This window comes from Lissotriton helveticus, chromosome 8 (assembly GCF_964261635.1).
Source record: "Lissotriton helveticus chromosome 8, aLisHel1.1, whole genome shotgun sequence".
Lineage (NCBI taxonomy): Eukaryota > Metazoa > Chordata > Amphibia > Caudata > Salamandridae > Lissotriton > Lissotriton helveticus.
In genome coordinates, this window is record NC_136069.1 from 280475601 (window position 1) to 281031897 (window position 556297).

The 556297-nt window shown below is 46.8% G+C and overlaps 2 protein-coding genes and 1 pseudogene across 4 annotated transcripts; 2 read left to right on the forward strand and 1 right to left on the reverse strand.

Moving 5' to 3' along the window:
• The first annotated feature begins 93415 nt into the window (after positions 1 to 93415).
• Positions 93416 to 122649, forward strand: LOC144772605 (sarcolipin-like). The gene is made up of 2 exons (XM_078657040.1): positions 93416 to 93568; positions 121965 to 122649. The coding sequence occupies exon 2, from the start codon at positions 122049 to 122051 to the stop codon at positions 122142 to 122144; it is 96 nt and encodes a 31-aa protein (XP_078513166.1). The 5' UTR covers positions 93416 to 93568; positions 121965 to 122048; the 3' UTR covers positions 122145 to 122649.
• Positions 122650 to 174884: 52235 nt separating this feature from the next.
• Positions 174885 to 480577, reverse strand: SLC35F2 (solute carrier family 35 member F2). Of its 3 annotated transcripts, none has more exons than XM_078657041.1 (8): positions 480344 to 480577; positions 282565 to 282740; positions 265464 to 265591; positions 241186 to 241345; positions 233433 to 233589; positions 220280 to 220332; positions 210504 to 210658; positions 174885 to 177984 (listed from the first exon to the last, which is right to left on the reverse strand). In XM_078657041.1, the coding sequence occupies exons 1-8, from the start codon at positions 480442 to 480444 to the stop codon at positions 177775 to 177777; spliced, it is 1140 nt and encodes a 379-aa protein (XP_078513167.1). In that variant the 5' UTR covers positions 480445 to 480577; the 3' UTR covers positions 174885 to 177774. The 3 variants fall into 3 exon arrangements, with proteins under 3 accessions (XP_078513167.1, XP_078513168.1, XP_078513169.1); XM_078657042.1 differs by lacking the exon at positions 480344 to 480577 and adding an exon at positions 398611 to 399032; XM_078657043.1 differs by lacking the exon at positions 480344 to 480577 and adding an exon at positions 318448 to 318621.
• LOC144771602 (SWI/SNF-related matrix-associated actin-dependent regulator of chromatin subfamily E member 1 pseudogene) lies at positions 253103 to 254511 on the forward strand (annotated as a pseudogene).
• Positions 480578 to 556297: the final 75720 nt, after the last annotated feature.

Genomic DNA, 556297 nt, shown 5'->3' on the forward strand with positions numbered 1-556297 from the left:
GCATAACCCGAGGGACAGCGACCAACTACCGGTCCGCTGACCGCAACCTGCGGTGCCGAGCACCATAAACCACTGGTTCAAATGAGGCACTGGTTATGGGGAGTAGTATTCTCATAGGAAGGACTTTCCCTTTCATGTTCACCAAACTTGGAAAGCCACACGGGAGATTCATTACAATTTCTAAATATTTAAATAGCCACATACTGATGTGCTTTACTGCCTCCCCTTTATATCTTCAGCTAATGAGATCTGGTCTGCTTCACTCCACACCTGGGATGCTCATAGGAGGGGATTTAAAGACAGTAATTGATTGGACCCAAGATGGGAAAGCCATTGCACACATCACACTCGCCTGACCTTCCTACATGATTTTGTGGCTTCATGTGGTGTATGCACTCTCCCACTCAAGGGGAATTCAGCTTCAAAACTGCTGAGAGATGAGCCAAGAATTGGTGGGAACGGACACTTCTATGAGTAGGTCATAGATACAGATGTAACCCGCTACACAAAAGATATTGTTATCTTGCAAAGACCTGGGTCTGATCTCAGTCAGGCTTGAGTCCTAGCGAATTCACTCAGCCTTTTATGCTTTTGAGGTCAATAAATGAGTATCACTGAGTTAGGTACAAAAATATACAAGTGTTGCACTGACTTGGAATTTGTTTTCACATAGCTATTTTCACATATGGATATGTCAAGGCTTCTTCAGGCTTTCTGAGCCTGTTTAGTCTGGAGCCCATGTATAGACGTGAATCAGCCTAAATCTATCTTAAATTATTTAAAGGGGTGGAGGGGATTTTTTGCATCATGTCATAGGAGATATGTAAAAACGTGTATGTTCTTTGAATTGTGTGTCACAAGAACTTTTGCACATAGGCGCTTGAAGTTGAGGTGCAGGGGGTGCTGCAGCACTCCCTAAATAACCATCCTGGAGTTCAGAGGATGAAAGAGCAATAAAAAGGCCTTAATTTTTTATCTTGTCACATTTGCTGTATTTTCCCAGGCCGAGGTCAAATGTCAACTTCTGACCAATTGCTGCTTATTCTTTTAACATAGGGTTTGGTGTTTACTTTTCTTTCTGACTGCAACCGTAAAGGATTTTGTAATGTCAACTATTTGACTTTATTTCATGAAAACAAGGAGTGTGAAAGTAAAAGATGATGGTTGTCAGTTTTTTTAACACACAACATTTAAATACCAGTAAAATAACTGTACAAATATTTCAAAATATATCAACGGTAATAAAAGCACAAATGAAGCGCATTTTTTTTAAAAATTCTGAAGTGTGATGGACACACAGATTTTAACAGGGTCAAAACAAAACAAGACACTTTACTTAGTAATGTAGAAATTGTGAATATTTACTGAAAACCGATTTCCATTCACAATTGTTTGCACGCTGTGTAGTTTTATCAGTAAAACAGAATGTGAGAATTTGTGTCTATTTCAATAGAAAATGTGCTGACTGTAACTGACAGTGCTCTACTACACCATTCTTTAGTAACATGTTTGTGTCAGTGTGCTCACAAATTCACCACCGGTTTCATACCTCTCCCGTACCATTCTCCTGCTGATTGGCCATGGCTCATTTGCTATATTTTAATATTTCTGCTTACAAAAAAGTTTTAACTCTCCCTCGGCAGGCCAGGAGAGCAAGAGTGAGGTTGGAGCTGGGACTCGCCCATCCAGACATTATATGTTCTGGGGACATAATAAAATAATATATCAGCACTTTGCATGCCTCAGCACCCTCACTGAAAGCACAAATCAAAACTATCTTTGAAGAAGCAGGCTCGCCATGGCAGGCACAGTGGCAGCGGCCACAGGCCGACTTGAAATAGAAGTTTGAAATCTGTATAACCAGGACATCCTGGTCAGAGCCTGGAAAAAGACAGTGAATGCACAGGTTAAGAACCTATCATTTGAAAGGGACCTGGAAAGTCTACACCACCAATCCAGTCGTTCTGCACTGGATGCCTCCACATCTTGGGCAAACCCTACTTTGAGCAAGCACTGACTCGGAAAAGTATCACCTACATGCGACTGCTCGCATTGCCTCTCATGGAGTCAATCCAGCCTGGGCCCGGCGGGACAACTCAACCGCTTGTCGTCTTTGCAGCTACAAATGCAAATCCTGGCTTCATCTGCTCGGCTGCTCTGCTGCTGTATAAAGACGGCAAGTGAGCGACATCGCCTGATAATTCCAATTTGTAGGTCTTATGGGCTTAGACACTACAGAGAAGTCTCAGATCCGTGTTTCTCGCCAACACAACACAAACCGCGGCCAGACTAGGGAAATTTATAGACGTAATTCGGGCCCCACTGGCACAAACCACTAAAGCTACTAGCAGCAACTAGCTGGCCACAAAGCCCGAACGACAACGATCAAATGATCTGCATAGCAAAATAAATGTCTGCATCAGCAACAAAACTAGAGTCTTGCTTTGGATCTCACGCAACACAAATCCCAGGCATATAAGGAAATCAATGCGTTCAAGATCAGAAGATTAAATAAGCACGTCAGACAAGTCAACGCATGAACCCCGCACCGAAATGAAGGAAATATCCGGTAACCAGCCGCGGGCCGTGGAGGGAGTTACGGTGGGGCAGGGAGGCGGGAAGGGGGAGGGGCAGGGTGGAGGGACCTAAAAACCGGCATATGGATAATTGCAGGTAAGTACACAATTTAATTATTAAAACGAATTAAAACGAATTTCGTAGCGCGCACTGCATCGCGCACTACATATATAAATAACACAGGCTAAAATGTGAATACTCATCTGATGCTTCTAAATAGTTCTACCCCAGTGTACCGAACATAAGTGTAGTACGAGGTAAGAAGTAGGTGATATTTTGTATAGTATAGTTTAGGTATAGTTTGTATTTGCCAGAAGTCCCTCTAGGTTCTAGTCTGCTCCATACCTTAGAATGAGACAGGTTTTTCAGGTCTCAATCCCTAACACTCCGCAAAGGGAGTCAGAAACACTGAAAGCTGGATTCTCTGCAAGCATTATGACAGCGTATGGTCAGTGCGTCAGGCGGGGACTCGAATTCCTTCCGAACTTGCTGTGGCAAGCCGTATTGAGCTGAGTAGCCGAGCCATGCCGTTGTTTGCCAGGGTAAGTGAAGGTATATTTATACCTGGAAGGTGAATGAACCCCTAAGAAATAGTTGTTCATGTCAAGTTACATAAATCAATTGGTTGTTGACAAGGTAATAAATTGTCTCTGGAAGAGTTCAAAGAGTTCTGTTCTCTACGAATAGTCCTACTGTAAGCAAATTACTTTGCCAAAAAAGAAAAATTCAAATTTGGAAAAAAAATGTATCATAGGAAAAAGTTCCAAGTTTTTAGTCTTTGTTTTGAAAAATTAAGGCCAAATTCAGAGTCTTCCTGGGACACTGTGTGCTGAATCAAAAGTCAGTGTCTAGCATTGTAGGTGAAAGTTGGATTACCTCGTTTAGAAGATTAACCGCACATAGATGCGAAGCATCGCCTTCAGCATTGGAAGCATCAGCAATGTCCGCTGTCCGATGCAGCGTAGATACCGGCATATATGAAACGTTTTTGACGTGGTTTTCTTGGACTAGCAAGAAATCCCTAAGGTCTGCGCCTTCTTTAAGTAAAGATAAGTGTTGTTTCACATCCTCTAGTGTAGATTTCTGGAGCCAATCAAGGCACAATTTTCCTACACTGTATGTTGTTACTACCCCTGGATGCGGTCTTTGAACATAATGTGGGTCTGGCCTATTGAAAGTAAAACCCTGTATTTTGTTCAGGAAACGTTCTTGACAGATGTTTGTGTCTGTGGGCCAGAGCAACCATTTTGCCCATTCAGGAACTGATCTGTTGTGATGCAAAATAGTATGTAGTCGACCTCCCCCTGTGTAGTGCTATTACTTGCAGGTACAGATATGGATGGAGTGTTCATGTCTTTGATCTTGGCTAACCCAAGGCAAGACGTTTGTTGGACAGTGTCATTCAAAAACATTATTTTCTGCGGGATGATATAGGCTCTACACAAAAGCTTCTATCCCCTGCACTTGCTAATCTTTTGTACCCCAGACAGATTTTGTGCATATTGTGTCTTTCCAAAAGTCAAAACCCTGTCTAGACATTTGAGCAATAAAGGCTGCATAATAAATCTGTTTTGTATTGGTTAACATACTTTTCATTTCTGTTTTGTTCACATTTTTTAAGTATTCTGGATTGGATATGTTGAACCCTGAAAAATATTGAAACTTCAGTGCAAACATTTTTGAGCTGCCCTTTGGTGGTGTAGGACAATGTTCCCATTGGTTATACATAAAAACATTTCTAGGTGATGCAGTTTTATGCAAGAAATGATGACCATAGTGGTAGTAACAATAAAGCTGTTCATAGTCTGATGAACCCTATAAATAATCATGATAAGAGAATGCAGCTGATCTTTCTAGATCAGACATAATGTTATTAACAGTCTTGAAGTCCCAATCATCAGAAAAGGTACTAGAGGTAGTAAAGTCACTTAAAGAGATTTTAAATAAGTGTGGAATCTTCAAAACTTCCAATGGGCCGAATATGTTGTATTCAGTTTTGTCCCAAACTGTACCATCTTGTATAGGAACGGCTGTGATGTTCACTGATGACAAGTCTCTTGCTTCACGATGGGATGATTTGTGTGTTTTCAGAAGTAAGTTCACTATTTTACTTGCTGTGTCCATTTGAATATATCTTCCATTTATCAGCATACTCATAGTCATTACTAAAGCTAGTCAAAGCAGAAAGAAAAATATTCCAGAAACAATCCATAGTTCAATCCATGGTGAAACCAGATACGTCTTTTTCAGGAGATGAAAAAAGTCTGTTGCTTGTTCTTTGAAAGTTTTTTTTTTTAAGTTTCAAAAACCTTTATTGAGGTAGAAAAAAAAGAAAAAATTTAACAAACAAATGACACAGGCCTGTGTCTACATCCGTCGAACGGCCGGCAACTTATATAGCAGTAAATAAAGCAGAGTCATCTTAAGCGGTAGTAGAAATACACAGCAAGTCGCCTACAACGACTTTGGGCCGGCCGCGTCAAGCAATTAATATGACAATGGAGATACGGGCAGTGACACAAAAAAACAAAAGTAAAAAGATTTAGACAGGGATACTACGTTTGCAGTGCAGCCACATTTCAACTTTATATATCAGCATGTGGCAAGTCGTGCTGTGTGTACTACCCTTCCGAGTCATCCAAAGAAAACACACATGTGAAAGCTATGGGAGCAGCCAATAGCACATACAAATGCCGCAAGCTTCGTCCACCTCAGCAATCACGCCTATTAGCAGTCAGCCAGATCTGTCCATCACTCGCGCCCACGCATGCGTGCGTTCGAGCGGTCAACCTTCAGCATGTACCTCCAGGTCTTCAGGAGCCTCCATCTTCCTCAGGTCCATCCGCCAAGTAGGACAGCAGCGGCGCCCAGATATCTCTGGGTCCGGACGCCACAGACAGCAACTCTGCATAAACAGCAGCCTGTTCCTGGCAATAGACCATGTCCTTCAGCCAATCCTTGAACTTGGGTGCTCTTCCCCTGCCCCAACGACAAGCTAGGCGTCTCTTGGCCATCAAAAGCGCTAATGCTATGTATTTACGATGGAGTAGGGTAAATTTTTAACATAGCTCAAGATCGCAATCAATGGTGTGGCCTGTAGTTGCACACCGGTCATCTGGCCCAGAGCCTCAAATACATGTTCCCAATATCTCTGTACCTCGGGACAATTCCAGGCCAGGTGCAGAAAATCTGCCTGGGGCGCCTTACATCTGTCACACCTGTCTGAGTCCCGCAGTCGGAGTCTGTGTAGTCTGGCCGGTGTATGATATAGTCTATGCAAGTACTTGTAATGGATAATTTGCAATCTACTGCTAGCTGAGATCCATTCAGTCTGTGAGCAACAATACTCCCACTGCTCGTCCGTGATGTCCGAACCCAGATCCTCCCCCCAGTGCAGGCGGGAAGCCAGGCTATCAACCTCACGGTGCGTCTGGACTACACGGTATATCAGGGACACTAACCGTTTCGGCGCTGTCTGCTGGAGGAGCGATTGTAATGGCGCAAGTGACGGGGGTTCGCGCGGGAAGTCAGGGTGTAAAGTTCTACGCCCTTGCTTAAGCCTAATATATAGAAACGCATCTAAGGGAGTGCGTTGAGCGTCTGCAAAAACAGTGTCTGACTCTCGGAACTGGCCCTCCGCATATAGGTCCCCACAGGTGTGGATCGACCTGCGGTCCCGTAGTCTATGAAAGAGAGTCTCCTGCAAAAGAGACATTTTGGGATGATATGTGATAGGCAGCAGCGGGGAGTAGATCATGGGGGCCCCTAGGAGCCGCGCTATATTAGTCCACGCTGAGATAGTGGCCTGTACAGTAGTGTGTGTGCGTTCCCGAGCAGGCACCTCCATATATACAGCCCCATCGATCGGTATCGGGTGAACAAGCCAATGCTCTGCTGCCAGCTGTGGCATGTATCGGTGTTGTCGGACCCAAAAATATAGATAATGGGCCTGCGCGCTCACATAGTAGAGTTCAAAGTCTGGGATCCCAAAACCCCCCCGAGGAGTAGGGCCTAGTCAGAACTGTCCACTTCAATCTGGCCTGCTTACCTCACCATACCAGTGTAATCATTTCCGTTTTGAGCATTTAAAAAAAATGCTGACCAGGGTGGTATGGGATATTCAAAAAAAGGTAGAGCAGCTGTGGTAGAATCACCATTTTAATCAACGAGGCCCTGCCTGCCATAGAGAGTGGAAGCTTTATCCATTTCTCCACTTTCTCCGTTATGCGGGCTGACGCCACTCCATAATTGAGTCGCATTAGCTCATCCTTCTGTCTTGTAATCCCTATACCCAGGTATCGTACCTCGTCTGCACACCATTCTAGGGGGTAATCCAAGGGAAAGCGCGGAACTGAGTCAGTCAGCGGGAAGAGACATGATTTCCCCCAGTTGATTTGGACTCCAGAGAGGCGACCAAAGACAATAAACTCGCGTAGGATAACATTTAAGTTAGTCTGAGGGTCTCTCACATAAAGAGTGATGTCATCCGCGTACATCGATACCAATATTTGTCTCAAGTTGCATCGCAAGGCCATGTCATTATGCCGTTGTCGTAAGCGCGCCGCCAACGGTTCCTTCGCCAGCGCAAACAGCAGTGGCGACAGCGAGCAACCCTGACGAGTGCCCCTAGTAATCATAAAGCTTTGCGACATGTGTCCATTGATCAGTACCTTGGCCCCTGGTTTACAATACAGTAGTCGGATCCACAGGTTATGGGAAGTGGCCCTGCCCGGAACGAATCCAGACTGATCCGGGAGGATCAAATGTTCTAAGAGCAGGCTCAGTCGGTTAGCAATCAGTTTGGCCAAAATCTTGGCATCACAATTCAATAGTGAAAGAGGTCGATATGACCCACACAGGTGAGCAGGTTTATCAGGCTTCAACAGTGAAATGATAAGAGCCTCCCTCATGGAGGGGGGTGGGAGCCAACCTCTAACGATTCTTCATGTACTTCTCTCAGTATGGGGGCCATCAAATCTATATATGTCTTGTAGAATTCTACTGGAATGCCGTCCAGGCCAGTGGCCCTTCCAGACTGCATGCCCATAATCGCTTCCCGAAATTCGTCCAACTCAAACGGTGCATTGAGAAACGTTCGATGTACGTCACTCAACCAACCTAGCGTAATATCACCAAGGTAATCCTCTAGGCCTGAGTCTCGCTCCCCAGAAGTGGTATACAGGGTGGTGTAATGCTCGGTAAAGGTCTCAAGGATATTGGCATTGTCCCAGCAGCGCGTACCGTCAGCCCTCTCTAATTCTATCACATAGTTATTGTAGCGTGGCATCCTGATCACATCTGCCAACATTTTACCTGGACGCTCTCCTTCTCCAAACCTGCGAGCCCTCCAGTGTTTGCCCCGGAATCTTGCCTCCCTATCTGCCTCTTCAGTGTATTCAGTGAGCTTGGTTCTAAACTCACGTTGTGTGTCCTGGTCCTGGTTGGTCGTTAGTCTAGCCTCCAGAGTCTGAAGCTCGCGCCCCAATCTATTGAGCGTAGTAACAATATCCCTGAGTACTCCCATGCCCTTAGAGATGCAAAAACCCCACAGTGTAACTTTAAATGCTTCCCATATGGTTTCTACACTTTGCACAGAGCACTTATTCCGTAAGAAGAAGTCATGGACTTCCTCGCGTAATTCCTCTTGAAAAAACGCATCCAGAAGCATGCGCAGGTTGAGGCGCCAAGTGCTGCGGGGGGGGCGGGGGTTAAAGTCTGCCGAAGAGAGTGTGAGCTTGACCGGAGCATGGTCTGAGTACGTCCTCGCTAATTGGTGCACATCACTGATCGCCAGTGCCAGTCTTCGGGAGAGCAGCCACAAATTTAAGCGGGCCCAGGACGCGGCATGCGCTGTGAAATGTGTCCCTTCGCGTGCGTGAGGATGTGTGTGTCTCCATGCGTCTAATAACTGGTTGTCATGTAGGATGCCATTTAGTGCGCTGCTGGTTCTGCTGTGGTGATGCGGAGTAGGATGGGGCCTATCCAGTTGCGGGCCATAGGTAAAGTTGACATCTCCGTCCCACATGATGTGATCAGAGTCAATATCCCTTATCGCCTGCCATAGGGAGACAAAATACTCCGGGTCATCTACATTTGGTCCATAACAACATACTAGTGTGATTGTTTGCCTACCGAGGTGTCCCCATGCTAAGCAATACCTCCCGTGTTCATCAGTCGATGTACCTGCTAAGTGAAAGGGTACCCGCTTTATAGCTGTGCCCCTAGCATAGCTAGAATAGAACGAAAAGATTCTATGCATAGCCCATCTGGATGCGAAGGTGGCTGCCCTCAGGGGCGTGAAGTGTGTTTCCTGCAGCATCTCTATGTGAACATTGTGCCTATCAAGGTACGCCAGTATATTTCTCCTCTTCCTCAGGTCTCCTAGTCCCCTGACATTCCACGTAACAATGTTCAAACATGTCTCTGCCTCTTTAGTCATATGTAGACAGCATAAAACAACCAATTGAAGAGCTGCTGCACGGTCCAAGGGGCCTGCATGCAATAACCATGTCGCAGTGTAGGAGTCTCTGTCACTTTCGTGCCCAGCTTATACATCATGTCTACCGTAATCTCCAAGTGTCGCATCTGAAAAACCCACAAAACAATCCCATCCCCTCGACCCCCCCACCTCCCCCACCCACTGAAGCACCCCAATCATGCCAGTATCTTGCTCCCACCCACCCTCCCCAACAATCCCTCAACAAAATCAAAAGGAACACTTCCCCAATAAACCAGCGATGCCGTAGCACCATAGGGGAATTCCCTGTAGGGGTCATCCATAGGTGGTTACACAATGCCCCCCCGCCACCAGGCCAGAACCCAGCAAGCGCCAGTGCCCTGACAGGAAGCTAGGGGTGCCTGGTGAGCTAATCTCGGAGCCCCTCGTGTCCTGACAATCGGTCAACATAGTCAATCCTTAATTTAACAGTCACCCCTCAATGCAATACGTAGTCCAATGAATCCACGCCATTACCAGTGTTCATGTGTGGCAGGGCGTTGTGTGGGTTTCACTCGCCTTCATCTCTGTCAGGGGATTCCCGTTGATCTTCAGCAGTCCCAGCAGCCCTATTTGTCCATTCTTGAGGACAATCTGTCCACTTTGTCCACTATGGTGGCGAAGCCTTGACGGACCTCGCGAAGGATATCTTGTATTTCACTGGATTGGCCCGCAGCGCCGTCTTGGGACCCACTATTCGTGGCCGGTTCCTGTGTTCCTTGTCCTGCCCGAGGGGGCTTTTTGGTGGCAGCAAACGAGAGCTTTGGTTGTCGGGTTTCAATTTTACCCATGGCCACCCCACTATCCAAGGTTGCGCACGATCAAAGACGCTCCAGTCAATTCTCGGTCTCTGGGGAAAAAGGAGACGCCTTAGCTGGGCAAACGCCAAGGCATGCACCTATGCTCCTTGCTGTGCGTCTGACAGTGTGCAACACCCTGTTATCTCCACCGGAGGGTCTTGTTCGTTAATGCTTTGCGGCTGGGGGGGAGGTGTCCGGTGGGGTCTCCCTTCGTATTGACGCGGTGTTGTGCATGTTGCAGCTGTCAACCGGCCACGGGCCCCTCTCTCACCAGGTGCGCAGCCTCACCCCCCTCTCAGGACGTCCAGCCTCTGTTAACGTGTCTGATGCAGTGATATCAGACTACCGCGGCCTGTGTGCGCAGGGTCTTGCCTGCCCGAGCAGACCGCGCGCACCAATGGTGGTGCTACACAACGCATGCACTGCCAGTCTAATGCCAGTCCGCCTCCGGTGCGTGTACATACAGCCAGAAGGTAAGAGGTGGGGGTCAATGTATATTCCTCCTCCCACCTCGGGTGCCAGTGCCGCAGCACTGTCTCTGTCTCTCAGTAAGGTGGCCGAGTAGCTTACTCACAGGGTCTCCTGCAGCAAAGAGGCAACAAGTCGTCCCCTGATTACGTTCTGCCCAAGAGTCTCAGAAATATGCAAGCTTGAACGTGCAGTCACTGTGGCGGGGGGAGGGGGCAGAGGGAAAGCAACGGAAGCGAGCCAGTTCTCAGCGACCCTGCCTTATGTCACCAAGTTCAGTCGCCAACAATAGGAGGCCTGCAAATGGTTTATCAGCTGCGTGCCCCCTCGCCTCTCTCTCACCTCTCCACTGCCACCGGCGGGGGCTGTGTCTCGGTTCTCCACCTCCGAAAGTGCAGTCAGTGTCACAGTCTCCTTCCCAAGTCGGAGCGCTGTAGGCGGCAGCCGCACGCCCAGGGACAGGTCCCAGCGCGGCCTGTGAGTCACGCAGGCAGCCGCGGTCTCTCGCAGTCCGGCGGTTCAGGCAGTAGAGCTCCACGGACCCAGTCGGCAAATCTTTGCGCGCTGTTTCCGGGCAGGGACTGCAGCCAATTCGCTCGAAATTCCCCCCCAACACGTTGGGGATGCTGCACTAGCAAACGATCGCCATAGCACCTCCGAGGGACACCTTTAAGTAGGATAAATGTAATATATTGGTCATCGGGCGGCTGGAGCCTCACTCACGAGCGGCCATCAGCTAGTGCGCCACCTAGCGCCCCCTTGTTCTTTGAAAAGTTATTTGTGCTGGCGTCGTTTCAGGTTCACTGGGATCCTCGGAAAACGTATCAAAGTTCATGAAATAGCCATAGGTAGTTCTGTCAATGGTTGGAATTGCATCAGGATTCGTTGAAATCGCTGGAACCGGTTGATCACTTGTTACTTCATTGTAGACAGGTGTATCAGGACAAACAGTTATTTGGGTTTCAAGAGGAATACGTTCCATAGCATTGTTGCTTAGTCCTTCATTTCTCACTTCTGACTCCTCAAAGGTGATGAATCTCTCAGTTTGAACCTCTTGTATAGTAGCTAGAGGAGTGCGTCTGCTATTTGGTCGGAGTCCACATGGCCTTCTGCTTAGTATCTGCCACATAGTGTGGTTTGATGAGGTAGATGGACACAAATCTTTTCTCCTTTTTTCCAGCAAGGGGCGGCAAAAATACTGTTCTTGATCCGTGGATTGCTAGGACAGGTACTGGTTGTTTGTAAGAAGGCCCAAATTCCTTGTTGTCCGCGATCTTCTCTCTGCCTAGATCCCCAAGCTTTGGGATCCAGACAGGCCTTGCTGGGACGGCCGGATTTTTCCCAGTGGTGGTTGGCTTCAGGAACACATTGCTTTGTCTCATTCTTAGTTCATTTAGTCCTGTAAAACAGCCAAACAATCTTTGATATCAAAATGGTTTCTTTTCCACCACTGTGTCATGACAATCAAGATCTGGAACCAACATTCTTGTACCAAATAGGATCTCATATGGAGTGACACCCCCTAGAGAACTTCTTGGCAAATTGTTTAATGAGCGTTGGACACCATAAAGATGTTTGACCCACCCATCACCCGAACCTAATACTCTAGATGTTATAGACCGCTTTATGTCCTGTTTTTTTCTTTCCACAACAGAATTTCCTCAGGATGGAATGGAGAAGAGTACTTCAATGCTACGCCCAAACTGGCCATGGCTTCTTTGTAAGCCCGAGAGCTAAACGCAGGGCCCTGATCAGAGTGTAGTGTGTCTATTGCGTATGTGCCGATAAAGACTTGCAAATCTTTTATAACAGTTTCGAGTGTCAGCCGAGCGCTGAGGCCACATCCATAGGGACCTTGACTTAGAGTTTGTGGGACTGCATTCGTCCAAAAAGGACGCCTGCACTTACATAGTCTAATGATGTCTAACAATGGTGTCTGTACTGGGCTGGCTACATCGTAGCCAGGTGTCTGATTGCGTCTGTACTGCGATCTCTATTGCAGTCTATGCATTTATTGATGAATATGTGAATCAGTGTATTCATCCCTGGCCACCAGTACATCTCTTTTAATGGCAATATTGTTTTAGAGATCCCCTGATGTGTCAGACCCTCTCCCAGATGTGCTTCATAAATCAAAGCTGCTCTACATTCCATGTTTGGAATTACCCTAGCCCCCACTCAGATATTCGAGCAAACGGAACGTTGTTGGCATCAATTATATACGAGTATTTGAGTGGAAACTTTTTAGGTAACGCTGCACCGCTGCCTTTGCTGAAAGCATTGGCAGCCAGTAATATTTCACTGTCTATTCTTGTTTTTAAACGAGTGATCGCAGCTACGGAAGCCGTTGCACAGCCCTCTTTCCTGCAATGTGAACACCATCGCGTTGATGACTCAGCGTGTGTATCACAAGAGTGTTTTGTAGTCCATCTCACAACTGAACTACTTGTTCCCAAAGCATTTTATGCTTGATTGTGCCACCTTTTGAATCTTTGAAACAATTTTGAAGCAAATTCTGTAAATATTTATTATATGATTGAACACAGTAAAAAGAATCGCACACTATGAGTGTGGGGAATTCGCGATCCGTATTTTCAAGTGCCAATTTAAATGCTTGTAGTTCAGCTCGCTAAGCTGTACAATCACCTAGAGATTGTGTTTTTGTGACCATCGGTCGGAATTTACCATCGCGCCTACGACCTTCAACGATCGCGCATGCTGCACTAAAGCTTGCTTACTAATCGTAGCGGGTTGTGCTGATCCGTCAATATAAATTACACGGACGATTTAAAGAAAAGATGGTATGATCGAAGGATCATCACTAAAAAAAAATTGGCTTTACAAAGAAAAGAGGTCAATGCTACTGGTGGTGGAAAGAACAGGGCACCTGCTCTTACGGATCTGGAACAGCTTGTGGAGTCCACCCTGGAGCCAGAGAGCATAGTTGGGATTGGTGATGCTGACAGCTCAGCCCGAGCTGCATCAAAGAAAGGTAAGGGACATGTCCATGATTCTTCCCCCCTTGCCAGTCTCCCTCCCCCAATGTGGCTGTGTGTTTCAAAACTCCAGTACAGGCTTCAGTATCCACCAGCAATGCATTATGGGAGTGGTAGTCATTGCAACTTACATCAGTGTAGTCATCATGAAAGTATGTCAGGCATGCCACACACTACAATTAGAGACAGTTGAGGACCATGAAATAGTGTGACTTTATTGTGATTTAATATAGAAATACACGGTGAAAGCACCACTAAGCCACTGTCCATATCTGTCCACAGGCGAGACTTCACGCAAGACTATGCATGAGAGGGAGAAGAGGGCACCCCAAAGGGAGAGGAGTGATGAAGGATCCAGGAATGCAGGGCCCAGCACCGCAAGACCTCCAGCACCCAGTACACAATCAGCTGCCACACCAGAGGCAGGCACCATGCAACAGCCATCATCGCCTCTGCACCATGACTCTCCACAACAGGACCCACAAACACATTCCCCATCAGCAGCCTCAGAGGTGTCTGAAATCTTCAGGCCCAGGAGGCATGATGTTCCCCCGCTACAAATATTTGAAACATCCTCTGATGAGGAAAGGGAGGATGAGATGCAAAATGAGCCAGTGGAGGCAAACACAGCTGGCCCTCCGTCCACTCCTGATACTGTGCACAGAGCCATAAGACTCCGTAGGGTCCGTGAGGGAAGCAGAAGTGGCCATGGTGGCGGTGTCTTCTGTGACCTGGAAACCACGATGGTGAAGGTGCAGCGCCTGCAGGCAAAAGCAATTACTGCAGTTCAAAGACAAATGCGCCACCTGAATAGCAACATGGAGAACATGAACAGGGGGATAACCTCAATGGCGGATAGCATGAGGGGCATGGCAGATGTGGTGAGGGACATATCTCAGTGGGTGATGTCACTTTGTGACGAACTGCATGAAGACCGCACACAGAGGCGCAGGGAGAGGCAGTGCATGCAACAGCAGACAAAGGCCATGAACTGTCTAGCAACAGCAACTTCACTGTTATGTGGCCGTTCTGTTGCAATGCAGGAGGGGCTGGTGCACTGCTGCACAGATCTTACCAGGGGGATGGGGAGAGTAACAACAGCGATGGAAGTGTTCCACTTTCCCCATCACATTTTCTAACTTACTATCTGCACCACCTCAGATATCTTCTTATCCCTGACAAACAACTTGACATCATTTTTAGGTCTCGCCCTGCATAGGAAAAGACCTTTAGCCATCGAGTCGGTTTTTGTCCTAAAAATGTGCACGCGTTCCATTGCCTTCAACGGCAACGCATGCACGGTTGGCGATTCCCTTGCGGGAGCGAGCTTGACACCATATGTTTGTAATTAAATTACAAACACATGGTGCCCGTGGCATGCTCCCGCAAGGGAAACAGGCGCCAGCCCCCTCCTCTCGCCTCTCCCCCTGCTGCCAGCGCGAGGCGCACGCTTTTGTTCAAAGTGTAAGGAGCGCATTGCAGCATTTCTGTTGGGTGAGCTGTTTTATCCCGGTTCGTTTTCAACATCTGTTTCATGGATTTAATTTTTTTTATTGTTGCTGGTTCAATGTAATCCACTTGCGCCAATGACGGGAAGATATCTATGACGCGGATAATTTACTCGTTACAATACGTTTACTAAAAACAGGCAAGATCCAGGTCGAGTTACGCATCTCGGAATAAGCTCGTCATTAATTATGAGGAAAAACCACTCCAGTCATGGCTAGCGAAACCTGTAGTGGTCTTCTCTGACTAGACTGCAGATTAATGGGTCCTGTGCAATTAAAGGTATCTGTGTCACAGAAACCTAGCCAGAAAGCAATGAACCACTCACCGTTCTGGGACATAGAAAACTAACAAGGATGTCATGCCCCACAACATCCTTTCCCGTGATTTATGAATTTGCTTTCTTTCCCAGAGAGCAGCGAAGCAGCAGGTGATTTACTGCAGGCAAAGAACTGCATTCTGTCTTGTGGGTTTTCAGTGGGGTTCTCTTATGATTGCCTTTCCAACATGTGTTTGGTATACACGGGTTTGCCAGCTTCAAACTTCGGTTTAAAGTCAAACAGTTCTTCAATGCAGCCCTTAATACAAGGGCCTCTACATTAAACTACCTTTTCAAACTGCATTTTCGCTCACACACAGGGAAAGCAAACAAAAAGTTTAATGCAGCTCTTAATACAAGGACCTCTACATTAAACTACCTTTTCAAACTGCATTTTCGCTCACACACAGGGAAGGCAAACAAAAAGGTAATTGAAAAGAAGTTATATCGTTACGAAATTCGATTTACTGGGCACAAGGTAGGTGACTCTTTTGGAAATCGGGAATATTAAAGCGAGCAAAAGCCGAAAAATCAAAGACAAAAACTGTATTAAATTGTATCGTACATACGGGCCGTTTTTGAAGGAGAATGAGCCTTGTTTTTTTCCAGCTGAGATTTTTAATGTTCCATTCTATCTGAAAATGCATTTTGGGACCTGGATGAGGACCTTTCAGATTGAGGATTGGGCCTGGTCTTTGTGTGCTGATGGTTGTGTCACCTAGTGTGCTGCTTTCTGTCCTTTGATGGACGGATAATGAGATGTGGGGATGGGTTGGTGGCCACACGGCTGGTTAACAATATACTGCAATGTGTGACTGTCTGTTCTCTCATCTTCAAAGGATTGATTGTGCTGCGCGTGCCTTTACGTTTCACGGAAAAGTTTTGTTATTTGGTTATTGTAAACTCATAGACCTAAGCCATATCGTATGCCTGACAATACTCGATACATGATACACCTAGTTTCTATTCGCCGCCGGACCCCTGGGTTGTCGGCCATGCGGCTGTGTTATCCTATTGACAATGCCTGACCTCTATTTCTGCTGCGGCGGCCCGAACGGGTTGGAGGCCTTACGCCGTGTCATGCTGGAAGTGTACAATAAAGGCCTTTAAAAAAAAAAAAAATGCATTTTGGTTAATTTGCCAATGTATTAGGGGGGCCAGGCATCCCGGTATTAACGGGACAGTCCCCGGGTTTACCAGTTGTCCTGGCATTTGGCTCATGTCCCAGTTTTTTATTTAGAGAGGATTGGCTGATAACAGTGGGAGTCGCGTTTTTATGTTTTAGGTGGGCTTCATAGCAGCTGTTACAAGAATGCAATTTAATTAACAGGTATAACACTGAGTTCAAAAATGTAATTTTGTTTATTTTATATATGCCCTGTGTTTCTGTGTAGATGAACGCTGCTATTATGTGACGCTCGGTTGATATAAAATGGTAACCCTTCTATTTTTGCGAAGTGTCCCGGTTTTCAGATTTCACAATATAGTCACCCTACAACGTCATATCTCAACACTTGAAGGGGGGACCAAGGAGCTATAAAGGTCCAGTGTCCATGCTCCTTATGCCCACATTTAAACCAAAAAAGGACACTGTTCCTATGGCAGGGTGCAAAATGCCCCCGTATGCCTAAAGAAGAAGAAGCATCGGCATGCCTTTGGGACCTTATAAGTGCTTAGCCATGCAACAGTTGATGTTGTTGCACCAAGGATATTGTGCTGCATAACTAAATACTTATAAGGTCCCAAAAGCTAGACCTATTGGATATGCCAATGCTTGTTTTCATTTGTGTCTTCTACAAATAGCACCAAAGCTCTAAATTCCTCTGTTTTGATGGTATGTACTTGTCACCAGTAGGACACTTTACTGATGAGCCACCATCCAGAGTGTGAGAGCTGGGGGTTCTGGAATGTGGAGTGTGGTGGAGAATCCGGAGTAACATACTAGTACATGTGTGTGAAGCATCTTTTCAGAATTGGCGACGACTTGTATGTATGTATGTAACTGAGCTTATAAAGGGCATGGTTACACTGACCAGTGTGTCCCAGCGCCATAGTATCAGCCTACCGCAGCCTCCCTTGCCATCATATATCCCAGTCCCCAGAGCAAAACCTCTCCAGCCTACTCCTAGGGAATAAGTGGGTTTTCAGCTCTTTACAAAAAACCAGCTCTGAGGTTTCCAACCAGAGCGTTAGGGGTAATCTATTCCATAATTGTGCTGCCAGAAAGCAAAACGAAAGCCCTCCCATTCTCGCTCTTCTGATCTTAGGGACTTTCACCTGGCCCGCCCCGCTGGATCTCAATTGCCGGGTCGGATTGTATGGAGTTAGCAGGACTTCTGACACACATGAACCCATCCAGAAACCTCTTTATCGCTGACTCTGATGTTTCACCATGACATACTACATTGTAGGCATTTACAAAGTGTGCTGGCAAGTGACTGTTTATCAATTCATCTTTTCACCTTGTGTGAATTTTAAGAAACTGGGCCAACAGTGTCTTGCTTGTAAGGGGGTGCAAGTCTCTAAATCACTTCTCAACAGATGTAGTGTGTTGAAGTCACTGTAATGCAACACGAGGTGCGGCACATCAGTTCAGTGCATCATAATGCAGGGCATGCATTTGCCGCATCACTGTGATGCACTGCTAATTCAGACATCTAACACGCATGAGGCTGTATGTTAGGACGTAAAGGGCCGCCATCTTAGATTTCCGCAGAAACTGCTGCCATAAACTGCACCTCGCTGTGTTGGGACTCGCACAAAGCAGAAACAAAACCTGTACCACGGGTGCACTTCCGTATTGAGAAAGTGCATCAGAATATAGAAGAACACTGATATTCCTGGAAGTGCATCGGACACTAAACATATCAACCGTGAATTGCCAGCTTCGAGTATGCATTGAAGGAACTTTTCGGTGTGTTACTTATATGCTCAGTACTTCTGTGACACCAGTATATTTAAACATCAATTGGTGATTATCATTGTTATACAATACTTTTGTCAACCCAGTATATTTGAACATCATTGGTGATTATCATTGTTATTCCAGGAATAGACAATTGATCCACCAAGCACTCAAATAATCAAATAAAGTCCACAATTGTATTTTCCTTTTCTTCAAGTTTTCTTTTCTTTAATCTTTAACTTTTCTTCATCCAACGTAATTTTTCAAAACAGCCAACACGTGTTTCGTCTTAGCCAGTCTATGACATACGGACTTCTTCAGGGCTGTAAATAATTGTAATAATCATAATTGTAACCTAAGTCTGAAATAATATTATGTTCAACAGTTTTTTACCTTTAAGAAAACCACCGAATTTCTGTGGGTTGTAGTAAAGACATCACATATAGACCCTAAGCCAAGCATGAAACTAAAGTCACCATAGTGAAATAAAAATAGAGTTGCCAAGTAGGCAAGACCCAATTGTAGATTCCAAAGTTAGGGTAATAACCAATATATCTTAGCTAATTAGACCTACCCTTATGCGGTTCAATTGAATTCTAAGTTCCAATTCAGCGTTTAGCTATAATCAACAAACAACATGGCCCCATTCATAAGCTATAACTTTTTTATCCAGTTAATCTCATATCTTATACATATTGCAAGGTTTCTCACTTAGCTCAGCTTGTACTCAGTAAAGTGTGATCTTGTAGCACGCTCTCATTCTGTAGCCGTAATAGTTAAGTATCCGTTCCCTTGATTCGTTATTCTAAAATAACGAAATACAATAAATATACTAATATTGACATCCTATATCCTACTAATCTTGTTATAACTGTTAATCACATTAGTTACCCGTATTTAGTTCATATCGTAAACTCTGCTGTAAATATCAATCTTGGTCCGTGATTCTGTAAATCAAATGTTACCACACTGAGGGGCTCATTAGGATGGCGGACGGAAGAGCCACCGCGGCCCTGGAGTAGGCGGAAAAACCCTTTTCCGTGTCCGCCTGCCGCGGATACTCCGTCCGCCATATCAGGATAGGAAAACGTGTCTAATTTCCGTCCGCGACGGAAAAGCACGTACCGCCGTCGAACTACACACGACCACGCGGCGGACGGAACACATCCGGAGGCTCCACCGTACGTACTGACGTCTAAGACCGTCCCCCAAATCAAGATGGCGGAAAATACACATAAAACCGCAGCGGAAATACAACCTGTCTGAACACGGCGGATTCCCCACAGCGAAGAAAAGAGACATAGCAGAGAGACCCACCACAAGCTGCTCGCCACCATGGACCCAGCGCTACACGCTTTCCCGATGCTCTTCGCGATCCACCACGTCCTAGTCATGGCCCACCATCGACGCCGACGCAGGTAAGGCACAAACCATTGGCTGCATGGAGGGGAATAGCAGCAAGGGTCGTGACGTAGGGAGGGGGAGTGTCATGTTACCGAAACCACTGATGAGAAGCAAATAGAAATACACATTTGTAGTACGCAAGCATTAATGACAACGACAAACCACGACACATGATTGACTACCTTTATTGCACATAATAGGGGTATAAATACAGTGTATGCGTGAGCATGGGCAAAGTGGGCACCAGAGCATGAACATCAGAGGCAGCATGTGAGAGGGCAGAATGCAGTATCATAACAGCAACAGGGCATTTTGCCCAACAGAGCAGGTACATCATTGGCAGTAAACGAGAGGGCAGGATGCAGTATCAGAACAGCAACAGGGCATTGTGGAGTACAGAGCAGGTACATCATTAGCAGTAAACGAGAGGGCAGAATGCAGTATCAGAACAGCAACAGGGCATTGTGCCCAACAGAGCAGGTACATCATTGGCAGTAAACGAGAGGGCAGGATGCAGTATCAGAACAGCAACAGGGCATTGTGGAGTACAGAGCAGGTACATCAGAGGCAGCATGTGAGAGGGCAGAATGCAGTATCAGAACAGCAACAGGGCATTGTGGAGTACAGAGCAGGTACATCAGAGGCAGCATGTGAGAGGGCAGAATGCAGTATCAGAACAGCAACAGGGCATTGTGGAGTACAGAGCAGGTACATCATTAGCAGTAAACGAGAGGGCAGAATGCAGTATCAGAACAGCAACAGTGCATTGTGCCCAACAGAGCAGGTACATCATTGGCAGTAAACGAGAGGGCAGGATGCAGTATCAGAACAGCAACAGGGCATTGTGGAGTACAGAGCAGGTACATCAGAGGCAGCATGTGAGAGGGCAGAATGCAGTATCAGAACAGCAACAGGGCATTGTGGAGTACAGAGCAGGTACATCATTAGCAGTAAACGAGAGGGCAGAATGCAGTATCAGAACAGCAACAGGGCATTGTGCCCATCAGAGCAGGTACATCATTGGCAGTAAACGAGAGGGCAGGATGCAGTATCAGAACAGCAACAGGGCATTGTGGAGTACAGAGCAGGTACATCAGAGGCAGCATGTGAGAGGGCAGAATGCAGTATCAGAACAGCAACAGGGCATTGTGGAGTACAGAGCAGGTACATCAGAGGCAGCACGTGAGAGGGCAGGATGCAGTATCAGAACAGCAACAGGGCATTGTGGAGTACAGAGCAGGTACATCACAGGCAGCATGTGAGAGGGCAGAAAGCAGCATCAGAACAGCAACAGGGCATTGTGGAGTACAGAGCAGGTCCATCAGAGGCAGCATGTGAGAGGGCAGAATGCAGTATCAGAACAGCAACAGGGCATTGTGCCCAACAGAGCAGGTACATCATTGGCAGTAAACGAGAGGGTAGGATGCAGTATCAGAACAGCAACAGGGCATTGTGGAGTACAGAGCAGGTACATCAGAGGCAGCATGTGAGAGGGCAGAATGCAGTATCAGAACAGCAACAGGGCATAGTGGAGTACAGAGCAGGTACATCAGAGGCAGCACGTGAGAGGGCAGGATGCAGTATCAGAACAGCAACAGGGCATTGTGGAGTACAGAGCAGGTACATCATTAGCAGTAAACGAGAGGGCAGAATGCAGTATCAGAACAGCAACAGGGCATTGTGGAGTACAGAGGAGGTACATCATTAGCAGTAAACGAGAGGGCAGAATGCAGTATCAGAACAGCAACAGGGCATTGTGGAGTACAGAGCAGGTACATCATTAGCAGTAAACGAGAGGGCAGAATGCAGTATCAGAACAGCAACAGGGCATTGTGGAGTACAGAGGAGGTACATCATTAGCAGTAAACGAGAGGGCAGAATGCAGTATCAGAACAGCAACAGGGCATTGTGCCCAACAGAGCAGGTACATCATTGGCAGTAAACGAGAGGGCAGGATGCAGTATCAGAACAGCAACAGGGCATTGTGGAGTACAGAGCAGGTACATCAGAGGCAGCATGTGAGAGGGCAGAATGCAGTATCAGAACAGCAACAGGGCATTGTGGAGTACAGAGCAGGTACATCAGAGGCAGCATGTGAGAGGGCAGAATGCAGTATCAGAACAGCAACAGGGCATTGTGGAGTACAGAGCAGGTACATCAGAGGCAGCACGTGAGAGGGCAGAATGCAGTATCAGAACAGCAACAGGGCATTGTGGAGTACAGAGCAGGTCCATCAGAGGCAGCATGTGAGAGGGCAGAATGCAGTATCAGAACATCAACAGGGCATTGTGCCCAACAGAGCAGGTACATCATTGGCAGTAAAAGAGAGGGCAGAATGCAGTATCAGAACAGCAACAGGGCATTGTGGACAACAGAGCAGGTCCATCAGAGGCAGCACGTGAGAGGGGCCAAGTGCATTAACAGTCCATAGCACTCAACAGGTCCATCAGAGGCAGCACGTGAGAGGGGCCACGTGCATCAACAGTCCATAGCACTCAACAGGTCCATCAGAGGCAGCACGTGAGAGGGGCCAAGTGCATCAACAGTCCATAGCACTCAACAGGTCCATCAGAGGCAGCACGTGAGAGGGGCCAAGTGCATCAACAGTCCATAGCACTCAACAGGTCCATCAGAGGCAGCACGTGAGAGGGGCCAAGTGCATCAACAGTCCATAGCACTCAACAGGTCCATCAGAGGCAGCATGTGAGAGGGCAGAATGCAGTATCAGAACAGCAACAGGGCATTGTGGAGTACAGAGCAGGTACATCATTGGCAGTAAACGAGAGGGCAGGATGCAGTATCAGAACAGCAACAGGGCATTGTGGAGTACAGAGCAGCTACATCAGAGGCAGCACAAGTACGTGTCCCAACCAACCCGTCCCAGGGACCACAAGAGTGCAACGCAGTTCTCAATGGACACACCATGTGAAATTACATTTGAGTGAAGTGATCAGCACCTCACATCACAGAATCAGGGGGACTGCGTGAACTACCTGCCTCGGACACACTGCCAGCACCAGCAACAGGAGTGTGAGACACAGCCACAGCCCGAGTGACACACACATGGGCCACGGACCCAGACACACTGCCAGCACCAGCAACAGGAGTGTGAGGCACAGCCACAGCCCGAGTGACACACACATGGGCCACGGACCCAGACACACTGCCAGCACCAGCAACAGGAGTGTTAGACACAGCCACAGCCCGAGTGACACACACATGGGCCACACACCCAGACACACTGGCAGCACCAGCAACAGGAGTGTGAGACACAGCCACAGCCCGAGTGACAGACACATGGGCCACACACCCAGACACACTGCCAGCACCAGCAACAGGAATGTGAGACACAGCCACAGATGTAGTCACTGACACGTGACCCACTGACCCAGACAGACTGCCAGCACCAGAAACAGGAGTGTGCAACACAGCCACAGATCTTCTCACTGACACGTGAGCCATAGACCCAGATACACTGCCAGGACCTGCAACAGGAGAGGGCACAACAGAGACTGTGCCACTACATGATGCATGACAGCCAACAACAGACACAGTGCCACTATCTGATACATGAGAGTCAACTGCACCTGCGCCACTGGGACCACTGAAATGATGAGCCCCAGGGCTGTATGGGCCAGGAGGCAGGGTGGGCCTGGGAGCTGGGGATAGCTGACCTTGAGCCACATCGGGGTGGGCAGGTGTCAATGGTGTGTGTCTGCGTTTCTTAGGGATGTGTGAGTGCACCCTGGACAGGACAGGACTGCCAAGTGGTGGGGACTCTAAAGAATCATCACCCACCATAGGTGGATCATCTGCAGCCGGGGATCGGGTTTCTGGGGACGTGCTGGAGCCTGCTTGTCGTTTGCTGTGTGCCTGCCGCCTGGACTCAGATTCATGTGTAATGGGGGATGCAACAACAGGGGACTCCCTCCTCTGCTTCTGACTGTGCTGGATGGGAGTGGAGGTATGGGGGGACTCCGCCGCGGAGACATCTGTTTGGCGTTCAGTTGAAAACATCAGCCTCAGTGCAGCCAGGGGTGACGTATGCCTGTCCTTGATAGCGCCATTGTCCATGCTAGAAGCCTTGTCCGTAGGATGTGCCTTATCCTTAGGTGGAGGGTTGTCTCTGGATTTTGCCTGTGCCCTGGTCGCCGCCCTGTTCCTGCCAGCAGACTTGTCGTCTGTGGTGTACCTGTCTCCAGTAGACACCTGCTCTCTGTGTGTGTCCCTGCCCTTGGGAGATGGACCTTGCTCTGTTGTGTGCCTGTCCTTGGGAGTCTCCCTGCTCTTAGGAGGTGCCTTTGTCTTTTGAGTGTCCTTGTCCTTGGGAGGGTCCCTTTCCTCTGTTGTGGGCCTGCCCTTGGGAGTCTCCCTGCTCTTAGGAGGTGCCTTTGTCTTTTGAGTGTCCTTGTCCTTGGGAGGGTCCCTTTCCTCTGTTGTGGGCCTGCCCTTGGGAGTCTCCCTGCTCTTAGGAGGTGCCTTTGTCTTTTGAGTGTCCTTGTCCTTGGGAGGGTCCCTTTCCTCTGTTGTGGGCCTGCCCTTGGGAGTCTCCCTGCTCTTAGGAGGTGCCTTTGTCTTTTGAGTGTCCTTGTCCTTGGGAGGGTCCCTTTCCTCTGTTGTGAGCCTGCCCTTGGGAGTCTCCCTGCTCTTAGGAGGTGCCTTTGTCTTTTGAGTGTCCTTGTCCTTGGGAGGGTCCCTTTCCTCTGTTGTGGGCCTGCCCTTGGGAGTCTCCCTGCTCTTAGGAGGTGCCTTTGTCTTTTGAGTGTCCTTGTCCTTGGGAGGGTCCCTTTCCTCTGTTGTGGGCCTGCCCTTGGGAGTCTCCCTGCTCTTAGGAGGTGCCTTTGTCTTTTGAGTGTCCTTGTCCTTGGGAGGGTCCCTTTCCTCTGTTGTGGGCCTGCCCTTGGGAGTCTCCCTGCTCTTAGGAGGTGCCTTTGTGTTTTGATTGTCCTTGTCCTTGGGAGGGTCCCTTTCCTCTGTTGTGGGCCTGCCCTTGGGAGTCTCCCTGCTCTTAGGAGGGTCCTTTGTCTTCTGAGTGGCCTTGTCCAAGGGACAGTCCATGGACTTGTGAGTATCCCTTGCCTTGGGAGTACCTTTTGTGTTGAATGCCTGTGTAGCTCCTGAAGGCATGTCCCCCAACAACACTTGTGGATCGTGTGTGTGCACTCCAGTGTATCTGACGTTGTCTTCGTGAACAGATTTAGCTGATCTAGGGGATGGGGTCTGTGCCCTGCATGCCCTGACGTGCTGTCTGACGCTGCTTCTAGTGCAATAACCTGTATTTGAGTCCTGCTCAGAATACTCACTACCCCCTGAGACATCCAGTGGTGTAGATGGGGAAACAGAAGTAGCACCCTGTCCATGCGACTGTACTATTGCAGACGACACACTGCTTGCCAATGACTGCACTGTCCTGTGTAGACCTGCAAGATCGCCATGCATCCCTTCCATGAATGCCACCACCTGCCCCAACTTCCTATCATGGTCCTGGAAAGCATTTGTCATATTGGTCTGCCCCACACACAGCTGTCGAAGCAGATCAACGGCCTCAGCACACAGTGCATTTTGGCTCACCGTGGCAGGGGCAGCGGTGCCTGCACCGAACGCCACTCTGCTCCCCCTACTCCTGCGGCCACGAACAGTACATGGTGCAGTTGGCGGAAGTGTGGGCCCTGTGTGCTGTCTTCCGACAGAAGGTGATGATTGCCCACTTCCAGTCTGTGACAACAGTGCAGGCTCACCAAGAGTTTCCGAAGATGAGGACGATGGTGTCTCCACATGTGAGTCCTCAGGGACGGTCCTGTCCCCCTCTCCGGCGCTGCCCTCCTCTGTGTCAGTCTGCGTGTGTGCGAAGTCTGACCCGGACTCATTTCCTCGACTAATCTCCTCCGTCTGTGGCTGAGTGTCCTCTGTCATATCTGAAATGCACATAAAAGAGGTGTAAGTCATGGGCACACTCACGTACAGAAGGACCAGGATTGCCAAATTCCATAGCTGACACAGTTATTGTAGCCCCCATCCTGCACACGGCCCACCTCTACCAGTCATCCTCACATTACATGAGCGTTGGTGGCCGTGACACATGTACAGCATGCGGACAGGGCAGGAGCACGTACATCTGCACACATTTCCTGCCATGGGGCCATGGGCCACTAGGGGATGTGCTTCAACACTCAACTACTACGCAAGTGGCGTGTCAACATGGCGGACCTGTATGTCAAATGACACCCACCCAATGGGACCAACATGGCATCACAGAGATACATACGCAACACGGAACTCAATACTGTGTCTGTGCACCAATACATGCATTGCACTCACAAGTTTCCTACACAGACAGTATGCTCACCGCTAGTTTGCTGTTGATCGACACTCAGACGTTCGGCCAGTTCAGGATGCGTCACTGCAATGATACGGTGCATGAGAGGGGTCATGGAGCGTCGGGCCAGACGGGGCGTCCTTGGAATCATCCCCAGTGTCACTTCCACTACATTCTTGCTCAGCCTGGAAATGTCGTCCCAGCGTTTGTGGCAGTGTGTATGTCGTCTGTTGCACACCCCCAATGCCCGTACTTCCCGTGCAATGCTCCTCCACAGGTCCTTGCGAAGGTGCAGCTTGACCTACCATGATGGAAGACAAAAGGGTGTAAGTCAGTGGACAGTTGGCCTGTCACACACATAGGGGCAACACGTATCTGTCAGCAGCCATGCACAATCAGGAACATATGTCGAGGCCACACTACACAGCTAAGATTGCAGTAGGCATGATTATTTGGCCCCCTCATGCACACCAACATGTCCCACACTGCACTTACCACCCGTCCGGGTGCGCCGTAGAGGCGTCCATAGTTGCGGAGCACACCGTCCACGAGGACATCAAGCTCCGCGGCGGTGAAGGGACGAGACCGGATCTCTTTGCCTCTCTACATGGCAAGATCACGGAGTATGGCACTAGAGCAGCAGTCGGTGGTCAGCTCAGCAGCAGCAGCAGGTCGAGGTGATGGTCACAGGCAGCAGTCGGTGGTCAGCTCAGCAGCAGCAGCAGGTCAAGGTGATGGTCACAGGCAGCAGTCGGTGGTCAGCTCAGCAGCAGCAGCAGGTCGAGGTGATGGTCACAGGCAGCAGTCGGTGGTCAGCTCAGCAGCAGCAGCAGGTCGAGGTGATGGTCACAGGCAGCAGTCGGTGGTCAGCTCAGCAGCAGCAGCAGGTCGAGGCGATGGTCACAGGCAGCAGTCGGTGGTCAGCTCAGCAGCAGCAGCAGGTCGAGGTGATGGTAACAGGCAGCAGTCGGTGGTCAGCTCAGCAGCAGCAGCAGGTCGAGGTGAACAGGCAGCACTGGTCCCCAGGGTAGGAAGTGTCATTTTGGCCAACACACATATATAGGGCCCTCAGCACGTGTCAGTGGCATACGTCGCCAGCAATTGGTCAGCCCTGGAAGCGTGTTCGTGAAATGGGCCAATGACTGGCCCTGTTGTTGCGGTGCACTGCTTCCGCTACTTGCGATTGGCCATATGCGGCCAGCGTCCCTCTTCCCATTGGCTGCATGTGCACGGACCGTCACAGGCACACATCGGCAACCACACGTGCAAGCTTCAGGCACGGATGCTTCAGTTGCAACAATGTTCTATCACTGGCGCCACCATGGCGGTGCACGTACTCAGCGGGGGAGGTGCAGGCCTATACACCTTTTAGATGTACTCAATGGACATGCCAGTTCATGTCCCCTCTTACAGTCACATTGCATCATCCACCGTACACCGGCCGGAGCGGCCGGGCCAAGGACGGCCGTGGCGGCCATGTCCACAACCGCCGTGCCCGGCCATGTCCACAACCGCCGTGCCCGGCCATGTACACAACCGCCGTGCCCGGCCATGTACACAACCGCCGTCCTAGGCCCGGCCGGGCACGGCGGTTGTGTTCATGGCCGGGCACGGCGGTTGTGTTCATGGCCGGGCACGGCGGTTGTGTACATGGCCGGGCACGGCGGTTGTGTACATGGCCGGGCACGGCGGTTGTGTACATGGCCTGGCACGGCGGTTGTGTACATGGCCGGGCACGGCGGTTGTGTACATGGCCGGGCACGGCGGTTGTGTACATGGCCGGGCACGGCGGTTGTGTACATGGCCGGGCACGGTGGTTGTGTACATGGCCGGGCACGGCGGTTGTGTACATGGCCTGGCATGGCGGTTGTGGACATGGCCGCCACGGCCGTCCTTGGCCCGGCCGCTCCGGCCGGTGTACGGTGGATGATGCAATGTGACTGTAAGAGGGGACATGAACTGGCATGTCCATTGAGTACATCTAAAGGGTGTATAGGCCTGCACCTCCCCCGCTGAGTACGTGCACCGCCATGGTGGCGCCAGTGATAGAACATTGTTGCAACTGAAGCATCCGTGCCTGAAGTTTGCACGTGTGGTTGCCGATGTGTGCCCGTGACGGTCCGTGCGCATGCAGCCAATGGGAAGAGGGACGCTGGCCGCGTATGGCATTTGGGAGGTAGCGGAAGTTGTGCACCGCCATGGCGGCGCCAATTATGTTATCTTGTCAGACGCTGCACCGTGATGTGTTGTGGGCAGTTGCGTCATGAGGGTTGTGAGCGTGATAGGGAAAGGTCATATGTCATACACTATTGCATGTGTGTCCATACTATGCCCATCTGTGGGCACACAATGGGCAACAGATGTGCATTTGGACGTGTTGACGTCGGGTGTGACCCTACAGACGTTATTACATCTTCACAACTACACAGTACATCACGGCTGTATGGCCAAATTATGCATCTGTTGTCAGTGTGTGGTTCTGGCGAGGTGACTACAGTGGTGGTGGTACACATGCATTCAGTGTATGTGTTTTGGACGTTGTGTCACCATGCATGTAATTACCGTATGCACAATATTATTGGTGTTGGCATTGGTGCATGATGACATGGTGTGTGTGTATCATTATCGTTTGTGTGCATGCACTTGCATGTGTGTCTGTGATGTGGCTACTAAACATTAGGGTGAAGACACACGTATTGTCAGTAAGGTTCACATGTGACTACGTTGCGTTGACACACTTCCTGTTGCAAGTGGCTGCACTTTGTTAAAGGGGCACTCCGTATTGTATTGACTATCAGAGATGTCACACATATAACCATTCTCCCTAGAAATTTGTTGTTACTAATGTTGGCTCACATGTGATGGAGTTGTACACGTATGCGTTGTTTGTAAGTTGACCCAAGTTACATCTCTCTCCCACACAGGAGGGCTCCAAATGTGCATCGACCATACACTGTGCTGGAGGATATGGTTGACGAGGAGGTGATTAGGAAATTCCGGCTGGATCGACGTCGGTTGCTGGAGCTTGTTGCACAATTGTCTCCTCATCTGCAGCCACGTAGGACGTATCCTGGTTCGATTACACCCACTGCAAAGGTTATGGCGGTACTACATTTCTTTGCTACTGGCACCTTTCAGTACACAGTTGGACATGCCGGGGGGATGTCACAGTCCATGTTCAGCACGGTACTTCGGGATGTTTTAACAGCTATGATGCTGTACAAGAATGACTACATACATTTCCCACGGCCGGAAGAGTTGGCAGCAGTCAAAGCTGACTTCTATGCACTGGGCCACATACCACACGTTGTGGGTTCAATTGATGGCACACATATCGCTATCATTCCACCACGGGCACGTGAGCAGGTTTTTAGGAATCGCAAACACTTCCATTCGCTGAACGTGCAGGTGGTGTGCCTTGCAAACAACATCATCTCCCATGTGTGTGCAAGATTTCCTGGCTCCGCACATGACGCCCACATCATGCGGAGCAGCATTGTCCCCCAACTAATGGCAAATCTGCGACCCGGTCAAGCGTGGCTTGTTGGTGAGTGTGCAGTGGGGACTCTTGTGATCTCTGTGTGGCATGGGGTACCCACCATATCTTGTTGTGATGTTTGTGTCTGTCATCCCCCTACATAGGCGACTCGGCGTACCCAAACCGGCCCTGGCTCCTCCGTCCCCTACGTAATCCTACTACAGCGGGTGAAATGCGCTACAATGATGCACATGGAAGGACATGGAGAGTGATCGAACGTACCTTTGGACTGCTAAAGTCTAGGTTTCGGTGCCTCGATAAGACCGGAGGGGCCCTGCCTTACTCACCAGGAAAAGTATGCAGGATCGTGATTGCCTGCTGCATGCTCCACAACCTGGCAGTACGCAATGACATTGAACTGCTCTTGGACCCTGAAGACGAAGAAGTTCCTCGGCCTCCCATCCCACCCATGTCGACTGATGAGGATCGTGGTGAGGAGGAAGGTGTGGGCCAGAGGCGCCAGCTCATTGATCGCTACTTCCCTTGAATGCGAGTAACTACCTCTAGTGCCGGTTGACAATGCCTCATGTATGTTTGCTGGTGTTGTGTGGATGTGGGGTGCATCAGCTGTGTGTTCTTGTTTGTGATGGTTGCATATGTGTGTCTTCATTTCTTTGGACATACAAGTCTCCATGATGTGTGTGCTCTCATCCCATGCTTTAGTGATGAGTGTAGTTTGTGTAATGTTGCTGTGCAGTGTGTTGTGATGTGTGTGAATCTGTTTCCTGACGTGTGTTTGCTGTCTCTGATTTTCCCTAGGTCACTCCCGCAGCGCAATGATCATGTACGACTAGGATCCCTGAACCTGTTTACGTCTGTTTCTGAAGGCAATCATGTGAATAAACATGGAGGCAAAACATCATTGAGTGTGTAAGTGAAATTTATTTACAGGTTGTGCTTTTGTGCTGGTGAATATTTACAAGTAAGTGGGGGGGAAGGAGTTGGAGTTGAAGGTAATGGCAGATGAAATGTCCGTGCTGACACCACATTGGGGGGTGTCAGGCTAGTCCAGCAGACCAGTGGCAATGATTGTCTATGTGGGACAGGATACTTTGCAGGGTGAATGTCTGGCACAGGCAGTGACAAAGTCATTGGCGGCCCCTCTTGGAGCGTGTGGATGGCGCTCCAACACTGCTCTCACCCACTTCCAGCCTCGGGCGGCCCCTTCGTCTCTGAGGTGGAACAGAGTCAGCTGGGGGTGCAGGTTGTTCATGGGCCACATCCGTCGCCAGGGGCACAGGTGGTGGTGGCGGCGATGGAGGCGGAGGTGACGGTGGCGGTGGAGGTGGAGGTGACGGTGGCGGTGGCGCTATGACAATTGGTGGAGGGGGGGTGGGTTGTTCCGGGCAATCCATTCCCTCCACATTGTTGTCTGCTGGCCCATGATGTGCACTATCTGGCCAAGGTACCCCGAGATTTTGCGCAACATGTTGGTGTTGTCCACTGAGTCCTGGTGCGCACGATCTGCATGTTCCTGGGACCGGTCGTATGACGCCTGGCACCTGGCAAGGGCTTGTAGGGACTCTGCCACAGGATGGGGTAGCTGTCCTTCCTCTGTACGGCGGTGTGTGGGTCGCCTGATTGCCTGATGTCCCGTTGCCTCTCTCCTTTGTGGCCCACTCACCCTGCTTCGGTGTGAGGCCGATGGACCTGCGTCGTGCGCTGGGTTAGGCTGGGTGGCACAGGCAGGAGTCGTGGTACTGGTGGTACTGGTGGTACTGGTGGTGGTGGTGGTGGTGGTGGTGGTGGGGACTCTGCAGATCACAGAGGCAGGCGTCGCTGGAGTCACACATGCGACGGTCGTCGGGCCCGGGAGTCCCTATGAGCCAGATGGCCCTGGCTGTGTACTTGGTCCCGCTCCATCCTCCGCACCGGAGCTGCCTGTGTCATCGTCACCAGAGAGTCCGGTATGTGTGGGAGGCGAGGCTTGCGGCCGGGTACTGGTTTCCCCAGTCAGTTCATGATCACCTGAGGGACAAGATAGAGCTGGTCAGTAATGTGGACATTACATGTTCATATAGATTTGTAGACATTTCTGTTTCCTGTCGCACACACCCCACACACCCGACCCTCCACCACCACCACCCTCCCCGTGAACATGGGGGCCTGTTGGGAGTTGTAGTTTGGACCTCTCACACACCCCACCCTCCACCACCACCACCCTCCCCCTGAACATGGGGGCCTGTTGGGAGTTGTAGTTTGGACCTCTCACACACCCGACCCTCCACCACCACCACCCTCCCCGTGAACATGGGGGCCTGTTGGGAGTTGTAGTTTGGACCTCTCACACACCCCACCCTCCACCACCACCACCCTCCCCGTGAACATGGGGGCCTGTTGGGAGTTGTAGTTTGGACCTCTCACACACCCCACCCTCCACCACCACCACCCTCCCCGTGAACATGGGGGCCTGTTGGGAGTTGTAGTTTGGACCTCTCACACACCCCACCCTCCACCACCACCACCCTCCCCGTGAACATGGGGGCCTGTTGGGAGTTGTAGTTTGGACCTCTCACACACCCCACCCTCCACCACCACCACCCTCCCCGTGAACATGGGGGCCTGTTGGTAGCCATGTACATGTTTGTGAGTAGGTGTTGGACGTGCATGGGTTGGGGCCTAGGAGATGTGTCTTCTCAGTTGTGTGCGCCTGACCATGTCGTGCTGATCGTGGTGCTTGGTGTGTACTTACCAGCCTCTTCTCCTTCGTCAAGTCCGTCTAGGCTCTCTGGGTGTAGTATCACCAGCACCTTCTCCTCCCAATCGGTGTAGGGTATGGGCTCCGGGGGTGTTCCACCGCCAGTATGATTGGCTCTTGCATAGTTTTTAGCTTGGATGCCCTTCACCCTGGTCTTCAGGTCATGCCACCGCCTCTGAATTTCATGCTTCGTCCTCGGCACGGTCCCCGACGCATTCAACCGAGTGACGATCCTGTCCCACATGTGGTTCTTTTGCGCCACGGACGTCTGCTGGACTTGGGCCCCGAAGATGTGGGGCTCAACACGGATGATTTCATCTACCATCACCTTCAACTCGGTCTCCGTGAATTTAGTTTTTTTTTTGGGTGCCCTGGTGTGTGGTGCTCAGTGTGTGGGTTGAGTGAGTTGGGGGGTGCAGGTGTGTGGTGTGTGATGTGTAGGAATTGTGTGGTGGGTGTTTGTGTGGTGGGTGTGGTAGGGTGGTGGTTGTGTGCCTTCTATGTGAGTTAGCTGTATCTCGATTAGGGCCTCTTGCTAGCAGCAAGGCTGTGATGCAAAGGATTGTGGTAGTGTGTGGGTGTCATTTTATAGTCGTGTCTCAATGGTTGTTGGCAGTCAGGTGGTAGGTGGGCGTGTTGACTAGTGTGCATTATTGGGTACTTGGGACGTGTCATGGTGGCTTGTGCTTGGTGTTGGTGTATCGGGGGGGGGGCGTTGTCAATGTCCGTATGTTTGCTTTGGACTTGCGGTACACTTTCTAACATTTGTTTGACGTTAGGGATGTTGTGCGTGTTGGCCTTCCGCAGTGCTGCAGTGTTTATCGTTGCATTCTTTCCGCCGCGGACGTGGATGGCTGTGCGTTCCGTGGTACAGGCGGATTTATCCTAATTGCGGACACGGAGTATTCACAGGTATGGCGGTACATGTGTTTTTTTCCGCGGTCATTTCCGTCCGCTGCGGTGGTTGTTCATTGGGCTCCGTCCGCCGCGGACGGAGTTAGATGTGTTCCGTCCACCGCGGACGGTGTTTGTTATGATCCGTCCGCCGCGGTCGGAGTTTCGTGACATGATTATCCTAATCCCAACCGCGGAATCTCCGCGGCGCTGCCGGGAGTTAAATTTCCCCAACCATGGCGGACAGTACCCATTTCCGTCCGCCATCCTAATCGACCCCTTAGTGTTTCGTAAACATATCAGTCTTAATTCTGTTATATTTGGTTTAAGGTTATGCCCATCTCGAGTCTCACTCACCGCGTATCTTGAATCCACCTCGATAGTTATCTGGCGTGCTACATCGGCGCCATCTTGTAGTGGCTTTTTATAGTCTTAATTTCTAGGTGCCATCTTTGCCTAGTGTTTCAATAGTTGGGTTACTATCGATTATTGTTGCAAGTCCTTGTTTGCATATTACCTCTTCATAAGTTATTAATTACTAAGTACATTAATAGAAACGGTTCCATAGTAGGCAAGATCTATATATCGTTCGGCGGACTATAGTTCTGCCATTTTGAATTGGGCTAGAGTCCCCAATGATTTAGTCTATTACCTTAATACTTACGATCGTTATATATTATTTAATTTTATCTCGATTTCCATGCCCTCGTTCATCGTGCAATTTTAATAGTCAGACGCGCTGTTTTTATAGCATTAGATCACATTTTCAATTCAAAATATTTGAATTACGCGTTTCCTAATATTACATTTATGTTTATTCTATTACTTTATAGACGGACAATCTTTAGTCACTTTGTGCTTAATAGTTATAACTGCTTACGGATACTAAGTATAAAGCCTACTACTTTCTTATTACCAACTATCGTTATCATTAGTACCTTATGGGTTCAGATAACATAAAGTATAGCTGATGTTTGGGGGTGTTGATTAGTATATTTACCTTGGCCCTCACATGCTTTTTGGTGGCCTGCACCACAAACTTATCAGGAACCAAATTGTGATGCATGCAGCAAATCTGAGCATTCTAGATAACTTGTGGGCAAAAGGCAAATTGTCGCTTCACAACGTTATTGACATTGTCAAGAGAGCGGGACTGACAGGAAGATGTGCAAAGGCTGTGCTATCTGAGGGAGAAAACAAAAATGATGATTCTATGGTTGCCAGAATGAGCAACTTCAAAGCAACATTGTGTGCGTCCTTTGGAAAGAGAAATTCAGATAAGGTGGACTGTGAGAGGAACACTAAGCAAACCCTTTTGGTGTGGGAGGAGCAAGCATCTCGCAAATGATAGGGGAGTATTGCAGAACTGTAGGGCACTTTCACAAGGTATGCCAGAAAAAGTAGAAAGCGTGATGAAGGTGGTTGAGATGGATAATGAATGTTTGTCAAGTTCCTCAGAAGATACAGAGTTAAATATGTGTCTGCTGAATATTGATGTGGATATGAATGGTAAGAAGAAACCAGTATGTGAATTGTTAATCGGTGGGGTAGACATTTCAATTGTGACAGATTCAGGTTTGCCATACACAATTGTGAATAAGGATGTTTGGGGTGAAACATTTGTACCTGAACTTGGGGGAGATTTGGAGCAACCAGACATCTCCTGCAAGACAATCACAGGAGAACCTATTGACATGGTAAGGTACAGGAAATGAATATTTAAATTCAAGGACAGAGAAACTTTAGGCAAATTGCGCATTTCTTTAACAGGACCATCAGTATTGGTTTGGATAGACTAGGGCAACTTTTATAACTTTAAGGTGTAAAAGTTCTGAACCGGTTTTGCTAACCCAGCCAGAGGAGGAATTTGGTCAGTACATTTAAAAAAAATTCCTAAAGTCTTCTCAGGGGCATAGGAAAATTCAAGGGGTTTCAGCATAAAATACAATTGAAACAAGGTGCAGAGCCCTGCATACATAAAGTCAGGAACATCCCTTTTTTCTTGAAGGATAACATGGGTAACGAACTTGAGAAACTGTAATGTGCAGGGATTATAGAGCAGGATGAGTCATCGGAGTGGGTATCACCCTTGGTGGTAGCTAAAAAAAGGTAATCATAAGTTGAGATTGTGCATAGATCTCCGAGATATAGCAAAAACTTCTTAGTTGACCAATTCCCCCTGACAAAAATTAACCAAATGTTGGCCCTTACCAAAGGTCTAAAATGGTTCACCATAATCAATTTAATAGCTGCTTACCACCAGGTTCGTTATACCCTGATAGCAGGAGCCTAACGACTTTTGTGACCCCATTTGACTGTTAGATATTTAAAAGAGTACCTTTTAGGTTTAGAGTGGCTTCTGTGACAGCCAGCTTCCAAAGGCTTATGCATGTGTTATTTAAGGATGTGAGTAATTTGGTGTTTTTTCAAGAATACATACTAGTAATGGGAAGAACTAGGGAGAAGCTTGACCAGAAACTAGTGAAAGCATTAAGAATTTTAGAACAAAAAAGGATTCCGGGGGTTGTATTGTAATTGTGGATTTACAAAAAGAGAGGTCACACATTTGGGTCGTTAGGTCTCTGGGGATGGCATCAAACCTAAAAAAGAATTGCTGGAGTCAATTAGAGAGGCATCTACACCTAAGAACAAGGAGGATGTGCTTGCATTTTTGGGTATAGTTACATTTTATTCCAAATTTGTTAAAGATTTCTCTCTAAAACGTATGAAATTAGGCAATAACTTAAATTAAAGAACGTATTCAAATCCAGTCCAAGTGCAGTCTATGCCAAAATACCGTTCTCTCGTTAAAAGCTGATATTTGCAATGCTCCTCCACCACAGAGTTTTGAACCTGCTTTGCCTTGTGTAATTACTACAGATGTTGGTGGAAGGGGAATTGGGGCAATTTTCTCACAAAATAATATTTAGGGAAAGGAAGATACCATTGCATTTGCTTCTCATTCTTTAACTCTGGCAGAGGAGAAATATTCTGTTATCAAACAGGAGGCCTGCGTGTGGGAGTTCGAACACTTCTGGCAGTACATTTGGGGAAAGAAAGTCACCCTACGCAGAGACCACAAACCTCTCACGAAAGTTTTGACTACCAAATTTCTATACAATGCCTGACTGCAACTAGCTTGCATGTCTGTTCTACTGCTTGATTTTAACTATGAAGTACAGTTTGTCTCACATGTGATAAATGTAGTTGTGGATTTTTTGAGTCACATGCTGTTACCAGTGAAATACAAGAGTGGGGATGCATTAGAGGAGTTTTATATTGCGAATATTACTGGAGGAATGGGTGAGTGCACAGGGACAAGACAGAGTTCTTGTGGAAGTAAGCAAAATGATTATGGAGGGTTGCCAGATAAGAAACTAGTAGTGAAAGAAGAACTGCTGACTTACTGGGAGTTGAGGCAAACGCAATCCTTTGAATGGATTTGGTCTTGAGTAATGGTAAGATTTTCCTCCTGTAATACTGAGAACGAACGTTCTAGAGATTTGCCATGAAGGGCATGTAGGCACTGGAAAAACTAAGAGCAGAGTGACATACTGATATTAGTGGCCAGAGTAGGATATGAAAATTTGGAGGAGGGTAAAAAATTGTGTAGAATGCCCATCACTCCTCCCCCTACTCTGAGAGCACAGCAGATCTGCCCCGCCACAGCAGGAAAAATAAAAGGAGAATAACATAGAGTTATTATCATTTTATTTTTTATTTTTTTCCACTGCAAAAAGTGGTGAAGCGATGCTCCTCCGCCTTAGCGGAGGAGCCGCCACCGAACACAGGACATTACTGTTCTTTACCCAGTTACAAAATTATTGAACCCTGCCCCCTGCGTTTTATGTTATTTGGCAGCAATAGTGGTACAGGAAGTGAGTTATAATGCTATAGCGGTTCCTAGCAGCATCAGTGCATCACTACTAAAGTTTTATTGTCTAGCTTGATAGCACAGCTGTTGCCAGACAATTATGTGAACATCACTAGAGAGGAGTTTTGGTTCAGCATAGATGCTGGGAGCCAGGAGTACATAGTTCTTTTTCAAAAACATTGTATTGGGCTTTTGCCAACAAAAGGACCAAAATGGGCCATATACATACACATGACACAATAGGATGAGACCCCACAAACATGTAAAACACAAACACATGCACAGTGTACCCCTAGGCACCCCCCAACACAAATCATTGTGAGAAATCCTAAACAATTGCAGCCCCAGACCCAGTCGCAGTCCCCTGTATATCATGGTCATATTGCATGATCTCAGCATCCAGACGAAACTCGGTAGTGCAAATAAGCTCCAGTGACAAGACTCTATAATCTGCCCATCGCTGAATAATTCTCTGATGTTTCTGGGGGCAACCCCCTAGACTGGAATACTGCTATTTCCAGCCCCATACAGAAGTCAATCCCTCTGTTCCATGCCCTTATGGATGGAGGTACATTTGCTTTCCAATGTAGTGCAATATCTCAAGATCAAAACCACTTTATTTCGATTAATAAAAATCATAAAAGTATACTATACAACATCTTTATCACATAATGCATAGCATATCATTAAAAAACATTTAAAACAAGCTAAAAAATCTTGTAAGCAATTTCATCAGTCTGTTAAAAATTACATCAAATGATAGAAAGATTCCTGCAGGAAGTCAGTCTAGCTTTCCTTTGTCGAAAGGCAGCGACAAAATAATTTGCCACGCTAAACATAATGAGTGGAGAACCCATTAACTGTAGGAACAAAAGTGTTGGTTTAGCCTACAGGAACCCTTTTCCCTTTAACAAAGGTACAATATACTTTTTCCTACTTTCTTTATAAAAAACACAAAAGAAGGTCAAATGCATTGTATCCTGGATAGAGAATCCATCGCATTTACAGGGAGGCGCAGCCTCTGGTCTACACCACCCAGCAGTTTCACTCAGGATAAAGTGCATCTGATTAAATCGAAATTTAGATAATAACCATCGATGGAATGGTTTGGTCACTGTACAAAGGTATGGTTGAATTGATAAACATGAGATTAACAGGTAGTGAGCCCTTACCATTGGTTTCCTCAGCTGTTCAGCTTCCCGCTCCTGCTCTCTAAACCTGAGGAAGTTGGACTTTACCCAATTTAGGTCAGCCCTCCTAAGACCCTCTGGGTTAGAAAATATCTCTGGGCGCCCCAGCTTATCAGCGGTTACTCTTATGTAAGTTAGCCACTTTATTTCTTTTACTTTCTCAAGTGACATACAGTCCTTCAGTATTTTATGATTGAGGGTAAGCTCAGGATTCAACCATGTTTTGATCCACAATACAATAGGGACCATGCTTGTTATGTCAGACACATAGCCCATACCTAATTCAAGGTGAACAGCATAGGTAGGTGTCGACTGAGGGAGGGCAAGGACGGCACAAAGGAATTTGTTTTCTTCTGTCTAGATGCGGTCAGTTTGTTTGTAACCCCAGATTCCTGCCCCATACCTTACCGTAGATATAGATTTCCCTTTATATATTGCTAAAATTGCTGCGCTCGGTTTCCCACCTAGACGTTTTGCAAAACCAAGTGTCGCAGCAGAAGATCTTTTAATAGCATTGACTCCCACGTGCCTTTGTCGTCGAAGACGACCCCCAGATAGGTGAAAACGTTTACACTGGTTATCACTGTCCCATTACAGTAAAAAGCTCTAGTTTTGCTTTTCTTCTGTCCTAGGGACATAACGTGTGATTTATTGTTATTCACCACAAGATCCAAAGATTTCATATAATCCCCGAAGGAATTAAGTAGTCTCTGGAGCCCTAAAGGTTTTCGAGCCACTAGCACGGAATCATCCGCGTATAGGAGTACTGGGATATTTGTATCTCCTACACGCAGGATATCCAGTGAAGCCTTTTCCAAGGTTTTGTCCAATGAGTTTATATATAGGGTGAACAACATAGGGGCCAATATGCACCCTTGGCGCACCCCTCTACCTGATTTGAACCCTTTTGTGCAATTGCCCTCCTGTGTCATCCTAATTGCGGCGTGCAGGTCCCGGTGCAGATCAGCCAGGAAGTACACCAGGGCTGGGTCCACCCCAAGGTCCAGGAGGACCGTCCACAGCCTCGATCTATTAACTAGATCAAAGGCTGTAGACAGATCCATAAAACCCAGGTATAGTGAGCCCTTAGTTACAGTGGTATACTTATTTATTAATAGGTAGAGGTTAAGACATTGGTCCTCCGTACCTCGGCCAGTCCTGAACCCATACTGTGCATTTGACAGTATTTCTTTCTGAGATACCCAATCCGAAATTCGTGCTAATATGGCCTTTCCTTGAATTTTAACCGAGGAGTCCAACAGCGATATGGGCCTATAGCACCTTGGATCCCCTTTTTGGCCCTTTTTAAACACTGGGATAATAATTGAGTATTTCCATGACTTCGGGAATCCAGTAACAACAGTCGAATTAAATACATTGGTGAGTATTTTGGCCCAATATTTTGGCATGGCCTTATATAAATCTGATGGGACTCCATCCGAGCACGGAGCCTTCTGGCCAGCTGTGCCCAGTATTGCCTTCTCCACCTCTTGCTCAGAGAAAGTGAGTTTAGATGGTGAGTAATCAGTGGCCTGGATCGTGCAATATCTCTTTTCACTAGTGTGAGCCCAAGAAATATTAAGTGAAGCTTATAGCGGTTCCCACCTATTCCCTTGGTGCCGTGAAGAAGGTGTAGTTTCGGGACAAAAGGAACGTCCAATGCAAGAACCTCACCCAGACAAGACACTACCCCGCACCAAATCATGTCATTGCAGTACAGCTCCACACGGTATGTATGAACGTGCCTTCCTGAGCCTCGCAACAAAGATACGTGGAAGATCCTATGGGACCCATGCACCACAAGCGACTTCTCGTATACTACGCCCTATGCTAATATTTTATTTGGATCAATCGGAGGCGAGAAGACATTTCCACTCCACAGGGGCCTCAAGGGTTTCAATCCAATCGTCTTCCTCCTCCCCTATGTTTCCTATATCGGCTTGCCCAGCCGCCAGAGGGGCGGGCAGCATAGTAGAGCTGTTAGTGACCAGGGATTGATAGATTTTGGAGATTTCTATGAATATCTAAACCACCCATTAATAACTCGAATTCTGGAAGATCCGGGCGGTCGCGCAGATATGGGTAGATAGCCTGGCGCAACTACAGATATTTATAAAACTGGCTATGATACATCTGATATTCAATTTGAAGCTCCTGAATTGGTTTAATTATGATGCCATGCATAACGTCACCCAGTGTAGAGATGCCAATATGATCCCGCCCTTGAAAACCCTTCAGCTGGGCTACCTGTCGGAGGAGGGTACCCTGCCCCAGCGCCATCTCCCGAGTCAGTCTTCTCCACCAACCCATCCAACAAAGAGATTGTCTCCACATGTGTACCACTACTCTAATTGCTGGAAAGAGGGAACACATATCTTTCTTACTATGAAGCAGGTCGAGCACAGAGGAGTTACCCATCGCCCACTTCTCTGTTGCGTAAGCCGGGTCATTCTGCGGGCCATACAACCAGTCATTGATGATCAGCAGGTGGTAATCAGCATAGGATGACTGAATACATGCAGCGGCAATGGCACAGCAGAAGGTCGACTGGAAACAGTTTTGAAGGGCTATGTGGGAGGCACCTCCACCCCACAAGAATTAACCCAGGAGCGCATTAATCTGTCTTAACCATAGGAGAGGGACGGGAAAGGGAGTAATTTTTCAATTGGTATTTTTGACGGTGTAGTGAGACCATCTTAAAAGTAGCCGATCTACCAAGTAGAGATGAAGACAGCGGGGACCAGGACTTTGCCTCCTCCTTAACACAGTGGGGCCATATTGTGGGTCTGAGAAATGGTGGGAACGTGAGACATTTAAACTCACCAACCCCCAGTGTCAGTCTCGACACCTACGTTGAATAGCACGATGACCTACCCAGTGGGAACAGCAAGGACATGCCAGTGTTCATAGAAAACCCAGAGGTCTTGCCAAAGACCCACATGATTTGTTAAAATACTAGGCCCTGAGGTACAGCCTCATAGTCGAAAAACCAGCAGCATCAGTCCAAATATTTTGAGGTGACTATACAAAAAGAGGCAATTCCTTACAAGCATGTTTGAAGTTCATGTGGTTTCTGAAATATATCGCAATCCCAGCACTTTATTCAACTTCTGAAGTGCATACCGGCAGGGTGCAGTGTGCCCAAGTTAATTTGCAGTTGGTCTGGTAGAACCCCCATGACATGTCCCTCAAGCCAAAGAAGTGGACATATGTAGCTCAAAGTGAGCATGAAACTTATATTACAAAATTAAATATGTGCCTATTACTGCCTTGCCCTCCCCTAAACTGTTACATCTTGCTGAGTGACCCCCAAGCCTTTTGCTAATTTCACAAAAATGCTATTTTTATGTTCTTAGCAGTTGGGCCACTGATCATTTTACTATTTACTGTAAAACTGGTGGTTTTCTGTGTTTTGTCCGAGGATGCTCTGCAAACGCAGCCTTCAAACCAGGGGGCAGACCTTCTGCCCCCTGGTTTGATGATTCTCTGAAAACTCTCAAAGCTGCCTGTAAAAAGGCCGAGAGGAAATGGAGGCAAGGCTATACCGATATAGACAAATCCCTTTGGAAAACGAAACTTCAGGAATATAAATCTCAAATTGCTAAAAGTAAATCTATTTACTTCTGCTCTACCATAACTAATGCTGCTAATAGCTCCAAGAGCATCTTTCAGATTCTCAATAACCTCATTCACCCTGACTGCGCAAAAAAAACAACCTTCCCGACACAAGCACTCTGTAATAATCTCGCACAGTTTTTTCATGATAAAATTGAGACCATTATCCATAGCCTCAACACCTCCCCCTCACTGGACAGCCCCTATGCCCCTGGGACTCTCCTCCCTAACTCTGAGTCTACAAACCTTGAGAACTTGGTACATCTGAGGGTTTTTCCCCCTATCCCAGAAATGGACTTTGTGAGACTGACACAGGGGATCACATCGGGCTCCCCTCTCGATCCTCTGCCTCCAAAAATATGGAAATTGTTTGGACCAGTACTCTTTGATACCCTTCGGAAGATCTGTAATCAATCCTTGCATTGCGGATTCGTTCCGACGCTCTGGAAACAGGCTCTCATTACCCCGCTGCTGAAGAAACCCCCCTGAACCCCGAATGCTTATCAAATTACCGGCCTATCTCCCTTTTGCCATTCCCGGCAAAGATTGCCGAACGCTGGGTGAGCTCCTGTCTCTCCACACATCTGGAGCAGAATCACATGCTAGACGACATTCAATTTGGTTTTCGCCCACAGCACGGGACTGAAGCGGCTGTCCTAACGGCCATGGAAGATCTTCGTATGCGTGCAGACAGGGGCCAAGCAGTAGCTCTGATCTTGCTGGACCTGTCTGCCGCATTCGACACGGTCAACCACGTGATTCTGATGAAAAGACTAAGGGAGTCTGGGGTTGATGGTACTGCCCTGCTTTGGTTTCAGTCTTATCTTAGAGATAGGAAGCAGGCTGTGTCCCTTCCCCCTTTCCAATCTGCCTTCTCCTCTGTGCTCCATGGGGTGCCCCAGGGCTCGTCCATCAGCCCCATTCTTTTTAATGTTTACCTAAAACCTCTGGTCACATTAATAAAATCCCATGGGCTAAAAACAATAAATTACGCAGACGATACACAGCTCATTTTCTCCTGGGATGGGGCAGAATCGATTCCTCTAGCATCATTTCATGACTGCCTGAGAGACACTGCTAGATGGCTGCATAACAACTCCCTACAGTTTAATTCCGCCAAAACTGAGGTGTTGTTTTGAGCAGGAAGTAAGATTCCCCGCCCGCTCCCAATTGATTTCTGGCCCCCAGAGGCTCCAGAAAAACCACAGCCGGTGACCACTGTCCGCAACCTGGGAGTTATGATAAACAACAAACTCAGCATGGAGACACAGGTTGCGAGAACAGTGTCTACTTGCTCGGGCCTACTTCGCTCACTTCGCAAGATTATGCCACTCCTTCCGGTTCAAGCTCGAGCGTTGGTAGTCAGGTGTACTATTCTTAGTCGCCTTGACTACTGTAACGCTCTGCTACTTGAGTCCCCAGCTGTTCTGTTAGACCGACTCCAAAGGGTCCAGACGGCCGCCGCCAAACTAGCTCTTGGCTGGACAAGGTGATCCTCGGCCACTGCAGCCTTAGCTGAACTGCACTGGCTCCCTCTGAAGCAACGAGTGGCGTTCAAAGCACTCTGTCTTGTGTTCAAAGCTTTACACGGATCCGGACCCAGACCCTTGCAAGCAATGTTCACTTGGTACACTCCTACTAGAGCCCTCCGTTCAGCCTCAGCCTACCTTGTCTCAGTCCCAAGATTCAACAAGGTCAGGACTGGGGGAAGATCCTTTGGAGTTGCAGCGGCAAAACTATGGAATAGTATGCCCCTAGATATCCGTCAAATACCGCTACTCCTTCCATTCAGAAAACGCATTAAGACTTGGCTCTTCCCCTAAACCTTATCTTACTGCTATTGTACTTTATCCCCTCTCCTCAAATTTTTGTTTATACCATCTTTTTCTGTCCACTCTTTCTCATCTCCCTACCTTTCCCCCTCTATGGAGTTACTCTTTGTTTAGCGCCAGGATGCCTGCAAGGCGACAGCCGCGCTCTATAAATGTTTTAAATAAAATAAAATAAAATGTAGAGTGATGTTTCTCAGACTAGGGTAGCCTCTGGCTGAAGCACCGGAAATGGAGGTATCTGCACTGCCGTGTCATCAGCCCAACTAAAAATTTTATCATTGAATCCAAGGATTCAGTCTCACCCTAAGGGATCCCTCACCTTAAACAATAGAGACTAGAGCCTCACACTTGAACCCCACCACATAACAAACGGCAGTGCTTCGGGAAGGCTAAACAGCAACCCCTTCCTAATAAAGTCTTCATTTAATTTCTCAAGGGATCTGTCACCATCCACATATTGCTACCACCTCGCCAGAGGAAAGCCAGCAAAACACTTCTACTGTCTGGGAAGCTGTCCTTACCCCCCATTTTGTGCCAAGTCAAAATAGAGGCATCCATATAGATCCCACTATGTTTTTGTAATTAATACTGTGAGTCAGACCTTACGGGTGAACATCATAGAAATCCGTCCCAACATTTGCACTTTCCCCTTTCAATGTTTGATTTATTTACCCACGTAATTTCTAACATTTCTCACATTCCCACAATTTCCCAATTTCTTGAGGTTACTTACTGCTTACTTACAAAGCATACCAAAGCTCTTGATATTTCCCCACATATGTGCCCAGCAAATACTTAATGCTTCCAACCCCTGAGCTGATCAAATAACATTGATTAGGTTAGTAGTAGACTAGCAGTGGAGAGACTGTTCCCCTGGTTCTAGTGCATCACAAGTGTTTAATATAGCACTATCTCACATGCAAATATTGTAGCTTCTTTCTACAGTATTGCACTCTTAAATTGCATGCAAACTCAAAAACATTCCTGTATATTTCCAAAATCCTGCATGAAAACCAACCCTTTCTTAATTCCGATTGTCCCCTCTCATTTTTCTTTTGAATGGCCCTCCCCTGCTCTTCCATCTTCTGTTCGCCTTCTCTTGTAGTGTAGTTCCTATTATCCCAATAGGCTCTGCGCATTGGAATAATACCTTCAATAGTATAGGCCTAGACCAGACGTTAACTAGGTCTACTACTGTCGATATTAGACTTAAAGTTTTGGGTTTGCCAGCTAGCTCAGAGTTCACTAGAAACTTTCTCGAATAGGCAAGGAGGAGTTGAACCTCCCTGGATAGACAAGAAGGGATTTAGCTTCTGACAACCATAGAACATGACAACTTTGCTCTCCCCTAATCAAGAGTGTATCTCTAGAGTCGTGTGAAAACAAAAGACGACTTATTTTACTCAGTCAGTACGTGCATTCTTAGTCTCACCAGATTGTAGAGAAAAGGAAGAGACGGGCGTGTTCAATAAAAGATGTTATTTATTGATCAGTCTCTTTTCTCATACAAGAGAAATGGATCGATATTATTGCAATACTTATGGTTAAGTAAAGTGCATACATTAAAAGCAGAAGTATAAAATAATACTGTAAAAACATGTATATGGTTTCTAAGCCATATGATGGTTTAAAATGGATAAAATATATACATACACATATACATTTGACTAATCGTACTCAACTGGTGTTTCTAACTACGCCTACCCCGGTGTACCTGAAAAAAACAACTGGGAGGTTTTTTAGGTATTCCAGAATTTCTAGGCGCACAGCCAGAGTACCCGTAAGGTAAAGGTGAGAAGATTGAATAGTCAGTATAGGCAATAGGGCGAACGGTAAATCCTCACAACCGCTCAGGGATGGACCAAGATTGATCCATACGAAACACAAGAAAACAACAATGCCCCTGCGCTATATGATATTGACAATTGATTGTTTAGTGTAAAGAATGTCAATTCAATAAGTGGAAAACACAATAGAACAACACCCCATTCTGTTGGACACTTGAAACATGGGCGAACAGTCTTTGACAAAATAAAGTTGTAGAAAAATCCGTTGTTGGTGTGATAGTTCTGTTTATTGTTCCTATATGTAGGCCAACACGTGTTTCATCGCAGGGAAACAGACTGCGAATCTTCAGGGCCTAATGGGTGAGGGACATAACCACCTCGGTCTGACGCGTGATAAGGAATCCTGTGTTTGGAGTTTCAAAATATACGTGACATCAAACTCCAAGAGACCTGATGAGTCTCAATGGTTTCACAAAATTGTGTTAACCGGGAGGAGACGATCTATAGGTTACTTCCAATTAATGACGTTGTTTTAACGAAAACAAGGCGGGTACACCTCTTCGTTAGTATTCTCCCTCTTGAATTTCCCAGCGCCATTTTCCTAGGACGGTGTACCTGACCTAAGCCTAATACGTGGGCGGGAATAGAAAGTAGCAGTTTAAGTTAAGTTTGTTTTGCCAAGTGACTGACTAAAGAATTCTCTGCAAGGGGTTATTCAGTTCTGTACCTGGAATCTAGGATGAATGAGGGATGGTATCTCTCGTCTCTGGTCTCGATATTCCAGGCTGCCTGCGAGGGCTACCTGGAAGCGCCGGAGCTGGATTTCTCGGCAGGAGAAAGCAGCGTCTCGTTCTCAGCGCGTCAGGAAGGCGGGGCTGCGCCAGCGGGGTCTGCTCTGCTCTGGGCTTCGGCAAGTCTGGCTGCTCCGATCTCGTCACCACCGCGTGTGTTTGCATAGGGCAATATCGGTAATATTTATACCTTTAAGGTGCCGAGATTGACGTAAGGATGGACATAGATACGTCAATAAGGATGTCATACGACCTGGTCGTTAGCACATTCTTTTGCTGAAGTTCTCGGTGAAATCAAAACAATGGCCGCAGGGTTTTTCCCAGGTTGTCATAGGTTTGATTTGTTTTGAGAACTCCGTATGCCTTATCAGGGGCTGGAGGAATATCGCTTGTCTAATTAGATGGCAAGCGTTATGACCTAATCAGATAACACGTTCCTGTGCCGTAGTGTGGCTTAATCAGATAACGGTTCCTGCATCATGGGGGTTTTCTGCATCACGGGATGGCTGCTAGTTAACTTGTTAACCAGAATAGGGTCAGGAATAGGGGGATCGATACAGAACCTATAGGAATACATCACACCCACTCCACGCTAACTATGGACATATTTACGAATCTATGCATAGTAAAACATACTGTAGAGTATCGTGTATACCTTACCACCCCAAAATACATAAATGCATTTTGAAATTATCAAATATACGGAAAAAACAGTCACATGTAATATATGCACTCAAGCTGTAGAATAATGCTAAAGTAATCACGCATATCTATACATTATCACTAATTTGTATATGAGAATTTACACATGAAATGGCTCTTAATACAGAAAAAAGGTTCGAGACCATTCCATCACAGAATAAAATAATTATGAACATACCAGCGGGCAGCTAATGTCTATAAAGTATCTAAAAATAGAAATTTTAGTTCTCTAAGAATAGTTCTTACTTTAAGCAGAAGATAAGTGTCCCGAAAAACGTAAAAATATTTTGGGCTGCTGAAAAAATTGCTGTCCGTGAACTGGAGGGAAAATTTCTCATGGTATTTTGCTATTCTAGTTGAAGGCCAAATTCAGGGAACGCCGTGTACGAGCTTGCTCAAAAGTCTCTATTTCTGTTCTGGTGAGAACATCATATCATTTAGACTGTCGAAAAAGCTGTCAACAGCTTCCTGGGAGAGTTCCACTAACTCGGAAAAAGGTGTAACCATGCATTCGTGCGCATGATTGTCTCCATTGACGTTTCGATTAGTATTGCTGACAGAAGGTCGTACCTGATCAATGCTGCTTTCATCTTGAACTTCACTACCCCTTAATCGTAGTGGTGAAGCTTCCACGAATGCCGTCATGAGGATTGGTAGCCGTTGAGGGCAGCACAAAGCATGAGCCTTTATTGGACTCAACAATGTTTCTGCATCCATTGGCGCATCCGATTGTAGCGTCAGACAGGTGTCTAACACGCATTCTTCTCCGCATCGCAAGCACCTTAATACAGGTAAAACACATCGTTGCCACATTAGTCGAAATGAAAGAAACCAAGTCATGTTCAGGTCTCTAAGCCGGGATAGTCCCAGGATTTTTGATATCCGGTCCCGGTATCCAATGGCTAGGATTGTTTCTTCCCTTGTCGCAGGTGTTTTGTCTGTGACATGGTTTGCCATAACGAAATATAAGGACTAAGAATAGGATTCCTGCAATTAGTCCCAAAATGAGGGGAAGTCCGCCAAAAATCGAATGGACGAAATCTGGAAAAATACCCAGTATGGCTTTGAATGGTGTTAATGCCATCGAAAATACTGTCTTAAATACTTTTGAGACTCCACTGGTATCAGAAATATTTAAGATTTCATTCAGGATTTCTGCGAAATGTATGGGGGAATTAGTTGATAACAATGAGTGAATCTCTGCAGTCGTCCTTGCGACTAGGAGATCATACGTTTCTTTTGATGACGTGAGCCTTGTCGGCGTCTGAAGAAGCACTGTTTTCATTCTGCTTAAAGTATCTACTCGAATAGAAGTAATTTTCAAGTTGGGCCATGCCCTTGCCTCCCTGTCTGGAAAGGAGCTGGGGAACAATGAGTGTCCACAGCACATGACCTTCGCAGTCGTAGTTATGAGATAAGGAGTCCCGGGCATAAGACTACAACATCTGCGATCTACAATTAGAATGTAACTCCCATTATAGAGTCTTTGAAAGAAAGGTTCTATCTCTGTTGCAGGTGCGCCTAGCTGGTGACATGAAAGGTTATATGAATTCCCTTCACAGGCTCCATGCAAACTAATTCCGTTACACAGAAGTGTACCGCTCAGTGACATTGCACAATTATTGCCACTAAGAAACACTTTCTGTCCTTTATTACTGACACATGCATGTGAATAGGGCAAGTTCCATGTTGTTTTAATGTACCCTTTTCCCAATTTTTCGTACATGCCAGCCTGTATATATTTTTGGCAGTATTGAAACCTGAAGGTTGATATTGGAATATTAATTATCCCATGTATTATCCATTCACTGACAGGTCGTTCTGACATTGTCACTGGTAATCTCTCGAGTTTCTCAATGCTCAGGATTGTATAATCAGCACCCTTTTGTGCCATACTGATTTGTTTATCAGTGAGGTTAAAGATATTGAATAGTGACGTTGTGTTGATTAAACGCCAAGGCACATAGCCTGAACGCAGATTTTGTAACGTCCAGCCAAGCTGTACAATAGAACGCAATTGGGACTGACCGTGTTGTAACAACAGTAAGTCTTGCGATAATATGTCGATTGCTGAAGACACAATGCTGTCCAGAGAAAAAATTCTGGAGGACAGAGTCATTAACCCATTGTCCACTACAGAAAGTGATTTTTCCAAATTAATACGGTCAATTTCCCGTATACTTTCTGCTGTCTCAATTTGAGTCACCTTCCAGGCCTCGTTATATGCTGCATATACAGAGGCTGCTATGAAACGTTTCTGACGCTGTTTGCGCGGTCCCATAATGAAATCACGCAAGTCAGCACCATCAGTAAGTAAAGTTAGGTGTTGCTTAATTTCTGCCAGTGTGGAAGTTTGTAGCCACTGAAGGCATAATTTGCCCACACTGTAGGTGGTTATTATCCCTGGGTGTTGTCTTTGGGAATATCTAGGGTCTGGCCTGGTCATTTTGAACCCCTGTGTTTTGTTCAGGAATCTGTCTTGACAGTTATTAGTATCTGTGGGCCAGATCAACCACTTTTTCCAATCAGGATGTGTTCTGTTTTGGTTTAATACATAATTTACGTCTATCACTTCATCTGTAGAGCTATTGCTGTTCATTGTTGGTTTTGGAATAGACGGTTTATTTAAGTCTTTGATTTTGGCTAAGCCAAGACAGGTAGTTTGTTGAACAGTGTCATTTAAAAATATAATTTGTTCTGGGATCATGCAGGCTCTAAACAAAGATTCTATACCCTGTACTTGCCATTCTTTTGTACCCCAAACACTCTTTACTTCAACATTTTTGTCCCAATAATCAAAACCAAAAGTATTCATTTGTTCAAAGAATGAGTCTGAATATATCAATTTCGTGTTTGTTATCATGGTCTTTGTCCCTGTCTTATTTGACAATTTGAAATAAAATGTTTCAGCATTACTTGTGTTAAAACCTGAGAAGTATGAATATTTGTCATAAAAGGTTCTTGAGCTTTCTTTTGGAGGGGTTGCACAATGTTCCCATTGATTATAATTTAAAACATGTCTAGGTTGTGCAGATCTATGTAGAAAATGGTTACCATAGTGGTTATAACAGTACATACTTTCATATTTTTGTTGAACCCTGCAAATAATCATGTTTGGTACATTTAGCAGACATCACTAAGTCAGACATCATGTTATTAATACTTTCAAAGTCCCAATCATCAGCAAATGAGCTTGGTTTTACAAAGTCACTCAACGAGATCTTAATTTGGTGTGGATATTTCAGGATTTCAACCGGACCATAGATTTCGTAATCAGTGTTGTCCCATGCTACCCCACCCGGTATAGGATTGGCTGTGAAGTTGACTGAAGAAAGTTCTCTTTTCTCGACGTGTGAAGATGTGTGTGGTTTGAGGATCAAGTTCATTTTCTGACTTGCTGTGTCCATTTTTGCATATTTTCCCTCAATGAAGCGTCCCAAAGTTAGTACCATGATGAGCCAAAGTATGAGGATAAATGCACCAAAACCCACCCAAAATTCAATCCATGGAGAAATCAGATATGTTTCTTTCAGTTGTTTCAAAAGTACTTTAACTTTATCTTTAAAGGTTTTTGTTGATGGCTGTGTTTTTGATTCAGTGAAGCCTTCAGAGGAATCATCGAAGTTTATCAAGTAGCCGGATGCAGTTCTGTCAATTGTTCCAATTGCTTCAGGATTACTGTTTCTTGCATAGTCGTTTGTTACTTCATTATAGATTGGTGTGTCTCTGCTAAATGTTTTTATTTGGGTTTTCAGAGGTCTAAGTTCTATTGCATTGTTGCATAGTCCTTGTTGTAGTTCTGTAGGCGTTTCGAATGTGATTAGCCTCTTAGATTGAACCTCTGTGTTTGTAGCAAATCTTGGTGTTCTACTACTTATCGGGAGTCCACTTGGCCTACTATTTGTTATCGGCCACATGATTGTGGTTTTACCAGGTCGATGGATACAACTCGGTTCTCCTTTTTACCAGCAAGCGGCGGTAGTACAACTGATCTTGTCCCGTTGACAGACAAGACAGGAACTGCTTTTCTGTAAGAAGGCCCAAATTCCTTCTTTACCGCGATCTTTTCTCTGACTAGATCCCCGACTTTTGGAATCCAGACAGGTCTTGCTGGGACAGGTGGTGGTTCTTCAGTGGTTGTTGGCTGCTGTTTCAACTTTATGTTGCTCAGGTCTTTTCTTGTTTCGTTTAAGTCCTGCAAAATAGCCAAACGATCTTTGATATCAAAGCTTTTTTCCTTCACCACTGAAGTCTGACTGTCGAGGTCTAAGACTAACATCCTAGTTCCAAATAATAATTCGTACGGACTGAATCCCTTCAGAGAATTTCTTGGCAGGTTATTTAGACTACGTTGGACACTTATTAGATGTTTGACCCACCCAGCTCCCGAACCTAATATCCTTTCCGTTATAGATTACTTTCTGCCTTGGTTTTTTCTTTACACCATCCCGTATCCCTCAGGAAGGAAGTGAGAAGAATCCCGCTATGCTATGCTCATTTGGCCATGTTTCCCCTCAGGCCTATGGCTAAAGTGAAAACAATGTTCAAACGTAGCATGCTCCTAGCGTATATGCCATTTAGACTAGCAAATCTTTGTATAACAGTCCAGACGTCAGCCGAGTGCTGAGGATCTACATTATAAGCGGGAACTAGCCTGTATATGTTAATCGGACGCTTTGCTTTTTACTGTTGATTCTTTCTGGAGTGAAACGCCACGGTATTACACCGTTTCTCTCACCACTGCGATTTCTGTTACAGTTTGGGCAGTTCTTTACAAACATGGTATGATGCAGGCTCATGCCTGGCCACCAGTACCTTGATTGTAATTCTTCCAGAGAATCTTTTAGTTTGAGGTGTCTGAGACCCTCGCCCATATGTGCGTCTGCTATTAACAAGGTTCTCCTGTCCATGTTTGGAATCACTCTATCCCCCACTCCAGGGATTCGAGCAAAAGGGACGGAGTTTGCATCGATTATGTATCTATAATTGAGTGGATAGTTGATCGGTAGCGCTGAGCAGTCGCCTTTTGATGACGTTTTCACCGCCAGCACTGTTTCACCGTCAATATACTTCACTGTACGCTTTTTTCGAGCTACGGAAGCCGATTTAGTTGCTACCGCTGTGGCTGTCTCAGCCAATGAATTCCCTGCAACGTGAACGCCATCACGCTGATGACTCAGTGTATGTATCACGTGAGTCTTTGGTAGTTCTTTTTGTAACAGAACTATTTGTTCCCAAAGCAGTTTTTGCTTTATTGTTGCACCTGTGTCATCTTTGTAACCGTTTTGAATCCATGTCTGCAAATCGTTGTTATATGATTTGACGCAGTAATATGAATCGGACACTATAAGTGTCGGGAATTCGCGATCCGCATTATCTAGCGCCATTTTCAATGCTATTATTTCAGTCTGTTGTTCTGAATTAGTTTCTACTGAGTGTGTTTTTGTTAATAGAGGTCTTAGATTACCTCCGCGCCACACTTCTTTTGTAATCTTACATGTGGGGTTGTATGCTTGTTCTCCCCAAACGGAGGGTTGAGCATGTCCGTCTGTATAGATTACACAAGCGTATTGTCGTAAGGGCAGAATGTCGATTGGCAGAGGGAATGTTCTTTTATATTCTAGATTTTTCAGTTCCTCTAGTTCTGGATCAAAGTAGTATACTTTGTCCGTTGTAATTGAATTCACCCATTGTATCCATTCCGGATTCAATGTTGTTGTTGGTAAATTACACGGTCTTGTTAATGCCTCAAAGGCTGATTCTGCTGTTCTGACTGTGATATGTCTACCGTCAGCTTCATCTTTTTCTCTAGCTATTGCGGTTTGAACTGCATGAACAATGTTTTCTTTAATGCTGAATTTCTTTTCAGCTTCTGTGTACAAGTGTGATTTGAATGCAATTGGTACCTTTTCTCCCTCATTAGAGGTCAGGTATGTGAATCCGCATCTTCCTGGGATGACTCGAATCACAAGATTGCGTGTGTTATCACGTGTTTCTAATTTTGTTTTAATTAACATGTCTGTTTGTAAGGATCTCAAAATTTCTGTGTGTATTTGAGTCCAATTGGTTCTTTTAAAATCTGGTTTTATTAGATCATAAAGGGGTTTGACCCTTTCTGCGTAATTTGCAATGTATGTTCTTCCGAAATTTAGGAAGCCTAGAATTGACTGTAGGTTTTTTAGTGTTCTAGGTGCTTGGAGTACGGCACATTTCTCTAGGAAATTGTCAGCCAGGCTTTTGCCTTCACTTGATAATTCAAATCCTCAGAACAGGACTGTTAGATGGGCAATTCTGGATTTTTTAAAGTTGAATTTGTAACCCTCTGCTGCGAACCCAAGTATTATGGTGTTCACTCTCTTCAAGTGAGTATCCAAGTCACCATCTGTTAAGTATATGTCGTCGACATACGATAATGCTTCGTCATCATATGTTTGTAGTAATTCTGTTACTCTCGCTGAGAATACCCCTGGGCTATTCTTGTACCCCTGGGCTAACCGACAGAATTGTTTTTGAGTGCCATTTATTGAGAACGCAGACAAATATCTGCTCTCTGGTGCTATGTTTTGACAAAAGAATCCATTAGAGATGTCTAATGTTGTTTTGTATTTTTTGCGCACTATGTTATTCATTAGTGCAGCACTATGCGAGTTTTGCACTGCAAAAGTTTTGCAACATGAGTTAAGGTGTCGGTAATCCAAAACTAGACGATATGAATTGTCTGGTTTGGAGACCGGAAACAAAGGGTTGTTCATTTGTGAGGTGCAAGTTTCAATCACCCCCTGGTATTCTAGTTGATCTAGGATTTCTTTTACCTGTTTTGTAGCTTCTTGCTTAATTGGGTACTGTCTTTGTGCAGTAGGTTGTGATTTTAACTGGATTTTGTGAGGAGGAGAGTCCTCATCCCATCCTACATGATTTTTATATAAAGCAGGAGCTAGAGCTACTGCCCACTTTCTGGCAAGTGTATATTTTTTATGAATTAGGATATGATTTGAGAAGGCAGGCATAATTATTTCTTTTTTTAGATGAGCAGATTCCTTGTCTTTGGACTTGGCGTGCTCTTCTCTTTGTTCTGATCGTCCTCTTCTTTCCGATTTCTGCGAGGAAGTCTGAAAAGATTGAGAGGGACTTGTATCAATGTCTTGATATCTATCAGGCTTCTTTATATTATCCCGATTTCTAAGGTTATATCTTTTCCCAGAGGGGTCACTTTGGGGAGACCTGTGTTTTTGGTTCGGAGATTTTTCTCTCCGCCGAGGAGACCTTCCTCTAGACTGGAATTTCTTTTCTTTAGGATTGGATTGTTTGTTTCCATCCCAGCTCTTTTTTTGTGATGTTGAATTATTATTAAAAAATATTTTTTCAGGACTTTCAATCAATTGAGGTTTTACTGGTATTCCACCTAAACTATCTCTACCTAGTTCCTCATAGGATTTTTCTATGATTCTGGCAATTTCAGCCGGTTGGTCTGCTATATCTGTTTCTTTTAACCTCTGGTGGATCGCCACGTTTGCTGCTTCTCCCTTTATGTTGGCTAATAATATAGCCGAGACCTGCTTGAAGTCTTTCAGTAATTTCATACCAAGAGTTAAAGCGGGTTCTGGACCGTATTCGTCTTGAATTTGTTTTAGCACATCTGGTATTACCGAAATGGATGGAACACCGTGCGTTTTTGTGTAGATGGAAGCAAAGACTGTACCCCAAGTGTCACAGTCCTCCACGTGTGGTGCGATTCCCATTGGGAGACAGATAGTCAGAATCCTGTGTTTTTCTAACGGGGTGGTGTCTGGAAACACCGCCTCTATTTGGGTGATTTTTTGTGCTAACCAGAATGGTATTTGTTCCCGTTTAGCTAGTACTTTACCCAGGCAGGATTGTATGTTCTGTGGTGTAATTTTATTTGTGTTCCCCTGATGAGGGGTCAGCTGTGGAATTTTAATTGCTGGTTGGATTGTTGAAGTCCACATTACATATTGGACTAATTGTCTATGTAGTTTTATTAATTGTTTTAGTTGTATTAAAAGGTTTGCTGCAGACATCCCATCGATGTCTGGATGTGGTGTGTATCCGGCTAGAACCGGCCACGTTGCTCCTGGTCTACCTAATGGACCGAGCCTGGTGATGTGATTATTATGTTTTAGGGCGCCATTAAATAAGAGCAGATGCTCTTGAAATTTAAGTGGTACTTCCACCTCCTCGAAAGGAGTGTACTCATTAGGAGGTTCCTCTGTTTTGTAATAGTGGAAGACCTTTGTTACAGCATTTGCTGCTGGAAAGTGTATCCATGAATAGAATACCTCTGTCTGCCGATATTCGTGTGCCTCAATTACGAATATGACTGTGCCACCTCTAGGTGTCAGTCCATTTTCTATAAGTTTTAAAGTTATAGATTTTCTTATGTTGACCGCGATGAGTATTATATCCGGGTCAGCGTCTTGCAGTGCATTATCAGCTGCTGCGAGTTCAGTTACTATTCTAACTGCCTCTCTTTCTCCTTCAGTGTCTGACATTGTACTGTCCAGAAGGTTATTTAGTTTGTTTGCAGATCAGGTTCTTATGGAAACAAAGATTAGATGCACAATATTTTGGAACAGTGTATCCTTTAACGTTGACTAAACCAAGAACCATACATAGGAGTTTCCTCCTGCGAGGTCTGGTGGATATTACCTTACACCCACTCCAGACGTCTTTGGAGTATTATGGGAAAAAAGGGGTCTGAGTGAAAAAGCACGACTGAGTTACTCTAAATGTCTTACGTTAGTTTTATCGCCTATCCAAACGCGTTGGGCGCCATGTAGTGTAGTTCCTATTATCCCAATAGGCTCTGCGCATTGGAATAATACCTTCAATAGTATAGGCCTAGACCAGACGTTAACTAGGTCTACTACTGTCGATATTAGACTTAAAGTTTTGGGTTTGCCAGCTAGCTCAGAGTTCACTAGAAACTTTCTCGAATAGGCAAGGAGGAGTTGAACCTCCCTGGATAGACAAGAAGGGATTTAGTTTCTGACAACCATAGAACATGACAACTTTGCTCTCCCCTAATCAAGAGTGTATCTCTAGAGTCGTGTGAAAACAAAAGACGACTTATTTTACTCAGTCAGTACGTGCATTCTTAGTCTCACCAGATTGTAGAGAAAAGGAAGAGACGGGCGTGTTCAATAAAAGATGTTATTTATTGATCAGTCTCTTTTCTCATACAAGAGAAATGGATCGATATTATTGCAATACTTATGGTTAAGTAAAGTGCATACATTAAAAGCAGAAGTATAAAATAATACTGTAAAAACATGTATATGGTTTCTAAGCCATATGATGGTTTAAAATGGATAAAATATATACATACACATATACATTTGAATAATCGTACTCAACTGGTGTTTCTAACTACGCCTACCCCGGTGTACCTGACCTAAGCCTAATACGTGGGCGGGAATAGAAAGTAGCAGTTTAAGTTAAGTTTGTTTTGCCAAGTGACTGACTAAAGAATTCTCTGCAAGGGGTTATTAATTTCTGTACCTGGAATCTAGGATGAATGAGGGATGGTATCTCTCGTCTCTGGTCTCGATATTCCAGGCTGCCTGCGAGGGCTACCCGGAAGCGCCGGAGCTGGATTTCTCGGCAGGAGAAAGCAGCGTCTCGTTCTCAGCGCGTCAGGAAGGCGGGGCTGCGCCAGCGGGGTCTCCTCTGCTCTGGGCTTCGGCAAGTCTGGCTGCTCCGATCTCGTCACCACCGCGTGTGTTTGCATAGGGCAATATCGGTAATATTTATACCTTTAAGGTGCGAGATTGACGTAAGGATGGACATAGATACGTCAATAAGGATGTCATACGACCTGGTCGTTAGCACATTCTTTTGCTGAAGTTCTCGGTGAAATCAAAACAATGGCCGCAGGGTTTTTCCCAGGTTGTCATAGGTTTGATTTGTTTTGAGAACTCCGTATGCCTTATCAGGGGCTGGAGGAATATCGCTTGTCTAATTAGATGGCAAGCGTTATGACCTAATCAGATAATTGTAATTGTAATTGTAAGATAGTTTTTATAGAGCGCATACTATCGCTCCAAGGAGCATGTGCCGTAGTGTGGCTTAATCAGATAACGGTTCCTGCATCATGGGGGTTTTCTGCATCACGGGATGGCTGCTAGTTAACTTGTTAACCAGAATAGGGTCAGGAATAGGGGGATCGATACAGAACCTATAGGAATACATCACACTCTGTCTGAGCAGAACCTGGTCTATGTCACATACATGTTTGCCTAAAGCTCTATTAGCTCTATTTGTATTAGGACGCCAGATAGCAGAGCGGCTAGCGCTTCTCTTAGCACTGAGTTAAACCTCCTGTTGCCTGCTTGAATTATACATTTTAATTTGTGATTACAACGTTTTAATTTGCACTGCTTGTTACTATTGAGCACAATTGTTTGTCATTGCAACCAGAGTATCCTGCATATATTAATTGCCTTCTCTGCACAAATTGAATGAAAATTGTATTGCTCACCTGACACCCCATTCCCTTTCCACCGCGGGAAGTCCCGTTAGTAGCGGAGGGAATACAGGGCTGCTTTCAACATCATTTGGGCCACAAGCCGCCATCTTAGGTGTGGTGGTCGGGGGCGAACGCGCTCTAGTTACCTTGACTTCCGTGACACGAGCCTATTTAGACAGGACTCGGACGGATGCTCGGCATTAGGACGCAAGATAGCAGAGCGGCTAGCGCTTCTCTTAGCACTGAGTTAAACCTCCTGTTGCCTGCTTGAATTGTACGTTTTAATTCGTGATTACGACGTTTTAATTTGCACCGCTTGTTACTATTGAGCACAATTGTTTGTCATTGCAACCAGAGTAGCCTGCATATATAAATTGCCTTCTCTGCACAAATTGAATGAAAATTGTATTGCTCACCTGACACCCCATTCCCTTTCTGCCGCGGGAAGTCCCGTTAGTAGCGGAGGGAATACAGGGTTGCTTTCAACATCATTTGGGCCACAAGCCGCCATCTTAGGTGTGGTGGTTGGGGGCGAATGCGCTCTAGTTGCCTTGACTTCCGTGACACAAGCCTATTTAGACAGGACTCGGACGGATGCTCGGCATTAGGACGCAAGATAGCAGAGCGGCTAGCGCTTCTCTTAGCACTGAGTTAAACCTCCTGTTGCCTGCTTGAATTGTACATTTTAATTCGTGATTACGACGTTTTAATTTGCACCGCTTGTTACTATTGAGCACAATTGTTTGTCATTGCAACCAGAGTAGCCTGCATATATAAATTGCCTTCTCTGCACAAATTGAATGAAAATTGTATTGCTCACCTGACACCCCATTCCCTACCGCCGCGGGAAGTCCCGTTAGTAGCGGAGGGAATGCAGGGCTGCTTTCAACATCATTTGGGCCACAAGCCGCCATCTTAGGTGTGGTGGTCGGGGGCAAACGCGCTCTAGTTGCCTTGACTTCTATGACACGAGCCTATTTAGCCCTATGCCTTTAAGGACGCGCAGCGGGCGAGCCGGCGGCGTGCCAAAGGCGAGCCCGTCTGTGCCCGTCGGCGCCGGACCCGCGCCCAGTGCCCCAACCCCTGCCCCTTACACCAACTACACTAACTCCAGAAATAGCCTAATGAACCTAAGGCATAGCGCCTGTCCACTTACCTCACAGGTCGGTGACATGAATGTATTGATAACCTGTAATTGTCTTGACTGTGGTGTTATGCGAAATGGTAGTCCTTCTGGGGGTCCACCCAGTAACCGGAGTCTGAGGATAGAGGCCAGTCGGCCCTATACCCACGGCTCGGATGCGAACAAGATACGCAAACAAAATGTCCTGACTTTGAAACACATCCTTATAAATGTAAGGTCGATGCCAAAACATAAACACGAAATAGAAGCACTAATTTCAGATAATGATATAGATCTAGCTTTCCTAACAGAGACATGGGCTACAGACTCATCTGGGCCAGATTGGAACACTGCAGTTCCCACAAACTACTCCATAGTTCATATTGATAGACAGGGATCAATGGGTGGAGGAATTGCTATTATCTATCGCTCTCTTTTCAAAATAACTGTTCTTCCACAATTAGGGCTGGAAGCTGAATCTATGTCCTTCACGGTCAAACATAGTAACCAAATAATATTTACTGGTCTTCTGCTTTACAGACCCCCGGGGCCAAGAGGCCCGTTCATTAAGGCTTTTCAGACCTTCTTGGAATCCACGACAGACCAAATAACATTCACGGCTCTAGGAGATTTTAATTTCCACTTAGAAGAAAATAACTCCATAGAATCCACCACTCTCATAGAAAATTGCTGTAGTTATGGGCTGCACCAACTGGTGTCCGGACCCACTCATTCAGCAGGACATACCCTGGATGCTATTTTCACTAACAATAACCATCTAAAAATCACGTCAATTGTCCAAGTTCCCTGGTCTGACCATGCGGTCATTAAGTTCAGTCTCAGACTAATACTGAGCAATACTAGGCGAAAAGATTTTGTAGTACCAACACAAAAAACTCGCCCATGGAAGTACCTCGAAGCCACTATACTCTCAAATACACTTACAAGAGACTCTCCGTCCTTCACGAACTGTGATAGTAATAGTGGAGCCCTCAAATATAACATGTGGCTCTCCTCCGTAATGGAGGAGCTAGCACCAGTAGAAACTAAAAAGCCGCGGGTACGCTTATCCACCGCACAATGGTATACCTCGGAGGTCAAGGTGGTTAAACAAAAATGCCGGTGCTATGAAAGACTATGGCGGGCTGACTATGATCCCCAGACCAGAAAGGAATACACAGCAGTCCTTCAAGAATACAAGCTTAAGATTGAACAAGCTAAGGCGACCTTCTATTCTAAGAAAATTCTTGAATCTTCTAACTCTCCAAAAGAACTGTTCAAGACGGTCAAGTATTTAGCTAAGAGCCCTAGGGATGTAACTTTCACTCCGGATCAGGACTTTGTGGAGAAATTAGCCCAATTGTTCCAACATAAGGTTCAGGCAGTTTATAATGATCTCCGCTTGGCATCTGGTGGCGAAGTAACCTGCCATAAAACTGACCGGCCATATGTTACTTCTGAACTCTCCCAATTCTCACCGTTAAATAATACTCAGGTTATCACCCTTCTCTTACAGACCAAATCTGGATCTCCAATCAATCCCTGTCCTCCCTATGTACTACATACAGTCCCGGAACCAATCAGCTCGGCTCTTAACCCGCTTCTTAACATTATTCTAAGTTCCGGACTTTTTCCCAGTAGCTGGAGGAAAGCTTGCATCAGACCTATTCTTAAAAAGGAGTCATTGGACCCGACTGAAACCAAACATTACCGCCCAATCTCCTGCCTGCCCCTTCCAGCTAAAATGCTTGAGAATGCTATGAATCAGGAGCTCACAAAACATCTAGAGATCAACCATCTACTGGACCCTACACAACATGGCTTTAGAGCCAATCACTCCACCAAATCTGCCCTGATTATAGCTACCGAAAACATCCGTAGGACCATGGATGATGGGGGAAGAGCCGCGTTGATCCTATTGGATCTAACGGCGGCGTTTGACACCGTTAACCATAAGGTCCTTGTGAACAGACTGCGGACGCTGGGAATTACGAATACTGCCCTAGCCATTCTCGAGTCCTTCTTAAACGCCCGCACCCACCATATCCACTGGGGGGGGCCTTCAATCAGATGAGTTCCGTCTCCCATGTGGGGTCGCTCAAGGTTCTGCCCTGTCACCTACGCTTTTCAATCTTTATGTGCCCACCCTTGAGGTTTTGGTTAAATCTCATGGCCTGCATCTGGTTTCATACGCCGAGGATACACAAGTGGCTGTATCCCTTGCTCAGTCGGTGGAAACCACGGCAGCCAGTTTCAGGAACTGTCTGTCCGATGTAATGAATTGGATGAATTTACACTTTTTAAAGCTCAACCGGTGATTGAGTTCGGTCAAAAACCTTCGATTTGGAGCTCCCTATGGTGGCCCCCAGAGGCTGGCACCTGCCCGGCGCCGGCTACCAAAGTTAGAAACCTGGGCTTCATAATGGACAAAGATCTCTCCTGCATAGCCCAAATCAGTCAGGTCACCGCGGCTTGTTTTTTCACTTTGAAAATTCTTAGGAAAATTCTGCCCTATCTGCCTCTTTCCCTTAGGAAAACTGTGGTGGGGGCATTGGTAATGTCCAGGGTGGACTATTGTAACGCCCTGTACATAGGAGCAGGTGAAACACAACTTGCAAGGCTCCAATCAATCCAGAACACTGCGGCTACAGTCCTGCTTGACCTTCCAAAAAGACATCCCACCTCAAAAGCTATTCGAGAACTACATTGGCTCCCCATCAGGCGTAGAATTCAATTTAAGGCCATGTGCCTGGTTCACAAATCTCTTTATGGCAACTCTTCTAAGCAGCTTTCCGGTCTAATTCCCCGCTACATGCCGGTACGTACTTTGAGATCTGGTTCCCTTGACTTAATTCAAACTCCTAGAATAAAAAGAGCCCGTTGGGGCGGTAGATCCTTTTCCTACCATGCCCCCAAGCAATGGAACAGTCTGCCTACCACACTGCGCGCAGAAAAGAACCTAGCCAGGTTCAGAAGGGCCTTGAAGACCTGGCTCTTCAGTTACCGTAATTTCTCTCTGTCTTACCTTGTGTCTTATAGCGCCAAGACGCCTCGGCATAAGAGCGCTCTACAAATGGTTCAGTCAGTCAGTCAGTCTGCAAATTGCCCACAACTCATTTCAAAGATCATAACCTCTCCTTCTTTGAAAACATTACCTCTGCAACCTAACAATACATAATCTCCACTATCGCAACTACGAATCCGACCTGGCATCTGCATGAACTCACATACCCCTGCTCATTATCAAACTAACGTCTATTAATATAATCTGCCACAAAGAAACTGTAGTAATTACATGGAATGATTTGTTTTAGCACCCAAGACTAAACCAAAGAACCAACAATAACCAATAACACTGGACTAAACACTAGCCTTCTGATATCGGAGCAGCGTACTGCCCAACACAAAGCACATCTGCTTTGTCAGTGGTAGGTAGTTCTATATAAAGACAATTACAATACAATGAAATAAAGACAGCAAGGTTCACGCGGACAGGAAGAACCCCATATTGCTCCTGCTGATCAAAAAGCCCTTAGCCAACACTGTGATTCTCTCTAATGTTTGCCCCATCTATCCTCTGCTTTCCTCTCAAAAGTCACTCCAAGCGCAGATAATAATCAACACTCACTTTTTTGGAACAGGACCAACTTCCTTCAAGCACTAGGTGCAGTCGGTTTCTGGTTGATGCTTTATATAAACACCCAGAGAGACAGGTGAGCTGCTCACAGACATGGAAGCCAGCCATGCTAATTATTATTTCAAAAACCTATCCAAGGGTGACTAGTAGAAGTCTACTTGTATGCTCAGGAGAAACACCGCCAAGGTAGGCGCTCTTTAGTTCCATATCCAGTTCAGCGAACATATTTAGCCCACAAATAGGACAAAGCTAAGAGGTTACGACAGAACCACAACAGTGGCAATGACCTGCCCATAACAAACTTTACAAACCTTTAGTGGGAAACATTAGCAGATTACACAATAGATAAACCACATCAAGCACGAACGATGGCTGGTGCCTTGCAGTCTGTGAGCCGAAGGCTTGAGAAATAGTGGTATAAAGCATTCTATTATATTCTCACAGGGTCAGACTGGCACAGAAAATAGGCCCAGGCACCCAAACAAAATGGGCCCCGTTAGTAAACAAGGTAGCTTAAAAAAAAAGTGCCGATATTTATGAGTCAGGACTGCTTTGAGCTTCTAAAGATATGCTGTGTGGGCATTTTGTACGGTATGGGAGATTGCATACATTTTTGTTTTCTGAAGACCATAGTTGTGGTAGTATCAAGGAAATCAATAGTGAAAACTGGCCCACCTTGCCATAAAACAGGCCCACAAACTACTAAAAATGGGACAAACACTGATCGGTCAGACCAGCCCATTGGGCACTGTCTGGTTGCCCTATAGTTGTTATCAGTCAGTCAGTCAAATCCACTTTATTCGGTTAATAAAAACCACTAAAGGACACAACATACAACAGTTATCACAACACTTTAAAAAAATGTAAGATAAAATTCATCAATAATCATTGGGCGGGATAGAACATTTCAGCAACAAGATAGTTAATCTAACAGATAAAACAGATTACCAATAATTCCTATATAGCAGCAGTCAAACTGGAATACGTCACATTTCATATTCAGCAGCATTTTCTCTTATGAAAAAATATACTTAGAAGCAAGGTCATGTGGTCATATGTGAGCAGCCGGTGTCAATGCCATTTCTTCCTAAGCCTCACAGCCGCACTAGAAAACTTGCAATATAAAAAGTCTCACAAGGGTACATCAGCATCTGTAAATATAGTAAAGCAGGTCTAACCTGCATAAAAGACCTGATCTAATATAGGACAATCCCTACACATATCTAACAAGGATGTATCTTTCCTCAATGTAGCCAGTTGGTCAGCTCAATTAATTGCAACTGGCATGAAAGCCCGAGCGGTGTCGTAGGTTGTGCCACGTCCACCCCAGCTCTGAAGTATGCGGATGACCATGCCACACACGGAACTCTCTCACTCATGTCTTTATTATTCAGCATGCAACCATTAACTCAACGCACTACGTCATAAACGTTATTGACCACACCCAAATACCTCTCAACCAATTGCTTAATTTTGTAAGGAGTCCGCCGAGGGCCACAAGGTTTCTACTGCACATGATCACACTACACTACATCTCCCCTTTTGTTAAATAGAAAGTACAGACAACATATATACATTAGAGTTTTGCAATGAGTTGTCGAGGTGCTCACGCCAATCTTCCAGATCAAGTCGTACGTGGTGAAGGAGTGGCACTGTCATTGTGCATCGTAGATGTAGACTTAGATGCTTGACTTGGGCACTCAGGTGGACTTGTCATCCTCGGAAGGTCTGGATCCGACATGCATCGATGCAGATGCTTCAAATGTGGCGAATCTCTCATAATGGACTTTCCGGGAAGTTGAGCGGACACCATATGTCCTTTAATTATCACAACTCTTAATGGTTCAGCATCAAATGGAGCGTCAGTCTTGCGTTTCCCTTTTTGTGTGACTAGGACCCAGTCTCCTTTGGAAACCATGTCCCGAGCGTAACTGCACTTATCTGCATAGGCCTTCATCTTGCTTTTGCAAGAAGGGGTAGTGACACAAATCTCATCAGTGTCCATTACTCTGCTTGTGGTCCATTGTGGTAGCTTTGTCCCAATGGCTCTCCCAAACAGCAAAGTGGCAGGGCTTTCACCTGTTGTAGAATGGGGAGTTGACCGATAGGCATTAAGGGCTGGACATAAAGCTGACTTGAGATTGATTCCTTTGGGCGCAGTCCGCTGAACCACTTTCTTCAGGGTGCCAATAAACAATTCAACAACGCCTCTTTCCTCTGACCAGAGAGGTGTGTGCTTTTTGATGCTTGACATTTCAGCGACTAAGAAAGTCCTTAAACTCTCTGCTATTGAAGGGCAGACCGTTGTCAAATTTGAGGAAGGAGGGAACACCCCCCACTGCGAAAATATCACCCAGACTCTCAATGACTTTGTCATGGGTGGTTGATAATAAATCTTCCACTAAAGGAAAATGAGAGTACTCATCTATAGCTACCATGAGATGATGGCCATTGTGTCAGGATACAAAGAAACCAACAGCAATTTTCTCCCACGCTTGTTTATGAAGGTCAGACATATTTAGGGGATGTTGTGTTGTCTTGGGGGATAAGCAGTTACACATGTGAAATGCTTTCAGTTCCTTCTTGACTTATTCAACAAGGCGAGGAAACCACACTCAGTCTCTGTGGGCTCTCTTGGTGACTACAATGCCATGATAACGTTTGCATGCCAGTTTAATGACTTGTTGCCTCAAGCGCTCAGGTATGACAATTCTCAAAGCTCTTAGTAAAATACCTTCTTGAGTGACAGAAAGTTCTTCCTGCACGATTTCATTTTTTATATTTTTTTATACGTCATCTATGAGAGGTTGAGTATGCTTTCTCCAGGACTGCAATGATATCCTTGAGTGTGATCAGGGGCTGTGTTAGTAGCAACAATTATCTACTCCATGGACAGAGCTGCAGGAGTGCTAGACTTTACTTTTAAGTTCATATATGCCTCAGCTGCTTTAAACTTTCCACTGTGATGCTGTAATGGCACTCGTGAGAAGTAATCTGCAGGGTTTTGACCATTTCCCAGCTCTGCACAATAGTGTAATCATACTCTTGCAATCTCAACCATCACCTCTCGATGTGAGGGGGCATCTTGGCTTTTGGATTTCTAAAAATGGTGAACAACACCTGGTGGTCAGTGATAAGGGTGAAATTCTTTCCGTACAAAAGCATATGAAAATCCACACTCCAGCTTTTTCTGACTGAGAAAAGGCATGTTCAGTTTGAGATAGACTTCAGCTACCATAGCCCTCAATGTGTCGCCGAGCACTTGGCCATTGTGTTGACCAAGGATCACGCCCAACCCCACCGGGCTTGCATCTACTATGATCTTAGTATGTAACTTTGGATCAAAATAAGCCATTTCAGATGCATTTTCAATCGCATGTTTGGTTATCTTGAAACTTCTGTCACATTCAGAGGATTAGTGGAAGGGAATGTTCTTCTTTCTTAATTCTCTTAATGGGGAACTCACACTGGCAAAGTCGCAAATGTATCTCGAGCAATAGCTGGCCATGCCTAAGGACGATCCCAGCACAGTTACATCTCGTGGGGGACAAGTGGCTGACAATGCTTGTACTTTTTCAGGCAGGAGTCATTCCCTCTTGAGAGAAAATATGCCCAATGTATCAGAGTTTGGTTTTGTGAAATTCACACTTTTGTGCATTTGAAGTTAAGACCTGAATCAGCGAACAGACGGCATACTTCTGCAAGAGCTTTACTATAGTTAAATGTATGTGGGACAGGTTGAATTACATAGCAAATGACATCCTGAAAGATTTATGTAGCTGACAACACACCAAAGCTGAGTCTTTTTTATCTGAACAATCCTACATGAGTTGAAAAAGTAGTAATGTACCTACAGTTCTCTTTTAGCTGAAGTTAATGGTATCCTTTGTTCAAATCAACAAGGGAGAAGACTTTGGCACCATACAGCTGTGTAATCATGTTTGCTGTGTGTGGACCTAGATGTCTTACTCTCGCTTTGATGGCCTGGCACATATCACCACAAATGCGTACTGCACCTCCACTGACATTTTTTGGCACTTCCACTAAGGGTAAAACCCATGCCATCAGACCAGTAGGGCCCAAGGATCCGCAGAACCACCACCGGAGGAAGATCGTTCTCCTACCTGGCTGCCAAGACATGGAACTCCCTCCCCGCCCACCTACGTCTGACCCAAGACCACATCACCTTCAGAAGACACCTCAAGACCTGGCTGTTCGAGCAGTAGCAGCACTGCCCCCCCATCCCCAAAGGGTGAGTAGCGCGCTCTATAAATTTCTTGACTGACTGTCATGCTTTAATAATGTTTCTAGTTCTTTTTCAATAGCCTCTTGTAAATGAAAAGTAATCTGATGTTGTCACTGAACAAAAGGACCAATGTCCTCATCAATATGATATTGCATCTTCATTGTCTTACGTTTCCATAGTCCTTGAAACAACACTGGGAATTGATTTACTATTTCAGAATGTACACTGAGGTTGTAGTTAATGGATATCAGCCCCATGTCAGCAGCATTGCTGAAACTGAGTAGACATGCACTCAACGACATACCTTAGAGGACATGATTTGGTGCTTGTAATGGCATTTTCTTATGCCTTAAGGTCGCTACGAATTACACTCGACTTTGCAATGGCGTAGAAACAGCCCATGTGTACACCTTTGTTTTCCATGGCATTAGACATGATATCAGAGACAGTTCGTTATATTTTTCTGTTGTCGTGATATTGATCGATGCACCACTGTCTATAATAAAAGTTATAGGGCAGCCATTTCTCTTTAGTGTGATCTTGGAGTACTGGCAAAATTTGTTTTGTTGCTTCACATGGCGATCTCTCTTTGGCTTGTATTCTTCTTTGCAAGCAGCCAATCCTACATATGCACATTGTTCTGCGGTCGACATGACCATTGCACATCCATCTCCATCACTGTCGCTCGATGGTGATGTTGAAGAGCATTTGGAAGATAAATTTGATGGCAATCAACTTTGTTTTGTTTAGTCTCCGCTTGACTCAATTGATGTTCCCGTTTGGTCTCATGGGTATAGTTAGAATGCTTCTGCAACTTTCTGGCGCCCGTTTTCTCTTCTTGTCGTGACGCACTTAGTTTCTCTTTCGCTTTGCAGACCGCTATGAAACGTTTTTCTTTCCCACAGCCTTTGCGTACAGAAACACAATTTTGTTTTCTGGGCCTCCACTTTATGTTTCTGCTTACTTTTCTTGATCAATGCTAAGTCATTCTTGACTTTTCCAGCTTCCCAATTAGCAGCCTGTCGATCTGTATGTTCCTCAGCTCTTGCAGCCATGAGTAACTTTTCTAGGCTGAGTGCCTCGCTCAACATGCATCGTCTGCATGATTGGGAAAGGCAACCATTAATGACTCTGAGACGAATAGCTTCTTCATCATTGAATTCACTGAACTTGCAGTGCTTGACGAACATATCACGTTTTTCAACAGACTCATCTATCATTTCACCAGCTTGCTGTCTGGCCTGGTTGGAAATGTACCTTTCATAGTCGACATTCAGCATTGGATTGAACTTAGCTTCCAATGTTTCTTTGCTTTGATGGTGTGATACTTTATCAGCTGTGGTATTTTCGTTATCACTTCTTTCACACCCTCACCTGCAAGGTTCTTTAAGTATTTGGTGATCATTTTACATCTACTTCTTCTAGAGCATCTATGAAGTCATCGATCCAAGCATTCTATCTGGTGCCAGTATTAATCTTTTTGGCGGTATCAAATGGAAGTGGTAGTTTCAGACACACAGCAGCATCATAACTTGTGTTGGCACTCCCTGACGTTGAAAATATATTGCTGTCCCGACGACAGTCGCTGCTCACTTGGACCTGCACCTTCAGTAATCAGCTGTTTGCTTAAATCTGGATTGTTGCACCCAGGCTGAAGTTGTATGGAGTCATCTTCTTAACAGGAAATTACGAGTTTGTCTCTTGCACATGGTCATCACCACTCTCAAGTTTGTGCATTGCACCTAGTTGTCATTGCCTTTAGCATTTCTGCGTTGTATTGATGATGACTTTGTGTTATGTTGTGGCACAGTATCTCTTCTTTCGGACTCACCAGCAGACGTCTGGACAGCTTTCTGGCTGTGCTCATCTGTACAGCCTTTCCCTTCTTTGAGGGCCTTGTAAAACCTAGAACGGCACTTTGACTTCACTTACATCAACCAAAGCCTGCTTCTTGGGGCACACGTGGCACACACAAACAGCATGCTGGACCTTGGCAAGCTCTCAGGGAGAGCAGTCTAGTTTCTTCAGGGCATGTATCCCCTACTCGTCGCCAGTTGTTGCATCCACCCCAGCTTTGGAGTGTGCACATGACCACGCCACACATGGAGCTCTGTAGCACACATCGTTATTCTTGTGCATGCAACCATTAACGGAACAGACTGCATCATAAACCTTATTAACCACACCCAAATAACTCCCAACTGATTATGTAACTTTGTAAGGAGTCCGCCGAGGACCACAAAGGTCCTACTGCATAAGATCACATGACACTCCGGATCAACCGCTCAAAAAACGTCCCAAGGATCAGCAACAAAGCTCATCAGACAGCAGCCACCGGGGTAAACTTAAAAGAGCAGTTTACAATAATCAGCCGCTCTCAGTGGATTTGACAAGGGAAGAAAAGTGGGAGAATATCTTCCCACTCAGCTTACTGGAGTGCCGGCTGAGTCCAATGGGTAAATTCAATGAGGCCCAAGAGCTTACTAGGTTGCCATAGGCATTTATGGGAGTGTATGACGGCGGTAAGCAGGTGTACTGAATGAGTTCAGAGACTAGACCGCATCCCTGTAAGCGCCATTAAGGGCGCATATAGGTTTGAGACATACAAGAATTAAACCCAAAGAGACCTGCAATAATGAGGTGAAATATTTTACAAAAAGAGCACAGATTAATTGGAAGTCAAGTGAATGTATCAAATCATCTAGGATCTCATAAGGGGAGAACGGGAGGGTCAAAAGGAGTAAAGGAGAAAAGGGAAGGGAGAGAGGAAAACGGTTATAACTTTTGACAAGAGATTATGAATCACATTCTAACTTACTCAACATTGCTCCTTTATCTAACTGATCGGTATAGACAGATTTACAAATGGATTGCAACAACTATCCTGTAAAGGGTCTGCTGTCTATGAAAGCATACATTTGTACTATGGAGGGGAATATTCAAATGAAAACCATGCTATTCCACTCATCCATTGAAATAAGATCATTGTTTACAGAGTTGCAGCTATAGATCCAGTGACATTCATTTTTTTGTGAGATGTGGAAACATATTACCTCCCCTAACAGGTAATTATATCTGGTCTTTAACTTGCAATACTAGTTAACTCCTGCTGTGGTGATGTGAAAAAAGTGGGACACCAATGGGGCAATTTCAGATTTACATCTGATTCTCCTCTTAAATTGGATAATCTGCATTTCAACTTTTTGCATTGCTTGTCCAATATATGCAAGCCCACACGCAAACCTAATTGCATAAATAACATTGGATGAATTACAATTGGTGAACTGTTCTACAGTGTGTGTAATTTACTTGTGTCTAAATACCTTTGTTTTTGTGGGATTTCTACAAAGAGAACCGATTTGGTATTTGAAGAGACAAACCACAAGAGGTAGACCCAGAGAGGTGGTAATAGTTAGGTCAGATATATTTTCCCTGTGGTCCCAGGTTACTGCGTGAACCCGATGGTTTTTCAGATTTTGACGTCTTTTGTTTGAAAATATGGGTGGTTTGTTGAGCAAATCATTAAATATTAATATTTTCCAGTCATGCTTTATGATTTGACTCAGTCAGTCAGTCAGTCAGTAATCTTTATTCGGCATTTGAATAACACCATAAAAGTACAGCTTTTAAAATATACAAACATTTCTTTAAAACCCAACACCCTTAGTCCATCAATTCATAGAAATGGAGGGAATTAACCACATGAATGCTTATGGTATTCCCCTCCTGTGCTGAGAATTGTATATTCCCTTTATTCATGACGAGCTGGGCTCGTCATGAGCGTGCGAGGAGGCTACCTCATGACGAGCCCAGCTCGTCATGAGCGTCGAAGGGGTTAAAAAGACTGTTTTCTCACTTCTCGATACAATAACAATTATCATGTTCCCATACTGGACCTTAGACTAACTGAGGTTCTTAAAAAATTTGTTACACTGTTAGACGGACCGGGAGGGTCGGCCGAGGATACGGGGAGAGGTCTCCGGGGAGAGCCGTCTCCAGCGAATCGTACAGACAAGTAACTTCCCCCCCCCACAGACGGACACCACACAAGGATAAAGTTCAACGATACTTTATAGGGAATTCTTCAAGTACGGTAGAATGGTACAAGGAGGTCTGGACTCAGGGGTCCCCTCTATTCTGGTCTCTGTTTGGGAAGAGGGTAGCGGGACAGTCTTGTTACCAAAAAGATGGCAATAGCTCTCAATCCTCGAGCTCGGGGGTGTAGATGAACGGGCCGCGGCGGAGCCAGCAGGTCCCGAGATGGATGAAGGAAGACGACGGTCCGCGGCAGAGCCAGCAGGTCCCGATGAAGGTGGTGGTTACAACGGTCCGCGGCCACACCAGCAGGTCCCGACGACGATGAAGGATAGGGTAGTTCCAAAAGCCGCGGCAGCGCCAGCAGGCAAGACGAAGGTGCACAAGACAGAGCTACGGCAGCGCCAGTAGTCCGTCAAGGATGAGTTCTTCTTTGCGTCTCTCGACTCCAAGATACAACTCCCGTCCTGCTCTGGAGCTGCCCCAGTTATAGGGCTGGTGTGCTTTGATGTCCGGACCCTCGCACTTGGAGGTCGGGAGGTCCGGGATGAGGGGGTTCAGACACCCAGCAGGGGGGTGGAGCCAGCGCCCGGGGAGGCGATGGGCGAGCGGTACTTGGCGGGGGAGAGCCATCGACACCTCTTGCTCCCATTGACTGACCAAGTAGCCCGCTCACCTCCTGGGTGGATGTTGGTGCCGGAATGTCTGAGGCCTGGCCAGGCCCAGGGTTGAGGTCGATCGGGGGCCAGGCGGCCTCGTGGTGGAGTGTCCAAGATGGCGCCCAGGATGGGCGCGCAGGCCGGTAGTGGGTCGGCCTACGCGGTCAACAGGTTCGAGTGTAGGGGTCCCTGCGGGGACGGTGGACGTGCAATGGTGGTGTGTGGTACTTGCGTGGCTGGTTCGGGCCTGGTTGGGCCGGGGGAGAGCGGCCCTTCATGTGGCCTGTCCAACATGCGTCCCCCCCAGCTGAAGGCGGGGAGAGTTACCCATTCTCTTGGGGACTCTTCTCGTCGAGGCGGAAGAACCGGGACAGGCCATCTGCGTTGGCGTGATCTGGCCCAGGCCGATGTTCAACTGTGAAGTCCATCCCTTGTAGGGAGATGGACCAGCGTAGTAACTTCGGGTTTTCCCCCCGCATCTGCATCAGCCACTGCAGGGGTCGGTGGTCGGTCTGTACCCGAAAGGGTGTGCCAAAAAGGTAGGGCCGGAGCTTCTTGAGGGCCCATACCACCGCGAAGGCCTCCCTCTCTATGGTGCTCCAGCGTTGTTCCCGTGGTAGGAGTCGCCGGCTGATGAAGGCCACCGGCTGATCACGGCCTTCGGTGTTCACTTGAGACAGGACTGCCCCAATGCCATGGTCGGAGGCATCCGTCTGGACGATGAACTCCCGGCTGTAGTCGGGGGCCTGGAGCACAGGGGCGGAGCACATGGCGGCTTTCAATTGTTCAAATGCAGCTTGACACTCTGGGGTCCAGTTGACTTTCTGGGGCTGATTTTTTGCCGGGTCTGGTTGCGGAGTGTTAGGAGGTAGCGGAAAACATCTGGTGGGTTCTTTAGAGGGGGCATCTCCCAGCCTTCCTTAACTAGGCTGAGCGGCCCGCGCACGGGGTGTCCATATAGCAGTTCAAATGGGCTGAAGCCCAGGGACTTCTGGGGAACCTCTCGATATGCGAAGAGGAGGCACGGCAGCAGCACATCCCACTGGCGACGGAGGGGCTCTTCCAACCCCCCGATCATCCCTTTGAGCGTGCGGTTGAACCGCTCAACGAGGCCGTTTCCTTGAGGGTGATAGGGGGTCGTGAACCGGTAGGTAACCCCGCACTGTTGCCAGAGAGATTTCATATATTTCGAAATAAAGTTCGTGCCTCTGTCACTGACGACCTCCCGGGGGAAGCCCACCCGGGAGAAGATCCCCATCAGAGCCCGGCCGACTACCGGGGCTGTCACAGTCCGCAGGGGAACAGCCTCCGGGTAGCGGGTGGCGTGGTCCACTAGCACCAGGATGAATCGATGGCCTTGTTTTGTGCGCGGGTCCAGGGGCCCTACGATATCGATTCCGACCCTCTCGAACGGGGTGGTGACCACGGGAAAAGGTTGCAGGGGGGCTTTCAGTTTGCGGCCGCTCTTCCCACTGGCTTGGCACGTGGGGCAAGATCGGCAATGCTGGTGTACATTGTCCCTCATTTTGGGCCAGAAGAAGTGGGTCACCAGGCGGCTATAGGTTTTGTCTTGACCCAAGGGTCCTGCCAGGGGGACATCGTGGGCCAGGTTTAGCAGAAAGTCTCTAAAACGGAGGGGTACCACTAGGACTCGGCTGGCCCCCAGCTCCGCGATTCTTTGCTCACTGTACAGCAGATCATTGTCCCAGTAGACCCAGTGAGTTCCGGAGGTATCCCCTGCGCTTTGGGCTAGCGCTTGCTGGCGGAGTCCCTCGAGGGAGGGACAGGTCTTTTGTTCCTGGCGAAATTGTTCTTGCGTGGGCCCCCCCTCTTGAGGCCACTGGTCGAGGTTAGCGAGGTCTGGAGGTTGAGCTGGTTCGGGGGGGACGTCACGGTCGGTGGTTTCGGCGGGGGCGACCGGAGGCGGTGGCGCCGGCCATTCGAGTTCCTCTGGGCGGGTGTTGGCACGGGCGGTCATGGACCGGGTGGTGACGCACGCCCAGTCCGGGACGCCCAGCATCCCCAGGTGCTCTTTTCGTTCGACTGCTGCCCATGGAGAGCTTTCCAGGTCATTACCCAGGAGGCAGTCTACGGGGGCATCATCTCGGACCGTCACCTTCAACATGCCGGAGACCCCTCCCCATTCGAAGGGGACGCAGGCCATCCGACACAGACTTTCTGAGTTATCGGCTGAACGTACAGGGCAGAGAATGTTTGGTAAGTATTGTTCGGGGGTCACCAGGTGACAGCGGACGGCTGTTACACTGGCCCCAGTGTCACGAAGGGCTTCAGCCCGGCGTCCATTGATGCCCACCCATTGGCTGTACTTCTGGGTATTAGCGGGTAGGGGGACCCGCGGGACCATGTCTCTCCCCCCTAGGCAGGCGAGAGCCATGGCGGCTGGCTCCCATTCTTGGTGTTCCTGTTCATATTCTTCTTGTTCCTCTGAGATCTGTTCCTCCCCCAGAGCAGCAGCGGCTACTTGGCGGGGTCTTGGGCTCTGGTACTGGGGGCAGTTGGGGTCGTTTGCATAGTGTCCGACTCGTTGGCATCGATGGCAGGTAACATTGGCTCGATGTCCCGGTCGCGCTGGGGTGCTGCCCCGGTTGGCCGGGGGGGTGGGGCTGGTAGTGGGGGTGACCGGAGCGTTGCTTCTTCCGCGTCCTTGGCCTCCACCTCCTCGGGGACGGTGCTGACCATTGTTGTTCCGGTTCTGTTCGGAGGACCCATTTCGACTCACTCTGGTGATCTCCCACCGGTCTGCTTCGGCTGCGAGCTGCCGGGGATCCGTTAACTTGCTGTCGAGGAGGTGCTGGCGAAGTTCAATGAAGCAATTGTTCGACAGATGCTCCCATACCATAAGATTGAACAGTTGTTCGTAGGTTGTGACCTTGCTTCCTTTGATCCAGCCCTCGAAGGCTCGGCTAAAGTAATTGACATAGTCCACCCAAGTTGTACCTGGGATGCGGGTGCAGTCTCGGAACCTCTGACGGTACATCTCGGGTGTGAGGCCATAGCGGGTGAGGAGTGCAGCTTTCATATGGTCATAGGAGGTCATCTGGTGGTCCGGGAGTTGCAGCAGGGCGTCGCGGCCCTCATTGAGGAATCTCCCCCACAGACCGGCCCCCCAATCGCTTCTATCGATCCGGTGTGCAGTCATAGCGATTTCATAGGCCTTAAACCATTGCTGGATGTCGTCCTCTCGGAAGTATTCTCGAACGACATCCTTGGGGATGTGTACCTTCTTCTCTGTTGCCCCTGGAGTGTGGGGTTGCTCGGGCACCCCTGCTTCTTTATTCTGTTTGCGTAGGTCGATTTCAGCTAATTTCCGCTCATGTTCATATGCCAGTTTCTTTTCCTCGAGCTCCCTTTGTCTCTGTTTCTCCTCTCTTTCTTCTCGGAGACGCAGGTGCTCTAAGTTGATTTTCTGTTCGGCCAACTTTAGTTCAACGTCCATTTTGAGCCGGGCCATTTCCAGCTCGTGTAGTCGGGTTCTTTCTCGTTCCTGGATCTCGTCTGGCGAGAGACCCGTTCTTCGTTCTTCAGGGGCCATGGGGGTTTGTGCTGCGATGTCTTGATCGGGGGTTCCGGCAGCCCCGGTTTCTGCCCAAGATTCCAGGGCCTGCTTAAAGTCATCTTTGGTATTTAGTCCGGTGGTAGCGATACCTAATTCGATACAGAACTGTTTAAGTTCACGATGGCTGTACTCGTCCAATTTCTCCATCTGGAATTTCTCCGTTGATCCGCTGTCTTTAGTTGACATCGTGATTCGCCGTGGGGTGAGCTACTCTCTGTACGGTTTATGCGGTGATTCGGATCCCGTCGCTGGCCACCAATGTTAGACGGACCGGGAGGGTCGGCCGAGGATACGGGGAGAGGTCTCCGGGGAGAGCCGTCTCCAGCGAATCGTACAGACAAGTAACTTCCCCCCCCCACAGACGGACACCACACAAGGATAAAGTTCAACGATACTTTATAGGGAATTCTTCAAGTACGGTAGAATGGTACAAGGAGGTCTGGACTCAGGGGTCCCCTCTATTCTGGTCTCTGTTTGGGAAGAGGGTAGCGGGACAGTCTTGTTACCAAAAAGATGGCAATAGCTCTCAATCCTCGAGCTCGGGGGTGTAGATGAACGGGCCGCGGCGGAGCCAGCAGGTCCCGAGATGGATGAAGGAAGACGACGGTCCGCGGCAGAGCCAGCAGGTCCCGATGAAGGTGGTGGTTACAACAGTCCGCGGCCACACCAGCAGGTCCCGACGACGATGAAGGATAGGGTAGTTCCAAAAGCCGCGGCAGCGCCAGCAGGCAAGACGAAGGTGCACAAGACAGAGCTACGGCAGCGCCAGTAGTCCGTCAAGGATGAGTTCTTCTTTGCGTCTCTCGACTCCAAGATACAACTCCCGTCCTGCTCTGGAGCTGCCCCAGTTATAGGGCTGGTGTGCTTTGATGTCCGGACCCTCGCACTTGGAGGTCGGGAGGTCCGGGATGAGGGGGTTCAGACACCCAGCAGGGGGGTGGAGCCAGCGCCCGGGGAGGCGATGGGCGAGCGGTACTTGGCGGGGGAGAGCCATCGACACCTCTTGCTCCCATTGACTGACCAAGTAGCCCGCTCACCTCCTGGGTGGATGTTGGTGCCGGAATGTCTGAGGCCTGGCCAGGCCCAGGGTTGAGGTCGATCGGGGGCCAGGCGGCCTCGTGGTGGAGTGTCCAAGATGGCGCCCAGGATGGGCGCGCAGGCCGGTAGTGGGTCGGCCTACGCGGTCAACAGGTTCGAGTGTAGGGGTCCCTGCGGGGACGGTGGACGTGCAATGGTGGTGTGTGGTACTTGCGTGGCTGGTTCGGGCCTGGTTGGGCCGGGGGAGAGCGGCCCTTCATGTGGCCTGTCCAACATACACAAAATAAGGTAAGGGGATCTCTAGACATTTTTTAAAAAACTAGGGCATCCTTTGCTGAATTAAAATTAGCTTTTTTTAAAAGATCAATAAAAAAACCGCGCCTGGGCATTAAATAAAATGGGCATAGTAATGCAAAGTGAAGGGTATCCTGCGGAGATCGACGATCGCAGCCGCAGGGACCCTTTGACTCAACTAAGTCAGTAAAGCCCACAGGGTCAGCTAATAGATGGTGAAATAAGTTGAGTCTAAAACGCGTTACTAAAAACCTGTTATGTGGATTATATACAAGGGCAAGATAGGGCTCAAGCCCACTACAGGATTTTACTCTTGCATACGTCTGAATGGTCTGCATGTTATTTACGTGAGCTTCCCGTATAATAGCTTTGTGTTTGACAAGTTTCTCATTCAATCTTGCTTGATCCAATTTGATGATACTTTGGGGGTTTGAAAACAGCTGTCCACAACCGATACCCTCAAGGCCCCCTTTCACGTATTTCAACCAGGGGATGGACAAACCTTTCTCCCTGCCCATGCAATCTAGAATTATTTGCTGGTTAAGTTAGCTTCCTGGTTAACCCATAATTTTAACCAGGCCACCAATGGCCTATTTCTTACTCTATCTCCCAGATACTTACAGCCTAGTTCCTCATGTACTATTTGGGATGATACACCTTGAGGAACTTTTAAAAGCCTCCTCAGGTGTTTATTTTCCTGTATTTGCAATTTGTCAACATTCACCATCCCCCACAGTTCAGCCCCATATACAGCTTTAGCAACAGAGAGCGAGTTGTACATAGTCATCATTTGGTCGGGTGACCAACGGCCCAATCGACGACCAAAATTCATGATCGCGCCAGAACTAGCTGCTAGCTTATTTCTATGCCCCTCAATCAAAGGTTTAAAAGTCAGATTCCTGTCAAATAAAATGCCCAAATATAAGAAAGTCTGGACTTTTGCCAGACTTGTAGAACCTATTCTGTAGTTAAAATCTTTCTCATTATGTTTTGGGCCCACCTCCATGACATATGATTTCGTCATGTTTGCGGATAGATCTAAACTACTCATGAACTCAACAAACCCATCAATCAGATGCTGCAGACCCAGTGGCGTGCGCGCCAACAGGACCGCATTGTCTGCGTAAAGCAGAACAGGCACTGGTCTGTTTCCTATTCTGGGGGAGTCCACTTTTAAATTAATTAAAAAACGTTCAAGCCCGTTAATATAAATAGAAAAAAGAAAGGGTGCTAATATACATCCTTGCCTAACCCCACTTGTACATTTGAAAGGCTCGGTCAGACCTCCCTCCAGGTTGTACCTCACTTTTGCAGTGGTGTTCTGGTGGAGGACTCTCAGGATGTGAATGAGACTGGCATCAGCACCAAGACCCGACAGTATAGCCCACAGCTTCGATCGGTTTACAAAATCGAATGCCGCAGCCAGATCCATAAAGGCTAAATATATTTTCTCATTACTGGCCACTGTATACTTTGTGACCAATAAATATAGATTCAAGCACTGATCCGTCGTGGATCTGCCGACCCGAAAACCGTACTGTACTTCAGTTAAAATACAGTTTTCTTCTTCCCAACTCATGAGACGGTTCAGGATAGCCCTACCCATTACCTTGGCTGTTCGTATATCAAGGAAATGGGCCTATAACATTGAGGGTTATCCCTACAACCTTTCTTAAAAATTGGGACTATTATAGCAGTCGACCATGAGCGGGGTAGGCCTGAGGCTATAGCAGCGTTAATTACTCTTGTCAATACCGGGCCCCATAACTCTGTCTTGCTTAAAAAGAGTTCCAGCGGGATCCCATCTGGGCCAGGAGCTTTGATACGGGTAAGGCCCTTAATACCCCCCTCAATCTCATTTAGGGTAAAAGTGATCGTCTCTGCGCTCATCCCCCTATGGGCATCCTGCTCTCCTTCCATCAGGGTGCCTCTATTGTATAGGCTACAAAAATGCTCAACCCATTGCTCGGGCAATACAGTTGACGCTATACTGGGGCTATTCCCTTCTCGGAAGCAGGGTCTATTAATTATTGACCAAAACCCAGAAAGATCCTTTTTTTCCGCTGCCTCGCGTAGATCTTCCCACGTCTTGATTTGGAGGGCTTTTTTTCGACGCCTGACTTCTTGTTTATATTGTAATCTGCAGCGGATTATCTTTAAGCCATCTCTAGGTTTTTGTTTTAGTACAGTTCTAAGCTTACTCTGGGATAAAGGGCATCCTTTATCAAACCTTTTAGGCTTGGTTGATGCCTTCCCATTCCCCTTCACATGCAATAGGCTATCTACTAATCGTCCAATACCCTCAAAAGCCTCCCTCTATTGTGTGGTCGAAATGGGCACCCACCTCCAAGTTACAGGAAGACCAGTTATCTGTGAAGGGTATCAAATGTGGACATAGATGGCAGTTAAAATCCCCTGCAATTAGAATTTGTGGGGCTAGGACATCTTTCATCTTCTCTATCTGTGTGCCTAGCCGATCTTCCAACTCTTCCAGTCTGCACCCCCCTGCATTATAAACATTTACAATAATTAAATTGAGATCCCTAGTTTTCAGCTGTACTGCCAACATACAGTCTGACTTCCAGTTGAGATCCTTCCACGTTCCTTCTACCGTCAGTCAGACCCACAGGAGAAGACCACCTCTCGCTCTCCCTGCTCTGGATCTGGCTGCTGGGATACCGAACAGTTTATAGCCCTCCAGATTAAAGTTAGTTGGATTCACTTCCAAAGTCTCTTGGGCACAAATTACATTGTATCTGTTTACATATTCCAACCATTCATTATTTTCAAATTTGGCTGACGGTCCCGCCACATTCCAGGACAGTAGTTCGAGGGTATTCCACTCACTTAGCTTCACTAATCCTTTGACTGGATAAAAACTTCTGGCTGTTTCCACTATGGGTATTGATTCTGATAAGACAATACCTACCCCGTTGCCGCCTTTCTGGGTTTGCAGTCAATCACAGTCCGACAGACCGGACAGGGCATCGAACCTATTTTGTAGCCTTATATTACGTGGGGTGTAATGATTCAGTACCTCATTTCCTGTTGCATTTCCCCAATGTGAGGTCTACTCTGGTGCATAGCAGTACATAAGAGGGAGGGCTTGGATTCGGGACCTAAGATCTTTTTGTGCCCAGTTACAGATATATTCAACACATCTTGTGTCCCTAAAATTAATGATAATACAATCCCCCCCTACCGACTTTGCCTGCCTGCCCGCCCAATTAACTCTTTTGACCATCAGTATCTCTGCACATATATGGACTGGTAAAGGCCGGTTTGCGTTAAGCCAGTAGGTACATTTGTTTTTTAACTCCATATATGTTTCCCTCTTTCCCTGTTCTAACGGTGGCTCCCCAGCTAATATAACCACATAGGGGGCTGAGGCAGGAGGGAGGTCTATTGTTTGGGAGTTGGGTGTAGTGCGGATTATTGGTGGTTTTGGCACAGGTTGAGGTTGTGCTACAAAGTTACTCACCCCCCCGTTGCTTCCCTGCCTATTTGTTTAGGTTGAGGAGCCCCTGCTGGGTTAGACCTCGGGCCCGTAACACTGGCTGTCGAGAGATTATTTACTGCAGAGATATGATTGTCAATTGAGGGAACAACAAGGTTTAATGGGACATTAGAATTAGTGTTAGTGCGCTCAATACTTTGCCCTGCCCCTTTTGACTCTGTACAGTGTGAGTCACCGGCCTGCTTTTCCCTTGTTTGTGCTGATGCAAGCAAAAGTTCCATGCACACCAGTCTCGATTCAATCTGGTCCAGTCTATCATGTATCGGGTGAATTGTCCTTTTAACAATACTCTCCAGTCTTTTCCAGAAAGAAGAGTCTGGCTCACCCGCTGCTTCTCCCACTTTGTTTGGGAAATAATTTGCTCCTTCATTTGCTGGTTCCAATTTATGCGGGCATGATGAGGAGCTAGATATCAAATTCTCTTTGGGCTCCGCATCCTTAGCTTTTTTTGCCTTTCTTCCTATTTCTTGCATTCGCACCTCTGTGCGTTTCCTTTTTAATCATGATAGGCTCTGCAATATCTGTGCCGCCCCTGTTTTGGCACTTCTGCCTGATCTGGTCTTTACATTAGGTGATGGGTGCCTCTTGGGATGATTGTTCCTAGCTGGCTCGGTTATTACAGCATTTACAGCTGTGTCCGAGGGTACAAAGCACTCCGTTAGCTGTAAAATGCAGCTTCCATCACCTCCTTCACTAGAAATCAGTGTATCCTGGAGGTCAGACATTTGGGCGGCCGGAGATCTTGCCCGAGCCAGACTTCCCATTGATGATCGCTTGTCTAGTAGATTGTCAAGAGATAGTCTCTTTTCCGTCAGCTCAATATCTTTAGCCAAAGCACTTGACACTCAGAAAATTGTCTAGAGTGCCCATTAGAGTCCCCCCAGTACTTCTTCTGCTATTTCCTCCTACGGGTGGTGATATAGCCATGATGTTATAACTTTCAACTGTTCTACGGCGATATATGTCCCACACAAATCAGGCAGACAAGCTGAGGGGATACAGGATTTCACTGACCTTTTCGTTGATTTTGTAGGTGTTAGTGGGCGGGGAGGCAGCGCGATTTAAAGCGCCTCCGGGCGCGGGAAATGGCGTGGGACTCACTCAGTTACTTGCAGGGCAGAATGTAGATACAAAAGGGATGCATTTGTTTACCCTCATCTCTTTTGGTGTCAGTTATGTATCACAGGGGCAATACCATGCTCTTTTGAGTGAGCAGGAAACCATACGTTTCGGGTATCCTCCATCAATTTTTTGGGGAGAATGGACGCTTCTTTAAGATAGTCATTGCGCGATACATAATTTCTGCATAGGCGTAGAAATTGCCCGTATGATAGTCCATCTTGGAGGCCTCTAGGATGATTATTAATTTAAAGCGAAAGAGTCTTTATTTCCATAGGTTTACGGTACAATGAGGTCCCTAATATACCACCCACAGTTTGAATTGTCAGTTCCAAGAAAGGTAGATTGTTTTTGTTAGATCTGGGGGTCTCTAGTTGGCAGAGGTAGGTACCACTGTCCAAATAGGGACCCTTGCTTCTAGTCAGGGCAAGGAGATAACCCTCTGTGATAACCTCCGCTCACCCTCTAGGTAGCTTGGCGCGATCAGTCTAGGCTAACCAGAGGCAATGCGTAAAGTATTTGTACCAACACTCACAGTAACACAGTGAAAACACCACAAACTGACTCCACAACAGTTTAGAAAAATAAAGGTATTTTTAATCTAAACTACACAAGACCAAAACGACAAAAATCCAACATACACAGTTCAAGAATATGGTTTCAAAAGAGTTCTTAAGGTTGCGTTAAAATTCTTCAAGTTGCGGCAAAAATAACCACAGTTGCGTGAAAAGTTCACAGTTGCGTCATGTTTACTCACAGTACCTTTAGTTGCAACAAAGTTCCAAAAGCAGAAGCTGGTGCGGTGGAAAACAAGCGAAGCGTTGCTCCTGAGACCCTGGGGAGGCGTTTGCGACAGCCCCGCTGCAGCAGCGGGCGTGTTGCGACGAATCCGGTCTGTATGGGGAGGAAGGCCACTTGTATGGATTCCGGTGCGTAGGTTCCGTAGGAAGTCTGTTCTCGCAAAGGCACGATGCGACGATCTCGTAGGTGCTGCGACGATCTCCAGGGCGATGATGCGCGGTCCAGCGGCGATCCTTTCTCTCGCAGCTCCTCGATGCGATGATTCTGCGACGACACTCGCAGCGACATGATGCGGTCCGCAAGCAAGCGGTGCGGCGTTCTCACCCAGCGACGACAGGCTCTGCGACGATACTCGCAGCGATGTTCGATTCTCCCGCACCGGTCTGGTGCGTCCCGCAAACGAAGGATGCGACGTCTCTGGCAGTGGCGTCAGGCGCTGCGACGATCTCGACCTCCGTAGCGGCGGGAAACTTTTCGCACTGTCTGGGATGCGCTCCGCAAGCGAGCGATGCAACACTTTTCAGTTTCAAAAGTCACTCAAGCTTAGTTTCAAGCTTCCCAGCACAGGTCCAACCTCCAGAAGCCCCACAACTGGATCAAGCACTCTAGGAGGGACAGAACTCTCTCAGCAGAGTTCAGGGAAGCTGGGGGTGAAGCCCTTTTGTTCCTGGGACTTCAAAACAGGGAGCCAGCTCTTCTCAGGCCCTTGGAGATTCCTTCAAGACAGGGGACACAGCACACAGCAAAGTCCTTCCCCTCTCCTTGGCAGCAAAGCAACAGCAGGTCAGTCCAGCAGAGCAACAGCAGGACAATCTTCCTTCTTCAGAGTCAGCTTTCTCCTTGGCAGAGGTTCCTTCTTGATTTCCAGGATGATCTAATTTTCTGTTGTCAGGGGTCCTGTACTTATACCCCTAAAGTCTTTGTTCTCTTGGTGCATGTGGGCCCTGAGCCCGGTCTGAACCAGTTCTGGGTGGATCCTGAGCACTTTGTTTTGCTGGCTGCATCTTTCCTTTCAGAGTGAGGGGCAGGGTCCTCAGCCGCCCAGCAGGGGGGGGAGCCAGCATTGTGGAAGGCAGGCACAGCCCTATTCAGCCCAGGTGCTAACTCCTCCCACCACTCCAGTTGCAATTGCAGTCATTCAGCCTAGTGCTGACTCATCCATCCTGCTGGGGAATTCCCCAGCCCCTGTCACTCACAAACCAGACAGTCAATACACAAACAGGCCCAGGCACACAGAAGGGTCAGACAAGAGAACAGCAACTTTCTAAAAGTGCTGTTCTCAAACACAGGATTTAAAAACAACCTTTCCTAAAAGATGTGTTATTAAATTCTGAGTTCAGGGATACTAGATACTTATGTCCTATCTTGCTCCTATGGGAAGAAATGCTGTTAACCACTGTAGCCAGCATCCCCCATGTTAATCTATGGAGCAAGATAGCCTTACAATAGTGAAAAACGAAAATGGCTGTAATTCACTACCAGAACATGTTACCTGCACCAGTACATGCTCTACCTTTCACATACACTGCACCCTGCCCAGGGGGGTACCTTGGGCCTTCCATAGGGGTGGCTGATGTGCACGAAAAGGGAAGGGTTAGGCCTGGTCAGTGTGGACACTGGCCAGGAGGACATAGCAGTTCTAAACTGCCCATAGGCACTGCAGTGGCAGGCCTGAGACACCATTTTAGGGCTACTCCTGTGGGTGGCACAATCAGTGCTGCAGGCCCACTAGTAGCATTTGTCATCACCAGCCCTGGCACACCCAGTGCACTTTACTAGGGACTTCATGGTGATACAAATATGCCAAACATGTATATTCAATCAGAATAACAATTTACACAGAGAGCATATGCACTTTAGCACTGATCAGCAGTGGTAAAGTGCGCAGAGTCCTATTGCCAACAGCCACGGGTCAGGAAAAATAAGGGAGGAAGAAGCAAAAAGTTTGAGGATGACCCTGCAAAAAGGGCCAGTTCCAACACAACACCCTTTCAGCCTAAAGCCAGGGTAGACCAAACGATACCTCGATGGGATTCCCTGCTTGAGGCGATAGAACATGGAAACTGGCCCACACAGCAGGGCAGTCCTGTTCTACGCCATCCTAAACCCAGTTCAATCACTCTATCTATACTCTCAGGGTCCACCATGCCCATCCATGTGGAACCCTTCTCCTCACCTGTGGACACCACCTGTGCAGCACCTAACCTTAATTTACTCACAGGTGTGTCCCAACAGACCGACAGCAAGCCACAGTGACCACAAACAGTGATCAGGGATGAGACCCAGGCCTCATGCCTCTCAGGGCGCTCAAACCTCTGTGGCGCCAGAGGGTGGGGGCAGTAGCCCCAGGTGCTTGGCACCATTTGTCCACTCCCTCTCTCGTCATGTCAGGTCTAACATCCTGGCACTGACCTACCAGTCCCGGTATTCCAGGTCAGGGGGAATACCCCGGGCCTGGCCCTCAAACCTAGGCTCCAAAGCCTCCAGGTCAGACAACACCTGAACCTGGTATCCCCACCCAGGGACCAAAACCTGCAGTTGTGCATTTGCCTGGCACGCCAGGACTTCTGGGGACTCACATAGTACCCCCTTGAGGGTGACACACAACTCATGTGTCCTGTGACAGTCTGCCTGGCACAGATCTCCCGACCCCTGTCCACCTGACAGCGCGGGAAGATCCCCCAGGACAGAAGTGAGGTCACCATGGTCACTCACTGGGGACTCAGCCCTTCCGACTGGTCCCTGACCCACTGGTTCTCCCACTGGGGACTCCTTCCCCCTCTCACCCCTCAGTCTGGACTTCGGTACCCTCCCAAATGGAGCGGCACTGCCAGACACCAGAACTGATGGAGGCCTGGTTACAGGCACTCCCCGTTCCCCAGACACTAGGAGATCCTCCTCAAAAGGCCTACAAGTACAGTCTAGGTCCCCAACCTGGTGTTCCCTTAAGGAACCCTCCAGGCCCTGAGACTGGGTTTCGGGCACCGTGAGACACACCGTCCCACACTCACTCCCTCTCCACTGAGACTGGACATGAGCCCCTACACCTCTCCCACTACACTGGGACCTAACTGGGCTACACTGAACCTCCTCCACCTCACAGGTCTGGAAGATATCTAAGCCACTTCTTTTGGGATCACTCCCCAATGCCTCCTCAGACTCTCTGGAATCCACCAGGAGGTCTGCCTCCAACGCAAGCTCTCTGGGATCAGAGAACTCACACTTCACCGGGTGTTGGCATAGCTCTGGAAAACAGGGACTTAAAATATGCTCTCCAACAAATGAATCACACAGCCCCCCACAGGTGTTAACCAAGCTACCCTTTGCCTCACCCTCCAGTGCCTCACACAAGTACCCCACACCACTCTCCTGAGACTGGCAAGACAGTATCTGACTGTCTCTGTCACACAACCCACACTCTTCTGGCTGGTCCTCACACACACACACCAAGGTTTCTACCATGGGGGAACTCCTCTCCCTGTACCTCTCATCTAGAGTCAGTAGAGTGTCCCTCCCACCACTAGGAATATGGTCCCCTGTGCCAGTCCCCCAATCTACTTCAGGGACACTGCACTCCACTGGAACTACATCATAAACCTGAACCCCCTGGTGTATGTCGACCCCCTCCCTCAAGTCAGGCGCCACATCTCTGGGTGTTTGTACCTTTCTCTCAGCACTAGGTGCCCGATGTAGGTAAAATAGATTTACCGATTTTTAATTACCGAATCATACCGATTTGGTAGTTAAAAATCGGTAAATCTAAGGGGTTGAGATGTAGGAACATCCTGATGTTCCTTCTACCGAATCGGTAAATATCTGTATTTACCGATTCGGTAAATACCGACCGGTAATGGCCCATTCATTCCTATGGGCTTTGAAGCCCATAGGAATGAATGGGGCATTACCGGTCGGTATTTACCGAATCGGTAAATACAGATTTTGACAAGGGTGCAGGGGGTGTCACTTTGACACCCTCTAGCACCCCAAAAAAGATTCGGGGGCCATGTGGCAGGCATACCTGCCCTAAGGGCAGGTCTGCCTGTCATATGGCACAGGTGTGCATGCACACATGTGCATGCACACCTGAATCGGTATTTTACCATCAAATATATTTGATGGTAAAATACAGAATCGGTAAGGGTTGTGGGACTCAGAAGAGTCCCACGTACATATCAAAAATACCGAATAGGTATAAATACCGATTCGGTATTTTACAGATTCGGTAAATTTACCGATCGGTAAATTTACCGAATCTGTAAAATTCTGGGCCCTACATACCAATTCTGATTTTCCGGTCGGTAACGGCCGAAAATACCGATTTTCGGCCGTTACCGACCGTCCTACATCTGGCCCTAGATATCATAAATATGCTGCCACCATCTGAGCTGGACTCCACCTCCAACTCAGCAAAGCTCACCTCTTGAGCTACCCATGTTTCTTCTTCAGCTGAGACCCTCATGGCCTCACGCCTCTTGAGCTCCATCTCAAGTTTCCTCATTCTTAATTCATGGACCAAGGTCAATTTCAATTCTTCCAGGGCACGGGCATTTTTGCTCTCCTCCGCCGCCCTTTCTCTCTCTTTATCCATTTCAAATTGCTTCAGCTCCATTTCAAGCCTCAACATTTCTAACTTATGATCTCTAGCCCTTTGGTTTTCCTCCAACTCCTCTGGGGAAAAACCTTCAGCCGAATGGTTGCTGCCAGCCCTTGAGGCTGCTCTGGACACAGGCAGATCCTGTGGCCTGAAACCATTCCTTTGTGCATCCTCATCCACTTCAGCATCATCTGTCTCCCCAGCCTCTTTGGTCTCCCACCAGGCCCTTAAGGCCTCCTGCAGCTCCTCCTTCTTGGTGCGGCGCTTCATGGGGCATCCAAAGTTCCTGCAGAACTGCCTGAGTTGGCCTACTTTGTAATCACTTAACATTTCAATATCAAACTCCAGTTCTGCAACATCACTTGCTGGTTTACCATTCAGAGACATGATGCTTGGATTCCTTCAGGGTTATGACCAAAAATAGAACCAAAAATAAAAAACGTAACCGTGGTATGCGGTGGCGTAGTGGTCTGCACTCACTAGTGATGTACACCAATTACTGTGGTTCAAATCCCACCGCCTGACCACCAATGTTAGATCTGGGGGTCTCTAGTTGGCAGAGGTAGGTACCACTGTCCAAATAGGGACCCTTGCTTCTAGTCAGGGCAAGGAGATAACCCTCTGAGATAACCTCCGCTCACCCTCTAGGTAGCTTGGCGCGAGCCGTCTAGGCTAACCAGAGGCAATGCGTAAAGTATTTGTACCAACACTCACAGTAACACAGTGAAAACACCACAAACTGACTCCACAACAGTTTAGAAAAATAAAGGTATTTTTAATCTAAACTACACAAGACCAAAACGACAAAAATCCAACATACACAGTTCAAGAATATGGTTTCAAAAGAGTTCTTAAGGTTGCGTTAAAATTCTTCAAGTTGCGGCAAAAATAACCACAGTTGCGTGAAAAGTTCACAGTTGCGTCATGTTTACTCACAGTACCTTTAGTTGCAACAAAGTTCCAAAAGCAGAAGCTGGTGCGGTGGAAAACAAGCGAAGCGTTGCTCCTGAGACCCTGGGGAGGCGTTTGCGACAGCCCCGCTGCAGCAGCGGGCGTGTTGCGACGAATCCGGTCTGTATGGGGAGGAAGGCCACTTGTATGGATTCCGGTGCGTAGGTTCCGTAGGAAGTCTGTTCTCGCAAAGGCACGATGCGACGATCTCGTAGGTGCTGCGACGATCTCCGGGGCGACGATGCGCGGTCCAGCTGCGATCCTTTCTCTCGCAGCTCCTCGATGCAATGATTCTGCAACGACACTCGCAGCGACGTGATGCGGTCCGCAAGCAAGCGGTGCGGCGTTCTCACCCAGCGACGACAGGCTCTGCGACGATACTCGCAGCGATGTTCGATTCTCCCGCACCGGTCTGGTGCGTCCCGCAAACGAAGGATGCGACGTCTCTGGCAGCGGCGTCAGGCGCTGCGACGATCTCGACCTCCGTAGCGGCGGGAAACTTCTCGCACTGTCTGGGATGCGCTCCGCAAGCGAGCGATGCGACACTTTTCAGTTTCAAAAGTCACTCAAGCTTCCCAGCACAGGTCCAACCTCCAGAGGCCCCACAACTGGATCAAGCACTCTAGGAGGGACAGAACTCTCTCAGCAGAGTTCAGGGAAGCTGGGGGTGAAGCCCTTTTGTTCCTGGGACTTCAAAACAGGGAGCCAGCTCTTCTCAGGCCCTTGGAGATTCCTTCAAGACAGAGGACACAGCACACAGCAAAGTCCTTCCCCTCTCCTTGGCAGCAAAGCAACAGCAGGTCAGTCCAGCAGAGCAACAGCAGGACAATCTTCCTTCTTCAGAGTCAGCTTTCTCCTTGGCAGAGGTTCCTTCTTGATTTCCAGGATGATCTAATTTTCTGTTGTCAGGGGTCCTGTACTTATACCCCTAAAGTCTTTGTTCTCTTGGTGCATGTGGGCCCTGAGCCCGGTCTGAACCAGTTCTGGGTGGATCCTGAGCACTTTGTTTTGCTGGCTGCATCTTTCCTTTCAGAGTGAGGGGCAGGGTCCTCAGCCGCCCAGCAGGGGGGTGGAGCCAGCATTGTGGAAGGCAGGCACAGCCCTATTCAGCCCAGGTGCTAACTCCTCCCACCACTCCAGTTGCAATTGCAGTCATTCAGCCTAGTGCTGACTCATCCATCCTGCTGGGGAATTCCCCAGCCCCTGTCACTCACAAACCAGACAGTCAATACACAAACAGGCCCAGGCACACAGAAGGGTCAGACAAGAGAACAGCAACTTTCTAAAAGTGCTGTTCTCAAACACAGGATTTAAAAACAACCTTTCCTAAAAGATGTGTTATTAAATTCTGAGTTCAGGGATACTAGATACTTATGTCCTATCTTGCTCCTATGGGAAGAAATGCTGTTAACCACTGTAGCCAGCATCCCCCATGTTAATCTATGGAGCAAGATAGCCTTACAATAGTGAAAAACGAAAATGGCTGTAATTCACTACCAGAACATGTTACCTGCACCAGTACATGCTCTACCTTTCACATACACTGCACCCTGCCCAGGGGGGTACCTTGGGCCTTCCATAGGGGTGGCTGATGTGCACGAAAAGGGAAGGGTTAGGCCTGGTCAGTGTGGACACTGGCCAGGAGGACATGGCAGTTCTAAACTGCCCATAGGCACTGCAGTGGCAGGCCTGAGACACCATTTTAGGGCTACTCTTGTGGGTGGCACAATCAGTGCTGCAGGCCCACTAGTAGCATTTGTCATCACCAGCCCTGGCACACCCAGTGCACTTTACTAGGGACTTCATGGTGATACAAATATGCCAAACATGTATATTCAATCAGAATAACAATTTACACAGAGAGCATATGCACTTTAGCACTGATCAGCAGTGGTAAAGTGCGCAGAGTCCTATTGCCAACAGCCACGGGTCAGGAAAAATAAGGGAGGAAGAAGCAAAAAGTTTGAGGATGACCCTGCAAAAAGGGCCAGTTCCAACAGTTTTTATTTGGTCACAAATGTGAATGTCAAATGTTGGTGACTATTATTCAACCACATCAAAAGGCCCTTTAGCCAACACTGTGATTGTTTCTGACGTTTGTCCCATCTCACTCTCTGCTTTCACTCAAAAGTCACTCTGAGCGCAGTCAACGATAAACTCACACTTTTTTGGTAGCGGACCAACTTCTATCAAGCCCTGGGTACGATCAGTTCATGATCGGGGCTTGATATAATCTCCTAAATACAGGGGAGCTGCTCACAGACATGGAAGCCAGCCACGCAAATCATTTGAGGAATCCATATCAGGGTGACTAGTAGTGGCCCACTTGTAGGCATGTACGGGAGAAACACAGCCATGGCAGGTGCTCCTTGGTTCCAAACCCAGCTCAGCCAACATATTTGAGTCACAAATAGGGCAAAGCTAAGATAAGAATAGATAAGTTAGCACCGCAACAATGGCAACCACCTGCCCATAACAAACCTTGCAAACCTTTAGTAGGAAACATTGGTAGCTTAGACAATAGATAAACCACATCAGGCGGAAGGATGGCTGGCGCCTTGCAGTCTGAGAGTAGGTGCTTGAGAAATAGTGTTAGAAAGCGGTGTATTATATGCTGCGCTGCAAGGACCTGGTCCACATTTATTGTCCCGTGGCCGCCAAACCATGTACATTAACATAGCCCCGTGTGGATTCCAGGCTGTCCCGTGAGCACGAAGGACTACGGGACCCCACGCACGCTACAGCACAGAGCTGCAGAGGTGAATGAAAATGGCGGCAAATATCAGACGGCACGGCAGCACGTTAGAGACTACGAAAACAGGTCCAGGTGACAATTACTTTTAAAACAAGATGGATGCAGACTGACACATGTGCCCATTGAAAACAAGGAAACAGTTTTTTTAAGCTACAGTGATAGGTGGGTTAATGGAAGAAAGAGCTGGCGAGACCCGTTTTGCATTCGAGGGTGTAAAAGCCCCCCGTCGCTGTTTGCTATCGCAGAGGCCGCCGCACCCTCCCGCAGGGGGGGGGGGGGCTTAGAGGCCGGCGCCATAAACCACGCAGTGCCCAGCTGTGGGGAAACTGGTTTTGGGCGCCTTAAAGCGCCCAGAAAACCAGCGGAAGTGGAGGGCGCCCCAGCCCGCTCCGGCCGGAAGTGACCCTTGACCTGGGCACCCCTATGGGGCGGCCAATGGTCACTCCGGCCTCTTTCGAACCCCCCAATCAGTGGGGGTCACCAGGGTCCCCGATGGAGGGGTCTAGGAGATTTAAGGCGCCGCCTCTCCCAGCAAGGACACAACTTCGGCGAGGAGCTGGGAGAGCGGCGCTTTGGCGCTTTCCGCATCAGCGAGATAGTGGCGCCCAACAAGACGGACCCGGCGCAGCAATGCCTGCAGGCTACGGGAATAAAAATATAGGAAAGGGCAGTAGAGATCACATTGAGGAAGTCCAAGACGGATAGGGCTCGAAAAGGGGTTTCGATACGACTCATTGTATTCCAGAAGCTGGGCTCTGTGCGGTGTGCTGGCTATTCAGGTACATGGTGGCCCGCCCGGCGGGCGAGGGCCCCCTCTTCAAGCTTCAGGATGGCAGGAACCTTAGTAGGTTTCAATTCACGGCTGTGATGCGCCAGGGCCTCCGGAAGGCCGGTTTTCACCCGGCGTCTTTTGCCCCACACTCTTTCAGGATCGGTGCGGCATCCACGGCATCGCAGCATGGCATGCCGGAGGACAGGATCCAGGCCGTGGGCAGATGGCGATCCAGGGCCTACAAGTCATATGTACGCCCACATCTAATATAAAAAAGGGGGGGGGGGACAGTCACTTTGGGATGCTGCACAGCAGGGTGCTGAGGGGCCAGCCCCCCCTCTCCCTCCTACACGTCCTCACACTATAGACAAAAAACCTGATGCGCAGCAAGCCACCGTAACTGAATTCTTTCTCTCACCAGGGGGACGCCCGCGGCTGGTTTGGGTGGTGGGACATTCATTCGTGTCCAGAATGGAGTCTTGGTGGCGGCAGTCGGGGCACAAAGCAGTGAACAGACCCAAAGCGACATACATCCGTTGGATAGGGCGACCAGGAATGAGATGGGAGCAGCTCCTGCCAACTCTCGACAGCCTCCTGGCAGACTCGGCGTGGCATCCGGACGTCCTGATCATCCACCTCGGCGGCAGAGACCTAACGCGGCACAGCGCAAGGCGGTGGGGCGGGCCATCCAAAGGGATCTCATCAAGGCGACGACATGGCTGGGCCCCACGACAGTGGTCTGGTCGGAAATGGTCAGCAGGAAGCACTGGAAAGGCGCTGACTCCGACAAAGCGGTAGATAATGCAAGGAGAAAATTGAACATCGCGATGCACAAGTTTTGCTCCACCAATGGCCTGGAATCGATCAGGCACGGCCTCATTCACCCGGGACGCCCGGAACTTTATGGGCAGGATGGGGTCCACCTCTCTTACAGAGGGATGAAAGTATTCTGGGACAACCTGTGGGGAGCAATGGCGATGTCAGGTTGTAGATAAAAAAAAAAAAGTGAAGGGAAGCCACGAACCTGGGGGCTGGGGGGGAGCCGCAGAAAGACGTGAGCCTCCCTGCGGCGTGGCTGAAATCCTACAATGGTTGGCTAAGGAAAAACACCGGCGGGCGGTGTGTAGGAGGAGGGCCACTCACTTTTGGATGCCGCACGGCAGGGTGACGTGGCCGCACCAAGGAGGGGAGTAGCAGGAGGAGACGGCACTTGCGGCCCAGACCCGGCCGGACGGCAGGGCGCAAATGGTAGCGAGCTGGGGACCTAACTCCAGAGAGAAAAGCTCCCCTCCACGACACGCAGAAGGCGTGCACGACCAACCATGGGAACACCAAGGACTGACAAGGAACTGGTTTTGTACAGTGCCATTTACGAACTGAGGAATACACAAAAGACCCTGACACCTGTGCTCACAAGAGGGTGTCATGAGTTATATATGACATGTATGATTTATGGGTACAGTTTGCAAATGAGAAGTTGCATAACCAGTATGTGTTCCTTGTTAATATGTGTTTTAATATTAATAAAACTGCGGCCAACAACGACCACCACGAATAACTGGTACTGTTGGCTGACTTTATTGGTAAGAGGGGTAACGGGCATCCAGGGGATGAGGGGCCGGGGAGGTGCTGTTGGGTACCCATGGAATAGGCACGTGCGGGGGTTGTCGCAGAGGCCGTCGCACCCTCCCGCAGGGGGGGGGAGGCTTAGAGGCCGGCGCCATAACCCACGCGGTGCCCAGCTGTGGGGAAACTGGTTTTGGGCGCCTTAAAGCGCCCAGAAAACCAGCGGAAGTGGAGGGCGCCCCAGCCCGCTCCGGCCGGAAGTGACCCTTGACCTGGGCACCCCTATGGGGCGGCCAATGGTCACTCCGGCCTCTTTCGAACCCCCCAATCAGTGGGGGTCACCAGGGTCCCCGATGGAGGGGTCTAGGAGATTTAAGGCGCCGCCTCTCCCAGCAAGGACACAACTTCGGCGAGGAGCTGGGAGAGCGGCGCGACAACGCATCAACTGCAGACCCACCCACCCACACCTAAGGAGCAGCGAAGTCGCAGGGCTGGAGGATGGCAGGGGCGTTTGCGGAAATCCTACAATGGTTGGCTAAGGAAACACACCGGCGGGCGGTGTGTAGGAGGAGGGCCACTCACTTTTGGATGCCGCACGGCAGGGTGACGTGGCCGCACCAAGGAGGGGAGTAGCAGGAGGAGACGGCACTCGCGGCCCAGACCCGGCCGGACGGCAGGGCGCAAATGGTAGCGAGCTGGGGACCTAACTCCAGAGAGAAAAGCTCCCCTCCACGACACGCAGAAGGTGTGCGCGACCAACCACGGGAACACCAAGGACTGACAAGGAACTGGTTTTGTACAGTGCCATTTACGCACTGAGGAATACACAAAAGACCCTGACACCTGTGCTCACAAGAGGGTGTCATGAGTTATATAAAACATGTATGATTTATGGGTACAGTTCGCAAATGAGAAGTTGCATAACCAGTATGTGTTCCTTGTTAATATGTGTTTTAATATTAATAAAACTGCGGCCAACAACGACCACCACGAATAACTGGTACTGTTGGCTGACTTTATTGGTAAGAGGGGTAACGGGCATCCAGGGGATGAGGGGCCGGGGAGGTGCTGTTTGGTACCCACGGAATAGGCACGTGCGGGGGTTATCAAGCAGGGCTTGGACAGCCCAACGGTACACGTATCTACCCAAAGAATGCACTGCCACTTACGTATTCCCGACTTAACTTTACACGAATGAATGATCTATTGAGACATTCCTGAGCTACAACAACCAAAAAGTTCCATAAATATGGTGGATGCTAAATAATATACAAACGAGTACACAATAAAACCGACACCGATGCTGAACACAAATGCGCACACACAGATAAAGTTGCACACAAATACAAACACAGATGTAAACACCCCGCGCGGGGACACGCACATTTGCGCACACAGACAGATGCTGGCAAACTCCCACTCTGAGGCGCGCGCGTGCACAGATTTGAAACCTTGCTGTGGTTTATTGGAGCCTTTCAAAAGGCCCATCTGTGACCTCATCATTTTCATTGCCAGTTCACTTGTGTCTCCTCCCTCTGCCTCATTTAATGCCAGCCCAGGAGGGCAGGAATTCACAGTGTGCTTTGGAAGTCCGACAGAGCAGAGGCTGCAGCGAGGCACGCGTCGTGGCTTAACGTCCACCGCCCCCAGGAAGCCGCACGCGCCACAGAGGACTGCGCATTATTTGCAGGTAGCGCGTGGCTCTTGTTTCTTTTGATGCTCAGAGTCATAAAGTGTTCTAGATGGCCAGAATTTAGCAGAATATTGGAAAACGCAGACTTCATGTCAGATACTTATACTGAGATGAACCGACGTTTCCCCGTAGAATGACCATTTTCTTTATTTTATGGCAGCTTTTGGCACATTTTAGCTTCCTCTTAGCGTTTTTCTTATACCCTGTGATGGCATTCTTCTCTAAATAAAATCACAAAGGAAATTTGAAGTGGGGTAGGGAGTTTGATACTTACCACAACTTCTCAAAATCTCCTCGACGCATTAAAGAAAGCTCATCTAAGCAGCACTGATTTCTTTTCAGCAGTAAACGACGGGGCAGCCCACCGTGACTGGAACCGAGGGATTTTACTGGGCGTGCTTCAGGGCTTATGAAGTAAAGGAGAACCAAAGGCAGGCTGGAGAGGTTATGAAGTAAAGGAGAACCAAAGGCAGGCTGGAGAGGATGCTATCGGCACTGGCCGGTGAACAGCTCACGCGCGCGGTTCTCTGCGCAGGAACAAGGAGCGCGCGCGCACCAGGGCGCGTGGGAATGTGTTCAATCCACAAAGCGACTAGAGGAGCGTACCAAATACGCATACCTGTAGTGGGAGGTGCGCACCTGCATGACGCAAGGCGACGGGGAGCCAGTTCTTTGAAATATTCCAAACTGCCTGTCACACGTAGAAAAACTTCAATGAAGGGTAAAAGACCTGAACATGCAATGGCTTTAGGAACCTCATTTTACGAAAGTGCGTTACACGCCCTGGAAAGCAGGGTTGTAGATTCCAAACAGCGAGTAGCTTTAATCAGACAATGCTTAATTCCTGATTTATCTATCCACATATCTGCCTATCCATTTATCTATCCATCTATCTATCTATCTATCTATCTATCTATCTATCTATCTATCTATCTATCTATCTATCTATCTATCTATCTATCTATCTACCTATCTATCTATCTATTAATCTGCCCATTAATGTACTCACCCTTCTCCATCCATTTTTTAAATTGATCAATTAAGCCACCCAATCAATCTATTCGCTCACTCTATCTCTCTCGGTCTGTTCATATGTTCATATTTTTTTTTTCTCTCTCTCACTCTCTCTCTCTCTCTCTCGCTCTCGCTCTCGCTCTCGCTCTCTCTCTCTCTCTCTCTCTCTCTCTCTCTCTTATATATATATATATATATATATATATATATATATATATATATATATATATATATATATATATATATATTCTTTGACCTTCCCTGGCAAAACTCTACCCTCTGACTTACCCGACTGAGGGGGTTAACACTGGAGGTAGTCGAGGGAAAGCCGGATGCAGAACAACATGGAGATTTGATCTCGGTGCTCTATGAACACTTGACGCTGAGACACCCACCAAATATAGTGGGCGAAGAGGTGTACACTGGCAAGGAATAAGAACTATGTGTGGTCAATGGGTCTTGAGTGCGTGAACCAAGAGCAAGAAGCCACCTTCTGTTGGTGAGAGCAGAGGCACAGAGTACTTTATTCCATAAAACTAGCAAATCAGCATTCAACCTAGGAGTCACTTAGATCCAGAAAATACTTTTCAGAGCTATGAAGTTGTGATGATAAAGACAAACGACAACGAGCGCCTGTGGCATAGCCTCCAATGGAAGTACGGTCACTTCTAGACTCTTGAAAAAACTATCTTTGTGGGTGGTCTGGGGGGGGGGGGTAGGGACTGGAAGATGCGTGGTTTGTTATGTATGTATGCACATACTGGCCATTTGTATGGTGCGAACCTGGCCAAAAGCAGAGTATCACCGTACAGGGTCAACAGCAAGGGAGCTGTTAGTGAATACTTGAGTTCTGGGAGCTGTAGTGTACAGTTACTTCATCACCAATGATGTCTCTAAACAGTTAATGCTTCAATTCCCTGATCCTTCGGTATCAATAATTGAACTCACTGTCAATTACTAAAACAAATAGATGACTAGAATGAAAGGAGAGAATATAAGAGCAGTGATTATTTACTTGATTTTGATCTGAAAGCTAAACCAACCTACCGTCCGCAAAAAGACAAAACATCACTTAGGGATTAAAATTTCCCTCCTGCCTCTGCCATGCTTGATCGGATTCTCCGAACAATAACCACAATATCAAAAAATGTGAGCCACAGGTGAGCTAACTGGACTGATGTAGCAGACAATTTCTGTAACTAGGAGGTCAGGGCCACCAGATGATGCTGGGGATGTGACCACCAGCTAAAAGAGGCTGGAAGCAAAAAGTTGGAGTTCCTCAGTAGCACTTTACGTACCCCTGTCCCACTTTTGTGGGCTTAGATCTGCAGCTGTTCTGATGAGTGATTACAATGTTATCGTTAGCACTCTGTAGACTTAGGTCCTCATTTATGGGGATTTGCCTCAGGGTAACAAGTCACCTTGCTGCGCTGCCCCACGCTAAAGTGAAAGGGCCGAAATGTACCGTATTTATGCAATACAGGGGATTCCTAGACTTCCAGCGCTGAACCCATTTCAGCCTACTGCCAATGCAGGCACCCTTGCACCATGGTGCCCGAGTGCCTGTGTTGATTGTAGGATTGTTTTTGTGCAAAAAGGGGCACCTTCCAGCACAAAACATTCAAAGGAGGCGTTTTCTTCTTTCTATGCTTGCTGCAGAGGAAAAAAACAAGGAGAAATAAAGTTATTTCTCCTTTTTGCACCTCCCCTGGGGAGGGGTAAGGTTTTGGAGCATCCCCAGGTTTACGTGGTTTTATAAAGTTGGGGAGGCGTCAACATCCCTGGGTGTTGCATAGGAACAACCACCGCAAAGCCCATGAAATTCCTACTGAGCACAGAGTAAGGCAACGCAGCAATTTACACTGCTATCTATGCTATATCTATGAGGTCATTCAAAGCCACGCAAAGGGGCATCACGTGGCCTCACAGATATGATTTCAAGGTTTGCGCTGCTGGAGCGTCACAAAAAGTGATACTCCGGTGGCACAAGGGGCTCATAAATATGCCCCTTAGTTATTGAAAGGCCCTTTCAATACAGGGACTGTGCTAGTGACTACATTCTCAGAAGTAAGGTGAGTTAGGCCACATGGTGAGAATTTGGAAATTCCCTCAGTGAAAATAGATATGTGGTCTTAGTCGAGTAAAGTAAAATAATGTGGACCCAAAATAAAAGATGTTGAATGCCCCTGAAATTCCCATAGACTATTGAGTAAATGCTTATCCAGAGGCCAACCACTACCCAAAAGACCCTCAATTACATTGAAGTGCTTCAATAATCTTGGTAGCCCTCCTGTGTGTTCATTGTACTATTAAAAAAAAGTGATCTACACCCGCGCACCATCAATGATGGTTAGGTCAATACAAGGCATCACAACCCATGACTCATGCTGCCTAATCTTCTTCCCGGGCTTACCAACTAGTTTGTATCACTGCTTGGTTCCCGGCGGTCATCCAGTATGGCCAACCAGGTATCTCTCTACTGAGTGGTGATTGTCAGGCTCTATTCTCTTGTTTTTTATTTCTCCTCTGGCTTTTCATCACCAGAGTTGTTGCCCTCTCCTTGCATTGAATCCAACTGGAATCCAGGCTGTCCCACCACAGCCTGCTCTTTAGACCTTCTGAACTCCTTCTGATATTACACCTGTTCCGGTGGCATAGGAATGCCGCAGAGCTTACTGTGGTGTGGTATGGAATCCCTCTTAAATCTCTGGGAGAAGGCACTGACAGGCGTGGAATACCATTGGATTATCCCAGAATTAGGTCTGACAGAGATCTCATTCCTGACACTATCAACGCAGCTGCTAAACAACTCAGTACGCACACTGTGTATCTCAACATTCGTGTCAAGATTTATACCATAGGAATATTTAGCAAACATGGGATCAAATATTTTGTTTCCCAACTAAGACAGCTATACACAAGCTTGAGATGAGACCACCTGATCTAAACCAATTTCCAAATTGCTTCAGAGACTCCTAAGGAATATAAACAGCACAGAACCAACAAAATACATTAGTTAGACATTACAACACCAACACACACAGAACTCAGCACCGAAATATATAGTAGACAAAGAATGACTCTCCAAAACATGGTCAACCAAGCAAGCACCCTCATGGACCAAAATAAATGGCAATGACCCGCGACAAACACAAAGTATGCTACAATGATCTCTTGAAGATCATATTCCAACACTACATCCAACAGAGCGATCTTAACTAACACAATGACACGAAACCACTGTGACATCAATGAATGAGAAATTCCATAATCCTGCAAAATGGGAGTGGTCTTCAAAAGGTATAGTAGGCAGTATATATTTTAGGAAGGGCTGATTTAAATTATGGTTACATGAGATATGACATAACATACAATAAACCTGGAAACTACTTCTGGTGGGGGGGTGCATTGGAGTTTTAGGTGTCGTGTAGGCCTGGTAGTCATACCTGGACCTACTGTGTTTTGAATAGAGTTATAATTCCTATTGTCTTTTGGGGTGATGTGCCTCCATCGAGTGGAGGCTACCTGAGGCGTCTCATCCGCATCATGTTTTGGCAATCTGTTTTTGTATCCTTTTTCACTGCTATGTGTATTGGCGTTTTTGTGTATTTCTATGGAAAATGCTAATAAAGACAAGTAAAAAAAGAACATGGAAACTGCTAAGAAGAAATGTTCATTCATATCTCCCTATGTGCCAACTAGCTGGCATGTACCACTACCCAGAGACGGGTCGCTGAAGGGTGCGTGTCCAGCATGAAGGTTGTTTCAGGGCTGGAATCACTCCAGATCCAGCAACAGCTGTTCTCTTGCTACTGTAATAGGCGACGAGTGAAAAGTAGAGCAGATGTAGAAGGCACTTTAATGCATGCCTGTATTTGCGTATCACGGGTGGGTGGTTGTCACTCATCAGAGGTTTCCAGCTCCTGGAGGCTGAGATACGGTTTGCTGGTTGTGCTGCCAACTTTAGGAACCAGGACACTTAGTCATTTTCCCAGCTTCCACACTGCCCAAAATCTGTGATTCTGGGCATTTCTTGGTACCACTGCCCCCTAGTTCTCACGTCAATGCCAAACTTTTAGCTACAGATTGAACAGCAACATTAAAATGTAGCAGTATAAAATAAAAATCCAAGAGAACACCTGGACAATTTTAAATTCAGTGTGAACGCAGCTAGAGATGATCGAGTTTGGGGATATTTTGCCAAAAGCATTCCCTGCGAGTGCTCTCAACACAACACAATCCCAACAGAGCAGACACAGCAACACCGGCAACAGGAGCTGGTGTGAGATGTGGGATAACCACAAAGCTGTTGGACGGACCCACCGAGGAGGCCTGGGAGGTCTTTGGATGACATGGAGTTACAGATGTACAGAGATCCCTAGATGTCCCAACCTGGCCGTGGACAGAGGGAGGTGGGAATTCCTGAGAGGTCCCAACCTGGCTGAGGACAGAAGGTGGTTGGAATTTCTGAGAGGTCCCAACCTGGCTGTGGACAGAGAGTGGTGGGGATTGTCATGCCATAGTTTTGTCTTGTGATCCTAGCCTCTGTAGAAACATCTGTGTGACTTGTAGTGGGGCGGTGTCAAAGGCCTACGTAGGCTGCAAGGCTGGGAGCACTGTGGCATTTAAAGGCACTAAAAGTGTAAACTACACCGAGAGAGAGTCCAGATTAAAGGAGAGGAGCATTAGTCAAATCTGTAAATCAGAAGAATTCAAATAAGATGGATGATAACAAAAATATTATTAAAAGGACAGATCTTAAGAAGGCTCAAAAGTTGAGAGCGACAGAAAAGACGCTAATGTGGTTTAAGAGGACGAGGTAGACAGAGGAAGAAGATGGGAAAGAAGAGTTGGAAATGATGATAGGAGAGGATCAGATGCAGAACAAAAATCAAGTGCCTGTGAATATCTCTTATTGATGTGGCTCTATGACTGAAGGTGTGCATTTTCTGAAGACTCTAAATGTATTACAATGGTGAGGTGTCCGGTGGTAGCCAGGGGTGGCATCTGTGGTTCATACGTTCACATATCACTACCGTCCCTGAACCCAAGGCACTCTTGAACCCCAGTACGACTGTCTGAGTATTCCTTTGGTACTCCTGACTCTTCAACTGTGTCTTGGCTAACCATTTAATACTTCATCAGGAGGTGGTTGTAGGGAATAGTAGTAGCACTCAGAGACAGTATGATATGAATACAGAATAAAATCAATGTCCAAGCAGAGCTGTTTATAACGCAATAGGTCTATTTTTATAATAGGCAAAAGTATGGCATTTGTAATAAGACAACCCAAAGAAAACCAAAACATCTGAGGAGTGACCCTAGACATTATTATTGAGCTTACGCTGCCAGGTGCAAGACTAGGGCATTAAAGTTCATGGGCACAGTTATTCTTTTAGGAGGGATCAGGGAGACTCTGGCAGACTTTGAATGTCCTTCGGCAGTGGCATAGCTAGGGAGGGGTGGGGGGTGGTCCGTCTCGGGCGTCACTCTTTTTTGGGGCAGTGGAGGTGAGCAAGATGTGTCTGTCGACTACCACCACCCCCCCCAGAACAAGTCGTCCATCAGACGTCACCCTTCATCTCCTACCCCTGCCCAGAACAAGACCTCCATCGGCCGCCACCCCCTGCTCTTACGTACACCGGGCGGCAAACTTAGTGGCAGTAGTTCTAGCTATGCCACTGTCCTTAGGTCTCCATTTTTATTTACCGTAGGTGTCAATTTCTTATGGGGTAGGTAGTGAAGTATGGGAGTCATCCAGGTTGAAACAAGGTAGTTGACATGTTATCATAAATCGGCCTTTTGTCCAAGTTTGTCACGGCCTATCCTTTTGAGGACAGTTACTCAATCTCCCTCAGACCAATAACGTGGGAGCCATGTGCAAACCCAACTACCCTCCACGAAAGGGCCCCAGAATCTAAATAATCACTCAATGGAGGTTGGTGGTTTACAAGATGAAACTGGACAAAATTGGAAGTCAGTGCTCTGTATACAATGGCTTCTGGAATCCACTGTTAATAAACAGGAATGCTGTACATGGTTGAAGGAAATTAAATGAGTAGTAAATTCTGCAGGTCCCATCCAAAGCTGAGGGTACCGGAAAACAGTTCTGCAACAACGGTTGGTACCCAAGGGTGTTCTCAAACTTTTCTGGTCTGTATCTCGGAAATAATGAACCAGTTTTGAGCTTTTTGTGTACTCATGTGAACAGGGACAACCCTCTAGATAGGGCTGCACCCACTGAGAGATGGATTACTCCGAGTTGAAACAGTTAAACAACAAAATTGGAACTATGGAACCCCGGGAACCATAGGATGTTGTAAGATGGTTGCAATGGTTCTGGGTTCAGCACAACCAGGGTCACACAAGAAACACCTCAGAGGGTTGTATTTATATGGTGCAGTTCTAATCTTTTGAGCAAGTTCAAAGTGCTTTATATAAAGGAGAGAGAAGTTCAGAAGTAGAGATCGTGCAAAATAATTGTAACAAGAGACAATATACAAGCAGAAAGGACTTAGCAGAAGTTAAAAAGCCTGCAGTAAAACAGTCGTCTTACAGCAAGTGTTACACAAGTAGGTTCAAATGGAGCTTTCATTTAACAGGTAGTCAGCTTGTGACTCTTGGAGGCGGATATCTTAGTTGCAGTAGAGTTTCAAATTGTTTGTTCATTGTTGGAGAGAAGGCACGTTTCCCCATTGATTTTTTCTTCTACTTGGGAAGGTCGCAACAGAAAGAGAATATACCCCATTGGTCTTTCCTTCCTTCCGAAAGGGTAAGTTTATTCGCTGAGTATTTCGTGGTATCCATGTGTAGGTGCAGGCGATGAAGGAGGTCTTGCATGAGTTTCGTGCCTGAAGGGGCACAACGTTTAGCGATTTTAGGATTGGGATGATACGGCAGAATGTCTCTGTATTGGAATTGAGAAATGCAACAGAAGGCAGTACTGCACATATAGGATCAAGTCGGATCTGGGAAGGCCTGTGTATGATGTCTTTTAGTATTTGAGTCTGCATATGGCTCAGCCTAATATCCTCAAGTCTGATGTGGAAAGGACGCGTCTGATATAATTCTGAGGTTGTAATTTGTGCTTCTTGCTACTGCCTTTAGATGAATGCTGAGGTCTAGTTTTGGTCAAATTCACTGATCAAAACGCTCCAGGTTGACTGCAAATTCAATTGGATCTCTGCTTCCTTCCAAACACTGTGCTTTAGCCAGGAAGTTTCAGTCCGCCTGATTGGTGGTTCATTTGTATTTAAACCCGCCTCTCATTGGCATGGCATTTTCTCAATGCCCTTCGAAGAGGTAAAATCGCTAAATGCAACACAATACCTTGTGTGTAAATAGTGGACTTCGAGCCACATGTAAGAACGCATTTGCCCATTGACACAGAATGGGTAAAAACCCTTTCATCCATATGGCCCTTTGTGACCTCTTGGACTGTATTTTTCCTAATTTTTTAGCACCTTTGAAACTCTTCCTGGGCATCAATGGTGCGTTTAAGCCAGTATTGTTTGGTCATTGTATTACTTTAGAGTAGTTAACCATATTAAAGTAAACTTACTGAACTTCTTAAATCGAATGATATTTCAAGCAACGTTATGGCTTTTCGTCATAAATTCTATCCCTCCTGAAGTGAACACTCTTTTCCAGCCTCTAATAACATCAGACTAAAGACCTTATTGTGAGTTTGGCAGTCCATAAGACCGCTGAACCCGCAGTGGCGGTCCAACCAGCGCTACACTGCTGGCCCGCACGCAGTTTAACCCCTTGGGCGAGGCCGCGATTCTGCGCCTGTGCGGCACATTCCAATCGCGGGTGCGGTCATGACGGCCGGGAGCCATCATCAGCACATGAGCACTGTGTGCCATGCAGCATGGAAGGGGTTAATGAGTATGGTGATCAGACCCCACTAATATGCTGACGGTGCCTCTGCTGCACCGCCAACAGCCGTGTCCGGTAGTGGGAGTACCGGCCGGGCGGTGACGTGGGGAGGGGCAGGGTGTGGGGTAGTAATGTATGGATTACGGACCTTAACAGATAAGTAAACATATAAATAAATAAAACGAATTTTGTACGTGCACTGCATCGAATTTGGTGATGCAGTGCGCGCAACGAAATTCATTTTATTTATTTATATGTTTACTTACCGGTTAAGGTCCGTAATCCATACATTACTTCCCCCCACCCTGCCCCTCCCCCTCCCCACGTCACCGCCCGGCCGGTACTCCCACTACCGGCCGCGGCTGACCGCCAAGCATATTAGAAGTTGCCTGTCCACCTACCTTTTCATGGCGTAGAGCCCTTCATGAAAAGGGTGGCAGAGAGGGAACAAAGAGGGGCCCTAGCAGGGCCCCCTGCCACCCCTGGGCCTCTGGGAGCATGTGGGGGAAGGGTAAATGCAGTGCCCCCCTCGTTTTGCATCCCCAGTTCCTGCACCGTGTGACATGTATGCAAAAGACATGCAGACTCATGGTCAGTGGTCTTGCAATGGGTCTACCATTAGAGAAAACCTACTGTGAATGTGTAGCGACCGTGCAAATAATGAAGCATGTGCATGCATGCATCATACAAATAACAAATAGTTAGTGGAGGGCCTGAGGGATATTTATAGACCTGCCTAGGTAGTACCCCTCTACAGAGTTAAATGAACAACAAGAAAACCTAGGGGTCTCTACAGGAAAGTATCATGGAAATTCCTATTTACTTAACCCGACGTCCGGCATAGTATGTCTGGTTAGAGTCAAGACTAAATAGTTCTGACAGGACACGAAAAACCTAAAGCAGGGGGCCACCAGTGACTGTAGATCAAGAAAACCTTTTGTATAGAATGACACTCACATTTGTTTTTTGACATTTTTGCTTTGGCACATTATTTGCACTATATGCAGTAGCATTATTTATGATAACAGAGGCCCTGAAGAAAGCCTGGGTCCCTTTTTCCCATTAGGCGGAAACATGTTGGCCCCCTTGCAGATATTTGGTTAAACTGCTATGATATTGCGCTGTTCTTGTTTTTAACAGGGAGAGACCTTCCTTATTAAAATTTTCCTCTCTTGGTTCTCTATCCTATTTTATCTCACCACTCTTTATTTTTTGCACTGCACCGGATTCCATCAGATCAATACCACATGGTCCAACAGTGATTGCGGGTCGGAACCCTTATCCACCACAGGGTACGATCTTTGTCTCAATGATCTAGAGACACACGACCCTAAGGACGACCAAATGATAACATTGATCATCACAAGTCTTTGATGGGAATCCTACAAAAGGTTTTCTTGATCTACAGTCACTGGTGGCCCCCTGCTTTAGGTTTTTCGTGTCCTGTCAGAACTATTTAGTCTTGACTCTAACCAGACGTACTATGCCAGACATCGGGTTAAGTAAATAGGAATTTCCATACTTTCCGGTAGAGACCCCTAGGTTTTCTTGTTGTTCATGCATGCATCATGGCATAAAGGAGCCATGTTAGAATGATAAATTAAAGTGTTAAAATGGGCTTAAAGAATGCACAAAAAACAAAAAACAGAAACCTAGGTCAGACAGCAGTTTGCCCATTCTTGACCCTTGTTACAAAAAAACCACAAGGGACAGAAAGGGTAGCGAGATGAGGAGCAGGCAAAGCAACATCAGGTTGCAGGCAGGAGTAAATAGAGAGTTCACAGGAGAAAGAAGGGAAACTCTCATGGAAAAAAAAATGAATACACAGGGAGCAGGATTTGGAGCAGGATGGGTACATCGGGGAGCAGGGCGGAATAGTAAAATAGAGCACAGAGGGGAAAAAAGAGGAGCACTCATAAAAAAAGTAAATAAATAAACCATGGGGAGTGAGTGGAATGGGAAGCAGAACGCTGGGCTGTGCAGTGAGCCAGTGGCGTAGCAAGGTCAGGTGGTACCCAGAGTGGAACATTTCTTGTCACCCCTCCCCCCCCCCATATTGAAATTATTAAAGAAAGTAGGAAAAATACGATACTTAAAGTTGAAAGTGTATTTTTTTTATTTTAAAAACACATATTTTGCCATTTTGTTCCCCCCATCCCCCTCCCTCAGTGATGACACCCGGGATGGCCCGCACCTACAGCACCCCCCTTCCTACGCCGCTGAGAGCATTTGGTGGGGAAATGAAGAGAGAGTGTGCTGGTGGAAATACGAGGAAAAATGAGAAAAGCAAGGAAACATACAAGGAAAAAAAGTCCACTTATTTATGCAATGAAAGCGCACAATTCATACAAACAGAACACCGTGAGACCGAAAAGGTTTTGGGTGGGAGAAACACAAGAATAAACAGGAACACTGTCAAATTAAGTGCAGGTAACTGAGATAGACAACAAAAACATCCAATCACGAAACAGGGGATGACCCAAAGTCCACACTAAGTACAGGCTATATATTTGAACCAATATATTTACATATAGATAACTAAAAAAGTTCTGTAGCCGAGACCTGGAGAGGCAGGATGGCACAGCTTCCCCCACAATAAGACTTTCCTCCCTAAATCTACTGCAATAGTGATGCTAAGCAATGATTTTCTACAATGCAAGGGAAGAAGCTAAAACAAACTGGTGAAAAGTAAAACATGTTGAGGAGTCTAAATCTGTACATCGAGCAGAGAAGAAGGGAGTTGCAGCTGTTTTATGGACTTTTCAATCACCTTCAAAACACGACCTATTAATACACATGACACCTGATAAGTGTGGCTGTTGATCGTTGTTCATGGAAGAATGGGCCTTGAAATCAAACCCGAGCACCAATATTAATTTCAAAGGGATAACAATGCCTGGAGGGCCTGCAGCGCCCAGAGGGCTGCCAGAAATAGCTCGAAATGTACTACATGAGACACAAACTATAGAGGCACTTGATACATAAAGCTGTCAGGTCACAGGTGGCTATTTACGTCTGATACATGTGCTATCAGGAGGAAAATGAAAGATCATATGCATGCACTCAAAGGAACACGACAACATCAGTAAACTGTTAGCTAAGATTATCATTAGGCTGCTAAACTCTTTTCAGGTACAAACGCCCGTTTGCACCTAAAACAGAGGTCAAAATTGGGAGTAAACGCCACCTTACATAAGACATTCCTTGTCTTCAATGTGCGACAGGTAATATTTACTGCAAATCACAGGAACAAACTGCATGCGATTACAGTTTGCGGACTCCCTTAAATCAAGCACACATTGTGCAAACCCCCTCCAGCCATCCAGGTCAGTGCAACTTTTCGGGTACAAACCGTGCACCCATTAATTACATCACCCACAAGTAGCAGTAATTAGTGAGTGTGCAATTGCACTCCCATTTTACAGTTTTACACAGGCCATATCAACACAGTTAACATTAATCGCTGAGTTTGTCTCTGGTGTCACCAACTCACTCGTCTTACTGTTTTGCAAATGTCGGATCATAAAGGTATGTTTATAGTAAGAACAGATATATGTGAACATTACCACGTTTATGTACAGCTGCTTACTTAGATGTGCAGCAACATTATTGATTTGAAGTAACACACTGTTTATATACTGATTGAAGGGCGTGTATGGTAGCACAATAGAGTGGGCTAAAAAGTGTAGGGTGTGACACAAACTGGTGTTTAGTATCTTCTTAGTTTTGTTTGTTCAGTAATACCTGGTGCCAGACTGACTCCTCTTCTGGGTTACAGCGCTTAATTTGTAGGAGGCCACTGAAGCTGTACCACACATTGCCCCTGCTATGCTGTCAATAATAGTAACAACACAACTACCAACCATCACACTCGTACAAGTGTGATGATTCGATCTATTTCATGCCCCCAAAGCTGTAAAAATGGCTTGGGCGGCAGGTAATAGTCACTTTTAATGTATATTGAATTAATAACTAGCTGTTGTTGTGGTCATCTGTAAATTAGCTAGGCAGCGCCACCTTGTGGCAGATTGTCATAAGGGCCGGTGTTAACAATTAATGGCCGGTGCTGAGCACCGGACACCACGGGCTCAAATTAAGCACTGACGTTGTACCCGGTTGAGGCACTTCCGTATTACAAAAAAGGCAACAGCCGCTTCTTCAGCCCTTTCTGTAATACTCCTTGTGCTGTGCACGTTGTGCGCCTGCATGTAGCTAAGGGGATATTTGTTAATTTACTTGTGGGTCTGACCCATGCAAATTAGAAATGTATTTGCACGCTATAATACCCATTGAGGGATATGGGCAAATAGGCTTCTGGAGATAGTGCTAATAGTGCACCACCTAGGAAGATGTACACAGTTAAGAGACCTCTGAAATTAGTAACTTCAGCGGAGGTGCCGCCATGAGTGTGGTCCCTCCCACTACGACTGTGGGGCCTCCGCCACAAGTGCAGAGGCCCTTTGTGAATCAGCCTCAGTGTTTGTTTTCAAATTGGAAACATGGTCGGGGTGCTGGCCAGGTAGCAACTTAAACTAAGTGATACCAACAAGTTCCAGGTTCTCTTTATCACTTCTTAGCCTTGATCAAATACATATTTAAGTCTCATTTTATAGCCTTTCAAATTTCACTTCTCTACATTGGTGATCGTTGTACGGACAGCATTAGCCCCAGACCTCCACAGTCTACTTTAGAGCATCAGCTGAAGCTCCATGACGGGTACTTTCCTAGGATGAGATGAGGTAGCAGCCTATGGGTGCATCCACTGGTGGTGACAAATGGAAACCCAAGGTCTGAAAACAATGTTTCAATGTGTGTGGAGCACCACAACAGCTGAAATTCTAATTTGCCTGACAGGCCTTGCACCATTTCTGCTCCAGGTCGCTCCCTAATTCATATTTCCTCCACCCCTTGTTTCCAAATCTCTATATGCAAGAGCAAGTTACCTATCAGGCACTGCCAGCCTTATCGATCCTGGCCTGCTGTAAAATCTCCTGATCATTCAATACGTTGCTCACTCACTTCACCTGGCCCGGATCCAGGATTCTGGAACTGGGAGTGCCATGTAAGATCATGGGCGGACCAAGATGTTAAATGTGGTGGGGGTAGAAATTAAGAAAGGATTTTGGAAGAATTTGGTCCTCAGTGAAGCATAATTGTAGTCGCTGTAGCTGATGAAGGGAACAGTGAAATATTTTCCATATTTTATGGTGAGCGGGTGCCTATTTCCTCAAAGCTGAGAAAGAGTTTATGCTCTGTCCCCCAGCGGAAACTTTTGTTACTTCTGGCACCAAAACCTGCCGCCACCAATGCTGCAGGGCTTATTCACAAAGGTAAATGCAGTGGTAAACATAAGTTTATGATCAAATGATTGTTTTGACTTCTGCCAGGATTTCACAAAGGTATTCCTCACAGGCGAATATGCATATATCAATACAGATTTCCCCACCAAGACTGTGGTAAAATCCACAATAGTAACTCACACTCAAGTTGTGAGATGTGGGAGTTCAAAGGCATGATATACCTCAAAAGTTTTTAACCCCTTCGCTGCTTCTGACGGCCAACGGCCGTCGTGCGCACTACCTCCGTAGTGCTGCGCACGTCCATTGGCAGTCACGGCCCCGCCCACTGTGCTAAACCGCTGCACTGCAGCGGAATTGCCACCGCGGTTAAGCATTTAATAACACCCAAAATCCTATATATTTATGGGCATTTCCAAATTTCTCTTCGTCACCTTGCCACCCTTGAAATCGCTGAAGATTTATGTCCGCTGAAGGCGGGAGTAACTCCGCTTCCAGGAAGAGATGGTGAACCTATCACCCTCAGATTCACTGTTGATGTAAAGGAATAACTTTATTGATGGAGAAAATGTTTATCCCGCAGAGAATATAAAATGTAAAATGTGTATTTGCACAGGAGTTTCTATTCCTCTGTGTGGAGTCATCCACTATGGAGATCTTGAATTAAGTGGAATAGGAGCCTCCTAACAAAGTGTATAATGTCACTCCCTCCGACCGTAAACATATCCTATTTGAATGCCTCTCTACATATCAATTTTGGTTGAGAAGTCTGGAAACAGATAAATGCTATTTTTCACACACAAGTACCTTTTACCTTCACAAATATATTTCTTGGCAGTATCTCAGAGGATTGGTCTTCTCATTCAGATAAACTCCATATACTGGATTTACTTTGACATTACAGGATCAAGAGGAGATGGAGATAGAATTTATTCTATGTAAAGTTGCTAGGGTAATCAAGAGTCCATTGAAAATAAAAAATAACGTTTGGATAGCATTAGCTGCTCTAGAGGAGTTTCGTAATTTAAGCCAATTCTTGTTCCATAAATAAATTGAAAAAGAGGTGTCTAAGTCACATTCCCATTGCAATTCCACATTTGTTTTTTGTCGATTTTCTAGATGAGCGGATATTTTATGATAAATTTGGGATGCTGAGCCAAAGGTTATCAAGGATGTAGCCCGTTGAGGGGTAGGGGTAATATAGGTGATATTATGTAAAAGATGTTCATAGGCTGAATGAACCACAGATATTAATGACATATATTTAGTGCAATACAAGATAGGAAAGGAGAAACATTGCTGAGCTTGTGTAAAGGGAAGGTAAAAATCATTATCAAATAGTTTTATTGTTTATTGTAACATATTTCTTACGCCAAATTGATCAATAGAGAAATAGTTTTTTGACATTTTGATAGGAGATAAAAATAGGATGGAGAAGCTTACATGCATTTTTTTAGAATAGGGAGGGACATAGATAGAGGTTTCTTAGTTGAAAAGAAGAAGGGTGAAGCAAAAGGATTTCAACAACAACCCGGGGGGGGGGTGTAATAGAATTGCCCCCGTTTAGAGAAAAAGAGGCTTGTTTGAGAAAAAATGCTGCATGGTGCATGGTAAGGGGGATAATCAGGAACATTTGCACTTGCATTATGTTGAGACATTTACATTTTTGAAGAGGCATGCATGGTTTTTTATTACTCCACAAAAAGTTAGACAGACTAGAGTAATTTAAAAACAAATAAAGACAAGGGATATTTACAGGAATATTAGAAAAAGAAAAAAGTATTAGAGCAACTAGCATCGTCTTTAGCATATCTAAGCATCCCCAACAAGATAAGAACAGAGGATTAAATCTAGATGTATGAGAAGTTAGGGTTGTGAGGACCCATTTCATATTGATAGATACTGTCTCTTTTATAGAAGCACTGAACCAAAGACCAAGTTATTTGATTTTATCTTAATTCCAATGGAAATGAGAAAAAATTAAATCAGCATGAAAACATAATTTAATTTTAAGGGAATATTACACATTTATCTTCATTTAATTAATATCCTGAAAGAGAAGCAACATTTTTAACTTCCATTAAGAATGCTGGTAAAGAGATTTGTGGGTGTGAGATGAAAGGAAGAATATTATCTGCATATACCAAACATTGTAACTGTTTGTCTCCATATTGGAAACCATAAATGTCTGAATTCATACACATTTGTTTACAGAAAGCGCTCTAGGGCAAGAACAAATAATAGAGAGAGGGCAACCTCGCTGAACACCTCGATGAAGTGAAAATTATGAGGAAATAAAACCTTGGACAATGATGGATGCCTTGAGAGAAGAATATAGTAGAGCAACTAAATTAATACATTTAGGAGAAAGAAAGAGTGGGGGGAAAAAGGCCAACTAACACAGTCAAATGCCTTTTCAGCATCTAAAAAAATAGCTGCTAAAAAGTGTCTATGCGATATGGGCTTATAAAAACTATTTTAAAAAATCTAGTGTTCCCTTCCTATTAACTTAGGCAGTAAAGGGTCTAGACGAAGGGCAAAGATTTTAGCAAAGATTTTATAATCCAGATTAACGAGGGAAATAGGTTGTAATCTTTAAAGAGCTTTGGATCTTTGTTTTCTTTGGAGATAAGACATATTAAAGGATATTAAAAGGCATCCCCAGCAGAATTAGAGGATATAAAGTGAGTAAAAATATGATATAATTTAGGAGTGAAAAGTTTGGAGAAATGCAGATAAAATTCTATAATGAAACGATTAGGTCATGAAGCCTTTTCTTTTTTTTGATGAAATCTATTGAGGTAAAATCTATATCAGGATTGTGAGATGGTTTGATAGAAGATACATATCGAAGAATATCTTCTTGACTAAAATGGAATTCAGGAGTGTAAAGATGCTGGAAAAAAATAGTAAATTCAAACAATATGTCTTCATTTTTATGAACAGTGCGGTTAGTCGCAGACAAGATAGATTCAGCTTTATTTTGACCTCCGTAGTACTTGGCGCTGGAGTAAAGGAGCTTTGAAGTAGCATTTTCTGTTGAAATCTCATTAAAGGCAAATGTGGTTTGAATCAACTTATTCAGACATGCTTTAGATTTAGAAGTGTAATATGTGTGTTCTCATTGTTTAATAAGGGTCATGGTTTGAAGCAACTTCTTAGAGGAAGACTTCTTCTTGTGTGTTACAAAAGAAATAATGAACTCTCTAGAGGCAGCTTTGAATGCATCCCAGATAGTCTGAGGGGAAATATCCAGTGTGTCATTAACAATGACATTGATTTTTACAAAACTCTTAAAGTGTTGCATAAAATTAGGATACAGGTGAAGAGAATTACGACATCTTCATTGCTTATTGCTGGGAGTATCTAGGATGAGATCTATGTAACAGGGGCATGATAAGAAATTAATATGGAACCAAATTCTCACTGTATAATATGTTGTGCAAGAGGTTTTGAAACAAACAGTCAATTCTAGATTGAGAAAAATGGGCAGGTGAGAAGAAAGTGTATACTTGTAGTGAAGAATTACAAAGTCTCCAAGCATCGATTAGAGATCTTTGTTTTATAGTAGAGGTAAATTGTGAATGCATAGGTGATGGGCTAAACTTGGAATTGAAGTGGAGATCAATAAAGGGGTCGGTATACATGTTACAGTCACCACCAAATATTAAATATTTGTCATTTAAAGACATTAATTTAGATAAAATATGAGGCCAGGAAAATCAAAATTGTAAAAGGGATTCTATTGATAGTTATGGTTGTAGTAGCCCATTTACCCATGGAGTCTGAGTCTTGGGAAATAATTTGGCTATCTAAGGATTTATTGCAGAGTATGGCCACACTATTATGGTTTCCTGTACCCGGAGAGGAAAAAAAGATTTCCAACCCATTGTTTTTTAAGTTTAATAATTCCTTTCTCGGATATATGAGTTTCTTGCAACAAGACAATGTCACCTTTTAGTTTAGAGATGTGCGGTAATACCCTTTGACATTTTATAGGAGAACTCAAACCTTTAATATTCCATGAAACAATTCTTAAAGCCATTTAAGGTGTGTAGGAATTCTATAACATTTTGCATATAAAGATAACAGTCAAAAATCAAGAACAATGTATATATGATTAAATATTTGAAAAAGAAAGCAATGAGGCAATAGTATAAAAGGATAATATAAGATCTGTTGTCTGCAGTCATAAGAAAAGAGAGAATGAAGGTTAGACATAAAAAGGAGAATTGGGAATATATAAAAATACAAATAGTTGAGGATGGTGGAGCCACATAAGGAGGATGACACAACCGAACACTGAAACAGCCGACAAAGGAGGGGATACCAGACCACACAAAACCTTGTATTATTGAAAGCACATGGAACATGCCTAAAAGGGGGAATCTAAGCGTATTAGCAACAAATTAGAGCACATACAATGTGAAAACATTGAGCATATTATATAACTTGCAGTTAAATGGATGATGACAAGGAAGGTTTCAGAAAGATTTAATAAAAAAATATTTGAACTCATTAAAATCATGTAACATTAGATTTGAAAGTGTCCATCGCCTCTCCTCTGCAGCTAGTAATGACTTTTTGCAGAAGGGAAGGATCTTCATTAGAGGTAGCTTTGTTATTGTAGGATACTTTGAATAAATAAGGGTCGAAATTATCAAGACATTTCTTACATCTGTCCTCTATAGATTTGGCAAAATCTTGCACAAAGAACAAGATTGGGTTTGGACCATGAGATACAACCTTTGTCCTTTGCTGCTTTGATAACTTTGAGTAGATCGAAGCATTCTAAAAAAATAAATGATTATTCCTGTAGGTTTCTGCGTAGATGATGCAGAGTGAGAAGAATGTCCAAGTCTTTATGCCTTTTGTATATTCAAAGGAGGGGAGGTAGGTAGATTTAAGACTTTGGAAAGAAATGATTGGAAGAAGATGTGGGATCTGAGTTCTCCACTCCATCAAACAGACCATAGATGTGCAGGTTATTTCTTCTGTTGCGATTCTCTATGTCTTCAGCATGCTTTTTTAAAGACGATACTTCAAATTTAAATAAAATTAAAGTCTGGGCAGTATCTTCAAGCACCTCACCCCTCAGTTCCATCCGATTAACTCTATCCTATATGCCAATTTATCATCCAGAATTTGAAGTTGTTTATTAGCTTCCTCCATGTAAGGCTTGAGTGCCCACTTTTTTTTTCTCAATGAGGAGCTCAATTGAATTTGCAGTAGTACATTTTATGGGCAAGGAAGGATTATTTTTATTCTTTTATTAGTTGATATATTAGAGGTTGCAAGAAGTTTAGAGGATATTTTGGTACTAGAGGAGGATGGAGAACCAACCAAACTAGAGGAAGATGTTGAAGAATTCTGACAAGCATCCCCAATATCCTCCATATCTTCCAGAACAGAGAAGAAATTACAGGTAGTAGCTCTGATAATGTTCTTGGTGATGGGTGGTTTAATGGTGGTAAGTTGAAGGTTTCTGGTCCTACCCATATGGGATTCGTAGAATCAATTAACCAAAGGGACACAATAGTAATTCAAAAGTGACAGGCAGATATAGTCAAACAAACAGCTTGCTGAAAAAAGCCAGAGTCTCTCCCAAGACGTAAACAAAAATGAACAATATTATTAAGAAGATAGTAGAGGCGATAAATACATTTTTAGATGTTGTGGTATTATGAGGCAGCAGAAATCAAGCTTAACACATTGAAAAATAGAAACAAAATGAGGTCCCGACAAACCCTGATTGTGAGGTGATCGCTTTTAAAATCGCTATTCATCATGCCTCCTCTTTTAATGGACTCCTCATCTATCGACAGCCGGGCTTTAGAGTCAACTTTATACATACTCTTGGGCTGCTACTTGAGTACCACATCAATTCCCAGGACTACACCATTCTAGGTGATTTTAATTTTCACCTAGAGATTCTACATGACAAAGACTCCGACGTCCTTAATGATTAGATGACCAGTGCAGCTCTAGAACAGATCACGGGAGGCTCCACTCATAGAGCAGGTAACCTGCTGGATGCAGTCTTTACAGATTGCCCTTTTCTGGAATTCAAAAGAATACTTCAACTACACTGGTCAGATCATTCAGCAGTTTTGTTGATTTTATCGGTATCTACCACCATTGGCAACAGGACCTTTCCAGCCAGAAGGCACAAACGGTACCAATGGCACAGTTTAGACACAGTTGAATTTAGCACCCTACTGGATAAAAGTAGACCTTCCATATCCTGTGATCCAGAGATGGCATCAATTGAATATCATTCCTGGATTGCTTCGACAGTCCATACTAACGCCCCTGAAAGCAGGGAAAACATGCAGAGCCTCCCCTACCAAGCCCTGGTTTTCAGAGGACGGTGGAGAGAGTCCTATGACACCACTGAGAAAGAAACCTACAGGAAGGTAATTGCACAGTACAAAGATTTGAGCCACAAAACAAAAACAAACTGTTTTTCAGAGACAAGTAAACCTGCTAATAACAATACCAAGGAACTTTTCGCTATGGTTCTGAAACTTAGCCGTATCCAGGAGACTAGAAATACCATAGTGGATCAAACCTTTTGCAATACCCTTTCTTCTTTTTTCTACAAAAAGGTATGCAGTATTTATGATACATTCACCCTGCGACCCTCAAAGTATATGAGTAGTTCTACTGTCCAAAGTAATGGAGCTCTGGTCAGTTCAATAGTTTCTAATGGTCCTTCAACTACTGACCCGGCCCGATTTTTTAAATTCCCGCCTATCTCTCACGACCAGGTTGGCAGTGTCCTTTGTTCCACTAAAACATGGTCCCCGATGGATCCCTGACCCCCAAATAGCTCATGCAGCTGTGGATCTTATTGCACATCAATCAACCTTATTCTCAAAACCAGAATATTCCCAAAAAATGGGAAAAAAACTTCCATTTTGCCTTTGTTAAAAAAATTAAAAAACCTAGACGGATCGAAACCTAGTAACTATTGCCTGATCTCCCGGTTGCCCTTGCCAGTGAAAATTCTTGAAAAGGTAATGAATCAAGAACTGACAATTATTATTAATACCAACCACATCCTTGACCCCAAGCAGTACGGATTCAGGAGTGAGCACAGCACTGAGCTTGCCTTGATCGCCACAACAAAAGAAATCAGACGCTCGGTCGACAATGGAGAAATACCGCCTTGATCCTACTAGATCATTCTGCAGCTTTCGATATGGTAGACCATGGCTTTTTGGTAAGCCATCTCCAAGAAATCGGCATAGGTGGCGCAGCCATCTCTCTTGTTAAATCTTTTCTGAAGATCGCAAGCAAATCGTGGAACTGGACAGTTATGCATCACATACTTTTAAACTCCCTTGTGGGGTCCCACAGGGCTTGTCTCTGAGCCCACCCTATTCAATCTATACGTCACTCCGTTGACCAGGCTTATCAAATCATTTGGCCTCGCAATGGTATCATATGCAGATGATAGGCAGATTATAGTTTCCTTTACTAATAATATTCAGGAGACTGCTCACAATTTCCAAATCTGCATGCAACAGGTAAGTAAGTGGATGTCGGAGAACTGCCTCAAATTAAACTCAAATAAAACCGAAGTTCGGCTCTTTGGCAGTAACCCTTCCCTCTGGTCTCTTATCTGGTGTCCTCAGGAACTTGGCCCGCTCCCAACTCTGTTCATAAAGTCAAAAAATGTTAGAGTTATTTTCAATACAGCTCTGTCTTTTACACACCAGGTAAAAGCTATCAAGTCATCTATGTTTCTCACATTGAAAATTTTGAGTAAACTTTTCACTTTATACCGCTCAACCAGCAAAAGACAGTCGTTTCTGCACTCATTTTATCTAGGCTACTATTATAATGCCCTCTTCGTGGGTATTCAGAAGAGTCTTCTTAACAAACTACATACTGCTCTCTGTATTGCCTTTAAAGCCCTTCATAATCACGACCAGACTACTTACAAAATCAGTTTCGCTGGTATGTACCTCTAGAAACCTTCGATCCTTATCTCATAAGCTTGTAGAGGTTCCCAGATTCTGACTCTCAAACTTTGGAGGCAAAAGCTTTGTTAATGCCACTGACAGATTATGGAATTGACTTCCAACTAACCTAAATAATTCTCCTGATCTTCTGTCTTTAAGGAAAGGCCTTAAGACCTGGTTAATCACCCATTAGATCTTCTGTCACATTGCAAGCTCTGAGCATAACTTTGAGTCACCTTAGGTTCCTTTGCTGCTAAACGCCTATACGCCCTTGGGTATTAGTTGCGCTTTATAAATAAATAAATGAAAGCCAGCTGTGACTCATTCCATCACAAACTCCGCTATTGCCCCACCTGTAAATGGGTGGGGGGAGTTTAATTGATTGACAGCCCCCATAACTTCTAAGTATACTTCAATCTTTGTCTACGTTTTTATGGTTTCTAAGTAATCCTTTATTATTTGCTTCATACTCTCCATTATTTATATCTTAACCATGTTATTACCGAAGTATTACACACATTCTAGAGGGCCTCTAAGGAGTAGTCTTTATGCTTAGCTACGCACCAAAGGATAGACTTTGAGATAAGACTCAAGTTAGCCCAGTGATGTCCCTGGCCCAGTTGTTTGGTAACTCATTCACAACACCAACGAAGACTGTGACCTCCTTCTCCCCCTCAGCATACCAGACAGATTTCTTTCAGTGGTAGCATCAATGAAATTATAATTTGTATGAAATTTACACTTTCCAGACAACTTCGAAAATAAAAATATAGGGTTCTTGTCAAGAATAATCCCAGAAAGCTTGCTGAGAAAGGACTGTTCTGTCAGTTCCCTGGTGAAGATGAAACAACTAGTCTAACGACGAATCTGTTAATGAAAAGAAGCAGACTATTTGAATGAAAATAGAGATTGATTTGACTTTTTTTAATCTGGATTTAATGTTCCTGATCTTACCTGCAAATACATTTCCAGCTGTTAGAGCTCTGTACAGAGAGGGGATCGTCCTCATGGCCCCAAGGTCAAAAGGCAGGAACTTTGGTAAAATGATAGAGCATAGGAAAAGGTGAGAGGGGTCAAAGGGGTAAGGGTGCTATCACCAGTGGGAAACCCGAGCTGAGAATGGACATCTGGATAAGACCTAGAACTTTTCTTACTCTCCCCTTCCGAAATCAGCAGTCTTGCCTCTCCTAGGTAACTCATTCATGAGTGACGAAAGCCAAAGACACTGCTGCATGATGTAGCCATTGAGGAACAACAAGAGGCAGACCATTAGATCCTCGGCCTAATTTACAAGTGAATGATGATTGGACATCTACCACAAAACAGCGTATGTTCAATCAGACCACATTCTCTTCCACACCTTATATAGAATAATGGGGAAGGCTGCGTTCCTGAATGCAGATGTGCCGCCTGTTTTGGTTCTGGAGACAGCATCTATGCAGCCATTGCACCAATGGAGATGGCATTAGATTAGAAGTTTAGCCTCCCAAACATCAGTCCTGCTGCCTGCCAATAAAACGATGGCAGTTCCTGCCAAACAAAATATTTCAAAGTCTCCAACAAGCTGAGAGATAATAGCTTGTGACAGAGTTATAGTATTCCTGGAAGAGGCCCCCCAGTGGGGAGACCTAGCTTCAGGAATCACACACATCTGGGCCTAGCTTCAGGAATCACACACATCTGGGCCTAGCTTCCAGAATCATACACATCTTGGCCTAGCTTCAGGAATAACACACATTTACCATGCTGGCATGGCATGGCAAACCTACCACCACAAAATGACACCCGTCATGTGTGCAGGAGTAATTTTTTGGGGGAAAATGTCTGCAGTAGCCCTAGACATCCATAGATTTTGCAACCTGAGCCTCCACAATTCATAAAGGCCACAGGCAACTTGGCATTAAAGTCCTGACTGTCAGCTCCCACATCGCCCCAGACAACATATAAGGTGAAAATGGAGTGAAAGCAAATCCAAATTCCTCAAATCTGTCACTCATGTGGTTAAGGAAGTGGTGGGAAGGGATATAATTGTATGCCTAGGGACTTACAACTTAGTAATACAAAGCAGCAGGAGCACACAGAGCATTAGGACATGGGTCTCATGAGAAAAGTTCACAAAGGACCAATGCTATTTTTACACAAGCGCTTCAACTTCACCAACAAAGGGCATTCAGATGGGGAAAACCTGATCTGCCCCCAAACACTTCCTATAGAACTTTGGCCGCAATACCCCAATATCACACCAGCCTTGTGAAGAGTGCTCTGCACTGAGTGGATCAACATCAGAAAGAAAGCTGCTACATATTAAGTGTTGTATAATCTGCTTGCAACAGAGCATATCCTGAATACCTGTTCTGTAGAGGTACAATAATACTAGCTATCAAAATGGCTTTTCCCAGAGAGCTTGCAAAGAAAAGGAACAGTTCAGTCAGTTCCCTATTAAAGATAAAACACCACATGCGTGGCCAACGGGAAGGTGCCAGGGCCGCCCTCTCTGATCTAACTAATGTGGGTGTTAATGGAAGGAAGCACCTTCTGAGTGGATTACAAATTGCTGGTTAGGTAGTGGCAGCTTTTGGAAGAAGAAGGGGGCATCACTGGGATGTAAGTACTTTTTCGCGAATCGAAAAGATTGGACTGGCATGTAATGGGCCAATTCACTGGAGAGACGATAAGGTAGTCTAAGGGGTGGTGAACCGTCACGCTTTTACATGGTTTTAGGTTGCTATCTGGCAACAGGAGATCACACACCTGGGAGAGGATGAGGAATTAAGGCCAGAACTGCCGACTTCGGAACTGGAGAACCAGGTTTGAATCTCGGCATCGGCTCAACATTCTGTGATTCTGGGCAAATCACTTTATCTCCTCGTGCTTAAAATACAAACAAGCATTGGCATAGCCAATAGGTCTCGCTTTTGGAACCCTATACGTTTTTAGTTATGCAGCACAATATCCTTGGTGCAACAACATTAACTGTTGCATGGCTAAACAGTTATAAGGTCCCAAAGGCGAGACCTATTGGCTATGCCAATGCTCGAATACTGCGGGATTTGAAAATGCAATCCAGTTCATGTAACCCCTATTAAAGGCAGGGCAACCGTAACTAGTACAATTTTGGGACTATTGCAGCGAAGACATTGAGACGAGAAGCCGTACCTTTGCCAGAGAAAAAGAGAGTGCTCTTGGGGCATCGGGCTTGAGCACACGGTTGAGCAGGAGGTCATCGTGGAAAGAGAGGCAGCAGATTGAAAACACCAATGCGGGCCCCGAACACTGACCAGAGGTGAAAGGCGGGCAAGTGTTACCCCAGGGCTCGACCACAGAGAATGAAGACCAGCATCACTGTTACAGCCCGGGACCTTCGTGAAACAGTGAGTGGCACCCGCCTGCGAATAAAGACTGGCATTATCGCTGCAACCAGGGCACTCATGCGGAGGAGGAAGTCCACACCTAATAGGGGTCCGCATGCAATTAAGACTGGCATCATTGCTGCAGCCCGGGTCCTCCATCGGAGGCAGGAGAGAATGAGCGCCACCCGAGACCCGCCTACAAGTCCAAAAGGAAGTGGCAATTTAAAGTTACAGGCAGCATGGGAGACAAGTGCTGTGCAAGTACGTCAGGCAGAGTGCGAGGAGCGGGTTAAGAAGTCCAGAGGAGCTCCTCTCGCTGCCAGAAGCCAAAACCAGGGCAATGTGTGAAGGCTAAAGGAGGCTCAGACAAAGAGATGAGGCTATGACGGCAAAGGCCAATTGGACAGAGGGTGACGCTGTGGGCAAGGCTGGGAAGCAGAAGCAGGGGACTTCTGGGCGGGCTTGAGGTTTGAAGAAGGAAACAAGTGGTAGGGGTTGGGAGAGTGTGCGCAAGGCTTGAAGAAGGAAACAAGTGGGAGGGGTGGGGGGAGTGCGCGCGAGGCCTGAAGAAGGAAACAAGTGGGAGGGGTGGGGGGAGTGCATGTGAGGCTTGAAGAAGGAGGAGAGCAGACTGCCAGCAGATACACTAGTACGGAGTACATGGCGACTGTGCACGTGCCCGGGCGCCTAACCGCAAGCTTTAGGCCACAAGCAAAAGCTTGTGGTCGGATTTCTAAAGCCCACTCACTAAATGACTCGCCAAACAAACGCATGCGCTGGCTTAGGCAAGACCTAAAAATGAATGTGTCCTTGTGTAATGTAACCGGTGTTCATGAAAATAGCTCTGATATCTTAGCGCCTAGTTCGCACTATAATAAAAGTGTAAAAACCAAAAAAAAACTGAGACAATCCAGAAAGTTCACCTAAAAGGCTTTGTTCATGATGAAATGCGTCTTGAAGGTAATGTGGGTCGTTAGGCGAGCAAATGCAGATTGCTTAGCATATATGAGATCATACACTGACATATCAAGGCAGCTCTATGCTTAATGAAAGTGTGATAAGATATATTATACTTATATTTTTGATCTTGCCTTTTAAGAATATAGGTTTTTGCATAGGAGTTTCTGTGTACTCTGGTGATGCTCCTTGTAATGATGTCATGAAATTTAAGGCCACGAGATGTTGAGTTCTAGTTTCTTCATTGGAGGGAGTGTCTAATGGTCATGTGATGTCCTTTCCTGTGGGGTCATCTACAATTCAAGGAGGCATGATATCACTTCCGCTATCCCTGTCATTTTGAGCAACTGAAATCTTTGCAGTGTATTCTGCCTCAATGGTGCTCATCAAGTGTTGGCTCCTCCCACTAATCACTGCATACTCGGTGGGCCAGTTTAGTGCCCGAGAATATAAGAGTGTAGGCCATTGAGTAATTCTATGTATTACTCATACATGTGTCTAGAGCTACTTTTCTTTTTCCAGTTGTACTGAACAGGAGTGGTTCGAGAGAACTTAATTATGTACTTGTTAAAGTCCTTTAATGCCTTTTTTTGCTGTTTTGCTTCCCGGCGATCACTGATTCTGTTGACAGCCTAAATGAAGTAAAGGTATTACAACCATTAACCTGCTTTCAACATGACATTATCTGTGCATTACCAGTACTTACCTATAAGTCCAATGTAGACGTTGTAAATTATTTGTTCCATGTTTTGGCTTTTATATTGACTTTCATACTCACTTGACTACTCCACTGTAAAAGGTACATTGATATGTAAAACATGCAAGTCATAAAGAAACATTGAAACACCCCCCTCGTATTTGTCCGACGTTTAAATTGTTGTAAAAGCATACATTGTCCAGTTACCTGCATCCACCACACTAGACACTCCTCCTACCTTTATCGACACCTTTCAAAGCCCCTCCCACCCATATTGACATTCTAACTCATCAGGTTCAACCAGACTGATTGATCTGTACCACAGATACTGCAACAAGGTTTCAGGTATAAATCATACGTAAAATTTCCCCTACCACATGAGCACAGGCTTAATCAACATCCTAGACATGAGCAACACATTCTGTAACAAGAGTTCCCCTGGTTTGTCTACCCCAATCTATTTTGACAAAGAAGCAATGTACATACACTATTCAAACTCCTCCACCTCTCCAGCAAAGTTTACCCCCACAGTGACATCAGACTGTCAACCTTTGTCACTGACACTATGATAAAAACTACTCCAATGCACCTCACACAAATCCTTATCCGATACATCCCTAGCCACAATGTCTACTTTACCAATCCACACTACCCCAACCTACCATGCATAATGTTTATGTACAATTTCTTCAAAATATTAAGGTTACCTCCACTGGATGTCAGTCCTCTTTTATCATTGATCCTGAACTCCTTTCTCTTATTCAAGATTTTTAAAAAGTCACCTGGTGCAGTTTGAGTATCCACCACTTGATGACCTCCGCCTCTCACATATAGCTACTTCAGTCTGTAAATCAAATCACATCCCGAGCAATTGACCTCACCTTAATGCAGCATTATTGAATGCATCATATACTAAATGAGCCTACTGCCATTTTCTATGCCTAACTAACCATGCATCATTGTCTCGCCCATTTCTCTGAATCTAGACACATAAACTGATACCTGTTAGAAATTACTTTTTGGTTACACGATGACAATTAGACAGACAGGCACATGCAGAAAGATCTAACAGGCAGGCAGGCAGACTGTTGAGGACAAAACGTGATACATTTTGTTATTCTATCTTATGTTTTGTCTTTTATTTTACAACTCAGTGCAAAAATAAACATTAAGCCATAATACTGATTGTGGAATAAATGGTAATTAACATGCACTTGTACATTTTAGGATCAGCTGAATTGTTCCAGGACTTTGAAACATCCCTTGAGGATTTCCTTCTCTTGCATAGCGCCCTCACAATCACCTGTGAGCATGGAGCGATCTACCCGGGAGCTGTTCCTAAACTTCTTTGTGGTGCTGATCACTGTACTCCTCATGTGGATCCTTGTAAAGTCCTACCAGCAATAATGGACTCGGCAATGCTCGTGGGAGTATCCACCAGGGGCCTCAGCCGTCCACTAGTTCACTTCCTACAGGATGAGTAGATTTCTAAAGGTTTCTCATTGTGTTCTGCCACGACCAGCACTGCTTACAGCAACATCAAGATCTTGAAGCCGTGAGTTGAATGGATCCCAAGTAGAAGCCATTGGCCACCCGTATCTGAACTCAAGTCAAAGAGTTTGATCTGTATTCACCATTGTGAAGTCAAATGTGGGCAGGGAGCGACATTATCAAACCATCGTCCAGTGCAATTGTGACTTTGTCGTATAGTTGTAGCCACTACTATCCACAGCTCTTGGGTGTGACAGAAATTAGTACAATGGCTTCCTTATGCAATGTTTTCTGATGAAACAAAAGGATTTCATGTTAATCTCAACCTCATGTCAGCATCATGATTATCTACTGTTACTGAAGAAAAGTATATTACTCCTCCATTGCTCTTCCAACCTGAATAAAACCAAAGTTTACTTCATTTTTAGGCTTGTTTTGGTGTTCTTCTCAATGATGAGGTGATCATGGATAAATGGGTAGCCATACATGTTTTAATATCGGAAGTTCTTAACAATGAATCCTCATGTTCTTTGCCATTAATCTGCAATTTACCTTAGAGCTCTCTGCTATAAGAACACGAGGTTTGGGATTGCAGTCAAACAAATATGGACTTTATATAATTAGGGGAAAGATGCTTTAGTATTAGCCCAATCTTTTCAAGGACATTAGGGTTGATCAATACAAGTTCAATTATTTACCTACATAAACCAACCAACATATCAAATGAAGATATAATTTACATATCTTCTATTGCAATAAGGAGTCCTGCAATTAATAACATATTTGTATGACCACAATCACCCAAGAAGGCAATCATTGCAATGGAAAGCAAGCATTAGAAATGCAATAGGTCTCGCATTTTTTTGAGTTAGAGCTATTGGCATAGCTCAAAAGCTACGGGACAAAAATTGGCACTTCACAGGTGCTGAACACAGCATTGCTCCGTGAAACGGCCTGAAAGCCTAAAACAATGTTGTTAGCCTACAAAATAAAAAGGCAGATCAGGATGACCAGGAGGAACCACAGACATATTTGGATGGCCAAAGCAAGCAAACAATGAGTGAAATCGTCTGATCGTGACCCAAGCACAATGGTAATTCTTGGGCATGCGAAAAAGCAGATAGAGGAGATAACATAAGGTCTTGCAGACAGCGCATGCGCACCGCCTAGGCTCAACCTAAAAATAAATGGCCTCAAATGAACGAACAGACCTAGACTATTACTACACATTGATACAAAAAACTGTAAAATCTTCCTTAGACGTCTAGCATGTTAAACACACACATACACAATAAATCACACACAATATGAATCACTACAAATGACACAAAAAAGTAGACTTTATTTAAAGTACATCAAATACAGCACGCAGATTCATAGGAGAAACACATGTTGCAAGCACTTAAAAGTAAATCGATGTCTACAGGCCTAAAAAATGGAGACACCTAATAGGTCACTGCTTGGCAAACACCACAGACACGGCTATCAACCCTATCCAACTGTCCTGTCAATGCACAGATAAAAATGCATGGCATGTATATTCATCTTACACAACATAGCTTATCCATTATAATCATGCCTCACATCATGACCCCAGAGATAAAGTTAATATGTGCTATGCTAATGAGATCTTACGGATAGTCATTGTATACAAAATTAGCATCTCACAAGCAACCAAACCAGTTTCAAGACTGAATGGCACATCACTGAGGCATTCAAAACACAGGACACACACGCCTATCACCTTCCCACCACAACCAGCGAAGAGAAAACACTCAAATATGGAGTTTCAGGAGATCAGTGGCATCCCCCTTCTGAAAGGCAAGTTCGAGTGCACATACATTGCCAGTAAAAAGCACCCACACACATGCCCCTTCATCGCCGAGGAGGTGTGTTGCATGAGGTTCAAAAGTATGAATGGTTCTAGTTGCTGGTGAATCTAGTGGACGGAGACTTCTTATTCCTGGAGGAGCTTTGGGAAAAATACTTGTCCGGAATGCAGTTGAGAGATATATGGCAAGTATCTATGAACCTTTTACACAGCACTGTCAAGCCTGCTTGCTTAAGTAGAAACCATCTCTTTTCCCGCCACAGAGTGTATTGGACTCCCCAAGAGAATATGGAGGATAGGAAGAGGGTGTTGTGTAAAGTACCAAGTGTGGGCTTGAGAAAGCAAATTATATCTACATGTTTGTGGAATGTCTGGGGATCCATAGCTTTTGGGAAGATGTATGCAATGCTCTGGGTGATATTTTTACCATAAAAATTCAGGTAAGCATTCCCCTTGTTATATTTGGGACCATGATGGGCCTGGTTGTGTTGAATAAAGACAGAATGAATATGCATTTTTATGCGCATTGACTGGCTGAGGTCGATCACCTACACTTTAAAAATGGGCGCAATAGATTTAGAGGGTAGAAGATATAAGTTTTGGTTGCCGCTGGTGAAGAGACTGGAGTAAAAGAGTAGCGGAAGTTAGAGCATATCCTTACATCCATTTTATGCTCTGGCACTTCGATATCAGGCTGATTAGCCACCATGCACCCAAGAATCGGCAATATATCCCTCCTCGGTGGAGTTTTCCCTCTGAGACAAGATCGAAAACAGGAAAAGATCTTAGAGGAGTGAATGAGGGGAAAAAAAAACGTATGAATGTGATAGTTCTCAAATTCGTGGCCTAAAAGATCGAGAAGTATATTACTATCCGCAATTTAAGGATAACATATGAAAATTGCTTTATAGTCCCAAATTTCAGAAAATGCAGATCAGGTGGTCGGAGTTTTTCAGTAGTGGCCCCCGTTACTTGGACCTAACTGTTGGATAAGATTCATGACGGAACTGGTTTTAGGCTATTTTGTAAATTTCTAAAGACATGACTTTTTTACTCAATCTTACGGAAGCAACTCCAGACCTATTTCTCTCCCAAGAAACCGTAGGTGAACCTGCGCCTTATAAGTAGTACTAAGATATTATAACATCTACTTTAATCGCAAAGGATACACCATAGCGCGTGATATTCAAAATATTTCCTACGTTGATGCAGCCATAGACACTTGTCAGATCCCTGCAAGACTGCAATGACATAGAAACCAGAACTGTGTCAGGTAAAGTGAGTAACTACATCAGCAACATGACACAGAGACCCCACACAATACTTTAACTACTCATGACAACCCTCTAGGCCCCTAGATAGGTGATAGTACCATAGCACAACTTGGCAACCCTGGAACAGAGGAGTTACAAAATGGCACGTCTCAAGTTACAATGTACCACTGACAAGGACGTCATTTAGGGGTCATCAGGGGTCACTGCAGCAGCCCCTGGCATGTCTTATGACACCTGGCACTGCCTTTGCGACCCATAGCGCCAGCAGTAGAAAAATCAGTGCCAGGAACAGAAGCAGCTTGTCCTTATGGACGTTGGTGGGGGCTTCACTCTCCTTATTTTCTGTGAATTTTTTATTACACTAATAGTGACTAATATTAAATTATTTGCTATTAATTTAATAAGAAAATTGAGTTGAAATAACTGGAATATGACTTACCCTGGCAGCCGAGGTAGCTAAAAAAAATGCTTTTAGATGTATATATGCTGTGTGCTCGCTTGCTGTTTTGAGTGTGTTAATGTAAGAGAGAGAATGTGTATGTGTGAACATGACTGTATGTGTAGGCAGTGTGTGTGTATGTGTGTGTGTATATGTGAATACTTGTGTATGTGTAAGCATGTGTATGTGTGAGTCAAAGTGAAGGTCAAAGGGCATGTGAAGTCACTTCTCCCACCGCTGGCATTTTGGTAAATTGACATCCATGACCACTTAGTGGCAGTAGCGTTGCTGGGGGGGTTGGGGAGGGGGGTGGTGGAGGTGAGCAAGTCATCTGTCCACGACAATCTTCCCGAGAACAAGTCGACAGATGGCTTGTTCCTGGTGGCGGGGAGGCTGGCGGTGACAACAACCGCCACCCTCCCCAGGAACAAGACGTCTGTCGACCGTCAAACCCCTGAAACACCCCAACCAGGGGCGTAACACAGGCCCTTGCAGCCGCCGCGGTGGGGGGGGGCCCTCACCCTCCAGGGGGCCCCGTCAGCACCGCACTTCTGCTGGGGAGCTCTAGATTGAGTCCAGAGGGGGCCCCTTCATGTACCCTGCAGGGGGGCCCCTCAAGGTTCGTTACACCACTGACCCCAACCCGCTCTTACCAGCAATAGGTTTCACCATGCCACTGCTGAATGGTCATTGAGAGCTCAAACAAAAACGTATGTGCCTACCTCGGGGCAGAAGTGGGAGCCAAAGTAGAACCAAAGAAGGGAGGGCACATGCTGGAGGACATGTCATGCTCCACAACACGGATGCCAAAAGACCACGACCAATCGTGAACAACCAGAAACAACTGCTGCGTGAGCCGAAGTCACAACTGCTGATGCAAGGTGCAAGGGGAAGTCAGGCAACCACTGAAGCTTATGAATCTTTGAATGCCTCTTGGTTACTGGACCAAACAGGCACCTGTACCTGCACGTCCAACCACAGATGCTGGGCAACAAAGCTATTTCATTAGGTATAGCCATGGACATTGCAAACCACTGGGAGGGAGGTAAGGGTAGGTGCAGTGGTCAAATGGCTGCTCTGAATAATCGGAACCAGATGATGGCTGGAAGGGTACTTGTAGTTATATGACATGCACACACAAAGCTGAAGCATCCCCACCTGCCTGTACAGTAGATTCAAGAACACAACAGAGCTAGTCGTTAGTATATGTGCAGAGAGAGACAGGGTATTTTCACAGACAGCATCCCTAGGATTTGTGCCCTATTTGGTGATAGAGGAGTAGTAAAAAAAAAAGATTATATGTCTACTTTAAACCACATTCAAATGGAACCGAGCAAGTGATGATCGAAGCCAAAGTTCCTGAGAAAAGTTTGAAAAATATAAGGCCACGTTTTAAATTCCATAGCACAATCTAAAAAGAATTTGGACAAAGTCTAAACTATTTTCAGGAGTTTCTCGAGTGACATAGATGAAAACGTTTTTTAAAATGAAGGACTCCCTACTGAGGCTGACCTTCCCATGGGTACTCTAGGACTCCTCAGTCGTAAGAACATTAAACAGTATTTCCAACTTGCATTTTGCAGAAACTTTTTGTAGTAAATTGGCAAGCATTTCCATGGGTTTCGTACAGATTAAATATTCCACTTTTTTCAGGGTGTGTCAGACAAATCTGATCTTGTGTAGGGGCTATCACCGAGTAAGCTTCAAGGTGGCTTGTTAAAATAAACTGCAAAATGAAGTAGTTTTAAGTTCAATTTCCGCAACAACTAGTTAAAATGCTAATTTTACAGGTGATGGAAATAATCTGGGTATGAAATTTAACATGTCATCTTACCATCTTTTAAGAGTTATATTACATTTTGCCTGCCACCTCCTATTTTATTCTGATCATGCCCTTTCCAAGTAGACTATTATTAATATACTGTGAAACATAATCTATTTGGACTGGGCAGGGCAGGAAAATGAAACAAATTCACAGATCTCATACTTTTGGTCAGTAGAACGAAGAGCGATCATGTGTGTTAGACAGGCTCATGTAGCTGAGATATCTGTAATGAGGCAGCAATTTTACAAGCTTTGGCCACAGACGGCAGTACTAACTTTACCAATATAGATAATGCCTCCATATGAATATCAAAATAATAGTCACAGCAGTAAGTGTCTTCTAGCAATAGGAAAATAGTATCAGCAATATGTGTCCTCCATCTCAGCATTAAGTAACGCTTAAGTATTTCATGTAAAAGTGCTTCTTTCTTACGTTTCACCTTCCTATTTCTTTCTTTTATTCAGTCTTCATTTAATTGGCAACTTTCATTTTCCACTTTTCCTATAATTCTCTGCTTTATTTCGTCTTTCTTTCCCCCTCACTTTGCTTCTCCCTTAATTTAATTTTGTTTGCGTCCTTTTCATCCCATTTCCTTTTCACTTTAATTATATTTAGCTCTTTCTTTTGTTTGTAGAAATCTTATCCTGCATCTCTTATATTTTTATTTCTTTCTCTAACCCTTTTTTTAGGTCTCGATTGAGACAGCGGATGCGCTGTCTCTTCGAGACATTTAGTAAGTGGCTTTTAAAAGTGCCACCAGACACTTTTGCTGGTCTACAGCTTGCGTTCACGAGCTAGTGCACCTGCACAGCTGCCATCTGTGTTTAGGTCGCGCCTGAGAAGTCTCTTGAGACATTTAGTAAGTGGCTTTTAAAAGTGCCACCAGAGGCTTTTGCTGGCCTCCAGCTTACGTTCACATGCACAGCTGCCATCTCTGTTTTTATTGCTGTAATCAGGCTCCTCTGCATGTACTGCCCACCTCTCTTTTCCCCTCCCTCCTGGTCAGCTTCATTTGTGTCTTCTAGCTGTGAATTACGCTCCTCTGCTCGCACTCTCCCTCCCTTCCCTCCCTTGTCTCCCTCTTCTTCGTCAGTGTCATTTGTGTCTTCTATTACTGTGAATGCTCCTGCTTCCACCAGGCACATACACTATCAGTCGTCAGTGCACGCTTTCACCAGGCACACACACCACCAGCCGTCAGTGCATGCTTCCACCAGGCACACACACCACCAGCCGTCAGTGCACGCTTTCACCAGGCACACACAACACCTGCCATCAATGCACGCTTTCACCAACCACACACACCACCAGCCATCAGTGCACGCTTCCACCAGGCACACACACCACCAGCCATCAGTGCACGCTTCCACCAGGCACACACACCACCAGCCATCAGTGCACTCTTCCACCAGGCACACACACCACCAGCCGTCAGTGCACACTTCCACCGGGCACACACACCACCAACCGTCAGTGCACGCTTTCACTGGGCACACACACCACCAGCCATCAGGGCACGCTTTCACCAGGCACACACACCACCAGTCGTCAGTGCACGCTTTCACCAGGCACACACACCACCAGCCGTCAGTGCAGCAGGCAGGCTTTTCTCAGAGTTTTTTGGTAAATATGTGTTCGATGCCTGGGAGGGAGTGGGTCGAGTTTCCTTAAACCATGCTGAGTATGCAGGTGCAGTGCATGAACTCCTGTGTGAGTGAGTTATGCTGCCTGGGGCTCACTCACTCCACACTTGTAAATTGCGCCTGCACAAGGCTTTTTCTCATTTGCAAAGTTCGGAGCATGCGCACAGCTAGGCAGCCCCCACACCCTCGGGAATGACTGCTTCCTACAACCAGAATGGAAACAACATTCAGAGCAATGAAAACAAGTTCATTTGATGCAAAGAACTGTTAACATAAACCATTTCCAGCTATTGTAGATCTGGCAACTTAAACAAAACAGCAACAAAAAAAAACAAGCATTGGCACAGCCACTAGGTCTTGCTTTTTGGACCCTATAAGTATTTAGTTATGCAGCAGAATATCCTTGGTGCAACAACACCAACTGTTGCATGGATTAACACTTATAAGGTCCCAAATGCGAGACCTATTGGCTATGCCAATGCTTGTTCTATTCAGTATTCATGTCATGCCCCCATTTAGTTGTCCTTTATTATTTTATTTTATTTTATTGCCTTTCTCTCTTCTTTTTTCTTTCTTATTTTCATGATTTGCTTTTCTGTCCTGTGTTTACACCCTTGGGCAGATGTCAGAGTCCTTGGTTTCTCACCAGTGGCAGTTGGGGAAGATATCATCAGTTTGCTGCACACGTTTTCTGGATATCCTGTCACCACCAAATTACACTGTCCTGCAGTGATTAAAAGTGATATTATTTACCTTCCAAAGTGCCTTGTCCATCTACTTCTCAGGATGGTGGAAATGAAATGGAGACACTTACCGACCCAGTCAGGAGAATCCCACAAGTGAGAAAATCTTCTGGCATGCAGATCTTCTAAACTACAGACTGGAGACTCAAAACAGGAGGAAGCGCCTGTTGCAGACAGGAAAGAAATTAGTGACTATGGAAGTCTATTTTTCACTGTGGAGCCAAGCTAAGCTAAAAGTTGTTAATAACAATAAGCCTCATCAGGTTGAATTGTACCGAAGATGCCCCTCAATGTGGCATTTCATGGTAGGCGCTTGGGCACCTAGCTTGCCACTTGCCAGTGACCTCAAGTTCCTGCTTGTTCCAGCCTGATCGAGTTGCCACCTTTTGACCAAGTGACACCTCCCTTGCCTGTGTTTTCACACCCAGATTTTTCACACTCACCGCTCTTTCCGCTAACAGAAGCCCTGCCCACCCCAGTACCTACTTAATGCAGGCCACAGCGCGACTGCACTAGTAGATACCTGGGAATCTAGCTTGCCACTTGCAAGTGGCCTCCAGCTCCGGCTTGTTCCAGTCTGATCCATTTGCCGCCTTTTGACCAAGTGGCACCCTCACTTCCCAGGTTTTCCTGCATGGGTTTTTCCCACTATTCGTTCTTCCCACCAACAGAAGGCCCACCCACCCCTAGACCTAATTAATGTAGGCCGCAGAGCGACTGGGCTGCATCTGCCCGTCTAAGCCCATCTGTGCCTGCACCGCGCCCAGTGCCGGGAACCCTGGCCTCACAAAAATCCAATGAAACACCACAGCCACCACCAGAGCCAACGAATGCCATAACTATTACACCGCCATTCTCTACAACCTCAACAACACACACCATCAAACACGCTGCTGCACATCCCCCAGCACCACGGTAGGACCTTTCTCCAGTACCCATTCCAATTTCACCTGCGACACTTCAGATGCCGACACCACCACCTCCAAACAACATACGCACACCACCACCACCAGCCCACACCAACTATCTGCCATGCTACTCAACCTCTGATCCCCCTGGAAATGCTCCCCCTAATCCTGGAACCTACTCAACATCAACATACTCAACCTTCTCTTGCTGACAGAAACATGGCTCAACACAGCCTCCAACCCAGGCATCACCAAGCCCTCCCACTGCCTACAAAATCATACACCGGGACCGCTCGAAGTCGTTTGTAAAGGAATCTTCACCAAACCCTTTACCAGGCGCTTTAAAGGATTTTCATTTCGTCTTTTGGGACTGCTGCTCCTGTTTTGGAAGTCCGACCCTGCACTGCCCTTGTCATCTGCTTCTGGACACGGAGGAGCGGGACTGCGAGGCCCAGGCTTCCTTGCGCTTCTGACATCGCGCGCACCTGGTGCCTCTTCCCGCCCCTCCTCCTCTCCTCCCCTATTTTAGGAACGCCCTTAATGCTACCACGGGACGCGCGCGGGACGGAGCACGGGACGAAGCCCGGACAAAGGGCGGACAGTCTGTGACAGTCCGGGACTGATCGGGGCTGAGCTGGGCACATGATCTCTGTCCGTTGCTGCTGTGAGACACTTGTGTTTTTTTTCCAGTGAGCCTTAATTCCTTTTACAAATATTGTGGATAACCTGTGCTTTCGTCTTACCTGAAACCGCTATTTACTGTTTTGTACAGGGTTACTGAGTGCCAGTGCAACATTAGCTAACTGTGCGCAGCATGTCAAAGCAAAAGACTCCCTCAGTATCTAACACTATGGATAATTACCTAGTGCATGTTGTGAGTCAAATTAACAGCAAAAGAAGGATGTCACTGGGTTTGAGTTCTTCCCCCACCACTACGCAGAGTTCTCTGCCCGAATACTCCCAAGTAGAACTTCCGGTACAGGTTAATAGTAGCGATGCTCTAGATATTGATTATCCTACAAATGATACCTCGGAACAAAGTATACCTCCCATTGTTGACCTAGAAAATGATTCTGAAGATCAGCCAAACATGATAGAAGAAAATTCCCCGCCCTGTGCCTGTAACCAGAGCAGTTAGAGCGTGTAGAAAAGGCCAGAATAAACGTGGTGGGTCACGCTCGGGTAGAAAAAGGATAGCCTCTCCACCCAAAAATATGGTTACAAATGAAGTAAATGGGGTGGAGGATGGGAAGGTGTTCATGGAAGATGAGCAGATGAAGAAATTAGTGAACATGTTCGAATCAAAAATTAAGTGTATCATTAAACCATTGGTAGCTAAAATTGACCAGCTAACAGTAGAGGTAAACAGATTAGGAGGACTTCTAAACAAGACAGTGGAAGAGGTGGGTAATATATCAAACCTAGTTTCAAGTAGAGCTGAAACAAATAAGGAGCACTCTGGGAGTGTGGAGGGGGTGGGGAGAAAGTGGTATCGAATCCTCCCCCCATTCAGTCCTCAGTAGGTAAAGGTGCCAAGGTAATGACAAAAGAAGACCCCCCCCCCATTAAGACCTACTGCATTGTGTCCAGAGAAAGGCTCTGTCCAACTTATTGTAGAAGCTTCTCCCCTTGTCCTGGTCAACGTACTCCCCTTGAAGTCTGGCCAGTTGGAATCTACATCTTCTCTGATCAGTAAAGCGGTGCATTGCTTATCGAATAATATGTTGATATCTCCATGGGGTAAACAGCAGCTAGCTGGGGAAATCAATATGGCAAGAAGGGTAGACTGGATAGGGAATAGCCCGAAAAAATTTGGAGGAGATTGCGTAGTTTTGAATTTTTCAGGTCCAGATGTACTTCCTAATGTCCTGATAAATATATTCCCCCCACAACGTAGGAGCACTGATATAATTCCGCTAACACTTGATTTTTTTATTGTAGAGGCAGCACAGCGAATCCTAGTATACTAAGGACAAAGTGGAATGCAGTGCCAAATAGGTGGGGTGGGGGTGTCCAAACCAGCGAATGGGGAATCAGCCTTGAAAATAGGTTTGCCGCACTGTCAGACTTGAATGAATGTGATTGACTTGGGAGGGCTGATAGTGCGGTGCTCAAAGAATTAGCCGAGCTTGATAGAACGTGTGCTCCCATAACTGAGGGGATTACTCTTACCAATGTTATGTCTACGACCCAAGTAAAAAGGGTGGGTGAACCTAATTTTTCAGGGAAGGGAATAGAGAATAAAGATCCCGAACAACAGTTCTGCTCCAAACTGTTGGAGACATGTATTAGTCCTGGGTTTGAGGTACTTCCATTAGAATCATCAGGCTATCCATCTATTAATATAGAACCAGAATTGGGGTTGGAGGTCGAAACCCAAGGCATGTTAACAACTCAGGAACCTTTATGCTGCCTAGCAGCTGAGGCTGGGTTGTCCTTTCTTTCTTGGAACCTTGCCGGAATTGTTAACAAGATAACATCTCCAGAATGGTGCAACTTCATTGACCAATTTGACATCATTCTGTTTCAGGAAACATGGTCATTGATCCCAGTACATCGTTTTGGGTTCCTTAACTTCCAGGTACCTGCCACAAAAAACCCTAAAGGTCGCCCATCAGGAGGCCTGATAATCTGGATTCGCCAATCATTATGTTGTAGAATCCAGCAAAGGAATTCCCCATCAAATGACATTTTGTCAGTTAAGATTACATGGGCTAATGGCCGGGGGGTGGCTATCTTTAACATCTATGCTAGGGGAATGACGGGGGGCCAAACATCTGAAGTAATCACTGCTCTTGACCACGAGCTTGAGGCGCTCCCAACCCAGCTGTCTATCATTGTGGGGGGTGATGTCAATACTACCTTTGAACCACTTGGTCAAGAGGACCACATTCTAGCTGCTGAGGAGGACAGCAAATGGGGCGTCCCCCAGCTTGAATTACCCGCAGTTAAAAGATGGACAACAGTGGCCATCCAACTTAAGGCTTTATGCCTAGCGAGAGGCCTCAGAGCAGCTAATGGGCGTACCCCATCAGATCGCCAGGGGGAGAAAACATTCGATAATGGTAGGTTTTCCAGTAGAATAGATTACTTCCTGGTGGACATCAGAGAATGGTATAGGCTGATCGATATGATTGTAAAAAATAGGATGGAGAGTGACCATAATCCTCTCTGTATGGACATTCAAGCAAAAATGGGGTCAAGAGAACCAAATCTAGGGGGAGCTAAAGTCACCCTAGATATTGTAGCCTCTAACAACCTGCGCCATATAAAATGGGGTAGATTGATCGAGAACTCGGAGAGGCTGGAGGATCTTAAAAAAGTGGTGGTCGAAGAAGTGGGCAAGATAAACTCACACAGTAAAAAACAACATTTTCCTGAAATCATGCTAGCGGCTCACAGCAATTTCTTTTGCTAAGCTTCAAGGGTTCTTTAAGAAGCCCGCAAAATTAGATAAGGTTAAAAAAAAATTACCTAAGGTGGGGTGGTATAACCAGCCCTGCAAAGCAGCCCGCCAGAATCTTAGTATCGAACTTAGAAGCAGGAACATCTCAGGTGTGAGAAAAGCGAGGGGTATATATAGGAAGGCCCAGAAAGAAGCCAAGAAACAGTGGGACGAGGATCACTGGCATGATCTGAAATCTGCATGTGTTGCAAAGGACCAAAAGCAATTCTGGTCTCTAGTTAAGTGGGACAGAGGAGGGATAGCACAACCTCCGCAAAATAACACTGCCAAAAACCAGTGGGTAGACTTCTTCAAACCACAAAATGCTCGTGATCTAGTTGAAGGAGAGTGCACACTACCCCCTACAGTTTTCTATCAATGTCAGCTATTTAATATAAAAGATGTTAGTATTGCGCTAGACTGTGTGACAGGGGGCAGAGCCCCAGGAATGGATGGCATACCCGCTGATGTGTTTTTAAGCGATCGATTGACTTGGTGTCAGTATTTTGAGTGGTTAGCCAATTCTGTGGCTAGGGGTGCACCAATACCCACCTCATGGAAGGGTGCTGAAATAATCCCGGTTTTTAAAAAGGGAGACAAATCACTACCTAGTAATTATAGACCTATCAGTCTTATAGACTCAGCACAAAAATTAATAGGTCGTTTGGCGCAAAATAAATTGCAATCTTGGATAGAAGAAAAATATATTTTGTCCCCATACCAAGCTGGTTTTCACCCTTGTACAAGTTCAGTTGATCAGGTTTTCTTTTTTATAGCTCTTTATTGGAGGAACGTGGCTCTAAGCAATGGGACTCTTTATGCTGTCTTTGTAGACTTAAAATCAGCTTTTGATTTAGTCCCTCGTTCTAAACTTTGGAGTCTACTTGCTGAAGTTGGGCTGGGCTCGGAAATGCTGACGCTTCTTGTCCGCTTGCATGAGAACAATTATGCAAGAATTAGATGGGGGGGCCCAGGGTGAGGTGACTGACCCTTTCCCTGTCGAACGTGGTGTCCGGCAGGGGTGTGTTCTGGCGCCCACACTGTTTTCTATATACATCAATGGCATAGTAAACCACCTAAGCCGCTTCCCCACTGACGCTCCTGTATTAGCAGGAGCACGCGTGCCAGTCCTCATGTTTGCGGACGACACGCTGATAGTTTCTCGAACTCTGAGTGGGCTCCAGAAGGCAGTTAATGCATTCGGTGAGTTCTGTCGCGTGGACTTGAGATAAACACCTCCAAAACCAAGTTCATGTGCCTGAACCAGCGGAAAACATTTAAAGGCACAATCAATTTTAATGGAACTCCCTTAGAACAGGTTGAGACCTTTACATATCTAGGAATATCCCTTCAGTATAATATGAGATGGAAAAATCACATCGATATGGCTGTCCTAAAATTCCATCAGCTGGCGGGTGTAGTGGCACTCAAGCATAAAGCTTCATTGACTAAGCCAATCACCCCTGCTTTAGAAATTTATAACATGAAGGTGATAAGTGCCTCCTTGTACGGTTCGGAATTGTGGGGATTCTCTAATCTGAAACAGTTAACATTGGCGGAGAACAGGTTCCTACGCCGTTTAGTTGGGGTTCCCCAAAGTACTCCAACCGTTCCATTGGCATACGATCTCGGCAGGAAGAATATAGAGGATTTGGCACGGTTACGACCTTTATTATATTGGAGGCGGATCATGACAACCCCTGAATTAGCTCATTATGCCACTGCCCTGAAGGACATTATCAGGGCAGATCGTTTTCATTTCATTATGTGGCTTAAAGAGATAAGGGGTATGTTAATTAAGTTGGAATTAGATCACCTATGGATTAATCCCAATGCCTTAAGCTTTCCATCAAAGGCAACACTGAAAAAAATTTATTGGGACATGGTTTGGTTGACTGCCTATAGTATTGAATCTAACACCCAACTTAACTGGTCGTTTTCTTGATATCAAACCTTTACCATCATGCGAGTCTTACTGGGACATCATTTAAAGGCCGTTTGATAGAAAATTGTATTTTCAATTCAGAACTGGGACCCTTCCACTAAAGGCATTTATTTATTAATGGTCAGTAACCCAGGATGACAAATGCCATTTGTTGGACCCGGCCTCGTGGCGTGGCCCTACCCCTCCCGCGTGGCGGGCCCCGGACGACATCGGCCCTCCACAGAGCCCCGGGCGGCCCCTTCCGCCCGATCCTGCACGCCCCAACACTACCGGTCCGGTTACCACCACGGGCCACCACACCAGCCTGACTCCATCATGGGCCCATCACGTCCTGAGCACGAGGCCTCGCCCGACTCCATCTTGGGACCACCACGTCACGAACACGTGGCCTCGGCCCCGGCCCAGGCCCCAGCGAAGCCCCGACATCGAGGCGCCAAGATCTACCCAGGTGGTCGAGTGGCCACTCGACAGATCCCGGAGGAAGGGGAGTTTCGATGGGCCTCCAACCGTCCCCGGACGCCTGGTATCGATCGCCCCCGGCATCCCTGGGTGCTGGCTCCACCCCCCTGCTGGGTGTCTGGACACCATCTTCCCGGCCCCTCTGGCCCCCAGGCGCGAGGGTCCGGACATCAAAGGACTCCAGTCCTATATCTGGGCCAGCCCCGGAGTAGGACGGCAGTTGTATCCTGGACTGGAAAGCCTGCTGGTGCTGCAGTGGCCCCCCTTTGCCGAACCATCTTGAGAGCCTGCTGGCGCTGCCGCGGCCCACCTTTGCCGAACCATCTTGAGAGCCTGCTGGCGCTGCCGCGGCCCACCTTTGCCGAACCATCTTGAGAGCCTGCTGCCGCGGCTCACCTTTGCCGAACCATCTTGAGAGCCTGCTGGCGCTGCCGCGGCCCACCTTTGCTGAACCATCTTGAGAGCCTGCTGGCGCGGCCCACCTTTGCCGAACCATCTAGAGAGCCTGCTGGCGCTGCCGCGGCTCGACCTCTCGGAACCCCCGGCTCGAGGATTGAGAGCTGTGCGCAGGGTATCCCGTCCTACACCCCAACCGAGACTGTCCCGCTACCCTGACCCCCTTTTACGAGACTTTAAAGACCCCTCGATCTACTTGTACATATCGCTGAGAACCAGCAGCCTTTATTTCCTGATAAAGCTTACGAACTCGACCTCTGGTGTGGTGTCCATTTGTAGTGTTCTGGTTACTCTGCTGTACGATCCTAGGAGAGGGCCATCACCCAGGAGGCCTCTCAGTAACGCTCGGCTACTTCTTGACGGAGAGGTGGACCTAGGGGTGGTCAGTCAGACATCTTCTGCCTCCCCCGGGGTCGCCTTTCTAACATTGGTGGCAGCGGTGGGATCCGAGCCGACGCAGATCATACAGAGAGTAATTCACTCACTACCGAGAAAAACACACCGCGACCATGACTACTCAGGAAACCAGACCGACTGCGGAATTCCAGAAAGAAAAGATGGAAGATTACAGCCACAAGGAATTAAAACAATTCTGCAAGGACCTAGGCATCGCTACCACGGGCCTCAACACCAAAGAGGACTTTAAATCAGCCCTGCAAGCCTGGGCGGACGCCGATAACGCGCCACCCCAGAATGAAGACAACCCGGGCCCGAACGGACGCCCGGAGACCGACGCGAACCCAGCGGGGGAAAGACCCGCAAACCTAGACACGGGCCTCCCCCACGGAGACGCCCGAGAACGAGAGAGGAACCGGCTCCACGAGTTGGAGCTCGCCAGACTCCGACAAGAAGGAGAGATACAGCTGGCAGAAAGGAAATTAGCCCTCGAGCAACTACGGCTGGAAGGAGACCTAGAGGAAAGGCGAAGACAACGAGACCTCGAAGAAAAGAAACTCGTGCTCGAGCATGAGCGTGGCCTCAAAGAACTGGAAATCAAGGCCAAGACAAACGAAACCGGCACCGCTGGGGGCAAGACCTCACCCCCGCCGGTGGACACAAAGGTGCACATACCCAAGGAGGTCGTCAAAGAATACTATAAGAACGACGACATCCAACAGTGGTTCAAAGCCTACGAGGTCGCCATGACCGCCCATCGAGTACCCCTCAAAGACTGGGGCGCCGGCTTATGGGGAAAGTTCATCAACGAGGGGAGAGACGCCCTACTAGAGCTCCCCGATGCCGAGATGACCTCGTACGAACACATGAAGACCGCCCTCCTCATTCGCTACGGACTCACCCCCGAAATGTACCGGCAGCGATTCCGAGACTGTAAAAAAATCCCCGGTACCACTTGGGTGGAGTACGTGAACTTTTACAGCAGAGCCTTCGAAGGGTGGATCAGAGGCTGCCAGGTCACCACCTACCAGCAGTTGGTCGACCTCATCCTATGGGAACACCTTTCCAATAACTGCTTCATCGAACTCCGGCAGCACCTCCTCGACAGCAAATTGACAGAGCCACGAAAACTCGCTGTCGAGGCGGATAGATGGGTGAGCACCCGAGTTCCCCGGAGTCCGATGGGAGACTACGGCCGGGGATCCCCGGGGAACCACCGACCACGAGGCGGCGGAGGAGGCCAGAGCAGGGGCCGAGACACCCCCACGGGGTCATCCCCTACCTCCCCGTCGCCATCCCTGGGTTGGAGGGGGGGCCCCCCAGCAAGACCCGGGCCCTGCCTGAATGTTACGTGCCACAGATGCCAGCGACAGGGCCATTATGCGAACGACCCTCTCTGCCCGATGAACCAGCGACCCGGCACCACCGGTCCCCCGAGCCGCCAGATCGCAGCCGCCGCCCTGAGTGCAGAGGGAGGCGAAGAAGAAGGCGGCGACACCGAGCAGGCCGAGTGGGAGCCCGCCGCCATGATCTTAGCATGCCTGGGTGATCGAGACATGATCCCCCGAGACCCGATCCCAGGTAACACCCAGAAATACCGCCAATGGGTCACCATCAATGGACGCCGGGCCGAAGCCCTCCGGGACACTGGAGCCAGCGTGACGGTGGTCCGCTGCCACTTGGTGACCTCCGAACAAATTCTTCCCAACGTCTTGTGCCCAGTACGGTCGGCGGACAACTCTGAGAGTTTGTGCCAGATGGCCCGCATCCCCTTCGAGTGAGGAGGGGTGTCGGGCATGCTGAAAGTGACTGCCCGAGACGATTCCCCCGTGGACTGCCTCCTCGGGAACGACCTGGAAAGTTCCCTCTGGGCCGGCGTAGAGCGGAGAGAGCATCTGGGGATGCTACGCCTTCCCGAGTGGGTCTGTGCGACCACCCGCTCCATGTCCGCCCGGGCCTCCACCCCAACGGAGGAAGACCCGATCGAGGAGCCGGAGTGGCCCGCACCTACACCAGCCGCCGTCCCCGAGGACGCCGACCCTGAACCCGGCCCCCAGGGGCCCAGCCATGAAGAAATCACCGAGCTCGGCCACCTTCCAGAACTAGCTCAGTGGCGCCAAGAAGGTGGCCCCACCCGCGAACAATTCCGACAAGAACAGAGCACCTGTCCCTCCCTCGAGGGAATTCGACGACAAGCCGCCACTCAAGCCGCTGGAGACCCGGCGGGGTCCCACTGGGTCTATTGGGACAACGACCTTCTCTACAGTGAGCAGAAGATTGCCGAACTAGGGGCCAGCCGGGTGCTGGTCGTTCCCCTCCGATTTAGAGACTTCCTCTTGAACTTAGCACATGATGTGCCCCTCGCCGGGCACCTGGGGCAGGACAAAACTTACAGCCGCCTGGTGACTCATTTCTACTGGCCGAAAATGCCATAATCACTGCAGAACCTGCCCGACCTGTCAAGCCAGCGGGAAGAGCAGGGGGAAAGTCAAAGCCCCGCTCCAGCCTTTTCCCGTGGTCACCACCCCCTTCGAGCGAGTGGGGATAGACATCGTGGGGCCCCTGGACCCCCGCACCTCTCAAGGGCACCGCTTCATCCTCGTTCTGGTGGACCATGCCACCCGCTATCCGGAAGCCATCCCCCTCCGAACCATCACGGCCCCAGTAGTAGGTCGAGCCCTAATGGGGATCTTCTCCAGAGTCGGCTTCCCCTGAGAAGTCGTGAGTGATCGGGGCACAAACTTTATCTCCAAGTATATGCGATCCCTGTGGCAACAGTGCGGGGTCACATATAAGTTCACCACCCCGTATCACCCCCAAGGGAATGGACTTGTGGAGCGGTTTAACCGAACGCTGAAGGGAATGATCAAGGGCCTAGAGGAGCCACTACGGCACAAATGGGATGTTCTGCTGCCTTGCCTCCTGTTTGCGTATCGCGAAGTACCCCAGAAGTCCCTGGGGTTCAGCCCCTTCGAACTATTGTATGGGCACCCGGTCCGAGGCCCTCTCAGCCTGGTCAAAGAAGGCTGGGAGACGACTGTCCGAGGTGCTCCACCAGATGTCTACCAGTACCTCCTGACCCTCCGCAACCAAACTCGGAAGTTCCGGGAACTGGCCGAAGCCAACCTGGAGGCTAGTCAGGAGGAGATGAAACGCTGGTATGACCGGAACGCCTCGTCCATCGAATTCGAGCCGGGCCAGCAGGTCTGGGTCATGTCCCCGGTTGAACCTTGCGCCCTCCAGGACCAATGGACGGGGCCCTTCAAGGTGGTGGAACGCAAGAGCCCCGTCACTTACTTGGTGGACATGGAGTCCCCCAGGAACCCCCTCCGGGTTCTACACGCTAACCGGCTCAAGCCGCACTTTGCCCGCACTGAACTAAGTCTGCTGTTAGCGACCGATGACGGAGCTGAAGACGACTCCGAACCTTTGCCAGATCTCATGAGCACCACTGAGAAGGACGGCTCCATCGAAGGGGTCATGCTCTCCTCCACCCTGACCCCCGAACAGCACCATGACTGCCGGCAGCTGCTGGGGCAGTTTGCAGAACTGTTTTCCCTCACCCCTGGAGTCACCCGGTGGTGTGTCCACGATGTAGACACCGGAGACAGCCCGCCTGTAAGACACCGAGCTTTCCGAGTGCCCGACCGAGTGCGGGCCTGCATCCAGTCCGAGGTGGCCAAGATGCTAGCGCTGGGGGTAGTCGAACCCTCCGACAGTCCGTGGGCCAGCCCAGTTGTCCTGGTCCCGAAAGCCGCCACACCCGGCACACCCCCGGAGCTCCGGTTCTGTGTTGACTACCGGGGGCTGAATGCCGTCACCAGGACCGACGCCCATCCCATCCCCCGGGCGGATGAACTGATCGATCGCCTGGGGGCTGCGAAGTATCTCAGCACCTTCGATGTCACGGCCGGGTATTGGCAGATCGGCCTCACACCTGGAGCGCAAGAGCGATCAGCCTTCTCGACCCCTGATGGCCACTACCATTTCAAGGTGATGCCCTTCGGCATGAAAAACGCCCCGGCCACCTTCCAGAGACTCATGAATAGAGTGCCGGCCGGGCTAGAAGAGTTCAGCGCCGCCTACCTAGACGACATTGCGGTGTACAGCCTCCACTGGGATGCGCACCTGACCCACCTCCGGGAGGTCCTGACGGCCCTCCGTCGGGCCGGACTGACCATAAAGGCCAGCAAGTGCCAGATAGGACAAGGGTCCGTGACGTATCTGGGACACCAAGTAGGGAGCGGCCAGGTGGCTCCCCTCCAGCCAAAGATTGACGCTATCCAGGCCTGGGAGCCCCCGGTCACCCAGACCGCCGTCCGAGCCTTCCTGGGGCTCACTGGATACTATCGGCGCTTCATCAAAAACTATGGGAGCATTGTGGGGGCTCTCACAGAACTGACCTCAAAGAGACTACCACAAAGGGTGCACTGGACCCCCGAGTGCCAGGTAGCCTTCGACACCCTAAAGACCGCTATGTGCACCGCCCCTGTGCTCCAAGCCCCCGACTACAGCCGGGAGTTTGTGGTCCAAACCGACGCCTCGGAGCACGGCATTGGGGCGGTCCTCTCCCAAGTGTATCCCTGAAGGGGCCGACCTCCCCGTTGCCTTCATCAGCCGGCGGCTGCTGGCCAGAGAACAGCGATGGAGCACTATCGAGAGAGAAGCCTTCGCCGTCGTGTGGGCCCTAAAGAAGCTCCGGCCCTACCTCTTAGGCACCCACTTCCGGGTCCAGACCGACCACCGGCCTCTACGGTGGTTGATGCAGATGCGGGGAGAAAACCCGAAACTGTTGCGATGGTCAATCTCCCTCCAAGGGATGGACTTCACTGTGGAGCATCGCCCCGGCAACGACCACGCCAATGCTGACGGCCTGTCCCGATTCTTCCGCCTCGGCGAGGAGAATCCCCAAGGAGATGGGTGACTCTCCCCTGCCTTCAGCTGGGGTGGACGCGTGTTGGACCCGGCCTCGTGGCGTGGTCCTACCCCTCCCGCGTGGCGGGCCCCGGACGACATCGGCCCTCCACAGAGCCCCGGGCGGCCCCTTCCGCCCGATCCTGCACGCCCCAACACTACCGGTCCGGTTACCACCACGGGCCACCACACCGGCCTGACTCCATCATGGGCCCATCACATCCTGAGCACGAGGCCTCGCCCAACTCCATCTTGGGACCACCACGTCACGAACACGTGGCCTCGGCCCCGGCCCAGGCCCCAGCGAAGCCCCGACATCGAGGCGCCAAGATCTACCCAGGTGGTCGAGTGGCCACTCGACAGATCCCGGAGGAAGGGGAGTTTCGATGGGCCTCCAACCGTCCCCGGACACCTGGTATCGATCGCCCCCGGTACCCCTGGGTGCTGGCTCCACCCCCCTGCTGGGTGTCTGGACACCATCTTCCCGGCCCCTCTGGCCCCCAGGCGTAAGAGTCCGGACATCAAAGGACTCCAGTCCTATATCTGGGCCAGCCCCGGAGTAGGACGGCAGTTGTATCCTGGACTGGAAAGCCTGCTGGCGCTGCCGCGGCCCCCCTTTGCCGAACCATCTTGAGAGCCTGCTGGCGCTGCCGCGGCCCACCTTTGCCGAACCATCTTGAGAGCCTGCTGGCGCTGCGGCGGCCCACCTTTGCCGAACCATCTTGAGAGCCTGCTGGCGCTGCCGCGGCCCACCTTTGCCGAACCATCTTGAGAGCCTGCTGGCGCTGCCGCGGCCCACCTTTGCCGAACCATCTTGAGAGCCTGCTGGCGCTGCCGCGGCCCACCTTTGCCGAACCATCTTGAGAGCCTGCTGGCGCTGCCGCGGCCCACCTTTGCCGAACCATCTAGAGAGCCTGCTGCCGCGGCTCGACCTCTCGGAACCCCCGGCTCGAGGATTGAGAGCTGTGCGCAGGGTATCCCGTCCTACACCCCAACCGAGACTGTCCCGCTACCCTGACCCCCTTTTACGAGACTTTAAAGACCCCTCGATCTACTTGTACATATCGCTGAGAACCAGCAGCCTTTATTTCCTGATAAAGCTTACGAACTCGACCTCTGGTGTGGTGTCCATTTGTAGTGTTGTGGTTACTCTGCTGTACGATCCTAGGAGAGGGCCCTCACACAGGAGGCCTCTCAGTAACGCTCGGCTACTTCTTGACGGAGAGGTGGATCTAGGGGTGGTCAGTCAGACATCTTCTGCCTCCCCCGGGGTCGCCTTTCTAACACCATTATTGTAAAGATTTGACTGAGAACATTCCTCACCTGCTACTTGTATGTCCCCTTTATGTAAGTCCCCGCCGTAAGTGGATAAAACCTGTGTGTTTAAATCTAGGAACACGTAGGTACATAGAGGCGTTAAGACTACTTGAATCAGATTGTTCACCTTGTATGGCGATCGCCGTTGCTAAAGTCTTAGGGTGGGCCTGGATTATACGCACCCGCACCTTGCAGTTCCCAGATGCTGCCCAATGAACTTGATGACACAGTTTTATATATGATACATTTTTCAATTTATGTTTTATTGAATTGTTTGTAATCACTTTGTATAAATTGTTTTTAACTTGGTAAGTGACAGCACAATGGTTTAATGAGTTTTTAAATTAACTTTGTAGTATTTATAGTGTAGAGTTAGGATGTACAATTGCTTTTATGACATGCTGTCGAATAAAGCTTTGAAATTTGAATTTGATTTGATCACATTTCCCTTCAGTTTCAGGAAACTTGACGGAACATTTGGTGGTTAGTGCTGTTGCGCCATCGTACAAAATAGGTCACATATAAGTCACAAAATAGGTCACTGCAATCCTCATCTGCTAGGGAAATGAGCAGAGAAGCACCAATCACTTAGGGCCTGCTTCCTCTCTATAAGTGCTGCTGTTTATCACACCCCTGCCTGAGAACACGTACACAGGATGACACCAGATGCCTCACCTTGCCTTAGAACTTACTGACGCACATGTGCACGCTTCTGCAGACACCACGTCTACACCTAAAAGTCAGATAGTTTGATCCAGCTAGCATTTTAGCAAGATATGACTACACGTTGTGCAGTAACAAACATGCACGTTTGTTAAGCTTGAATTCCGAGAACTGAATCCCATATGGGGGTTCCCGCTTATTGTGCATGGAAACTGCTGACAGGTCAACAGTTTTGAAACTATCATTTTGTAATTTGAGAACTTAAATATCGCTGCCTTTGAGCTGTACTTCGGCCATAAGGTTCCATCTCCACAGAGGTAACTGTTCTCCCCTGCAGTTTTTAAGTAAACCTATATTACTTTATCAATTGTTTTTTGTTTTTTCTTTCTCAGATTTCTCCTCAAACAGAGTGTAAGTATAGGGGCCCCAAACTGTGTGATAAAAATCTCCTATCTTACTCCTACATCTAAGGCACATCCAAAACGCCACAGTTGTTCGGGGTCAGGTATATCCTATGCATGTATTCAAACTGAGTGAGACAGAATCTATCTGAAACTGCAGAACCACGTGGGGTTATAAATGCGAATGTCCGTTCTTTGTATTTCAGTGAGCCAACAAGCACAATAGCTCTTAATAATGAATACACAACCAGTCATTTTAATTATGGGGTAAAAGATACTTTAATATACCAACTATGCAGTACGACACAAAAAGAATACTGTGGAGCAAAAGCCAGACTACTGCAATGGAATACAGCTGGACTTTCCTGCCAGTTTTGCCAATTCGATGACCAGACATCAACTATGATGTTAGACTTTGGATAGTCGGGTTCGGAAGGTCCATCTGTTGGAAATTCACCAACTGAAAGGTTCTGCAGTATGTTGACATATGTGTGCCTCACATGTACAGCAATCGTGTTTGTGCACTTCGACTTAGGTTTAAGAAACATGCTATCAAAGTCCCAGAATGTAACTCTGTCATCTGGAGGAGAGTGCCAGTACACCTTCCTTGGGTACAGGGCTACTGTCCTTGTGTCGACAACAGGAACAAAATAATGAACGGAGTGCTGAACAATGTAAACATTAACCCCCAGTCACAAGGATCTTGGTTAAATCCATAGTTACTTTGCCCATCATGTCACCCCAGTTTGAACCTAGCCATATGCAAATCAGTCTTGAGCCTGCTCCTCATGGGCACAGTCCAGCCCGTATTGCCAAGACATGTCCTTCCTAGACCAGAAACAAGCATCTTGAGACCGGTTACAGGGCATCACCCCTCATCAGCCAGGCTATCTTGAATCCAGTGGTGCAGTGAGCAAGGGACCCACATCTGGGCATTGATGTTTTAATGCATGGGCAAAGTGGGCTCTGGCCCAGGGCCCCAGACTTTCAGGGGGCCCCCTGACAGAGTCAGCTCCGTTCTCCAGAGTTTTGCCCCAATGACCTTGAATATTTCTTAACCGCATGCGTGCGGTAGGATTTCCGCCCGTACGCTGGGTTTTAGGGATTCGCACTTTACATGACGAGCTGGGCTCGTCATGAGCGTGCGAGGAGGCTACCTCATGACGAGCCCAGCTCGTCATCAGCGTCGAAGGGGTTAAACAGGTTGTTTTAAATACTGTTTTCCTTTCATTTGTTTTGTATGTATACCTGATGTGTGAGAGACGAGTACAGCCATTTTGTTGAAAATGTTGTGTTTATGTTTCATGCAATATACATTCAAAAAAGTTTCTTTAAGATCAAAATAAGGCCTAACATATAAAGAAATGGGAGGGCGTCACAGAGATTATTTGCAGTAATATTGGTGAGCTGCTGCTGTGTTACAATATTGAAAACACACTTAACTATCCCTGAATATTAGATGTAAACACAATTAGGGCCTTATTTATGAGAAGTGATGCATCGCTGTGTGAAAACCGGGATGGGTCACTTCTTAGTGTGCCCTCCTTGCGACATGATGGATGCATCATATTTACTGTATGACGCATCATGTCGCAAGGAGTTACATTGTAGGCGCAAAAGTGATGCATTGCTGGGGTGTGTCTAAAAATAGACGCAACTCCAGCAATGTGTCCATTCACCTGGGGCAAGCCCCCTCTGAAAGGGCCTGCATCAGTCTTACGCCTGTTGTGAGACAGGAGTAGGATATTGACACAATGGCGTCCTAAAAGTGGTACTGAGTTCTCATAGATTTCAATGTGCCACTTCTACGAGGCTTTTTGCTGGAGAACACCCACCCTGTGCAAATTATACCTAGTGCAGGTATAATGTGGTGCAGGGGTTTACAAAGTGACACATCTTCCTAGATGTGTCACTTTTTAAATAGGGCGCAACATGGCACATTTTTTACGCTGCTGGTGCGTCACAAAAAGCGACGCACTGGCGGCATAAAAATGGAGCAAGGCCTCAGAAATAAGGCCCCTAGAATTTGGACGGGTGTTCCTTTGCACTGTCAGGGACGTAATAGAATGAAATAGTGTATTTAATAAAGCGCGCAGCTACTCAGACTAGAGTGTCCTGGCGCGTCACAGCAGGAGGAAAACATGCATAAAAGACCCATCATTTATTAAAAAGCCAGGTTTTTAAGTTCTTCCTGAAAGAGAGTAGGCCTGTGGTTAGACTCTGAGACTCAAGGAGTCTATTCCACAATTTTGCGCATAGAAAGCCGAGGGCTCTGACTCCAGTTTTAGGCATAATGTCGAGATTGGCATTGGAAGATTTTAGGGGCCTAGATGCGGTCCCACCTTGTACCACTTGTAGGCGCTGGATAAGGGATTAGGAAGACCAAGGTACAAGCTTGCCTTGCCAAAGCAAGCGCCAGTTAGATTTTGGATTTGAATGCACATGGAGAGAGTCTTGTCTATGACAATTCACGCGGTTTTTACTTTCTCCTTTTCCACGGGTCGGGGCGGCAGATCTTATGGCCACCAAGAGCTCCAGTCAGGCATTTCTGGATTACCAAAGAAAACAACTTCAGTTTTTTCAGGATTGCAGTTAGCGGATTGATCTTAAGCCAGTTAAAAACCTTTGTGAGGCAAGAACTAATCATTGACCCGTCAAAGTCGGTTCCTTTTTCACATGTAATAAACAGCTGAGTGTCATCAGCAAAGAAAACTATTTTGGCGCCTTCTTCCTCTACCAGAAATGCATGGGTGCATAGATGTATATTAAAAAGGGTAGGACTGAGAATGAATCCCTGAGGGACACCTACATTCATGACCGGAACCGGGGATGAGAAAGGGGGGAGCCAGATGTCCTGAGATCTATTTGCCAACAAGGATGACATCCATGTTAAGGCGGTCCCCCCAGCAAGTCTCTCCAGGAGCCTCTCATGTGGGACCGTATTGAAGGCCGCTGACAGATCAAGCAGTATCTGAACAGCCTTGCCTCCCTGGTCCAGCTTACCCTTGAGAAAAATTCAGTCACTTCCAGCAGAGAGGACTTCGTACTGTAGTTAGCCCTCAAACCAGATGGGGACTCATGAAGGAGCTTCCCATCTTCAATGTGTTTTTGGAGGGCCTTATTTACATGCTTCTCTAATACTTTGGAGAGGGCCGGAAGAAGGGAGTTTGGCCTGTAGTTGGCAGGGTCCGTTGGTTTGGTGTTAGCCTTTTTTATCAGTGGAAGAACCTTAGCATTCTTCCATAATTTCGGCATGTTGCCTGAGAAAAGGAAAGCATTAAAGTAAAGGTTTACCGTGGGCTTTATGGTGGGAGCTAATAGGTTCAGGATATTCGCTGGACATGGGTCAGTAGGAGAGCCAGACTTAATGCTTTGGAGGAGGGTCAGTGACTCTTCAAGATGAATCCCAGGGAAAGCTCATAAAGATGGAGGATCCAAGAGGTGAAATTTGCTATTAGAACTAAGGTAGAAGATCAGTTCCTCCTCTGAGATGTTAATGAAGGCTTGTTGGGTCATGGAGATCTTTTTGTGGAAGAATTGAGCTATTTGCCTAGACCATTCTTCCGTGCATGGCCCTTCCTTTGTGATGACTTTTGGGGCGGTAAAGGATTTAACTATGCTAAAGATTTCCTTACTCTTATTTTAGGCATTTTATATCTTGGTTTGATAGGAGTTTTTCTTGGATGCCTTCACAAGAATGTAATAAGCTTTTGAGGTGTCTTTATACACTTTTCTGTCCTCAGGTAGATAGGATTTACTCCATTTCCGTTCCATTTTTCTACAATTTCCTTTGCTAGATCTGAGGGAATCGTTAATCATTGGAGTTGGTGGAGCCGACCTCTTTGAGGAGCAGGAAACAACCGGTACCGCTGCACCAATGTTGGTTCGGAGCCTTGAATCTATTGAGAGGGCGTCCGTGCCGGGGCAGCCAGGCAGCTCCAGTAAGGAACGACCGAGGGCGCCTGCTAACATCAGGTTAGATATTTTATGGAACGTCCAGTAATTAGGGACCCTCTGAACTGCGTTAGCCCGAGGGGCTGTGGCAAAGTTGGAAATAATGAATTTTATTAGGAGGTGGTCAGACCAGGTAATGGGAAGAGGTAGGCTTACAGATATTTCAAAGTTGTGAAAGAATTGGTTTAGTGTATGGCCCTTCTCATGAGTGGCCGAAGAAATAGATGGAAACATGTTGCAGGCTTGCAGCGTCCCCAAAAAGGAAATTGTTTGAGGATCTCTTCCATTGTCCATATGTATATTGAAATCTCCCAGAATAAGGCAGTTGTTGTATTTTAAGGTCAAGGAGGTGGTGACTGTATTAGGCGTAGTAATAAAATTACCAATTGCACCGGGAGGTCTGTAAATCAGAAAGTCAGCTATGCTATGACAGGGGGATAAGGTACAGTGTAAGCCTAAGGACTCTGCACCCTCAATGTTTTCCATCGGGATGGGAGAGCAGTCTGGTTTTTATTGTAAATTATGGCGATACCGCCCCCTTCCCACTCGGTCGGTCCTGTCTAAGGATTTTATAACCCGTAGGGATGGCCGAGGTGATCGTGAATGAATGAGGTAGCATTTATAAAGCGCTTGGTTGCCCGAGGGTATCCCAGCACTGATAGTGACGCAGATTCAGAATTAGAGCACATTATGGGAAGAGGAAAGTTTTCAGTTGCTTCGGAAATTTCAAGTAGTATGACTGTAGACGAATGTGAGGGGGGAGGTGGTTCCATAGTTTATCTGTATAGTACGAGAAGAGGCGACCTCCACTTTGGGTTTGTTTTATTTTTGGGACTGCCACCAGATGCTTATTTTCGGATCTCAAAGCTCTATTGGGCCGATAGGATTGAATCATGGAACGGATCATTGGATATCCTTCTCCGGAGAGTGCTTTATGTGCAATGCACATAGCCTTGAACTGGACTCTCTCTTGGATTGGGAGCCAGTGCAAAGTGGCCAGAGCAGGTTTAGCCGAAAGACGTTTAGGGATGTTCAGGAGCAGACGAGCTGCGCAGTTCTGTACGGTCTGTAATATTTTGATCATGGAGTATGGAGCTCCTAAGTATAGGGCATTGGCATAATTGAGCCATGACAGTAGGGTTGAAGGCTTCAGACAGCCAGGTCTCAGTGAGAAATAAAAGATCAGGCTGTTTGTCTAAAATTAGGTCATAAATGTGTGGTTCAACAGCGACAATTTAATAGGGTGGCCTTTAGGTGCTCGATTTTCTTATTGGTTTTACACTTATTGTTGCATGAGAGGATTGCATGAGAGGATCTTGGGTGCAAGTTTCCTAGGCTGATGGAGAGACCAATGCACTTATTGCATCGAAAGTCTACCTCCAAGCTCGGATCAGCCGCAGTACACTGACAAAATGGCAGCCGCCTAAGGCTAAGCAGTTTTTTGCTATTGTAAAATAGTGGAAGAAACTCACGGGAGGATAACTGGGCAGCATGGCTGGCGGCGAACGCCTCCAGGATGCCTTTGGGCGCAGACAGGCTTGCCTTTGGTGCGCCTTCGGGGTGCCAGTGGCGCGAGTCCGCTGCGCACGTCCGTTTGCCTCAGGAATATATAGGCTAATGCCTATTGTGCAAACTGGATCGGTAACGCAGCTGAGGAAGCAGAAACTGCATGGGCGGAAGTGAGGAGCCTAATAGTAGCCCCAGCCATCAGCACAATCAACTTACCAGGACCGGAGGAAAAGCGAGATGTGAATCGGAACAGCTAAGGAGGAGTAGGCAAGAAGAATTAAGTAAAGTGCAAGTGCTCATAGGTAGGAGAAATTGTTAAAAAGCACAGAGTAATCAGCCACACTTATACAATTTAAAAAGTTTTAAAAACCTAGTAGCAGCGCAAGAAACACTAAATCCTACCTCTGTCGGCTGCGCGTGTCCGTTTACATCGGGAATATGTAGGCTAATGCCTATGATGCAAACTGGATCGCTAACCTAGCTGAGGAAGCGCAAACTGCATGGGAAACGGGATCAAATTGGATCATAAATTCAAAGCTGTTCTAAACAGGGGCCCCCAAAATATGTTTGGCCCAGGGCCCCCAAAATCCCTAAGATTTTCATGCCTTACCACTTATGGTGACAAAAGCAAAAGGAACAAATGATGGACGGAATGCTGAACAATGCCAACATTCACCCCAAGTCACAAGGATCTGGGTTTAATCCATCATTCTTTTGCTCACTAGCCAGCCCAGTTTGGACCCAGCCATATGCAAATCTGTCTTGACCCTGCTCCTCATGGGAAAAGTGCCGACCGAACTGGCAAGCCAGGTCCTCCCTAGACCGGAAACAAGCATCCTGGGACCGGTTTAAGGGCAATCTCGTGTCAGCTGCCATAAGCTTGACCGGGGTAACCGTGTACTTTTGAATCCTAGAGACAGGACATGGACTGTTCCTGTCCCTGGTTAGTGGCTTTCTAGTCTCATCCTTAAAAGTCTACCCATGTTATGTAGCCGGGTCCTTTTGCTACATTCCATGCGCATGACTACTACATGTGTCTGACAATAGGTGGATGGTACCGTGAGCAAGTGGAGCATGTATATTGTTTGAGTATCTGTCAGTGGAACCAGAATTCATGTAATGATAATCAAAAATATATTCTACTGACAGATACTCATTACTCCTGGAAACAGAGACGACTTCAGTGTCATGTCGCCATGCCAGACCTCTGTGGGTAGACAGAGCAGGCATACAGGAAGCAGGAAACAGGAACCGGAATGGGAGGGGATAGTAGTCTATAAGCCAGTCGAAGGCTGGCAGGGAATAAAGGAAGATGTACTCAAGCTAGCTCTGGCTCCAGTCTATTATTTACAAGGGCGGGCGCGACAATGGCGACGAAGATGGGATCCCTACACTCCCACAACTGAAGACGTGCCGCCCAGCCGCACACGCCAGCCCGACCAGTGAGCCTGCAGTCAATCCCACCGGCAGCGCGGGAAAGCGCGGAAAGAAGACCGGCATCGGGAGCTGCCAAGAGCGGGTGCAGAAAGAATAGCACCGTTTTGCCCTGGAACAGCAGCGCACGCAACAAGCTCGTGCCCCGGTACCCAAGTAAAGCACACGAGGGAGCCTCGGACGCCGTGCTTACCACAATAGGCAGGAACGTGAGCCACCCACCCGCGGAGACGCGAAAGAGCCCAGCAACGCAGGGTGAGTCCCGCTCCCCAACCACAGAGAGAGCGAGTGACTGTGGCAGAGTGAATGCATGCACGTGCATAGAGAGCAGCCAAGGCCCAGAAATGCAGCGTCCTACACGGCGGCCATCTTAAGGTCAGGCGCTGGCCATTGGTTACACCAAGATCTACACACGGCGGCCATCTTGAAGTCAGGCGCCCTCCACCACAACTCATAAACTGGAACACAAAAGAGCGGGAAAAACCCTCATTTGATCTCATCAAGCCCCTGTAATAAAACAAACACTTGCAGCCAGCCACTGAAGCCCCCCAAATGTCTGATACTGAACTCGTTAGCACTTCTGGAGGAAACAATACAGCAGGTCCAGCAACACAAACTACCACAGCCAGGATGTCTCACACGCCCATGGGGGCCTCGTTCCTGCGACAACCGGAGCCGTTGGTGCTGACGTCTGGCAACAGTATGGGGCCCGCGTGGAAAAGCTTGAGTGAAGAATTTGAGGACTACATGACTGGGTCGTCAGTACAAGACCCCAAGCAGAAGCTCATTGCGTTAAGAAACCTAATAGGTAGAGAAATAGCGCAGATCATCAAAGAACTGCCAAATGCGGACACAGCGACATATTTCTTCCCAAGCGCAACGTAGATTATGTGATACACGTTCAACTTGGCCTCTCAAGAAAAGGAAGAGTGCATGAGTGATTTCATCATGCGTATCAAACGGATGGCACGCCACTGCGAGTTCGACAATTTCAAGACAGAGGACGCACTGCGACTCCGTATTATTGATGGATGCCGCTCTGAATCCCTACGCCGGCGGCTCCTGAAGAAACAATACAAACTAGAAGAAATTGAGGAACTCACAAGAATTAACGACCAGGCAGAAGAACACGCCAAACGAATGGAAACTCACAAGTCCGACCGGAAAGAACATGCCCTCCGGATGCAGGCACACAAAGTCACCAGAAGCCCCCACAGATCAAGCAAGCCGGCTCACACTTCTCGAAGAGAGCCCTCAAGACGCGAATCGAGATGCCACAAGCCTGCTAAAGTGGCACCCGCCTCGACACCCGCATGCTATAGATGTGGACAAGACTACCCACACTCGGGACAGTGTCCAGCGATTGGCCAGCGATGCCACCGCTGTGGAAGGGACAATCACTTTGAGATAGCATGTCAGTCCAAACAGTCAACGCGCAGGTCACCGCCCTCTCGATACGGCGCACGACACCATGCACGTGCTGTAAAAGGGAGAGACGGACGATCATCCAGCTCGTCAAGATCCAGCGATCAGTCAACAAGCTCGTACCGATCACGAGGCCGCTCCACGAGCACCCATCGCCTTAGACATCCAACCAGAGACCATCGGTCACGCAGACCCACATCCAGTGACTCCTCATCGCAAGTTAGTGACGAGTATATCTGCATGGTGGCGGATCCCGACCGTCTGAAACGATACCCTAAACTGGACATCATGATAGGAGAACACCCGGCAAAGTTCGTCCTGGACTCAGGAGCATCACTGAACTATATCTGCGCACTTGAATACTACAACATGAAGCAGAGACCCAAACTAGAACCAGCAGCAGTCCGCATATTCACGTGGATGTCAAGAAAGCCCCTGCCGTGCCTGGGTCGGTTTCACACAACTCTTGCATTCAAAGACAGAAAAATCCCGGCCTACATCCATGTAGTAGAGGGACTTGACGTAGCTGACTGCTTGCTCAGCCTACCGACGGCGGAAAGACTCAAACTGGTAGAACTCCTATATATGACTGAGGATGCCCCCGACATCGTGGCAAAATTCCCAAACCTCTTCAAGGGCCTGGGAAAACTGAATCACTTTAAGGTGAAACTGCACATCGACGAGAGTGTGACACCTATTGCTCAACACCACAGGAAGGTGCCCTTCCACTTACAACAAGCCGTTGACGACGAGCTCCAGGACCTCCTACAAACAGACATCATTGAACGCACATCAGGACCCACGCCATGGGTATCACCGGTCGTGGTGGTCCCTAAGAAGGGGCAGGACAACAAGGTCAGGCTATGTGTGGACATGCGCGCACCTAACACTGCCATCGAGCGTGAACGTCATCCGGGCCCTCACATAAGTGACATGATCACAAGGCTAAATGGCGCTACCGTGTTCTCCAAACTCGACCTTAACAAAGGTTATCACCAGCTGGAGCTCCACGACAAGTCGAGATATATCACGACATTTACCACACATCAAGGCCTATTCCGCTACAAGCGTTTGAACTTTGGCATTTCGTCCGCTGCCGAAATTTTCCAGGAGGCCATCCGGCGAGTGATACAAGGCATCCCCAACGCTTTCAACTACAGCGATGACTTGTTAGTCTTCGGGAAAGACCAAACGGAACACGACACTGCCCTGGACAGAGTCTGTCATGCGCTGCTGGATGCCAACCTAACCCTCAATGCCGCCAAATGTGAATTCCACAAAGACAACCTGAAATTCTATGGACAAATTTTCTCCAGGGAGGGAATGAAGCCTGACCCGGAGAAGGTAGCCGCGCTCGTTGACACCCCAACACCCCGAGACGTGAGTGACCTTCGCTCCTTCCTTGGAATGGCGAGCTATTGCGCTCGCTACATCCGCGACTACGCTACCATCAGCTACCCGCTACGAGAACTCACACGCCAGGGCCAGCCCTTTGAATGGTCCACTGCATGTGAAATGGCATTCACCGAGATCAAACAGGCCGTCGGCTCAGCCATCAATCTTGCCTACTTCGACACGAAAAAACGAACTGAGATCACAGTCGATGCCAGCCCGGTGGGTCTGGGTGCCATCCTGGCTCAATACCGTGAAGACTCTGACCAGCGCCATATCATTGCGTATGCGAGTCGCAGCCTCACAGACACGGAAAAGGCGTACTCCCAACCGGAGAAGGAAAGCCTGGCCGTGGTATGGGCGTGCGAACACTTCCATTTGTTTGTGTATGGCAAGCATTTTACAATTGTCACGGACCACCAGGCACTTATCACTATATTCGGCAATCCCAACGCCAAGATGCCGCCACGCATCGAACGATGGGGTCTACGTCTCCAGGATTATATATACACCATCGTCCACAAGCCAGGCAAAGCTGACAATCCAGCTGATTACATGTCTCGCCATCCACTGAGTGCTACGACAACCACCCACTCCTTGGCCGAGGACTACATCCATTTTGTCATTGACGCAGCCTGCCCCCCTACAGTTCCTATGGAAGCTATTCAAGAAGCATCAGCACATGACCCACTTGTGCAAGCCGTCATGACCCGCATCCGCACGAACTCATGGCGCCACCTGAAAACGACGCCTCACGACTCTGAACAACACCTCCGTGAACTCACTGCCTTTCAACATGTCCAAGATGAACTCTCCATCAGTGCCAACGGATTACTCCTGAGAGGGGGGAGGATTGTAATACCGCACAAGTTACGCCAAGGGGTCATCAATCTGGCCCACGAAGGACATAGAGGTGTGAATGCTACGAAAAAGACCTTACGAGAACGCGTCTGGTTCCCCACACTAGACCAGATGGTCGAATCCACTTTAAAAGACTGCATGACATGCCAGCTGGTAAGCCGGGAAGAACCACCAGCCCCGCTCCAAATGTCCGAACTGCCAGATGGGGTGTGGCAGCAGGTCGCAGTCGATTTCTTTGGACCATTGAAATCAGGACAATATATCATAGTTGTCATGGACGAGTATTCACGATTCCCCTTTGCACAACTGGTGTCATCCACAAGAGCAACAGCGGTCATTCCGATACTGGACGAGATCTTCGCAGCCTGGGGCATTCCACTACGGGTCAAATCTGATAATGGTCCCCCATTCAACGGCCGCGAGTTCACAGACTTCGCGGAACATCTCAAATTTAAACACAAAAAAATCACACCACTATGGCCCCAAGCCAACGGCATGGTGGAACGATTTATGGGGACACTCAAAAAGGCGATCCAGCAAGCTGAGTTGACACACCGAGACATCCAGCAGACCCTGAACGAAGTTTTGAGAGCATACCGCACCACTCCTCACAACACCACAAACCAGTGCCCGGCCACTGTGATGCTAGGCAGGGCGCCCCGCACTCGACTGCCCACGGTGAGCCACACCTCTCAACCACGGACCATCAACATTGATCACAACACCCTAGTTGAGATTGATCATGAGAGTAAACGCAAGATGAAAGTATACGCTGATCGGCGCAGGCGCGCTAAAGACAGCGACATCCAGGAAGGAGACTGGGTACTTGTCCGTGGCGATCGGCGAACAAAAGCAGACAGCCGATATCTGAACCATCCTCTCCAAGTTAGCAAACGGAAAGGTACCATGATCACGGCGAAAGCTGACCACAAGCAGATAACAAGGAATATATCACACTTCAGGAAATGCAATCCCTGCAATCATCGCGGAGCTTCCTCCAGCCAAACCTCGAGTGACTCGTCTGTCCACAATGACAGTGGTGACCAGAACTATCGCAGCCCCACGAGAATCTCCAGCGACACAAACCAACGTGTCCAACCACCAGAACGAGAAGGCCGCCCGAAGCGCCAAATAAGGAAACCACGGCGACTCGTTGAAGAGATATGAGAGACGGTGAGACTTTGTACAAAAGGGGGAGATGTCATGTCGCCATGCCTGACCTCTGTGGGTAGACAGAGCAGGCATACAGGAAGCAGGAAACAGGACCGGAATGGGAGGGGATAGTAGTCTGTAAGCCAGTCGAAGGCTGGCAGGGAATAAAGGAAGATGTACTCAAGCTAGCTCTGGCTCCAGTCTATTATTTACAAGGGCGGGCGCGACATTCAGGTTAAGAGCAGGACTCATTAGAAACAATACAAAAGGTAGGCACATAGGTTCGGTGTAGGTGGGTGAGCAGAGCGGTGACTGGGGCAGAGCGGGCTTCAGTGACCTTTCTGTAGTGAAAAGCCCTGGTCCCTACATAAGTCTATTCGCATCTCACCCACCAGATAACGGGGCCGTTTTGCGACCATTTTACCTGCAGCACATTCTTGCTGTTGACATAACATTCCTCTTTATGGGGCAGGGCGAAAAGCATATTTTCTCCCAAACCCTGAACATACCAGTTGGTGGGCAGGTTACTGGGAGGACGAGAAGGTAGAAATGGAAGGGGAAGGGAGAAGGGGAAGGAGGGGGGTGAGTCAGGGAGGGAGGGAGAGAGGGGGGAATGATTGAAGAAAGGATGGAAGGAACTTGTTTGCACCACCTTTTGTGCGGAAGTGGGCTCATACCGCTAGGACTAATAACAGATGCAACGCACATCAGAGATCTCGAAGTGGAAAACCAGTCCTGCTCTCATTAAGCAGAATCTAACAGCACCTTGCTGTGCAGCCAGTATACAGAAGGTGCACACATCATGCCAGGAATTAACGACCCGTCTCTTGAAGATTGTTCTAAAATAAGTCTTCCCCTAGGCCTGCATGGACTCGACCAAACTGGATCCCAGGTCTAAGGTTTCAATATCACTCATCACTCCTGCAGCTGATATACTTCAATCCCTGCATCAAAGGAGCCCGGGTAGGTTGAATTCTCTTTTATTTTTGACTATAAAATCTTCTTGGCAATCTTTCCAAGGTTCTGTGCTTCTGTAACGAGTGTGAGGTGAAGCTCCAAGGGTAAACATTAGGCCGCTGAGTGCTTAAATCATCCCAGATGCCAGAACTAGAAAGTTCTAAGCATCTCTAATGGCGAACAGATCCAGTCACAATTGCTCCCTGTCACTTTTGGCAGCAGTCATCCGTGGCTAGCAGGAGGCTGCAAACATAAACTTGGCTGGCATTTCATATGTGTAGAAGACTCGGTGTCCTGAGCTCTCAACATGTCCAAGAGTTCACATTAGAAAGATGATGTACATGTCCTAGTGTCCATCAACACAGCTGCTGTCATATCCTTTGTGAAAATAGATCTGAGATAGTTTACTGTACCAACGCCCCTAAGTACGCTCGCGTCCCGTGCTTTGGCATAATTTGCACTTTACTCTCACAGATATGTGGCTTGCTATAAAGAGAGATGGGTGGATTACAAATAACAGAGAGGAAACTATTTCTGATCTGCAGGGCACGCAACGCCGAGGTGGCACAAGAGTGGTCATATCTCAGCAGAGTCACACAAGTCGAGAGTGTCATGCAGTCACATTTCTGCAAAACGCAGGCCGGACAGGTGCACCCAGAAGATGCAGGCAGGGTCATGTGTGTGAGTGAAAGATGTGCTTTGCGGAAATTATATACCCTGATGCATTAGGTATGGAGGTTGTAAATTGAGCATGCGCACAATACCCAGAGAAAAGGCAAAATAAAAGACAGAAAGGGATAGGTCTTATCCACTCTTAGCTTGTAAGAGTCTGCACTTCATATATGCACACCATGAAAATGAGAAATACCACAAAATGACTCGAGGAAACGCAGACAGGGAGACCTGCCTCACTGCACAGTATGTAAAGATTTACGAGGCAGCTCCCATCAGCAATAGAAAGCAAAAGAAGCCCCTTGTGGCCTGGGACAGCACGAAGAGGCCCAGAGAGTGCCAAGGATATCACAGAGGTTTAATGACGTCAGAAGCAGGGCCCAGTAAAACCAGGACCTGCGCCACCAGCGGGTTCTGTGAACAGGAAGGAACGTATCTTAAATGCACCTACAGTCCTCCAGCATTGGTAGTGTTCATAGATTCACATGCTTTAAAACATTTTCCACCACCAAGCTGGGTATCCTCAGTAAAATAATGATGGAGCAGTGCGTGAACAATACCACAAGTGTAGCCCATCCACATCAGTTGTTTTCCCGGCTCACTTCAATCCTTGACTTGACTTAACTTGTTTTCTATATACTGGCTCTATGCAGCCGTCACTGTTTATGTAAATCCTTTCAGAGATTAACAAATAGGCCCAAATTAATAGGTCATAGGGTAGGTAGCAGACCACTAACACCACCATGAATTATTTTCAAATCCATACAAAGGGTATATGGAGTAAATATGGCCTTGTCCGCGCCCTGGTATGAAGAGGGAGGGGCGCAGACACCCGGAGTTACAATCATGTGCTTAAAACACTCTAACATCTTTTTAATGTTGAACTAGCCTGGGGAAATTTCTCTTACTTCTTCTAGTCTCTTGCAGGATTTCGAGGCTCCCAGGTGATCCAGTTTTCTTTGGTGTCCGGGGCCCCTGGGTCAGCAAAGGAGGCGGATAGGCAGCACACAGTCTTTCAGCTGTGGAAGGCGGGCTGGTGCAACTTCATCCAGTCTGTGGTGATGCAAGCCTACGTGGTGGAGTTGAATTGGAGCAACCAATGTCGTATCGTTGAATGGGAACAGCCTACTTGGTGTTGCTGAGTGAGTCCTCTTTGGATCTTCGAATTGTCACTCAGACGGTGCTGGTTCATAAGTACCAAAAAATACATAAAAAAGAAACCCGGTAAACCAGGGACCAGGGCAGAACAACTGATGAAGGAACAACTTGGAAAAATGTAAAGTTTTCAGACAAATCATTAGATGATTGGTGTGGTCTATGATTTTAACATAATTTACTTGAGACAATGTTTCTATTTCATCTTTAACACAAATTGAAAAAGTAAGGTGCACCAAATAGTGATACAGTGCAGCTTAAATGAAAGAGGGATTGTAAAGTGTGCATGTGCTATACAAAATGCAGACATATACACTTGACTGATCAGGATAATGTATATTTTTGCAATACTCATTCTAGGAGTGTTGGTATCCTAAATCTAATAAACAGTCCACTGTTACAGGTGTCAACGTTTCGACCCCCTACAGAGATTATTTGCAATGGGGTCATCATCAGGACAGAAAATATTTGTTGGCGATCCAAAAAATAACGTCAGTAACTTATTAGTTAGATGTGGCAAGATGTGAATCCGTAAGATCATCAAATCTGGATCAATATGAATTGGGTGTGAAACATTGTCACTGATCAGTGTGTTTTAGGTCTTGCACCCCTCAGTGACCTTGTTCTGGTGACTGAAGAAATGCTTGACATACCCGCAGTACGTTAATCCGAATGGATGGGGCATGATAGAATCAGTGTGTTGTAGGTCTCTAAATTCACAGCAAACTGATTCAAACAAATTAGGGACCGTTTGTCAACTCATCATGACTGTAAATCGATGGTGAGATGATGTGGCCCCAGGACGTCACATTTAACTTTTAGCCTGGACAATACCGAATGATATCACTCCAAGACACCACGGTCATAGGAATTAAGGGCTTAGAGCATGCTGCTCCAGCCCTTTGTTAATTTTGTGAGACGATCACTTGTCTCAGACTCCCTGGCCCTCTCCTCTCTTCTACTAAGCTTTCTAGAGAGCCAACTACGAGTTCAGGGTATCACTCAGACTTGAGCCACCCAAGGGAATGACGCCTGAAAGTGGTGTCAGTGGGGACACACAGAGTGTGTCTGAGAAAAACCCATGCTAGGGGGCTAAGAGAGCCTTACATCTAATTCTACATCACTCCCTCCCTGGTTCCTATCATATTACCATTCCCTGAGTTTAACAGTTTGTTCCCTACTGCCTTGCTTCTTTAACTGGTTCTTCCAAAACTTACTAAGATTCCCTAATCCATGGTCCTGGAAGCCCTACACCACCTATCCAAACATAGACTCCCTCAATTGATCTAAGTATAGGGCGTCAAAGTCTGCTCCCACCAACCATGTTTCTGTTGTTGTACTGTGCAGGTAATGCATTGTGTAAGGTATGATATGGTATGATGATATGATATGAAATATGATATTTGTTGAGTGCACAGCTACTCAACACGAGTGCCCCGGCGCTTGAGAGCCTCGGAATAAAACTGTTGCTGAGCCTGAAAGGGGAGAGCAGAAACCTTAGGTTATTGCTGGAACAGCTAGGGTTTCAGCTGAGAACCTCAGACACCTGTTTAAGAGTCGTCGGTATAATGTTCCAAACACGGGCCCCCTGAACTTGGAAAGAACAACCTCCAGTTCGGGTGCAGGAAAACTTAGAGACAGCCGCCTGATTCCAGAAGGATGACCTCAGAGTTCTGTAGGGGACATAATGTGTAACTCTCCTTCTAAGATAGTGTGCACCTGTACGTTGTAAAGCCTTGAAGGCTAAAACCAGGACTGTAAAACGTATTCCATTTCGGACAGGAAGCCATTGCAGCCCCTTCAGGTGGCGTGAGATCCAGGCTCTCGGTCCAAGCATGAGGGCTGCTCTGGCAGCCGGGTTCTGGACCACCTGAAGTCTGTTAAGAAGGTACTCCGGAAGGTCAAGGTATAAGACATTGGCATAGTCAAGCCTAGAGATAATAAGGGCTTGGACCACAGTCTTCCTATTGGGAAGAGGCAGTAGGGGAAGAAATCTCTTAAGCATCTGCAGGAGGCCAAAACAGGATCCTGCGACTGACTGGATTTGGGCCTTCATGGACAGGGTATCATCCAACTTAACACCCAGGTTCTTCAGCGTGTTAACCAAGGTGAGGGGAGGGGAGGGGACGTCCGAATGGCCACCATTGTTTCCACTCGTCCCGGGATGGAGATCTAAAGAAGATTATCTCCGATTTTTTTCTGGGTTGCATTTAAGTTGATTCTCTCTGAGCCATGTGAAAACCCCAGTCAGGCATTTGTTGATCTTCTCTCCTTCAAAGTCCTCGCCCTTTTCACATGAAAATAGAATCTGTTTGTCGTTCGCAGAGGATATTATTGTCGCTCCAAAAGCTTCAGCCAAAGGAGCAAGAGCGGACATGTAAATATTAAAAAGTGTCCAGCTCAGAGTGGAACCCTGGGGGACACCCGCCTTCAGAGGAGGGATGGGTGCGGCGAAAGGAGGGGACCAGACCTCTTGGAATCTATCCTCAAAAAGGAGTAGAAGGACTTAAGTACTGGGCCACCCAGGCCGCACTCCTGTAATATGTGCTGTAGTCGGTCGTGCGGCACGGTACCAAGAGCCGCTGAGAGATCCAGCAAGATCAACAACGCTTTCCATCCTTTATCCAGCTTCTCATTGATAGACTCAGAAATTTCAAGCAGCACTGCCTCTGTGCTGAAATTAGATCTAAAGCCAGACTGGCTCTAGCGGAAAAGATTGGGACTTTCCACATAGCCCGTGATGACCGAGTTCAAATATTTCTCTAGTACTTTGGAGAAGAACGGGAGGAGCGAGATCGGTCTATAGTTGGATGCCACTGAGGGAAATCTATTGTTCTGTTGAAAACTGTATTAAACAACACATACCCAACTCACACCAACTGCAGCCAATTGACAGACCCCATTCAGGGGGAACAGGACACACATAGGCTACTTGGCCCAACCGTGGTGGTTGAGGTTGTTTACCATTGGTGTCCTGGGGTCTGTCACTAATGGCTCTGCAAAGAGCAAGCAGTCAAAGACCTTTTAGGGAGGTATTGTGAAGGCCAAGAGGTCAAAACTCAACAGGCACAATAACGTATTGCCCAGGCCATTGCGTGCCTTTTATGTAAAAGTAAACACTATAATCTAACATCAGAACCATATACTAATCCAGTTGATGGGACCATCGTACAGGGCTATATTCTAAGATGCTTAAGAGTCAGGCACTCCACCTCCCCGCCCACTTCTAATATCTTGTCTCCCTTTTAGGGTGAGGATCCTATGTCTACAATCCCCTACACAGTATGGCTGAGTTATCAATCAGGCACAGTTGCAGATAGCATCAAATACTCTCATTGGTCAAATGTTCAACAACTATAACCCATCTGACAAAGGTTTCAAACATGTGCGCCAGACCTGTGCTAACCAGATTCTGGGTCTAGGTGCAGACTAAGCTGTGCATTAACCTGCTGGTTACTGATGTAGTTAGAGCAGTGTGGCAGATGTGGTTCAGGCTTCCACATTCGCAGTGGAGGCTCATCTCTTGTGGGGGCCATGGTGACAATTTTGCCTCTGAACAGTGTTTACAGGGTGAGATTGGTGAGACAGGTCTGTGCAGGAACCCTCATCTTTGGCAGCAGTGGCCTTCCCAGCTGATTGCAAACAGGGATTCAGCTTAGGTATTTGTGGCCCCCAGGCCACAAATATCTGCTTTGGTAAGCATCTGGCAAGTGCAGCATCCATGCCGAGCAGGTCTTTCCCACTTCAGCTGTAATGAGGCTTCTCTCTCTCCAGCCCGGTCAGCACCAGTCTTTGAACCCTCAGTGGACTGTTGGGTGACACACCAATAGTTGAGTTAAAAATCTTTGACTGGCTCACCCTGGAACCACATAGAAACCCTGGTGGGCCTCTCTTGGTTCTCTCTCTGGATTAGTCAGCTTTATAAAGGGGCCCATATGCCGGGAACACACAGGGCTTCGCCTCCTGGACAGTCTCTCCTCCTGCAGGGCCAGGCTCTTTCCTTCCCTAGCACAGCAAGGATGCAGGCTTCCAGCCATTTCAGGCAAAAAGAGCAGACTTCAGGTGGTCAGAAGGGCTGCCAGGCAGGCACCAGCTATGTTTGCAAAGCAGCTCTTTGAATACTCTGTGGAGGAATCCCTTCTTTGTTCAAAAAGAACTTGAGACTGGAACAAAGAGGGGTGGTTTGGATTTCACTTTTGTATATATTTTCAAGACAGGGGAGGTAATGTGGCTCCACTGTGCCTCAGAACTTGTTTTTGTTTTAAAATGTAATTATTAGGTTACTGCTCGGACATCTCTTTTGTGCAAAGTCATGATTCTTACAAAAAGTACCGATGGGGCTGGCACCAAACAGGATATCAGCACAGTGAAGCTGTCATCAGCCTTCCTTTTAAAAAAAAAAATATTTTTATTAGTCAGAACCAGTAAAGACAAGCGCCAAAATACAATAATATTGCACGATAAAAAAAACACTTTCATATATGACACATTCTCATAACGAAAAGAGAGTAAAAAGTATAAAGTTAGAGGATAATTAAGACGATTGAGAAGTTCATAAAAAAGAATATATTATATAAGCGGAGGGAAGGGAGAGAAAACAGGACATAGTTTAATCGTAAAAGAAAGCAGAGACAAATGGTTCAACGACGCACTGAGCAAACCCCCCTCCTCCAGTTAGTGATAGGCTGCCAAATCGCCTTGCCACGCATTGCGGATTTTCGCCCTCTTGTGGCATAGATGGCTGTTTCCTGATTAAAGACACCAAGGAGGCGAGCTAACCACATTTGGAAGCTAGGTGGATCTGAGTCTTTCCACTGTGCTGCCAGTATTACCCTGAGGACTGCAGAGCCTATAAAGAGCATGGCCTCTTCGTGACTATTCAGGTTGAGTGTATTATCAGTGCCTAATAGATAGAGGGTGGGTGAGTCGGGTATTTTATGGCCAAACACTTCTTCCCAGAATTCAAAGATCATTTTTTTTAATTATTGTTAGTTAGTCACTGAACATATGTATTAGTGTTGCAGGGCCTTTAAGACATCTAGGGCATTGATCGTTCTCCCTTTTGCCCCAGGCATAGAGTTTAGCCGGGGTAAAATATAGATTGTATATAGTTTTATAAGTCTGGGCTTTTAAACTAGCTGACATAAGTAAGCGTGATGATAGCAAAGGCTCAAATCAATGGCTACGTTTGGGTTGTCAAGTTTATCTGCCCAGACAGATTCTATATGATCTAAATCGTCTGGTAATTTATCCAGCAGTTGGCCATAGATTTTACCTATTCTTGTGTTTTTTTTACCTAGGGTATCTATGAATTCAATTCTCCCCAAGTTGATGTTGGGGGCCTTGCGTTTAAGCATAGTGTGAATCTGTATAAATTTAAAGTAAGGCCCATTTGGTAGGTCAAATTTTTGTTGTAAGTCTGCAAAAGTCGAAGCCTGATTCCCCTCCAAAATGTCCCCTACTGAGATAATTCCTGCGGATTGCCATTTTTTTGAGAAGGCGTCATTCCCTAGCTCGGGCAGTAGGTTAGAGTGCCATAGAGGAGAATATCTAGTAAGCTATGGGATATGCATGTATTTGGTTGTTCTTAGCAAACTTTTCCAAGCACTGGGGATGATTTTGAACGTATTCTTTTTATAATAGCTTCTCTCCACTTGCAGCAGAAAAAGACCTTTTGCTTTTTTGCCTAGGGACAGCTCATAAATAGATGGGAGTGGTGCCGCATTGAGATTCTCTGGGCTAGGATTAGCATAAAGAAGCAGGGCCATCTGTTTGAGAAATGAAGCCCAGAGGTAAAACAAAATATTTGGAACCGCTAATCCTCCTTTGTTCTGGGGTAGTGACAGAAACTTCAATGATCTTCTGATTTTACCCTGTTGCCACATAAATTTAGACATAAAAGTTTCTAGTAGTTTGAGGACCTTCTCATCCGGAATCAAGGGAATAGCTCGAAATAGATAAAGCACCCTAGGGAGAATATTAATTTTTAAAAAGTTCCCTCTGCCAATTATTGATAGCTGTAGGCTATTTACCCGATCTAGATCTTTCCTTATAGTATTAAGGGCTCATAGTTGAGTTTCGGGATTTGTGAGACATCAGGGCTTATGGTGACCCCAAGGTATGTAGCTTTATCGGTTTTCCTACGGTCGTTACAGATGACATTATCCGTACACAGCACAATTGTTTTTTCCTTATTTAGTGAATACCTAGAATATAGGCCGTAAGCTTGTGTTACTGCCTCTATTTCATAGATTGCCTCGGAGGGGTTAGGTGTTATTACCGCAATGTCATCAACATAAGCCAATACTTTAGTTTCAAATTGGTTAATCACTATAGGTGTGATTAGAGGGTTCTCTAAAAGTTTCAAAATTAAAGGATTTATAAAAAGGGCAAATAATATTGGAGAACAGGGACAACCTTGTTGCGTGCCTCTGGATATTCTAATTATACTAGATTTGGAGCCCATTATTTTTAATTTTGCCTTCGGTTCAATATACATAGCCATTATGGATTTCACAAATTTGGGGCCGAAATTACAGTGGGTCAGTACGGCCCATATAAAATTCCAAGACACCCTGTCAAAGGCCTTCTCGGCATCCAAGAGAATCATCGACATCTGGCCCCCCGTTACAGACATTATATCAAACAGGGAGATAACTCTCCAAGTGTGGCCGGTCGTGCCTTTGCCGGAAATGAACCCATGCTGCCAGGGGGAGACCAGATGTTCGATGACCCGGCCAAAACGGATAGCCATTATTTTAGCATATAATTTGGAGTCAGAATTGATTAGAGAGATTGGGCGATAGGATGATAGCTGATCGAGAGGTTTGCCCTTTTTTGGAAAGATAATTATATTTGTTTCACGCCATGACGTAGGGGGGAGTACCATTCCATTGAATCCCTAAAAATAGATCGAGTATAAGTGGACCCAGAGTAAGATTAAGGATTTTGTATAATTCAAGGGGGATCTTATCCGGGCCCGCCGCTTTCCCCGAGGCCAGTGAAGACAGGGCAAGCTGAACCTCTATAAGTGTGATTTCTTTCTCCAGGTCTTCTCTGATATTATCGTTTATAGTCTTACTTCCCTCTGGATGCTCAAGAAGATTGTTCAGAAACAGGTCAGAGTCAGGCCTGCTACTTACATTATCGTCTTGATAGAGGATCTGGTAGTATTGTTAGAAAGCGCTGATTAATCCGACGTTTGTGTTAGCGTTCGCCCTCCTTATTGTATATTTGTAATGGCATTATAGGAGATTTGTTGACGTGTATGTAGTGCGAGTTGTTTGCCCACCTTCTCCCCATTCTCATATACTTCTTTCCAATGTGTTTTATACGTCTCGGCAGCTTTTTGAGTCAAGCCAGAGTTGAGCTCAGTTTTTAAGACCAGCAGGAGATACATAGCTAGTTTCCCATTTTCCCCTTGTGCTATTTGCGCAATATGTTCTTCCTCCGCTCTGGCTAGGTCGCCCAGTTTCTAATGATATTCCATGCTATTTTCTTTCTGTAATCCTTGTTGGCTAGCAGCTTCCTATCAAAGGTCCAGCTTCTGCGCTCTCTTTTAGTGGATGTAATATTAACTGTGAGGGTTAATGCATTGTGGTCGGAGATAATTTTGGGTTCTTTAATAATTGTGGCATTGTTGGCAAGATCATTTGTAGTGAATAAATAATCAATCCTAGCATATTTGCTATGGGGGCAGGAATAGTAAGTGTAACCAGGGTCTGGGTAGTTTTTAAGCTCCCATATGTCGCTTAAGCCAAGACTGTTGCAAAGTCTACTAATCGCTTTAAAAACTCGTGGCTTACGGCCCTTATAGTGGGGGTGTGTATGGGTGGTTGAATTGAGGGCCTAGCGAGATGTTTAGGTCGCCACATAATATAAGAGGGTCTTGTATGGCTGCAAGTTCGAGCTCAAGTGTGTCAAATATAGTAGGATCGTCTTGATTAGATCCGTAGATAGAGCAGATAGTGATGCCGATGCCCAATTTAATAATTACCCATCTGCCTTGAGTGTCTACTAGTTTTATGGGTGGGTTGACCAAGAAAAGTTTTAGCCAGCACTGCTACCCCTCTAGTATTAGATGTTTGTGTAGTATATGCTAATAAGTTATATCCCCTAGTTTTAAGAAGCTGTCTTTTATGCCAGGGCAAGTGCGTCTCTTGAAGGCAAATAATGTCTGCCGGGTTTTGGTATATTATCTCGCTCAGCCGTTGACGCTTATCTCTATCTAAAAGACCTGAAACATTCCAGGTTCGTATAGTTAACTTCCCCATACTCGTATGTTTTGTAGCCTAAAATGTGCCTGTATCCTCGACTCCCATTGAATGTATGTTTGTTCTGACTTAATTTTAGTTTTGATTACATTATTCCCTGAGAATAGTATTGATAAAGTATATGAAGTGAAAATTGGTTTGATTCTGGTTCTGTTTTTAGATTTTTTGTTTTTAACATACTCCCCCACCCACCCCCCCTCCCCCCAGCTCCCAATGAGACGCCCTGGGTCATAGGGCACCCAGGTGTAGGCGTCAGTAAGGACAGTACGTCGCAGCATGCTCCGTGGCCTGATCAACAGAATGTACATTTCGGGGAAACAAAATACAGATAAGCTACTTCACTTTGTTGTCAACCCAACCCAAATTTAAGAGGTGAGATACTTTCCCCTTCTATCAAGTCTTTTAATGCTGTACTGCCGTTGTCTAGGCCGCTGGCGTGGATAGTCCCTTTTTGTTTTTATTATATATATATATATATATTTTTTTTTTTTTAATTTTTTTTTGGTCTGTTCTTAGATGCTTTTGCGTTATTTTCATGCATTTCCCTTGGCTGTCTCTGTAATTTCTTTCAGATAGGATTCGGCCTGGATTTCGCTTATAAAGCTTTTTGTCGTCCCCTTGTAGATGACTTTAAGACGTGCCGGATTTTGTAGGAACACAGTTGCTCCGATTTTCTCAAAAGGGGTGAACAATTGCCTCATTCGCCATCTCCGTTCTACTGTGGCGTGCGCGAAGTCGGGGCGCGCGAAGAAGGTAAAACCCTTGAATTCTTTCTTATTTGAGGGTCTGGCAATATCGTAGATTGTCTCCCTTAAGATGAAGTTCCTGAAGTTGACCAATATTGCTCTCGGGTATTGTGGGGTTTTATGTGCGCGTTTGGGGAGTACCAGGGGGAACCGATGGGCACGCTGGATCTCGTTGTTCATATCCCAGGCTTGGAGTTCGGGAAACAATGTTTTTAGAAGATTGACCATGAAGCACCGTGGATCAGTTCCCTCCGCGCCTTCGGGGATGCCGAAGAAGCGCAGGCTGTTTCTCCTGCCTCTGTTCTCGAGGTCTTCTACCTTTTGCATCAAGTCTTTGATAACTCCTTCATGTTCTTTTTCCTGCGCTTGAAGTTTGGTGACATCACACTCAAGATTTTCTGTGCGAGTTTCAACAGAGGCCATTCGATTAGAGATATCAGAACATGTTTGGCCAACTTTTTGAACAGCGCCTTAAAGTTTTTGTATAGCCGCATGATTCCTGTTGCTGTCCATTTTGACATCTTTGTGAAAGAGTTTGATCGAATTAAATACCTCGCTCAGAGATGGCTCGGTTGCATTTCCATGTCCGTCAACCTGCGCTTATTTTTGTACTGGGATATTTTCCTCTGGTAGCCCCATAGTGCGCAAATGTGCTTCGAGTTCTCTAGGGTTCTTTGATATTGAGTCATTATGTGTGTAGCTTTGTCTTTCTTTAGGTCGCTCCGCATTGCTCCCAGGATCTGTGGTTTCGTCGTATGATGACTTGCGGTGCCTTCTGTGTCTTCTTTTTTTTTTTTCAGCCTTTTCTTTGGGGTAGGATTTTGACAAGGCGCCCCTAATTTCCCTGGGAATGTATTGTCGGGGACCTCCAAGGTTGTTACTGCTAGCTTAGTGCTTGAGCTTCTGTCATCTTCCTCACCGGCCTCACTTGAGTCAGTGATCACACTAGAGATAGATACTCCTGTCTCATAGATGTCCGAGTCAGACTCTTCGGCGGATGCTTTGGACTCTAGGAGTAGTTTTCTATTCGGTGCGGAAGTTTGTGCCAAGGCGGGAGAGTGTTCAGGTCTCAGGGGTCCAGTTGGGAGTATAGGCGGGAGCTCTCTCACATCGTGTGTGATTGTAGGTGAGGTTGTATTTTCAATTACTTTTAGATTTACACTTTTTGTTGGTTTGACCAGCCCTTCCTTGGTTATTGGCGTACATATGGTAGTAATCCGTGGCTGAGAGTCTACCTGTTGTCCTGTGATTTTAGCAGCCGCGTTCAGGTTTTTAATAGTCTATAATCTCCTCGCCTTTTTGGCCATTAGCTCCAGATTGTCGTTGTCATTGTCGTTGTCTGGTTCGTTGGTTGCCATTTCTCTGTCTATTTCCTTTGCATTCTCGCTGCTCTTCATTTTATCCTTGTCTTTAACTTTATCAATGTTTCTTTCCAGTTTCTTATCCGAGATCTTGTCTGTGCTTTTTTCCGTGTTTTTATCTTTATTTTTCTCCTTGCCTTTATGTTTGTCAATAATGCTGCAGTTGCCGCTGTCTTTCTCCTCAAGGTTTTCTTTGGCCTTGAACCCTCTAGTTTCCGGTCGTCGCTGTGGATCTTTTACTTTTTGGACATTGTTAGAGTTTTCATTCTCAAGAGCTATTTTTCGGGGCTCTACAGGTGCTTCTGGATCGCCTGGATGAATAGCTGGTTCGGTTATTTGTTCGGATACTTGCGCAGGTGCTTGTCCCCCAGCGCCGGCCCCATCTCTAGCGAGATCCGTCATGACGTATATCTGACTATGGCTTTGACTTTGACGTCGAACCAAAACTTGAGCAGGAGCTTGCCCTCCCAGCTGTGTCTGAGTCCGTCTTAGCGTTCTTGCTGAGAATGTTGTAGTTGTTGTTATGGTTACAATGGGGAATTTAGAAGGTTTTGGGACACTTAATACCAATGTTGTCCCTACTGCCACTGATGTTGTTGGTGCAGCTCTGGTATTTTTTAAGAATATTTCTGAGTCTTGAGCAGCCCGGCCTCTTGAGGCGAGTCTTTGGTTTGACTCTTGCCAGCACCAGAAGTAGCTCGGTACTGGTCCAGCTGGTCAGGCTTTGACATAAGCTTTTGGCCAAGTTGCCTGGAACGTCCTTGGTTTAGCCTTCAAGGAGACAGACACATGAGTGCCTGTTATTGGTGTCCAAACAGCCACCCCCCCAGCTTGTGAAATGACCGCTGTCACAGGCCTTGCGCCTTACGCCAATGTCTCAAGCCAGAGGCCCAATTTGCTTGTTCTCTTGCTCACTGCTCGTTGCTATTGGCCCCTGTTTTTTTTTTTTTTTTTTTTTTTGGGGGGGTGGTGGCCCCTTTGCCCTTTGCCTTTTGCCTAGTACACGTACCGCCAAGACCAAGTCTGAGTACCAAATACCCCGAGCAAGTCCCGATCACCGTATCCTACCGCACTGTAGCACAGATAGCGAAAACTTGTTATGTGCTCAATTCGGCTTTCCCTTGACTTGACTTTGTTTGCTTTTTTTTTCCCTTTCATTTTTTTTTTTTTCATATAGACACAGTAAGCACAAACACCACCGCAGGACCCTACTATAAGGCTGTCAGGCTGTGCAGTGTCGTCCCTCAGTACTGATCCCTGCACTCTTCGGTAGATCGGATATGATACCGCACTATGAGCCTTTAAATCCTCGTGCCTCAGGGTTTGCAGATGACGAGGGAATAGGCCACGACCAGGCCGGCCGAGTGTTTGATGGAGTTGAAGTTGTGACGCGCAGCCTTCCTAAAGCAGTAATTGGAGAGAGACAAACTGTCAGGCCTTCCCTAGCAAATTTCTCACCAGGAACAACTGAAACTGCGCCCCGCCCCGGACGCCTATCATCTAACAAATGGCAGTGCTCAGGAAGAACTAATCAGCCCCCTTTTGCTATCAAGAGCCACTTTGAATTTCTAATGGAAGCCTTGTCTCCATCCTTCCTCACTTCAGTGTCTAGGTCTCCACTGTCTAGCTACAGGAATGTAGGCAATACACTTCCACGGTCCGAGGAAGCTGCACTCTTCCTCTCATCTTGCGCCATGTTAGACCAAGGGCATCCAAAATGTATCCCACTGTCTACAAAACCAAGGCTCACACAATATCACAAGTGTTACACACAGAACGCAGATCCACACCGTCAACATGAACACAGGATGTCAGCCCATGGTTCTGGGTTTCACATAACAGATGAACTTTTATATGAGGAGACATTAGTCTCACACCTCTAATATAGTGGGAAAAGAACTGGTAACACTAAAGATTCACAAAGCATGGTAAGCTGCCATCACTGCTTTTTGTAATGCATTAGTCCAATGCCTACTATAAAAGCATGCTTTGTGTGCCACTTCTGGTCACAGAACAGATTCAGGACCTTGCATTAGCATGGCCAGACCTAGGTCCTTTGCATATAAGCCAGATTAGGGTGATGTCAGGGCCAAAACAAAAGTCAGGATAAAGGTTTCACATGTAGTTGAACACAAAGGACAGGGGTACACAACTGTATGGCATGCAGTGGACTTGGCAGTCTCAACACAAGCCAACAACCATGAGAACAATCCCATTTCCTTCAGCTGAAAAACCACAAGGAGCAGACAACTGAGTCAAGAAACAAAGTCTTTGGTCTAGCACAATATTATACAACATATTGTAGACTTCCACCTGCTCATCGGCTTGCGGAAGCCAAGCGAATAAGAGTGTGTAAAACTTTATAAATAAATAAATAAATAATGAGAAAGTAAGCTACTGCATGGAAGTTCATCGATTAGGCGTACAGGTCATTGACTTGCTGCCAGTAAAGGCAGCAAGAACTAGGAAAGACTTTAGAGAGCTGTTTGACCACTTGCACGAACAGAGAACACCATGATAGCCAAGTAGCGAGAGATACCACATTCACTCGTACTGTCTCATAACAAGCTTAAACTTAGATGCGTTGTGTATAATGCGAGTCGTCTTCAAAATTCACCAGATCTGAACAATATACTATCTCAAGAGGTGAAAGGGGTTTTAGAAACAAAGACTCACTACAACACGAAACCATGTACTTCAGGACATGCCTCCTCTCCTTAAGGAAAATCATTAATAATTCCACTAAGCACTTAAACCACCATTCTCCTCAGAAGCTTCCATCCACTGAGAATCAAACTTACCCTCCAAGCCTATAAGATCTTTAACACAAATTCAGCTCGTCTCTAGTCTTACACATTCATCTGCAGTTTTGGACCTCAACTAATCCAATTCTTTTCCGTTGATGCAACGCTATATGCTGATTATTTGTGGTGTACTTGTCATCAGTTCCATGTTAAGCGCACTAATACTACTTACTGGTGCAAGTAGGCTAAAACTGTTAATTAAAATGGTTCAAAAGGCTCAGGGAAAAGGATGTCTGGGTTGGGAGCATGAGACAAGTCATAGGATGTGTGTGATGATACAGTACAACTCGAAGACTTTGAAGTTGCACCAGAGAACCACTAGAATAGTAAAAGAGAAGCTTGTAATCAAAAGAATGAACAGACCCACTACGGATGCAACCAAGACTTAAAATGTGTCTGTCCAGTCACAGTTAACTCTCAGAGAACAATAGGGTCTTACTGCCACTATCAGTCAGGTTGAGATTCTGCAGCCCCTAACCAAAAGTTATGTAACAATCTTGCCGAGTTGTTTTTCTCAAACACCCAATAAAAAGCAATTTAAAAAAGAAGTCAATTTAAAGTTTACAACCAACTAATATGGAACAAATCAAACAGAACACTTTTTCTATATCCAGGCTAGCTATGGTTAGCCTGGGTAATATATAGTAATGCCAATTCCTATATAACCCTTCTTGCCCATACTAATAACATTATACTCTGCGGTCGGCAAGCAACTATGGCTTAATCATCTTCCACTCACACAAGACATATATGCTATAGGTTGTGTATATCACCCAGCACTGTAACAAACAATAAAACAGCCATCACCATCTGAACAGGCATGGGATATCTGAAGGGATCTGTCACATACTGCCGGCCAACCAGAGAACTCTAATCGAGTCCACCACAGCAGTTAACAACCAGGTACACACTATGGCTGCATCTTTCCATCTCACAATGACATTCGTACATGGGATGATAGTAACAAAGTCCATCCCAGCAGATCACCTTCAGCATTTCTCACTGCCTGCTTAGGGCCAAACACGTTAAACAAAATATCAGATTGGACAACACAGTAGCCAGCTAAATAGACTATGATCAAAGGAAATAACACAAAGGGACCTGCATGCCACTCAAACCTGTCATCTTACTAAAATCCATAAACTATGCATCACTCATGCCTCTTCATCCACCATACTGCTAAGTGCTGAGTCCATTAACATGATAACTGCACCCCGGCGGTCACCAAACATGACATGGGAATACTTCCCACATAAAATCAAAAAACCGAGACAACATCCTTCCAAATATACACCCTACATGGCATAGCTTGCTGACCATGTAAGCAACTACTTCAGTGCCCCACATAGGGGTAGTGTTACATAAATGCTGCAATACACAAAAATAGAACTGTCATTGAATGTTCCTTCTCTACCCTAAGAACACACCACAGATGACAGGAACATACCATATATAACGTGGAACTTAATTTAAGCAATACAAACCCTCAGCCTATAATTAAACTACTAAATACAATCATAACATCATACCATGAACATGCCAGAGAAATGAATGCATATGCTGACATCCCCCTTACAGGTGTGCTTTCTGATCCCTTTTTTTGAGACAGTTTCCTTGATCGCGATTCCATTGACCACCATGTTGGAGGGAAAAGCTATAAAATGCAGCATCCTTGTGCACCGCTCAAACAAGAGTTGATTTAAACATCCTTCCAACTCTTAGATGCTCATAAGTATCTTCTCGAGTTCCCGGAAGATGATCAAAGCTGTGTGTTTTTGCAGTATTTTATGAACTCCACATATACCTCTTCGCTGGAAATATTCATCTAGCAGTTGCAAACTGGTTTGAATGTGTCAATGAATGTTCCGGAGCATGCTTTGCCTGACCTATAGTCAACATACATATCTGGGGGGGTCAAACAATATAAGGTAAATGAGTTTTCGAAATATCCAAAGGTGGAATTAGTCAAAATCATCTGAAATGAAACTGGGGTTCCCCTTGTGTAGAAAATCTTGGTCTTCCTTCATTCTCGCACTTGTCTGAGTGCAGCATCACTGCACATGGCGTGCATGTGAATGTAGTCATTATTTAAAAGGCTGGCCTGGAAATGTCCCATACAACTTGACAGCTCTTAAAAAAGAGCATGAGTTGTGTGGCAACATTTTTTGTACCTGGCCAATGAATATCTCCATCAATGGAGAATGAAGTAATACTGCTTTAAAATAACCACCTTCCCACCAAATCCAGGGAGAAGCCTAGAACCTTTCCACACAAGCGGCAGAAATGAAGACAGAACAATGAATGAAACACTGCAATGGCACTGTAACTTTTTATTGTGCAGAGTACTAAATTACAAAGTTGACTGATCATTCAAGATTTGAACAAATGTCCTCGTAAAAGGTAATGTGCACAGGACACTCTGCACGGTTTTCATTTAATGAACAAAAGCACCTTCTTTGTAAAAGATATTACATATTTCATCACAAAAGGTAAACAGGCAGTTCTTGCTCTCGGAGCTCATTTTCAGATTTCTGCCATGCTATACAGCAGTTCTGAAAATTAAACCTTTTGTGTTGAAGCTTAACTCACAAATGCAAAATACATATTTTTCTTTGAACTAGTAAAATCAAATATATCAATCGTGCCAATAAAGTTATGCTGAACAACATGATAAAATCTTCCCATTTACAGAAACGAAAAAGCTTGTATGCTTTTCTTCATATTTGAAATCTGTGAACATGTCATCCCTTCATTTGTGTTCCGAAATTTACCTGTGGCAGGCTCATTGTACCAGAAATAATATTTGTGCGCCATGTCATGTTAAATAATAAAAAACAGCCGTGTTTGGCTTTATTTCTAAAATAAAATTCCAGTTACAAATGTGCAGTTAAAAATGTCACATATATCCCATTTCTGCTCTAATATTTAAATAATTGATGATATCTAGTGCAAAGATACTTGGAGCATGTAGGCCTTGCCTTCAATAGACACTACAATTGACAGCACATGAGAATGATAATCAACAGCAACAACACACACTGAGGAATACAACAAGGACAGTGCCCTCGTTGACTACCAAGAGATTGTGCCAGACCAGTTTAAGGCAAGAGTTCCTCTAGTTAAAGCTGGTAAGTGATAAAGAAAAGGTATAGTTAAGACCTTGGAGATGCCTGGGTCGCTGCTCCTTTGTACGACAGACCCGCCCCTTCAATGTTATGGCCGCCCGCGGCGTATTCAATATTGCCAAGCCCAGCCAGGAGAGTGCAGTGGAGGATGTCGTCAGAGTGACCGTCCGGTTTGGTTGAGTGGAAGCCAGGAGTGGACTCGGACAGGCTGCCTGAATTAACCGGGTGCCGGTGGCAAACCAAAAATAATTGCTGCGACGGGTGGCTCAAGGCAGCGAGTCAGTTACCGATGCTAGTCATGCAGAGCTGCGGCTGCCTGGCTGAAGATCTGATCATCATGAACAGAATTTAGTAAGTAACGTAGTTACTATCACTTCTCATCCCCATCCGAGGTCTGTCAGTGTACTACTTTAGTGTCCTTCCATTTCTGGTGCTTTGCAGCAGTTTTAAGATCTTCTTAGTTTCTCGTTGCTGAAACTGGTGCAATTTCTGATATCTATATGTTTCCCTCATCTTTATTGCTCGATTTTGCCCGGGAGAAAGTCTCCCACATAGTCGTTAAAATGTCACTCATAATTACACAGAAATTATGAAAATGTTGTACATAGCAATCTGAAACCTTGGCAGTTGTGTACAACGAGAGGACACTTGGACACAATCTCCCTTCGGGGCTGGAGCAACAGTTCTTTTGAATGCACAGCTGATTAAGCAAGCATATGGGGGTCAGGTCCAACTGTGCTCAAGTTGCACCGTTGGATAGTTGCAGCGTTGGGTGGACAGACCCTCAGAGGCTACAGACAATTTTAGGCTTGTTTGGAAATTAAACTCAGATTGCAGTAAAGTTGAGCGTTCATAGTAAACGATCGTGCTCTACCAAAATCTGCGGAACGGCATGAGGAGCCACCATTTTAGTGTTTCTTTACCTTTTTAAATGACACTTTGCTCACTTGGAGCACGAGAGTCAGTTTTAATCTTTACAAACGAAACCCAGCCAGCTTCAATCTTCGCTAATAAAAAGAGAGTTGTCAAATATGTCAATTCTCACCTATAAGTAAACCACCAAGAGTTTCTGTGAACACACCAGCTGAAAGATGGAGTGGTGGGAATGTGCAACAAATGGGTGGGAGGTGCAAGGAGCCAACATGCACTGGAAAGGAGAAGCAGGAGGGAGCAACAGGGGCAGACCCACAGGGCAAAGAGGGAGAGGTGGGAGCAAGCAACAAGGAGTGGACATACTGGGGGAGGGAAAGGGGACATGGCAGGAAGAAGCAACAAGGTGCCGACAGAGAGGAGTGGCAGGGAAATGTAAAATAATCCCTCAGGCACTGCAATGCAAGCACTCCATAGGAGGCAGAAGGAAACACAAAAACAGCTAATAGCATAAAGTGAAAGACACATCTCCCCTGGGATGAATGACAATGTCTCCATCCAGAGGCTGACAGTAGCTGCTCTATCTAAGCAAATTGCTTACCGTAAGCAATACAACTGTGGTGTTAAATCCAGAGCTAAAAAAGCGAGAAATGTGTGGGAACCATTTATACAGTGTGAGCGGAGTTCTCAATGTCTGTTATTTTCTAACAGCATGCACACATTCGTAGATTCTCTGAACCAAATCAGAGCATTCTCGAATTTGCAGGTCTACAAAGGACACAGGCAGTTAGTATTCAGGGAATTTTCCTACGGTTACATGTCATGTGCTCAAGGTTAGAAAAAAGCAGAAAAGGTTTCACATCAGCACACAGGTACTAGGCAGCTGTGTGTAAGCGAGTGTATTGTGGACTAAAAGCATGTGTGCATGACAAGTCAACACAGTACTTTCAAGGCAGGAGTGCCCATGAGAACCAGCTGTGGATCACCTCACCTTCTGTACTTGCAGCAAGTTTAAAAAAATGTTTCATGGATACAAGGCTCTGCCTTAGAAAAGATCTCATTACTTAAAAACGCTATTTAAAAAAAATATGTTTTACTGGCTAATATAGTCCAAAAACTGCCCTAAAAAGCAAATGCAGCATTCAAGTCTGAATGGAGTCTTCTTCTGTGGCTACCAGGAAGAGACTGTTTCTTCCCCTACTCCTTGTTCAATGCTGTGTCTTCAACAGAAATGAACTCAATAGCACAGGGAACTGCCTCCTCTTCCTCTTCCATCTTCAGTCCAGTGTTATCGATTCCAGGGTCCTCCTCTTGCGCTACAGGCTCAGCACTATATGTTGGGGTGGAACAATACAGAAGAAATCCAACCATGATGATAACGAAAGCTAAGATATACAGTCCAGAGAACTGAAAGCAAGAAAAAGACACAAACACATGAGTGTTATGCACAGAATGAGGACTGCAAAATGAAATACTAAAATCACAAGCACACTTTAAAGCCATCCAGTTTTCATATCAGTGACCTTTCGTGGTCATGGCACAAACAGTGGTTTGAAATGTTAACCTATAGCATCAATTATCAACATGATGATGGGTAAACAATGATACAGCACATCACCCTTTCTCTGAAAAAGATCGCAATAATGCAAATATCACAACCTGAACCAGTTATCCATGACTTAAAACAATTATTGATTGTTGGTCCGGTCCAAAAATCAATCTATATGTTTATGGCTGCAATTCCTTTTTTTAACCAAAGATTAACCTTCAGCACCATAAACTGTACAGCAGGACACTTCTTCGAGTGTCACTGCTTTTAGCTGAAGCATGCATTCAAAATACTAATACATTGTCTTTTTTAAGTGTATCTTTTTGTTGTTTGTTGGCTGGGTTATAACACCGCTGTAGGTGGATGGGGTACTATGTGTTTTGAATGTAGTTGTGGAGAAGCAAAACAACCATTGCTGTAAGAGGTTAAGAATGACGCAATTGTGTGCTGGGGAGGACTGGGAGAGGTAATGGCATGGAGTGATGCCTCTGTGCTGGAGTTGGAGTCACAGTGCTAGGAAGTGGTGGTGGTGTTCTAAAAGATGGTTTCAAAGTACTGGGGGGATACCTTGGGGCGTGTTGGGATGGTGTTGCAGCACTACGAGTGTTGCTCCTGTGTGAACAAGATAATTCACAGTCCCCCTATAGGTAGGTGCTAGTATTTGTAGAGCGCAAACCTAGCCCGAGAGCTGATTGGTACCCAGGAAGACGCAATTTCTCAGGGAAGGTCAAAGGTAGATCATCAGGTCAGGAGCAGTGCTCCTTGCCCTTATAAATCTGTTTCATATGTATTTTTTTCTGAATTGTAGGAGAGTTGGTGTTGATCTGATGTCACTAGGGATGCTGTTCCAGATCCTGTGAGCATCAGGAGAGAAGGCTTGTTTTTTTGTCATTGCAGAGTCTTTATGATGTAGAATGTAAAAGAAGTGTAGTGCCTCACAATACTTCTGTAAACTCTTACAACAATACAATAATTCATTGTTTACACTGTCTAGTCTTTATAAAAGACAACTAGGGAAAACATTTAACTGAATATCGCTCGGGCAATACCTACACTATTCCTAATCTAGATACCTTCTCTATCATAGTGTGTTTACATTTTTACACAAAATGATAAATGGCGAATTAAACTAAAATAGATAAACCTATTTACACCAATAGCCTATTTCTGAGTAGAAACCATCCAATTACTGGTACACTAGAATGACCCTAGACATACATCAGCATCGTATAATTTTGGTCAAATCACATAACAAGATATGCACTGCAGGTTCTCCTTAACCACCACTTAGCAAAAGCAGTGCAACAACACAACCAAACATGCATGCCATTGTAACCCTACAATGGACACTCGTCAACTAATTTGTCTCTAGGGTTAATATTTGGTCTTGACATCTTGATCACCCTTCAAGAAATCTATCTGCTGTAGCCTCACAGTTTTAACTTCACAGATTATGCTTTGGAAGCATTCTTGGGTCTCATCTAGTATTTGTAGCTGAGGTCTATTCGCACACCTCCTAAACAGTGTTCGCTCCACATCTACAATCATTGTGGGTCACTCCTCGACTGTTAATTCAACTGTGAGGCACACATGCTCTCTTCCTGATTCTCCATGGAGTCTGGCAGCCAGTCTTTAGCACACAAACTTCCACAAGAACGATTTTCAACTTAAAACGTTCTACCCACTTAGTAGGAAGCGGTACACTCTTTGAGTCCATTCAAGATGAGTGTAATAGACCTCACAGGAAAATAAACTGGGATGCACACTTTCAAAACAAGGAACATCATTAAAGTTCAAGATCTCCAGCATAGAGGAGTCAGCAAGAATGTTCCCAGCATTAAGATTTACCTATTGTGTCCTTGTTCTATCTTAAACTTGGCCTCACTTTAGTGCAATGGTGTTTGGAGGCACATGGAGTCTGAGAGCTTGCTTTGTGGCTGTGGAGTCCTGGTGGTCAGGAGAGAATGAAGGACCAGTAAACTGTATATCCTACAACAGACTTAAAATGAGCAAAGCCCCATACTTAGCTAGCATCGTCGAAAGAGTCATTCAAACTTCATTCAGTTTGCAGTGTACTGTAGTTACAACAAACAGACAGTGGGAAGATGATTTTCAGTCCATAAAGACTTTGATACTTTGCGGTTACATCAGGCGACCAGTATGCTGCAACCACCCAAGAAAGCAGCAATCTCCCTAGCGTTCTCAACCACCTCCTCTTTCTCAGAGCATTTGTTGCAGCCTAGCATCACCCATTCCCCTCCAATACAAGGTACCAACTAATAAATTCTAAAGGGCAGAGGGAAGGAAAACACAGCATCAGATACCTTTACCTGGTTAGTGACTACCCCTTTCCCTTCCTATTCTCCCCGAATAGTTTCAAAAAGTGAATTCTGATCTTGTGCAGGCAAAAGACTATTAAGACTTATTATCCTTCTGATCACTATTCAGAAGCACTTTTCCTCATCAAAGAAACACCAAAGAGTATGGTCAACTGAAATCTGTTAAGGAGGCATATGTCTGTCTGTGCATCCGTAGGGCACAGTCTTGTCTCAATAACTCTATCATTGTGGTGAAAGTGAAATCATAAGAAGTCGATCACCTTTTTCTTCAACTAAGGGCAAAAAAGATGGTGGCCAGGTAGCACGTGGCTGCCAAGCGCTTTCACCTTGGTCTTCCCTAGTGTCATGTTTGTATTATTAACTGAAGTTTCTTTACTCCCTGGTCATCTAGATTGATAGCACTTTCTTCTCTGATTGTGCAGCGCTGCTCTGATCAAACTTGCGCATTAGAGATTCAGCTCTGGTGGATTATCCTATGGTGTCTTTGAGTGGCTGTGACGGTACCCCCACCAATATCGTCCAAGGTTGCTAAGCTAAGAAAGAAGTTGTTTCATTCAGTGCCTTTGAATTTGACACCTTTGTTAGGCACTAGTCAAGCTTCTGGGTGGCTGCTGTACCTGCTGCTCAGCTAGTGTGAGTGTGGTGTGGATGATGCTGCGGATTGTTGGATGAGTGAGGTTTGCAGTTGGAGTATGGGCTGAGCAGCAGGTACAACACTGGCCCAATGAAGATGGTAATTGGAAAGGAAGCAAACAGACTTGACTCCTGCCTCTGCGTCTGTAGCCTACAACTATATGGAGCTCATTCGGGAAAGGAAGATAAAATTCACTTCCCCTTTAATAGGAGATGGGCAGCCTACAGCGTGCAAGGGCACCCTGACCCCACTCCCTGGCAAGCATAAGTTTGCTGCGCCGATCCAACAGGCTAATGATATGTTTTTCAGCTGATGCTGCTGACAGTGTGTGGATAAAGTGTGAATACCTAGATGTCTGTTCAGCAGAGTCCTCCAAGGAGGCATTTGCTGGCACGCGTGATTCAGTTTATTTCTACATAAATTACGGATAGTAATGGATCTGCTCTAGCTGCTGGCTATTTCCCCTCTCTTTGTAGGATAGAGCTTTTATTATAGTTATTAAGCAGAGGACCAGCAGTAAAGAAGTGCAGCATAAGCCGGGTACTCATCTCAGAGGTCTTCAACTGAAGAGGTCAGTGCTGTCCCTCAGATGTGGAGAGGTGTGGTGCAGCGGCCAGGGCAGCTGACTTCGGAGTACAGGGTTCATAGTTTGATCCTGGCTCCGGCGGCAGCTCAGCTCAGCACCAGCACCATGTGACTCTGGGCAATAGCTCACTTAGTTTCCACTATGGCCCCCAGCACCTTGAGACCCCTAATGGTGAGTAGTTTGCGCTTTACAAATATGGATTTTACAGATCAAGGACTCTTCCACAGAACACTCACAAATTCCTCAAGGCTCCTCGCTCAGCCCAACCCTCTTCAACGTCTACATGAGCCCCCTCGCAGCCATCGCAAGCCAACACAACCTCAACATCATCTCCTACGCCGACGACACCCAGCTGATCCTCTCCCTCACCAACGACCCCGCCACCGCCAGAGCCAACCTAAACGAAGGGATGACAGACGTAGCCAAGTGGATGATGAGCAGCCGCCTGAAACTGAACTCGGACAAGACGGAAGTCCTCATCCTGGGATCCTCACCCTCCGCCTGGGACGACACCTGATGGCCCCCCGCCCTGGGCAGCGCACCCAAACCGACAGACCACGCACGCAACCTGGGCTTCATCCTGGACTCCTCCCTCTCCATAACCAGACAAGTCAACGCCGTCTCCTCGTCATGCTTCAACATCCTGCGCATGCTACGGAAGATCTTCCGGTGGATCCCCACCGAGACCAGGAAGACGGTCACCCAGGCCCTCGTCACCAGCCGTCTGGACTACGGCCACTCCCTCTACGCCGGAACCACCGCCAAACTCCAGAAGAGACTCCAGCGGATCCAGAACGCCTCAGCACGACTCATCCTGGACATCCCCCGTCGCAGCCACATCTCCGGACACCTGAGAGATCTGCACTGGCTCCCGGTCAACAAGAGAATCACCTTCCGTCGCCTCACCCACGCACACAAGGCCCTCCACAACCAAGGCCCAGGATACCTCAACAGCCGCATCAACTTCTACGCTCCCACACGCCAACTTCGATCGACCGGCCACGCCCTCGCCGCCGTCCCCCGCATCCGAAGAGCCACCACAGGAGGAAGATCCTTCTCCTACCTGGCCGCCAAGACCTGGAACTCCCTCCCGACCCACCTCCGCCTGACCCAGGACCACCTCGCCTTCAGGAAGCAGCTCAAGACCTGGCTGTTCGAGCAGTAGCGGACCCCCTCCCCCCAGCGCCTTGAGACCCTCCGGGTGAGTAGTGCGCTATATAAATGCTTTGATTGATTGATTGATTGACAAATGAAATCAGGTATGGCAGTATCCTTTACCTTTGCCTTTGCCATTAATACTGTTTCTGACAACTTAAGAACTGTTGGTACTGAACCCCATATTGAAAACAGTTACAATGACAATTCCGGCCTCTCAGGACCTAAACTGCAGGGTCAAAGGGAGAACAATAAAGATGTACAGGGGTGTGAACAGCTATATATAAGTAAAGGTTGCCAAAATAAGCAAAATCTTGAAGTCGGGAGAAGTAACACAAGGGCTTATTTCACAGATTAGATCATCTGGAGCAGGGCTGTATTGGCCGTAGCGGGCACCGGGCAATCCCCCGGTGCACCGCACGGGCAATACCCCGGTGCGCCGCACGGGCAATACCCCGGTGCGCCGCACGGGTGGGGGCCGTTTTTGTTGCAGGGTCGTTTTTGCAGCACTTTGCCTGGGCCGGTTTTGGTTCCCAGTCCGGCCCTGATCTGGAGCATGTATGTTCCTGTCTGATCTACCCAGAGAATATTTCTGGGTTTGGAGGGTGAGTCTGGTGATGGGTCAGAGTCTGCGTTTGAGGACAAATGTAGACAACACAGGTTTAACATTCCCCATAGCAACACCTACACAACAAAAGAACAAGACAGTGCGGAGACTGTCAAGTAGGACCACTCAACTTTACCTTGCTGAGTGCACGTAAAGAGAAGACCCATGGTAAGCTATAACTTACATATCTGACTAGGAATGAAGGGCCTATGCATAGCTATATTTATCACTTGACACTGAAACAGTGAAAAGACACGAAGAGCTGCTTAAGATGTAACATGAAAGCTTCAGGGCTCAATCCAGAGAATCGCAAAAACATTTTCTGCAGTGGCTGACAGGCTTAAATAAGTTCGAAAGAGTGCAATAGAAACATAGTCCATCCATGCCCAAGTTTAAGATCAAGTAGAGAGGCATGGAAAAGGTCTGGTTGATATTTGACAACGATGGAATAATCTTAGATTTCTAGAGATCAAGTAATACAGTGATGGATCCGATGATAGAAAAGTTAAAATCATTTTCAAAAGACTTTGCCAGACTTGACTCAATTAGACTGGGATTACCTGATCAAGCACACTAATTGATTTTCTTTGGCAAAACGGCAGCAGGCACAAGACATGACAATCATTCAAGAGCAATTTTGATTTATATAGGCAACATTTTTTTCCTACTACAATTGTACGATGAAGCATGTTCCAAGTCACAGATGTCCTCTGAAGATCACACCTTTTTTCATCCAGCCTGATTTTTGCTTTCAGATGGAAAGAAGAGAGATCCTATGCAGGCTTAATAAACACATTCAGGATGTCTGTGGTCAAATATACCTTCAGGAGCCAGTAAAACTAAAAAACCCAAAGTGATCAGATATGTCCTGCGGGCCCGGTTACCACAGGAACCTGTAAAAGTGATCAGAGAAGCCATTTTAAAACATGTGCTGGACACTGATAAAAACGAGTTCCCCAGTTCCATGATGATAGCAAACATCTTGTATTAATAACCCACACTGATTCCAGTGATGGATGTATTAATACATGCATCCAGACGGCACACTAGAGGGGTCCCCTGAAAACCTACAAACAACTGGCGTGCTCACTGACTGGTCTTAGCCAGCCTCGCACCACAGATGCGTTTTTGACCCCCAAAGGTGAGGGCCTTTGCTCTCAGGAGGTTAGGAACAAAGCCTGCTCGAGCAGCCTGGTCGTCTATTCTCGACAACTGAATCAAAGTCGTCTCACGCTGCAATCTGCTGATCCTCCAAAGCCTGGGAGCACTGCCAGCACTTCTCCAAAGACTCAGGAATTCCAGTGCGTAGCAGAGCTGTTCCCCTGCATCCTGTAGTTACCAAAGACTAAGCTGTAAGAACTCTGGACCGCATAAACTTGACATTGGCCAGCACCACTGCACCCGTTGCTCCAAGCAGGAGTTAAAGTGGGCCAATGGTGTCAGCGTTGTTCCTTAGCCCTCCAGAGAACAAGCTCACCTTGGGTTCGCCAGGAGGTGGCCCCCTCGATGCCGCCTGCAGCCTCTTTGTGTGGCCCCCTCCCCATTGACTGCGAGTGCTCCAGACGACAAAACCCAGACGCCTAAGGATACCTTTGCTCCTGTCGCCCCTGGCCCGTGAAGAAGATGGCCAAGGGTGTCCCCACATTATCAAACATCGTGAGGCCTGAGCCCCCTTGTTCGTCCAGCCCGATTGGCCTTGCAATCTAAACCTAAAGCCTTATTTCACCAAGACTGATCCCCATAGACTAACATTGGGCACCCAATAATGTTTTGCACCTCTGCACCCGACTGCCCCAGTGCCGCCCGGGGTGACCTCTTGGACCTGTCTTGGACCTTGCCCCATACTCACCTTAAGCCCAGCAGATTGGTCTCATAAGTCACTCTATTCTACCCGTATGCCATATTTGTTTTTCCTCCCATAGGATAACATTGCAGCCTCTGAAAATTGTACTAAGTGTGGACTTTTGAAAACTTAAAGTAGTTATATCTTGAAAAGTAATTACCGATTATTTTTATTCTGGAGTGTATATAAAGATACATGTTATTTTTATAAATTGGTGTTGATTTCCTTATTGAGTCATGTGCTTCACTTATTGACTGTGTGTGTATTTTGCAGATGTGAAACACTCCACTCTGAATAAGCCTAAGGCTGCTCGACCACACTTCCAACTAGAAGAGCACCTTAGGATTGCTAGAGCAAGCCCTTTTCCACTAGTAAGGGACTCTTTGCACAGTATACCTCTTTTTGGTATACCATATAAAGAGCCAGCCTCCTACAGTTTTGATGTCAGTCCCACAAAGTATCTATCATGAATTGTTTTTAAAGATGTTGTTTATGTTGTAAGATTCTTATGATTGGTTTGGACACTACATGAATAGAGCTGTTTTCTTGTTTACGGACCCAACAGGAGAGCTTGCTTGATGTCATTCATCATAACAAATGGTTTCTTTCAGTTAAAAACCTTTAAAGCTACACAAAAATGTATAACATCCAATGTTATACAATTTCAAGTTCATGGTATTAAGATACATCATAACACAAAGGGGTCCACCAAGAAAAATGGAACATATCAGGAAGTCTGAGACAAAAACACAGTCCGGTGACAAAAACCCTAGTATCCGTCCGCTGTAATACGGTGTACCACGCTCGTGCCCTATCATATATTTGTTTTGGTCATTCAGGGTTAGGAATGTCAGGATTTAAAAGCCAAATGTGAACATAAAATAAGTAGTATCAGAAGAATACACTCACAAAATAAGATAATATATTCATAGCAAAAATGTATACAATAAGTAAAAAAACATCAATCCATTGACCCGAACATGTACTAAAAATTATTAAAAGTCTTTACCTATCTTGTTTCTGATTAGCCACACCATTTGCATGAATCTGCTCGGGCCAAAGTTCATAAGGAGTTAGATGTCTGTTAAAAGAAGTCTAAACTCTGTTTGGAAAGTGCGGAATCCCATGATAAGGTACTGTTGTCTAATCCATTTATGTTTAGTTTTTGGCAAACAAATAGAAAAATAAGACATGTTCAATGCTTACTACTGCAAAATTGGTACACAGATGGCATAAGACCCTGTTAACGGAGCCCTGTTTCCACTCTACAATATGCGTATTGATTTTAAGTACTTCAGCTTGTAGCTTTATGACCAAAGACCTAGCCAGCGGTGGATGACTTGAATCTACATATGCTTCATACATGGGGTAAGCTTTTGGAGAATGAAACTATTTGCAAAATTGCCCAGGGAAGTGCATCTGTGTGGGATATGTTAGACACATTCCCAGAATGCGGCTTTAATAATCCATTTTGAACTGTGAGTGATTGTATGGAGGTGGTTCAATAGTTCGTGTAAGCCCAAGTTCTGATACCAATGTTGAATATGTTGGAACCAGAGTAGACTCATTCGTATCACATACTCTGCACAGCTGTCATGTACTCGCAAGGCAATGTCAGAAAAATGCACAAGTCTCATGTGAGAAGTAGACATACAAATTCAGTTGTTGGACATTACTACAGGTGTGAGACGACCTATTTATATACACCAAGCACCACCTCCAGAAGGGGGTTTTACAAGAGGTCGGCAGACAGGACTGGGCCTTTGTGCGGTCTGCATTCCCCACCCATCTACCCTACCTGACATGCAAGTTAAAAAGAGAAAAATAATTCCTGTGGATGTTTCTTTCAGCGTTGCAAGGTAGAGTTATAGGACGATTCTAAAGCTTCAAACAACTAGAAGGACCTCCAGACGGTGGATCTTGGACCCCAAAGGGAATCCCTCATGTCACTGGGAGTCAACAGGGCAGGGCCTGGGATGATGGAACAGCACTCCTTAACCCCTCATTTGACAGTTGAAATCCTGAGTAACCGGGGTCTCACTCCGACTTGTCAGGAGCATGATGCAAAAGGAACAAGCATTTACAATGCAATGGTTTTGCCTTTGTTAAAGTTTGAGCTATTTCATTGCTCTGAACAATATTTTTATTTATGTTTTTTTAACATAAATAAATGGCATTGTCATTTACAATGCCACTAGCTTTATCTCTCGCAAATGACACCCACAAACACCCACAGAGAGCCCCCCCAACACACACTCAGAGGCCTCCCCACACACACACCCACACAGAGCCCCCCACACACACACCCACACAGAGCCCCCCACACACACAGCCATACAAAGCCCCCCACACACCCACAGAGCCTCCCTACACACTGCGAGCCCTGCCCACACACTGCGAGCCCCCCACACACTGCAAGACCCCCCCACATACTGCGAGCCCCCCCACACACACTGCAAGCCCCCCCACACACTGCAAGCCCCCCCACACACTGGAAGCCCCCACACACACTGCGAGCCCCCCCACACACTGCGAGCCCCCCAACACACTGCGAGCCCCCCCACACACTGCAAGCCCCCCACACACTGCAAGCCCCCCCACACACTGCAAGCCCCCAACACACTGCAAGCCCCCACACACACTGCAAGCCCCCACACACACTGCAAGCCCCCACACACACTGCAAGCCCCCCCACACACTGCGAGCCCCCAACACACTGCAAGCCCCCCCACACACTGCAAGCCCCCCCACACACTGCAAGCCCCCCCCAACACACTGCAAGCCCCCCCAACACACTGCAAGCCCCCACACACACTGCAAGCCCCCACACACACTGCAAGCCCGAGCCCAAGCGTAGTTACAGGCAAATAGAAGGGGGTCACGTAAATGAAAAGGACGAGAGTTCGTAATGATACGTGTATTAAGCACACAAACGCACTGGAGAATGAATAAAGGCAGTTACGCAGGTGACACTGGAGAGTGGTAGGAGAAGGTAATATAGTGACATGTAAGAAGCTCAAGTAGTGCATGGTCTAAAAACAGTCTCTGGGAGAGACCTTAGTCGAGTCTACATAGAAAGAGGATATTAATATCGTGTGTCAATAACACAAGAAGAACCCCACAAAGGTATACAAGTCACAGAGGAGGGCGGGGGGGGGGGGGGGGGGGAGGAAATCATGGAAGAACCGCTAGTCGGAAGGAATGTAAAATGATGCACGTTTCACCTGCTGCGCTCTGTGGATGTCCAGGTGCTCTTCGGAAGACTAAAGAAAAGAAAAAAAGTACGGGGTGATTATCAGAGGACGAGAGTGCGAGCAGCGTGATGACTGACAGTGGCAGGGGGTCTTACCGTGGTGGCGACTACTGGATACAAAGTCGGCCACGTGGTAAAAAGTACAGTAAACGACCAGGGCACCCCGTGCAAAAGGTGGGAGTACTGTACTGGACGGGGTGCGTCCATAACTATTCGAGGCGACCTGGGAGGGAAAAAAAGAATGAGGTCAGAGAGAGATAATAAGGGGCTACTGCGGTCAGCATCGGGTGGACGGGATGGCTCTCACCTGAGTCAGAAGGTCAGAAGACGCATCCGGTCCGCGTGTCCATGTAGCGAGTTCCGGGTAATGGACGTGTCCCGGCACCCCTCCCTTCTCTGCGGCCGCACTCACCGGTACTTGGACGCTGCAGCTCTTCCTCACCCAGTCCCGCTTCTTGGGGCCGAGTGCTCTCACGGGCGGCGGCGGGGCTCCTCTTCCACCATGGAGCCCTGCCGGTGGGTGCAGCTGCTTCTCCTTGTCCGCGCTGGGGGAGCGGGACTTCCGGGTCGCCCCCTCAGCTTCCGGGTCGTCGCGGGCAGCGCGGCGGCCCGTCTCAGCTACTGCAGGCGGGGAGTGAATTCACCGAGGGGTGGGCTCCCTCGAGGTGAAAATAAACAATAGCGGCAAGGTCCCTGGGCGCCTGCCAGGGGACAATTTAATTACAAAAAAGCGAGGTGAGCACACGCTAGGGCAGAAAAGCGCTATGAAGCGCTCTGGGTGTTTTTCACGAAACTCCCCGGCCCCGAGCAGGAAGGCGGGTGCCGGCAATGCCGGACCAGATTCGGGGGCGTTCCCGGCTTTTGGCTGACGTAGCGTGACGTAGCCAAAGCCAAAAATTCTCGGGAACGCCCCCAAATCTGGTCCGGCATTGACGGACAGGCCCGTCTTCCAATGGCTAGCCTCCATTTATGGAGCTAGCCAATGGAAGACGGGGGCCGTTCCTGTCTCCCCTACTATACTCATTAGGTTTTCGCCTGCGCGAAAAAGCTGCGCAGAGCGCAGCTTTCGCCAGGCAAAACCTAAAAAGTAGGGTGGCAACCAACTCTAAGTGAATGAGCTGGAAAGAATCTAAGCACATTGGTGTTAATCCGACCAACAAGACCGACTTTCTCAGGATGGCTGTCAAATGGACTTACCGCGGACATCTGTATCTCCCATAAACTAACCTAACCTGTGTAATAAACTTGTGACATATTTCATCTACAAATGAGTTGTTAGGGTCTTTTATTGTGCTGCATGCATGGTATTATTATGAGTTCTCCATTGTCCTCACATCCTGAAACGGCTAGGGATGGCAATGCAATGGTAAAACAACATAATTCATACAAATGGACTTCTGTGACCAAGAATATGGAATTATTTTATGCGCTCACTTCATTCAAATAACACCCGCTGATGAAGGGATATTTAAATTAAAACTTGGCATGTCCTAAAAATTAAAAAAAAACAAATCTTCCACCACCCAATGAAACATTCTTACTTGCTGTCGTGACTGTCTACATGCTGTACTCTGGCAAATATACAGTCCCTTTCAGCTGCCATGGAGACACGAGTAACAGCTCGGTGTGTATTACCATTAAGGCATTCAGCTATTGGAAACAAAAGTAGGAATGCATGATGTTCCTACCATCACTCTCTCTGTGTGCTTGAAATATAAAAGTTAGAACGAGAAGACTAAGTCTGTTACAGAACAGCATGTAAAAAAGTTGTCCGTGCCGTGGATTGCAGAGTTTACTCTAGGCTTACGTCCATTGATTAATATGGGGGACTGATGCTATTTTGGTCTGGATTTACAGCTCAGCTGTCGCCAAACAATTATGTGAGCATCACCAGAGAGGGGCTTTGGCTTCGTCCATATGTTGAGAGCCAGGAGTTTGTGTTGCGATTGGGCAGAAGTTGTGTGCTACCACAAAAAAGGGTTTGTCGTCCACATAGCTGCGATCATTTTCAGCAGCCTAAGCTTGAACTTTCAGGGGCACACAGATGACACCGGAAGGATTTACAATGCCTTAGATGACTAGATAATGTATGGTGCTGTGCTCTGGCAGCATGACAGGTGAAAGGACAGTCGTTAACCTACATGGATTTTGAGGTCTAGCTTGGCAGTGCCACTGTCACCTGGCCTTTTAAGCTACACCAATATTGTTCTGCGGGTTTTTGCTTCCATGCAGAAACCTATCTATTTCCATGCTATTTACGAGTAATGCTTCACATTACATATGATGTTCCTTTAAAGTCAGAGCTATATTAGCATTGCCAATGCTTGTTTTGTTCTTTTCACTGATCCTTTGACCGGTGTCTGCAGAGGAGCTATACTACTCTCCTGAGCTTCAATGCTTCTGTTGCACACAGCCAGTCACCGGAGGAATGGTGTGTAGTGTGCGTGGCTGTGACTATAGAAGGACTCATTTGCTTCTCTCTTCACGTCACTTCCTAATGTGGATACAGATCACAGTCACAAAGTAAAAGAACGACAAAATGTCTTCATTCTCACAACAACCAGCAAACGGCCACAACATTTTGATAAAAACAATTGCTGTTTCAGGCAGTCACCAGTAAGCGGCAGTAGAACGCAGACCAACAAATTCCTTTTGTCGCCATAACTAGGTGTTTTTTGAGTACTTGCCACGCTTCCGATTATAAGGGAAACAAAACTGTAAAATATAAAATATAAAATAAAAAGGCAGGGCCCCGGTAAATAATTACTTTGCGTTTAATCGCAAAGACACCTTTACAGATTTCACACGTTTGCTAAAATAAAAAAAATGTTTGGAAATGTTTTCCTTTTTCAATCGAGTATGGTGGTTCTAAAAACAAGGCATTGCTTTTACTTTTTAATGTACTATTTATTATTCTTCGCAGTCACTCTGGTTTTATTTCGGATATAAAGGCTAGACATAAAAAAATAAAGAACACCAAGAAAAAAAAAATCACACTCATCATTTCCCATATAATACACAGTAATTAATAATAAGGTCCTCAGCGCAATTAGCATATGCATACCCCCAACTTGAAAACCAATCTCACCATGTGAGGAAGGGGCGGGGCCTTGAAGGGGGCGGGGCTTCGTGCTCCAAAGCACCTGTAAGGTACTTTTTTAACCCCAGCCCCCTCCCCCCACACCCAATAAAAACACCTGCTGGGGCTGGTTCCAATGTCCTGGGGTGTTTTCACACCCCTTAATGTACGTCTGCCATTCAAAGCCTCAGAAAACGAACTGGTAAACCACTATTTACAGTATTTGTCAGCTCATTTTCCCTGCCACCATGTGATATCGGCTCCTCCCCGGGAGACCCTGTGATGGGAGCCGATATCGGTGTCACGCGGTGGCACCGTGTGTGGTGGCAGGTATACATATACGTGTACAGTATGCAGATGTAAATGTATAAAGTGAAGATAAAGACGTGACATGAGGTACCCTGAGTGGTGCAGTATTCTAAGTCACAAATAAAATGCTTTGCCATTAGATTACTCCAAATGGTTCAAATCTTTGTGAAGGCTGGCCATGGAGCTGGAGCTGCAGTGTGATGCTGATGTTGTAACATACCAAACCAAAGCAAACACAAAGAGATGATGGACGGGGTGAGTTCTGAAAAGTTTCAGCTGTCCGTCCATCATCTCCTTGTGTTTGTTTTGTTCACCCTACATTGGCAGGGTATGCCCAGACATGGGTCCCTTGCTCACTTTGCCACTGATTCAAGCTGGCCTGGCTGAAGAGGGGTGGTACCCCGAAACCGGTTCCAGGATGCTTGTTTCTTGTCCAGGGAAGACATGGCTTGGCAGTTCGGGCTGGACTGTTCCCTTGAGGCATAGGGCCAAGACTGATTTGCATATTGCTGTGGCTAAACTGGGAAGGTGAAGTGAGCTAAAGAACAATGATGGATTCAACCCAGATATGTGACTGGGGGTGAGTGTCTGAAAAGTTTCAGCTCTCCGTCCATCATCTCCTTGTGATTGCGATGTTGTAACATACAACGGCTCTGGGTGAAAAACGGTCTTTGAGTGAAAAGACCAGACTGGTTTGGGCTAGTATAAATATTTATTGGCAGAAAAGAAGCGTCTCACAGGATAACCAGGCAAGTAGCACCTGCCAGCCACAAAACCTTCTTCCAGAACACATCCAGACAGAACACCAAGTTCCGAAGCGGACAAATCACCTCCCTTCCAACCTACAAAAGCAAATCAACAAAGTACAACGACCGAACCCATATCAATAAACCCAGCGAGGTTCAGCATTAGGATAACCAAGGACCCGGCCACCGCCAAATCCAACCTCCACGAGGAAATGAAGGCCTTCGCAGAGTGGATGAAGACCAGCCGCCTGAAACTGAACAACCACCCTGCGAGATGCACCCACACCTACCAACCACGCACGCAACCTGGGGTTCATCCTGGACTCATCGTTCTCAATGACCCAGCAAGTCAACGCCGTCTCCTCCTCCTGCTTAAATACCCTGCGCATGCTCCGCAAGATCTACAGATGGATTCCCACTGAAACCAGAAAGACTGTCACCCAAGCCCTCGTCAGCAGCCGGCTGGACTACGGCAACGCCCTCTACGCAGGAACCCCAGCCAAACTCCAGAAAAAACTTCAACGCATACAAAACGCTTCCGCACGCCTCATCCTCGGAATACCCCGCCACAACCACATCACCGCCCACCTGAGAGACCTGCACTGGCTTCCAGTCAACAAGAGGATCACCTCCAAGCTCCTCACCCACGCACACAAAGCACTCCACAACACCGGACCAGCATACCTCAATGAACGACTCACCTTCTACACCCCGAACCGCCAGCTTCGCTCCGCTGACCTCGCCACCGTCCCACGCATCCACCGACCGACCAGCGGCGGCAGATCATTCTCCCACCTCGCCGCCAAGACATGGAGCACCCTCCTCCACCCACCTGCGACAGACCCAGGACCTGCTGACCTTCAGGAGACTTCTCAAGACCTGGCTGCTCGATCAGTAGCTGCTTCCTCTTTCCCCTCCCCTCTAGCGCCTTGAGACCCTTACGGGTGAGTAGCGCGCTCTACAAATGCTTTGACTGATTGATTGATTGATTGTCAGATAGGTAAACAAGTGTATTTATGTCTGTGAGGACCTACTTGCATCTTCAGTCTCTTTCGTCTGCTCACCCTACTCTTCTTCATTACGTAACTTTACGCAACCTTTCACCGACATCTCACAACGCCATATGGCACCTATGACAACTTGTTTTTACTGCATTCCTTTCCATTTTCCAGCTCTAAACCCTCACCTGAACATTCAGCACTTGCTTAGGGTTAGAAACCCTTGTCTGCCCTCTCCTAGTCATTCCCAACTGTCTCACTAACACCATGTCGGTGCATTCAGGTCCAAAACCCTCAATACTCATCCTGTGCCCCAACCCTGTCCCTTAACTGATTACCAGTGGCTGGTATTAATTCACCCATTCCATCCATCAATCACCTTGCTCTTGTTGTATTAGCACCCTTAGTGCGACAGGTTTGCCTAGATGCGACCCCTGCTCGCTTTGCCACAGGTCTCCAGATACCTCACTGAAGAGACCCATGGAAGTCAAAATTAGTCTGGGGTTTCTTGTGTTACCATCAGCAGGGGAGCTGGTCTGGCAGCTCAGGCTGGACTGTTCTTTTTGGAGCAGGACCAAGGCAGATTTGCATATGGCTTGGTAGATGGGCATGTGGGTGAAAAATGATGGGACTGGAATGCGGCCCAAGTAATGACGAGTAGCTGAGATTAATTCAAGCATTCCATTCATCACTTAGTTCTTGTTGCATGAAATCCCTCTCAGGTCCCTCACACCTTCAACCAAACTATTACAAATTAAACCAGACTGAAAGTGAATAACCACATAGATACTTTTCCAGGTAAAATTATGTGCAAATGTCCCAATTTCTCGTGGATTTACTTTCCCATTTGCCACCTGCTCAGAACAGATGCAAAGTGTGGGAAGTACACAAGTCCGGAGCTGGCGAGGCTGGAAGTGGTGCATTTCATGCTCCCCAATGCTGTAGGAGGGGGACCGGTAGGAGCCACCGATTTTACCTGCCAGATTTTCCAGCTGGTAGATCAGGCCCAGTAGTCAGAACTCAGGAAATCTGGGCGCTGGAACACCGGGCCATTTGTAATTGGGTGGAGGCCATTCCACTGGGGGATACAGCTCCACCAGACTTAAAACAGGGTCCATGGAAACAATTCCTCTCAACTTGTCCTTTATAACCTGTCAGAGCTTCATCACATCCCTAGTCAGTTTCATTATATCAATACTCTAAAACAACAAGATGTATTACAAAACTCCATTACGTGAATGGTGCTATGCGCAGTTTACGCAAAGCGTTGTACCAGACAACTGCTCTAGAGTGATACTTGAAAGGAAAGAATGGAATGGTGCACCCACAGAGAGACAAATTGGTAAATCTTCAAGTCCATTTTTTAGATAACATCTGCCTTTATTTAAATCAAGCTGTATGCTGACAGTGCATTCCCGATACAGATCCTGGCATTGGATGGAGGATATTGATACCCCTACTTCTATTGGAACTTAATTTAAGAACCTGCCAGACTGGATACAGAAGGTCACATTAGAATGATGATCAAACGCCTTACATGGCCATATAAAAGAAGTTGAGAAGATGTGGCCTTACGGCCAGAGCAAGAGACTTTGGTGCTGGGGAACCAAGTTCGAGCCTCAGCGTCAGCTCAGCTTCCTGTGATTCTAGGAAAATCACTTAATCTCCCTGTGCCTACCAAGAAATGAATGTGTCCTTGTGTAACGTAACTGGTGCTTATGTAAAGAGCTCCAATACCTTCGGGTCGAGTTTGCGCTATATAAATCTGCCCCCCCAAAATAACATGGATACTATTGCCAGATGCAAAACAAGTCATAACAATGAGCCCTGATGAAGTTCAATAAATTTGAACGAAACACGTTGACTGGATGCTTCGATCTTGGAATCTTAAATTTTAAAAATTGTATTAAAATGAAGGAAGAAAATTGCTAACAGCTCATATTGGAATTTTAAGTGCACCAAACTATACTAACTGGAACTGTGTCTTAGGTGTGATTGAGAAATCCGCCGTTCATGTGTGTTCAACTTTCGTTTAACAGCGCTATAGTGGTATGATTTTTTTTTGTAAACAAACCTTTATTAGGATTTTGTAGATCATGCATCATAAGTGCTGTATCGCATTATACATAGTCGAATGGTGACAATATAACATTTATATACTTGGGTATCTGTACCCCAAAGGTAACAAACACTACCCTCCCTCCTCCTCCCACCCCCCGTCCCCATAAGTTCTAGAGTGATATGATAATGTCCTTATAAGTTTTACACTTGCCAAACTCAGCTAATTTCCCTTTTCAAAGGATAACTGATTGGCACTACCAGATGTCAACTCGTTGAGAAATTCTTCACTATTAAATACATCACTCGGGTAAATGTAAATTTGCGAGGCCTGGGGCAATCACTGCTAAGTCAAACCAAAGGATCCATGTGCGAAAGCATGGATGGGAGTTAAGCAGGAAGAGGCTGTGGCAGAGGAGGGACTGATGAAAAATGTCAGAAGTATTGACGAATTAGGAGAGGTTTTAAAAGAATGGAGCGCTTATCCAAAGCATGACTGAGCCCCGGCACAAGGCCTCCTTGAGGGACAGGGTAGGAGATTGTGGCTGGGGAAATGGAGGATGCTGGAAGTAAATCCCCTTGTAGCAAAGGAGAAAGTCTATAGCCGTAGTTTGAACTAGAATTAGGAAAACATTACTTTTGTTATGAGGGAGAAAGGAGGGAGTAGGGTGGTTATCACTTAAGGTAGAGCTGCAAATTGGGTGCAGTCTTGACTGTGGGAGCCGTTAGCTTTATGTCAACAAAATACAGGCACTAAAAGGAAATCTATGTATAAGGACATAATCTGAATGTGTATATGTAAGCATGCTGGACAATGGAGCCTATGTTCTTTCTTTTTTTTCTCTTTGTGCAAGAAAAATAAACAAATATTTTTAAAAAACACAACTTGAAACATTATTAATTAGATGAATTCCTTGCCAAAATGAGGTTGTGTGCTAGTGGTGAGAAATCTGCAGAAAATCAGAGTATGCACAGCAAAGAGCATTACCACAGGTAAATAACTTATTCTTCAGATGGATACTTAGGGGCCGATTAGGATGGCGGACGGACTTGCGTCCGTCCGCCACCCTTGAGGAGGAGGGAACGTCCGCAGGGGCTGCGGCGTTCCCTCCGTGCTGATTAGGATGTGACCGCCAGGGTTGCGGTCACATCCTCTATTTTTAACATTGCAGCGGGTGGAGCTTCAAGCTGCACCCGCCGCAATGGTAAAAATGCACGCATTGCATTTGCATGCAGTAAGAGGCAGGCATCGCGCGGTGCCTGCCGCTTTCTGCATGCAAATGCAGGGGGGTACCATAGGTACCCCCCATGTGCACCCCCCACCCCCCCTTCACCTAGGGGGCCCGCAACGGGCCCCGCAGTGAAGTTCCGTATGCTTTTCCACGGCGGAAAACCCGCCGCGGAAAAGCATACTTTACAGGCCATCCTAATATGGTGGACGGTGTCTGACAGACACCATCACCATATTAGAGCTTTTCCGCCGCGGTTGTAAGCCAGCCGCGGCGGAAAAGCTGCGGACGGAAACCAGGACCCACCAGCCATCCTAATGTGGCGGTGGGTCTTTGGTGGGTCCGCTGCGGTTTTTCCGCATCCTCTGGGCCGGCGGTGCCTTCCGCCGGCCCCGAGGATGCGGAAAAACCGCGATCCTAATGACCCCCTAAGTGTGGGGGAAAGAAGAACACAAGAAGTGTAAGGGCTGCCCCTGATGGAAGGGTGACACAACTTGCAGAAAAAGGATGCATATGTTCGAAGAACCAGTTTGAGAAGGAAAAGGTTGTATATGGATTGTGAACCTGCAAAACTTGAAACTCCCCAAGTCAATACGTAGAAGTGATTTCAGTGACAAACAGTTCTTACAGTAGGAAGCCGCGGAGTGCAGCTGTGGAGCGGCTCAAAAGGTGCACACATCAAGGAAGTCAAGACCACACTGAGGTCCCACAGCAGCATGTTAAAGGGATGTAACAAGTAAAGGCCCTTTACAGAAACGAATCCCTAGTTATTTGAACAATCAGGACTGATCAAGGAAAGGAAGAAAGGCTGAAAGGGCCGATAAGTAAACTTTAACTATGTCCATGGCAAAACCTTGTCAGGCCAAAGATAAAGCAAACAACAGAACATCAGGCAACTTTGCCTCAAAGTGTCAATATGCGTCACTGCACACCAGGAGACAAACCAATTGCAACAACCTGAGTATAGTCTTGACGACAGAGGTTGCCATTGTGACATCCAGCACTTTCACTGGAAGGCCAAAACCTCTGAGCTGGTTCTGTTTAATCTCCATGCACGAAAGTGTAATCTGGGGCCACAAAAATAATGTATGGGCTGTTATTCCTGACTTTTCTCAGAAACACGAGAACAAAGGGAATGGTGGAAATGCATCAGATACAAGGTGGAATGTGTCCCCCAGAGACCCTTGAGGTGGAAACTCTAGAGCAAAGATTTCTCGACTAACCTCTGGGTGTAGATGCCACTAATGGTCGGCAAGATGAAACATGCGGACTTCATCTGCCTTAATGTAGAGGGATCTTGCGGGGTGACTCGCTATCACTGAAATCCTGCTGAGCTCCAGCCAGTGCCACAACCTCAACACTTACAGCGCATGAGCCCACACTGCCCTACTTTACATAAATGCCTGGAGGTCAAACTGAATGGCATGCAGCGCCAGGAGATTGATGTGGCAGCACTCTCTGACGGGTATTGAAGAGTGCGGATCTCTAGTTTGTCCGGGTGACCTCCCCAGGCCAAGGAATAATGCAATGGATACCACCAAAGCTACCATGCGTCAGGTTGGTGTCCATCATCCATCACTGGAGGTCACAATAGGTCTCCCTGGAAATGTGGATCTTGTTTGACAGGGACCTGCATGTTTGCCTCATTGCAGGCTTAAGCTGCAATGATTGACCACAAGTGCCAACAAGGAAAGGGCACGGTTATGTTGCAGGCGGCAAAAAGGTCAGGCAACCTCAAAACTGTCAAGGCTGGAAGAACAGCTTTTGGCTGAAATCATTACCTGAATACAGTGGATTCACTGCGATGGTGGAAAGTCCTTCAAAGCCACCATGTGCAAATAGGCCCAAAAGGGTAGGCTCTGTGTGCATTGGAGGTGGGATTTGGACTTGCTGAAAGCAAATCCCAGATTGAAGAGCAGTGATATTTTGCTTTCAGGTGGTCCAACACAAGCTGAGGGGAGCCTACCTTCAATAGCAAGTTGTCGAGATACAGGAACATGTACCCACCGAATTAGCAAAGAAGGGACACAATCACCACTATAACCTTCGTTAGACCAGAGGGGATGCTATAACGTTAAAGGGTAGGACAGTTGTTTGAAAATGAGTGGCTCAATATTGGTATGGTGTAGCCAGCGCAGGAGATGGTGGCTCTATCATGATCTCCTGAGAACCCTCCCTAGTTTCACTGCTACCCAATAGCTACAGAGTCAGTCGGATTAGGTCGCATGAAGGTCTGCTGACCTCACCAATACACGCTGAGGTCTTGAATGAAGCAGCGCAGAGCACTCTTGGCTTTGAGTGGCCATGGCTGTCCGGCCTGCTCTGCTCAATCCCCGAGCGGTGCTGAAGCAAATGCCGGCACAGCGTTAGTTGGTGCCAGCAGTTCCAAGGCTCCCTCTCTGCCACCAACACCCATACATGGCGCCGTGACAGGAGCCACCGCACGACTTCCTACACGAACAGCTTGTACCAGTTGCTACATCAGCAACTTCCTACATGCCGCCTACATCAGCTGACCAGAGACTGGGCTGCATTTATCAGCATAACGCTGAGAATGAGGACAGCCAGACCTGCTTCTATGGTTTGATCCCCTCCCCACCCTAATTTCTCATCCAGCCGGCCCACATTGTTGGTGTAGGTACCTGTATGATGGCATAACAATTCCACGGAGACTTGCCAATGAAGAGACTACAGCTACATATGTGTCGTTTTCAGATTGATGGCAGCGCCTCGAAGAATATTGTGCAGCTCCCCACCATGACCATGTTTCATCTGAACGGTCAGTTGCAGTCTGTTTCTTCCTGGTTTTTGCATGGGGGTGACTAGCTGATCGGTTATGCCTACTCCAATGACTTGCGACAGACCCCGCCCACTGGGTCCTCCTGTTGGATCACACATCAGTTGCTCTTAAGCTGTCACCAAAGATCTCCCCCACACAACCCGTGTCCTAGAACATTTTGGGCCCTAATTAACCCAATGCCTTTTAGGCTCACTCTATATCCATATTGTGGTGTGCAGGCTTGGGGACTTTCCACAGCAACCAAAAGGGTAAGGTTGGTAAGCTTGACCTCGGGCCCAGGTGCTATGGGATTTATAGAGCGCATGGCGACTTGTAGGCTATCCCACAGAAGTCAGAGGAATCATCTGGAATTTAAATTCTTAAAAAGCCAGGTCTTGAGAGTTTTCAAAAGCACAGCTCGTTGCCCATAGATCAAATAGCCAAGGGAAGGGAGGTCCAAAGCTTGGCCACAATCTGCGAAAAGATCGTCCTCCACTGCCAGCTCTTCTAATAGTGGCCAGATGTAAATTGGAGGATCTAAGTGGTCTATTAGTGATATAGGAGATAACAAATTGGCGTAAGATGGAAGGGCCTTGCGCATGTAGGGGTCTATTAGCATTGCATAGGGATTTGAATTAAAGTCTTTGGGCAATAGGTAACTATCAGACCCTGTCTGGCTGCCTCATACCTGGGGATCTCTAGTAGCACGCATGCAGCAGTATTTTGCATGACATGCAGCTCCCAAGAAACTGACCAGGGACTCTCTAGAGTGTACTGCCGTAGTAGTTGTTGTTTACTTTATCGGGTTCAATTTATAGAAAACCATAAAAGTCCATACTTGGCATGTTAATACATTTATCAATAAGAAAAAACAATGAATTATTTCTTAAAATTCAATTCAGTTAAAATACACAGCAAGAGATTAAAAGCGCCAAACTTCCATTGTAGGTTAATTCTGTGGCGAATACAACATTTTAAAAACCTTGCTATGTTTAGTGCTAAAAAAAAATCAGACTCAAGAAGTTGAAGAACCAGGAAAGCGGAACGACATTGGCGTAGCCCGAAACTTTTTAAAATTGGAGCAAGATATCTCTTTCTCGGTTCTAAATAAAATTGACAAAAAAGGGTCAAATGTAAGAGAGATTGGGGAGAGATGCCGTCACAAGGACATTGACAAAGCGACTGTGACCAGTCATTAACAATGGGGAATGTGACAAGCCGATCAAAGGTGTTGAGCCTAAACCGGGTCAGCAAATATCTATCATAGCTACTTAGGTTCCAGGTTAAGTATGGGTGAATCAGCATGGAAGTTTGAATCAATAAAGAATGCTGTACCAAGGTTTTTTTGGCTTCAACAGACAGACGGAGTTCCGCTAGATGGGTTAAGCATTGATTTTTCAACATTTTCCTAGAGATCAGTTCCAGTTCTAGCGGGTTAAGATAGAATTTCTCTAGGCCCAAATCATAGAGGAACTTTTTAATGTATCGGAGCCAACCAATCTTGTTAACATTTTCAAGCAGAAGACAGTCCTTCAAGATGCTTTGGGAAAAAAACAGCTTATTTGAGGTCCAGAGATGGTGCCATAAGAGAATAGGCTGAATCTTTATGATGTCAGTGATGCAGGACAGGCCTAACTCTAGATGGCAACTAAATGTTGATGTACCCTGGGGAACAGCAAGAAGGAACCTCAGAAAGCTGTAGTCCAGACGAGAAAGAATCAGAGCCTGAACCACCGGTCTCATTGTACTTTGAGGAAGCAATCTTCCTCCTACTCTAGATGCCACATCGGCTCTGACCAAACCGGTACTTTCCACTGCGGGTCCAGCCTTTCATCATGTGACCTACTTTATTTTCACCCATTTGGATCAATAACTGTGACATCCCTCTGTAAGCCTGACCCCCCAGTAACTGTGTGAACACCCTGTTTCCAGACTATCTGTGCAGTGTCATAATAAAGGCCCTGCAGCTCCTGCAGTCCGAGGGGGCCAGAGTTCCAGAGGGGCCTCCTCAGCATAGTAGTATGGCCTGAGTGCCCCTGAATGAGTCCGGAGGGAGGCCCCTCCATGTGCTTTGCGGGGGACCCCCTCAAGTTTCATTTCGCCACTGGATTTGTGGATTGACAATGGCGGATTCAAGCGAACATAAGAATAGAGAAGGAAATGAAATGGTAGGCTACCTCAAAATGTCAAAACTATAACCATCTCTCCCTAAATCTCCTGTAAAGGAAAAACAGGACTACTCAAGAAGCTATTCTGAAGAAACTAAATGAGGTGCATGACAAAGCCCAAAGTACCAAAGCCAATACCGATTTCTGACAAATCGAGGTATTTGGCATTCACAGGATCTTAAAGACCATTGCAGAGACCTGAATTGGAATGGCAGCAGATTGTGTATCTGCTCAAAATAAGATCCTGGCTAGATCCCACATGATGATGACTTCCCTCAAACGAGAAGTTACCAATTTGGAAGACCGCAACAGAAATCTTCAGATTTTTAGTTTTCCGAAAGATGTTGAAGTTGAAGCCTGTTGACTTGCTAGAAAAGTGGTTTCTGTCGGTCCTGGGTAATTTGTTTGGTAGAGATTCTGAGATCAAACATGCACACTGGGTACACACCAATCAAACCAAGGCTGCTACGTCCCCTCCAGTTCTGATACTCAAAACTCTTCAACATCAGCATACTGAGCGGATTCTGACACACATGAGGAAAGTCTAATAAGTCCAATGGAAGGTGCCAGGATCTCTAACTTTGCAAGGAAAGGCATTTTGGCCCCAGAAAAAGGTTGGACAAACTCCCTGGGGATATGTCCCGGGAAGAACCGCTAACTTGGGGCCCTTATTTCTTAGTGTTATTCAATGCCATCATGAATGGCATGCCCATCCCAGACACCTGGGCTGGGACTGAGATTGTTCCAATTTTTAAAAAGGGTTCCCCGTTATACCCAGCAAACTACAGACCGATCAGTTTGCTCGGGTAATACTGGATCGAATCCAGGGCTGGTTGGAAGAAAAGGATATCATCAGCCCATACCAAGCAGGTACTCATCCTGGACATCTTGGACATCCCTCGCCGCAGCCATATCTCTACCCACCTGAGAGACCTGCACTGGCTCCCCGTCAACAAGAGGATCACGTTCAGACTCCTCACCCACGCACACAAGGCTCTCCACGACATGGGCCCGAAGTACCTCAACAGCCGCCTCACTTTCTACACACCCGCCCGCCAGCTACGTTCGGCCAGCCTCGCCCTCGCCGCCGTACCACGCATTCGCAGAGCCACCGCTGGAGGAAGATCCTTTTCCTACCTGGCGGCCAAGACATGGAACTCCCTCCCCATCCACCTACGGCAGACCCAGGACGCCCTCTCCTTCAGGAAACAACTCAAGACCTGGCTTTTTGAGCAGTAACGAACCCCTCCCCCCAGCGCATTGAGACCCTACTGGGTGAGTAGCGCGCTATAAAAATTGTTGATTGATTGATTGATTGATTCAGGAAAAATATCTCCACACTCGACCAAGTGTTTAGATTCCAACTAATCACATGTAAGACAGTATCAATGGAGGGTGCAGCCTCTATTTGATATTCGTGGACCTGAAAACTGCTTTTGATCTCGTCCCTAGACCCAAACTGTGGGGGGTTTTAAGAGATATGGGGATCCCTTCCTATCTGCTTGACATCTTGATTAAGTTGCATGATGACACCTATGCCAAAGTTAGATGCGGAAGGGGAGGAGAATTAACCAGCAGGCTTCCGGTTGGCAGAGGTGTAAGACAGGGCTGTGTGCTCGCACCGATCCTGTTTTGCCTCTTTGTCAACGCATTAATACCGCTTCTGGCTGAGGTAGCAAACAACGATGTCCTTAAGTTAGCAAACACCAAGGTGGCAGCATTGATGTTTGCTGACGATACCCTCCTCCTATCAAAGACACCGATGGGTATTCAGAGGTTATTGGACAGTTTCGCCTCATTTTGTAATATAAGGGGCCGGCGATCAATACTACTAAACCAAATTTATGATCGTCAACCCTCCCAAGACAACACGCCCCAACCCACAATTGAATGGCACTTGTTTGGAAAGGGTGCCTGCCTTCGAATATCTTGGTGTTACCCTTTCAGAAGATATGCAGTGGGTGCCCCAAATAGCCAAAGCCAAGCTCAAGCTATCCCAGATTTCAGGGGGTGTAGCCAAACTAGCTAGGGAATCACCTTTTAAACCCATCGGTCCCGCGCTTGAAATGTACAGGGCCCAAGAGTGTGGAGCCACTCTGTACGGGGCAGAATTATGGGGGCATTGCTCGTCTTCTACCTTAGTTCTAGTTGAGAATAGATTTTTAAGACAAATAACGGGCCTTCCAGTGGGTACCCTGCTAATTCCCTTATGACTAGATCTGGGTATTTCACCGATCGAAGACGAGATCGCCCTAAAACCGCTAACGTTTTGGCAAAGACTCTGGGCAGCTCCCGAATTAGCATCATACCAGGCAGAAACAACTGAGCTCTTATCCTATCCAGGTTTGCTGAAAAGGGTTCCTTGGTTTGCACGCGTGTAGCACGAGTGCGAAAAGCTTGGTCAACCACTTTTGTGGAGCACTCCGGGCATTACTTGCCCCTTCCCCGAGCTTAATTACCTAAGACCTATCGCACCCTAAAGCTTGAAGCAATGCAAACAAATCCTAAACTTGGCTCTCTTACAACACAGTTTCTTGCAGTGAAGGACAACTATGAGCTAGAAATATTCCTGGATGACATTCTTCCCCAGGTTGCAAGAAAATTGTATGTACAGTGCAGACATAGTACTTTACCTGTACGTGCGGTTACTAATAAATGGACAGGGCAGAAAGAGGAGGGTTGCCCTGTATGCATTACACAAGAGGAAACAGAAATGCATGTTTTATTTTTTTGTCCTGGTTATCAAAAAGCGAGGCGCTACTGGCCTATACAGCTTTGTCGGAATCTGGGTTTTGAGCACTGTAGGGAAGCTCTTCAGGTTTTAAAATAGGATACATCTAAACCCATCGTGTTTGCTGTTTCACGATATCTAAACACAATGTGGCGAAGGAGAGGGGTTTTTATTCAGAAGGGTAAAAAATCATAAAATGTGCATCGGCAGTATACTTATAAAATGTGATCACCATGTGTCCAGTATCTGCCAGATATTGGTTTTAGTTTTACATTAGCTTGTATACAGAAGTATTTCCGACAAATTTGATTTTATTGTAAATAGTGTAAATGTAATTGTTTTTTTGTTTTTTTATTATTTATTGAAATATTGCTGCTATTCTTCTAGTTGTTTGTCGACCGCATTACATTAATTAATTGATATAATTCCTTCCCGCTGTTTTAATTCAATGCCTCCCTTCCCTCCCCCCAAGCAGTTTGGTAAAAATTTCCGCATTTGATTCAAAACTGGAATTTGTATTACTCATGGAGTGTTTTTTAATCATGGTATGTTGTACTTATTAATGTATGTTTTTTCCTGTTTGCGTTTACTTTTTAAGGTCCTAGTGACCAAAATAAGTTTTTGAAATGAAAAACGCATTTTGGCCCCAGAAAATCCTGGTAAACAGCGATGCAGTATTCATTCGTGGGCCAGTCTAAGTTCAGGATAGTATTCAAGGGTCGTTCGAATATCTTCTTGGAACCAGCGGAATTGGTAGCTTTTCTTGATAATACTGTTGAAGCCAAGAAGCAGGAGAGGAATGACCAGCCTAGTTGATTTGGATGATGGAGGCGTGTATTTTGTGGCATATATCTACCTTGAGCTCAAACAGCCTAGTCTGCCTTGTCTACATAATTACCTTCAAGACGTCCGGAGCTCACGGATATAGGTTTCTCTCTCCATATGTAGTACTGATATGCTCCAAACAAGACCTGGATCCTTTTCATGGTCATGATGGTACATTTAGGAGAGTTATTGTCTCTGGCCTCTGATATTTTTGTGATCCCGACATGGTATTCTTGTTTTTCATGCACATTGACTCAATAGAACTAATATTACATTTGTTCGTTTTCAATACTATCAGGGGGAGGTTCTCATCCATATGTCTGTCCTGTGCTGCCTGTTATTTCGTGTAGTTGGTTTTGAGACGGCAGGGGTAGACATATCAATGTCAATGTATATGATGGTCTGATACTTTTCTCAGGTTGTTTGCTGCATGAGTTTCTGGTTCACTGTTGCAACATGAAATTACTTTTCAACGCTCGGGGTGCTGGCAGTTGGTTATTTGCAGTTCTTACTACTTTCCATGTCCCCTCCAGACTCACTGACTCAGTGGGTCTTTACATACCATAACTTATGTGGTGCTCTGCTACTGTGTTATGCTTACATCTTAGCCGTTCAACAAAACTGCTAATTTGCTTTCTTCGGTAGGAGTTGGCCGGAGGGCTCCCATTGCCTTGTCCATAATTTTTCATCTCTTGGAGATGCTCCTGCCTCTATTCATGGAGTCTCCATGTTTTTGGGCGTAATCTTCTCTTTCTGCCCCCTATCCTTTCGAGTTTTTTTTTTTCAGAGCCATGTATGTTTCCATTTGGTATTTCAACCTTGGTTTGTTAGATAGAACACAATTACCCCCTTCACCAAACAGCTCATTATGGCCCTATACGTCTCACTTATGTTTGCTCTGAAAGAAGTCTCTCTAAATACAAAAGGGCTTAACCGCCCAGTGAAGTGCAAGAAGGCCTCTGATTATTGCCACTCTCTGACAGGAAACAGTGTTTCTACAGAAAACGAAGATCAGGCATAGAGAGACACTCTCTATGCGCAATGGCTGGGTACATGACCTTTCATATTCTCCTGCACAGTCTAAGAATGGGGTTATCACAATAATATCCAGGAATTCTCTCAATCGTTACTTCAAAACAGGATGACGGTGGTAGATGGCTGATTACCCAACTTCAAGCGGGTAACTCAGAAGTGTTTGCAATAAACATATAAGCAACGAACATTTACAATCCTGTTTTCGGGTCCAATCTGGCTGCCAAATGGCTCTGCTCTCCACAAAGGCCTGCATCATTCTGGAAGGAGACTTTAACCTACCAATGGATACCATTTTAGATGGGAACTCAGCCTTGAAGTATAGAACCCCTGAAGCCCATAATGCAATGCTTTCACTCTGCGCTGCTTATGGCCTAGCAGATGTGTGGAGGCTACTTAACCCCACCGGTAATGACTTGATCTTCTTCTCCAACACGCACAATAGCTTCTCTAGAATAGACTATATATTAGTGGCAATGCACTGTTATAAGACACCATATCCTCTACCACTGAGCCCATCACGATTTCTGATCACAAAACTATCTCCATTTCTGTTGGAATTCAGCCTCCCAAACTAAAAAACATTAGTGGAGAATTAACTAATAAATGCTAGAGAATAAAGTGGATGCCCAGGAACTAGGCCAAGAGTTAACATTGTTCCTAGAAGCCAACACTTCCTCAGTCTCCTCTCCAGGCACTCTTTTGGGACACCTTGATTTTTTTTTCAAGGTCAGGTAATAAGCCGGATATCTAAGAAAACCAAAGAAATTCGATCTTCTCTAGACAAATTGGCGGCAGATATCAAATCCCAAGAAAGTCTATTCAGCGGTTTGAAAGACCATTCTGCCCTGACTCAACTAAAGAAACTGAAATATGAATATAATAAAATTGTAAGTAAACGTGCACAATGTGGGTCCAGGCTCAGAAAGGGAAGAAATTATTCTACTCAGTATAACCAGGAAAAACACTAGCTGATTATGTAAAATTCAAGAAGAACTCCAAACTGATTTCTAATAGTAAAACCCTCCTAGGCGCCCTCAAAACAAAAACAAGTGATATTCTTAAAATTTTCCGGAAATTCTACACTGTCCTTCACTCCGCCTCAGTTTCCTTGTCTAAAATGTATTTAATCTTTACCATTGAAGGTCCTTTTTACTGAAGAAAATAGAAGACTGAATGAACCGATAGAACAGAGCGAGATCTGGCAGGCGATTAAAAGCATCTCACCTGGAAAGGCCTCGGGCCAGATGGCCTCCCATGAAGTTTTTACAAAAACTTTGGACCAGTTATTGGGGTTCCCCCTAGAGAATGAGCTAAATAACTTTGCGTCCACGGGTATAGTATCCGGTACTGCTGAAGAGGTCACAATTGTAGTGATCCTAAAAGAGGAGAAGATTCCTCCGATCCACAAACTTTAGGCCGATTTCTTTATAAACATGGAAACCAAAATGAATGCTAAGATCTTAGCTTCCTTCCTCGCTCCTTTAATACCAAAGCTAATTCACCCCTCAAAAGACAAGCTGTGTCAAAGGCAGGTTAGCAAGTGATAATATCAGTTTGTTCTGCCACGCCATCAAAAAAGCATCCCATCTGCAAGCTTCAGCCACAGCTGCCATACCTCTGGCCATGTAGAAGTTCTTCAATAGGTTTCCTGGTCTGTTTTTGAGGCTGTATTAACTAGGTGTAACCTCATGGATATCTGTATCGAAATTGTCATGGCCTTGTATGCAAGCCTACTGCACAAATCTGAGCCAATGGAGAACTATCCTCCCTCGTTCCACTCCAACAGGGCACTTGTCAAGCCTTTCTACTGTTACCTTTGCTTCCTTTTCTTATTGCCCATTGTCCCCTTGATTCTGACGTTAAATATGTCCACAGACATTGAAGAGATGATGTTTGGAGATATGGCCCTTAAAACTGCTGCTTATTCTGACAATATTTTAATCTTCTCAGGGAAACCAGATACAGCTATTTCTGCCAAACTAGATATAATCAACATGTTGGTCTCCTTTTTTTGGGATACTCTTTAAATGGGGATAAAACGGAGGTTATGCCTCTCAGTGTTCACTGTACTTTCTTTTGCCTAGGCTCCTCTCAATTCACGTGGCAACCTAAGTCTATTAAATAGCTGGGTATCTGGTTTTGTAACAATGTGACTGAATCTATATCCCTGACCAAAAACAAAATAATTGATCAAATTAAGGACCTCCTCTTGGTCTGGTTTCCCAAATTGATAGCATGGTGGTGCAGGTTTAAAACTTTAAAGAGGATGGTGACGCCTTTGATCAACTTCCTTACAAGAACGTCGCCAATCCGTCTTTCCACTTCTTCCTCCACAAATGATAACTTCTGTTCCAAGTTCCTTTGGAGTGCACAAAAATACAGAATGAGTTTCAACAAACTCCGGGCCCTCGTACGTACAGGTGGCTGCAATATCCCAGACTGGTACAATTATCAGACTGAGTGTCTAGCAGCTCAGGGTGTACGTTGGATGGATCTGAATCCCAATATTTTATTCAGCACAGGATTATGATCCACTGTATTCCTCAAATACACTAATATGTCATCTTGGAAGTAAGTTAATGTTACAAACAATGAATTCACTATTATTCCCAACTCTATCCTGTCCACAAGTGCACACCAGCAATAAGGTGATTTTCTTTTAGCATCTCCATCACAACTTACAACACATATTCAACTTCCTCATCACTATAATCATAATCTGTATTTTCCTTACATCCTCTACCCAAAATGTTCATTTTTACTTGCCACTCGCCTTACACACACCTCACGGATAATATCCTTTTTGGTTGCACTTCTGGCTCAAATAGTTTCCTCAGAAAACAATCTAATGACTGAAGTAGGAAGGTCACCACTCTGAGATCCTAGACAACTGACAGAGTCAAAGTGATGTAAATTCTAGTTTATATAATGTTTATTGTGTATATGTATCAGTGGCTATTAGCTAGGACAGACTATCACCTTAGTAAGATAACTCCGTGAGATCTGTGTAAATCTTGATGGTTATAGATTGGAATCCTGAAAGGCCCCAACAAAGACTACCATTCCTTTTAGGTCAATAGTTTTGGTGACAAAAAAATTGGGTCATGGTAACTCCTGTTACACCCCTAAGAAATTGTTATAGGTTACATGTGCCCCCTCAGGACTAATCAAATGTGAGGATGCAAAGAAATGCCATACTGCACCCAATGTCAAGCCACAATAGTATTTAGGGGACTCTCTGCAGGGATCATCATGCCGACTTTGAGAACTGCTGTCAGTTCCAGCAAAAGTTCTGACTGAAAAGAATAGATCACCAAGACTGTTGACAAAAAGGGGGCTTACTTACCCACTTCTGTGAGACTCCATAATGTTGGAAAGGTAGCAGTATAGTCTGGTCTCTGGGACAAAAAGGTTCTCATAACACTGCAATTGTTCATCTTATGATTAGGATCAATTCACAAGGGAGTCTGTGGAGGTCCACCAGAGAAACACGCAATGCAGGAACTGCAAGTGGCATGTGGAATTAGGGAGTCTGGACTGAAGAGAAAACCAACTAGTAGGGTATATGTTCCAACAGCACTTTGGGAAAAATATTTTGTAACAAAACTATAACAGTGTGTGCCAAGATCCCAGGATTGATGACGTGACGCACATCTCCTTCCTAGAAACAGGGGAAATGACACGGAGGAGCAGCAGAGAAGTGAGCATTTTATGAATCAAAAAAGTTTGAGGTTGCATATGACATTTATTTCTTTTATGTGTATTTTGTATACGAACCAATATATCAGAAATAAACAACTGATTCACAGCCTGAGCAAGTTGACGTGGAACAAGATCTGGATGCAAGCTTGGTCACCTGAAAATGCTCCTATTTGCCATAAAGCCCACCACATACAGCACGCCACGTATGGAGCAAAGAGAAGCCTTGCAAAAACAAAAGGAAGGGAGAAGTGAGACCATCAGTCAAACATTTATACATTCATTTAGTATGTTCTTAGCTTACCGCATAACCAAAAAGGAAGAGTCCAAAAAAGAGGCTGTAAAGATCTGCTGTCAGAATTCCCAAGTTGACAGATGTCGCGCTGGTGACCTTAATCACGACAGGCATAAGGCTGTATAATCCGAACATGCACAGAGCAAACCCTATAAATAATAATGCTGTAAAATAAAACAAGAAGCAAAATAGTTAACACAACTGAAAAGCCAACACAAACAATGGATGTACATTGGCCCTGGTGAACGCATTGAATTCAATATACAAAGAGGACTATAATCTTACTGCAGCACATCAGGACACGTTGCCATTGAGAACATTAACTGTATTTGTTTCACTTTATCACAATATATAATACAATTCAGTTTGCAATGATGCCACAAGTGGTGCTGAAAGTGCCAGAATTCAGTTTAATATGCACTACTTGCAGATCGCACAGTGCAATAATTTTGTTATTTTTAGATTAAGGAACCTGATATATACACAGGGTGTACCTACAGGTTGAGACTCTTAAATTGGAATGTTTACATTTTTGAATCCCAGTTTATGAACTAATGCAGTGCAGAGTAGCAGATCATTTACGGGGAATTTTATCTTGCCCAAACATCTCAACAAGTTGATCAGCTTACACAAAGCGTTTTTACAAACCAGCCCAAAACACACTGGAACAGGATAGACATTTCAAAATCTTTCTTAAAACTTGGGGAAAGTAGTCATCTTTGCTACATAATACACAGTAAGGAATTTGCAGCTCAGCTGTTCACTGAACAACCCGCAGAATTGGTGAGTTAGTCCATCTGAGCTAGGGTATCCAGTCCTACACAAATGACTAATAGGGGACATAATCCTCAACACTTTCACAGCAAGGTAGAATGCATCTGAAATTTCCTCCATGAATGAGCCTATACTGCCTACTAGGAAACACTCCACAATCTTCTCAGAGTAAGCAGCTGGTGGTGGCTGGGCATAAACAAATGAGTAGTGTTCACAGATAAACACATTGATATCTTGTTGGTAGCATACACTTTATCCTTTTTGGTTTCTAATCTGGTATAGCACTTTCAGACCTGAGCACAGTAGCTAAGAATCTCCTAGGAGTGTACCCCTGAGAGTGCAGTCTAGTGGTGTGGGACTGATAGTCAAGACAGCTCAGTCTTTCCCTAATGTAATGTGAGCTAGCCTAACTTCTGAGCTTCTTCCCTTCCGGAAAGCTTCTTAACAGTGTTTTCCTCACCTTTTTAATCATTTTATACATTCTCCCCTGGTGATCGCCTTAGTATCTTCATAGGCTCTGAAACAATTGCTTCTCGGATTGTGGACTTAAATGCTGCATCCTGCAATGCTTCCCCTAGCAATTTCCAGAATGAGTATGAGAGCAGGGGTTGACCCAAAAAATGGGAGAAAATATGGCATCAATGGGAGACATATAGGGGTCTGTAAAGTCGGGAGGGGTAGGAAGGGAGGACAGCGGGCATGATACCAGATTGTAAATGTGATGTTACGATATCAGATGTCAGAATTGCAATATTCGATATATCTGACGCTCTAATGGACCAAGATACAGCAAATGTATGCAACAACTGCCCAAAATATTGTACTGTATACTGCAAGCGTTACATGTTCAATAAAAATATTTGTTAAAAAAACAATAGTAGTGGGTTGTGGTGGTAAAAGGTTTTGTTGGAGGGGAGGATGGATTTATGCTCCCAACACAAACCCAGGAAAGGTTACCTATTCGGGTTCCCTTACCTCAAGCTATGCCTGCTGTCTCCCCTGTACCCAAAGATTCACGTCTACAGCTTCTTTGCAGTGAAACTGTGTCAGACTGTCCCAGCTGAGTCTGCCCACGTTTCCTCTTATAGGACGGCAACGGATGTCATGGGGTAATCACCTGACTATATCCTTACTTAACTCGGGGGTCATCAATTGCATGCCCTATTGTATACTGCTCAGCTCCCGATTCTCTAGTTGTGTAGAGGTTTGTATTCCCTTCAGTGCTATTACCACTATTTCTCAGTAAGAACCTGTCGAGCAGTGGGCCTACTAGATTTTGAGATGTGCCTGCTCCTCCTAGGCCTCGGAAGAGTCTCATCAGCTAGGCTCATTCTTCCACCCTAAACCTATGACCGCGTCTCTCAAGCCTGTCTCATGCATCCAAGGCCTCAATGAAGAAGGACTGTCCTTTAAGAGCTATCTCAGTTCTGCAAAACTGCTTTTCCCACACCACCTGTAAGGAGATTCTGTGGGCAGCCACCACAGCTGTACTTTGGGGCCCTTCTAAGTGCAATGAGCCAGCTAGCTTAATGGATTATGGGGACTCTCAAGGCAAATGGTGGAAGAGACGGATATCACATCTTGCCAGCCAGGCCCCTGCCTAAATATATAAATGCGCAGGTTGACGAGATCAGCATCTTTCATTTAGTAAGATAACAAAACATAATCACCATTAGACACTGAATAAATTTCTTCTGTCATGCCATGGGCAGTCAATGTGGTAAAAATGCAATATAGATGCAACCAATCAATGCTGAAAACATTTTGCTTTATTCATATCTTGGAGGCTCCTGTGTGCCTGCCAAACACTGGATCCAGGATAAGTGTTTTCTCAATTGATGAGCTGCTTCTGCAGTTCACCAGTCAAGCAGGGGCAAAAACAGCTCTACCACATTAAAAGAAAAGCCATTCTTGCCCCTCAGCTTCCTACTGAGATGGCTGGGTCACTGCCATTCAGCACAGTGCAGGATCCATGTGAAAGTGCAGTGAACCCAGGCACCGCTAACAGCACTTTTGCAAAGTATAGCATCGCCAGCAAAAACAAAATGACAGTAACAACACAACAAACCTTCAACTTTGAAATTCGTTTAACAGTATGAGGGGGGATTGGGGCATTGAAGGGGCAGCATCTGGAGTACTGACAGGTCTTATACCACCTGGACAAATATGAAGGGGTAGAAGGCCGAGGCAGGAGGGCCAGTGAGGCTGGAACAACTTTTAGAGTGGGGGTGCTGCCATCAGTGTTGCATCACTGAACAAAAAGTGTAGCCTCTTTAGTAGGAGAGTTGTAGGAGTGTAGTACGTAGCTGGTGCTGCATTTTGGAGCATACAGTCACAAAATAATTCACTAAACAATTATGGGGTGGGTGACCCATGTACGGAGAGCACATTTACCACTGAAATGGCAACTAAGTTTGCACAAACGTCAAGTTTGCCTGGTAACAAAATATAGCGCACAAACAGTCTGTGCAAATTGGGTTACAGCAAATATTTATTGTTTGCACATCACAGAGCGTCTACATTTGTATTAATCCTTGTTAGACCTGGCCATTTTCGCAGGGTTATCCCCAAACTTTCTGCCTTCCTCCACCTATTTTTCTGACCCTTGTTTTGTTGGTTTTAGGACCCTGGGCACTTTACTCCTGCTAATCAGTGCTAAGGTGCCCGTGCTCTTTCCTCTAAACATAGTATGATTGGTTTACACCTGTTTGGCAGATTTGGTTTACATGCAAGTCCCTTATAAAGCGGTATACCATATACCCAGGGCCTGTAAATTGAATGCTAATAGTGAGCCTGTAGCGCTGCTTGTGCTACCCACAGAAATAGCCTATGAAACCTGTCTCAGGCCTGGCATTGCAGAGCCTGCATGCACAGTTAACTGCCACTTTAACTTGGCAACTAGAACTACTTGCCAAGCCCTAAACTACCCATTTACTACATATAGGTCACCCCTAAGGAGTCTGCAGGTAGCCTTATGGGCAGGGTGCTGTGTAAGTAAAAGAGAGGTCACTTTATTGTGTGGCATGTCCTGGCAGTGACAAACAGCCTATCTTTGTTTCTCACTACTGTGAGGCTTACTCCTCTCATAGGTTAGCAACGGGAATTCTCTTATATGTGTTAAAGTGGTAATTTCTGATCTGAAAGGAGTGGCGTTGCCATGTTTGATATGTTTAGAATTGTAGTGATAAATCCTGCTTACTGGAGTAGGTGGATTTTACAATACTATTTTAGAAATTTTACTTTTAGAAAGTGGGCATTTCTCTGTGCTTAAGACTCTTCATGCTTTGCAGCAGGACTCCAATCCACGTCTAGGGCAGCTACACTTGGTGCATACTTTCCAGAACGCCATCACAGAGGAAGGTGTGGGTGGGTGTGACAGGGTTGCGTTTGCATTTGTCTACATACTGATGGTCTTCCCGGGTTGGGAGAGAGAGAGGGGCGTTCATACATTACATTTCTATAGGCTATGTCCTGCCGTCCCACAAAGTGCTGATTTACCACCTACTGATGTCCTCAGCCAGGGCTGAAAGAGACTGTGTGTACTTCTAAGTGTTCTTTTGAAGTCACCCCTTGAATAAAGACAAATTTGAGTAGAAGTACAGGGCCTATGACCCCATGTTTTCAGAGCACTTTAGGAACTGGAACTGAACCTCTGTCAGAAAGGCTGCTGCGCTAATCAAAGGACTCTTCTGGACTGCTTTTCTGTTTGCTGCCCTGCTGCCAGCTGCCCCCTGACTCTGTTTTGCCAGAGGACGGCTGTTTTGCTGATGTGCTGGCCTGCCGCTTGCTATCCCTCTCTGTGCCCAGCACCTAGTGTTCTCCAAAAGCTTGCTGGAGGACCCCTTCTACCTCAGAAGCCCTTTGCCACTGGGACTGCTGTGGGGTTCTGAGGCTGACAGATCCTCTCTCTTAAAAACAGCGCATTCAGATTGCTTTATACTTTCCCTTCATTTGTGCAACCAGCGCACAAGTGAGCACTTTATTACCTCATAGCTTGTGAGCAGCGCATGGTGAGCACAACAGCATTCCCCCAGGGACCGGCATGTCCCCTTCTTAACTCGTGACAGCTGAGAGTAATGACTCTTGGTAAAAATAAAGTATATTGAGTGCCTCTATTACTGCCAGAAAGCGATGTGCAGTTTTCTAATACTGTCCTAAGCAGAGGCGCAACGCAACTTCCAACATTAGGAAGGAACATGCTGTCCCGTGGCACCATCTCATATCGCCGGCCGTCTGGAACCCCCTTCAGCTGGCGTGGCCCCCTCAGTCAGATATAGAGACTGCTTGGAGCCGGTGGAGCCAGCAGTGATTTTAAGCTGCCACGCGAGGGGCATACTTACAATAATGTGATCCAGCTGATACCACCAAGGGCTCCCCATCCTTGGCACTTCGAGCAGTATAGACGCCTTCCCTACACCAGGTGCCTGAGAAGCACACATGGCACAGCGGACCCTGAACTCCTGGCAGTTTGCTTAGTCCTGCGCCTGTGTGTAAGTAGTGAGTTGCTGATTTCCTGAATGGGACCAGGCTAGTCATGGTAGTACTGTAGTGCGCCTCTCGCAGTTGGAGGAGCTTTGCGGGGAGTTTGCGCTCCTTCTCAGCGGCTCAGCATCTCCTAAGGAGGCTGGTGCAGCACCGGGGAAATACGGACGATTGCCAGCACTCATGCCGGTGAAGCACGCCTTCCATCTCCTGTAATTCTTTCAAATTTTGTTTGTTAATTACCACAGGAGAGGACCCTGGGAATGGGGCAAGACTGTATAAAGAGACAAGACTGTATGAGGTTTTTTGGAGTCACATTGCCATATATGAGCTAGGTGGCGTGCAGGTGCTCCTGCTCCACAATTTTGCGTGCTATAACCCTTTTATAACTAGGGATATGTGGTGGTTCATGTATTTTGCTTCTAACCAAACTGCTGCATTTTATGCCCTGATATCCTAATGTGTGTCACTCTGATTCTTGCACTATCAGGATAATGAGTATTATCACATCATATGCACAGTATGTATGATTCATGTCGTTTTGGTCTATATTATTTACAATATACAATATTTTTATAAAATCTTGTGTGGAGTCTCTTTTGTAGTGTATTCATTGTGTTACTGGTGTGAGTATGTTGCGTAAACACTTTACACATTGCCTCTGATAAGACGTACTGCTCTTTGCCAAGCTACCAGAGGGTGGGCACAGGTTTATCTTTGGTGTGTAACTTACTTGACCTGACTGGAATGGTGGGCTCTGCTTGGCCTAGGTGCATACACTACACAACCTGAAACCCAATTTCTAACAATCCAATTTTTTACAATCCTATTGAAATCTTTGTTTACATTACTCTTCAGAATTACAAAACAAATGTGTTTAATTTCAGCTTTCTTAACGCCTTAACCGCGGCGGTTTTTCCGCCGCGGTGCGGGCGTTCTAAAGGGTGGGTGGGGGGCTCTGTCGGCTGCTGGCCGACGGCAGCACTAGGAAGGTAGAGCTCCCGTCGGCCAATGGCCGACAGGAGCACGCAAGGGGTTAACTGCTGAGCTATTTTTAAATATTTACGCAATTCATTTAAAGGTATTTGCATGTTGCTGTGTGTTTAAAACACTGACATCCAACAGCTTTTCCTTTCCCACTCCCTGTATCTCAGCAAGATTATCAGATAGTTCACTTTACAAAATCCTCACACTTTACAGTGAGAGAGAGAAAAGTAAACACCAGAAAAAGCAGTAGGTTGTCAGAAGACGTAGCTTGATATTTAATATGTGTATTTGTAAATCGCACCTTCACCCGTGGGCATCTTAGCGCTGAATAACAGATGTCTATTGTAACCCAACTCAATGGTACTTATTTTATCTACCTCAGAAGGATAAAAGGCTGAATGGACTAGCCGGGAAATGAACCTGTGACCATGAAGTCAAAATCTAGCCCCTACAGTGGACGCATTAGTCCACTAAGTCACCAGACCCAGTAAGACCTATGTCTTTCAAAGGACATCAAATGTGACAAGCTAAAAACAAAACTTCTTGATATTTCTTTATTTATCGCTCCTTATTCTTCTGAACTTCAGTATGGTTATTTTGGGGGTGCTGCGGCACTAACCCACAACCCTACATCCAAGTGCCTGTGGGTAGGACTTACAGCCCAGTGCTGCTCTAGCATACCCTCCTCATTCTCCACTAAAACAAAATTCCAAAGGCTTGTGAGGCTGCCACCGACATCCTGGGGAGGTTTTAAACCCCACTGATTAACGTTGGCAGCGCAGAGCATCCACAATGGAAACCTGCTCCCAGCAGGGGTTTCCAACTCTTGTGTGCACATCATGTGATTTCAGCTAATCACCAGGAGACTCTGAAGAGATGCAATATTGTGTGGCACAGGCTGGCAGGTCTGACATAAGGCTATGCATCACAGTACCATAACAAACATTGCATAGCCAATAGGTCTCGCCTTTGTGACCTACTGGCTTTGCCAAAGGTCTTTAGCCACACTGCACAGTATCTTTGCTGCTGTGAAGTATGACTAAATAAAACAGAAAAAAAACATTTACGCTGGCGTCCGCATCACTTTGTAGGTGTGCACACACCACGTAAATGCACACCTACTAAATGATGAAGCCGCTATTGTTTTTGTATTTAGTTACCAATCCGAGTAGGATTGGTAGCTAAAAGCATAGTGTTTACATTTTTTTAAAGGAGGCAATGAAGAGGAAATAAGGGTGGCGAATGAATAGGGAGGGTCAGAAGCAACACAGGGGAAGGAGGGACCATAGAAGTAACACAGAGAAGGGCAGGGACACAGAAGCAACACAAGGGACGGCGGTGGATGTGGTAGCAACACTCGCAGGGCGACAGCGAAGCATCACAGGGCAGGGCAAGTGGAGGCTGCAGCACAGAAAAGAACATGGGCGAGTGCAAAAGAGAGTGGGACAAGGAAGAGCACACAGGGGCAGACAGAAGCACTGGGGGCGGAGGGGAGTACAGGATGGAGGCAGCTAGAAAATATGAGTATTCTCTGAGTGATTAAAGAAAAAGCAGTCCCCTAATATGGACTACAGACGCCATGCAAACAAACACATGATAAAGAGGCAATGATCCATGGGAGGGACAAGCACAAGGCTGAGAAGCTGGGACACAAATATGAAGCAGGCAAATGAGAGTGATAAATGAAGACAACTGCTGGTAAGCAATGAGCAGGCTCCAAGCCCCTCTCTGTTCAGGTTAAGCCACAAATTGCCTTGCAACAGACAGTGCATGCACTGTCTAGTAGAGGTGACCTAAAAAGAAGAATGGGAATTAAAAAGAAAACAAAACAAAAAGCTCAAAAGCGGTCAGAGTCAAGATAACCCATCTGAAGGCAGGTAACAACATTTAGAGGATGTAGGCAGGAGAACTGCTTGAAGCTCAACACTGACAACACAGAGGTGCTGATTTTCGGAATCTAACTCCATATAGGAGTCCTCATGGTATTCCTCAGAGGTCCACCACACCCCAACCCCAACTGAGCATGCCAGAAACCTGAGAGTCATCCTCAACAGCAGACTCTCCATGGTATCAAAAACCAATGCAGTCACATCCTGCTGCTTCTTCATCCTGAGCATGCTATGCAAAACTTCAAGTGGCTCCCCCTGGACTCAAGGAGCACAGTCACCCAGGCTCTTGTCACATGCAGACGGGATGACAGCAACGCACTATGTAGGAATAGCAACCCACCTCCTTCAAAGACTCCAGACCATCCAGAACGCCGCCAGACTCATCCTTTACCATCCTTGTCGCACCCACGTCACATCCCCCACCTCAGGCAGCTACACTAGCTCCGGGTCCAGAAATGATGGCAGTTCAAGCCCCTCACACAAGTATTCAAGGCATTGCACAGCACCGGACCCTCGTACTTCAACGATCAACTCCAGTTCCACCAGGCATCTTCGCTCTGCCTTTCTCTCACTCGCCCACGCACCCCGTATATGCAGAAGTAGAGCCGGAGGCTGATTCTTCTCCCATCTTGCAGCGAAGTCCTGGAACGACCTCTCGGTCCACATCAGGACCTTCACATTGCTGCTGGAATTCAGAAAAAAGCTGAAGACCTGGCTCTTCAACTATTACACGAGTCCCTCCATCGTCCTCAGCCAGACTCAGATAACGCCCTCCTGGTGCCACAGGTGAAAAGCTGCGCTCTACAAACCTACTAACATAGGCTTCATCCATCCCTATTAACAGCCTATGCCAGAGGAGACGCATGCTAGGTTTTCCGAAGACAGAGGCTCTTGAAGAAAAGAGGTCTTTGTTTCAGCCCATTTGAAACCATGCAACCACTGGCAGGACAAACCACTCCCCTCCAACTTTACAGAATACCCCAGGCTTTATTCACAGCCACTTAGCAACAGTCTCTATGAGGAGCATAATGAAAACATGAATCATTAAAAAACTAGGGAGCGTAGGCAAATGTCTTATCTTAAAGGGATTTTCGAAATAAAACTGCTTTTGATTGGGATGCTTGAAGGAGGGAGGTCAGGCCTAGTCCTCACCGCATATGCAAGGGGAAGAGAAAGGCCCATGGCACCCTTCCTATGTAGCTGGTGGGATCCCTTGCAGAGGCACCTCACAAAAACATATATACCATCTGTACACGGCTCCAAACATAGCTACTAGTATTGGTACACAATATTAAACCTGGTATCAAACCGTGTCTATGATGTTTTCTCTGGTTGCAAATGACAATATAAATAAAGTTTAAGTTACAGAGCATCACTCGGAAACCTACCTATCGAAAGGTTTCCGAATAAATCGCCAAGAAAATCTGTCTTTGCGCATCTTGATGGGACCCTAAATCCAGTGCTAAATAGATATTCCTTATTCCTAAAAACAATAGTGCTAACTTATATAGAACTAGCTACTAGTCTCAAAACTACTTTAAGCTGCTGAACTATTAAATATCTCAAGATGCACGCATGGCGATAACAGGCACAACGAAATACAAAAATACAATACAACTGAATGACGCATTCATATTTGACTTAAATACCTACCAATTTTCCAATCCCAATGAATAGCAGCAACGTCGTGATATTCCACTATCATTCTAGGAAAAAGAAACAGAAAAAGATTGTAACGAAGCAAATAACATCACGTTCCTGCCCTAAACATTATTATAATGCCAACCTATTCCCCAACAGAACAGCTTGGAGGGTGAGATTCAAGCCTCCGTGGTATCAGTGACATCACCACATTTATGACTGATACGCCATCAAAGGGATAGACATCACACTACCGGTTACCAGTAACATCACACAGGAAGTGACATCACACGACCTTTTAGCATCACAGGAAAGTTGTCAATTTAATTTTGAACCACTGACATCACAGGAAGGGACATGACGAATAATACAATTTGTATACTGCTGGTTTTGAAAGCTTATGGTTCTGGTTTTGAATCCTACCTCTTTTTGATCACTGAATGTTGCAAAGCATTTTTATGAGCGCCTTTGGTTGCATGTTGACTTTAACTGACTTAAACACTTTTTTAGTGGCCTTCATTTTTTCCTTTTCTAAGACCAATCTTGGTAAATGTTAGGCTTTTAAGGAACTCTTGAAAAGAGGACTTAATTGTCGGTTGTATCGCGCCTCCAGAACAGCCAGTAAAGGAAGACCACAGGAGACCGACAGAAATGAGAGCCCAGATGGTTGTGCTATTGATGCACTACAAGAGCAGACTATGTGTAATGCGGCAGGACTTGAAAAATCATAAAAACGTTACCAGACCTGAACATCTAGAGACTTAAAAAATCTACTCGACCTAACTGTAATGTACTTTACCTGTTAGCTATTCTCAAATTGTGTGATGCCTGGCAAAATATTATTTTATAGACTTGCCTTTTTCTTCTTTATGACATATGAGAGTACCTTCAAATATGTAAGTTCAGTATCTCTGCTGTGCAAAAAAAACTCTTCTTTAATGTAATAGATTAAATCTTTGCTGCTTGTGTAATACAAATCTAGCCCACATATAGGGTACACATGGCCCCTCTTAGTTCACCAATAGCATTATCATCGGGGGAGAGGGAGCAACATGTTTCTCAGTTCACATTAAAAAAAACTCACTTTTAATAAACGTATCACTAAAGAATGATGTGGTAGTCCACTGTCATTAACAGAAGGCACATTTTTTTTATCGAAATGGCCAAACACTTTCCCACTAACATGCAGGTTTTCGGATTAAACTATATAGCATGAGAACAATAATGTGAGGAAATTGGGTATCAGCAAAAATATTTCTCATTTGCACATCACCAAGTAATGCATTCAGATTTATTTTCTTCCTATTACAATATTTGTTTCAATCACACAGAATTACTAAAAAGGTGCGTTCCTAACTACTGACATATTTCGAAATATGTGTACAGTTGATTTACACGCTTTTTCAATGCTGTGTATTAGGAAGAAAAACAGACATCCAAAAGCCTTTCATTTTACACTAGGTGTACAGCACAATTGTCACAGTTCACTCTACAAAATCCTCTAACTTGCAAGAAAACACATGCTGAGATTTGACCTTCATCTGTGAACAAACAGCAAATCTGACAAGATAAAAACAAGATTTCAAGTCATCTTCATTGCTTATTCAACTTCTGAGTGAACAGAACAAATGTTCTTTGTCAGTTCTCCAGATCTGGCTTATAGGCCTCAAAAATATCTCCACTGATAAAATCTGACTCACCATAGTGAGTGGGAGAGTAGATTTCTCCAGGCCTGTGTGGAAATGTTTCCCTGACACAACCAGACCTGTTCTCTTTTTGTTCATAAGATATTAAAACAACAGGGCAGTGTTATCCCAATTTAGCCCACTGGAATACTTCATAATGTAAATGTAAATGTAGTATACTTGTAAAGCGCACAGCTGCCCCAGCAACGGGGCGTCCCGGCGCTGTATAACTCTGGGGAACCCGTCCTGGCTTTCCCTGTGGGATGGTCCCTGCTGGGAGTCCCCAAGGTGGAGCCAGGCATCCCCGGAATTGGTGGGGCCGTTGTGGAGATTAGGCAAGCTAATGCCCAGAGTTGCCGAGTGTGATCTCTGATTAGAGTAAGCACCGAAGCGAGAATTATCGAGTCCGCTGACCAAGGTCCACGACCCTGCCGCGTCGGGAATCGAACCCTGGTCCCAGGCCGACTTCTGCTCTCGGGTCTGCCGCCTCTAACCAGTGAGCCACACTACTCCACATAATAAAGAGGAGGAATAGAGCGATAAAATATATTTACTATATATTTTTAGGTAAATAAACTTTTTATTTTTACTTGCCACTATATTTTATCAGAGAGACAACACAGTCAAGGTGGTGATCTCCCAATGGTAATTTATAGGAAGAGAAAAAAAAGTTTATCAAACTTTATAATTGATTAGTAAAAAATGGTTATGTTAAATATTAATTTAAATTAATTGTATATATTTATTTTAAATGTAGAGCAGAAGAAAAAAGTCTACAGGACTTTAATTTTTAATGTATAGTGGGCCAGCTGTACGACCGGGAATTTTGCGACTCGCAATTGTGACTTGCAATTTGCTAGTCGCAAAACTGGATGTACAACAGTGTGTTTGCGATTCCCAATGGGGTCACAAATTGCGAGGCTCATTATTATTAATGAGCCTCTCGCAATTTGCGAGCATATTGGGAATGGCAGGCCCTCCCAGGTATGGTGGCCTGCTGGGCTCACCAGACCACCATGTCTGCGACTGCTTTTAAATAAAACAGTTTTTTTTTTGTTTTTTTTTGTGCAGGTAGTAGTTTTCCTTAAAGAAAAACGGGATGCATAAAAAAAAAAACATTTGTTAAATTTTTTAAGGGCAGGCACTTGGTCCCTAGGACCACTGCCAGCCCTTAAAAAATATTTTCCGAGCATGTCACAAAGGGGAAGAGGTCCCTTCGGGACCCCTTCCCATTTGCGACTCCATTACCATCCTCTTGAAGAGGGTTGTAATTTGTGAGTGTTTTGCGACTGCAATTGCGGTCGCAATTCATATGTGAATCGCAAAATTGTGTTAGTACATGGCCATTCCAATTTTAGCATGCGCAAACGGATCGTTAACCCGTGTGCGCATGCTAAAATTGGTCGTACATCTGGCTCAGTATTAATTAAAAGTAGTTTAGTTATATTTTAATTAAAAAATAATCTTGCATTAATTTATACATTTAAAAAGGTTATCGAAATATGTTATAATCAAATATTATTTTAACATTAAATCACATTTATTTATATTTGTAACGATTTTAAAAAATTTCGTTTACCATTATTACTTATGGGGTTTTATTTTAAGTTCCTACCCAGTTCTTTTTTATGGGACGGTATTGTAGTGAGAGAGGTTGGCCATGTGTGGTGCTGGACTTATTAATGTTTCTTTTCTAGTAATGTCTTACAATGGTAAATGCGGCTTCACCCTCTGTTTCCGGGGCTGGAGATGTGTATCTCTGCACTTTTGAGGACATTTACACTCAGATTTTGTGAACAGCCAGAAGTTGCAAAATTATGCAATACTGTAAGAGTTAATTACAATTACAAATTACTCACAAGTACAAGTTACCTTTGTGAATAGTCCCCATTGTCTTCACCTACTTGTATGAGGTGCTATGATAACAACTGCATATGTTTCATGAATGGCTCAACTATTGATCTAATATGGATGTAGCATTTGTTAGACGGTGACCTTGAAATACTTGTATCACTTTCACGACCATAGTAGGCCCGGAAGCCCTAATGTTCAGCATTGTACTCTGCACATTTTCCAACAGTGTAACTTTCTTTTCAAACCTTGTGAGAGAAGCAAATTGTTGTCAAAATAATGAAAAGATCTGCATTGTATACACGAATAATAACTTCTCTTCAAGTCTGTTCTGTGCTTCATTGAGAGGAAGATCCTGACACATGTACATTAGCTAGGTTTTCACTGACAGTAACAAGTTGTATCACTGTTATCATGCCGGGAGTTCTCAATTTGGACTAACCCTTTATTTCGACACAGGAGGCGATATACATGTTTCTGAAGTCTCATTACGTACTCTTATCTGGAGATTACGGTCGTGCTAGCCATCATGACTTCATAGGATACCACTAAAGTATTGTCTGGTTTTCATCTCTCTGACATATGTGGATTTTTTAGCGACAAGTGCTTTTTAAAGTTGTGGAATTGGTAATCCTTATCCATGATCGTGTTTACTACTATCAGCTCTCTGGTTCACCCTTAGCAGCAGAGTACATGTGTTTCCTAAAGCTGTGGAATTGGTAATTCTTACCCACTTTTGCGTCTACGATAATCAGCTCTCTGGTTTACCTCAAGCAGTAGAGCACATGCCCTGACGAAGTTACGACGAGTAACGAAACGCGTTGGCTGTGTGTTTCACTTGGTAAAATTACCTAAATAAAGAAGAAAACTTTTTGGACTAAAAGCATCATCTTCGTAATTTCTAAACGAGTGCGCCTTCCGCCTTTTGTTGAAAACTAGCTGACCGTATTTGTGCCTTGGGACAACTCGCACGGCAAGTGTGCTGCACCACTATTACTTTGGATTACACTATTGTTTTGGTTGTGCTTAACCCTGGTCAGGTTGTCCTGTTCTTCCTTTTTTCTTGTTTTTGTTGCATGACAGTAATGCACTGGCTTGTGTTGGCAGAAACAGTATATATACCAGGTCGATTTTACTTGATTTTCAGCACTTAGCTCCAACTGAACATTTTCTGAGGGCCCTGGTCCGGTGAAATCACAATTGTGTTTCATCTTATGCTTTGCAGCCTTCTATTGTGCATTAAACGCTATTTGGAATTTATGCTTTCCAATGTGTTGTGACCGGCACCGTGTTAAAGTTCTTTTCATCTCATTGTCCTCCTATGGTTTTATTTTGACAGAGCCCTTGACTCTTTTCTGTCCAACGTTGTGCCTTCGATCCCTGCCCATTTCTGAACCCATTCTTTTAATTGTATAATTGTGGAAGCTAATGACGATTTCCTGCTCATGTCAATAGTCTTTTTAGCCATTAATAATGCCATATCTATCAACTTACCGCCTGCCATTATGTTGCTTTAGGACAGATAAACTGCCCCAACAAGCATCCGCCAGGTTATACTGCCTCCCTTGGTCCCCAGTGTTGTCTCCAGTGGCAATGTGACTCGCTCCCAGTACAAGACATTGGCAGGGCGGTCCCAGGCCATGTGGAGGAATCCTGCTTCACTCTGAGCACATCAGAGGGATGTTAATCATGCGGTTACTGAGATTTGGCTTTTGGTAGCTAAATATGATCAACGAGCTAGTTAAATTGCTTGCACTTGAAGCTTGCATTGCATGAAACCTGATGTGTACACAGTAAGATCTGATACCATCCTTTGTCATCAAAAATAAAGGTCTGCCACAAATGAGTGTAAATTAATTCTAAGAATTGATGTGTTAGTTGTTCTAGGTTTGAGTCACCACCGTACAATCCCAAATAAGCTTCTCAGCAAGTTGTACTGCAGACACTTTACCCTGGGGAGCCCTTCTTTTTCTATCAACTTGTGAAGAAGCCTGAACCTGCAGTCATAGTAATCTCAAGCTGTAGCCAAACCTATTCTTGTCTGAGGCTGCAGCTGCGCTGCAGTGAAGTAGTCTCTGGACTTAGGAAGCGCAGTCCCACAAAGGGCAGGCGCATACCTTGGGTATGTCCTAATTCTAATAAGGACCAGCCTCTAACTGCGTATCCCCGTTTCAAGCAATGTGGGGTTGTATTTAGTCTGTGTGTGCTTGCTCATTAGCATGTAAGTTGTTCTACCATATAATACATTTCAAAACGAGGCATGCACAATCCTCCCTCTTCTTTATATAGTTTGCATTTATTTAGCACCACCCAATGTCTGAAAGCGTTTCAGATTAGTTCAGCTTATAAAAAGGTCAACGTCTTTGAAAGGATTTGGGAACCCAGGCCAGAAGCAGTGGTATAGAAGTTGGTTGAAAATGGTTCTGTCGGGTAGAACAACCGTTAGTTGGGGAAGCTTTTACTGTATGTATATGTATCAATATGTATAGGCATTTATATAGCGCACTACTTACCCGTAGGGTCCCAAGGCGCTTCGACCGCTGCGAAACCCTTCCTGGCTTCCCTGAGAGATGGTCCCTTAATGGGTATCTCCAGGGTGAGACCAGGCATCCCCGGCGGTCTGGTGGGGCCGTTAGTGAAGATGAGGCAAGCTAATGCCCAGAGTTGCCGAGTGTGAACGCTGATCAGAGTGGGCACCGAGGCGAGAGAATTATCGAGTCCGCTGACCCTGGTCCAGAAACCTGCCGCGCCGGGAATCGAACCCTGGTCCCGGGCCGTCCTCTGCTCTCGGGTCTGCCGCCTCTAACCAGTGAGCCACACTACTTCACCTGCAATCTTAAAAGTAAGCTCTCCCACACGCATCATGTGAACAAGTGATCAGTATACAATTAATTTGGCACTTAATGAATAAGAACTGAGATGTATGGTTTAAGTGAGGATATTTATATCAGAATTACTTCATTCAATGATATATATACATTCCAATGATAGACTGTCAAGGTCAATTATATACATAAATATAAGTATAAAGTGCGTCAGGGTGACAATTGTGCAAGGTGCTCAAGTGGTGAATAATATATACAATGTAAGCATGTTTGAATTTTATATACAAGTGTAGTATAGGCCAGATACGGATTTGAATCCAGAGATTCCTATCTTCAGTGGTATAGAATCCTGGTAGTACTGGACCTAGCGTAAGCTTGTGGGAGAACTTACTTTTCAGATGGCAGTCAAAGCTTCCCCAACTAACGGTTATTTTACCTGACAGAACCATTTTCTTGTTTAACTATAAACTACCCAGGTTCTGAGGGACACAGGGTTACCCCTTTTTTCTTAATCATAGAAGTTGGTTGAGCTCAATCATTTTTGCCATTCTATGTGCCCCATCACTAAAGCGGTAGCTATGTTCCAGGAGTCTATGCTGCCGTTTGGCGCTGTAAGTATTTTTACCAGATTTCCGTCTCTCATATCTTAGTCTGTATAAACGTATGTGGTTCCCATTTTATGCCGAGCTCTGTTGGTGAACTATTTTGACCCAGTTTAAGGGGGAATGTGTATGTTTTGGTCCAGTTATGCTACATCATGACAGCTCCTTACTAGCCATGCCAGCTCTGCCATCCTGCAAAACCAGAAATAAATCATCTGAGTATATTTGGATTACATAGCCTTTGTCCCACAGCATTATGAGCTCACTGAGCCCAGTTTTAAGTCAAGCCTGGGGAACGCATGCGCTGCAAGGAATGCTGTATTCAGGTATGATTCATAAAGGGGGGTGGTGATGGACAGAGTATCTGAATTAAGCAGAACACTCCTACCCAGTCCAAAGATCAGGGCTTGATCCATCACCGTTTTTTAGCTCACTGCACCATCCCAGTTCAGAACCTGTCTACATGCAAATTAGTCTGTCCCTGGCCCAGTGCATCATGGGAACAGGGCAGACCAAACTACCAAGCCAATTCTTTACTGGAAAGGAAACAAGCTTCCGGGGACCGGTTTCTGGCATTACAGCCGTCTTCGGCCCGGCTTGCTTGAATCCTGATGGTGCACTGAGCAAGGGACTCACATCTGAGCATACCCTTCCACGCTTGTGGTGGCCAAAACGATTCATAAAGGGGGGTGGTGATGGACAGAGTATCTGAATTAAGCAGAACACTCCTACCCAGTGAAAAGATCAGGGCTTGATCCATCACCGTTTTTTAGCTCACTGCACCATCCCAGTTCAGAACCTGTCTACATGCAAATTAGTCTGTCCCTGGCCCAGTGCATCATGGGAACAGGGCAGACCAAACTACCAAGCCAATTCTTTACTGGAAAGGAAACAAGCTTCCGGGGACCGGTTTCTGGCATTACAGCCGTCTTCGGCCCGGCTTGCTTGAATCCTGATGGTGCAGTGAGCAAGGGACTCACATCTGAGCATACCCTTCCACGCTTGTGGTGGCCAAAACGATTCATAAAGGGGGGTGGTGATGGACAGAGTATCTGAATTAAGCAGAACACTCCTACCCAGTCAAAAGATCAGGGCTTGATCCATCACCGTTTTTTAGCTCACTGCACCATCCCAGTTCAGAACCTGTCTACATGCAAATTAGTCTGTCCCTGGCCCAGTGCATCATGGGAACAGGGCAGACCAAACTACCAAGCCAATTCTTTACTGGAAAGGAAACAAGCTTCCGGGGACCGGTTTCTGGAATTACAGCCGTCTTCGGCCCGGCTTGCTTGAATCCTGATGGTGCAGTGAGCAAGGGACTCACATCTGAGCATACCCTTCCACGCTTGTGGTGGCCAAAACGATTCATAAAGGGGGGTGGTGATGGACAGAGTATCTGAATTAAGCAGAACACTCCTACCCAGACTAATTTGCATGTAGACAGGTTCTGAGCTGGGATGGGGCAGTGAGCTAAATAACGGTGATGGATCAAGCCCTGATCTTTGGACTGGGTAAGAGTGGTCTGCTTAATTCAGACACTCTGTTCATCACCACCCCCTTTTCTGAATCATTTTGTCCACCATAAGCGTGGAAGGGTATACTCAGACATGAGTCCCTTGCTCACTGCTCCATCAGGATTCAAGCAAGCCGGGCCGACGACGCCTGAAATGGCATAGTGTAGCACTGCCTGACTGTATGTATGTCATTTGTGCATTGGGGAATAAAACGAGCATTAGTGTTGGCTGTAGCGGTCTCCAGGCATCTCTTAACTTCCACTGTGTCCTCCAAACACCAAAGGCCCTAGAAACTCTTACCGCCTGACTGTCTGGAAGTGGTGGTTGCGATCTGTCCTGTCCGATATTTGCCAAACATTTGGAGTCTATTCCCCACCCCCCACTTTATTTTTTTTAATCTGTTTTTATTTTTGTTCACAAGATTAAACAAATATATTACAAGAATCAATTGTACAGTGCTAATTACAATACCAGATATGCAATACGTATTCAATAAATAATCTTCAGGCCTACATGTCTACTTCCTTTTCATTTACAGCAATGAGATGTTAACAGTAAATGTGGGTTGAGCATACCGCGTCTGTCATGGACAGTGGTAGCCGTGGCAGTCGCCATGCTTAAGGTCATCTTTACGCATTACTAGTAAAGCATTAGTCCCAGTCCAACTTTTTAGCACTGGGAGGAGGGGAAAAAATGAGCATACAAAGTAATAATAACAGGAGGAACTAGCCTAACTAGTATGTGCCTAGACCCCGTGCATAATGAGTGTAAGTGTAGCTTACAACTTCAGGGCGGCTGACGTTGGATGCTATATCAATGGTAAGAGGTGAACACGCCGCTCTGAACCCAATAACACTCCATTAACTATATTTAAGATTGATGTACCTCCTCTGACCTCAGTTCTGTGGTAGTTACAGTATCTGGCAAGTCTGTGTCTGGTTGCAACTCATTTTGTAAATCGTGTAGTATGGCGTGCCAGTTTGCTGCCATAAGGATTTTGCGAAGGCCTAGTGTGTCATCCTTATGTTTCTTTATGTAGAGCAACACTTTCAGCCTTGGCCCAGACCAGCAGCGTGCACCTCCAGGCTAGCGAGTGAGGGTATTCAGGGGATTTCCATCTTTTAGTAATCAAACCGTTTGGCTACCAGTACACACAAATCGAGGAAACTGGAGGTGACGTTCTGTTGTTCATTACCATGAAAGTGGTGCAGAACGCATATTTCCCATGTGTGCGGTATCGGGTGCCTTGTGCAGGCCACCTCCCACCCTCCATAGCAAGGTTATGGCAATACGCCAAACGTTGATAAGAGTTCTGTAAAGAATTCAGTTTGATTTACATTAGACATATAAATGCTGCACAGCACTATTTTTGGCCACCTTGTGTCCTCTCACCAACACATACCTGCCACCTTTATCTATTCACGGGTCAAGTGCTTTAAGTGGTGTGCCATGCTGGACTCATATCAAAGCACTTCTGGCAAACGAAGAATACCATGTTGCTATGAATTGACCTCTCCAATTGTGCTGCAATTTAGTCGCTCCTGCTTCGTACCATGAGCTTCCTGCTGAAACACTATGTTGATCCCTCGACGTTTCAGATAGAAATGAATAACTGTTTTATATCGCTTTGCACTAGTGCCCATGCCAATATCAGTCCAAGTTAGAAATGTATACGATGATAGCACAGACATGTGAACAATGAAACTGAATCATTTAGCCAACCAGCAGATTAGCCTCAAACCGCACCCTTGACAATATGTCCATCACACCTTTCCAGTGACTACCTATCCAGTCTCTACGCTTGTTTGAATATCTTTTCCAAACCCCTCGTTGACTGTTCCCCAAATATTGCAAATGTGCACAATTTTGCAACCTATTAAACCAACATTGGTTGAATGCAACATTTCCTCCCATTTCGGAAGAATGTGCACCGCAGAGGTGATTTCAGCTGCTGCCAGCTCACATTTACAATTTAACTTGTCATTTCACATACTGAGTGGACAGGTTAGTTAGTCATTGTTAGTCAGGGACAGCAGAATCACTCTTCTGTTTTTCAAGGATCATCTGCTGTTCTAGGCGAGTGTTGGCAGTAAAGTTTACTCTGATTCAAACTGTTCCCTGTTGAGCTCATCCTCAGTGCTGTGAAATTCCAATTCTCTTCTACTGAGCAGGGAGTCCCATCATAAGTGGGTATTTGCTGTTTCTAAAGACGCCATCTCTTCTATTTGTGCTGGTCTTCTCGTTAGAAAGCCTCTGGTGTGTTTTCTCACTGTTCAAGGGTTTGTTTATTTGTGTGAATGGGTCATTCAGGTCCCATGTTTTCAGTCTTTGTCTTCATCTTATTGATCAATCCACTGTCATACTTCAGCCGGATTTGTGAAAAAGGGGATTACCAGAGGTTAATTTTAATTTTGCTGGAAATATTACAATATATTTGAAGTTTCTCCCCCTTAAGCTGCTTTTGACGGGTGCTAAGGAGGTCTGCTTCTGCTGAAGTATAACTTGGGAAGATGTTCAATTCTTTATCATCTATTTTGAAGTGACGCGCCTTGCAGGTGTTTTGAAAAATGAGGTCTCTATCCATGTAGTGTAATAGGTAATCAATTACTGCCTAAGGGGTGAAACCAGGGGTGATCTTGCTGGGACTCTGTGCGTATTACCTTCTTTTGGAGACAGTTTTCCAGAAAGTTAAACATGCTGCATCCTTTAGTTCCCTCTTATATTTTTTCACCTGGAGCACCCCTCTGCATCTTCCACTCTCCCCTCAAGAAGAGCAAACCTGGTCTATGAGACTCTGCACACCAGAATCAAGCTGTCATGCTTCATTTTAGTTGTTTTATGGTTCCCTCAGTATGTTTGACTCTTTCAGACAGTTTTTGCTGATCAATGTGTAGCAACCCAATAACCATGATGATGCCAGTGCCTATTTTCAATTAGAATACTTCCCTGGAGGACGCTATGGCGTCTAGAATTCTATTTAGTGGATCAGCAAGGCTATTCAGTCTGTGATACTATTTTACAGTTGTACATGACCACACTGCAACTCCTCCTAATAATTGTTTGCTGGCAAGTAAGAATGCATTTCCTATTAGTGACACAGCAATAAATGTGCGGTAGACAAACACACACAGCACATTGTGGTATGGTGGCCTCAGACTTTGGTCCCTTACCTGTACCTAAGGATCAGGTTAAGAACCTCGGCATTTGGATCGACTCTAAAATCTCTTTTGAGTATCATACTAGACGTGTGGCCGGAACTTGCTTTGGCATTCTTCGCAGTCTGAGGAAGACGCTCGATTTGCTCCCAATGTCAGCTAGGAGGGCCCTGGTCCATGCCTTGGTTACTTCCAGGCTGGACTATGGGAATGCCCTCTACCTGGGAGCGAATGTGGGGTGTCTCCAGAGACTGCAGAACATTCAGAATGCTGCAGCACGCCTGGTACTAATGCTTCCCAGGAGATCTCCCTCCAAAAAGGCCCTGGAGACATTGCACTGGTTGCCGATCAGGGAGCGCACCCAGTTTAAAGCCCTCTGTATTAGCCATAGAATCGTTCAGGGAAATGGCCCTTGCTTCCTGCGGAGCTTGCTTACACCGTATACGCCCACTCGGCTACTGCGGTCTCAGGGTGCTGGTTTGATGTACGTCCCCAAGACCAGCAGGGCCAGAATGGGAGGCAGATCTTTTCGCCTTTTGGCGGCTCGTAGATGGAATACCCTTCCCCTAAGACTCCGTATTGAGCCCTCGGAGGCTGTTTTCCGTAGGGAACTTAAAACTTTTCTGTTCCCAAGGATTTAGTGTTGCTGTCGGGTCGGGTAAGCTGCATTGGGGGGTTGCTGAGGCCACTGAATAGCGCGGGGACACACTGGTCAGAGTAACCAGGCGCTGTATAAACTCAGAATTATTATGGTCTACTACATGCAATTGTGCCCATCACACAAAACTGTTTATGATCAAATGTGTGATAACTGGTCTGGGGCAGGTCCGAAATTAAATTCCATTGTACATGTATTGAGCTCATATGTATGAATCCGGATGTTCAAATAAAGTAAAAATAAATTTTTTTCTTTCAACTGCTATGTAAAAACCCAATCCAACTCTAAACTCCCAGGTGCAATGTACTCTACACTGCTTCACAAAACGGGAATTGGAAAATCCAATATGTTTTGCGTTGGGAGCCAACTCTTAGGCTTTTTCAATGTTTTTGTTCACGGTATTTGCAACACGTTTTGTTGCAAAGCTACTGGCTCTCATCAATATAAAGAAAATATGGCTAAAAGCAAAAACATTTTTTGGTCTAAAAAAGCACACCTTGTAACAGTAATCGTTGGTGCTTAACGGAACTACTTTGTGAGTGCACATGCTCCTTGTGAAGTTAACGGAAGTGAGTTGACCCACTGTCCCACGCTGCATGAACTCTAGTGGGGGGAGAAAAACTTTAATGGCAATAACACACTAATGGGTCAAGAGAGCGGTCTGAAAACCCCTAGAAGTGTATTATACATGTCATTTTAGTAAAAGCGAAAGGTCTTGGCTAACGTCAGACCTCAAAACTACATTCCTGGGCACTGCTCAATGGAATACGTGATAATAAATATGCATTTTTTGAGTTTTTTGTTAAGAAAAAGTACCTGGATTTACAAAAGAAAAAGCACAATGCTGATATTTCGATAGATGCAAAAATACTTACAGTTGCATACCACTGACAAAGGTCCCAAACAACCCCACCATTCCTAGGAACTCTTCTCTGCTCAAGTTCTTTACAATGTACTCTTCGCATACATTAGAAACGGCATACAGGCAGGCACCAAGCAAGACAAGGCCATCACCAATCAGCATGTCACTTGCTACAAGAGATAGAATCCACACAAAGGAGTCAATACAAAATACATGTTTTTTACATAATTAAAACCTTCATGCCGAATCTCATATTTGATGTAAAAAAGGAATATATCTCAACAAACTCCTATAACTTGATTAAGGAACTGAAGGATAAATGTGGAGCTGATCATAGATTTTTGATTTACATTGATTGTATTCATGAAGGCTTGCATTGGAAATGCGAGAATACATGTGAAATGCTTTGTGCAAATGACTTTCAAAAACATTGCTCAAGGGCATCTTAAAGATGCTCAAGGTATCTCCAGATGTCATGCAGTGCAAATATATGCACTCTCTATATGACTGGTGTAAACTACTAATTTGCTATAGAACATACATTTGTGAACCTAGTCCTACAAAGAAAATTAAGTAAAAAAACATTTTAGAAACAAGTCTGTTTCTTCAAGCAAGCAATGTAGTGCGTTTTAGAATCAAGTGTTAAGTTTTGTGGGCCGAGTGGATCTTTACTTTCCCATCAGGGGCCCTATTACGCATGCAGTGCCTTTTCCTGATTAGCGCTGGGTGCACCTTTTAAAAGGTGAAAAAGGTGCACCCAGCGGTACCGGGAAATGCGCCTCATTATAGTGAATGCTCCGCCCCAGGGAAGCCTCAAACTTGTGCTGCCCTGGGGGCAGCTTATTCAGGTGAAAAATGAAGCAGCTGCTCCTTGTTTCACAGTGCAGGAGGTAACCAGTGAGTGACTGCACATGCCTGCAAGGGGATGTCTGGGGGGTATGGGACCCCCTATCCTCCCTCCAGAGGATTGCCTTGAGGGGGCGCACTGACAGCTTCTTAGCCTCTGCACCCGTAATACAGCGTGGGGCCACACCACCAGGTAAATGAGGGAATGCCCAATGAGGATATCGCTGCGCATTATGTGCCCCAGCACTATCGGTATGACAGAAGGGGATGCACAAGCATCTGCTGCCCCTTCTGTAATACCAAATGACCCCGGAGCGGACAAAGCCGGTGTAAACGCTCGTTGCGCCCCCAGGGTTCTTCAAGCATGAGAGCGCAACTGCAAACATCTCCTAAGTAATGTGCCTCCAATCTGCAGTGGCACAGCTAAGTACTGTAGGAAGCATTTTGTATAATTACTGTTGGCATAGTCATTGCATATCTTTTGCAATTTCCATTTATTAAAAAAACATAAGGCTCATTTCTGCATGCAAACACACTTTGTAATGCTGTTCTCTGGAATTGCTTTCTGACACTCCTACAGGTGGCCCTTCTCCCCCTTTACAAGTCAAAGGCTCAGACCAGCCCCTCAATGAAGCCCACAGACCTAGTCGAGGTCACAAGAGCATCTCCCTCACCCTATTCTCCAGTCAGTCATTTTGTCCAAGAACTCAGAGCATGCTTTTCCAACCTTTAATATAGCGCCTTGCAGTTTCCTATTGGCGGCCTGCGCCCTATGGCTGTCTGCTCTGGTTTCCTGATTGCCAGGCATGTCTAGGCAAAAGGACACTGGTGTTAATTGCCCTTGAGGCAGTCTCTATGGCATCTAGGGCACAACGAATGGAAGTATTGGTGATAGTTTTACCTTCCTGAAGGAGTTCATTGGCCCTATTTTTATATTTATCTGGTAGATGCTGCATTATGGATTCCAGTTTATCATAATGTGCCCTGTCATATCTTGCCTATAGCGCTTGAGTTAGCTGCCTGTGGCGCTGTTCGTTGGCCGGAGGCGTCAAGGAGTTTAGATTCCTTATTTTGTGGTGAGGCCTTACCTGATGTTTGTGAATTGGCACGTTTACGTGCGTTAGATACTACCAAGGAATCTAGCGGTGCTGGGCGTCTAATGTAAACTGGATCTTTAGGGGCAGCTTTGTATTTTTTCTCAATGTGGGAGTTGAGGTCTCGAGACCTGACAGGATCTTTAAATACCTCTGTTGCATGCTTAATTACCCCCTTAAGCATTGGCAAAATGGAAGTGGACCTTTGTGTAGTGTCAAAAGTGTCCAATAAGAAATCATCCTCCACAGTGTCTGTGTGCAAGTCGACCCCATGGTATTGGGCAGCCCTATGGACTACTAGGTTAAAACCTATAGTGTCCTCTGGGGGGGAAGGCCTGGAGGGATATACATCATCTTGAGGGACATAAGGCACATCAGGGGTGGTTTAATCATCCCAAGGATTAGGTGATTGATGGGGACTATTGGTCCCTACTGGGTCATGTGCACCCCCACCTGTGTCATCAGAGTCTGTATCTACATCATTATCTGGATTAGGGGATGGTGTAGGAGAATGATGTGGTGGAGGAGGAGGAAGAGTATGGGGAGGTGGTGGAAAAGGGACCCTTAATGGAGAGGTTGCAATGTCTCTCTTCTTTGGAAGAGGAGGAGGGGCAGGCGCCTCTAGTGGTCTCTTCTTGGAGCTAAGAGTCAGTTGGCCAGTCTTAATATCCTTTACAAGAGTCTTTTGAGTAGCATCTGGTGTAAAAAGCTCTTCTGTGGAGGATAGATCCTTCGGTGTCGAAGTTCTCGGTTCCTGAGGTTTTTTCGGCACCGACTCGGTAGCTGGTCTAGGGTCTTTCGGCTTAGAACTGTGACCTTTTGAAATGTGCTTAACCGGAACATGTTTTTTGGGTTCCGGAGGTTTTTTCGGCTCTGAAGTATGGGAGTCGGGGCCTTTAGGCAGTTTTTTACTCGGCTCCAAGTGCGGTTTTGACGTCGATGAGCCGGCGCCAGTCTTCGGCACCGAGTGCTTGGGTGTTGAAGCAGCGGTCGGCGTGGATGAGGAAGATGGCTTCTTTTTCGGTGCCGGTATGGGATCGACTCCGGGAATAGGCTGACTCGAGCCTGAGCCGCCTGAAGCCTTAGTAGGCTTTTTGCCGGGCTCGAAGGCAGGGCGTGGGAAGCAGTCTCTCGGTGTGGACCCGGGCCCAAAGGTGAGGGTGTGACCGAAGCCTTTTTGGAGGGTGTCGAGGAAGGGTCGGGCCGACGTGTGTACTTACGACCTGTTGAGCTGGAGTAAAGTCCACAACATCTGAGTCTTCGGCATCAGAGGAGCTGGCGCTTTCTTCGGCCCGCTGCTGTTCTGACACGTCAACGCCCTCTTCAAAGATGTCGTCCGGGATCGAAGCTGACGAGCGAGCCATGGTTCTTCGAGCTCGTCGGTCCCGAATCGTCTTCTTGGAGTGGAAGGAGGCACAAGCGGAACAGTCTCTGGCCTTGTAGTCCGGGGAGAGGCAAAGGTTGCACACCTCATGTAGATCAGTGTGGGGAAACTTCGACCCACATTGAGGACACTTCTTGAATGTCGTCCTTTCCATGAGCCACAGAGTAAGGCCCAGGTAGGCCCGAAGGCCTTCGTCGATGACCGGAATCAAAGACTTTGAAGCAGTGAAGAGTCGTGTCGATGACGACCGCGATCGAAACAATACCGCTGAACTCGGTGAGGATTGCGCGCCGAAGGAAAATCGGTTCCAAACCGGAGCGCAGGAAACACATCCGAGCCCAATGCCCATGTGCAATGTGGTCCTAAGGAGGAGTCACCTATCTCGTGACTTCCAAAGAACTTTTCAGGACAAAAACAAACTGCAAACATCCGGGCCCAACACTAGGTGGCGATCTATGCACAGTGTAATCTGCAGCTCATATGCCTCGAACATAAACTGCAGAGTGACATTTTTCTCGGCTCCTTCTGCATACTCCCAGGACCTTGAGATTATTACATCCGAGTCTATTTTAAAATCTCAAGCTTCGACCAAGTGTCGGTCAATCTCACTTCATGATCTATTCCATCTTTCTGGTTTGCGGGAACATTAGCCTCTAAAGTGGTCACCCTTTTCTCCATCTCAGTCATTTTGTCCAAGAACTCAGAGCATGCTTTTCCAACCTTTAATATAGCGCCTTGCAGTTTCCTATTGGCAGGCCTGCACCCTATGGCTGTCTGCTCTGGTTTCCTGATTCCCAGGTATACAGCCTCCAGGGTTGCAGTGTTAGTTTGAGCCAGACCCCCCACCCCTGTCTGGGCAATTGACATACTTTCTTCCAGCCTTGGCATTACCGAATAGTCCCACTTTAATCCAGCCTTAGCTCCAAGTTCCACGTTTGGTGGAATTGCTTTCTTGGGGGTTTGCCAGGGCTTTTTTCGCCCCAAGTCATCCGGGAGGACCTCCCCTCTTCCACTTGAATCACTGGAGCAGTTTGCAGAACTGCCTCTTGAGCCTCTTCTGAGCCCCTCATCCAAGCCCTCCCCAGTCCAGTCAGACTGATTCGACAATGCAAAAGTGTTCTACCTTATCAGTCTATGCCCCAATATTGACCGAAAAGTGTTTACTCATACTTAGTGCCCTTTTCTTACGCTCACTGGCCTCCCCAAAGATGGCAAGGCCTGGTGCCTGACTAGGAGCTTGTTCCCAGAGGGGCCCTCTTGCGCTCCTGTCATTAAACTGTAAACACACCCTGCTTTGCATCCGGTTTCAAGTGCCCCGATTAAAGTTGCATTTACTGCCTGCATCTGCATAGTCATGAGACTACTGCGGCTCCTCATGTCTCTTGAATTGATAGTTTCAGCATCTGTTTGAGATGGCATGGCGGGGTGCAGGCTTGTACCATGGTACTCACTTTTACCATTGCTGAAGTCTCTGTGCTGCAAATTTCTTCATGTGCACTGGTTGCACCTTGATTAGTGACACCTGATACCTGGTGCATTGAATCTGGCGATGGTTCAGGTGATTAAGAGGACTGGGAAGGCTCTCTGCCGGTCGAAACTGGTCTCAGCAACCAATCTGACTTTCTAAACAAATCCACCGCTGTCCTGGCAAAGTCCGACCCATCAGGACGACCTTCTCGGCTGCTACATCTCCGTCAGCTCCTGTCTGGGGAAGGGCTTGCCTCGTCCTTCCATGCCTCTGCTAGAGTTTGCCATCCAGGACTTCGAGCCCACTCCAGTTTTAGGGCCCAGGTTTATTTTGACGTGCAATGAGCTCCTCCAAGGCTGTTTCCTGACTACGCCGGTACAATATCACCACAGAATGCATCTAACGGGCCTTAAAATGGTAGTGGCCAGTAGCACTCTCAGTTGCTGGCCGCCACGCAACTGACGAGCATTACGTTCATAAGGAGGGGCTGCGATCTCCACCACCAGCGCATTGTCCCAGAGAAGCAAGCCAGGAGGAAGGTCTGTACGGCCGTACTTACACGTCACGATCTTGCCCCGTCCTGGGTGGAGTGGCTCTCCACACTACTGGAGTTAAGCTATCCAGGCTGATGAAGGCTGATAGCCAGACACCGGTCCTTGGATGCTTGATTCCGGTCTGGGAAAGACATGGCTTGGTAGTTCGGACTGGACTGTTCCCATGAGGCACAGGGTCAAAGCTGATTTGCATATAGCCAGTGTCTAACCCAGGGTGGTGTGGAGTGCACAAAAACGATGGATTTAGGCCCAGATCCTTGTACTGGGGTGAATGTATGACATTGTTCTACATTCTGTCCATCAACTGTGTTTTTTGCAGTTTTCACCCCGAGTGGGCTGGGTATGCTCAGACGTGAGTCCCAGGCTCTCCACACCACTGGAGTCAAGCTATCCAGGCTGATGAAGGCTGATAGCCAGAAACCGGTCCTTGGATGCGTGATTCCGGTCTGGGAAAGACATGGCTTGGTAGTTCGGACTGGACTGTTCCCATGAGGCACAGGGTCAGAGCTGATTTGCATATAGCCAGTGTCTAACCCAGGGTGGTGTGGAGTGCAAAAAAACGATGGATTTAGGCCCAGATCCTTGTACTGGGGTGAATGTATGACATTGTTCTACATTCTGTCCATCAACTGTGTTTTTTGCAATTTTCACCCCGAGTGGGATGGGTATGCTCAGACGTGAGTCCCAGGCTCTCCACACCACTGGAGTCAAGCTATACAGGCTGATGAAGTCTGATAGCCAGAAACCGGTCCTTGGATGCTTGATTCCGGTCTGGGAAAGACATGGCTTGGTAGTTCGGACTGGACTGTTCCCATGAGGCACAGGGTCAGAGCTGATTTGCATATAGCCAATGTCTAACCCAGGGTGGTGTGGAGTGCAAAAAAACGATGGATTTAGGCCCAGATCCTTGTACTGGGGTGAATGTATGACATTGTTCTACATTCTGTCCATCAACTGTGTTTTTGCAATTATCTAATGTGATATAACATGGCCATTTAATAATTCCTCAAGGGACTGATCCTATATAGCTCCGGCATGCAACTAGTTCGAACAATGTGATACATAGGTCCAGCAACTTCAGGCTATCATTTCAATGACTGGTAGACAGTTTGTGAAACTATTGCTTAGGTTCCATTTAGCGCCAGGCTTCATGAGTAATATGCTGTGAAAAGAACTTACCGCTTTCTCCATTTGATTTCTTCTTTTTTTGATTGTTCACACACTTCTTTTTTAAGGAAGATAGTGTAAATAATGAATGTTTATGGTGTTGCACAAACATTTGTGCAAATGTATATATGAAATGTTCAGATTGATGTTCTGTTGTTTATATTTAATGTATTTTTGTATATGTGTTTTTGAATAAGTGTATGTTAATTGTATATGGTATATCTTTTTCGGACAAATGAATTTCTAAGTACAAAAACAAAAAGTAAACGGGTATAAAATAAATAATACCAGACAAATTCTGAAATTTTCTTTATTTGTCACTCCAAAGAAGGAGATCACTTATCTGTTTGGTCAGCACTTGCTTTTTTCAAAATATTATATATGGTCCAGCTGACCTCACGTCCCAGGACCTATCTCCCTGTTTTACGAGGCGAAAAGAAACGGCATCACGTCGACAGCACATGGATAAACATCATGCGCAACAACAAAATATACGAAGCATATGTCACCTACACCTTTCGAGCCATACACAACAAATTGTGTAGCTATTTACTTGACTGACCAGGAATCTCAGTTGGGGTTTCGTCAAGAGTTAGGAAAGTTTATAGAAATACTACAGTACAATACATGTAATACTTCCTTCTATTTTGCAAATTTCACATTGTAGCAGCCCCCTCACACTACATACTTTATCCACGCACAAAGCAGTGTGGGATATGGAATTTATTTGTTATTCTGCTACTAGTCAAGTGCAATTTATGTAACTCTAAAGTGAAACTGCAATCAATTAAAAGCAGAAGGTCTGTAATATTCCATTGTCTTATGTTGAAACGGAAATCTACCGCTTGTAGGTGAACACAGATCCATCACGAAATGTAATCTATAAGAACTGGTAACTCTTACTGGTATCTCTTACTTATTTATCGACTAAACATATTGTCGGCTTACTCCTGAATTTCTAGCAATATCTCTTACTTATTCAGCTTAAACTAGACGTATTGCCGACTTACTCCTGAATTTCTAGCAGTAAGTCACATTAACTCATGGAAGACAGGTTTGTATACCACGCCCTTAGTTTTTAAGGAGTAAACGGAAATAAGTTTGAAACGGAAAATTAGGTTTTTAATCAAACTTTAGAAAAATCCCAATTACACCACATAAATCATTTGCTTTTGTCTCAATGTGTTTAACATTTTCAGTGCAATTACAATCTGTTAACTACATTCATATTTCAATTCACATACATCACTTACCTTTTCCTTCTTCCCTTCCAGATAATACATCTGCACCAACCATCGTTCCAACACCACCTAGACAGACCACAACAGCCGCAAAATGGATCGGCCTGTATCTTGATTGTAAAATAAACCATGAAAGGGCCATCAATACTGGGATTCCAACACAGTCCAGGAGCTAGATGTGCAGAGATAAACATGAGAACGACTTGTCATGAGAAAACTATCAGCAAAAAAGTAATTCGTTAGACAAAGCTTCTTCAAAATACAAACAACATAATCGAAAATGTTTCCCCTGGAGCACACTGTAGCATACCGTCATGTATTCCATATTTGCTATTTTTATTTTAGATGTTTTATATTTGACAGAAACAAAAGCCAACCAGGTTGCCATCTACAGGAGCCACATAATACAGTAAGAGAATTTATCTTGTGTAGTTGAAAGTTTAACTTTATATTACGTAAGGAAATTAAAGCAGAACAGATGTGTGATATTTATGTGACAATGTCAAAATCTTTAAAGTATTGCAGCAAATTCCTTGAGTATAGGTTAAAGGAAAAGGTCCTGGTTTTCCAAGAATAAGGCAGCTTGCGAAAAGGCAAGAGCGCAGTCCACCATGCATTTTCATTACTGTACTTTGTTAGTAAGAGCAAAGAGCAGGGTTCGTTGTATGTCTACTTCGTGAACTTCCCATCATTGTTCTGTACAGTAGTATATGTTATTTTGAGAGAAAACTTTACAGATGAAGGATTCAAATAAGATGGTGGGATTGCTGTACCTCTAAAATCCACTTTTTGTGCAAATTGGGGGCATATGCAGGTAATTATTGAAACAAAAAAAAGTTAGGGCCAGTTGTACTAAGCACTGGTCGCAAAATACTGGTCACAATCTGAGACCAGTATTTTTGCGTCCAATGCAGTATTTTGCAGACCAACCTATGTATGTACTAATAGGTTACTTCACAAAGTACAGAATCTTAGTGGTTCGCTATTTGACCTAACCCATAAATACGAATAAGGCATGTTGCAAATTGCGACCCATTACGATTCAAAGCAATCACAGCGATGGTGGTGTGCTGGGGTCACCAAAGCACCATGTCAGTGACTGATTTTGAATAATAATTTTTTATGTGTATTTTGTTTTTCTGAACGGAAAACGGGATGCGTTTAAAAAAAACAACCAAAAAAACAAAAGTTTAACAAACATTTTTTAAACTAAGGCAGTGGTCCACTGCTCCACGCGCTAAAGAAAAATCAAGTTCATTGTGGAAAAACTGGATGCAACAAACAGCTGTGTAATCATCGGTGTCTCAGAATTACATACAATCTTGTGAATGTGTTGCTCATGTACCAGCGTTTTAAAACTCAAAGAAATTGGACTGAACACCCGTTCTATGGAAAAGTAGCAGAAGAATAGTGACAGAGGCTAACTGCTTTCTATTTGAACCTCAATTGCTGTTCGAAAATTTTATATATATATATATATATATATATATATATATATATATATATATATATATATATATATATACATACATACACATAAAGGGTTTCTTCCCCTGTTTGCACTGTAAAGCTTGCAAAGGAAGTAGAAAAATTTTGGAATATCCGGGTAGAACAGGTGAAGAGAGACCTAACAGAAAAATTAACAAGCTGTTAAACTGCAATTCAGAATATACTGTTTACTGTCTGGTGTGCCCATGCAAGAAAAGGTATATAGGCAGCACCATCAACCCCACAAAGCTTAGGATATTAGAGCACATGCGAGCAATTACTAATAAAGATAGGGCATATCCGGTTGCTCGTCATTTTGCCCAATTCCATCAGAGTAACAGAGATCAACTAAGCTTTTACTGTATTGATCAAGTAAATCGCTCTGAAAGAGGGGGAAGACAGAGAAAAGGCACTCAGAGTTTTGGAGTCAAGATACATCATTGACTTAAAAACGAGGACACCATGGGGCCTTAATAACGATGAGGAATTGTGGGTCCATCTCTGAATATATACATGGGATCATGTATATAGTGTTATATTTATCCCTGCACTACCTATGTATAACAAAAATAACTTCCTGCAGCTGAGAACAGGCTTTCTCTCCGACATCACTTTAAACAAACTATTCAACATGATACTTTAGCCCATACAGGGCTACACTAAGAAAAAAGAGGAATAAAAAAGAATAAAAAAAGAATACATTGTTTGATGTATAGGGGGATACAGTATTAGATTGTAAAAATATTGTGCACGCAAATATTGAACTGTTTGTTGTCTGTAATGTTTTTAAATCAGCACTAAGCACTTTATTTTATCACGCCATTGTTGAAGTTTTAGCCTGTAAATAGATGAATAGTATACACTAAAAGATGGCCACCACGTTAACATAATGGAACATCTTCAATGTTAATGATTGTAATTCCGGTCTATAGGCTTTAAAATGGCGTCACTTTACAAACACAAACTGACACTGACGAAGCTGTATTAGCGAAACGCGTCTGTCAGGGGTGAAGGGGGGTTTGCATTTAATAAATTTTTCATAACGGATTCCAGTGTGCTAGCCATTTTTTCAACTGGATAGTTGGATGTGTTGCAGTATTCGAGCGTTTCACCAGCGCTGGCTTGAGAGCACCCGGGAGTTGGAGGAGCGACGGCGGTGAGCAGAACCAGTGTTTTAAATCAATATGGCCGTTAGCCCCGAGGCATCTACATGAGCAGCGACGATCCTAGAGTTTCGAACAAAGTACTCGGAGAGGATTATTTTCAAAGAAGGGAGCAGAGAACTCATCGCTGTTGGAATAGCGGGCGTGAAGAAGACGTCGGCGGACGGCAACCGAGCGCCTGCATCTAGCGCGGTGAGTAAACTGCTCCGTAACATCAAGTTTGATATTTCCATGCTCAGCCTCTGTCCCGAATGGACCTGTAAACATAGTGCAAACCCCTAAACTAAGTGAGAAATCACCGCCCCGCTTACTTGTATTATACACGAGTGCACACTAAAGTATAAAGTGATGTCGGGTGCTGAGGACCTAATGGGAGACAGGGAGTCTGCAGCAAACGTGATGTTCAGATCAGCTAAAGACCGACCATCGAAAGTGGACACCCATGCAGCTATACCAACAGCATGTGACAATTTAAAAACACTTTTCTTGAATTTAGAGAAATTATCAGAGAGAGAGGTTAGAAAATGGTGGGAAGCCACCTCTCTACAACGGTACATAGAATGTAATATGGTGCCTAAAGGACTTCGAATTTTTACAGTCCCTTCTTATGAAAACCCGGACCCTGATTTACTAAAGGACTGGGCAGAGTACACTGCCGAATCCGCGAAAGGAATGGTACGCATGCTAATCAAATATGCATGGAGTGATCACGACAAATGCAAAAAAGAGATCACGACTGTGGAAGACCTAATCTCAAAAGAAAAAGACCTAAAAAGCCTTGAAGATCTGAGAAGCGCAATGAATAAAAGAATTAAGGAATACGAACTGGGGATTCGAAAACGTAAGCAAACCAAATTCTAAAGAGATGAGCAAGATTACCTATCGGGCAGAATATTGACTTTCGCTCGAAAGTTTGATGCTACCAGGAAACGACTCGCACAAGGTGCAAAAACGATAAACAATCCGGACACAGAGGAATCAGAAGTGTCCGAAGGCGAACAAAACGTTGCTTCTGGAACAAATGAAAATAGGAGCACAACACCTTTTTTGGACGAGTTCCAAGTAATAAAGGAAACACGCCAGAGGCCACAACAGAGAAGCCACCCTCCTCAACAACCAAATCAAAAAGGAGGACAAGGAGGGGCAAAAGGGGTAAGAGGAGATACACAATCAATTGCCTCACCGAGAATAACCCGGAGCACCTCAACTCACAACAAAAAGAAAAAACAATAACAACTGAAGAAAATAAATGTCATCAACTTGTCAAAAAGAGAACTGACAGTAGATGAACTAAAGGTCCTCAGAAAAGGCTTAAGTTTTTGCCCCGCAAGCGAGTTTAATCTGGTAGATACAAGAATTGATCTATTTAGATACATCAGGAAACTTAAATTCAAAAAAATCTTCCTTCTTCATCCACAGAAAATAATGGAGAAATCAAATATAGACTGTGGAACAGAAGAAATAACAGATGGAGATCCTAATTCTCTAGCAAATCTCTTATTAACTCCAACCCAAGAGATTTCACAAAGTGGAGTTAATAACACGCAAAGCAATGATGCATCTGTATCACAAACACGAGACCCAAGCAATATGAAGAAAAAATCAAAAAAACTGCCCTATGATGCAATAGATGTCTTCAATGAAGCAATTCTTGCGGACTTGGAAAAAATATCAAGTGATAAAATGGATTTGAAATCATCAAATATCACGAGGAAAGAGTGGCAAGCAATTAGATCTTTGAAGGAAGACAAGACCATCGAGATAATGCCCTCAGACAAGGGCGGAAATATTGTGATTCTCAGTAAAGAACATTACGAACAAGAAGCACATAGACAACTTAAAGACAAAGAGTGCTACATCATCATACAAAGAACGGAATATGTAAAAAGCATTACAGACTTCCATAGAATGCTAATCGATTGGAAAAAGGAAGGCATGCTCAACGATGATGAGTTCGCATTTTTACACATTGAATCACCGATCTTGCCCACTTTCTACCATCTCCCCAAGATCGACAAACATGCCAAAAGACCACCAGGGCGCCCAATTGTATCTTCAATTGGGAGTCTCTTGGAGAATACATCTCGTTTCATAGATTCATATCTTGCTCCCATAGTAAAAGACTTACCGTCATACGTAAGAGATACCCAAGACTTTCTCCGTATCATGGACGATATTAGCTGGGATGAGAACATGCTTTTAATCACATTGGATGTTGTGAATTTATATACGTGTATAGCCCATGAAACTGGCTTAATGACAATCAAATGGTTTTTAGATAAGAAGCCAGAAAAATACAGGTCACACAGCAACATGTTATTAAGCATGATACGTTTTTGTCTGTACCATAACATCTTCCTTTTCTCTAATCAATTATACAAACAAACCAGGGGTATATCGATGGGCTCGTGCTTCTCCCCCAGCTATGCGAATCTATTCATTGGCTGGTGGGAGAAGCACGTAGCATGGGCAGAAACCAATGAAGCATGGACAGATAACATTTTAATGTGGACCAGATATATAGATGATCTTTTTATCATTTGGCGTGGGGATCGCACCTCGGCTGAGGAGTACATCTCCAGGCTGAATGATAACATCATGAACCTGAAATTCACTAGCAATATAAGTGCTACTAACATCTGTTATTTGGATTTGGAGGTTTATATACATAACAACACGCTCCAAACCAGACTCTATCGAAAACCAACAGCGGGGAATGCTATTTTGCATGCAGCAAGTTACCACCCAAAGAGTCTGATTAAAAATTTCCCATATGGCGAGTTGTTACGCCTGAAAAGAAACTGTTCAGTAGAAACCGATTTCCAACAAGCCAAACAAGATGCCCATGATAGGTTCTTGAACAGGGGATATTCCAAATACCTATTATGACAGGCTTCTGATAAAGCATCTGAGATCAACAGGAGGGATCTTCTTGTGCCTAAAATGTGTCTAAAGTGGAGGAGGAGGAGGTGAGAATGATCACCAAATTCAACACTAAATCAGGCGATCTGGTCCACTCTTTCAAAAAGAATTGGCATATCCTAACAACAGATAGCGTCCTCAAGAAACATCTATCCAAACAGCCTTTAATAACATACCGGCGCTGCCAGTCACTATCTGACCATCTTGTAAATAGCCATTTCTCCCCAGAACCAACGCCCACCAACCGATCGAACATAAAGGGTTTCTTCCCCTGTTTGCACTGTAAAGCTTGCAAAGGAAGTAGAACATTTTTGGAATATCCGGGTAGAACAGGTGAAGAGAGACCTAACAGAAAAATTAACAAGCTGTTAAACTGCAATTCAGAATATACTGTTCACTGTCTGGTGTGCCCATGCAAGAAAAGGTATATAGGCAGCACCATCAACCCCACAAAGCTTAGGATATTAGAGCACATGCGAGCAATTACTAATAAAGATAGGGCATATCCGGTTGCTCGTCATTTTGCCCAATTCCATCAGAGTAACAGAGATCAACTAAGCTTTTACTGTATTGATCAAGTAAATCGTTCTGAAAGAGGGGGAGATAGAGAAAAGGCACTCAGAGTTTTGGAGTCAAGATACATCATTGACTTAAAAACGATGACACCATGGGGCCTTAATAACGATGAGGAATTGTGGGTCCATCTCTGAATATATACATGGGATCATGTATATAGTGTTATATTTATCCCTGCACTACCTATGTATAACAAAAATAACTTCCTGCAGCTGAGAACAGGCTTTCTCTCCGACATCACTTTAAACAAACTATTCAACATGATACTTTAGCCCATACAGGGCTACACTAAGAAAAAAGTGGAATAAAAAAGAATACTAAAAAAAGAATACATTGTTTGATGTATAGGGGGATACACCCCGGTAGGTCTTAGAAACTAAGAACCATTTATGATTGAATTATAATCCAATGTCTTCGTTTTATATTCCTCATAAAGTATTAGATTGTAAAAATATTGTGCACGCAAATATTGAACTGTTTGTTGTCTGTAATGTTTTTAAATCAGCACTAAGCACTTTATTTTATCACGCCATTGTTGAAGTTTTAGCCTGTAAATAGATGAATAGTATACACTAAAAGATGGCCGCCACGTTAACATAATGGAACATCTTCAATGTTAATGATTGTAATTCCGGTCTATAGGCTTTAAAATGGCGTCACTTTACAAACACAAACTGACACTGACGAAGCTGGATTAGCGAAACGCGTCTGTCAGGGGTGAAGGGGGTTTGCATTTAATAAATTTTTCATAACGGATTCCAGTGTGCTAGCCATTTTTTCAACTGGATAGTTGGATGTGTTGCAATATATATATATATATATATATATATATATATATATATATATATAACACCTAGTGGCAGTCGCCACAATGGAGTTATAGTTAGATCAGCTGTTCCATAGGAACAAGGTTTTTTTCGTTTCTAATAACTTTGGCCCCGTTTAACTAATCTCCACAAAACTTTCCATAAATGTGTTACTATTCGACTAGTTTGGGCATGGAAAGTTTCGGGGTAATCCATCAAGCAGGGGCCGAGGAAAAAGGGGGTCCCAAAACACAAAATTCCCATGCATTTCTTATAGACTTCGTTAGACAAGGCTACAGCAAAAACTGATGAACAGAATTTCATCAAATTTGTCAGTAAGCTACATCATGGTCCATAGATCTTGCTTATTTGGTTTAAATCCGTTCAGTACTTTTTCATAAATTAAGGTTGCAAAATAATTGTATATTTGAACAGTTGGGTCCGCAAGAGACTCTTGCGGGAGCGTCAATTTAAAAATAAAGCGTTCTGTTTGGCCCAGGGAGCTTTCTTTCTCTTGGGCCATACCACTCCTGGGGGAGACAGACTTTTGCGGGAGTGAGCGCTCTGATTGGCTACCAGCAACATGAGAAAAATGTTGCTTGCAGTTGTTACAGGACAAGTTGTAAAAAAATTAAATAATATAATGTAGCATGCTACTGCTAGGCCCCCTGGGCCAAAAAGGGGAGGTAAAAAAAAAACAAAATCGGTAAAAAATGCAGCGGTCGAGCGGGACAAATAAAATAAAATTGCGGCGGGCCACATTTACTGAGTTTATGCCCCTGGTGAGCCCACACCCAGTGCTGTATTCAAAAAGGGGAAGGGGGCTGAATGGCACCCATCCCCAAGCCTCCAGAGGTCCCGGGGAGCCCACCTGCGAGGGGCCAAAATTTGTTTATGTGGGGAGAGGGGCTACGTGGTCCCCTCATTGAGCCTCAGAGGCTCTCAGGAGCCCATCCATAGGGTCGAAATTTGTTTATATGGGTAGTGAGGCCATGTGGCCCACCCTCTCCGAGCCTAGAAAGGCCCCAGAAAGCCCATCCCTTGGCGAAGAAATTGAACACAATGGGGAGTGGGATGCTGCACCCCCTTCCCGAGCCTCATAAGGCCCCGGGAAGCCCACCCCTGGAGCAAATTACTTTAAGGGAGGGAGACTCCCTCCCTGAGCAATTAATGGCCCTGGGGACCCTTACCCCCCCCCCCCCCCCCCCCCCCCCGGGGCCTGCTTGCAAGCTATGTCCTGGGGAACACAGCTCCAGGACACAGCAGTTTTTTCTGCTTGAACTGCGTGGGCAGGGAATCGTGAGTTTGCTCTCGCTTGGCAGGAGCATTTTCAAAACTCTAAACTGTCTAAATAGAAAACAATACAAACTATTTGGATGGCAGTTGCACAAATAGCAAAGACACCACTATTTACCCTACTTGTCAAAAAATACAATATCTCAGATTAGGCTGGTGGAAAGGCCTACAACAAAGAAACGTTTACTCTTTTTCTAGCCCGAGGCTACGTGGTAGAAATGATTTGTTCAACAACCGTACAATGAGCAAAGAAACATTTGCATATTCACGTTAATCACCGTTCTCCATGTCAATTTTTAAATTGTCTTGATTTATATTGAGGGTCCTAATTTTATCCTATTTACGGTCTAACTAATCTTTCTGGGGTTCCAGAGGCTCATTTTATATGATTTTAAAAAGTATTATGTGTTCTTTTGCTTTTGACTTTTCTAATGAGAAACGTTTTGGTACAGGTTTTAATTAACAATCAAATTAAACTAAACTTATTTACACATTTAATGGCTAACCAGGCACAATCTTGTATCTTTGTGCCTAACGCAGAGTTCAACAGGCACTTACAATCAGATAATTGTGCAAACAGGGAGTAAACACAATTAACACCTTTATCCATATGCAAGTTAGTGCTAAAACTGGCTAAAATAATTTGCCAACAATAAGAAGAATTCCCTTTGCTGAATAATTAAAACAAGGAACACACTCAGTCACCACAATCAAACTGATTTGATATCCAGGGAATTTTAAAAAAACACTTCAATCATTTAATTATAAATGCATTAAAAAATGACATCCAATAAAATATTTCATAACACAATCAATGTAAAAGAATAACAAAGATAACATAAAACACAAATATAAAAAACAACATTAGAGGAATGGGGAGAAGTAAAAAATAAAACACTTCAATCAAGTTGTCAGTGAGAAGATACACTCCCACTTAATGTGTCACTAGTATGGCTGGATATATTATGTTAGTACAACATTTAGAATTCATGCAGGTGCAGGTGGAAGTCTAGGAGGAATGATTCTTTAAGTTTTTCCATAAATGCTTTAATAACCGGTATTTTGAACAAAGATATATGTTGTCTATTCTGCAAGTATGCTGCCCTGGTAGCAAGGTGTAAGCATATTGAAATGTATGCTAGACCCGAGGTTTGAAGATGCAGCAAATTAAGAAAGAATCGTTTGTATCTGTGCTTGTAATGGGTTAACAGTTTCATGCGGACAGTATAGAACAAATCGTTCCAGTTTGGCAGCATAGCATGGTCTAGTTGTGGGCTTATGAGCTTGCTTATGAATATCCACGCATTGTTGTGGTAAGTTAAAATACCCAATTCTATTACTTCAATAACCATATTGCAAGGTAAATCTCCTTGGTATTGTGAGATCCTATTTCGCCATGTTACTATGTGAGAAGCTCCGGGTTGCGGGGACGCTTCTTGAGTGGACTAGGGAGCGATCCAGTTATGTTATGTTATATATGATTTGTAGCGCGCACAACTACTCGGGAGTATCCTGGCGTGGATGAACAGAGGCCGAGAGAGCACAAATAAAATTAGATGGAGGGGTTAAAGAGATGAGTTTTGAGAAGTTTCTTGAAGATACGGAGGTCCTGAGTATGTCGCAAAATGCCGGGAAGGCTGTTCCATAGAATGGCCACCTTTACTGACCATCCGTGAGCGGCGAACCCGAGGAATGGCCAGTAGGCGAAGAGAGGAGGAGCGAAGCAAGCGGCCAGGCCTATAAAAGGCCACGCGCTTCCTGATGTACGAAGGTCCAGAGTCATGCAGAGCTTTATGGGCCATGATCGGGATTTTAAATTGGACTCGCTGGGCCACAGGTAACCAATGAAGGTCACGTAGAAGTGGCCTCGCACTGGATCGTTTGGCGATGTTAAATAGAAGTCTGGCCACCACATTTTGAATCAGTTGGAGTTTATTCATGAGATAGCCAGGGATGCCAATAAATAAGGCATTGGCGTAATCAAGCCTGGAAAGGATAAGTGCCCGAGCCACCATTTCCTTTGCTTGCTGCGGTAACAAAGGGAAAAACTTCCTAAAAACTTAAGGGTGCCGAAGCAGATACCAGTAAGTTTTTTAATATGCTCGGTGAACCGAAGATCTTCCCCGTACCATATCCCTAAGTTCTTGGCCGGCTACCCACTGACTGTGGACATGGGAGGTCTGGGGGCCACAAGGCCTCTCTAAACAGCGGGGGGAAATTGCCATAAAGCAATATCTCCGATTTTTCTTCATTGCACTTGAGATGCGCCTTGGCTAGCCAGGTAAACACAGCAGATAGGCACCTCTGCGCAACCCCAGTGCACAGTTCAGATCCTTTCCATGTAAATAGAAGCTGCGTATCATCGGCATATGCCATAATTTTGGCACCCAGCCTCTCTGCCAGGGCAATCAGAGGGGTCATATAGATATTAAAGAGTAGCGGGCTCAAAGTAGAGCCCTGGGGGACTCCAGTTGATAGCTTCCTGGCAGAGGAAGAGAAAGGAGGCATCCATACCTGTTGGGATCGCTCCTCCAAAAAGGATCTCAGCCAAGCCCACACCACCCCAGAGATGCTGATGGAAGAGAGCCGATCAAGGAGAAGCTGGTGAGGTACCGTATCGAAGGCAGAGAGGTCTAATAAAATCAGAGCTGCTCTGCCGCCCCCGTCCAGGCACTCCCTAATTGCTTCAGCTACCTCAACCAATGCCGTCTCTGTGCTGAAAGATGTTCTAAAACCAGACTGGGCTGGGTGGAGCGCCCCAGTAGTGTGATAAACCATGGTTAACAGGCCCATGCTGCAGCTATGAGCACTAGGTTGAGGGATCTCAGCCTGAGCTTTCTGACCACTAAAGGAAGTAGTGGGAGAGGTGGAAAAGCGTAGGCAAATATCCCTGACCAATTCATCCACAGAGCATTACCTTTGGATAGGGGTGGGGGACCTGAATGCAAAGTTTGGGTATTTTGCGTTTTCTGGGGTTGCAACCAGGTCTATTTGTGGAAACCTCTATTTCTAAAAGTAAGGTATAAGAACTTTGGGAAGTTCCCATTTGTGGACTTGGTGCTGTGTCCTGCTGAGAAGGTCAGCAACTTGATTGCTTATCCCTAGTACATGTTCTGCCAGGAGATTAATGTGTTGATGTATTGCTAAGTTTTATATGTTTTGGGCTATGCATGTTCATCGAAGAGAGTGTGTCCCCTGCCCCCTACTTTTTTTAGATGGTACATCATCTATTCGGACTAGGGCAACTTTGTGTGGTAGAAACACTTTCAATGCTAGGTGAACCGGTTGAAGATCTAGGTAATTGATATGGAGACCCCTATGTTTGGAGTTCTATATACCGTGAATTGTAAGATTTTGAAGGTGAACTTCCTAACCCAGCGGGGAAGTATCCGCAGTGAGAATGACTTGGGGAACTGGGTATAGAAACGGCCGCCCTTTGGACAGGTTTTGTGGATTCCACCACTGCAGAGAGTTATGTGTATGATCACTCTACCACTAGATCGTGTAGTTGACCCAGTGACTGTGTCCATTCACATGAGAGGCATTCTTGCAGCGGTCTCATATGTAACCGGGCATGTGGGACTATTGAGTTGCAAAATGCCATCATGCCCAAAAGTAAATATGAATAGTCGGACTGGGAATCGGGTTCCCGTTTAAAGGTGTGGATTGGTGAGAACCGTAGAGGAACAAAGGGGTGACACGGGAAGAAAGGCCGCCGTGTAGGAGGGGTACACCGTGAGGGACACTATAACTGAGGACCAACGTTTAAGGAGTCTGTCAACATGTCTAAGAGACTCTCGTATGCCCCAGCGCCGGTTCCGGCTCCTGCAGCACAAGTTCCAAGCACACCAGGGTTTGTGGGATACAATCCACACAGCCATCTGGCCTACAACAACTACAGGCTGGGCGGGAACGCAGGCAGCAACAGCCGGGCTACGGCGCCCTCTGGCATAACCATTCCAAAACCACCTAAGCCGCCAGATAAGCCATTGATGCCCTACATGAGGTACAGCAGAAAGGTCTGGGACCAGGTGAAGGCATCCAACCCTGACCTGAAGCTGTGGGAGATTGGAAAGATCATTGGCGGGATGTGGCGAGACCTTACCGATGAGGAAAAGCAAGAGTACTTGAATGAATATGAAGCTGAAAAGAGTACAATGAATCAATGAAGACCTACCATAATTCTCCTGCTTATCTCACCTATATAAATGCAAAAAGCAGAGCTGAGGCTGCACTGGAGGAAGAAAGTAGACAGAGGCAGTCCCGCATGGAGAAGGGCGAGCCGTACATGAGCATTCAACCCGCAGAAGACCCCGATGATTTTGATGATGGGTTTTTCAACGCAACCACCGTCTTATCAGTGAGATCCTGAGTGAAAGTGTTGTGCCTGATGTCCGTTCTGTCGTCACCACAGCTAGAATGCAAGTCCTTAAACGTCAGGTTCAGTCCCTCATGGTTCATCAGAGAAAGCTGGAAGCTGAGCTGCTGCAGATAGAAGAACGCCACCAGGAGAAGAAAAGGAAGTTTTTAGAAAGCACGACTCCTTCAACAATGAGCTGAAGCGGCTGTGTGCTTTGAAGGTTGAAGTGGATATGGAGAAAATTGCGGCAGAAATTGCTCAAGCTAAAGAACAGGCCCGGAAACGTCAGGAAGAAAAAGAGAAGGAAGCCGCTGAGCAAGCAGAGCGAAACAATATTGCTGCTGCTGCGGCGGCTGCTGCTGCTGCGGCAGCTGCTGCAGAAGGGGAGGCCGCAGCAGCAGCTGCCGCAGCTGCAAAGGCAGAGGGAAAAAAAGAGGAAGCTAAGGAGGAGAGCTTGCCCATGGAGACTGATGAACCACCCGCAACAGTGCAACCTCCTCCTCCACCGCCACCACCACCTCGCCTCCCAGAAGAATCCGTTGAAAGCCACCAGAATGGTGAAGAGGAAGCCTCTATTCCAGAGGACAAAGAAAGTGGGCAGGAAGCAGTAGACAGCACCTTGGACGAAGGGACCAGTGAAAGTAACACTGGGTCAGAGAGCACTAGTGTAACGGTGGAAGAGCCGCCAACCGAGCCTGCTCTAGAGGATGACGTAAAAAAGGAATAAAGCCTGGCTACAGCTGTGTTTTATGTACCGTAATAATTCTTGTAACTCCTATCTGAATCGTCACCAGAGGAGGTCATGCATTAACTTGGTAGCTGTACTAAAAGTCCACAGGCCGTGACTAGAGAAGTGTTGAGGTTTTGCCACATTAGTACCAAAAATATTTATACATGCCTCACCAGTTTAAATATTGTCTTTGGTATGGTTTATTAACTTGGAATAGAAAGAAGATGGACTCCGAATGGAAAGAGGACTGAAAGAATCTTAACTGTAATTCGTTCACACTGTATATTTTTTTTGTCTTGTGTGTTTGGCTCATTCTAGTTTCAGAAATTCCAAAAAGTTATAGGTCTTACCTGACTGACAGTGGATTTTCCCGTTTCCAGATGACGGTGATGGATACATGGGAAGTCTCCATATTTAATACTGTGATCTCCCGCTTTGGATGCATTGTCAGAACCTGTTCGGTTCTAATTATGCAATCCTGTTCTCATTTGATCTTCAAGCTGTGTTTGTCATTCCTCTTACAATTAACCCAATTCTTTACAGTGAAATCTCCAGCAGCACAGCCATGTTTGCTAAGAAGTAAACATAAATTGATCTCTTGGTCAGTAAAGGTGCTCATGTCCACTGTAACTTGCGCAGTACATGGCAGAACTTCTGTTAAGTTGGATTGGTAGTTTCACTTCTGTACTGTGCTAGGCTTTATTTTCCTTGTATTTCCCTCCAATTTGGGACATTCCTTTCACAAACAAGGCCCCTTGAAAATAGCTTGTGCACTTCAAAGCCAGTAGCTTATTTTTACTGAGAAATGGACATCATATTGTACAACTTTTTTTTATTTTACAGGTAACCTAAGGTTTTATTAAAGTAAACCATTTAGCTAAAAAAAAAAAAAAAAATGTGGATTGGTGTCACAATGTTTTGTATCCTGTCTGCAATTGGGTATGCTAACCCCAAGTGTGAGTTGAGAACAGCTCATAATTACGGTTGTATTAAAGATGGTTGTAGGTGCAATTTTTGCAGATGGATGGTAAACCCTTGTTGTTTTAGTAGGGTGAGTGTCTACTGTGTATGCGGTTTGCTTTTATTAGCCAATAGTCCAAATAGGGAAACACATGGATGTTTTGCCTGCGAAGATGTGCTGTCACTACTGCTAGGCATTTTGTGAATACCCGTGGTGCGGTGGTGACTCCAAAGGGAAGGACTTTGAATTGATGATGTTTTCATTGGAAGACAAACTGTTAGTATTTTCGGTGTAAGGGATGGATGGGTATATGTAAGGAGGTGTCCCCTGGGACTAAAGTGGGCATGTAGTCACCTTTTTCGTAATAGTGGTATCACTTCCTGAAGAGTGACCATGTGAAAGTGTTTTGATATGATCATCAGTCTGGTTGATGAATTTCCATGCTGGTTAACATTTTTTAAGACGTCCCCTGACAGATGGTTGGGGAGGGGAATGGTGAGGAAGTCCTTGTTGGCATTTGTTTTTGCGGTCCGGGTACTATTTACGCGACCGCGGGCTTTGAGGACCCTGTGGTGTCTGTGGAGTCAGACCTAGAACCCTGTTTGAAATTGGGCTGACAAAAGGATCCACAGTAGGTGGGAGTTTGTAGGCCCTAACTGATTTTGCCACATCAGTGTCCTTTTTCATTTTTTCAAGAGCTGTGCCTACCTGAAGGCCAAAGAGGTGCTCTTTGTTAAAGGGGAGATTAAGAATTGCCTGCTGCACTTCAGGTTTAAATCCGGAGACATGGAGCCAAGCATGTCTATGTAAAAAAAGGCTGGTGTTTATGGCTCTAGCTGCAGTGTCCACAGAGGCTAGTGCACTTTTTATGGAGTTATTGGGGATTAACTTTCCCTCATTGACTAGTTCACAACCCCCTGGGAGATGTTGGAGGAGCCCCTCCATTTCAGCCCAATGAGCCATGTCGTTAGAAGCCAGAAGAGCTTGGCTGATGGGAATACGCCAATGATTAGCAGACTGTGCTGCTATCCTTTTTCCAGAGTGTACTGCAGCACCAAATGATGGACGGAATGCTGAATGAATCAAACATTCACCACCAGTCAAGGGATCTGGGTTAAATTCATTGTTCTTTTGCTCATTATGCCACCCCAGTTTGGACCTAGCCCTATGTAAATAAGTTGTGACCCTGCTCCTCATGGGAACAGTCCAGTACCAACTGCCAAGGTGGGTCCTCCCTGGACGGTAAACAAGCATCCTGGAGCTGGTTTCGGGGAAACACCCCTCATCAGCCAGGCTAGCTTGAACCCAATGGCACAGCGAGCAAGTGACTCATGTCTGGGCCTACCCATCCCACTTAGGGTGAAAAGAGCTGCAGCAACAAATGCTGAATGAATCACACATCCTGTTTCCGGAGGCATCAATAGATTTTTACTCTTTTTCTGGTGGAGGTGCGTCCCCAGTTGTTTGGGAGTTTGCCCTTTTCCTTGCATTAGCCACTACCCCGGAGTCTGGGGTTAATTGTCCTCTAATGAATATAGGATCAGATGGTGCAACCTTAAATATTCTGTCAATTTTTGGTGTTATTATTCATGCCTTTACAGAGTCTTTAAAAACGTCACATGCATGACGTATCATTCGCTAAAGGAGTGATAAATATTGTGACCACCTTTGAGCAGTAAACAGTGTTTCAAAAAGGACAAATAAATATATGCTTGCTCTGACTCACAAAGTCTGGACCAGACCAGGGTTACCAACTTGCTCTGTTATCAGAGTACCCTTTTTCCTGCCCTCTGGTTTCATGTAACAAATCAGTCAGTTACGTAATTGGTAATTCTGGTTCAGTTCAATCGATCAAACTTCTTCACCTGAAAACAGTATTTTGTAAAAGGTAAGTCCAAAACTGGAACAGTTGTGTCGTAGTGCCATGGTGCCCGCTAGTAAAGCTAGCCATATATGATCCTTGGTGAGCCGATTAAAAAAGAACTAGTAGGCTAGGTCCCCTATGCAAGCTGACAACTCAGTGTCACTGAGAGACTTCATTCCATTCTCATGACAGAAAGGATGAAAAATTAACATTTTTTTGTAATAAAACTATTTTTTCTAGTCTGATACATTAATAGCAATGTGTTCTAGAGTAATCCTTTCTAGGCCACATCACTGTGTGGCTGGGCATCACCATTCAAGTTGAACACCTTTAAAGAGAACAGGGCATCCAGTGTAATGCCCGCATAATCTGATTTAGAAATATGTGATTCTTAAAACACAGTCTCAGTGCATTGCCTTTGTACATCTGTTATTGCAGCCAATTTTCAAAGCTGGGAGTATTAATCATCCTTTTGTTAAACTCTTTACAATTTTTCAACGAACAGTATTGCACTGAATTCATACAGCCACTACACATACTACAGCCTCAACAGGTATAACCACAGAGGGGCCCTATGGTTGAGTCTCAGCACCTCTCTCATTTGCTGCATGTAAAAAAGATTTATTCAATCAATCTTTTAACATTTCGACTTTCTGCATCCCATAAAACAATACTCAAATGGTCCTTCTCTATCCCAGAGAGCTGGCACTAGTGGTATTAACAGAAATGTGGTGTGAAGCTTATAGAAGCATTTGAAATGTTTTAAAATAATCCTCATGATATACTCATGCAATTCCCTGACTGGGGTCTCTTGTATGTAAGCTCAGAACGTGTGTGGTTTACTTGTACGAGGCAAATGTTGACATCAGTTTGAAACCAGGTGTTTGATGGACAAGATCGTGACCTCCTTCCGTAGGCTGCATTAGTCCATTGCGGACTTGCTAACCTGCTCATGGTGCTTCTCAGGCCCCCCCCTCTTTGTAACTAGTTGTAGCTGGTGGATAGGGAGAAGATTGCAAAGCAAATAACCTTTGTCAGATTAGGCTTCCCCAGCTCTAATGAAACATTGCCAGCTTCTTGTATTGCTACTTGTAAGCAAGGTAATGGGAACATATGGAGAGGTCTGACTGGCCTGGAATCAACAAAACAACCTTGACCAGTCCATACTAGTCTGACTTCGGATTCTTAGCTTCAGAGCCCAAACATAGTTGGATGGCTGCAGGAAGAAACACTTCTCCAGAACCCGGCAATATTGAATTATAGGATTTGTGTAGCTCTTCATATCCCTGATAAGGCTCCAAAGCACGTCTTGGTCATCAGCTAAAAGGCAACCCTATTTGTTATGCAGGTTTGGTTTTGTGAAGTCTGTGTGAGAAACATCAGGTGTTACACGTCAAGCTTGAAGGTGTGCTGCAATCATTGTAGCAATCGTGTAGTTGGGCTTAATTATAGAGTGAAGCAGAGAGATTTAAGAGTAACTCTGGGCGTAGTTTGCGTAGTAGCGCTACTCGTAGCTGCGTGAAGTGCACTTCGCACTACGCGAGCTGCACGTAGCTACGCGAACTGCGTAGTGCACTGTGCAAAATGCTGTTCGCACTGATTGCACAGTGCAAACCGCATCTTGCACAGTGCAATCGGTCGTTTTCTGCCGCTCGAGTAGATTTCTACTCGAGCTGCAGCTTTCTCAACGCGGACTTGTAGTTTCTCATCGCGAGCGGTCGTGAGCATAGGCGACCACTCGCAATGTGAAACCTGACCTCCCCGCGTTGAGAATCTCGACAGGAGGTTTATTTTCCACGCTCACGATCGGCAAATTGATGTTGCTGGTCACGAATGAGGAAAATGTCTCGCCGGGATGTCATTTTGCTCGCTCGCAGTCGCCAACTTGACGTTGAGGACTGCGAGCAAGCAAAAAATGACCGCTGCACTACGCTACGTGTGTTTGCACTGTGCTAAGTGCAATTCGCGAAGTAGCGCAAACTTCGCAAACTACGCGAGCGTAACGTAGTGCTTCGCCCAGGGTTATTAAAGAGATCAAGACTTGCATTTCCAAACACTTACCATCTTACTGCTGGCTTGGTTTGATTAGTAGGCTGCAGGCTTCTTGTCGGGTTTACATGAATTTCATTAGGTATCATGTAGGACATTCAGAGGCGTGGTCAAATCACATTATTGTAATCTCATAGACTGAGTCGAACTTGCAGATATGCACCATCATAATCATATGTGCAGCAAGAGCCAGGTATTCACTGCTCGCTTGAGTTCAAATTTGTCATGGATTGTCCTTATTCTTACAGTGAATGGCCTGGTGGGTGATGCAGAGTCTTGAGAGCTACATGTGACCATAGGCAGCCAGTATATTGCAGGGCTGATATGTGTGGTTGTGCATGTGTGTATATTTAGTTCAAAGGTGGTAAGATTTTCAATGTACTTAAGTATGTACAGTACAACGACCGCTTTTATTGTGTGGTTGACTCATAATGGATCTGCTAATTGTAATTGGAGAGTGATGCAGTCAGGCTTCTTTCATGATCTGTCGAGTGCTGAAAGTTATATAGTATAAGCAGAGGGGAGAGTGATATCAAAGTGGATATTGTGGCGGTTGTTCGAGGTGATGATCTGATTTCATCACAGTGAAGCATTTGTAATGGCAAAAATCACACGGAGGAGGATGAGTCTGTCCTACGCAAATGATCACAATCAGTTGAAGAAAGTTCAGAGCTTCTCAGGTTAAAAGGTATCATCAGATCTGAGGCCAGTCTAGTTTGTTGAACCAAATGTTTAGGGTACCAAAAGTGCAGAGGTTGTTGTGGATAATCGTGATGTCAGCAATGGCATTGAAATAGGTGTCCTAAAAGACTGGGTTAGTCAGCAAAAATGACAAGAAGTATGATGGAGAAAGTGAGCTTCTGTCAAGTAAATGTTTGCATTCTTATGATGAAAATTGCTCAAAGTCTGCAGGTGGGTAAGGAGTTCTGGAAGATGAGCACTACTGCTTTGTTGGTCTTGTTAGCAGGTTTCTTTCTTATGATGATTTGGAAGATACTTTGGATTGCATTATGAAGAGTGGCTCTACATCATCCCTTAGCCATTTTTCAGTGAAGAAAGGGTCACTGATCTTGCGTTAATCAGTATGCCGGATAAGCGGTTGAGGATGAGGGTGGGTGGTGATTAGTGGTAGAGGGAGAGATGGAGAACAGGGTAGACAGAAATGTTTCAGTCATCATCAGGCTCCTGATAGTTAAGAAGTAATTTCATGCGGTTTTAAGGGAAAGAAAAATTAGAAAGAGTAGGTAGTTTACCCAAAGAATTTAGAGTTATAAGGGGATTTTTATACCTATGTCTGGCCTGGACATGGGTTCTGATAGACCTGGGACAGAATGTGGAATTAGGGCCCTTTAGGTACTCTTCTTCTACCTAACAATGCATTGGTTAGAACTCGTGGCATCTATTGAACGATGTTTGGCCAAGTGGCTGTCATGACTACTTGCCATTCAATAAAGAAGATTTAACTTCAATCAACAATCAAATTGTCTCTGCAACAGGGATAACATAGGGTGTGTCAGAAAATGGGGGGAAAAGACGATTAAAGGACCATCTGATCATCTGAAATAGACAGATCTCTGGTTGCTTCTGGTCTCCCTCCTTTGCCATCAGAGAAGGACTAATACTACCTGCTTAAGGAAGTGTTTTGTAGACTGTTGGAACACACAAAAGGTTCTGCACACCTGCGATGGGCAGGAATCAAAGATGCCCCCCCGACTTGGAGGTGTCCATGAAGTTAATACTTATCCAGCCTAAATGCCAACATTACATATATTAGAGCCCAACTAGATGGAGCAGAATCAATAGAGGTCTTGAATCTTGTTGCTTTAGATGCATCAATGAGATGGGTATCTTCTATCACATGGTATGGGTAAAGTCCGATCATAAAGCAGTACTGGTCATGTGTATATCCCACCCGGCCTAGGATGGTGATTAGACCAAGTCATGCCTCACCCAAAGATTGCACTTCTGGGACCAATGGATGAGTGGAGGTGACCACTAGACTCCTGGTGGCAATGAGTCTGCTTATCGCAAATCAGGATATTGCTTGTGGCTGACAGTTCAATAAAGCTCCCTCTTTACAGGAATAGGCTTAAGGGATGGACTGGTGTTCAAAGGCAGAAATGAATGTATGCAAATTACGGGGATGTGCACAAAAATATAACATTTGGGGGATTTACCCTCAAGAAGCAGGTACCTGAGTGACAACAAATAATGAAAGCTTGTGATAAAATACCATGTGAAAGTTTGATTAATAATATGCTGCATGCTGATGCTATTTAAAATTATTAAAAAGTGTTGTAAAAAACGATGGGCAATCATATCAACAGGACCTGTACATATGCTGTGTTTCTGCTCTCCCCCAATACTTCTCCTAAGTCTGGGAAGCTACTTAAAAGTTTGCCTGATGTAAATCAAGAAGTGACACAGATTACCTACCGAAATAAGGAGTTAGCTAGGAGCAGAAGTCCAAATGAAAGTAGACTCTCAAAAAGTCCAGGTGACTGAAAAATCTTTGTGAAACATATCTGAACAGCGGAGGTTGCAGAGAAGCCATGTGATCTCCAGCTCAGCTGACCACGAGAAGAAAGAGTAAGATTCACAACATCTGGGTCTTTAACCAACCAGGGACATTTGTAACCTAAGAGGTTTGGATATGTTACGTTGTGGAGGCTGTTCTGATGATGGATTTGGTTTAACCATTTTAAACCAAAACCATTCTTGAGATATGGACATTTTCAGTCATGAATGCGATCACAACCTTCAAATGTAGTTCCCAGTGGATTGCAGTAAAACCATTTGGTGCTGTGGCTTCTTACAAACCATAAATGTTCGCCCATCACTGGCAGATTCAAAGTTATGGACATCTAAACTTTAGATGCACAGAATGAGATAAAAACAGTCTGGTTCTAAACTAGTTTTGGGGCTTCAGTGAACTGAACCATGTTTGAACAGAACAGTGGCCGGACCATTCCCGAGTTCCTGCTGTACCGTAACTCAAGAAGACATTGTAGGACACCAGTGGCTTTATTAGTGTGGGCTCCTTGGCGTTTTAGTGGTGGACTTTTGGGATTTTACTGTTAATACTTTTACTTTTTTGTGACAGAATATCACCAGTGAGCTTATACAGACTCAGTTGCAGGTTAGATAAATGGAGAGACTAGGCCCAAAATCACCACATTATTACCTGTTGAATAAGTCTGAGTCTCTTGTGGAAATAAATATTGATAAGAAACCAAGACCCTCTGAGCACTGAAGACCTCAGATTCGAACTAGATATAGCCCTATAGGATAACAGCCTAAGTATGATGCTATCTGAAATCTAGCACCAAGGGTTTAAGAGGTATAAAAACATTTGGGTATCTGATCTAAGCCAGAGTAGACTCTGGGGCGTTGTGGGTCGTATCATGAATGTGTGCACTCATGCACACACAGGACACAGTTCCGTGTTTGTATTAATGTGACTACATAGTGTGAAGAGTGTATCTGTAAATTGGAATTAGACTGAGTTAGTGCATGAGCTGCCGCCAGCACAGCTCAGTGGTGGTCTCTCCAGGTTTCCACGCTGTGCTGTCTGCAGCACATGCAGTAAATCAGACATTTTAGGTTAAATGTCTTCACTTTGGCCAGTTTAATCACATAGTGCTAAGGGTGCCCTGCAGGAGCGCACGTTTGTGAGAGAGCCCAGTGCTCTCAGTGGATCACTATTGTTATATTTACTTACTTGTAAATAAAAGTTCTAATCTTCTTTGAAGCTCTAGCACGGACTGAATACTGGCGCTATTGATTGTTGTTTACTATCACACCTTGTCTGTGTTTGTAGCCCAGATACCTATTGAAGTAAGTCTTGATTGCATGTCCTCACTACCAAACATCCAAGATCCCCAAAGGCAGCAGTAACCTGGTGATCCGATTGGAGTAAAATAGTATTATGGTTCTGGGACATGAATGGTAAACAGCACTAAACTGCCCAATAACCACTGACTGCCTCAGGACCCAAAGAAGTTTCAGGTTTCTTCAACTTCTAGGGGTCTCACATATGAGTAGGTAGATTGGCCATCTCTTTACCAGCGTATCCATGAAAGGGTTGTGCTTTTTTTCTGACAATGGTTATCAATTCCAAATTAAAATGCACAACATTATTACTGAGATTCAGACTGCCAACAAGAACATCATTTTTTAGACTTTTTCCTTTTTGGGATTAGGGGCCACGGGGCACTAATGAGATCTGTGGGTTTTTGTGAAAATGGCATGGCACGTGGCCATACGATAAACCCAGACATCTTCTAAAATCTTTTCTGACCAGTTGTTGGCAGGTGTAAACTTTCTACATGCTCAAAGTAGTTGGAATCTCATGATGCTTGCCATCCTCCAAGACCCCTTCACTCGGTTCTCTGATGAAATATCACAGACAAAATTAACACCCTAAAAATATCAAGAACAAAAATTTTGACTCTTTATTTATACTTTGTTGCCGATATTTTTGACTGCACATACAAATGGCCACAATATAGTAAAAAACATTATGGTAAGAATATTTAATTTTAATGATTATACAGTACATTATATTAACTTTAGTACATATGCACACCAAAAATTAATGTCTCCTTGTGTAATGTAACTGTTGCTCAGGTATAGTGCTCCAAAACCTTCAGGTCGAGTTCCCGCTTCATAAAACTAGAAAAAAAACTGTCACATTACACAGACATATTAATGTTTAGCTCTAGGTTAACAACCCTTTGCGCTGTCTCCTTGTCCACCTATATTAGGTTTATTGTTCCGCCCCTCGTGTTGTTATTGTATACATTTTGTAATCTTTTAATAAAAAGTATTTGTTAAGTCCATTTTATTTATTTTTATTTATGTATAAATAATATATTTATTTATGTTAATATCTTGTAAATATTTTAACTTATATATTTTTATGTTTGTACACTTTATAAAATTAACACCTATAACTCTGTCAAGATCATGGAGCAACCAACCACAATATTATGAGGATTAGGAACACAAGTATTAAGTAATTAAATTGTGACCTTTAAAAAGTAAAAAGTAAGTACTGAGAGCACTAAACGTTGCAGGCACCCTACAATCTCCACGTGCATCGGATAGTGTTTTAATAACCAAGCAGTTTTGGCATAGAGGCCAAATTTTCAGGCCAAAGAATTTGAATCCCATCACGTGTGGAAGGGGATGACGTCTAACAAGTCTCTCAGAAACAAAATCCTGCTCCACAAGACTACAAAGATGTTACCACTAACCCTCTAGGGACTCTCATCAACATCAAACTGATCATCACAAATGCTGCTAACATCCATGATCTTAGCAAAATAACTCAGTACACATCCTTGCTAACAATGAGAATTGGTTTACTGATTCATCGTTGTGCTTCAGCAACCCCTAATTGCCAACTATAAGAATATACGCACAATGTAAGAACAGGTGGGGTTGTGTTGTGTCAGCAAGCTTCAGTATCTTCATATTTTGCATAGCCTAATTGCAAACTCTCTGAATACCTTTTCATTAAATGAACCATCAACACTTGCCACATCTTTCATTGGTGCACTTGCTGAGCACCTCCACTTGAAGGACACTCATCTTTCCTAACAGACTTAACCTAGTTCAACACATGCGGTCGCTTTCAAACAGAATTCTCCACATGGGCACCCGAGTGAAAGATCTAACAAACACATATGGTCATGGGACAGAAGAGGATACAGAAAATGGATCTATTTGCAGAAACATTTTACACGGAAACCAGTTATTTACGGCTAGAACAATTAAACGTCTTGGAGAGTTACATACAAGTTTAAGTGTTGGGGGTGGCAGAGCAGACATTAACAATATAACAGATATTAGTAAATTACACATCGAAATGTTAGTAAGGGATATTTGTGTATGAGAAACGTCTGCCATTGTAAGACTGACACACCAGCAGACATATACAAAGAAATTGACTCAATCTAATGTGATCAATGGATGGCTTCACTTGCCAGTGATCTCCTCTTTGGTCTTTTCACAAGCCAGTGTTATGTTAAATATTTCACATGATGGGTAGTAAACTGGATGGCTTCTTACCTGGACACTTGTTATTGAGGTGAACTGGTAAGCTTTTACAAGAGCGTAGTTTGCTTCTACATCCACTATCCCCAGAAGAAGGTACTTCCACCACTTATTCTTCACAATGTACAAAAGGCTACTTTCACCTGTGTTGAATAAACACAAAGAACATTTGTTTACTCAGCCATCAGAAATTCAGACAGTAAAAGTTGAAATATCTATTCATGCAAGTATGAGAACTGCATTTTCAGCGGGATCACTGCATGCTTAGATATCTAATGGGATTTAGTTATCATTATGACAACACTGGCTGTGTGTACTTGTGGACGGCATTTGTGGAGACGCACAGAATACCTCAGAGGTAGTCTACATTTATTTAGCCGCATAAACAAACATATACCAAGGCGGACATTTTGAAATGGCTTACACGCCTTTTGCACCCTCTGGATTTATTCAACTGCAATTTGAGAATGCATTGGGAATCTGTGAAGTTCTTACCCAATTGACCGCGGAGGAAATGCTTGTGCAAAGGCGACAGAGATCCAGACTAACTCTGAGATACTCTTCAACATGCCTGGAAAACATCTGAAATAAACTGGCACTTAGGTTGCATAGATGTTTTGCGCACAGAAGGCAATTTTCTAAATCCACTGTTATCCACAAATTGACCAATCCACAAATTAATTCTGTTACTATTAACATGAATATATACTTTTTTGAATGATTCTCATTCAAGAACAAAATAGATGTACACATTATAATTTAAAAAGCAGGCTTTCAGATCATGCAAGTGGTGCATATCTTCATAGGCTGATTCATAGTCACCAGGTATACCATCCTTCCCTGTGCCACCGAGGAGACAATGTCTGTAGCAACGCATTGAATGATCACCGCCACACTTGGCATAATTATTTGTGTTGAGAACTTACAGTCTGCAGGTCCATAACATAAGCACTGCATAAACAAAACAGCACTGGCCAAACAGGACATGGATGACAAAGCATTATCACTTTACAGACTCTATTGAAGGAAGCCATTAGTTTAGCATATTGTTTCAAGCCATCAGTCATATCATGACTAACTCACGTCTGGGTTGATCCATACCACTCCTCATATATGCAATGCACACAAAAAAGCCTGGAGATTTATCTGAGCAAGGTGCAGTGCAAGCACCAGCCCTTGATCGGCCAATGGCATCCCATAATCACGCCATGTACGTCTGCGCTTGTGACTGGGTACAAGTGAATTTTGGGGGGTATATGTGATGAGTTTGAGCTTTGAGAATGGGGATTAGTTGGGGTCCTGGCACTCTCAGGGCACTGAAGGCACACTGTGACCCAGCGGTGTGTAACATTCTGTGCAACATTTGTCTACCATGGTATATTAGTGGCCAATTCGTAACATACTGCAGGCATTCTTGGTGACATTTTAGCTATGCTTGGCACAACAGTAGTCATGCTTGACAAACTACTGGCGATTCATGGCATATTAAGGGCCAATTTTTGTCATTCTGCTGCGATTCTTTCCAATGTTCTGGCTAGGTGACTGGAAAATGGTGCCCCATCTGTGACTAACTCTGATGCTCTCAGCCTCAATCTCACTATCTTTGGCATCACAGTGGTCTTTACTTGACATATTGTGGCCATTTTGACAGCATTCCACCTACTCCCGGCATTGTGAAGAGCATCCTTGACATACTTCTGGCTACCTATTACATAATGATGGTACTGGCACTATGGTGCCAATGCTTGATTTATGGTTGCCATTCTTGACATCGTTTGGCCTATCCATGGCATACTGGGGCAGAAAATTCCTTCCACATGATTGACATCCCTGAAATTTAATGATGATGCTAAATGGGCACAAACGGCACATTCTGTTCTGTTGTGACAGTAGTACATGCAAAGGGATGGTAAAATGCCAAACTGATATGTAGAGACAACCGTGTGTTTAATAAAATGAAAATCTGGTATCTCAAGACACAAATACTTTTTTTTTTAACTGACATGCTTCTGATTGGGAAAATTGAGCTTATTGATCAAAAAAGAAAAGAAATTATTTCTTGATGAAATATCTGTATTTTCGCACACCAGCAAGCTGATGTTTCAGAGAAAATAACTGTATTTCTAATACACATTTACAGCGGAGGCTTTCAGGCATTAAAAAAAACCAATATTTGTATTTTATGTTTTTAAACAAAAGGCATCTTTTATGTACACAAGTATCCTTATATTAGTATTAGTAATGCTTCTTTGCGGCAGACATAGAAACATTTATTTATTTACTTATTTAGGGGGTTTTGGTTTTTTGTAAAGTGCATCATTCATCCCTTGGAGGATATCACAGCGCTGATACACTAAGCTGGCATTTGTAAAGGCATTACATGGCAGAGAAACCCCATATCTGTGTGTGTTGTAAACAGCCAAGTTTTTAATTTCTTCCTCAATTTGCAATGTTCTTCTGTAAGAAGCAGATCTAAAGGTAGCTTGTTTCACTGAATAACCACTAGATGAGAAAATGAGGGGTACCCAGCTCTAACTCTTTTTATCCTTGTTGAATTGGCCAATGCAAGATGGTGAGATCTCAGATGTCGAGTGAGTGTGTAGATTTCCAATCTGGGTTGTAGGGTTACTGGGCCTATCTTATACAACGCTTTGTGCACATTGCAAAGTAATTTGAAATTCGCTCTTTGTTCCAGTAATGGTTGCCTACGTACACCTAGGCCCAACCCCAACTATTCCTCCTCACCTTGATGCTCCACCATATTCGCCATGATTGACTTCACTGGCTGGTCTTCTCCTGCCCCCTTTTGATATGTGAGCCAATCCAGGAACAAGAGAACAGGTCCAACCTAATCTCCAATCTATTTAACCGCATGCGTGCGGGCGGAATTCCGCTCGTACGCTGACTTTTTTAAAAGCGCACTTTACGTGACGAGCTGGGCTCGTCATGAGCGTGCGAGGAGGCTACCTCATGACGAGCCCAGCTCGTCATCAGCGTCGAAGGGGTTAAGCACGTCCTTACATCTGTAGAAGTATCCCTTCTCAGTAAGGACATTACTGTTTGTATTAGAGAGAACAAACTTCTTTACACTGCAACCAGAACTACAACAATTTTTTGGCAAACTCCGGTTAAAGACATTATTTGTTGACAAAGCAATCACCATGAGTGAATCCTTCATGGGGATGAGTTCACCATCCACATTCTACCTCCCACCCCCCCTCATCAAGTGCCCATCCAGAATTAGTTGCATTTAAAGAAAATAGTATTGAGGGATTGAACACACATAAAGGAACAGAGATCATTCACACATTAGAACTTTACACTAGCAGAATGCAGCTATTACAAGATTTAAAACAGGACACATCCCTAATCATAAAGCCAGCTGATAAAAGGGGGGGGATAGTAATCAAGGACATGCACGACTATGATACAGTTGAACAATAGGCAACACTACACCAAATTGCTTGGTAACCCATTAGAGAAAATACAGAAGAGACTCCCGTCTTGTCCCTCTACATAGAACAAAAAGGATCCAATAGTGTCCCAATACCTGTAAACCTAGTAAGGGGCGCCCAGTAAAGGAGCCTTCGCCATATCATATAATTATGTCCAAAACCCATAGTTTCCAGTGTTGCAAACATATATTTCCATTCCAATGTGTCAAATGCCTTGGTTGCTTCCAGTGACTGCACTGCAGTCGACTACTGTAGGTGTATGGTATAATCTGAGCAAACAAATAAACGCCACAAACTAAGCAGCGCACTTCTACTTTGTTTGAAGCCCGACTAATTGGAGTGTATGAGGAGGATCTGATCTTTCTGAGTTTACTTACCAATATCTTTGCCAGTATAGTTCTATAGGACTCACATTTAACTGTGGTCTGTCTGTTTTGGCTACAACAACAATCGCGGCCATGCGAAGGTCTCTTTGAAGCATGCCGTTTGTTTTGGCCTCTAGGAACATATAGTGGAGAGGTGATAAAACCATACTTGTCATATGCTTTATACTATTCGATTGTAAACCCATCAGGTTCCAGGGCCCTTCCAGATTGGAGATCCTGGATTGCCCCTCCATTTTCATCTCCCTCTATTTCTGCCTCCAGGCTATCTCAATCCTTGCTGAACAAAGTAGGGGGACTGATTTCCCTGAGAAAGCCTCGGAGTCCCTCATCCTGCGCTGGGATTGTGCTACAATTTTTGTGGTATTTGGCAAAACCTGCTGCTATAGTGGTGTCTGCTGATACACAAAATATGTCTTGCATAATACCTTGGTATTGTTTACAAAGCAAACGCGAAGGTATATCAGCTATCCTGTTTTATGTAATGTAGATGGAGTCCAGAAAAGATCATAAATAAAGTAGAAAGTCTAGGTAAATGAGGCACGGATCACAACTGATCAACAAGATGTTAAGAATATGGCTGTACCTACCAAACGACACAAAATACAACACTACGCATAGAGTGGGCCATGTAGCATTTTTCAGAAAAATCATTTGATAGTTAATGTGGGTCAAAAACTCTAAAAATGCTGGATACAGATACAGAATACAAAGTATTCTGCAAATATGCAAGAGAACTGTTACCATGGGTGAGGCCTAGGTTTCTTTCTGTTTGCACAAGATGAAGGACTAATCCTGAAGAGAGATACTTGATCGCAAAGGGTAGTGTAGGAGGGGACACTGATGTTTATATGCATTTACACCCCACCTCGAATGTTTCACTTGTACCTTTCATGTTTAAAGTAGTGGTCCATTTATCATCAAAGGAACAATATGGGTGGGTGACACGGGTAACATAGATAGAATCAATGCCAATGTTTATAATGATTCATTCGCACATAGGAACAAAATCACATCACTATTAATAAATTCACCCGTAATGAACTCTCCATCAACCCCGACTCAGAAATATGTGGTCAGGCAGGCTCTGCGACCGAGGCCTGAGGTAACTGATTAACAGGTCACAGGTGGGGTGGCACAGAGCCAGCAGACAAACGCATGAAAAGGAAAATCAGGTCAATTCCACCGATAACCGCAGTCTCTCCACAATGGTCCAGGGAGATGGGCCCCAATAAAGCATACATGGCCAGCGGGGTGCGCCCATTCCCAAAACACCATAAAGTCAGATGCCACATCAAGTTAGGAACACACAGCTAATCAAGACACAGCACACACAGTGATCACGCACCCCTCATGCCGAACATCTGGAACACGTTACCCACTGGCCCCCATTATGTTCATGCAAGGTCGAGGCGCACCTGCATTTATCAGGGGCCTTATTTAGACCTCCACAGACCAGGCCAGCATTCTTTTACTGAAAAAGGATCGAAGGAAGTACTTAATGATACCCAAAGAAATTTATAATAGCCCTGTTCAGATTGTTTGTACTTTGAGACAGTCCCCAGGCTTGCGTCTGTAACTGTGCTCCAGGTCAAAGTGTTTAATTAAACCATCTGTTCCTGTTTAGCCAAACGCATCTTGACTTTGTTTTTTCAACGTAAATTCATATTCAAGCAACAACATTAACTGTGTTGTAGCCCCAGAATGGAACAGGTTTCGCCCACCTCTGCCTAGAACGACAAGTGCTACTACAGCTGTGGACTTAAGTTAATGGTGTAAACACTGTAATCAGAGAGATACCTGGAGGGACTCGCATCACCAAGATGGGAAATTTTCTTATTACACACTAGTATACGACCTGCACACAAGATTCAGTAGGTTTCTCTCTTTCATAAACATGAATGGCCTGAAAATTAACACAATCTCTTTGAGCAGGATGGTGTCTGATCACTGGCCTATACCGATTTTGATGATTTGGACCAAGATTTTACACACACTCTTGGAGACCACAGAACTTCAAGATACGGCTTTAAGAAGCACAACATAGGACACAATCACTAATTATTCTGCATAAAACGCAGGTTCAGTAGGTGACAATAAGACAGAATTGGAGACATTTGGGGGGTCATTAGGATGACGGGCGGACTTTGTCCGCCCGCCATCCTGTCGGAATTCGGGACCGCCCGCCATAAGGGCGGGAGTCCCGTGGGGGGTATTAGGATGTGCCCGCCACAGTGGCGGGCACATCCTGCATTTTTAGCATTGTGGTGGGCGGTGCTCTCTGCACCGCCCGCCACAATGCTAAAAATACATTTCAGCATTTGCATTAACAAAGCAGCAGGCACCGCGCGGTGCCTGCCGCTTTGTTAATGCAAATGGAGGGGGGTACCACAGGTACCCCCTGTGTGCACCCCCACCTATACTTCACTCTGGGGGCCCGCAGGGGGCCCCCAGAATGAAGACCGCATGCCTTTCCGTGGCGGCATCGCCGCCGCGGGAAGGCACCTAAAGACAACCATCATGATATGGCTGGCGGTGTCTGATAGACACCGCCACTATAATATTCCTTTTCCGCCCAGGCCGCAAGGCGACCGGGGCAGAAAAGCGGCGGAAAACGAGTGTGGATGTCGGGCGGATTGCCCCCGCCAGGCTGGCGGTGGCTACCGCCGGCCTGGCGGGGGCAATCCGCCCGACATTATAATGGGCCCCTTAATGTTTTGGTTTTTATAAAAACGTATACAGACCCCGACCTATATTGCACAGAGGGTTAACAGTTGAGAAGCATAAGATGAGAAATCAAGAGAAGACGGTGATACAGGATCACACCTGTCATGCACTGTTAGAGCCATGCAAAGATAGGCATCACTGAAGGACAGATTATGCTGCCACAACTACTGCAAATATAAGGCTTGGACCCATTCAAGTGGTGATAAGGTTGGTACTTTGATGAAACAGGAGAATGAAAGGCACCCGCTGACAGCACGGAAGGAGTGGGCTAACAATTAAACATGCACAGAACATTGAATACATCGGAATACATCAAGAATATTTTTGATGGATATGATTCACAACTTCACTTGAGCTCCCATGCGCTGAAACACACAGAGTTGTTTGGGCACAACGCCTATTAACCAGCATTATCCCTCACTAACCCAAAAAGTGTGAAAGATCCATACAAGATTTTTATGCATTTGTATTTTTTGCGCATCAACAATGTGCAGAATTCTTTTTACATTCAAGTTCAACACTGATATAGTAGTGTTGCTTTTAAAACAAATGTTCTATGATGTGTAGAATTGTGTTTTCATTACCTATATTATCTAGGCCACAGTTTAGATAGATACACCATTGTGTCCAAGATGGAAGTCACCCGTCACTCATGCTTTTCCCCCTTGCCCACTTCTCTCCTCGCATACGCTACAGCACACAATCAAGCTGAGATGAACTAGTTTATTTCCACCGTTAGTGTTATTCTTCTTTCGAAGAACTTTCATCTACAACTTGTAACATTTCCCTCTCAATGAACTTTCAGCTACAACTTGTAACATTTCTCAAGGTCATTCCGTTGGTTCACTGTGACCTATTCTATTCATTCATATGACCCGTTATTTTGTATGCATCTAGTTTAGTTCTAGCGTCTCCGGATGACATTAGCATAGAGGGTGCTGAATAATTATTCATGTAGTGGGATAGTGCTTAGGTGTTAAGGTAGTATGAAGTTTATTTCTTCATGTGCTCTGATTTGCAGATGAAATGTTACATTTGCTCACACCACAGTGCGTCTGCAGATTTTGCAATTTCAAACGTGAACATAATGTATAAAAACTCTCAATTTTGGGGTTGAGCCAGAAGGCTTTCCTATTCTACTAGGGAAGCTGTCTGTTACTCTCCCGATTTTGCTGCCCACTTGGGACTTGGAATAATTGTTGATTTTTGCATTCTCTGTATAATTATCACTGAGGTCCTTCATGGCCTCGACACTGTACAGCTTTACTTTTGAATTCTGTAATAATTTAACTTTTATTTGAGCTAGAACTCAGTTATTGAGCGGGCTCATTTTACTTAGAATTTTATTTTTTGATTTTGATGCTTTGGGAGGTGCCCTAACGTGAGGTCACATTTCCTCATGAAATTGAGGATTTAAACCATCTCCGATACAGTAAAATGTGGGAACTCTGGTAAATGTTGTTGTGTTTAGAGGTTTGAGGTACCCCTTGCTCCCACAGCTCCACTGATGTCTGCGGACATCAAGGGAGTCATTAGGTCTCTAGAAACAAGTAGAACACCTGTGTGGTTGGCTTGCTTACAGCTTTATACGTGGCTAATGAAGACGTTCATGACTTTTAGAGGTGCACAACAACTGATATACAGGTGGTAACCTCTTCCGATCACCCAAGAGGGCTAATTGTATTAATTAAAAACAAAACAACAGACAGGGATGCATTGGGCCAGGGTGTCTTACCGCCCACTATCTATGATGAACATCAATTATGAAATACTGAGTAAAATCCTGGAAATAAGACTACTCGTAGTTTGCATTCATCAGAACAAAATTGCTTTGTTTATCACAGAATGACCTTACCCAACCTAAAGAAGTGATATCATATTATGAATGGCCTCCAGGATGGCACAGTAGCATTGCTGAACATTGAGAAGGTGTTTGAGTTTCATTAATATATTCCCATCATAGACTACCAAAGTTGCATGCATTCCACTACTGTGCTCACAATCCACTGCAAGAGCTAGAATAGGCTGGGATGTATAAAACAGCTGGAGGGTGCAGAGGAGCACAGAACAAGGTTGCGCCCTCTCACCTTTGTTATTTGCATTGGTGCTGGAGCCAGTGTCTGGGCAAATAAGACAGAGCACACTGCACCAAGGCACCAAACACAGTAGATCAATCTATGCTGCCAACATACTGTTGTACATGGGAAATCCTTTGAAAGAACTAGACCCAGACTATGTCAACCTTTAATAAATTCAGTCTTCTGTCAGGTTCACACATGAACTGGAGGTAGTTTGTCTTATTTCCGCTGAAGGCAGGGATACATCAGGCACATTATATACCATGAGGTTCTAGGTTATAAAATACCTATGTTATGGTTAAATGTCTGGGCATCAGTATACTGTACAACTAAGGGAACCGATGCAGGGAATCCTAGTTGGTCAGTGGCAGTGAAACACAAGTCAGTATTTTCTTTTTTAAGGATGCTCTTTTTCAAAGTTTTTTAAAGATTGGGTACTTTTTTTTTGTTTTCCTTAAGCAAGAATATACACACAACTCTTATAGAAACAATAGAAGATTATCAAGTACAGATTGGCATTTTCCTTCCATCATATGCTCATCACAAGTTACAATACGGCAATGAGAAAATTTCAAGTGCATACAGTTTTCCCAGCATACGTGTGGGTAACAGTTACGTACAGCAACCCATCTCAATCGGAGGAAGGAATGTAGTGTACCGCAAGAGAGGGGTAAATAGAAAGAAAGAGCGAGAAAGGGGTAAAAAGACAGGACGCCCTCCCAGAGTAAATACATGGCTTCGGTGCCCTCAGGAGTAGATCTAGACCCATCTGTCTAAATAGTTTCCCAGTCTAATCCCTCAACCAGTTAATACTCTTTTAAGAGGCAATACTCATATAGGAGGGGGCAGTGCTGTGAACATTTTAAATCTGATTCTTTCGTTTTGTAATTCAGCTGTGCCTCATCCATGCTCACCTCTGACCTGGTTTCAGCCTGGCTCTATCCTTGACACCACACCTGCATAAACATAACAAATCTAAATTGACACATTGTAGGCTGCGTAAACATGCAAAAGTCAGCACAAAGAACAGCTGATGTCTGCACTGGGTTCTTTAAACAATGATAGTGCCTTAGGTAAAGTTTGTTCAGATAGCCTATCTTGTTGTGCAGCTTCTGGATGAGACAGTTACACAAGACACCAATGTTGTTGATTCTTACCGATTGTATCATTTGTGTGTTCTTCCCAGAGCTCCATTTACCTCTGGGTGTTCCTGGTTTGTGTTTTTTGCTGTAAAGACCCATGTAACCATCGTTCAGTGTGCTCTCTCCTTCAGTATCTCTATGGTACTTGTCGGATGGAGACCCATTCATGAACGCTTAATAAATGACCTATGGTTTGACTTCGTTACAGTGTCGATTCCTCCTTACTTGATAAGAACCTGTGACAAGAGTGGTGACCCTGCACCAGCAGATTAAAATAAATCTGCTCCACAGTGCTCCCTCTTCGTGTCGTGACAAGGTGAGACACCCGGTCCCCGCAGCCCCAAGCTGCCTCATGTAGTCCAAGGGACCCCAAATTTTCCTGGGACGCGACCCACTCGGCATCAAGTTCCAATATAATTCTAGCTGGTCTTGGCAGTACGCCGCGTCCTTCAGCCAGTCCTCCTGCCAGGGGAGTAGCCAGTGGCCCCAGCACATCGCCACCCGTCTCTTGCCTAACAATAGCAGAAGAGCGGCCAGCCTCCTCAGCTCCGTGGGAACTTCTTTAACATTGCCCAGGAGCGCTATTAGAGGAGTGCGCTCCATCTTCAGACCCGTAATCTCATCAATAGTATCAAAGATTGATTTCCATTACCGCTCTATGCCTGGGCATGCCCAGGCCAAATGGAGAAAACTCGCACAGGAGTCTGTGCAGCAGACGCAATACACCTCTTCTATTAATCTTAGTTTAAATAGCCGTTCTGGTGTCCGGTAAAGTTTATGAGGGATTTTAAAATGTATCAAGTGCAGTCTGTAGTTGGGTGACAATACCCTCACAACAGAAACTACACTGCTCTTCAGTTCTATCAACTCCCACAAGACCCTCCCATTCCTGTTGCGCCACTGGTACTCGCACTGGGGCAGTGCGCTGCTTTTCAGTGTATAATCTGGTTATCAACTTGCATGGGGATGGATTCCCTATGAAGCTCTCAAGTGTCTGTAGTGTAGGAGGTGCTGCTGGAAATGTGGGAAACCGGGCGTGCAGCGCCGGTCGCAACTGATAATATGCAAATCGTTCCAGTAAAGTGGCCTCCCCATCTCCTCCTGCAGAGTAACAAATGATCCCTTGGGATACAACTCCCATCGTGGTGGGTTGAAGGCACTGTAGCCATTCGCATGTCCACTCATCCTGGGAAAAGGGCAATGCAGGATGTTTAAGCAATGGTACGGAGGTGCAGCTCATGCCAGGCCCAGAATGAGCAGCTAATCGTGTCCACTGTGGCCAGTGGCCTATGCTGCGGTATTGGGATTGCGCACCATAATAATAAACCTCCATGCCCGGTGCACGCAATTCACCCTGTTCAAAAGGAAGAGTAAGAATTTCCCAGGCAATTCTAGGTTGCTTCCCAGCTCAGGCCAACGACACCAAGCTCGAATGAAGCCGACGTAGTAACTGACGAGTGAGTGGGAGGGGCAAATTAATAAATAGGTAGAGGAACTTAGTCAGTATAACTATCTTAGTGATGGCCAACCACCATGCCACAGAGAGTGGGAGGGGCATCCATTGAGGCGCGCATCCATCGAGCCACCCATCCCTCCCGCCACTCCATCAGGCAACCGTAATTCGTCTGCCACAGAACATCAACCTTTCAGCTCAGTCATATGCCCAGATACTTGATTGGCTCACTTGCCCATCTAACAGATTGGAATTCCTCTGTGGCCTACGTAAGCAGGGAAACTGACTGACTTGGCCCAACTGAGGCATTGCTGAGAGTCCACTAAGCCTAGTGAACTCCCTGATCAACGGGTCCATATTTACAGCTGGATGCTTAATATAAAGATTGACATCATCCGCATGGAGGACAAAGGCCAGGCCTCGATGCGCATGGTGCTGCAGGAGGCATGCAGCTAGAGGCTCTATAGTCACTACAAACAATATGGGCTGAAGTGGGTATCCCTGCCTCGTTCCGCGCGACATCAAAAAAGAACGGGAGATCAACTCATTGATTCGGAGGCGTGCAGTGAGTTTGGAGTAGAGAAGACCAATCATTGAGTTAGCCCTAGGCGGTTCAGTAGTGAAAATAAATATGGCCATTCGAGGGAATTAAACGCCTTTGTGGCGTTGAGAAAGATGGCAATTGCGCTCAGCGAAGGTTCTATCTTTTGGGGAATTGAATAAAAGGTACGCAAATTGCACACGGTGGACCTGCCTGGTACAAATCCCGATTGATCTGGGTGAGCTATAAGGGAGCAGGGGAAAGAAACCCGAGGCAATCAGTTTAGGTAGGATTTTATTATCCACATTAATCATGTACAGTTGCCTGTACGATTCACAGCACAAAGGATCTGCAGTGCAGTTTGAAAAGTATTCAATATTGCGAATTTCCGCACCATTGATAGCAAGTTACCCACCTGCTTGGCAATACATTCTGCTCTCATCAGTGCCTTAAAGGCATCCAATAGCATTGAAAAGGAGTCTGCAGTGCCAGAATTAAGCTCAAAGTATTCCACTAATGCCCCTCAAATAGCCTCCCTGAACACCTGATCTAGAAAGGGCCCCAGGAGGCAGCCGCCATATGAATATCTGACCACTGCACTCAGGTAACCGCATCTCAAGGAGCACAGGGGAGTGGTCTGAGTAAGGTCTCGCCAGATGAGACGACCCAGGGACCCAGGAATCTGCAATCAATCCTTAGCCTGACGGCCCTTGCAGAGGTTACACACATTCTCTCCTCCATATCTCCGTGTCTACTGCTCAATGTGTCTATTAGTCTGTGGTACGTTATAATGGACATGAGTTGTTCCGCCACTCTATGGTGAAGGTGGCGGGTCTCGCCTGATCTGTCCCACTGGGGATCCAAGATCACATTAAAGTCCCAGCCCCCATAGGACCGTGCCCGGGCCCAGAGTGTCTACAAGCCTCCTTGTATCAGAGATAAACACAGGATCATCAATACTGGGGCCGTAAATAGATACAAGCCGGAGTGGGTGCTCCTCCAGAGTGCCAGCTATGATTACATAACAACCCTGCAAATCGCATAGGGCTGTTGGAGTACGCCAGGGCAATCCCTTTTTGATAACAATAGCGACTCTTCTAGCACAGTTTGAGAAACAAGCCATGTGTTGCTCTTCAATTCATCCTGCCCGTAAGCGCGCCCTAGACTGCGTCAAGTGTAATTCATGAAGGAAACATATATATCTGCACGATGTCGCTGCAGATATGTTAGCACCAGCCTCGCCTAGCGCCCATGATTCAAGCCACGTAAGTTTCACGTAACAGCCTTCAGCGATGTCATAGCAGAGAGGCCCAAAAGAGATCCTCAAATGAACAGACTTCAGTGCACACTCCCCCTCCATGTACTGTTGTGACAACAGACAGCCAGTAGAAAGAGAAAGAAGGTATTAACCAGATGAGGAGAGAGTACAAAACAAAGTCTTCAAACCTTCGCAACAAGACCCACCCTGCTCCCACTACAGTGAAACCGGCTAAGTTTTGGCCTACCCCTCTAACAGAACCCAACATAGGCTAACATTACAGACAATAAGGGAGGCATCTCTAAGGGGGAGCAATAGTCACCCGGCACACCCCAGCCAAGGAAAGAAGGACTAAGTGGCTGGAACAGAGAGGCAACGAGAGACCACAAGTGGCCATTCAGAGGAGCACCTTCATTGTAACAACAAAACATTAAGAAAGTACGCTGCCTAGGAGAATCACAATCACATGGCACTCAGCCCAAATGGGACCAGCAGCAGCAGCACCATATCCAGTGTTAATGCAATCAGTCACTGTCATCGTAAAGTCAGGGTAGAAGAATGTTATTCCCGTTTGTTGATCTCATGCCATCTGGAGCACATTGTTCCTGTAATTTAGGAGTCTGCGATGATGGGTCGAGCAGGGGTGGCAGGTGGCGCAGCGACCTGTGAGCGCACTCCACTATGCAGACAGAAGATGGTGCAGCCCCAAATAGAACCCTAAGGTTTTCCTCTACATAGTGTTCTACGTGTGCCACTGTAGTGGACTCAGGAACTCCCATAATTCTGATATTATTCAGTCTCAATCTAGCTTCCAAATCTTCGGTTTTGTTGTGGATTAATTCAAGGACTTTTTCCATTTTAAGCAATTTCTCTTTAGTTGCGTTGCTTTCATCCTCCTTTGCCGATGTGCGTTGCTCAAGTTGTCCAATCCGCTTATCATGGCCAGAGACCTTTTGTTTCAAGCGGTCAAACCTATGAGTTAGAGAATCAATTTAACTGTCAATGGCTGTGGGGAACTGCTGGAGGTCCTTGAACATTGCCCGTATGTCTGGCTCTTGGGGGGTCCGCCATCAGCCCCCTGGACCGGAGAGGCATGTTCAGAGGGAGATTCCGACACCCGAGTCAATCCTCAGCATTCAAAGGGCAATTTGGACTGCCTGGCGTTTTCAGTTCCTGAGCGCTGACCCGCTTTACCCTAGGCAGATCAGAGACAGAAAGAGCACAGACAGTCCCACTAGCACTACCAGCACTACAAGCACCTCCAGTCCACTGGGCAACTTCCAGACCATAGTTCCCCGTGTTCCCAGTTAATCCACCACAGAGGACCTTAGAAGTACCTCGATCTCCCTTACTGTGACAGGGCCTACATCTCACCCCAGTCCATCCTTCCCAAGTAGCTGTGGCTCTTGAGTGCAATGCTCCAAGGCCGGCTGGATCTCTACCAGGTTGGGGTCTCAGCTACAATCTTCCTGAATGGAAGCACTGCTACCACGGTCAGTGCACTTCCTCACAGGGCCAGCCTCCAGCAGGGCGACCTCCATCCTATGGATCTCCATTGCCTTGTAGAATACCTCACCAACCCCTGTGCATGCCACTAACAGATTACAGCAGTCGTGCCATCAGCCGGACGTCAGCAGCGGTTCCTCCAGGCCCCCTTATCACCGGGGAGACCACCCCCTCAATCAAGGCCCCTACATTCACACACTAGGGCCTCCGGAGTCACCCTTGCATTTTGTGGTAACATCCGCTGGGCCAGAGTCTCCCTCACTGCCTACCGTGGGTCAGCCTCCTCTCATCACAGCCTCCAAGCACCGGCCGCCGCCTCGCTAGCTCACACAAGCCTCACCTGGCAGCGGAAATGGTGCAGGCCATTCCGAGACCGCCGGGGACTTTCTCAACTTCTCCCAGCTGCACCGGAGCCAACTCGGATTCCCCATAGTGCCCCACACCGCAGCCGTCAGTACGGGATTGTGCCTTCTCAGGTATCCGACGTCCATGCATTGTCCAAATAAACTCCCAGCCGCAAGCTGATTACGTAGTCTCCTCCACTGTGGTAGGTGCAGCGAAGAGCCCGTGGCCCGCACTCCGCAGCAGGCAGAAATTACGGGTGCATCCACCGCTGGCAGAGGCCACAGGGGCTCACGGCGTCCAATGTGCACCCACCAGCTCTCTGTCACTGCTCTGGCGTATCTCGGTGCGCCGCCAAAGGCCGTGCTCCCAAGTCAAGTCAACAGGCCACTCCACCCTCCCAATCCACAGCAGTATTCCGGGGTCGGGCATCGCATCGCTTAGAGACTCCTACCCCCTGTGTTCAGTGTTGGTGCAGAAATCATTCCCCGGGTCCTCAGCCTCCCGTGGGCAGTGATAATCGCTGTATAAATGTTCCGGCCGGCAGAGCCTCACAGAGTGACGACCATTTTGCAGTCGGGTCATCTTGCACCCCCTCAAAAGATGGTCTACGCTAAAAACAGAATTTATATAGGTGGAGGGCAGGAAGAAAGTAATCAATACCAAACTGAACTTGCTGCTGGCGTAGGGATGATTAAGGGTGCTGGGCTTCTAGTATTATTATATAGTAGCACAATTACAAAGGGTGATGAGATCACTAGCTAAACGGCTGACATCTTATCATCCAACAAGTTTTAGGACCCATTTCAGTGTCAACAGCTATCTAGGGGATAATGCCCAAAAATCAGGTGCTTCTAGGACTGGTGGGCATGGAACATCACCGTCCTGTGAGATAGCTTAGACTTAGATTGAGTGAGCGGTGTAGAAGGCTTCTGAAAAAGTTTGGTCAAGGCAGGTATAAACCAAGTGGAGGATTTCTTTAAAGCAGGGAAATTTTGCACATTCAATAACTTGATGCACTCACATAACATACCACCAAATCAGTTGATGCTGCTTGGTCATCTTATCAATGCTGTACCTAAAACATGGTGATGTGAATATGATGAACCACAAACAAATTAAACGAAGCATCAACTTTCCACAGGAGGTGAAGGACGCAAGGTTATGACCTAACTATGCACACTGTTGCTATACAGTTGAAGGAAGTGAGAAATCACAGGAGATCTGACAATGGTAAAGCCCTCTCATATGATTACTAGAACAAGGCAAAGGGATTTCCCGCACAGGGTTCAAAGAATGCATTATTCAAGTACATTCAGTTTAATTACTTGACCGTACATACCCAATGCCCAATCATCTCCAAAGGATAGTCACATAATTCTCAGACCTAGATGTGGAGCAGAAGCAGCATACCTCTACCACACCGTATGGAAATGTACAAAAAAAATTGAACAGGGGAAGAACCAGGACTAAACTAACTGGGAGACTGACAACACAGCCAATAAGACTGTGTTATAATAATCACAATCACACTAAACAAAGCTAGAATATAAGTAAATTCACAGACCCAGCACGCTGGTTGACGAGCAACAAAAAGCAATGTGCTGGAAAGCTGCTAGTGCCTCAAAAACACTAGGCTCGAAGGCAAAGATCCAGAGATTGGTTGAGGCAGAAATTAGAACCTTCATAGCACAAAGGGGTACAAGGTGCCCTAAAGGGGTATGCTCTCCTACAAATGTTCCAGGCCAACAATGCTAAAGAATCCTAAATGTTTTCCCATTTGCTGAAAGGGGACTGATCAATATATTCCGAAGGTATTGCCAAATAGCATAACTGCTCAAAAGGGAAACTAATGATACACATTTAGCTGGATGAAATGGAGAACTGATGATGGATATTATCAAAACTAAAATATTCAAGTATATTATTCAATAAATACACCGGGCAAGTCTTCCCTACTATATCGCCATAAATTAAATGTATATGCAATATTAGGAATTGCTAACGATAATGCCTGACGAAATGAAGTCATCATGTTTTCAAGGTCACAAGCAGTATAAATAAGAGTAAGTAGCTGACCGTGTTAAATCACTGATATTTGAAATTACAGACACAATTTTAGTGGTTGTATTGTCCCCTCACACAATCCCTAAGCCCTTAACATTTTCCAAAAGTCCTAAATTCCCACAGGTACCCTTTTCAAACAAAGATAGTTGGTAAAGTTCACATACCTGTCCTGAATGCCAAGATGGTAGTATAAATTAGAAAAAGTAAACAATAGTTGATAAAACTTTGTAGTACTGGAGTGTTGACTTTGAATTTGTCCGCTAAAAACTGGCTGGTGACAGCAGTGCCACAAATAAAAAGAGATAACATTTGGCCCAAGGCGACGGTTTTCAAAACATACCTGAAAAAGAAAATACAGAAGAGAGAAAATGAAGGTTCAAAAGTCTACTTTATTTAAACAATCTCAAAAACACATTCACACAATTTGTCAATAAAAACAAAGTTTGTAAAGAGTACAAGGAGAAAGAGATGCAGTTGGGAAAGTCATGTCATATGAATAATGGTTAATTAAACGAGTGAAACAAAAAGAGCTGGAAAAGCCCCACTACTTTGATTGTGTGTCCCAAACCCTACTAATTTGGCCGGGACTTGTGCATCCCTGAGCCCTGGAACAGGCGGGTAGCTGGTGGTTTTACAGACACAGACACATCTTTGCCCTTTTCTGGAGTCTTTAGAGGTCAGTTCCCCCAACTTGTATGTCCCAGCAAATTCTCCATATTTTCTTTCCCAAGTGAAATATTAGAACAGCATTTGCATTCGTTTTTAGGTCGAGGTAATATCCGGTCTGCCGAAGGCAGAACCGGAAGTACCGAGATTTAACATTTCTTAGAGTGGACTATTTGTCCCGCCTCTGTTTTTGCCTTTCTCCCATTGGCTGGCTTCCTAAACGGAGGCCAGCCATTGGAAGAGAGAGCCGTCCCTCCAAAGAAGCTCCGTCTTTTTCGGATTTGGGGGCGTAAGTTTTGCCGTTCTTTAGACAGTGACGTAGTCTGTCACTCAGAACCACAAAACCACGCCCCCAATTCCGAAAAATTCAGAAGCTTGCGCCGCCATTTTTTTTTGTCCCGCAGACGAGCTGCATGACTCCCTTCATCCTCGCCTGTGCTGCCGGGCTCTATTCCGCCTTGATTTTTGTGTGCTTTAAATGTTCCCTTCTGCCAGATAGTCCACAGCTTGTTCAGCTCCGGCACAAACGGCGAATGGGGCTTCCGCCCAGCGCCTCGGAGCCCAGCTGCAGTCTCCGAGCAGGCGAGATGCGAGGCTGAGCGGCAAGGGGGACCTACGCACACCACCGCTTCCGAGCAGCCAGCCCGGCTGCCAACATGGCCGAAGGTGCATTTTGATTCTTCCTCCTCCTATGATTCCCTGGGATATTTTGTTTACGTCTGCGTCTTAACTACGCAAGTGATGCCTAAGACTACATACTTACTCAGTCCACCATCGCAGATGCAAGCAGCATTAAAAAAAGGCTCTTTGAATTGTGTGGTGTATGTGCGCTTGTGTACCCAAGTGCGACCCCATTGAAAGGTGAGAGCTGTGGGAGTGATGTGTGCGTACATCTGTCCGAGGTTTCGCCGTAGACTGGACTTTGCTGCACACTGGGGCGGACAACAAGCACCGCAGTACAGTCCCCTGGTGCCTTCATCGTGATGTAGCAACAATTGTACATTCGCGCTGTAGTGTAGTTCCTATCATCCCAATAGGCTCTGCGCATTGGAATAATATCTTCAATAGTATAGACCTAGGGCAGAGGTTAACTAGGTCTTCTACCGACGATATTAGACTTAAAGTTTTGTGTTTGCCAGCTAGCTCAGAGTTCACTAGAAACTTTCTCGAATAGGCAAGGAGGATTTTAACCTCCCTGGATAGACAAGAAGGGATTTAGTTTCTGACAACCATAGAACATGACAACTTTGCTCTCCCCTAATTAAGAGTGTATCTCTAGAGTCGTGTGAAAACAAAAGACAACTTATTTTACTCAGTCAGTTCAGTGCATTCTTAGTTTCACCAGATTGTAGAGAAAAGGAATAGACGGGCGTGTTCAATAAAAGATGTTATTTATTGATCAGTCTCCTTTCTCATACAAGAGAAATGAATCGCTATTATTGTAATACTTATAGTTAAGTAAAGAGCATACAGTAAAGACAGAATTATAAAATAATACTGTAAAAGCATTGATATGGTTTCTAAGCCATATGATACCTTGAAATGGATAAAATAGATACATACATATATACATTTGACTAATAATACTCAACTGGTGCTTCTAACCACGCCTACCCCAGTGTACCTGACCTAAGCCTAATACGTGGGCGGGAGTAGATAAGTAGCAGTTTAAGTTAAGTTTGTTTGCCAAGGGACTGATTCGAGAATTCTCTGCAAGGGGTTATTCAGTTCTGTACCTGAGATCTAGAATGATGGAGGGCTGGTATCTCTTATCCCAGGTCTTGATATTCCAGCTGCCTGCGAGGGCTGCTTGGAAGCGCCGGAGCTGGATTTCTCAGCAGGAGAAAGGCAGCGTCTCGTTCTCAGCGCGTCAGGAAGGCGGGGCAGCGCCTGTGGGCTTCGCTCTCTGCTGGGCTCCTCGGCACGTCTCGCTGCTCCGATCTCGTCACCATCGCATGTGTTTGCTTAAGGCAATGTCGGTAATATTTATACCTGAAAGGTGCCGAGATTGACGTAAGGATGGACATATATACGTCAATAAGGATGTCATATGAACGGGCTCGTTCGCACATTCTTTTGCTGAAGTTCTCTGTGAAATCAAAAGAATGGCTATGGGAATTTCCCAGGTCGCTGTAGGTTTGATTTGTTTTGAGAACTCCGTATGCCTTATCAGGGGCTGGAGGAATATCGCTTGTCTAATTAGATGGCATGCGTTATGACCTAATCAGATAACGCGCTTCTGTGCCGTGGTGTGGCTTAATCAGATAACGGTTTTTGCACCGTTGGATGGCTGCTAGTTAATTATTAACCAGACCAGGGTCAGGAATAGGGGAATCGATACAGTACCTATAGGAATACATCACACCCACTCCACGTAGACTATGTCCATATTTACAAATCTAGGCATAGTGAAACCAGTAGCGTTTGTGTATATCGTACCACCCCAAAATACATTCACATGTATCCTGAAAATTTTGAACTACGAAACATACGAAACATAATCACATGTACTATCACATCTACCATATGCACAAGCAGTCTAATAATGCTAAACATATAACGCATATTTTAAATTTATCATGAAAAAATGCGGAAAAATACACATGTAATGGCTCTTAATACAGAAAAAAAGTGCGAGACCATTTCATCACAATCATAAAGTTATGTATAATAGTGCTAGAGTATAGCGAATGTCTCGTGACTACCTAAAATAGAAATTTAGTTCTCTAAGAATAATGTCTACTTTAAGCAGAAGATAAGTGTCCCAAAAAATCGTAAATATTTTTGAATTGGGGAGAAAAAAAAAAACTCTTGTAGTCTGAAAAATGATGAGAGAAAATATTTTCATATAGTTTTTCGAAAAGTTGAAGGCCAAATTCAGCATGTAGGGAACTCCGAGTGCTAATTTGCTCAAAGTTATTCCTGCTGCTCTGGTGAAAACATCATATCATTTAGACTGTTGAAAAAACTGTCAACAGCTTCTTGCGTAAGTTCCACTAATTCGGAAAAGGTTGTTACCATGCATTCATGAGCCTGAGCATGATTGCCTCCATTGATGTTTTGATCAGCATAGCTGACTGAAGGTCGTACCTGATCGATGCTGCTTTCATCTTGTGCTTCACTACCCCTCAATCGTAGTGGTGAAGTCTCCACGAATGCCGTCATCAGGATTGGTAGCCGCTGGGGACAGCACAATGCATGAGCCGTTACCGGACCCAACAAGGTATCTGCGTCCATTGGCACATCCGATAGTAGTGCCAGACAGGTGTCCAACACGCATTCTTCGCCGCATAGCAAGCACCTTAATACAGGCATAACACAACTTTGCCATATTGGTCTAAATGAAAGAGACCAAGTCATGTTCAGGTCTCTAAGCCGGGATAGTCCAAGGATTTAAGTTACCCGGTCCCGGTAGCCAATGGCTAGGATCATTTCTTCCCTTGTCGCAGGTGTTTTGTCTGTGACATGGTTTGCCATAGCGAAATAACAGGATCAAAAATAGAATACCCGCTACTAGTCCCAAAAGGTGTGGAAGTCCGCCAAAAATGGAATGGACAAAGTCTGGAAAAATACCCAGGATGGCTTTGAATGGAGTTAAAGCACCCGAAAACACTGCTTTAAATACACTGGAGACACCAGTGGTATCAGAAATATTTAAGATTTCGTTCAGTATTTCTGCGAAATGTATGGGGGAATTAGTTGATAATAATGAATGAATCTCTTCTGTTGTCCTTGCAACTTGGAGATCATACGTTTCTTTTGACGACGTGAGCCTGGTCGGCGTCTGTAGGAGCACAGTCTTCATTCTGCTTAAAGTATCTATTCGAATAGAAGCAATTTTCAAATTGGGCCATAACCTTGCCTCCCTGTCTGGAGAATCGTTCGGGAACAATACTCGTTCACAGCACATGACCTTCCTAGTCACGGTTATGAGATAAGGTTTTCCGGGCAGCAAACTACAACATCTGCGATCTACTATTAGAATGTAACTCCCGTTCGAGAGTCTCCTAAAGAATGGTTCTATTCGTGTTGCAGGTGTGCCTAGCTGGTAACATGAAAGGTTATTTGAAGTCCCTTCACAGGCTCCATGCAAGCTAATACCCTGACACAGAAGTGTACCGCTTAGTGATCTTGCACAATTATTGCCACTGAGAAACACTTTCTGGCCTTTATTACTGACACATTCGTGTGTATAGGGCAAGTTCCATATTGACTTAATGTACCCTGTACCCAACCTTTCATACTGGCCTGCCTGTATATATTTTGGGCAGAATTGAAACTGGAAAGTAGTTATCGGAATATTTATTATTCCATGTATTATCCATTCAATGACAGGTCGTTCTGACATTGTTAATGGTAATCTCTCAAGTTTTTCAATGCTCAGAATTGTATAGTCAGCACCCTTCTGTGCCAAACTGATTTGTTTATCAGTAAGGTTAAAGATATTAAATAATGACGTTGTGTTGATTAAACGCCAAGGCACATAGCCAGAACGCAGATTTTGTAACGTCCAGCCAAGCTGTACAATAGAACGCAATTGGGATCGACCGTGTTGTAACATCAGTAAGTCTTGCGATATTATATTGATTGCTGAAGACACAATGCTGTCCAGAGAATATATTCTGGAGGACAGAGTCATTAACCCATTGTTCACCACAGAAAGTGATTTTTCCAAATTAATACGGTCAATTTCCCGTATTTTTTCTGCTGTCTCAATTTGAGTTACTTTCCAAACTTCGTTATAAGCTGCATATATAGAGGCCGCTATGAAACGTTTTTGACGCTGTTTGCGTGGTCCCAATATGAAATCACGCAAGTCAGCACCATCTGTAAGTAAAGTTAGGTGTTGCTTAGTTTCAGCCAGTGTGGACGTTCGTAGCCATTGAAGGCAGAGCTTGCCCACGCTGTAGGTGGTTACTATCCCTGGATGTTGTCTTTGGGAATATCTAGGGTCTGGCCTAGTCAATGTGAACCTCTGTACTTTGTTCAGGAATCTGTCTTGACAGTTATTTGTATCTGTGGGCCAGATCAACCATTTTTTCCATTCAGGATGTGTTCTGTTTTGGTTTAATATATGGTTTACGTCTATCTCAACATCTATAGAGCTATTACTGTTCACTGTTGGCTTTGGAATAGACGGTTTGTTCAAATCTTTGATTTTGGCTAAGCCAAGACAGGTAGTTTGTTGAATAGTGTCATTCAAAAATATAATTTGTTCTGGGATCATGCAGGCTCTAAACAATGATTCTATACATTGTACTTGGCAATCTCTTGTACCCCAAACAGTTTTTGCTTCAATATTATTGTTCCAGAAATCAAACCCAAATGTATTCATTTGTTCAAAGAATGAATCGGAATATATCAATTTTGTGTTTGTAAGCATGGTCTTCATACCTGTCTTATATGACAATTTGAAATAAAATGTTTCTGCATTACTTGTGTTAAACCCTGAAAAGTATGAATATTTATCATAAAATGTTTTTGAGCTGTCTTTTGGAGGAGTGGCACAATGTTCCCATTGGTTATAATTTAAAACATTTCTAGGTTGAGCAGATTTATGTAGATAATGGTTACCATAGTGGTTGTAGCAGAACATCTGATCATAATTAGACGAACCCTGCAAATAATCATGTTCTGTAAATTTAGCAGACATCACAAGATCAGACATCATATCATTAATACTTTCAAAGTCCCAATCATCAGCAAATGAGCTCGGTTTTACAAAGTCACTCAATGAGATCTTGAATTGGTGTGGATACTTCAGGATTTCAACCGGACCATAGATTTCATAATCAGTTTTGTCACATGCTACACCGCCTGGTATAGGATTGGCTGTGAAGTTCACTGAAGAAAGTTCTCTTTTCTCGATGTGTGAAGATGTGTGTGGTTTAAGGACCAAGTTGATTTTCTGGCTTGCTGTGTCCATTTTAGCATATTTTCCTTCAATGAAATGTCCCAAGCATAGTACCATGATGAGCCAAAGAATGAGGATAAATGCACCGAAGGCCACCCAAAACTCAATCCATGGAGAAATCAGATAGGTTTCTTTCAGCTGTTGAAAAAGTTCCTTAGCTTTGTCTTTAAAAGTTTTTGTTGATGCCTGTTTCTTTGCTTCACTCAGGTCTTCAGATGAATCATCGAAGTTGATGAAGTAGCCGGATGCTGTTCTGTCAATTGTTCCAATTGTTTTTGGATTTTGCTTTGTTTCATTAGCAAAGCTAGCAGTTACATCATCATAGGTTGTTGTTTCTTGATGAAAAGTTTTAATTTGGGTTTTAAGAGGTTCAAGTTCCATTGCTTTGTTGCATAGTCCTTGTTGATTCACTGTAGATTTTCCAAATGTGATCAGTCTTCCAGTTTGAGCCTCTGTATTCGTAGCAAACATTGGTGTTCTGCTACTTCTTGGGAGTCCACTTGGCCTACTGTTTGTTATCGGCCACATGATTGTGGTTTAACCAGGTCGATGGATACAACTCGGTTCTCCTTTTTACCAGCAAGGGGCGGTAGTACTACTGATCTTGTCCCGTTGACAGACAAGACAGGAACTGCTTTTCTGTAAGAAGGCCCAAATTCCTTCTTTACCGCGATCTTCTCTCTGACTAGATCCCCGACTTTTGGAATCCAGACAGGCCTTGCTGGGACAGGTGGTTTCTCTTCAGTGGTTGTTGGCTGTTGTTTCAACTTTATGTTGCTCAGGTCTTTTCTTGTTTCATTTAAGTCCTGTAAAATAGCCAAACGATCTTTGATATCAAAGCTTTTGTCTTTAACCACTGAAGTCTGACTATCAAGATCTTGGATCATCATTCTAGTCCCGAACAATAGTTCGTACGGACTGAACCCTTTCAGAGAATTCCTTGGCAGGTTATTTAGACTACGTTGGACACTTATTAAATGTTTGACCCACCCAGCTCCCGAACCTAATACCTTTGCTGTTATAGATTGCTTTATGTCACGGTTTTTTCTTTCTACGATTCCGTTTCCCTCAGGATGAAATGGACAAGAATACCGCAATGCAATGTCCATGCTGGTCATGGCCTCCTTATAAGCTCGAGAGCTAAATGCAGGACCCTGATCAGAATGTAGCATGCCAATTGCGTATGTGCCGATAAAGACTCGCAAATCTTTTATAACAGTTCTGGCGTCAGCCGATCGCTGGGGCCACAACCATATGAATCTCGTGCATGAATCCACTGCAACCAAGATATATTTATAGTTACCATCCCTTTGTAAGGGACCACAGTGGTCCAGGTAAACACAGGCTAATGGTTTATCTGAGATTAGAAGGTGCGTCTGTGCTGGTCGTTTCACTGTTGATACTTTCATTCTTTGACATATTTCACATTCTAGAACATATTTCCTTGTTTGTCTTCTCATTTGTGGCCACCAGTATCTCTGTTTTAATAATGACACTGTGGCTGAAACGCCAGCATGTATAGAAGCGAGTCCTTCGTGTGCCGCTATAATGAGTCCTAACCTATGTTCCATGTTTGGAATTGCCCTATCCCCCACTCCAGGGATTCGAGCAAACGGAACATTATTTGCATCAGTTATGTATGAGTACTTTACTGGAAAGCCTTTCGGGAGTGTTTCTATCGCATCTTTTACTGTAGCGCTGACAGCCTGTAATATTTCGCTGTCTATTTTTGTTTTTGACCGGGTGATAGCAGCTACGGAAGCCGTTTGCACTGCTGCCTTCGCGGCCTCATCAGCCAATGAATTCCCTGCAACGTGAACGCCATCACGTTGATGACTCAGTGTATGTATCACGTGAGTCTTTTGTAGTTCCTTTTGCAAAAGAACTACTTGTTCCCAAAGCATTTTATGTTTGATTGTGCCACCTTTTGCATCTTTAAAACCATTCTGAACCTAGATCTGCAAGTATTCATTGTAAGATTGAACGCAGTAATACGAATCGCACACAATAAGTGTGGGGAATTCTCGATCGGTATTTTCAAGCGCCATCTTGAATGCTAGTAGTTCTGCTCTTTGAGCTGTACAGTCTCCTAGAGATTGCGTTTTAGTGACCACAGGTTTAAATTTTCCTTCGTGCCAGCGACCTTTAACAATCGCACACGCAGTACTGTAGGCTTGCTTACCCCCCACTACGGGTTGTGCTGATCCGTCTGTATATATTATACAGCCGTAGTGTTCTAGAGGCAGAATTTCGGTCGGCGGAGGACATTCGAATTCATATTGGAGAAATTCTTGTGTTTTTAAATTGGGATCAAATTCGTATACCACGTCTGTTGCAGCAAGAGAGTTAGCCCACTGTATCCACCTCGGATGGAGTGCTTTAGCATTCGGAATGCTTGCCTTGGTTACCGCCTCTAGGGCTGGTATAGGTGTCACGATGATTATTCGTTTACCCTGTGCTAGGGCCCGCTCCTTTGCTACAGCAGTCTGTACCGCGGTCAGAATTTTTTCCGTTGGGCTAAATTTCATTTCAGCTTTTGTGTACAAGTGTGATTTGTATGCTATTGGTACCTTCTCTCCTTCATTAGAGGTCAGGTATGTGAATCCGCATCTTCCTGGGATGACTCGAATCACAAGGTTGCGTGTATTGTCACGTGTTTGTAATTTTGTTTTAATTAACATATCTGTTTGTAAAGATCTCAAAAGTTCTGTGTGTTTTTGAGTCCAATTGATTCTTTTAAAATCTGGTTGTATTAGATCATAGAGAGGTTTAATTCTCTCTGCATAATTTATAATGTAAGTTCTTCCGAAATTTAGGAAGCCTAGAATTGATTGTAAGTTTTTCAGTGTTCTAGGTGCTTGGATTACTGCACATTTCTCTAGGAAATTGTCAGCCAGGCTTTTGCCTTCACTTGATAGTTCATATCCTAAAAACAGGACAGTTAGATGGGCAATTCTTGACTTTTTAAAGTTGAATTTGTAACCCTCTGCTGCGAACCCAAGTATTATGGTGTTCACTCTCTTCAAGTGAGTATCCAAGTCATCATCTGTTAGATAGATGTCGTCGACATAAGATAATGCCTCGTCATCATATGTTTGTAGTAATTCAGTTACTCTCGCTGAGAATAATCCTGGGCTGTTCTTGAACCCCTGGGGCAAACGACAGAATTTTTTTTGCGTGCCATTTATTGAGAACGCCGTCAAATATCTGCTCTCTGGTGCTATATTTTGACAAAAGAATCCATTAGAAATGTCTAATGTGGTTTTGTATTTTTTGCGCACTATGTTATTCATTAGTGCAGCACTATGCAAGTTTTGTATCGCAAATGTTTTGCAACATGAGTTAAGGTGTCTGTTTTGAGAACTCCGTATGCCTTATCAGGGGCTGGAGGAATATCGCTTGTCTAATTAGATGGCATGCGTTATGACCTAATCAGATAACGCGCTTCTGTGCCGTGGTGTGGCTTAATCAGATAACGGTTTTTGCACCGTTGGATGGCTGCTAGTTAATTATTAACCAGACCAGGGTCAGGAATAGGGGAATCGATACAGTACCTATAGGAATACATCACAGCGCCATCGAGGTGGACATTCAATTCAATTGACTTTGCATGTTCGACATCTCCCCCAGCAACACAGCGCTTTAATCCGGGGGGGGGGGGGCTCAATAGTGAAATGTTGGCTATAATGGTTGAGAATCCTGAGCAATGGAGAGCTAGTCTATGCCGTTGTGTGCTTGGTGGCGTGTGTTACTCCTAGGCCCCCGACTGCCCATGTGCGCCCGGTTGCTGACCACCTCGTCTTTTCCCAATTAGGAAGCGGCGGCGGAGAGGTGCGGGAGCCCGGGAGGCTGGCGGGGGACTCGTCTTCCTCGGAGGAGCAGGACCCGGGAGCCGTGCTGCGAGGCACCGGTCATTGCAAGTGGTTCAACCTGAGCATGGGCTTTGGTTTCATCTCCATGAACAGTCGCCAAGGCAGCCCCCTGGATGACCCTGTTGATGTGTTTGTTCACCAAGTAAGAGCACGTTTGATATCAACCCTCGCTGTACTGACCCCACCCCCTTTTTTAGGACAAATACCATTGCTTGCGCTTGAGCCCCGCCTACCCCGATGCTTTCAAGTAGGCCATCGCCAAAGCTTTACAACCTTGCCCGCAGCTATGTATTGCTTTAGCACACCAAAACACGACGTGGCTATGTATGAACATGCGCATAGTGTCACAATCGACCCATTCCTTGTGTTGTGGACTTTTCGTTATGCTAAACACCGTTCTAAATTATATTCTGCCACTAACTTAAACATAAAACCCAAAATATTAAAGGAAGTGGTGCATTCAGGCCCAAATCTTTCCCCAGGTATAGTTGTTCCAGTGCAGCTTTCACTTCCCTCACACTGTGTGCCCATTATAGAATGCGAGGAGTGATCACAGCTTTCAAATCGAGCCACCGTAAGCTTTTACATTCCCGCCATCTTTCTTTAGCTGCACGTGTAACATGTATGCCCCAACATAATAAGCCTAAGGCACTGGCATTGGGGCGATGGTCCTTGGTGGCAGACCTAAGGAGAAACTCAAAGGAACCAACCACAGCTTGTGACCCCTATGCTCCGTTCCAATGTGGCTGCTGCCCCACCTTGATGACAGTGCTTACTAACACCAGAAAGGCATGTGGCGCCTATTGCTAACCTGCAGCATCGTTCTTGTTTTCCATTCGGGCTCCATCACGGGAACGTGTCTTGCCATTACTTATAATTTCCTGGATATGACAGTCAGTACATGTGGTCAGGAAAAATGGGGCATGCCCCTCTGTTAAGTGCGCCCAGCAGGACACATTGCAGTCAACATTTTCGCCAGGGCTGTATAATTTACAAGAGGTGAACGGGGTTTGTTTACCATGCTCCTTAGGCCTGCTTATCACTGGTAAATCCGCAGCGTAGTTGGTGTCTCACCAGGTATGGATATCTTGGTGTGCCTTATGATGGAAGTTCCTGGGAGCATCGCATTGCTGCTGTGCTTCCCTTGTATGTGATGCCTGCAGTCCTTATTGAGCTGTTCTAGTGTTCTATTTGCATAAGCAGAGTGCATCGTTTTCCTTTTCATTCACGAATGTATTTTGCCTGTGCTGCATGTCGGCTTTCGGTGACCTGACTCCTCGTAAAAAAAAATGTACACCCAGGTACTCTTACTGCATGTCCGTGTACACTTGCATAACACTGTAACCTGAAACACACATGGCTTCCCCGCAGGGGGAGGGGTGCCGTGCGCGCTCTTTGCATTTTTAGGTCGAGGGACCTATAAGCTCGTACAACGCCATGGATGGAGTTCTCTGTGGTTTCGTGGGGGGAGGGGGAGCGCTATGGCTAGCTCTAAAACTTTATGTAGTTTTGTGTTCACAACTGCCGATCATCCTTCCAGGGTCGATAAAACAAGGAGCACTGGTCACAGCTGAGCGCCGACGCCGCGTACTAGCTATGCAAAAATGCACATTCCTGACCCTGTTGTAGTACAGGGTTCGCGGGGACTAACGTACGGGCTACGCAGTGGGGGATGAAAATCTGGGATTTTACGTTCCTGCGACCAGCCTGCCACTTAATTGTCCGACACATGTGTGTTTCTGTGTGTGCCTGTGTATGCATCTTTGGGTCTGCAATGCCACGTGACTGCTTGTCCAGCTGGGTTTGTGTATGTTTGTGTCACTGTTACCTGCTCCTGTGTATGTTGTGCAACAGTGATTTTGTATGCGTGTGTGTTTTTGATTACATTTGCGTGTACCTTTGTGTGTATACCTGTAATTCTGTTTTGTATTGATCTTGGCGAACATTTCACTTTGCCTTACCTTGCTGGTTTGTCTGTGCTTGCATAGAAGAACATTCATATGTGACTGTGTTCCTGTGTGTAAGTATGTTAATATTTGTGCCTATGTGTTTGTGTGGTTGTATGTGTGGCTATACCCATATATGCCTTCATCTATCTATCTATCTATCTATATATATATTACCTACTGGCGGTCGCCAGTAGGTATATATAGTTAGGATTTTTTCTCTATGGGATTTTTGAAAATTCTATGTCTAATAACTTTGGCGTTTGTGGACGGAATTGGCTGAAATTTTCAGGAAAATTGAACATTTTGTTTCTGAGCAGCCCCTGAAAATTTGGGGGGGTTCGTCAAGGGGGGGCCGAGAAAAAACGGGGGTCCCAAAACGCGTTTTTCCCATGTTAATTTCCATAGGGCGGTTGGCCTCACTTTTAGCCCGAACGGCTGAATGGATTTGCATGAAACTTGGCAAAATTGTAGGGACTGTTAGCCCGATGTGCCTTTGCTAGGTCTCAATATATGTGCTCAGTGGATTTTGATAAATTAACGTTAAAAAAAATATATATATCTGTAACAGCGCTCCGGGTAGCGCTCCGGTTCGCGTACTTGACGCGTAACGGAACTTCGCGAAGCGAAGCTGATTGGCTCTCCGGTGTCTGTCAACATTCTAAACAGTCCGGAGCGGCCGCCATCTTGTCTCTCGGTAGGATCGAGAGACAAGAGGAGGCCAAAACAAAGGGGGAAATGACCATAAGGGGGCATAGTAGATCCTCCCTCACCCTCTAGGTTTGATGTGGAGGCTTTAAAAGGGCCCCGCGGGGCAAAAAAAAATAATATATATCGTTTTTTTTGCGTGGGGAGCGCCCGGTACGCTTTTGTGCAATGGGCGGTGGTAATCTAAATGATTGGGGGGGGGGGGGCAGCGTTCAAAGCACATCAGCGTGCATAAACACGAAAATGTTTTTATCTACCACGTACTTGACTTATCTCTAGCTTTATTAATACAATAATCAATAATGAAAAATCGACATCAATAGGGTTGTCCGTATTCCCAGTCAGTACCCTTCCCCGCCCGCCATGTGCACAAAGACCGCATACATCCCCCATAACGTCAAGGCTAAGTAACTAGAACGTCATAAGGAGTTGCAAGTCGCTCCCATACTGGCGCCATTTTGGTCGAGGCCAGGCAGGTCCAGAGTATAGTTCAATGTCTCCAATAAGTAGCGGCAGGACCAGAATCCCTTTCCGCAGTTCTGGCTTCGTCATTACGAGCACTAGAAAACAAGACATTCTGGGCAATACCACCCTTGACGCAGCCCTTTATTCTACAAGATGGTGTCTTTCAAAAGCCAGGGGTATAGGAGTATGTAACAAGCGAGCCATTTAATTGAAAAAACTAAACGTGACAAACGGTTGCAGGATCAGTGAAGGTTGATTTTATAATTGAAAGTATAACAGGATCAGTTACAATAAAATCGTTCATACGCACACCATGGGCGAGTATCATGGGTAACATTATTTCGAAGCTTTATTAATACAATAATCAATAATGAAAAATCGACATCAATAGGGTTGTCCGTATTCCTAGTCAGTACCCTTCCCCGCCCGCCATGTGCACAAAGACCGCATACATCCCCCATAACGTCAAGGCTAAGTAACTAGAACGTCATAAGGAGTTGCAAGTCGCTCCCATACTGGCGCCATTTTGGTCGAGGCCAGGCAGGTCCAGAGTATAGTTCAATGTCTCCAATAAGTAGCGGCAGGACCAGAATCCCTTTCGGCAGTTCTGGCTTCGTCATTACGAGCACTAGAAAACAAGACATTCTGGGCAATACCACCCTTGACGCAGCCCTTTATGCTACAAGATGGTGTCTTCCATTCAGAAAATATTGTTGGCAGCATTTTGAAAGGAAAGATAAACGGCCGTTCTCCTAGTGAGTCTCACATTGTTACATTTATGAAGAATGTTGAAGAGTAGTATGTTGAAAATCTGAAGCCATCGTTCTACAAACTCTCAACCAGCCTTGGATGGAAAAATCCTGAAGAATGTACAAACTGAAAACCAGTTTTTGTCTGCATAGCATCAGCAGCAACACTTGAGTCAGCTTTGTGTGAAGCCGCCATCTTGATCCAATCAATACCGTCCCCCTGCACACATTCAGGGACCAGGCCGCATTGCGAGGGCACCGCAAGACGTGTCTTCAGGTCAAACGGATTGTGGGACAAGGTCCAGAATGAAGAGTCACCAAAAGGCAAAAAGTTCCGCCGGCCGCCTATGTCGGGGGCGATCTCAGGCCACACCAGGGCAACAAGACTTGGGGAGGGGGCAGGAGCCAAGCGCCCTCTCCCAGTCCGCGCCACCACACCGCCCCTCGGGGGCCTCCGTCAAGCGGTTCAGGGAGGCACCGCAGGCAGCGGTTCTTCAGATCAGTGGCTCTCACCGGCAAGGCTCCCCTCCGTCAGCAGCGATCGTTGGCACTGTGGTTGCGGCCGGAGGCCCCGCCTAGTCAACGCCCCGGTCTCTCCATGTCGTAGGCCGCAAGAGTGGGCGCAACTCAGCTGGATGGCGGGTGAGACGCTGTAGCCGCAAGAGTAGGCGAAACTCAACCGGCCGAGTGAGGCACTGTGCCGCAAGAGCGGGCGGAACTCAGCTGGCCGAGCGAGGCACTGTGCCGCAAGAGTGGGCGGAACTCAGCTGGCCGAGTGAGGCACTGTGCCGCAAGAGCGGGCGGAACTCAGCTGGCCGAGCGAGGCACTGTGCCGCAAGAGTGGGCGTAACTCAGCTGGCCGAGCGAGGCACTGTGCCGCAAAAGTGGGCGCAACTCAGCTGGCCGAGCGAGGCACTGTGCCGCAAGAGCGGGCGTAACTCAGGTGGCCGAGCGAGGCACTGTAGGTCTTCCTCTCACAAAGATGAAAGTCAGAGTGAGGAAACAAGGAGGGGTTTTCATCATTTGGGACAAAAAAATTGTTCTAAACCAATGAAAAGTGTCATTTTTAGGTCACATGACCTAGCCTTACATCATTAGGAAACCAAAAGTGAAATGAACCAATGAACATTTTTATTAACAAGTCACATGACCTGTTATGCTTACGTTACGCGCTCCGCGCCCCGGATCGCTTCCGGGAAGCTGCGCTTCGCGCCTCGCTTCGCGCATCGGGTGCGCTAACGCGGCGCATCATATGACGCATTACGCGACAACGCGATACTAGAGTGTTTCTGGATGTTTCAGACTGAAGCTGGCGTCAGCATGAGAGCACCCCGTGGCTACGTCGTGACCGTTCCGCGAGCAATCATGGCAGTCGCTCCCCACCGGAAGTCTGCGGGAGTCGGGGGCCCCGGTGACTCTTGTAGAATCTTCAAGGCTGAGGGGACGCTTTTGGGAATGGGGCCCATGCCCTAGCAGTCAAGCGTCCGAGTTCCAGGGTTGCCCAGAGCCATCCTTGCAGGCCAGGCCCAAGTCTGTGGAGCCGACCGCCATTTCGTGAGCTCCGTGGCAGCCGCCTGTCGCTGTACCGCAAGAGTGGGTGCAATTCAGCCGGATGGCGGGTGAGACGCTGTAATAGCAAGAGCAGGCGCAACTCAGCTGGCCGAGAGAGGCACTGTGCCGCAAGAGTGGGCGTAACTCAGCTGCCGAGTGAAGCGCTGGGGTGCAGCTGAGAAACCTCCACCTGGGGAGGTGGGGGAGGCTCGTTCGCGCCGCCTCTCCCTTCCAGTGCACCCCACGCCGTCTCCTGGCACAGGTATATGTGATGGTCGGACCAGGGCACCGCAGGACGTGTCTTCAGGTCAAACGGATTGTGGGACAAGGTCCAGAATGGAAGAGTCACCAAAAGGCTAAAAGTTCCGCGGACCCCGGGAGCCGGCCGCCTACGTCGAGTGAAGCGCTGGGGTGCAGCTGTGAAACCTCCACCTGGGGAGGTGGGGGAGGCTCGTTCGCGCCGCCTCTCCCTTCCAGTGCACCCCACGCCGTCTCCTGGCGCAGGTATATGTGATGGTCGGACCAGGGCACCGCAGGACGTGTCTTCAAGTCAAACGGATTGTGGGACAAGGTCCAGAATGGAAGAGTCACCAAAAGGCAAAAAGTTCCGCCGGACCCCGGGAGCCGGCCACCTATGTCGGGGGCGATCTCAAGCCACACCAGGGCAACAAAACTTGGGGAGGGGGCAGGAGCCAAGCGCCCCCTCCGAGTCCGCGCCACCACACCGCCCCTCGGGGGCCTCCGTCAAGCGGCTCAGGGAGGCACCGCAGGCAGCGGTTCTTCAGATCAGTGGTCTCACCGGCAAGGCTCCCCTCCGTCAGCAGCGATCGTTGGCGCTGTGGTTGCGGCCGGAGGCCCCGCCTAGTCAACGCCCCGGCCTCTCCATCTCGTAGGCCGCAGAGTAGTCGGGGGAGAAATCCCGGGAACGGCGGCATGTATTTGGATCGATGTTGCAGCAGGCTGCCATGTAAATAGTTATTTAATAAAACGTTTTACCCTGTTACTTTGCTGGTGTGTTGTATATATTTATAATATTTGAATAGGGTTTGTCGTTATTTTGGGCGGGGTGGGCGGCGGAGCCGAGCTGTCTTGCAGCCATCATGGCGTCGAGCTCGGTTCCTCTCACTAGTTTCATATTTCTCATGAGGGGTTGTTCCTAATGTTTCTATTTTAGCGAGGTCAAAAAGAGATCCCATTAGTGGCCTACTGATTTTGCTTGATTCCTTTTGTTTTTTCTAACGATTTTTCACTATCTGCAAAGACTAAACAGAGTATTGCGACTCTGTGCTTGTTTGTAAATAGAGAATGAACCAAAGAGAAGCAATTCCAAAACAGTAAATGCTTGGATAACAATCAATCAAATGGAGAGGGAAGCAGGCACGACGGATTACAACGGGGGCAAAGGCCTGCGTTACCTACCCTTCACTATCTGCAAAGAGAGAATACTCCTAAAAGAAAAGAGGGGGGGGGCAGCGTTCAAAGCACATCAGCGTGCATAAACACGAAAATGTTTTTACCTACCACGTACTTGACATTTTAAAGCTTTTGATATTTGCTAATAAAAAACCATTGAAATTCACTGAAAAAAACATAGGTTATAGACCATATATAGTTAGGAATTAGCATTTACAAAACCTTGAAAATTCACTGAAAAAAACATGGGTTATAGACCATATATAGTTAGGAATTAGCATTTACAAAACCTTATTTTACTCACACAAAACCATTGAAATTCCATATATAGTTAGTTGTACTAACTATATATCGCGCACCCGCAATCCACTGCTGATCATGTCACATATTACATCATTCATGACATGGTCAGTGACATCACTGATGACATCACTGATGACATCTCAAATGACATCACTGATGATATCTCAAATGACATCACTGATGACATCTCAAATGACATCACTGATGACATCACTGATGACATCTCATTTGACATCAATGGTCACATCACTGATGATATCATTCATGTGACAATACAATGCATCTCCTCACACTTTAATATAACCTCTGTTACACCCAGTGTTAAATACAGAATATAATTTTTTAAACCATTGACACACCAATACTAGTTACTACATACGCACTCACTGATTCCTACGTCTACACACACATTCACTCATTCACCCATACAATCATTCATACATACAATCACTCATCTTTACAACACTATCATATGCACTCATACACCTATACAGACACTCACACTCTGCCACTCATCCATGGAGTTACTCACACACCTAGTCAGTCCTGTAAAGAATCAATCACACTTCCATTTTCTAATCTATACAGTTAAACATAGAGTACCTTACATTTTCAAACATATACTAACACATACTTACTCTCTTATACAATCATTGATACAAGAACACATTGATCTGCACAGAGTCACACATCTCCCAGCCAGCCACACACACACACACACTCAGTCTCCCATACAAATACTTGGACAATCAATCAATAACCCATATAGTTACTCATATAGCTACTGATCAACACATGCAGCAGTTTACAGAACAACAGACATAATGATGCACAAATTAAGACAGTTTAGTCACTAACCCATGCATTCAGTGAGACACATTTAATCACTCACTCATACAGTCAGTCACGCACCTACTAAATCCTTCATCCAGACACTTCTACATCTACTCATTCTTCAATATGTAAAACATATTTAAACTTTACAGAAACACACAGTCACTGGATGATGTCATCAGTGATGTCATCAGTGATGTCCTTTGAGATGTCATCAGTGATGTCACTGACCATGTCATGAATGATGTAATATGTGACATCATCAGCAGTGGATTGCGGGTGCGCGATATATAGTTAGTGCAACTAACTATATATGGAATTTCAATGGTTTTGTGTGAGTAAAATAAGGTTTTGTAAATGCTAATTCCTAACTATATATGGTCTATAACCCATGGTTTTTTCAGTGAATTTTCAAGGTTTTGTAAATGCTAATTCCTAACTATATATGGTCTATAACCTATAGTTTTTTCAGTGAATATACCTTGTGCAGATGAAGTGAGCAAGGCGGAGGCTTCCGCCGAAACGCGTCTTTTTGCAGTTTCATGGAATGAACATTTTTCTTGAGTTGAAGATTCACGGTGTCAGTGCCTTCCGTAATTGATGTGGAGTTGGACTGGTAATCAATATATATATATATATCTATATATATGTACAGGAATCTTCAGCAAAGAAGAGGCTGAGGCCGCTTGGGGGGTACAATGGAGAACCTTTAATGCAGCAAAAACGGGCGGGCGTATGCATTTCGGCCGAGTGTGGCCTCCTCAGCGCCCAGCATGGAAACAGGAAAACGCCTCTCACAGTCCTGCCCCACCTTTATGAAGGAAGAACAAATTCCAGCTCCTCCCCCTAGCCATGATCAATGTCACCTGCTGAGGTAGTCCAAATAGGTAGGAACTGCAAATCCCAGCATGCAGTGTTCTGCTGGGTTCGTCGTATCTTGGCGGGGAAATAGCAGGGCTGGAAGGAAGCGCTGTGTCTGGTGTCCCGCTTAGCCTGCCACAGAAAAAGGGCTCCTCGCGCCCCCCAAAAGCGCACTACCAACATGTCCGGGTTCGCTGATTCACGGGGACCCGTGCGACAGTGCGCCAGGTCCGGGGTAGAGTGCAGTGACTCTGCCACCGTGTTTCTTCCTCCCAGATGCGCTGGTGGGCTTGATTCAATCCGAAGCCTCGGAGACAAAGTCAGATGCGCCGGAGCACATCGCAGCCAGTGAGAATCAAGCCTGCAAACGTGCGGCGGCCCCAGAAGCACTAAACTGGCAAAATAGTGCGGAAATATGTACAGGAATCTTCAGCAAAGAAGAGGCTGAGGCCGCTTGGGGGGTACAATGGAGAACCTTTAATGCAGCAAAAACGGGCGGGCGTATGCATTTCGGCCGAGTGTGGCCTCCTCAGCGCCCAGCATGGAAACAGGAAAACGCCTCTCACAGTCCTGCCCCACCTTTATGAAGGAAGAACAAATTCCAGCTCCTCCCCCTAGCCATGATCAATGTCACCTGCTGAGGTAGTCCAAATAGGTAGGAACTGCAAATCCCAGCATGCAGTGTTCTGCTGGGTTCGTCGTATCTTGGCGGGGAAATAGCAGGGCTGGAAGGAAGCGCTGTGTCTGGTGTCCCGCTTAGCCTGCCACAGAAAAAGGGCTCCTCGCGCCCCCCAAAAGCGCACTACCAACATGTCCGGGTTCGCTGATTCACGGGGACCCGTGCGACAGTGCGCCAGGTCCGGGGTAGAGTGCAGTGACTCTGCCACCGTGTTTCTTCCTCCCAGATGCGCTGGTGGGCTTGATTCAATCCGAAGCCTCGGAGACAAAGTCAGATGCGCCGGAGCACATCGCAGCCAGTGAGAATCAAGCCTGCAAACGTGCGGCGGCCCCAGAAGCACTAAACTGGCAAAATAGTGCGGAAATATGTACAGGAATCTTCAGCAAAGAAGAGGCTGAGGCCGCTTGGGGGGTACAATGGAGAACCTTTAATGCAGCAAAAACGGGCGGGCGTATGCATTTCGGCCGAGTGTGGCCTCCTCAGCGCCCAGCATGGAAACAGGAAAACGCCTCTCACAGTCCTGCCCCACCTTTATGAAGGAAGAACAAATTCCAGCTCCTCCCCCTAGCCATGATCAATGTCACCTGCTGAGGTAGTCCAAATAGGTAGGAACTGCAAATCCCAGCATGCAGTGTTCTGCTGGGTTCGTCGTATCTTGGCGGGGAAATAGCAGGGCTGGAAGGAAGCGCTGTGTCTGGTGTCCCGCTTAGCCTGCCACAGAAAAAGGGCTCCTCGCGCCCCCCAAAAGCGCACTACCAACATGTCCGGGTTCGCTGATTCACGGGGACCCGTGCGACAGTGCGCCAGGTCCGGGGTAGAGTGCAGTGACTCTGCCACCGTGTTTCTTCCTCCCAGATGCGCTGGTGGGCTTGATTCAATCCGAAGCCTCGGAGACAAAGTCAGATGCGCCGGAGCACATCGCAGCCAGTGAGAATCAAGCCTGCAAACGTGCGGCGGCCCCAGAAGCACTAAACTGGCAAAATAGTGCGGAAATATGTACAGGAATCTTCAGCAAAGAAGAGGCTGAGGCCGCTTGGGGGGTACAATGGAGAACCTTTAATGCAGCAAAAACGGGCGGGCGTATGCATTTCGGCCGAGTGTGGCCTCCTCAGCGCCCAGCATGGAAACAGGAAAACGCCTCTCACAGTCCTGCCCCACCTTTATGAAGGAAGAACAAATTCCAGCTCCTCCCCCTAGCCATGATCAATGTCACCTGCTGAGGTAGTCCAAATAGGTAGGAACTGCAAATCCCAGCATGCAGTGTTCTGCTGGGTTCGTCGTATCTTGGCGGGGAAATAGCAGGGCTGGAAGGAAGCGCTGTGTCTGGTGTCCCGCTTAGCCTGCCACAGAAAAAGGGCTCCTCGCGCCCCCCAAAAGCGCACTACCAACATGTCCGGGTTCGCTGATTCACGGGGACCCGTGCGACAGTGCGCCAGGTCCGGGGTAGAGTGCAGTGACTCTGCCACCGTGTTTCTTCCTCCCAGATGCGCTGGTGGGCTTGATTCAATCCGAAGCCTCGGAGACAAAGTCAGATGCGCCGGAGCACATCGCAGCCAGTGAGAATCAAGCCTGCAAACGTGCGGCGGCCCCAGAAGCACTAAACTGGCAAAATAGTGCGGAAATATGTACAGGAATCTTCAGCAAAGAAGAGGCTGAGGCCGCTTGGGGGGTACAATGGAGAACCTTTAATGCAGCAAAAACGGGCGGGCGTATGCATTTCGGCCGAGTGTGGCCTCCTCAGCGCCCAGCATGGAAACAGGAAAACGCCTCTCACAGTCCTGCCCCACCTTTATGAAGGAAGAACATATATATATATATTTCTCTCTATGTCTCTATGTGTGGGTGGCTCTCTGTGTGGGTGGCTCTCTGTGTGGGTGGCTCTCTGTGTGGGTGGCTCTCTGTGTGGGTGGCTCTCTGTGTGAATGACTCTGTGTGGGTGGCTTTGTATGTGTGGCTCTGTGTGGGTGTAAATGCAATAGGCCATGCATATCCGAGCGATTAAGCTATTGGCATTGTAAATGACAATGCTATTTATTTATGATTTAAAAATTAAAAAAATGTCATGAGCAATGCCAATACCTCTACCTTTAATAATGCCGAGACCATTTCATTGTAAATGCTTGTTATTTCAGTGAGGCTCATAAAAGGGTACTATTGTTTCACGCAAAATAGTCAACTAATGTGAGGAAAAGCATCCAAACCAATGAGATCCAATATTTAATTAACATTATATTTTGCCAACTGCTTAAAGAACCCAACTGATCGATATGGCAAAATATCTACCATGTTGTTGTTTTTTTAATTTGCTCAAAAGCTGATTAATGCATTTACGCCACACCACCAAAAAAGACCCGACGTCAGACTAAGCTTTATCTTTATGCCACATTTGTGTTATTTCTGTCAGCAGCTTTTGCTGTACAGGAGAGGACATATTCCTATGTGAGTTAAAATGGAAAATGCAACTTTTTACCATCCCCAAAATATTTTTTCAGTAGATGACAAACCTGCCAGAAATGTGCCACGATCAGTCGGATGAGCATTTATAGTTTGCTTTCTGTAGCTTTGTGAAATAGGGCCATGGTTATTAACGGGTTTTAAAAAGGGCTCTTTCAACGTGAAGTAACGCTTAACCATAACTATAGAGTCGCTGTTGAAGAGTGTAGAATATTTACATTGCTGCAATTGCCTACATACAGTAAATACGTCACTGACAATATAAAGGGACAAATCTGAGCCTCTTGTGCGTCAGTCCAATACTTAAAAGGCTGACAACAAAACCTGCACAAACCAAGAAGGCGAATATATAGCTATTCAACCAAATTCCAGCAAAAACCTTAGATGAACTGATGTTATGGTTTTGGTTCAAACCACTTGACAGATAATTCTCCCCTCCTCCCCCAGTAACTTTGTCATGCCTTCATAATGTCACAGATGACATCACAAATTACCTCTTGAATGACATCTCTGGTCACACCACATAACACAATACCAAGGAATGCAATACAGTTTCTCTCATGAGTACATCTGCTGTTTCAAGACAGTCCATGGATAAGCACCTATGGCCCGTGTAGGAAACAGACGAAGTGGACCCCACACAACTAAGACACCCTAACCAGCTTGAGCTGCCAAGTATCAGAACCAGCTCTGGTCAGTGGTTAATTCCAGTTCAGGGAAGACATGGCATGGCAGTTCGGGCTGGACTGTTCCCATGAGGCACAGGGTCAAGACTGATTTGCATATGGCCATGTCTGAACTGGGGTGGTGTGGTGAGCAAAATAACAATGGATTAAACCCAGATCTGTGACTGGGGGTGAATGTTTTGCCATTGTGCAACATTCTGTCCATCAATTGTTGTTTTTGCATTTGTCACCCCGAGTGTGACGGGTATGCTCAGATGTGAGTCTCGTGCTCGCCATGCCACTGGAATCAAACTATCCTGGCTGATGACGGCTGATAGCCAGAAACCGGTCCTAGGATGCTTGATTCCGATCCAGGAAAGACATGGCTTGGCAGTTTGGGCTAGACTGTTCCCATGAGGCACAGGGTCAAGACTGATTTGCATATGGCCATGTCTGAACTGGGGTGGTGTGGTGAGCAAAATAACGATGGATTAAACCCAGATCTGTGACTGAGGGTGAATGTTTTGCGATTGTGCAACATTCCGTCCATCAATTGTTGTTTTTGCATTTGTTAGCCCACTGCCACAGGAGAATCGCCTCCCAACTGGAGCTCCAGCACATTCATGTGAAGGTGCTGCTCCAACACAAAAAAAAGCCCCACACCGGAATGTCAATCAATGGGTGTACCAGCCCAGCAAGGAGGTGTCAGCGACTATGGTAACTAGCACCTGCAGAGAGATAAAGAAATGACCTACTAGAAGGTTGGCAGGGCTTATCCACCTGTTCACATTTGGATGAATGAACTTGAAGAGACACATCAGGCTGAAAATACATCTTTAGTGTTAGAACTACTGCTTTCTCAGGTACCACTGAAGGGCTCTCATATGCCAGCTAGTATGAGGCACCAACAAAATGCAAAACACCATCAGACCCAGCAGGTGGAAGATGTGCAAACCCAGCATCCAAATTTGATTTAAAAATCATCTCTTGTCTAGCCACAATACTTTGAGAAGGATGAAAGGCCTTTTTGTTGCTCATGTCCAGCAGTGCTCCTATGGAGAACAGTCTTTGCGTGTGGATGAGATGAGAATGCTCGGCCTGGATTGTAAAGACCAAGTTGTGATGACGAATCATAGTGTGCTGGCGATGTTCCTTGACCAGTATCGGAGATCCTGCTTTCATCATACAGTCATGTAAATAAGGAAATGCATGGACCCCTTACCTTCATAGTGAAGTCACCACAACAGCACTTGATATGGGATCCCACAGTAAACCTCAGGTAATGCCTGTGGGTAGGGAGAACTCGAAGATAAAAATAGGCATCTTTGAGATCCATTCATACCAGCCACAAATCTCTATTGAGGACCAGTGGAACAAGGCTCAGGGACAGCATCTTGAACTTGTACTGTCGAATATAAAGATTTAGGAGATGGAGGTCCAGGATTGGTCTCAAGCTTCCTTCCTCCTTTGTAAATAAGAAATAAAGGGGGTCAAAGCCTGTGCAGTTTCCTTCTTGGGAACAACCTCTGTGACTCCACTGTAGAGCAGGGCAAGACCTTCCACCTTGAGGCATGTACCAGAGAACATGTACTGGTTTAAGGAGGGCAGTCCTGAGGGACACACAGGTAGACTAGGGGGTGGGGAGAAAGACAGTGTGTGCTGGAGGCAGCAGAACCAGTGGAAGCTGTATATCATTCGGAGCATCTGGATAAACAGCTAAGACTGGTGCTGCCATGTAGACTGTGTCCAGGAAGATCCAAGAATATTTTTGCACTGCTGATGGAACTGCCTCACTGGGGAGGGGAGGCCAATCAAGCAAGCCACAGCTCTGCTGTACCTGAAGCATTAAGCATTCTAGGAATGAGTAAGCCTTTTCACTGAATAGGCATTCACCAGCAAATGTTATGTCCATAACTGTAGCTTTTACATCTCCAGGAAAGCTAGTAGAACTCATACTAGAATATATCTGCTGGGTGACAGCATGCCAGTGAACCGATCCATTATATTAGCAGAGTCAGAATTGCACTTCAAGATCTGTATCGAAGCATCAAAACCATCAAAGACCAGAAAGGCGTTTTAATGTGGCCTGAAAGACTGAAAACGGTCAGCTTTGTCAATTCCCAAAGGGGCTGGACTTAGGAACCAAGAACACTTTAGGCTCATGTGGACGCGGTATATGTTATATAATCTATATGATAGTAACGCCCAGTGCGGGGTCAGGACGGTCTTGTCCTCATAATTAATTGAGGCAATGTGTCCCTTAGATAAGATCAGAACAGCATTTCAAAAACACAGGCTCTAAATTAAGAAGAAAAGATTGACAAAAAAGGGAGTTCCAAGATCTTCTTCACTCAAGGCTGTGAAGTGGCAATTTGCAGCTACTCAAGGGCAGATGAATATTACATTCTTTATTCAAGTCTTGTATAGGGCAAAAACAAAACATTATATTTCCTCGCAGTAGAAGATGAAATGCTGAACCACAAGATATCCGCTATCTGTAAACCTTCTGTTATAAAAAAAATACTTTTTTACGAGAAATATATATATCTAAATTGGTTTGAGATTATAGTACACGCCGTGATTAGGCAGATATGGACAAAGTAATCCCAATCTTTTTAAAAAGTTGTTAATCTTGAACTTTGATCGTTTTTTTATAAATATTACCTGAATAAAGTCGTAGGCATTTCATACTCAAACGAATCAAACCCAACTTGATCAAATACTAGCAGCATTTTTGCAGAATGTTACAGCGAATCAGTACGTAGCACTGACAATTCATCGTAAACTAGATGCTTTAGGGACAGTGGATCACTAGTTGTTTAGGAAAAAAAGAATGGCTGCATTATTTGATCTTATCCCTGGAATAATATGATGCATGCTTTGCTATAACTTCAACGCTTTCCCCGAGCAGCCTTTCCTAATGATCAGGTAATGATTGCAAATTGAGCTTTCAATCTGCGATGAGATATGGTAATCAGCAGTTCGATAAAATTCAAAGGTATAAAGTAAAATACCAGTAATAGACATTTGAGAAGGCATCAATGTTTGCCTGCCTAAAGAGCTAAAAATAAAAAAATAAAAAGTAGCCCATCAAGTACCCTTGTAGCTTTAGCTGCCTGGATTTTTGGAAATTCATTAGTAGATACATTGTTTTGAAATACACCCCTTAAAAATGTGTATTGGGACACGACTTCCAAAGACTGATTCTTAATGCTGCTTTTGAAATCGCTACCTTAAATCGGTTACGTGTGGGTCCTTGATTCTTGCAAGCAGCGCAACTTGGAGCCAATGTCACACACCACTAAGATTGGGAACAGTCACCAGTGTCCTGGCAGCCCTGGATAAAGCCAGGTGGTCATGGCAAAGCTTCTAGTCAGGCTATCATCTTCATATGTATTATTCAACTGTAACTTAATATGGCTTGTTCTCCTGCAGAACGACTCCTTTCCATAATCTAAACATTTCCCACATGGCAAGGCAGAATCATGTTCGAAGACTGATTAAGTTTCACTTTCTAGGACTTTCTTGCTTTGCATCATACAGCATTTGCAACAAAAGAAAAGCTGCAGCTCTGTACTTACAAATACTAGTGATGTTCATATTATCACAACCATCAGCTCCCATCGAGTAATCGGTTGTCTACATTTAACTCGAAAGTGCAATTAGCAATGCAACAGCAGCAACATTGTCAGGAATACCATTCCCAGTTAGGCTGTACCTGTGTGCATTACATATCAGCTGTACGAGTAGCAACCCGCTGAACTGGTATAGGGGTTGGTTATGGAAGGGTGTATCAACACCTAGGATTCTTGCATATTACGACTGTGTTTCGTGGACCTGAGTGATATGCGTACCCAGGTGTGGTGCTACAGGTATCAGTCGAAAAAGCCAACTCTTGAGTATCTTTCTGAAGTGGGTAAGCGAGGGTGAGGTGTGGAGTTGTAGGGGGAGGGCATTCCAGGCTTTACTGACAGTAAAGGTGGGACAAGGAGTGTCCTTTGGAGTGGCAGCTGTGAGAGGGGGAGGTGTGCAGAGCGGAGATTCCTGGTAGGTCAGTGGAAATGCAGGCAGTGGTTCATGTAGGCGGGTCCTTGGTCGTGGAGGGCTTTTTAGGTGTGGGTTAGAAGCTTGAAATGGCATCTCGTCCTGGAAGGGAACCAGTGGTAGTCCGTCAGGTGCTGGGTGATGTGGGTTCTCTTGGGCAGGTTGATGATCCGTCTGGAGTTGCATTCTGGATCGTATGGGGTCTCTACATGAGTTCGGTGGTGGTGACTACATTAAGTGTGTTGTCGTAATATTGTCGGCTGATGATGAGGGCCTGCATCACCGTTTTCTTGGTGCTGATGGGGAGCCACTTGAAGACTGTGCAGAGCAAGCAGTGCGTGTGGAAGCAGAATGAGGAAACAGCGGTGACCTGACTTTTCATCAAGAGTTAACTGTTCAAGATGATACAGAGGTTGCGAGTGTGGTCTTTCGGAATTGGGAGTGGGTCTGAGCTCCGCCGGCCACCAGGAGTTATTGCAGAGGGCAGTGTGTCTGTTGAAGATCAGAATTTCAGTTGTGTCCATGTTGAGCTTCAGGCAGATGCCTTCATCCAGGCTGAGACGTTCTTAATGAAGTTGTGGAAAGTGTTTTTGGTCGAGGTGGGGTCTGCTAAGAGCGAGAGGATGAGCTGGGTATTGTAAGTGTAGGAGATGATGTTGATGTAGTGCAATCTGACAATATCTGCGAGTGGTGTCATGTAGATGTTGAAGAGGGTTGGACTGAAAGATGAGCCTTGTGGTATGCAGTAGATGGTGTGCTTGGGTTGTGAGGAGAGGTGAGGGAGGCGGACTCCATGAGTGCACCCCTTGAGAAAATATGCCATCCATCCGATGTGATTCCGATCTGGTGTAGTCGATCGATGAGTGTGTGGTGGGAGACTGTGTCGAAGGCTGTGGAGAGGCCCAGCAGGATCAGGGGACTGATTCTCCTCGGTTAAGTAGGGGTCGGCTGTTGTCTGATGTGGCAATCAGGTCTGTCTCGTGCTGTGGTTGGCTCGGAAACCTGATTGGGAACGGTCCAGTAGGTGGTGTCTCTCCAGGTGTTTGGTGAGTTTGAGGTTGATGACAATCTCTAGGTTATTGGCCTGGAGATCGCTATGGTCTGCTGAAGGTTTCTTAAGGAGGGATCCAACCTCCGCAAGTGTCCAGAGGTCGGGGAAGTTGGCCATGGTTATAGAGGTGTTCCGGCGTTGAAGAGTTGGAGGGGGAATAAGTCGTGGGTGCTCCTGAGAAGGGATGGGCGTAGTTGGCGGAGTACTACTACGCGGAATTCCGCTAAGTTGATCAAAACTCTGTGAATTCCGATTTTGCAACTTCGCTCTGTCGGACGCCCAATTAATAAGGCAGAAACCTCATATACCTTTGATTAAAAAAACAAGTATTTCTGTCTTTACATGCTAAAATGCATAAAGTCATTTCACAAAAGTGAAAATGAAAATTTAGCAAACAGTGATAGAGGTGATGATTTTGGGATCCTCCCTGACCTAGGGAGAGAACCAAGCAGATCCCTTGAAAACAAAGAGCACATATTTCTGAATGGTTCGGTGGTGGTCCCATTCTCTTAGGACCACCCCAAGCAAAGTTATGGGCAAAAATACAATCCCAACCAAAGGCCCTGCAAAGCATTATGGGACGAGATTAGCAGTGGGCAGTGAATATTATAGTATCCAATATCAAAATAATTCTACAAAGAGATGCAGTTCAACTAGTCGTTACTAGATGTCCCTCACGATTCAAATGCAAAAGCATTGAAATTATTACATCAAGCTGCAGTTCCACTAGTCGTTACTAGGTGTCCCTCACGAGTCAAATGCAAAAGCATTGAAACCCTTTCATGAAGCTGCAGTTCCACTAGTCGTTACTAGGTGTCCCTCATCAGTCACATGCAAAAGGATTGACCTGCAGCTTGATGTAATAATTTCGATGCTTTTGTATTTGACTTTGGTTGGGATTGTATCTTTGCCCATAACTGTGCTTGGGGTGGTCCTAAGAGGGTGGAACCACCACTGAATCGTTCAGCATGATATGTTCTTTGTGTTCAAAGCATCTGCTTGGTCCTCCCCCTAGTTTAGGGGGGACCCCAAAATCATCACCTCTCTCATTGCCTGATATATATCATTTCCAAAGTTCACTTTGGTGAATTGGTTATATGCTTTTAAACATGCAAAGTTGCTTTTATCATAGCGACCATTTTGTGGGTCTCATATTTTCTAGTCAGAAAAAGGCATCTAGGCCTCAGGTAAAGGACTATGAGGCAAAAAGAGCATCTAACCCCTAGGTCAATACCTATATAAACAAAATCCAGTGGACATGAAAAGGTAAAAAGAAAAGGTTTGAGGGGCAAAAAGGGGACAAAATAAATAATTAATAGGAGGGGCTACCCAAAGGGCAGACAGGTCTAACAGTAGGTCTAAGCATTTTGGCTAGTTTGGTGAGAGCTACTCAGTTGGCGGCGTGGGTGATCCGGGCGTTGAAGTTCCCTGCTGTCTGGTCCAAGTTGATGGTGACATTGGGCTGTGCGATACTGAGGGCATCAGTCCCTTGTTGCTATGTGATATTCTTTCCTTAGAATACTGTGGCAAAACGATGCTCCGAAATTATAGTGCTCCGTGGTATTTTGAGTTCCGGGTGCGGTATTACCCTATGAGAAGCCCCCTTGCACTTCGAATAAAGGTCTTTGCTGTGTCGCACTCCCACATCAGTCGAGGTACAGCGCTAAGAGGCACAACCACACCAGCACAGCCAGTGCAATAATATGCATACGACACCTTTGCAAAAACAGACTGTGTCGTTATTTTGCAAATTACTTTAATTTCATCATCTCACCTGCTATATAAAAATGGTTGACATTTTTAAGCATGTGTTGTATGAAGAACTATCATATAACACACCCCCAAAAAATGTTCACAGTAATATTGCCATTTAAAATTTTACCAATAACATTAGAGCTAAGGAAATTGTAAAATTCACGAGACTGGTTACATCGTTAGAACTGTGTTTTTTTGATGCGAGAAAAGCACGTGCCTTCTACTGCAAATGTGCAGAGCTTTCTTGTTCGTACCGCACACAGACGCTTAACACAAACGTGGTTGCCAAGAACAACATTTAATTCCAGTCATACACAGCATAACTGCTCAGCCACACACGCCTTAACCAACCCAGCTTTAATGATTGTGTAGTTTGGACTTGCTGAAAGGGTCTGGAGCCTTTGAAGACACTACGTCTGGCTTGCCATAGTGCTAGGGACCCTCATCAGATATCTGCAACCCACACCTGCTCGCAGCGCCTGAGGCCTCACCTGCTGCCAGGAACTGAGGCCTCACCTGCTGCCAGGGTCTGAGCCAGGCCTCACCTGCTGCCAGGGTCTGAGCCAGGCCTCACCTGTGGCAGTGTCTGCGGCACTCACTCGCTGCCAGTGTCTGCGGCCCTCACTCCCTGCCAGTGTCTGCGGCCCTCACTCGCTGCCAGTGTCTGCGGCCCTCACTCGCTGCCAGTGTCTGCGGCCCTCACTCGCTGCCAGTGTCTGCGGCCCTCACTCCCTGCCAGTGTCTGCGGCCCTCACTCGCTGCCAGTGTCTGCGGCCCTCACTCGCTGCCAGTGTCTGCGGCCCTCACGCGCTGCCAGTGTCTGAGGCCCTCACGCGCTGCCAGTGTCTGCGGCCCTCACGCGCTGCCAGTGTCTGCGGCCCTCACGCGCTGCCAGTGTCTGCGGCCCTCACGCGCTGCCAGTGTCTGCGGCCCTCACGCGCTGCCAGTGTCTGCGGCCCTCACGCGCTGCCAGTGTCTGCGGCCCTCACTCCCTGCCAGTGTCTGAGGCCCTCACTCCCTGCCAGTGTCTGAGGCCCTCACTCGCTGCCAGTGTCTGAGGCCCTCACTCGCTGCCAGTGTCTGCGGCCCTCACTCGCTGCCAGTGTCTGCGGCCCTCACTCGCTGCCAGTGTCTGCGGCCCTCACTCGCTGCCAGTGTCTGCGGCCCTCACGCGCTGCCAGTGTCTGCGGCCCTCACGCGCTGCCAGTGTCTGCGGCCCTCACGCGCTGCCAGTGTCTGCGGCCCTCACGCGCTGCCAGTGTCTGCGGCCCTCACTCGCTGCCAGTGTCTGCGGCCCTCACACGCTGCCAGAGTCTGCGGCCCTCACTCGCTGCCAGAGTCTGCGGCCTTCACTCTCTGCCAGAGTGTGGGGCCCTCACTCGCTGCCAGTGTGTGAGGCCCTCACTCGCTGCCAGTGTGTGAGGCCCTCACTCGCTGCCAGTGTGTGAGGCCCACCATGGGCGTCCGTAGAAATTATTCCAGGGGGGGGCAAAATGTTAACATCATCACCATCCTCCGACATGATGTGTGCCAGGTGGGGCACAAGAAACACTGGGGCGCAGGAGGAGCCATGGGGGGCAGGAAGCAGGCCACATATCACAATATGGTGTCCCCCAAGGCTCGATCTTGAGTCACCTACTTTTTAATCTGTACATCAGCCCGTTAGCCACCATTGCGGAACAAGCTGGGCTTACAATTTACTCTTACGCGGATGATACCCAGCTTATCTACTCACTTTCCGCGAACTCACACTCCACTTCATCCTTATTACGTTCTGGACTCAATGACATTGCCAAATGGATGCACGACAATAAACTCAAACTTAAAGGGGGAAAGACCGAACTCCTTCTATTTGGCAATAACACCACACTGTGGGGCCCCCAACATTGGCCGCCTCAGATGGGTCCTCCACCCGCTCCCTCCAAATCTGCTCGCAATCTCGGCATCATTTTTGACGACCTCATGACTATGAACCAACAGGCTGTCCGAGTTGCCTCTACCTGTTTTGTCATCCTCAGGTGGCTCAGAAAGATTATATGGATGCTTCCTCTGGACACACAAAGAACCGTAGTCCAAGCTCTAATAACATCTAGACTGGACTACGGTAACGTTCTGCACTTAGGTTCCAGTAAGGAAGTCATTCGCAAACTTCAGGCAGTACAAAATGCCGCGGTCAGATTACTCTGTAAACTACCCAATAAATCCCCTACTTCAGCCTCCTTAAGAAATCTCCATTGGCTCAGAATTGAAAATCGCACTAAGTTCAAAGCCATGTGCTATATGCACAAAATCAATTCTGGCATTGCTCCCCTCTATCTAAAAACCCTAGTTCACCTCTACTGCCCCCCTTGCGTCCTTCGTTCTTCCAATCAGTACAAATTCCAGATACCCAGGATAAAAAAAGCTAGAATGGGCGGCCGCTCCTTCTCGTACCTGGCTCCAGCACTCTGGAATTCTCTCCCTTTTCACCTCCGTACTGAACCTAGCTATCCCAAATTTCACAAAGATCTTAAGAGCTGGTTGTTCAATCAATAAGCTTCCTAATTACCGGCACTGTGTTCCTTTTCTGCTTTGTCCTTCAATCTTCCTGCTCCTAGCGCCGGGAAACCTCCGGGTAGCTGTGCGCTCTATAAATTTAAATATAATAATAATATGATCTCATACACCATAGGGTTGTTGTGCCACAGCCATCTCTTTCTTTTGCGGCACCCCAAAATCCATACCTGCCCTGGTCCCTAAAATTACCCGCTAGCACCCCAAAACCCATACCCACCCTGAACCCTAAAATTACCCCACCCCCCCCAAAACTCATACCCTCCCTGAATCCTAATATTACACCCCTGGCACCCCAAAACCCATACCACCCTGAACCCTAAAATTACCCCCCAACACCCCAAAACCCATACCCACCCTGAACCTTAAAATTACCCATGCCCCCCCCAAAACTCATACCTGCCCCAAACCCTAAAATTACCCCCCTGGCACCCATAACCCATACCCACATTGACCCCTAAAATTGTCCCCCTGGCACCCCAAAACTCATACCCACCCTGAACCCTAAAATTACCCCCGTCACCCATAACCCATACCGCCCTGACCCCTAAAATTGTCCCCCTGGCACCCCAAAACCCATACCCGCCCTGAACCCTAAAATTCCCCCCCTTGTACCCCAAAACCCGTACCCACCCTGAACCCTAAAATTACCCCCCCCTGGTACCACAAAACCCATACCCACCCTGAACACTAAAATTATCCCCCTGGCACCCCAATCCCTAACCCACCGTGAACCTTAAAATTACTCCCTGGCACCTTAAAACCCACACCCACCCTTAACCCTCAAGTTACCCCCTGGCCCCTCAAAAGCTGAACACTACATTCTGATTGTGTATCGCGCCGTCTCCCTGCTCAGGGAGGATCTCCTGGTCCGGATCGGCTCGCCCTGGTCCGGTTCTGCTCGCCCTTCTCTGGAGCTGTTCTGCCTGCCCTGTCCCTCTTCCGGACCCACCGAGCCTGCCTCCGTGCACACTGCCTGGACCTACTCTGTCTGGCCTGGTTCTTTCTCCTTTGGACCCGCTGTCTTCACTGGCGGAGTTAGGACACAGGTCTCACTTCTCTGAAGCTGCACTCCCTCACCCAGACCCCCCACTCCCCCTTCACTTGCTCTCTCATCTTCCTTCCTCCCTACTTCTCAGTCTCTTTCCCCACTGCTTCTCTCGCTCTTTCTCTCCCCCCCTCCCCCTCTTCGTTCACTCTCACCCCAACCGTATCCATCTCCCCGACCCCACCAAGTCTTCCTCTGTCCTCCCTCTCTCTTCCTCCTCCTCAGGTCGGTGATAGGGAGCCCAGGGCCCTCTCTGAAAATGCGAGCTGGCGGTGACGTTAAGTGTGAAAGCACCAAGGTGTGAACCAGGAGAAGAGACGGGGGAGGGGGTGGGCAGCAGGTAGAGGGTTAAAGGGGGCACTGGCTCTCAGAGAGGTGAGACGGGGCGGGGAGCAGCCTGAGGACAAAAACAACACCAGAGCAAGAGGCAGACGCTACTCTTTTATTCAAATGTGACTATTCTTTCTGCTTAGTAATTTACTTAACATCAACTGTTCTAGGAAGTCAATCACTACAATCCAATAATTATTTGAAAAGACTTTGCCTTAATCTTGTTATTGTGTCAGAGCGCGCTATAAAGTCAGAGGTCTCCTGGCGCTTCTGACTAAATTATAAGATGGAGGGGGTGGGGGGATCAGAGGGTACTCAGAAGGATCTAGAAAAGAGCAGAGTCTCCAGGTGTTGTCTAGATGTGACATGCGATGAGATGCACAGGAGTTCACCTAAAAGGGAGTGCCAAAGGGATGGTGCAGGAAAATGAAGCCCACGTCTTGTCCTACTGAGCCCTGAAATGCAGAGGAGCTTCAGAATAGAACAGAGAGTGCGAGCTAGAGAGGAACCATGGCTGGAACACCATATGTAATGCATAGTGGCATGGGCGTCCGCAGGGGGCAGGGCCTGCTTTAGCGCTAGTGGCACCCAGTGCAACAATGTTAGTTGGCGCCCCCAATGACCACCTCCACCACGGATTCTCTCCCTAGCACCCTTTAACAGTGACCAAGTCTCCATAACCACTCTCTCTCAGATGCATTGAATTCGTTATATAGCGCTCCTCATACCATTAAAGTATATCAGAGCACTTTGCATCACACACACATTACACAGACAATCAATCACACTTGTGTAAATCAGTGTATAGGAAATGTTACATAAGCCAAAGGACAAAGGGGCATATTATCAAGGCCTAGCGATATTTTTATCGCCGCGTTTGCGTCCGTTTTCGGACGAAATGCGACGATAAAAATATTGCTTTATTTACAAGAGCACGCTAACGCGTGTTCAATGGGATTAGCCCTGGTTTCAACATCGCATCACCTTGCATCGCTAATGAGATGCAAGGGAGGCGTGTCCCGTGAAACAACATTGGATATCGATTCTCTCTATTTTCAAGTGTAGCGCTAACACACATAGCGATATTATAATCAGCGCTAACCAGGTTTTTCTCCGGTTTGTAACGCCTGGTATTTTCCTTACTAAGCCATATCTATAATGGGATATGGATTGTTATGCTGAGTCCACGTCTCCCATTATAGATTAGGTTTTCCCTAACCCGGCTTTCTATCGCTGAAATTACAGCGATTTCGACTCTTTCCGCCGCTTTTGCCTGGATTTCTATCGCCTGGGAGATGCGCCTTGCTGATAGTGCGCTCACCGGGCAATAGAATAAGGCGATATGCGGCGTTAATTTTTTGCACGCTACCCACGGCCAGCGATAATTATCGCTGACCGTTGATGATATGCCCCTAAAAGTGTAGGAGTCACATGTCATCCATACTGGTAGGCAGTATAGTTTAGGAGTGCTTGGTGTGGAGAAGCACAAACTCAGTCGAAAAAGAAACAGCATAGTTGGGAGTTTTCTTTAATAATGAGAATCCATTTCTACCCAAATTAACCCTTTTTGCAACATTAATCAATGTTCTATACTTAGCAGAGTGTATGCACTTCCATGATGAAAGTTAATACCTCACTATTCTGTATTAGGACTTTAAGTTATAAATTGCAAGTAAGAAAATGATAGCTCTTTTAAAAGCTGATCTATTTACATTAAATGCACTCTTTAATCTACTTACACGTTCTTTGCAGCAGGCATATTAACCCTCTGTACTAACTTCACATAAGTCAAAAACCTCAACTACATAAAACTCTGATCTCTGGCCAGGAAGAACATTAATCACAGGAGTTATCTAGACATTTCTGTGAGGCCCCTTAATTGCAGGAGGAAAGAAACGTGCAGAAGGTGTTTTTAAAATCATAATTAAGATGTAAACATGGCGCCCCCAGGAAGCCAGCACCCGGTGCGATGGCACCGGTCGCACCGGTCACACCGTGCTAGAGCCGGCCCTGGCAGGGGGGCAAGGAGGGGCGCTCCAGGGGGGGGGGCAAGTGCCCATCCTTGCCCCCCTGCGGACGCCCATGAGGTCCACAGCTTTAATGACAGTGTGGTTCTTGCCTACTGCCGGAGTCTGGTGCCCTGTGTTGAGATTGTGAAGAAAATAGTTCCAGGACGAAGTCCCTACCAGGTGCAGAGGGTCTCCCGGATATTTCCCGGTAAATCAGAGAAGGCCTTCGAGGCTGCAGCAGGTGGGCTCGGACAGGTGGGTGTCATCGTTCCTGGGAGCGAGTTTGATCCGTTTGCAGACTCCTTGCAACTAAGTACTCGAGCAAGGAACCAGCTGAGCCAGCAGCCCGAGGATGCAAATGAATGAAACAACCTCTCAGAAGGAACAAAAAAAACACACCCAATGAAAACCGCCGAGACAAAGACACCACACTGTAGAAGAGATTGGATTCAAGGTTTCCTGGTTGATAACAAAACACCGCAGGCCCGGGGGCAGGCGGTGATCTTTGTATGCGAAAACATAGGAGCTTCCAACACGTTTTAATTTCTAACGAGCAATAGTGAGACGAGAACAAGGGCGGGGATAATGAGATTACAGAGAAGTAATTTTTATATGTGTACCTCTTTATTCCTCGCGCCAGGTCATACTAAAAACCCGTCTCAAACAGCGTTGATGCTGTCCGCATAAAAAATACCAAGACACCCTGGTAATGCCATGCGCAAATACACTTGACTCACAAACACGCGCGCACTGCGAGAATCCTGCCGGATTCCGGATTCGGAGGCGAAGATTGAGTCGGACCTTGAATCCGGGAAGGGACTTGTCTAACTCTCAGCTTCACGCCCCGCAAAGCAGATGACGTCACAGCGCAGGTAAATTATGCTGCACATCGAAGAAAGAGGGATGGGATGCAGGCGGAGGGAAAATCCGCTCTCACCGGCGCGAGGGGCCTGTTCTGCTGGGAGGGGCGTGAGCAGCAGCCCAACCTGCTCGACAGGCTTAGCCGGTTCACGGGTGGGGCGGGGCAGCAGTGGCAGGCAGGTGAAGGCACCCTGGGGAGGCAGGCTGAGGGATGGCTATGCCCAGAAGTGGGGCCCGTGCTCAGGGCCGGCGCTAGGCATGGGCAGCGTGGGCGGCGGCACAGGGCCTCGCACTGAGCCCACCAGCATGGGGCCACGCACTGGTGATGTGTCCTTTTGTTTCCCTGGTGATCTATTTAAAAACAAGCATTTGCAATGCAATAGGTCTCGCATTAGGAAAGTTTGAGCTTTTGGTATTGTAAATGACACATTTTTTATTTATGTGTTGGTTTTGAAAATAGCAAAATTAATAGCTTTGTCATTTACAATGCCAATAGTTATACCTTTCGCAAATGTGACACCTATAGCATTTGTAATGCAATATGTGTTGTATTTACGTGACTTAGATGTATTGATATTACAAATAACAATCGCTTTTAATTTTTTTGAATCAATAATACTTAAATAAAAGTTATTGTAATTTATAATGGCAATAGCTTAAACTTTTGTAAATAACTTTTGTGAAGATTATGTTCAGGATGATGGATGAATGATGGGTGGATGAATGGATGGGTGGATGCATGAATGAATGATGGGTGCAGGATGGATGCAGGATGGGTGGATGAATGCAGGATGGATGCAGGGTGGATGGATGGGTGCATGAATGCATGATGGATGGATGGATGGATGGGTGGATGCAGGAATGGATGCAGGATGGATGATGGATGGGTGGGTGGATGGATGGATGCATGAATGAATGAATGATGGGTGCTGGATGGATGGGTGGATGAATGAATGATGGATGCAGGATGGATGGATGGGTGCATGAATGAATGATGGGTGCATGAATGAATGATGGATGCAGGATGGGTGGATGGATGGGTGGATGGGTGGACACATGAATGCATGCAGGATGAATGATGCGTGGATGAATGGATGGGTGGATGCATGAATGAATGATGGATGCAGGATGGGTGGATGAATGAATGATGGATGCAGGATGGATGCAGGGTGGATGGATGGGTGGATGAATGAATGATGGATGCAGGATGGATGGATGGGTGCATGAATGAATGATGGGTGCATGAATGAATGATGGATGCAGGATGGGTGGATGGATGGGTGGATGGGTGGACACATGAATGGATGCAGGATGAATGATGGGTGGATGAATGGATGGGTGGATGCATGAATGAATGATGGATGCAGGATGGGTGGATGAATGAATGATGGATGCAGGATGGATGCAGGGTGGATGGATGGGTGCATGAATGAATGATGGATGCAGGATGGGTGGATGCATGAATGGATGCAGGAATGGATGCAGGAATGGATGATGGATGGGTGGATGGATGGATGGGTGGATGGATGCATGAATGAATGATGGATGGATGGATGGATGGGTGGATGAATGAATGATGGATGCAGGATGGATGGGTGGATGGATGCATGAATGATGTATGGATGGATGCAAGGTGGTTCGGGCTCGCTGCGCTCGCTGCGGTGCAATATGCAAATTAGTTTACGCCCCACCACTTTCAAATGTCACCAGCCGCCCCTGGAGAGGGAGTGTCATTGCTCCGCTACTATCATCATTCCTTTATGAGGCTGTAAGCCTCCAAATTTGTACGAGGGGTGCTCTGATTTGAATATTTATGCTACAGCAAATACAAACATAAAGATGTTCTATTTACGACAACTCAGCACATTTCTCTGGCCTGCCAGCCAACAGATCAAACACAGCCCACCGCCATTTGTACAGAATAAACAAAGTGGTTTTTTTTTTAAATGAAGAGAAACCGGTCTTGTAACCAGATGTGGGAGAGGGTGTGGGGGGGGGGGCAGAGGGTGCTGTAACCCGCCCCATGTCAAAGCTGTGATTGCAAGTAACTGGGATGAGGAGAGGGCGTCTGTGGAGAGAGATGGTACAAAACATGAGCTACAGTGGATGAAGAGAAAGGACTGGAATAAAGACCAAGGGCAGTGAGAGAGGAGAGTGGACAGAGCATCTAAGGAGCGACTGTGTAGCAGAATGGAGGGTAGTTATCTTAGAAGAGGTTGTTCTAGGGTATGCAGGGCAGAAGAAAGGATAACAAGGCGCTACCAGATGGTTACAAAAGATAAGATTTAGAAAACAGTGTTTGAAGCAGCCGAAAAGGACTGGAGGGCATGTGTTGAAGCCGGCTGTTTATACTTGCGTTGGGGTGTGAGACGAGGAGGGAGGGGAAGGGGGGGGGTGGCCTCGCCACCTCAGAGCACTGAGCCGGTAACACTTTGCTGCTGAGTTAGGAGCTAGCCCTCCACCAGAGCACTGCGGAGCTCAGAGTGCACTGGGGTAACGTTCACCTCTCAGCCTTAAGAGAAGAGCTGTATACCTTTGCTGCTGAGCACCCCGGGGTGGAGAACAGTTCAGAGCTAAATGCTGTGCACCAGCCCCTGACCACAGGCTGTGAACGGGCAGGCACTGGGTCCCGGTCCCAAAACAACTCAGCTCCGCAGAGCAATGCAGGCCGTGAAGTGCTTAGAAGTTAGCACTTAGCGCCAGGCTAAGTAACGGCTCCGCAGCAATGGCGGGTGGGGGGCTGCTTGTCACTTAGAACCAGGGGACAGAGCAGTACTGACTGACAGGCAGAGGGTGGCTCCAGTTTATACAGAGTCCTACACAGATGTGAAAGCCACTAAACTTAAATTAAATGAAAGTGTGCGCCATGCTCGCGCTATTTACATGAAAGCATCCTAAACCTCCAGGCAGAAGGTTTATACAGAGTCACACACAGATGTGAAAGTCGAACGTTTTTTTATTATACAGTTAATGCCATACAAAGCTGACTCTGCTAATAAAAAGTCAAGGCAAAACCGTTATCATTGCTACATACCATTTCTTTATATAAATAGCCCACCACTAATAAAAATAAAGGCACGCTAAAATTGAAAGCGCCAGGCACCGTTTATAAATAAATAAAAGCTCGCTTAAAGGGGTGAGGTGGTGTGGAGACCAGCATAGTGATGTTATGTTAAGAGTGGAGAGCGGCGCCAAAGCTGAATAAGCATAACACAAACAAGCAGCGTCATCGGAGAGTTGACGGGGGCGGGCATGTATTGTCGTGGGAGCAACGGGGTCGCAATGAGTTAGATGTACTAACAAGAACATCGCCAAAAGAAACAAGACGGAGGGAAGAGAGGGGAGGGGGGAGGAGAAATGCGACACGGCGGGAAGGGGCAGGCAGGATGACTCAGGGGAGGGGGCGGAGCGGGGCAGAGCGGCATGTGGGTGTGAAGAAGCCGGGCCTTTGAAGTGAAGCTAAGCTTCACTTCAAAGGTGTCGGAGGAATGCGGGCGGCTGTGCACGCGCTTTTAAGCTCAATGCACATGCGCATTGAGCTTAAAAGTCACGGGCACTGCAAGGAATCGCCACGATTCCTTGCAAGTTAGATAAAGAGTCGATGAGCCCCTATAGTCTCGCTTGCTCGATGCGCATGCGCATCGACAGGCGAGACCTAAAAAAAAGGTGTCGCCTTGATTAAGGTCCATTGGAGGGGGCCCCCTCCCCGGGCCTCCCAGGGATGGTGTCTGTCTGGAGGCATAGGGGAGGGAGACGCTCCCTCAATTGCAAGGAGACCATTCACAGACACTGTGGGGGGGCCATTGTCTAGCATTTTGGCACCCCCCTCAGTTTTAACTTTTAGACCACAATCAATTCTCACACCTATCGGACTGAAGGTGTGAGAAATGCTTGTGGAGTAAACGTTAAAACTGTGGGGGCGCAAAAATGCTGGACAATGGGCCCCCCAAAGTGTCTCTGAATGGTCTCCTTGCAAGGGGCCACTTATCTAAATTAGAGGGGGCCTCGCACGTTGCCTTTTAGCCCAGGGCCTCGCAAATCCTAGGACCGGCCCTGCCCGTGCTCACTACACCACTGGATTCAAGCTAGCCGGGGTGATGCCCTGAAAACGGTCCTGGGGATGCCTGTTCCCAGGCCAAGGAGGACCTGGCTTGACAGGTCGCGCAGGACTTTTCCCACAAGGAACTGCGTCAAGACCGATTTGCATATAGCTGGGTCCAAACGGGGTTGATGATGTGGTGTGCAAAAGAATGATGGATTAAACCCCAGATCCTTATGACTGGGAGTGAATGTTTGCATTGTCCAGCATTCCGTCCATCAATTGTTTCTTTTGCATATGAGAGATGGGGCAGTAAGCTTCCATTAGCTTAGCACAAACAAGAAACCAGTGCACGAGTGTGCCCCCTGCCTTCCTGTGAGGCGAGATGCATGCTTCAGATACACAGGGGCAGGAACTCTTACCCCCCCCCCATAACTTATTCAGCAGGACAGCTGGGGGGTTTACATGCGCACTGACAAGCCGAGGCAAAGGTATTATTTTATTTATCTATTCACAGTTTTGATAAAGCGCGAACAAGAATCAGGGGTGTCGGAGGGTTTTATAATTAGACAACAGGTAATACATAAGAATCATCAAAATGGGGGGGGGGAAGAAATAGTAGAAGGGGGAATAAAGGGCCATATATGCAAGCTTCCTTAGAGAGGTGGGGTGAGGGGGACATAGCGATTAATAACAGGCTTCAGGGGAAACAAAGGTGTTGACGGGGTGGGGGAGGGTGGTATGCGACAGTGGAGGTGATGGATAGAGGTTGTTTGAGCAGGGGTGAGAATATATGCAGTCGGTACCTTCTATGAGGATGAGTGATTGATATGACGTTTCTCATCGCTGAGTTGGCACAAGTTGCCAATCAAAATGTTCACATAACCGAACTGGGAAATACCCTGTACTCCAAAGTTTTTACTTTGTATTACATTTTCCACACATGTTTTAGATCGTAAATACTGTTGCCATGCAAGTCTTTACAATGCAAGACAAAACCACGCATTTGAACAGAAGGCGACAGTTAACCTCAATGTGACATGTTCTATATATTTCTTAGAGTAATTTTAAAAAAAAGTTGGGGGGGGGCAAAAATATACAATTTTCAAATAGTTCCCCAAACCTGTAAGGACAAATGCAATTAAAAATGTATTAAAATTAATGTATACTTTTTGAACAGTAGGTGGCAGTGTTAGACAGGATTTTTCAGAAACCGTAAGCATGGTAAAAGTATACTTAATAGTAGAACGCATGGTGAAAGTGTTTCTAATGTGAGTGAATGTAATTCCGTGGTAGTGGTATGAGTTGTAAAATCTGCGATGTAAAAATCTGCGTGGTTAATGAAGGCGTTACCAGAGGAACTTGATCAGTCTTTCGGGGACTAAAAGTGGTGGTAGAAGAGTAGGGTTTTGAGCAAGGGGATTGATTGTTCTAAGGATGTTTTATGTTATGCTAAACAGATTTGTAGAGCACACAGTTATGTTATGTTAAAAAGTTTTCTAAAGCGCACGGATTGCTCCAGCTGGAGCATCCTGGCGCTAGGATTACTATCATGACAGAAACAAGAAAGATCAAGAGGTAGCCCAGCTGGCAAAAAGGCCTCTAGAAGAGCGCTATGAGGGTGAGAGACCAAGTCGAATCTAGTGCTAAGGCACTAAGGGCCAGATGTAGGTAATCCCAGATTACCGATTCTTAAATACCGAATCATACCGATTCGGTATTTAAGAACTGGCAATCGGGATGTAGGTAATTTTACCGAATCGGTATTTATTGATTTGGTAATTGCCATTCATTCCTATGGGTCTGGAGTCCCATAAGAATGAATGTCAATTACCGAATCGGTAATTGGGGGGAACATTGAAGGGTGGCAGGGTGTCAATTTGACACCCTGTTGCACCCCTCAATCGTGTATGGGTGCACATGTTGCAGACATACATGCCCTTAGGGCATGTATGTCTGCAACATGACACCATTTTAAAAGCAAAAAAATGCTTTTGAAAGGATTTTCATTCTTTACCACCAACTTCTAGTTGGTGGTAAATAACGACTTCTTAAACCCCTGTAGCACTGAATGCAGTTCTACCTACATGTCAAAATACAGATTCCGTAATTTTACAGAGTCGGTATTTTACTGAATCGGTAAAATTACTGAATCTGTATTTTAGCATGCCCCTACATCTCAAAATCCAAATACCGGTCGGTAACGTCCGAAATCGGCCGTTACCGACCGGTATTTGCCTTCCTACATCTGGCCCTAGGAGAGGTAACTGTAAAGACTGGTCCAACACTTGATCAGTAGGTTCAAGTATCTTTATTCAGGATGGTTCATACACCTCAGCTCCAATCAGCTTACCAACAGTTCTCCTTCAAAGAAATACATTTGTAGCCTTGAGCTTAGACACACAGGGTTCTAGCACCAAGGAATGGCATCAACTAAGATGTTCTTTGCGAGAACCTTTACAATGTCTTAAAGACATAAGCACAGGATACCACAATGACTTTGTCCAAACAGCCAGGTTTTAAGATTTTCCCTAAAAGTAGCCTCAGTTGGTTCTAATCCTAAGAGCAAGGAGAGAGTATTCCATAACCTGGTGGCGCAAACACTAAAAGAGCAGCCCCCATTCGGGCTTTCCTAGCCCTTGGAATCACCGCGTTTGCAGTAGCCGAAGATCTCATGCAGCGACCAGGTAAATATGATTTTACCAGGTTGTGCAAATAGCGAGGTCTTTTGTTCTGCCAAAGCCGGAGACACATGTGCTCCTCTCAGGAGATTTAAAAGAAGGCGGGCAGCTGCTTTTTGCATTCTTTGCAGCTTCTGGATTCTGTTTTTTGACACTCCAATATACAAGTTGTTGCAATAATCCTATCTAGAGACTACAAGAGCCTGTGTAACCACTTTTTGTGTGTCATTGGCATAACATAATATGGACCATGTCAAATGCTGCACTTAGATCCAACATAATCAAGGCAGCAGCGTGTCCTTTATCTGCCGTGGATAAGAAAGATTCTGAAGCCACTAGCAGCGCCGATTCGGTGCTGTATGGAGCCCAGAAACCAGTTTGAGACTCATGTAGCAAGTTGTTGGCTTCTATAAAAACAAGTCAGTTGAGCACTGACATGTTTCTCAGCAACTTTGGTGAAGGATGGGAGAAGAGAGATGGGTCTGAAGCTTCCCGGTATTGCAGAGTAAAGATAGGGTTTTTTAAGGAGAGGCTTAACGATGGCATGCTTCCAGTATTTGGGCATCGTACTAGAAGCTAAGGAGAGGTTAAGAAGGTTACTTAATCTAGGCAGAATGGGTTCCATAGGTAAATTCAGGATCTCAGGAGGGGCAGGGTCCTTGAGGTAACCTGATTTAACCCTGGTGACCAGTGCCTGCAGTTCCTCTGGGGAGGGGTAGACGAAGCTGGAGAGGCCATCAGCAGTGGCTTAGTATTCTGCCCAGGCTTCCAGGCCTCCTGGCTACCCGATTCCCTCACAGATTATGGAAATGACTGATAAATACCAGACACCTTGTCGTGAAAGAATTGGCCAATGGAATTACAGCTCTCAAGAGAAGTAGTAACCAGTGCGGCGACCCAATCTAACAAAGACAAAGATTTGACGACAGAAAATAGTTCCCTTGAGTAGTTGTAAGCAAAATTAATTTTATCAGCGTAGAAGATTTTCCTGGAGGTGCAATTGCTTTGATGGTAAATTCTCAATGTGGCATGATCATACTGTTTATTGCTGGCAATTTTAACTTTGCTCCAAATGTCCTCCAGTGGTTTACAGGATTTTTTAAGGATAAGAGCTCAGCATTAAACCATTCCGCAGAGGGCTTGGTTCCTCATGCTACAAAATCCTTTAATAGGCAACCCGATCGAAGGCCCCAGTAATCCGATTGTCAAAGAGCTGGTTGGCTGAGTCACTATCCTTGCCAAGCTGAAGCTTATTGGACTGTAATGCTGCCTTAAAAGACTCTGGGGTAACCTTGGTCCACTTCCTGTTCTTATAGTTCCAGCCAGTCCTGTGTGTCACGGGTGGACTGGAGAGCCCTAATTGAAAGGATGCCAGATAATGATATGACCACCGAATGGGAAGAGGAGTTCAGATGGACAAGGCCTGTGAGTTGGCAAAAACAGGGTCAAGCAGATGGCCTGAAATAGGCATCGGGTTGGTGACCCACTGAGACAGTTGAAGGATAGCAAGGTCTTTTTTGAGAAAGGCGCCTAGCTGGCGTCCTCAAAATGGATGTTCGGGTCACCTATAACCACCAGGTTGCTATATAGTTAAGCATAAGAGGGCAGACAGTCAGCTAATAAAAAAGCAAAATTGGTAGCAGGGCCGGTAAATGAGAAAGCCAGCCATCGAACAGATACTAAAGAAGGCTAAGGTAAAAAAGGAGGCCTCCAATCCATCAACTCAGTATCTGTAAATTTGTAACTAATGTAGTGTTAAAAAATTATTGCAATGCCCCCATCCCTTTGGGGGGGGATTGTTTCTAACAAGTGCATAGCCCTCAGGAATGGCGCTAAGGATATCAGGGCCGGAACTGTCTGATAGCACGTCCAGGCTGGAGTCCCTAAGGAAGTCGAAAATCTCGGTCCTATGTTTGGCCAAGGACCGGCAGTTTAAAACAAAAAAGTCAGCCTTAGGCCCACAAGATATTACCGGCTTGCTCGAAGTATGGGCCTCGGACTGCTCGATTGGCATAAACCCACGATTTGGACATCCAGAGATTCCTCCAGAGATGTCCTGGACATGGCAACACTCAACGGCTAACTCCACAGCCAGACTCTAGAGTTATTACGAGGAGTAATGTCTATATGAGGGTCCCGACCGAGAAGGGGTCCTGGCCCCCTGATGCCCGTCCAGGTGCAGACAGGTGTAGATGGGCTTGCCTTTGGCGCACCAGTGGCACGGCTGCTGCACATCCGCGCACCAGCCATTTCCTAAATAGGTCGCCTTCCAAGTGGGCGTGGCTAAGTTGCCTGCAAACAGAGCCTAAAAGCAAAGGGGGACAACAAATCTAAAACGAGAGCCCAGCAGCCTCGTACCTCACAGGAAGGCTTCCCTTCCTGTACGTGAATACTGGTGAAATTAAAAGTAGGTAAAATAACAAAACTTAAAGTAAATGGGAGAAAAGGAAACCGTCAAAACATGAAAAGTGCATTAGAAGTGCATTTCAGCAGGGGTGGTTGAGCAACTAACCCTCTGTTGGAGCCAGGCATCTCCATGCGCCTAGGTGCTTAGAAGGAAAACAATATGGTACCAATATGGATAACAAAGCAGCGTGAACCAGGTAGTAAATGTTGCTCCTACTAGTGAGTAATCCCACCGTCACCCAGAAGGAAATCCTGGCAACAGGGCCAGCCTTGGCCATGGACGAGTTGGGCCCATGCCAGAGATGCCAATATTCCGAGAGGCGTAGCAGAGAGCTGCCGGACACGGTCACGCAAATGCCAGCTCGTCTATGCCATCTGAATTGGGTCCCGTTAAAGACTTTGTAATCAGCCCTTAATGTACCCTCAGCGTAATTGTTGGCACCCCATCCACACCCTGCCCGCCTCCCATCTTCCTTACACCTTCTGCCATCACACCGCAATAACCACAGATAATCCAGCGAGCTATCGCCCTATCTCAAGTTTGCCATTTCCAGCAAAATTAGAGGGGAAACGTATTGATTCACAACTGACACAGTTCATTCAGGATAATCTATTACTAGACCCTGCCAAATTCGGCTTTAGGGCCGAACACAGCACAGAGACAGCCTTAATTAAGACTACAGATGAAATAAAAACTGTCCTTGATAAAGGAGGGTCTGCAGCACTTATACTCCTCGATCTGTCAGCGGTGTTCGACACAGTGGATCGTGCCACCTTTATTGATCGCCTAAAAAAAATTGTGCACCACTGACAAAGCGCTTGACCTACTCCAGTCATTTTTGACAGATAGAGAGCACTCGGTCATGTTAATTTTTTTTACATCAAAGCTCTTCTACCTTCCTTGTGGGGTCCTTCAGGGATCTTCCCTGAGTCCCCTACTCTTTAATATGTATGTTATTGAACTCTCCTCTCTGATCAGCTCCTTTGGGGTCTCGCCCACTTCATGAGTCTAACAAATCCAGCGGACCGCGGCGGTCCGGACCCACTCAAATGTCGACAGACTCAAACACAGAACCTTTTCCTTGGGGCAGCCGGCATGGATGTGTGAGCCGGTTCCGGTGATCAACGCGGTGCAGGAAAAGAAAGCGTTGCAGGTCGCGGTGTCCCTTCCGTCGTGGTGCAGGCTACGGCTCGTTGACGGCGTCAGTGAGCTCAGAGCTTGCGTAGTTCGGGGCAGACGTTGCTCATTGTGGTGCTTCCAGCTTTACGGTGCGGCGTTCAAACCGGAGTTCGGGAGCTGGCTTCGGTCAGTCCGGACAGCATTGCGAGTCAGGCGGTGCGTCGCGAAGTGTGCGAGGCGGTGCTCAACTCCGGTGCGGTCACAGGTCTTGAAGTCAGCAGCAGTGACCGCGTTGGTCAGACCAGTTCGATTCAGTGTAGCGAGGCGTTGCACTTTGCGGTGTCCTTCCAGTCGCGGTGCAGGCTACAGCTCGTTGACGGCGTTGAGACGGAGTCGGTGAGCGCAGAGCTTGAGTTGTCCGAGGTGGACGTTGCTCAGTGTGGTGCCAACAGGACACCAGGCCTGTCGTGAGTGTCGGTCACAGCTCCCTGCCTCTGTAGCCACTGGAACAGTAGCAATTCACAAAGGCTGGTGAAGTCCACTGGTCCTGGGACTTCGGTCAGGGGGCAAGCTCTCTTCCAAGCTCGTAGAGATCTTTTTTAGCACAAGTTGAAAAGCAAAGGTAAAATTCACAAAGTCCTTTCTCCTCTCTAGGCAGCCAGGCAACCACTGCAGGCCAACCCCCCCAAGCATCACTTCAGCTTGGGAATAGTCTCTCCTCAGTTTCTTCAGGTTCCTTCTCCTCAGCAGAGGTTTCTTCTTGTCAGTTCCAGGAGCGATCTAATTTCATGGGCTCAGGGTCCCAATACTTATACCCCAAAATCCTTTGTTCTCTGAGGGGAGAGGGGCCTGTGCCAAGTTCAAGCCAGTTCTGAAGCACTCTGTTTACCAGACTTTTCCTTTCACAGCACAGGGCAGGCACATCAGACGCCCCACAGGAGGTGGATCCAGCATTGTGGAAGGCAAGTACAGGCCAGGAGCACTTTGTTGACAGTCTTCCTTCTCTTCTTTCAGTGTGCATGGCAGAGACATCAGACACACCACAGGGGGTGAAGCCAGCATTGTAGAGGGAAGGCCCAGCCCTATTCAGGTCCCAGGTGCAACTCCTCCCTCCCATCTTGGATGCAGATCTCCCTATTCACCACCGGGCAGCCCCAGCCTGTCTCCTGGAATTCCCCAGTGCTGTCACACACAAACCCAGACAAGGAATCCACAACCTAGCAGAGGCGGGCTCAAATGGTTAGGCAAGCAAATACCTACTTTCTAAAAGTGGTATTTGCAAACACAGAATATTAAAATAAACTTTACTAAAATATGTATTTTATTAGTCTGAGTCCAGGCATACTAAACTCGAATTTCTACCACGTTCTCTGAGTTTGCTAGGATTATAAACATGTAACAATCCAGCAGCGCATTCTAGCCTATGGAAAACAGGAAGCCTTGCAATAGTGAAAAACGAAAGTGGCTGTAATTCACTATTAGGACATGCCACACACATCAGGGCTTGTCCTACCTTATACTTACAACGTGCCCTGCCCTTGGGCCTACCATAGGGGTGTCTAATATGAAGACAAGGGAAGGTTTAGGGACTGGCAAGTGGGTGCACTTGCCCAGTCAGCATGACCGTACCAGACTGCACGCAGGCTCTGCAATGGCAGACCTTAGACACATTTTACAAGGCTGCTTCTGTGGGTGGCACAACCAGTGCTGCAAGCCCACTAGCAGCATTTGGATTTACACGCCCTGGTCACACTCAGTGCACTGTACTAGGGTCTGACAAGTAAACCAAATATCCAATCATGGAACCACTAATCAATACATCAATTTACAGTAGGGAGCACTCGCACTGTGGCACTGGACAGCAGTGGCACAGTGCCCAAAGCATATAACACCAGAAAAACACATGAGGCAACAGCAAAAATGGAAGGGAGATCCACACCAATGGTGCCAGGTCTAACAGTGTCATACTCCAACAATGTAGACCTCAATACCTTCCAGTTTCACAACTGTATGAGAGCAGTCAGCAACTGGATGGGTAAGCTTTGCCTTAAACTGAAGTTGGAGAAAACCGAGGTCGTTCTTTTTGGCAATACACCCCATTTTTGGAATCCAGCATGCTGGCCTATTGAGTTTGGAACCCTCCCCATCCCGGTCCAAAAAGCGAAGAATGTGGGCGTAGTCATTGACGAGAAATTGAATTTTAATAAGCATGTCTGCTCCGTCGTCTCCTCCAGTTTCAATACTCTGAGAATCATCAAGAAGATTCTCCCTTTTATTCCTCATGCCTCTAGAAAAACAGTTATTTCTTTACTAATCCATTTCAAACTGGATTACTGTAACTGTCTGTATGTTAAGCTCCAAAAACAGTACACAAGGAAAGTACAGAGCGTTCAGAATTCAGCAGCAAGGCTTATTCGTGATCTGCCCAAGTTTTATCCTGTTTCAGCCTCTATCAAGAAGATCCACTGGTTTTCAGTGGCTCACCGTATCAAATTCAAGGCATTTTGCCTTACTTACAAGGCCTTACATGACTCTGGTCCTAGATACCGTAAATAATCCTTTTTTTTTTAAAAAACCTTTATTTTGAGATTTTGAGCATACATACATCAAGAAAACCGTAGGTGCATCAACGTGTACACATTCCAATCATCTTCTAGACAGTTAATGTAGAAAAACAGGCAATCGTAGTGCAAATATTTTCATCATATCATAGTCAAAACAGTGGGCGTAGAGTGACAGGCAATTGTATTGCAAATATATTCACCATATTATCACTATGCATCATTCATGTAGTCTCCTATATAACCTTCCAGCAGCCAGTCTATACCTAGGGGTGCCCTCCGTCTATTGTTTTTTATGTAACACTAACATGGTCCTGCAACCTAGCCTCTACAAGGGGAGAAAACAGCTAATGTGCATTGTCTGTACAGCAGTAGCTTGAAGGCAGCGAGTACGTCCATATGTTTCCTAGTATTTCAGGAGGGAGCCGCTAGCATGTATCTATGTGGCTGTCCCGTCGGCAGCGGCATCATCACCCCCTAGTAAATAGCAATGTAATGGAGCCCAGATATCTGTGGGTCGTGATGCTATACCGTAAATAATCCTTCTCTTGGTACATACCCAATCGAGACCTACGATCAAAAAATACATTGACGGTCTCCTGCCCCAGATTGAAGAGACTCAAATGGAGGTGCAGCTTTTTCTCTTCTGAAACCTAGCTGCTAAGGATCAGTCTGCCCATAAATATCAAAGCAGCTCCCACTCTATTTAGTTTTAGAAAACTTGTAAAAACTTGGCTTTTCAACTTCTAGCCTTCTCTTGTTCCTGCTACACTGCAGTACCCAACTCAGCCCCAAGACACCCTCGGGTAATCGTGCGCTTTATACGTTTTATAACATAACCACCTGCCCCCACAACAAACACCAAATTGTATTTCCTCCCAGGGTGCTGTCCCAGTCAATCCAATTTAAGCCAAGCCTTGCCTGGCACTGAGCAGGTCCGATTCTAGCCGTACTTAGGGCCTAGCGGAACAACTAAAAAAATAAATAAAAAAAAAGTATTTAGTTTCTTGCTGAATTCAAGAAATGAGGAGGTGGATCTTCTATGTAGCAGTTGGTCAGTCCATATTTTAGGAGCGATGGAAGGAGAAGGCTCAACCACTGGATCTGGTTTTCTGTATTCGTGGGATTTGTCTAAGTATAAGTGCGGACAAGTGGAGGTGTCTGCAAGGTTTGTGAAAACAAATAAGACTGTTGAGGTATGATGGGCCAGTGTTATGTAGCGCCTTGAAAGTGTGGGTTAGGAGTTTGAATTGTGTTCCTTTGTGAATGGGGAGCCAGGGGAGCACCTTCAGGTGTGGAAGTGCGGCGTGGGTGGTTGAGAAGGATTCTGGCGGCTGAGTTATGAATGGTGCAGGTTTCAGGTGAGCATTTTGTTGATCCTGGCATACAGGGTGGCACCGTAGTCTAGCTTGCTTGCGACTAAAGCGTGTGTGACAGTTTTCAGGAAGTTGACTGGGAGCCATTTGAAAATCTTCACCAGCATCATGAGGGTATGGAATCAAGAGGCGCTGACAGCCCGGACTTGGGAGAACATGTTGAGTTTGCGGTTGATGACAATTTTGAGGTTACTGGCATGTGTGGTCGCAGTGCGTGTCTGTACTAGCTTTGCTGGCCACCAGGTTAAGTCCCAAAGTGAAGTGCTCTTTCCAAAGATAACAATTTTGGTCTGGTCGGTGCTCAGCTATGTACCTTGGGGAATGCTCATTCTGGTGGATACCCTATATAACTTAGATTACTCCCCAGATGTCAAGGTAGATCAGGAAATCATTTCATAGCAATGCTCCCAAGCCCCGCTAGATGGCACAGTGTAGCTCCACGCTTGACTCCACACTGCCCCAGAAAAGAGGAGCAGAGTGGTATATAAGCACCACCCTGGTGCCAGACATCTGTTTCTTGATTTTCCATTTCTGCACCTCTCGATCCAGAGGCGTAACAATTCTTTGGATCCAGTGTACCGAGCACTATCTTGGGACCTTTTCAGATATTTAAAAAGAGGTCACTCAACAAAACGGGGATGACATTCGACTGAACAGGGATGTGGGAGGTTAGTGAGGAATCTGTGGTTAGGGAGAGTATCTGCCAGAAAGTCAACATTGGTAGCCTGGAGGAACCATACCCTCGACAGGTGCAATGAATAGGACTGTCTTCCAGGCTCTGCCGCTCTCAGTCAGGAGGGATGACAATGCATTGTTGCAGGGGGTCACTTTGGTTTAAATCTGAGAGGGTGAGAAATCAAGAATCTCCGAAAGGTTTGTATGCACTATCCGTGGGCAGGGAATAGGGGTGGGTTGGGAATGCCTCATTTGTTATGCTACAACCAAGCATCCCAACTATGATATATAATAGAGTGGTGTAGGAGGCAACCGATAAGCAATGGAGTTTCATTGATCAGAACTTGGGTTCTAGGCCAATGGGTGAGGTCCCTTAGAACATACGAGGCAGACTCCTCTATGTCTCTCTCGTCACTACAGCCACATCTGGTGTATGGGATTCTATATAGTATGCAAAGAGAGTCTTACCACATTTGCATCATCTTATGCTGATAGTGGGTAACTTTATTTTCTCACTGGGTGATCTGGAGGCAGAGAGGGTGCTTCAGGCTTCTTGAACTTTAATTCTAAAGGTACACTAAAACCCTTCAAAGAGATTAAATAGGAATGTGGAATCTCCTAGACAGAGCACTATCTTTACCTTCAAATCCGGCATTGGGTAGAACATGAGCCGGGTAAAGAAGCGACCACTAGGGGAGTTGAAATGTTTAGAGAAACGTCTTCATCCACTATACTCTGCCAAGCACATAGTCCCTAAAATCACTCTCCTCAATTCCCCAGCAAACATGTTTAAGTTCTCTTTCAAGCCTCAATGGTAAAGGAACCTAAACTGGCACCCATGACACAGATTAATGGCACAAAATATTCCTACGAACCAACAATGTGCCATGGCGTCGGGAGACACTTTACAAGAGCATGTACACTGGCCTTTTATACCGGTGCTGCTCCACACAATCAGCCAGACAATCACTAATGCCCACTAGATTGGATGTGGTGGAGTGGGCTCTCACCTTTACATTCTGTTGTACTGTCCACAACTGTGGGAATAGTGTGACATGGGTGAAAAGAATATGAATAATCCAGTTGAATTACAATTGTTTATTGAAGCACAAGTAGAGAAGTATCAAGTATAACGACCGGCCAGAGCGACAGCAAGCTACAACTCCTCTAACCTATACCACATGCCACCATTCCAGGATGGAACATAAGTCATGGTGGCATGTGCTAGACTCATAAGTAAACACACAGCAATTAAAGTGACATATAAAATAAAAAGAACATGAGACCCAACACATCTTCCCCCTTAATATTTGGAACAAAATAACACAAGCTTAAAAGCATTAAAAGCAAATATATTAAAAAAAACATACAAAATTATACATAATCTTTGTACCTAATAGGTGGTTTTCTTACTCTAACATAAACTTTGATACCAGGTTTATCTTGTGTAACACCAGGACCATGATGTACAGAAATTGGCACACTTTGCTGTTCCACGCTAGAATTAACATGCAAATTCTGTTTTGACAATCTTTCCTTATTCCACCATTTACCATCCCTTAACTTCACAGACCTGCCCCTTACAGAAACAATTTGCTTGGGACATGAAAACTTGTAATTACCTTTGGTGATGTAACCAGGAAGCCTCGCTCTAACCCAATCACCTTCTTTGAAAACAGCTTGTCTCCTCCCCCTTATTGGTTCTTTGGTAACGTACTTTCCCTGAGCTATCTGACTATTAGCTTTTACTGAATCAGGATTAATTTTAGGCTCACTCAAATCACGCATCCAAGGTCTGACTAACTTGAAAGAGGCTGAACTTCCTTTTAATAAGGTAAAAGGAGAAACCTTAGTAACAGCATTGGGAGTGGTGCGTAATGCCCATAATAAATTGGAAAGTTCTTTCTTCCAATTTAAACCATTTACCATGGACAATTGAATATTATCCTTTATTATTCTATTACAACGCTCCACAAGACCATTGCTGCGAGGGTCGCCAGTGAAAAGAAGATGAATAATCCAGTTGAATTACAATTATTTATTGAAGCACAAGTAGATAAGTATCCAGTATAACGACCGGCCAGAGCGACAGCAAGCTACAACTCCTCTAACCTTTACCACATGCCACCATTCCAGGATGGAACATAAGTCATGGTGGCATGTGCTAGACTCATAAGTAAACACACAACAATTAAAGTGACATACTAAAATAAAAAGAACATGAGACCCAACAATGGTGTTTCTACCCTCTTCCAAATTTACAACCAAGACGTTGATAAATTGCCATTCTTTGCTCTGCTGGGCAGACCCACAGAAAGATAATCTATCCCCTGCACTCTTATGTAGGTAAAGCATATCTCACTTTTGGGGTGTGGGTATCCAGCTGAAGATGGCGGACACGTGAGGGAAGAGCTCCGCACCGGCCTGCCATTAATCCACCTAAAATAATGCAACTTCCAGCCCAGACACCCCGTGGTAGTTGGGCGGGCTTTGGAGAGGCTATGCCGTGGAGACTATTGTGACTTTGGGAGCCACCTTCGGCAGAGCTGCTGCATACGAGCTCGGAAGAGCTGATCGGCTCATGCGTGGGAAACTTGGCGTGTGGGGCATAGCCTGATGGGGTGTCACGGAGGGCCGCCCTGCATCTTCAACACTTAGAGGTGGGATAGCTGCCTGGCTTGCCTACCTGGTGCAGATACTGCTGAGCCTTGGGCGCCGCCTGGGGGACCACAGTGGATGGAGGGAGGGGGGGGGGGGGGGCCGCACACTGCCGAGCTCTGATGTGCCTCCGGCTTGGGAGCGGCCTGCGGACCTGCAGAACCTGGAGTGTGGAAGCCTTCAGGGCCCTGCCATGAGAAGAGACCTACAGAGACTGCAGAGACACTGCAGAGACTGATCAGCATACTCTCGGGGCCCAGATCAGGGCCTGGTGAACATTCGGCAGGACGAGGAGATGCGGTCAGCCCCCTGCCTCCAATAGCCCCTATATCTTGCGACCTTGGGGGCAGTGGGCTGCCAGAGTGGCCTGGCTGAACCTGGACTCTTGCTTGGGAGGCCCGGTGGCTGCGCTCTTGCGTGACGCCCTGGAGAGTGGGCTTGGGTAGATGGGCCCCAGCGGAGGGGAGCTGTGAACGTGGGGCCTCTGCAGGCCTACGGCGGTGCCCCTGAGGAGAACCCGGAGGTATGGAGAGGAAGTGCTGCGCACATGGGGGCTGCCGTCGCTAGACTAGTGTGGGCCCTGGGGCCTGACATATGGGTCCTGGCAGGGCCAGAGCGGACGACCAGACACGGACGCTGTGGGAGGCTCTGTACACGAGCCCTCTGTGCCTAGATGAGGCCTGGCAACGGCCAAGGGGGAAACTGTGGAGTGGCCTGATTCCCATGCTCTGTCACCCTCAGGGGGGGGGAGGGGCAAATACTGAGGGAGTGGCCAAGGACACTGTGGAGACGGGAGGCATTTGGGAATCTGGCGAGCCTTGTGGCAGGAGGAGTGTCTATGCTGAGGCGGTGGACCTCGGGCGGCCTGACTGTCGGTGGAGGCCCTCATGGTTGCTCCTTGAGGGGCTTGCAGACCACTCACAAGACAAAAGGTGGCCACACGGAGAGGGCATAATAGGCTGGGGCTTGGAGCCCGGACATAGCTGGAGACCACTGGTGGCAGGTGGGAGTGGAAGATGTTCCTTCCTCACTAATTATTTGGCACCTCCTGTTGGGAGCTACACAACGAAACACGGACTGGAAGCTACTTTGGCCTATGCGATGGGTAAGACTAGGGGCAAACAAATTGGAGCTGCCCCAGAATCAGGTGAGGATACACAGGTGTAAGCACAGGGCAGCCTGGAGACACAATCAGTGATGGATCCCATTCAACAGCAACTTTCCAAGATCCTGAAGGCCATCTCGGATATCAAAGCGACTCTGCACCGGGAAACAGCGTTTACAACACTGCCATTACATCGCATTACACTTACAACGTGGTCATTACAACGACCGCGTTGTTAGAACGCGATACCTTTACATCGCAAGTCATTAGATCGACTTGCTGTAGGGGCTGCACTAATCTAAGGAGTACTATAATTTACTATTCCAATTCCTTCCCTACTGTTGCGCACGATTGAGTTTAAACTTAATGAACGTTAGCAACTGTACAGATACAGATGAGATAACAAACTTGAATGTAAGTCCACGTGTGTATGAAAACATATGGATGTATGCTTTGGTATGGATAGGGTACAAACCTAGCTCAGGAGCCAAGGAGTACAGTGATTGTGAAGTTTCAGACTTCAAATAGTAGATTTATGCGACAAAAGAGATTTCTCGGATTACAAATGACCTGCTAAATTGCGACTCATTGACAATTACAAGCAAAATATTATTTATCGAAACATTCACTAATTCACGCAGGTCAAACCTGCCACAATTCCACAAAGGAAAAAAAAAAGCAGGATATTTCCTGGGACATGCGTATTTTGGTACAGCATAGAGAAAAATCTGAATGTCATTCCCTAAAATGTCAGAATAAGCAATAATTATTGTTGCTGATAAATTCCGAACACCTCAGTTATCAAATGCAATAATTATCACATCTGACACAGGCCACTTGTAATCAAGTCGTAAATGTTTTGTATCTTGTTTGACCTAGGTGGGTAGGCAAAGATAACTTGGCCTTAGCCTTCTAGATTGATCAGGAATGAACTACTTGACAGGATAACTAGTTGAATATGGATGTAAAGTTTGTGGATGTGAGGGCGTGGCCAAGGCGTCAAGATGGCGGTCGCACTTTGAGAGTGCTCCTGAACCCCCGTCCGTCATCCGCCTTCATCCGGGCTGCAACAGTGTCCCTTGCTGCCTCTCGCCTACCTGCCTGCCTCCTCGGTCACCAGCGCTCCTGGCACCTACATCGCCGGATGCCGCCGGCCGCTTCTGGAGTCTCCGCGGCTCCTCAGCCCCGGAGGGCCGGCGCTGCGACAAGATGGCGGCCCCCTGCCTGGTGATTTAATGGTTGCTGCCCTCATCCCTGGGCGTCCCGCGGCGATCCTCACGAGCTCCTGCGCTGCGGCGGAGCATCCGGTTGGCCCCTGGAGCTGCGGGGCTGACACTGCAGGCATTGTTCCTCTCCCCCGCTGAGGCGATGCCCAGCCCGGGTGCCGCGCAATATGGCGGCCCCCTGATGCGTCTCGATCTGCTGCTTGTGCCTCCCTCCTCCACGAGGCTTGCTTCCAGCCCTCCTTCCCTGAACCCACGATCACCGCGCTGGGGGAGTCTTACTCTGGATCGTGGCTGAGGAGGGCGAGACGAGGAGCAGACTTGGCACTGACTTTAGGGGCCCGAGGACTTCGCACCCCCCCCCCATCCCCCCTGTGACGCCTAGAAGCCTCGAGGTGGCGGCGGCCTGGGATCCGCCGTTCTGATGCTGGGTCTTCTGTCCTGCCCGAGCTAGCACAGTGAGCCTGCCTGCGCACGTCCCTGGCCCTGGCCGCCCGGTGGGGAGCCCTTAAGGAGAGGGAGACGGACGGGGGCCCCACCTCCCACGCTGGCCATAGCTTTGCCTCCCGCTGCTCCCCGCTTTCCTTCTTGGTGTCTGGCTGAGCCTTCAGACTGGGCCTTCCATGGACATTGTTGATGGGGGTCGGCCTTGAGGAACGGCTGGCCCCGCACTGCCAAACAGCCCGGCTCTTTACCTGACGGCCGGTGCTCAGACGCCCGGCCGCTCCCGACGCCCCCTCTCTGGTTGCCCCGAGCCGCGGGGTGCGCCTGCACCTGCTCTACACCCGCCAGCGGGCCTCCCACGCCTGGGGTCGAGCTGAGTGGAGTCACCGCGTCGGATCCTCCTTGGCCTAGCTCCTGCCTGCGGGGACGGCGAGACTGCGACCCTACACCCTGCCTGCTGGCGGAGACCTGGTGAGTCGGCATTTGGGGACCGGGGGTGCAGTGCGGCGAGGGGTTCGGCCACCGTGTCGGGTGGCGGGCGGAGTGGTGTGCGGTGTGATAAGTGGCTCCCCCCCCTTGCGGCCCCCCTCCCCCCTCCGGCGGGGTTTGCGAGGAGCCGCCTGCCTCCCCATTTCCCTGCACCGAGGAACCATCGTTCCTGGGCCCCCCTGGCTCCGTCCTCGAGGTCTCCACCTGGCCTCTCCTCCATCCTGCGTTTGGAGATGCCGGGGAGGGTGTGAGGCGGGGGTTTGCGATCACCTAGCCCACGCTACTGTGCGGCCGAGTAGCCTGTCTCTGAACTTCCTTTCCCACACTGGGACTAGGGATCCTCCGCACCATGGGCAAACCTCGTGTGCCTCCGGCCTCGAGCTCTGCGGCTCAGACGACCCTTGACCGGTTCGCCAAGGTGGACCGTGGAACTGGTGTTGACCCGGTGTCCAGCCTTGGCCCGGCTGGGGGAGACTTGGCAACTATCTTGCAGGCCATTTCGTCCTCCCAGGCGTCAGTTGAGACCAAGATAGGGGAGGTGAAAGTGGACGTCTCCCTTATCCGCCAGGACCTCCGTAAAGCCACGGAACGCCTAACCGAAGCGGAGTCCCGGATCTCCACTGTGGAGGACGATGTGTCCACCATTTAGAAGCACGTGGCCCGCCTCCAGTCGCAGACCGCTGACCTCCACCGCAGAGCTGAGGATGCTGAGAACAGAGAGCGCCGGAATAACCTACGCCTCCTGGGCTTTCCGGAGGGGGTTGAGCAGGCGGACGCGGCGTCCTTCCTCGAAGATTGGTTCCGCACCTGGATGCCCAAGGAGAAGCTCTCCCCGTGGTTCGCGATTGAACGCGCCCATCGTTCCCTGGCTCCCAAGCCACCACGGCCCTTCATCCTCCGGCTCCTTAACTTCCGTGACCAGGATGCCATCTTGAGAACAGCCAGGGAGTTGGGACAAATTCATCATCGGGACTCCAAGATAATGGTCTTTCCTGACTACACGAGGGAGGTCCAGTCCCAGCGCCGCTCATATTACGAGGTGAAGCAGAAGCTTAGGGCGATGAATCTCCACTACGGGCTCCTCTTCCCGGCCCGACTCAAGGTGGTCTTCCAGGGGCGAAGCCTCTTCTTCGATTCCCCGCAGGCGGCGTGGACTTGGGTCACGGAGGAGCGTCCCCTTCAAATGCAAATGGCCCGCTCCCCGCCTCGGAGGGCCACGGACCAACAAAGTAGTGCCGCACCCAAGCCTAGGTGGCGTAGAGCTAGATTCCGCAGGGGGGGTGCACGGGGGCACGCGGGGGGGTCCTGGTCGCCAGGCTTGCAAACCCAGCTGACCTCCCCCGCAGCGCAGCAACGTGACCCCGATCTGCCATCCTTGACTCCATCCCCGATTGACTTGCGCAGTGCCCCTGGACCCGCGGACACTCTTCTGCGTGCATTCTCGGACACTGATCTCTCCAGAAGCCCGATGCTCCGTGGCTCCGACGACGACTCAGACTCATGATCCAGGGCAACTCAGTCTTCAAGTATCTTGATTCGAGACCCGTGGCCCATGCCCATGTCTGACGAACCCTGAACCGAATACGGCCAGAACTTGCGACCTGCATCTGCTCTAGCTCCCTCGGCCTGGTGACCTGGGGCATGAACTCTCTCCTGTGGCACCCTGGAGGGGCAGGCCTGTCCCTAGACATGTCATCTGATGACATTTCTTGTTTGGCACTTTTGATCTGTATCCTGCACCATGGAGGGGGGTCCTCCCTATTGGTACCTTGGTCATAGTTCCTGCTCTAGCTAACCGTTTTAGATTAGCACCCATCCCCTGAGTGGGGTGTTTTCTGTTGTGGGGGGGGGGGCAGGGGGGGGGGGGAGTTCAACTCCGTGCTGAACCCTTCCTGTGATGCAAGCGGGACCCCCTCTGTCACTCGAGTGGCCTTGGCTTCGGCTTTGTCGGGAGGTGCCTCTGCCCTGGGGCTGTGCGACGCGTGGCAAGTCTGGAACCCTCTCAGGGTGCAATTCACCCACACATCGGCCGCCCACCACACCCAGTCCCGTATCGACCTTCTCTTCCTCCCGGCTACTGACTGCCACTTGGTCTCCGGAGTGACTATCTTTCCCCTGAGGGCCATCCAATCACTCCCCGGTCTCCCTCCGCCTTGGCTCGCCCCAAGTGGGCCCGCGAGCGGTGTGGCGCCTCAACGCCTGGTTCCTACAAGACCCGGAGCTGGTGGACTCGCTGGAGCAGGAACTGTCACACTACTTTTTGACTAACGAGGGATCAGTTCCGTCGCCTGGCACCCTGTGGGAGGCCGGCAAGGCCGTGATCCGTGGGGTGGCAAGGGGGTTCGTGCATGCTAAGCGTGCGGACCGGCTGACCCGTCTTGTTGAGCTGGAATCCAAGGCGAGGCGAATGGAGGAGGACCAGGCGCTCCTCGATCGCAGGGAACCCACTAGGCAACTTGCGCTGACCCGCGAGGAAATCCGACAGATCTCCCGGGACTCTGCCCAGATGTTGTGGCGCGGGTTTATGGATAGGGGGATAAAAATGGCAAGCTCCTCCACAATCTAGTCTCCTACCCCAAGGTTCATCGGGTCATTCTGGAGATCCGAGCGACGGATGGTTCCCTGCAGACTACGTTGAAGGCCATAGCAGGTGTCTTCGCCCACTTCTACACGACCCTCTATGCGAGACAGCCGGCCGGGGCCTCCCTGGCCTCCCTGCTGGAGGAGACGGGTGCCAGGCTACCCTCTCTGCCGCAGGAGTCCAGGGACTCCCTAGATCGGCCCTTCACCCTAGAGGAGGTGCTCGATGCCATTCCCCTCCTGCATTCTGGCAAGACGGCTGGCCCCGACGGATTCCCACAGGAATACTATGCCGCCTTTCGAGACACCCTTGCCCCCCACCTCTCGGCCCTCTTCTGTCATGTGGTAGATACCGGCTCCTTCCCCTCTGAATCAGATCTGGCCACGATTGTGGTCATCCCCAAATCCCACCCGCCCTCGACCGCCCGATCTCTCTCATCAACTCCGAAATCAAACTTTACGCCACCATCTTAGCCCAGAGACTCAAACCTCTCTTGTCGGATCTGGTCCATCCAGACCAATGTGGCTTCATGCCTGCCAGAGGCACCCGTCACTGTATCAGGCGCCTCCATTTGGCCCTGGCTCACCGTGCTTGACTCCCCCCCCTATCTGGCCCTCCTCTTCTTGGATTTCGAGAAGGCCTTCGACACGGTGGGCTGGGGCTACCTGCAGGATGTTCTGGCGGAAATGGGCTTTGGCCCGGTTTTCCGCCGTTTTGTCGGAGTTCTTTGCGCCGCCCCCCACGCCCGAGTGATAGTGAACGGGGTGCTCTCTGAGGCCTTCCCGATTCATAGAGGCACACGCCAGGGGTGTCCCCTTTCGGCCCTTTTATTCGCGCTTGCGATGGAGCCCCTGGCCGTCGTTATCCGTCATGACCCCCTCATCCGCGGTCGGGCGTGGAATGAAAGCCACGTCGATAAAATTGCCCTCTACGCTGATGACGTGGTTCTCTACCTGGCAGATCCAGCGACCTCGGGTCCAGGGAGCCTGCGGTCCCTAGCAGCCTTCCACCGGGTCTCAGGCCTCCGACTTAACGCCGCCAAGTCTACACTGGTCCCGCTCCACCCATCCAGAGACTGCTTCGACTGGAAGTCTGACATTCCTCTACGGCACCATTCAGTCAAATACCTTGGGATATGGGTAACCCTACTGCCAGAGCTTGAATGGGCGCTGAATGTCGCCACCCTGATTGCCCGAATGAAGGCCGATCCTCAAGCGATGGCAGACGCTCCCATTTAACCCCCTAGGAAGAAGCGCGTTGTTTAAAATGATGGTCCTCCCGCGCCTTCTTTACGTCCTGCAGAATACTTCCGTCCCCATCTCCCGCGCCTGGTTCCGTGAGCTGGATGGGCACCTGACCCGCTTTCTATGGAGAAGCGGTCGACCGTGCATGTCGCTGGCACGCACCCGTATCCCCCCATATGACGGGGGCCTGGGGGTGACTCATCTCTTCCTTTACTACATTGCCTCTAAGCTCCTCGTCATCCATGACTGGTACGCGGGCGGCTGGTCCGACCCAGCTTACCGGGTGGAGCTCGGGGAGATGGACTTCCCACAAATCCAGGCCCTCCTCTATGGCAGTCCCGGTGCCGCAATCCAAGGCACCCATCACGAGGTCGGTCTTTACGGCGTGGCGCGCCACTCTGCGCTACACGGACTGGGACCGCAAACTCACCAGGCAGACACCCCTGTGGCATGGCACCTGGCTCCGGGAGGTGGCGGCACTGAACGGCTTCCGCCGGTGGGACTTGGTGGGAGTTTCGGTCTTGGGGGACGTCTGGGTGGGGGACCACAACCGGGCCTTCACGGACCTACAACGGAATCATGCCCTTTCCCACACCCAACACTTTAGATACCTCCAGTTGCGCCACGTGCTCCAAACCCACCTGCCTTCCCCAACCCCCCTTCCGGAATTCAGTCCGCTAGAGGCCCAGGTGATGATGGGGCATCTGGGGTGGGGGGTGGCGGGGGAGGGGGGGGGGTCTCCCATATCTACCGCTCCTTACTTAATAATGGCCCCGCATCCCTAGACATGCTGCGCACTCGCTGGGAGGGATGGGTGGGACCCCTGGAGGAGGTGGACTGGAGGTATGCCTTTATGGCGCCCAGGACCCTGACCACCTCAGCCAAACTTCGGTTGGTCCAGGCTTACTATCTCCATGCGGCCTACCTCGCCCCTGACCGCCTCTACCGGGCCCGCCTGCGACCCACTCCAGACTGCGCAAGGTGTGGCTTTGCACCAGCAGACTTCTACCATGTGGTATGGCTCTGCCCTAGACTGGCACTGTTTTGGGGGGGGGGGTGGAATGGGAGCTAACGCGCGCCTGGGATGGGAGGTCCCTCACGAGCCGACTCGACTCCTCTTGGGGGTCTTAGATGGTCTAGATGGCTCCGGGGCGGATAAGCACCTCCTTGGGGCGGCGCGGGCAGTGGCCAAAAGAGACATAGCAAACCATTGGTCGCGGCCTGAACAGCCTACTGTGGGGAAGTGGAGGAGAGGGGTCGACTGGTGCGGCACCCAGGAGGAGGTTCGGTTTGAAGCTGAAGGGGCATCGGACCTGTTTCACAAGATCTGGGGGAAATGGTTTAATCGAATACCACCATGATTAAAGCTCTATTGTCTGTTCGCTGTCCTTATCTTAACCCTGTAACCCAGAGTATGGACTGGCATGTAAAGACCCGCCTTCCACGATTCTCATGTAATATTCTGCTGTGTGATTTGATTGAGCTACACCCAATGAACTTTGTCTATTGTTTCAAATTCCAAATAAAGTTGATTATCAAAAAAAAAGTTTGTGGATGTGCTAAAGGATTTCTAAATGTGAACTTCCTTTTATCTGTAGCCAGTAAATTTCAAGCTATGTAGAGACTGTTGTTGGGATGTTTTTTTTCTTATTATTATTTAAAAAAATTATGTAGGCTTGTATAGGTGCCATTGCAATTATAGAAAGTCCAATTTATCATAGAAAGCACTAATGTGATTTTTTGGTGGACATGATGGAGCAGCAAGATTTATCAGGAGCATTTCTTGGAAAGAACAGCTCACTATCAAACAACACACCCGAGTTCCAGACTTTCTCTATGGAAGGTGGAGAGCTGTCCAATTATTCTGATGAGACCAGAAGAAGAGGGACGCGGTTTGTAGGCCCAATAAGAGGTTCCCAATTTTTTCCCAAACAGCTTTTCTTCATCCAGTGCTGAATCGGTGAAATACATTGAGTCACAAAAGAAGATCTCCAGATGCATCTTTAAGCTTCAGATGGGTCTGAAGAGCAATGTTATACATGTGTGGGTCTGAAAAGACGTGGGCGGCTGGTGTAATTTAATTAATGAGTGGTGTTGGTGTCAGTGAGATATCTCATGTTGGACTTTCTGGCAAGAAGCACTTTTTGGCAACCCAACAGAAATCCCATCTTGTGCAATTCTGAAAGAAAGAACCAAACCAGGTGAGTGACTTTTCAGTAATGCCTGCAGGGGTTGTCAGTCTTCTATGCAGCATATTATGATCAATGATATTAAACGCAGCTGAGTATTGCCTTAGCTGCTCATGTTGAGTAATTATTTCCTTTCATAACTGCAGACTCTGCTCATGTTCAGGACAGGCGCCAGAATTTTTAAATCAAGAATTGCAGATGGGTGACCACTGCTTCAACTGGTTCTGCAATACAGGGTAAATTTGAGAGAGGCCAGAACTTGGAAAAGTTCTTAAACACACCTCAGGAGTATTTCAGTAGTGAAGTCAATATTGTGGGCCTAAGGCTTTGGTATAGGTCTTTACTGTCTGGTTCATAGACAGGGGTGAACGCAGAGTCCAAGTTTAGCACTGGTGTATCAGTAGGTTTGGATTCTCAGTAAAAAGAGCATTGCCATATTTGCTCCAGGAAGTCCATTTTTCTAGTGAATATAAGTTATGATTGTAAAAGAGATCTTTTAAATGGATAAGATACTTGAAGAGCTAAGTGACACCGTCTCCTTATAGAAGAGTTCTTTGGTGATGACCTTAACTTCATCAATGCAAGATTTAAAGTATTCCTTTTTTACAACCAGACACAGACTACTTTATAGTTCAGTGAGTCTGAGAGGGAAGCAAATATTCTAAGACGTTTGGTTTGTTTCAGCATTTCGCTAGCACCCTGTCATAACATTTCATCTATCTCAAATTTCAATGAACCATTTATTACCTTTCAAAGGACTTGGCTTGTTGGTGATGATGGTGCATCTTATAGGATAGTCAAACTTATGGATTTAGAAACACAAGGACAATGGTAGTATTTTACAGATGAGGATAATTCACAGCTAGAAGTGTTTGCTTGTGTGAAAGTGCAAGGGTGGGTTCTATGTATTTGTTTTTATTTAGATTTCTTTATGTGCAGGAGTGATTATGTTCACATGGTGGCTTGGGTACTCTTCAGATTTTACCATTCATGATGAGAACTAGGACATTACTTGACTAGGAGATGCAGTAATTCATTCAGATGGAGATATTACATCAAGAAAATACCAAGTTGAAACTGTGATCTCCCGCATTAGTTGGCTTGTCAGCCATTTGGGTGAAACTGGGTCATCCAGGTCTTTAACAATGCAGTGGCTTTGGTAGATACACGTATCTACGGCCCAGATGATCATCTCTCTTATGATGAAAGCCTATTTTAAGATCGAAGGAATATGATGGGTAAAATTAAGGTGCACCTATTGAAGAACCTTTTTCAGGTGAGTAATAAATTAAAGCACAGATAATTGTATTGCCTGCTCTGGGTGTGTGTTAAGTCAACAGACTTACAAAAGAGGTATAAGATTAACTTTGGAAAAGTCAAACTGAGTAAGCAGTGACTACTCTGCCATCCCACCAAAAAATATTGTAATTTTAAAGTAGGACAGCAAAAATATTCAATGTTAAGGCATTGTTAGCCATGCCTTAGTAAAGATCAGCTGATAAAAGGTATAATGTGAAATCAGGTTGTGGAATGCCTGTTGGTTCGGTCTCCTTTAGTGAGGGGCCTTAGTTAACTACAGAGTTACTGACATGAAAAATAGGCAGGAGTGGGTGTAGCTGGTAGGATAAAGACAACATTTGGAGAGCTCTCGAAGATTAGAAAATCGATTTATCATACAACTCATCTATAACCGGCTCCGGTGGAAAATCCCTCTGGTTACCAAGATCAGATATGCTTTGAGCAGTCGCCAAGGTTAAAGGGATAGTACAGGCTCCAAGAGCACAGAACAAAACTAATCCTCATTGCAATCCTTATTCCCAAAATTGTTTTATAACTGATTTAACAGTTACTTAAGTGATTAACTGTCACCTTCAAGGATATCTAGGTACTAGGAAACAACTGATCAACTTGGACACAAAAGGATTTAATGAAGAAACAACCTTTTTTCTATAGCTTTTCAAAATCTGAGAAGAATTTTTAAATGGCGTAACTCTCCAGATGTTTATTCTAGGGTTTGGCTCCCAAGTAAACAGGAAACCAAAACTCGGAAAGGGATACTTATAGTTTGGAGGGGGGTGATTTTAATATTAAGTTATGTGGCAGTAATGGTCCTGCTCCATGTGGAGACAAGGAAAAAGACGGCGGGGGCTGAATTTTCAACATACATCAGTTAGAGATGCTATTAATAAGATCATGATAGCTAAGAATAGTCTATCCTTGGATCTAATTGACACTAAATTGGGAAATTAGGTTGTCTCCTCTTGTTTGAGTTACCATAATCCTCCGCTTTTGTTATTTGACCCGCATCTGGAGTATAGTGTAGGGACTCTAACTCTTGCAACAAATGTTTAAGGATGAAATGGGTTTTTCTGGAGGAGGGGCCTTTTTTTGGTGAATTTGGTCAAGAGCAATTGGAAATGTTTCTTAGTTCAGACATCTGTGGTGGAATCCCCGAGGCTATTTTAGATCTATTCATTGCCTTGGCTGCAAGATAACCAATGCCTATCAAGTGCCCAGTACAGATTCCGTCCAGGAGAAGGCATAGTTGAGCATTGTCTGAACTAACAATTGATCACTGGCAAAAATGTCAAAGCTAGGAGGGGTACCATTCACCATGAGTTCATGGACCTCTCATCTGCCTTTGATTTGGTCAATATGGGGGAAGTTGTTGGATGGGATGGCCAAGTTGGGAATTGATCAAGGCTTAATTGGACTTTTAAAAAGACTGCTTTGAATGACAAATGCCATGCCTAAATGGAAAATACTGCGTAGTTGGAATAAGCTCAACGCTACCGACCTGCCAGCCATTCTATTGCACTCAGACTACCTTTCATCTGGGAAGTGTAATTTGGAGACAGAGTGCCACCCTATTGTCAAAACCCAAGGAAGGCATTGAGGTTGGGGCACCGGCTCATAATATGAGAATGGCGGACAAGGGTAAGGGGACACCTTGGTTCAATACTACACTCAGGGAACTAAAACAATCACTCCATCAGTGCGAGAGAGCCTGGCGTAAATCATATGAACCCAGTGCACATGCAGCCTATGTATCAAAGTTTGCCGCATATAAAAAAGCCATCCTGTTGCGGAAGGCCAAATTTTATGAGGCTATGATTGCGGAGGCTGCTAACCCGCAGAAAGAGATGTTTAGGATCTTAAATGAGTTAAGGAAGGATAGGCTGCAAAAATCTACCGTTAGTCAAAAGGATTGCCATGATTTTCAATCCTTCTTCCTGGGAAAGATAAAGGATTTGATGACAGAAGTCCATCACACCCCGATCCTTCCCTGCTCAATTGAGCCTATCACCCCTCCCCCCATGTTGGCTAATTTACAGACTACCTTGCCTTTACTCACCAAGGAGCTTCTGACGACCTTAGCTGGGCAAGTGAAATCGGGTTCTCCAGCTGACCCCTGTCCATCCAACATTTTTAAGATGGCATTGCCCGGTATTGAGGACAAGGTGCTCTCCCTCCTGAATCGCTCCTTGGAAACAGGACTTGTTCCCTCCAATTGTAAGGAGGCCCGGGTGATTCCGCTCTTAAACAAACCGGGTGCTGACGCTAAGAATCTAAACAACTTTAGGCCGATTTCGCAGCTGTCTTTTTTTAGCAAAAATACTAGAACAGCACGTCTTACAATCCCTTTCCCGCCATCTGGAAACTAACCATCTTCTCGAGTTTAATCAGGCTGGGTTCAGAGCTCATCACAGCACGGAATTGGTTATGCTCCTCGTGCTAGATGATTTGAGACTCAGGGCAGACAGAAAAGTGCTGTGTGCTCTGGTATTACTGGACCTATCTGTGGCATTTGACACGGTAAATCATGGCCAATTACTATTGTGGATCTAGGAATTCAGGGCACAGCTCTTGACCTCCTTCCTTAGAGACCGCTCCCAGCGAGTCCAACTAGCGGATCTTGTGTCCCATCCAGCCACTCTGGCATGTGGAGTGCCTCGGGGTTCAGCATGATCACCTCTGCTTTTCAATGCTTATTTGCAGCCCTTGATTGCAGCACTGAACCAGATGGAGTGCAGGGTTTACAACTATGCCAACGCCACTCAAATTCTGATACAGATTGACCATTCACCTACGGCTCACTTAAGAATGCAGGACATTCTCAAATTTACCATCAACTGGATGTTGGTCAATTCATGAAAAAGAAACCCTGACAAAACGGAGGTTTTGGCAGTTACCACAGCCTCAAACCCCTGGTATGATCTGTTCTGGCCTCCAGAACTTGGGCCTTTTCCTGAACCAGTCGCGGCTGTAAAAAGTCTTGGCATCAAAATTGATGCTTTGCTATCTTTGACACAACAGGTGTCGGCTGTGGTAGGAACCAGTGTTGGTCTAATGCGACAGCTGCGAAAACTGTCCCTACTGTTGTCCTTTGCTACCCTTAGACTGGCGGTCTCAGCAGTGATTCTGTCGCGTCTGGATTATGGCAACTCTTTGTACTATGGTCTACCAAAAAAACTATTGGCCAGGCTCCAGGTTGTCATGAATGACGCGGCTAGATTAATTTTCAAAAAACCTAGACATACACATGCCACGCCCCTACTTCGGGATCTACATTGGCTCCAGATCACACAGAGAATCAAATTTAAAAGCCTCTGTATTGCGCATAAAGCCATTCATGGCTTAGCCCCCAGTTACATCAAGGACCGATTGACCAACTACACTCCGAGCAGGATGCTTTGTTTAGCTGATACATGTCGCTTGGTTTGCCCCCGGTTTAATCTCTCGTCCATGGGTGGAAGAGCTTTCTCGACCACAATTCCCCAGGCATGGAACAGCCTCCCAGGAAACCTACGCAAGGAAACGAATCTCCTTCCATTTAGAAAGAAGCTGAAGACTGTGCTTTTCCTAGAGACACGGGGGACTCTCTGAGCAGCCCACTTTCATCTCACCGGGCGCAGGGCTTCCGCTGACAGCGCTTAGAGACCTCTGGGTGATAATGCGCTCTACAAATTAATAACATAACATAACTTTGGGACACTACTAGAAGGGTTAGGTATGGTGAGAAAGGCACTTACTCATAGCATTCGTCCCATTTAGGAGTAAGGCAAGGATGCATGATGGATCTGCTCTTGTTCATCAGTCAAGCTTACCCTTACGTGGATGATTAGCTAATTGTCTCTCTTCCTTTTTCTAAGGCAGCGGAGGAGGTGAAACAATTCTGCAGTCTTCTGGAAGATTTTGGGTTTCTAATCAACCTCAAAAAGTCCTCTTTGCAACCCACCCAGCCACTGAAGTTCATCGGGCCCTCTTCAAGATGGATCTGGGGATGGCATTCCTTACTCCAGAGAGACAGTTGTCCCTAATCCAACACCTCTCCTGAGTTTTATCCCACGCTCATGTTGCTGCACATCTCTGGCTGCGCAGTCAGTAGGAGATGGCCTCCACTCTGCAGATGAGTAATACTATTGCAAAAAGGGCATTATGCCGCATGATTTGGCTTTTCTTGATGCATACTTTTATCAAACCTGCCGCATAATCAACCCCTCCCCTGTCGCATAATTCCAATAGGCCTGGTCTAAAGTTCCTTTTCTCCACTCTATCTCAGTGGGTGAAGTGTGCCATCCTGGCGAACACCCATTACAACTATGCAAGCGCATCGCAGGTGCATTACATCGCACATTTCACATCGCGGAAATGTTTACAACGCATGCTGTTACATCGCGCATGCTTACATCGCGGAAATGTTTACAGCGCATTTATTATTACAGCGCACATTTCACACATTCGGAATCACTGATGATACGCAAAGTAGCAGACATCTGAATGGCTTCAAAACATGTAGCAGCTTTTCAAGCTGCACCGCAGACAACAATAACTGCCAGCAATAGAAGTTTTTATAATGCACTAACAGCATAACTATGTTATCTAAAACAGTAACAACCTTCTCACTGAATCTCTGGTCGGCTATCAGAAGAAACGCCTGGCTGACAAACAGGCAGTGACTGAGACGCCTTTATGTTTAAGTTTAGTAGAACAAAGCGCTTTAACTTCAAACGAGCACACAATACCGAAGCCTTCCACAAAAGCCAGCACCCTTAATGATGTAGCTTTCTAGGTTTATGTTTAAAGATAAGTTAAGTAGCTAGATTACTGTCCATTTAAACATTCAGCAAATAACTTAAAAACATGCCATATTAATTAAAAAGATTATAACGCCCATAACTGTAACAGCAGATCATCTCATGCCAACTACATTAGACTTTAAAATAAAAAGACACCCAAGAGATGCTACATCAGTATGTTGCAAGCCCATCAATATTGAAAAGCATTCAAGTCAGACATAACACCATCATTTTCCTTCAAAGCGTGACAATACAAGCTGGTGGGTTTCTGAAAATGTGCCCACTACTCAAGCAAATGACCTAGATGATTGGGAATTATGACCAATTACAAACCTCCCTCTATACCCAAGTAACTTCCGAGAACTTGCAAGTCTATGTAGCACAAGGCTCAAACTAGAGGCCTATTCTCAAAGGTATATTGGGCTGCAAACTAAAGGGCGGCATTTACCTCGGTTATGCCTTCCAGCAACGTACAAAGGGATTTCTGGCAAGCTTAAGCCCGTTTACAGTGACATAGATCTCCATACCCTGTAGATCCCACTCAAGGGGTGGAATTGAGGGCGCTCCAGGGCATGGCTAGCTTTGCCAGTTTTTGAATGCAAACAAACAAGTATGTTGTGGGCACCCACAAGCTGCTTTCACTAGTCTTTGCAGATAGAGTTGTATTTGTTCTTCAGCCTAGTGATGGAGCCAGTAACCGTTTCCAGGGTGGGAAGGGACATCAATCCCCCCCCCCTATATTTGGTGGCAGTGTACATGATGGGGGTTTCCATGAAAACGAAGCAAATCGCAGCTTTTTTATGTGGATTCATGGAGGAGATTACAAATTTATAAAAAAAATATAGATAGAACAACTACTTTTGGACATAGATTTAACAAAAATCAGAGTTTAATTTTAGTATTTTATTTTGTTTAGGCCAAATTTAGCAATAATCAACACAATATTTTATCCGGTAGAAAAGAAAGATAGTTCTTTAACAGCAGTTTACATAAGAGGCTTATTTTCCAAATATTCATTCATTTTCACTGCAGAGTGACTAAAAGTGTACTGTAAGAGGTCGCATAGCAGCAATAGACAATGAGACAAAAGTCTTCGGGCCATATGTATCAATCAAGAATGCAATTTTGCCAAATGGTACGTATTAAGGCAAAATAAGGAATCGCAAAACTTGCGATTCCTTATTTGCGATTACATTTAAGGAATCGCAAATTTTGCGATTCCTTAAATGCAATGTAAGAAGCACCAAAAAAGTGCAATTTGGCCTTAAGGGATCGCAACTTACCACCGACAGTTGGTGGTAATTTGCGATTTCTTTGAAAAATGCACTTTTTTGCATTTTTCATAGTGCAATGTGAAGCACATACATGCCCTTAGGGCATGTATGTGCGCCACATGTGTACCCATGCTTATTTCAGGGGTGCATCAGGGTGTCCTTTCGACACCCCTGCACCCTTGAAATTATTCTCAATTTGTGATTCTCAAATTGCAAATCCCAAATTGAGAATAACTTCCCATTCATTCCTATGGGCCTCCTGGCCCATAGAAATGAATGGGAAAGTATTCCTTAATTGTGATTCGCAATTTGCTAATCGCAATTAAGGAATATTAAGAAATCGCTAAAAAATTACGATTTTTTTTACATACATCCCTATTTGCAATTCTCAAATAGCGATTTCTAAAAAAAAAAAATCGCTATTTGAGAATTGCAAATCAGGATGTTGATACATATGGCCCATAGTTCCCAAACAGCACATAAAATAAGTGTTTCTTGGCTACTGTCCATTGCGATCTACTTTTCAACATAGCCTTTAAACAAAACCCGCATTTGAAGGTTTAGCTTCTTTCAGAAAATTATTTATGAATTTCAGTCTAATTAAATCTGTCTCAAATTTAAGACCTTGTATAAGCAGTTCCACTCAAATTCCCTCGATAATAAACGAGGAAGGGGGTACAACTTTTGAGAAATATTTCCACTTGAGTTGCTTGAAATTTGGTAACTGCTCTAAAACCAGAAAAAGAGCCATACAAAGGAATAAGATTTTGTTCCGCCTGTAAACTGAGTAATGGCATGAGGGGTAACACCCCATATACCCAACAAAATCTCCATAAACCATTAGTGAAACTATTAGCACTGTGTGCTGTCAAATCCCTAAAAAGACTTGGCGCCCAGTTTATTTGTTTGCACCTCATTCAAGTAGTTGTTCCGTTCCAGTACAGAAAGCTTAGCATTACCCAACAACTGGTACCTCCAAATACCAAAATATGAGTTTTTGGGTACAATTTCTTAAACAATTAGCTTCACAACAATTGCCAAGTAAATAATGCTGTTGCTGCAGATCAACAGCCGTTTGGTTTAATAACAGCAGATAATCTGTTTTAATGGCTGGCTATAATAAGCCATTACCAAAAGTGGAAAGCATTAAGACATCCGATCAAACCCATTCGCATCCAAAATATTAATTTCAATAAAATGATAAACCTACATTTTACATAAGAAACAAGGGTTTAACAACCGACGAACCTATTTAAGCGTTCATTATGAACCTGTGGTAGGACAGTTGTAATATGCGTGATATGCGTTGTAATGACGTGCACTTTGAGTGTGTGCGATGTAATGTACTTGGCCATAGGAAACACTGCATTTGCGTTGCAACGCTGTGCGTTGTGAAAATGGCCGGTGTAACGGTGTTTTCGAAGTATTACACGCGTGGTAAAGCACGCGTTGGAATGGAGTGCGATGTACTAACATACGAACATACATCCTTTCCTATAAGACTGCTCACCATTCTCTCCAGGGTCAGCCTACAAGAAGTATGTCCTCCTCCTGGGCAATGTTTAAGAGGGCTTCTCTCCGAAATATTCATAATGCAGCAACATGGGCTTCTCCCAACATGTTTGTCTAACATTAACAGCCTCAGTTGGAAATGGCTGCATCATCGGACTTTAGTTCACATGTTTTATCAGCCGTATATAATCTGTGAATGGTGCTATTTTAGCATTAAAAATTCGAGTGTGTTGCATCATTCCATGTTTATGTGTGAATCAATCACCATGTGCTTGGGTATGGGCTCACGAGTCAGGGAATGAGACGGGAAGAAGGAAGAGAAGGTAACGCCTTGTAACTTACCAGTCATCTTCATTACTCCGAGTTCAGGTCTTCCTGTTCCATTCGTACGCCCGTCCCTCGCTCTTGTGTCTGGTTTCTGGTGATTGTTTCTTTTTTTTTGTGGCTTCTATGGTGTTCTCAGCATGTCTACATGAGATACTTCCTCTTTTATGCAGGTCGGGTAGTTTGGTGCAATATTGGGGAAAGTTTTATATCTCAGCTAGGTGACCGGTTCTGTGGAGCAGGAGAAATGCTCGTTTTAACAGTGGTGGCTCTTCTGCAATGGCGGAGGAGCATCGCCCCACTGCTTGGCTCAGAGCCAGCAAATAAGAAACAAAACGATGTTGTAGAATAGTTTTATTTTTTATTGCCAGGTGTCAGCCAGCGCAGTAAGGAGGGGCGGGCTGAGGTTTGGGTGGTGGAGAGGAGTGCTACGTTTGCATATGTGTTTTGGCGGCCATCTCAGGCTGACCAAAACATACATGCACACTTCGGTTTCTCCATTGAGCAGCCGGGCTGGAGAAACCCCACAGACTCCCAGACATGAGCAGAGTGTTTTTCAGCCCATTCAGGCCAATCCCTGCACTGCTCTCCAAGAGAGAGCAGTGCAGGGATTGGATGGGAGTCGGTGGCTGAGGGGGAAGAGGAAGCGCAACGCGGGAGGCGAGGAGGCCGTCGGCTTCAGTTTCGGTTTTTTAATATTAATATTTTATTACTGACCCACAGTTCCCTCCAACCACCCACCACCCTTTGTTTGAGGCAGCCGCCACTGTGCATTAAGGAATGAGTCTGCCCGCTTCCTACGCAGGAGGCCCCCATAGGAGGGCAGCCACCTTAGTGCCACATGAATGCACAAACCCCAGTCTAGCATTTGGACCCGCTCAGGGTCTGGCGATTGCTAACTACATCATTTTCGGCGCGCCAGTGGGCAGAGAAGCAGGTATACAGACCTCCCCCATCCATCTGGCGATCCCTTTGCGTGCCCAGACTTCACGTCGTTTTGTCCCCCACTGGACACACTGTCCAGCCGTGTCATGCCCCGGCAGTCCGGAGGTACCGCAGGCATCGGGTTAGTCTTGGTGAGTTTATGAAGGCTTGTAAACCCTTGTTAGGCCACAGTGCGCTGGGGGCAGGTGCCACACTACTGTGTCAGGAGTCCGTATTTTGTTAATTTCAGCACACGATGGACAAGTTGCCCTTAGTGCTATTTAGTGGGGGTTTGGGGCTGTCTTGCTGTGCCCGGACCCCAGAATGAGAGGGGTCAGGTATGTTTCTGGCACCTCCACACGGGGCTGATGGTACGGAGGGCCTGAGGGGAGGCCGGGAGGTGACTGCTGGCTGCCACGTGCATGTATGTGAAGGTGACGGAAGGGGGGATGGGGCAAGTTTGAGCATGGTCTGTCTGGTTAGTTTTCTGGGCTGGTTTGAGCCGAGTGACAAGGTTTGTTTGAGTTCATGGTTGCTATTTGGATTGTTTATACCATTTGGCCACCATGAGGAGGGTAACGGTAAAGTATGCCATTTCGGAAATGGGGTTGACTGAGCTCACCTGGTGCTTTAGGGCTCAGTTTGTGGTTCGACAGGCCCCCAGTTTTTAGGTCGAGCAGACGTACTCTCAATGCGTGAGCATTGAGAGAGTCTGCTTCAGACCTAATGTTGCCCGTTATTGGGAATGTGGGACACCAATCTGACACGAGCGTTTCCATCGCAGTTTTCACCGCGGGAGCGCGCCTGACCCGCGCAGAGTACCCGCGCATGCGCAGAGTAACTCACAGCCCACAGGCACACGGCACACATACAGGCAAACGGCACACAGACATTCGCTCACACACACAACCCCCTCCCCCACAGTCACACACACGCACTCTAAGACACATACACACACGCACACACACACACATACACAGCCCGCCCGCCCCCCCCCGCCCGCACTCGCACATGCACATGCTCCCCCCCCCCCTCAGCAACCCACTCACCGGCTTCCTTCGTGCGGCGGCTCTCCTCAGCTGCAGGGCCCGGCAGCAGGACTCTTCTTCCCTCCTTCGGCACCGGGGCGCAGGGTAGGCTCCTGCCTGCTCCAGTGCTCCCCTCCAAACACGGCTCCAATCGCGGCTCTTCCGTGGGAGGCGGGGTAGGCTCCCGCCCTCCTACTTCCGGTTTCCTGTTGTCGCGCCGGCCTGCCTGACTTCCTGGTCGCAGGCCGGCAGAGTGACGGCGGTGATTTGCGGTATTTAGTTATTTATGCATTGTTATATAGCGCGGACTTTACCCGAAGGCGGTATTTATTTATTTATGTATTTATATATAGCGCGGACTTTACCCGAAGGCGGTATTTATTTATTCATGTATTTATGCATTGTTTTATAGCGCGGACTTTACCCGAAGGCGGTATTTATTTATTTATGTATTTATATATAGCGCGGACTTTACCCGAAGGCGGTATTTATTTATTCATGTATTTATGCATTTGTATATAGCGCGGACTTTACCCGAAGGCGTCAGAGCGCTTCACATTAGGAACAGAAATGAAACATAATGAGAAACATTACAAAAGAACAGGTTGCAAAAACATACGTTACTTACATAAGGTAATAGTGACAATTGTGAGCAAAAAGTAGATGGTTTCAAAAATTGCAGGTAGATGCTGTTTTGTGGTGTCTGTTCGTTTTCGTCGTTGTTTTTAATTAACAAGTCGCATATGTTCTACTTGCTCGCTTTGCCTGTGGTCCAATTCAAGGGGAAATCGGTTTTCAAAAATGTATATGCTGTAACCGAGTTTGCCACATGTTGCATGACACACAGATGCAGACAAAATACATGAGGTAGTAAAAACTATAAGCAACCAAAAATACATAAGGTAGTAAAGGTAATAGAAACAATGGTGAGCAAACAAAATACTTGAGTAAAAATTGTGAGCAACCAAAATACATTAGGTAGTCAAAAGTGCACAAGAGGAAAAATTGTGAGCAACCACAATACATGAGGTAGTAAAGGTAATAGTGACAATCGTGAGCAAACAAAATACTTGAGTAAAAATTGTGAGCAACCAAAATACATGAGGTAGTCAAAAGTGCACAAGAGGAAATGAAAGTGACAAGTGTGCAGTTCTAAGAGAAAACAGAGTATAATTAAAGGTATAGTCCTGCAATAAGTGCTAGACACTCAGGCTCAGGAACAAGCGTTACATGGGCAAGGTGGCACTTGTGCAAGTATCAAAGGTAAAGACATGTGAGAGGTAGCAGCCGTGTGTTGCAAGGGCAGAGTGGTGTGTGCATGTTACAAAAGGGCACCGAACACCAGTACATGAAAATACTGCAAAAAGGCAGACCCTCCAATCACAGGCATACACTGGGAAGGCACTTCCATGGTCATGGAAAGTAGAAATTATCAGTAGTGGGAAGTCTTACTCACAAATAGCAAGAGGATGTGAATTACTTTTGGAGGTGTCTCTGGAGGAGGAGAACTTTGAGGTCCCTTTTGAAGGCCTGGGAGGAGGCAGTGGTCCGGAGCTTTTTTTTGTCCTCTCGCGGTTTGTAAATACAAAACATATTGCATTACAAATGCTATAGGTATCACATTTGCGAAAGTTATAACTATTGGCATTGTAAATGACGAAGCTATTAATTTAGCTATTTAAAAAAAAAAACATAAATAAAAACTTTGCCATTTACAATACCAATAGCTCAAACTTTCCTAATGCGAGACCTATTGCATTGCAAATGCTTGTTGTTTTTTTGTGTCCCCAAATGCCGCTTTGCAATCCTTTGTTTTGTATGCTCGATGACTGTATTAGGCCAACGGCTTTTGAGTGACTACTCCTTCTCTGCTCCCCTTGCTGCTCTGACTTAACTCTACTGGTGACTGCGCTGAAATGTCCGATTATTGTTTACCCTTTGACTCGAAGCGTCAGAAGGAAGAGTTGTGTGGTGCAGGCTATGGCTGAGGAGGAATGAGGTAGAGAAGGTGGAAGAGAGAACAGCACAAGAGTAAGTATTTACACTTTGAGGCTGTGAATACTTTAATTATTTGTGGTTTAGAAAATTGAACTATCCGACCCCTTCTTGGTCATAGGACGCTGGTAGATGTTAAATTGCAATGTTCCTGCTCTGGCCCTCGGGTGAATCCTGCAGTCCAAAAGGGAGCGTTTAATAGCTTAATGATGAATGAGCTCTAAGTCCGTGCGCTGTAACCCCAGAGGCTGGCTGTGATGGGTGCAGGATGGGGGCAGGGCCTTGATACATAGAACAGGGAGGAATCTTAGAGCAGAAAGAAGAAGAAAAAACAGTGCCCATCCCACTGAATTTAGAAAGCTAGAGTAACAAACAATAATGTTGTTGGCGGAGAGCGAGGCTTGACGCTTTGTCTGAGTCATCCGGCCCCTTATGAGACCGTGGGTTGGGTCTCGACGGCTAAACTTTGCTGTGTGGATGGGGTGAGGGGTCTTAGCGCTGGCATCCTGGCGTAGTATTTGAAGTGTCGTTCAGGGTCGGCGCTAGGCATTGGCAGTGTGGGCAGCTGCCCAGGGCCTCGCGCTCAGCTGAAAGACAGGGGGCCCCGCTTCAGTGTGAAAGGCCACACTTTCACAGATTGCCCACCTGCTCCTCCAGGCCCCCTTCCCCACACAATCACAATACACGTGTGAGAGTCTCGAGTCAACCTTGCTGGTCAGGGCGTGTTGGCATTTCTGGGGGTGCAGGGGTGGGGGGGGGGTTGAAGGGTCAAACAGAGTGGGGAAGGCACAGCAGCCAGGCCAGCAGTTATGGCGCACAGTGTGAGGGGCGGGGCAGCAACTCTGTTAAGTACCGGCCATTCCTTTTCTGCACTTTGTTGCTAGGTGACAGAAGGCCCCTTTCTTTCCAGGACCAGCAGGGAAGGCGAGGTGGGTGAGGGGAGGAGGGAGTAGCCAGATCAACTGGCTTTTGTTAACTTTTGCATCGAAGGCCCAGGGGAGGGAGCCCCCTTTCCCTGGGCCTCTAAGCACTATAGCAAGCTGAAAGGTCCAGGTGTGGGGCCCCACTCCCAGGGCCTTGTAGCTAGTACTTCCTCTTTCCTTTCCTTTCCTTTATGTGTTCCCCTGTGAAATGAATCCCAAAAATAAAAACACTTTTGCTGGAAAGGTTTCTTTTTTCTGACATTTTTCACTTCCAAATTGCAGCCTTGGGATGGAGAGAAATACAAGGTTAAAAATGTAAACAAGGGGGAGGAGCTTCGCGCGCACCCAAGATGGTCGCGTGAGCACAGGGCTCCCGGACCCTCGCCACCTCCATCGACTATCCTGTAATTTATCCTGATTCGGACGACGGGTGTTTATTGGCACAGTTCTGCTGCTCATTTATTTGTTTCAGCGAACTTTTTTGGACTTCGGGGTCCAGAGCTACAGACTTTCGCAGTTTTCTGGCCTGCTCCAGGGTGACGCCCCGCGCTATCTTGTCTCGCTTGCCGTCCAGTAAGTGAACAACAACGGACTGCCAGACTTGCGTGGGCAGGCGACAGCTTTCGGTTTCGCTTCCTGTCCGGAGCTCAACCTGACTTTGTTGGCTCCGTGGCCGGCCGGACGCTCCTACACCCTTGGTCTCTCCGCTCCTGCTACCGATCTGTGGCGGCTTCCGGATCTGAGACTGGCACCACCTTCGCCCCTTTTGGTCCGATATTTGCCTCCGCAGTCACCATTTTTACCCGTCAACAGGCGACCCGTGCGGGTCCAGGATCCAAGATGGCCACCAAGCCTGAGAGTGGGAAGCGCGGGCTTAAACCGGGCGTTCGAGGGAGTGCTCTGCAAACAAACATTATGGACCGGTACACTCTAGCTAAGGGATCGCCGGGAGCAGTCGCTAAACCCTCGACGACAATGCCGGAGGACTCCCGATTGAAGACGAGCCCTCGCTGCGAGATCTCATGGGTGCCATCACCGGTATGAATCAATCAATCAATCAATCAGTGGCACTTATAGAGCGCGCTACATACCCGTAGGGTCTCAAGGCGCTGGGGGGGGGGGGTGCCGCTACTGCTCGAACAGCCAGGTCTTCAGCTTCTTCCTGAAGGAGAGGTGGTCTTGGGTCAGGCGCAGGTCGGTCGGGAGGGAGTTCCAGGTCTTGGCGGCCAGGTAGGAGAAGGACCTTCCTCCTGTAGTCGCTCTTCGGATGCGGGGGACGGCGGCGAGGGCGTGGTTGGCTGATCGGAGGTGGCGTTTCGGAGCGTAGAAGTTGACTCGGCTGTTGAGGTAGCTCGGGCCTTGGTCGTGTAGGGCTTTGTGTGCGTGGGTGAGGAGGCGGAAGGTGATTCTTTTGTTGACGGGGAGCCAGTGAAGGTCTCTCAGAGGTCCGGAGATGTGGCTGGTTCGTGGGATGTCGAGGATGATTCTGGCTGAGGCGTTCTGGATCCGCTGGAGTCTCTTCTGGAGCTTGGCGGTGGTACCGGCGTAGAGGGCGTTGCCGTAGTCCAGTCGGCTGGTGACGAGGGCCTGGGTGACGGTCTTCCTGGTCTCGGTGGGGATCCACCAGAAGATCTTCCGTAGCATGCGTAGGATGTTGAAGCACGCCGAGGAGACGTTGTTGACTTGCCTGGTCATGGAGAGGGAGGAGTCCAGGATGAAGCCCAGGTCTCGTGCATGGTCTGTCGGTTTGGGTGCGGTGCCCAGGGCGGGAGGCCATCAGGAGTCGTCCCAGGCGGAGGGTGAGGAGCCCAGGATGAGGACCTCCGTCTTGTCCGAGTTCAGTTTCAGACGGCTGGTCGTCATCCACTCGGCTACCTCTTTCATCCCTTCGTGCAGGTTGGCTCTGGCGGCGGCGGGGTCGTTGGTCAGGGAGAGGATCAGCTGGGTGTCGTCGGCGTAGGAGATTATGCTGAGGTTGTGTTTGCGTACGATGGCCGCGAGGGGGCTCATGTAGACGTTGAAGAGGGTGGGGCTCAGAGATGATCCTTGGGGGACGCCGCAGATGACTTCGGAGGCCTCTGACTTGTACGGTGGTAGGCGGACTCTCTGTGTTCTTCCGTCGAGGAAGGAGATGATCCATTCCAGCGCCTTGTCCTGGATTCAGATGTTGCTGAGGCGCCGTACTAGGGTGCGGTGGCAGACCGTGTCGAATGCCGCGGAGAGGTCTAGGAGGATGAGGGCCGCTGTTTCTCCATTGTCCATCAGGGCTCGGATGTCATCGGAAGGCCTCATTGGGGCAACAATATGAGGCCTTGACTCTCAAACTGGATACGGTGGCGATTGATGTCAATCTGATCAGGGCGGACTTGGCGAAGACAAACGAAAAGGTAAAATCCCTGGATCTTAAAACCTCTAGCCTGATCACTGATGTCTCTGAATTACAGGCTGAAGTCGGGACTCTGAGGAAAGCCAATGATTATTACTCTGGGCGCCTAGAGGACTATGAAAGCCGTGCCAGGCGCAATAACATCCGCCTGATTGGGGTCCCGGAATCGTCGACTGCTGCCTCGACGGACCTATTGGTGGAAGACCTGGTGCTGAATCACTTGGCGCCCAAGGGTCTCAGCAAGTTCTTCGCTGTAGAACGTGCACATAGGATCCCCGGCGGCACACCTAAATCGGGTGCGAACCCTCGACCCATCATTGCGAGGATTTTTCATTTCCGGGACAGAGACGCTATCCTGCAGGCTTCGCGGCAGTCTGGTCCCATTGCCTTTGAGAACTCTACTGTCAGCTTCTATCCGGACTTTACACAGCAGGTCCAGAAACAGAGGCTGGGGTTCAAGGGGGTCAAGAAGAGACTCCGGGAAAGGTCTATGAAGTATGCCATGCTCTTTCCGGCCCGTCTGCGGGTGGTACATAGGGATCGTACTTTTTTCTTCGACCATCCTGGGGTCGTGAGTGACTGGCTTGACACGCTGCCTACGGATCCTGAACTTTTTGAGGCCTCTGGCAAGTCGGATCGGGCGGAAGGTGGCCCGACAGAGCAGGAGTAGCTGTTGACTTTGACCCCGTACCCTTCCCGTTGGCTTTGAACTGTGCTATGTTGTGTTCTTAATGTTTGCAAGTAACAGTCTTTTTGGGGGTGGGTGGGGGGTGAACGGGTCCTTTCTCCTCCTGGGTTTTCTTTTCGTAGACTAGTTGGGTGGTTGGGCGACAGGCACACTGCAAGTTTATGGGGCTCTTTGGTCTTCAGCAGGGGTGCGGGGTGGGGGGTATAGTTGTTTTGACATTGTTGGGGGAACTGGGTTGTTTGTTTGAATTTTCTTGTTACTTGCAAGGCGAAGGAAGGGCGCACTCCTGTTTTTTGCGGTTGCTTTGGGTGTGGGGCGGGGGAGGGGCTGAACACGGGGATGGGGGGTAGGGGACTTCGGTTATTGTGTTGGAACGTGAACGGGTTGGGGGATGGCATTAAGAGGAGGGTGGTGTTGCAATTGCTGAAACGTTTGACTCCAGATGTTGTTTTACTGCAGGAGACTCATTTGCTCGGCAACAAGTGCTACGCTTTGAATAGGCGTGGTTACCGCCTTGTGGCGCACTCGGGTTTCACTTCGGGTTCTAGGGGGGCGGGCATTTTGGTTCGGACCTCCCTCCCCTTGGCCATTGATGATGTCATTCTGGATGATAAGGGACGATACGCCACCATTGTGGGGCGCTGGGAGGGGAAGGTTCTTATTTTGATTTCTGTGTACGTGCCCCCGGGCCTCCAGGCCACCACATTTGCTGATCTGAGTGGACTTATCCTGGGTCTCCCCGAGGGTCTGCTTTTGGTTGGGGGTGACTTTAATGCAGTGGTATCGGGGATGCGTGATCGTCACCCTCCCAGGGAACTGCCGAAGGCCCAGACTTGGTTGAGTGACTTCCTGGAGACGCTGGGGCTCACTGATTGCTGGCGGTTGCTTCACCCAGGACAGTTGCAATATACCTATCATTCTGGTGCTCATGGTAGTCTCTCGAGGTTGGACCACATATTACTGCCCTCGGCCCATGCATCCCTCATACGGGAAGTTAAACATCTGGCACGGGGCATCTCGGACCATTCTCCTCTTTGGCTGGTGGTTGATGCACGGCAGGGTTCGGTGGGCCGAGTGGCTCCGATCAACCCCTGGTATTTGAAGGACCCCAGGGTCAGGGGTGAGCTGGTTAAAGCACACGATTGTTATTTTGAGGAAAATGTGGGTTCTGTTTCCTCCCCTAGTTTACTTTGGGAAGCTTACAAGACGGTCATTCGTGGCCAGGCCCTCTCACTGATTGGTAGCGTGAATTTGGCCAACCGTGCTGAGATGGTTCGACTTGAGGGGGAGGTCACGGCCCTGGAGGAGCGCTTGGAATCTGGGGTTACCGCTGAGGGGGTACATCTACTGGATTTGAAGCAACATGAATACAGGGCTCTGGTCACTGAAGCTGCTAAGGAAATGGGGAGGGAACAGCAGGGACGCTTGTATGATGTGGGTGATAAGGCTGGGAAACTGCTTGCTTGGTTGGATAAGAGGGAGAATGCAAGTCGTGTCGTCCCTGTGATTGTTGCCGAGAATGGAGAGTGTTGTACAGACCCTGTTGATATTGTTGCATGTTTTGCCGATCACTTCCGCGAGGTGTACTCCCAGGTGTCTGACCGGTCAGAGCAGGACTCCTGCTTGCTATTGCGTGATATTGCACTTCCCCGATTGTCTGACATTGATAGGGATGCTCTGGAGGCCCCGCCTACTGTGGACGAGATTGCCGCTGCTGTCCGTTCGGTCCGATCCGGCAAGGCCTCGGGCCCTAATGGGCTCCCCATTGAGCTATATAAACTGCGCCCGGATTCGCTAGCTCCTCATCTGCGCTCTATGTTTCTTGAGTCTTTGGAGGTGGGTTTTCTCCCGCCAGACCAGAGACTGGCCACTATTGTTGTCATCCACAAGGATGGTAAACCTCGGGATCGCTGTGCCTCTTTTCGACCCATTTCGTTGATTAACGCGGAACCTAAAATCTTGGCCAGGTTGCTGGCGACACGTTTGGCGACCGTTATTGGAGAACTGGTTCACCCTGATCAATCCGGCTTTATACCGCATCGTAACACGGCGCTTAACCTCCGACGGTTGCATGGCGTCCTGGCACGGGCCGAGACGCTGCGTGAGCCCGCCATCTTGGCGTCCTTAGACGCTACGATGGCGTTTGACACAATAGAATGGCCGTATTTGTGGGCGGTTCTTGCTAAGTTTGGTTTCGGTTCGGAGTTCGTTCGGTGGGTCAAATTGCTTTACGCCGGTCCCATGGCTCAGGTGGTGGTCAATGGTCGGGTCTCTGCGCCCTTTGCACTGAGCAGGGGGTTGCGACAGGGCTGTCCCTTGTCCCCCTTGTTGTTTGCTCTCGCCTTGGAACCGCTGGCGGCCTGGTTGAGGTGGGAACCGTCCCTGAAGGGCATTAGGTGGAACTCGGAGTTTGAGGACCGTGTATCTCTCTACGCTGATGATATTCTGCTCTATCTTACATCACCCCGTAAATCCCTCATTGTATTGTTTGATGTCTTAACGTCCTTCCGCAAAAACTCGGGTCTTGTCATCAACTGGTCGAAGTCCTGTGTGTACGTCCTGTCTGGTGCCGCCCCCCTTCTGCCAAGTGGTTGTCCTATCGCGATTGTGAAAGATGGCTTTAAATACCTGGGCATTTTTATCACGCTGAGCCCTGCACTGCGGTTTGACCGTAACCTACTGCCCCCTCTTCAGCGCCTTCGGGCGGATGTGGTCGCTTGGGGGAAACTTCCTCTCTCTCTCCTGGGTAGAGCGGCATTGTTTAAGATGATGTCACTGCCCCGCTTCCTCTACGCTTTGCAAAACACACTTGACGTCGTCCCGGCTACATACTTCCGTGAGGTTGAAAGTTTACAGAGGCAACTGGTGTGGGGGGGTAGGCCCCGGATCGCCATTGCTAAATTGTCGCTCCCGTGGTACGATGGTGGAATTGCTTTGCCTGATATCCGTCGCTATTATTGGGCGTCTCAACTGGGGGCGATAAATCATTGCATGTATGGCCCTTTGCCGAATCCGGCCTTCGAGATGGACAAATGGTTGTTACCGGGGGCGACTTCAATAGAGCCCTCTACTCGAAAATAACCCCTCGCAGCTTGACGGGCCCCACCAGGACGGCCGTCCAGGTGTGGCGACATGCTTCCATGGCGCTTGGGTGGACTGGTAAATTGACTCGTGCCACCCCCCTGTACGCGTCTGATAGACTTGGCTCGCTTTGGCAGTTCCGGGGGTTTGATAGGTGGGACTTGATTGGTATCAGCAGGATTGGTGATGTTTGGACTAAGGGGAGAATGAAGACGTTCGAGGAATTGAAAACCGAGTACGCTTTGAGCGATCGTGAATGTTTTCGCTATGCGCAGGTCCGCCACGCGGTGCTCTCGGTCTTCCCTTCGGGTGTGGAGATACCGGAGTCGTCCCCGCTTGAAGACAGGGTACTGGACGGACACGTTCCTGATAGTACGATTTCGCTTATTTATAAAAAAATTAATCAACTCCAGGTCTGATCTCCTGGTTCGCCTTTGAGAGGTGTGGACTGGTGATGGGCTGGAGCTGGACGATGAGGACTGGCAGGCGGCGATCTCCTCCCCTAAAGAGGTGGCCATCCAGGCGCGCCTTAGATTTGTGCAACTTAAAATCCTGCATAGAGTGTATGTCACTGGTCCCCGTTTGGTACACATGGGCTTCTCTGTGGATGGTTTGTGTCGGCGTGGATGCGGTCTCCTGGGCACCTTTTTACATATCATCTGGGAGTGCCCTGAGATAGTGCGATTCTGGTCCCGTGTGCACGAGGTGATGAGTGAGGTTACGGGGGTGCGATCGATGCCGGAAGCTAGGAGATGCCTGCTAAATGTATGGGAACCGAATGATTACTCCGTGTCGCAGCTTCGGTGGGTGACCTTGGGCAATATGATTGCCAAAAGAGACATTGCGCAACTGTGGGGCGCTCAGGGCCCGCCCGGGATTCGGAAATGGAAACAAAACATGGACTGGTGCATGTTCAGAGAAAAAACTGTATATATTTCTCGAGGTACCCCCCAAAAATGGGGGAGTATATGGTCTCAATGGAACACTTACCGTGGTGATATCTGTGCCCCTCCTCTTCCTGACCCAGATGTAGCACCCACGTCCCCGTAACCCGAGGGTTCCTTCACATACTATTGTATACTGGTTGCAATTTGTCTCTTCTGCCCCCCCCACCCCCCGGTGGGATTATTTCTCGATAGAACAAATGCTCATGGTATTGCCCTTCCCGCTCCGCCACCATGTACTGCAACGTTGTGTATACTGAGGTCTCTTTTTCTCTCTCCTCACAAGGTGTTTGTGTTATAAAGTCAATAAAAAGTTTTCCAAAAAAAAAAAATGTAAACAAGCATTGGAAATGCAATAGGTCTCGCATTAGGAAAGTTTGAGCGATTGGTATTGTAAATGACACTTTTTTTATTTATGTGTTGGTTTTGAAAATAGCAAAATTAATAGCTTTGTCAGTTACAATGTCAATATTTTTAATTTCGCAAATGTGACACCTAAAGCATTTGTAATGCAATGTGTGTTGTATTTACGTGACTTAGATGTATTGATATTACAAATAACAATGGCTTTTAATTTTGTAAATAATTAATACTTAAATAAAATGTATTGTAATTTATAATGGCAATAGCTTAAGCGTTTGTAAATAACTTTTGTGAAGATTATGTTCAGTGTACTTTATTGTGACTAAAATCCAAGAACATTGCATTTGCACCTACACACACACAAAGCCACACACACACACACACATATAGATGTGGTGGTGGTGGATCTGGGGGATATGGTGGTGGTGGATGTGGTGGATGTGGTGGTGGATGTGGTGGTGGATGTGGTGGTGGATGTGGTGGTGGATGTGGGGTGGATGTGGGGTGGATGTGGGGTGGATGTGGGGTGGATGTGGGGTGGATGTGGGGTGGATGTGGGGTGGATGTGGGGTGGATGTGGCGGCGGATGTGGTGGCGGATGTGGTGGCGGATGTGGTGGCGGATGTGGTGGCGGATGTGGTGGCGGATGTGGTGGCGGATGTGGTGGCGGATGTGGTGGTGGATGTGGGGTGGATGATGTGGTGGTGGATGTGGTGGTGGTGGTGGAGGTGGTGGAGGTGGTGGATGTGGTGGATGTGGTGAAAGTGGTGGTGGATGTGGTGGTGGAAGTGATGGTGGTGGGTGTGGTGGATGTGGTGGTGGATGCGGTGGTGGATGAGGTGGTGGATGTGGTGGATGTGGTGGTGGTGGAAGTGGTAGTGGATGTGTTGGATGTGGTGTTGGATGTGGTGGATGTGTGGTGGATGTGGTGGTGGATGCAGTGGTGGTGCATGTGGTGGATGTGGTGGTTGATGTGGTGGTGGTGGTGCATGCGGTGGTGGTGGATGTGTTGGATGTGGTGGTGGATGTGGTGGATGTGGTGGTGGTGGGTGTGGTGGTGGATGTGGGGTGGATGTGGGGTGGATGTGGGGTGGATGTGGGGTGGATGTGGGGTGGATGTGGTGGTGGATGTGGGGTGGATGTGGGGTGGATGTGGGGTGGATGTGGGGTGGATGTGGGGTGGATGTGGGGTGGATGTGGAGGTGATGGTGGATGTGGTGGTGGATGTGGTGGTGGATGTGGTGGTGGATGTGGAGGTGATGGTGGATGTGGTGGTGGATGTGGATGTGGTGGTGGATGTGGTGGATGTGGTGGATGTGGTGGTGGAGGTGGTGGAGGTGGTGGTGGATGTGGTGGTGGATGTGGTGGTGGAAGTGATGGTGGTGGGTGTGGTGGATGTGGTGGTGGATGCGGTGGTGGATGAGGTGGTGGATGAGGTGGTGGATGAGGTGGTGGTGGAAGTGGATGTGGTGTTGGATGTGGTGGATGTGGTGGTGGATGCAGTGGTGGTGCATGTGGTGGATGTGGTGGTTGATGTGGTGGTGGTGGTGCATGCGTTGGTGGTGGATGTGTTGGATGTGGTGGATGTGGTGGTGGTGGGTGTGGTGGATGTGGTGGTGGATGCAGTGGTGGTGCATGTGGTGGATGTAGTGGTTGATGTGGTGGTGGTGGTGCATGCGGTGGTGGTGGATGTGTTGGATGTGGTGGTGGATGTGGTGGATGTGGTGGTGGTGGGTGTGGTGGATGTGGTGGTGGATGTGGTGGTGGATGCGGTGGTGGTGGTGCATGCGGTGGTGGTGGAAGTGGTGGTGGATGTGGTGGATGTGGTGGATGTGGTGGTGGATGCAGTGGTGGTGCATGTGGTGGATGTGGTGGATGTGGCGGTGGATGTCATGGTGGATGTGGAGGTGATGGTGGATGTGGTGGTGGGTGTGGTGGATGTGGTGGTGGATGCGGTGGTGGATGTGGTGGTGGATGCGGTGGATGCGGTGGTGGTGCATGTGGTGGTGGTGGATGCGGTGGTGGTGCATGTGGTGGTAAATGTAGCGGTGGATGTCATGGTGGATGTGGAGGTGATGGTGGATGTGGTGGTGGATGTGGTGGTGGATGTGGTGGTGGATGCGGTGGATGTGGTGATGGTGGATGCGGTGGTGGTGGTGGATGCGGTGGTGGTGGTGGATGCGGTGGTGGTGGTGGATGTGGTGGTGGGTGTGGTGGATGTGGTGGATGTGGTGGTGGATGTGGTGGTGGATGTGGCGGTGGATGTGACGGTGGATGTTGTGGTCGATGTGGTGGTGGATGCGGTGGTGGTGGTGGATGTGGCGGTGGATGTGGTGGTGAATGCGGTGGATGTGGTTGTGGTGGATGCGGTAGATGTGGTGATGGTGGATGCGGTGGTGGTGGTGGATGCGGTGGTGGATGCGGTGGTGGTGGTGGATGTAGTGGAACACAAGATGAGGGCATGATGCCCGCGTACAATGACGAATGGCATAAAAGAAAATGATAGCAACAATGAAGTTTATCAATGGTAGAGATTGGTGGGCTGTAGGACCACAGATAGAACAGAACATGTCTCTTTGAGACAGCACATGCACTGTGTGTGTGGGTGTTGTGTGTGTGTGTGGGGGGGTGGGGTGTGTGTGGGGGGCTTTGTGTGTGTGTGATTGTGTGTGTGTGGAATTGTGTGTGTGTGGGATTGTGTGTGTGTGGGATTGTGTGTGTGTGGGATTGTGTGTGTGGGGTTGTGTGTGTGTATGGGGTTGTGTGTGTGTGGGGTTGTGTGTGTGTGGGGTTGTGTGTGTCTTTGGTTGTGTGTGTGTGAACTGGGATACCTACTGGCCAAAAGCGAAATTGTGCGGAAATGTCGAAATACTGACAGACGGCTGGGCGAAGGAAATGTAGAGGTGTCGAGCCCTTGAAAAACTGGTGTACAAAGGCTGGGGATGCCCCAGGAATTTGGGAAGATATGGGATGTCTGGGGCACGGTGGAATGCCAGTGAACGCAGCTGAGGGGGGTGCAGACCAAGAAGGGATAGGGGGGCGAACACGCAGACGATCGGAGATGTGGGCTGGGAGAAGAGCGAGCACAGTTAGTGTTGGTGTTAATTAAGTCCCTGGTGAGGAAGAGCCTCTTGAGGTCACTCAGTGTGGCATCCCACGGGAGGAAAGAAAACAAATGTAATATTATTGATTGCAATTAACCCCCTTTCCCCATTCTGCATGCCCCCTCCCCAATCTCTCCCTGCCCCCTGTGGCTTCTGCTTCACAAAGGAAGTAAGACAAAAGCAAGAGTGTGGGAGGGGGCAAGGGGCGTGCTTTACAGATGGGTGCAGTAAAGGGTGAGCGCTAGGAATAAGTGAACGAGAAGGGAATCGGATGAGAAAGGGGGGACACAGGAGGGGCACAAGAAACAGAACTAGAAAATGGGATTTCAAAGTGTGAAACGGTATAAAAGAAAGGAAGGGAAAGAGAAATACAGTAGTAAGCAAACAGATAAACAGACATAGAACAAAATAGAATGAGAGAATGGATGAAGTGAGGTGACGAGAAATATAAATAGTTGGAGAGAAACACAGGTGGAAAAACTGTCTAGAGTAGTAGAGACGGGTGAAGGAACAGAAGGGAGGATGGAAAGGGACGAAAGGAAGGGAGGGAAAAAGTGAGGGAAGGGGGTGTGGAGAGAGGAGAGAGGAGAGAGCAGAAAGATAGAGGGATTGAATAAGAGATGGGGAATTTGGGAGAGAAGGTGAAGGCACAGAAACAGGTAAAGAAAGAGGAAATAGTGAGACATAAGAGGGAAGCAGCAGGAAAGAAAGGAATTGATGATGAGTGAAGGTGGCATAGGGAGATATAGAGAGTGGGAAAAAGGAAGGAAGGGGAAGAGGGAGGGAAGAAACTGAGAAAATAAAGAAAAGAATAAAGGGGTGGAAGAAATGAGAACTGAGTAGGTAGCACGAAGGTAGCACAGAAAAAGGATGATATGTAAAGTTATCGGAAAGAGTTAGAAAGTGAACAGGAACCAGGTGAACGTAAAAATAGAAAGACGGGTGGGACGAGAAAGAGATAGCGAAAAAAACAAGATGCAAGGAGTGTAGAAGAAACAAGGGGGGGAAGCAACACAGGGAAGGAGGACATTGAAGGAGCATAGGAGGACAGGACGGAAGGGGCAGTAACATAGGGGTTATTGTAAAGGAACACAGGTGATGCAGGTGGGGGAGACAGAAGACGGAGGGCGTGGAAAGGCAATGGGGAGAAAAATACAGGCCACCACAAATGAGGGACCGAATATATGTCAGCTGAGTGGGCGGTGCTAGCGGGTAGAAGTTAGTAATTTAGTTTTGGTGTCCGCCGCTGCTTGCACCCCCCGCCTGTGCCTCTAATCATGATACCATGTGACTGATCCAGGCTGCTGGAGACTCCTCGCCGGGCCGTGGTTTTCAGTCACTCTGAGCCTCAGATGCAGACTAGTACTGGCCACTGAGGTTAGAGTGTGTAGAAGTAAATATTTAAATCATGTTGATAAAAGAACATTACTAATTTAGTTTCAGCTGTCTGCAACTCAGAACTGCTCACGTCCTCAAGCCCATTCAGCTGCTTTAGGCATGATTCTAAATCCGGCTAAATCGCTGAATCACATATTGCTCACAATTTCATTTCTCCTGTGCTGCAGTCACCATGGACTTTACCCATTTGCTGACTGAATCTATAAATTATGTTTTTGACACTGGAGTGTGTCAACATGCGATACTAGCTGATCTTGGGAGGTGACCAGAAACATGGTGTTAGTCAAATATCTTTAACTCTGCACGCCCAAACCAGATTTCGTCATGCATATGCTACTGTTAACATTAGTAGCAATGTTTATGTAATGTAGTTTCTTGATGAAGAGACCAGATCCTAATATTTTTTAAATAAAAATATTTAGGGATGAAGAGACCAGATCCTAATATCTTTAAAATAAAGATGCCCTAAACATCATCAAATACTATGGGACATTGCAGTAGAATAAAATTAGCAGCAGTCCTACTCGAACCCTTGCCTTCGGAGTGATTGGAATAGTAACACTGCTGCTAAGACCGCTAAGCCATTTTCGTTTCCATAGGATTGTTATCTAATTTTAAAATACAGACTTCAAAAAGAAGGCACTTATGCTGACAGTGCTTCGCATTAAAACAGGGCGTGCAAATATGTCCACCAGCCATTCACATTGTACAATAAGTGATTCCCAATGCAAAGGCCACATACATTTTGATTTCCTCTGTCTGAGCGGTAGCGCAGTGTGGGAGGAGGTGGAGGGAGCCATTGGGAGATGAGGTGATTAATGTCAAACATTCATGAAGCTCGTCCGCCGGAGCCTCGGTAGAGAAGGCAACGGATTCGAGCCTCGCAATCTGCGCCAGCTTACTTGGCACCGGTATGGGTGAGAGACGAGTGAGGGGAGTTCTGAAACCAATATAGAATGTGGCGTCTACTTTTAAGTTATGCTAGAAACGCTATTATCGCGGAAGCGGTGGCAGTACTGTCATCGTAAGGTAAGTATTCCAATTACTATAATGTTCACGCAGTCTTCAAAACTACCTATTAAAAGCAATACTCGGCAGAGCCGCAAACTCACAGACATCGATTTTGGTTAAAGATGGGTTTGTAAAGCTAGAATCGTTCATGGATGGAAGGCTTCCTAACGAACATAAAGACAAGACAAACAAGACCGTAACACACATTCTCAAACAGGGGACAGGGCACAATCTGAAAAGGAATGTACAAAGGTTCAGGGAGAGGAAGCGCCTCCAAGGTGTAAGTACATCAAGAAAAATATTAAACGCAAAACTATACTTAAAACGTGGAAAAGTGTTCAGAAGGTTGAGACGGTTCACATGCAGTGTAAAAGAAATGCGTGTAAAGAGGTGTAGGCAAAACACAGGGTAATAGAGAGCTGAACGGAAAACGCATGGTGAGCGAAATATACGGTGCTAAAACAAGTGCGTCAAGAAAAGAGTATCTGGAGATGCAAAAAAGGTTTGGAAAGATTATCAGGCGGTAAGGCGATTCAGTAAGTGGAGTGGATGGGAAACACCACGTGCAAGGGAGTACGAGTGAAACACGGGTTAACTGAAAACTAAACAAAGGAAAAAACAAGCAAAAAAAAAAAAAAACGTTTCACGGCCTGCCGGCCGTGAAAGTGAAAGTACGTCCGGCCGGCCGTGAATAATTAGGGGAGGAGCAGCCAGGAGAGAGCAGGAGCGGAGGCGCCAAGCTGGGGAACAGATGGCTGGCGAGTTGATGCTGTGCACGCGCATTTTAGGTCAATGCGCTTGCGCATTGACCTAAAAGCGCACGGGCACAGCATCAAATCGCCAGTCTAGGTAAAGTCTGTTTAAGCCCCTATATATCTCGCTCCCGCTCAATGCGCATGCGCATTGAGATAGGTCGCTCGACCTAAAAATGACTAAAGCAAGACAGAGTGGGTTGAAAAGGGGCCAGATTGATTTTATTCAGACCCAAAACACAATAGTGCCACTTTACAGTTTGCCAGTGAAGCGCTACTTTCGTTTTCTTGTCTTTCTCTGAACAGCATTGTTTTACCCGGGTGGGGAAGTGCACCATTCCTAGATGTACTGCAATACCTGCTTGATGGGCAGATCGGAAAACAAAATGCATACAGCAGCTCTGTATTAACAAATGTGTTCTTTTTAAACCACATTGCTTACGTTTTGTAAGGATATAAGCAATGGACATTGAAAATGGTCCCTTCCGACCTTGTAGTCATGGCCTTAACTTTTCATGCAACAGCGCTCGATTTCTGAATAATAAGTGCAAAAGCATTAAGGTAACCATGTTGTTACTGCTTACATTTTACATGCTCTTACTTAATCTTACATTCCTTATGAGTGTTTGCTTTTTCCAGGATGTTGTCACTTTTTTTAGGCATCATATTGCTCTTGTCTAGTGCCTAATTTGAATTGAGTCACCTCCAGGTGTTTATAGCGCGGCACAATTGGGTTGTAGTTGAAGGCAGTGCGAGTTTCTATCAGTGGGGCAGTATGGTGTTCAGTGGAGGAGAGGATGTGGCACTATGGTCAGAGCTGCCAAATTTGGAACTGGGGAACCAGGTTCAGCCTTCATGACCAGTCCACTCTAACGAGAAGGCACATTCCCATGCTAGACCTCAGAAGGCCCCAAAAGATCTTAGAAGAATGGTGTATGAGCACCAGCAGGTGGACCATAGTGGTGGCAAGTGTGTGTTAACCTTGAAGGCCTGCCCACTCCAACCCCTATTGAAGCTCACCTAGAGTCTTTTGGGCAGGCCTAAGAAGCAGCACACCCTAGAGCAACAGTGACTCTGTCATTAAGGTCACAGGACCCTTGAGCAGGAAGGCTCTAGGGCGGTGCGACCAATGAGATAGCACGGAGCACTGACTTTGGGTGGGGCGCGTCATGTTTGCGAGTACATTATGTTTCTAAAAGCGCTTGTTGCCTCCTTCCTGGCCTCCAGCAATTTTCGGCAATAATACAAATGTCATGATAACTCCGGTGATTATTGTTCTTCAGAGAGAGAGATGGAATTTTGTCAAGTGGAAGTTTCGACTTGTGGAAAGGTAGCGCAGAGGGTTAATGTGACTGCTGCAAAGAGCATGTACCACGCAGATCACTAAGTCCACATAATGTAAATAGGCCAGTGGGTTACTGATTTTGTCAGAGAGATCCTATTGTACTTGCAGTTTATAAGTCAAAATCCTAACATAGAACAATTAGCTATTAACTGTCATCTAAAAGCTGCATGCAAACTGCAAGGTATAAATTACAGCGTTATAGTCTTTTTTCGCAGTCTTTGATTATCCTAATGTTGCAAAAAGGGTTCATTTGGACAGAAATCAATTCTGGTTATTAATGAGAACCCCCAACCATGGTATTAGGTTCTAGATTCAGAGTTTGTGTTTCTCCAGATCAATCACTATCAAACTATAGTGCCTACTAGTATGATTGTCATGTGACTCATGTAACATTACCTATTGTGATTTACACATGTATGATTGATTGTCTCTGTGTAATGTGTGATATAAAGTTCTCTGACACCCTACACTGGTATCAGTGGCACTGTAAATCAAATTAAATGCATCTGAGCGAGAATGTGGTTATGGAGACTTGAGGGGCATTGTTAAAGGGTGGTAGTGGGGGAATCCGTGGCAGAGCGAGTCTTTGGGGGCACCAACATTGTCACACAGGACTAGACCGGCGCTAAATCCGGCCACTTCTACTTCCTACAGTTCCAACACCAAATCAAAAATGTTGATTTGAAAACCCCTTGAAACTGAAGAAGACCTTCAAGTCAATGTATGATTTAGTAGTGGTCTTGGTTATTCTAAGTCTTTTTTTATTTATGTACAATCTTTATTTGTTTGCAATGGTGTCTTGCAATTTTGTAATATGTGTTGTGTTTTTGCACTTAACATAATTCTGGTGAGTAAAGAGCCCACACACAAAAAAGATTGTCCTACGTCTCTTAGCATGTGTGTGTGGGATACTGGTGAGAGGATTTACGTTAAAACAAATTACGAAGTATTAATGTCATCCTAAGGTAGCACAATAATGGCATACAAAGATATGGGAGCCTTTTGAAATTTGCAATTATATCCATGGTGCGAGAGGTTTTCACTTGTGGCATTTTATATTTTGAATGATTCCGCCCCTCATTACCTCAACAGGATCTCCCCCCTTTATGAGGCAGAAATGGAAATTGTATCATGTACTCATCTGGAAACAATCAGTTAACGAGGAGTAAATAATATACATCTTTGGGAGACCTGTACCTAGCTTTTCCATCCAATGTGACAAATGTAATCCATTTAATACAGTTTTAAAATATATTGACTTATTTCATTTGTATATTTATCTTTTTGTCCAGGTTACTGATATCCACGTTAGGTCTCTTCAGGGATGCCAAATAATATCAATAGTCCTGCGGTGTTACTTTCTGTGATGTCACTTGTGATGTTACCAAAGGCGGCTCCTCCAGGGGCGGAGGAGCTTCGCCCCACTGCTTTCTTGCCGTGCAAGTAACAGAAACACAAAATGCTAAAACTACCATTTTATGTTTCTGCTTCTCGCACTGTGAGAAGGCAGAAGTGTTTGGATGGACCGGGAGGAGCTTCGCGGGCATGCAAGATGGTCGCGTGAGCAGAGAGCTCCGCGCCGCCCTTTCGCAAATATCCTGATCAAATCCTGATTCTGAATATGGGCGTTTGAAGAAGAACTGTTGCTGACCTAAATATTCCTTTCAAAATTGAATTTGGACGTCGGGAGCCGTTTTCATATCGATTCGAACTTTTTCGGCCTGCCCCGGGAAGAGGACGGGGTCTCTGCTGCGCTGCTGGCCGAGAGTAGTTGAATAACAACGGCCAGAGGGGGTTCCCCACAGGCGGCCTCACTTCAACTTTCAGTTTCGTTTCCTACTCCTGGCTCCGATCGACGAACACTCTCTCAGATCCACTCTCGATCTGGCTTGGCTTCACTCTTCTCTGGAGTCCTAGTCTACCTGAGCGTTTACCTCCTGCCCTATTGGCAATATCGCTACTTTGGCCCATTTTCGTCAACTTGGGCCTCATTACGATCGGCCATTTTCACCAGGTCTCGAGGGCCCCTTCGGGGCACTCTTTCCAATATGGCCACCAGACCAGATGCCGAGAAGCGCAAGACGAAGACGCCTATCCGAGGGGGACAGACCCAGACCAACGTTATGGATCGCTACACCCATCTGAAGGGTTCCCCCAGGGGAAACACCCAACACATCGGGGTCAAAACATCGCGGTGCTATCACACCGCGACTTTGACATCGCATGGTCGTTCACATCGCATGCTATTACTACGCATGCTACGACCGCGCGAGGCCATTAACATCGCATGCAATTACAACGCATGCGATGTTAAGGTGGCTACAGAAACGGGCTTTTCCGAAAGAAAATTAAAGGGATGCAAACAGTTGTCTTTTAAACGGGCGCCAAACAAATGCAAAAGAAACGCAGAAACGGGCTTTTCCAACAGAAATTTATCGGATTAAATTAAAATGCTATGTTAAACAAATGCAAAAAAAATGCAGAAACGGGCTTTTCCAACAAATGCAAACATGCAGCGTGTATTATGCAGTTCCAATGAATGCTATATACAATGATACCTGTTCTATCACATTGTACTCAGTCATTCTACGACATGTGCTAAAATATGACATTTCACAACCCAACTGAACTCAGTCTAGTCTATATGCACGTAATTTTCCTTTAATGCTCAATGTAAAAGGTACCCACTGAGACATGTCGCAAGCTGCGATGACGTAATACTGGATCGTGTAATGCTGGACCAATCTTTTCTGAAGCCTTACTGGATTCTACACTGTTCTCGAAATAATAACTCCAAAGTCCCTGTCAGTGCGCAGAAAAACATACGGTTTACACAAGACAATCTATGTGGTATCAATCTACTTGCGACACATAGAACTTTCTCCAAGACTCCTTAGTATGAAACTGCATCCTGTGACTCGCGCAAAATCAGACATAATAAAACACACATTTGCGGAAGAGAATCTTGTCTGATGCACATCTCTTTAACGCTTTCGTGCATGAACCAGATCATAGTAGACGCACTGCTTAGCCTCTGGTCTGGACGTTGAGCATACTTGGCAAAGAATAGGCTGTCGATGGCGGTGCCAAGTAAATGGCTGGTGGTCCACTGCAGTCTACGGGTTACATCAGGTTAAGTAGATTTTACTCCTGGCGCGGAATTGTGGTCCATCAGATGTTGTTTAATTGTTCTTTTTCGAAGGTGTAGCTGATGGTGTTCATTATATCACTGTAGACTAGTCCCTGCTTTGTAGGAGAAATGAGCACAGAAGCACACCTGACACGAGCACAGAAGCACACCTGACACATGGCGGGGGATGGAGGCATGGATGATGGCGGACCGTATGGTGGATGGATGGGGGGGATGAATGGATGGATGATGGCGGACCGTATGGTGGGTGGATGCATGGACACCTGACACATGGAGGGGGATGGATGAATGGGCGGATGGATGAATGGGCGGATGGATGGATGGATGGATGGATGGATGGATGGATGGATGGATGGATGGATGATGGCGGACCGTATGGTGGGTGGATGCATGGACACCTGACACATGGAGGGGGATGGATGAATGGGCGGATGAATGGATAGATGGATGAATGGATGGATGGATGATGGCGGACCGTATGATGGATGAATGGCTGGATGGATGGATGGATGAATGAATGCTCAGTCTCGCATGGCGGACCGTATGGTGGATGGATGCATGGGTGGGTGGGGGGATGGATGGATGGATGGATGAATGAATGTTCAGCCTCGCAGATGGGGACGGGGGAGGGGGAGCAGGCATATGGGGTGTGAGCGTGCGCGCATGGCCATACAACATGCATTGTGAGAAATACCCTTGACATATGAAAAAAATAGGCCACATAGAAAAACACACGTTCTGTTTTTGGAACCATTTCCAATATTTATTTAACCCTTAGTGTATTTTCCCCTTTCCCCTAAATCCTTAATGTTTTTCGGGTGGTGCTAATACTAAGTCAAAGGTTTCTTCAATTCTCGTAAGTTTATGTTTTATGTTTGAAACATAAGCCTGTCCTCCCAATTTGCAAATGTCTTTAGTGTTTGGCCTTTCTTTGTCTCATTGACCTGCAACTGTATTTGCACTTTATTCAGAAGGCCGCTGTCACCACACTCGCAAAGCCTGATGTGATTACATTATGCACTTTATCCGGCCCTGACTGGGCTCACTTGAGAAAGAGTTAGGTTAAACATGTCAGTAAATTGATGCGTCCACACTTGGGAATGACTGACAAAGAACACTACACTGTGCATGCTGCCAATCTCTATGGTGGGAAGCTACACTTTCCACGCCAGATTTACTAAATGTTTGGTCTCCTGCAACGGGATGAAATGGGGATCAAACATCACTCACAAGCAACTTTTTGTGCGCATAGAACTGCTTTGCCTCCTCCCCCTTATTATGTTATGCCAAAGGCCATTCTGGGACGGGCAGCGCAAAAACAATAGGTTTTTGGCCAAAGCCAGATATAATTGTATGTCATTTGGTTTTACATGTAACTTATGTGCTATACCCTCGAGCACACATCTTACATGTTTGACTCCTGTGCTGTCGTTTACAAGTAAAAATGAATATTTATACGGGGGGTGGGGGGCTCCTAGAGTATACACCCTATGCCAGAAAATGCTGGCTTGCTTTAGCGACACAGTTCAAGGTGAGCAACACGCATATTATCAATCATTTTTAGTCTGAGCATCACCATGTTTTCGGCCTTCTCCCAAGGCGAAACTCCAATTTTTCACACAACGCTCCATTGCATGAAGGATAGGGCCTCTGAGACTGTATTTGTTCTTACTAACATTTCTCTTATACATTGCCCTTATCACTTTTGACTTGGACCTGTCTTCATCTCCTCTCCCCTCCCTTTCTGCCCTACCCCGTTGTTTGCTTCTTTTTATTGCTTTTCACTCTTTTCTCCCCCGCCCTCTCTTCTAGCGCTGTCTCCCTGCCTCTCTCTTTCTGCCTCCCTTTCTCCTCCCTCCCTCCCAGTGATGCTCTGGAAGTACATGCCGGATCCGCCCTAAGATCTGTCCATCTAAGCAGCGGCGCATCGATCAGTGTCACCCCCACTGCACGATGCAGCAACAGTGCACATGGCAGCCGAGAGCCGCGGTTCACGGGCAATCACAAGCGTAGAGCGCTGTGCACGGATCAGTGAGCGCAGTGCACGGATCACAGAGAGCAGTGCATGGATCAGTGAACGCAGTGCACGGGTCACAGAGAGCAGTGCATGGATCAGTGAGCGCAGTGCACGGATCACTGAGAGCAGTGCTCTCACTGAGCACAGGGCGGGCGCAGTATGCAGATCTAAGAGCACAGCAAGCCTTGCCAGGAGCGCATGGTGCACAGTTCAAGGTCAGGGCTCAGTGCAGTGGAGCGAACATAGTTTACTGTGTACAGATTCCAGAGGGCAGTGCAGTGCTCGGTACTCAGTTCACAGTGTACCGGTTACAGGGCATATTGGAGTGAAGCAGGCGTAGCCCCGTAGCACCGTAGTGTTAAATAACTAGAACCAATAGAAGTTGGCTGTAGGGCACAAACATCGCATCGTTATGTCGCGCGATGTAATGTCAGCGATGTAACACGCGATTCAATTAAAAGGCCGCATTAGCGGCGCAACAACGCGCGATGTTTAAATTGCCGATGTCATTGCCCTTGCGATTTAAAAGCCGCGATGTAAATGCGCGCGATATCTATGTCCGCGATATCGTGTCATACAACCTTCCCCCAGTGGTACAGGTCGTACTCCTGATGACCCTAAGGCAGATCCTGCTGCGCCTGCGGAGGTATCACTTCAAGATGTTATGAGTGCCATTACGAGTATGAAGGCCTCTATGGGACAACAGTATGAGGCGCTCGCATCTAAGATCGATACGGTGGCTGTGGATGTTACGCTGATTAGAGCGGACCTGGCTAAGACTAATGAGAGGGTCAAGGCGTTGGATCTGAAGACCTCCAGCCTGACTACGGATGTCACGGATGCACAGACTGAGATTGGCAACTTGCGTTCGTCACAGGACTTGATGGCCCGTCGGCTTGAGGATTATGAAAACAGGGCCCGGCGTAATAATGTTTGCATTATTGGTGTGCCGGAAAATCCCGAGAACTCTGCCACCGACCTCCTTGTGGAAGATCTGGTCCTGAACCATCTCGCCCCCGCCGGACTCAGTAAATTCTTTACTGTCGAACGGGCCCACCGATTACCAGGCGGGAAGCTGAAGCCGGGTGCCCCCCCGAGACCCATCATTGCTAGACTCTTCCATTTTCGAGATAGAGATGCTATCCTTCAGGCCTCTCGAGAGTGCGGCCCAGTGAAGTTTGAAAATACCACCGTGAACTTTTATCCCGACTTTACTCCTTTGGTTCAAAGACAGAGAATGGGGTTTCAGGGAGTGAAGCGGCGTCTGCGAGATCTGGGCTTCAAGTACGCTATGTTGTTGCCAGCTCAGCTATGGATCGAACATGAGGAACAAACGTTTTTCTTCGATCGTCCGGACAGTGTCAGTGACTGGCTTGATTCCTTGCCAAGAAGGGTCGAACTGAGTACCCCGGTGGTGCCGAAGGGGGCTCGCCGGAGCAAGAGTGACATTATGGTTCCTGATGTCAGACCTTTCTACCTATTTGTCAGCTGAGTTTGGCTATATGTCCTTTTGTACTATTTTTGGTTGGCCCAGGGGTGGCTGAGGTGTAAGGGACTCTTCCTCCTCCTGGGTTCTTTGTGTAGATTAGTTTTATGACAGGGCACAGGCACACTGCAAGTTGGGGTGGCTTTTGAGTCGTACGCAGGGGTGCAGGGTGGGGGGTGTTGTAACGGGCTATTGTTGGGGGGTTGCAGGGGGGTGTTTGTTTCCCTTCACATGGCATTGTATTATTTTTCTATATTCATTGATCTTTGGGTTCCGTGAGGGGAGTGCTCTGTGTCCTTCTCGGGGATGGGGGGTAGTGAGTTGAGACTTTTGTCCTGGAATGTTAATGGGTTGGGAGACAGGATAAAACGAGGGGTGGTGCTACAGTTCCTTCGACGCCATTCCCCAGATATTGTCCTTCTGCAGGAAACACATCTGATTGGTAACGCATGCCAGGCGATGAATAGACGGGGGTATCGACTAGTCGCTCATGCTGGATTCACCTCCGGCTCCAGAGGGGTGGGCATTCTGATTCGGTCCTCTCTCCCCCTTGAAATTGACGAGGTAATGCTTGACGACAGGGGACGATATGCTGCGCTTACTGGGAGATGGGAGGGCAAGACACTCTCTATAATTACAACATATGTCCGTCCGGGCTTGCAAGCGACCACCTTTGCCGACCTTGGGCGGCTTATGCTGGGGCTTCCTGAGGGTTGCCTGATTCTGGGTGGAGACTTAAACGCCGTGGTTTCTGGCACGTCAGATCGCTACCCTCCCAGGGATCTAGCTAGGTCTCAAATGTGGTTGAGTGAGCTGCTGGAAACTTTTGGGCTTGTGGATAGTTGGAGGCTGATGCACCCTACACAGTTACAATATACCTTCCACTCGGGGGCCCATAGTAGCCTTTCCAGGTTAGATTATTTCTTAATGCCAGCAGCTCAGTCTTCCTCCATCAGAGAGATTCGTCACCTTCCTAGGGGCATTTCTGATCATTCCCCCCTGTGGTTCTGTGTTGAGTCCGGAGTGGGTAGCGAGGGTAGAGTTGCTCCCATAAATCCTTGGTACTTTCGCAACCCTAAAACCCGCTCTGAGCTGATCAAAGCTATTGACTATTACTTTAATGAAAATGTGGGATCTGTTTCTTCTTCCGTCTCACTGTGGGAGGCCTTCAGGACGGTCATTCGTGGACGCTCTTTGTCATTGATTGCTGCTGCCAAGAAGGCTAAATATGAGAAACTTGTACGCCTTGAAACCGAAATAACTGTACTTAAGAGTGATCTTGAAGATGATGTTACCCGTGCCAAATTGCATTCCCTTAGTCTGAAACAAGCCGATTATAAAGCCCTTGTGACCGATGCTGCGAAAGTGATGAATAGAGAGCAACAGGGCAGAACATATAATGTGGGCGACAAGGCGGGTAAACTGATTGCGTGGTTGGATAAGAAAGAAACAGTGAATCGTGCTGTTCCGGTGATTGAAAAGTCGGACGGTGAGTGTGTTTCTGACCCGACTGGCGTTGTCGAATGTTTGTCGACCATTTTCGGACTGTGTATGCTTCGGTCAGTGATAGGGATGAGGAGGATTCCCAGTTGTTGTTGCGTGACATTGCTTTGCCTCGCCTTTCTGACGAAGATAGAGATTTAATGGATGCGCCCCTTTCAATAGATGAAGTCGCTGTCGCCATATGTTCTCTCCGTTCTGGTAAGGCTATGGGCCCCAATGGTTTGCCCATTGAACTTTACAAGTTGCGCCCCGACAAAATGGCGCCTCACTTGCGGAGTATGTTCCTTGAGGCTTATGACTCTGGTTTCCTTCCCGCCGATCAGCGCCTGGCTACCATCGTTGTAATTCATAAGGAGGGTAAGCCGCGCGACCGTTGTGCCTCGAATAGGACTATCTCATTGCTCAATGCCGAACCCAAAATACTTGCCAAACTGCTAGCTAATCGATTGATTAAGGTGATCAGTGACTTGATTCATCCGGATCAATCTGGCTTTATTCCACACCGGAACACCGCCCTTAATCTTCGGAGACTCCATGGAGTTCTCGCGAGAGCTGGGACTCTTACTGAGCCGGCCATTTTGGCCTCCCTTGACGCCACTATGGCTTTTGATACCATAGAATGGCCCTATCTTTGGGCGGCTCTCTCCAAATTCGGGTTCGGCCCGACATTCATCGCCTGGGTGAAGCTTCTTTATGAGAGGCCTCTGGCCCAGGTGGTTGTTAACGGGAAGGTTTCCAGTGTTTTCACGCTCGGGCGCGGTACTCGACAGGGTTGTCCGCTGTCCCCGTTGCTTTTTGCTCTTGCCTTGGAACCGTTGGCGGAGTGGCTCCGTTGAGAGCCCTCGATGAAAGGCATTCGGTGGACCCACGACTTTGAGGATCGAATCTCGCTATACGCGGATGACATCCTCCTTTATCTTACATTCCCTCAGAAATCCCTTAATGTGCTTTTCGATGTTTTGACCTCTTTTGGAAAGAACTCGGGTCTCATTATTAATTGGACTAAGTCCTGTGTCTACGTTTTGGCTGGAGCGCTTCCTCCGTTGCCTCGTAGATTTCCAATTCAGATAGTGGAGAACGGCTTCAAGTATCTAGGGATATACATTTCTCTGGATCCCACCGCTCGCTACGACCGCAATTTGCTGGCCCCCCTTCAGCGGCTCAAGCTTGACGTCGCAAGATGGCGTCTGTTGCTTCTGTCGCCACTCGGTCGTGCAGCTCTCTTTAAAATGATGTCGCTGCCCAGATTCTTATATGAACTCCAGAACTCTTTTGATCCCATTCCTTCGGGTTACTTTCGCGAAGTGGAGAGCCTGCAGAGACGCCTGATCTGGGACGGGCGTGCGCGTATTGCCCTACCTAAACTCACGCTTCCGTGGTACGATGGTGGCATTGCTCTCCCGGATATCAGACGTTATTACTGGGCCTCTCAATTGAGTGCGGTCAACCATGTAACTTACGCCTCCGGACCTACCCCGGCCTTTTCAATGGATAAACACCTCTTGCCAGGTGGGAATTTTAATAGGGCGCTATATTCTAAAGGGCCCTATAAGACGCTGGCTGGGCCCACCAAAATCGCTGTTCGAGTGTGGCGAGATGCGAATGCTGCCATGGGATGGGGTAATAGATTGACCCGCGCGACTCCATTGTATGACTCTGAAGACTTGGACAATTTGTGGAGGACGAAAGGCTTTGACAAATGGGATATGATTGGGTTGAGCAAGGTCGATGACCTCTGGTCCAAAGGCAATGTCAAGGCTTTTGAGGCGCTTAAGACAGAGTACGAGCTCGGAGACAAGGAATTCTTCAGATACGCTCAGGTACAACACGCCTTGTTGTCGGTCTTTCCTATGGGGACGGATATTCCTGAATCCTCGCCTCTCGAGGACCGTATCCTGGACGGCTACGTACCTGACTGTACGATCTCATTGATCTATAAAAAACTGATCAATAATAGAGCCGACTTGCTTGTGCGCCTCAGGGCCTTATGGACTGCCGACGGATTGGAATTGGACGATGAGGAATGGCAATCTGCACTGTCCTCGCCTAAAGAAGTTGCTATTCCTGCCCGCCTTCGGTTCGTCCAGCTTAAGATCCCTCATCGCGTGTATGTCACTGGTATGAGTCTGGTACGAATGGGTTACTCTTCGGATGGTCAATGTAAGCGCGGCTGTGCTATGAGTGCTACTTTCCTTCACATATTGTGGGAATGTCCTGAGGTGGCTGCATTCTGGTCCCGAGTGCATGTAGTTATGGAAAGAGTCACGGGGGTCTCACTGCTGCCCGAGGCCCGGCGTTGTCTTCTGAATGTATGGGAACCGAATGACTATAATACAGCGCAGATCAGTTGGGGGACCCTTGGCAACATGATCACAAAGAGAGACATTGCGCAGCTATGGGGCTCTCACAGGCCGCCTACTATATCGGCCTGGAAGGAGAACAGGGATTGGTGCATGTTCAGAGAAAAGACTGTGTACCTATCACGGGGCAGACCCAAGAAATGGAATAGGTTTTTGTCACAATGGAATGCTTATCGTGGAAATGTATGTACTCCCCCGCATGATTTTACCCTTGATGCTCCCCTGTCTCCCTAAACGACATTCCAAGTTTTCACACATCAAACGTATATATTGCATGGTTTCCTCGCTGCCCCCCTCCTCATAATCGATGTCTATTATACTGTGTGTACATGGTTGTTGGAGCTACTCCCCGCGGACTCATGATCACCGATATTGCTTTTTACCTTGTGAATTGTATTTTGTTGTTTGTTGTTCATTTTCGATACAATAACAATTTTAACAAAAAAAAAAAAAGAAGTGTTTGGATGGGGGCTGCGGGTCTGCTCTAGGGCAGGGGAGGAGTGCCTTGCCCACTGCTAAGGACGCAGACTGTTTGGTCGGCCCTCCAGGACCGACCAGACCAGTCATGCGCACTCTGGCCTTTCTTCAAGTAGGCTGCAATGCACCCTACATGGTGTAAATGGCCTCCCCAGAGGGACCTGGCTGCTCGGCGTCCCGACCAATCACAATGCTGCCATTGCAGCATTGTGATTGACTTAGGGGAGGGGGTCTGCCTGCTTCCTGACCCCCCTCCCCCCCTCCGCAACATGCAAATTAGAGGGGCCTCACATCTTCCTTATCGCCCGGGGCCCAGAAGTTCTAGGACCGGCCCTGGTGTCGTTAGTTTGTGAGTGATCAGGGGTGGGTTTGTGGACTGTTTCGTCATCTCTATAGATGTGGCCTTGCTGCGCCTCCTGTGAGCTCAAAGGACCGGGCAGTGTGTTTGCATGTTTACACGCTGATTTGACCGAGGTAACCTGTTGAGTGGGCCACCTGTTTTGATGCTCCACACCCCAGCATCTCCGGGCCCGGTTTGTTCACTGGAGAGACTCAATGACGCAGCAGCTGCTGATAGGAGGGGTGCCCCTTCTCCCTGGCTATCTATTTGGTTGTTGTAGCAAACCATGCCTCTTGTGCATTCGGATGGGTTTGGAGTGCACAAGGGTCTCTATTCCATCAAGGGTTTGTCAACATGTCTGGCAGATTGCCCTGGGACTTGGGGACTGCAGCTCGCCACTGTACTGGGGAGAACAGAGACGCTTCCTCCTGCGGCAGCCAGTGTTGCACATATGCCTTGCGCAGGTGCTGATGCCTTGGTGAGTCCGGGACACGTTTCGGGCAGTTGAGTGGCCCGATGGGTGGGACCTGGGCCTTCCACTGGATTGGTCGAACTTCCAATGGCACGGGCAGGCCTTGGCTCACAAGGGGTGCAGTCATAGAGGCATGGCCGGGCGGTGGAGGTGCGACATGTAGCACCATTGGGGCGGGGGGATTGTTGCCCCACCGGGCCCGCTGTGGCGGTGTCGTGTTCCCTGGTTCCGGAGTTCGCGTTGGAGCTTCATGGTTTTGAGTGGGTGCGGTACATGCTGACATGGGTTTCACAGACATGTTGGCTTCGCCAGAGTGTGGCTATGTGGGGTGGCCCGTGGACTGCGCTGCGGGCTTTTGGTTTATGATGGGCGGGTGATGCCATTTGGGCCTACTGGTCCTGCCTCGGGCGCCCTGGGGCACGCCTGGTCTGGCTGTCTGGTCTGGCTGTCGTTGTGGAGGCGTTAGTGCACATCGGAAGGCGCCGAGTATCTGTTTGGTGTGTCTCTGCGGCGGCATGGGGCTGTGTCGTCTGTCATTGGGCTCGAAGCTTGGAATGATTGCCGCGGAAGAGGTGGCTTTGTCGTCTTTGGAACCTGTGACCCGTTTTGGGTCTCGGCGTCTGCTCGCCGTCCTGTGATTCCAGAGCTTGTGTTCTTCCCACAGATACAGGAAGCGTCCTGGGGCAGAGTCTAGAGCCCAGGGCCTGGGGCTACGGCATTTGGCTATAGGGGCAAGAGGTGGCATGGTCATCTTTGATACACAGTTTCTCCAGTGTGATGCTAATTTTGAATTGTGTGCGATGACCCAACTGGTGTTCCTATCCCTGCGGTGCCCTCTTCGGATGGGGTCCTTGTACTGGCGCTACCTCGGGCGGAGGGAGCATCCGTTTTTTGATTGTCTGTGCTGTGGGGCAGTGTGGGGCCTCGTACCTTGAGGTCCCACTGTGGGTCGGGTAGACACGGCATTCCCTTGTCCCAGGCCACCATGTGTAGATTATACGGACTTGTCGTAGACTTTTGGGACCGAGATCTAGGCCAGCGCTTCCACGGCTAGGCCCTTATGAGATGAAGGTCTAGTAATCGGTGTTTGGTCACTTGCATGATTATGGCGTGCCATGGGGAGGTTGTGCTGTCCCTTCACCTCCCTAGTGTGCTTCTTCCATGTTTTCCCATTGGTGAGCACATCATAGTGGGTTTCTAAACTTATTCTTTCATGTTATAAGGCAAGCAAGGTAGTACCTGGTTCCGTCTGGTAATTTTACTACGTTATCTGGTCGCCTGCATGGGTAATTTAGGAACGCTACAATCAAGAAGTAGAGACATAGTTATGCGGCAAGGCTCTTTTCCGTCCCAGCAAATCTACATGTTGCATGCCACGTGGGAAGACTGCGACTTCGATGCTTGTGCCACCACAGGTGATCACACGTTGTCTTTATTTACTGTATGAAAGGACATCTGCTACGGTACGTTGTCTTTATTTACTGTATGAAAGGACATCTGCTACGGTACAGATGGAGCAAAGCGTTAATCTGCTGTGATCAGGTGGGCCTGGGCCTGGCGAGAAGCGATGAATCTTTCTCATTATGACTTGTGATTAGGATATGTGAAAGGACGCGTTGCAGACCCTTATTTTAATTCCAAGTGGCATCATAGTTGAGCGATATTGAGGAGCGCCAAAGTTAACAACTCTTTTTCCGTACAGGCTATGAGACTGTGAAGACCTTATGTTAGAAGAGTTCTTACGGTAAAATTAAGCAGTGTTCATGATTTGCTGAATGCGGAGGAATTCTAAGGTGATGGCGCAACTAAGAGTTCAGTCAGAAGTTCATTCTTGTTGTAAACCTTGCAATCTTGATGGGGCCTAATGGTTTTGTGTGCCTTGGCCACCATATTAGTACACTCATAATGCCAGGGATTATCTGGGAAGGGTAGCTGCACTCCTTTGATCTGTAAGAAGGAACTCATTCTTACGGGCCTGCTGCAATACCATTGTTACTAGGTGTCTTCCTTGAGTGACATGCAAGTGTGATAAGAGACAAGTATCTAGGTTACTGTCAGTGAGGCAGAAGGATTCTTGAAGAACCCACAATAATGTGGGCAGTGTTAGAACATAAACTGTGAATGAGCCAGGTAACATTTGGACAACCCATAGCACAGAGCTCCCACCTTAAGTTCAATGGGGGTTACTTACCGTCCATACTTGGTTATGCTTGACACACTTGCTCTGCTCACACTAATTGAGCTAAGGCGACTATCGCAACTGACCTTTTTCCAGCTGGCGGCATAACCATGGATACTAATTAAGAACATTCACCATGAGTTTTCTGTTTCAAGCAATTTTTTAGCTGGAAAAGAATTAATGTGATCTGATGTGTGTATGACTATGTTTGGTATGTAGTGACTGTATGAGAGGTTAGTACAAATGTGATAATGGTATGGGGACAAAGTAAAGACTATCATTTTGTATGCATTTACTGCACTATTATGTTAAATTTGTATATTTAATAGCACCATATCATCAATGTTGCATTACTTATTATTTGTATTGTACATATGGACACAGAAAAAAATGTATGGTGTTTTTTTACCATTTAAAAAAACTGCAATTGAAAAAAGATGATTGAAAAATTTGACAAGAGAAAATAATAAACAAAAAATGAATTGATGTACTTTTTTAGACTCTCTGGGAGATATCATAGCAAAAGGATAGCCCAACAGACCTTAATATAGCCAGAGTACAGTTAGTGTTGGCCGAGTGGGAGGTGTATGCATATATATATTTGTTTCCTCCTTTTCTCCCAGACAACATAATCAACAAGCATTTGCAATGCAATAGGTCTTGCATTTACGCTAGTTTGAGCTATTGACATTGCAAATAATAATGCCTTTTTTTTTTTTAAACATAAATAAAAGGCATTGTAATTTACAATGCCAATAGCTGAAACTCTCGTAACTGCGAAACCTACTGCATTGCAAATGCTGGTTTTAAAATGTAACCTTGAGTGAATTTGAAACTTGTATATATGTAACTTTAACCACTAGCACATATAGTAGACTTTTGTACTTACTACCATTCTTATGTGAATCTAGGGTTTATCTGTTTGTATCTTTTATGTTATTTGTGTACTCTGAAGTCCTGTTCTAAAACTGGCTCTATTGTAAAGCTGTCCGACACCTTCGGGTAAAGTTTGCACCATATAAAAACGCATAAATAAATATTAATTTTTTTACACACCATTATTTCTTTGACGGGAGTTGTCACCTACGGAAAAATCTTGTCTATTACGTGGAGAATTGCTGAACCGTACAGTCGGACCCATGACCTAAGGTCGCCCCTAGGAGAAATGTAGTGTCAGCGTATGCGGTCTATTCACTTTACATGCACTATTTTGTAAAGAGCTCTTATTACCACAGTATTCACTTTAGAATCGCGGTAAATGGAAGCTTTTAATACCAATGGTAAAAAACTGAGCGACTTCTCAAGGATGAAATGGTTAAACTGGTCCTGCTGAAGAACGAACTGGTTGCTGTGCAGGATTTAGCTAGTTACACAAACTGACTTTAGGTGATGCATATTTTGTATGCAAATATACAAGCCATATACGCAGTTTAAAGCATACATTGTCATTCATCAACTGAGATTAAAGATCGGGGGCAGCAGAGACTTGAGCAGTCGCCTCGCGCAGTGTGCAAAAATCAGGATAATAAAAGCATGCGTCATCTGAGGAGTCGCAGGTCTACCTTTGTTCTTGTGTGGACTAACTGAATTGTGACGGAGAAGTCCAAAATGTTTCCCATCTGCAATCATGTGAAATTTTCAATTGCCTGTGCTTAGTTCTATTCGTAAACACTGTATTAATTAATTTGAATAATCGCCGTATTAACAGGTGCGACCAGCGGATGCTCACACACCAAGGCATCCGGAGCGGTGAGGGTTGCTAGGCTGTAAGGATAGGAAGGTTAGATGAATGCTGGGTCACGTCAAATGGTCACTTGTGGGTTAGAGGGTGAGTGCAAAGGGCACAGGAGAGGTCTTGGCAAAGAAAACCTGGACTGATTTACCTGTTGGGTCTGGAAGTGGGTTCGACCTTGTGGTCATAAGATCTAACCGTGGGGGGGTCCCACTAACCCCTCATCCTTCTGAGGTTGCCAAAAATGATTATAGGTGAGAGGTGTAACAATATATCTTAATCAGCGCCAACATGCCTATGGGAGCACCTGCACTACACAAATACATAGCGTTATGTTATGCTCCAACAAGCACTCAACACCGATAACTGGTTGAGTGGAAAGTAAGGCGGGCTAGATTTAACTCTTACTTTACCTGCACTGGCATATCTTGTCAGGAGTGGTTTGGCAAAGATATTGCACTAAAGCCAGGCAGCATTGATAACCCACTCACACCAAGCCGATTATTCAAGTTCATTCTGTGCCACAGATACACAGCCTGGTATTAGGCCCCTGCGGTTGTCAGCGCTATGAATTGCACATGAATAGGAGCAGATGGGTTAGCCCAGCTAGCACAGGTGTCACAAGATGGAACTATTTATTTATTTATTTATTTTTTAAATTTCTAAAGCGCGCAAATACCTTTCGGTGTCTCGGCGCTGGAGTTTGCAGATTGCAGGGGTTCCACTGACGTCTTACTGGTTAAAGAGCCAGGTCTTGAGGTGTTTGCGAAATGAGAGTAATGATGATTGATTTTTAACAGAGGAGGGGATCTGATTCCATAGTTTTGATGCTGCCACTACAAAACGTCTGTCTCCCCAAGATACTTTTTTTGTGCATGGGATTTGGAGCTGTTGGGCCGAAGAAGAGCGTAGTGTTCGACTGGGTTTGTACAGTTTGAATGCTCTTTTGAAGAAATCAGGTCCATTATTGTTTAAGGCCTTGTGAATGATACACATGGCCTTAAACTTTATCCGGCTTCTTATTGGTAACCAGTGGAGCTCACGAATTGTGGGAGAGATAGAAGCGTGCTTAGGTATACCCGTGAGAATTCTTGCAGCAGCGTTCTGGACAAGCTGTAATTTGCTCAGAACTTGCTCTTGTGCATTAAGCAGTAGACCATTGCAATAGTCCACCCTAGATAACACCAGGGAGGACATTAAGGTTTTACCTGCGGTTGGGGGAAGAAAAGGGAGCAGTTTCTTCACCATTCTCAGGGTAAAGAAGGAGGCTGACACCACCGCGTTGGCATGGCTTAAAAACGTAAGCTTATTATCAAAAAGCACGCCCAAGTTTTTCACCTTGGTTACAGGTGATGGGGGAGCTCCCAACTCCGAGGGCCACCAGACCGGAGACCAAGACGGAGTCAGTTCGCCAAAAACCATCACCTCCGTCTTGTCGGAATTTAACTATGGACACAGATGGGTTTTCTTGCTGCATGGTCCTCGCTGTTGGCAACATCATGGATTCACTACAAATTACTACTGAGAAGGACCAATGTGGGTATCCGAGCTAGTACCCTAGCTAGAGGTCGTATGGTAGGATATGCCCAGAGAAATACTGCTTTAAGGTTCAATTTACTTCAACTCTGGGACTAGGGCCACCACGCCTTCTTGGTGCAGTCTGAGAAGGAAAAGAGTGTAAAGAAACCAAAAGATTAATATGGTCAACTAACTAGGGACTGACTTGGTGATGAGCAAATGGCAAGTACCCACTGGGACTGGATATGACACCATATTGGTTCAATAGAGTGCATCAATAAAACAGTTGAGGTGCACACTTAGTGGCTGGTTAACAGATATGTGCTCTCAGGTGAGGGCCGGCAAGATTTCAGTTACCCAAATCTCGCCAACAAAAAAAGTGTCCTTGGCTGCATCCCAGCAATATCTGTATCAGATTTTGGGTGCTGGGCGAACCATGCCAGGGTTGGTGCATCAGTACGGCACCACTGCATCCAACTAGAGCCTGCCGTTAGAATGGGATTGAATGCTGTACATACCTTTTTCCTGTTCTCACCATCTAGAAGCTTTTCTATCCCTGGTCTGAATCCTGGTATACATTAGCAGAGGTTTAGCAATGGGCTACTTACTCAGGGGTGCGAACATCAGCAGGGTGACTCAGGAGCTAAATATCACAGTCAAATGTGACGGGCTTGCCGGCAAGAATGACATTAAGTCATACAAAAGGTGTGCGGTGGCCTCAATAGTGTGAGAAAAATTGGTTTGGAGCACATATGCAGACAAACACCAGAACAAATTTTTTCATTTTCAGTTATAAAGGTGCAGGTAAATTGGTTTGTATGTTTTACTCCAGGTTATCACGATCCAAAAGCATTGGCATCTGTTTGGCACACTGGTATTCCTTTAGCGAAAGTAGGGTTATCTGGCTACACACGAAAAAGCACTATTTAGCCAGGTGGGATGTGAGTTTGTCATTCCTAAAAGGGTGCTGTTACTTCAATAGTGGTGAAAAGGTTGGGTTTGGAGCACAAATGCTGACAACTACCAGAACACATTTGGCATTCATATTTAAGAAGGTGCAGGTACATTTGCTCATATATTTTACTCCATATCCTCGAATCGAAAAGCATTGGTAAACCTTGCTGCCACTCTAGTATACCGTTAGCAAAAGTTGTCTATGGGCTACTTCTCGGGTGGGGACACCAGCATGGCGACACAGCATTGGTCACAAGACTGCACCCTGTCCTCGCCCAATGGCCCTTTCCAGAGGGTCCATATTTCGATTGGTGCCGCACATGGTCATCAGATTGAACCCCCAAATGTGGACTTGCCAAGCAAAGGGGGTAACCAAAGGCTTAGTCAACCTCAATGTGCAACTGCACATATTAGCAGATAATGCAAAATGGAGTATACCACCCAGAAGTCTGGACACGAAGAGAGCAAAAGTATTAATTTCTATGGTAATATATCTGGCCGGCGCTATACTCCCATACAATGGAGGTCAGCGGGTAGAGATAAGGGTATTGTCTTGGCCACAAATAATAACTGTTAACAATTATAGTGATGACATTGGAGGCTAACCCCACTATGTTTCTCAGCGAATCCTTATACCAGGGACTGAGAGGTATTGGGTAAACACACGACTCGGCAACACCGAACAGCAAGGCCCTTACTATCACAGAGGGCACCATAGGGATTTCACCCTTGAAAAGTGGTTAAAGTAGAGATCAGTTGTTCGCAAAACCGGGGAGGCCATTGAACATGCCTACGGAAGGGTAAACATGCACAAGCCCACCAAGCAGGAGGTCTTGGTGCAACCCTGTTTCAAAATCAAATGAAACAAGAAGGGCTTGGTGAATAAGGCATGGTCACTTTAGTGCATACATCACGAGGTTCCCCAGATAGGGCCGGGGAACAACTGCAAAGGTAGATGGGAATTTTCCAGCTCAAAGGACTGGTAACCTGTAAGAAGTAGATGGGAATTGTCCAGGTCAGGAGAGGCCGTGGAAATTTCTTGCAGGAGGGTAAGCAGTGCCATGCGCAAATTCACGGAACAGAGGGGTTTTGGCTTTATACGACACAGATTATTGCATGCCAAGACCACAGGATGTTTTGAAGTGGAAGGAGTCCATTTGTCTAGAGTGGGTTTGGACATGAATATGTTGGACCTGGGTGATGCCCTAGTAGCAGCCAGGTGTAAGTAAGAACGCCTGCCTTGGTCGGGGAGGCCTGGGTGTGACGGGGCCACACCCAGAGCTATGGCAGAGTTACAGGGCGATCCAGAAGCTGAATGTTTCATAGGGGTACCCTCTTCAGGAGCACAACAAGGGTGCAAATGCCAAACAACCCCAGGAAGTACTTACGGCAGGACCCTGTAGGAACGACGGTGCCCAGTTAGTCCTTTGGGCAGTTGTAAACCTGAGCAACCGGGGGCTTGCCTGGATACGCTCCACCCCCTCGGGGTGTGAGTAAATGCGTGGACTGGAGGTCCACAGGATGTAGGGGTGATCACCCAAAATGGTGAGCACCGATTGGTTAGGCCACGGTGCAATTTGACCCTTCAGGTGACAGGGCAGCTTAGGGGTGTCACTGCTGCCTGCCCTCGGATCACCCGTAAGTTGACACACCATGTTGGCATATTTTGAATGCAAATAAACCTGCAGCAATGTTTTCTCCAACAAACAACAGCTCTTGCATGTTTTAATTTGAGACTGCTGTGCATGCGGGTGGGGTCTGTTGCCGATATTGGCACTTTGAGGCTGCCCGCGGCCCACGCTGGGGGCCCCATAGGACGGTGGCCACCTTAGTGCCACATGAGGGCACAAACTCGACAGTCTGGTGTTTGGAACCGCTCGGGGTCCGGGGCTTGCTAACTATGTCATTTCTGGCACACCAGTGGGTGGGGAGGCAGGTATATAGACCTTCCCCGCACATCTGGCAATACCTTTGCGCACCTAGTCTTAACACCGTTTCCCTCCCTACCGCTTACTCGATGTGTTGGCTAGAAGGGTGGCAAGGGTAGGAAGGCTGTTAACTTGTTTCGTGTTTTTGGCGGAGTTACAGGGCGATCCAGAAGCTGAATGGTACATAGGGGTACCCTCTTCAGAAGCACAACAAGGGTGCAAATGCCAAACAACCCCAGGAAGTCCTAAAGGCAGGACCCTGGAGAAACGACGGTGCCTCGTTGAGCCCTTCGGGCGCTTGTAAACCTGAGCAACCGGGGGCTTGCCTGGATACCCTCCAACCCCTCAAGGGGTGCGAGTAAATGGGTGGACTGGTGGTCCACTGGATGCAAGAGGGTCCCCCGAAATGGTGAGCACTGATTGGTTAAGCCACAGTACAATTTGGCACTTCATGTGGGCAGGGCAGCGTAGGGGTGTCACTGCTACCTGCCCTCGGATCGCCTGTAAGTTGACCCACAATGTTGCCATATTTTGTATGCAAAAATACCTGCAGCAATGTTTTCTCCAACAAACAATGTGTCTTGTGTGTTTTATTATGAGATCGCTGTGCACGCGGGTGGGGTGTGTTGCCGATATTTGCACTATGAGGCTGCCCACTCACGGAGCCCCTATAGAACGGCGGCCCCCTTAGTGCGACATCAGGGCACAAACTCGACAGTCTGATGTTTGGACCCGATCGGGCTCCTGCGCTTGCTAACTACACCATTTCCGGCGCGCCAGTGGGCGGAGAGGCAGGTATATAGACCTTCCCCACCCATCTGGCGATCCTTTTGCGTGCAGAGATTTCACGCTGTTTCTTTCCCTACTGCTCACCCGGTGTGTTGGCTGAAAGGGTGGCTAGGGTAGGAAGGCTGGTAACTTGTTGTTTTGTGTTGCAGGCGGAGTTACAGGGTGATCCAGAGGCTGAATGGTACATAAGGGTACCCTCTTAAGGAGCACAACAAGGGTGCAAATGCCAAACAACCCCAGAAAGTCCTTAGGGCAGGACCCTGTAGGAACGACGGTGCCCCGTTAGTCCTTCGGGCAGTTGTAAACCCGGAGCAACCGGGGGCTCGCCTGGATATGCTCCACCCCCTCAAGGGGTGTGAGTAAATGCGTGGACTGGTGGTCCACAGGATGTAAGGGGTGATCACCCAAAATGGTGAGCACCGATTTGTTAGGCCACGGTGCAATTTGGCACTTCAGGTGAGCAGGGCAGCTTAGGGGTGTCACTGCTGCCTGCCCTCGGATCGCCGGTAAGTTGACCCACCATGTTGGCATATTTTGTATGCAAATAAACCTGCAGCAATGTTTTCGCCCACAAACTATGGCTCTTGTATGTTTTAATTTGAGACTACTGTGCATGCGGGTGGGGTCTGTTGCCGATATTGGAACTTTGAGGCTGCCCGCGGCCCACACAGGGGGCCCCATTGGACGGCGGCCACCTTAGTGCCACATGAGGGCACAAACTCGACAGTCTGGTGTTTGGAACCGCTCAGGGTCCGGGGCTTGCTAACTACGTCATTTCCGGCACACCAGTGGGTGGGGAGGCAGGTATATAGACCTCCCCCGCACATTTGGCAATACTTTTGCACACCTAGACTTCACGCCGTTTCCCTCCCTACCGCTTACCCGATGTGTTGGCTGGAAAGGTGGCTAGGGTAGGAAGGCTGTTAACTTGTTTTGTGTTGCAGGCGGAGTTACAGGGCGATCCAGAGGCGGAATGGTACATAGGGGTACCCTCTTCAGGAGCACAACAAGGGTGCAAATGCCAAAAAAAAACAGGAAGTTCTTAGGGCAGGACCCGGGAGGTATGACGGCGCCCCGTTAGTCCATCGGGTGGTTGTAAACCTGAGAAACCGGGAGCTTGCCTGGATACGCTCCGCCCCCTCAAGGGTTGTGAGTAAATGCGTGGACTGGTGGTCCACAGGATGTAGGGGTGATCACCCAAAATGATGAGCACCGATTGGTTAGGCCACGGTGCAATTTGACTTCAGGTGACAGGGCAGCTTAGGGGTGTCACTGCTGCCTGCCCTCGGATCACCCGTAAGTTGACACACCATGTTGGCATATTTTGATTGCAAATAAACCTGCAGCAATGTTTTCTCCAACAAACAACGGCTCTTGCATGTTTTAATTTGAGACTGCTGTGCATGCGGGTGGGGTCTGTTGCCGATATTGGCACTTTGAGGCTGCCGCGGCCCACGCTGGGGGCCCCATAGGACGGTGGCCACCTTAGTGCCACATGAGGGCACAAACTCGACCACTGGATCATCCTCCAAAATGGTGAACACCTATTGGTTAGGCCACGGTGCAATTTGGCACTTCATGTGGGCAGGACAGCATAGGGGTGTCACTGCTACCTGCCCTCGGATCGCCCATAAGTTGACCCACCATGTTGCCATATTTTGTAAGCAAAAAAAACCTGCAGCAATGTTTTCTCCAACAAACAATGTGTCTTGTGTGTTTTATTATGAGATTGCTGTGCATGTGGGTGGGGTGTGTTGCCGATATTGGCACTATGAAATGGAACGACCTGGACTAGGAGAATGAAGATTACCAGTAACTAACCTAACATTTTCTTAGAAAAGAGAAAACATCCTTATCATTAGGGTGACCAGGCGTCCCGGAATTTGCCCGGATCGTCATGGTTTTTCAACAGTTGTCCCGGCAGTTTCGATAAAATTGGTTCATGTCACGTTTTTAAGACCGTGAACTGAAAACAAAGGGAGGCACTTTTTTAGGGGTTCGAAAGCAGGACTAGTAAGCAGCTGTTATGAATAAGCAATTTAATTAACAGGTATGATACTGATTTCAAAAATTACATTTTATTTATTTTCTTAGTGCCTCTTATGGGTTTCTATGAGGATAAGGGCTGTCATTCTTTGCCACTTTATTGATGTAAAGTTGTAGTCCTTCCTCTGTGTTTGCGTCGCACGATCTGGTCACCCTACTTATCGTGCAATTGAAATGATAGAGCATAGACTCGAGTCCAGTAGCCCGCGTGAAAATGTGATAAAATGGAGGCTTTTTCATTCATGAATGAGTCCTAGGAAGGCAAGGGGTATCTCGTGGGGGTTTGGACACCTGCTGCGCCCCAGATCCGTGCCTGCTGAGCGAGATGTGCGTTTGATGGTCAGTGGAAATACAAAGAAGAGGCTATTGAACTTTCAGAGCCACAGTAAACAAGCACGCGACACTTTGCCCCACGTGTCAAATACAGCAAGCTTTGTTTCAGGGCATCCTTTCCCTATTCGCGCAGCGCAATGAAATTAGTTTCCGATTCAATTAAATGATTTACCAGCCCGCCAATGTTCTCTGTTCAGCATCAGCCACCAGGCATTCACTCTGGGACCCATCCTGCTTGCATCAGAGCCCGCACCACTTCCTCGTCACTCACCAGGAGAAGATGTCCCTTCTCATCTTCCGCAGCACATCGCAGAATTTTCTCTTGGACGGACCGTGCCGCACAGAACACTCCCTCGCTTTGGTCCTTTCCATCTCCAGGTCCAGTGTTGTCGATAAACAGAAAACCCCAGGGCCGAGGTGGGAGCCTGGAGCTGCCCGAAGGGACTCGCACAGCCTGCCTCTCACAGCATCTCTCCCTGCCCGACGAAGGGCTCGCGGCAGCAGCGCCTAGGTGCCAGGGCCGGAGGGTGGCAGAGCTGCTGGGGCTAGGTACCCTGCCGAGGCATCGCAAAAAGGCTCCGCGGGCAGAACGTCAGCCTTTACCTACAGAAGTTCGCAGTCAAATTGAAAACGATGCCCATCCCTCCATGCACACATCCCTCGTTATTTATTCAGACATAACTAAACGAGCCCGCGAACCTAACACATGGCCAGACCAAAGCAAGCGATCCGGTGGCTTGCAACCAACCACCTGCGAGGCTGAATGCATACGACTCCAACAAAGCTGGCGAAAATGTTCGACTGCCTCGATGGTATTCTTGTTCTGACAACATTTTAACATTCGAACACTGTGTAAAAAATCCACAGAACTTAGACACATTTCTAAAGGAGCACAGGGCAGCCCGGCATAAAAACTTCCGTCACTTCCTTGTGTAACATGCACACACCACTTTGCCCTTGTAACACACGGTTTGCTACCTCTCACATGTTTTTATCTTTGATACTTGCACAAGTGCCACCTTGCCTACATAACGCTTGTTCGTGTGCCTGAGTGTCTAGCACCTTTTGCAGTATTATACCTCAAATGATACTTTGTTCTCTCTTGTAACTGCACACTTGTCACTTTTTCCTCTTGTGCACTTTTTACTACCTCATGTATGTTTGGCTGCTCACAATTTTCACTACCGCATGTATTCTTTTTGCTCACAATTGTCACTATTACCTTTACTACCTCATGTATTTTTGGTTGCTCACAATTTTTACTACCTCATGTATTCTGTTTGCTTACAATTGTCATTATTACCTTTACTACCTCATGTATTTTTGGTTGCTCACAATTTTTAATACCTCATGTATATTGTTTGATCACAAATGTCACTATTACTTTATGTAACGTAACGTATACTTTTGTAATGTTTCTCATTATGTTCCATTTCTGTTCCTTTTGTGAAGCGCTCTGACACCTTCGGGTAAAGTCCGCGCTATATAAAAATGCATAAATAAATAAATAAGCTTTTCTTACATCCCCAACCATGGCAGCCCTGTGAGTGTGCACTGTGAGTGAGGCTGAGGGTTTAGACGGGTATGGATAGAAGTGTGATGTATTCTTATAGGTTCTGTATCGATCCCCCTATTCCTGACCCTGTTCTGGTTAACAAGTTAACTAGCAGCCATCCCATGATGCAGAAACCGTTATCTGATTAAGCCACACTACGGCACAGGAACGTGTTATCTGATTAGGTCATAACGCTTGCCATCTAATTAGACAAGCGATATTCCTCCAGCCCCTGATAAGGCATACGGAGTTCTCAAAACAAATCAAACCTATGACAACCTGGGAAAAACCCTGCGGCCATTGTTTTGATTTCATCGAGAACTTCAGCAAAAGAATGTGCTAACGACCAAGTCGTATGACATCCTTATTGACGTATCTATGTCCATCCTTACGTCAATCTCGGCACCTTACAGGTATAAATATTACCGGTATTGCCTTAAGCAAACACACGCGGTGGTGACGAGATCGGAGCAGCCAGACTTGCCGAAGCCCAGAGCAGAGCAGACCCCGCTGGCGCAGCCCCGCCTTCCTGACGCGCTGAGAACGAGACGCTGCTTTCTCCTGCCGAGAAATCCAGCTCCGGCGCTTCCGGGTAGCCCTCGCAGGCAGCCTGGAATATCGAGACCAGAGACGAGAGATACCATCCCTCATTCATCCTAGATTCAAGGTACAGAACTGAATAACCCCTTGCAGAGAATTCTTGAGTCAGTCACTTGGCAAAACAAACTTAACTTAAACTGCTACTTTCTATTCCCGCCCACGTATTAGGCTTAGGTCAGGTACACCGGGGTAGGCGTAGTTAGAAACACCAGTTGAGTACGATTAGTCAAATGTATATGTGTATGTATCTATTTTATTCATTTTAAACCACCTTATGGCTTAGAAACCATATAAATGTTTTTACAGTATTATTTTATACTTCTGCTTTTATTGTATGCACTTTACTTAACCATAAGTATTGCGATAATATCGATCCATTTCTCTTGTATGGGAAAAGAGACTGATCAATAAAATAACATCTTTTATTGAACACGCCCGTCTCTTCCTTTTCTCTACAATCTGGTGAGACTAAGAATGCACGTACTGACTGAGTAAAATAAGTTGTCTTTTGTTTTCACACGACTCTAGAGATACACTCTTGATTAGGGGAGAGCAAAGTTGTCATGTTCTATGGTTGTCAGAAACTAAATCCCTTCTTGTCTATCCAGGGAGGTTCAACTCCTCCTTGCCTATTCGAGAAAGTTTCTAGTGAACTCTGAGCTAGCTGGCAAACCCAAAACTTTAAGTCTAATATCGACAATAGAAGACCTAGTTAACGTCTGGTCTAGGCCTATACTATTGAAGGTATTATTCCAATGCGCAGAGCCTATTGGGATAATAGGAACTACACTACATGGCGCCCAACGTTTGGAAAGGCGATAAAACTAACGCAAGACATTAGAGTAACTCAGTCGTGCTTTTTCACTCAGACCCCTTTTTTCCCATAATACTCCAAAGACGTCTGGAGTGGGTGAAAGGTGATATCCGCCAAATCTCGCAGGAGGAAACTCCTATGTATGGTTCTTGGTATAGTCAACGTTGAAGGATACACTGTTCCAAAATATTGTGCATCTAATCTTTTGTTCCCATAAGAAACCTGATCGGCAAACAAACAAAATAACCTTCCTGACAGTAGAATGTCAGACACTGAAGAAGAAAGAGAGATAGCTAGAGTAGCAGCTGAACTCGTAGCAGCTGATAATACTATGCAAGAAGCAGACCCGGATTTAATACTCATCCCGGTCAACATAAGAAAATCTATAACTTTAAAACTTATAGGAAATGGACTGACACCAAGAGGTGGCACAGTCATATTCGTAATAGAGGCACACGAATATCGGCAGACAGAGGTATTCTATTCATGGATAAACTTTCCAGCAGCAAACGCTGTAACAAAGCACTTCCACCATTACAAAACAGAGGAACCTCCTGAAGAGTACACTCCTTTCGAGGAGGTGGAAGTACCACTTAAATTTCAAGAGCACCTGCTCTTGTTTAATGGCGCCCTAAAACACAACAATCACATCACCAGGCTCGGTCCATTAGGTAGACCAGGAGCAACGTGGCCGGTCCTAGCTGGATACACACCACATCCAGACATCGAAAGAATGTCTGCAGCAGATCTTCTAATACAACTAAAACAATTAATAAAAGTACATAGACAATTAGTCCAATATGTAATGCGGACTTCAACAATCCAACCAGCAATTAAAATTCCACAGCTGACCCCTCATCAGGGGAACACAAATACAATTACACCACAGAACATACAGTCCTGCCTAGGTAAAGTACCAGCTAAAAGGGAACAAATACCATTCTGGTTAGCACAAAAAATCACCCAAATAGAGGCGGTGTTTCCAGACACCACCCCTGTGGATAAACACAGGATTCTGACTATCTGTCTTCCAATGGGAATCGCACCACACGTGGAGGACTGTGACACTTGGGGTACAGTCTTTGCTTCCATCTACACAAAAACGCATGGTGTTCCATCCATTTCGGTAATACCAGATGTGCTAAAACAAATTCAAGACGAATACGGTCCAGAACCCGCTTTAACTCTTGGTATGAAATTACTGAAAGACTTCAAGCAGGTCTCGGCTATATTACTAGCCAATATAAAGGGAGAAGCAGCAAACGTGGCGATCCGCCAAAGGTTAAAAGAAACAGATATAGCAGACCAACCAGCTGAAATTGCCAGAATTATAGAAAAATCCTATGAGGAACTAGGTAGAGATAGTTTAGGTGGAATACCAGTAAAACCCCAACTAATTGAAAGTCCTGAAAAAATATTTATTAAAAATCATCTAAACAGTCAAAAGAAGAACTGGGATGGAAACAAACAATCCAATCCAAAAGAAAAGAGATTCCAGTCCAGAGGAAGGTCTCCTCGGCGGAGAGAAAGATCTCCGGACCAAGGACCCAAGTCTCCCCAAAGTGAGCCCTCTGTGAAAAAATACAACCTTAGAAATAGGGATAATATAAAGAAACCGGATAGATATCAAGATTTTGATACACGTCCCTCTCAATCTTTTCAGACTTCCTCGCAGAAATCGGAAAGAAGAGGACGATCGGAACCCAGGGAAGGGCACGTCAAGTCCAAAGACAAGGAACCTGCTCATCCAAATAAGAAATTACAATTTCCAAAAAAGAAGGTAGCCAGTATTAAAGTAGTTAACAATGCCGAGAATACTGAGGACACAACTGAAAAACGGAGAATGGGCTCAGACAATGCTAGACAGAGCAGCAGAAGTGAGCATAGCTCGCAAAGTCCTTATGAATCATCTGGAGACAGTGGACACGAATTAATATCTTCAAGTGGAAACTGCAGACACCAGAGTTAGCAAACCTCACAAAATATATGAAATAACTTTACGTATAGAAGGGGATAAGACTAGAAAAATAAGGGGACTATTTTGGGATAATCTCTCCAAGGGCTATGACATCCTTCTAGCTGAAAAAGACTGGCCACCAGAGTTTGTCAGGGACTGCCCTCATGGCGAAGAAATAATTATGCCTGCCTTCTCAAATCATATCCCAATTCATAAAAAATACACACTTGCCAGAAAGTGGGCAGTAGCTCAAGCTCCTGCTTTATATAAAAATCACGTAGGATGGGATGAGGACTCTCCTCCTCACAAAATCCAGTTAAAATCACAACCTACTGCACAAAGACAGTACTCCAAGCACCTAGAACACTAAAAAACTTACAGTCAATTCTAGGCTTCCTAAATTTCGGAAGAACATACATTGCAAATTACGCAGAAAGGGTGAAGCCCCTTTATGATCTAATAAAACCAGATTTTAAAAGAACAAATTGGACTCAAAAACACACAGAAATTTTGAGATCCTTACAAACAGACATGTTAATTAAAACAAAATTAGAAACACGTGATAACACACGCAACCTTGTGATTCGAGTCATCCCAGGAAGATGCGGATTCACATACCTGACCTCTAACGAGGGAGAAAAGGTACCAATTGCATTCAAATCACACTTGTACACAGAAGCTGAAAAGAAACTCAGCATTAAAGAAAACATTGTTCATGCAGTTCAAACCGCAATAGCTAGAGAAAAAGATAAAGCTGACGGTAGACACATCACAGTCAGAACAGCAGAATCAGCCTTTGAGGCATTAACAACACCGTGTAATTTACCAACAACAGCATTGAATCCGGAATGGATACAATGGGTGAATTCAATTACAACGGACAAAGTAAAATACTACTTTGTTCCAGAATTAAAAGAATTGAAAAATCTAGAATATGAAAGAACATTCCCTCTGCCAATCGACATTCTGCCCTTACGACAGTACGCTTGTGTAATCTATACAGACGGACATGCTCAACCCTCCGTTTAGGGAGAACAAGCATACAACCCCACATGTGAGATTACAAAAGAAGTGTGGCGCGGAGGTAAACTAAGACCTCTGTTAACAAAAACACACTCAGTAGAAACTAATTCAGAAGAACAGACTGAGATAATAGCATTGAAAATGGCGCTAGATAATGCAGATCGCGAATTCCCGACACTTATAGTGTCCGATTCGTATTACTGCGTCAAATCATATAACAGCGATTTGCAGACATGGATTCAAAACGGTTACAAAGATGACACAGGTGCAACAATAAAGCAAAAACTGCTTTGGGAACAAATAGTTCTTTTACAGAAAGAACTACCAAAGACTCACGTGATACATACACTGAGTCATCAACGTGATGGCGTTCACGTTGCAGGGAATTCATTGGCTAAGACAGCCACAGCGGTAGCAACTAAATCGGCTTCCGTAGCTAGAAAAAAGCGTACAATGAAATACATTGACGGTGAAACAGTGCTGGCGGTAAAAACGTCATCAAAAGGCGACTGCTCAGCGCTACCGATCAACTATCCACTCAATTATACATACATAATCGATGCAAACTCCGTCCCTTTTGCTCGAATCCCTGGAGTGGGGGATAGAGTAATTCCAAACATGGACAGGAGAACTTTGTTAATTGCAGACGCACATATGGGCGAGGGTCTCAGACACCTCAAACTAAAAGATTCTCTGGAAGAACTACAATCAGTGTACTGGTGGCCAGGCATGAGCCTGCAGCATCACATTTTTGTAAAAAAATGCCCGGACTGCAACAGAGATCGCAGTGGCAAGAGAAACGGTATACTACCGTGGCGTTTCACTCCAGAAAGGATCAGCAGTAAAAAGCAAAGCGTCCGATTAACATATACAGGCTAGTTTCCACTTATAATGTAGATCCCCAGCACTCGGCTGACGTCTGGACTGTTATACAAAGATTTGCGAGTCTAAATGGCATATACGCTAGGAGCATGCTACGTTTGACCAATGTTTTCACTTTAGCCCTCAAGCTTGTGGGGAAGCACGGCCAAATGAGCATAGCGATGCGGGATTCTTCTCACTTCCTTCCTGAGGGATACGGGATGGTGTAAAGAAAAAACCAAGGCATAAAGCTATCTATAACAGAAAGGATATTAGGTTCGGGAGCTGGGTGGGTCAAACATCTAATAAGTGTCCAACGTAGTCTAAATAACCTGCCAAGAAATTCTCTGAAGGGATTCAGTCCGTACGAATTATTGTTTGGAACTAGGATGTTAATCTTAGATCTTGACAGTCAGACTTCAGTGGTAAAGGAAAAAAGCTTTGATATCAAAGATCGTTTGGCTATTTTGCAGGACTTAAACAAAACAAGAAAAGACCTGAGCAACATAAAGTTGAAACAGCAGCCAACAACCACTGAAGAACCACCACCTGTCCCAGCAAGACCTGTCTGGATTCCAAAAGTCGGGGATCTAGTCAGAGAAAAGATCGCGGTAAAGAAGGAATTTGGGCCTTCTTACAGAAAAGCAGTTCCTGTCTTGTCTATCAACGGGACAAGATCAGTTGTACTACCGCCGCTTGCTGGTAAAAAGGAGAACCGAGTTGTATCCATCGACCTGGTAAAACCACAATCATGTGGCCGATAACAAACAGTAGGCCAAGTGGACTCCCGATAAGTAGTAGAACACCAAGATTTGCTACCAATACAGAGGTCCAAACTAAGAGGCTAATCACATTCGAAACGCCTACAGAAGAACAACAAGGACTATGCAACAATGCATTGGAACTTAAACCTCTGAAAACCCAAATAAAAACATTTAGTAGAGACACACCAACCTACAATGAAGTAACAAACGAATATGCAAGAAACAGTAATCCTGAAGCAATTGGAACAATTGACAGAACTGCATCCGGCTACTTCATAAACTTCGATGATTCCTCTGAAGACCTAAGTGAATCAAAAACACAGCCATCAACAAAAACCTTTAAAGATAAAGCTAAAGAACTTTTGAAACAACTGAAAGAAACCTATATGATTTCTCCATGGATTGAATTTTGGGTGGGCTTTGGTGCATTTATCCTCATACTTTGGCTCATCATGGTACTAACTTTGGGACGCTTCATTGAGGGAAAATATGCTAAAATGGACACAGCAAGTCAGAAAATCAACTTGATCCTCAAGCCACACACATCTTCACACGTCGAGAAAAGAGAACTTTCTTCAGTCAACTTCACAGCCAATCCTATACCGGGTGGGGTAGCATGGGACAATACTGACTACGAAATGTATGGTCCGGTTGAGATCCTGAAATATCCACACCAGATTAAGATCTCGTTGAGTGACTTTGTAAAACCAAGCTCATTTGCTGATGATTGGGACTTTGAAAGTATAAATAATATGATGTCTGACTTAGTGATGTCTGCTAAATTTACCAAACATGATTATTTGCAGGGTTCGACTAATTATGATAGTATGTACTGTTACAACCACTATGGTAACCATTTTCTACATAAATCTGTACAACCTAGAAATGTTTTAAATTATAATCAATGGGAACATTGTGCAACCCCTCCAAAAGGAAGCTCAAGAACCTTTTACGACAAATATTCATACTTTTCAGGGTTCAACACAAGTAATGCTGAAACATTTTATTTCAAATTGTCAAATAAGACAGGGACAAAGACCATGCTAACAAACACGAAATTGATATATTCAGACTCATTTTTTGAACAAATGAATACTTTTGGTTTTGATTATTGGGACAAAAATGTTGAAGTTAAAAGTGTTTGGGGTACAAAAGAATGGCAAGTACAAGGTATAGAATCATTGTTTAGAGCCTGCATGATCCCAGAACAAATTATATTTTTAAATGACACTGTTCAACAAACCACCTGTCTTGGCTTAGCCAAAATCAAAGACTTAAATAAACCGTCTATTCCAAAGCCAACAATGGACAGCAATAGCTCTACAGATGAAGAGATAGACGTAAACTATATATTAAACCAAAACAGAACACATCCTGATTGGAAACAGTGGTTGATCTGGCCCACAGATACTAATAACTGTCAAGATAGATTCCTGAACAAAACACAGGGGTTCACATTGACCAGGCCAGACCCTAGATATTCCCAAAGACAACACCCAGGGATAATAACCACCTACAGTGTGGGCAAATTATGTCTTCAATGGCTACAAACTTCCACACTGACAGAAATTAAGCAACACCTAACTTTACTTACTGATGGTGCTGACTTGCGTGATTTCATTATGGGACCGCGCAAACAGCGTCAAAAACGCTTCATAGCAGCCTCTATATATGCAGCTTACAATGAGGCCTGGAAGGTAACTCAAATTGAGACAGCAGAAAGTATACGGGAAATTGACCGTATTAATTTGGAAAAATCACTTTCTGTAGTGGACAATGGGTTAATGACTCTGTCCTCCAGAATTTTTTCTTTGGACAGTATTGTGTCTTCAGCAATCGACATAATATCGCAAGACTTACTGTTGTTACAACACGGTCAGTCTCAATTGCGTTCTATTGTACAGCTTGGCTGGACGTTACAAAATCTGCGTTCAGGCTATGTGCCTTGGCGTTTAATCAACACAACGTCACTATTCAATATCTTTAACCTTACTGATAAACAAATCAGTATGGCACAGAAGGGTGCTGATTATACAATCCTGAGCATTGAGAAACTCGAGAGATTACCAGTGACAATGTCAGAACGACCTGTCAGTGAATGGATAATACATGGGATAATTAATATTCCAATATCAACCTTCAGGTTTCAATACTGCCAAAAATATATACAGGCTGGCATGTACGAAAAATTGGGAAAAGGGTACATTAAGACAACATGGAACTTGCCCTATTCACATGCATGTGTCAGTAATAAAGGACAGAAAGTGTTTCTTAGTGGCAATAATTGTGCGATGTCACTAAGCGGTACACTTCTGTGTAATGGAATTAGTTTGCATGGAGCCTGTGAAGGGAACTCAAATAACCTTTCATGTCACCAGCTAGGCACACCTGCAACAGAGATAGAACCATTTTTTCAAAGACTCTATAATGGGAGTTACATTCTAATTGTGGATCGCAGATGTTGTAGTCTTATGCCCGGGACTCCTTATCTCGTAACTACGACTGCGAAGGTCATGTGCTGTGGACACTCATTGTTCCCCAGCTCCTTTCCAGACAGGGAGGCAAGGGCATGGCCTAACTTGAAAATTACTTCTATTCGAATAGATACTTTAAGCAGAATGAAAACAGTGCTTCTTCAGACGCCGACCAGGCTCACGTCATCAAAAGAAACGTATGATCTCCTAGTCGCAAGGACGACTGCAGAGATTCACTCATTGTTATCAACTAATTCTCCCATACATTTCGCGGAAATCCTGAATGAAATCTTAAATATTTCTGATACCAGTGGAGTCTCAAAGGTATTTAAGACAGTATTTTCGATGGCATTAACACCATTCAAAGCCATACTGGGTATTTTTCCAGATTTCGTCCATTCGATTTTTGGCGGGCTTCCCCTCATTTTGGGACTAATTGCAGGAATCCTATTCCTGGTCCTAATATTTCGTTATGGCAAACCATGTCACAGACAAAACACCTGCGACAAGGGAAGAAACAATCCGAGCCATTGGATACCGGGACCGGATATCAAAAATCCTGGGACTATCCCGGCTTAGAGACCTGAACATGACTTGGTTTCTTTCATTTCGACCAATGTGGCATCGATGTGTTTTACCTGTATTAAGGTGCCTGCTGTGCGGAGAAGAATGCGTGTTGGACACCTGTCTGACGCTACAATCGGATGCGCCTATGGATGCAGAAACATTGTTGGGTCCGATAAAGGCTCATGCTTTGTGCTGCCCTCAACGGCTGCCAATCCTGATGACGGCATTCGTGGAAACTTCACCACTACGATTAAGGGGTAGTGGAGTTCAAGATGAAAGCAGCATCAATCAGGTACGACCTTCTGTCAGCAATACTAATCAAAACGTCAATGGAGACAATCATGCGCACGAATGCATGGTTACACCTTTTTCCGAGTTAGTGGAACTCTCCCAGGAAGCTGTTGACAGCTTTTTCGACAGTCTAAATGATATGATGTTCTCACCAGAGCAGAAATAGAGACTTTTTAGCAAGCTAGCACACGGCGTTCCAAACACCCTGAATTTGGCCTTCAACTTAATAGCAAAATAACATGAACAATTTTCCCTCCAGTTCACGGACAGCGATTTTTTCAGCAGCCCCAAAATATTTTTACGATTTTTCGGGACACTTATCTTCTGCTTAAAGTAAGAACTATTCTTAGAGAACTAAAATTTCTATTTTTAGAAACTTTATAGACATTAGCTGCCCGCTGGTATGTTCATAATTATGTTTATTCTGTGATGAAATGGTCTCGAAACTTTTTCTTCTGTATTAAGAGCCATTTCATGTGTAAATTCTCATATACCAATTAGCAATAATGTATACATATGCGTGATTACTTTAGCATTATTCTACAGCTTGAGTGCATATAGTACATGTGAATATTTTTTTCCGTATATTACATTATTCGAAATGCATTATATGTATTTTGGGGTGGTAAGGTATACACGATACTCTACAGTATGTTTTACTATGCCTAGATTCGTAAACATGGCCATAGTTAGCGTGGAGTGGGTGTGATGTATTCTTATAGGTTCTGTATCGATCCCCCTATTCCTGACCCTGTTCTGGTTAACAAGTTAACTAGCAGCCATCCCATGATGCAGAAACCGTTATCTGATTAAGCCACACTACGGCACAGGAACGTGTTATCTGATTAGGTCATAACGCTTGCCATCTAATTAGACAAGCGATATTCCTCCAGCCCCTGATAAGGCATACGGAGTTCTCAAAACAAATCAAACCTATGACAACCTGGGAAAAACCCTGCGGCCATTGTTTTGATTTCATCGAGAACTTCAGCAAAAGAATGTGCTAACGACCAAGTCGTATGACATCCTTATTGACGTATCTATGTCCATCCTTACGTCAATCTCGGCACCTTACAGGTATAAATATTACCGGTATTGCCTTAAGCAAACACACGCGGTGGTGACGAGATCGGAGCAGCCAGACTTGCCGAAGCCCAGAGCAGAGCAGACCCCGCTGGCGCAGCCCCGCCTTCCTGACGCGCTGAGAACGAGACGCTGCTTTCTCCTGCCGAGAAATCCAGCTCCGGCGCTTCCGGGTAGCCCTCGCAGGCAGCCTGGAATATCGAGACCAGAGACGAGAGATACCATCCCTCATTCATCCTAGATTCAAGGTACAGAACTGAATAACCCCTTGCAGAGAATTCTTGAGTCAGTCACTTGGCAAAACAAACTTAACTTAAACTGCTACTTTCTATTCCCGCCCACGTATTAGGCTTAGGTCAGGTACACCGGGGTAGGCGTAGTTAGAAACACCAGTTGAGTACGATTAGTCAAATGTATATGTGTATGTATCTATTTTATTCATTTTAAACCACCTTATGGCTTAGAAACCATATAAATGTTTTTACAGTATTATTTTATACTTCTGCTTTTATTGTATGCACTTTACTTAACCATAAGTATTGCGATAATATCGATCCATTTCTCTTGTATGAGAAAAGAGACTGATCAATAAAATAACATCTTTTATTGAACACGCCCGTCTCTTCCTTTTCTCTACAATCTGGTGAGACTAAGAATGCACGTACTGACTGAGTAAAATAAGTTGTCTTTTGTTTTCACACGACTCTAGAGATACACTCTTGATTAGGGGAGAGCAAAGTTGTCATGTTCTATGGTTGTCAGAAACTAAATCCCTTCTTGTCTATCCAGGGAGGTTCAACTCCTCCTTGCCTATTCGAGAAAGTTTCTAGTGAACTCTGAGCTAGCTGGCAAACCCAAAACTTTAAGTCTAATATCGACAATAGAAGACCTAGTTAACGTCTGGTCTAGGCCTATACTATTGAAGGTATTATTCCATTGCGCAGAGCCTATTGGGATAATAGGAACTACACTACAGAAGCAGCTCGGGCTGTTGGTGCGATCATCACCACCAACCCTTATGAAATAAACATTATGTTTTGGATCATTTATTTGTTGGAATATATGTAAGTGTATCATATTTCTGCAGTTGCACAGTGATGGCCTATAATCGATTGAACTGCAATGTCCTCCCTATTTTATATGTAAAAACGAATACAATTTGTTAAAAAAAATTCATATTTATATTTCTGTAGTTGCATTATGACAGCCTAATCCACTCTAATCAGTGCATCCTATTTTTTCAGGTGCTGATTTCAGAGGGCACGCCTTGTTTCTGTGTTTTTTCTACACCCAGCTATTTGTTCTGTAGAACTTTGAGAATGAGCAGCATGTAAAAATGAATAGGTAGACAACATTCATTAAATGCATTATGTATCCTTTAAATGATGATAAGTATATTTGAGGCTTCGTAAAAGCTCATCATCATGGTTTATGTACCCAATCTTTTAATTTTAAATATATAAAGGATAATTGCCTTTCAACACTTTTATCTCCGGAGTCCATGAGCCAGCATCTGCCCCAGCAACAGAAAGCTACTTAAAAAGGAGAATGCTGTAAAAGGAGATGATTCCATGGTACTCCAATGTTGTTGGCGCCAATTAGCTTAATAACATTATTTATTATTCACATAACATATTATATGAAACAAGATACCTAGTACCAGGATTCCAAGATATTCCTAGTTTTCATGGAACAAAGAAAGTGCAAGTCTTTGACTCAAATGAACCTCAGAGAGCTGCAACTTACTCATAGTTTGTGATCCACACTTCCAACAGGCCCCCAGAGGACCAAGCGCTCCCTCCAGTCTAGATTCTCCTGTTTACCATCAGGGAACCCATGGGATGTCCTCATACTGCGCCCTTGAGGCTCCCACTCATGGCCAAGTCCTACGGGCTCACACTCATACTCATACTCATGTTCCTAACAAGGGCCCTCCATCCTAAGATGATTCTGAAATGCTATACATAGCAACTGCAGGTCAGTATTGCAACGCATAGGCCAAACTGTGTTTGCATATCCTTACATGCAGATCAGGTCAAGGTACGTGGCAGAGGGATGCATTCACAGGGTATGAGCAGGTCAGGCAGGAGGTGCCGTTGCATAGCTGTATTTGCACAAGGTATGTTTCAGGTCAAAATGAGGTACACTGACACCACTCTTTTTGCAAAGACTGAATATGTGCAGGTTTGAGTTTCTTTGACATAGGTGTGCATACATACGGCCCGTGCAGGCCATGGTTGAGGATACACCAGCTGTGTAGAGGTTTTAATGAAATGTATATTTGTATTAACATGATGTTATAAACGCATAACATATTCAAGATATTATGAAAGGAGTTGTGTTTATTTTTACACTGGATAATAATGCAAGACTCAATGTAAAAATGGTTGTTGGTATCTGTCGCCATCTTATTCTTTGCACTCAGTCATCCTGTCCTTTCACGCCAAGCACTCAGCACACAGTAGAAACAATGTTTTGCAACACGTCATTCTCCTATATACAAGTTGATGCTTCGTTCTCAAGTTTCGTTTCCATGCTGTTAGCAAAATGAATGCTTTCTCAAGGTCTCACCTATTGGAACCGTAGAGTGTTTCTCATGAGAACTTAACCTTGATTGTAACAGAATTTGGACTAACCATAAGGTGTCACAGGAGCACCAGGTATGGGAACCACATTATATGAGTCTGTGGAACAATGCTGACAAATGTGATTTTAAACTATATTGTTCTTTCTGTAACATGATTTGCTGGGATCTTTTGCCCTATGAACTTTCACACCACATGTGTGGACTCAGTCTACACACTATATATAAATAATTAGATTTATCCAGAGGATGTTGGATTCACTCTCCCCTGATCTTTTGAAGATGACACTGTTGGTCCGACCTCTTATTTATTTTTTATTCATTGAGCTGAATAATATTCTGTTCTGGTATTTCCTACTATGCATTGATTCTGAGCTTTATGCTTTTATATAACAATTGAACAAATGACTGAATCTTTGCCATTAATTTTACTTTCTGTGCTGCCTTTATTTTTCTAATAAACCTTCACAAGTTTTCAATACAATACTTGCCAGTCTTTATTATAAAGCATATTAGACATTACATTTGATTTTGATTTGGTATTATATATTGCATTGCTTTGAGTGACCAAGTCCAGTCATTGCGTAAGAGATTCCTTATGGGATTAACACCACTCCAGGTTCATCGGAAGCGCTTCAGAATTGTAAGGCAAAGGGAAAAGCGCTACATTATATTATACCAGAACTGAGGTGCATTGGCAGAGCTGTGTGCAGATGGGCATAATCAGATCACGGTTGAGAAAAATAGGCACAGCCGTGCACAAAGCACATGCAAGCCAGGAAAAGATGCTATGTAAAATCAATCTGGGCATTGGCTGAAATAGGCCTGCATTACGTGCAATAAAGTTAGTGTGACATTGTAACTGAAACCAAACTTCACACCACCTCCTCCGAGTGAGGTAAACATGTGTGGTGAAATGCCATTTTAAAGAAACCAAAATAAAGATAACCTCAATAAGAAACATGATATAAAATACACTTACTATAACACATAAATGGTGATAACATTAACATTAGTTCTTGATAAAAATGAAATGTCACTTACTAAAAGGGAGTAGGTTACTTTTTAGGACTGGGAAATGAAAGACTGTACCTTCGCTATCAAATGTGAGGTACCTCCTTGGTAATGTCTGCAAGGGAGCAATTTGGATCCAGCCATAGTGGATAACTCTGCAGGGGTCTGGGGACAGAGGCCCAACTAGAGCCTCATTTTGGGGGGGCTACTAGACATTTCGGGAGGGGGGGGCGGATCCTTCCAGAAATATACAGAGTGGAGATGCAGGGGCTCTAAGAAGGGGTTAAAAAACACAACAAAGCCTCGTTAGCAAGTAAATGGTCTTTTAAAGACCTGTGAAGTACTCGAGTGCGGCTGTGTGTGTGCCTGGGAAGCTGCCTCAGCCGGGCTGACACAAAGGAGTGGGGGGGTTCTGCGGGGGCGGGGCTGAAACCCTTTGAGCCCAATGGGCGTTGCGCGCCTGACTTGGGGGGGGAGGGGCATGCAGTGTTGGGTACTAGTTAGTCTCGTAGATCTGATACAACTAAAGAGGGAAAGACATGAAAACTCAAAGGAGAAAAAGAACCCCGTATTAGTGATAATCAGGTGTCTGCAGACAGTAGCCGTCCTTTTAGATTCTGTATGGGAAATGAGACAGCCATCTATGGAAATGAGGGACGGGCCTCTCTTCAACGGGTGACAGGGTTACTCTTTGTGGAATAACAGGTCACGTGGGGTGAGAGACCACCATGGGGAGGGAGGTAGGGAGCATTCAATCAATCAATCAACAAATTTGTATAGCGCGCTACTCACCCGCTAGGGTCTCAAGGCGCTGGGAGGAGGGGTAGTCGCTACTGCTCGAACAGCCAGGTCTTGAGTTGTTTCCTGAAGGAGAGATGGTCCTGGGTCAGCCGTAGGTGGGTGGGGAGGGATTTCCATGTCTTGGCTGCCAGGTAGGAGAAGGATCTTCCTCCGGTGGTGGTTTTGCGAATTCGTGGGACGGTGGCGAGGGCGAGGCTGGCGTATCAGAGCTGGCGGGTGGGTGTGTAGAATGTGAGGCGGCTGTTGAGGTATTTGGGGCCCATGTCGTGGAGAGCCTTGTGTGCGTGGGTGAGGAGTCTGAACGTGATCCTCTTGCTGACGGGGAGCCAGTGCAGGTCTTTCAGATGGGCAGAGATGTGGCTGTGACGGGGGATGTCCAGGATGAGTCGTGCAGAAGCGTTCTGTATGCGCTGGAGTCTTTTCTGGAGTTTGGCTGTGGTTCCAGCATAGAGGGTGTTCCCGAAGTCCAGTCGGCTGGTGACGAGGGCCTGGGTGACCGTCTTCCTGGTTTCGGTGGGGATCCACCGGAAGATCTTTCGGAGCATGCGCAGGTTGTTGAAACAGGATGACGAGACGGCGTTGACTTGCTTGGTCATCGTGAGGGAGGAGTCCAGGATGAAGCCCAGGTTGCGTGCATGGTCCGTTGGCTTGGGGGCGGTGCCCAGGGCAGGGGGCCACCAGGAGTCGTCCCAGGATGAGGACTTCCGTCTTGTCTGAGTTCAGTTTCAGACGACTGAGCCTCATCCATTCCGCGACGTCTTTCATTCCTTCCTGGAGGCGGGCTCTGACGGTGGCAGGGTAGTTGGAGAGGGAGAGGATCAGCTGGGTGTCGTCAGCATAGGAGATGATGTTTAGGTTGTGTTGGCGTGCGATGGCTGCAAGGTGGCTCATGTAGACGTTGAAGAGGGTGGGGCTGAGCGAGGATCCTTGCGGAACGCCGCAGATGACTTCGGTGGCCGCGGATCGGAACGGGGGGAGGCGGACTCTCTGGGTTCTTCCGGTGAGGAACCTCTCCGGGAAGGTGGCGGATGCGAAGGAGCTGTTAATGATGTCCCGGAGTTGGGGTGCGATGATGGAGTCGGCTTTGTTGAAGATGTGGTGTGGACAGGGGTCGGTTGGGGAGCCGGAGTGGATGGTGTTTATCGTGTGGGTGGTGTCTTCGGTGCTGACCGGGGTCCAGGTGCAGAGGGTGGTGGTGGGGGGTGCTGGTTCGGTGGTTGGGTGCGTGGTCTGTTTGCGAAGCTGTTGTGTATGTCGGCGATCTTGCGGTGAAAGAACAAGGCGAGTGAGTCGCCGAGGTCTTGCAAGGGTATGATGTCATAGCTGCAGGCGCAGGGATTGGAGAGCTCTTTAACGATGCTGAAGAGTTCCTTGCTGTTGTGGGTGTTGTGGTCCAGTCGTTCTTTGAATGTTGTCCTTTTGGTGGTGTGCATCAGCTGGTGGTGTTTGCGGGTGGCGTTCTTGAGGGCTGTCATGTTTTCTGTTGTCTGGTCGTGGCGCCAGGCTTTCTCGAGGGTGCGGCAGGTTTTCTTGGAGTTTTTGAGGTCGCTGGTGAACCACGAGGATTTCTTGCTGCCGGGTCTGCTGGGAGAGTTCTTCAGTGGTGCGAGGTCATCGGCACAGTTGGTGAGCCACTGTGTGAGATTGCGGGCTTCTTCGTTGGGGTCCGTCGTGTTGGTGGGAGGTTTCTGGCTGAGGGAGGTGGTGAGCTGGTCGGCGGTGATCTTGCTCCAGCTTCTGCGGGGAACCTGTTGCGGGTGGTGGTGGGTCGTGGTTCTCCTGAAGTTGAAGTGGACGCAGCTGTGATCTGTCCAGTGTAGTCCGGTGGAGTGGCTGAAGGATATGTGCTTGCTGGAGGAGAAGATGGGGTCTAGCGTGTTCAATGGGAAGTGAGTTGAGTTTCCTCTGCGGCGTGAAAGGCGCTGAGTGAGTAGTGAGTAGCTATCCCAATGGAGAGTGAGCAGCGTGAAGCCTCTATGCCCCCGATGAGCTGGGTGTTGCAGAGGGGGGCTGGATTTACCTGAGCCAGAATTACTGTTTCTGGAAAGTAATTCCACCCCTGTCCCATCCAACTAAAAGTTAAACAGGCCAAATGGAGAATAACTATGCCGACCAGATTTTTCTGGGTGAAATTAAGCCTAGGTTTCCCAATTCTATGCGCTATACACACTTACTTAATAAACTTACTTTAATTGCTCCATTTATCACAAGCTCCCAGCAGGTAGCTGGGTCCATGTCAGTGTATGGGGCTCTGACAGCTGCCATGGACCTGCCAACTCTTGGGAAATGGTGGGTGGAACAGTTGATGCTCCCTTCGGTGTGATGGTCACCCTGTCAGCCCTCAGCCTCTGGCCTGGCACTGCGCTCTCCCCCTCTGGTATTGCCAGTGTGGAGGAGTGATGGAGGAGGTGGGCTGGGCTGGGCTTGGTTGTTGTCGGCACCGGGCATCTTTCGCTAGCCCTGGGGTATTAGATGTTTATGATGGACACGGCTTGGGTGACCATGAGGATACGGATACTCTCCTGCAAGATGAGGGGAGCTGTGGTCACCACTCCTCCTATGTTGCTTGGAGTCAGGGTGCGTCCCTCAGCGCCCATTCTCTGCCTCTAACCCAGTACTCTACTGCTATGGTGTGGTGGGGTCTGGAGACCTGGGACATGGCCTAGTGAGTCCTTGGGAGCCCTGTCTGCTCCTCTCTTCCTGCTGGACTGGTCGAGCTAAAGCTAGGCTGTGCCTCTGCTATAGAAATAGATAGACACATTTCACCAGATGCAAATTCACACCTGATAAAACCAGGTCCAGTGTTTCAGGTCGACAATGCCGGGTCCTGTTTTATACTGAACCAGTAATTTCCGTTCTGAGATCACTGGCCCACTTGGACTCCAGTCGAGCGGTATCTCCCCTGAAGATACCGTTCCACCTGACTCCTAATCAGACCCTATGTGGATTGATAAGCTCCTTTATCATGATTGAGTTACAGATGAATGGAATACGAGAGGCCCCTCTGCTGGCATTGAGAGGCCATTGAATAGGAAGGTATAACATAAGGCATTTATATGTAACCACACATTCACTCCTTTGGGCATATTGGCACTGGAAATCAGGTCTTTATTGTTACCTAGTCAAAAGTTACTCATTTTATCGACCGTAGAAGAATGAAAGACTGAGTAAACCCACCAAGTTTGGAGCCTGTGGACATGAGGTCAAACATTATTTTGGAGTGGATGCATTAGTTTACTGAGCCACGACCAGATGTCCCATGTAATGCACTACTTTAGTGGTAACAGCACATTGCATTCTGGGATTTTTAAAAATAGGTTTACAATGTTGAAAGTGAAACTACAAATCCAAGAATGTAACATGCTCTTGGTTAAAAATGCAGAACTGGCTGGCTGAAGGTATCACGCATAATATCAGGAATGAGAAAGTAATGGGAGGGGGTGGACTTTCTACTAATAGTGAGAGACTGCTCAACAAGAAATGAGACTCTTCAATGGAAAGCCAGAGTTTGTTCTTTGGTCCACCTTGCCCGCTATGAGTTGAGTACAGTCTCACCTTCTCTACATCTCAAAACTGCAGCCAAACACCTCCCACCCAGGATTCTGCACCTTTATCAGCCACCCGTTAAAGCTCAGAGAAGATTCCAGGGACGGACTGGCCATAGCGGGCATCAGGCATTTTCCCAGGAGGCTGGAAGGGTGTGGGCCGGTTTTGCAGCAGTGGTGGACTTTTTTGTTGTTACTAGGGGCCGGTTTTGCAGGGCTGCTGCAATATCGGGGCCCCTGGTACCAAAGGTCGCAGTACTTCACTCTTGCGCCGCACCCCCCCCCAGTACCAAAAGAAGCTGTGTTTCACACTTGCACCGCACCCCCATCCATACATATACTCACATATCCATGCAGGAACTAACAAATCCGTTTACAGACCCACAAAGGCACTCAGAGACCCTCTCATAGATGCATGCAGGTACTCACACACCCACTCACACAGCTATGCAGGCACTCACAGACCCATATAGGTAGTCACACACCCACTTACAGACCCACACAGGCACTCACAGACCCACTCTCAGACCCACTCACAAATCCACTCACTGACCCACACAGGAAGTCACACATTCAGTCACAAACCCACAAAACACACCTGCTCACTTACTCATACAGCCACTCACATATCGATACATCCACTTAGACATTCAGACGGACATCGATACAGCATCTCCAAACACCTATACACATACTGATACAGCCACATACTAATACAAACACTAACACACCCAGGCACACATTATTTCAGACACTGACACACCCAGGCAAACACCAATATAGCCAGTGACAAACTCAGGCACACACTGATACACCCAATAACATTCCCCCTCACCCTCTCACACACCAATAAAGCCAATAACACATCCTTGCAAATACAGTTGCAGATACTGACACACCCAGCTACACACCAATACAGCTACTGACACACCCAGCCAAACACTGATACACCCACACACTCAGCCAAACACTGTTACAGCCTCTCAAACATCTGTATACACACAGATACAAGAAACACACTACGGTAGGGGGGGACCTAGGGGAAGTTTACAGACCTCGCTCTGGGTACAATCCCCAACAGGCATATCAACAACAAAAGGTACCAGAGGGTCTCGAGGAGTGTGCCCACAAGAAACAGAGAGCCAACCTATCCCTGCAAACCAAAGCGATACAACACAGAAGATTCTCAACAGGATGAGGAGAATACCCATCAGTCACCATACGGATCCGCCCTTCATCATTTGGGATTTTATCCGTACCACCCGTCTGAGAAGCTCGGTGCCACACTGAGAGGTCAACCCGGTGGTAAGGGGGTTCCTCAAAGGAGAATGGCAGTGACAGTGTGGTAGACCACTCGATGTTGGTAAGTGGCCCTAGATATGGGACTGGGGTGTGCAGTGCTAGAGAAAGTGATAAAGGGAAAGAAACCCATAAACTGTGTGTTTAAAATTGGTTTGAATAGGCACTTGAAAAGAAGTTTATTCCGTGTTTGCCTAACATACCAAAGTATAAAACAATATAACCTAAGGCCTTCTCATAAGGTAGACTGCTCTAGGTCAGAGTAGGTCGACTAGTTTCTGCAATACTGGGACTATAGTTCCCTTGCATTCTTCAGGACCAATATAAATAAAAATCAAAACTACTGCACCAAGTGAATTAAAAATAGTAAGTGAAAGATGACACCAGGATAACAGTGCAAGTGCTAATAAGTCACCTGAACGCTCCCGGTGCCCTTACAGTCTGTGTTGATCACTAAGGAGAAAGAAAGTGGGTTAGGTATGGTTAACAGTATTAAATGGGCTGACCAGAAAGTCCATTGTATGTGGATCAAACTTTACATCACACTAACTATGTTGACATATAGGCAATAAATACTCATATGGCCTGAATCTTAATTTATTCGGAAAGACAATTTCATAAGCCGAATATATCGTCGTCCTTACCTAGATCTGTAAGGATGACTGGCCTCACCCCACCTGGCAGCGGCTCAGGGGAAAGATGAAGCACCGCTCTATAAAACATGTAAAGAACACGTAAAAAACACAACACACACAACAGGAATAAAGCACTTCCTCTGAACGGTTGCCGACAAGAAGTGGTATCTGTATCTCTACATGATGGATATTTGTGGTATCCATCACTCGCGGAGCCAGGACTGTGTCTAAAGGCTGCTGTCGTTTTTTAGAAAAACGCGGCTCGGCGTGAATAAGGTCAGCAAGCGCGAGGTCTGAGCTCAGTTTCAGAGTTAAGTAACATGAGTAAAAAAGGGGAGAACGCGGAAGAGCGCGTGGGACAGCGACATGCTTCTCCTACCTCTCCGTCGGTACTCCGTGCCGGCGTCCTGGCCGACTGGGGAGGTGACGAGAGGCGGAGTGGCAGAAGTATATAAGCCGCGCTGTACTGTTAACCATACCTAACCCACTTTCTTTCTCCTTAGTGATCAACACAGACTGTAAGGGCACCGGGAGCGTTCAGGTGACTTATTAGCACTTGCACTGTTATCCTGGTGTCATCTTTCACTTACTATTTTTAATTCACTTGGTGCAGTAGTTTTGATTTTTATTTATATTGGTCCTGAAGAATGCAAGGGAACTATAGTCCCAGTATTGCAGAAACTAGTCGACCTACTCTGACCTAGAGCAGTCTACCTTATGAGAAGGCCTTAGGTTATATTGTTTTATACTTTGGTATGTTAGGCAAACACGGAATAAACTTCTTTTCAAGTGCCTATTCAAACCAATTTTAAACACACAGTTTATGGGTTTCTTTCACTTTATCACTTTCTCTAGCACTGCACACCCCAGTCCCATATCTAGGGCCACTTACCAACATCGAGTGGTCTACCACACTGTCACTGCCATTCTCCTTTGAGGAACCCCCTTACCACCGGGTTGACCTCTCAGTGTGGCACCGAGCTTCTCAGACGGGTGGTACGGATAAAATCCCAAATGATGAAGGGCGGATCCGTATGGTGACTGATGGGTATTCTCCTCATCCTGTTGAGAATCTTCTGTGTTGTATCGCTTTGGTTTGCAGGGATAGGTTGGCTCTCTGTTTCTTGTGGGCACACTCCTCGAGACCCTCTGGTACCTTTTGTTGTTGATATGCCTGTTGGGGATTGTACCCAGAGCGAGGTCTGTAAACTTCCCCTAGGTCCCCCCCTACCGTAGTGTGTTTCTTGTTTCAGTGCAGTTTCTTAACTGCGGACCTTTTTTCTACGACCAATTGCTTTCGTAGCGGGAGTTCATCACACCTTCGTTTTGAACTTTTTATTGTGACTCTAGAGCACCACACACGCCCCAGATTACGCATCTTCCCAATCATGGCCGAGAATCCTGGTTTATCGTTTTCGGATGAGGATCTGTTAGCGGTTCTTGCTGAACACCCTGATCTGACGGAGTCCTCCACCTCCGTCGTGAGTCTGAGCGAGGACGAATGGGGGAAATTAATTGGTCTAAAAAAATCACACACGAGGACAGCCCTCCATGGCACCATTATGGCTCAATATTTGCGCAGTGACTGTGCCCCCTCGGGTCTCATAGTGACTAACGCACCAAGGTTGTTCTTGAGTGATAAAGAATTTTTAAAAAACTGGGCCCTTATCGCGTGGAGATGCACCAGGGATTGGTTGATTTTGATCATCCAAACCTCCAAACGCATAGCTGATACCTTACTCATTGAAATTCAAATTCTTGAATCTAAGATTAAGACGACTATATCTTCCAAAATCTTCAGCAAAAACCTAGATGACTCTAATAAGAACAATAGAGATTTTAGGGAGCACACTCTGGCGGTTAAGATGGACAAATTCAGGAAAGATCTTGATAAATTTAAATTTGAGAGAGTATACCCCTATTCAAGCGACACCTATACTCCCCCTGAGTCTGGAGCCAATGGTCGCAGAAAGGGATCATCCTATAGTACATCCAGTTCAGGTGATAACACCTCAGGGAGTGACACCAGCAGTGATTTTTCTAACACAAGAGGGCGGGGGCAAGGCAAACGGAATTTCAAAAACAACTGGAAAGGCAACCAGCAACAACAATGGTGGCCACCCAACCCTTGGCACTACGGTGGTATGCCACCTTTCTATCCTCCACAACAACCTGGCCCCTTTCAACAACCTATGGGCCCACCCATGACGAATTTCCCAGGGAACTTTCCCTCCAACAACTTTAACGGGCAGCCTTTTTTAGGGTTTGGCCGGGGCAGATCCCGAGGCAGGAGGAGAGGGAACCCACAGCCTCAGGTCCATTTCAGCCCCCCCCCCATCGTCAACAGAAGGGAGGACACTGAGGAGCAACTCGTCCAAGAACAAGGAGGCGGGTCAGAGCAGTGCAGCTCCAGTATAGTCATGAACCTGAGCCAACATATTCTAACCCCAACTGAGGAGGAGGCCCTTAACAAAGGACTGGGCTTCGTGCCGACCCATCAGAATGATGAGTTCGAAACTCGTTTGGAGGTGGCCAGATTCCTCAGGAAGATTAGACTACACTTTTTCTTTGCTGGAAAAGAAGCCTCAACACAGGATGATGCTGATACAAATACCGGATTAAAATGCAAATCGACCTTCACTCCCCCTACTCATCTGATGCCTCCACAGGTGTTAGCCTATGAACAAGCAGTAGAGAAGGAGTTGGATGAGCTCTTCAGCACCAAGCATAAGACTTTCCATAATCTGCCTAAGTCACATCACTTGGCACTGAAATCACTGACAGAAAATAAGGAGTTAACTATAAAGCCGGCGGACAAAGGCGGTTCAATCGTCCTCTTGGACACTGAGGTCTACCGAGCTGAGTGCTTGAGACAATTGAGTACCCGGCATGCCTACACTCCTGTGAATCATGATCCTACAGAAGGCTTGAAACGGGACATCAAAATCATGGTTGAAGAAGCTTTGTCTGAGGGATGGATTACACCAGCCGAAGCCCTTTACTTGTGCACGGAATTCCCTAAAATGCCCTACTTTTATACCTTACCAAAGGTTCATAAAGAGCAACGACCGCCCCCCGGGCGCCCCATCATTTCGGGGATAGGATCAGCCTTGGAACCCCTCTCCACCTTCGTGGACCATTTCCTGAAACCTTTGGTACTGGAAATGCCCACTTATCTCAAGGACACCACTGACTTGTTGAGGCTACTACCTGACATTGAATTCGACACAGAGAGGGACCTCCTAGTGTCTTTTGACGTGGAGGCACTATATACCTCCATCCCTCAGGATGAGACATTGGACGTAGTGCACCAACTTTTAGAGTCCAGGGAATTGGACAGCATTACTCCCCTCAGATTCATAATGGCTTGTGCCACCATGGCCATGAAACAAAACTACTTCCAATTTGAGGAACAGGTGTACTTACAAACATCGGGGACCAGCATGGGGAGCGTTTATGCCCCCAGCCTGGCTAACCTATATGTTCATTCATTTGAACAGAGTCACGTGTTGAATAATGAGAATCCTTTCGCCGATAACCTAATGACCTGGAAAAGGTATATCGACGATATTTTTGTGGTGTGGAGAGGGTCAAGTGCGAGTTGCCTTGAATTTCTGGAGTGGTTGAATGGAAGAAACAACTATCTTAAGTTCACCATTGAAATCGGGCACCACCAACTAGCGTTCCTAGATTTATTGATCTCTGCTGGCCCGGAAGGACTACGTTCAGAGCTCTACAGGAAACCGACTGCAAGGAACTCTCTGCTGCTATTTAATAGCAATCATCCAAAAGCATTGAGAGAGAGTCTACCCTTCAGCCAATTTTTACGGGTTCAGAGGAACTGTTCCACGACAACAGCCTTCAAACAACATGCAAAGGACCTAAGTATGCAACTGGTGGCCCGGAAATACCCCCCTAAACTTGTGAAGAGGTCTTTGAAAAGGGCGATGAATAATAATCGTGAGGCCTTGTTGGAACCCAGACCTCCGAAGCCCGAGTTAGAACGTCTCACCTTTGTCCAGACCTTTGGGAGTCTTTCTAACAACATTCAAAGCTTGGTTAAGAAACACTGGCCTATCTTGAACTCTGGAAGCCTAACACTCGCTCGTCCTCTGGTGTCTTTTAAGAGGGGCCCAAATCTTAGAGACAGATTGGTACACACGAGGCCACATGAAGAACCACCAAAGCCGGTAGGGTCACTTTGGAACCTTCCGCCCGTCCAGGGACATCATCCCTGCGGGAATTGCCAGGTTTGTGCACAAACCAGAAAGTCACAGGAGATAGATATTGGCACGGCCAGACCGTGAAAACAAATTAAATTCACGAGTTGCAGCAGTGATCATGTGATCTATTTGATTACTTGTCCATGTGGCTATAGGTATGTGGGCATGACTACCCGTAAGGTCCGCATACGCATATCTGAACACAAAAGCACCATCAGGTGTGCCAGACAAGCCACTAAGTTAACTGCTCACTTTCTTGAAGCTAAGCACTCAGCCACGGATTTCCAATGGACTATTTTGGAGCAACCATTTATTCCGAAACACACAGCTGATGTGACAAGGTACCTGCTGAAAAAAGAGCAAAGGTGGGTGCTGAGATTGAAGACACACAGAGGGGGTCTGAACGATGATATTCCCTGGTCCTCTCTTTGACTCTGCCCACAATAATAGTGTAGGGCCCCACTGTTCCAACCCACATGTCTGTAGCTGCATTATTGGCTTGAAATGACGATTGAGAGGTTTGTCGTCATTCTATCCCTCTCCCTTTTAAATGTAGCCAGTAGGGCTGAGCCACAGCACTTGGCTGAGTTTGTCCATCCTGATCACCACGTGACCCTACTTGGGATGCAGTCCCCATAAACAGGACCATACCATACTGATCCCAGCAATATGTATGGACCACTGTGTCTAGGTAATCTCATTGCAAACAACAGCGTTAGGTATCTTTTACGCTTCACCAGATGCACCTACGGTTAGATTTAACCGCAGTAACCCTCGTGTCTAGTTCCTCCCTGGACGCTTGTGTAGGCGACAGTCACCGAAAACTAGTTCATTCACCTTCTCTGTGACATTCCGTAGTTCACCCTCCCCGTGGGATCCTGTTCGTGCTGTGTTTACATTTGGAATGGACCCGCGTTACCATGACCACTTCACGCAGGTTTGGCCAATGTACGCTCACGACTTACGCTGCATCAGCCAATGAGATGAGAGGGCTCGTCTAATTCTGCAAGATGCTCATAGGTCCGTTAGTCGCACCATGTGACCTGGCGACCGATAGGAGCGCGGCTTATATACTTCTGCCACTCCGCCTCTCGTCACCTCCCCAGTCGGCCAGGACGCCGGCACGGAGTACCGACGGAGAGGTAGGAGAAGCATGTCGCTGTCCCACGCGCTCTTCCGCGTTCTCCCCTTTTTTACTCATGTTACTTAACTCTGAAACTGAGCTCAGACCTCGCGCTTGCTGACCTTATTCACGCCGAGCCGCGTTTTTCTAAAAAACGACAGCAGCCTTTAGACACAGTCCTGGCTCCGCGAGTGATGGATACCACAAATATCCATCATGTAGAGATACAGATACCACTTCTTGTCGGCAACCGTTCAGAGGAAGTGCTTTATTCTTGTTGTGTGTGTTGTGTTTTTTACATGTTCTTTACATGTTTTATAGAGCGGTGCTTCATCTTTCCCCTGAGCCGCTGCCAGGTGGGGTGAGGCCAGTCATCCTTACAGATCTAGGTAAGGACGACGATATATTCGGCTTATGAAATTGTCTTTCCGAATAAATTAAGATTCAGGCCATATGAGTATTTATTGCCTATATGTCAACATAGTTAGTGTGATGTAAAGTTTGATCCACATACAATGGACTTTCTGGTCAGCCCATTTAATACTGTTAACCATACCTAACCCACTTTCTTTCTCCTTAGTGATCAACACAGACTGTAAGGGCACCGGGAGCGTTCAGGTGACTTATTAGCACTTGCACTGTTATCCTGGTGTCATCTTTCACTTACTATTTTTAATTCACTTGGTGCAGTAGTTTTGATTTTTATTTATATTGGTCCTGAAGAATGCAAGGGAACTATAGTCCCAGTATTGCAGAAACTAGTCGACCTACTCTGACCTAGAGCAGTCTACCTTATGAGAAGGCCTTAGGTTATATTGTTTTATACTTTGGTATGTTAGGCAAACACGGAATAAACTTCTTTTCAAGTGCCTATTCAAACCAATTTTAAACACACAGTTTATGGGTTTCTTTCACTTTATCACTTTCTCTAGCACTGCACACCCCAGTCCCATATCTAGGGCCACTTACCAACATCGAGTGGTCTACCACACTGTCACTGCCATTCTCCTTTGAGGAACCCCCTTACCACCGGGTTGACCTCTCAGTGTGGCACCGAGCTTCTCAGACGGGTGGTACGGATAAAATCCCAAATGATGAAGGGCGGATCCGTATGGTGACTGATGGGTATTCTCCTCATCCTGTTGAGAATCTTCTGTGTTGTATCGCTTTGGTTTGCAGGGATAGGTTGGCTCTCTGTTTCTTGTGGGCACACTCCTCGAGACCCTCTGGTACCTTTTGTTGTTGATACACACAGATACAACCACTGACACTCCCAGCCACACAGTGATACAAAGTCTGACACACCCAGGAACACATTGTTAGACAATGACACACCCAGGCACACACTAATACAGTTATTGACACACCCAGCCACACTCTGAAACAGAGACTGAAACATTCATGCACACACCAATACAGTCACTGACAGACTCAGGCACTGGAGGATACAGCCACTGACACACCCAAGCTCAAACTGATCCAGCCACTGACAAGCCCAGACACACACTGATACAGCTACTGACACACCCAGCCACACTCCGATACAGAAACTGACACACCCAGGCACATACTCATACAGCCAATGGCACACCCATTCACATATCAATACAGCAACTTAGACATTCAGCCAAACACTGATACAGCCTCTCAAACACCCATACACATACTGATACAGCCACTGACACACCCAGGCACGCACTAATACAGACAGTAACACACCCAGGCACACATTGTTCAGACACTGACACACTGATATAACCCAAGGCACACTCCGATACAGCTACTGACACAACCAGGCACACACTCATACACCCAATATTACACCCACTCACACACCGATAGAGGCACTTACACACCCACTCTCACACCGATACAGTTACTGACACATTAAAAACACAGAGTTAGATGATGGTTCTGATAAAAGCCGTTTTTTTGTAGAAGGTATTTTATCAGCTTTTTTCCCAACAAAAAGTAAACAGAGTACTAAAAGGGTAAAGTAAGAGAAATACAAAGAAGCAATTAGCTTCAGTGTTCAAAAACATCAAGGGGCCAATTACAAAGCGGCCTGTAAAGGCCAATGGTCAATGGTCGGAGCCTTTGTGGCCACATCATAATGGTCCGCTCGGTTTACTTTTCGACCACCGCATTATGAGGCTGGTGGTCAGAAAGTAAACCGGCTGGTCATTCCGGCTACCAGACGGAGCTGGCTCATAATCCCAAAGGGCATGCCTTTCCGCCCTTGGAATTACGATGCACGGTTTCTGACATGGTTTCCATGCTGGCCTGTCCGACATGGAATCCATGTCAGAAAGCGTGTTTGGTGTGTGCGGTCTCCGGTTGGGGGCTGAGGGGGCACCAATGGTGCCCCCCTGTTGATACCTGCACCTTGTGGCAGGCACTTTAAGGTGCCTGCCACAGGGTGCAGGGATGAACAACACGTCCCATTTCTCAATGGGAGCTTGTGTTACGGCAAGTTTACGGAAATGGGAGAAATGGGAGTATGCGACTGAACAGTGTTCGATTGCATTGTAATTGGCCAGTCAGGACCACCACTGGAGGTCGGTCGGTCCCTGGGCTGAGTCGGTGGCGGGTGGGAGTAATTCCACCCGACATCTAAATCGGTCTCTAGATGTCAACTGGAAGCAAAACAAAATAAAATAAAACTAACAGCAGTGCTTCCTTACTGTATCCAAGAATGCACCCAAAGAAGCCATTTGTACAGTGAAAAGCATGTAGCATTTTGCACAGATAGTAACCATCTCATTTAATTCTTCGCAAGCAGCTGATATTGTAATGACTGCAGCTGATGATTGCTACCTCAAGAGCAGTGGCATCTGGTGACATTTGAAAGTGGTGCGGCGTAAATGTTTATGATGAGAGGCCGGTGGTGAGTGAGTGCAGCGAGCGAGCCCAACAGCCATAAGGGGAGTTTGTGGGGGTTTCTCCCCCGAGAACATTTTGAAAAAAGGGCAGGCAAATGGTGCATTTTTAAGCACATTTGAGAAAGCAAGAAGGTTAATAAAATAGTTATGACATCAATAATGCTCACTAATATTACTGCAAATAATCTCTGTGACGCACATTTTTCATATGTGAGGTCCTATTTTGATCTAAAAGAAACTTTTCATATGGATGTTGCATGCAACAAACACAGCATTTCTCTGAAACACCTCTATAATAGCCCCTCACACCACCTACATTCAAAATAAATTAAAGGATAATCATATTTAAAACAGTTTGTTTAAAAATTATTCAATGTCATCAGGGCAAGAATCTCTACAGAACAAAACTGCCTCTATGAGGGGACCAATGAAATTCTGAGGCCCTTAGCCAGAGCTGTGCCCACTTTGCCGATTAAAACGTCTCTGACCAGGCCTGGTGTTTTTGTTTATGTACTGATACATGGCTTGCATTTTATTTCTTGCAATTGGAAGCTCCTGCTTTGATCAAACCACTTAACATAGCCTGTGAGCCATTTTCAGGCCATAAACAAACACAGCATGCATGTATTTGTTGCCAATGGTGAGGGACAGGATCGGGAAGCATTGGAAAGGAAGGGTTAATGGAATAAACACCCCCACGAGGCATGAGTATGAGTATGTAATATATTAGATACCAGGCTGCATCAAACATTGAGCTTGCTTGTGACATGTTTGATGACAAGCGGCATGACTCTGCCTGTGGTCTCATCCTATTTGTTGTCACGGACATTCTCAGGCGCTCTTTACAAACAGACATGCATCTTACAGTTCCAGGAACAGTATCCTGTTTTGTCATGACACTCAAGGAGCTGAAGTGGGACAGCCGCAGAAAGAATTACTGTGCATGTGAGCTACTGCTCGCTTACAGAGTATAATACAGTAATAGTATTACCAATAGCGTGTTTTCATTCTCAGGCATTCATGAATAATTCACACATTCTTAGCAATGCGTTAACCGAATTCATTCTGAGTTTATGTGCTTGGAGGTGGCATCAAATCTGTACAAATGGGATTTATCTGCACATGGCACTTCACTGGCCTCAGTGATCTGTGTTGTCTGTCACCGGGCACCTACCTGCGCGCTACATAGATTGACAAAAGGTTGTTAGACCATAGTACAGGCAGTTCAATTTACCAGTTTGTGACATGGTTTTAGGCAGCTGTTACTGAGAAAGAATCAAAAACAAATAACAATCACTGATTTTAATTAAAGTAAAACATATGTTTTCAATGTTCTTAGGTTTTGTGCAGTTTTATAAAGATTGAACGTGGCCAGAAGGTATCAGAGCACCTTATATGAGAGCAGTTATGCTACACAAGGATATATTCTTTTTTTTTAGTAGGCACGGGTTGATTAAGTGATCTGCCCAGAATTGTCTCTGCGGGAGGAAGGGGTGCACACTGTTTTGTTTTGATCAGCCAGACTGCTAGCGGAGTGGGGGTTGAAAAGACACACAGGGGCCTGGGGACTCGGGAGGGACGGGTCGGGCTAAACATAGTTAATACTGCAAGAGGAGAGAAAAAGGCTATTGGGGACTTTGTGACTGGGAGAGGTCTTGCATCAGGCTCTGCGGCTCAGGGCCGGGTGTCAGTCAGGTTTCGTCCTTCTCTGTATCTGATCAATTCTAAAGTGTAACATCATTATCATGACCATCATGTACATGGCCGAACAATGATGAGAAAATACAATTTATAGTAGAAAGACGGAATTTGCACACTTTCACAGCCTGCAATGTGTGAAGCAAAGCAGGACTTTGCCGGAGCCTGCGCGTTGCGTCAATGGAAAACTTAAAGGCTGTTACTCAGACGCATCAATTCAGCAGCAATGTAAATAATTTATGAGTGGATGGGTTAACTAACTTTAAGGTAGGCACTCCTGCTGCTGCCAGTGTGCTACAGTCAGTCACGCGCCACTGCCTAACCCTAGGCTATCACCAGGTCGGCCTTCTCTCTCCCACCGCTGCGTGGGTGAAATGACATGTGGGTGGGCCCATGGACTTGGAAGGGACGGGACTAGACGTAATTAGACTACAGTAGTACTTTACTACTATAACCAGGCTAAACACAGACTGCTGAGCAGCCCTTCCCATGCGCTGATGCCCAAACATGTTGCAAAATGAAACACAGAACAAAGGGCTTCGGTGCCGGGACGATAGTAGATACTTATAGCTAAGGGTGCTTACACATATGTTCATGCACCAGGCAAATTATTCACAAAAGTGAACAAAAAACAGAGCACCACTGCTTCTGAATCCTCTTTTCACAGGGTTCACTGGAGAAATATCTTTTTCTGGGTGTGGTTTTACACGTACATGGGCGGAGTCCTAAGGTGCCCAATAAAAGGCAAGGTTTGGGTGTGTCATTGAGCGAATTTGCGATTCGAGTCACTAGACTTGGGAATTTGCGAAACTTGAAAAAACTAGTAACTTTCTTGAAAAACAGATATAGCGTGACATATATATGCATATGAATATGTTAGAAACTGAGGTCATTAATGAAAGTAGAGAGATGTACATATTTTAAATAATTTTTGAAATTGTCGGCAAAATAGCGAATCACAATTTGCAGATTCAGTGTAATCACGTGATCGTAATTAGGGCCTGATTTAGATTTCGGTGGACGGGTTGCTCCATCACAAAGGTACCGGATATCCTGTCCGCCGAAATAGAAATCCTATTATATCCTATGGGATTTATATTTCGGCAGACGGGATATCCGTCACCTTTTTGATGGAGTAACCTGTCCACTGAAATCTAAATCAAGACCTAAATACCCATGGAGTACTTGTAGTCCCATCTATGTTTTCGGACCCGTGGTGGTACCGCGGTACCACAAAATAATTATGAAAAATAAAACTTGTCCAATTACATTTACAAAAACATTATATGTTTTACATTAACTACATATCTGATTTTTACCTTTTAAAATGTATATAAAGTATATTTAGTAAAAAAAATTCTTCAGTTGAAAAAATATATAATACTAAATTAAAAAGCATAATAAATTGTAGTGTACTAAGTACTAAAAATAAACCCTAAAAATTAACTCAAAAAATGAATTAAAGACAGGTGTAGGGATTATCTATGCGGTGAGCAGATCACAAAATATTCTTCAGGAAGCCTAATTGACCACTTCTGACTGGGAGAGGTCTCGCATCAGGCTCTGCGGCTCAGGGCCGGGTGTCAGTCGGGTTTCGCCCTTCTCTGTATCTGATCAATTCTAAAGTGTAACATCATTATCATGACCATCATGTACTTGGCCGAAAAATGATGAGAAAATTGAATTTATAGTATAAAGACGGAATTTGCATACTTTCACAGCAATGTGTGAAGCAAAGCAGGACTTTGCCGGAGCCTGCGCAATGCGTCAATGGAAAACTTAAAGGCTGTTATTCAGAAGCATCAATTCAGCAGAAATGTAAATACTTTATGAGTGGATGGGTTAACTAACTTTAAGGCAGGCACTTTTGCTGCTGCCACTGTGTTACAGTCAGTCACGCGCCACAGCCTAACCCTAGGCTATCACCAGGTCGGCCTTCTCTCTCCCAGAGGCAGGGCCCAGGGGGTACATTATGCATACACTGTTTTGATCTGAAATACGCTACGTGGATGAAATGACACGGTGCCAGTGGGTGGACCCAGGGACTTGGCAGGGACATGACTAGACGTAATTAGACTACAGTAGTACATTACTACTACAACCAGGCTAAACACAGATTGCTGAGCAGCCCTTCCCATGAGCTGATGTCCAAACATGCTGCAAAATGAAACGCAGAACCAAGGGCTTCGTTGCCGGGACGATAGCAGATACTTATAGTTAGGGGTGCTTACACATATGTTCATGCACCAGGCCTCCCTCTCATGCGTAGGCACACACACGTGCGATAACAAATTCTTTTTAATTTTCCGCCAATCCTACTCTGGTTTTACTTCTCACATCTCGCCCAGACCTGCACTGTTGATCATCACACGTAGTGTGAGAGCATGACCAGACACTGCTTTGATCCTGGACTTAATGTGCGCTGCGTGAGAGTGGATGTCCACAATTTTAGGCCTCAGAGCTGTCTCAGAGCACTTGTAGCCGCACACCAAACAGAATTTTTTTTCAAGCCGGAAGCCCTGTTCGGGGCTGGACCATCAGCAAAAAAGTAAGTCTGGGCAGTGAACCACGCTCCGCTCGTGGAGTTTGCGGAGTATCCCGCACTCCGCGTTACACGAAGCTCGCGGAGTTCCGGAAAACTCCGCTCCACTTAGCGGAGCAGAGTTTTTTTCCTCGCTTGTGATCATCAACGTCAAGTTGGCGAGCGAGGTAAATCAACCTCCCGGCGAGATTTTTCCTCGTTCGCGCTCATCAACATCAAGTTGGTGAGCGCGAGCGTGGAAAATAAACATACCAGCAAGATTTCTCAACGCGGGGTGGTCAGGTTTGTCATTGCGAGCGGTCGCATATGCTCGCGATGGGAAACTGCTTGTTCGCTTTGAGAAAGCTGCCGCTCGAGTAAAAATTTACTCGAAAAGAAGGGAAAGAAGGGACCGCTTGCGCTGTGTAAGGTGCCGTTCCCGATGATTGCACAGTGCGAACAAGCAGCCACACTGTGCAATCACAGCAAACAGCATTTTTCTATAAAACTCCGCCGCTTGCGGAGCTCCGCGTAGTGCAGCAGAGTTTTTTTGCCACTTCGCAGAGTTCCGCGTAGTGCAACTCCGCGAACTCTGCCCAGGGTTACAAAAAAGTGTCCAAGATCAGAGCCAGAACAATCTCCAACGTCGGAAACAGGACAGTTCCTGACTTACCATTAAATTGGGCATTGTGGGAATGCAGACAGACAAGATGGCGTGGCAGCTACAGATCGCGGAGGTGGGGATCGCAGAGGTAGGGATTCGCGCGCGGGGATTTAATTTAAATTTAAAAAAATTAATAAACTTATGTTGCCGGGTCCTGTGCCGTCTCAGCTCCTGGCCAAGTCCTGTGGAACAGGAAGCAGGCACCTCCCTCCCCTTCCCTAAGTCAATCACAACGCTTCAAAGGTAGCGTTGTGATTGGTGCGGATGGAGGCCAGCCAGACGCCTGTAGGGAGGCCATTTTTTCTATGTAGGCTGCCTACATGGAGAAAAGGGGAAGTGCTCATGACTGGTTTGGTCGGCCCCAGAGGGCCGACCAAATAGTCTGGGCCCACAACTATGGGCAAGCCACTCGCCCTCTGCCCTCAAGCAGGACCGCCCACCCTCAACCAGGCACTTCTGCTTACTCGCGGTGCGAGAAGCAGAAACATAAAATGGTAGTTTTACCAGCAGTGGGCGACGCTCCTCCGCCCTCACGGTGGAGCCGCCCCTGCCCAAGAGTGCTGTAAAAGTGGTCTGTCCTGCTGCACCTGCTTTCTCCTGCATCATACGGATGTAGAGCCTTTCATGCATTGTTTTTAAGTGTTTCAACATTGTCCCATGTGAATACTTTTTTGCAGTGCCCCTGGATAACTGATTGCTGCAAATACTGCACTGCACATATTTAACAGTAACCATATTTTCCCCTGAAGGTATTGTAAAATGCTTCAAGACATAACTTTACTTTCTTTGAGGGGGGCGCTAGAGGGCGCACGGCAAGATGGCAGCACTTATGTGAGGCTCTGCCAGACTGAGCACACATCCGTCTAATATCCGCCACATCCTGCTCCTGCCACCTAATTTCTCGATGGCAACTTGTACCTGACAACCTGCGGCACTGATTTGAGCCATTCCCGGTCGTAGGAGCCCTCTAAATGCGGGTATTGGTGCATCGTTCCCTCCGCCGCGATCTCTGACGCGTGGCGTCCGGAGCTGGCCTGTGTCTGCCGAACCCGCCTGGAGCCTGGCGTGGGAAGAGCGGTCCAGCGATGAGTGGAGCTGTGCCCCGGAGGCGTGAAGGTGCTGCCGTACTTGCCGGAGCGGAGCCGGAGGAGGTCGTGACAGCGTGTGGCGGCTTTGCCCTCCGGGACTGTGCCGACTGGCCGTGACGGGCTGCGGCGTCCACTTGGGCTGATAGCGGTGAGTGGGGCAGCGGCCTAGGGGAGGCCGGGGCTGCGGAGGCGGCGCTGGGCTGGCCTGGGCTGGCCCGCACGAGCTGCGTTCGGCGGGGGCGGAGGGTGGTCCGGAGCGGTTGGCTCGGAGCAGCTGGGAGACTGCGGCCCCCCTTGCAATTGGGGCTCTCGCTAACGGCTGAGCTGAGGGGCCCATTGAAGAGCTGACATTTTTGCATATTGCCTGTGACTGGGGGCCGGGCGGCTGGGAGCAGCGTAGGACATCGTGGCCTAATCCCGGTTGACATTGGTTAGCCTGTGGGAGTGCCTACTGGGCGTATGGATTTTCGCTATTAGGGGGTACTAGGAACGACTGCTACTTCTGGATTCAAGCAATTGGCTTTGGAAGTGCGCCATTGTCTCTCCTTACAATATAACGTTACTGCACGTGGCGCTGTGTACCTAACTGTTGGCATTGGCATTCACTGCCAGCTCTGTCGCCATTACAGGGACCCGATTACATTTGGCTTTTGTGTTACTTGATTGTTGGCGACATGGGCAGATCTGAGCGGAACGGCTGAGCTGAGGGGCCCATTGAAGAGCTGAAATTTTTGCATATTGCCTGTGACTGGGGGCCGGGCGGCTGGGAGCAGCGTAGGACATCGTGGCCTAATCCCGGTTGACATCGGTTAGCCTGTGAGAGTGCCTACTCGGCGTATGGATTTTCGCTATTAGGGGGTACTAGGAACGACTGCTACTTCTGGATTCAAGCAATTGGCTTTGGAAGTGCGCCATTGTCTCTCCTTACAATATAACATTACTGCACGTGGCGCTGTGTACCTAACTGTTGGCATTGGCATTCAACTGCCAGCTCTGTCGCCATTACAGGGACCCGGATGTATGACGTTACAACGCAGGCTATTACAACGCCTGCCTTTACAACGCGGTTTTTACATCGCAATCCACTACAACGCATAGTGCTTTTGGGTGTTGGATAGTGAATAGTTTAATTTACTATTCCAACTCCAGTCCCCGTGGACACTAGGGAAGGTTATTGGATAGTAAATTAACCTATTCCCTATCCTAGAGCGCCCCCCAGCGCAATGCGTTGTAATAGTTTGCGTTGTAATGACAGCGTTGTAATGGTAGTGCGTTGTAAATGTTTCGTTGTAAAGGTTGTTTACCCAGGGACCCGATTACATTTGGCTTTTGTGTTACTTGATTGTTGACGACATGGGCAGACCTGAGCGGAACCAACCAAAGATCAACTTTGACACGCACAAGACTGGAATGTCCTCTTCACAGGCTCCATCTGACGCTGAGACGGCGGGAGCATCGGGGGGAGCGCCGAATTTAGAGGCCACACTCATAGCTATGCAAAAAACATTGCAGTCCATTGAGGGAACCATGGAGGCAGTGAACCACAGACTAGATCACATGTCCACGCAATTTGAGAGGCAGAACGAGAGGATGGGTGAAGTGGAGCAGAGGGTGTCAGCTACGGAGGATGGTCTCACCACAGTGACTGATAAAGTATTCAATATGGAGCGGGTGTTGGCAGTTATCCAGGCTAAAAATGAGGAGTTGGAAGGGCGGTCCCGACGCAACAACATCCGCGTCACGGGGCTGCCGGAGTCCACGAATGTTGGCCGGATGGAAGACTTTATGCCGGAACTTGCCGCGGTGGCGGTGCTGCTGGACGCGGCAAAAGCGTTTGATTTTGTTGCTTGGCGATATATGATAGTGGTGTTACATCGCATGGGAGTGCCGTTTGTCTTCACGTCCTGGGTCACCCTACTTTACACAAATCCGATTGCACGGGTGAGGGTTAATGGTCGTGTGTCAGCATCCTTCTCTGTACAGAGAGGTACGAGGCAAGGTTGCCCACTCTCACCCTTATTATTTGCCATTGTTTTAGAACCCCTAGCCTGTATTTTGCGGCAGAGGCATGCGGCCACAGCATTACATTTTCATCTCAGGTCACTTGCGGTTTCCATGTATGCCGACGACATGGTTTTGTATGTGCGGGAGCCTGCTAGGTATCTGGAAGGGGTAATTCGGGAGTATATCCGGTTCGAACACTTCTCTGGTCTATCCATTAAATGGGATAAATCCATACTGTTGCCTCTAACGGACGTCACGCAGCCGTTCCCATTGGAATTCCCATTGGCATGGGCCACGGAACCTGTTCGGTACCTGGGGATCTGGGTACACAGAGATTCCCAAGAGATAATACGAGCTAACTATGGAGTGGCTATTTCGAAACTGGAAGATCAGGTGGCTCGCTGGATTCGTCTGCCACTTTCGTTTGCTGACCGGGTTGCCCTGATAAAAATGGTGGTCCTACCTAAGTTTCTGTATTACTTTGTTAGTATTCCTCTTACCCTGACATCTCATTTTTTTGCACAGCTTCAGTCTTTGTTAGTCACTTTGGCCTGGGGGGGGGGGGGAGAAGCCACGTGTGAAGTGGGACACTCTGACCAAGCCCTATGCACTGGGCGGATTTGCCGTGTCGGATATGCGATTGTACTATCTGTGTGCCCAGGCTCATTTTGCTTCCTACTGGATTTTGGCACCACCATATACGCCTCATGTGGCACTTGAGGCAGGAGCAGTATATCCACTACCCTTAAAGGCGATGATAGTAAACCCGTATTCGGTATATGAGAAGGGTGAAGTGGACACGGTGCAATGTATTTTTAAAGCTTGGAGGGAACTGGGCAAATGTTCGAACAGACTGCTGCTGTATGCGCCAGCCATGCCTTTACCACATCACGCTGATATCTCAGTGTCGAGCGAAGTGTGGGCTCTGCAGCTGTTGCAGGGTACCGGGGTACACACTATGAGAGATACTTTTCCGGCTGCCCAGTTTCTTCCCTTACAAAACTTATTGGAACAGGTGACTAATGGAACCATGGCTACTTTTCTTTATGTCAGGCTGCGAGCTGCGGTGCGCGATTTATATCCATCTTTCCCTGCAGAACCACCTGTGCTGGGCTCATTACAGTTGCTATATACGACGACTAATCGTGTGAAATTAGTCTAACAGTTGTACCGTGCATCACAGGAGGATGAGGGAGGAGTTGGTGTGGCTGCGAGAGCTAGATGGGATGCATGTTTGCCTGACCCTCTGACGGATGATGACTGGTCTGAATGCTGTTCTATGACTGGCAATTTTGCAGCTAATGGTAATTTCCGACTCATACACTATAAATTTCTGCAGCAATGGTACTATACACCGGCACAACTGGCCAAGTATGGTCTCCGTGATTCGGCTGTCTGCATGTGCTGTGGGCTGGATGGAGCTGACTTTATGCACTTGGCCTGGGGGTGCGCACGTGTATTTGCGTTTTGGGCAGCTGTGACGGCAACGTTATCTGAAATTACGTCAGTGGAGATTGCTAATGACCCGCGCATATGTTTGCTTGGTATGGCCTCTGGTGTACCGGTGGGAATGAGAAGATTGGTGGTATTGGCGTTGCAGATTGCCAAGCGCAGAGTGGCAGTTTGCTGGGGTGGGAGACGAGCACCTGATGTGAAAACCTGGTTACAAGACTTGGCATATTGCCGTGATCAGCTGACTCGCTATTATGAGGAACTCCCTTCTGCCTCACGCCCACGTGATGTTTGGGGCCCTTACACTGCCTATATGCTGTTTAAACTCGCTGATGACTGATGATCAACACTGCACATCTTTGTAATGCCTGGACGTTGCTCTCCTGCTACTGTTGACTTGAGCGATGTCCTCTGCCTTGTTGTTGTTGTGGTGCTGATAACGTCCATATTACCATGTGGCATGACACTGGCACACTGGCCTCTGGTGCCACTTGGTCCCACCTTCCTATACTCGTATTATGCTCTTTTCCTTACAATAGGCATTCCGTAAGTGAACAGAACGAGACTGATGCCTGAGCCAAGAGTAAACCTGAAATCAATGTCTTTCCCACCCTTGTTGTCCTCTGTTTTATTCAATATTGAACGCTGACCTGCTCGGATCCCTGGGGTCGTTGGGGGGGGGATGTTAAATTATACGGTTGTTTATAACGTGTGTACAAAATAAGACTGTTGGTATCTTCTACATTAGTACTGCAGGAAATGAGTATATCATTTTGAAATTGTTACGCCGGCCGGTCCTTTGGATATCGGCGGAAAGGCTGTGTTAAGGTAATTGGATGAATATGCCTTTGAATTCTTCGCGGCCGCCCCTCCTTGGGTTGTAGGCCTGATGCTGTGTTCTTGCATTATGGTACAATAAAGGTCTTCAAAAAAAAAAAAAACTTTACTTTCTTTGAGGTGGTGTGTTGTGCTCCTCATCCTCAACAGGTTCTGGATGTTCATCCTGGACAGAAGATGAAGCTTTAGCCATTCTATCAAATTATTCACAAAAGTGAACAAAAAACAGAGCACCACTGCTTCTGAATCCTCTTTTCACAGGGTTCACTGGAGAAATATCTGTTTCTGGGTGTGGTTTTACACGTACATGGGTGGAGATCTAAAATGCCCAATAAAAGGCAAGATTTGGGTGTGTCATTGAGCGAATTTGCAATTCGAGTCAGTAGACTTGGGAATTTTCTAACCTTGTAAAACTAGTAACTTTCTTGAAAAACAGATATAGCGTGACATATATATATATATATATATATATATATATATATATATAAATATGTTCACACTGAGGTCATTAATGAAAGTAGAGAGATGTACATATTTTAAAGAATTTTTGAAATTTTCGGCAAAATAGCAAATCACAATTTGTGGATACATTGTAATCACGTGATCAGAATTAGGGCCTGATTTAGATGGTTGCTCCATCACAACGGTGCCGGATATCCTGTCCGCCGAAATAGAAATCCTATAATATCCTATGGGATTTATATTTCAGCAGACGGGATATCCGTCACCTTTTTGATAGAGTAACCTGTCCACTGAAATCTAAATCAAGACCTAAATACCCATAGAGTACTTGTAGTCCCGTTTATGTTTTCGGACCCGTGTTGGTACTGCGGTACCACAAAAAAATTATGAAAAATAAAACTTGTCCAATTACATTTACAAAAACATTATGGGCCAGATGTAGGTCACCAAATACCGGTCGGTAACGGCCGATTTCGTTCGTTACCGACCGGTATTTGGTGATTGAAATGTAGGGGGCCTATATTTTACAGAATCGGTAAATTTACTGAATCGGTAAATTAACCGATTCTGTAAAATACCGATTCTGTAAATTTTCCGAATCGGTAAATCCATATATAGGTGGCACTGGAAACAGTGCCACAGGCCCCTAAGAATTCGTTATTTACCATGTAATACTATTGCATGATAAATTACGAATTCCTGTGTACATGCACATCTGTGCATGTACACCTGTGCCATGTGGCACACATACATGCCCTGAGGGCATGTATGTGTGTCACATAGCACACAAGCCTGAATCAGGGGTGCAACAGGGTTTCAAAGTGACACCCTGTCCCTCTTGTCAATTCGGTAATTTTACCGAATCGGTATTTACCGATTCGGTAATTGCCATAGGTTCCTATGGGCCTCAAGGTAATTACCAAATATTCCCGAATCGGTAATTGATTCGGTAAAAATACCTACATCCCGATTGCCAGTTCTTAAATACCGAATCGATATGATTCGGTATTTAAGAATCGGTAATCTGGGATTACCTACATCTGGCCATATCTGATTTTTACCTTTTAAAATGTATATGAAGTATATTTAGTAAAAAAAATTCTTCAGTTGAAAAAAAATATAATACTACATTAAAAAGCATATTAAATTGTAGTGTACTAAGTTCTAAAAATAAACCCTAGAAATTAACTCAAACAAGCATTTACAATGCAACAGTCTTGCCTTTGCAAAAGTTAGAGCTATTGGCATTGTAAATGATAATTTTTTAATTTATGTGTTGGTTTTGAAAACAGATACATAAATGGCATTGTCATTTACAATGCCAATAGCTTAATCTGTCGCAAATGTGAGACCTATTGCATTTGCACCCACACACACACAGAGCCACACACACACAGAGCCACACACACACACAGAGCCACACATAGCCACACACAGAGCCACACACAGAGCTGCACACACACACACAGAGCCACACACACACACAGCCACACACACAGCCACACACACAGAGCCACACACATACACCGTAGCCACACACACACACACACACCATAGCCACACACACACACCATAGCCACACACACACACACCATAGCCACACACACACATAGCCACACAAACACATAGCCACACACACACACAGAGCCACACACACACACAGAGCCACACACAGCCACACTCTGAGCCACACACAGCCACACACAGTGCCACGCACACACACAGAGCCAAACACACACACAGCCACACACACACCCAGCCACATACACACACAGAGCCACACACACACACACACAAGAGCCACACACACACACACAAGAGCCACACACACACACCATAGCCACACACACATACACAATAGCCACACACATAGCCACACACAGAGCCACACATACACACAGCCACACACACACAGAGCCACACACACACACACTCACAGAGCCAAACACACAGCCACACACACACACACAAAGCCACACACACACACACAGAGCCACACACACACAGAGCCACGCGCTCACACAGAGCCACACACACACAGAGCCACACACACAGAGCCACACACACTCAGAGCCACACACACTCAGAGCCACACACACTCAGAGCCACACACACTCAGAGCCACACACACACAGAGCCACACACACACAGAGCCACACACACACACACACACAGCCACACACACACAGAGCCACACACACACACACAAAGCCACACACACATAGAGCCACACACACACAGAGCCACACACACACAGAGCCACACACACACACACTCACAGAGCCAAACACACAGCCACACACACACACACAAAGCCACACACACATAGAGCCACACACACACAGAGCCACACACACACAGAGTCACACACACACACACACACACACACAGGCTGAAGCGCACAGGTTCTCACGACTGTCTCTTTTCCAGCCTTGCGCCCCCACCTGTCTCTTTTCCCAGAGCTCTTTCCTCTCGCACGCACTTTGGTTCCCAGGGCTATTATCCCAGCACAGGGCTGTCTCTTCTCCCAGACAGAGTCTTGCAAGGATTTTACGTCTCCGAAATTGGAGCAGGTTCTTCTCAGCCCCCCAGAATTTCCTTGCCCTCTCTTCCAGGATCATGCGTGTGCTGTCTAGCACCTCCTAGGGATGGGGTCTCAGTTTCTTACTCAATGACTGACACGTTTTCTCCAAAGGCACTTGTATTTCACTGTCGATTCCCCAGGCTCCCTCTTTCTTACGACCAGGCTCTTAGGCTGTCAGGTTTACCTGCGCCTCTCAGATGCTCCGTGCTCTCAGTTGCATATGTTTCCGTCTCGTCCGCGGGCTCCGTGCTCTCTGGGTCCCGGTCTCCCCTCCCTCTCCCCCAGTCTCTCTGCGGTTTCTGTGTTATTCTCTGCGCGCCGTCCCTGGCTCCCAGGTTCCTGTATTTTTTTTGCCTCTTTTCCAGGCTCGGAGCGGTGGTGTAAAGTGCGCTCGGATACCTTAGGGTCGAGTTCGCGCTATATAACAAGCGCTCGCCATTTGTCTCTAAGCCCCGTCCTTTTCAGACTGGGGGCCGTGTTTTTGAAAAACATCAAAGAATGTAGAAAGAAAGTCAAAAACACTCCCCCAATCTGAAAAGGACGGGGCTTAGTTCGAAAGAAGAATGTCACTGAGACCTCTTCTCCAATGGCTGGTCACCGTTTAGGAGGCCAACTAATGGAGAAGAGGGGCGGGGCTTAACCTCGCTAGAGACACTCACTCTATCCCATTAAGTCTCTCCAGCGAGACTGCGCATGTGCGCAGTCTTTCGCAGGCGGAGACCTAAAAATGAATTAAAGACAGGTGTAGGGATTATCTATGCGGTTGGCAGATCACAAAATGTTCTTCTGGAAGCCTAATTGACCACTTCTTAGATCATGAGATTATCCCCTTCTACGAAGAGTTATTAAACTGCATACAAGGCTCCTTTCCCAGACAGCTTTACCTGATGTTTTGTTATAGTACACTTCCATTGGCTGTATTCGCAGGGAGATGGCGGAATTTTAGCAACCCTAGTCATCTTTGTTCAACATGCAAAATTGGTTATGATATCACAGCTCATTTTATTTTCTTGTGCCCTGCCCTTAGATTGCCCCGCAAGAAATGGATCCTTCCTGTGTGTCGACTGCTGTGTTTAAGATCACTCCAGCTAGCTCTAAGGATATTAAAATGTGACAGCAGGGAAGTGATTGTGACCAGTATGGCCAAGTACCTACACGCAGCTTGTAATCATGTAGGATTAGGGGCTGAATAAACCCTTGTAGGTGCCCAAACTCCTTAGATGCCTATCTGATCAACTGTAATTGGGATCCTTCACTGCTATTGGGCAGGAATTGTGGTTGTACTTTCTGTTGTAGTCTTAAACAATTTTTTAGATAGTTTTTATATTTGTTCTTAACCTCTTTATTCTATTTCAAGATTATCCTATTTATTGAATTGTTGATTCGATGTACGTGTTTTATGGATTTGTATCCGAAGGAAACAATTTTGAAGATGATAAACTGAAAAAACTCAACATTACAGGAACATAATACATTGAAAATAGAATTTGAAAAACCTTTGAAATTTACTGAAAAAAACAAAGGTTACAAGGACCTGGTAAGTTAGGAAATGGAATAAAAAAACCCTGAGAAATTCACTGAAAAAACCAAGGTTGTAGGGACAATATATTTAGGCTCAGATTATACATGCACACAACCATAGAAATTCAGAAGTTATAGTTACCTGAGCTAACTATAACTTACGCCCCCTAATGCACTGCTTATGACCTCACATATTACATAACTCATGGCATGGTCAGTGACATTACTGATGACATCCTTGATGACATCTCAAATGGCCCTGTGGAAGGCTATGGCTAAAACGCTTCAGTCTTTTCTTAATCTGTACACTGGTTAAATAAAAATAAAGAAAAACACTGTTCTTACAGAGCCGTGCACCTTGATTCCTAGAATCCTGGCGTCTGATGTTGGTGGGGAGACGGGGAATTGGGAGCTGACCTTGCCATATATAAAATCATAGAAATTTAGATGTTATAGTTTTTTTTTTCCAAGTAACTATAACTCATACTCTAGGGTAACTATAACTGCACCCCCACCATGCACAATTTTCTCATCAATAAGTTTATTGTAAATGTTGCAGTGATAATATCAATGATGGCGTAGAAGATGTCATGAATTATGTATTATGTGGGGTAATTAACTGTGCCTGGTGAGGGCTTGAGTTATAGTTACCTTTGGGCAGGAGTTATAGCTTCTTCAAATAATTCTAATGATAACCGCTGAATTTCTATGGTTTTGTGCTTGTAAATTCAGAACCTAACTAAAACGTCCCTGTAACCTTTGTTTTTGTCAGTGCATTTCTAATGTTTTTTAAATGCAAATTCCTAACTATAATGTCCCTGTAACCTTTGTGTTTTTTAGTGAATTTCTATGATCAGGCCATGCGCCTAACCCCTATGTGCTGCCAGCCCCATGCCATGCACCTTTGGCAGTGCACAGCTGGTGGTTGGCCGCATGGCCTGGCCTCTGTGCCAACCCCCTAAGGTTTACCAACCCCACACAGGGTTTGGTTGACTGAGCTTGTATTTACTTTTTTTCATTCGGTGCTAAATCCGCAGATCTGTTGCGGATTTACACTGGGGGTCACGCTAAGCCCCGTGGTGGATCCACTGATCGGCCCCAAAAACACAGGTGGGCCCTTTTTTGCTCTCAGGGAACCCTCCATCTGTCCTATGGGGTCAGGATAACTTTATCTGAGTATGGACGGGGGGGGGCTCCTCCACTAGGGTGGAGGAGCGTCACCCACTGCTTTCTCGCAGTGCGAAAAGCAGAAACATAAATTGGTAATAACCTCCTGTTATTACCATTTTATGTTTAGTTGTGGGCGGGTGGGCAGGGCTGCTCTGCAAGCAGGGGAGTAGTAGTGTGCCCATTCCTGAGGGCGTAATGACTGTTTGGTCAGCCCTCTGGGGCCACCCAAACCAGTCATCCACACTCTGCCCTCTCTCCATGCAGGCTGCAATGCAATACAGCCTGCATGGAGAAAATGGCCTCTCGTAAGGCCCTGGCTGGGCGGCGTCCCCACCAATGACAACGCTGCCATTGCAGCGTTGTGATTGGCTTTGGGGAGGGGAGGGAGGCCTGCTTCCTGTTCCTGCCAGAGGCAGGAGAGCAGAAGCAGGAGCTGAGAAAATGCGAGACCCAGCCAGCAGAAAGGTAAGTTATTTTTTATTATTTATTATTAAATTAAAAGTCCCCACACCACCCCCCCTCCCCGCGCGTCCACCGATCCCCCACCCACAAGCCATGCCGGCCATGACTGAGTATGGGAGATGAAGGAGGCTACTCTATGAAGTTCAGATCTAAGTCACGTTTTTTTAGGCTTGGTGATAGCTAATTACAATTGTCTGTGAGTCAGAATACAAATTAATGGCTTACAGTCAGAGGAAATTAACATATACCAGGGGACGTGTCGGGGCTTCCCTATGTCATTTCTACTTTGTTCTCATAATAAATCCCTAAATGCCAAAAATAAGGAACAATCTCACAATCAAAGGGATTAGCCTATGTATTGACACATATAAAAGTGCCGTCTTTGCTGAGTACTCCTTGAGAAACTATGGATAACCCACAAGAGATTTCTACAAAAGCTGACATTAGATCTAGAGGTTTCCCAAGTGGTAGTGGGGAAATGAATACATTCTCCTAGCTCTTAGAGCCTGGTACAAGTGGTAGGGATACATCTGGTAGCTTCCCTACAATCTAATATGCTCTTTAAATGTTCAACAGAGGGCATACAGCACCTGGGTTTCTGACTGACCAGCCTTTATATGGCTGAGAACTTTGCGGCCTGCATCTGGAATGTTAAAACTGGAATTCCATCCAACACATTCTTAAGGCTGGGTAGGATTGCAGCCTTGAAGATGACGATCCTGCTCAAAAACTTATGTATGTTTTAGGCCCTCCTAATCATGGTGACATTAGCCGACTTCCTTATTCTAATCAGGGAAAAGACACTGATTGAACTGGGAAATATACACTTAACTACCTTAGCAGTGGGGATTGGGGTCCACCCGTCTTCTCCACTATCACCAATTTGCCCAACTCCCCTTCACAGTAGAATGGCTAGACAGACAAATTGTGTCGTTTTATTGATCAAAACCTAGCCATAAGCCCACTTGAAGAAATTCCTTGGGTGCCAAGGCCCTAGCGCGATCCATCCCTGTATCTTTCCCCTGTCATCAGTCTTGTATTTGAGGTTTGGTACCACCTAATTCAAAGAAAAAATTTGGCGACCCACACATCGCTTCTCACTCCACTGTTTGGCAACCGGGCTTCATTCTCAGGTTGGCTAAGCATAGCTTTCAGACAAAGGAGGAACCAAGGATATTACACACCACACGATCTCTTTAACAGAAGGACAATCAAATCTTTAAAGAGGTTAGAAAAGATTATAGACTTCCTGAAATGAAACACTTCCAGTAATTGCAGTTGAGACACTTTGCACTACACCCAAAAATGAAAAGGAGAGCAACAATGAATCTCACACCTTTGAATGATTCTTTCAGAAACTCTGCTTAGCCAAAAGTTTGTTCTCTAAAATATACACAGTTCTAAATGCACAACAGAGACCAACCAATTACTTCTATCCGTTGCAATGGGACACAGATCTTAATATTAACGTAGGCAGCAAGTAACAGGAGGATATTTTTTTTTTAACAAACAATTATGCGCGACACACATGGAAAAGAGACAACCTATAAGATCATCTCCAGGTGGAGTAACAACACTGATAGGCTGCATAAAATTGACCATAGGGATATGTAAAACAATGGTTCACCAAGGAATCATTCAAATATGAATGTGTGCTTGGTAAATCATTGTATTAGATAGCCATCTTTACCTACGTCTCCCTTGGCATATTGGGTTGCTCTTGTTTCTTTTATGTTACATAAAGTAGACCACGGAAATGGTGAATGAGTGCTGAAGAGATTGTGGGTAGAATCGATTTTTATAGGCGTGATACTGCATATTTTATAGCTCTGCCCAAAGTCGAAAAGGTTTTGAGTGAACGTCCTTGATAGCGTTACACAAGCAATATGGAAAGACACAGGGTGCAGCCCTGAGACAGTGATTCTAGCCCGACAAGCACAGGAAGTGTACCTTCTCCAATCAAGATGATCTTACACTTCTCGCTATCAGCTAAGCAAGTAACCGTTGGCCATAGACATGTGGTTGTATAACATATTGGTGGTACTAGGCCATGAGATGTTAGTGTGTAGCATGATGATCTTGGAATGGGCGTTCAGTAAACTATGGAATCCGGTGCTTAACTACCTCATTCAAGATTACAAGGGTCGTTCATATCCTGGAATATTGAGAGTATAAGGCTTATTATAGATGGGTATTTAGAAAAAGAAGCTTTATGACTTTATGGTACAATAACAAATGGCTAGAGCTTAGTGAAGTGGACCTGGATGGGGAAAATGGTGGAAGAGAATATCAATTTGATGCGGATGCATTAATCAAAACTACTGAAAGTCAAAAGGAAAACAGTTCAGCTATATGGAACTGAAAATGTGAATTGATTTCTAGAGACAAATACTCTACAGTGCAATGTCTCCTTAATAAGCAACCAATCTAGAGACTCATCACGGAATAGACAAGTGATTCTATTTTTGAAAACCGTACATTATTTTTTATTATGCTATTATACACACATTTACTAAAAAACAAATTAGGTTTAGAGGTATTCAAATTAAAAAAAAAACACCACACCACATAAATTAACAAAAATCAAGTGAGGGGTTTCATAACACAATGAATACTTTTGATAAAGTATATAAATTGTGACCACCAAAATCTGATCCTCAAATGATTTACGTATGTAAGTATGTTTATGTTATTTCTACAGTGCAAACCTAGCCAAAAAGCAGCTGAGGGATGTACATAATCAAAGGGAAGGTTAAAGTCAGCGAGTAATAGGAGATGCAGCTGAGTCGTCGATGGAAGGATCTGTCTGTCATCTGCATACATTGGATATCTAAATTAATGGTCTCCAATCAGGCGTGCTAGAAGGTTTATATAGATGATAAATAGCAAAGCTGCGTGAGCAGAGCCTTAGGGAATGACACATGAGAGCCTTAGCAGTGGAGGGAAATGACCAAACTGAAGTCATTAGATTCATCCTGGTAAATAAGAGCAAATCTACCCAAGTGCTCCACCTCTCACTCATATTACAAACTCTAATCTTTCTCACAACAGCCCCTGGTCTACGGTAGTCAAAGTTGCAAATAGGTCTTATGCAATAAAGGTTGCAGAATGATCTTGATCTCAAAATAGCAATATTTGCTGTATTATTTCAAGAATTGCTTATTCTGTGGATATCAAAGGGCACAATCCAGCTTGAAAATCAGAAAACAAATCAAATTACCTTAAACATTATTCTCCAGCTCTTCTAACTGTATAGTTTAAGGGATCTTCACCAAGAAATGGAGAGTAGATATCAGCCTACAATTCACTAGAAAATTTGAATCAAGAGAGGGTTTTGCATTGTATTGGTGGAACTGTAGGAATATTATTAATTTCAAGGATGAAGAGAGTCACCTTTGTAAAGAAGACTAGTGTTTTTCAGACAGGTGAAATTCTATGAAATTCAGGGGCGGCGTAGATTAATAATTTTGATATTATTGAGTGGTAATGGTTGTATGTGTATGATGTTTGAGTAATTGTTGAGTAATTGTTGAGTAAAAGTTTCAAACCAAAAAAGGGACGATCTAATTATAGAAAATGCTGGTTTAAATGCGAGAATAAATACAAGTAATAGATTATTACAAAATTGATGAGATGAAAGGTGTGAGCATTATGCCGCATTAGCAAAACTACATAAGACACTCACAAATTTAAATGACAAATCTCTTATTACTAAACTTGAGAATACTTATGAGCATTTACAGCAAGAGATTTGTTATTGGTGTTAACAGGCTGAAAAGTATTCCAGACAAAAACAAGCACAGCAAACAGAACATTGCAGTGATTACAGATCAAGTTCGAAATGCAAACGATATCAAAGATAATCAGAATGTATTGGTCAATAATTTAGACAAGCTGAGGAAAAATTATGTTATTGACTTATTTGAGGGGCAGTGTACTGGGGTCGTTGTAATGAAAAGGCAGCAGCAGTTAATATCAGCCAGTGTATAGTATTAGAGTGCATATATTCTGACGCCTTTAACAAGGCCCGAGGAAGGGATATGTGTCCTGTTAAATGCTCAGAGGCCTTGACCAATAGGAAAGGAGACTTTTCCTGTTCATTCTCCCTTTACAGTGGGTCCCATCAATGGACTCAGACGATAATGGACAGAGCCAGGGGTTCACTATGTAGAAAGGACAAATTATCAGGATTTGCCAGACAGAATTATGAAAATCCTCAGAGCCCGTTTTGATTTCACTTTATCATCTATAATGGCAGTTGTTAATGGGGTATTTATTTCTGGTTACAAACATCCGCCAATAAAAGCTGCTGCTTCAAATGCTATGTACTTATGTTTTATTTTTATATTGTGCAGTAGTTCTCCAAACACCCACCAATTCGTCCGTACCATAGCCTTAATAAACTGGGAAGAACAGTCTGGTTAGACACTCAATTCCAGGTAAAATATCGTTGTAGCACAATAAGAAGAAACTCCAGACTCTAGCAAAAGAAATAGCTTTATCAGTGTTTATTCAAGCTTTTTTTGTGCTATTTGACTGGCAAATGAAAGGCGGCTACTGAAAGTTTAATGTATAATTCAGTATTATTTAGGATCATGAAGGCTGGAATAAGCTAAAATGTGTCAAACATTTAAAGTTTTTCTGAACTTGAGTATCGTGTCCTGTGTTTATGTGTATAAAGACTCTGATGGCCCTCGGAAGACTCCTTACAGGTATGACGTAACATGATGGGTGTGGCTGGGAGTGCTTAATAAAGTTTGTGATGCAGTGCATTCACCCAACAGTTGCATGCTGACAAATAAGGACGTGCAAACCAGAGCTCCGTGTGTGGTGTGGTCTGTTACATGCTCCTAGACTGGGGAGCACACACCATTTTGAACCCAAATAATGTTTTGCCCAGGGCCCCAACATTTCTTAAAATGGAACTAGAAGGTTCATGTGCCATGCCTCTGGAGGAATCCAAGACAAACAGGTCTGGAGAAGTCAGAACCTCATGGATGACTATTTGAATGCCACACGTGACAATGACTGAAATAGATGATGCTATGAAGTGCCATATAAAAGGCTGAACAGGGCCGTAGACTTCAGCGCATGTGTACAGGCTGGTCAGGTTATACTGATAAGTTGTTTATATCTTGAAAATTATGTATTTATCTTAATAACACATGATTGTGGTTGGAGGGCAATTTGAGGACTTGCTTGTATCATTACTGGGCTTAATGTTGAGTAAATTACAGAACTATATTGAACGCTGTGGGGATGGGTGGGTTTAGTTCCGTGCCCTGCAGCATGCACGACTGTTACTGTAACTTGAGAAAGAGAATGTATGCCCAATGGGTATTCGCTGTTTGGTTTGGGAATCAATGTTGGTGAAGGTGAGGTCAAATTATTAATAACTAAAGGTTGCCCGTCCGTGGTGCGGAAAACGGATCACTGACATAATATCGATAACACAAATATCGATGTAGCAAAAAATCGAGTAAAAAATATAGAATACAAAAATATCGAACTATTCCCACTCCAAGGAGAGCAACAGTAGGGAAAGTAAATAATTCATATATAATTAAAAATAAAGTAAATATTAATACCAATTACAAATTAATTAAAATTAATTACCAATTTAATATATTATAATAATTAATCAATTAAAAATAATAAAAAAAATTAATGACTAAAACATAATTACCTATTAATACAAATTAATTACCAATAACAATTAATTAATTAACAATTGAAAAATAATTAACATTAAATTTAAAAAAATACCAATTAATACATTAACGAATTTAATTAATTACAATTAAATTACTTCCCACCCAATTCCCCTATAAACACACAACCCGCTACAGAAAACAAATTAATAAAATGAACATAATTATCAATTAATAAATTAATAAAAATGAATTACCAATTATTTTTTAATTAATTACCAATTAAAAATTAATTAACAATTAATTCAAAATAAATACCAATAAATACATTAAAATATTTAATTAATTATAATTAAATTACTTCCCACCCTATTCCCCTATAAACCCACAACCCGCTCCAGAATTATATTACGCAAAAAATAAATACCATAAAATTAATTAATTAAAATAAATAATAAAATAAAAATACTCTTTTAACACATATACTAACATAAAAAACACTTACATATTATTAAAAATATAAATATTAACTTACTTACCTAAAATTCGATATTTGTGTTGTCTATATTCTGTCCATCGATATTTTTGTTGTCTATATTCTGTCCATTCGATATTTTGTCCATTCTATCTTTTGGATTCGATATTACTGCTATTCTATTCGATATTTTTGTACTCTATATTCTGTCCATTCGATATTTTGCCCATTCTATATTTTTAACTCGATATTTTGCCCATTCGATATTTTTTACTCGATATTATGACTGTATACCGCAGAAAACTAAGGGTAAAGTAGGCTGATGAGACACATGGGTAGTCTAGGCAGACACTTATACGCTGGTATATTAGACTTCAATGTGATCACATAGCGCAAGTAGGAAGAGATTAATTAACCTGGAATACCTTTGATATTTTACTACCCGGCAGAACCTATGGACTGTAGGCCGCTCACACAGATGATCAGGACTTAAGATGAACCATGTGGGTTTGCCAACTTATACAAACAATCAATAAACCTGGATTTTTAAACTGCTGCTTATCACTCGAGAGGGTATCCAGGCGCTGGGGAAAGGGGGTTAGTCTTTTGCTGGGCGTCGCCAGTCAAACGGGCAGATCTTAAGGCATGTTTCTGAATTCTTGCAGGGGAGGTCTGGAGGTGAAAGGGGAGGTTGTTCAAAGTCTTGGCGGCCAGGTAGGAGAAGGAGCGGCCACCTATTCTGCTGCTAAGGTACAGAGGAGTGTGGACGAGGGCAGCGGATCGCAGTTGTCTGGTGGGTTGGTGGAAGTTCAGCCTGGGGTTGAGGTAGGCTGGTCCCACGTTGTGAAGGGCTTTGTAGGCATGGGTCAGCATTTTGAATTGACATCGCTTTTGTATGGGAAGCCAGTCGAAGGGATCTGAAATATGGGGTGATATGGGCACACCTCAGGAATTCGAGGATGAGTCTGGCTGCTTCGTTCTGAATGGTTTGTAGTCTGTTTAGAAGCTGGATGGTAATCCCTACATAGAGGGTGTTGCCGTAGTCCAGGCGGCTGGTGATGAGGGTCTGCATGATGGTGTGTCTGGTGCTGATGGCGCTAGTTACAACGTAACACTACGCGTTAGAAGGCGATGGGGCAAATCTTTGGGTAGATATTACTGAAGCATGCTGGAAATATTGCTGTCATAGGCATGTTATTTAATTTTAAATATTTACACTGCATGTATTAAACTATGGCACGTTTATACAAATTTGACCCTGTAGACAGTTTTAAATTCTGCAAAAGCTGGACCTCATTAGCTGACTTGACGCACCTTGCTTGATATTGTTCACAAGTACAGACATACTGGAACATGGGGTTCTTTATTGAGGTGGTATCCGAAGGGTCACACCAAGCAATCGCCATTGGTCACCTATTTAGGATATCTCTAGGACATTATAGCCTGAGTTAGACAGCAAATTGCGATAATTCTATTGCTAGCTAGGCACTGAGTGCCTCTATATTGGTCACACACTTCAATGCAACCCCACATCAGAAGATTGTGCCTCTCTATAGCTTTTAGCAGCAAGATCTCAAGTCGAATAAAGTCAATTTAAGGAACATCTTAATAAATTAAATTCCGTGAGCGGGAGACAGCCCTGCAGGACTAGTGAGTCTGGATGGGAGGTGAGCGAGATTTGCTGAGTACATATTTTGCTATGGTCCGCCACCAACAGTTTGCAGAATCCTATTGGTAAGCAGGTTGAGGGCTAGCAAGTTGCAGCAATTGGATATGTTGATATACTTGACCTCCACTTACATAACACAGACTCTCATACGATAACTGCACCATCCGCTGTTGAATTATCATAGTGTTTTAAAAATAAAAAATATATATATATAAAAGTAATGCTGTAAGACACATCACATGAGCAGCATACAAACAAATCCAAGTTAATATCCTCAGTGTCACACTATTTGAGAACATTACAGCACTTATGCACACTAAGAAACTGCAGATAGAGCACTGGAGCAGCAGTGTTGCCCGTGGGTGGAGTTACCATTCTAGGAAGGATCAACAGGCCTGCAACATACGTTTATGCTTATATGTATCATTTTAGTGACAACACCTGCACCAGGGACGTCACTGCATAAATGTGATAGTTTCCTTCAGCTGCAGCAGCAATTTTGCACCTATGTAAAGACAGCAGGATCCAGGTACTATGTTCCAGCATTGATGCTAGTGCAATTTGCAGTACACTTTTAGACATATTTTTTATTGATTTTATCTAGAAACCTAGTGCTTTTATCTTTTACAAAATTCTTTTTAACATAAATGTACATCACGCTCACATACCTTACCCTAAATTTCAGTCATTTTTAGGTCTCGCTTAGGCAGCGCACATGCGCTGCTCTAAGAGGGCCTTTGACAATCGGTCTTCACTTTTCAAGCACTGCACTCGTGCTTGTGGCGGCATCCACCTTGCGCGAGCGAGCAGCGGCGCGCCACAAGCACGAGAGCAGTGCTTGAAAAGTGAAGCCTGCGCGCGCACGCACGCACCACTCCCGGGCTCTCCTCAGATTCCCCGACTGCCTTTCTCTTTCTCATTCTCCTTGCCCGCTCTCCTCTCCATATGTGCTGCAGCTGGTTAACTGCGCAGTCCGCCTCAGAGGCACTTATTTATTTATTTATTTTATTTGCCACACGGGGCAAAACATAGCGTTTCGCAGCACTATAGCAGTGTGCTTTCATATTCTGCGCGGTCCGCCTTAAACGCGCATGTTTAGTTATTTAATTACTTTCGAGCAACACCGTAAGGGGTGTATGTGAACCATCTCTTCTTTGGCCCGCCCTTCATTACCTTTAATCCGTTTGTTTGTTGAACCCAACTTTGATAAGTTTCTCCCTCTTGCCTGTAGTTTACACTCCTCTTCATCTTTTAATTTCTGTCCTCTTCCCTTCTGCACTTTTCCATCCCTTTCCTCTATGCACTCTTCTTCCCTTTCCTCTCCTACCTGCATGCACCCTCATGTCCAGTTCTTTAAACTGACCTCTTTTATGGCCTAATCTTTATCTTCTTTTGTACACTTCTCACCACTCCCTTGCTTCTCTGTTCCCCATTCGTCATCCCCTCCCTAAGTCATCTACTCCCATGTTCTCCCCTCCTCACCCTGTTTGTTTCATTTTCTCTTGATGACCTTGCCTCATTTTCACTCTTTTCAAAATGTATAAAGCCAGGATATTTACTGTAGGTGCGCTACAGCAGCTCTGATTACACTTCTCTGCTATGAAATACAACAATCCTCAGTTTCTTTACCTTCCCATCAAGCCCCTCCTACCCCAACCCCATTTTTTCAGCATTCCCTCATCACTGCGCACCTCCACCATTTACCTACACTGTCTTTTGACTTCAGTTAATCTAGAGAGGGCAACCCCATACTTTAATCGCTCGGCAGGACAAGCTACACGATTGAATTCTATGCAAGTTCACTTAATACCACACCCATGTCATGTCTTGCCTTGGCTCTGTAGGTATCTTTCACAATTAATAGACTGTTCCAGCAGTACTGTTTTTTTTATTATTATTTCTTTCAATGGAAAAATGACTTGTTATGAAGCAGATTCACCTAGTATATTTAATAAGTTATATGGCATTAATAGTAGGCTTTACACACAGAGTAAGGTTTGCACGAGGAGACTATTTCCCATATTATAGCCAACTAGGGTTGCTCCATGGCAACCATTTGGAGGTAACATTGCGACTTTCAAGGGATTGCTGGTAGACAATTCCAGTTCTCTGCTAAAAGCATAGGAGTCAGGAAAGAGGATGTGACCCCCATTCCTTTCTGTGGGGCATATGTCCCAGCAGAGATTCCAGGCCAAAATCTTTATCTAAGTGTTACACTCTGGCCAAGTCGCAGCTTGATAAAAGTAGGTGCACTACAGAAGCTCTGACTACACTTCTCTGCTATGAAATACAACAATCCTCAGTTTCTTTACCTTCCCATCAAGCCCCTCTTACCCCATCCCCATTTTTTCAGCATTCCCTCATCACTGCGCACCTCTACCATTTACCTACCACTGTCTTTTGACTTCAGTTAATCTAGAGAGGGTAACCCCATACTTTAACCGCTCGACAGGATAAGCTACAAGATTGAATTCTATGCAAGTTCACTTAATACCACACCCATGTCATGTCTTGCATTGGCTCTGTATGAATCGTTCACAATAAATAGACTGTTCCAGCAGCACTGTTTTTAAAAAAAAAAAACATTTTTTAATGGAAACATTACTTGTTGTGAAGCAGATTCACCTAGTATATTTAATAAGTTATATGGCATTAATAGTAGGCCTTACACACAGAGTAAGGTTTGCACGATGAGACTATTTCCCATATTATAGCCAACATGGATTGCTTCATGGCAACCGTTTGGAGGTAAAATTGCGACTTTAAAGGGATTGCAGGTAGACAGTTCCGGTTCTCTGTTAAAAGCACAGGAGTCAGGAAAGGGGATGTGACCCCCATCCTGTATGTGGGGCATATGCCCCAGCTGAGATTTCAGGCCAAAATCTTTATCTAAGTGTTACACTCTTACCAAGTCACAGCTTGATAAAATGAGTTTCAGTCACTTGGCAACATAAAGTCTTTCCTCTGGATGATGATTCAAAGCCTGACATAGCACTGTGCTTCCTATATATATTCAATGGATGTGGGAATTGCATTACTAACACAGGGGGATTTGAAGAGATGGGTAACTCTGGTTGCAATAGACCATAAAAAGCATGGTAGAACTTGAGGTGCTAGATACACGCAGTCTTGATCGCCACTACAGAACACCACCTCACATGTACCCAGCATACACAAGCACAGGTCAGAGACACTGAGGAAAATTGAGGGGTTCAGCCATAAAATACTGCTTGGGTTTTACCATGGCTATCCAAGAGGCAATCGTTCCACTGTGGTTCAGGTAAATAAGCATGTCCCCACTACTATAATTCTACAACCATCAACAGTTAGTAGCATCATGTTCATTTGATGGGCATGATAGTCACCCACATAAACAAGCATTGGCATAGCCAATAGGTTTCGCCTTTAAGACCTTATAAGTATTTAGTTATGCAGCACAATATCCTTGGTGCAACAACATCAACTGTTGCGAGACCTTTTGGCTATGCCAATGCTTGTTTGATATAACATCTGGTGGATAGCATATTGCTGATCAATGCCATTCAAACCAATAGACTCCTGCAAGCTATTATCATTTTTATTCATTTATTTTATTTGGGAAATTTTGTATATGCCATGCTTCATTTTCTTCAGAAGAAACAACAGTACAAAGTAACAGAATGACAAGTATACACAGGATAGTCAATCCGGATCCATGAATTGGAACTAGATCTGTATTTCTTCAGTCACTCTGCTTAGTACGGCCAATGTCTAACCGAAATCTCTGCTCAATAACTAATTTTAAGGAGTTTTCTGAATTGAAGATAATTAGATACTGAATGGAGCACTGTGCTAAAAGAGTTCCAGAGTCTTGGGCCTTAAACTCCTAAAGCAAAACACACAAGATGATGGACGGAATGTTGCACAATGGCAAAACATTCACCCCCAGTCACAGATTTAATCCATCGTTATTTTGCTCACCAAGCCACCCCAGTTCAGACATGGCCATATGCAAATCAGTCTTGACCCTGTGCCTCATGGGAACAGTCCAGCCCGAACTGCCAAGCCATGTCTTCCCTGGACTGGAATCAAGCATCCTAGGACCGGTTTCTGGCTATTAGCCGTCATCAGCCAGGATAGCTTGACTCCAATGGCCTAGTGAGCACGGGATCCACGTCTGGGCATACCCTTCCCACATAGGGTGAACAGCAAAACACAGAAGATTATGGACGGAATGTTGCACAATGGCAAAACATTCACCCCCAGTCACAGATCTGGGTTTAATCCATCGTTATTTTGCTCACCAAGCCACCCCAGTTCAGACATGGCCATAAACTCCTAAAGATCAGGGCCTTATGGAGGCAAATTGTTGAATTAGATCAAAAGAGACCGAATGTAAATTCCCGAGTGGAATGTAATGCAGGGCCAGGTTTTGAAGATAGGTCAGGCCTTAGCCTCAGTACACCAAAGCCTGAGCGGAGTTCATGAAGAGCAAAAAAATGGCTGCACTACACGAAGCTCCGCAAGCGGTGGAGTGCGTTAGATACATGCCGGTTGTAGGACGTGGCCCTTTTTGGCTAAAGTCCCTAAAACATTTTGCTTTCCCCCTGGACCTTTTTTCTGACATGATTTTGCCAACGGAGATGCTTTGGACACTTTGCCACTGCTAAACAGTGATAGAGTGCAAGCGCCCCCTGTATAAAGTATAATGGTAATTGGTTGTCCATGATTGGTATGTTCGCCTAACTAGTAAAGTCCCTAGTAAAGTGCACTTTGTGTGCCAGGGCTGGTAATGCAAATGCTACTAGTGGGCCTGCAGCACTATTTGTGCCACGCACACAAGTCCCCTTAAAAAGGGGAACTCAGGCCTGCCATTGCAGGGCCTGCGCGCAGTTTGTTAAACTGCCATGTTGTTTTGTCAAGTGCATTCACTTGCCAAATCTTACCCTTACCTTTCTATGCTCATCAGACACCCCTATGGTAGGTCTAGGGTACCCACTGGACAGGGTGTAGTGCGTGTGAAAGGTAGGACATTTACTAAGGTGTGTGTCATGTCGTGGCAGGGAAATAATCTCCATTTCGTTTTTCACTGTTGAAAGGCCATCTTGCCAATAGGACAGAATGGGAATATTGGGTAATATGTTTTCCAGTCTATCTTCCCAAAGGCTAAATATGGAATGGTGAAGTTTAGTATGCCTGAACTCATAATGTAATAACACATCTTTTTATGAAGGTGGGTTTTGCATTGTGTGTTTAGAAACCACTCTTTTAGAAGTGGCTGAGTTTTTGTGCTCTAACGTTTCTGTGTGTCTCTGCCTGGCTGTGGATTGTCTGTGAGACAGCAACAGGCTGACCTGCATCTGGAGTGTAGGGGGAAGAGAAGCCCCTAGAGGTGAAGAGGCCTGGGTTGCTGCTATAAAACAATTGGCTCATCTCCTGCTGAGTGATTGAGAATCCAGACCACCACTGATCGAAGGAAGAAAGGTGTCACTGGCAGGGAGGCACCCAGAACTGGTTTGGACAGGAGTCAGTGCACCCTGATACACAAAAACCTCAAAGCCATTGAGGGGTATAACTATGAGAGCTGAAGCCCCTGAACTTTGGAGAATGGCTTGATCAAGTGTGAACAAGACTGGAGCTACTTCGTGGTCAAGAGGCCCTTTGCCAAGGAAGAAACAACTGAAGAGACTGAAGGATAGACTGACCCTTGCTGTGTGTTCTGGGGTTGGCCTGCAGTCTGCTGTTTTTTTTTTAACAGATTTTATTAATCAAATGACAAATATACCACAGGGCTCTGTACCCCAGAGGCCTCTGCACAATCAGGAAACGACATTGTGACTTTGACTTTTTTGTTAGGGAAAAGAAATGTAGCAAGGATACAGAAATGCAAAGCAGATGAAAGAAAATCCCCCCTTCCTTTAAGAAAACAGGAAGAACAGGAACCCCCCCCCAACTGCCCCCCACTCCCCAGTCGCACATACCATCACGCAATCACAATTAGAGCAAGCCCTTGCACCACGTCCACCACCCCCACCCGTTCATGTACACAATCTAATATCCTGTATGCCCATGGGGTAGCATCAAACTGAGGGAGGAGAAACCTCCTTTACGACCGGCCCCAGCATCAGTCCGCGATAGTCTGCCCACTGCTTCCAGATTTTATAATGTTTCTGCGGGCAGCCTCTAGCTATATAAATCGTGAGTTCCAATCCCATACAAAAGTCCAGGCCCCTCTTCCACATGGACACCAATGGTGGAGCCAGCTCTTTCCAAGCCCTGGCAATATCCCTCTTAGCTAACGTAAATCCTAACATCATAAGATGACGCTTATAAATGTTGCCCCCAATCCCTTCCATGACATGTAACAATACCAACTTTGGCGACCGGGGCAGGTCCCAGCCTAACACCCCCGAAAGACAGGACATCACTCCTCTCCAAAACCGCACCAGGGAAGAACAAAGCCAGACCTTGTGTAGAAGGGGCCCCTCCTCCTGTTCACATCTAAGGCACATCGGGGAAGCTATCATGCCCGCCCTCCATAGCCGGGTGCTTGTAAAGTAGACCCTGTGAAGATATTTAAATTGGATAAGACGTAGATATACCGCTAATGCCGCCCCTCGTGGGGAGGCCAGAGCCTCCATCCAGTCCTCCTCATCCATGGGGCCCAGATCCTCCTCCCAAGTCCTCCTGAGATTCTGCAGGGTGGGGGAGCTGTGTGTCACCAATGTCTGAAATATCTTGGAAATTTTGTGGCCCTGAAGATCCCCCATAAATATCTAGGCTTCCACCGGACTGAATTCGGCTAGTGTCTCCAGGCCCGCCAGACATGGGGAAAGGGCATGGCGGAATTGAAGATATTTATAGAATTGAGACTTAGGCATCGATAGTCACCCTGTAGGTCTTGAAAGGATTTCAAGGTGGTCCCCCTCATGACATCGCCAAGGGTCGAGATGCCGATGTTGTCCCAACCCCGAAACCCTGATGGAGCCGCCAATTGTGGTAGGAGCCCGTTATTCCACAGTTGGGTCTCCCTGGTCAACATGTTCCACCACCCTATCCGCCGCAATGCCTGCCGCCAAATCCGAAACACCATGGGAGTCACTGACGGCAAAGCCCTGCGCCCCGGTGCAGAGTATAGGATCGTATGGAGAGAAAGATTTCTCATGAGGCGCCGCTCCACAGAGTATGCTGAGTTGTCCCGACTCCTATACCACCACTCATTAAGGACAAGTAGCTGTGAGGCCATATAGTAAGACAATACATCTGAGGTCGCCAAGCCTCCGCAATACATAGACAGGAAACATGTCCGCAGAGTGACACCCGCCACCCCTCCAGCCCACAAGAACTGCCCCAGCGCCAAATTCAGCTGTCGAAACCACCAGGGGGGGAATCAGGTATGGATGACTCTGCAACTGATAAAGTAAACGAGGAAGTGCAACCATTTTAAATATGGCCGACTGGCCATATATCGACAACGGTATGCAGGACCAGGCCTTCAGATCCTCCCGAACGAGTTCCCACACTGGTGCCAGGTTTTTCTCCCATGCCACCGCTAGAGACTCAGAAAGGAACACCCCAAGATATTTCATGCCATTAGTAACCACCCGAACTGACTCTGCCCAATTGCCTACCCCTGACGCGTTCCCAAGAAGCCATAATGTGGATTTGCTGGGATTCATGGATAAACCAGATGTTTCTCCAAAAATCTGCATAATACGATGCAGACGCGGACCTGTTCTATTCACATTCGTTAAGAAGAATAACACGTCATCGGCATAGAGCGCAATATGGTCCGACAACCCATGATCCCATTCAAAGCCCATCACTTGCGCATCTATGCGCACCCAGGCCGCCAATGGTTCAACTGCCAATGCAAAAAGATAAGGAGACAGCGGGCAACCTTGCCGAGTGCCGGGTGCCACGCCCCAAGGAGAAGGTGGAGGACACCGCGCCAGCCACCCGTACCGAAGCTGTAAGATCAGTATATAGCAGAGACAGATAGGACAGGAAGCGTAGGAAAAGATTGAGACGGTGCAACAGAGCGAAGAGATACACCCAACTGAGGGAACCAAATGCTCGATTCATATCCACCAGAAGCAATGCCGCTTGTTCGCTGCTTCTCCGAACGGCCTCCACAGCCACCTGGGCACGACGGATATTATGTCGGGTCACCCGCTGGGGCATAAACCCAGATTGATCTGGGTGGACAAGTGTGGTGATGTGAGCCAAAATCTTCGCCTCAATGTTGAGGAGCTAGATGGGGAGATAGGAGGCATGCCTATCTGGGTGCCTGCCTGATTTATGAAACACCACAACTTCAGCATGCCTCCAGTCCCGTGGAAGACAGCCCCACTCGCGCAACTCCTCTACCACTCGATGATAGTGGGGCCCTAACTGCAAAAAGAACTTCTTGAAAAACTCACAAGGAAACCCGTTGGGCCCCGGTGCCTTATCTGAATTAAGGTCGCCCAGGGCGGCGCACAATTCCTCCTCCGTAAGCGGGAGATCCAGCTCCACACTCAAGACATCCGGCAGAGCCCGCGGGGGTAGATCATCTAAAAACCGGCCAATCTCGTCTTCACCAAGACATTCTTTAGGGGCATACAGCTCCTTGAAATACGAGGAGAAGCTTTCAGCTATATCTAGGGAATCCGTGAGGGGCCGCCCATTCGGGCCCACTATCTCAGGGAGTGGCTGAGCATGAAACAACCCCTCACAAAGTCTATGGAGCATCTTACCGGATTTATCTCCCCATTGATATATGCGGCTGCGGGTAGCCAAACAGACGAGACGAGCCTCATCCAGAAGAAGGGCGGCGTAGTTTTGCTGCACCTGTACTAACTGCTGTTGTATATAATATCCCTCCCCGCTGTGACTACTACGTTCCAGATGACCGACATTGGTCTCCGCCTGTATCAGAGCCTCCCTCCGAGTCTTATGAGCTTTCGCACAGTAGGAGATATTAACCCCCTGCAGGGTGGGCTTCATCGCTTCCCACAGAGGTTCAGGATCCGAGACCGACCCCTAATTAATCGACAAGTATTGATCCAGCGCATTTCCAGGACACTCCACATAATCTGCCTTCTGTAGATTCCACGTCGAGAGACACCAGCGGAAGGGCCTCCCTGCCCAACCCATTCGCAGAACAATGGTAATCGGCGAGTGATCCGAGAGGCCTTGCGGAAGAATATCCGCCTCCACCACCCGAGCTACCAATGCGCGCAGCACAAACAAATAATCAAGGCAAGAAAAGGAGTTGTGTACAACAGAAAGATAGGTGTAGCCCTAGGCCTGGCCATGTAACTGACACCAGGGATCTACCCAATCCAGCCCCGACACCCAAACGGAGAGTTTCATATTCTGGCGGACTAGTGCACCCTCGCCGGGTCTCCAGCGATCCAAGGCAACATCTAGAACATCATTCCAATCCCCTCCAACCACGGCCAGGTCATCCGGCATATTCGCCCATATGGCCAAAAGCCGCTCAATCAATACCCAGGACAGCGGAGGGGAGCATAGACACATCCCAACACCACCGGCTCCTCTCTAATTGTGCTCCGTAGAAACAAATATCTCCTCTGAGTATCCACCCACGTCTTAATGTGTGTATATAGGACGCAGCGATGAACCAATATTGCTCCCCCCGTGACCCCTGTGTAAAGCCAGCAGGAAACATCTGGGTACAGCCATATCTCTGTAAACAAAGTGCTTTTGAGCCCATAAGATGTGTTTCCTGTAGCATGAGGATATCAACATGGGCCCTCTTAGCGTACTGAAGAATGGCCCCCTGTGTAATCTTATCTAGGGCACCTGTAACATTCCAGCTTACTTCTCTAAGGGTTTCGGGGCAAACCCGGGCCTGCTCAGGTAAACCCGCCATGGGCTATATAAAAAAAGAGGGAAGGTGCGGAGATAGGCGTGTGGCACGTGCCCAGCAAACTAGCAGTGTAGCAATGCAGTGTGACATGAGAACAACAAAAACATACCCCAACACAACCCAACAAACCCTATACTTCAAGAAAAATGAAGCATCTGCAGCGGCAGGTGACGCCTGCAGACCCCAACAGGGAGTCCTGGCGCACCTCAGCCAATGGATCCCCAGTGTACAGCCCACAGTCAGTGGGCAGCCCCTCCGCTGGACCTGCAACAGAGAAACCGGCCTTCAAATGGACTCCTCTGATCCTCTCAACAGCATCTGCATTATTAGGGGTCTAAAGTTCTCCTCCAGCTTAAGTGACCGAGGAGGCCTGTCGGGAGGCCGAGCCAGCCTGTGCAGGGACGCTACAGGATTGAGACCGACGATGGGATCTGGACCGCCTACGATCTTTAGGGTTCATTTGAAATTGCTTACAAGCAGCTTCGCCGGACAACAAATCAGAATCCCTCCTAGGCAGTGAATGAGGACGCAAGCGCACAGTCTCATCGGTCCATTGGAACACCTCCTCTGGCGTGTCAAAGAAATGGGTCCGGGAGCGGTATACCACCCGCAACCGGGCCGGGTACAATAAGGCATATGGAAGCTTCAGATCTCGGAGTCCTGCCTTGGCCGCCAGGAAGGACTGCCTCTGTTGTTGGACCTGTTTTGTGTAGTCCGGGAATATCAAAATGCGCACGTTGTCAAAAAGCAATGGTTCTTAGGCTCTAGCTTGTTTAAGGATAACATCTCGACCGTGGTAGTTTAGTAGCCTTGCGATGACTGGCCTCGGGCGGGCCCCATGCGGTGGTTTGTGTATGAGGGCTCGATGAGCCCGCTCTATTACGAAGCATCGGGACAGGGACTCTGGAGGGAGCCAACCCTCCAGCCATTGTGTAAGGAACCTCTCCATATCTCCCCCCTCGGAGCCCTCCGGAAAGCCCACAAAGCAAAAGTTGTTGTTCCGGGCCCGGCCCTCAGCACCCTCCACACGAGCCGCCATGGTCCGCTGGGTCGTTTCGAGGGTGGCTACTTTTTCTGTAGCGATGTAACATCATCTTCCACCCCGGAAATCCGCGTTTCAGTTTCGGTGATGCGGGCCACTGCGTTCCGCAGATCCTTGCGGAGAAGCATGACGTCGGACCCCACTGCCCCGATCTTAGCCTGCAGGCCATCACGAGATTGAGTGATCGCAGCCATGAGCGCTGCATTGTCTGGGATCTCTGGGGTCCCTCCTTGGCCCCCCACCGGCGGTGCGGCGGCAGTCCCGGGGCCCATGAATTTGTCCAGTGTGCTTTGCTTAGCGGAAACCCCACCCGGCTTATCGCGGGTCATTGTGTCCTCTGGGGCCCGACCATAGGACCTTTGGCATGACAGCACCAGGAGATGCAACAAGGAGGGCCCAAGCACTGAAGGTTCAGGACCACCACGACACGATATGGCCGACAAGCACGGGGTCTCAACAGACCTCAAGGAGGAAGCCGGCGCCCCCCTTTTGTGCTCACACCCAACTGCACATATGACGAGATGGCCAACCCTCACTGCCCTTGCGTCCAGATGCACTCAGGAGCCCAAGGCAAGCACCTAAGCCAGATGCAGGTGGGCCCCTCCTGCCCCCTCCAGGGACCCCAAGATGCGGTCACCACCTCTCCACGCAGCACCGGGGCAAACCAGGGCATAGAGGCACAACCACTGTGGCACCACGCAGGTACTATGCTGCCCCCAAGTGACCCGAAATGGCCGCCGGTGCCATGGCACGGCGGTGCCAGGAGAAAGCGGCACTATCCTCAAGTCTCCCGCTGTGTTAGGGCATGGACTCAGCCCTCGATGTGGGGCAGCCCCGGAGCCAGAGCCTGTAGATCTCCGGTAACCCACACCATGGCACGACACTGCCACCGGGCATCAGACACGCAATGCCCCCGCGGCCTGATTCAGGCCGCTGGACGCGCCACCATTATAGCAGGGCATGGGGGAGGGGTGAGCCCTGTCTCGCGCCACCAACACCGAGGGGCCTCTCCCCCTTCCCGACCCCCTCACCGTGTGATCGGTTGCTGCGTCCGACCTCCCTCAGCACAGCCGATGCCTCGGAGGTCCACACTCGCTCAGCGCCCCACACCAGCCACCGCCATCCAAGATGGCGTCCGTCAGTCTCCTCCGGTCCGTGCTCCAATACCATATGACCTTCATGAGGATTCGCCTTGTGTGTGCACCGGAATCCAAGTGAGTCTCATCGACACTGTGTGCAGGTGCGTTGTGCACCGTGAGACCTTCGTGAGGATTTGCCTTGTTATCGTGTGCACAGGAGTAAAGTGAGTCTCAGCAACGCTGTGCGCGTGATCTTCATGCAGCCTGAGACCCGTGTGTGGAGTGCCCAGTGATTGTGCACCCGAAGCGTAAGGAAGATTCAGTGACACTGTGTGCGTATGCTTTGTAGCAGCCTGAGATCTTCATAACTGAAGCGGCCGGAATGGCAGTCCCGGAGGAGCTGAGTTGCCGACCCGAGCCGCCGTTGCCAATTCACAAAGCTGCATTGGAGGCCCAGCCGCTTGACGAGGAGAGTGAGTTAGTGCCCCCAGGGTAACGTGCGTTGACTCCAGGGCCGGGGGCGTGGGCTCAGAGGGAGATGCTCTCGGTCTCTCTCGTGTTGGCAGCGCGAGCCTCTGCTTCGGCTCGTATCGCAGCCCGTATTGCCAAGGGATAAGCGGTACAAGGGCCGGACTGCGAAGCTGCACTTTTTGATTACATCGTACCGTGTTGGGGGCAATTGTGAGAGGCTGACTGCAAGTCAGGAGAGGCGGAGAGACCGCCTAAGGCCCGGTGATCGGGGCCTGAGTGTAATACGCATTATTCCATTTCTGCAGAACGGAGTACCTGAATGTCGTATTACACATTGCATAATTTCTGCATAACGAGTGCCTGATTAGAGTATTACGCATTGCATTATTCCTGCATAACAAACTACCTGATTATTGTATGATGCATTGCATTTTATCTGCATTACGAACTTCCTGATTTTCGTATAACGCATTGCATTGTTTCTGCATAACGAACTACCAGATTAGCGTATTGCGTATTACATTGTTCCTGCATAACGAATTACCTGATTAGTGTATTACGTATTGCCTTATTTTTGCATAATTACATATCTGGTGGTTGTATAACGCATTGCATTATTTTACCTTGCAAAGTGCCTGATTGTTGCATTACGCATTGCATTCTTTTCATTGCAGAGTGTCTGATTGCTACGTTACGCATTTCAGTATTTTCACATTGCAAAAGTACCTGATTCTAGCATCACAAACTGAATGACATGCATAAAGGAGAATGTTTAGAAGTGCTCATTAATATCGCCAGAACTTACAAGGGCTGGCTGACCTAACAACAAGGAGAAATATTACACAACCTCATATGCTGGATTTATATTGTGTGGTCTTATCGTATATCTTTTTACATAAAGTTTATACTCGGTTTTATAAAACTCGTGTGGAGTCTATTTGTGGTGTCATCATTGGATTATTGTGAGCGTGGTTGCCAATACTTTACACATTTGCCTTGAAGATTAGCCTGGCTGCTCGTGCCAAGCTACCAAGGGGGTGAACGGGGCTATCTAAGAAGATGACCTTCCTTTCCCTGACGTTGAAACGCGGGTCCCTACTTGGCCTAAGGCACCTACCTCAGCCAACCAGGGATCCCGGGTCTAACACCGGTTGCTGTGATTTTCAGCACTGGGTCTTTGTCCGCACTGTGCAATCATCGCGAACCCCATGCACAGCACAAGCAGGCACTGCTTCTTTTCTGCCGCTCGAGTATATTTTTTACTCGAGCTGCAGCTTTCTTGACACAAACTGAGAAATGCAACCGCTCGCGTTGAGAAATCTTGCCGGGAGGTTGATTTTTCATGCTCGAGATCGCCAACTTGACGTTGGCGATTCCGAACAAGGAAAAATCTCAGCAGGAGGTGAATTTTTCTCGTTCACGCTCGCCAACTTGACTGTGAAGAGTGTGAGTGAGGAACAAACCTCCGCCCCGCTAAGTAGAGTGGAGTTTATCGGAACTACATAAGCTCTGTGTAACGCAGAGCATGGAAAACTTTTAGTTTGATGAACCACTAGAAGACAGTGAAGATCCTTCAGAAACAGTGGGATGTGATTCTATCTGCCCACATTTGCCACATTATAGCTGTCTAGTTCCATAATATTTGTTACATGATGATGAGGGTTTTTGCGGGGTTCTTTAGATCATGGTATAATGTGAGACAAACCATTACCAGAGCTACTGTCAGTGGAATGACTGGCCTGACAGTATCCAAAGGCTGAAAGATGTAAGTTAACTCCCTTGACAAATACACTGACTAGTGGGCTATTGGCAAGGTTGAGTCTAAAATGATTCCCAGGATTATCCCTTTGGTATAGGTATAAGGGGAGGAACTAATGGCCTAATCTAAGGTTTGGCAGACAGAGTATAGTCTGGCAGGGTAGGGGAGAACATTACGTCTGCCACCCTAATGGACTACCGCCCAACTATTTCGGAGGCAACTGCAGTTCCAGCGGTCATCTATGAACACTTAAAGGAACATTTGTGATGGCTGTTCCTTTCAGTCTACAAAATCCAAATGCTTGGTGGATGGCTGCTGGCAATTTTGATGACCATTCACCGTACCTTTTACATTTTTTTGTTTTTCAGAAATACATTTTCAAAGGAGGAGTTTTTTTTCTGAAAAACAAAAAAGCGGGCCCCCCACACCCTAGGTGCTTTCTCCCAGAATGTGGAGGCCAATATTTGATTTCTTGTTGCTCATCACCAGGTTTTCCCTGTCTGTAATGGACAGGAAAAAAGACATGCGACCATTCACTCTAAATAGGTCTAGTGCAGTCATGTCCTTCCTCCATTGGGCCATCAGTGGACATTTTTTGTTGAGGGAGGCAACAGGGGCTATGTCGACAGAAGACAATGTCTGCTTGTATCTAAATGAGGTGTGTGGATCAGGTTTGTGATGGGGTACCCTAACCATGACACAGTAAACAGTAACATTTCATTTGATCCAGACCTCAACTGAGATCAACAAATACAGAATTAAAATAATTTTAGATACTCATAAAAATGCTTAGCTAAAGCACTTTTGCTTTTTAGACTCACTAAAAGATGGTACAGTAGCAAAGTTCAACCACCTACTCAAACAGCATTAAATAGAATTTGGTAAGGTAAAATCTTCGGATTGTGCTTATAATTTAAAACAGCTTCAAAAAGCTTTTTAAGAACTTAAACAGATTATGGCAAACATATTCATTAACCGGATAGTTACACAGTGTAAATAAATCTTGAGCAGAGAATGGGTTATACTTTAATTGAATTGGAATTATATAACATTGGTGGGCCATAACTATGCTCACACTAGGACAGATTAATAAAACGTGGGCAAATCTTGTTGGCCACCTTTGCAAAGTTCACATAAACCTTTAGGGTTATTAGTATCATTCCAACTAGCTAAAAAAGTAGCTAAAGGGAGTATACCCAAGTGTAAGAGTAAAATACAACTCCTTACGCCGTGCTTTAATTGAAAACGCAAGTAAGGAGCAGAAGTTTTGAATTCTTTTTGCTCTGCAAACCGTTTATAGTGCTTCAATTGACAACAGTGATCTTTATCAGATTCAAAACTGATTTTAGGGGCCAAATGTTTTAAAAACAATTTCAGGTGTGCTGGGGACCACTCCTGTAAAAGTGCAACCGTGCATTGAGAGACCTCGAAGGCTTTTACCATATTCTTATTAAAAGTATATCCAGACACTTCCTCTCTAAAAGTCTCCAATTTTAACAAATGTCTTAAGGTGTCTGGGGCTTCATGTAGTAAATTGTACCATGACACTCTAAATGTGCAGGTCAGTGAAGGGTAATGATTTGGGGGCACACTTCATCCACAGGTTGAGGACTTCAAATTTGGCTCCATTTACACTGAGGAAGGTCTCATTCATCTAATGGTCGATGTGATTGAGATTCTTACAGATGTTAAATATATTTTCTCCAGACATATGTAAATGTGGGTTTCATTAGCATGCATATAAAACTGCATCAGATGCTGATCATGGAGAGCATATACATTTTAAAAATCAAAGCTGCGAGAGAGGACCGCAGTGGTACTCTGCATGGTATGCAAGAGGACGATATCAATGATCCAATTCAAACTTGCTAACTTCGGTTGTAAAGAAAAGAACAAAACCATTCCAATGCCAGCTTATTTCTAACCCGTTTTACACTGCCTGATTGACCATCGCGGACCCCGGCCACAGTTCAGCGACTCCATCTCAGACGTCTTCAGCTCTCACGCCCTGGCCTCCACAGACTATATCCTCCTCGGGGACATGAACTTCCACCTTGAGAACACCAACCACAGCAACTCTACCACCCTGCTCGCCAACCTCAAAAACCTCGAACTCAAACAGCTTGTCACAACACCCACCATTGCGCCGGACACACACTCAACCCCATCTTCTCCGCAAGGAACCACATCACCTTCAGGCACACCACCCAACTCCACTGGACCGACCACCGCTGCATCCACTTCTCCTTCGGGGAAGATACCGTGCACAACCACCCACGAATCCCCCACCGCAGCTGGAACAAGGTCACTGAAGACCAGCTAATCACCACCCTCACCCAAGACCCACGAACCGACCTCACCGACACCAGCACAGCCGGCCGCAACTTCAGGCAATGGATCGACGACTGTGCCAACACTCTTGCCCCGATCAGGAAACCCTCAAACAAACGCACCGACAGAAGGGCCATCTGGTTCACCGCCGACCTCCAGGCATCCAAGCAGACTTGCCGAAGACTCGAGAAGAAGTGGTGCCACGAACAGACATCGAACAACCAAGCAGCTCTCAAGAACACGAGCCGCAAGCACCACCAACTCATTTGATCCACCAAAAGAACCTCCTTCAAGGAACGCATCAACAACAACACACACAACAGCAAAGAGCTCTTCAACATCGTGAAAGAACTCGCCAACCCCAGCTCCAACGACATCCCGCCGTCGCAAGACCTCTGCAACTCCCTAGCCACTTTCTTCCACCGGAAGATCGGAGACATCCACAACAGCTTCAACTACCAGACCCCCCCGACAGCGGCCTACACATCAAACCCACCGCCCCCTAGCCGCACTGGCCTCTTGCTCTCCTGGAACCACGTCAACAACAACAACACCATCCATATCATGAACACCATCCGCTCCGGCTCGCCATCCGACCATCTTCAACAAAGCAAGCCCCGTTATCGCACCCCATCCCAGGAAGATCCTCAACAGCTCCTTCGAGACCGCCAACTTCCCGGTGAGCTGGAAACACGCCGAGATCAAGGCCCTACTCAAGAAACCCAAGGCAGACCCAAAGGACCTCAAAAACTTCCGGCCCATCTCCCTGCTCCCGTTCCCGGCGAAAGTCATCGAGAATATCGTCAACAAGCAACTGACCCACTTCCTCAAGGAGAACAACACCCTGGACTCATCCCAATAAGGATTCCGCAGCAACCACAGCACCGAAACCACCCTCATTGCCGCCACCGACATCATAACTCTGCTGGACAAAGGCAAAACCGTGGCCCTCATCCTCCTGGACCTCTCGGCTGCCTTCAACACGTCTGCCACCACACCCTACGCACACGCCTCCACGACGTGGGGATCCGCGACAAAGCATATGCACAACAGGGAGAGGGAGGGTCCTAGGGAATGTTTAGTGACCTAACAATGCTACTGCCCCTAAATCAACAGTTAAACCAACACAAAGTAGCAAGGAGTCAAAGAAAGAGCAACTAACTATGTATAAGTAGAGGAGAGGACAAATCAAACTCAACTAATAATGTGTGCCAATAAAGCCACGCTTAGGGTATCCATTCTTTGTAAAAAGATTGCCATCAGTCACCGACCGAGACCGCCCTTCATCATCTGGGATCCTTCACACCATGAAGGTAGAGTACTATACCCGCAGCAGACTGGCAGATGTAAAAGCCTAATCTAACCTGTGGGACCCAGTGATTTAAGTGTCATGTGGGGGTGTCCGATGGTGACTGTAAAGCAGTGCAACGACGTGAGAAAAAGTGAGTGAACAAGTGTAATACTGAAAACGGTAAAATTGAATAGTAAAGGGGTAAAGAAACTTTAATATGCACCCCTTCACTCCCAAATCAATAAAAAGTGCAAAGTGGCATAAACAAATAACCACTAATAAGAGTGTGAGGTCGACATGTTTCTGCAGACTGATCGGATCCAACAGGTACCCTGCTGCTTCTTCAGGACCATTAACGCTACTGCTACAACAATTATAAAAAGGTATTTTATCACCAGGATATTAGTTTTTTTCATCCTTCTCCTGACTTCATGGTTCAAAAGAGTGCCAAAGCAACCCCGGGAACACAAAAAAACAAATACATAGAAAGAGAACATACAACAGATAGTCATGGTTAGATCGCTGTATTTAGATTTTCTTAAAGACAGTCATCTTATTGATAGCCAATGCATGTATATCTTCAATCGATAGACAGTCATGTAGGCATCATATAGACCAAGTGTGTATTCTCACTTACCTATGTGGCAGGAGAGAAAAACTCCACCTCACCTGGCTACAGCGCAGGTAAACGGAGCACCCCTCTAGTGGACAGATATAGATAAAGGAATTATAACACACAAACATACAGTTACTAACATCGCACAGCTGTCAGAGGTAGAACTTAGTGCTTAGTTTTTTGTCGAGTATTTCCATTCGTATCCGTAATAATAAATCCTCTCATCCCATATTAGTTAGAAAGTTAAAGGGATGTCAACGTTGGTAATAGCTTGATAGTTATGAGTTAAACCAAAATGCCCGTTCACTATACTGCGTGATTAATCCTAACACATTTCGTATGTCAGCGCTATCAATTCACTCGTTTATATAGCGCAGTAAATGCCATTCTGCTATTTGTGCTAAAGGCTGCGTCTATAAGTAATAACACAGATCTAACCATCAAGCAGCAACCTTAGAGGAACCCATAGATTTTTGTGCCAAATTCCATATAGCGTCCTCACCCTCTCTCCAAGATCTTATGAGTGGTTATTTTATCGTTTACACTCAACTCTTATGGTAAACACTTATAATGGAATAAGCTTAGTCTCCACGAGTCTAAAGAGACCAATCCTCGACCTGCATGTACCATCATTCCTACTGAAGTATGCGCTAGGAACACCGGCAGAGTAGTACAGCTTCTTCGCATTAAGTTAAGCCACAAGTGACTACTAACCCGCGGACGAAAGGGGCAAATAAAATAAAATAAAGAAGCCCCGCGGTTGTAACATATGCTGCTTCCTGCACTCACCTGTCCGTCGGTACTCCGGACGTCCCTCTGGGCTGTCGTGGGAGGTACCTACGCGGTGAACAATACGGCATTTTCTACTCATTTCCTGTGTGTATGGGTCGCATCTGACGCGTCAGATGCTTGCGACGTCAGGTGCTTCTGGGAAATGTAGTTCCCTCTCTCGTGTGGCCCGTATTCACCAAATGAAGTATATTTTAGACCACATTTCTTAAATCTATTCTTCACATTGGGTGTATCATAATCACTGTAATTTGAGAGAATATATATATCGTGGTGATACAAAAAACAAGAAAAAAGAAGGACGGAAATAGCATTCTAGCATAGTGTCAAATATGCGAACGCGCTTCTTTTTTCACTTGGCATGATGAGATCTATATAACAAATATATATATATGCTGCAGTAATGATTTTGAGTCAATACTATTATTTTAAAAGGATGTTAGAGTAGATAGTAACAGGCAGGCATACATCGATAATAATGCTAATTTTTCATTGCTCATTTATACCTTGCCAATCTTGACTCAGTTTTTGCATAAATAGATCAGATATAAAGCATCGGGGGCTTGTGACATCAGCGGCTGCTGGTCAGGGACTACTAGATGATTTACACTCTACATTTCGCAGCCAATATGACTGCCATATCTTTGTCATATAAAATGTATCTCTGTCTGGAGACGTGTTTCTTACTTTATCAGGGGCATTAGGTCTCATTTAGCTCATAGCTCAAGGAATAGATGGTTGGCAGATATATATCGATATTTAAACAGTGCCAAATCAATGGACCACTAGTTACAGCTATAGTTACAGCTATTGCTAGACAAAACGCTTAAGTAGCGATACTGTTAAGCAGTGTTATATCTACAGTGTTGTAAAACGGGTCCATAGAAGAACATACTTAATAAAAGTACATCATTGTTGAAATTGGAAATCTTTTTGCGTATGACAATCTTCCCTGATACTTGTGCAAAATGTAGCATTATCCGACTGTCCAAGCTACATATAAGGCTCGCAACAAGATCTTAACTGAATTGAGTTTATATACCCATTTCTGCTCTTTTTTTAATAAAAACTTACTGGCATCAGTCACATGAGGGGGGATCAGTGGTTGTTCGATTACAGTCCACCTTAAATCGGTGGGCAGATGTCCAACCTCAATAAAGTTATTGGTCAGTCTGGTCGCTTGTTTAGAACATCTAATTGAACTTTTGTGCTCAGAGATGCGCACTTTTATTTTGCGCGTGGTCATCCCTACATATTACATATTGCAGGGACACGTGATTAAATATACGAGGTTCTGGCTGTTACAATTCGTGAACCGTCGTTGTTGCCAAGGGCGATCAGTGCCAATATCAATGTGAGATGATTTAGATGTTTGGGGACAGGCTGCACAGTTGCCGCAGGGATGATAACCCATGACTGCAGGCATGTCCCACAATGTCCCTATTGTTCGGGGGATGCTACTTTTGGGTCTTGTGTGGACCAATTGGTCCTTCAAGTTTTGTCCCCGCTTGAATGCGAACAAAGTCCTGAACAGGATCACCTCCTTCCTCACCGGCAGAACCCAGAAAGTCTGCCTCCCACCATTCTGATCCGAAGCCACCAAGATCACTTATGGCGTACCCCAAGGATCATCCCTCAGCCCGACCCTTTTCAACGACTACATGGCACCGCTCGCCAACATCGTCTGATCACACGACCTCAACATCGTCTCATACGCCGATGACACTCAGCTGATCTCCCTCACCAAGGACCCCGCCACCGCCAAAACCAACCTCCATGAAGGATTGAAGGCCGTCGCCGAATGGATGAGGAACAGCCGCCTGAAACTGAACTCAGACAAGACGGAGGTCCTCATCCTCGGCTCCACCCCAGCCGCCTGGGACGGCTCTTGGTGACTGGATGAGCTGGGAGCTGCACCGACACGTACTGACCACGCACAGAACCAGGGGTTCATCCTAGACTCATCACTCTCAATGATCCAGCAAGTCCACGCCGTCTCCTACTCCTGCTTCAACGCCCTCCGCATGCTGCGCAAAATCTACAGATGGATCCCCACCGGAACCAGAAGGACGGTCACCCAGGCCCTTGTCAGCAGCAGGTTGGACTACGGCAATGCCCTCTATGCGGGAACCACGGGCAAACTCCAGAAAAGACTCCAAATCATACAGAACGGCTCCGCACGCCTCATCCATGACATCCTCCACCACAGCCAGATTACTGCCCACCTGAGAGACCTGCACTGGTTCCCCGTCAACAAGAGGATCACCTTCAAACTCCTTACCCACGCCCAAAAAGCACTCCACAATGCCGGAGCAGCATACCTCAACAAACGACTCACCTTCTACACTCTGAATCGCAAGCACCGCTCCTCTGACATCGCCCTTGCCACCGTCCCACGCATCCATCGTACGACCACCGGCAGCAGATCTTTCTCCCACCTCACCGCCAAGACTTGGAACATCCTCCCAATCCACCTGGGACAGACCCAGGACCTGCTGAACTTCAGAAGACTTCTGAAGACCTGGCTGTTCGAGCAGCAGCAGCACCCCACTCCCCCTTAGCGCCTTGAGGCCCTCACAGGTGAGTAGTGCGCTCTACAAAAGTTCTGATTGATTGATTGATTGATCTCCTCTTTTCCATGGCAACACAAGGACATCATAGTGTGGCGGCACTGGAGGGCCTCTCTACCTTTAAGCCCCAGCACCGTGCAGCGATAATCTTTCTGGTGCTTGGGGCATGTTGGTGCATACCACAAATTACTTAACCTCCAATCACCCTGAGATATATGATTGTGTGTGAGCACAGCATGAATGTAACAAGCTACATCAACCCAGCAGCATAAAATAAATGAGGGAAGAGAGTTTCTGGCAGATGGGAGCTTGAAGGGTTTAACAGCAGCAGCCACCCAGTCATGAGTTGAGGAGGAGACACCAATGAAATGACTCTTATAAAGACAGAGTTTCTGTCTAGAGAAAGAGAGAAAGTGAAAGAGAGTATGTGTGTCTGTGTGAGTCCAACTTATGTTCATCTTATGTGCAGCATCAATTGACCCATACACAAACCATGCCCTGCATATAAAAGGTGAACTCAGCATGTGCTGGACCCTCAATATCCCCAAAGTCCTGCACAGTTTAGCATTAAATGAGGAAGGTAGGGCAAATAAATGAACTGGAATGTAGATATGAAAACGATGTAAACATCAGTAAAACAACCAAACACAAAAACAACGGGATGTGCACAGTATTTACATGTATAGATAGGCAAGACTTTCATGTGGAAAAGTGGGCATCTACTTCAAAGCCAGTTTTACGTGATGAGGTTTAACTTGCTAATGCAGAAATTCCACTATGCCTTCCTACTTGTTTGTATTGGTATGTAGTAGCACTTGTAACAATAGTTGTGGGTGTTCACACAACAGTGTCAGGCGATGGGGAGAAAACTGTTATGACTCAGTTGGACACCCATACATTTATAACCGCCAATTCTCAAATATTTATATTATCTGTACAGTATTTATGTACACTCAAACATACACCTAGATGTCATATTTGTAATTGGAGCACTAAGTGTGGGGAAATGCAGTCATTTACTTTTCCACAAGGGACGTGGGGGAAGAAGGGCTTGACAAACCATTTCCATTAAAGGAACAAGGAATAAACAATATATTTTGAAAATCTCTTTAATGGTTGTATGTGATTTAATAGAAAAACGATTTAATGGAATACCATTACTGGGAAACCATTTCACCAAAACTGTTTAATGGTAATTTTCAGAATGAATGGCATTTACTATTTCATAGAAACCAATTGCAAGAATGACTTTTGTTCGAAATTGGCCACCCATCTATGGCTCCCCAAAACCTCTCACCACCCCATAACTTTAACCATCCCTGGATCCTAATAACCCTTTCTACATCTAAACTCCATCAATCCCTGAATCTTCAAAACCCCGAAAACCTAAACTCCACCCAATCCTTAACCATTAAAGTTCTTCACTGCCCATAACCACCACCCATCACTGAACCTTAAAAACCCTTAACAGCCCTAAACGTCACCCATTTATTAACCTAAAACCCCTCAACACCAATACACTGCACCCATTCACCCTAAAAAAGCTTTCTATGCCTGAACTCCACCCATTCCTACCACTTAAAAACCCTGAACACCCCTTAACATTACCCCTTCCTGAACCCCACAGTAGTCCTATACTCCACCCAAATGTAATTGTATTTCCTTAAACATGTCTTTCATTCAAATTGTTTACCGTTATTTGGTTTCCCCCAACGTGGTTTCTCAGTTCTAGTTTTCCATTAATTCACATACATCACTCTTTAATAATACCCTAACCCTCTGCTTGCAGATTCACCATAGTGCTGAAACTCTGCAAATGTGGTGTTGGGGACAACAGGCATAAATTAGAAGTGTATGCGAATACCACACATTTCCCATTTCCTTGTGAACATTTTCAAACCTAGAAGCACCACATAAGCTGGAGTGTGGTCATAAACTTGGCCACAGTGTAGGAGCATGCTGTGTGTTTTGTAATTTTAGACTGTCTATGTAAATCTGGTCTACTGAGTATCATCTAGTCCTAAATTAATCACATTGCATCACTTGTTTCAAAATTTCATCTCTCTCAATTCACCATTCCTCCAGCACCTTTTACATTTTTCACCATAAAGAGGCCTCAACGCACCTTAGATTTACTTGGGTTTTTAAAGATCAAGTTTGTGCTCTCTGGAAAAATGCTCTTTTCTCTCCCATTCCAGACATGCCTATTAAGCTTTTAGAAAACTATTTTTCAAATCATAAAAAAATTGATTGGATCTTGCCCTTGTCAAGCATGTTCTTCAATACACAACCAAAAGAGGTAAACACTCATTCTACTACCTGGCCCCAACAAGCAAGGGTCTGCTCCTCAACGCAAAAATCTAGTCTTCAGAAAACAACTCAGGACTGGCCTGTTCCACCAAAACCTCAACTTCCAGCTGGGGATATGAGTTTATAAGTCCTCAGTTGAACAAGAGAACTTGTATGCACTTTAAAAACATGTAACATGCTAACATACGTATAGTTGCCACCAGTGCTTTAAATGGGGTAAAAAAAGGTGGGTAAAAAAAGGTCTCTAAAAGAGACATGCGGCTCAAGTAGCGCATCTAGGAATCCTTTCCAAACGGTGTGGCCTATGTAGCTAAGGGTGTTCTTTGGGGTTCCTTGTCTCACAACAACGAACGTACACCTACAAGAAGCAAAACTTTTTGGCGTTGCCAATGCTTGTGTGCAATAGCAGATAAATGAGTAGCAACAATGATAATGCTGCAAATAATTAGAAATATATATTTTTTCATTTTGGAAATATAAGACTGAATTAAATATTACTATGGCATGTGGAGGGGGTAGTGGTCTTCAGAATGTCTCAAACGCTCATGTTCTCCTCTTTTCTGAAATTAAACATCATCTCCTTAGTCTTCTGATTGTACTTTCTTGCAACACTTTCTCTGTCTTTCTTACATCATTTACCCTGCACCACATTTTCTCTCTCTCTTGTCACAGCAGTTTTTTTTTTTTGGTGCGGTCAATATTTCACAGTTGTGTACACCACCTTCACACATTTTCACATAAAATGGCAATTACAATTTGCACACATACAATGTCTGTGCACTCTGCAGAGAGGCTAAGGATTGGATGTGCATTTAGTCAGAACACCTTTATGACCCACTGAATAGCACTGTGAGAAACTTGAACTGACTTCAGCATCAAGTCCAGAGTTTCCAATCATGCCTCTTCATTAACAACCACGGACAGCCTGAACTCACCCAGACACCTAGATCTCAATTCTGTCAGGCATCAGGGCAGAGTTACTGCATGAACATTTGCTCTACCTGATTCTGCGTTTGTATGTTTTCCCACATCTCTTTTTTCCAGCTGTAGGAGAACCAGATGAGAATTTTTCAACTGGTAATTCCATACTGAAAAAACTCATGAGGCTTTGACTGCAACAGTAGCCAAGCCTCGTTCTCCTTGTTTTTTATTCTGACGGGTGGAAACATACCATATTCTACCCCTGCCAGAAAAACATCTGCCCTTGCTTTCCCTACTGCCCCATCCCCTTCCTCATCCCCACCAAAACCAGGGCTTTCTCGTATATGTATGTAAAGTGGTAAATGTATGTCATAAACCCAATGGATTTGGGAATTCTGTGTGGTTTAATGACCCAAACATCAATCCCACACAGTAATTCTATATTCCACAAGGATTTGCTCGTAATTGGACTACAAATATTCTTAGAGAATGCAAAGATGTGTGAAATGTAAACAGGGGCTGCCTCACTGGTATGGATAACCTTAAGGGTTTTTACAGTACTTGTTGATAAATCAATCATTGTTTTTACCTCAGTTTTTAATTACTGTTGGGTTTCATACCTGGCAGGACCCAACCCACTTAAAGCTCTATTTCGTCAAACACTTTGCAGGCCTGATTACAGCTAACATTAAATTGCAATCCCTGTCTGTGCATGGATTGCAGTTATAAATGGTGCACTGCTTACTGCACCTGGTAATGATTGCATCCGATAAATTTCAAACACCTCAGTGTCCGGTTCTATCGAATGTACTAACACAATCCACTTGTAATAAGACACTAAGCTTTCAGTCTTTTCATCTTACAAAAAGGGTACAAGTCTGGGATACACTGGGTAGACGGTGTCCACCCCCTATTTTTACAGGGTGGACGCCATCCACCCTGCCAAGAAGTTGAGCCCCACAAAAATATGCTGAGCATCCTGGCTGGGTGCTATCTTGAGCCTCCCACCTAGATATAAATGCAATGGAGGGGAAACAAAGGCACACAGCTTAACATTTCACAGGTACTTAAGAGAGGCATACTTTTGACTTTGCTTATTTCCTGTATGCAAGAGATATGCATGAATAGTAAGAATGTCAGCTGTGTTGGTCTGTCCCAGTATTTACACAAATAATTTTAATACCACAATTTTGTTTTATTTCTTTTACAGCACTACTCATCCCAATAGTGTGTCAGAGCACTTTACATCACACTTACACACTATATGTTGAAAGAAAAGCAAGTGTGTAAGTCAATATACCTAGCGGGAGGGGCATAGGGAGGGAGTTGATTCTTTTGTTTGGGTAAGGTTACAGTAGATTGAGGACTTTACTATACACTGAGCTGGACAGTACAGGACAATGAGTTTACCCCTCAGCTGCAGAAGTTGCTGGGAAACATACGTTATCACGCTGTTCCTGTCATGCTACATTGCAGACTAGAAGTTGAACTGTCAATTGTTATATGTGAGGTTCCCTGCTCAAAATGCGCAAAAAGAGGCTACTATGTGGCCACAGTGTATGCTGACAAATGAAAATGCTTAATACAATTTGTTTAAAAAAATGTGTGTAAGTCAATATACAGGATGTGTCACAGTGAGGTTTACAGGGTGTAGGAGTCACATGTCCTTCATAGCTTACTGTGCTATATTAGAAGGATTACAATTTATGAAATGCAAGTAACAAAAGGGTCTCTGTGTTAAAAGCAGTAACCTACTTACCTCGCTCCATAAAACAAAACTCTGTCATCTGCATGTCACAAGATGTGCTTTGCAGGAGCCACATTAACCGTCAATGTGACTTTGATTAAAATCTGAGACTAGACTAAACACAGACCTCTCCAGCAAATGTGTAAACCTCCAGAGTTATTTTGCAAATTATTATTATTCTCTGAGATTTACTGGGCACACAAAGATCTCTGCAGCAACTCCTTAAGATATTTTAAAATGCAGACTTCAGCAGCCAATTAATCAGAACAGATTGCACACTTCTCCTTGTTGCCAATTTTTTTGTGTCAGAGTTAAAAAAAAAATACATGTATATAAACCGAGGGCCATATTTTGCATCAGAGTTGCACCACTTATTTGGCATAAACCTAACGCAAAATCTCATTTGTTAAATCTCGTAATGCACTCATGATATATATGCTAAAAAGTGTGAGGCCTCAAGATCTGATGTCACTCCTTGAGATATCCCTTCCTGTGAGTTTGTGATGCCACTTCTTGTGATGCAACTTGCGATGTCACACGCCATGATGTCACTTGCATTATACTGCCTAATATGGTTAGTCCCCCTAACCTCTGTTGTTTAAGGACTTCTGCACTGCTTACAAATCGTTACTAAAAGAGCATTCGTCGCCTTGTTAAAAACGAAAGCAATCCAACGCTTCACTGCCTAGATATTAAAGAAGTAAAATAAAAGCCAACGGTGTTTTAAATTTCACGACAATGAAATGCTTTTTCTTCCTTTGAGATAAGAAAGTTCTAGCTAGAAGTAGTTACGTCAGAGTTTGTCCAGCCGGAGCGGATGCGTACTACCGTAACGTAAACCGTGCGTGCTTCCGTCCGTGCGTGCCTACCGTGTGCAGATCCGCGCCTTCATTTGCATCAGCGCGGCTGCCAGCTTCGAGGGCACCCGGGCCGGCTCGGACGAAGGCTCGCTTGGACGCGCACCGTCCATGGTTCTGGGGCGGAAGGATTGGTCAATTCACCGCCTCAGCACGGGCGGCGAGATTCAAGCAACCCTGAGACTGTCCAAAGTGCGGCCAGAAGGGTTCCATCACTGGAGACTTGGTAACAAAAAGAAAAAAAAACTGCTAAATCATTAAACAGTCGGCATCGTGCAAATCGAGGCAGATAATGTAAGCGAGATATGTGGCAGTCAAGGTTCACCTCAGGTGTCAGCAAAACTACGCTGCTTCAAGGGAATACCAAGAAAAGTGGCATGTGCTTTCCCGTGGGGCATTAATGGTGCGTAGGAAGTTAAGGGATGGTGTCAGTAGAGAATTTTGCCTTAACAGAATAACTCATGTTTTGCACAAAAAGGTAACGGAAGCACAGAAAGATATAGCAATGAGTGTTCAGGATCACACAATTGGTCAGCAGCAGCTGGAGACCAATATTAGAAATAGAGCTGCTTTAAATGGGATAAGAAAAGTGTGGAGGAGGTGGGTCACCAAAAGGGGCCTGATCTATGTAGATAAGGGCGTGGCTTGAAACGCAAAAGCTACATTTCTGTGATTACTATAGTGTTCCACCTGACCAGTACTTGGTTCCTCTCTGAGCTTCTGTTATTGCATTCAGATATATAGCACAACAAAAAACATACACCTGTGGAGGTTGCAAGCATGTACAGAACGACAGGAACCTGTAGTGCTATAGCAGTTGCACTTTATTGAAATATTACACTCTTATTAGGGAAGAGCGCCGGGCGTCTGCTCTTGTTAGCGCAATGCCGGCAAGTCCTATGCGCGCTAATTCCGTTCGCGCATGCGCAGCGCCTCTCAGCGTGCCAGGCGTGTTACGTCACACGCCTCTCGCGTGCAGCGTCTAGAACGCTACACCACAACACCTAAAACCAGCCAGGGCTATTGGCTTTGTAAGTGGTTGTAATGAGAGGCGGACTCAAGATGTAAAATCCAAGTAGGTTTATTCCATGTTCAGAAGCCGACGGCGCACTAGGACCGGCCAGCTGAAATCCCAACAGTGAATGACTGAACTGTCAAAGGAATCCATGCTCACTGCTCGCCTTGCAGGTGAAGCATGTAAATACATATAACTTTAATCAGGGCTTTAAGTGGGATGAAGAAACTGGGGGGTCTCACAAAGGGGCATGACCAATGTAATTAGGGGCATGGCTTAAAAACGCATAAGCTAAAAATCTGTGCTTAGCATTGTGTGCTGGCCGACCTGCATTTTGCTGTTTCTGTCATTGCATCCAGATATATGATACAAGTAACATCATTACACAACAAGTCAGGACTATTGTGAGAATGTGCAAGAAAAAGTCCATAATTCAAATATATACCTTTCCTCTAGGCTAAATGGTATTCCTGAAATCCTTTATACTGAAATTGTCCAATAGTAATTGTAATAATACATTTTAATACATTCCTCATATGCCAATTATGTTCTTAAATCTTTGGTTTTAAAAATATTAGGTAGGAATTTGGTAATTCATGAGGCAAACCATGTTTAAAAAGCAAATGTGCATCATTACAATATGTCCATCCTTTATTACATTTTAAATAAACAGTGTAATGTCCAGATGTTGTGGAAGGACCATCATGGAAAATAATTCCTACTGCTACAAAAGTTCTTCCTGATATTGATACTTGACTTGCCACAAAATGTTTAATTAAAGTTTCCAGTTTTCTTAAAAAAAAAATTAAAAAATCAGGACTATTGGCTTCGTCAATGGTTGTTAGTTGGATAAGATAAATAAGCAGCAACTATGGCTTGTATATAATTGAAAAAGCTTTCACTTAAAGCCCTGGTGACACCGCAACAATGTTGCTGCTCCCAAGTTAAAAAAAAGAAATGGGAAATCCAGAGAGAAAATGACTCTCTCTAAAGGATTTCGCTTCCCCTACAATGCTCACCTGACATGACGTCATGTCGTAACTTCTCCACTATTGAGAAGTGAGCAGCGCACATCGATGTGCCTACTGTCACTGCAGTCTGGAAAAAAATGGACCGCCTGTGCCAGGGCACAAAACAGAGCCCGTTAGAGACTCGTTTCGAGGACTCCTTTAAAAAACTGACGGTGCTCAGCACCGGTGAGACCCGGCCCACTTAAAGCCCTGACTTTAATATACAACAAAGTGCAAGGGTGCGCTTTAGACTAACCATGTGCCTGTTGCCCCCACATCAAGACAATCGAAGGGACAGGCTTTGTACATGTTTACTACAGTGGATTTTATTTGTTTAAGGTAAATGGGTATCAACAGTGATTTTGGTGTAAATAATACTGAAAATATTTCAATTCTGAAATTGTGATATTGAATTAAACAGCATTGAGGCATGTGGAAGGGGTCTTCAGAGTGTTTCAGTCACTCTCGTTATGTTCACTCTTTGTTAGACGTACATCCTTTTTTTCTTCACATCTTAACCATCTGCCTATCTATTTCTTCACATCTTAACCATCTACCTCATCTCTTTCTTCTTAAGCACATCCTTTTCGCTCTCCTGAATGCACTTCCTTGCATCTTTCACTTCACCACCACTCCAAACACATAAGGCACCCATTCACCTGCAAGCACTGCATTTTCTTTTGCCTTGTTAAAGTATTGTCAACTGTATACCTCTTTCACTCACATTGCACAGATTCACAATTGCAACTGGACTAATGTGACCATTGCTCTGTGCTCTCTGCAAAGAGGCCAAGGTTTGGATGAACATGTATTCCAAACACCTTCCTGACCTACTAACAGGCACTTTGAGAAACATATGCTGCCTTCAGCTTCAGAGCTCTAAATCTTGGCCTGTAATAGACAGCTGAAAATGACTCCGTTCAAAGCATGCATTATACAAGAGTTTTAAGCAACCTGACAAAAAATACCTGTGTCTGCACCTGGGAGTGATTCTGGGGCCCTCCTGAACTGCTCCCATCGGCGACCCCCCCTGGGGACGCTACCCCTGCACCTCGGAAGCCCCGTGTGGCCCTGGAGACCCGCCCTGCCGGCTTCTGCGAAGGCTGTCGACTTAGGGCCCCTGCTTAAAGCCTGGAGTGCCTGGACCAGAGGTGAGGAGGGGGTCGGGGCGGGGGTTGGACCCCCCGGGTAGTTCTTGCCTGTGGGCTGCCGCATGGACTGAGAATCCGTACGCCCCAATGCCCCCGGGTGCTCCTTGCCCCTCGCTGGTCCTCGCCCCCCCGCTGTGCTGTTGCCCCCGGGACTCCAGCCTGCTGGCCGTCACGCTCTGCTTGCTTCCTGCCCCCCGCCCTTGCTGCTGCTGCCGCCGCCTGCCTAGGAGTGGGAGCCTGGACACGATTTGCCCGCCCCTGCGCCCACCCGGGCACAGACACTGCTCCTCCGCGAGGCGTGGGGGTTGGTGGAGATGCCCTGGACCCGGGGCCGAGCTGTCAGGACTCTGCCTCACTCTGCTACACCCGGGCCAGCCCGCCGTGGTGAGGTGCGATGACTGAGACGACCGCCTGGGGGCCCCGCCGTTGGCTTGGCTCCCTGCAACAGGAACGCTGCGGCTTCCCTCTGCTTCCCCCTCCTACACCCAGGCCCCCACCTGCTAACCCCCCCGAGCCGGGGTGGACCCCGGAGCCTTGCCGTGGGCCCGCTGAGCGACCGGGCGGCGTGACCCGCTGGACTGAGTACCTGGAGCGGCGACACCCCCCCGGCCCACGCCCGCCGAAGAAGTCATGTTCAGGGGAAAGCACACACAGACCCCGGTCCCCTCCTCCCAGCTACGTATGGATCAATTTGCCAAGACGGACCATGCCCCCGGTGCCGGGCCCCCGCCTCCCTCGGGGGCGGAGGGAGGGGACCTTTCAACGATCCTCCAGGCGATCAGCGCCTCCCAGACATCGGTCGAGGCCAAAATTGGGGAGGTGCGCGTGGATGTGGCTCTCATCCGACAGGACCTCAGAAACGCCACGGCGCGTGTAGGAAGGTAGATCCCTGACTATGGTTGCCCCCAACTTTTTGCCTGGTGTTTTGCTGGTTTTCTGACTTAGTTGACCTGGGGCCCTGCTATTCAGGACCCCAGGCCTACTGCTCTCTCTGTAAAATGGATTCCATGTACCTTAGGTACATATCTAATTGGATACTGAGTCACCTTATCAGTCCCTGTACAGTGTACCGTAGGTACCCAGGGCATAGGTGTACCCAGGGCCTACCAGGGGCTGCAGCATGTATTATGCCACCCCTGGCTGGCCATCCAAATCTGACACAACTGGCTGCTTGACAGCTGGGGCAAGGTGGTGTAATCACCCTTTGCTTTAGATATAGTATACCTATATCTAACCCTAAAAATGGACACACAGATCTCCTATCAGTCACTCCTATGGCAGGCCTTAACAATCCTGAAGGCAGAGTGCTTGGAATCGTGTGAGATAGTGCTCTGGCATGAGCTGAGCCTGTCTGCGGCTTTCGGGATCCATCCCTTAGCCGTGTCCATGATATCGCATACCATATACTCTTAAGTGCATTATAATCCTCGCGGTTATATGCCAACTCTGGTATTGCTTTATCAAAACATGTCGAGTAAGGTGTCATACTAACCCCTCGCCAATTCTGGCGACGGGGTTAGCATTCCACCCTTCTAGAGGGACACGACATGTATGTAACCTGTAACCCCGGTTAAAGTCAGACAGAGCCTTAGCATCCACAAAATGGATGCTGCCACCGAGACACAAGTCTGCCCTCCTGCTGCTGGGAGTCCTCCCAGAGCAGGAGGCAAGGACAAAGGGTTTCCTGCCAGGGGCGGTGCCAGCACCGTCCCAGACAGGGTTTTGTGTATTCCAGGTAGGCAGGGCTACAGAGGAAGGTGACTGCAAGTGGCACCCCGGTGCTCACTGTGCTTAGGCCGGCTGAAACCAGTTCCAGGGGCACTCCAGCCCCTGGCCTGGGGAAAGCCCGCCAAAGGAGAGGGGTGTAACCACCCCCCTCCTGGTCCCACCCATAGGGCAGGACTTATTTGCGTGCCAGCCCCCCTTTCCCAGATAAAGGTAGGAACTGGCCCCCTTCCAAATTAGATCATTTTTGGAATCAAGACACGACTTTCTACGAAAGGACTTCAAGATTTCCTTCTTCAAGATTCTCCCTTGTGACTAAGGAGTAGTCACCCTGCATCCGCAGGCACCATCAAGAACACTGCGGTCTGCTGCAAGTCCTTCCTCCGGAATCCGACTGCCCAGCTCGACAAGACCCGGCTTCCCTGGCACCTCCGACCTCTACTCACCTCTACAGCCAAGCTGAGAACCGTGAGTGCGACGAGACCTCAAGGGACCGACTATTGCCAAGACTGCACGACTTCTGCACAGCAAGCCCGCCGAGTAATTTCCTGGTGAGTGCTTTGGGGTCCGAGAAGCCCCGACCCTGAGCAGCTCCAGCACCGAAGATCAGCCCCCCAGCATCTCCACGATCGGCGTGGGGCCCTTCTGCTTTTTGCTGCTCACCGCGTTGTTTGGCTACTAGCCCGCTGGCTTGTGGCCTTCTGAACGACGCCCGACAACATCACTGCTGCTGGTCTGGTTGCTCCAGACTGGCCCTTGCTCCCTTCCCGAAGAGGAGCACCCCGGACCCTCCTGGTCCACTCAAGACGCCATTTTGAGTCCACCGCGTGGGCTTGAATTAGCCAAGGCTTGTTGCCCAATCCTGGGTAACTTCGACGCCGACAGCTTCATCCATCGTGGGACAGCTCGCCTCTCCATCCTGGTCGCCGACAACGCCTCCTGGTCTGTGAGATCTGCAGAGCCAGCGTCGCCCACTCACCTAGTCGAGGTGACTACCATCCGGTGCCCTCCTGGTGCCCACTGACTACTGGCTAGTATTCACGAACTTGGTCCCCTCTGCTTTCAGGTGTCATCCATCTTCCAGATCCAGGCTTGGATCAACTCGAACTATCTTCACTGGTCGCCTGCCAGCATCTTTCTTCCAGGCTCCTGGTCCGGCAACGAGGACTCCCGACGTCTTTTGAGACCTATGCAGCTGCAGCCCCTGGGCTAGGTAACTTCGGCATTTCGGTGCCCCAGCATAGCCTCACTATCCAAGGGTCAGGATCCACTGTCGTTTTCTCCCTACCAGGTCGGGTTCGCCCGTGAACACTAACTTTAGCGTTACTAGCTTCCATAGACTTTGTCCCGCATCCCGCGTGAGAGTGCACACTCTGCACCCGAGTCCCCTAGGCCTCCTAGAAGTAATCTAACGATTCCATAGTCAAGTCCTAGCGATTCCAAAGCCTATTAGTACTGTACTTACCTGCTAGTAATTTCGCATTCCACTTTTAGAGTATATGGTTTTTCGTGCCCCTCGGGCATTTGTGTATACTGTGCTAACTTAAGTATTTTCGTAAGAGTTTTGTTGTGTGCCTAGCACCCTGTCCTCATAAAGAGAACAGGGTTGTTGTGATTCTAATAAATACACTGTTTATTTTCATAACACTTGTGTGGTGTCCTTTCACTGGGTGTTCAAGGGGTAATGTGATGGTAAAACAGCTGGCTTAACACGCCCTCTAGAGTCTTAGGGCCCGATGTAGGTAGGACTTATTTACCGATTCTTAATTACCGAATTTTACCGATTCGGTAATTAAGAATCGGTAAATAAGAAGGGGGGACATGTAGGAGCATCCAGATGTTTCTTTTACCGAATCGGTAAAAATCTCTATTTACCGATTCGGTAAATACCGACCGGTAATGCCCATTCATTCCTATGGGCTTTGAAGCCCATAGGAATGAATGGGCATTACCGATTCGGTATTTACCGAATCGGTAAATACCGAATGACACAAGGGTGCAGGGGGTGTCACTTTGACACCCTCTGGCACCCCCAAAAGAGGCTCGGGTGCCATGTGGCAGGCATACCTGCCCTAAGGGCAGGTCTGCCTGTCATATGGCATAGGTGTGCATGCACACATGTGCATGCACACCGGAATCGGTATTTTAACATCAAATTGAATTTGATGTTAAAATACCGATTCTGTAAGGCTTGTGGGACTCAGAAGAGTCCCACCTACATCTCATGATTACCGATTCGGTAGAAATACCGATCGGTAAATTTTACCGAATCTGTTACACATGCCCCTACATCCCATTTCTGTAATACCGGTCGGTAACGGCCGAAAATACCGATTTTCGGCCGTTACCGACCGACCTACATCGGGCCCTTAGCCTTAGACTGCTCGTATCCATGCTACTAGGATAGCTGGTCTATAAGGTTGACTTACAACCAATCATCAATAAGGGTTGTTTGGACTGATATATAGTGATCACTAGAATAGTGAGCACTGCACATCAGGCCAACTTCTCACATTGGTGAGCAGCGGTTGGGATTTGAGCTTGCTGTTGTTTTACCACACATATCCTAAGAATATCTTGTGAAAGATCACATAAGTACGAAAGGTACATATAACTTAGCTTAGAATACTCTGAGTTCTACTGAACCAGCTGTTGTAGCTCCTAGGGCCTAGCACACCCTAAACTACAACTCTAGCAAGGGATCAGTAGGCAAACACATAGTGTAGGTAAGTGCACCACTTACACCTCACTAGAAAAGCATGTCTACCCAGGGAGAATCTACTGAGACTCCCCTGGTCAGTGTTGACCCTCCACAGGTCACTTCAAGATATGCAGCTCTCAGTTTTCAGGAGATGAGACAAGTCTGTACCTCCAGGAAACTGAAGCAGGGGTCTAACCCCACCATTCCCTTTCTGATAGGTCTCTTAGAGACATATGATGCCAGAAAGATTTCTCAGTTACATGAGAATATGCCAGCCTTAGAGGGAACCTCTGGGGATCCAGACCTCCCCAACACTGCTACTGCAGTTGAGGGGGAGGAGGATCAGGAGGAACTCTCTGGGGATGAGGTAGACAAAGGTCTTGAGGTAGTCAGAAGGCTAACTAGGGCCAACTTAGACCTACTTGGGGAAGGATCTGGGGGACCCCCAGTACTGACCCTAATGAGGCCTAACCTTGGAGTTAGGAGAAATAGATCTCCTTCTAGGGACTCCATTAGATCTCTGCACTCTAATGCCTCTTCTCAGGGGAGAAGGAACTCTCCCCAAAGGAGATTGGACTTCCCCTCAGAGAAGAGAGCATGAAGCAAGGATGAGACAAGCTAAACTGAGGATTGAAAGGGAAGAACTTGCCCTGGCCAAAGAGAAGCTTGCCTTTGCTAGAGAGCAGCAGATGAGTGGGTTAGCTCCCACTGGTGGCAGCAATCTCCCAAGAGAAAAAGAGAAGGGTTTAGATACTAAACACCTGACAAAGATAGTGCCCCCCTTTAAACAAGGGGATGACATCCAGAAATGGATGGCTGCTTTGGAGAGGGCCTGCACTGTGCAGTGCATTCCCCAAAGTCAGTGGGCAGCTATACTGTGGCTCTCCTTTGATGGCAAAGGTAGAGATAAGCTCCTCACTACTAGAGTTGAGGATGCTAACAATTACCAGGTCCTGAAAAATGCACTGGTTGATGGGTTTGGCTTAACCACTGAGCAGTACAGGTTGCTGTTCAGAGACACCCAGAAAACTCAGTCTCAGGACTGGTCTGACTTTGTTGATTGTGCCACTAAGGCTTTGGAAGGCTGGCTACTGGGTAGCAAGGTTACTGACTTCACAGGATTATATAATCTTATTATGAGAGAGCAAGTCTTAAATAATTGTCAGAACCAGTTATTACACCAGCACCTGGTAGACTCTGATCTGACCTCTCCACAAGAATTGGGTAAGAGGGCAGACAAATGGGTCAGAACCAGGATTAGGCCCAAGAACCAAGGTGGTGACCAGAAAAAGGAATCAACCAAGCCTCAAGAGAAGGGTGGGAATAAATCTCTAGATCAAACCACATCAGGGCCCCAAAAATCCTCTGAGGGGGGTGGGTCCCAGAATCCTTCTAATAACCAGAAGAAACCTTATTGTTATCCCTGTAAACAGGTGGGTCATTTGAAAACTGACAGCAGTTGCCCAAAGAATAACAATAAGGAGAACATACCCCCAAGTAACATTCCCAAACCTCCTGTTACTATTAGTAGTAATCCCCCAGGTGGTGGGAATGCCCCCAAGAATTTGGGTGCATTTACTTTGGGAGTTCCTGGGGACTCTGGCCTAACCAGGTCCCCAAACTTAGATACTCTTGTCTGTGAGACTGGCATGGGGTTTGCCAACTTCACAACTTGTCCCAACACTTTGGGCAAGTACAGACAGGAGCCCCTCATCAATGGTATAAAAGTTGAGGCCTATAGAGACACAGAGGCTAGCATCACTATGGTGACTGAGAGTCTAGTCCCCTCAAGGCAACTTTTACCTGGTGCCACATACCAGGTGACCAATATTGATGGAGTGCAGAGAGATCATCCCATGGCAGTGGTCAATCTCAGCTGGGGAGGTGTCACTGGCCACAAGAGAGTGGCAGTGTCACCAAACTTGCCTGTAGATTGCCTACTGGGGGATGATTTAGAGCTCTCAGTCTGGGCTGAAGTAGAGCAAGAAACCCATTTTAGAATGGTAAACATCCATGGTAAGGTTAGTGGGGCAGTGGTAGCCACAGCCCCAGTCCACGATATCCTCCCTGAACAGGTCAGGAGGGCTGTGCCAGTCACAGCCCAATCTCAGACAACTTCCTTCCCAGAACAGGTTGTCAAGGCTGTGATGGTCACAGCCCACACCCAAACTGAGCCCCCTCCTGAAAAGGTTGGGAGAGTTGTGATGGCCACAGCTCAAACTCAGACAGATGATAGTGTTGTGAAGCCTGAAACTATGGATCACTCCACTCAGACAGAGAGCATTGAGGAGGAAGAGAAATCTCCCTCCCACCAGACTTTAGGAAAGGGTCAGCCTCCTCAGGGAACTGATCTGACCCCTTGTGAAGAAACTGCCACAGAGGTAGTCAGGCCTAGCCTGGCAGAACCCCTGATGTCAGTGGACCCTTCCAAGGTGGGACCCAGTCTGGAGCAGGTAACCTGCCCCTCTCTACCCTGCCTCAGTCAGCCCAGGGCTGTAGAGGTCAGGGAGGCCAGTGTTGGACCCCAAAGAGCCCCCTGTCCAAAAGAATTCCCCAATCAGCAGATTAAGGGCACCGAAGCTAGTAGTCCTAGCCAAGTGAAAATAAAATCAACTCCTGAGGGATCCCCCTTAAATTTAGTTAGGGACCTCCCACAGATGGACACTGTTGGGCACAGCCAAACCTGGGACCTGAGGGCCCCAAACCTGACCTGTCCCTCCAGTAAGCCAAACAGAGGGACCCAACCTCCAGCTGTAGGTAGTCAGAGGTTGACCCTGAGAGCCCAAAACAACTCAGTCTTGGAAAGAAAGGCCTCTATGGTGGAAAATGATTGGAGGAAGCTGAGCCCAAAATTAGTGGAGCCTCACTTCAGTACTCCATTTCAGCACCAGCCTTTTCCTTTGCCAAAACACACCACAGGTAGAGATTCCCTATGGTGGAGACCCTCAGATACCCTTAGGGTGAGGGATTGCTTAGTGGACCATGAGATAGGGGGTAACCATGCCAGTGCTGGTACTTCCTTATATGGCCACTCAGGCAATATAGGCTTACCTGGCAAGGATAGCCTTATCTCCTTTCGTTTGGGGGGGGGGGCTATGTAGGAAGGTAGATCCCTGACTATGGTTGCCCCCAACTTTTTGCCTGGTGTTTTGCTGGTTTTCTGACTTAGTTGACCTGGGGCCCTGCTATTCAGGACCCCAGGCCTACTGCTCTCTCTGTAAAATGGATTCCATGTACCTTAGGTACATATCTAATTGGATACTGAGTCACCTTATCAGTCCCTGTACAGTGTACCTTAGGTACCCAGGGCATAGGTGTACCCAGGGCCTACCAGGGGCTGCAGCATGTATTATGCCACCCCTGGCTGGCCATCCAAATCTGACACAACTGGCTGCTTGACAACTGGGGCAAGGTGGTGTAATCACCCTTTGCTTTAGATATAGTATACCTATATCTAACCCTAAAAATGGACACACAGATCTCCTATCAGTCACTCCTATGGCAGGCCTTAACAATCCTGAAGGCAGAGTGCTTGGAATCGTGTGAGATAGTGCTCTGGCATGAGCTGAGCCTGTCTGCGGCTTTCGGGATCCATCCCTTAGCCGTTTCCATGATATCGCATACCATATACTCTTAAGTGCATTATAATCCTCGCGGTTATATGCCAACGCTGGTATCGCTTTATCAAAACATGTCGAGTAAGGTGTCATACGAATTGGAATACTAACCCCTCGCCAATTCCGGCGACGGGGTTAGCATTCCACCCTTCTAGAGGGACACGACATGTATGTAACCTGTAACCCCGGTTAAAGTCAGACAGAGCCTTAGCATCCACAAAATGGATGCTGCCACCGAGACACAAGTCTGCCCTCCTGCTGCTGGGAGTCCTCCCAGAGCAGGAGGCAAGGACAAAGGGTTTCCTGCCAGGGGCGGTGCCAGCACCGTCCCAGACAGGGTTTTGTGTATTCCAGGTAGGCAGGGCTACAGAGGAAGGTGACTGCAAGTGGCACCCCGGTGCTCACTGTGCATAAGCCGGCTGAAACCAGTTCCAGGGGCACTCCAGCCCCTGGCCTGGGGAAAGCCCGCCAAAGGAGAGGGGTGTAACCACCCCCCTCCTGGTCCCACCCATAGGGCAGGACCTAGTCGCGTGCCAGCCCCCTTTTCCCAGATAAAGGTAGGAACTGGCCCCCTTCCAAATTAGATCATCTTTGGAATCAAGACACGACTTTCTACGAAAGGACTTCAAGATTTCCTTCTACAAGATTCTCCCTTGTGACTAAGGAGTAGTCACCCTGCATCCGCAGGCACCATCAAGAACACTGCGGTCTGCTGCAAGTCCTTCCTCCGAAATCCGACTGCCCAGCTCGACAAGACCCGGCTTCCCTGGCACCTCCGACCTCTACTCACCTCTACAGCCAAGCTGAGAACCGTGAGTGCGACGAGACCTCAAGGGACCGACTATTGCCAAGACTGCACGACTTCTGCACAGCAAGCCCGCCAAGTAATTTCCTGGTGAGTGCTTTGGGGTCCGAGAAGCCCCGACCCTGAGCAGCTCCAGCACCGAAGATCAGCCCCCCAGCATCTCCACGATCGGCGTGGGGCCCTTCTGCTTTTTGCTGCTCACCGCGTTGTTTGGCTACTAGCCCGCTGGCTTGTGGCCTTCTGAACGACGCCCGACGACATCACTGCTGCTGGTCTGGTTGCTCCAGACTGGCCCTTGCTCCCTTCCCGAAGAGGAGCACCCCGGACCCTCCTGGTCCACTCAAGACGCCATTTTGAGTCCACCGCGTGGGCTTGAATTAGCCAAGGCTTGTTGCCCAATCCTGGGTAACTTCGACGCCGACAGCTTCATCCATCGTGGGACAGCTCGCCTCTCCATCCTGGTCGCCGACAACGCCTCCTGGTCCGTGAGATCTGCAGAGCCAGCGTCGCCCACTCACCTAGTCGAGGTGACTACCATCCGGTGCCCTCCTGGTGCCCACTGACTACTGGCTAGTAGTCACGAACTTGGTCCCCTCTGCTTTCAGGTGTCATCCATCTTCCAGATCCAGGCTTGGATCAACTCGAACTATCTTCACTGGTCGCCTGCCAGCATCTTTCTTCCAGGCTCCTGGTCCGGCAACGAGGACTCCCGACGTCTTTTGAGACCTATGCAGCTGCAGCCCCTGGGCTAGGTAACTTCGGCATTTCGGTGCCCCAGCATAGCCTCACTATCCAAGGGTCAGGATCCACTGTCGTTTTCTCCCTACCAGGTCGGGTTCGCCCGTGAACACTAACTTTAGCGTTACTAGCTTCCATAGACTTTGTCCCGCATCCCGCGTGAGAGTGCACACTCTGCACCCGAGTCCCCTAGGCCTCCTAGAAGTAATCTAACGATTCCATAGTCAAGTCCTAGCGATTCCAAAGCCTATTAGTACTGTACTTACCTGCTAGTAATTTCGCATTCCACTTTTAGAGTATATGGTTTTTCGTGCCCCTCGGGCATTTGTGTATACTGTGCTAACTTAAGTATTTTCGTAAGAGTTTTGTTGTGTGCCTAGCACCCTGTCCTCATAAAGAGTACAGGGTTGTTGTGATTCTAATAAATACACTGCTTATTTTCATAACACTTGTGTGGTGTCCTTTCACTGGGTGTTCAAGGGGTAATGTGATGGTAAAACAGCTGGCTTAACACGCCCTCTAGAGTCTTAGCCTTAGACTGCTCGTATCCATGCTAGTAGGATAGCTGGTCTATAAGGTTGACTTACAACCAATCATCAATAAGGGTTGTTTGGACTGATATATAGTGATCACTAGAATAGTGAGCACTGCACATCAGGCCAACTTCTCACAGCGCGTATCACCGAAGCCGAGTCCCGCATATCCACGGTGGAGGATGACCTGACCACCCTCAAGACCCAAGTGGCCCGTCTTCAAACACTAACCTCGGATCTTCACCACAGGGCGGAGGATGCCGAAAACCAGGCCAGAAGGAATAACCTGCGCCTCCTGGGGTGGAGAAGGGCCCGGTGGCCGAATTCCTAGAAACCTGGTTCCGATCCTGGATTCCGGCTGAGAAGCTCTCCCCCTGGTTCGCCTTAGAACGGGCCCATCGATCCTTGGCACCCCGACCACCCCCCGGGGGCCCCGCCCGACCCTTCATCCTCCGCATCTTCAAATTCAGAGATCGGGCCAGGGACCTGGGCCCCCTGTTATTTGAGAACTCCAAAATCATGGTCTTCCCGGACTACTCGAGAGAGGTCCAGTCCCAAAGGCGCTCCTACGACGAAGTCAAGCAAAAGCTCCGGGCGCCGGGCCTGAGGTATGGCCTCCTATTCCCCGCCCGGCTCAAGGTCCTCTTCCAGGGCAAGTCCTTTTTCTTTGATTCCCCACAGGCGGCCTGGACCTGGCTCATGGAGGAGCGCCCCCTTCTACCTGGGCGAGGACTCTCCCCTACCCGAGGTTCCACTCTCCGCCCTGCCCAAGAAGGGCCCAAGCCAAGGCGACGCCGGACTGGCGCTCACCAAGGGGAAACGCACGGCGGACACCTCCCCCCCCGGACTGGGGGGCAACTCCGGCGGCGGGGCCTTCATCGGTGGTCACCATTGACATGCCCCCTAACTCAGGCTCAGGACTGCGCAAATCCAGATCAGACTCGGACTTGTCCGGCAGCCCGGTAATTCGGGACTCTTCACAGGATACGGAAGCCTGAGCTCTGGCTCTTTGAGGTCTTTCTACTCAAGGCCGCCCTGACCGGCCGGACTGCCCTGCAACGCTCGCCCGAGCCCTGTCAGACGCCCACAGGGCGAGTCGCCTGAGAGGGACCCTTCCAGGGACTGTCATCCAATCACCGCATGCCTCTGTCATCCTTTCTCCGTTTCCATCCTTCTCTCCTTTTCTCCTTTCTGATGCTGCACTCGTCTATCCCTTGTGATTCCGTGGCTATTCCCTTTTCTGTACCATGTTTGCACTCAAGCTTAACTGTTTACCGCTGTTGCCATCCATCCGGCACTATGGAGGGGGGTCCTCCTTTGTTCGCTCTATATTAGTGCTACTGCTCCCAACTAATCGTTTAAGTTTAGTATCAGTCCCCTAGTGAGGGGTTAGTTCTTAGGGTGTTCTACCTTAGGGCGACAGATGCTTCATGTTTCGAAGTGTGGGGTGGGGGGAGTTGGGGGGTATAGGGGGGGGAGGCCGTTGTCTCCTGAATGTTTCTTGTTCTCTGCCGCCTGCGGGCTGCTTTCAGGTTTAACATGGTTCTGCCGCTCCTCGACCTATGTTGTCGCTGCGTGTGCACAGTTGGTTGCAGCTCCCTATCTAGCTATCCGATTATGTGTACATCCTCGTCCGACACACACATCCGGCTGCCCGGTTTCCGGGCCACTCTGGGTCCCCGCAATCTACCACGGGGGTGGACTGCGGGCGGCCGCCCCCCCATCACCCCATCACCTACCCTCACCCCAGGCACCTGCGCCCCGCTGGCCCACTCCGGCTGTCCTGCTCTTCTGACCCGCTGTGGTGAGATTTGCCCCCCCCCTCACTCGAGGCGCGTCCCCAGCTGCCCCCGCGATCTCCCATGTCCTCCTTCTCCCTGAATGGCTTCCACTCTAATTAGGCCCCTCCACGTCCTCTCCTGGAACGTCAACGGTCTCCTTGACCGCATCAAGCGCGCTGCGGTCCTTCAAGCGGCGCATCGCCACTCAGCGGACGTGCTCCTGCTGCCCGAATCTAAGATGGAGAAACATACAGCATTGAGCTATTCCCGTACATGTGAATATCAGAATCGCTGCGAGAAGTCCTGTAGTTTCAACATTATCTGGTTTGAGTCCATTTACATTTTTTCGGCCATTTATCTATCAGGAACACTACGTGTGATACACTTGAACTTTTGGAGTTTATGTACATCTTGAAAGAACCAGAAAGCCAGCATTGCTATCCCAAGGACATCGCCCCTGACGAAGGGACTAGTTCCCGAAATGCATTGGGCATCCCCCTAAAAATAGGATCTGCATGAAGTAAAGATTCTACTGGAATCGTTTTTCTGTAAATAGGCTCATTGAGAAAAGAATGCGATATGCTATGTAATGTAATAGCTTCAATTAGAACATATTTACGAACATTGACAATGCAGTAATGTATGTTGATTTGTGAAGTAATATGAACAAACTATGGCATTATGTTAAACAGACATGATTGATGAAAAGTGTAAATAAATGTTAACAATACGTTAAAACTTTAAAACTATATAAATATTGTGAAAATAATTTCCTTTCCAAGGGAACAGTGCGCATTACTTGCAGATCTCTTTGCATCTTCTAGCCTGCTCCAGGAGACCCACCTTCTAGAGACTCATTGCACTTTCCTGGCCAGCTACGGGTTCGCGATGGTCTGGCACTCAGGGTTCCAGCGGGGGTCCCAAGATGTGGCGGTCCTGTTACGGAGAGGTCTCCCCTTCACCCTGCTTAAAGCCTACAATGACCCACTAGGGCGCTACGTCGCTATCTCGGGCGTGATGGAGGGTTGTCCCGTGAATATTCTGAATGTCTATGCCCCGCCAACTCTCTTGTCCCCGACGCTTCGATGCCTCGCTCAGATCGTCCCCACTTTCCCGCTCGGCCTCACAATTATAGGAGGTGACTTCAATGCCGTGACGCAACCGGGGCGGGACTCAACCGGTCCCCCTTCGGCGTCCCGCTCTTCCTCCGCGGCGGCCCTGTCGAGCTGGGCTTCGGCCTTGGGGCTATGTGACCCTTGGAGGGTCTGGAACCCGCGCAAGACACAATACACTCATACCTCGGCCTCTCGCCACAGCCACTCCCGCATTGACCTTCTCCTGCTCCCGGCCACAGACTGTCATCTGGTCCGCGTGCGGTATGGCGCCTCAATGCGTGGTTCCTGCAGGACCAGGCGCTGGTAGACAAACTGAGGCAGGAACTAACACACTACTTCACTGCCAACGAGGGCTCGGTCCCATCGCCGGGGACACTATGGGAGGCCGGTAAGGCAGTGATTCGTGGAGTGGCGAGAGGGCTTGTACATGCCAAACAGACGGACCGACTGGCCCGGCTTGCGGAGTTGGAGTCTCAGACTACCCGGCTTGAAGCCGAGCAAGCTGCACCGGGTCTAAATGACCCCACCCGGCAACTGGCTCTGATCCGGGAGGAGCTCCGTCAAGTCTCGCTCGACTCGGCCCTACAGCTGTGGCGGTCGTCTGTGGCTCGGATATACGGCTGGGGGGATAAAAACGGTAAACTTCTCCACAACTTAGTCTCCTACCCTCAGATCCACTGCGTCATCCCGGAGATCTGCACGCCGGACGGCAACCCCCAGATGTCCTCTGGGGCTATAGCAGGAGCCTTCGCCGACTTCTACACCCGTCTCTATACGGCGCGCCCACCCGACGCGTCCCTGTCTACCCTCCTGAGCAGAGCCGGCGCCCGTTACCCTCCCTTACCCCGGAGGATGCAGAGGTCCTGGAGAAGCCCTTCACACAGGAGGAAGTCCTGGAGGCTATCCCTCTTCTGAATAGTGGCTAGACGCCCGGTCCGGACGGATTCCCTCAGAAGTTCTATGCAGCCTTCCGAGACACTTTGGCCCCCACCTGATGACTCTCTTCCATCACGTGCTGGAGAAGGGCTCCTTCCCCCCGAGTCGGACCTGGCCACGATTGTGGTCATCCCCAAGACCCATCCGCCCTCCGTGAACTGCGCGGACTTCCGCCCTATTTCTCTTATAAACACCGAAATCAAGCTCTTTGCCACCTTACTGGCCCAGCGGCTCAAACCACTCCTGAAGGATCTGGTCCCTCCGGATCAATGTGGCTTCATGGCGGCCAGAGGTACCCACCACTGCATCCGCCGCCTCCATCTGGCTCTGGCCCATCGCTCCAGCCTCACTCTCTATCTGGCCCTCCTCTTTCTCGATTTTGAGAAAGCTTTTGATACGGTGGGCTGGGATTATCTACAGGACGTACTGGAAGGGCCCCCCAAACCTATTTTTACTCTAGAGGATATCTCTTTAAAGATGATAGAACTACTTAGATCCCTCCACGATAGACTGAATAATATAGCTAAAGAGGTTCATAAGATGAGAGACTATAATAAAAGGCAAATATAATAATAAGAAGAGAGCCACCGAAGATGCCACCGACCTTGTGGAACTTTTCTGTCCAGTGGCTTGCCCGCTTCCTGATGACAGAATTGAATCGCACTGGAGATCCAGCGGGAAATGCCACTCTTTGCTAAAGGAAACCCATTCCTTGGGGCGCTGTAGGACACAAACAATTGGGTTGATTTCTGAAAGGGACGTGTGCGTTCTAAGTAAAATTTTAAGCATCTCTGAACGTCCAAAGAATGCAGCGTGCGTTCCGCAGCCGTAGAAGGACGCGGAAAGAAAGATTTCAAGATCAAAGGTTCATTCAAGTGGAACTCAGATGGCACTTTAGGAATAAACTTCGGATTGGTGCGAAGAATAAGAACATCCTTTTTAAATTGCAGGAACGGATGCACTATGGAGAGTGCTTGAAGCTCACTCACTCTTCTAGCTGATGTTAGGGCTAAGAGGAGGGCAAGTTTCCAAGACAAGAACTTCAAATCCGCCTTGTGCACAGGCTCAAACGGCGCTTTCATGAGTTGAGCCAAGACAAGGTTGAGCTGCCAAACTGGTGGAGGAGGACGAACTGGAGGATACATCCGGAACAAGCCCTTTAAGAATTGTTTAACAATCCTAGAGGACCATAAAGAAGGGCCTGAAGGACTGCGTCGAAACCTTGATATGGCTGCAAGATGTACCTTCACAGATGAATGTGCCAAGCCAGACTTAGCCAAAGATAGTAAATATGGCAACAGTTGATGAGGTAGGGACTTGTAAGGATGGAGACCTTGACGTTGACACCACAAGCAGAATCTCTTCCATTTCGCTTTGTAAGTTTTATTGGTACTTTGTGCTCGGGCCTGAGACAAAACCTCTCTACATTCCTGGGAGTGTTAGATGACGGAACTCTCTGTGCTCAGGAGCCACGCCGTCAAGTGGAGCGATTTCGGATCCGGATGGTAAACCTGTCCCTGACTCCTCGATAACAGAGACGGAATGGGTTGTAAGCGAATTGGAGGAGCTTGGGAAAGCCTCAGAAGTTCCGTGTACCAGAATTGTCTGGGCCATGCTGGAGCAATTAGAATCATTTTGCAGGGCTCTGCCTTCATTTTCCTGAGAACTCTAGGAATGAGGGGAATCGGAGGAAAAGCGTAAAAGAACGCGCTGTACCAGGCCATCGAAAGGGCGTTCCCCAGGGACCCCTGATGGTGAACTCTGCTTGCGTAAAACCGGCATTTGGCGTTCACCGGAGAAGCAAACAGGTCGATGGATGGTGTGCCCCAAACCAAGAACACCTCTTCCAGAATGGACTGATTCAATTCCCACTTGTGAGTCACTTCTGTCTGTCGACTCAAGGCATCCGCCTTGACGTTGAGCGAGCCCGCCATTTGTTCGGCTCTCAGCGTTATGTTGTGTAGAATCGCATAATCCCAGATCCGTTGAGCCTCTGTGGACAAGGTTTGCGATCTGGTACCCCCTTGCTTGTTGACGTAGTGCATGGCCGTCGTATTGTCCGTCCGGACCAGCACTGTATGGTTGCGAACTCTGGGAAGGAAAGCCTGCAACGCCAACCGAATGGCTGTCAGCTCCAGGAAATTGATATGGCACTGGCGCTGCTGTGGACTCCATTGTCCACTGACTTGAAGCTCTCGGAGCACTGCACCCCAGCCCTCCAACGAGGCGTCCGTGGTCATGATCATGGGTGAAGGTGAAATCTTGAACGTCAGACCTTGTGCGATATTGTCTTTTCGAAGCCACCATTCGCCCGCATTTCTCATCGCCGATGTTACCAACACCTTGTCGTTGAATGACCCCTCTGCCTGGCGCCATTGCTTGTCTAGTTCTTCCTGCAGAGGACGCATTCGCAGCCTGCAATGCGGTATCAATGGTATGCAGGATGACATCGACCCGAGAAGGGATTTGTATTGGCGGACTGAAAGGCAGTGCTTGTGGCACAGTTGTCGAGCTGATACCATCAACTTCTGCCGCTCCTCCGAAGGGCGAGCAGTACATTGCGTGGTGTCCAAAATGGCCCCCAGGAATCTTGTGGATCTGGAGGGTTGCAGGACTGACTTGTGTTTGTTTAGCTGAAGGCTCAGGTGACGGAACAAGTTGATGCAAGTTGAAACAGCTTGAGAAGCGTCCTCGAACGATGGAGCCTTGCGAGCCAGTCGTCCAAGTAAGGGAAAACTTCCAGGCTTTGTTTTCGAAGAAAAGCCGCTACAGGTGCCAACACCTTGGTGAACACTCTTGGAGCAGACCGAAGGCCAAATGGTAGTACCTTGAATTGGAAATGGCTCTTGCCCACTGTGAAGCGCAGATATTGTCTGTGAGCTGGGTGTATAGGAATATGGAAATACGCATCTTCCAAATCCAGGGACGCCAAATAGTCGCCTGGATTCAAGAGAGGGAGAATTTCCTGGAGAGTGACCATCCTGAAAGAGAGCTTGACGAGATAGGTGTTGAGCCCCCGGAGGTCTAGAATGGGGCGCCAAGTCTCTGCCGTCTTCCGCACGAGGAAGAACCTGGAATAAAAGCCTCTGCCCCTCTGAGAGAGAGGTACCGGTTCTATCGCTCCTTTGAGGAACAATTGATGGGCTTCGAGATGGAGTAGTCCCAGATGGCCTGTGCGGATGGCGCCCGGAGCTCTCGTTGGAGGAAGATCTTGGAATTCCAACGTATGGCCACTCTCTACAATATTGAGGACCCACTGGTCCGATGTTATAGATTTCCAGCTGCTTAGACAAAGGGATATCCTACCCCCCACTGATGTGACTGGGAGGGGAGGAACTGTAGGAAGAGCCAGGAGGCCGCTATTGTCGCTTGGTGTTGTCACGACCTTGACGGTTCTGACGGCCTCGCGGAGGATGGCGAGAGAAAGACGCCGATTGCCCCTGTCGCTGATTTGAGTACTGGGATTTATAAGACTGCGAAGGCTGAGAGGAATATCTCTGCTGGTTTCCTCTATACGATGAAAATCCTCTGCCACGTACGCCCTTAAAGGGGACCTTACGGTAGGTGAGTGACCCCAAGGACTTTGCAGTGTCCGTGTCTTTCTTTATATTCTGCAAGGCATCATCGACATGCTTACCAAACAGCATATCACCATTGAATGGGAGATCCAGGTTCCTATTTTGGACCTCCTGACGAAACCAGGTGGCTCTCAACCAGCCCTGGCGACGTAGCACTGCCGAACCTGCTAAGGCTCAAAACGCCGTGGAAGCAATGTCCATCGCACAGTCGATAACCTCTGCGGAAGACTTCTCCCCTTCCATCAGCACTCTCTTGGCGTCCTCCCTTGTGGAGTCTGGTAGTTGTTCCACGAAGGGTTCCATGTCGCACCACATCTGGCGGTCGTATCTGCCTAGGATGGCAAGAGCATTTGCCGCCCTAACAAGTAAGCTGGCCATGGATGAAAACCTCTTGCCAACATTATCCAGACGTCTACCGTCCTTGTCCGGAGGCGTGGTCAAAGGTGTGGACGGGTTCTTGGACTTGCTTTGGGCAGCCTGAGAAATCACTGAATCCGGCTTTGGCTGACCAAGAAGACAAGCTGGACTGCCTTCAGGAGCCTTATATTTCTTTTCCAGCCTGGGGAGAACCGGAATAACCGTGACCGGGTTTTGCATAATCTTCACACCTTCTTCCCATACATGCTCAATGATAGGGATGGATTTGACCGATCTCCTATATTGTTCCTTGAAGTCATAAAGGAAACATTCTGATTCCTGCCTCGTAATCGGCAGTCCAAACCTCTTCGCTGCCTTTTCCATCAGGTTATGAAAACCCCCTATATCCACTGGAGGGGAGATAGACGTATCACGACCAGCGGCGTCCGGATCTTTTAGCCCACTGTCACCTTGATCCAAGTCTGGGTCTTGCAACGGATCAATCAAGGGATCCACCTGTACAACCTCCTCATCCGAAGAGGTATCCTGCTGGACAGCAGGAACAGGTTCGGGATCCGGAGTCCGGACCCGGACCATCGGTACCACAGGTGGTGGCGAGAGGGGCACCACTGGCAACGGAGGGAGACCAATAGACGGTTGCACTTGCGACCGCATCTGAGGTGGAGGTGGTGCAGACTGTACTGAAGGTTCAGAAGGAAATCTTTTCCGATAATCCTGTAGCATCATTTGTAGATCAGATATGAGCGAGGAGGGCATGGCCACCATGCCCTGTCCCAAACCAGGATGGTGCCGCTCTTCCGGAACATATGGATGCAACTGTTGGTCACTTGCATGCTCGTAGTACTCCTCCGTGTCCGTCTCCTGCATCTTTACATTTAAGTCAGCGAGACTATAGGCAGGACCATAATTGTCATCATCCTCCTCCTCATCCTCCTCAGATTCATCATCCAGAATGTTTGGTGGTTGGTGGATGTGAAGAAACCCGTTGCGGAGACGTCATCTCCGGCGTAATTTTCATCTTCTGCATTGGAAAATGCATTTTCTGACCCGTCGACGGTGTCGTCGTCGACGGTGTAGCAGTCGTCGTCGCAGATGGAATCGTCGACGGTACCACTGTCTTCGTCGACACAATCTTCGTCGTCGACGGAACAATCGTTGACGGCTTCGTAGACGAACTGGTCGTCATCAACATCGTCGTCGAAGTTGTCGTCGTCGTCGACGTAGTTTTCGTCATCGACAGCACCTTGCTTGCCGTCGTCGATGTGGAAGACGTTAGCGTCGACGAAGTCGGAACCTTGAATGTCGACGAATTGGTCGATGTGGAGATCGCTACCGCTGACGAGCCCGTCGACGGAGCCAAGGAAACAGCGGGAACTTTAGCAGATGTAACCGTCGTCAACGTACCTGGCGTTTTCGTCGTCGACGGATGCTGTTTTTTCTCCGGTACAGATCCTGGAGTGACAGAAGAGTGTTTGTCACTGGATTTGCTCTTTTTGGACGGAGGAGAAGGGAGAACAACCTCCTTTTTGTCCTTTAAGGCTGTAACCACTCCAGCAGCCTGTCCCTGCCTCTCCTTTTCACTTCCGTGAGGAGATTGAAGGGGACCAGCCCTCTCAGACCTGTCAGAGATCTTATGAGGGGCCTGTAGAGGGGGCTCCGATGTAGAAGAAACAGGGGGAGACCTACCCCTCTTTCTGGATCTGTGAGACGAAGCCAAAGATGTGGAATCCTCCTCATCCGATGAGATCACCTCTTTCCGAGTCTTCATCTTCTGAAGCCAGGTCAACAGCCGGCCTTCTCTGTCACGAAGAGTCTTGTTAGAGAAGGTTCTGCAAATCTTGCAATCTGTGGCCTTGTGGTCAGGATATAGGCAGTAAATACAATTGTCATGCTTATCTTCCACAAAAAATCGTTTTTTCCCACAAGAGGCACAGGACCTGAATAAGGCCTTCTTCTCCTTGTCAGACATGTCGAATTTTAGTAGAAAACTTGAAGAAATAATCAGAAAAGTTGAGAAAAACTGCAGAGCTCAGTGGAGACTCCCAACGTGCGGTAGAAACATCTGAGGCTCTGAGCTCTCTCAGGAAGGTTCTAGGGGGTGAGGCTGCTCTGATTGGTCCTGGCAAAAGTTTGGTCTCTTTTTACAAAAAGAGGGTGATAGGATACAAAATGAGATGAGGCCTAGGCCTAGGTTTCTCTTTTGTTTCTATGGTTTTTATACTACCGAGGCTCCCATTCCGACGACGGGGAATGATACTAAGCATGGGAATCTATGAAAGTTCCAATACTGGGGCAACTGTTAATACAGCAGGCCAGTGACGATAAAAGTATCTCACACGGTCCTTCATATTGTCCTAATAAACTTGTTTAGGGTCACTTGTATGTTTGATTTCTCTTGTTGCCTGTGTTTTTCTACAGGTTCGACCAGTAAATCAGCTACAAACTCAGTAGGATTACTGGTGTTGTATTTCACTTTTATTACTTATCACTTACAACATATTGTCTCGCAGTAGCATGTTAAGGTCCTGATGAAAGCTTAAACACCTTTATGGGTCTATAAGGCTGAAACATGTAGACCTGTCTTCGTCTGATACGTGCAGTTATAAATTCTCACTGCAGGTGCTCTGTTTTTAATCCTAGCACCAGGAACGAGTCAATAAAGCTACTCCTGTCGCTCTTGGTAGCTAGTTTTAATATCACTACCCTCACAGTTTGTATTTTTTTTTGCGCTTGGCCCTCAACCCAACCAGTCATCTTTCTCATTTTCAGGATTTAGTATATCCTAACAATTAGGAATAAAACATCCCTGAGCTACTCCCTCTCAGAGAGGGAGTTATAGCCCGTGGCGGGACTAGGCTTTCCCGTCACGAGGAGAATCCCAGATGATGAAGCATGCCACCTATGGTGGGTGAGGGATTTCATCCTAACAAAGGGATTTCCACACAAGCACCTTGAGACAATCTCTAGTGTCTCCTTTTTGTTTAGTTTGGCATTCTAGACCCCGAGGATTCTTCGTGTTTACTATTAATTGTTTGGGGATTAAATCTTTGCCAGTCTTAAACTTCCCTTGGACCCCCCCGCCCCTCTTCTGTATAAAGCGAAAAAATACAGAAACAACAACATCCTGGAAATAACAAACACCCTTGGCAATGCAAGTAACAATGGGGCCTAAATCACCGACATGGATTATCTTAACATTTTACATTCATTGTTCAGAAATCAATCACTGTCAGCCCTCGAATAATTTACTTGCCCACTCCCTATGGCAAGTCAGATTTTATCTGGTCGAGCTATTTCTAGCACCTACTTGTCCGTGGTGAACATAAGCTGAAAGGAACAGGTGTTCTTTTTATTTAGAAAGTGAATTAGTAATAAAGACGCCTTTAAATCTTGCTTTCATCTTGACACATTTGCCATCTGTTCAAGGACTGAGGTCAAAAGTCAGTTTGTCTTTTTTACTAAGTGTAATATTTCTTATCCTGGAAAATTTGTTTTTAACTCTCTCTTATTACAGTTAGAGTTTTTTGACAAGTGAACTGTCTGACAATCATTGTGAAACAAAAGGCTGTAAGATGTCAAGTTTTTTTTCTAATACAACTTTTAAACAGCTTGTAAATGAATAGTACCAGTATTCAAAATATATCAGGAATTACGAATGAATATATTTTTGTTATTCAGATGTGAGATGCAAACAAAGATTTAAATAGGAGCAAAACAAATCAGAACTCTTTACGTGGTGATGTGCAAATGACTTATAGTTGCAGTAACTCGATTTCCAATCATTATACACTATATAGTTTTATCAGTAAAACCACGGCAGTAGGAGATGTTGTGGCCATTTCAATGGGAAATCTGCTGATTGCAAATAAGTGTGCTGCCTCTTCATGCTTCAGGTATGTAATTATTAAAAGTGAATCATTTGTTAACATGATTTAAGAACCATTCCCTGACCCCACCCCCTCCCTGATGACAATGCAGTTAACCCTTTTGGTGCTACTACCTCCCTTGTGCTGCGCATGTCCATTGGACATCACCAGGAAGGGCTGTAGTTAAATGTCCATTGCACCGGAGTTTTTTTATTTTTACTGTGGGAGCCACGGAAAGCCTTCCGCATCTCCCCCTGCCCCCTTCCACCCCCCATCTGTGACGTCAGTGCGCGCGAGGTGCTCTGACGTCACTGATCTCTCCACCGGAGCCCAGGACAGCAGCAGGTAAGGCCGCGCTCGACTCCGAGTGGGAAATCTGGCTGGAAACAGCCTCGCCAGCTTTCAGGGAGGCCTCGTTTGACAGGGGAGAATCTCCCCTTTCAAACGAGGCCTTCCTGAAAGGGTTTCCTGGCCATGATTGTTGGCCCCCCCCGGGGGCAAATGTTTTAATTAATAATCTAGGCTTTCCCTGGGGGGAGATATCGCCCCCCAAAAAGTAAAAAAAAACGCCTTATTTCAAATTTACAAAATGGCGGCGATATTGGCAGGGGGTCGGTCCTTCTGATCAGTGGCCGACACCCTGTGGGGGACATAATTATTTTATTTATTATCATGCATGTATTTTAAGCTTTTTTATGTAGTGTGGACTTTACCCGAAGGTGTCAGAGCGCTTCACAATAAGAACAGTAATGATACAAGAGGAGAAAATTACAAGTGAATAAATTACAAAAGCAAACGTTAGATTACAGGATGCAAAAGTGACAATCGTGAGCAAACAAAATGTTAGAGGTAGCAAACATTTGTTACAAGAGAAAAGTGGCGTGTGCATGTTACAAAAGAGTACCAAACACAAGTAGAAGGATAATATTGCAATAAATGGCAGACACTCGAAACCACAAGAACACACTGGGAAGGCACTTCCGTAGTCATGAAGAATCGAATTTTCTATAATGGAAGGTCTTCCTTCAGATAAAAGAGAGGGTGTGAAATAAATTTGGAAGTGTCTTTGAAGGAGGAGAATTTTGAGGTCAGTTTTGAAGGCCTGGGGGGAGGTGGTGGTCTGGAGCTGAGGCAGACGTGAGTTCCAGAATCTCTAAATTTTTTAAAAGTAAAAGAAAAATGGTCCTGATATTGGCAGGGGGTCGGTCCTTCTGATCAGTGGCCGACCCCCTGTGGGGGACATGCAATCAAGTATGGGGGCATATTTGATAATTTATGTATCTGGATTTTCCTGGGGGGCGAGATCGCCCACCAAATATTGAAAAAAAATAATGTAGAAAAGTAAAAGAAAAATGGTCGTGATATTAGCAGGGGGTCGGTCCTTCTGCTCAGTGGCCGACCCCCTGTGGGGGCAATGATGAAAATATATATATAGGAAAATATGGACATTTCTGTGGGGTCCACCATTGGCTTCCAGGAGAGCCATAGGCATGCACATAGCAAAGTGCATATGTAAAGACGTTAGTGGGTTACAGCTTCTGTGCCCTTTTGTTTTTTGTGCTTTTATTGGGCTAAATAGTCATACTAATGCTGCATGTAAACTTCAGTGTCTATGTTACAGCTTTATGGTTTTTTGCCTAGTCTTTCATCATCTTAATCTTGTGAAAAAGTGTTCATTTGGGTAGAAAATAATTCTTATTATGAAAGAGAACCTCTAACAATGATGGTACGTTTTAAAGTCTGGATTTGTGCTTTCCCAGAATAAGGACTCAAACTATATTGCCTGCCAGTATAGATGGCATGTTACTGCTACACTACACCATGTCCTGTTTGGTGTAGCATTTCCAATAAACTGATGTTCAAATGTCTCTGTGCAATGTGTGTGTTGTGTAAAGTGCTCTGACACCGTACACTGGTGTGAGTGTTGCTATAAAAGTAAATGAATCTTAGAGACAGTGGTTATTGAGACTTGAGGAGCACTATGGTGCTAGTGAGGGAATCCATGGAAGAGGTGGTCATTGGTGAGCTTCCTTTGTGCTATAGTATAGCATGATTTTCGTTTGGAATAGTAAAGGCGGCGATGTCGCTACATAGCCCTAGTCCACCTGGAAGGGCGCCTATTTTCGTCATGATTCATATGGATATATATATATAGTTATATTCAGAAACACAAAGGATGCCGCACTCCAGAGATTGGTTTCAGCGTTGCTTAATTTTCACCACGACTGGTGGTGATGAAAATAAAGCAACTGTGAAACCTGTCTCTGGAGTGCGGCATCCTTTGTGTTTCTGAATTTAAATATTGGGTAAGTATTCTACCCGTTGCTGCCTGCACCAGGTATTGAGCACGCTGACATTTGGAATTGTTCTATATATATGTAAATATTTTTTTACAGAGATATTTCTCAGTGCTGAAATTATGAGACTGTGAAAGAATTATAATGAGTCTCTTTGAAGTTACCTGAAAGGCAGTTACGTTTGATACTGCTGCAGAGTACAGAAAAAAATTCCGCTAGATAAGAGATATCTGACTTTTGTGTAGTGGCAGTTTTGTCGCCATAACGGGTATGCTGAAACAAACAGATCTGTATTATGTAGACAGCTAAGTGGATTAGTAAAGCCACGCAGTAGAAACACTTTGTAACAGATTAAATGTAAGTGAGAGAGGGGCTATGGAGAGATGAGGGGCACGTTTGCAAGGATGGTAGTGGGTGCATCAAAGGAGATCAGAGTGTGCAATTGTAAAGCACACGTTCACTCGTAGGCATATTGGCGCCAAAATGATGGTCGCACTGGCTCCCACCAGCGCTAAAAGGCTGCGATGATGGGTATGTGGCAAGGTAAAGTAAGACTGTTTCTTTTTTCTCTCTTTCTTAGTCTTTTTGGAGAGCGTACTGATTTCGCAAAGGGAAGGTGACTTTGTCATTATTAATTTAAACACTTTACTCACACACACACCCACCTACACTTTAGAACCAACAAACTATCTGCCTTCTACGTAGGATAGTGTTTTAAAAGGCTAGTTTAGGCACTAAAAGAGATGGCACATCGTTGGATGAATGCCTCCTATGCCCTAAATCTGGTTCTGGAGTCCAGCTCTGAGGCAGGATCAGAGGCTTATACAGCAGATACTGAGACAGCATCTGAGGGAGAGGACATTGGAGCTGAATCTGGGAGTGAATTTTCAGTCGGCGCAGTTCCGTCCGATGACTCATCGTCCAGCGATTCAGAAGGAGACGATGTCAGTCGTGCTGTCCCTTTGCCAGCACAATCTGTGCCGCAGGACACCCGTGACTGGTTAGGTCAACCCAGAGTGCAGGCACGTGCGGCTGCAAGCACAGACGGAGTGCTGTCTTGGCAGCCTCCCAATTTAGTGCAGCCCCAAATTCCGCCTTTCACCGGGGACGCTGGATGTAAAGTAGATACGGCAATTTTTTTGCCAATTGATTACTTCCATCTCTTTTGGGGTTGACTTCCTAGACGAAATTGTGCAGCAAACAAATTTGAGTGCGGAACAATTTCTGAGGGAGCAAGGAGGCACTCTTGGGCATTCACCCGCACCAGGTCCCCTCTCATCTTTGTTTGAAAGGGCCCCATTTCATTTGGTCATCCATTACGACCCCCAAATATGAGAAAACGTCAGTGCGAGGTACCTTAGCCGAACCTACCCTGAATTGAAAAGATTTTTTGGGGCGAATACCCACCTGCATAACATAGGAAAAGGCATCAAGCAGGGTTTGTAACCCCCTAGCAGTCCTGGATATAAGGACGGCGTCATCCGCGTAGAGAAGTAACAGGAGGCCACATCCGGCCTACGTGCGGATAATCGACCCCTGTTTGTAAAGGGCTTTATCTAAATCATTGATATAAAGGTTAAAAAAGAAAGGACCCCTTGGCGTACACCTCTTCATATATCAAAGTTCTGTGACGCACGTAAATCCAGCGAGAATCTAACATTGACCTTGGTTGCATGGTGAAGGTCTTCTAAAAAATAGACAATATTCCGGTCTACCCCAATCTTTATCAAGGACTGCCACAGTTTGGCCCTATTCACGCGAAAGACAAGTCCATAAATGCTAGATAAATGGTGCCAGAACGTGCAACCGTATGTTTGTTAAGAATCATGGTAAGGTTAAGGTACTGGACCACCGTGGGCAGGTCTGGGCGGAACCCGTACTGTACATTTGATAATATATCATGTTCTCCTGCCCAGCTGGTCAACCTATCTAAAAGAACACAGCCCACCACCTTAACCACCGAATCCAATAGCGAAATCAGACTATAACAATGTGTGCTATCACAGTCACCCTTTTTAAAAAGTGGCACTATAGCCGAAGTAGCCCAAGACTCAGGGCATCAGGTCATTGCCACAGCATTAATTACCGCAACAAGGACCGGGGTCCAAAAGGTAGGGTCAGATTTAAAAAGGTCCGGAGGGATACCGTTGGTTTCCGGGGCTTTGTTGCTTCTCAACCCGGCGATACCCTCCATGACCTCCCCCAAGCCAAAGATCAGATCAGGGGTGGCTTCCTCTTCACCTGACTAACAGTTTAGCTCAGGTAGGCTCTCAAACATGGTTTTAAAATAGAGCACCCATTCATCCTCGGTGATGTGTGCACCTACTGCGCTGCCTTCATTGTGCACTAAAAAGGAGCTGTTAATAATGCTCCAGAATATAGAGCTATTCCTCAGAGTGCTAGCCTCGGTCAACCCGCGCCATGCTTCCTCCTTCAGAACAGACTTTCGTTTGGCCAGTTTCAATTTGTAATCTTTACGACACACTCTGACCAGGGTCTGATTTCTTTGACTACTGTTAAAGGCTTCCCGCAGCTTTCTTGCCGCCAGCGAGCAAGAGGAGTCAAACCATCTAGGGGACTGGATGACTGTGCCATGAGCTGGGACACTTAAAAGGTTACCTACTTTAACATAGATGATATTGAAAGCACTGATAACCTACCCCGGGGATGTATGCGATGAGGTACCCAGAGCTAATTCACTAGCACATGATTCTGCTACCGAATTATAAAAAGCAACTGGGGAAATCTGTGTCCACTTTAACCTTCTTCTACCATCTGTTGGTCTCACTGACCCGTTTTGCTCAACTCCTCTATTGCATGTCAACAAGGGTCCACAAAATTTAACACACAGAGGGTTATGGTCACTAAGGGCACTTTCTTGTATGGTAAAACCCAGAAATGAAGATGGTAAAAAATATGAGGTTAATATAAAGTTAGTGAATGTGCCACAACCTCTCCCTTTAAAGGAAGGGACGGCGGCCTTGCTGCAAGGATCAATTAGTGACATTAGATCAAATTTGTGAAGGAGATCATTCAGAACATCTCCCTGAACAGAATGTTCAAAATGGATCCCCGTCACACGTGGGCAACCTAGATCAGCCAATCTTGAAACCCTGGGGTCTCCACATTGGTGGATGTTAAAATCCCCTGCAATGTTAAGGTTTTGGAGGACAGCTGTAGAGTGTTGCCTTATAAAAGATCCTAACAAAGTGATATTACACCCACCATTGAGACATGATACAGAATTGTAAAAATTAATAAGACCCAGTTTGTTTGACCCCTTTCTTAATACCAGAGACTGTATGCACAAGCTTGTTGTAGGCAAGATCTATATCTGGCATTCTACCGCTAGAGAAATATAAATAACAAGACCACCCTTTGGTCTGTCAGCCGAAGAAGGGAGGCCAGAACAAAAAAGGACTTGTATCCCTCCAGAAATAAACTAAGATCCTCCAACCATGTTTTCACACGAAATTGTTTCACAAATGCAGTCCACAACGGGTCAAAGAACTTATTGGCTAAACCTGCAACGTTCCAGGATATAACGTTATTATCATGTTAGCGCAAACAGTCATGGCTTTGCCCTGGAGAGTCCTGCTGGGCTTTGGGATTCTCTGGGTCTGAGGGTGGAAGACTACCAAGTCAATCACAAGCATCCAAAGTAGCCAGAAAAGTGAACCGATTAAACCACTCCAAAGGTGGTGGTCCATAATCCTGTCGACGTACAGGCATCTGATTTGGATAAACTGAAGAAGGAGGCAGGTTCAGATAAACATTCCTGATAGATGGAACTATCGGCAACAGACCGTCAGATGGAACCATGTTGGCAATGTTCATATAGTTGCACCCCAGTAACTCTGGTTTATAAAAACAAAGCCAAGTGGTAAGGCCATAATGGACGACTTAGGACCAAAAGGAGCTAGATGTGGGTCTGTGTGACAGAATCCTTTCTGTTATATGAGGCCTGATAAAATTTATGATAACACAGTCACCCATACAAGATTTAGAACTACCAATCCACCCATATTAATATTTTTCTCCACCCTCATTCCTAGGGTGGTATTGTGCAATAGCCAGTATAAGACTTTATTCTTTAACTGGAAAAAGTCCTCCTTGGTACCCTGAGGGAGAGTTGGCTTATTTCCCAATATCACTACATAGGAGGTAGATTCTGCTGGCAGATGAATAACTGGTAGGCGCTGCATATGGGCTTCCCGTCTCACTTGGGGCTGCTCCCCTGTTAGATGGTTCTCCACCGAGAGCTTGGCCCACGTGGCCGATCTGTCCATGTTGCTGTGGTTTTCACCTGGAATAGGCAGTGGGTGGCTTACAGATAACTGTCCCCCCAGTGGCTGTGATTGTCCCTCAGTGTTTATAGGCGGAGTGCCCCAGCTTAGAGGGACCAATGGGGTGCTTAGTTCTGATTGGACGACTGACCCTCCCAATAAAGCAGGTGAAACACAACATTTGAGGTCTGATAGACCTTTTTCAAGTTCAAGTTCAAGTAATAGCTTTATTTCGATATAATTCATATCATAAAAAGCAATACATGTATATTAAGAAACAGTAAAAACCATGGAAAGCAAACGTATGTTAAAAAACAGTAAGACCAATGCATAAGTAATAACATACAATTCAGACAGCGAGTTACATAAGATATTGCATAAAAACAAGCTAAAATACATATCAAGCAAGGCATGAGAGCCTGTTAAATCTAATGCGCCATGCCCAGCCTAAAAATTTCGCCAGTCCACTTGCAAACAGGGGCCGAGGATCCGTTTTTTAAATTCTTAAGGCCTCCTTATGGGATCTAGTCCCGAGTTCTCTGCAGAGAGGCTTCAGCCATCTGCGGCGAGGGGCTGCATAGGCCGGGCATTCGAACAATAAGTGCGGAACTGACTCTATTCTGTTCAAGCAACAAGGGCAGAAGGGAGTTTTCTGCGCCGGGACCTTTTTCAATCGATGTCAAGCGATGAATTATCGGGCGTGATTTAGAGTCCAACATGTTCTTCATCATCACCTGGATAGATACTAATGCGCCCATCAAATCTGGCTTGGTCAATGTTTGAGTTGACTTTAGGTAACAGGCTAAGTTTTGATCTTTTAGCTTTACCCCCCATTGTTTGGGATTTCCTTTTTGCACCTGTCCCTAAACTACCCAACTCGGCCATTAATAAACTCCCTCGCGTTGTGCGTTGTTCTACTGACAGTTTTTAACATTTTCGGATGCTTGCTGGGGGTAATCACCACATGCCCTTGATTTAAAGATACCTCATTAACCCCCTTGTTGTTAATAGCGATGGCAGGAGAAAGGTGTAACTGTTGGGCTGTGGAATGGCAGGTTATCCCGGTACAATCCTGCACGACCTCACACGACCCAGGATTATTTGACAGATTTGGTAAGTCATCATCAACACTGGCCAAAGACAAGTGTGTGTCTGCGAGCATAGGGGATGGAGCAATGACAGGAGATCTAGAAAGACGTTGACTTACCAGCTCAATCTCCTTGTCCATTGCTGTTGCAGCTCACTGGATGAACAAGTCCAGGGTAACCACTGAGGCGGTAGTACCTGCCACGGCCCTCCCAGGGGCTACTGTCACCTTGCGCTTCCCCATGATATATCCAAAATGTTCAAGTTAATGCGCTTAGATAACAGGGCGTAGATCCAGGAGCTGATTAGGTATAGTTGATTTACTTAAATATGTTCAAATACAACTCCAGGATACCAAAACGCAGGAACACACAGCTAACAAACTCCCCTACAGCCAGCGTACTTAATACCAATACAGATACAGTTCAAAGTAAGGCCAGTCACCTTCCTACCTTTGCCTCAAATGCTGAAAATACCACAGGTCAGACAGTGAGACTGTAAAGTACTCAATAGGGCTGAAGCTGGGCGCAACAATGTAGTCAGTCAGCTGTAGTCCATGAAAGGTATAAAGAAATTCCAATGACAGGCCAAGAGATTAGGCCCAGCCCAGCCTCATCCAGTCTGAGACGGGCGCAGGGAGCCCTGGCCGGTATTAGAGCGCCTCCTGGCGCAGAACGTAACATGGGTGGCGTGCGCGCCGCTTGATGGTGCCAGGAGTTGTGGTTTCCTCACCCCTGAGCCTTTAGCTTCAGCCAGTAATTCTGGGCAACAGGCAGGCAGCAGGAATCAACAGAAACTGGTTCATGCAGTAGGAGGTTGGGTCTATTTGTCTGGCGGGCATAAGACATGAAACTGTGTTATCCTTGTCACCAAAGAATATAGCCCATTGCCACTTTTAGTTCAACATTGTGCATAATCGAGACAAGACATGGTGAAATCCAGCATCGGGCGCTCAATGTCATGCATGCAATGGATAAGAAATTGGGCAATCTCCCTCAGTACAGCTACATTTAAATATGACTCTCCACACACAACACCCCCAAAAACTAACCACTAAAAAAGTACTGCCCTTTTATAACAAATTGTCATTTCATGTTAAATATTTTGTGGTGTAAATAAATATACAAAGCTAATTCATTTTTCTGTTTATGTTATAGTGCCAAATATTTTGATGGCCGTAAATATTTATCTGTGTACATACTTACATTTTCAAGCTCCTTTCAGACCCCCTAATTTCTTTCTAACAATGTTATGCCCTTTTGCGGTTCATTATTTTCCTAATTTTCGTTCTCGCCACGAGTTTCAGCATCAATTAATTTACACATCCTTCATCAGGACGTTTTCATCATATGCAGTATGACTGACTGAAGCCTACTCAAGGAAGTGAGGTTGTCGATGTTTCTGCTCTACCAAGAAGGATGGACCCACAGGATCAGTGGGAGGCTTAGGGGACTCAGAAACTCTGCTGTGAAGAATTACACCAAAGGTTCTCACTTGGTCTTTTCACAGTATTAGAGCTATTCATAAAATAACACTGCAGTTGTAATGTGACCAGCAAATACAGTAAGCAGTAAAACAGTATGGTCATAATACGCAAATTGTTTAATGAAACAACATGCAAGCATATAATAGAGCATAATCAAAAAGTCAAATCATTAGATTGGGCAACAGAATGCTATGTACAACAAGACCAAAGTGCGCTGTGTCTGTAAAATGTGCTTCTCTAAACTGAGGTGAAATGTGGTGGTTACCAATAAACTTAGGTCTTCTTATATTTTAATACAAACAAGGCAGAGGAACGGAGGTGTTACATGAACATAAAACTATGTTCGCTGGCTTTAGGAGTTGAACCAATAAATAGCTATGGTGATGTTGGACAGGCCCCATGAAGGGCTAGCTCCCCCCCCCCCCATGACAGGGCCCAGACACCGGCTCTCCGGGTGCTACCCGCAGAAACAACCCGCAACCCGTCCCCTACGGGACGCCTGCTCCCGGATATCTCTGTGTCACGGGCCCGGGCCCCCGTCAGCCCCATTTCCCGGCCCAGCCGCCATCTTGGACCCTGCACCACGCGGCCGCATGGCCTCAGCTCGACCCCAACCCTGGGCCTGGCCAGGCCCCGACATCCCGGCACCACCATCCACCCAGGAGGTGACGGACCACTTGGCAGGTTAATGGGAGAAAGAAGTGTCGATGGCTCTCCCCCGCCAGGTGCCGCTCGCCCCCAGCCTCCCCGGGTGCTGGCTCCACCCCCCTGCTGGGTGTCTGGACTCCCTCATCCCGGACCTCCCGACCTCCCAGTGCGAGGGTCCGGACATCAAAGGGCGCCAGACCTATAACTGAGGCAGCCCCAGAGCAGGAAGGCAGTTGTATCCTGGAGTCGAGAGACACCGAGAAGAACTCATCCTTGACGGACTGCTGGTGCTGCCGCAGCCCTGCCTTGTGATCTATCGTCCTGCCTGCTGGCGCTGCCGCGGCCTTCTGCAACCTTCATCCTCGTGGGACCTGCTGGCGCTGCCGCGGCCCGTTGTAATCGTCATCCTCGTTGAGACCTGCTGGCGCTGCCGCGGTCCGTTGCCACCTACGACCTCTTCGGGACCTGCTGGCGCTGCCGCGGCCCGACCCGTCCGAACGCCGAGCTCGAGGATTGTGAGCTACCACCGTTCACCTCCGTACCAGTAGGTACCAAGACTGTCCCGCTACCCCCTTTCCCTACTAGAGACTAGAATCGAGAGGATCCTCGTGTCCTGATCCCCTTGTATCGTACTACCTTACTTCAAGAATTGCCTATAAAGAGTATTAATCTGATCCTCGTGTGGTGTCCATCTGTGGGGGGGAAGTTACTTATCTGTACGATTCGCTGGAGACGGCCCTCACCGGCGGCCTCTCCCCTTGTGCTCGGCCGACCCTCCAGGTCCCCGTCTAACATTGGTGGCCAGCGGCGCGATCCGAACCAACGCGTAACCGTACAGAGAGTAACTCACCCTACGACGAATCCACAATGACGACCAGAGAGAGCGGATCTGCAGAGGAATTCCAGATGGAAAAATTGGAAGAGTACAACCACCGAGAGCTAAAACAATTTTGCATAGAACTAGGCATTGCTACCACCGGTCTGAGCACAAAAGAGGACTTCAAACACGCCCTAGAATCCTGGGCAGAGACAAATACCGCCGAAACCCCGGAGACAAACGCCACTCGGACGGAAGAAAGGAGAACGGATCTCTCCCGGGAAGAGATCCGAGAACGAGAGAAGAATAGGCTACACGAGTTAGAGTTGGCACGGCTCAAATTAGACGGAGAATTGAAACTAGCAGAACAAAAGATGAACTTAGAACACTTACGGCTCCAAGAAGAGCGAGAGGAAAAGCAGAGACAGAGAGAACTCGAACAAAAAAGATTGGCATACGAACACGAGTGCAAGCTAGCGGAGATAGAAATACGCAAACAGAACAAAGACCTAGGGGTGCCCGAACAACCGCGCCCCCCAGGTACTACCGAACAGAAGGTCCACATCCCCAAAGATGTGGTCCGTGAATATTATCGGAACGACGACATACAGCAGTGGTATCAAGGCCTACGAGATCGCCATGACTGCCCACCGGATCGCTCGAAGTGACTGGGGAGCCGGTCTATGGGAGAGATTCGTCAATGAAGGCCGTGATGCCCTGCTGCAGCTTCCGGACCATCAAATGACGTCCTATGACCACATGAAGGCCGCCCTCCTCAGTCGATATGGACTGACGCCCGAGATGTACCGCCAGAGGTTCCGCAACTGCACCCGGATCCCGGGTACAACCTGGATAGAATATGTGAACTATTTCAGCCGAGCCTTCGAGGGATGGATCAAGGGTAGCAACGTAACAACCTACGAGCAGCTCTTCAACCTCATTGTGTGGGAGCACCTCTCCAACAACTGCTTCGTCGAGCTCAGGCAGCACCTCCTCGACAGTAAATTGACTGACCCACGGCAGCTCGCCGCCGAGGCTGACCGATGGGAGAGCACCCGAGTGACCCGGAATGGGCCAACCGAGCAGAACAGAACCAACCAAGGTCATCATCGTCCCCGAGGAGGAGGAGGAGGACAGGGCCGGGGCAGAGACGCCGTCCCGGCCGCTCCCGCAAGCAACACCCCGCCCCCGGCCGGCCGGGGCAACCCCCCGATGCGCCCGGGGTTCCGAGCCAACGTTACGTGTCATCGATGCCAGCGAGTCGGCCACTATGCCAGTGATCCGACCTGCCCAAAGAACCAGACCCCCGGGCCCCGCCAGGTGGCTGCCGCCGCCCTAGGAGAAGAGCAAATCTCCGAAGAGCCTGAAGAGTACGAGCAGGAGCAGCCCGAGTGGGAACCTGCCGCCATGTCCCTGGCCTGCCTAGGGGGAAGAGACCTGATCCCGCGGGCTCCCCTACCAGCCAACACCAGGAAATACAGTCAGTGGGTGAACATAAATGGCCGTAAGTCCGAAGCCCTACGTGACACAGGGGCCAGTGTGACGGCCATCCGTTGTCACCTGGTGACCCCAGAACAAATCCTGCCAAACGTTCTTTGCCCCGTCCGATCGGCCGACAACTCGGAGAGCCTGTGTCGGATGGCCTGCGTCCCCTTCGAATGGGGAGGAGTGTCCGGTATGCTAAGAGTGACTGTCCGCGACGATGCCCCCGTGGACTGCCTCCTGGGGAACGATCTCGAGAGTTCCCCGTGGGCAGCCGTTGAAAGAAGAGAGCACCTGGGGATGTTGGGCCTCCCGGGCTGGGCGTGCGTAACAACCCGGTCCATGGCCGCCGACAACATCCCTAGATCTGAAGAACCCGAATGGCCAGCACCTCCTCCCCCGATCGCTCCAGAGGGAGACTCCAGCCCTACCGACCCCCCGGAACAAACCCAAGAAGAGCCCACTCAGCCCCAAGACCTTCCAGACCTGGCTCAGTGGCGTCAGGAAGGGGGGCCCACCCAAGAACAATTCCGGCAAGAGCAAAAGACATGTCCCTCCCTCGAGGGACTGCGACAGCAAGCGCTCGCCCAGAGCGCCGGAGACACCGCAGGGGCCCACTGGATCTATTGGGACAATGACCTACTGTACAGCGAACAAAGAATAGCGGAGCTGGGGGCCAGTCGAGTGCTGGTGGTGCCCCTCCGCTTCAGAGACTTCCTTTTGAACTTGGCCCATGATGTCCCCCTGGCTGGACACTTGGGGCAAGACAAAACATACAACCGCCTGGTGACTCACTTTTACTGGCCGAAAATGAGAAATGACGTCTCCAACCACTGCCGGTCCTGCCCGACCTGCCAGGCCAGCGGGAAGAGCGGACGCAAACTCAAGGCACCCCTGCAACCATTCCCCGTTGTGACCACCCCGTTCGAGAGGGTGGGAATAGACATTGTGGGGCCCCTGGACCCCCGAACAGCACAAGGGCATTGATTCATCCTGGTCTTGGTGGACCACGCCACCCGCTATCCTGAGGCGGTTCCCCTTCGAACTGTAACAGCACCAGTGGTAGGTCGAGCCTTAATGGGGATCTTCTCTCGAGTGGGCTTCCCCAGGGAAGTCGTCAGCGACAGGGGCACAAACTTTATTTCAAAATATATGAAATCCCTATGGCAACAGTGCGGAGTCACCTACCGATTCACAACCCCCTATCACCCGCAAGGAAACGGACTGGTCGAGCGATTCAACCGCACTCTCAAGGGGATGATCATGGGGCTAGAAGAACCCCTACGCCGCCAGTGGGACGTGCTACTACCGTGCCTCCTCTTCGCCTACCGAGAAGTCCCCCAGAAGTCCCTCGGCTTCAGCCCCTTTGAACTCCTGTACGGACACCCTGTTCGCGGGCCCCTCAGCCTAGTTAAAGAAGAGTGGGAAATGGCCCCCCTGAAGACCCCTCCAGACGTCTACAAGTACCTCCTGACCCTCCGTAATCAGACCCGGCGATTCAGAGAGATCGCCAAAGCCAATCTTGAGGCCAGTCAGGAGGACATGAAGAAGTGGTACGATCAACATGCCTCCTCCATCGAATTCGAGCCTGGCCAGCAGGTATGGGTGATGTCCCCCATCGAACCTTGTGCCTTACAGGACAAGTGGACGGGGCCCTTCAAGGTGATCGAGCGTAAGAGCCCCGTCACCTACCTCATCGACATGGAATCCCCCCGAAACCCCCTCCGGGTCCTCCACGCCAACAGACTCAAACCCCACTTCGTGCGCTCGGAACTCAGCCTGCTGATGGCTACAGACAGTGGAGCGGAAGAGGACTCCGACCCCCTCCCTGACCTACTGGGGACCGGGGAAAAAGATGGTTCAGTGGACGGGGTCCAACTCTCCGAGGCCCTGACCCCGGAGCAGCGCCAAGACTGTCGGGCCCTCCTGCTGCAATTTGCAAGCCTATTCTCCCTCACACCCGGGGTCACCCCCTGGTGCCTGCACGACGTGGACACTGGCGACAGTCCTCCTATCCGACACCGGCCGTACCGAGTACCAGATCGGGTACGCACGTGCATCCAAGAAGAAGTCTCCAAGATGCTTGCACTCGGAGTCATCGAACCCTCGGACAGCCCTGGGCCAGTCCGGTTGTGCTGGTCCCCAAAGCTGCGGCCCCGGGCACCACACCCGAGCTCCGATTCTGCATCGACTATCGGGGTCTGAACGCTGTCACCCGAACCGACGCTCACCCCATCCCCCGAGCCGACGAACTAGTCGACCGCATGGGGGCGGCCCGCTACCTAAGCATCTTCGACCTGACGGCGGGCTACTGGCAGATCGGCCTCACCCCCAGGGCACAAGAACGATCCGCTTTCTCCACCCCGGATGGACACTACCATTTCAGAGTGATGCCATTCGGCATGAAAAACGCTCCAGCCACGTTTCAACGACTTGTGAACCAGGTATTAGCGGGCCTCGAAGAGTTCAGCGCCGCATACCTGGACGACATCGCGGTGTATAGCCGCCACTGGTCAGACCACCTCCGCCACCTCCGAGGGGTCCTGCAGGCCCTCCAACAGGCCGGCCTCACAATCAAGGCCAGCAAGTGCCAAATCGGCCAGGGGTCCGTGACCTACCTCGGACACCAAGTGGGGAGCGGTCTGGTGGCCCCCCTCCAGCTCAAGATCGCTGCCATCCAGTCCTGGCGCCCCCCCGTAACCCAAACCGAGGTCCGAGCCTTCTTGGGGCTCACCGGATACTATCGGCGGTTCGTGAAGGACTATGGCAGCATGGTGGGGCCCCTCACGGAACTCACATCCAAGACCAACCCAAAAACAGTCAACTGGACTCCCGACTGTCAAGCGGCCTTCGAGAGACTGAAGGCCGCCATGTGCACCGCTCCTGTGCTCCAGGCCCCCGACTACAGCCGAGAGTTCATCGTCCAAACTGATGCCTCAGACCATGGCATCGGGGCCGTCCTCTCCCAACTGAACCCCGAGGGAGTCGACCAACCAGTGGCCTTCATCAGCAGACGCCTACTGCCCCGAGAACAGCGCTGGAGCACCATTGAGCGAGAGGCCTTCGCAGTAGTATGGGCCCTCAAGAAGCTCCGGCCTTACCTCTTCGGAACCCACTTCCGGGTACAAACAGATCATCGGCCCCTGCAATGGCTAATGCAAATGCGGGGGGAGAACCCCAAACTATTGCGATGGTCCATCTCCCTGCAGGGGATGGACTTCACTGTGGAGCATCGCCCTGGCCAAGACCACGCCAACGCGGATGGCCTGTCCCGCTTTTTCCGCCTCGACGAGGAGAGTCCCCAAGAAGATGGGTGACTCTCCCCGCCTTCAGCTGGGGGGGACGCATGTTGGACAGGCCCCATGAAGGGCTCGCTCCCCCCCCCCCCATGACAGGGCCCAGACACCGGCTCTCCGGGTGCTACCCGCAGAAACAACCCGCAACCCGTCCCCTACGGGACGCCTGCTCCCGGATATCTCTGTGTCACGGGCCCGGGCCCCCGTCAGCCCCATTTCCCGGCCCAGCCGCCATCTTGGACCCTGCACCACGCGGCCGCGTGGCCTCAGCTCGACCCCAACCCTGGGCCTGGCCAGGCCCCGACATCCCGGCACCACCATCCACCCAGGAGGTGACGGACCACTTGGCAGGTTAATGGGAGAAAGAAGTGTCGATGGCTCTCCCCCGCCAGGTGCCGCTCGCCCCCAGCCTCCCCGGGTGCTGGCTCCACCCCCCTGCTGGGTGTCTGGACTCCCTCATCCCGGACCTCCCGACCTCCCAGTGCGAGGGTCCGGACATCAAAGGGCGCCAGACCTATAACTGAGGCAGCCCCAGAGCAGGAAGGCAGTTGTATCCTGGAGTCGAGAGACACAGAGAAGCACTCATCCTTGACGGACTGCTGGCGCTGCCGCAGCCCTGCCTTGTGAACTATCGTCCTGCCTGCTGGCGCTGCCGCGGCCTTCTGCAAACCTTCATCCTCGTGGGACCTGCTGGCGCTGCCGCGGCCCGTTGTAATCGTCATCCTCGTTGAGACCTGCTGGCGCTGCCGCGGTCCGTTGCCACCTACGACCTCTTCGGGACCTGCTGGCGCTGCCGCGGCCCGACCCGTCCGAACGCCGAGCTCGAGGATTGTGAGCTACCACCGTTCACCTCCGTACCAGTAGGTACCAAGACTGTCCCGCTACCCCCTTTCCCTACTAGAGACTAGAATCGAGAGGATCCTCGTGTCCTGATCCCCTTGTATCGTACTACCTTACTTCAAGAATTGCCTATAAAGAGTATTAATCTGATCCTCGTGTGGTGTCCATCTGTGGGGGGGAAGTTACTTATCTGTACGATTCGCTGGAGACGGCCCTCACCGGCGGCCTCTCCCCTTGTGCTCGGCCGACCCTCCAGGTCCCCGTCTAACAGGTGAATTTTCAAATATATAATACGTGTCTACTGAAGAGAATACACATGTTATCACAATTATAGGGTCACCCAGTGGCTCAATGAAACTAGAAAATCCCTTTTCCATTTGTTGCCTTTGCTTTTACATGTCCTTATCACATAGATGCCAAGTTTTCATTTTGCTCATGTGTGACATTTTCGTTCTTTCGATGTGCTGTTGAGTGACATTTCCCTTCACTGTTTGTGAAACTTCATGTGACACTTTATCACAAACACAAGGAATTGTAATCATGTAATTAGGCAGACTTTGGAAATTAGCCCATTTTTTGTGTATTGTAAAACAGAAGGAAGGAACATGGTTGAGTAGGACATGAAGGTCAGTAATTGATTTACATTATGTAATAGAGTTGCCCTAGATATATGTATGGCGCTATAATAAACTAACGGCCAGTATTTTCTCAAGCAGCACTATTACCTCTAGCAAAGAACACTGGTATCGTACATAGCTGACAAGCGGCCTTACTAGAAATTAACTAGAACTACAAGCCCTGTTATTTACTGATCAAAGCATTCACTGACAATTTTCCAGTCAAGGTGTACATTGCAAATGAGGAAAGTCTATTTTTATTTATTATAAACATATGCATTTATTGTAGGTTTTTGTGTTCTACCTCGATTGTTGTGTCTGTACATGAAATAACTGATCAGAGGGAGCCTAGCAAGCAGGAACTACTCCGTGCTTAGTGCTACTTCCGAGTTGATAGTCCCCACCAAAACTCCAAGCCCCCTAGCACTCTGCAGTTACCTGCTCTTTACCAGGGCTGCATCGCTGTTCGTGAGCTGTTCTTTGCAATACCAAAGCCATGCAAGCTTATTTCTTAGCATGAGCTGAATATGCAGACTGGAAATCGAACACCCACACCACAACAGTGTATTCGCTCAGAGTGTGTCATGATAAACTCTGATGGTCCAGAAGAGATGCCTGAGTTTGGAGAGTTAGGAAACAGAAATTGCAGTGCAAGAGTAAAGCGCACTTGAAAACAGATTTAATTATGATGATGAAAGGCGTCCTTTCCAAACTTCAGCAACTCCGGTCACATACAATACAATAGTACACTTTCCTGCAGGGAATTTGATGACTTGAGCAACCTCCCTGAGGTCCATTTCACACTGACCCAGTGATGTACACATGATTGCACAGTGCCTGTATACCTTCTATCCAAAATAGCATGTATGAATATCTGTTTTGAAAACTGTTTGAAGACTGATGTTTAAAGATTCTCTTGATTGGTGGACTAAATGCCCCAATCAATTGGAGCCGCCTGCGTCATGATGATGTCCCGTTTTAAATAATCTAAGTCCATGGGTCGAAACGTCTAAAAAAAATGTATATGTGGACTGTTTTTCAAGAAACTGATGGTGGCTATCTACACTCGCTTTGCAGGGGTTGATCCCTAACACTCTATTACCCCTATCAGCCACATGTATATATATTTATGAACATAGCACGTATGCACTTATAGTCACATTCACTATGCCATCACCCCCCTTTTTTTGTAGCACCTTGTGTTCGACAGAGCATATAAGTTTTACTTCTCACTGTCAACAATCAAAGAAAAAGTTGCTAAAATAAAAGGGTAAATATGTAATGCTAAATTATTTGCGTTAGAGGTGTTTATATACCCTTCTTGACACTTTTCCATGGAGGTCAAGGGCTACACTTCCCCATAGGGTCTACCTTTTTGTTAAAAAAACAAAAACTCTGCAGATGCTTAAGTGTGATCTGTATGTCCAGGCGCACTGCCACTCTCCTGCTGCTTAGCAGTAAGGAGCGTTTCAGGGCGCACATGCGCTTTCTACAATTGATTGCCAGCTGCTGCAGGCGGGTCACATCAACAACTACGAATAACAGATGTTCACAAGTGTAGGTGCCTGTCTGCTAAGTGGCATTTAACATTCTGTTTGCCACTTAAAGTATTGGAAAACCCTAAAAAGCATGTTGTTTTATTGTAGGATCTCAGTAGATCTCCATATGGATCTCCAGTAGTGCAGCAAAGAGGTAAATTAGTGAAATGTGTTACCCAAACCCGAGATGCGCAGCACTTAGCAGGGCTGTTATCAGGTGTCCAATGATCCCAATTAAAACGAAGACTTCTGTAGTGTTGCGTGAGTTAGCAATGACGGACTCTTCTGGCTCCTGATGGACTCCGTAGAACTGTAACTTACGTGTTAGAGCAAAGGTAAGTGAATGCAGGTTTTGAATGTTATGTCCATGCAGTAAAATAAAGGTGTGTTCTACTAAGCTCTGTATATGGCGAAGTCATTAGCGGGTATCCAGCCTGGAAAGGATGCTATAATTGGTGACGAGATATGGAGATCAGTAACCCAGATATCGACAGCGCTCTCCCAGAGTTTGCCGTGGTCCAACAAATTGCTTGTGCGTGCCACCTGTGCCTCCGTCGACAGGCCGAATCGACGTTAGGAGTATGTGGAGTCAAAGTGCAACTCCAGCCTGTGTAAAGCATATGACAATAACGAAACCAGGTACTGAAAGAGTAGCAAATTCCAATAGCGAATTGCAAGATAACGCTGTGATCAGAAGTGCTGCGAGGCAGCGATCAACCAAGTGTCACACAGTACATAGAGACACCCAAAGGCAAAGCAAGTAAAATACAAGAAACAGTCATCTGCTCATCAGTAATGAGAGTCATCATACCACAGCGTCAGGTGGAGTGGCCCTGAGGAAGCAAAAGGGTTGTGCTTACAGAGCCATCCATACACAAAGTGGCACACACCAAATCTGCCAGGTGGCAGCTTAGAACTACTCGAAAGGTCTCCAGAAAATTAAAGGGCTCCCATGGAAACCAAGAGAAAGGTCAAGGTTACACAGACTGTCCAAGATGACCCAGAAGCCAGCACAGCACACTGCCTTACAGATGGTTAGAGATGAAGCAGAAAATGTCTGAGAGAACTCCATCCTCCCTGTCAGCCAATCTCATAAAAAGGAATTTTTAATTTGTTTTTATTGGTTTTATTTTGGAACAATGTACATACAACTTAGGACACAGTAACATCCTGTACAAACATATCAGTACAAAAGATCATATCAGTACAAAAAATCATGAATTCTCAAAAAGCATGAATCAGGCATTTAGGGAATTCTGTTTATATAACTACAACCTTAGTTAGAAAAGCATCTCACGTGATTGTATCATATCACCCTGTTGACCAGTGTCTCGTGTTCGGTCCGATTTTCACAGTGACCAAGTTGTAGTGGCCCAACCTCCACCCGTGACACCCACAACTGTCTATGATCCTGCCTCCTACGACAATGCCTCACTGGCAGCAATCTGTGGGTCCAGAAGTGCACTATCAGTTTTACTTAAGAGATATGCTTGGTATGGTCCCCAGCAGTTCCTGGGACGGCTTCTGGGAGGGAGCAAATCACTGTATACATCGGCCTGCGTATTGCAATATAACATGTCTGCATGCCATTCTGTAGTTTGTGGTAGTGGGCACCCCATCCAGTACAGTGCCACCCGGCGCTTAGCCTGTAAAAAGTCCGATGGCCAGCAACGGACACATTGTCTTATCTAAAGAGAGATCCCACCCTAGAAGTGCCATCTTAGTGTCTGGTTCCAAGTCTGCACTAATAATAGTTCCCAACTCCTAGAATACTTTGCCCCAAGTATGCTTAAATCCCTGGGCATTGCCAAGCTAAATGAAAGAATCCCACATCTTTCGCACCACATCTGTGGCAGCAGGAGTTCTCCGCTATTCCACACCAAAACTGCCGATCAGGGGTGCAGTAATCCCTTGTAAGAATTTAAAATGAATGTCTGTGTCTCCCGTTAAGAGAAACCGACCAGGTGCGGGAGCAGCAATACTGCCACTCTGTCACTTAGGGAAGTGCCCAAATCACGCTGCCAATCCAGCCTAGCTCTTAGAACTTCAGATCTACGAGTTTCCTACAGACGAGCGTAGAATTTAGTGATCAGCTTAAGAGGTTCTTTAACCTTGAAAAGGGTGTTAAGCGCCCCCATAGCTTGAGGTTCTAACAGATCTTCACCAATAAGGGCTCGCCAAGTATGCCTGGCTCTGAGGAAGTGGAATAATGCTGTTCCCACCGGTTGCCTGTCCGGTTGCTGTAAGCCTCCCAGATTACTAATGTTCCATCCTTGAAGAGGTCTCCCATTATGTTGATGCCTATAGATTGCAGTGCCTGCCTTGCCCCCACATCTTGACCCGGGGAAACCACAAACACCTCTGAATGGGCATTTCCGTAGAATATAGGAAGGCCCCTGCCTGCATATGTAATAGTGTTTGCCAGGCTTGTGCAGTAACAGCTAGGGAATTGAAAAACTCGCAGTCACCTGGAGGCCGGATGGGTAGGCATTTGGGGTAGTGATAGAGGCTCCGCTGCATTTGTTTCCAGATACAAAAAAGATATATCCTGCGGGCCATGTATCCAGTAGTGGGCGAATATGCTATTTGCGGATGTATAATACTTTTCTAAGTCAGGAGCTCCCAACCCGCAAAGTGGGCAAAAGTGGGCAAAGTGAGTGAATCCCACCGTATGCGAGGCTAATTACCAGCCCAGGCGAGCCGTATCAGCTGTTTACGCCAGAATTTGAATAGATGCTTTGGCAGGAGAATAGGTATGTTTTGAAATAAAAAGAGGAATCGTGGTAGAATCACCATTTTTATAATGGATATTCTCCCCATTAGTGAGAGTGGAAGCCCAATCCACTTGTTTACATTCTGGTAGCCGTTGTGTAGCCTTACCATAATTTTCCTGCATCACTATTGCAGGGTCTGTGTGAAATTGAATGCGCAAGTACCGAACCGCCTCTGTAGTCCAGCATAGTGGGAACTCCATAGTCCGCTCCGTGGTACTGGGAGTGAGGGGGAATATGATGGACTTATCCCAGTTTATTCGCAGCCCTGAGTGACAACCGAACTGGACCACCTCTCGCAGCATTGGGGACAAGTTCACCTCTGGATTGTGAATGTATAGCAGTGTCGTCCGCGTAAGCAGAAATGTTTAGAGTGTACTCGGGAAACCTTAGCCCTCGGTGCGCATGATACTCTCAGATGACGCGACCGATATGGACGCCTCCGGGTAGAGCTCTGTGCCGAGCTCCCCTTCCCGGCGCAGTTATCCTGTGGACCACTGTCTGCAGCCCGCCGAAAACATCCGGCGCGGCAGTGGGGGACCAGCACCTACACCCTCGCCGACTTTGAGGACGATCGGTGAACCCGACCTGCACCGGGATTTCTGCAGAGACGCGGCCACGCACGCCGCTCCCACACCCGGCGTGCGCACAGGACAGCCCGAGGCTTCCCTGCTTCCAACAGGCCCAGGGTGCGGCCTGCCTACGATGCCCGCAAAAACAGCCTGATTGATCGGCCAAGGCGCCCTGAGCCTCTCACGGGCCAACTGCTGAGACAGCCTTGTCCATTCTGCCGACCCCGACGTCTGCGCAGCTGAGTGGCGCGGGGAAATTGCGGGACGCTACCTGGGGAGTCGGAGTCCGAGGGCCGAGATCACGGAGACGACCCCCTCCGCGTCAGCAGATAGGCGGCTGGTCCTGGCAGTGATCCGAGTGAGCACCCACCCCTCGGAGGACAAGGACAGGCCGCGCAACTAACTGAGGTGAGCGGCGGAGGCCTGAGCAACAAAGGTGGCTGGGACCGGGAACGCGGCCAGGGCGCAGCAGTTGGTGGATGCCCCTGGGGACAGTGCACACGCCCGCCGCCGGACCGCGACGAAGGGGCGCCGCAGCCCAAGACAGGGGGAAACCCGGACGTGTCAGGAGTGCGGACAAGACGCCCGCAGCGCCCCCCCCCATAACCAGCTGCGCCCTATGTGGCACGCTAGTACCTGAGGAACCAGCCGACGCGTCCGTGATACTCCTGAGGGGAGGACACAGAAACTGAGCTATACACCCACGAGGCGGAGGTAACCCACTGGACGCAGGACACTGCATTTTATATGCGCTACGACCCCGGACCGGACGGCTACCCTCCTCCTGGCCGCAGCTTCCACGGGACAGCCCTGAAAGTCCACTCTAACTCGCCCATTGAGGACGGGCCCTGCTGCATTGGACGCGCCTGCGCCCCGGCACAGATGTCTAACGGACCCAGAATCCGAACCGGAACTGGTGGTGCCAACTCCAAGGGCAAGATGGACAAACCTGGGAAGAGTACTGACCCGGATCAAACGTCGGCGAAACTGGACACCATGTTAGCAGCCATGGAACGCCTGGAAGAATCCATCCGGCTCACCCGCACCTCACTAGCCACCAAAATAGATAGCGTGGTCATAGACTTGACGCATTTGAGAGCGGACCACAAGAAACTGGCCGACCGCACCGTGTCCCTGGAGAACGACGTGAAGGAACTCCGACCCCAGACCAGCCAATCGACCAGGCACATCCAAGACCTACTGAATAGAGTGGGGTTCCTGGAAGAGAGGGCGGAAGATGCGGAAGGCAGGGCACGTAGGAACAACGTGCGACTCGTGGGGGTCCCAGAGAAATGGGAAGGGAGGACCCCGGAGGAGCACATGGAACAATGGCTGCGAGGCCTGCTGCCGGAGGGGACACTCTCAACGCACTTTGTGGTGGAACGCGCGCACTGTGTCCCCACTAAGCCACTGGCGACAGGATCCAACCCGAGGCCCATGCTCCTCCGAATACTGAATTATAGAGACAGAGACTCCATCCTGCGGGAAACGCGCAAACTCCAGGAGATCCGGATTGAGAATGCGTCAGTGATGTTCTTCCCGGACTACACTGTACAAGTGCAGAGACAGAGACATGATTTCCTGGCAGTGAAAAGGCGCCTATGACAACAGGGCCTGCAGTACTCTCTTCTATTTCCCGCAAAATTGAGAGTAGTGGCTGGAGAGCGAACCCACTTCTTCACTGACCCCGCCGAAGTGGAAACGTGGCTAGACAGCGGCACAGATACGGACCCCAACACTACGGCGGGTCCCATGCCCAGGAGACATATTGGAAGCGCCCGGAGGAGACGCAGACCGCGCCGGAAATCACAGCCCGATGCACGAGGGGCGGCGGGGGCACCCCCCCAGGAAGGCACCATGCAGCAGGAGAAACAAGACGCACTCCGTCTGGTGATGGAATTGAGCCGTTCCCCTGCACAGAGCGAGACAGCGGGTGGCAGCCAACAGGACCCTCCGAGCGACGATGAGGCAATCTATGGTGTACCGGACTCACAGGGCTCAGAGGACAGACCGGACGTCACGCCCCAGACGGCGGAATATATAAGTTGAATGCATCACAAGGCCTGCTCCTTCGGGACACGCGCCGTGAGGCGCCTCAACAGACATTGTGGCACGGACAACCAGAGACTTAACCCCGTGCACACGGGGGTCGCTCTCATTGACAACTGGCAGCGTCGGCTCTACACACAATAGGCGACGAGGGCGCACGCCTGGGGCCTCCCCAATGACTATGGCCCTCGGGCACGCCCCAGATGCTCGCACCTCACCGACACACGCACCCGGAGAAGTCATCCCTGGCAACTGCCACCCTGGGACACGTAACGTATTGTGCATTGATGTATGTGTGTTTGGGGGCACCTGTATGCAAGGATGGTCTGGACTGCTACATACTTCCCGGGAAGGCGGAGGACCTCCATGTGACGACCTTGTTGGTTCGGTACCACGGTCGCGGTGCGCTTTGCACACCTGCCCCCTTTTGACTTAGACATTGTTGCTCTCCTCGAGAGTATGGACGGGAGCACGTTCCGCACCCGACCTTTTGGTATTCTATTCGTTCACCATGTTCAATGGCTCTTTGTTTCATCAGTTGTGTTTTCCCCTCTCCCCCCCCCCTCTATCGCTGTGGAATGTGGCCACGACCAAGTTACTGATGTGTGGTGCTGGGAGCGACTGCTTGCTGAGGATGTGGGACCCGGGGAGGGGCGTTGGGAGGGCGGGAAGCGGGAAACTGTTGAGAAATTGTAATGTCTGCCACTAAGATATGCACGTGGAATGTCAGGGGCATGCATACACCATCCCGCCGCTACCAGATTTATTCATATCTCAAACGCCACCACGTACAAATTGCCCTCTTACAATAAACGCACCTCAGTGACTCGGAAACCTGCACACTACGCCGCCGATGGCGGGGGCAACTGTACGCCACACGATACTCTTCTTATGCTAAGGGGACACTAGTGTGGGTCAGGCCGGGCACTCCTTGGACGACGCTGGACACACATGTCGATCCCGGAGGGAGATTTGTAGTGGTCCATGGCAGGTTGGACGGGAGCCCGCTAGTGCTGGCTTCGGTGTACGCGCCCAACACGGGCCTGACGGCTTTCCTTGCACAATTGTCTGCCACGTTAGCTCCCTGGCATGGTACCCCGTGGGTGCTGGGAGGGGACTACAACAGCACATTGGACTTGGCCCTGGACCGATCTCACCCTCCACCACCCAATTCACATGCACAGACTGCGGCGGGCACCCTTCAGGCGTGGTCCACACAATGGGACCTGCAGGATGCGTGGCGCAGTCGCAATCCACACACCAGAGCCTATTCGTTCTATTCCGGGGCTCACGCTTTACACGTACGTCTAGATAGATACATGGTCACCAGTGAGATCCTGCCACATGTAACGGACACCTGCTATATGGGACGCACACACTCTGACCACAACCCTCATACCCTGAGTTTGGCATGGGACTGCCCCCGACCCCCGACACCTACCTGGCGGCTACAACCCGACCTACTGCTAGATGGCCAGTTTCGAAGCTCCATCAGCACACAAACAGCACAATATTTTGAGGACAACGCTGGCACGGCATCGACCCCGCAGATAGAATGGGACGCATTCAAAGTGGTCCTCAGGGGACAATGTCTGGGCACACAGGCTCTCTCGCGCCGTCGGTTAGAAACAGATCTGAGACGCCTAGAGACAGACCTGTTACAGGCGGAACAGGAAGCTGCTGAGGGCGAGGACGCCAGACTACTAGAAGCGCGTGCGGAGCATGACAGGCTGATAGACAAGCTGAAACACGTTAACTACACGGCACACTCGGCCCGCACACATCACACCGGCGACAAGCCCGGCAAGCTGCTGGCTTGGCTGATACAGCGAGAAGAGCGGACTACACCCGTGACAGCGATACACTCACCCGTTGGCCCTGCGGTCTACACCCAAGCGAAGATCCACGAAGCCTTTGTAGCGCACTATCAAGCGCTGTACAGGTCGCGCCTACCAAACCCGCATCCGAACATCGCAGATTACCTTGATGAGATCACACTACCTGCCCTCACGGAGGACCAACGAGACGACCTTGGGTCGCCACTGGTGGCAGACGAGCTGCGCGATGCCATCTTTGCCCTCTCAAACGGCAAGGCCCCTGGACCGGATGGCCTGCCGGCCGAATATTATAAAGCTTGCTCCGACATATTGATACCGGAGCTCCTCAGGGTGTACTCGGCGGCACTGGATGACTTAGCCCTGCCCCAGTCCATGAATGAGGCGACACTGGTGTCACTTCTAAAACCAGGTCGTGATGCCACACTCCTAGGATCATACAGGCCCTTAGCGCTCCTGAATACGGATTACAAAATCCTAGCGTCGGCCCTGGCCAGACGATTAGCGCCACTTGTGCCCCCCCTGGTGCACAGCGACCAGAACGGCTTCGTGCCCACCAGGTGCACCTCCCATAACATCAGAAGGCTGTTTCGGGTACAGGAATACGCAACACGAAGATGGCCGAGATCAGGATGCTTAATTCTTGATCTCGAGAAAGCATTTGACTCGGTCGAGTGGCCCTATCTGCTGGCAGTACTGCGCAAATTCGACCTAGGAGATGACTACATCGAACTGGTCGGACTGCTATACAGGAGCCCCGAAGTACGCGTCCGCACGGGTAGGTTACTGTCCGACACCATCAAGGTCAGGCGTGGCACCAGGCAAGGCTGCCCTCTGTCCCCACTGCTCTTCTCGCTGGCAATAGAACCCCTCGCTGAGATATTACGCAGCGGCGGAGCGAACTGGGGCATACCGCTAGCAGATGGCACGCACGTCGTCTCGCTATACGCTGACGACTTGCTTCTGTACTTCAAAGACCTCGCCGACTTGCCACCGGGCCTCTCTGACATCTTCCGAACCTTTGAGACCATGTCGGGTCTCAGGGTGAACTGGGCCAAATCGGGAGCATATTCATTTGCACCTGACGTCCAGAACCCCGAGATCAGAATCAATGGCGAACAGCTGCCGTGGCACGATACCATATTCAAATATCTGGGGATATATATATACAGGACACTCCCGGATATCCTAGATGGCAACCTGACACGTGCTGTCACGTCCATCAGGTCGCAGGTGGCATTTTGGAAAACCCTCCCGCTCAATGTACCGAGCAGAGTGACACTGACGAAAATGATAGTGCTACCCAGACTCCTATACTACTACGCAAACATCCCGGTGTACGTCCCGGCCCGCGCATTTAAGGAATTAGAAACGATGATGAGGGAACTGATCTGGAACACAGGCAGGCCCAGAGTGGCACTGAGCAAATTATACGCACCAGTCGAGGCAGGTGGCCTCGCAGTACCCAACCTAGAGCTCTACTACCTAGCGGCGCAACTGCAGTGGGTGACGGCCTGGCTCTCGGGTAGGAACCTGGAGGACACGGCCACATCCACGGAGTCGCTTTCCCTCCTGCAGATACACTCGCTATTCCACCCATTGGCGCACGTGAAGAACCGCCCACAGTTACATGTAGACGTGGCTATGAAGTGCTTCACCAGAAGCCTGAGACTCACTAAACATGTTACACCATATGCCCCAGCACTCCCGCTTCTGGGTACCCCCAAGACAACGACAGTTGTCACGGAAGCCGCACTGGAGCACTGGACGCGCTCGGGGGTAGACACCATGGCGGACTTGTATACCGACGGTACTCTAATCCCCTTCGCGACGCTGGTCAGCGACACGGGCATCCCAGCGGGACAGTTCTTACAACACGCCTCCATAGTGGCAGCATATACACGACGGTGGGGAAACATCACTGCTGAGCCCCCCACACATCAATTGATACAACACCTGCATGTCATGGGGGATGGTTCCCATGTGATACATTGGTTGACTCAAGCTTTTTTGTCACACACACAGCATACTCTACAACCTCTGCGCGACAAATGGGCAACTGACAGGGGGAGGGACTGGACAGACAAGGAGTGGGCAATGGTGCTAGCTAGCCCCAAAAACGTTCCCCGCAACGCACGCTTTAAAGTGATTCAATTCTACATATTGCACAGGGCATACCTCTCGCCAGACAGAATCAACCAATACTTCCCAGGTGCCACGGCTAACTGCCCGAGATGCACGCTTCATGGAGCGAACCTACTGCACATGCTGTGGCATTGCCCACAGATACAAACATACTGGAGGTCGGTGCTGCTGATTCTCGAGCGATGCACGGCCATGAGGATACCACACACATGGGAGGCATGCCTACTGGGCCTCTACAAGAGGACCGCCCTTAATAAAGTCCCCTCCCGTTTCTGGGACCTTGGCCTCCTCACAGCCAAAAGACTGCTCACCAAACACTGGAAACGCACAACTCCACCCCTAGCACAACACTGGCGCGCCTCCCTAGATAACTGGGCAAGGGCAGAAAGCATCATCCTCCGCAATGATGAGACAGCAGGTTTGCGACAGTTCCCAATAGCAACTTTATGGGACGACATGCTCAGCTCCTTCCATAGGGAATGCCGATCACTGGGAGGCCTCACACCTGACAATTCCCCCAGAAGGGATGGAGAGGCATCAGACGAAACGGCCGATGTGGACAGCGGTCTTGAAGCCCCCGGCCGAGACACCCATGCACCACCGGAAGGGGAGACTGCCACACCCTCGGGTGACACAGCAACCTAGCGGGCAAGACGATGCCCCTCACACTTCCCCCACATCTCACACCCCCTGTGCACGCCCCCACGCCCCCCCGAATTGGATACGCAGCGACAAGCACATCTGATGACCTCCCTGAGACCCGCTCATGTCGCGGCGCTCCCACCGCGACACACACAACCCGCCACTGTGTTTAATGGCCACACCCCACCCCTCCCCTTTCCCGGTTTCCATGTTCCCCCTACGGAGCGAACGAGTTTGGGATGACAATGATGGGACCCCACTATGACTTACTGAGCGATGGACAGCTGCATAGCGCGCTACGCCCCGCGACCATTACCTGCATCCCTGTGATGCGAAACATGCCAGATATGCTTTTCACTTTCCTTTTTCCCATCAGTAATTTACGAGGGTTGACCGCACAAGGAATGGCCTACACCGCGCCTATAACGGCCTCCATCGGCACCTTGCCCATATACCATCCCATTGGACATGCATCAGCTGCACGTGCTGCGCCACAACCGCATGCTATGTCCCACTGACTCGATCCCTCAAAGCCATCTCTATCCTGGCTGCTGGTTGAGGAACTATATGGGTACAGTCAACACATCCCGGTGGGGAGCGCAGGAAGGAACTGATGTTTGTTTCATGTACTGTCTAACTTCCCTTCAGCAATGATGGATAAGAATTGAGGAGTTTGTAATGTATTACGCTGTAATTATCCTTGCTGCGCATCGTAAAAATATCCTTTGCCTTACCCCCTCCAACTACGGCTCTGTATTGTTGCTATGTGTTGAAAAATGAATTTAAAAAAAATATTCAAAAAAAAAAAATGATACTCTCAGATAGCGCATGCCAATGGCTCTGCAACTATCGCGTACAATAGCGCAGACAGAGGGCAGCCCTGACGTGTCCCCCGTGTGATGTTGAATGACTTGGAAACCTCATCTCCGATCGTCACTCGAGCAGTGGGAGATGTGTATAATAACGACACTAAGTGGAGGAATATATCCCCAACCTCTATCCTGCGTAGCACCGCGAACATAAATCCCCACTCAACAGAGTCAAAGGCATTCTCAGCGTCAAGAAAGACTGCCGCCGCTTTGAGTTCTGGATTCTGTCTTTGTCCCTTACGAAACAGAGTTCTCAGATTTTGAGACTGGTCACGGCTGGGGATAAATCCTGCCTGTTCTGGTCAAATAATACCGGGCAATAAAAGAGTCCGAATTTTAGCGTATATTTTGGCACCTACATTGAGCAGGGATAAGGGCCTGTATGAGGAGCAACTGCTGGGTGTCTTTCCCGGTTTTAACAGAGTGACAATTACAGCTTTGCGCATAGAGGGCGGCATTGTTCCAGACTCCACCATCTCCTCATAGAGCATTTTAAGATAAGGAATCAAAGATCTTGAAATTCTTTATGTAAGGCTACTTTGAGACCATCCGCCCGGGGCCTTTCCAGTTGTCATTCCACACAGCGCCTCTCCTATATTATCTGATGTTAGAGGTGCCATCAGATGCTCCCTGTGTTCAGTTACTAGCCAGGGCATCTTGATATATGACAGGTTTTTTTCTCTAGATCCTCGTCTGTAGGGATTTGGGAGGTGTACAGCTTTTGATCTTAAGAGAGAAAATGGGTGGTCATTTCCTCAGGGGTACGTAATGGATTCCCACTCTCATCCATCATGCCTACCATGTTATTTAATTCCCTCTTGGGCCTCAATATTCCTGCCAGAGTGGCGCCTGGTCTTTCCCGCTCCCCCCTAAAGCAGAGTGCCGTTGCATATTTCCCCATGTGTTTAATTTAATCATTGGCTGCATCTAGGCACTCTACCAATTTCTGTGTGAGGTCTGCACCAGCTTGGGCTGTTCCCGCCCCATTCAGGCCCTTTTCCAACTGACTTATTTCCCATGTTAGTGTCTCTAACCTGCTTCGAATAGAACGCAGCACACCCGCGTGTGGGGAGATCACCACTCCTCTGATATATACCTTGAATGTTTCCCACACTGTGGCAAATGATTGCATCAAACCTATGTTATCAGTAAAGAAGTTCTCTATTGCTGTTGCTAATCCCGCTTTGAATACAGTGCCCAAGAGTGAATATGGTGGGAAACGCCATGTAAATGCTGGAATTCATGGTGCCTTGTATCGCAGTGCAATCCGGACAGGGGAGTGGTCAGAATATGTTTGTGGAAGGTGTGTACATGTCATGACTCTGGAATCTAAGCTCCCAGATAATAGCCAAAAATCGATTCGGGTGTGAGTGTCGTAGACATAGGAGTAATGCGTGTAACCCTTCTCTACGGTGGATCTATGTCACCATATATCTATAAGGTCTTCTGTATACATTATGTCTTGTAAGGCTACTGCAGTAGCCGCTGGACGCCTTGGAGGGCCCTGGGATCTGTACATGTTTGGGTCTAGTATGCAATTGAAATCGCCTCCCCACATCTGTGGGACACCCTTTCACTGTCCTACCTTGGCCGTTAGTGAAGTGTAGAATTGGGTATCATCATAATTCGGGCCATACACACCCACCAGGAGAAACATCAAGTCACCCCTTTTGCAGAGGACTACAGCAAACCTGCCCTGCGGATCTCTGAGCAAGCCCGTCATCTCCACCCCGCCCGTTTATCTATCCAAATCAGGACCTGGTAAATCATAAATAAACACCTCCTATAGCTTTTTCAGCTAATCCCCCCTGAATATCGGGACAGAAGCTACATTTGCCATAAACAGCCGTGACAAGGTGAAAAATCGAGCATGTCCGGGCGAATCCAAGACGATGGGGATTCCTAACTTCGGTGGCTCAAAACAATACATACCAGACCCGGAGGCCCGAACCCAAATAGGGTGGCTTCCCGAAGTCAATACCACATAATCTTCAATGGCAGGTTAGTAAGGGACCGCACAGTTGCAATCTTATCCTCCCTGGCTCAACTTTATGCGACAATTTTCAATTCACCCCCAGCTAATCTGTCGAATCACACCAACTGCCCTAGACTCCCTTTCAGATACACAGTCCCCCTTCTTTTAGAAACCCCACAATGGCACTGGGCATGCCAACTCACTCCACCAAATCCTTATCGACCCACCTGAAACTGCACAAACGCATTCACTATTAGTTCCCCCCCAAACCTTTCTCCCAAAGCGAGACGAAATTTCAAGCAGAAACTGATTAGACAACACAAAGAAACTCTATTTACGGACACACATCACTGGCCCTCTAAAGGACAGATTAAGATGAACTTAATCTTTCATTCTAAAAGACCAGAGGACTGGAACGCTACTCTCAGAACACAACTCCACATCTCTAAAACCACAACTACCTCGTATAGCTGCAAACTAACAACCTTGCTCCCAAATCGTTTGTCAAGGGGTGGGATCACGTCTGTGACCATCTACACTAACGGTACTGTCCTAATTCAGGCTAATAACGAGAACCTAGAGGCTTTCGACTCCCTCTTCCCCACACTCCGATCCGCTCTCCCTCACCTGTCTCGATCCTTCCTGACCCAGCACCCACCAACAGATAACCGGCACTAACCGGAAAAACAAACTATATCCACCTCGCCCCACGCCACCTCCTCCCCCCCGAGTCACCTCCCACTCCAGCGCCTCTACAAAGAGTGTTCTCCAACTCTCAAAGGAACGTCAAACTCAACTTCCTAATCTGATCCACCTACCGCAACTCCACGAACCCGCTCTCCCGTTATCGACCTTTAATCACACTAACACTCGCCCAGATCCCAGAAGGTCGATTTCACACCATGACCCAAAGCATCCCCCTCCCAGGGTCTCAAAAGGAGACACGAAGTAATAGGCATCATATTATAAACACGACCTACGGTACACAGGACGTCCCTCTCCAAGATGCCCTCACCCCTGCCCACTACTCCATGGCGCAGCGTCACGCTTCACTAGAAAGCCAGCAAGAATCGATTTCCCGGGGCTTGAATGAAATCCTCATCAACCTCAACAAGGTCCGAAGGCCCCAACAATCCCCTCCCAGGGTGCCCTCTCCATCCAACTCCAACCACCACCAGCGGCGTACTAGGCCCGTAACAACCCCTGTGACATGGCTACAGAGACTCTCAAGAATGGACACTGAGGCATTGTCTCAAAAAACCCTAAGAAACTCAGCCCGCACCACTAGGGCTCAAGGTCACTCTAATACTGACAGCGAGGCCTTGACTTCAAGACCCACTAGGACCGAAGCCGCAATGTCTGACGAAGAAGCCGCCGATCAAGCCTCTTCATACAACGCACCTCCCATTGACTCCCCAAAATCCAAGATCCAAGTGATCACGAGTTTCCCAAGAGACCCTCTTTGCACAAAACTTCCTAGATGGCCCTTCCTCACCTCCCTACCTAGGGCGCCCAAGGGAAAGAACCCTAGCAAAAAAGAGATTTCCACCAACTGCATGCTCATCAACTGCAGATTGGCGTCCATGCATGCAACCGAACTAGCAGAATCCATCCTCTCGCAGGACGTTGACATTGCGGTCATCATGGAGACTTGGCTCAATGAGTTTCCTCACCATCCTTAGACATGCTTGTGCCCCCAGGTTTTTCCATTATTAACAAAGACAGAAAAGACCAACCAGAGGGTGGGGTAGCTATCATTCATAAAGACAACATTGCCATCATGGATATCGACTCATGCAAGTACAACTCCTTTGAATGTCTTACTGCCAACATAAAGACCAAAGATAATGGACACTACTCTGCCACCTTCTCTATCACCCACCTGGCAACACCTCGGCATTCGGGGAACACTTATCAGACCTGATTGCTCACTGTGCATTCGGAGATGCCAACATCCTAATTCTTGGTGATCTTAACCTGCGGTGGAATGAAACAAGCAACCCGCTAATTCAAACTATACCCAATCTTTACTGTGACAATAATTTAGCCCAACATTGCACAGAGTAGACGCACTACAAAGGAGCTACCTTGGACGCCATCATCGCTCAACAAACGCAATTATGATCGAGCACATACTCCCCGTGGACTGGTCGGACCACCACATGATCTTATTTTTTATCAACCAACAAATTCTCTCTCAACCACCTATGCAGGACCCCCCCAAATGGGCCAGAAACCTCTCCCAGATTCCCATGACAGTCCTCGAAGACCAACGACCACCTCTCCACAACCGAACTCATTGCGTTTTACAACTCAAGTTTAATGGCTATGCTTGACCAACTAGCTCCTCGAAAGCTGAAAAAAAGCTGAGCCATTCCATCAAGGTCATGGTTCAACACTGACATCAATTCCGAAAGGAGAAAATTAAGAGCCAAATAAAGAAGCTGGAGGAAGAACCCTACCTTCACCCACCGCGAACAACTCAAAACAGCGTGTTGGAAATACAACATTCACATCAAAAACAAGAAACAAGAAGCGCAACAAATAGACCCAAAGAGCTCTATAGCATCATCAGGCAACAAACCTCCAAGCCTGTGCCTCCTCAATACAGGCGTCCAAAGAACTCTTCGCCAACTTCTTTAACGACAAGATTACGAAGATCGAACTCTCATTAGACACCATCAATACTCGCCCCACTAAGAGCAACACGTCCGGGGGGGTACGATATCGCTCCCTGCCCCTCTTCCAAATCTTGGCTAAGCTTACGCCCCATTCAGGAATCTGAGATAATCACGCTGATCTCCACCTCCAAACCCTCATCTCATGTCCTAGACCCCATTCCTCCCCTACTGACTAAAAAGCTGAAGCGCTCCGTAGCACCGCTTTGGTGCACGATAATAATAGCTCCATGAAAAATGGAGATGTCCAGACTGCCTTAAAGTAGGAAAAGTCACACCCTTGCTGAAAAAACCTGGCCTTAACATAACAGATTTGAATAACTTTAGACCTGTATCTAATCTTACCCTTCTGTCCAAAATCCTAGAAAGATGCGTACTCCAACAACTAACCCAACACCTGGACAACATCAACCTCCTGGACTCCCACGAATCTGGCTTCAGAAAAGGCTGTAGCACAGAAACCGCGATCCTCAACATCATAGACAATATCCACAAATCACTAGACTCTAACCAATGCAATCTCTTCATTTTCCTTGACCTATCGGCAGAATTTGATACGGTAGACTACAAACTCCTCATTAGGGCTCTCCAAGAAAGAGCTGGTCTTGGCGAGGTGGTCCTCCAATGGTTTTCCTCCTTCCTGTACAATCGTACTAAAAAAAAAAAAAAAACTTTGCTTCTGACATTCACCCTGTCAACAAGGGAGTCCCTCAAAGCTCAGTGCTCTCCCCGCAACTCTTTAACATCTACATGGAACCTCTCACCAAACTACTCAAAACAGCCAATATCCGTTATCATCTTTACGCAGACGATACCACCTACCTCAGAGACATTCAAAGACTCAATGACATTCTGAGAGATGTTCAACACTGGCTGTCCTGTAATCAACTTTTTTTTTTTAAACTTTATCAATTTTGTGAAAAGACATTGCAGAGCACAGCATAAAATGGCATTAGGCAGTAGGTGCGGTTCGACAACGACAGTTCAATTTAATCAGCAGTGTATAACAGTTCAGCACGACATTGACACAGTTCAACAGCAAATTTACAAATGTAATAACCCTTTCAACCTACACCCGTTGGCTCCTTGCCCTGTCCTTGTTGTGTAGTGGAAGGTTGTTGCTGTGCAGTCAGAAAAGTGGAGAATGGGCCCCAAATATCTCTGGGCCTGGAAGACGCCGGAACGGTATTGGCATGCATATCGCTTTTTGTTGAGCAAGTTGCCATGCTTTGCAGCCATCCCTTCGCCGTTGGAGCTCTCTTACCACCCAAACTATTGCAACTTCCCTTTAACTAAGAGTAATGAGATTGCAGCAAATTTACGAACCTTTAATGGGATTTGCACCACGTACCCTAATAACGCTCTCTGGCAACGGTTCCATCGGGATATGTATCATTGTACTAAGGAGTTTGTGAACGTCCACCCAGAAATCGTGGATCCGTGGGCAGCCCCAGGCCATATGTGCGAAGTCCGCCTGAGGTGCCTGGCAGCGCTGACATGTGTGCGGTATGGAGGGGTCTATCTTGTGTGTTCTAGCGGGTGTCAGAGTCTGCGTAGGAATTTAAAATGCAGAAGCCTGTGTTTGCTATTTAACAACACCGTCTCAGTAACCCTGCAGCATGCCAACCATTGCTTGTCAGTAATAGAAGTGCCCAGATCAGACTCCCAGGCAGAGTGGACCCTCGTGTCGTCTAGTGGCATCACAGCAGAGCAGGCCTTATAAAGCTGTGATATGAGGTACAGTCCCTTTTCGCTAGTTATCACCAATGTTAAAGGGGGAAAGGAAGGTGGTTCCAGCGGGTACTCTGAGAACTTGTCACGCATCGCTGATCGCAGTCTGGCCAGTACAAACCTGTCCATAAACGTAGCCTCGGAAAGATCGGGCATCTCCTCTAAATCAAAGATATGACCGGTGGGAAAGAGTTCTCCCATTGTGTGAAAGTTAAATTTGGAAACAAAATGAGCAAAAGTAAGCAAAGCCTACCTGCAGGATGCACTGTGCCTAGAGAAATCCTTTCTTAGTCTTTTAAACCAATTAAAGAAAGATAGAAAAATACTAGATAATCTCTTAACTGATCAAAATGCTTTCATATTTATTTGCTTGAAATCCAGTTTTTCAAAAATGCTTCAGGTTTGAACATCAGTTTTTGTCTTGATACTTAAATGCTCTCAATATATACATATAACAGTATCTTGCTACCGTATATTTCATCATAAAATACTTCACAAAATCACATTACTGTCCTTATCATGTAATACATGGCATGTTACAATGCTAACAAAGCTTGCGAAGAAGCGTCGCCCAATGCATTTCGGGAAACCGAGTTCCCTTCTTCAGGGGCGAATACCTGGAAAAAACATAAATACATAAAGTGACTGTAGTGTCCTAAATACTATTTAACATGGTAGATACACATTAGGGGATCAAAAACACTTGTAAATGATAACAACCTCTGAAAGGTGATAGAACCTCTATTCGAATGCAAAGTACACTCCTCAGTCAGTGGTGATATTAATAGTTATTAATTTTTTTTTATATATGGTTAGAAAATATGCCCTAGTTAACAAACACGTTAAACCTACTTCTTCCCCAGATACTCATGAAACTACCCTCTTTCACATATACTTGTATACGATAGGAGGAGAATATGTCTGAAAAAACATAAATACCATCTCATATATAGTAGCGTACCTGTGGTGACAATCCTTAAAGCAGGGTACACTCTGTAATCAGTGCTAGTGATAATACGAATCAAAGGTAAACGGAATGCTAAGTACGAAAACCGCATCCATCATTAAATCCTTCTAACGCGGTTAGGGCATGGCCTACCTTGTATGACAGGGATTAGTTGGAATGTCAGTGAACGGCAGTAAACAGATGCTTACGGGAAGGAAAAATCCACTAAAATAAACGGAAAAACGGTCAGAAGTGTATGCAAAAGATGGCTGGTGTTGCTCAATGAATCGTATGATGCATGCTGCGTACCTTACTACTACTTCCAAGCGTTAACTTCTTCTCTGCGAGTAGTGTATGCAGTAACATAACGAGATCTATAAAACATCAAGGGGATACCAAAAATGTAACCCAGTTTGTCGTTACTGCAACACGGGTATTATCCAATACTTTAGCATGCTTAACATCAATTGCTCTGCATTAAATAAACAGAAGTTCAAACGTGAGAAATATAGGGTAACGCAAGTCTAACAACAAAACCTTAAAGGTGTCAAGAGTACCTGAATATATGTTCGAGCTGTTCCGAAGTGATAATATGGTGTAACAGCTTACATGCTTTCTAAAACGGCAAAACACAAGAAAAACTCAGATGAGAAATCAAAGACGGCTTACTGCCGTCGTATGAAGGGCAATATAGATAACTATACGAAAGAGTTCTTACCGACTGCTAACTAAGGCTGCATGCCGCTGTGGCGAGCGACGAGAATGAGTAAATAGCGCGAAAGGATACCATACAGACTTTAAATAGTGCCACTCGAACTAGCTCAAAGCAAGCATTGTGGGATATGTAGTGTATTCTAGTTATCTTGCCCATATTCTGGAAGGACCGTCCACGATCAGAATGTAAAATAATATGACTATCACTTCACAACGTAAGGACCGTTTGCATAGCCTATTGCATGCAAAAAACCTGTCTAAACCCGAACCATCCGGCATACCTCAATCCTATAGTAGCGTCACCTCAAAGGGAAAAAGAATAGAAAGAGAGACGTACGGTGCATGGGAATGCCACATATGATAGATGATTATCAAGGTAACAGGGTTTCCCCTAAACTTATATTCAAAACCTCAAGAAGGCTGATAGCCCTTTGGATATTTAGAATTGGAATAATATGGTGTCACGCCTGTGGAAAAAATCACTCATGCGCTATGAGTCTAAACCACCACAATAATTATAAACTTCTTCAGACAAGTGTGAAAAAACACGGGATGCTGAATGAAAACGCGGTAATCTGCTTACACTCTACCTGGAGTAGTCACAATCTGCTGAGATATGTTACTTAACAATTACACCTCTACATAAATTCCAATAATGTATTACATTGGGAATACCACACGCTATGGTAGGGTTTCCACTGTATTACCCATACAATGACTTGACGTGTACAGAAATAAAGCTGTATCATCATATTAAAGAATGTACCCATATGAGACGTTACATGGTGCGTTCCCTCTACTTACGGTAGTCACAATCTAATAATTGGCAATGAATGATACGTAATACAAGCAAGAAATTCATCTAAGTATACTATAATTGTAAACATAACCCATAGCTCGTAGCTTATCTGAAATCCACAAATATGACCGGAGAAGGTTGATATTGTATGTAATAACCTGAATGTAAGACTACTACTCTGTGAATAATGTTCTTATGATTATCAAAAATAATATACTGACAGTTAATAATGTAGGAGATACGTGTAAGTTCAGAAGGTCATGTTATGGTAATAAAGAAAAAAGAAGAAAATAATGCCCCTGTTTCCGGATCTATAAGAAACAACTGTAATCAATTCTGTCATTAAGACAATTCGGTATCAGCGTGCATAGATGTTCAATCCAAAACAGTTCCCTCTGGAGAAGTTTAGCATTATTGTCACAGCCTTCTTGTTTGGTCACGACTTCGATGATCTGTGCTCTAAGTTGAGCAATATTGTGTTTTGCTTCAATCCAGTGGATGGCAACGGATGTTGTTCTGCTTTGACATCTAAAATTACTTTTGTGGGGGGGCGTGGCCAAGATGTCGGAGTGAGCAGACGCTTCTCCCCGGAGCTCCTCCGTCCCGACTGGGCCCAAGCCTAAACTACAGCGTTCTCCCCCCGCTACAGTGCGGCGGGAAGGGGAGAAACCAGAGACTCGGACCGGGGCTGCCATACTGCCCGACGGGTCCTCCGGTGCACTTGTGGCGAGGAGGGGTGGAGGCGACTGCGGTGCCCCATTGATGCAGCCGGAGCGGAGAGCGGTGTGCATAGAGGACCCCCCGAGGTGAGCGGTGACTGCAGCCTGCCGGAGCCCACGCCCGACAACCGGGTGAGAAGCGGAGGGCGGTTCCGGCCCTACGGCGCTGAACGGTCCCGTGCTACAGCGGGGGCCAGTGTGGGAAGGCCCCGCGGCGGTGAGGACAGCCGTCCGGGCTGCGGAACTCGAGGCTGCGGCCTACGTGGGCGGAGCCTCTGCTGGCGGGCGCCGAGTCGCCCTGTACAGACCCACCCGGGGCACTTCCCCCCCGCCACCTCATCTCCCTTCATCGGCTTGGACTCCGGGTCCCTCGCAGGAGCAGTGGCAGCGCGAGGCCCCGGTCTATTTGGAACGGCCCGGTGGGGAGGCCGGCCTAGAGGCGCGTAGTCGCCATCTTGCTCTCCCAGGCCCGGGTCTGGAGAACTCTTAGCGACGCTGCGGCCCGACTTGACCAGACTGGCACACACCGCGGCCCCGAGGCGGAAGCTTGCGACCCCGTCCCTGGACCCAGCAGAGGGGCAGCTATACGCCCACGTGCACAAAGACGACTATTGGTTGCCTGGGCCTGTGGCACTGGATGTTGGTCTCTCTGGAGAGCCCTGGCTGCACTGGAAGGTAACCTCTGCGACGCAGCATTGGAGGTGAGGAGGCTTGCTTCATTCCCGGGGGTAGGCGGGGTGCAGGCGCCTGAGGAGCCAGTGCGGCAGGGGTGCCCCCAGTCACCGACTATAGCCTCACCGTCCCTGCCCCTGCACTCATATTCCCAGCCCACGGATTGCCGCAGACACCGCAGATAGGACGCGAGGCATACCGCCGTTGCTGGGGCCACGCCGCCTGCACGCGCTGTCCGGCCTGAAGAGCAGCTAGAGACCTGTGGAGCAGAGGCCTAATCTGCTTAGCCACGCGGCCCCGCGACTGCCGCAAGCACTCCGAGCCGGAGCGCCGCGGCTGTGGTTGGCCCCCCGCGTAGCGGGAGCTCCCCTCGGGATGGCTGCCCAGAGGGGGGGAAGAAGGGCGAGCGGACCCTACCAGAGATGCTGCACAAGACTCAGTCGAAGGCAGACAAAGGGCATCCATCGCCGGGCCCGTCGAAGGCCCAGCAGGAGGCCAACACAGGTGAAATACCAATAACCCGTTCCTTCCTAGAAAGCCTCTTCAACTCCCTTAGAGAAGATTGCCATACCCTGAAGCAGGAGGTGGCGGGCGAGGTCCGAGAGGTGCGGAGGGAAGTGGACAGCCTTGGAGAGAGAGTGGCCGCTATGGAGGGAGCAGACACCGCCAGAGATTAGGAGATAGTGCAGCTACAGCAGGAAGTGATACGCCTGAAGGATCAGCAGCTGGACCTCCAAGCCCACGCGGAGGACCTGGAAAACAGGTCCCGCCGGAACAACATTCGGGTCCGAGGCGTACCATCCAAAGAAGAGGGCACTGATGTTGCGGGCTACCTGCAGGACCTGTTCCGTAGCATCCTGGGCAAACCTGCTGACTTCCAGATTCGAATCAACAGGGCCCACAGAGTAGGACTCCCGAGACGGGCGTAGGCCCCACCGCCGGACATACTGGCCTACCTTCCGGATCATCCGCTCAAGGAACGCATTCTCAGCGAAGCCGGGAAGCAGCAGCCTCTACAGTTCCGAGGACACCCGGTGGCCCTGTACCAAGACCTGTCCGCCATAACGCTCCAAAAGCGTAAGTCCTTTAAGATTGCCACGGACTTCCTGAGGGAACACGAGACACCGTATGCCTGGGGTCATCCCTTTCGTATCATCTTCAGGTGGAACGGGACCCTGCACCAACTTCGCTCCCTCCAGGACACCTGTGGGGTGTTGGGGATTATGGCTACGGACAAAAGCGCATCCACTCCGCGGCGGCGACGGCCCACCAGGGATGGCTGGCAGCAGGTCTCGTGACGCCTATCATCGGGGTCCAGTGCGCGGCCTGATACGCAAACCATCAGAGCAGACATGGTCAACGCGGTGCAGGAGGTGGCCCGGGACACCGCACCGACAGCCTGAGTGGCACTCAGGGGGAGAACACTTCCGCAACCATCATTTTGCAGGTTTGGGGCTCTGGGGGGAGGGGCGAAGGGAAGAGGCCTGGTGGCTGGACATCCACTCAGGTAACCTTCCATAGACTTGTTCCTCATTGGGACTGGACTTGGACACTGATGTGCATGGGGGCGGGTATGGGGGTGTTTCTTTGGGAGTCCCTTGTTGGGGTTAGGGGGGGACCCGGGTGGGGCTGGGGGAAGGGGTCGGTCGAGAGTTGAAGAGGGGAGGGGGGAAGATGTTGGGGAGTTTTTTGGGGAGTTCCTAGTTGGGGTTAGGGGGGGACCCGGGTGGGGCGGGGTGAGGGGTTGGTAGGAGTTGGAGAGGGGGAGAGGTGGGGGTGGGGAGAGCGGGTGGGGGTCCTCCTTGTCCACGAGTACTGAGCGGGGTTGTTCTACCCTTCTCACCTACACGACACGAGCGCATCACGCAGATGCTTCACCTGAAGGCTTGACATGACACGCCCACTGACTATTCTCTCTCTCAATGTGAGAGGACTGAATAACCCAGTCAAACGCAAAGCGACCATCTCTCTCCTGGAGCACTCGGGGGCAGACATCTGCCTTCTACAGGAGACACACCACAGACTTAAATCACGCTCCTTCCCATGGCAATTTTTCTCCTCTGCACACAAGAAAGTGGCTGGGTAGCGATCCTGGTGGCCAAGTCCTTTGGGGGGACGGGTCCTACAAAAGGAAGCAGAGATCAAAGGCAGGCTACTGGCACACCGCTTCCTCATTGCAGGGCAAACACTACTGATAGGCTCCATATACGCACCTAACGACGGACAGGAGGCATTCTTACACAAGGCCTTAGAGACGGTCACGGCCAACACGCATCCACACTTATTACTGGGAGGCGACCTTAACCTAGTATTTCACAACACAGGGGACCGATCGGGCCAGCGCTCTGGCCAGGTGGGGGCGCTCTCGTCGGCGGGTCACTCTCACCTTGCAGACCTAGGCCTAATCGACTTGTGGCGGCATGCACATCCACAGGCCACAGCGTATTCTCACTACTCAGCGGCTCACAAAACATACGCAAGGCTCGACTACCTTTTGTGCTCCTCTCATTTAGCGTCTTGCGCACGAGACGTCGAGATACACCCCGCCTCTCTGTCAGACCATTATCTGGTGGTAGCGTCCTTTCTGATGCCAACCACACCTGGACCACAGCGGCATTGGCGACTGCACGATGGCCTACTGCAGAGTCCGGCCGTACTCGAACGAATCAAGACTGCCCTCAGCCAATTCCTAGCCCACAACGCTAACGAGGACACCACTAAAGCCACCCAATGGGCAACACTCAAGGCAGTCCTCCGGGGCAAATTCATCTCACTGGCTGCGGCCAACAACAAGGAGCGCGCACAGAAAAGGGCCGAGATCACCCAACGCGTGGCAGAGCTGGAACAAATGCATCAGCGCACGGGGGCGGCCCGAGCGTGGCGTCAACTATGCGCAGAACGAAAGATGCTTGCAGCTTTGCACCAAGACGTGGCTGAATACGCCGCTTTGCGGCTGCGCCATGCGGACTACACTAGGGGGGATCGCTGCGGAAGACTACTGGCGAGCAAGCTGCGGGAGCAGCAATAGCGACAACACGTCCGGACCCTCCAGCTTGGCTACGGTGACCCGATCACAGAGGACGCGGCTATTGCCGCTGCATTCGGGGACTTTTATGCGGACCTCTATGCGGCAGACCAGCTGGACCTGCAGGCGGGCAGCGACTACCTGCAGGGAGCGACCCTCCCCTCCTTGAACGAGGCACAAGCGGAGTTTCTTGACCGCCCTATAGGCCTGGAGGAAGTGATATTGGCGATATCCCGCCTCAAACTGGGTAAGTCCCCGGGGCCGGACGGCTATTCGGCGGCCTTCTATAAGACGTTCTGCCCGCAATTAGCCCCCCTGCTACGCGACCTCTTGAACACCTTCGATCAACCCGGTGCTGTACCACCAGACCTCCTAGAGGCCGCGATATCGGTGATACCCAAGGCAGGTTGGGATCCCACCCGGTGCGGTTCATACAGGCCAATATCCTTGTTAAATATAGATCTCAAGCTGTATACGGGAATCATCGCGAGCAGACTCGCCCCATATATGCAGCAATTGGTGGAACCCGATCAAGCCGGGTTTATCCCGCAGCGGCAAACCAGTGATAATACTAGACGTGTTCTTCACTTGATAGAGGCTGGGTCTCGAACGAGACCAGGCTGTATGCTCCTTACCAACGATGCTGAGAAAGCATTCGATCGCGTGCACTGGCCGTACCTGGACTTGGCACTGCAGAAGTTCGGCATGGGTGAGACTCTCCGCAACCGTATCTTTAACTGTTATCGGCAGCCGACCGCGACGGTCAGAGTCAACGGCCATACCTCTCCACGGTTCTCAGTTGGCCGTGGGACCAGACAGGGCTGCCCGCTCTCCCCCCTACTGTTCACGTTATATATGGAACCGCTAGCGCAACGTATAAGACAGCACAACCTCATTGAGGGCGTCCCGTTCGGCGGTGACACGCATAAAGTCAGTCTATACGCAGACGACAGCTTACTCTCTTTGATGACACCGATGCAGTCCCTTCCGGCGCTCTTCGTGGAGCTTCATACCTTTGGGCTGGCCTCGGGCTTCAAGGTCAATGTGGGGAAGTCAGAGGCCCTTAACATATCCCTACCGCCAGACGTACTGACGGAAGCCAAGGCTGAATTTGACTTACAATGGTCTGACTCTCCCATTCCGTATCTGGGGGTCCTGCTGGCGCCGACTGTGCGGGCTACGGCAGACGCCAACTACACGAGGCTCAGCTCGCGTCTTAACGAGGAACTTAGGAGATGGAAACACCTCACGCTCTCCTGGCTGCCGCAGATTCTTTATGTCTTCCAAACTCTTCCCCTGCGCCCGCCAGCGGGATGGCTCCAAAAAACGCAGTCAGACTTGGCTCGCTATATTTAGAATGGCCACCGCCCACGCTTTAAACATTTGATTGCTACACTCCCTCCTGCGCATGGCGGAGTAGGAATACCTGATCTCACTATATTTTCAGGCTGCCCAGCTACGCACGCTTGTGGAGTGGAACCAACTAGAGTCCTGTAAACACTGGCTCTTCCAAGACCAAGCGGTGGCAGGCCGGCCGCTTCAGGGCGTCCCATTCTTACCGCGCAGCCACAGGCCACCCAATCTCTATGCGTCGCAGATCACGTGCACGGTCCTGAACACATGGGACAGTGCAGCAGTACGGCGGGGTCTCTCTTCATTTCCCTCCCCAATGACACCGATCTTTGGCAATCCAGACTTTTCCCCCGGTCTCGACCCTCAGGCGTTTGTGATTTGGAGGACGACGCCCTGCAGAGCGGTGGGTCACATGTTTGACCTTAACGGTATCCTTCCCTTCCATAAGGTGAAAGAGGATTACGGCATACCGGAGGCGGACCGCCTGCCCTACCTGCAGGTCCGTCACTGGGTCCTACACCCGTCAATTAAACCTGGCGCACAGCGAACCCTCACACCGTACGAAAAATGGCTGCTGACGCGTACTTCTGACAAAACGCTGCTCTCTGACCTGTACCAGCACCTACTTCTCACCAACATCCATTCATACAATGCTGGGAGGGCCCGATGGGAGAGAGATCTGGGGAGAGAGCTCACACACAAGGAGTGGGAGGGCATATACCACAGAGCCAGACACTTAGCCTACCACATGGGCCTTACCGAAACATTGACCAAAGTGGCCACTTATTGGTATCACACGCCTGAACGCCTCCACCGCTGGGACCCCCGAGTTAGCGACCGCTGCTGGAGAGAGTGTGGGGGCTCGGCACACTAGAACACCTACTGTGGGGCTGTGAACACTTACAACCTTACTGGACCTCAATCTTAGACTTAATAGACATGCACCTAGACACACAACTTCCCCGATTCCCCGCCTATGTGCTGCTTGGCCTCCCTAACTCCTTGATGTACCCCCTGAAGTCCATGAGGGGGAGACTTATAGCGATTGCATTGGGGGCTGCGATACAGAACATTGTGGCACATTGGAGGGATACTCAACCCCCTCTGCAGCTTGGGTGGTTACATAGGCTTTGGATGGTACTAGGTATGGAGAAATTATCGTTGGCAAAGGCAGGGAAAAGTGCAGAGTTTGCGGAACTCTGGCGGCCGTTCTTGTCCCTACTCACAGAGGAGTTCAGGGAGCTGAGCTGCCCCCGCTACCTGCGACTGCTGCGACTTGCAGATACCCCACTGGCAGACCCTAAAACACAGTCACATAGGACGAAAGCCCGGAAGTGAGATACCTTCCAAGAAACCCTTGAGGTGATGCTAGCCTCCTGCTGTTTCTTACTCGATGGACAAGGAGGGGGTGGGGCGGGTGGTGTGGGGAGGGGGACTTGTTGGGGTTGTTTTCCTTTGGTTTATGACATAATGCATCCAAAGATGGCTCCTGACCCTTTATTACGCGGCCGGCCCGGTTGGGTTGTAGGCGGCGTGCTGTGTATAACGCAAATGTAAGGAGCCCGTTACAGACCTGCCTACATACCGGTATTATCATTGATGGGCCCATGCCACTTCAAACGCGACTGTACCGCTTGTGATGTCTTTTTTTTTCCTTTTTTGGTTTCTCTTAAATAAAAAGATTTAATACTAAAATTACTTTTGTGCTCAGAGAGCCTGGTCTTCAATTTACGTTCAGTTGTGCCTACATACAACTTGCCGCACGGGCATTTTAGACAGTAAACAATGTTTGTGGTATTACAATCGCCAGAATGGCGTAACTGTATTTTTTTGCCAGATGTGGGATGTACAATGCTATTATATTATTACAGTGACTGTGGGGTTCTCATGATATCCATCAGATTTCTACCCCTAGTGTAAGCAAAAATAGGTTTCTCTAGAAAGATCCCTTTAAAGACACTTTCAGTTTGTAATAGTTCCCATCTCTTCAAGATGATTTTTTTAATTCTACTGGAGGCAGTAGAATATTTTGACACAGATGCGATACCTTGTTTCTGTAATCTAGGCATAGGATTCAGTAAAGTTTGTCTATCCACAATCGCCATCAATGGTTTGGTCCAATATCTCGGGAGGATACCCTCTCTGTTCAAACCTCGTCCGGTGCAATTGAACCTGAGTGTTAAATGTCTTGGGGTTAGCACATATCCTTTTGATTCTTAACAAGTGTGAATATGGCAAATTAGTGATGAGGCTTTTAGGATGAAAGCTAGTAAATAATTGAGTACTGTTCCGATCTGTAGGTTTCGTGAAGATGTCTGTGGAAAGTATACGATTCTGTTCATCTTTTTTGATCTTCACATCCAGGTAATTTACCTCACTGTTACTCATAGTGTATGTAAACTGGATCCTAGGATTCTTATCGTTAAGTTGTGATATCAGCCTTTGCAGTTCTACTCGCTCTTTGTTCCATATCAGAAATATATTGTCGATATACCGACTGTATTGGACGAGACCTGACTGCCACGCCCGGTCGGTTAAGATGTAGTTTTCCTCAAATTTGGACATAAATATGTTTGCATATGCTGGTGCCCCAGAAAATTCCATGCTTGTGCCGGTCATTTGTCCATAGTATGTATCCTTCCATTTAAAATAGCTGTTTTTAAGACAGAAATGTAACAGTTTCAAGAGAAATACACTTTTGTCTTCAGGGAGATCTAGTTGGAGTAGTGCCCATTCTGTGGCTTCCATACCTTTTTCATGATTAATCGACGTATATAATGCAGTAACGTCAATTGTGCACAGAATCCAATCTTGACTGTACATATCTTGTATTGTCTCTATTTTATTGAGGAAATTTGGTACATATATTGTGGACTAGTTTTTCGGCGGTGATGGGTAATAATTGAGCATTCCGTAGAGGGAGGGAAGAAGAATTTAACACCATGGATGCTGCAGATATTCCTCTGCTGTGCTGGACCGTAATGTGAATGGGTGTGGTCATGACGAGCTCAGCTCGTCATGAGCACACGAGAGGTGTACCTCATGACGAGTTGAGCTCGAAGGGGTTAAAGTATTCATGTGGGTAAGTCTACTGAGCTTTAGCCATGCCCAGTTGGTGGTGTATACTGGTTGTATGATTTTGGGATCTCGGGGAATGCCTGAGGGAAGAACCGAGGCAAGCACATGAGGGAGAGCAAAGTCAGCTTCAGGGCGAAGATAGGTAATTCTGGCATCGGGGTGATACCAGGCATGTGCAAAGCTAGCCTGTGCAGTCAAATAGTATAAGTTCAAATCAGGTACTCCATACCCATCCCGCTCATAAGGAAGCGTCATCACTCGCCATTGCACCCTGGGCCTCCTGCTTCCCCACACTAGCTTGATCAGTAAGGACCGCAGAGCGCTGAAAAAATTCTTGGTTAGGGGAATTGGGATGTTCTGAAATAAATACAGAAATTTGGGGAGAACTACCATTTTTATTAAAGCTACGCGTCCCACCATGGAGAGTGGAAGTTTAAGCCAGGAGTCTATTCGTGTCTCTAATTGGGAGATTGCTACCCCGTAGTTGCGGCGCACTACCTGCTCGGTATCTCGATGTATGTGAACTCCTAAGTATTTCACTGAGTCAGCGCACCAATCTAAGGGGAATTCCGAAGTCCAACGAGACGTTCCTGCAGTAAGCGGGAAGAATATTGACCGACACCAGTTGATTTGTAGGCCGGAAAAACTGCCAAATCTGAGGATCTCTCTAAGTAACGGGTCGAGATTCGTTTGGGGATCATAAAACAAACAAAATTGTGTCATCTGCATATAATGAAACTAATAAAGGGCCTGTCCTAAATACTAAGCCCCTGTGGAGATGTTTTCTTGGAAGTGTCGAATCAGTGGGTCCATTGCTAAAATAAAGAATAGGGGGGAAAGGGGGCATCCCTGGCGTGTTCCGCGTGACATGTCGAAAGGGGCAGAGAGTGTCCCGTTTAAGCGGAGCCTGGCTGTAAGACCCGTGTAGAGCAGGGCCGTAGTTGCTATAAAACCCTGGGGCATACCCATGCGCTGCATCACGGAGAGGAAAAAAGGCCATTCTAGGGAATCAAAAGCTTTCTCGGTATCTAATAAAATCGCCGCTGCAGGCGTCTCCGGGTCTAATCTGTGTAGGGTGTTAAATAAGGTTCAAAGCAGTGGACCGGTGTGGAACGAATCCCGATTGGGCTGGGGAAATTATAGATTCCATGAGGAGGGAGAGGTGACACGCCAATGCTTTCGCTAGGATCTTATAATTACATTTTGTAGTGATAGTGGTCTATAAGAGCCATGTTGGAGGGGATCTTTGCTGGGTTTTGGGAGCAATATTATTACAGCCTCTCTTAGAGTAGGGGGAAGCTGCTGGGTCTCCAGGGCCTCTGCATAGACATCTAATAAGTGTGGGATCAATAAGTCCTTGTATGCTTTATAAAATTCGGGTGTGAAGCCATCTAACCCAGGGGCTGTGGATGTGTTCAATGCATCAATGGCCTCATGTATGCTGTCTGCAGTTATGGGTTCCGCTAAAAAATCTTGCATAAATGTTTCTAGGTAAACTAATGCTATTTCTGATAGGTATTCTTCCTGTTCTGAGCGGTCAATTCCCAGCCTGGTAGCGTAGAGTGTTTTGTAATAGGACAGGAATTCCGTGATGAATGTTTTCGCATATGGAGGTCGAAACATTTGTGCGAAGATTCTGCCGGGACGATCCCCCTCACCATAGACTTTGGCATTGTGGTATTTACCCATGTATTAAAATGTCCTTGTCTGCTGCTTCCCTATACCGCAGGAGCAGTATCGCCCTTTTGACTTCATAGTCGGGATCATAGTCGGGATCCGCAGTCACTCTTTGTGAAGCGTCTAGCCCAGTCAGGTCTGTTTCTGAACTGGAAAGTGTGTGTCTTAAATCTCTAAGTGTCCCAGCACTCTTCGAGATACAGACGCCTCTCATGTAGGCCTTAAAGCCCTCCCATAATACCGCCTCAGAGTCCACCGAGCCTGTATTTATAACGAAGTATTCTTCAGTGGCCCCATAGAGTTCCTCCCTGAATTGCTTGTCTTCTAATGCACGTGTCGGGAACCTCCATTGTCGTTCATACCCTTTCGGGCGGGGGACATGCAGCCCTAACAGCACTGGAGAATGGTCGGAGTAAGATCTGGGTAACGTGCATATGTTGTGGAACCATCAGAAAAACTCAGCCGAGGCTAAACAGTAATCAAGTCGCGTCCAAGTGTTACTCGCACCCGTATAGTGAGTGTATGTAGTGTGCTTCGGGTCACGTATCTGTCCCAGGTCCATTAGGGAGAGGCGGTCGCACTAGGGATGCAGGGCCTTGCGTGCTTTAGGTTTCGGGTCAGGGGCTTTTGATGTACTGTTGAGGAGAGGGTTAAAGGTAACATTGAAATCCCCTCCCAGCAATAGGGATACAGGACCCAGGTGCAATAGCTTTGCATATAGGTTATGGAAGAAATCAGGGGAGTCAGTGTTGGGGCCATAGATACAACCTATCGCAATCATGTAATAATAAAGAGTGCCCACTACAAGAAAAAATCTACCAAAGTCGTCATATACAACAGAATGGCATTTGAAGGGGAGTCGCTTAAGAACCAGGATGGCAGTACCTCTTGCGTAGTTACTGTAATTAGTGAAGAAGCAGTGCGGGCCCCATGAGGCTGCAAACCGGGACCGGTCCGCGGGGGGAGGTGAGTCTCTTGTATCAGTGCAATGTCCACCTTGTGTCGATTCAGATAATGTAAAACTTGCCGTCGGTTCCGGGTGTCGTTCAGGCCCCTAACATTCCATGTAGCCAGGGTAATGGTGGAAGGGCCAGCGTTGTGTCCTATGTGTGCCATAACTGCGTGATTCTTGCCATGAGTAAGAACAGCCTACGTCCGCACCCTGCCAATGTGTCCATGGTCGTACAAAACTTAAACTTAGTGCAATGCAAACAGAACAGTACCCATCCCACCTCCCCCCACCCAGCCTTCCCGCCCCTTTGGAAAGGCAATATCCATTTGCCAACAATAACCCACAGTACCAAAAACAGACGATATGTGTGTTTAACTAAGCCAGTGGGGTACATGATAATACAATAAGCACAAATCCGGGGGTGTACACCAAATAGGGGGACGTTCGCTGTCCAGCAGTTAAGTAACCAAGAACAAATAATGACAGTGCATCATAAAACACTATTAAGGACCGCCTATGGCGATAATGTCTCAAAGGATATGTGTTCAACTGGGGTCGGACATGGAAAACAGATCCGCACTGGCAGCCGATCCAGTCAGTGGGGGGAGGAGATGACAGAGTCAGGCGAGCCTTTGTCTTTGCGTTTGTAAGTGTGGCAGAATTCCTGCGCCTCCGCCGGGTTTTCGAAGATACGGGAGCGGCCATTGATTTCCACGCGTAGCCTGGCAGGATATAGCATTCCATATTTCAGTCCCAAGTTCCTAAGGGCAGCTTTAACTCCCTGAAATTTCCTTCTTGTGTCTTGTACCATAGCGGTAAAGTCAGGGTACAAAGATAGTTTGGAGCCCTGCCAGTTGAATTCCCCTTTCTCTCTGGCCATCCGTAATGCAGTGTCCCTGACCCAGAAGTTAATTATCCTGGCAATAATGGGTCTTGGAGGGAGTCCGGGATTGGGCCTTGCCAAGCTGGGGGTGAATGCTTCTTTTCCAAAAAGGTCTAGCAGGATAGTTTCCACCAGATTATCCATGCGCCCCGACGCCGTGGATTCCGGTACGCCTACAAGGCGTATGTTGTTGCGGCAGCTCCTGGCTTCCAAATCGTCGTTCTTTATTGCCACTTCTTTCAGTATTCTCTCCATCCAGTCGACTCTCTTCAGGGATTGAGCCATGCCGTCCTCCAGATCAGATGTTCTAGATTCCACCACGTGTAGGCGCCGGTTGTGCACTTGGAGTTGGGCCCCAAATCAGCCATGTGTTTGTCAAGGGTGGCAAAACGGACATCCAGTGCCTTGAACCCTGCACGCATTCCCAGTAACAGGGGGCCCAGCTGTCCCGTATCCTCCATGGACGTGAAGGGGATTTGGCCGCCTATCGCCATGGTGGATGGTGGGCCCTTACTTGCGTCCGCCGGCTTCTCAAAAGA

What these genes read in the sequence shown, in the direction of transcription:
- LOC144772605 (XM_078657040.1), top strand. Translation starts at nt 122,049, where the DNA reads ATGGAGCGATCTACCCGGGAGCTGTTCCTAAACTTCTTTGTGGTGCTG.
- SLC35F2 (XM_078657041.1), bottom strand. Translation starts at nt 480,444, where the DNA reads ATGGACGGTGCGCGTCCAAGCGAGCCTTCGTCCGAGCCGGCCCGGGTG. An exon ending in AAGGCGCGGATCTGCACACG is followed by an intron (nt 282,741 to 480,343) that starts GTAGGCACGCAC and finishes TTTCTTTTTCAG; the next exon opens with GTATGTTTTGAAAACCGTCG. An exon ending in TCATTGGGATTGGAAAATTG is followed by an intron (nt 210,659 to 220,279) that starts GTAGGTATTTAA and finishes TTTATTTTACAG; the next exon opens with CATTATTATTTATAGGGTTT.